Raw genomic sequence first — 461,088 nt, 5'->3', positions numbered from 1 at the left:
TTATTTTTATTTTTATTTTTTTTCAAACGGGGAGAACACTATCTTCCCTTCCATTGCTCAAGTTGAAAACAGCTGGACAGATTAATTCAATCAAACTTAAAGAAAAAAAAACCATAAAAAAATCACTGTGGACTGAGACCAAAAATAGAATGCTTTTGCCACACCAAAAAAAAAAGGGGAAAAAAAAAAAAAAAAGCAAGCCTTTTTTAGGAAAGTTTTGGATTAGTATAAATAGGCCTGTGAGGGGGAGGTTGAGAACCCGGGATGCCAGCTCAGGCAAGGGAAAGCTTGGGCAGCAGTACCTGAAACCTCTGACAATCCTGTTTCTCATGGTTGTGGTCCCTCTGCCTGCTTGTTCCTGGGTGCTGAGCAGGGGCTGTCTCACCAGCAGGGCCAGGTCCTAGCCAAGGCTCCTACATGTCCAGCCCTGGTCTCTAACTCTGGGAGTTAGAAACTCTGTTAGGTCTTTAACTCTCATTCTCCAAGCTCCTGCTGCTCCCTCCAGGGAGCTGCCTGCAACTGTCCTCTGAAGTTCAGAGTGACAGATGTCATCCATGAAGCCACAGGGTCATGTCCCTCCCTGATCTGCCCAGAAGAGTCCAGCTTATCCCTGCCCAATGTGGGGGCTCTGATGACCTGCCCCCTCCTGCTGCCCCCAGCTCTGCCCTGTTCCTGGAACACACCTGGAACTGTGGGGTGTGTGTGGGCTGGTTCTGGTAGTGGGGTGATGGGTACTTGTCTTTGTCAGGGCAAGATGGGTGTTTGGGGAAGGTATCCAGGCAAGCCCTGCTGTAGCATCTCCGAGCACCCAGCAAGGGCATTTGCTGGGACCTAGGGTACCCAAAGCAGGGTGTAGACAGCAGGCATGAGCCCTGGAGGGTGCAAGGACCCCCAGATGTGCTGGTTGGGGATACTGCCTGGGAACATGGAGGCTCCAAGCCCTTTCTTCAACCCTCTTTGGCACGGATGTCTGGCCCCTTGCTTTGCCTGTGCAACCCCAGCATCCCGAGGCCGGCCATGCTGACATTGTGCACACTAAGCAGTGTCAGGCTGGTGGGCTCCGGAGGCTGGCAGTGAACTGTCCCCCTCCCAGGGCATCCTTCAGTCCCCCCAGCAGAAGGGCAGGGCATAGACCCTCCCACTCCTGGCTCCTGTTTCTGACTGTCAACATTTCACCTTGCCCAAATCCCTTCTGCTCCTTCAGCCTCATTACTTATCCTTTGACAAAGGCAGCAGCCATCCTCCATCTCCGAGGAGGGGGCTTTGGCTATGCCTATCCCTGGAGGGCAGAGCTGCTAGAGAAGTGGCTGCTGAGGTGTCACCATGCCCTACTCATTCTGCAGGGGAAGCAGTATGCTCCACCCACACTGTGCATCCCTCCCCTCAGAGGTGAGGTGCCCAGGTCAGGGCCACACAGACGCCATGCTTGGGCAGTCCCATCTGTCCACCTTCCCCAGCCGGCAGGGCAGCTTGGCCCTTTGGGGCTCTCCTTGCCAAAGGCAGCGCAGTCCTGGTCCTACCAGCACCCCAAACAGTTTGGAGGATAACCTGCCTGTACATGGCCAGTCCATCTGGTGTGGAGAATGCAGTGTGGCCCCAGCCCTGGCATCTGAAGTGCACACAGCAGGTCTTCAGCCCCTTTCCTGCACCCTGCAGCTGCTGCAGCACCCAAGTCCTCCCTGCAAGGATGCTCCTGGGGATGGCCGGAGGTGGATGGACCCTACCTCTGCACCCTGATCTGAAGGGCAGTGTCACTGAGTGACAGTGCTAGGGCTGACCTGCACCCACTGCCCCAGGTCCTGCCCCATCCCCGGGAGTCAGAAGGACTGGCCAGGCCAGCCGGGTGGCCATGCGGTTGGCTCCTGAGTCACGGCAAGCAAACTCGGGCAGGTTGCAGGGTGTGGGGCAGCACTGCTGGGGTACTGGTACCGCTGGGCTGGGGCAGCTTGTCGCTGTGACTAAGGCTGCCACAAAAGGCAGGGTTGCTACAGCCACACGCCCAGCCCTGACTCAGGCAGCTGTTGCTCTGGTCCCGTGAGTGCTGCTGGGCAGGGGATTGAGGAGAGCTGGCTGCAGGACAGTGAAGGCTGCGTGTGTGGCTGACTGAATGAACTCCTGGTCGAATTTTCCTTCCTTCTCCACCTCTAATACAGCTTCTGTGCTTCAATGCAGACTGAAAGCCACACACCAGCTAACCCTAACCCTTACCCATAACACTAATTCTAACCATAACAATAATCCTAAACCTAACCCTGATCCTAATTCTAACCCTAAATCCTACCACTAAATGTAAATCCTAACCCTAAACCTAAATCCTAACCTAAATCATAACCCTAACCCTAAACTTAACCCAATCCTAATGGCCTAACCCTAGTGGCCTAAACCTAACTCTAATCCTAATGGTCTAAACCCTAACCCTAACCATTACTATAACACTAACCTTAATGGACTTACCCTAACTGTAAACCTGAACCTAGACCTAACACTAACCTTAACTCTAATGGCCTGTCCCTAACCCTAAACCTAAGCCTAATTGGAATGGTGTAACACTAACTATACCTCAAATGGCGTAACCCTAACCTTAACTCTAATCCTAGTGACCAAACCATAATGGACAAACCGTAGTCTGAACACTAACACTAATCATAATGGCCTAACCTTAACCTTAACTCTAATGGCCTAACACTAACCCTAGTGCTAACCTTAACCCTAATGAAATAACCCCAGCCCCTAACCCAAACCCAAATGTGCCTCACTGCAGACCGCAAGCCGCACAGCACCTAATCCTAAACCCTAAACATAAACCTAACCCTAACACTAGCCCTAACCCCTAAGCCAAACATGAACCCTAACCATAGTCCTAAACCTAATTGTAACCCAAACCCTAACCCTAACCTGGTTAGGTTAACCCTGGTGCCTGCCTACATCCCTGATCAGAGGGGCCTGAATCTGTCTCACAGGACAGAGTTCCCTGGACCACAACAGATGGTTAACCTTCTGCTTAAGGGCTTTGCCAGTGGGGTGCAGAAGAAAGGCTGCAGCAAAGGGCTGACCTGACTGTTTCAGCTCAGGACCTTGCTGGGACATGAGGAAACAGGTGTCCCCCTCCACCTGCCCTGACTGTGAGCACTGAGATGGTGAGACACGGCAGCTGGCCTCTTCCCCAAGTCAGCAGGAGCATGCCTGCTCTTAGAAAAAAATTATTAAGGGATGAGAGAGGATGAAAGCATTTCCCCTCTGATCTGCCTTGGCATTTATTTGTGCGCAGGATACAAACACACAAATGGGACATTCGAGAGTTGCCTTCTGGTGGTAAGAACCCCTGCTCTCACTGAGGAGATTCTCAAAAGGAGCCCCTAGATCATCCTCTGGTGGATCCAGGCCTGAGAAAGCAAGGGATGGTGAGGATCTGCTGGGGACACCGAAGTCAGGATGCTGCCTGGAAGAGGAGCCTGTTTCTCTGCCTGCTCCTCTGCCTGTTACCTGCCTGTCAAGGGAGGGTCCTGCTGCAAAGGGGAAGCGGAGCACAGGAGCCAGGTCTTGAGTGGCAGCAGGTGAGGAAGGCAGGAGCAATGGTTCCTACACTGGGGTCCAGTGTGTGTCACCCTCACAAGCTACCTGGTGTGCTCTGCCAAGCCCTGACATAGCATCTCCCAACAGCCAAAGTCTGCAGCAAGGGCACAGACCTCCTGTGTCTCCTTTGGTGTTAGGGTGGCTGAGCGGGGCAGTCCTGACATCACTTCCAACTGCTGGTGGGACACCCAATATTACCTGCTGGGTGCCAGGGTAATCCATGAAGGCAGCAGCTATGGAGGAAGTGGGATGGATGCTAAGGCAATGCTGTGTGAGGGACCTCTCTGTGCATTCAGGGCATTGTCCAAGGGAAAGAAGGCTCTGTGACTCCCCTCCTGCCAAGGTGTGTGGGCCAGGAAGTTGCCCTGTGCCAGTTCTCCCACCTTCCCAGAGGCTAAGCCCATTTGGGAGTGAAGTCTGGGGAAGGAGAATAGCCAGCTCCCCCATGACTGCAAATGGGACCTCAGTGGGGATACTCTCCTCTACACCCAGAGTCCCTAGGGGGCACAGCACAGCCTTTGGACCCAGCTCCAGATTGCAACTCATTTCCCAAAGGAAACACATTTTCCTCCCCAGTGCAAACAGGAGCTGACATGCAAGCAGGCCTGGCAGACCCTGCCAGCACTGTTGCGTCGGAGCAGAGACGTGGTGCCTGCCTTGGGGGAGAGAGCTTTGCCAGCTGCTGCCTGGCTGTTTATGGCATGAACACCAGCATGGCACAGGCTGTGGTATCTGGGGACCTGCAAGGACACTGCCTGCTGCCCCCAAGGCCATCAGGAGTCCTTGTAGCCTGAGGCTGGGCACCCAAACTCAGGGGACACCAAGCATCCCTGTGAGGGGAAGGGACTGAATTGGGGCAGACTGTTCATCAAGAGCCTGGTGACCCTGATCTTTACCAGGGCCACCCTCCCATCTCAAAGGAAACATCAGGAAGACACAGGAAAGGCCACTGTACAGCTCCCAGATGGAAGACCCCTTGTCCAGCAGGATCCTGTGAAACTAAGTGTTGCCTGAGTGTTAGGATGATGGTGACAAGGAGGTGGGTGCCCAGCTGGGGAGGGGCCATGGGGAAAATGAGGCAGGGAGGGCTTGGCAGCCTCTTCAATGGAAGCCAGAACCACCTCTGCAGCTCTTCCAAAGGCATCAGACCTGCAGTGCTGTTTCCTTGGCACTGGGCTGAGGGAGCCAAAAATGGGGCTAGGTCACACTGTGCCTGCACACAGAGTCACAACCCCAGCATGTGCCACTCACGTTCTCATCGCCATGCTCACCTCACACCCAGGGCACACTTGCAGCAGCACATGGCCTGTGAGCTCAGCTCAGCTCATGTGCTCACCTTCACCACTCAAACCTTCTCCAAATCCATGGACATTCACTCTGCTACACACACTCACCCTGTGTTATGCACCCTCACTCCATGGACACTCAACCACACCATGCATGCTCACCCAAGCCATGCACAATCGTCCCATGCCCTGTGCACTCACCTGTGCTTGGGGCACGCTCATGATGTGTACATTCACCCCACACATTGTGTGTACTTACCCCATGTCATGCACACTCACCTCGTGCTCTATTATGCAGACTCCTCTGCCCTGTCTAAATTCACCCCGTGTGCAGTCGGCCCTTCTCCCCCACCCTCAGCGCGCTCACTCACGCTGTGCATACTCCCTGGAGTGCCCAACAATACCCATTCCCTGCACACTCACTGCACACCCCTGGAGCAGTCACCCACACAGTGCACACTTGCCCCTAGGACACATGCGCTTACCTCACCACACTTGAGTCCTCACCTCACACCACACGTGCACACTTACCCTGATCTCTGGGCACACTTCTGCACACTGTGCATGCTTGCCCCACATACCGTGCCCACTCCTCCATGCTGTCCCCATTCCCTCTACTCCCCGTGCACACTCCCCGTGCTGTCTCTACTTCCCGAAACCGTGGCCGTTACCCCCCTCCCCGCTCTACTCCCCGTGCCCACTCCTCACTACATGCCCACTCCTCACGCCGTGCGCCCTCCGCCTACTCTCCGTGCACACCCCACGACGCTTACACCCTAGTCCCTTCGCCCACTTCCCCGCGGGCTGTACCCGCTCCCCCTGACAGGCACTCGCCCCCCCGCCGCCCGTTCCCTCCCCGGCAGGCTGCGTGCGACACGCCGGGCTCCCCGCCCCGCTGCCACCCTTCTGCCCCGTCCTTCCCCCGCGGGCTCCTGTCTGGACGTGTCGGGACTCGGGCTCCGGGCGCTGAGTAATGCTCAGTGCAGCGCGATCCCAGGCAGAGCCGCCGCCGCCGCCGCTCTGCGCCCAGCGCTCCCGGGGCGCTCCGGCCGCGACCCTGCCCGTTGCGCCGGCGGCCCGGCGACACCGGTGGCGGGGGGCGGCGGGGGGCCGCGGCTCCCCATGCGCCTGCGGGCCCCGCGGGAGCCGCAGCGCCGCTCGCCGGGCGAGCCCTGCCCACGCCCGCCGCGGCCCCGGAGCCCCGGGGCGCCCTGGGGAGCGGAGGGGGAGCGCGCCCCAGGGGCCGAGAGTCCCCCCGGCCCCCCGGTGCGTCCCGCCATGGCGGGCTGAGCCGGGGGGCTGAGCGCGGCGGGGCGGCGGCGGGCAGGGCGGGGGGCGCGCAGCCTTTGCCGGGCTCGGCGGGCGCCGGGGCGGCGGGAGGCGGGGGGGGCATCCCGGGAGGATGGCAGAGCCGCCCCGGCGAGCCGAGCCCCGGCGCGCAGGGAGCCAGTGAGAGGGAGGAGAGGGGAAAACACAAACAAGCAAACAACCCACAACAAACAAAGCGGGCAGAGAGCAGCGCCGATCCCCGCCGCCCCTGCCCCAAAGGTGCCCGCCCGCCCGCAGCCCGCACAGCCGCTGCCCCAGCGAAGATGCGCCCGGCCCTGGCCCACGGACTCTGCTCGCTGCTGCTCAGCCTCTGGGTACCCAGGTAGGAGCTGCGCCCCCAGCCCCGCCGCCGCCGCCGAGCGCCCCGGTCCCGCGAGGAGGGAGCCGGGAAGCCGCCGCGCCTAGCCCCGCACCAGGGGCGGGCTGCCCGGGGGTCGGGGGGGGGTCTCGTCGCCCCGGCTCGGCCCGCACGGTGGCAGGCCCCCCCCGTTCCCGCTCAGAGCGCTGTCAGGGCGGCTGCACAGAGCCTGCCCACTCTGCCCCCCATCACGGCGGGATGCACGGATTCCCTCCTCTCCCGAAGCCTGTACCCCGGCCGGAGCCGCCCCAGCGCCCGCCCTGCCTGCCTCAGTTTCCCCGCTCCCCCCGGGCGGAGAAGCGTCGTAGCCGGGAGCCCCCGCGGAGTCCGGGGCATTGCCAGTGGGGATGCCAGTGCCGTGAGGGACGGTGCCCACGGGATGAAGGCATTTGGGCCCCGTGCACTGGGGCGAGGGACCCACCTGCGTCCTCTACCCAGCTCCACTGATCCTAAATGTGAGGGAGGGTATGAGGGGGTTTCCTGCCTTCTAGGAAACGGCTTCCTAACACTCACCACCCCTATCCGCCTCCATCTCCCCCGGCTGGCTAGCAGCCCCCCCTCTGCCCGCTCCCAAACTTGTGCGCTGCAGGCAACCACGGGTTAACCCTGGTACTGGTGTGAGTTGGGGGTTGGGGTCCCCCTCCCTTCCCCCTCCCTCAACCCCTTTAAATATAATTTGTTAACGTTGGGACTTGTATTAATTAAAGCAGCAGCCGCTGCAGCCTGTGACCTGGGGGCTTGTCACCGTGAAATCAAGTTTAAATCCAGATTTCAAGGGGGAAGAGAGCTGAGGGGAGCGTTGTGTCCTCCTAGGGAGGGTGACAGTGACAGCTCCTTGTGGATCCTTGGTTCCCCTGAGCCCTGGGTGGAGCAAGAGGCAGGACCTGCCCTCTACTCTCGGGGCCTCAGACAAGGGCTCCTGCCTCAGTTCTCCTGTTGTGCAATGCGGAGGACAGCCCCTCTCCCTCTCCGAGCCTGGGATGCCCTGGGACAAGGTGCTAGGTGCTGTGGCTCGCTCAGGATGGGCAGGGGACAGGGTCCTTGTGGTGCCTGGGGCAGGAGCTGGTGGCTGAGGGGTGGTGGTATTTGCAGACCTGCTCTTTATCTCCCATCAGCTGGGGCTTGCTTTGAGTGTGTGAATGAGCACAGGAGCCAGGCGGGGAATGTCCTCTCCTGTGTAGGGGCTCTGGAGGGATGCACTCTCTTCCATTCTCCTCTCTCCGTCCACCTCGAGTCTCTCTGTTGGAGTCACTGTGGATTTGCACTGGGGCAGACACACACATCACCCGTGAGAGTGGTGGGGTGGATATAAAAACCCTTGGGAAGATGGAGAAAGCAGTAGCCTGACCCTGAGAGTTCCACCTCCCCTCTGAGCAAGCTGTAATTCAGCAGGGACCCTGGGGCTGAGCCCTTCCTCTAGAGGTAGGGAAATCTGTCTCTGACCCTCAAGAGCTGCTTCTGTCCATGAGCCTACATCAGGCTTGCAGGATTTGGGGGGGCAGAGGGAGAGTACCTCTTCTTCTCAAGACTTGGCTGTGCCATAAGGCAGCTGTAGTCCTTCCTTCAGCATCCTCCTACAAGTCTCATTTCTGTAATCAAGGTTCAAAGGGCTCTAAGCTCCTTGCTCCTCCCAGGGACCCAGATCTTGGCTGTCCCAGGGAAGAGAGAGCCCTGCCTGGAAAGAGCTCTTGGCAAGAACTGAGCTGTCTTGAGTAAGGAGCAGAGCGGAGCTGAGATTTTGATGGATTCTGCTTCAAGATGCAGGATGCTCTTGGGTATCTTATTGCCTGCTGCTTGCTTTGCAGGTCTTCTGCTTGGACACTGTGGATCCCAGGGTACTTCAAACCATTCCCTGAAGCTGGGCAAATATTTTCTCCCCTTCCATCCTCCTCTCAGCATCTGTCTGCCCTGTGTACCACTATCTTAGCTCCAGGCACCTATCTCTCAACATGCTTTGTCCATTTCCCTGGACACAATCTACCTCCCTGTTTCCCCAGGAAGCGTCTCTACTTGTATAAGTACTTGCACCCCTGCCACAAACCATGTGCCTCCCCTTGCACCCATCCATCTGGTGCTCTCTGTGCTTCTGTGGTGACAGGCCTGAGGTGTAGTAGAACTGAGATATGATGGGGGTTTGGGATTGTTGTCAGAGCTTGAGGATGTTCAGCAGGGTCCTTGTCTCTGAATTTCCCAGTTGAGCTGGCAGACCTGGTTATCTCCCTTGTGAGGACCAGCAGTGCCAGGGCAATATGGAAGACATGGGGAGGGGATCAGTCAACAGGAGGGATGGAACCAGACCTGGGATGGGTTTCCTGCTCTGGGGTCTCCCGATTCTCCAGAGGGAGAACCCATGCTCTTTAGGGCAGACAAGCTGACGCAGTCCTGTGCTTGAGAGTCTGTACTACGTGACCAGGACAGGAGATCCATGGGGGAGCACGCAGGGAGGGTATAGTCATTGGAGACTGTTGGAAGCAGGAGTGGCAAATTTGGTTGCCACTGGGCACAGGCTGTCAGGAAGTCCAGGCTGTGCCAACATGTCTGGAGAGGATTGCAGCCCCGATGCTGCTGGGACGTCTCTGCCTGGCTGAGTTGCCATTGTGCCATGGGGTTTTCCAACCTTCTCTACAGAGAGCAGGCACAGTGTGGGTTGAGGAGCATCTTCCCTCCCATGGGTGCCCCTCTCAAGCTTTTTGCTTTTCCTGAAGGGGAAGCAAGCAGTTGGCACATTGCTTGCTCCGAGTTCATAGGTCTCCCTTTTCCCTCTCAGCTCCTGCTCCAATGAGATCCTGGGCCTGAAGCTACCATCAGAGCCGGTGCTGAATGCCAACACGGTGTGCCTGACCTTGCCGGGGCTGACACGGCGGCAGCTGGAGGTGTGCGTGCGCCACCCTGATGTCACCGCCTCGGCCATCCAGGGCATCCAGATTGCCATTCATGAGTGCCAGCACCAGTTCCGGGACCAGCGCTGGAACTGCTCCAGCCTCGAGACGAAGAACAAGATTCCCTATGAGAGCATCATCTTCAGTAGAGGTAAGGGCTGGACAGTGTGCCTCCTCTTCCTCTGCCCACCCCCTGCTCTCAGGAGCCCTGATAGACTCCCCATATGCCCCTGTACAGCTCTCCCCTGGCTCAGGGGACAACATAATCTCTTCAGTATCCCCATGGATGAAGACAGACAGAGCCTGAGAAACCTCAGGGTCTGCCAGGCCAGGCAATGCCGCACTGTGGCAATGCTCTTCTCCATGCACCTTTGTACCTACACTGGCCCATGTCCTTAGCTGCTCCTTCCTGTCCAGCCCCAGCTGCTCCCAAGGCTCCTTCCAGGCCCCATTGTTTTCTGGCATCTTTTCCCCATGTGGTGTAGGCTGGTGTTTGGAGTGGTGCTATGTGTGTGCAGCACAGTTTGTTGGTCTGAAGGTGGATGCTGTGCTCTGGGATTTGGTTTGGTGGGTGCAGTGAGCATCACGGCTCATTCCTGCTCTGAAGATGGAGTTTCAGTGCATCACAGTGAGCAGAAACACCCTTAGCTAATGGAATGTAATTCTGTGAACCCATCACCCTGATATGTCCTGCCTTGGCTTTGCAGTTCAGAGATGAGGGCTCTCTGTTTTGTGTGACCCTAGAACATGGTGGCACAGAGTAACAGGCTGTCCTGGTAACTCGCCTTTCCACAGAACCCCCACCTCACTGCTGAGAGAGGTCTCCCAGCCCCCTGCAGTCTGCCAAGCCCTGGTGCTGGAGTCTCCTCATCTCCCTCGCAGGCATGGCTGACTTTGCTTGTATCAGAGCCTTGGTGGTTGATACTCCTTCTCTCAGGAGTGCACTCTGAGAGGGGCTGTCCTGTACAGTGCAGATTGGGATTGTCACCTGATGGAACCTTCTGTAGGACTTGAATGTATCTTCTCACCTAAATACCCTTCTTGAAGTGTGGGCTTCAGCACATTTCAAAGTACCCACTGCACAAAGGGCAGGAGAGGACAATATGATGCCAGTGACAGGCAGGCAGGATGCTGAGGGCAGGCAGGGTGTCCAGCAAACATATTACTCCTCCAGCTCCCGAGGAAGCTGAAAACTACCAAAGATGCAGATCTCCTACTCTGTTTGGGACCCTCCTATCTTGATGCCCAGCAAAGAGTTGCCTCCTTTCCCCCTTCCCCAAACATCCTTCCACATCTTCTCTCCCTGGGACTGTGAGATGAATCTCAGAGGAGCGGTTGGCAGCTTGAGGCCTCTGAGGAGATGTGGTGGCATGTATCCTCAAGCAGCTGTGAGGATGTGGCTGGAGAGGGGAGCACAGAAGTGTTTTGGTGCCAAGATTTCCCACATGTCCAGGTCAGATGGACAAAGCTTCACTGGAGGGGATGCTACCCTAAAGCATGTGTGGCATCAGGGCTGCAGTCCTGCTGCTGAGCAACCATGGCCTTACTGGTGCTCAGAGAAGGGAAGACTCTCTTCCCTCCATGAGCAGCGCCCAGGTTAGGGCCTGGCAGGAAGGGTGGGGACTGTCAGTCTTGATAAGCATCGAGGTATTTCCAGGTCCTCTGAGGAATGTGGTTCACTTCTAGTCTCCTCAGGCAGTAGGAGACACTGACTTGCTGGCTCAAGTTGCTTACACATCCAAGTGAGCTTCCCAGCTCTGGGTCCCACCAAATTGGGTGAGAAGCTTCACCTGCAGAGACCATTGATCTTTTACATCCCTCCCTCAGCCCACCAGGTCTGGTGGTGGCTGGTGACTTGCAGCTCATTTGTGTCTCAGGTAGCGTTGCATCCTTTCCTGCTGTCAGGGTTGTGAATGATTGGTGCAAGAACTCTCACAGCCCTTGAACTATTGCCCCAGTCCTGAGCTCTTGGGTATGGCTCAGCCCAGGCTCCCAGCACTGGTGGGATCCCATTCCCTGGGATGGACACCCAGCAGTCAGCACTGGGGAAGGATAGAAGTAGGCTGGTGTAGCAGAACACATTTGCTCTCCTGGTTTGGCAGCAGAGGGTGCAGGATGAGCCCTGAGCACCCAAGTCATCCTATGCAGTTGGTCGGAACTGTTCTGGTGTGAAGCAAGCCTCGAGGCTGGTACCCTGGCCCAGTTCCAGCCCACTTGTGTCCCTCACTAAGAGAGCTGGAGCTCTGAGCTCCATTTTGAAGCTGTTATGGACACAGTTGCCAGAACAGGGATGCTGGGTGCATCTCCTGAGCCTGGAGCTGGAGGAGAGGCAAGTGGTGGAAGCGAGGGTTGCAGGGTCTGTGCCGCAGGCATTAATGCATTTGACCCTTGGGGACCGGGTCTCTGCTCTGCGCCCTGCCTCATCCTTGCCGTGCCTGGGAATGCAACGTGCTTGTAGGATCATTGTTTGTAACCCGAAGTGACAGACCCCTTTAATCTTTCATTCCTTTTCCCACTTCTTTTGCCATCAGTTCAGCCGTGCGTGAATCTCACTTTAAATTATTTGTAGCTGGCTTCTCCCTCCTGCTCTCCCGCTTGGCTCTGCTCCCTACCTCCGCTCCATCCTCCTGCATCCCTTCCATCTTCCCCAGCACAGGCGTAAGCTGCCTGGGGCACAGCACTGGTACCTGTCCCACACTCTGCCCAGCATCCAGGCACTCAGTGGAGCCAGGAGGGTCATCCTCTAGGGGCAGAGCAGAGAGCAGTAGCAAATGAGTGCCTCTCACCATGCTGCTAATCTGATCCCGCATGTTTGAGTGCAAGCCCTGGGGAGCCAGGAAGGAGCAGAGAGGCTAAAAATTGGGTGTAACTGGAGGTCTAGGGTGGCTTCTTGTCACTGTAGCTGGGGACAGGGATGCTAACAGCATCCTGGGCAGAACACAGATCCATCAGAGGTGGCAGGGAGATGCAGATGTCCCTGGGGTGCAGGGCGCAGTGGCTACAAGGCACCACAACACGTTAGTGGAGAGAAAGCTGAGGGAGTGCCCGGAGATTTACCATCCCTGCTCTCACAGAGTCCCTGGGGTTTTTTTGAAACTTTTCCATGGACTGTGAGTTTTCAGGTTCGGTCTTTTGATGCTGCATCCTTGGGGTGTCCCTTATACCTCTCGTTAAGCCTCCACTGCCACCAGCATCCCCTTGCCTTCCTTGATCCCTGTCTCCGTCCTGTGCATCCAGGACTTGCATTGCAAGTCCTCATTTTGTCTTCCCTGGCTGCTCAGCTGGTTGCCTATGTTCTTGTTACCCTCCTGCTCATTCCCTGACACTGTCACCCCTGGCAGCACCCTCCAGTCCTGCCCCTGGTCCCATCTGTCACTGCAATCCCTCCCTCCCCATCCATGTGCTGGTCTGGCCAGCAGTGACATCCTCTCCTGGCTCCAGGAGCAGATGTGGTAGGATGGAGCAGTGAGGTGGGGGCCAGAGGCTGCATCTGCATCAGTGAGGAGATGCCCTGCTCCTGCTCCAAGTATGAGCAGCATAGTCATGTCCACCTCATTGGAGAGGGTGGCCCATTGTCCCCAGTGTGTCATCCCCCTACAGCATCTGCAGGCTCACAGGCACTGTGTGGCTTGGCTGAGCTGAACCTTGTCTGGATGCTCTCCAAAAACAAAGCTGAGCCCTTGTCTGATACACATGTGCTGCCAGCAGGGCTGGGACTGTTCAGCTGCTAGGCAGGGGCTCTCTGAGATATGCTAAGGGATCCCTCTTCCCTAAGCATTCCCCTCTGCTCATCCCAACTCTGTCAATATGGAGCTCCGGAAGAAATGGGACCTCCACAGAGGGGCTGGATGTCCTCTAAGCCCCTGAGGGTGCATGGATGGAAGGGACATGGCTCTGGAGTGCAGTATCCCTCAGTTCCTTCTACAGCCTTTGGAGGAACAAGTGATGACTACATGCCCTGTGCCCTCCTTAGAAGGTCTTTCTGGTGCCAAGTGGGCTATGTGGCCAAACCTTGATTTCTTATAGCAACATGCAAGGAACTCCTTGCAAAGCTAGAAACACCAGGTGCTAGGGCCCATCCAGCTGCAAATCAGAGCTTGGGGAGGCTTTGCTGTGCGCTGAGGGAGGCAGGTGCTGTTATGACTACCCAGGGAGATGCTGCCAAGCTCAGGACCCCAGTGCCCAGCTTTTCAGACCTCAACACCTGGTCTGGCTCAGCTGCAGCTGGGCTGCTGGAAGGGTTTTCAATACTCCTCGGCAAGCCAAGTGCTTGACCCTGATGGCCCCAAAGTGCGCGTGGGGGCTTCCGATGCTTGGCTGCATCCCTGGGGGTGCCCCCATCTCTTGGATGTGCTTCCATCCCCTGGACCTTTCCCAGCTGATGGGTGCAAGCAAGACCCTGGTGCCAAGGCAGCATCCCTAGAGTCGTGGGGCTGAGCCCAGCTCCCTGTGGCCCACAGAGGGGTGAGGGCTGATGGCTCAGAACGCCGTGGGCGGACAGGGAGTGAGGGCTGCAGGCTGTCCCTGGCAAGCTCATGGAAGTGCAGGGAGGCAAGTTGGGATCTGCAGGGAGGCATTTAGTGCCTGGCGCTGGGCCAGACCCTGGCAGGTTCACCTGCAGTTTAATTATGGAGAGGGGAGGGAGCGGGGCTGGGGGAGAGGCAGCATGTTGGGACTGGCCATCTCTGCAGGCCTCACGGGAGGTGGTTTGAGAAGCTCTCTTCCACCTTGCCAGGCAGTGGGGCAATGTGCCTGCGGCATCTGGAAGCTGTCCCCCACTGCTGGGGGGTTCTACCCATAGATGGGGCAGCTGAGCATCCCTGGGGTATGCCAGGGTGTGTCCTGACCAGGCAGTCTCTCTGCTATCTCATTGCCACCCAGGTGCTGCAGTGGGGCTGCCACTGCCTGGGTGCAATGATGAGCCATGATGGGAGGAAGGCCATAACTTCATCTCTCTCTGGTCTCTAGACCATGCAGCCTACAGCTATGCCAGAGCCAGCCCCATTACTTTTATCCCACATCTACATGAGTAATGGAGAAACCACAGCATCCATGGCAGAGCCAGTGACAGCTGGGGCTGGGGGTCCTGCTAAACACCCCCTATCTTATAGGTGCATCTTGACAGGGAAAACTCTCCTGCTAATAAAGCCACTTTGGCATCTCACCTGGGGCCAAGATTTCAGATGCATCCTCCTTGCCTAACATGGTTCTTTACGAACATGGCCAGCTGGATGCCAGCGGTGATGTCAGGGTGGTGTCCTCCATTCCCTCTTCCCTGCAGGATGCAATACTTCTCACACTTCCCACAGCTACAGTCTCTTCTGTGGTCTCTGGAGGGATCTGGTGACTCAAATATCATTGCTGAGGTCTTAGATGGCTGGGGATACCCCTGAAGGGTTTGGGGCCAGCTGCTGCATGCCACACTCAGCTGTTGTTGCTGGAAGCTCCCACCTTCACCAAGCCCACAAGGCTGGTGGTTGTCATCTGCAGCCACATTGTTCACTGCTTTGCTGCAATACTCTGGGCTTCGGTGTGCCTGGGATAGGGCCATGGTGAGATGGGGCCAAGACTCCCAGAGTACTGGGATTGTAAGTCCGTGGACTAGCCTCATCCAATCAGTGCATAGCTGGAGAGCAGCAGAGGAAGGAGGGGGGCTGGAGCTTGACCCCAGGGGTTTCCCAGCTGTGGAGGGCAGCAAACAAACCTGGCCTCTTTACTTATAAAGAGATGGGCTTGCTAGACAGCATGGGTGGGATAGAGCTTCTCTCTGGGCTCCAGAAGGGAATTTTATGGTGATGTTACATGGAAAAATCATTCATTAGGTGCTACATGGAAAAATCATTCATTAGGCTGGGAAAAGAGAAGGAGGCCAATGGAAAGGCAGGGCCAAGATGAGAGTATTCCACAGGTTGAGGGTTTGCTGCCACCATCCCCAGGCATTTGCTGTACGATGAGCTGGGGAGTCAGTGACAGGTCCCTGCTCTTGGGCTGTGCCCAGATTTGGCTAATGAAGGACTGGAGCTGACCCAGAGAACTGATATGAAGAGGATTTGGGGATCCTGGAGGCTTTCCTATGCCTGTTCTCCATCCTGCATCACTCACCTGGGGGTTGAAGTTCCCCAGTTTTGGGCTGTCCTGCTCAAACAGTGATGTGGGTGTGTTGCAGGTGCTGCCTGCCAGCGCACTCCCCGAGGAGGCTGTGCCACGTACGCAGCAGCAGCCCCATTACCTGCCTGATGAAAAATGTTGTTCAACTTGTGCATGGAAAGATGCAGGCTGAGAGCAAGCTTGTCCCACACCGAGGGGAAGCTGGGAGAGGCTCCTGCTGGCTTTTAAGCAGCGCCTCGTTAATTTTTTAAATGCACCAGTGTCAAATTAACACACAAAAGAGCAGCATGACTTTAAATGCAGGTTTCCAAGCTGTGTTTCATTTTCCTTTAATAAGATCATAACATTGGCTCAGCGGGCGGCAGCTAACCACTGAGGAGACATCTGTGATGGGGAGCATCACCAGTTCCTGGTGACAGTGGTGGGGAGTGGTTGTGCTCTCACCTCTTGTGACTTTGCAGCACAGGCAGGGATCTGGCAGAGCCCCTGCCTGGGATCTGTGCTTTGGGGTGCTCACTCAAGTCCCCCCGTTTGATGGGATGGATGTGCTGGAACAAACACCCTTAAAATCTCTCATCTGCTCAGCTGAGGCAAAGTCTGGGCTGATCAAGCTGCTCTCGTCCAGTGGAGGGAGAGATGCTGGTGAACTCCAGCTATTTATTTATTCATGTGTGAAGCCATAGCACAAAATCTGGCTCTTTCTCCTTCCCTTCCTCATGCTAGGGCTGGTCACTGAGTGGTGAAGCAAAGGGCACTGCAGGCTCCCTGCTTGACTCAAGAACCACAAATAGAAGTACTACTTTGCATTTAAAATAAAACAGAAATTCCCAGGTAGAGGAGGCTTTTTACCTGGTTGCAGAGAAGCCAAGCAGCCTTTGGGCAGCCCCCCCTCACAGCCTGATAGAGCCCCTGCTGTGGGACCCATCCCTGTCCCCACCCCGCCCCATCTCCAGCTAATGACACTTGTGGACGTCCTCACTCCCTGGTGTTTAATGACAACCAGCTGCTGGCCCTGGCAGTACACAGTGCGGTCACAGCATGCTCTAACTAGGGATGTTTGATTTTTCCAGTGCAGTGTCACATTTAGAGCTTCTTGTGGGAGCTGGTGGGGCTCGGGGAGGGATGGGGACGTCGGCAGATGGATGGGGCTGGACAGGCAGTGCTGCCTGCTCCTGTACCCTATGGGTAAGCCGAAATGGTTGGTTCCTCCACAGAAGTATTTCTCAGCATTATAGTTAATATAGTGAGAAGCTCTGAGTGAAGGAGGGAGGAGAGATTGCCTTTCCCATCAGAACCATAATGCCAGAACAATGCCGTGTTGGCATCTCCCAGAGCGATGTAAGACTAGGGTGATGGTGGTAGCTGGGGTCCTGGCCAGGGCAGGGCTGGGCTTCAGGGCACCAATGTGCTCTTGTGGGAATGGGACTGGAAAGCACCAAGTGAGGATTCCCTCATGGTCCAGGTGGGAGCTGGTGCATTAGGACAAGGCAAGGTGCAAACTGAACCTCCCACTCCTTGCACTCAGGCATGATGCTGGGCTCCCTGCAAGGGTCCCAGTGCCTGGCCTGAGCCCTGCTCTCTCCTTCCTTGCAGGCTTTCGGGAGAGCGCCTTTGCTTATGCCATTGCAGCGGCCGGCGTGGTGCACGCCGTCTCCAACGCCTGCGCCCTCGGCAAGCTGCAGGCCTGTGGCTGTGACCAGAAGCGCCGTGGTGACGAGGAGGCCTTCCGGCGCAAGCTGCATCGTCTGCAGCTGGAGGCTATGAACCGTGGCAAGGGCATGGTGCATGGCGTGCACATGGAGCACATGCCAGCAGAGACCCCTGGCCTCCAGGACTCCTGGGAATGGGGAGGGTGTAGCCCCGATGTGGACTATGGGGAGAAGTTTTCCAAGGATTTCCTTGATTCCCGGGAAACCTACAGGGACATCCACTCCCGGATGAGGCTGCACAACAACCGTGTGGGCCGGCAGGTGAGAGGGGTGCTGGGCAGGGGGGTGGGGTGGTGGTGGCAGGGACAGGGTCCCTGGGACATGTGTGAGAGGCATGCGAGGGGCTCATGCTACCTGTGGTAGGACATGTGTGTGAGGTCAGGATTGCCCTCAAGGCCCACCCTCTCTTTTCCTGGAGTGCAGGCAATGGCATGGCCCTGCTGCTGAGCATCTCTTCTAGAAGGGCATCTCCAAGTATTGCTGATGTCCCTCTGCCACCGGCCATTTCTCGAGGCCACTGTCACCTGTGTGGGCTGCAGTGGTACTGAAGGGGTGGCACAGCAATGTGTCCAGTTCCTGCTGGGGACTGAGTTAACTGGTGTGAGGCAACTGCAGTGGGAAAGAGCTACAGACAGGGAGGACAAAGTCACTGGCATCATGGGACACAGTGCAGGCTCCACAGCACCCAGCCTTGACTCTTCCTCCAGAGAAGGAGTTGGTGCCTTGAGGAAGCAGATGTGAGTGTACCAGGCAATGGGCTTCTGTGGCAGCTGGGAAGTGCAGCATCCCCAGGTGCTGCAGACCACAGACCACCTGTGACAGCTCACAGCCTTGTCCCCCAGCTCTGAAGGGGTACTGGAGCCTGTCCAGGCAAGCAGGGCAGCCTCCATTCTCCTGATGTCAGGTCTCATTAAAGGTGCCAATTAGTAGCTCACTCTGTCTGGAGGCTTGCATTTAAAAGCAGCCTAATGTTAGAGACCAGCAGCATGCAGGCAGGAGGGGCTAGGAGGGCTGCAGCACTTCAACTGCTACCCCATCCCATGGATTCAATGGGGCATTGGTCCTCAAGCCCCCAGCCACACCCTGCCAAGCACAGGGGTGTGTGTAGTGGCTGTGGGAATAAGTAATTAAAGATCAGAATTCCACAGGGAGTGCTTCCTGGGATGGCTCAGATATTTGGGTGTCCCTCTTACTTTGTCTGTGTTTAAAGGCAGCTATGAGATGGCAATGCTGAAGAGCAGAACATAGGTGTGTGCCCTTCCATGGTGCTGGAGCTGAGCTTTACTGCCCCGCAAAGCCAACCTAGTTTGGCCAAGCTGTAAATGCCCGGGGAAACTCAGAGCTCTTTGCTTCATTGGCTTTGCTTGCATGTGGTGGAAGCTCACCCAATGTCAGACAGTGAAATGCTCCTCAGGCTGCTCTGCCCTGAGCCAGGCAAGACCCTCAACCCAGTTCTGTCTGCGGGACTCATCCTGGCTCCTCTTCAGCTCTGTATGCCTCAAACCACTGAAACCCTTAGCAGTGCTCAGAAATTTTCGGGTTGTATTGCCCATTTCCCACAGGAAGCCTCACAGCCCCCTGCAGAAGGAGAGAAAGGTGAGAGAGAAATATCTGCCTAGGGCAATGTCACCATGTGGTGCCTGTGGGATCCAGCAACAGCTAAAATGCATGGGGTCTTCCTGTCCCCAAGGGCAGGCAGGCACAGGACTGGAAATGTCAGCTCTTGATGGCTTCAGAGACAAGAGCTTGGCTGATAGAAGAAGCCTGGGAGCTGAGAAGGACAAAAGAATAAAGGAGTGGATGGTACTAGTGCTGATGGAGAAGCAATGGATGAACAGGCTGTCCAGCTCAGGGACTTTGTTGAAATGAGAATGTGAGAACATGTGTGGGTCAAGTTGTGATGGTTGTGGGTGCCATACATTGGAGCAAGGAGATGACACTGTGCCTGTTTCGTGCCTGTTGGTGCCATGCTTGTTGCCGGAGCTGGGCCTGGCCATCTCACTGCCTGGGGATGGGTTTTCTAGCTCTCTGCCTGCTCTTTTAGCAAGGCCTTGAGTTCCACACCTGCCCAAGTCCTCCTTGCTCCTAGGATCATCTTTCTGATGTAATAAGGAGCAATCTGCTGGGATTTCCCAGGAAAGAAATGGTTGTATTGGATGCAGCCGCTCTGTGGTCCTCCCTTCAAAGACTCAAGGCTTGAGCCCCTTGAGCAGAGCGTTGATGAGGATGGCTCTGCCATGTGCCGTCCCTCTCCATGCAGAGAGCAGCTGCAGCACTCAGGGTTCTCCAGCATCTTGCTGGTGCTGAGCATCCTTTTGGTAGTGCCTGTGTGTCCCCAGAGTGTTCTGCACATGGATAAGCCTGGCTCCCAGCTCAGAGCCTGCAATGCTAAGGGCAAGGTGACAATCCCACCAATGGCCACATCCAGTGGGCACTGAGTGTGGGTTTCTGTAGTGTAGTGGTTATCACGTTCGCCTGACACGCGGAAGGTCCCTGGTTCGAAACCAGGCAGAAACACACAGGATTTTTTCCTTTTGCATCCAGCTATGAAGCCAGGGAGGGTACTGCAGCTGCAAAGGATGTGCAGCATCCCCCAGTGGTGGCAGTGGTCACCTTGGGCTTGAGTTGGGTGTCCTGCATCTCTGGGACAGAGCAAGTTCCCCAAGTGAGGAGCAGCAGGAACAAGCAAGAAGCTTTGTAGATCCTCCTAAACCACCAGAGCAGCGAGCAGGAGAGGATGAAAGGCAGCCAAGAACTACCCATTACCCTCACAACAAAGGCCTACGATAAAGCTCTTATGAGCTTGTCTGGGAGGAGCTGGGAATGTGCGAAAGAAAGCACCAGCGAGTCCAGGCATGTGCTGAACCTGGGTGTCTGTGAGACAGGGAAAGGACCTGGCCAGGTCCTTGGAAGAGATCTCATGACAAAGCATGGAGCTGAGACTCAGATGGGTGTTTCTTGGGTCTCCTTGCTCTGGCAGGCTCCTGTCCTCACTGAGCTGCCCATACAGAGAAGAAAACATGCCATCCTGGGGCAAGGATGAATGGATGGATGGATGCTACAGGCCTGGGGCTCAGGATGCTCAATGGTGATGGCTTGGGTGGTGGAGATGGCACACACACGCTGCCTTCTCCAGCTCTTGGTGTCACCAGCCATAGCCTAAAGAAGCCCCTGTCCAGCAGTCAGGCCACTGTCCCCTCCATCCAGGTGGTGACCATCCCAGCTGCAGCCCTGTACGCAGATTTTCCCAGGTCCAGCCAAAGGAACAGGGAAGGGATATGGGAAAGGATGGGGTCCTGATCCCAATGTGTTACTGTGGATGGTGTAAGGATGGTGGCAAGCAGCTGGTGTTCCCAGCCGGCACACCCAGGGCATGGCTGAGAGGATGGGCAGCTCATTACCTCTGAGATGGAGTCTGTTCCCGGCAGGAGACAGGACTCTCAGCAGGATGAAAGCCAAACTCCAGCCCAGCCCAGACCTCTTCACTGTGTGCCCCGAGCTCCAGGCATGTTTCCCTGACCTGCCTTCATTACCATAACTGCATAGCAACAGGGAGATTTACTCAAAAACAAGAAAACAAGAAGTAAAATCTACCCACTCCTACCAAAACTAGGCACTCCTCGCATAGGTGTTCCCCCATGGAGGAGACAGGAGCAGGCAGAGTGCGTCATGTATGAAGCAGGTGGCCAGGCAGGGCTATCATCATGGGACAGGACCTTGTGCAGGTCCATGTGTTGCTGGACTCCCTATGAGCTCCAGAGCATGGCCTGGATGGGAGATCAGCCTGCAGTAGTCTTTGCAAGCCCCAGCCCAGCTCCTGGCAGGGCTTAGGTGTCCCAGTGGGAAAGGTACTTACTGGAGCTTACAGGAGCACGTGGCCCAGCAGGGAATCCCTGTTGAGACAGAGCAGAGAATGGTATAAACTGCCTCTTTCCAGGATATGTGGCCAGTTGGTGACCCTGGAGATTGTTGGGCATGAGCTGTTTCTCTTGGTATAGCAACAGCAACATCCCTTGCAGGGACAGGGGACAAAGGGGGACTCCAGTATACAGTTTAGGGGCTCAGCAGTGTTGTCCTGGGAGCCCAAGGTCCTCCTTGCCCCAGCACTGTCCTCTGGCTCTACACGAACCACACTCCCTGGCCAGTCCAAACCACAGCCACAGCACAGAGCATGCACTGTGGCCCTTGTGGAAGGTAGACATGTGGAGGCTTCACTGTGGCCTTGCAAAACCACAAGTCAGGACTGTGCTCATCCCGATCCCTGCTTGAAATTCAAGTGGTGGTAATAGGTAGTGCTTCAGCCCCCCCCCCCCCCCCCCCCCCAAGCTGCACCAGGGCTTCTGTGAAAGAGCAGGCAAGAGCTGAAAGTGGAGCTGCTCCCAGGACTCCCAGAGCTGGGGCTTTATGGGAGGGGAAAGCGTCACTCCCATCTGCTCTGCTTGCAGTGCTCCTGCACTGAGGGGGTTCCAGCAGGGCTTCAAAGATGTGGCCATGCTGGCTTTTAACTGTGGTCAGGTTGATGCTGCTGGAGCCAAGTAGCAGTGGAAGGTGAGATCCAGGTTCCTCCTCCCTGTGGTCAGGTAGCTCACCCTCTTCAGGTGCTGATCCCTTGCTAGAGTGTAAAAAACAGTTGGTACTGCCAGGATGGGAAAGGACAGGTTGTGGGACATGGGTGACACTGAGCACAGCAACAGGCTTTGCAGCTCTAGGGCTTTGATGGCTGCTCATGCCAGCCCTTGCTGTTCATACAGTGCCAACACACAGAGAGCTCCATGATGACTTCTCTGGCCCCCCCAAATTATTTTCTTCTTGCTAAGCCTGTGTCTTTCCCTTCCTGCCCAGGTGGTAATGGACAACATGAGGAGGAAGTGCAAATGCCATGGTACCTCAGGGAGCTGTCAGCTGAAAACATGTTGGCAGGTGACACCTGAGTTTCGCCTGGTGGGGTCCCTGCTCAAGGACCGCTTCTATGGGGCCACCCTCATCCGGCCCCACAACCGCAACGCTGGGCAGCTGGAGCCAGGCCACGCTCGGCATCGCCGCCGGGCTGGCATCAGCGAGCTGGTTTACTTTGAGAAGTCACCTGACTTCTGCGAGCGAGAACCAGCCCTGGACTCCTTGGGCACCCAAGGGCGCCTGTGCAACAAGACCAGCCCGGGCATGGACAATTGCGAGAGCCTCTGCTGCGGCCGCGGGCACAACATCCTGCGGCAGACACGCAGCGAGCGCTGCAACTGCAAGTTCCACTGGTGCTGCTTTGTGGCCTGTGAGGAGTGCCGCATCACTGAGTGGGTCAGTGTCTGCAAGTAGCTGGGCAGGGATGGGTGCCCACCCCAGGGTGCCAAGGACACGCACGCCTGCCCACATGGGGGGAGGGAGATGGGGATTGGCGCTGAGGGGGAGATGGAGCCATGGTACCTGCTTCCCTCTGCTCCGAGGGGAGCGAAAGAGGAGATACTTGGCACCCTCTGAAATCAGCACTTTGTCGTCACCTGGGGAGGGTAGGGCTGCCCGCTGCCTGCTGCCCACCTGGCCCTACACAAGAGCACCAAGGCTCCCGGCCCTGGGGAGCGCATGGCCATGCTGTACAGACCGCCGACACCAGCACTACTTGGGGGGACGGAGGGTGGGCACAGGGTGAGGGAGTGCCCACTGGCACCCAGTGGGACAGCACAGGGTGGGGTGGGGGACAGCAGGGCATGGGGAGCCCAGGGTGGGAGGGAAGGGTGGGGACATGCACTGGCACAGTGCACAGGTTCCTCTGGCCATGTGTGAGGCTGTGCTCTGAGTGAGATGGAGCACCCCATGGGACGGAGATGGGGGCACAGCTCCCCAGGCTGGGGCTCACCTGTGCCACAGCAGAGCTTGGGCTGTAGCATTGTGGCTGGAGGGGAGGATGCCCGGGATGTGCGCTGCGTGTGCCTGTGTTATTGTATGGTAAGTTATTTTCTGATTGTGAATAAAAGTGGATTCGAGACAGCATAAGGTATTTCAGGTTCAGCACCCTGCTCTTCCTGCTGCCTGGGGCTCTTTACTCCTGCAGGGTACAAGAAGGATGGAAGGTGACCCTCAGTACTGCCTATCCTCTTATGCAAGACTTTCTCCCTACTGCTCCACTGCCATCCCATAATAACAGTCCTAGAAGCTGTTTTCAGACTAGCAGGAGTTGGGGACCCCACTGTGGGCACCTCAGCCCCTTGCAAGTGGCTGCTTGAGGCTTCTGCCCAGCCAGGTGCATGCTGGACCCCATCTGTCCTGTGGGAATCCTGGCTGTTGGCCCCACGCCCATGGCCTTGACAAGGCTCAGGGCTGTGCCACTGCCTCCCACACTGCTGGGGTGGGATGGTGGGACTGGAGAGCAAGGGGAGGAGAAGGCAGCGAGGACAGGACAGGCGATGAGGGTCTATATGCAGCACCTCACTGCTCTGGGAGGGAGGGCACCCATCTGGCTGCAGCAGCCTGCGGGGGGCCAGGCAGTGAATCATGCTGCTGGTATCTCCCGGCTGATAGCTTCCCTGCTCCTCCCACGGCTCTGAGCCCCTTGAGGCTACACTAAAAAAAAAAAAAAAAAGTAAGTGAATTAAAAAAAAAAAAAAAAGAAGAAGTCAAAACTAAATCGAGGAGGAAAATACCAGGCTGGAAGGAAACAAATGCCCTAGGCTGAGTGGGGAGCGGCCCATGTCCTTGTTTCATAATGCTCCTGCAGGCAGTGGGGAACTGTGGCAGCTAGGTTGGATGTTCTGCCCTACATCACCCTAGATGGGACTGGGTGGATGGGGTCCTTGCTCCTGGAGCCAACTGTGTTTTAGGAGCTGAGGAGAAGAGGAGGGTGCTGGAGGTGCTGGAGAGAAGTGTGGGAGATCCTGTAACCTTGTGACACCTGCATGACTCCTTTGGCCAGAGCAGCAGGGACAGCAGAGCATGAGGCTGCCACACAGGCTCCCAGCAGCAAAGACCTGGGATTAGTGGCTTTGCTGGGCAGGATCTCTGCTCAGGGCTCAAGTCACCCAAGCCCACCCTGTGGGGCATGAAAGCAGCAATATTTCTGTGGGGTGAGTTTGCTGTGGCAGGGCATGCTCCATGCAGTTCTTTTTCCCTCCTGAGGTCCTGCTTTTCAATCTTCAATATCCATCTCCAACATCAGGGCCCTTTTTCCAAATCCCCAAGCCTTTTTTTTCCCTTGCCCCAAGCACTAGTTGATGCCCCTGGTGTCCCCTGGCCACCCCATCTCCCCGCTCCCTCCCAGGCTGCCCAAAGGCCTGCGTTCCTGGGGCAATGCTGCCCAGGGCAGTGGGGCTCTGCACAGCCGTCATGCTTCAGCACTTTGTAGGTGGTGTTGGCTTCCCACCTTCCAGGGGTGCCTTGCAGGCGCCTGTGATCTCAGGGCTGCCTGGGGTGGTGACTGACTCATCACTGAGCTTTCCTCATGCTGCACAAGCCCCTTTGCTCCCCCACTTGCTAATCCCAAGCCACTTGTGCTGCACCATCTGGATTTCGGCACCATCGCTGCCCTGGCCAGGCAGAGCTGCAGAGGGGGTTCTGAGCATCCTGGGGCTGCAAATACTGCAGTTTGCTCTCCCCTTTCTCTCCCATTTTGGGAACACTGCATTGTGAAATGGCACACCAGTAGCATGCCAGGGTGAAACCTGGCTACTGAGCCTGATAAGCACAGTGCCTGGTGGCGTTTGGTTCTGCAGAGACCTTGTCTGAGCTTGGGACTCTAGAACATTCAGTGGAAAGCATAAAAAGTTTCTTTGAATTGGTGGGTCTGAGTGGCACGGTCAGCGGACAAGCACTGTGCTGCATGGGGCTTTGGGCTGCAGGCAGCTCCAGGGCACAGGCTCCCTGGGCACAGGATCTTGTTCCCTCCTGGAGCCAGCCTTCAGGATCTGCTGTGTGACTTCCCTCCCTGAGTGTCTCGGAGCCATAGGCAAGACACCAGTGTGCCTGTGGTAGCAAACGGAGTGTCCTCATGCTTCTCTAACTGAGAACCTGCCACTGGGCAGCCGTTCTAACAACCACACTGCTGGGCACAGAGTGTGCAGGACTCCTCTCCCCATGGCAGCTGCTGAGCCTCCAGACTCAGTTGATAGTGAGGGCTTGGCTCCCCAGAATCTGAGCTCATCCATGAGCCTCTGTGAGTGCAGCTTCCCTAATCCAGAGATAGGATGTGCCACCAGAGTCATGTTTTCTCCCACAGAGGGACTATCTGAGCCTGCTGAGCTGCTCCAACCTTACACTTTTTGGTGTGTGGCACCCTTGCCCCACGAGGTACAGCTTGACCCTGTGGGGCACTGCACACAGGGCTAGGCCAAAATGGGAAGCTTCAAGGTGCTTCACTCAAGAAAGAGGAATGACCATCAGGGTACAAGGGCCCAGGCAGATAATGGAGTTGGTTTCCAGCAGAGGGGTTCAGATTTTCCCAACTCTCTCCCACTAACTCCCCACAGAGGCAAATTAGGAAGGAAGTCCCAAACCTGAAAAAGAAATGGCCATTTCTTTCATGTGCATGTCAAGAAAAGGACAGAGAGGGCTTAAAAAGATGGCAGTAATTCCATGCTGGCAAACCCAGGTGGAACTTACTCCAGTTTCATTAAGTAATTTGGCCCAAGGACTAAAGATTCCACCATCCCCTTGGGTCCCTGCGACAGAAAGGACCACCAGCCTGGTGGGTCTGCTAGAGCCATATGAAGTCCAGTGACTGTCTCAAAGTTTGAACTTTCCAGTCCCAGGAGCAGGAGAGCTCCACAGCCTCTTCCACTAACTGGAATTAAGTCTCACTTCTTGCCCCTGTGGTTGTGGAGATGGACAGGAAAACCTGACTGAAGTGTGGCTGCCAAAAAGGCAACAGAGATACCTGAGCTGGGCTGATTGGTTTGCACTTCTGCTAGGACTGAAGGCAAAGGTGTGGTTGTCCAGATATGGATACACCAGGCTGGTGCTCTCTCAGACTCTGGCTTGGGCTCATCAACAGACACAATGGGGAAGAGCTAAGGGGACAGCAGATTCCCTCCATCACAGCATGCCACTGTGTCTTTTCTCCTCTCACCCAAAGCCCCAGCACATCTCTTCTGGAAAGCTCCAACAAGGGTGGAGAAGGTCTCTGGGGGTGGCAGGAGGGGAGTGGGGGGGCTGGGACTTTCCCCAGGAGATCACAGGAGGAACTTTGGCTGGAGGGTGGGGGGAACTGGTGAGGAGTTGCTACATCATGCCCCAGTGAGCCATGAGTAACTCCTTTGGTATTTCTTCCTCGCACAGAACAGTCATCAGAGCCAGATCCTGCCTGGGGGAATCGCTATATGGGAACGCCCAGCCCCATCCAAATTCCATTCCTGCTTCCAGCAGAGCCGACAGGAAACAGAGCCACAAGGGGACAGTTCCCTGGTACCCTCAAGACTGTCCCATCCTACCCTCCCATGACCATGGCCTTGGCCAGGGCTGGCAGTGCTGGCTGGCAGAGCCTGGTGCATTGCTGACCCACAGAAGCAGCCAGATGCACCTGGGCTACTGGAAGTCAGTGGAGAGCAAAGCCTCATTGCACCTTGTGATCCAAGAGAAGCAAATGGCAGACCCTTCCTTTCCTTGGTCTGGGAAGCTGGCTTCTGTGATTCTTTCAGTTGAGAACAGGTGGCCATAGCTTGAGACCCTTCCTGAGAGCCTGCCTGGCATCATGCTGCAGCCTGAGCTGCAGGGAGGTGCTCCAAGGCTTTCCTGAAGTTCAGCCCAAACATGTCATGCTTGGCACCAACACCTCTGCAACCCCCCTAAAAAAAGGGAAAAAAAGAGTTTGGCCCTAACTGACCTGCTTGGCAAGACAAAGTACCTACAGCAAGGCAGGAGCTGGCTCAGGAGAGCAGCCGGAGAGTCCCATGCTCCCTTCACCAGGCCCAGCCACCACTTTGTTGAACTCACTGGATGACCAAACATGCCAGCAGCAGCCCAACCCCACAGGAGTGACCCCACTGTCTGGGAGGACTGCAGCCTTCTTGTGTCCAGAGCCCTTGGTGCTCCACAGCTGGGAGTCCCTGGACACAGGGCTGACACATGCCTGCAGAAGGGTCAGGAGTGTCTGGAAACAAGTGGGATGTGGAATGGAGAGCAGAAGTGGGGCTTGGGCCAAAGGCTGCAATAGAACCAGAGGGCTAAGTTAGGAAAGCTCCTGGGGAAGGCTGGACAAGTGTGGGAAAGGTAGGAGCAGAGCAAGCTGGGAGCAGAATTTGGGGTGCACTGAGCTACTTAGGCAGGTCTGAACAGAGGATGCTCAGTGGGTGCAAAGGAGCAGGGTATGGAGGCACTGGAATGGCAGCAGGGTGTGAGACATGAAAAAGAGGCTGATAGTGTGTCTGGGAAGGGAGCTATGTGGAAGGCTTCCGCAACCCAGACTCCCATAGCTGAGACCCCCAACTGGCAGATGGGTGCCAAGTCTCCCCAGGGAGCCTGTAGATTTTAGATGACCTTGCTCATGATGCTGCAATGCCTATGAGTGGGTTTGGACCCAAATATTCTTTACCCTCTCAGTTCTGCCTGTGGTCCCTTGCCCCAGGAAACACCGGGGACACTCCAAGCCTCTCAAGGAACATGAGAGAGATACTAGTCCCTGGCACAGGTCTGTGACACATGAGAATAGAGTACCCACCACTTTCCTTTATCACTTGACCAGAGACCTTTCATAGGGAATGCCCAGCCCTGGCTGGTGCATGAATGGATGCCTTTCCTCTGTCCCCCATCTGGAGCTGAAGAAGAGGAAGGTGAGTGCCATCAGCAGGGAGGGGCTTTGCGGTCCACCAGCATTCCTAGCTTGTTGCTTCCTCGAGGCAAATGGAGAAGGCAAGAGGATGCCTGGTTTGGACAGCACAGGGCAAAGTTGGAGGGTGGGGGTGACCCTGGAGCAGTCTGGTTGGGACAACAGGACCAGGAGGAGAAAGGAGAAAAAGTTTTTTGGACATAGACAGAGAACACCTGGGGGGACTTTGTGCCACCCCTCTCCTCCCCACTGTGGCAATGGGAGGTTTTGGGCTGGAGAGGGAGCCAGCATGGGGGCAGGAGAGCAGTGCAGGGGAGGTGGGAGCAGGCGGCTGCAGCATCGGGGGATGAAAGCACAGGGTCCTGGGTGGGGGGGTGACAGGAACGGCGCAGAGGCAGCCAGCACATCCAGGTGCAGTGGGAAGGGCTGGGGGGAAGGCAGGGAAAAGAGGCCAAGTGCAAAGAGAGCAAAGGCAGTGGAGGAAAAGCGAGCACGGCCAGAGAGGCAGACATGAAAGGGGGAGAGAGGCAGGGGAGAGATGAAAGGGCCATGGCGCGGGTGCTCCTGCCTCCTCCCCGGGCTCCCGGGGCTCTGTAATCCCCGCGGAGCTGGCTCCTCTCATGTGGTGGCCCGCAGCTGTGTGCGGTCGGCTCAGCCCCACCGCTCCGCACTGGGACTTTCCAAAAAGGGGAGAAACCCAACACACAACACATGGCTTAACCAGCGCCTGCCGGGCCCCGGCACACTCAGGGTCCAGGGGCACCCCAGGATGCTGCAGCCCACCGGGTCCGAGGCCAGCCAGCAGGCACAGTCCCTTCTGCTCAGGGGAGAGGTGAAAGGCTCAGGGCAGGGTGAAAGGGGTATGAGCCCAGCTGGTTGATGGGCAGAGTTCCAAAGTAGTTACACACATATGCAAGAGTCATGTTGAGCCAGAGATCAAACAGCACCCGTGGCAGCAGAGTGTTGGCCCCTTAGGGGCATTCCCCAAGTGCATGAAGGTGAGGGGGTGCAGGGGCCATATGGGCTCTGTCCCTCTCTGCTTCTTCCCCTGTCGAGTGCTGTAGCCCCCTTCTGCCAAATGGGATCTGTTCTGGGTACCAGGGTTGCAGCAGGACTTAGCAGACAAAGTTGTCATTCAACCTGATGGGTCACTGGGTCACTTATTTTCTGCTCAAAAGCAAATCAAGGATGCAGGCCATACTAGATACTGAAGTCCAAAGCACTTCTGACTTGAGATTTCTTCCTCCTCCACCCCCAGCTCAGCTTTCCTATTCCAGATTACCACAGAGAGCTCCCCCTCACCAGAGACCTGCTTCCCCATCACAGTCTGCACAGAGGTCTTGTCAGGGGGAGACACGCCTTTTCTCCCCGGCAAAGGGGGTGTGAGAGAGCATGGCATAAGGCTCAGGATGGGCTAGGGGGTTTGCTGGGTCCCTCCAGCCTTAGCATCACTGCTTGACTGAATTGCTGAGGGAGCTGCTGTGCAGCAATCAGGAAGCAGGAGATGTGCAAGGAAGTGAAAGAATCCAGAGAAGCACAAGGAGCGGTGCCTAGTGACTTGCTCTCATTTGCTGCTTGCATGGACACAGACAGCATGTCTGTCACATGCATGAGGACTCGTCCGTGTGAGCTTCATCTCTTCTGCTCACTCACAGCTCGCTGTGCCCCTGCTGCTCAGGACAGGCTGCACCCCTCTAGCACTCTGTTGATCACACTGCCATCACCAGACCAGGAACATGTGTCATCCCAAGGGGCCCCAAGGCTCTTTCCTCACTTGCTCTCTTCGCTCAGGTGCCGATGCACATGTCCCTGCAGGCATCCTGAAGGTCTGGCTCCAAGTAGAGAATGACTAAAAATGAAAAAGCCAAAGTCCCCAGCTGTTTGCAAAAGCTGCCTAAAAGCAAGCGTGCACCACATGAGGACATTGCCAGAGCAAAGCCTTTGGCATGATCAGCTGGGATAGATACCTGCTGAAGGATGAGACTTTTTCTGAGCAGCATCTTGGAGCTATGACGGGTCTGACTGATGTTGGTAGCCCTGTGCTCCGGACTGCTGTCTTTCTCCTGGGAGTTGAGGGCTGGGACATCAAACTGCATCAATTTGGGCTAGCAATGAGGCACATTTCCAGCATCAGAAATGCTGGAGTGCATTTGACCAGGACTCAAGAATCTGCACTGATGGAGGGATTTGAGCCAAATGAGGTAGTAATCTTTGAGGACACTTGTTGTCAGGAGGTGGGGACTGTGACAGAAGAGGTGTAAAATTAGTAGAAGACTAATTCCTCCAGCTGTAGAACCCAGTGTAAATCCAAGGTGGCTGTGAAGTGAAAGGGAGCAGTGCTGTGGTTGCCCCCTTACATTCCCCCCCAACAGACACTGCTGCCTGGCCTTACAATGAGAAACAAACTTGTGCTATCATGGCATGTCATGTTCACTGTTCATGGGTGCAGGAGACTGTGGTGGGATGGGGTGTCCTGGACTGGCTTTGATGTGGCTGCCCAGTAAAACTACTCTTGAGAGGTCCCTGGGCAGTAGCCCCAGCTGTGGGGCAGATATCCCAAATAGTGCCAGGGCTGCCCTTCAGGTGGTGTAGGTCAGGTTGAAAGAGGAGCTTGGTAGCAGTGGGAAACCCAGGATGTGCTGGATGCTAAGCAGGTGGTGTAGGTCAGGTTGAAAGAGGAGCTTGGTAGCAGTGGGAAACCCAGGATGTGCTGGATGCTAAGCAGGTCTTTCTCCTGAAGCACTTTGCAGCCAGTGGCTCAGCCCTGCAACCTGCCTGCAAGATGGATGCTGTAAGCTCTGGAGCCAGCACACAAGAGCTCCTGTGTATAATGCAGCAAAAAGCAACCAGGATGGGAACAAGACCCTGAAGTCCCACTCCTGGTGCCACTTCCATGTCACATGTCACCCAGACTGAAAGGGAGCTTGGTTCTTGTGCTATCTCTGTAGCCTGGTGCTGCTGCTGGAGGCAGCTGGAGGAGATGCCTTGAAGAGATGCCCCTGAGGACACGCCAGGCTGTGAATCCCCCGGTGGTGAGTGAGCCCTGTGGTGCTAAATCAAGGCTGGATGTGGGCACGGATGCAAGGCACTTCTGTTGCTTGACTTATGAACCAGAAGCTGGAGAGAGACTGAAAGAGGAGGTTAGTTCCTGCTCAGCCCATGCATACTCCTGGGGGTGCTCTGGCTCTGAGCAGAGTTGCAGCCACACTCAGTTCACTGTGTAGTTCCTGGAGCCTCCTGACTCCCCATCTCTGCTGTGGCCTTCCTGTTACCACAGTCATGGTACTGTAGGATTTGGGGATTCTGCTTCATTCCTGCCCTTCTGGGGAGATAACTTTCCTCCTCCAGGTGCCTTTCTTCCCTGTGCCTGTCCCCACGCTCACTGGGGTGGTTCAGCCAGGCTCGGTGGGAGCATAGCTCTCCAGCTGCCAGCAGAGCAGCTCTTCCTCACCAGCTGCCCCATGATGGGGCTGCAAACAAACAATCAAACACCCCAGTGCCAAGCCCCAGCAACTCACCCCCTCCTAAGGCCCATAATTACACTGAGGCAGCTGGTGAGCTGTGCTTGAAACCTGGTGTGTAAACATGGCTTTCTCCTCCACTACTCAGGCAAAAGCAACCTCCTTCAGGGGAGCAGTAATTTCAGAAGGGGGGGTCCGTGTCATTGCGGCAAGGGCTGTGGCCAGAGACTTTCATCTTGGTCTTTTGATGCAAGGTAGGAGTAATAGGTGGCAGCTGACAACACCCCATCCTGCTGCACTGCCTGCTCCAGGCCCTTTGCCACCTCCCGGTGGGTAGCTGAGTCTCATTGCCCTTCCCAACCACTGGGCCAGCTGCTGGCTCACTCTGCCTTGCTAGGATGAGTGAGAGCACAGGGAATCTCAGAGAGCTCAGCCAGGCCTGGTGCTGCCATCCAGGAGCTAAAAGAGCCATCTCATGCCCATAAGAACTGGCAGCCAGAAGCAAGAAGGGTGGCTGGGCCACATCATCCCTTCAAGCCACATTACCACCCATCTTTCTACTTCTCACCACTGATTCTAGGGCTGTGGCTGCTCCAGAAACAATGGAACAAAAGTGAGTACTCAGTTGCTTCAGTGATGGACACCCTTTGGGACCAACCAGAGAGGTGTGGTTGCTCACAAGAGGTGCCTAGAAGATTCACAAAAGGGGTGATGGCACCTCTTGAAGAGCAAGCACAGACTATCATGTGTGGGATGTCCCACTTCATGCACAAGGGTGCTACATCCCTGCAGTTTCCCCCACCTTTGTCCCCTGCCCCTTATTTTCAGCCCTGCTCAGATGTCCCTTGGGTACCACTGAAGAAGAGAAGAAGTGTGTGGAGAGCAGAGGGCAGGGGCTGGGGAGACTGCATGGACTGGGAGAGGTGACAGAGTGAAGGACAATTGTCCCAGTTGAGAGATGTGGATGCAGGAGACCCTTGATTCCTGCCATGCTTCCCAGCCCCTCCAGTGCTCCCCAACACGCAGCCCTGAGCATGGATGTTCTCAAGCTTTGGGCCCTCTACCCAAGCACTGGCTCACCATCACCATGTGCCTTCTCACCTCCCCTCTGCACCAGTTGCTTGCTCAGCCTGGAGTCACAAGAATTCTCCTGCACAGAGCCTGAGTCTCTCTAGGGGAGGAGATGGCACATGTCCTGCCAGCTTTCTCCTGTGGTGCCTGCAGAGTGTCTGTGCAGGGAGCAGGAGGGACGGGACAGCCCACACTGCTGCAGTCACCCATGACAAGGCCAGGCTGAACGCTGTGACAGGCCAGAAGATCATGGTTCTGGGCACAGCTTTCCCAGGGCATACAGTGGCAATGTCTCAAGAGATGCTTGGCTTTGTGGGAGCAATTCTTGGTGGCCGCAATGCCCAGATACCAAGTGCCAAGCTGTGCTTGCTGGCAGCAAGGAGACAGCAGTGGGCACATGGGTGGTGGCTTCCAGGCACCTCAGGCTGACTCTGCATGGTGCCAGGCTGTTAGCCCAGGGTAGGTGTACTATGGTTGGGTCAGACTAACTCAGCACATCCTGGCAAGGCAGCTGACCTGTGCCAGGATTGTTACTGGAAGTGTCAGATGCAAAACACTGCCTGATGGCTTGATGCTCTCCTAAGTTTAGAGCCAGGTGAAAAATCCACCACCCTGGACCAGTTTCGGCTCAGGTAACTGCACCTGCCAGAAACCCCCTCCCTGCTGGAATTTGAGGGCTGGGCACCATATTTCCCGCACTGGGAGAGGAGAAGGTACGCTGTTGCCTCCCAAGGGTACTTGGCTGATGCCCGGCGTCATTCTTGGCAGGCCAAGGGGAGGTGCTGGCTGCCACACTGCCAGGTGTTACATGGAGGATGCACACAGTCCAACTCCCCACTGACGTAACTCCTGGGAGGGAGCCGGGAGTTGCCAGCAGGGAATTGGCCCACATCACTCAGAGCACTTGGGGAGCTGTGTGGAGAGCAGGTAATTGTTAAATGTGGGCTGAGATAGGCTGAGCAGGGAGGGCAGGAGGCCAGGGAGGTGGCAGACACCTCACCAGAGCTGGCTTGGCTTACACAAGCTGGGCTTTGTTCAGTATCTCCCCAGGGTTTTGTGGCTGGGAGGTACCACCTCGTGCTGCTCGGATGACGGGAGCCAGGTGGCTGCTTTGCAAAGCCTTCCTCAGCAGCTCTGCCCCAGCAGGATGCAATGGCAAGGGGAGGGGGGCACAGCCAGGCTGCTTCATGTCTATCCCAAATGCTGGTGCCAAACCTCCTACAAGGAGAAGGGCATGGGGTGCAGGGGCTATGGAAGGGGTAAAGCCTCCCTACCTGAACTGGGAGATGGTGATTACAGCCTGGCCATGTCTTGGGCAGTCTTTGTCTGGAAGCTATGATGAGGGCAGCAGCAGTGGCCCGGAGGCTGTAAACCCCATCTCGATCATCCCCAGCAAAAGCATCACCTAGGGCAGTTTTGGTCCATGTTGGTTTTACGCTCAGGGCACAGGGCTGCTGAGAACCAACAGCATTCACAAGCCCCACAGACCCCTGGAAGTACACTAGACAGGTGAAGAATCTTCCTGTGATGGTTTTACGGCTATGTCTTTAAAATTTTTCACAGCTTCTGGTCTGGCAGGAGACAGGCCTGGGCTGCTTGGACTGGTTCCTTTAGCCTTTAAGCCTCCAAATGTGTGTCCATGTCCACTGGAGATGATGTCCTGATGGTTTAAGGTGCTGGGACACACTCCCTTCCTGCCAGGGGAAAATTTTGCCACCTGCAGTGCTGCCAATGAAGAAAGGAAGAGCCATCCCTGCACTGGACAAACAGACCAGGTTTCTCTTGTGCCAAATCTCCTTGGCACTGGGGTCTAGCAGACCCCTGGATTGTGCACTAAAGCATAACTGTTTCCCATGGACAATCTCAGTTCCCTCTGTGTGCCCAGTCAGGTCTGTGGGGTGCCCAGAGTGCAGAGCTGACTCCTGGGCACTCTCAGCCCTTTCCACCATGGCACATTACCGAAGCAGAGCCTCCTGTCCTACAGGTATAACCTGTCCTTGTCCTCATCCTGCTGCTGCCTCACACACGCTGTGCTCAGCCACGCAGCTGGGCTCTGTTCTGCTCACTGCTGGCACCTTCCATCCCGTGTGTCACCTGCAAACCTGGTGAGTAGTGATGCCACCTTCCTGCTTGTCAGTGCATCAGTCAAACCAGCAAGCGTCTTCAGGACTCACCAGCAGGGTCCCCTGCCCATGCTGCCCTGCCTTCTGCCTTGCTGACCTCCTTCCCTGAGATGCACATCCCCAGCACCACCCTGGCACACCCCTAGCACATTCCCTGCCACCAACCAGACACAGCACATGTCTCTGCACTAAAATCCTGCATAAAAAGGCAAAGACCTAGCCAGCCCACACTCCCATGCCCACCAAGTCAGGCTGGGACTCAGGTTCATAGCAGCTTTGCCCCCCTCTCACTCTGGGTCTGTGTCCACCAGTGCCCATCTGCTCCTCAGCTGTGCCCATATAGGGGAGGTCCCAGGAGATTCTGGGCTCTTCTGATGAGCAAGGTTCTGTGCTCAAAGCCAGCATGAGCCAGGCTCCTTGCTTGGCTGTAGGGGAGTACCTCATCTCCTCCAAGCCCATCTGCCCGAAGGTTTTGATGGCTCCCAGAGATAGGAAGAGAAGCACAAGGTTCTGGCTCACTCTGTGCAATGTGCTCACTGGTTGCAAGAGGCTGCACAGCATCTCATGGCATCCAGATACCTCCCAGAGCTGCTGCCATGGGTCCTGGGGTGTCTTGACCATTCCCTCTTCTGCAGGACCAGCTTCTTGGCCTTGTTACTCCCTACTACTCACCTCTGCCTGGCCCCCAAAACTGGTTCCTGAACAGGACAGGTTGTTCTGCAGGTCTCCTGACTGCTGGTTCTTTCCAACGCACCCAGCCCCTGGCTTTTGGGCTGGTTGCAGTGGGTGAGCAGGTCTTCCCTGGCCCCACAGTCCCGTGCTCCTCCAGACTATTTCCAGTTTGGGACAACCTCCTGGCCAACACCACTGCAAAACCTTCTGTGAAAGTCAGTGGGGAAAGAATCACAGAATGTTAGGGGCTGCAAGGGACCTTGAGAGACCATCTAGCCCAATGGCCCTGCCAGAGCAGGATCACCTAGAGCAGATCACACAGGAACTCATCCAGATGGGTCTTGAATATCTCCAGAGAGGGAGACTCCACAACACCCTTGGGCAGCCTGTTCCAGTGTTCTGTCACCCTCACAGTGAAATAATTCTTTTTCCTGTTTCCATGGAACTTCTTATGCCTCAACTTCCACCCATTGCCCCTTGTCCTGCCGTTGGGCATCACTGAGAAGAGCCTGGCTCCATCCTCTTGGCACTCACCCTTTATGTATTTATAAACACGAATGAGGTCCCCCCTTAGTCTCTTCTTCTCCAAGCTGAAGAGCCCCAGCTCCCTCAGTCTGTCCTCGTAAGGAAGATGTTCCACTCCCTTAATCATTTTTGTAGCTCTTAGAAGATACATCTAAGGCCGGAAGTGCCTTGCACTTTCCATCGCCAAATACTGCGGGGCAGAGGGGGAGTGAGAAGCTGGGAGAGGCAGATCCCTACTTGCTCACTTCCTCGGCCATGGCTTCTCAGGCCGAGCTGGCTCCCCAGCACCTGCCTCCCCCCACCCTGCAAGCCCCAGGGCAGTGTGCAAGGAGTGACAGGTGAGTTGGCAGCAGGCTGACTCTGGCACCCCTTGGCACTCCTTCAAAACCAAGCCCTTTGCGCACCCTGTTTCTGCTGTGACGAAGTGGCAAACATCAAGGAGAAGTAATTTGCTGGGATTCTTCTGGCCAGGCATGTCCTGACGCCCACGCTCAGCTCCCACCTGTGTGGATGGGAGACACGTGCTCTGATGTTTCTCGACACCCGCCGTCGCAGCTGGCTTGTGGTGGCTGGAAACACTGGTGGGGGAATGGGGTTGGTTTCTCTCCAAGACCTTGGAGTCCATGAGTGGGTAGCATCTGCTCAGGGTTTGCTCTTCCCAGGATGCAGGTCATGAGACATCAAACACACAGGGTTTTTACAAAGATTACCAGGGCAGCTTTGCTCCAGACAGGACAAAAACAGCTCCAAAGGGAGGAGCGATGCTCTGCCCTTTCCTCTGTCCCACCACTCCAGAGCATCCTTTGGCTTTAAGCAAGTCCTATCATATACCCAAGCTGTTCTTGCTCTGAATCACCAAGTCTGCCTTCTGCTGCTGCCCCAGTAGCTGATAGCCTTCTTCAGGAGAGCCAGGAACAAACCCAGTGGTATGTTTCCCAAGTTTCTCTAATCTCTGACAATCTCTCTGAGCTTTTAATTCCTGGCTCTGAAGGCAAATCACTCTGTCCCATCTCTGGCCCCATGGTGGGGCTCTGGGTAAGTTCGGAGCATGGCTCAGGGAGGAGAGTCCTGAGCAGTGCTGGTGGAGTAGCTTGGTTCCTCTGCTTCATGGTCCTTTAGCAGGGATACCATTTGTCAAGGCTTGCTGTTGGTTGTGCCTGTTGCAGAGCTGAGCTGGTGGGGACTAGGATGTGCTGACCTCCTGTTGAAACAGCAGGAGCTCTGCTGGGCAGTGGGCAGGCCAGAGGGCACGTTTCATCCCCAGCATGAAGCAGCTTCCTGCCAGGTCCTAACTGGGGGCTCTTTTGCACAGCTAGGGTCTCAGGGCCCTGAGCCAGGACAGGGGACTGTACCAGGAGAGTTTTCCAAGGAAGAGATACTGAGCCAGACTCCTCAAACTGAACCTCTCCCAGTGAGGCAAACAACAGCTTCCTGGGCAGGCTGATCTAGTTGAGGATGCCCCTGATTACTGCAGAGGGGGTTGGACTAGATGACCTTCAGTGGTGACTTCCAACCCGGACCATTCTATGATTTCATCAGAATGGACAGGGAATCCTTCCAACCAGCACTGCTGCAGGCTTCCCCACTGCCCAGAGAAAGCACACATACCCCAGCATCTGGAGAGGCTCTGGCTCAGCAACAGCAGGGCTCAACCCAAAATGCTGTGCTGGCTCAATTTTGGGCAGCATGGCTCCTGCCCTTGCAGCAAGCCAAGAGGCTGAGCACAACCCGGAGTCAGGGATCGAATGGCAAAGGCAGCATCCCACAAGACGTCAATCCCTGTCCCGCTCCCACCACCCTTCCTGGGGCCAGCCTGGCCTGTGGAGCAGGGGTGGTGGGGCTGGGGGCTGGGAACACCCTTTCTGTGGCTTCCCTCCTAATAAGGAGGAGATGACGCTATGTGTGCAAGCTGTTCCTAAGGGAGGAATGTCCTTTCTTCCCGTGCCATATCGTGGCTGGATAAGTACAGCCCTCCAGATCAGCAGCTTCCCTATGGCTTGCCGTTGCAAAGTGTACCTTGCACATCTGGCCTGAATGCTCCACAGCTGCTGGGGCTGCACCTTCCTCTTCCCAGCACATCTGGGTCAGGAAACATTGAGACGGTGAGGCCAGAAATACTGGGAGAGGCTGCATGCACTGGGGAGAATGGTGCTTCGTCTCCCACAGAGAAGGGTCTGACACCACAGACCTTCCTGCCGCTGGAGGTGGGATCCTGTACTGTCTGTCGTGTGCCTTACACCACTACAGTGGTCCTGCTTACATGGTTAGAGTGCTTCTCCTGATGTGACTACAGGGATCCCCACTCACACAGCTATCACAGACCCCTTTATACAGACACCACTCTGACCTGGGAGGCTGCCAATGAGCAATTAGGCACTTCTTCACCTTCCTCTGCCCAGTGACAGAGAAGGAATTCCAGTTTAACAACCCACAATATCACATGGACTCCTTTCCTGTGCCTCTGAGCCTCCCGACTGCCTTCATAGCCTTGTCCCTGCTGTCCAGGGCTCACAATTGCTGCCATGGTCAATGCCCATGGAAATAAGCCAAAGAAGACAGGTTCCAGCATCCCACTGGGACAGGGAGCATCAAAGGACAGACAGGGATCTCCAGAATGTAGCTAGCTGCAGGGGTGATCAAAGCAGTGTGGGGTTCACCAGCCTGGGCTGGAGACAGCACATCCTCCACTGGGAACCAAGGAGATGCCAAGGAGTTGGATCAGGACTGGGGATAAGGTCAGAGCACTGGGGAGAAGGGATGAGGTCATGCAGGCAGAGACCCTCACTGGTCAGCTGTCCCCCGTTCAGGTCACCCTGGGAATGTGCTGCAGGGTCAGTGCTCCTTCCATTGTTATCCCTTGCCTGCCAGCCCCCGGGGATCTGTTTCTCCCTCAAGGGGTGCCTGGCTCTTCCTTTGACACATCGGGGGCACCAAGAATTGGTCCCTGATGTTGTGTCCTGCCACGCCCTGGGCAGCTAGGGGTGGGTGGCTGGGGTTTGCAGTGCAGTGTGCAGGTGTGTAGGTGTGCGTCCACTGCCCTCTGCTGAGGAGTGCAGGCTGCTCACCCAGGACTGGACTGAGCCCTTGTGGGGCAGAGGGTCCCTAGGAGGCTGAGACCTTCTCACTCTCTACAACTACCTGAAAGAGGGTTGGAGAGAGGTGGTTACCAGTCTCTTCTCCCAAGCAACAACTGATAGAACAAGAGGAAATGGCCTCAAGCTGTGCCAAAGGAGGTTTAGATCAGATATAAAATACCCCCACATTTCTCCAAAAAGGTTGTCAAGCATTGCAACAGGCTTCCTGTGGAAGTAGTGGAGTCACCATCCCTGGAAGTATTTAAAAAATGTGTAGATGTGGCACTTAAGGACATGGCTTAGTGGTGGACTTGGCAGTGTTAGGTTAACAGTTGGACTCCACAACCTTAAAGGTCTTTTTCAACCTAAACAAATCTATGATTTTATGACCCTTTACTCTGAGGTCTCCATGCAAAAAAATTCCTGGCTGCTTCTGGGCTTTCCCTGACATAGCTTTCCTAGTTTCTTACTGAGCTGGCTCCCTCTGCAATTATCCAACTAGTTTTTATTTCCCCCAGCCCTAGCCGTGCAGATGCATATGAATTAATAACCAGGAGCCCAGGAGATACCTGGGAGCCAGCTGTCAGCAGCCAAGTCTGGTGGGATAACAGTGACCCTGTGCAAGCTGGCCATGCTGAATGGTGTTGGAGCTGCCTCCAGCAGCCACACTCCCCTCCACCGTGCCTCAGAGATGTGGGGCACCTCTTCTCAGCTCTCATGAACAACTGACATGGCAATCAACTGCAACAAGCCAGCAGGGTACAGCCAGGCATGGCCCCCATGTGCTGCTGAAACAGGGCAAGGTGTCATCAGGGCCAGATCCAGCCTCTCTCTGGAGCACCTCTATTTTCCTGGGGGGCTACAAGTGCACGCTTTGCCGCCTGGAGGGTGTCCTGTGTCTCTGGGGTTATGTTTAACTGCCAGATGTGCTGGGGAGGACCTGTTTCCCCTCCCCATATGCTCTCTATTCCCTTGCTGCCTCTCTGTAAATGGGCTGCTTAATTCAAAGCCTCGGGAGGAAAGAAGAGGGAATCTCTGATTACGTCTGCACTCGTAAAAACAAACAGTCCCAGGGCATTCCCAGGCACACCAGTGGGACTGTCCCAAAGGGAATTTTTAGCACTGCCCTGATGTGATTTTGGCTTGGGCCAGCTTGCAGTGATCCAGGCAATTTTTGCTTGTGGTTTAGGAGTTAACCTGGTTCACAGACATTCCCAGGAGGATTTAGCACACAGACTGCCTATTTCCACAGCATGGAGGTGGGCTGGTCTGTGTCAGAGGTCCTTAGGGAAAGAGAACAGACTTGGACTTGTTTAAGTTAGTGTAGGGCTGTAGAGCATCCTTCCCAGAGAACCAAGTGATAGACTCTTTAGAAATACAGTCCCACTGATGGTAGCATCTGCTCCAGACATGTGGAAGGGTCTCTGGGTAGAGGATCTCCCAGGCAGGGGACAGCAGTGGGACTCTTCACTGCAGATCTTACGCAGTCAGGTATGGGATGAAAGTTAAGGAGAATTTCAAGGGCTGGGCTGTGGGACAGCAGGCAGGGGAAGGGTTTGGAACAGATCCTGCGGGTAGGACGGGGTGAGAGTTCATCCACCCATGGCACACGAGCACCCCACCCCATCAGCCCCCAACCTGTCTCTCCCACACATCAATAGCAATAAGTTTTTATTCACACATGAATCGAAACACTGCAGTGACCGCAAAGGGCTTCCACACCCTGAGACATTGCTTGCGCTTTCCCACCGTGGCTGCACCACACAGGCTGCATTTGCACAGCTGCCAGGCCTGGCAATGCGGGCAGGAGGCTGGCACACGTGCGTGCACGTCTCTGTGTGTGTGTGTGCGCGCGCACAGGCACCGGTGGTGCCAGGCGGGCGCCCTTGGCGTGCCACGTGCCCGTGTTTGCGTTGTGCTTGCCATATGTGTCTGAGGGCAGCTGTGGGATCTGGCAGCACGGGGCGGGCGCTGCACATGGGCTGGGGGTGTTTTGTTTAACACAAGCCCTCATCTACGGCTGCGGTTTTTGATGGAGAGAAAGAGAGAGCTTTTGATCTCCGGGTGCACCACGTGCTCTGAGGGCCTCTCGCTGCCTGCAGCCCGCACGGGTGGCTGTGTGCTTGCACACACGTGTGTCTGTGTGTGTGTGTGTGACTGTGTGTGTGTAATGCCTGTGTGCTCCTGTCCACTGTGAGCTCAGTGCCTCAGCTGGCTGCCACTCCGGCTGCTGGAATCCCTGCCTCCCAGGCCATGTTATACATGAATACATTTTGAAAGCATTTTTGCATACACTTGAAAGCATTTTTCCCCCCCTTAGCCATGATATTTCACTGGGAGAAGAAAAGGATCTGGGCACTTTATCTTTGTTAGCAGCTGGGAGTCTCTTGGGGCAGCTTTTGTCTAGGCAGTGCTTCCTCCGCTCCTGCTCTTATCCCCTGTTCTCACTCATTAGCCCTTTCCAGAGAGGAAAGGGGCTGCCTGGTAGGGTCCTGCAGCTCTGCTGCATCCCAGTGGACGTGCCTCCCAGAACCATGGGCCTCTTCAGTCCCTTCTGGGCAGCAGAACAAGGCAGGTTTCCTTCCTTAACTACTCTGGGAGACCCAGGAGTCATTGCAGGCCCCAAGAACCCTTTTAGTTGCAAGCTGCTGCCATCACTGGGTTTGGATCTGGCTTTGGCTGGAGCTGGCTCAAAGTCTTGAGGGGTTGCGGAGGGGGATGGAGGTGTCTCCATGGCTATGTCCCTTTGGGAGGACTGGAGCTGGATGGGTTGAGGGCAGCCCTTCCCTTCTGCTCATCACCGGGAAGAACTCAAGCCTGCATCCATTAATACCCAGTAACCATGACAACTGCCATGGAGCTGTCATCCTGTCCCCAGGCCAGCCACCACAGGGGTCCTCACAGAGGGGCTTCTGGGCAGAAGCTCTCCTAGAATCTATGCTATGTGGTGGGTGGTGTGGGGGTTGTGCATTGTCCACTGCTGAGGCCTAGGGTAGTTTGGACAGGATATAGCATTGCTCCCCGCAGGGTGACAAGGCATCCCTGGGCAGGGCCAGGGCTGCCGCCGCAGGAACAGGGCAGGATGCTGGGGCTACCTTGGCTGTAAACAGGGCTTTGGGAGAAGATGGGTGCAGCAGCAGTGTCTGCTCCCCTCTTGCTAGCCCAGATGCTGGGGATTCAGTGAGACAGCAAGGCGGGGGTGTTGGGGGCAGACTGCCTCAGGTAACATTCCTTCCCACTTAAAAAGGAGCTATAAATCACTCACTCTTTATTAAAAGCTCTGCCCGACTGGGAGAGAAATGTCAGGAGCATAAATCAACTCCACTGCTCTCTTGCAAGGGTCCTGGCTTGCCAAGGACTGCTCCCTCCACGTCTGCAGGTAGGGCACGCCGTGGCCATGCCCTTTGGGTCTATCCTCACCGACAAGGAATGGGATGCAGGTCAGGGGCTGGTGATGGGAGGTTTCAAAAACTCAACCTCCCCGAGCAAGTCCTTACCGCGGTAAGGAATAAAAGCACGGCCAGTCCAGGGGACACGGGCTTTTTTTGGCACGAGTCTTCCGCTTCCCCCGGCACCCCAGGGCCACAGGGGAGCTGGGCAGCACCCAGGTAGCCGGGTGCAGTAACGCCGCGGAAGTGCCGGTGGGGTTCCGGCGCAGCCGCAGCCGCAGCCGCAACCGCATGCAGAGAGCACCCTCTCCTGGGGCCACCGGCAAGGAGACCCCTTCTTGCGCCTGCTCAGGGACAAAAAGACCACAGCTGAAGTCAAACACCCCCCGCAAAACCACTGCTATCCTGCTGCCAGCAAGGATTTTGCCCTGAAAGATGGGGATTGGTCCCATTTGGCATTTCCTACCTATCCTACCTAGGGCTAGGGTATGGAGGTTGCAGCAGGTGGGAAGTACCCTATCCCAAAACCCAAAGGCCAGCTGTGCATGGCAGGGTACTCCTGCCTGCCTCCTGCCTTCTTGGAGCTGGGCCTGGTAGGAGAAGAGAGGCAGGAGAGAGCATGAGCAGGACGACACACTTACACAGTGGTGAAGCAGCCAGCACAAAGGTAGTTGTGCTTGCTTCCCCATCTCCTGTTTTTCCAGTTAGATGTGTGGCTTAATATAGCAGCACTTACATTGTAAAACATCGCTCATAAAACACAGAGGATGTGCTGTGTGGGAGCATTCACAAGCCAATCCCCATCTGCCTTTTGATGTTGGCTTGGAAATCACAGCGTCCTGGCAACGGCTGCTGGCTGGGGTTTGCATGCAGCTGGGCTAACCTTGCCTGGGTGTCAGCCTGCAGAGTTCTCCAGGCTCTGGTCAAGCTTTGAGGATTTCTGTCCACTTCAGGATCTCTGTTTGGAGCAAACTGGATGGCAGCTACCAGTGGGTGCTGGGAGACATGTGCAAACTATCTGCAGACCTCAGCCCATGCCTGGTCCTACAGGAGCCTTTACTTAGTGAGGAATTGCTGGAGGCCAGGGGATGAGAGGTAACCAGCAGCACCCGTTGGTGCTGACAGCACCAGCTGTGGGGATGCAACAAGCATTTCTGCAATGGGTCTGGTCTTCCCACGTGCTCGGCTCCATCAGTTCTGTTGGTAGGAGAAACCACTGCCTTGGCTGCACCCAACAGGGCTGGCCTTTCTCAAGTTACTTCCTCAGAGGGGAAGCAGCCTGACAGAGTTACTTGGGCAAAATCAGGCCAGGCTCAGGCAGTTTGCATGCAGTCACACCATGTGGGAAGGCTGAACATGGAAGGCCTCATCCAGCACAGGGAGGAGGGCTTGGCTCTGTGGGGTACCACTGGGCTGGAAGAAGCAGCCAAGGATAGCTCATCTTACTATCTCAGACCAGGCCTCAGCTGGAGAGGGAAGGGGCTGTGGCAGGATTGGGGGGAAGGAGGGGTAAGGGGAGAGGAGAAAGGAGCTAGGATCTTCTTTCTTGGGAAACAGCCGGGACTATTCCATCAAAGGGAAGGAAGCCCTAGGCGCAGGGCTGCAGGCTTTCATGAACCGCTTACTGCAAACCCTGGCCCCCATGGAGCTGTTTATCCTGGCACAGGAGATCCCATAAACTGCAGCCCTGAGCTGGCCTGTGGAGCATGGCTTTCCTCCCTGCTGCAGCCACAGCAGTGGGGCTGGCATGCCTGCCAGAGGCAAGGAGGGACCCACTGCCTGGGCATGGCTGCCAAGCCTAGCTGGTGTGTGGCCATTGCCCAGCTGGGCTGTGGGGAAAGTGTCCCCAGAGCTGGCAGTGAACCCGTCTGCTCACTTCAGCTTTTCAAGTCCATGCTCAGACCCCATACAGCATCGCTGCAGTGACTGAAGGTCACCAGGGAACACAGGTCTTGGGGTCTCATCTCAGCTACTCCTGAACCTGAAAGTATGTCCAAGCCGAAGGGGCCACAAACAGTGCTGGGATCTGGTCGCCATAACTGGACATCATCCTCAAAAGCGTCTATTTAAGAGTCTTTTCCAGCTGGGCTGACCCAAGGTGTCCTGCAGTTTCCCACATTCCCTCCTGCCTGCCACCCGTCATATTTTTCATTTCTCCCTCTATCTTATCTCCCTACCGGCTCACTCCTTTGCAGCTGGTCTCTTGTCTTCCCTCTGCCCTCTCTCTTGCTTCCTAGCCCCACCTGCTCCAGCTTCAGCCCAGCTCCCAAACTCCTGTGCTGAAGGACCATGAAGCGGGTCCCTGATAAGGGAAAGACCAAACAAGAACCTTTTGTGCCATGCTCAGCTCATCTGGACAGACTGGTCAGAGACCTGGTCTGGGAAGAGCAAGAGTAATAGGTGGAGGGACCAAGCAGATCAGTGCCTTCATGCAGTGCCAGACACGCAGCATGATCCTGCCTCAGTTTCCCCATTTCTCCAAAGATCCTTCCTCTGCCCCTGCTTGCAGCAGCATCCTTCCTTCAAGCTGGGGAGGGAGCAGGGCCTGTGCTGAGGGCTGAACCAGGGAGGGATGGTGCACATCCTGCTGAGAGATGCTGTCAGCACTGAGCCCTGTGTGCACAGCAGGCCTGGCAGCCAGCAAGTGCAGGGAATAAAATTCTCCCCCCTCCCATCCCGCTGCCGGGTTAATATTCCCTCTAACGACAGACGGCCCCTTTTATCCTTTCTCGCACTCCCGCCAGTGATTTAATCTTGGAACAAGTCGTGATTATTTCCTGTACAGCTGCCTCCCTTGCTTCCACCACAGATCAGGCTTGACAACATCCCACTGGGCAGGGAGCAGACCCTTCTTCAGACACTCACAACTGAGGGCAGGAGAGATCCTTTACAGCTCTTTGCTTGCCAAGGCCCCTTGCCCCTGCCTGTCACACGCTGGGAGTCCCATAGGGAGATGAGAGGAGAGACAGGATGTAGGAGGATCCCTGCTTGGGGCTGAAGATCATCAGAGGAGAAAAGGGGCTGTGGAAAGCAGAGGATTGCTTGACCAAGGAGCCTTCCAGGTCCCACCTTTATGAAGCAGGTCTAGGGCTCTGAGAGGAGGCCAGTGGGTCTCAGACTGGTTCCCTGGAGCTAGCACAGTGTCAGCACAGAAACACCTGCTGCTGGATCCCTCCAAGCTACGGTACAGGACAGATGGATCTCAGTCAATCATTTTTCAGCAGTCCTGAACGAAAGTGCCCAGAGGCAGTGAGAAGGCAGATGAAAGATGTAGCCTCACAGCCCTTATCTCACAGGGCTGCAGTATTTGAGCAGATATGCTCCAAGCGCAGAACCACAGAGTACACACCCTGGGATCCCATCAACAGTTACAGCAGAGGTGGTAGCATGGCCTGCAGCAGCCCCAGAGGGTCAGGGGGCTTGGGGACCCCCATGCAGCTGGAATATGCAAGGTCTGCTTCACTTGTAGAGCTTGGTGGGGGCTGAGGCTGACTCCACTCTCATCTGTGCAGTGAATGCAGTCAGCCTGAAGCATGGGGGAAATGTGAGGCCAGCACATCACTGAAGACAGTCTCCTGAGCCTCCCCTTGTGTGGCTGCTAGGGAGAAGGCTTCCAAAGTACTGGGAATATCCGTTGTCTACTTGCAAGTGCAACTTCCCTATCCTGCCAAGCAGGTGGAACTAGTGGAAGTTAACACCGGGGACTTGTTACCAGAGCATGTGTACAGAACGTGCATGCTTGTCCTTCACGGTTGCACTACCTGGATGGCTAGGGAAGATGACGACCCTTCCTTTGCAGGATACAGAAAAGCAGCAGATGACCCGAGGCTGGCCTAAGGCCATCCCAGCGGCAGCAAAATGTGGGGTGCAGCTCCATCTGGTGGACAGCAAGGCTCCCTCCGCCAAGGTGTGGCCAGATCCTTCTGGCTGCTGCTAGGGATAAGGTGCCCCGAGAGCTGGAGACGATGGCCCTGCCGTCCCTGTCCCCATTAAGAAACTGAGCCAGGGAACAGCAGCCTCACTCTGGCGTTTGGGCTGCTCCACCACTTGGGGATGCTGGGGCAGCGTTGGCCTGTGGATGCACATGTGAAAGCTACTGTGTGCCCACAGCTACATCTACACACGCACCCCTCCCACACACGGCCTTCATAGGGAGCACCACGACAGCTGGTGCAGAGCCAGCGATGCCCCCGGGACATGGCCTTTGCATGCGGAGGCTCCCACGTGCCTGCAGGAGGAGGTTAAATGAAGAGAGCTACGTTGCTGCCAGATGGGAGCAATACTGAGGAGCTTAACTGATCAGCTCCTGCCCCCCCAGGAAGGTGTGGGAAGAAGTCAAGAATCAAGTCATTCCCGGAAACCAGGAAACCTCAGCTCGGCACCTAACCTTTTACATGATTCTGTACAAATCCCTGTTGCCTGCTGAGGAGAAGCACTTGTGCAGATGCTTTCCTTGCCCAGTGCTTCCTTCTGCCCTCAATACACAGCACTCTGTTTCGGGATGCTCCTCAATACACAGCACTCTGTAGCATCCCTTCCAGCCCAGCACAGAGACCTCAGCCCCTTCACCAACAACCCTTTCACTTCCAGAAGACCCCAGAGATGCACCTTGATTCTGTGCAGGCTGCAAGCTGGAATCTGTTGGGTCTTCACAGACAAGAAATTGATAGCAGGGCGGAGCCACCGCCACCAGGATAGCAACCAAACAATTTCCCACAGACAACTTCTTCCAGCCTACAACAGTGCCCCTGACAGCCAGAGAGCATCCCCAGACCGGGGATGGCAAAGAGTTGTGGGAACGAGCTGGGGCAACGTGTGCCAGGTTGTCTGGAGGGGGAGCTCCGGCCAGCGCAGAGCCCGCCCCGGCGAGCTCTGAACGGTGACTGCCGCCAGAGGGCAGCAGAGCGCCGACCCGGGCCACCGATCGGGCACCGACCAGGCGGCGCCCCGCGGTCGTCTCAGAGCCGCCCTGTGTGCCCGCTGAGAGCAGCTCAGGAAACGCACGACCACACCTCACCGCTTCAGGGATTCAGGTTCAGAAACTACCCAGTGCCTCCCCATACCGGGCTGAGAGGGGTTCTCCTAACGGAGCTCTAATTGCCTGCAGGGGCGGGGACAATTAGCCCCTTCATTAACCTCTCCTAACCCGCTGACACAAGAACCTAGAGATGTGCTGGCAGGCGTTTAAATAGCCCATGGCTACACTTGGGTCTTTCTGGCTATATTTGCATGTACCATGCAAGCTGAGACCTTATTCCCTCAAGGGCTTTTATAGCATCAGTTCTGGGAGGGACATGGACTGTGAGCAACGTGGACTGTGAGCATGACCCCTGCAGCAATCCTGAGCTGTGTCATTATGCAGTATTTGCCTCCTCACAAGAGAGTGGGGGCTGCCCAGGGATAAGGAAGTTGAGATGTCTTTCTATATCAGTTCAAGGCCTGGCTCTGCATTGCATGGTTTCCACCCAGAAGAGTTGTGTTTCTCTGGCTCTCCAATCCATTCCCAGCAATACTGCTTGGCAGTTTGACAAAAATAGCTCCTCTCCAGGAGCTGCAACAGGCCTGCTTGACTCAGCTGTGCCTTGCTCAGCTCTGCTGTGTGAACCCAGGGCTCACCTTGGAGCAGGGACTACACAAGCTTTGGTGTCTGTGAAGCCATTAGCTGTAGCCCCTCTCCCTTGAGAATCTTGAGATTCTCTCCTTGAGAAGTGGGGAGACATGGAGGGGAACCAGGGATAGAAAAGGGAGAAGTGCCTGGATGAGGGTACTCAGAAGCACAAGCAGATTTCTCCTTCCTGGGTATTGTAGGCAGTCAGCCAGCTAGGTCTTCTGGGGCTTCCCTGGGCTTCCAGCTCAGGCAGAAGCTCTGTCAGAGGTTGTCTGCCTGCTGTATGGCCTTGGGTGGGGGAGTGCCAGAGCTGTCAAATCTGCTCACTGAGAGATAAACCAAGATTGTGAGCTCTGTCTCCACCGGTAAAGCAGCACAGCTCAGGAGCTGGCTGGCCAACTGCTGCCAAGGAGATGGTGCTTTTCCCTGCCTGTCTTTGCCAGTGCAGACAGACCACAGCGCAGCAAGTGAGCTATTAAAGAACAGCTCCAGCCAGCCAGCCAACATGTCCTCATTCATCATTCTGGAGCAGGCAGGGGGGTGTGCCAGCTGCTTTCAGACAGTACCCCTCACAAAGCCCATGCCCAATAGCTTGGCATCATGGAGGGGAGTTGGGATCAGAATAGAGGGCCAAGGACCCTCCAGCATGTCTTTTCATGTCCTGGGGGTGCTGGGAGAGCTACCCTTCCCTAGGTTGGGAGCTCATGCATTTCTTAGCCACAGCCTGAGCATGAGAGCATCATGCAGAGGCAATTTGGAGAGGATGTGTGGGTTGGCATGGGCTTCACCAAGGTGTGACCTGCCTCTGTGACCCACTCCAGGCAGGTAGAGCTGCATGAGAGACTGGCTGCCAGGCAGCTGCATGGAATGACGTGGTTCCTGCAGGTCAGCACTAGCTCTTTTAATGCCTTTGCACAGTACAGCCTGGTTTTACCCCTGCTTCTCTCCACTGGTACCATTGTCTAGCTGCCAGCCTCCAACCCTGAAGCCCAGCCAGCAGTGCTGTGTACCAGCAGTGCTGTGTACCAGCAGTGTGCTCCAGCTCCCAGTCTGGAACACCTCTGGTTCAGGAAAGGGATGCCCCTTTACCTAGCTCATATTAGGGGCTTGGACAAGAAACAATCCCTTTATTTGTGCTGCACGTATCTAAGGTATGTGTTGTCTTAGCTAGAGTGACGCTTAGTAGCAAAAGGTCTGTGTATACCAACAGCTTCCCAGGAAAGCCACACCACCAACAGCTGAAGATTTGGCCAAGGGCAGGAGCCTGGGGGCAGTTTGGGACTGACTATGCCTGAAGCCCTACCCTGTTTCTCCCTTGCATCAAAGGGTATGTCATTCCAGCTACCTCGGGTGGGAGCCCCCATTCTCTGGGGAAGGGAAATGCTGCCCTTCTCTCCTGTTCTGTGCCTTTCCTTGCCAACTGCCCATTTACAATCAAGATCTAAAGGAAGAGCCAAGCAGAGATGGCTCCAAGGACATAGCTTGCGATGTATCATTGCCTGTCAGCCTCAGGGCTGGAGCCTGAAAAGTAAAACTGAAGAGGAAGGAAAAGATTCCACTCTTTCACGTGGAAAAGCAACTGCCTCCCAGGTAAGCTGCAAAGCCGCTTCTTTGCCTGCATAAGAAACGTTCTGCTGTTCTTGCAGGGCTTGGGTAATTCCCCAGTGCTTGCAGGAAGCCATTGCTGCTGCCAGCAATGCTGGCTTAGGGAAGGTCTATGGGCTCACTGACCTCCTCTGCCCCAGAGCTGCTCCCACAGTAGGACACAGGAAGCTGCAGGAGGAAGGGAATAACTGTCCCTAAAGCTCTCCTGCTGCTCATAGACAAGGTCTCAAGCTGCATCACTGAACATCCCCAGGATGGATTTTTAAACAGACTTCAGCCAAATTTCCCCTGCTGTGAGGGGTAGGAGGTGCACACAGGTTGAGCTGCTCTGTGGGGTAACTGCAAGCCCAGCTGGAGAAGGCAGGGGAGCTCTCTGGCCCCATCCTCTGTGTAAGGTCTAGGTCTATTTGTGCCGAACACAAATAACTCTCCTTAATGAGTCTGGGGAAGCAAATCTGGGAGAGCTCCCAGAGGCTGGGGGCAGCTTCATACATTTCAAATGCAGCAATCTGAGAGCGATTTTGCTCCAGTGGGAGCAAGCAACTATGCAGGAAAGTCTCTGCTTCTCCACCTGCAAATTTCAGCTGTGTGTTTCTGAGGAGTCCATGTTTGCACATCATAAAAATCAGTCCACCCTTAAATATGCAAAGAGGGTGAAGACTACGAGCTCCTTCCCATCCCCCCCTAGGGCTCCCCCCATCTTCATGGCTGAGTTGAAGCCAGTTCTGTATATCTAAAGCTGATGAGATAATCTTCATCAAGAGTCTTGTCCTAATTTTTTCTTCTGTATTTGTACCCCTTTACTAAATGCTCTTGGTTATTTCAGCCCAGCCTAAGATGGTCTCAGGTAGGTAGGTGATGCTGGCCCAGATCCACTTTGATTCTGGCCACTCCCAAAACAAAATTCTGTGTTTGGGGGTCTGCTTGCATATGTGCATGTATGTTGCAGACTTCAGTGCAGCCTTCTGCAAGGAAACAGCAGGACATGGCTAACCACAGTGCAGGATATGTGGGAATGGGACTTCCTTCCTGTTCCTTACCATACCACAAAGGGCACAGCCTCTGCCCTGCCCCCCGGTGTGGAACGTTAACTCCAGGCATCAGGAGGCCCAAATGGAAGTCTGAAGCACGGCTCTAAGGTTCTGCTTGCTTTCGTTGCAAACAGCTCCAGCATCAGCAGTGCAGGAGGAAGTGGAGAGGCTGGCTTAGCTCCTCCCAGTTGGTAATTCATTACTGCCTTTTAGCCCAGATCCATCCAGCAGCACCTACATCCTGGCACGGACGTGTTCATTTCACACATAAAATGCTGTACCCAAATGAATCACTGAGATGTTCTCCCTGAAACCTTTACCAGATGCCTTTCATGGTGCTTTGCATGCAGGAGCAGTCCTGCCAATTGGGGTGTTTTGTTCCTGATGCATGCCTGGCACCTGCCTTAGCAATCAGAGCTGCAGGATCCATCCTCCATCTTATGAGAAGGACAAGGGTGATCTTCCCGCATGAGGCAGGCAGGAAGCAAGCAGGGGGTACAGGTTTCATCCGTGGAATGATCAGATGAAGAGAGGGAGAAGCAGCTTGCGTGCACGTGGCTGGTTTATCGCATACCATTGTGCAATGATGCAAAAGTGCAGCATTGCTTCTCTCCTCCCCCACAGGGTCCACCTTACAGACCCTGACACGGTCCCTTCCCCCTTCTCCTGACTTTGGCCTGATGGTGGTGACTGTCAGTGTGGTGGTAGATGTTGTCTCCATGGTTGAGTGGGAAGAGCCAGGGTGAGCACGGGACCCAATGTCTTGTTCACACAGCAGGTGTTGGGGGTACTCCCACCAGCCTAGAGACAGAGGGGAGCCCGGGCTGGGTGCAGCATGGCTTTCTGCAGAGGTTTGTCCAGGGCCAGGCTGATTCTCGTAAAGCCAGGGCTCTCCCAGCAAGCCTACTCTTCATGGCAGCTGCCAAGCCCCAGCCCACCTTTCCCCAGCACCAAGCCTTCTCCTGCAGCTCCCCCAGCACAGTTCACATACTGTTTATTCTCCATCCCTTTTCATCCTCCACTCTTGCATTACCCAGGGCTTTTCTTTCCTTCTCTGTCCCCCTAGAACCATGTTGGGGGGTTAGTCTGGGAAGGTTCATCCCTCACCTTGTAGATACGAATACAGAGCAGGACCCGGGTCACCAGTCAAGTTCAGAAGATCCCTCTAGACCCTTCCTGCACCCCCTGTCCTCTGGGGTTCCTTCCGCTGGGCCCTGCCGCCCCCCATCGTCCCTAACACAAAGGGCTTAAGTGCTGGGACATTATCGCAGACCCCAAGCCCCTCGCCCCGCCGGCGAGCCTCGCGTCGGTGAAGGTCATGTCGGGGCGGCGGCTGCCCAGCAGAGCCGCGCCGGACCCCCCCCCCGCCTCTCACGCCCTCACCGGCGAGGGGGCGGACCGCACCGGCTGCCCTTACAGCGGCGATTGGCTGGCGGCGGGTAGGCGGGGAGCAGCGGGGCCGCGGCTGGCTGCAGCGGTGGGCGCGCAGCCCAGAGCGGGCGCCGCGGAGCATCCTCGGGTACCGCGGCCCCGTTGCGGGCTGCTTCCCCCGCAGCCCCCGACCTCCTCCTATGGGCGGTGCCGGTGCCTCGGCCTCCGCACGCCCGTCCCGTTCGGCGTTAGCATGGGCACGGTGCTCTCCCTCTCCCCCGCCGCCTCCTCGGGCAAGGGCGGCGGCGGCGGCGGCGGCGGGGGTTTGCTGGCCGACAAGGTGCCGGGAAGGGTGCCGGGCAAGGGCGAGAGCCGGCTGAAGCGCCCCGGCGTGCTCATCTCTGCGCTCACTTGGAAGCGTCTGGTGGCCGCCTCGGCCAAGAAGAAGAAGAATACCAAGAAGGTGACGCCGAAACCCGGCGGCGGGGCCCCGGGAGGGGACCCAGGCCAGCCCGACGCGCTGGTGGTGCAGCGCAACCGCGAGAACTTGCGCAAGTCGGTGGTGGGGCCGGCTGACGGTGGCAAGCAGGGCCCCCTGGCCGTGCCGGTGCCCACCGTGCCTTCGGCACCTCAGGAGCTGCACCCGGGCTCCGGCGGGGGCAAGCCTCCACCGCCACCGCCGCCGGCCGGCAGCCGCGGCCCGGGGTCCCCGCGGCGGGTGGTGGTGCAAGCGTCCACCGGCGAGCTGCTGCGCTGCTTGGGGGACTTCGTGTGCCGCCGCTGCTACCGACTGAAGGAGCTGAGCCCCGGCGAGCTCATCTCCTGGTTCCGCAGCGTGGACCGCTCGCTGCTGCTGCAGGGCTGGCAGGACCAGGGCTTCATCACCCCGGCCAACCTGGTGTTCGTCTACCTGCTGTGCCGGGAAGCGCTGCGGGGAGAAGACATCGGGAGCCAGGCCGAGCTGCAGGCCTCCTTCCTCACCTGCCTCTATCTCGCCTACTCCTACATGGGCAACGAGATCTCCTACCCGCTCAAGCCCTTCCTGGTGGAGGGCGACAAGGGCCGTTTCTGGGAGCGCTGCCTGGGCATCATCCAGCGCCTCAGCGCCAAGATGCTGCGAATCAACGCGGACCCGCACTACTTCACGCAACTCTTCCAGGACCTCAAGAGCGAAGGCGAGGGCGGAGACGGGTCCAAGCACTGGACGATCACCCTGGACCGTTAGGGAGGTACCGGGCACCCGGAGCCGGGGCGGAGAGGGCCGCGCACCGAGGAGCGGGGGAGGCGAAGGACTGCCGGTTCTCCCCCCTCCCGCATCCTCCTCGCCTTCCCCCCTCCCCGGCCGCCAGCTCCACGGAGACGCTGCCTGGACCTTCCCTGCTCTGGATCCGGCCTCTCCTCGCCTCCCCCTTCCGACCCCAGCTGGGGGCTGCGCTCCAAGACACCGAGACAGCAAAGAAGACTGGGGCTGGGGGATGTTGAGAGTGTGTGCCCCTCCCACCTGCGCCATGGTGAGGGAGGGAAACTGCTGAGGAGCGGAGGCTCCTGAATACATTTCTCCAGAGAAAAATTGAGCTGGGGATCCGGGGCAGAGGGTAGCGGGAGGGTCTCCCGGGTGCATGCGAAGGGCCCCCCGGCCGCGGGCAGAGCCGGGCCCCTCGCCGCCGGAGCCGGCCCCGGAGCTCTCCGTGGTGCTGGAGCCGCCGCGGCTCCGCAAACAAAGGCCGGGGGGCGGGGGGCGGGCGGTGATGTGGGCGCTACCTTCCCTCACCCCCCTCTGCTGGGGGACGTGGGCTCCCCCGGGCACGGACGACGTTGCCCCTCACTCCGCGGGAGCCGTCTGCTTGGCCCTTTGTTCGAGCCGTCTGGGAGTGGGGCGCCCACCCCCACTTCCCCCCCGGATAACACACCTTCCCCCCACCTCTCCCAGGTACGCCCCTCAAAACAGGGTCTTGGTGGGGTGATGTCGCCCCCTCCCCACCTTGTCTTGCTGCGGGGAAAGAGATCTGGGCCAGAGGAGGCAAAGGGAGGCCGGAGGGAGGGAGCCTGCTATGGTGGGGGTGGGGTCCCCTCTACTCTTGCTTTGCTTTGCTGGAGAATAAAGAGGCGGCTTGGACGGGCCTGGTGGTGGCTGCCTGGACTTGCTGGGCTATGCGGTGCAAGGGGGATTGTGGGGGCACCCCAAGATCCCATTCATGCCTCCTCTCCTCCCCAAGAGGGATTGAGAGGGTACTGGTGCTCGAGGGGATTTTGCTCCCTGGTGTGAGTTTGGGGTCAGAATTTCACCCCTGTCTATTGTACCCGTGGCTAGTCCTGGTCCACCCAAATGTCCCTTGACTCCCTGCGAGCTCTTCTGGCCTCCATTCCAGATGGAAATGCCTGATGTCTGTCTGCTGCACTGAACTTAACCAGGAACAGAGCCCATGAAACCTCTGTTTTAATTTTTTTCTTTTTTTTTTTTTTGTTTGTTTGTTTGGGTTTTTTTGTTTGTTTGGGTTGGGTTTTTTTATTTGGTTGGTTGGTTGCTCTTTTTCCCCTCTCACCTCTTTTCTCCCTATATCTGCTCTGCAGGACTGGGCTGTGTTCCCTGGCAGCAGCAGGCTGTGGCACCTGCGTTGCTAGCCCAGTTACCAGCCCTGTACTTCTGCAAACCCTCAGGGAGAGAGGAGGAAGGAAAGGCTTTGCTTTTTCCATAGCTGGTTGCTATGCTTCAGGGTGCTGAATTTGCCAGGGCTTTTTTAGCAGGATCTGCAGCACGTGCTCTTGAGTTGGAGCTTGCATCCAGTGCATCCCAGCCCCTCCTGTGCTTGGGCTCCCCTCAGCCAGGAAGAGCTGCACTGGCTCTGCAGGTCATGGAGGGTAAGCTGGATTCTCACTACCTTTGTGTGCATCAGCAGAGCTGCTAATTAGGCCCAATCTGGCTCATTCAGGCAAAGCTGTGCTGCCAGGAAGACAGCACAGATGTCCCTGTGACGGGGGCAGACCTGGCAGGGTGCTGTGCAAGGCTTTTCTGTGGCTGTGTAAAACCACTGAGACCTGTGCTGCTTCCCTCCTCCCTGTTCCTAATGGGTTCTTTTGCCCTTGCTTTTAGATTGACATTCATGTGACCTTGTGGTGAGCTGTCTGGGCTAAAACATACTCAAAACCCACCCCAAATATAGCCATATCCATGTCTTGTGATGGTAAAAGGTCAGAGTTCTGACATGCTCTGGCTCAAGCAGGGGTTGAAGCTCCTAACTCTCTCCCATTGGCACTTTGTAAAGAAGGAAATTGAGGCAGTATGAGATGAAGCAGCAAGGAGGGTCTGCGGCATTGCAGGGTAACACCCAAGCCATTGGTGCTGGCTGCCTCCAGCCTGAGCCAGGTGTGTTTGTACAGTGACCCCCTTCCCCCACTGCTGTGAGGCATGAAAGAGTCTCATTTCCAGAGCTGAGCAACCTGTCAGCACTGGTGGAGGTTTTCCAACCTATGGATTCCCTTAGAGACTCTCAGGGTCCTTCCAGCCTCAAGCCCTTTTAAAATGCTTCCAGCTGCAGTGAAGCTATGTCCTTCCCCTCCTCCCTTGTGTTTCATTGATTAAGAGTGCTGAGCCTCATTGGGGGACTTAGGAAGAGCTAACTGCAGACTGGTAATTGAAGACATCTTGGAGTCTCTGGAAATGTCAAGGAATGAGAGACGAGCATAGATGCTCCTGTGCATTTAAATATGCATCATTGACTCAGCCAGAGCCGTACTGAAGCCAGAGATGTCTAGTTTCCCCTCCTCCAGAGGACCTTGTGCAGCTGCTGAGGGGAGAGGGTGGGGGGAGCACTAACCTTACCTTGCCTGGGAGCTCCTGCTCACTCCATAGCAAAGGGGAGGAAGGGAAGATGCAAGAAGAGGGTTGGTACTGAGGGTGAGAATCCTCAGGTAGGCTTGAGACCTTGGCTTTTTCCCATACTGAAAGCTGCTGCACAATGCCATGGGGATCTAGGCTGCAGTAGGTTCAACCCCTCCCCACCAGAGATGTCTTTTCTCAGGCCATAGCATCCTTCTCTTGCTCCCCAAGGGTGCACCCTAGGTGGTCCCCAGGATGTTTGAAAGGGAGAGTTCTGGCCGGAGCTTGTGGAGCAACAGCTCTGTGGGCCTCCCCTTGGCCTGCTGCTCTGTCTGTGGCACTGGGGCAAGGAAGAGTAGTGGGTAGCTGGAGCAGCCAGCCTGGCAAGCTGTGTCCCCTCCTGCTGGACAAACAATGAGGAAGCTATGCTCTTGCTATTAAGAGTTGGCAGCATCCCCCAGAGTGACTCGAGCTGCTCCATGGGAAGGAAACTCCTCTGGATGATGTAGATCCAGTCCTCACATGGCTGGCAAAGGACCTGTCTCAGTTCAGCTTTCTGTGCAAGCTTTTCTCCTCTGTTTGGCTGCGAGGATGATAGATAAAATGTTCTTCAAGGCAGATGGAAGTGGGAGGTCTCTTTTCTGCCTCTGTGGAAGCTACTGGGACACTGGCTCTATCACAGCTTCTGACCGTTGCTGCTCTGCTGAATTGGGGGTGGTTTGTGAGTACAAGTTTCTGGTCCCCTCCCAGCTCTGTGGCACTTGAGTCACAGCTGCTCGTGGGGTATCAAAAGGGGAAGACATGGACAAAGTGACCCAGGGATATGGTGGCAAATGGCAGAGGGAACATGAGAGGTCTTAGACTAAACTGAATGATGAGATATTTGTATCCAAGGAGGGGCAGGACAGTTGCCACAGGGTCTCAGCTGCTGGAGGATGCATCTGGACTGCAGCGAGAAAGTGCAAAAGGCCTTGAGCTCTACCTGTGCCCAGGGTAGCCCAGTGCCAGGCATGAGACTGAGGCAGGTGAGACAGAAGACGTTTTGGTCCTTGCTATAGACAAAACATGGCTGTAGCATTTCCTGGCTGGTGGGTATGGGACTGAGGAGCACAGGCTTGGGGAGAGATGTGTGCTAAGAAGCTGGGGTGGGGACAGATCTGTGCTAAGAAGCTGGGGCAGGTGGAGAAGAGGAATCAAATGAATTGGAGCCCAGCTGTGATGGTTAATTCCACCACCACAGAGCCTGGCAGAACAGAGGACCAGGGCTGCCTAGGCTGGAACACTACATCCAGCACACTGAGAGCTGAGCTTACCCTGTGTTGTCCCCCCTGCCTGTGTCACCCCTGGGGACAGACACCCTTGGGTAAGAGCCATGCAGCACCAAGCTGTGGCCTGGGGCAGTCACGGGAATCTTAACTCAGGGAATGGGTGCCCCCCAGGGCTGTGCTCTAATGCAGGACTTCTGATGAGAGAAGTCCTGCATTAGAGCGTAATCTGGCATTAGCACATTAATCCAGTCCTCCCTGCTGCCCAGCCCCTGTCCTCAGCTGAGTCCAGCCCAAGGTCTCAGTGTACAGCTGGGCAGGAATGACACCAGGAAGCTGTCACCCCAGAAGCTCTTGCCTGGGCACCAGAGAGCAGGTGACAGCAGGGTCAAGGGTTGGGACTCCCTCCAGAGCACCTCTGGGTCTGGGGAAAGTAGTGCATAAAGCTCCCTCCAGGTGCATCCAGGACCTGAGGGAAGAGAAGTCCAGGCCAGGGGAGGTTACAAGGTGAGTACAGCCCCAGTCCAGAGCATGTTTGCTAGGAAGAAAGCAACAACTTTTGGAAGCATCACAGTTGATTCCTTGAAGGGGCTTCATGAAGGGTTTTGGACCCCAACTGCCTGCACCTGTGGACTCCAGCTGAGCAGCACTGTCATGAAGTGCTTTGTGGAGAGCAAGGCCAAGGGAAGGTGGTGTCTGGAGAGAGGATGTGAGTCAGCAGCTTAGGAGTGGAAGTGTGGAGCTGAGGAACCAGCACAGCCAGAATGCAGAGAAGAGGAAATAGGTGGGAACTAGGAGAGTTGGAGGGGGAGTAAGGGTGGGCATGGAGGCAGCCCACATCCTCCAGGGCAGACTTGACCTGATTGTGCTGTGAAGGCTCTTCCCAGTGTGAGAGAAGTGAGTGGTGACATGGGTCTGTTAAAATAGGAGAGGGGCTACTCCATCCACCCTCTGATCCCTTATTGTGGGGCTGGGAAGCTTTGGGGGAATTGGAAGGGTCCCCCCACCATCCTGGCAAGAGGCTGAGGCCAGGGCAGGGCTAAATCCTGCCCTCTTGCCACCTAAGCAAAGCCAGAGACAAGGATTTTTTATTTTTTTTTAAAGTGGACAAAATCCCTTCTGCTTTCAATCACAAAGCAGCAGAAGAAGCTGCCAGGCCACATGTGCCATTCTCTTGCTCTTCCCAGTGAAGGCTGAGACCCTTTGAGACTGCCCTCCCCATCTCACCCTGGGTACAGCATCCAAGAGCTCCCCACAGGTAGGTCTGCAGCCCGGGAGTGCACCCTGCTGCCAGCCAGCTGGGACATGCTCCTCACCCAGCTGGTGCACTCCACTGTCAGGGACAGCCCTTCCCCACCAGCGCCCCTGGCTGGGGCCAGGGGTGATGCTGTGCTGGGAGCCAAGCTGGGCTCTGCCCCGCTTGCCCATTGGCAGAATTTTGCTGCAGTCTGCTCCCAGCCGGCAGTTCTGGCGACTGAAGAACATAGTGCTGCTGGCTGGCTGGGTCAGACGGGGCTCTGGGGAAGCAGGAGGCTGGGTTGGGTGGGAGGTAATGCTCTGCCCCCCATCCGGTAAGCACAATATGGGGTGGCTGGGCGGGTGGTTCCCAGTGGAGTCTGGGGATGGGAGCATCTGGAGTTGCCATGGTGACACCGGCTGCATTGTCAGGCAGGTGATAGCGTCGCTGGTGCAGTCCTGCATGGGTGTCCCCCTGCTTCCCTCCTGGCTGCTGTTCCCGGGGAGTGCAGGGCTGGTTCTTGGCTTTTGAGGTGGAACTCTTGGTACAGGGCACGGAGGCCATGCCAGGTGAGCTCAGAACAGAGCAAAGCAAGCCCTCAGCTGCAGCCTGTTGCACTGGGTGTGTGCAATGGTCCTCCTTTTACCCAGCATGTCCAGCCCCTGATCCATCAGGGATTTGAATTCCAGGGCCCAGAACGAGAAAGGAACTCACCTGAGCTTTCCTGGAGCAGACACTGGCAGAAGGACAGGAGGGATAGGAGCAGGATGGGGTGGGGGGGAGCTACTAGTGACCCACATCCCTTAATCCATGTCCTGCCCTACGTCATGAAATTACCTAAGCCCCGAAGCAGGCTCCTCTAGTGGGGGCCATGGCCCCTTGCTCTGGCTCTGACAGAGCCAGTTGTGGCCACCCCCCGCCTCCTCCCCTCCCACCTACCCCTTCCCCCCATTTTACCTTTGCAATGCCAGGCTCGGGGAGTGTGTGTGTCCAAACCGAGTGCTGGTTGCATGGCAGTAACTACTTTCCCCTTCCATTTCACCTCCTGCCGTCCCCGGGAATTACACTGTGCAATGCTCAGGGACCCTGGAGGGTGGGACTGCCCCAAAGAAAGGACCCTCCCAATTCCTGCAGCTCATTTCCCATACGTGGGCTCCCTGCTGGCAGCACTAACCCTCCCACCCTGCAGCCTGAGCCCCCCCCAGGAGGAGACACTGACATCAGATCCCCCTCCCTTAAGCTGATTAGAGCAGTAAGGACATGTCCAAGCAGATGCCACCAAGGCCATGAGAGCGATCAGACCCTCGGGGGATGCAGATGGGGCAGCACACAGCACCCAGATCTGGGGACTGCTCTGATCTCGGAGGTACAGGGAGAGAGGCTGAGGGAAAACTACCCCCTTAGCCCCTCAATTGGTTGGGTAATCACATGGCACCACCCTACAGAATGGTTCTGATCCCTGGTGCAAGCCTGGCGCCCAGCCCTGGCACCCTGCTTCTCCAATAGGGGTGGGATGGGAAGGACAGCCCCAAGACAGGGCAAGCAGAGGGCAGCCCCTCAGCCCACACCAGACACTGCAGGCACCAATGGGTCCAAGGGCACGTTCCTGCATCTGGGCAAGCAGTGCTTGCCTGCTTACCCCTGCATCAATGCCACATGTGAGCCTGGCTCACAGCTTGGGATCTCCCCACTGCTGGCACAGCCCAGCACAGCAGAGGCACTCCCTGCAGGATCAGGCCCTGCTGGGCCTAGTACATTGCCCCAAGCTGTTTGCACAGCACTCTGTGGTGCATGAGAGATCTAGTTCACAGCATTCTAAATTTCCCTGCATGATGGCAGGGTGGCAGACATCCCAATAAGCCAACTGCATCTCCTTTTTACCTCCAACTGCCACTGGGTATGTGGCTTCCCTGGAGGGTATGTGGCTTCCCTGGAGGCCTGTCTATAGAAGCAGAGAGGTTTAAGCTCTGTCCTGTCTCTTGGGGGCTGTAAGAGCCAGAGATGATGCCTGGAGAAGACATGACACAGCAGGGTGGCCACACCCTCCTCATCCCAGCCCTTCAAGTGCTCTGCCTTAGACAGGAGGGGATTTGCTGCATGGTTTCTCCCCTTACCAATCCCCTGCAGACATGAGAGGACACAGGTCACAGCACCTCACTGTTTTATTGAAGACCAGTCCCTCCCCCCAGCCAGCACAGAACCCAGCATACTCAGCCTTTCTACATCTACTGGGCCGAAGTCCAGCTTTGGAGGATGGATACACCTCCTTGAACCTGAGGGGAGAGACCCAGGGCTGCCCCTTAGTGCCTGGAGCTCCCAGCTCTGCTGTTATCCCTTCTGTTGCTCCACCTCCAACCCAGCCTTGTCCCAGGAGATGTCCCCACCTGTGGAGAGTGTCCCACAAAGCCTTGCATGCAAGGGACTGAAACCACAGTAAAACTGGAGCATTAAACTTGTAAATGACCAGCAAGACAAGGGCTCATATGCAGGGCATCAGGGACTGTTCCAGTCCGTGGTGTCCTTGGGCATGGAGGAGAGGGCAAAGTTGCAGGGGTCAGGTTCTGCTGCCTCTAGGTCTTGCCCTGAGGGCTGGCAGTGCCCCTCACACCTGCTGCTGGCACCTCCCACTTCAGAGTCCTGCCCTAGGTAGGAGTTAACCCATGAAGACCATCTGCTTTCCAGACCAGGACTTCTCCTGAGGTCTGGAGGAAGCCACCATCGGCAGGAGGTGTAGGAGGGATGGGGTAAGGAAGGTTTTGGAGCCAAAGGTGGGGGGCCAAGGTCAGTGTCCCTGTCCCTGGTCAGTGGGACTCTCACCCATGAACACAGCTGTCTTGGGGCTCCAGCTCCTGACTCTGCAGGGAGAGGGGAGGACAGGCACAGTCTGGGAGCAGAGCTAAGGACATTCATGGGGTGGGTTTCATGTTGTAAAGGAAAGGGGAAGCGTGGTCCCTGCCAGGAGGCAAGCCCATGGTTCCTTCCGTTTACACCCTTCTTTAGGTATCCACATCCATTCCCAGAATCATGGATCCCTGCTCACCCTAAATTTAGCTAGCTTCTCTCCTCCAGCCATTAACATCAAGGAACCAGCTACCCTGTGAGTGCCTCTCACCCCCCATGCCACTTTCCAAATCTAAAAGGGAGCAACTGAGAGCAAGGCACAATCCCACCCCACCCCCATCCCTCTCTGCCGAGCTCCACAGCCCCATGCTGCCTGGCATGGCCCGAGCCTCTAATGGTAGTGATTGTTCATGTTGTTGAGGTGAGAGGCTGCCATGGTGCTGAACGGGGCAGAGGGCTGTAGCCCATGCCCGGGATAGAGGGACGGGCTGGAGCCAGGCCAGTAGGAGAAGCCAGCCGGTGTCACACCCGAGGTCATGAGGTTGAGTTTGGAGATGCCTGAAAAGGGCAGCGGGGCCAGGTTGCCCTGAAATTTGTAGAGGGTGTGATCAGGGGTGGCTGGCTGGCACACCTGTGCCAGCCCGTGGAAGTCGAACTTGTAGGCGTAGCGCTTGCCGTGGACCTTGGTCATGATGTTCTTGTCGTAGTAGTAGCGCAGTGCCCGGCTGAGCTTGTCATAATTCATGTTGGGTTTGCTCTTCCGCTCCCCCCAGCGCCGTGCCACCTCATCAGGGTCGATCAGCTTGAACTCCCCATTCGTGCCTTCCCAGGCGATGCAGTTCAGGTTGGCACGGTCGGAGAGCAGCTCCAGCAGGAACTGCCACAGCTGGATCTGCCCACTGCCTGCAAGGCCAGGCCCCAGAGAGGTTAAAGCTCCCTCTCAGGCCACAACAAGTGGGGCAGGATGTGCCCCAGTCTCCTCAACCCCCTGCTGTGTTGCCCCATCCCAGACCCAGGTATCAGATGTACTTCATTGTGTCTTCCCTGCTCTAGAGACACAGAAGATGGTAACAAGGTCTTATCTGCTTTGCAGCATCCATACCATATGTCTCCCAAGCAAGAGGAGAAGATGACCTTGCACCTCAGGACAAGGGTAGGAGTGTTCAGAGGTCAACAAAGGCTGCAGTGGGTCTAGATCCAGGGTTCTCATGTCCCTCCCACCCTCATCCACACCCCACTGAAGATGGATACCTGCTCATTTGCTTTATTTTGAGGATGTGGCCTGGTTCTTTCATTTGCAGCCCCAAGAAGGTGCTATCTTGGCAGTACTTAGGTTGATCCCGGCACCAATATTCCCCACTTCCGCCTCAGCTTGAAACTGGGTGAGTGTCACAGCATAGCCTCTGCCCATCTCTAGAGACACTCTGCCCTGCAAGGATTTCTCCATGGTGAAACGAAGACAGGGTGGCAGCACTACTCTGATCTGCACCTCTGGCAGGTACAAGCAGATAAAAGAGGAGAGAACAGGACAGGACCTGTTGTGACTCTGAATCAGGCACCAATGATCCTTATTTCCAGAGGAAAATTTCTCTCTGTGCCATGGCCATTGCACCCACAGCTTGCACTGAGGACCACCCTTGTTAAGTGTCCAAGCTGCCTCTGTGCCCAGCTGTGTGACCAGAGCCTGTCACATTTGGACACATCCATGGTGAGGCACAACAGGCTCCACTGAGTCTAGCCAGAGGTCATAAGAGGTGAGGGTTCCTGGACACAAAGGTGGTGAACAATCCCATTTCTGGGACTCATCCACCCTGCAGAGCAGTCCTGCACTTACCAAGACATTCCTCCACCCCTCCAAGCATCATCCCCTGCCCTTCCCTGCTCCTGACCCATGTTCTTTCAGCACAGGCTCTTCCCACAGCAGAGGCAGGCTCTGCCTCTCACCCTTCTCTCTGCTTTTCTGCTACTATTTTTTCTAAAGGTGCTTGGATCCTATATGGAAGTTTAGCACTCACAAACCCTGCAGCAGGCAGTTCCACAGGTCAGCTACGTTTCCCACAAGTAACTACCTTGCCCTGCTTGCTTCACACCCATCTATTTTATCTAGTGTCCCCCTCAATGCCTGCCATGGAAGAAGCAGGGAGCTGCCATTCCCCATCCATCCTCATTCCACCAAATGGCACCTAGACATCCCGACCCAGGCAGAGGAGCTTAGGGCTTTCCAAGGTATTGTATTTCCAAATCCCCCATCCCTCCTCCCTAGGGTACATTCATAGCCCTTGCTTTCATCTGTCCCCACAGCCCCCACCCTGGGCTCCCACTATCCCCAGCCATGGGGTTCCCCCCTCCATTCATGGAGAGCAAAGAGGTGTTGAGGGAGGCAATTGGGTGGGGTGGTGAGGTTCAGTCCTTCCCGACGCAGAGTGTTATGCTGCAGCACCTAGCAGCTCCCAGTGGAGACCTCCTGGGATCCTTCTCACCACAGCTCAGCGCACAGGATACAGCTGCATCAGAGTCCACAGTGCAGAGGCAAAAAGCTCCCCTTCTCAAAGTTCCAGCTTTACCCTCCCTCCCACCCCTAAACCAGGGCTCCCCTCTTCCCACCTAGAGCATCCCTTGGCCCCTGAGCCCTTGCTAGGCAGGCAAACCACATGGCCCAAACAGCACGGCTCTGGCCCTGCGACCACCTGACGACCAGCCCTGCTGCTCTCTCCGGCAGGCTTCAGGGTGCTCCCTGGCCAGCCCTTGGCAGATGCCCAGGGCGCCTGAGCTGCTCTACCCGGGCGGATGGTTCCGGCTCCCGGGGACGGCTCATCTCCCTGCCCTAGGCTCAGCCCCTCACCGGCACCTCCGTCTCGGGTAAGTTCTCATCTCATTCCCTGGCTCCAAGGCACAGCTTGCCCAAGCCCGAATTAGTCCCACTAGCTCCCGGGCTGGCTGGCAGCTGCTTCCCCATCGGATGTCTCCGGAACACAGGGGGAACCCGAGACCTGTGGGATTCCTGGGGCGATGCGCATCCCGCTCCCTTCCGCTGTAACGGGCCAGCGGGTCGCGGCCGTCGAGACTCTGCCGGTGGGGCTCGGCCGCTCTCCTGATGGGTTTCGACGGCGGGATATCCCCGGCGCAAGCCGCCCGTAGCAGCAGGAGTGGGGGCCGTGTCCCGCGTAGGCAGTGTGCCCCACGCGGACGGGAGTCCCCGATGGTTACGGGGTTGGGGAGGCTGCGTGTGCCCCGGCTGCGGGCCGGTCCCGAGCGAGGGGCAGCCGTGCTCTTACCTTTCTGCACGCTTGGGCTGAGGGACCCCCACGCCTGGCTTTTCCCGTCTTTGAACAAAGTTTCTCCGACTGGATCTGGGGGGGTAAAAGGGGAGCGTGTGGGAGTGGAGGGGGGGCTGGAGCCAGGCGGGACTTCGACCCCCCGGCGCCCACCCGCGGGCAGCCTCCCCGCAGCCCCCGGCCGCTCCCCCTTGCCTGCCCAGCCACCGCCGCAAAGCCAGGAAACGCGTCCAGGAAAAAGGAAATCCGATTTCCGACCGAGGCAGGGAAGCTTTTAAATAGGAATAGAAAATCCCGCCGGCTGGAGCAGGGAGAAGAGACGGAGCAACAGAGAAGGCTGCGGGGCAGGGAAAGAGGGAGAAGAGGTGGATGGGGTGGAATGTCAGTGTTTTGGGAGTAGATGGCTGGGGAAAGGAGAGGTAGATGGAAATGTGGATGGAAGGAGAGAAGAAGGAGAGGTGGGTGGATGGATGGAAGGACAGAAGGGAGGATATATAGGTGGGTAGATGGAGAGAAGGACAAGAAGAGGGAAAGAAGGGTGAGAGATGGATGGATGGATGGATGGATGGATGGATGGATGGATGCATGGATGGGCAGGTAATGGGTAGATAGGTGGAAGAACAACATGATGGAAGAGACAGAGGGTAGACAGAGGGGATGACTCGTAGAAGGGACAGAAAGAGGGACAGAGGGACAAGTGGGTGGAGTGGAATGATAGATGGAAGTACAGGAGAAGGATGAGTGGGTGGATGGGCGAGCTGGAAGGACAGACGGGTGGATGGAGGGACGGTAGGACAGAGAGACGGTGGGCGAATGAAGGATGGAAGGGAGGATGGATGTGCAGGTGTGGAAGGCAGCGAGGGTGGCTGAAAGGAAGGAGGAAGGGACGGTTGAAGGGCTGGAAGGCGGGAAGGGAGGACGGACAGAGGGAGAGGGGAAGGCAGGATGGGCGCTGAAGGAAGACAGGACAGAGAAGGGCCCCGGGATAGCGACGGGGCAGGGCAGCGACGGGCCGGCTGTTGTGCAGGGCAGCGGCCGGGGTTCCGCCCGTACCTGGCAGGTACATGTTGAGCAGCAGTGGCACCGCTCCGGCGCCGTGTCTCATGGCAGCTGTGGGGGCGGCCCGCGGGCTGCATGTTTTAATATTCCTGCCCCTATTATTATTATTATTATTCCACTTTATCAGGGAGCAGCTGATGGCGAATAAATGGCAGCGGGACGGGCAGGGGACGGGCAGGGGCCGGGGGAGGCGGGGGGGCGGGGGAGTTTCCAGGCAACTCGCAGGGGCTCGGGGCCCCGGCTCCAGCAATTTCCTTTGCTGTAATTAAAGCGGGCGCTGCCCCCCCCGGCCCCCCACCCCCAACCCCCCGCTATCGGGCCCGCATCAGACTTTAATCACGGCCGTGGGTTTCTATGGAGAGAGCTCGGGCCGCTTCCTGCCTCTTCCGCCTCCTTAACTCTTCGCAAACACGGCGCTGCCACCCCGCCGGGAACGGGGCTCGGGCACTGCCTGGAGACCGCCCGGGCCCGGCTTCCTGCTATCGCCACCGCCGGCCCACTCCCCTGCCTGGCTGGCACGGCTCTCCCTGCGCTGCTGGCATTGCCTGCTTCTCACCGCATGGCATCAGCGTCGTCCCACCTTGCCTCCCTTCCTCCCAGGCACCCTGCATTGCCACCCCTGGGGCTCCCTCCCCAGCTCCGGGATCTGCAGCATAGTCCTGGGGGCTCCTTGCAACTCCCAGAGCTCTGGGGTAGGTCAGTTTGGTGTCGACTACATCCCTCCAGCTCCAGGACGTCGGTGATGGGATCCCTTTGCAGTTCACAGGGCTCCTGGGTGGATAAGTGCATCTCCGGTGGTTGGTGGCAACCTCTTTGTGCTCTTCTGTACAGTTCCTGCCTTGGGAAGGGTTAAGCCTGTTACCATTTTGGGGTCCCCAGCCCTATCCAGATCTCTTGCTCATACTTGTTAGGTGACCCCCAACACTCACCCAAACCTGTATGCCCCCATCTCCACCTGCTTGTACTCAGCAGCCCTGAGTGTTGTAAAGACAAGAGGGTGATATGGGGAGAAACAAGGAAAGGGTCTGGGGTTATCTCAGCTCCCCAGAGGCATATCTGGCCTGTTTTTTCCCCATCATCCATGGCTTCATTTGGTATGTGCAGCTGCAGGGTGACCATGGAGGGACCAAGGGGGACAAAGCCATCAATGGCGGGTTTGGCTAGGCTTGTCCACCAGCCAAGAGTTTACCTTCCTCCTGCACCCTATGGCTTGAGGCAGCCAGGCAGGGTGCCAGCTGCAGGCACTAACTCTGCTCCACTGCCATACAGTCAAGTGCCCATCAGCCTCTCCTGTGGTGTTTCAGTGATGTCTAGTAAAAGGGTAATTGCTCATTCCAAACTTAGTCACATTTCTTGAAAGTGGTCATTGCAACGTGTGAGTCCAAAGGAAATCAGGACACATTTATGTTAGACTTATGGATATTATTTATACTGCACCTGAAATGTGTCCTGCATAAGAAGAAGCTGCAGTCCACGGTTGGCAACAGCCAGCTACTGTGTCTTGGGTTGGCCACAGTCCAATGGTGTTGGTGAGGGTGTCCAAAAGGTTTAGGAAACAGGAGGTCCTATGGGCACTAAGTTGGGCTCTGGGTGCTCCACTGATGCTGCCCATTTCCTTGGGGGACAGAGGGCAAATGCTAGCAGAACAACACACAAACAGAGCCCACAGTACCCCCCAACAATCCTGTTTGGACATAACAGCCCTTAGAAAATTTTCTCTTCTCCCCGCTTGTCCCCCGAGCAAACGTGAACCCCACAGAGGGCTGTTCCAACCCTGTACAGCCCAACAGCCCTGGCTTCACCCCTCATCCCTTTCCTCCCCAGCCTCCTGAGCCCCGCTGACCCCTGTGCAGCTTTCCTGGCAGTGGCTCTGCAGCCTCCCAGACTTGCTTTCGCTGCCTGAGTCACTGCAACAAACCTCAGGCAACGGAAAACAAGCCCCAGAGACAGCGAGGTGAGTTGGGAAGGGGGCCAGATCACCAAGCCCCTCTCCTTCTGGTGGTCCCAGTGACCAGGATCCTCCTCCAGCAAACCTGCATGGCACAGAGCATTAAGTCGGGGAGTCTGGGCTGAGGGCTCTGTGTCAGTCCAGAGTAGGGGGAGCAGCTTGGAATCACCCTGAGAAGAAGGGTTCAGACTGTGGGAGCTGGTGACAGGGAGTACCTGGGGGCACAGGCAATGGAGACTCACGGGTCCCTGGGAAAGCCGGTGTGTGAAGGGCCTACAGTGGGGTATAAGGGGACTGAGGGCTCTGGGAGACTTAGGGACTGATGGGTGCAGAGGGGCAGGGATTGTGGGGTCCCTAGGGTGAGAGGCAGGATATAGCAGAGCTGGGGCAGGTTCATAGGATTGGGAGGGGGCAGGGTACATGACGAATAGGGAGCCAAGTCCATGAGAGAGACAGAGGATGTGGCTTCAGGTCTGTGGAAGATCTGGGAGGTGAGGATTCAGGTCTGTGGGGACCCGATGTGGAACACCCAGATGGCAGCAACAGAAGGTCCCTTTGGCTGCAAGCAGGCAGTTTGCCTCCCGACCTCCCAACCCAGTGCTTTACCCCTCTAAGACAGAGCAGTAAAGACCCCACATTTTGCCGTGCCCCCTCCCCAGTTCCCCCCCCAGTAGCAGCCCTGTGCGCAGGTGCCCAGAGCAATTTCACCTGTCTGCCGGCGGTGTCGTGGAGTGGAGCCGAGCTGACGTGGCCTTGGGCTGGCTGCAGCCCGGCTGGGTGTGTAGGAATGTGTTTGTGCAGGGGGAGAGGCCATGGGGCCGTGGCAGGGTGGGGCCAGCAGGGACGCAAAGGGGAGCTGGGAGGGACAGGGGCACCCTGCGATGGGGACGCCCTGAGGGGTAGGGATGTGCAAGTTGCTGGGGCTTTTGCAAGGGGCTCATCGGGGTGCAAGGGGAGAGGGAGCAGGGATGTGCAGGGCATGCATGCTCACACTTGAGTGCAAAGTCCTGTGTGCAGTGCACATGCTCTCACACCCCCCTCCACCCAGGGTCTCTGTGCAGCCCTGTGTGCAGAGTGAGCACACCTTGACCCTCAGCCCACTCTATCCCAGTCTCCCAGCATCCCCTGGGGCATCCACAGCTCTAATGCCCCAAGTGCTTGTAGGAGGGTGAGTGTGCAGAGACCCAAGCATCCAAGTGACCCAGAAATGTTCCATCATCCTGCAGCTTTAGAGGTTATGTCATGGGTGAGGAGAGCATCTTGGGACAGGTGCCTGTGCCCCAGGAGGGCTCAGGGTGCTGGAGCAGGATGGAGGAGAAAGAGGCCAGGAAAGGGTGCTGGAGAAGGAGGAGGAGGCTGGGTGGGGCTCCTGGTGTACCTGAGCAAGCAGGAGCCGGATGCTGGCACGGATGTGCTGGCGTGGCCAGGCTGGGGGTGGGGGGACTTGCATCCTAAGGTTGCTGGGAGCAGTGAGCTGAGCTGCCTGCGAGCTCTGGGACACTGCCCTGAGGACCCCGTTCCCCTGTACAGTCCCTCTATAAACCGGTGCTGCCAACCCTACTTTAACTGTGGCCATCCCATTTGTGGCAGTGTCCTGCCCCCCAGGATGACCTCACCACTTCTCCCCAGGCTCGAAGCAGGCAGGGACATCCCTCTTTTTCTCCAAACTAGGGTGCAGAGAGCCCCACCCTCTGTGAACACCTTGTGTTCATAGGCTTTGTAGCAATCACTTTCCCTAGCACTGTCCCTGTGAGAAAGTCCCAGGACACAACCCTACTGGATAATCCCTTCTGGCTCCAGCCCATTTTTTCCCCCCAAAAGCCAGCATTTCCTCACATCAGAGAGTTGAGAACCGTTCTGCATTCCCTCTGTTTGCTCTGTGTGGACCAGAGGTGGGGAGAAGAGAGCTCAGCCCAGGGTGCACGTGACCATGGGTCCAAAACCACTTGGGAAAAGGGAAACCCCTTCCAGCTGCTGAGAGCTGGGGGCCAGCAGGTCTGGGGCAGGCACCTTGCATCCCACCCCACAGGGGGTCCCTGTGTACGGTGGCTCTGCGAGGAGCAGAGCAGAGGCAGGAGCACCTTTTTTTTTTTTTTTTTGACAAATGCCTTTATTTGCTACCGGATAGAGGTCTATTGCACAGCAGCCCAGAGGCTGCGGGGCACGCAGCACTGCCCCTGCTCAGTGCTGGACACGGCGGATGGATTGGATCTGGTTGGTGTGAGCCTGGCTGCTGTATTCATTGTACTTCTTGAACTCACCGTTCTGTCTGTCCCGCTCCAGCACATACTGGTAGCCCCTGTATCCTGGGTACTGGTATGCCACCCACCTGCAAGCAGACCCCTGACTCAGAGCCCCAAACCAAATCTCCCCATCCCATCCCATCCCATCCCATCCCATCCCATCCCATCCCATCCCATCCCATCCCATCCCTGGGAGGGAAGGGACAGAAAATACCCCACATCTTGAATTTTCAAGGGAAGAGGAACACAGAGGCCTCTTTTTTTTTTCCTTTTGTGAGTTCCCCCTTTTCCATCCCCAGTGCTATACAAGAGGGAGGTACTTGCCGAAGTTCTGCTCTCAGCCCCACCCACCCACTCCTTGCCAGCAGAACTCACGCTCCGGCGTTCACTTTGATGGATGCCACCTCCTTGTTGCCCCAACCCATGGCCTGCAGCGAGGGGTAGTCATCACTCAGCTCAAACTTGTGCCCCTGAAAGTTCTCAGCCTCGTAGAGGATGACTTTGCTGTCATTGTGGTTCTGTGGAGGGAGAGAGCTGGGAGGTCAACAAGAATGGGATGGCCTGCACAGTTATAGGGGATGTGGCATCAAGGGGATATACACCAAGGCACCATGGCATGCCTGGGACCATGTCCAGCTTTGGTGCAAGGCATGGGGATGTCCTTCAGCTTGGCATCCCCTGACTGTGCCACATCAGGGTTGCCCAGAGGATCCTCCTTTCATGTCCCTGCAATTCCAGTGGACATCTGCTGGTTAGGGTGACAGTGGCCACATCCTCTATACCCAAAGATTTTCCTGCCCTTAGCATCTTCAAGCATCTTCAATCCCCAAGGCTGCAGGACAGTTTCAGGGCAAGATGGACTGCAGAGAGTGATTCCATTCCTGCTTTGCGGGGTTTTGCTGGGTGCTGGGCACCAAGGAGTTAATGGCTGGGACAGTGAGCGATGCGGCACTGTCCCCCTTCCCAGCCCCCACACGCTTCTATCTGCACAGAGGAGCAGTCCTGCCAGTAAGGAGTGATCTTATCACATCCCCTTTATTAAAGCCCAAGCATATCTGCCTGGTGATTATTAAAAGTTGGGGGGGGGACCCCCCGCTCGGAGGCGCAGACGTGCTGCTATTGCAAGCACCACTGTCTCTGCAGATGGAGTGATAGAGGCTGCAGCTGCCTGGGCACGGCTCTGGTACCCCAGTGGGAGGGGGATGAACCCCAACACCCCAAATGCACCAACCATCACTTTGGTCCTGCCAGCTCCTCTCTGCTCATCCCATCCACAGGTACCTGAGGTGAGGGGACGAGGCCAGAGGACCCCAGCCTGGGAGGTGGCTGTCCAATGCACCAAGCAGAAGGATCTGGGGTGGTGTTTCAGGATATATTTTGGTCTTAAGGAACATCCCAGGATCCTTGCAGGGATCCCTCCTACCCCACAGCCTCTCTATGGCTGCCTCAACTTTCCTTTCCATGTCCCAGGAATCTCACCTCCCTCCCTGCTGGCCTGCCAAGAGGAGGCACTGCCTGTCCCGAGTCTAGCCACGGTGACCTCATAACTCACCGCACACTTGATGGGCCGGAAGGAGAGGAGGTGCTCGGTCCGGTAGCCACTGTTCCCACTCCAGGCCTCCCACCGGGGATAGTCACCCTTCTCCAGGATAAACTGCTGCCCCTGGTACTCAGGGTACTCGAAGCCCACCCAGCTGGAGGGGAGAGGAGGAAGGACCTCAGCCTGGGGCTGGCTTCTCCCTCCTGCACACAGGACAGAGATGTCCTGGCAGGGTGAGGGTGTGTCATGGAGGTCGGGTTTCTTGCTATCAGGAAACACCGCTTTTAAGAGTGAGCCCCCTCTCCCCAGGGCCACACCATTGCCTCCAACCCATGCCTTGGTTCAGCAGAGTCTCCCTTCTTTGCAGATGGGGAAACTGAGGCACCAGGCTAGGAGCTCAGAGAAAGAGGTCGCACAATAAGGCTGTGTCAGAGCAGGGGACCCAGGCATCCTGGTTTCCCGGCAGCTCCAGATAGCCCCCAGGAGCAAAGTGGCATGTGCTAAGGGGCCACGGGGCTCGTGGGGCACTTACGGGCCAGACTCCACCTTGATGGAGCGGATCTTGCGGAAGCCACGCTCCATGATGCTGGGGCACTCCATGAGGAACTCGCAGCGCTTGCCCTGGAAGCTCTCCTCCTCCCATACCGTGATCTTGTACTGCCCCAGGGTGTCCATGGCTTCGCTGCTGGTCATGCGGGTTGCTCAGCTGCTGGCAAAGCCCCATGCATCACCCTGGGCAGGTGCCCACCATCAACCCCCATCCACCAAGCCTGGGATACTGACCATGCTGCCCTCACACATCCTGCACCACCAGCTCCTTACCCTTCCAGGCTGTCCCATTCCCCTTCCCTTGGTGCTGAGGGATCTCTGTTCCGTGCCCTTCAAATTGCAGGGCGCACTTGCGATGACCCATCTGTCTCCATGTGATGTACCCACGACTGCTCCCAGTCTCCCTACGACTATTCCTGGGGTCGGCCAGGTGCAATGGCACTATACCCATTGCAGGGCGGTGGCAGTGACACCCAACTCAGAGATGGGTGTGAGGTGCAGCCCTGAGGCAGAGCAGCCTGATTCTTGCAAAGATGGGCACCAGCCATCCCCTCCTGTCCACACAGGACACCCCTGTGTGCCATGCAGCACCCCGCGGCTTGCCCTTCCCCAGAGTGTGCATTGGGTGGGGAGAGCTTGGTGTGGGGGCCAAAGGCAGCATGGCAGCGCCTGTGCAGTGGGGGGGCTTGAGGGCTCACAGCCTGGTACTTACTTGGTCGGCAGGGCACAGTGGCGAAGGTGGCGGTAACGGCGCCGGCTTTTCCCCTTGCCCTTTATAGGCAGGCGCCGAAGTGCCGATGGTGCAGGCAGGCAGGGCGCTGTGTCAGCAGGCAGGGGATGGGGGGGCACGGGGGGTGTGAGCCCACCCCAGACTCCAGCTGTCCATTCCAGTTAGGCAGTGTGGCGAGAGCAGCCCCCCCCCCGTGCCCCGCAGGGCTGACAATGAAAGTGCTGGGCTGTGTTTGCGGAGAGGCTCAGGGCACAATGGGCAAACGGCCTGACGCGCTGCTTTCCTTTCTGCCCCTGGACAATGTCCCTGTTTGGCCCGGGGATTAGGGACCCAGCCTTTCCCAGGGCACCCACAGCCTTTGCCAAGGTTGAGGCTGGTGGGAAGGAGGTGCCAAGGTGAAGCAAGGATGTGCCTGCTGGGAGCTGAGGGGGCATTAATTTCCTCACGCTGGGATGCAGAGCTTGCCTGGGGCTGCATCTGCCCCTGAGCCCGAGTGCTCTGCCACCGCAGATCCCTCCTCTGGCCAGACCCTGACTTGCATGTCCCGAGCTGGCAGGGCAGGGACTCAGTCTACAAGGGCAGGGCTCTGTGTGGGGTGGTTGAAGATTAGGGGGAGCAAGAGGGATGGAGGAGGTGTTGGCAGAAGCACAGCTTGGTTCATCCATGTTCTGGGAGACGGGCAACACCCTGCAGAGGTTCCTGTGTTGGTTCCAAACTGGACACTGATGTATGCCAGTTACATGCTCCCTGCTTTCAGTGCCCTGGGCAGGTCCCCTGGCTTGGCAAAGGGCTCCCTGTGCTCTTCACACACCTCTTGCCCATGCACAGGGACCAGTTTTGGGCAGAGCTGTATCCTTCACCTGGGCAGCAGGACCAGCCCTGCCTAGGACTGCATTGTGCCATGCAGAGAATTCCAGTGCCTTCCACCAGGACCTGGGCTGTATGAGGCCAGCTCAGGCTCAAAAGGAAGAAGAGTGCCATGAGGAGCCTTGAAATCCCAGATCTCTTGGCAGCAGCATTTCTTGCAGCATCCCTGTCAAGCCTGTGGTGAGGCTGGACACTCCCTACCCTCATCTCTGCAGGAGCCACATTGGCCTGCAGGCAACGTCTGGACAGAGCACCCCAAACCTTCCCAGATAAACCCCAGCCCTCCTGAGGGTCCTGAGCAGAGGTCAGCATCCCCTGTGAGCCTAGCAGTGCTGATGACACAGGTGCAGTGTGAGCGCCTGGCAGGGGTGTAAGGACGCCTGGCATCTGTGCCCCATTTTCATCAAGAATCGGGGACTGAGGGGCGATAGCAGGAACGGGCTAGGGACAGGGCCTGTGAGTCGCCTTCGTGTGTCCCCCACTGCTCGACAACGCTCCAGGCAGCGTCTACTTCCCTGCTCTGTGCCCCGGAGCGCCGATGCCGTCAGGTCCCAGCAGAGGGTGCAACCTGGTAGCGGTTGGAACTGGCTCCAGCTGAGGAACCTTGGCTGGCCCTTGGCTGGGAACAGGCGCTGGGGAGACAGCCCTCATTTTGCGATGGGTTCTCGTAGCAGGGTTTGGGAGAGACACCCTGGGAGGTGCCTGGAGGTGCAAAGGATGGAGGAAAGGATAGAGGTGCTCTCCGGAAAGGTAAAAGGATGCATAAGGATAAACAGATTCCCAGGATGCAGCCCAGTGATCTGGGGACATCCGTCAAAGTGCTGGGGGGACAGGTTTGGGCAGCCCTTAGGGAAGCCAACACTTTGGGGAAGGAGAGGTATGATGCAGAGCTAGCACACTGAAGGGTCAACCCATGCTGCTGCTGCCCCTCACCAGGGCTCTGTGAGCAGAGGTGTAGAGCACTGGTTAGTTTGAGGTGCTATGGGGTGTGAGGACAGTCTGGGGTTATGGGATGCAGGGCACTGTAGGATGTATTACAGAGCTTCAGGGTGTCAGGCATGACAGGATGTGTGGGGATGCTGTGAGCTGTTGAGGAGTTGTGGGGGCACTGCATAGTGTGCTAGAGGATCTGTGGGGCACTGGTGGTGTGCCATGAGGGGCATGCAAGAGCCTCAATCACCTCCACACAACACTTTGGATAAAAGAATTGAGGGGCAGTGGAGGGGAAAAAAACAGGGGAAGAGGAGTGCAGGGGAGAAACACACAGCAAGATGCAGGCTGTGCCACTCCCTCCCTTCTCAGCATGTGCCACAAGCTGGGATGTGCCTTCACACACTGCTCACCTCATTCGTGTCAGCCACATTGGAGCCACAGCTGCATCCAGGGACAGTGGATTGGGGTGGGTCAGCTCTGAGGTGCCATGCCAAAGGTCCTTCCCCACTGCACCCCAGAGTGCTGATGCAACCTGGCCTCCCTGGGGCATCTCCCAGTACCACTGAGCAGTCCCTGTCACCAGTTATCACCACTGCGGTTGGTTGCCTTCTAGACCCCAGGCACAACTGCCCAGCCAAGGACAGGGGCAGGAGGAGGCTGGTGTGGGGGCAGGCAGCAACCCTGCTCAAGGGCAGCTGCTAATATTGGCTCTGGGAGCTGGGTAGCGCTTGCCCAGGGCCTCCTGCATAGGCTAATTTAATAAGGACCCTGTGTCAGTCCCAGCTCAGCCTGTTCCCTGTGCTAGCAAAACAGATCAGGTTTCTCCGTTCCACCCGGCACAGTGTGGGCAGCCAGCAGCACTGGAAGGACAGTGTTGCCCAAGTGCTCCATGCCAAGTCCAGACTGTGCCATCCATAGTCCCCAGCCATGTGGCTATACCCCACATCCTGTGCAGGCGATGTTCCCAGGATGGTGCATGGCTTAAGGAGCTGAGCAGACTGAAAGACAGCCCCCGAGAAGGTGATGCAGGCACTGCCAGGGCATCCTATCCCGATGTCACATCTGGGACACACCTGGAGTTCACGGCAGCACGGTTGCCTTTCCCATTGCTGTTATGAGTGGCCTAGCTGACCAGGCCAGCACAGCTGTGTCAGGTCCAGTATTTGTCTAACACCACAGGCTCAGTCCTGGCTGCCTTCCCCAAACCCTGCTACCCCCTCTCTGTGGGCTGCACTGTCACCCCAAGGGGCTGGAGTTCCAGGGGCTGGGCCAAGCAGGAGCAGATGGAGCTGGTGCCGGTCCCTGTTTGTCTTTCTTGCAGTTGCCTGGTGCTCTGTTTGTTCTGGGGATGGCTTCCTGCTGCCAGAGCCAAAACAGGTGGCTTTTATTTGCAGGGTCTGGCTGATTAAATCAGGGGCAATATGTCATCACTCCTTCCACCCAGTCCCACCACTCCTTTTTCTTCTCCATTCTCCCCCAGCCTCATTTCTCTGGGAAATCATTCTCCTTGTCAAGGATGCCAAAACCTCCTTCCCTCCTCAAGCATCTCCTCTTCAGGATTGCTCTGAGAGTGGCCACCAGGATTGGTAAATCCCAGCCAAAACCCCCACTTCTGCCTGCTAGGTTCCCAAATCCTGGAGCTGAGAGGCTAGATAGGGTTCCCAATGCCACCTGTCCCTTTCTGGACACTGAGAACACACATGTGCAGGCAGATGCCCACCACGGAAGCCCTTTGGCACAGGCGCTGCCTTGCACAGGGAGCCCCAGCACATGCCAGCTGCCCTGCACACACGTGCCCCCCACGCACCCAGCTGTCCCCTCCCCACAGCCGGAAACTCCTGGGCTTGCAAACAACCTGGCAGATGTTGCTGGGATTAGCTCCCACACAGGCACACATGCACACTGCCAGCCCTTCCATCCCAGGCACTCGCCAGGGGCAAAGCTCGGCCTGTACCTGCCCCTGTCCCTGCTGCACCCAGGGCTGGAGGAGTCCTCAGGGTAAGCAGGCAGTGGGAGGGGAGCCCCAGTGGGAACTGGGAGTCAAGATGCTGACTGGTGTCTGGGTACCATCACCAACAGTCAGAGAAGGGCAGTGATGTGTGAGGGGCACAGGTACTTGCAGTGCAAAGGGCACTCACATATTCCTGCTCATAGCTGGGTCTTGCAAACAGCCTGCTGAGGTGGTCTTCCATGCAGCACCCCTCGCCCCAGCCTCGACTCTCCCCATGCACCCAGCCACCACTACCACCGCTAGATTGGCTCTTCTGACCTGCAGAGCAGCTGCCCCCACCATGCTGGCCACCCTAGGCTCCATGTTGGTAGTCCCTGGCCACCCCCAATCACACTGCTCCCCCCCAGTGGAACTATGGGTGCTCACTCTGCCCTGTGACCCCCACAGTTCCAGAGACAGACCCACAAAGACCAACCCAGACAAAGATGCTCCGGGAGACACATGTGTACTCTCTGATGTCTGTCCAGGATCTGCCCTCTGTGATTCCTGCCCGGCCCTGTCTGCAGGCTGCCCCTGACGTAGGGCTGTGCTCCGTTCCTGGGCTCTGCCAGCCTTGCTTAGTCCCCAGGAGTTGTTGGGGAAGATGTGGCCTCACCTGCCTGCTCCCCACTGTTCCCATGGGTACTAATCCTACCTGAAGGTCAGGAAGGCTCCACCAGCTGCTCACCTCCTGCCTGTGGATTACAGCCTGGGTGTGAGCAGGTGGCAACTGCCACATCCCTAGGCTGGCCCAGCCCCAATATGGGACTGACAGTGGGACAAAAAGACAGCCAGGATGATACAAAAGGGACCCCAGGGTGGCAGATCTCTTGAAGCTTCAGATGTCATTCCCCCCACCATCCATTGTGTCCTATCCAGATGGAGATGCCAGGCACCGAGACAGAGGAGCTGGTATCTGGTCCTCACGTCCAGGGCCTAACCTGAAATGCAGTCTGCTGGTACCAGCCACTGTGACCTCCTTGCCTGTTAACCCAAATGACCCTAGCTTGGCACTCACAGGGCACTCCGTAGCTACAGTGTCCTGAAGAACCATGCTGGTCCCCACACAGAGCCCAGTCTCAGGAAAGTACTGATGGAGAGAGGGGAAGCATGTCCAACCCCACACCCAGCCTGTCCTGGGTACAGCTGCAGGTGCTTTGTGTCATATTTCCTTCAGTACTTTGTGTCTTATTTGGGGGGCACCACGGGGTGAGCACAGCTTCTTGGCTCATGGCTTTACCTACAGCACCTGAGGCATTGCCATATGGGTGCAGGGTGCAAGGACAGTGTTGCAGAGGGTGTGGGGTCAGACTCACAGAAATGTTCAGTTTGGAAAAGACCCTCAGGATCACCAAGTCCAACCAATAACCCTACTCCACAATGTTCACCCCCCTAAGCCATATCCAAATGACCTTTAAACACATCCAGGGCTGGTGACTCAACCACCTCCCTGGGCAGCATGTTCCAATGCCTGATCACTCTTCCTGCAAAAATTTTTTCCTAATGTCCAGTCTAAACCTACCCAGTTGTAGCTTGAGACCATTCCCTCTTGTTCTATCACTAATTACCTGTGAGAAGAGACCAGCACCAGCCTCTGTACAACATCCTTCCAGGTAGTTGTAAGTGCAATGAGGTCCCCTCAGCTTCCACTTTTCCAAACTAAATAGCCCCAGCTCTTTCAGTCACTCTTCATAAGATTTATTCTCCAGTCCTTGCACTTCCCTTCCCCAGCTCCTTCAGCTCTACAACCAGGGGATGTCAGCTCAGTCAGTGCCTGGCCAAGGTCCCAGTCTACTCTGGTGCTGGAAAAGAGGAGGCTCAGGGGAGACCACATTGCTATAACTACCTGAAAGGAGGTTGTAGACAGGTGGGGGTTGGTCTCTTCTCCCCTCACACTCCTTATTCCCTTCACTCATGGGCATTATAAGCCCTTTCCTGGGGCAATGGCAAAACTCATTCCCTTACCGCATGACCTGTGGGTGCAGGGGGAGGATGCCAGGCCATACCAACCCTTTGCCTCATACTGCCCACAGGCAGGAATGGGCCAAGGGTGGGCAGAGCTACCTGTTTGTTTAACCATGGCAGGATGCAGCTCCATGCCTGATACCCACCTCTCCCTTCCACCCTGTCTGCCAAAGAGCAATGAGCTTGTCCCAGAGCCAGCTGGGTTGAAGGCTACCTCTCCTCATGTCCTTGAGTTGGCAGGGAATTTGTGGGATGGACCCATTGCCTGGGATAGTATCTGAAGCTACAGCCAGGCATGGGGAGTGCAAGACCCCAGCACAGAGCCAGGACAGTCCTTTATGCTCTCTGTCCCAGTCCTTACCTTGGCCAGGGGCAAGCTAAGGGGCTAGAGACAACCAGAGGGTGTTCAGCACTACCCTGGCCTTCAACAGGCAGGCCCAGCACTGGGGACAGAAGTATCCTCAGTCCCCTTGTGAAAGCTGTCTGGGTCCCTACAGCAGTACTGTTAACAGAGGCAGGAAGCCTCTGCTCAGCTTGAGCATCTCCTCTGTGTACAACAGAGCCATGGCAAATAGGCAGCATGGTGAACATTCCGGGTTTAGGGATGCCTGCACAGCCATGGTGCTCAGCCCCTGGTGTGCCCACAAAGCCCTGTGTGCAGTGGTAGCAACCTGGACTGATCCACCCAGGGCACTGGAGTGCAGAGGGTAACCGGCTACCTCTGCCACATCCTGCAGTGAAGCAGAGCCTGCCCTGGGATGGCACACCCCATCCGGGCTGGGCAGGATACACAGCCCACAGGCAGCACCCCACAGGTAGCCAGCCATGGGGCACATCTCTGCTCACAGCCACACCTTGATGGGCCGCACACGCAGCAGGACATGGAGCAGCAGGCACGGCAGGGGCATAGCCCGCTCCGTGTGTTTCGCTCTGCGGGAGCCCACAGGCGTCACACTCATGCACGCAGGGCAATGAGTGCAGCAGGAAGATGCAGCAGCTCCACGCTGCCTGCCCGCCCACCCCGAGTGGGGATACCCACGGGTGCACAGCCACACACACCTGAGCTCCCACGTGCAAATGCACACACCTGCAAGCATGCACACCCCCCGCACACAGCTGCACCTATAGGTAAATGCAGAGCACAGCCTGCCAGCACTCCACCTGCACCCTGCCCCCCACACACAGAGCCTCACTGTGCAGAGCTGCACCATGGAAATCCCCAGCCTGGGTCCCCAGGTCCTCAAAGCCACACCAGTGGCTATGCAGGGCCCAGGGGATGGGGGCCCCTTCAGCACAGGTGGTGGCTCTGGTGCAGGAGACACGGGTGTTTAAAGCCCCCAGCTCGGGGATCAGCTCATCCTTGGGTGCTAACCTTGCCAAAGGACTATTGCTCAGGCAACACAGCCTGAAGGGCAGTGTTTTCTTGGGTCCACCCCCAGCTTTGAAGGGTGTCAGTCCTTCCCAGTGCCATTGGGCTGGCAGAGCTGGGACAGAGAGAGCAGGCTGGGAAGATGGCAGAGGGATGGGGCAGGGGGTGAGGGGGTGGGGCTCTGGCTGTCCCCTTCTGCTGGGACACACACTCTGTCCTGCACACAGACATGCTGCTAGTGCCAGCACAGGGTCTGTCTCCCTGCATACTGCCTGGGTACGCTAAAAAAAACCCAACAAAACCCCAAACAAACCCAAAAAACAACAAAGAACAGATTTTCTGGAGCATCTGGGCCATGTACAGGGTGCAACATGGGTCCCATAGGGTTGTCAGGTTCTAGTAGGACACAATGCAGCCCTGTGTTTTGTGTAGCCACCAAGGGAAAGCAAGACAGCCTGGCAGCATCTTCGCAGCCTACTCTGTCCAGATACCATCTCTGTCAGGCTCTGCTCCCAAGGGGACGCACGTGCAGTGGCTGGAGCAGCACGGGCAGCAGGGTCTGGCTTTGCTCAGTGTTATTAATTGGGCTCTCTTTGATCGCAGCCTGAGTGAGGCAGCTGCAGGGGGTTACGCATATCAGGAACATGTTGTGCTTTCTTGGTTGTTTAACTTTGCCAGGCTGGTTTGCAGGAGACAGAGCCCAGAGCCATGGTCCAAAGAGGCCTGTGGCCAGTGTGTTGGCCAGTCACCACACTGTGTGGTGGTTGTTCTCAGACCAGGACGAGCCCTTGGCTCTGGGGAGACACAGGGAGCTCAGCACCCTTGGGGATGCTTTTTGAGTTTGTTGCTTTCCCACAGCACCTCTTGGAAACTTCCCAAACACCTGCACAGGCAGGGAGCCCAGGAAGTGCCTTATCTCCATCCCTTGCAGCGGAACCCCAGGGAGGGAATAGGGCTCTCCTGCTCCAGGGCAGGGGCTCCTGAGCCTGGTCCTGCACATGCATTGGATGAGGATAAGGGAAATAAGGAATCATCTCCTCCCCTGGCATATTCCTGGCTGCCTTTGCCTCCAGCATCTCCTCCCCGCACACTGTGGAGCTGGGCTCAGCCTTCATGGCATTTGCAAGAGAGGCTGCAGGAAGGGCTCAGGACACACCTGTAAATTCAGAGCATTCTTGAGCATGGCAAGTCCAGAACTGGATCCTGTGCTACAAGAGAAGTGCTTGTGCCCTAGGACAGGGCAGGAGCATGCTCAGGGCTGTCAGAGAAGTCACAGATAGACAGGTGTGGCCAGAGAGGAGCGTGTGGGGCTCTTTCCACCCCTAAACATCCTGAAGCCGGAGGAAAGCAGGTCCTTTGGTGTCCCATCTCCAAGCTCTCTGGGACTCTGCTGTCTCCATTGAACTAGGAGCATCTCTGGGCTTTGAACGTTTCTGTGCTGGCTGCAGGCAAATGAGTTAAGGAACAGGACACATGATGGGACAGGAGTCCAGGTCAAGCACTACACTGTGCTATGAGAGCAGGGCAGGCAGTGGGCAAGGCTATCCTCGAAGAAACCTAGCAGCTTATCAGATCCACCCACCTCATACCCTTCCACAGCAAGCACAGGCAGAGAGATTAACATCAGCAGGAATCAGTACTCAGCCTGCTGGGTGAGGATGAGCAGTAGGCTACACCTGCCCTGGGCATCCTAGTGAACAGGCAGCCAGACCCTGGACAGGCCAGCAAGTGCAGCTCCTGGGAGCAAGGCAGGGCACAGATAGGTAGGAAAGGATGTGACATCCTCCCATCTCCTGCCCAACTCTCTGTTCCTGCACTCTGTCCCCACTGCCTGTGCTGTGTCACCAGCTAAAGCTCCCTTGGTGCCAGCAGACTGTTGACACCTACCTGGGTGTTTGGTAGAGCTCAAAGAGCTCCCCCCTGGGCCAGCACTGTGCCAGAACAGGGCAGTGCTGCCAGGCCTCCCCATGCCTGCCATGGCTCTGCAGCTCTGCTGGGGTGCAAAGACCAGGCTGCCCTTCCCTATAGACTGCAGTAGGCAGCAGTCAGCCATGGGGGTGGGATGCATGTGTCTAGCACGCTACAGGTGCCTACTGTGCCATGGGCACACAGACATGGGTCCTGCCCACCACAGCCTGTGAAGCTGAGTGTCTAAAATGTCATGTGTACCAATGCCATGCGGGTCTCATGTCCTGTGGACATGCAGGTCCCACGGCGTTCGTGCCCTGCATGCTGCCTGTGGCTTCCATCCCCTGCGTGTGCTGCCTGGCCGCTGTGTCCTGCCCCGGTGCCGCACAGGTGGCACACCGCATGCCTGTGCTTGGATAGAAACCACAGGCTGTGCGCGGCCCTCGCACACAATGCACGCAGCCTGCACACTTGTCCTTGCAGCGCCGGCACGAGTCCTGCAGTCCCCGCGTGTGCTGCAGGTTGCAGGGGCGTGGGGCAGGCTGCAGGGGTGCGTGGGTGGTGTGGCACGCGTGGGTGCCAGCCGCACGCTTGCAGACGGGCTGGACCTGCCTAACGCGAGCCGAACGAACAAAACGTTCAGGTCAGGTCTTGCACGTGGGGCTCGACGCCAGGCAAGTGCAGAGTTGTTCCAGGCTCGGACAGCGTGGGCAGGAGGGGTGCTCTGCTAGGGGCTGCTGGCAGCCCTTTCCCATCTTTTCTCCTGAGCCAGGTTCCTCCAGGCTCTGGGAGCCAGTGTCCTTGCTGCACCCGCTGCTCCACACCGGCTCCTCTGGGGGTAAAGTCCGGAAGGTGGATGCTTGACACCTGCTGCCTGGGAAAGCCAAACAGAGCAGGGGCAGGTTAAACTGGCACAGCAGGGTGGAGAGGGAGGGTGAGAAAGCAGGGGAGGAAGGAAGAAATAAAGTAAGAAAGTAAATGAGGCTGGGGAGGGGAACAGAAAGGGTCAGAAAATAGAGGTGAAAGAGAAGAGTTAAGGGAAGGGGACAACCAGGACAGTGTCCCTCAAGCCCATTCCCTTCCATCCCGGGAGCTGGAAGTTCCATTGGACTAACAGTGCTTGTCCAGGAGGAGTCCCCATGGTGTCCTCCACACCCAGCACCCAGCTCGGCAGGCAGGACCCTGGCCCAGGCGTGCCAGGCTACAGCAGCTCACCTGGCTCCGGTGACACGCTGGCAGCTGGCAGGTGAGTGGCTTCGCCTTCCCCTGCTGCCTCACGAGTAGAAAATGAGGGTGATGCTGGCTGGATGGGGCTTTTATAGCCCTGATAAAAATAGCGCTGGCTGGCCGATGATCGGGGGGCCGGAGAGATGTGACTGAGCAGAGACAGGCGAGAGGGCTGGGCTGGCGGCGGTGAGCCTTCTCCCCAGCACACCTGTCACAGCTCTGTGTTTGCTCAGAGCAAATATTGACCCAGGGAAAGCAGGCTGGGCAAAGGGAGGCGATTAGCCCACCTAGATTAGAGGCAGAGCAGGTCTCTATGCAAACTCTCCAGGGCTGCCTTTGTTAATGGGAGCCTGATGGGCTGATAGGAGCCAGGAGCTTGGGTGCTAGGGCGGGCTGTGGGGAGGGCGAGGGGGTGGGAGGGTGGGGGATAGGGAGAGGAGGAGACATTCATTAACCTGTACTGGAACAACACCAGCTGTCACTTTTCCACCCACCTGCTTGGCTCACTTTATAGCCAGGGGTTAGGGGAGGCAGGTGTGGGGGTATCCTCCATGGACACCTCTGGTATTGGGGCTGCTGAAAGGTGAGGGAGCAATAAGGTCCAAGGGCAGGAAAGCAAAGCTACTGCCTACAGCAAGCAGCCTAACACTGAATGCCTATGATGGCAAGGACCCCCTTGCCCCAATTCCCCCTCCATGTGCTGAATACCCCTTGGGCACACCAGAGGCGATGCATATTTCATTGACAGGAGCCTGCAGCCATTTGAGCCAGGCAGCAAAGCAGAGCCAGACAAAACCACCTCTGCTTGCCCTCTTTAGAAGCTTTTCCAGCATGGCCATGCGGCCAGGAGCCAGCTCTCCCAGCACGGCCATGTGGGCCAGGAGCCAGCTCTCCCAGCACAGCCCCAAGAACAGGATGTGTTTCACTCCATGTGCACATGCCTGCCTGTGGGGTCACTGCATCCCAGAGTCACAACACTCTCCTGCATCCTGGCTGTGTCACTGCCCAGCAGGGTAACCACTGCAGACACCCCTCTGTTGGCTCTGGGGGAAGCATGCAGAATCCATGGGGGTCAGGAGAAGTTGGAACATGCTCCTGTAGCACTCAGCCCTGCTACTCAGCCCTGACAGTCCTCAGCTGGTCTCAGCTGGAGCTGGGCTATCTCTCTGGCTTACTCTGGCACCCACAGCTCCCTGGATAACAGAGCATGAAGTGCAGTTGTGGTGGCAGGAGAAGCTCCTTTGTGCAAGTGCACTGGCCTGTTTGTTTGCCTAGATAGGTGTGTTTGTGGGTGGGGAAAGGGGTAACACTGCTTTAACCCCCACAGCAGACACCTGCAGATATCCTGATCCTGACCATCCTTTAGAAACCACCACATAGTCCTTTCCAGAGCTGGTGTGCTTACAGTGGATTCCCAAATAGAAGTGGATAGTTGCAGGCTCTTATCAGTCACTGCCATTCAGCTCTTCTTCATCTTGGGAGACTTACCCTTTTCAGAGTCAGGACTTTGCAAGGCAGGCTCCATCCCAGCCTGCTGCTGTCTCTAGGACTGGGGTCCTGCAGGCTCTCAGTCCAGCAAAGCCTGGCATGGGAAGGAGCTGGAGTGAAGCCAATCTGCTGGCTCGATCACCCTGATCCTCTTTTCCAGTTTTGACAGCAAAGGAAATGCAGGACCACCTCGACTGTGTTGCTAAGAGGAAATATGACATTCCCTCTCCGTTTGACACTGTACAGGTCCTGACACCTGGGCTTGCCCACTTCTCATTTCCCACTTCTCCCATCCCAGCATGGGAAATATGCTGGGCAAGACTCACTGCCAGACCATGCACCGACAGAGCAGAGCAGCAGTTCCTGGCATAGGATGCTTGGCTGCCCCCACCCCTTCCCAGAGAAGCCAGAAAAAAACCAAACACCACACTGCTGCTGCTGCAGTTCCAGCAGATATCTCCAAGCCTAGGTGTTGCCTCAGAAATGCTCTCTCACTCCAGCCTCTCTCCTGAAAGGGCAAAGCCCTACCATGCACCAAATGATATGCAGGGCTGCCCTGTGGAACATGAGCAAAGAGCAGGTCCCTTGAGCTTGCAGAGTTCCCTGCACCAGACAGCTATGCTGAGGAACATATTCCACTTGCCCTGACCCTGGTATCTCTAGGTTTGCATCTACCAGCATATGCCCTTCCCTGGCAGGGCAGTGCTGGGACCAATCTCCTGCTCATGGAGGCTCAATCTCCTCTTGCAACCAAGAAGAGTTTGTGGTGCCTCACTGTTCCACGAGGACTGATTAGTGCACATCAGAGCACCTCTCCTGTCCAGAAGTCACCGTTGAACCCTGGCCTGATCAGAGCATGCTCAGAATGTCCCCATTCCCAAGTACCAAAGCAACAACACAGCTGAGCCAAGACAGTACACTATCTCAGACACGGGAGGTCAGGGCTGGAGGGTCTCTGCCTAGCTCTGCAAAGGGTTTTGGGAGGATCACCTTCATGTTTTTGCTCTCCAGACTTTGCCCTGCCCGTGCAGACACTGCAGAACCTTTCCACTTTTTCACCTAAGACTCAGTACAAGGGAAGAAAGGGCTGATCCCAGCCTGGGGTTCTACACACCTGCAGCAAGGGGCCCAGGTGACTGTCCCCTAACACTGCCACCTTCCCCACATGGACACAGAGCCATATCAAGTGGGTCTTTGCAGAGGATTCGGGCTCCCCAGCTGTAATGACAACAGCCTAGCAGACACCCTGGCAGAGAAGAGGGAGAGCAGCTTTGTTCCCTTCTCTTTATCTCCCTGACAATAGCACGATTCAGCAGGTGTTAAATGTTTTAATGGGATTCTGGATAGCTTCTGTTGCCCACCTGCCCCAAGGCCATTTCACCCCTCTCTAGGAGCCAGGACTAACAGCCAAGAAGAAAAGATGTGTTGTGTGTTACATTAACTGCCTGATGACTGAGCAGTCCTGACAACCAGCACCAGGAGGAGGGGAGCTCCATCAGCTTGCAAAGCTCCCATTCAACCATCTTCATGCTGGCTGCATGTATACCTACCAGAAGCCTGTCTCCCCGGCCTGGTCATCAGCCATGGGACCATAGGAAGGAACATCACCCCAGCTCACCACCCAAACACCGGTGGGAAGGAGCAAGACCTGTATCTAGAATATCTGTTAGAGACACGCGTTGGACACATAGCCAAATCCAGCCCTGGAAGTCCGTACAACAAACTCAGTCTTCCTCCTGCCTGAGACTCAAACGCACAGCCTCTCCCTCTTCTGGAAGCCAGGCTGTGCATCTGGCACAGTCTCACAGTTCATTGCCTTCAACCTTGGCAGTGGGCAGCAACCAAGCCTCTTGCTAAAGGACAAGTCTGCCCCACCAGCACTGCACATCTCTGTGCCTACACATCACCTCACCACTGTCCCCAAGATCCAAGCCTGGAGAGGAGCAGCAGGGAAGCACCGAAGCCCCCGGGTGAGTGCATTGCTGTGGGCTTTCCACTCTGCACAGCTCACCTCAGGCAGTGCCTAGTGTGCTGCTGCCTCCCTTTGCCACGGGGATAGAGTTGTGGGTTGGTCACACATGCGAATGTTTTGTAAAACCAGGGCCTGGGTGAACTTCCCAGCTTGAGAAGAGGAAGCAGGAATTTCCCCAACCTGGGAAAGGAGCTGTACCTGGTGTATTTTTAACTCAGGATGGGATAGAATAAGAAGAGTGTGTGACAGTTGCTAATGTCTTTGTTTAGTGCACAGTGAGTGGTTCTGGTTGGCAGAGAAGACCTAGAATAGAAGTGACACATCACCATCTCACACCTCCTGCAAAGGGAAGAAAGATTTCTCTTTCAGATATGTGGGTAGCTCTCAAACCTTTTGTTCCCTGACTCAGCTGTTGCTGAAGGCACTATTTCAGGGTTCTCTCCTACCAGAGAGACAGAGAAGTTTATTTACCTCTGGTAGTGCTCCAACAGGCAAATACAGTATGAGTTCCATTTCCTCCAGGTCCAGGCTATGTTCAGCATGGGAGAGGGGGACAGATAGGAGTTTTAATGACAAATATAAATCCCTGCATGTCTGCACTCAGCCTCCACCCATTCACTCTTGGGTGTTACACCAGACTAACATAGAGCCTTTCCCATGTTGACCCATCAGTCTCACAAGGCAGGGGAGTTAACAGTGACACAGTCCAGAAAGCATCAATCAGATCATGCAGCAGGTCTGAGGATGGACAAACTCAGTGAACCTGTCTGCTGCACCAGGCTGCCCCTGGACTCCTGCAGGCAGCTGGATCCAGCCTGCTTTAGGAGAACGAGGCTCCTTCTCCTGCCTATGTCACCAATCTGAGAATCCTGTCACAGGATACAGAGCATCTGCTGTGAGGAGCCTGGACCAAGAAGAGTCATCCCAGCTGGACTGAACAGCAAGGCTTTGCTGCTGCCTTGAGTGGGAGAGGCAGGAGATGGCACTCCATCATCTGTTCAGCACCAGCCACAGCACAGAGGAAGAAAGTTGCTGTGATGCAGAAGGCCTGGCACCCAGGTCGCTGGGGAGGGAGGAGAGGACCTGCACTCCTGCAGAGAAGGATCCAGCACCCACGTGAAGGCCCCAGGCACCCAGGCTCAGGAGCTGGCAGTGCCTTTGCCATATCTCTGACAACAGGAACAGCTCGGCCCTCGGGCTTAGTAACGGTTACGCATGCAGGGCTCCTGCATTGAGCAGGGCACTGGAGCAGTGCTGGGTGAGCTGCAGCACCCCTGGGCACAGGAGGCACCTGTCCTCTGCCAAGCAGCAGAAGCCTCCTCTAGCAACTCGTGTGTGGTCTTCTCTTGGGCTGCAAGGGGAGAAGATGCAACTCCAGTCTTGGCTAGGGACTGGCACTGGGAATACAGGGCAGGAGGGTTGGGAGGCAGACACCAGCTGCATCCCCACCAGAGCAGGGTGGCTAGAGGAGCCCATAGCAGGACTGCAGGAAAGAAGAGATGCTGCAAACCCAGCCCTGATGCCTGGCACGACAGCCTTTGCCAGGGAGCAGGCAGCCGGTGCCCAGCACCTGCTGCAGCTCTGCACTCTTACCGGTGGTTTCTCACAACTAACACTGCCACCTCCCGGCTGTGACAAACCCTGCTCCTGCACAGTGACACCCTCCTGCAGCCTGCCCAATCCCTCTGGCAGACTAAGGCTCAAGACATCCCCTTCCCCAGGTGACAGCCTTAGAGCTTGGAAAGGGAAGAACCCCTCCAGGGTGCCCCCAAACCCAGACGCATGAATGACATAGGTTACACCCTGGTGTCTGTGTGCCCAGAGGCCAAGCTGCTTTTATTGGGCTGCCAAGTGTGCTGTGTGGTGCTGCTGGGTCACTCCAAGCAGAGCCTGCAGCAACCACTGGAGCAAAAAGGGAAAGAGGGAGGATTCAGTACCTGCATCCTACTGATGTTGTCATAGGCTCAACATCAAAACACCCAGCTGTCAGTCCTTCCTCAGGACTGGCATCTCAAAGCAGATTCCACTCCTCTCCCAGATGGTACAGACTGGGGGCAGTGGGAAGAGTCACAGGTTGTCCATACGCTCTGCGTGGCACAGGGATGTTCTTTAATGATGTGGCCAGCCAGAGAGAAGAGATCTCATGAACCCTGCAATGGAGCTGCTGGAGGATTCAAACCAGAGCTGAAGACATAGTCAGGACATGCCTCCTCAGAGGCAGCCAGCACACTGAGTTCAGGTCATGGTATGGGAGGATCAGAGTTGGTCTGAACATCACAGGGACAGGATGAAGAGCGTAGACAGCTGATGTGCTTGAAGACCTCAAGCAGCACAGTGTCCAGCAGCTATGCTTGAGAGGGTGGAGGTGCTGGACTGGTGATTCTGAAGAAGAAGAGATTTTTCTCGAGGGTAGGGAGAGTGCAGCCTGCTGCTGCCTTCTCCCGGGGAAACCATTCCCTCCTAAGGCATCATGAGGAGCACTCATTGTTTATCTACACAAGACTCCTCCAGCTCTGGATGACAGCATCAACCCTCTCCCACTGTCCCTCAATCCCATCTCTCTGCACTTCTCCCCAGGCTGGGGCAAAGCCTCAGCTCCAAATCTGCTTCCCAAATGGTGGCCATTCCCTCAACCCTAACTAGGCTGATCCCACACCATCTTGGACTGCAAGAGCTTTGCTCCCCCCCACCCTCCCCCCACCCCTTTTTTTTTTTCCTATCAGAGGCTGTGCTGCCTGCCCCCTGACCACATTTCCCAAGAGACTCTCCTTGTGCTGGGCTCTCCAGTGCCTCAGGCTAGACCTTTCTGCCAGCCATTCACTTAAGAGGTGATGTACCAAGAGCTACGCAATGGTGTCAGGCCCACAGAAGGGTTGAAGCATTATGACCCCTGGTCTGTGGCTCCGGACGAGCCAAGAAAGGCCAGAGGTTTTGGGAATGGATTCCTCCTTTTGCACAGGCAGCTTTAGCACTGATAGGCAGCAACCCAGCTAATTCACCCAGTCTAGAAGATGGCCTGTGCTTCAGCCTGACATATTAAGAGCAAGTTCTGTCCCACCACAGCACAGATACACTCCACTACCTTCGGGAAGGGGCAGGGGGCAGAGTAATGATCCTGGGCCGGGCTGTCAGTACCACCTCCCCACGGCTGGCTTCAATCAGGATGTTCTGCAGTGTATTTTCCAGCACCAGCTCCACCAGGGTCCCAAGGGCCGATTGCCTAGAGGGACAAAAGTACAGGCAGAGGACAGCTATTGGAAGGTAGATAAGGCAGGCTGCTTGCTGTGACCCCTCCCAGGATACAGCAGGCACAGAAATGGAGCACAGAGTTTCCTGCATACTGAGGCAAATACACCGCAGATTTGAGCAATAAGGTGCTGACTCTTCTCCCAGAACTGCCACCAGCTGGCATCAGACAGAGCTGGGTGACTGTGGTTTTACTGGTTTCTCCCTCCAAGCTGTGCTGTGTTTGTGCCTATGCTTGTGGCCTGTAGCAGTGTGCAAGGGAGTAGCCACAGCAAAGTCAAGGTGCAGTGAAAGTAAAAGGTGAGGTAAGCATGGAGTGCACTCTAACGTCTGATACAGCCAGGAGTGTCTGAGTGTAAAGCAGGCTCCACTCACCATCTGGCACTGCCCAGGGCTCAACCCCAGCACAGCAAAGTGGCACTCTTCACAAGCCACAATCAGGACAGGGTGGCCAGGCAGGCCAGCATTAATATCCACCCAGAGCAGCCCAGCAGAAATGCCACAGGGCTGAAGGAGAAATGGGTTTCTGTCCAGACAGTGTGCTGCCTTGGCTCTTGTGCCTGTGCAGCTCTTGCCTTTTATGTGTGAACTCTTCCTCACCTGCTCATCATCTCCTTCTTCTTCTTCAACTGCTCCTTCTTCCCCCAAGATTTCAGCAAGTCATAATCAGGAGAGTTTTCCTGCCTTGATTCTTTCCTCTCTCCATCCTTCTCAGGGTAAAGATCAAGCAAAGTAGAGACCCTGGAGGGGACCCTGGAGCACAACCTCCTATCTTGGAGCCCTGCTGATTCTGCATACTGGAACTGGGAAAAGTATGGAATGGGCTCATCCAGGCTTCTTCTCATTGTGTCATGGAACTGAGTGTTCTCCAAGAGATCTCTGGCAAAACAAGGGATGAGTCCCAGGAAATCAGATATCTGTATGGCCCCAGAGGACCATTACAAGACAGCACAAAAAACAGGAAAACCCTGACTGATTTCAATGCTTAGCCTGTTCCTTCTTACATTCTGGGCCTAAGGAAGGCAGCAAGATGGCTTGAGCTAAGCAAACCACCTCTGCCTCCCCAGCACTGGTTCTTTACTGTCCTAGACAGAAGTGAATCCCAATGCAGCCCGTTCCCAAGATCATGGCAGGCTTCATGTCCTCGTTCCTGGGCAGTGACACTGACACTATGCAGAGAGAGGCCCAGTTTCTAGATGGGCAGCAAGATCCTGCTTTTAGGTGTCATACCAGGCCTCCTGAGCTCATAATCCCCAGGGCAGCATTTGGCAGGCTGGATGCCCCATTCTGGACCATTCTGAATACTCAGACTCCTCTGGTATCAGCAGAGGGCTGGTTATGCTGCACACAGTCCCCTGGAGGACAGGGACTTCAAAGCAGGTAAGGGTGAAGGCACACACACCTGATGACACCTGTGAGTATGTCAGACACTATCTGCAACTCCTGCTTGGAAGCAGCAGCCAGGGACAGCCACTTGGAATCCATGTCTATCCTGTCTCTGTCCCTGCTCCCATCCACAAGCTTGCTTTCCAAGGTCTGGTTGCTGAAGGGGCTGGGAAAGAAGCAGTTGTTCCATTAGTGGCAGCACTACTGAACCAAACTTCCAAAGACCTGCATTCCCCCAGGTGAGCAACAGCACTGCAGGCAAGCAGGGAGTGCTGCAGGGAACCAGAAGAGAAGCTGGGTCTGCTGCACTTGTGACAGCAGCAGGGTCACTGTTACAAGAGGAGGACTGAGCTCTGACAGTATCTCCTTTTTGAGGGAGGGAGCCACTGTCAGCTAAAACACTGGGGAAAACAAGACACCTCTTGCCTGATGCTGAAACACTGGAGAGGAGCAGAGCAGAGCTCCAAGTTCAAGTGCATATCACAGCATGGGCAGCCCTGGCTCAGCTGAAGACATCAATCCAAAAATCTAGATCTCTTACCGGGAGAAGAAGTATTTGGGGAACTCTGAGGTGAAGTTATTGAAGAAGTCCTCAATAGAGTAGGACCTGGCTGTCACAACGAGGTGTAAGAGCATGGGCTTGGGAGGCTCTGGTTTGACCCACACCTGACTGGCTTCTTTGTCCAACAGTAGTCTCTTCTCAAAGTGTCCAGCTGGCAGACGAGGCATAGGGCGGTTTTTAATAGGAGGTAATGTCTATTGGAAAGAAAGAGATGGCAGGTACTTAATTGCTCCTTTGGCCACAGGTAGGCTGGTGTAGATGTGAGCACAGGCATGAGAACTGGAAAGCTCAAAAGCCAGAGCCACCAGATCCTGGACAGGAAACAGCATCAGAATGAACTTGACACCACAGTATAGGAATAAGGCACAAGCAGCCACACTGGAAATGTGTCCACTCCTCCCTCGTTGCCAGTGTGCCAGCCCTAAGTGTCAGCAGGGCTTCGGGCCTCCCAGGGCACTCGGGGCTGTTGCACTCTGATCCTTGTCTGTGGAACCTTGGGATACCATCTCTGCTCTTCTGAGCACATGAATAGTGCTATGGGAGAAGGGATGTACAGGAATGCATGCAGACATTGACTCTAAGTCTGGAAGCAAAGCAGGAACTGAGTCCAGCCACACTACATGGGCTGGTTCAAGACTGCATCAGTGGCAGTCAGCTTGGGGACATTTTCTTAGGGCAGGCAGGAGTAGACCAGAGGCCTGATCTAGATGGATACCACTCAGTTCTGGAGAAGTCCCCAGGTATCACAGGACTTCAATGACCTTTGAGATGCAGCTGTCCAGTCTCTGGGACAGACACAGCAGGTGATTTCAGGCTCCAAATTGTCACTAAGCTAAAACCCTAGAGGACTAAATGAAACTGGTTTTACTTTTCCTCAACCACCCTTATGTTCATCTCAGTGAATGCTTCAACCTGCATCACTGATCATTAGCAGCACAGGGCAGACAATCTGAACCAGAGCTGCCCAGAGCTGATACCTTTACTAGACAGTGCCTGGCATGCAGAGGAATTCTGCAGGGTTGCAGGAGCCCTGCTGCAGCCTTACTGTGATGGCAGTCCTGAGATAGCAACATATGTCTCCCAGCTGAGTCAATCTACTCAGCCTCATGTTAGCTCCCCATAACCTTTCTACATCTTGGGTTAGATGGTTCTCCATGAGCCCTGTCATTCCTACAGCATGGTCCTGCTGACAGCTGTAGATACAGCACAGCTCTGCCTTGGGACCCAGGCAGTTGTGCAGAGCACTCATGGGGACCTTGTCTCACACCTTGCCACCCCTGCTGGAAAAGCAGCACACAGTTGTGCAAACTTGAGGGGACACGGAGCTGAACCAGGCAAACTGAGCTTTAAAGCCTGCCACACACTCAAGTCAGTTCCTGTCTGCAGCTTCTCCCCAGGCACACAGCACAGGTCTTCTAGCAGCGAGGAAAAGTCTGCACCATGTCACACAAAGGCCCTGCCACTACCTGTTGTGGCAGACATTCCACTGTGGCCCCAATGTGAAACCAGTCCAGGTCCCCACTGCCCTGTCCAAGTGCATCTTCTCTGCTTATTCAAAACACTTTCCCTTTTCTCCAGTCATGGGTGCACATTTGGTTCCTATTTTACTTTCCATTCACCTCAGCTGGAAAGTTACTGCCCATGGGCTACAGCCAGACAGTCTGATTCTTCTGGCTCCTCCAAACAGTCTGTCTCCCAAAGCTTGAAGCTCCAAATCCTGCTGTGCTCTCTGTCCAGGCTCCCACACTGTGATATCCAGCATCTGTCTCTTTTCTAAAGCAGTCAGTTTAATTCTATTGTGGGTGAGACAGGCCTGACTTACCTTGTATTTCCTGAACACAGCTGAGGATTCAGGACGATTTTTTATCTCAGCAGAATCTGATGACCTCTGAAAAGGATGAAAAAAAGAAAAAATAGAGGAGAAAATAAAAAAAGAAGAGAAATTGCCCTGTAGGAAAGATATGGGACAGAACAAGATTCCAGGATTTTGTTTTACTTTGTTCCCACCCAAGAGTCAATGATCTGATCCCTTCATTCTTCACTCATGTCACATTCTTACTGGCAGTTACACAATTGTCTCCAGTGTTTATTCATGGTTAAAAAAATCCAGTCATTGATTTCCAGAGCCACTGGCTTTGATTTTCCTAAGGCTTCTGATCCACTTCCAAATTTCAGATGATCATCAGCAGTTTCAGAGTTTGTAAGGTGCTTCTTGGCTAGAAAACACGATCTCATTTCCATTATCCACAAATCAGCTATGAGATCTTGAGCAGATCAGAGACTCCTGTCCTTTTATCAACTTGCCTACATTTTCTTAAAGAATATTTCATGTTGACACTGGTTGCTGTTTCTGAGTTGACCTAAGGTGGTGTAAAGCTATGGCAGCACTCACCCCTGCAGGTGACTTTGGCTTCTTTTTAGTCCCAAGGTCCTTCTCTTTGATGGTGAATTCCACAAATTGATGGTCCTTCTCTTTTTCCCACTCCTGCAGGTCACTCTCGTACTGAACCAGGGACTCCTGGATGTATACCTATGAAGCAAACCAGGACTGCAGGGCTAAAAGGGAGCTGCAAATAACACAGTCTCAGGCCCAAGTCCATACCCGTCACCAATTCCTCCCTTCCAGGAGGTCCCATCCAGAAGCCCACCCACTTTCCATGTTTTCCAGTGGCAGGAAGGGGAGAGAACAGTGCTATTATAACACTTGTACAGAGAAGACACAATCTCTTGCTAAAGGACACTGGGGAACAATTCAAAGGGACACTAGTGCAAATCTGAGCCCTTGCTTAAAGAAGCAAGACTTGCTTTTCACACATGTTTAAGTCTCCAACATCCCATTGAAAACCACTCCCTGAGTGGTAGCTGAGGTCAGTTCACAAAGCTACATGCTGCACAATTACACCTCATATAGTGAGCTATATAGACAGAGAGACAAAGTATCAGGAATGATGAAGCTCAGGATCTTCAGGAATGAGAAGAGCTGGCCAGCATTATGGAGTAATTCAGCTGGAAACAGCAGGCTGCTGCCTGGTGGTGTCAGCCATTTGAGAACTGCAGTGATACTCTCAGGTGATGGAAATACATAGGTACCTCTTGGGTCTCACCTCACACACCAAATCTGTGCTACAGAAGGAAGCACTCCCCGAAGGTTGCAGTGTGATGAAGCAGGGGATGCTCTCTCCAGGTTGCAGAACCCCTGACTCTGGAGCAATCTGCAACAACTGGGGAAAAAAAAAAAAAAAGACACAGAGGAGTTATTTCACTGTCCTGGAACCTTCCTGTATGTCTTCTCTTTGCAGGACACACGACTATGAGAATTCTCTTCTTTCCCCTTCTCAGAGATTTGTGGCATGACAGAAATGCAGCTGATACATTAAAAGAATGACTATGGACTTGGCTGGAAGACAGCCTCCTGAGGTTCATTACTACAACCTATAGTTCCATGTTCATGTATCCCCACTGAAGTCTTCAGATTCCCCTTCTGAATTCCTGTCTTTTCATCCCCAGTCCTAATCTTTACACTTTTCTGTGCCCTGTCCTCTCATCAGGCAGTACAAGCACCAATGCCCTAGAATGGTTTCTGAATATCTGATTGAAAATGGAGTTGCAAGGTCATGGCACAACAGAGATGGGTAAGAAGGATGTAGAGAAAAGAAAAGGACTCACCCTCCTGTCTTTACAGGCACTCATCCGCCAGGAGAACACAACAGCCTTGCTCTCTGAGATGTTGTTGAGAAAGACAAGTCGACTGGCTTTGGTGCAGCCTGGGATACTGCCAAAGCAAATCTGGTGGTGTGACAAGGTGGCTGCCTAAAGGAAGCAAAGTGAAACCAAGAGGAACAGCAGAGAAGGAAGATGGGAAGTGGACAATGCAGGAGAGTCACATTGTTACCTTTAAGTCACTCAGCAATTCACAGGTAAAATCAGCCAGTTACTTTTGCCATAACTTGAGGGAGTGTTGTATTTCTCTCATTTTTGCTATAGTTACAAAGACTCTACAGCAAGAGGACACGCCTGCTGCAGCAAGATTGAGTGAGCAATGAATAGAACATAACACTGGTGCTGAGACATAAGAGGATCACAGAAGATCAGTAACATCTAGACTCTCTCTGCAGCACTTGCAGTCCAGGCCTTTTCCTGTTTCAGCTGGCAAACATAGGAGACATCTGCTTGTGCAAAATCTTCACCAACCTAAAAGCAAATTTGGGGAAACTGCTCCCTACCCCATCTTGCTAAAAGTAGGATATTAGTCTGCCCCATTCTCCAGGCACAGTGCAAACTCTAATTAATGACACTGATTATTAGAGAAGCAAATGACTCTTGTTTACAGACAATAGAGCCTTGTGGAATGGTGTCTTTGTTAGCAGCCTAAGTTAGGTTTTTAATGCCCTTCTCTTTGCTGTAGCCAGGAATGCAACCACCCTCCTGAAAGCCAAAGAACATTTGTAGCTGTGACTAGGCTCTAAGGCAGGCATGCTCATGTTACACAGGATGAATCCTTCACCTGCCCCTGCTGATGCTGTTTGAAGTGAGTTCACCACACCGGTATCTGTGGCTGAGTTTAACAACAGATTGCCCAGCCTGGCAGGGCTGCCCCAACCATGCCAAAGCACCTCCTGCTGAGGTCAAACAAGTGCACTCCTTGGGATGTGCCTGAATTAGAGACCATCCTGCAGTCTGTGGTCAAGATACACATCACCTGGGTTTGGCTGTGAAATGGAGGCAGCCAAGCCCTGACAGAGTGTATCAGGTAGCTGTGATGGGGGGTAACTTTTAATAGAAAACTCGGAATATGAACAAACCCTAAAGCCTTCTTTGTTCTAATGGCAGTGGAAGCAGCAACCTAGAAGGAAGGCACATTTCAGAATTGCTATCAGTTAGGCTCTAGATGAGGTACTGGAAAGGAAATGTCTTGTTCTGTCCCATGGCAAAAGAACTCTCATGCAACACAGGGTACTGCTAGATGGGGCCACTTGCATATTTCAGTCTCTTTTGCACATTTCTGATTGATCATATCACTCATATCAGCATACCCAGCCTTACCTGCCCAGGCACAGTTAGCTTGGTGGAACCTGGAAAGACTGAAGGAGACAAAACTTCACTGCACGTGTCAGTCACTCCTACGGTATTTGGATCGTAGCCTACTCCCTGGAAGGTGATCAGAGCTGGTTCACCCCCCAGGATGTGGATGGGAACATCAACCTGCCTTGGACAAGATGACAGTTTTAAGTTCAGAGTCATATTTGTGGGTAACATGCAGTACACAAGTGCACTCACTGATGGACTGGTCTGAATACACCACATGCTTGGATGAAGAGAAATCCAGTCTCTGTTGCTCCTTCAGGCCCTGACCCTCCCTGCTAACTCAGGAAAGCTGGTTAAGTAGTCAATTAGCCAGCTACTATATGAGATGGGCAAGGGACTCCCTCTTGGAGCAAAAGTTGCAGTTTTAAAATTAAATTTATTTTTCCATGTATCCACCACAGAGTGAGGCAATAAGCAGTGCTCCAGCTCCAGTCCTGCATGCCCATTGTAGCCTTGGACTTTGGGAAGGTCTTTGGGAAGATCTCTTTCAGACTAAGTATTTGGGAAGGCTGTTTCCAGAGGGCTACAACAGTGTTCACTGTAACAACAAAAGACACCAACTTCAGTCTCCTTGATGGAAGTTACTGGAGGCCAACGATGAACCACTAATCTGATCAGATATTTTTGATATCCCTAGTCACTATCTGATTATGGAAAAATATATACTGGGATGACTCCAATTGTAGAAGAATCTGTTTCTTGGGAAGAAGAAACTTATGAGACAGCAATTTATCTGCTCCATTTTCTGACTAGACCACCCATTCATTTGCTCTCAAGACTCGTTGCTCCTTGGAAGAATGGAGCTCAATTCAGCTCTAACATGACATGGACCCATCATTAGTAAGAGATCTAAAGAATTTTAGGCACAGGAGAACAGAAAGAAATTGTTTCTGGCAGCCACGAGGAGGGCCTTACCATGTATGTTCTAGCTTCCAGTGGTGAGAAGACCCACTCAATGTGGCCTGTTGTGCCAGGAGGGATTTCTCCTCTGGGAGTTAGACACACAAGCACAGGATGCCCAAAATTATTCTTCTGGATTTTTACAACGTTGTCCAGCTGAACTTCAAATATCACAGGCACCGAGCCACCATTGTAGAGTTCATAAATCTGAAGTGAATCAGACAGAGCAGTGCTGATTATGCCACGCTCAAGTTAAACTATTTAACACTTCCCCAGAGGATTCTCATAAGCATTAATAATTAATTAGTCAGCTTGTCTGCTAGGAATTGAGGAGACTTCATAGTGTCAGGATTTATCACTGAGGCTCTGATAGGAGACTGTGTTGAGAGTTTATCTCCACATGTACATTGATAACTACAGTGCCTTTCCAAGTGGTGCCCTGCAAATTCAGCCTAGGAGAAAATTAACACAAATTAGCTAAAGGGATCACTGTAAAGCAGATTACTTGAAATGCAAAACCACTCATCTTAAAGTGATCTTAATTCAAATTCAGACTTGTTCATTTCCCAAGTAATTTAGGCAGAACAGAAGCAAGGCTGTCTTTTTCTTTTCTTTTTTTTCCCCCCCTCTCTCTAAGTGTTTAAGGAAGTTTAATTAATTTACTTAAAAACTAATTAGGATTTATTTCCAGAGTGCCTTGAACAGCTATACAAGTTTCAACTGGTATCCAGTGCAAGAGAACAGGAGAACAACAAAAGAATAGGGGAACAGCCCAACACACCTTATAAGTGTTTGGGTTGGAGTGAATGCCAAATCTTGTCAAACTGGAGGTGGTGAGAGATACTTTCCCTGCTGCCATCCCAGCAGCCATTTCCAGGCTCTGCCTAGTACTGGTCTCAAAGTTTTGCTGCGATGCTTTCCTATGGAGGCTATTCTGCTCCCTAGGAAATGCTTCAGACTCTGCCTGTCTTTTAGACACAGTAACACAGTAACACAAGCTCCCTATTCCCTCTTCTTGCTGCTGGGTTGGGTCCCAGGACGCTCACCTGTGTGGGGGGGTGGGTGGTCCCAATGGCAATGGGTGTGAAGAGGTGGTTGGTGGATGTAAAGTGAACGTATGGCTGGTCCCGTTCCACCGTCACACCACTGAAGTTCAGCTAGAGTGGAAAGAAAGGCAGTCACTTCTCACAGGGCCTTGGCCTCCTCACTGACAACTGCATAACGACTCTGCTTTGCAAGCTGAAGGCAACATGGTCATGGATTGCAGTTGGTAATACCAGAACACAAATAAGCAAGGAGACGGAAATCCTACTCAGCCATTGGCTTTTCTGTGAAAGGTTTCAGAAAGAAGGTTCTTTTGCTGTCTGCTATTGCAGGCACTAGCCCCAATGTTTCTTTTTTGTAAGCATATGGTAGAAATTCTCCATGAATGGAAGTCTGGACTGTACATAGGAAAGCATGCAGATAGACAAATCCATTGGAAAGACAGAACTTTAGGTAAGTAATGGCCTCCTCTTGAAAAGGATCATCTGGATGTCCTCACTCTGGAGGGCATCCTGCTACAAAAAAGTGTTTAACAGCCTGGAAGCTGCAAGAAGACCCCAGCTGAATTTTAAGTGATCAAGTAATGTTCAACAGTATTCTGCTAGCAAAGCTGCTGCCAGGCATCTCAAGCAAAGCAGAGAGATTTATAGAGCTATTTCATGGAAAGGAAGAAACACAGGATTCTGCATTCTGCACAGGAAACTGCAATCAGGCTACAGATGAGTGAGATGATGCATGATTTCCTGCAGGATCACCCCAAAGCACACCTGAGCTGTCTACCTAGAGAAGGAGGCAGCAAAGTAGCCACAGAGCTAGGAATGTCTCTGCATGGACCAGAGGAAGCTAAGCTGCTGCAATTCACAGCTTGCTAAGCCTAAGCATAGCTATTTTTTAAGTTCATAGCAAAATGGAGATGATGTTTGTGATGGCAGGTGGATGCCTTGGATAGACACCTGCAGGAAATAATGTATCAGCTGCTTAAACAGGAGCAGAGAATGCAGATTCCTTCAAAACACCCCATTCCAGTTCAGCTCCATAAGCAAAGTGAGAAGAGAGAAAAGACTAGAAATACCATGCTAACAAGTCCCACATGGGATCTTTTCAAAGCACTACAAGAGCATTCCACCCCCTGAAGAACTCAGCAAGCCAGATGAAGTACAAATAGGAGGAGGACAAAAGCTGACAGCTTCAAACTGCAAGGTAAACAAAGAACCCCTGAACTTTAAGTGAAACACCCATTTATAATACTTGAGACAAAAATCCAGCTTGGATTCCACCAGACCATAGCTGCTGAGGAAAAACCGTCTTGAGTTTCCACAGATGCAGGATGTGACAGTTGAAGGGCTACCAGTTAAAGGGAGACAAAAGGGGGAAAGTGAAGATTTGCTGCAATCAGTTCTCATTCCAGAGTGGGACTTTGTCTCACAGAGATACTTAGAGCATGAGATGAAAGAGACACCAGATTACCCAGGCCCATGAGCTGCCTGAAGAACATGTGCTGCAGGTGGCAACACCTAATTAGCACCCGAGGCAAAGAACAAACACTTTGAGTTTATGGATCCTGTGAGTTTGGGGATTCTCTCTGGGATCCAGCCCTTTTCTCCAGCAAGCTCTGGGAGCCAGCTGACCTCATTCTGTAACACCTGCAGCAGCTGGGCTTTCACACTGAAACTGCTGAGGCCTGAAGACTGCCTGCCCAAATGATCCCAGAGCTCCGAGAACAAGGTCACAGCTGCACTCTTACAGGCAGGCTATGGTGATGAAGCAAAGGACAACCTGGGAGAGTGGGAGGTAGTGGGAGGCTCTATGTCCCTACTGCACAAGGAATTGGGTAACACACAAGTCCCACAGAGGTTTTGTCTTGCAATCGGAAGAAACTGCCAAAGAGTATCAGTTCGGGTCCTTCACAGCACCTAAAAATCCAGTTATCACAGGATTGAAAGTTGGTCACTGACTGGAGAAAGAGGTATGGAGAGGGAGTTCCTTTTGAAGATAAAGATACAGGTTCTGTGGGGGAAGCAGAGGAGAGGGAGTTAATAATCTGTCCACATGGGTAGAGTCATCACAGAGGTGAATTTGAACCTCTCAAAAAACAAGACACTGGCTTGCAGCTCTCTAATATCAGTGCTCCAAAGCCAGGCAATTTGAAATTTGTCAGAATGACCAAGTGATAACCCAGCCCAATGGTCTCTACCTCTGCTTATTGCTGCTTTCTCAAATTTTCATGCAGCATTTGTGTCCCCTAAGGTCAGCAGATATTCTGCACGTTTCAGCAGTTCCCCAGGTGAGGATCTGCTCAATCCCAGCATGCAAGCATGCTTAGAGCAGTGTCTGCCGCAGGGGCTGCCAGCTTTGTGCTCTTCTTGCCATGAGGCAGCCCCACAACTGCCCTATCTGCAGAACCTCTTCTAGTCCTACTTTCTGACACTAGAAGATCAGTACTGCCTGTATCTCTGGCAGTATTGTATATCTCTGCAGGTGGCCACCACCTGCACTGCTCCAGGTCTCTGGATTGGCTTCTACAGCTCCTAGTGCTAGAGTTACAACACACCCAGGGATCTTTTATCATCCCCAGGTCCTGCCATGCTTTTTCAGCCCTTTCTGCAACAGCATGATGCAGGGTGGTGGCCTCTGGTAGCCACCAAAGCCACTGGCTATGTAGCAAGAGGCAATGTATGCTCTACAGGCTTCTGGTGCTCCAAAGCCTATTCCCTCACTAGCCAGCTGGTGAAATGTTCACATCCATGCTCAGGATTGTGCCAGGCAGGCAGAGCACAGGGAGCCTGTCCAAGGGCTTTGAGGGAAGGCACAGTTAAGCCACTGTTTGAACAGCTTGGTCAAAGGGTTGGATTTTCAGCTGACAACAGTCCTGAAAGAAAAGAAAAATAAAAGAGATGTGTGAACACAATGGTCTCATTGGAAACTTCAGAGGCAGACAGGAAGGCTCAGCCGGGCATGAGCTGTGCCCAGCAGAGTACAAGGTGACTTTGACTCTAACTGACAGTTTGAGAGAGAGAGAGAAATAGTTCTAAGCCTGAGGAAATGCTCAGGGGAAAAAAACACTTGAGATCAGTTCTGAGATGTTTTAGCAACCAGTGAAGTAGGAAGAATGAGTAGGAAGCTTGTCCATCATTGGAAGGTGAGCGGACAAAGACATGAGGGCTGCAGTGGGAACAGCCAAACAGGAGTGCAGGGGGTACCTTCTGGGCCTGGAAAAGTGGCTTACTCTGTACCTCCAGAGCACATGGAAGCTCTGCCACCCTGTGCCAGCATGCAAACTACAGCCAGTGCAGGTGGTAATTTCAGAGAGAAGCACATTCCATGTGGTTTTGAAGAGCATAAAGAGATGATGAGGAAAGCTGTGTATGAGAGAAGAAGGATGGGCTGACAATCTCAACTCTGAGGTCACTGAACTGGAGATCTCATGGTGAGGCAGAGGAAATGCAAGGACAGAAGCAAGAAATCCTGTGCATAAGATATACTTCAGCATAGAAAGCATGCAGGGACCATAAAACCTAGGAAGGCTCTTTGGATTTGGAAGTTGGCTTAGAGGAGGAAGCAATTCTGCACTAACACCACTGACAAAATAAAAGTTAATAAAAACCATTTTAAAAAATCCTCTTGCTGGGTAAAGCAGCAGATGCTACACCTGAAGGCCAGCGCATTGCCACATCACACTGTGCTGGAACCACAAGTTTGTCGTGATGTTGGGTTTATGTCTCTTCATGCCCCAACGTTACTCGCTCACCAGGACAGATTCCAGGGGGAGTCCACAGGCTCCTGCATGCCATGCAGCCTCTGGGAAAAACACCTTGTAATTCAGTTCCTACCTGCTGCTGTTCTGCAAACAGAAGCAACAGATACCTGCTACCTTACCAGAATCTCATGGCCATAGGAAATCTTCATCAAGACAGGGAGGCTATCAGTACCAACAAAATCATGTCTAGGAGTGCAAGAGGAGAGAGAGGAAAACATCAGAAATCAACCCTGTGCCCAGAGTGATAGAATCAGGATCACACAGTACATTAGATACATTTCACTTCCCAGCTAAAGAGTCACTGTTGCATAAGGGCCACTGAGAGAGGGAGGGGGACAGTTGTGTTTGAGTGGGAACGAGTGACGTGATGTTGATTTTAGTCATACACCACTTCGGTTTCTAGGCCAATGCCATCTGAAATGCCTGTTCTGCTCAGAGCAGGTCTGCTATAAAAGGGGAGGTATTCAGCTTTCTTTGTCCCCTCCACAGGCCCACAAGAGCTCCAGCTGATAACAAAAATTTTAAAAATCACTGTATGATCAAAAGCACAGGAAGTGCAGCATCCTGTTTGTCTCTTGCACTGTCAGGTCAAGGCAGACCAGTGTCCCCAGCACGTGATGCTAAATGCCTTTTGCGTTGCAGCATTAAAGTACATTAACAACATTCACCCAAAGTAGACAAGGTTTGTGGGGTCCAGAAATTGGACCCAGTCAGGGACTTTTTACTTGCCCAGTCTCTACTGGGCACAGGTCATGTGAGGGGGAAAGGTTCAGCATGGAAAGAGGGGACTCTGATGGCATTCGCTGCCCTACCGCACAGCATGAAGCTCTGAAGTACAGGTGCTAGCCATCACCTGTGTGAGAGCTGGACAGATTCCTCCTCTCCTGGAAGAAGTTTCCCTGACTTTGGAGAAACACTGAAGAGCTGGTTATCCTGAATTCTCATCTGGTGTAGCTCCTGGGGACTAAAATCAGCATCCTCTGCCCAGTGCTCCATGTCCATCTTCTGATCAGAAGGGAACAGGAAGGCCCTAGGAAACCAGTCAGTTGCTCAGCAACAGGGACACACAGCTGCCCTGGGACCATGATAAGCATATCCAATCTAGCTAGGGTAAACCCAGCTGATGGACACATCACATTTCATCAGATCTGATATGTAGAACTCTCTGCCATTCCCGTTTTGCTTCCTGTGTCAGTGTGAGCTGAAATTCCCACCCCACCCCACCCCCCCCGACAATAACCAGGCTAGCTCAGTCTGGAAGCGAATGAAAGCTGTATTTACAAGCAAAATCTACAATCTATGATGAAATGCAATGAATATGTACAAATATACAAAACTCACAACATTTACAAATATATACAATCAACAGAAAAGCACAACCAAGCTCCCTTTGCTTCCCCCCAAAGGGGACCCTCCCCAAAGGGGCCTCTCTCTCCCAGGAGCTTCCCCCCAGACCCCCCTGGCAGAAAGCAGAGTTAACTAAAGCAGAGAAGTTGTTAACTTAGCTGCCAAGGTCAGTGTGTGTTATCTTCAGCCAGAAGAGAAGAAGAATCAGCAGCCAAACAGCCCAGCAAGCTGCCCCAACTGCAGATTGCAGAGTGCCGACTTTGTTTTGAGTAATAGTTCTTAAACATTTCTGTCTATCCAATGGAAGTGTTTAGAACAATCGTTATTTTGCTTTCTTATACCCAATAGTGACTTATTTACGCTCTTTCGCTTTCTCTGCTTGAACTTTGCGAGGAAAAATTAAAAAGACAGTTTCAAACCATCACACTTCCCCATCCAGATCCACCACTGTACTTCAGTCACAGCTGTGCAACACAAGCCACACCTACAAAATCCACCCTATTAATTTGTAAACATCTTGTGGCCTGTGAGCATTTCTGCATCCCCAGACAGACCCCAGAAAGGTGGCTGAGCTCCAGCAAGCACCACTTACCATTCCACAGGCACCACACCCTTGTTCACCAGCAGAAGCATCACAAGGGTAGGCTCTGAGCCTATTGAGGCAGCCCCAAAGTTGAAGTCCAGCAGAAGAGGTGTGTATACTGGGGGGATCAAGCATGTGCTGGTCACAGGAGAAAAACAAGAGATTCAGTTGAGACAGGAGGAAGGGTTTTCAGGGCATGACAGAAGAAAGAGTCATTCTGCTCTGGCTCTTGTCTTATTCTTTCACTTTATGTTGTTGGTCCTTTTGGGAGAAATGATACTGGACACAAGGCAGGTCTTTTGATTTTCTCAAAAAAAATCATTACATATGCCTTCTGAGAGTGGTGGCATGAGAGTCCTTCTTACCTGAGGTCTGGTTTTGGCTTCTTTATACAAGGATGTGACCGACATACTGGAGCAGGTCCAATGGGGGCCCACCAAGATAGGTGAGGGCTGAAGCACATTACTTACAATGGGCAACAGAGAGACCTGGGTTTGCTCAGCTTTATGAAGCAAGGGTTCAGGGACAGCAGCTACACAAGTTGCAACACAAGATATTCCAATCAAATACCAGGAAAAAAGCTTTTACCATGAAAGTGGTCAAACACTGGAACCAGGTGCACAGACAAACTGTAGTTTCTCCATCCTTGGAGATACTCAACACTGAACTGGACAAGGCCCCAGGCAACCTCATTTAGTTTGAGGTTCCTGCTTTGAGCAAGGAGTTACACCAGAGACTTCTAGAGGTCTCTTGCAATTAAATTAACCTTTGTTTCTGTGGCTTCTCTCTAGGGAGGGTAAACAGGGAAGCAGAGGTGAGCAGCTGCCTGCAGAGGTTAGGATGGAATAAGAGTGCCAAGTAGCAAGCTGCATCACAAGCCAACAGCCACAGCATCTCTGCCTGGCTCACGTAAAGGACTGACAGATCTTCTGAGCCATCTCCTTGTCTCACCTGTGCCTTGTGGGAACTCTGTAGGTCAGTTCGCTGGGAGTCAGGTCTCGCTCCAGGTATTCATTCAATGTGTCCAAGGAAAAGAGACTCCAGAGGTGCAGTTTGCTGATCCCACTGGCACTCCCTGCAGAACAGGCATCTGCGATGCACAGCGTTGGGTAGACACCGCTGGCTACAACACAGCAAAGGGGCTCCAGTTCCTCTTTTGTGCTTGCAACATCTGTAGCTTGGGGGAGAAAGAAACACCAAAAAGTAGTCATGCACCATGAAGGGGTGGCTGTGTGGGGCAGCAAAATGGAGAGAACCCTTGCCCAGACAAGAGAAAGAAAGGACTTGCACACAGCCTTTTCTTTGGCAGCTTCTGAAAAATCTCTAAACCACTGACTTCTAGTTGTACCTGACTTCTGCATTTAGAAGTCACCAATGACTATGAAAGTCATGCTTTTAACCAGAGTATTTACACAGATTAGTTCTGCACTATGAGAAAACTCCCTTTTTTAAATTTAGGCCTATAGCCTGGTCATTTTATGAAGTGCCCCTTGTCTTCATACTGAGAAAAATCATAGACAGTTGTTTATGTCTTGTCTTCTCCCCATTCATGTGCTGCTGCCATTCTCCACTTCCCAAGCTGCAAATTCCTCATCTAACTAGTCTCTTCTTGTACAAACACTATTGCCCACCTCTGAACATCCCTGTTGCCCCTCTTCATGCCTTTTCTAGTTGAACTACCTTCTTCCTCATACAGGGACCAATCCAAACCTGCAAAAAGCACACCAGCTTCTTGCTATGTGCATGACCAGTTGCATGAGGCTCTTAGAATGTTTCAGGGCACATCAGAAAACCCCAAGATCATGCAGACGACCTTGTGACCACAGAAGCAGGAAACTTGCTGCTCTTCCTGGCTGTATCTCATGGCTCAAGCATATTTAATCCCCAAAGGTGCAGCAAAAAAGGAAGCAGCAGATAGGATCTGGCTGTGGTGAATTGTTCAGCACAGGGATTTCTTCAGGCAGAACTCCTGCACTGGGAACTGTGCAGCTCAGCCTGTTGTGGCACAGCCTACTTGGCTGGGAGGGAAGGATTTTCTCAGAATACCCATCTCTTACCTGTGGGGGTGCAAATAGCATATTTGATTGACCAGGTGTAATGCAGCCGACGGGCTGGCCTGGCTGTTATTCGGACAAAAGCTTTGGACCTTGCAGGGACTGTTCCTCTGGAGTGTTCCAGCTCTAGAGCTGAAGGGGAAAAGAGATGGGATGGCCTTTCAGCATCACTCATCTTGCACCACACATGGGTTCAGCACACGGTGCCCTAAGCCTACTTGAGCTCAAGCCACTGCCTGCTTGTGCCTAATGGTTAGGAACAGCTTCAGGTGCTGAAGCAGGGAATCCCAGACTACAACTCTAAGCAGCTCACTAGGAGTAGCCAGCCTACCCTTGGCCGACAAAGAACAGAGAACTTCCCTAGAGGAGGTCCTCTAGAAAGGCAGCTAAGCATTGCGCTCCATTTTTCTGGGAAGCTCCTTCATTTAATTCCCTTCTCTGCTGGAAAATCACATCTTATTTCAAGGTCCAAATTGGTCTAATTTCAGTTGTTAGGCTCTGGTTTATGGTTTTTCCAGCAAGAGGGAAGAGTCATATATAGCAAATCCCCAAGAAAATAAGCAGACATTTTAAGGTACACAAGAGAATCAGTGCAAGCTAGCCAGCAAGCATCCTAGCTCCTGAATTCATCCCAGAATTATTTTGCAGAAAAGAGGGGAAGGCCAAGGCCCCAGCCCATCCTAATTCCCTTAGAGTACCCAGTGGATCACTGTGGATCTCCCCAGGGTCACAGGGCCCAGTGATCAGTTGTTCCACACTGAGGATATATTTCAGAGAACAGATCCCATCATTTAGCAGGACGATGTTGCAGCTTTGCAGGTCACCAACCAGAATGTTTCCAAAGTCCAGGTGCTCCTTTTCTGCCTGGAATTGAAATGAGCCATGCAAAGGTCACCATTACACACCAAGTGCAGTGGCTGAGTGTCGCCACCACTTATCTCACTATGTGCAGATCCGTTGGCAGGCAGGCTGTAGTGCAAAGGGCTCCCTACACTGTGTGTGGCCTATCATGCCCCGGGAGATGTTGGAACAGGGCTGCAAGAGGCTCAACCCCTCCTCCAAAAGCTCTCTCTGCTATTGGGCTGGGTAGGATGCAGCACGTTTGGGTCCATGAGGACATTATCTGGTCAGCTGCATCTGGGACAAGTCTACCCAAACCTCCATGAATGCATTAAAAGCCCCTCTCTCTTTTGGCCAGTCATTCACTTGCACACAATTTATAGTGACTAAACACCTCTAAGACATTTCTACCCATCCACCCAACATGACTGACCCTGGGTAATGACTTACAAAGTATTATTTTATTTAGCTCTGGCTCCTTAGGAAAGCTGCCTGAAAATGAAGGTGGATGCACAGATCTGCAGATAAGAGCAGGGAAGCCAGGTAGATATGTCCTGGCCACACCATTTTAACAGCCAGGTCTATTACACTTAGACAGCAGACTGACAGCAGAGGAAATGGAGAAGAGAGAATGAGAGGAAACCGCTGGGTGTTCCAAGGAGCCAAATGCCTTGCCCAGTTCATTCTGGACCAAAGGAGTCGAGGATTTGGGCAGGTGACGTTTGAACTGACAGGACATTTACATCATGCCACTGCCAGCAGGCTGCCAGAATCAGCTCAGTCACCTCCACTGAGAGAAAATTGGTTGTTTCCAGTACAGATTGTGCAAAAAGGGGAAGCCCTTTACATCTGAACCTAGCAATCCTCTTACTACCCAGTGGAGGATTCCACTTCCTTACCCTGATGGTGCCCAGTGCCCCCTCTCCAACAATCCGTAAGGCATAATGGACACCTTTGGGAGGTGCAGGGTCTGGGGTTTTCCTCCTCACAAACACCATGGCACGCAACAGATACTTGGTCTCCTTGTCAGGAGTAAACGTCCATGCCTGAGCCTGAAATCACATGAGGGAAGGAGAGCACTCCCAGCAGCTTCAGAACAGACCCAAGCCTATATATTGGAATGTCTATATTCAAGGCTCCTCTCCATTACAGTTAACCTAGTCCTTAATAGCTAACCTAGTAGTCTACAGACAGCTCTGGAAACACTCTCACTTCAATTCTCCACCATCTCTTCCCGTGTCAAAAGTTCATCTTGGGAATGTACATTGAAATATTCAAAGCCAGGCCATGGAGATATGCTAAATCCTCACTGTTCTCAAAAGCCACTCAGGGAATAGAGTAGACACTGAGAACCTGAATTTACACATTGGAGAATCCTTTCTTAGTGTCATTTGTCCTCCATCTACTAACATCTCCTGGTGGACATCAAAGTCCCAACCAAGGTATCATTACCTAGTGCCTGTTTAAGGCCCATTTGGTCCTGTAGTCAAACAGGATGTCATCATGTTTGGGCAAATCCACACTGTGGGAACCAGCACAACTGCAGATGCTGGCAGGCAACCCAAGATAAGGCACTGACTGGTATTCTCCAGCTTTGGCAATTAATGACCAAACGATTGGCAACCCTCACATTTCTCCTCTAAGCACTCCAAAGCTATATTGTAGAGAGCAAAAGAAAACTTCAGTAGAAGTTGAATTTACCATGGCTTCATAGGGCTGAAGGATCCCCGTAGAGGGGCTGACAGACAGGATCTTCCTGCCAGACTGACGGATCTTCCATGTGAAAATCATGGGTAGCCTTGTGCAGTTTTTTATGGTATACATTCGTGTCGAGGAGGTCCCTACACAGACAGGCTTGAAGTACAGATTTCCACCACCTTCTAAGAGCAAAAGAAGAGACTCCCCACAACTCCAGAGAGCAATCTCCTGTGGAATTAAGGGAAAAGTAACAGACATCAGATGCCTCTGGAGGGACCTTGCAAAAATATTTCTTCCAAGAGAGAAGAAAGAATAAACTGGGTCTGTAGGAGGACATGAAGAACATTAGGTTGTGCTGTCAAGGAGGGCCCTGTGCATAGTATAGTGCATTCCAGACAATGGAAACCAAAGGGAACAAAGGGTACAGGATGCCTAGCACTACCTCCTACCTGCAATGCTGACCCCACCTTAAATGTTGAAAATATTCTTTCATTCCTGCTTCCAAAGGGGAAAATCCAAATTAACCATTAGTAGATATAACAGAGATGATAGCACAAGTCCCTATGAAAAGAGAAGACTAGATGGGAACAAAACTTTGCTCACCGTCTTCTACTTCTCTCTCCTTACCTTGGTGTATCCAGGAAAAGAGTTTAGCTGCAAAGGCAGGACAAGCTGCTGTGAGACTGTGTCAACTGGGTGAGTGCAGAGAAAGAAAACCTGGTGGCATCCAGGAATGATGTGTCCTGAACAGGGCTTGACCGAAATGGAGGGACAGGCAGCTTGGTTCACACTGAAGGTTATCGAAGAAGTGCCTGTGTTCAAAAGCAGCATGCTGCAGTAGCTATCAGTGTTAGGAGCCACAGCAGGAAAAGCCTGGTGGAGACAAGCAAGAAGGGCTGTTTGCACTGTGTTTAGAAAGGCAGACTAAAAAAAAAAAAAAAAAAAAAAAAGCTTTCACTGTGTGGAATTTCCAGATTCCAACAAGCATTACCCTGAATCCGTGGAGGACTTTGTAACTGCTTCTCTTTAAGAAAAGAAAGGAAATCACCCAAGGGTATAAAAATGATGGTCTCTTCCCTTCCTACAGTGGCCCTGATCTTTTATAGACTCATGGGACCAGTGAAGCCTCTTTCCATTATGCAGGGCTTTCTGTTCATTCAACAAGCAAGCTGCTTGCTGTGGCCTGCAGTCTCTGCATGGATAGTGACCTCCTGGATTAGGAGTACCAGCAGGTTAGAATTTGTTTCAGCTCATGTGTATCAGATACAGGCTGCATATCCTGAACTGCCTGATGAAATTTTCCAAGAGGTTCTCAAGATTATTCTTACTTCCTAGGATCAGATCTCACTCTATGTCACAGAAACAATACTTTCTTGTGCTACAGAAACCTAAGGAGGAGTCAGGAAAACTTCTGCTATGCCTTGCAACCAACTTCTCTTCCATAACTATGGATTCTGTGTGCTACCTTCCCTTTGCCTAAGTGCATGGAGAGTGTCTGAGGCTCCTGAGAGGTGACTAAGTATCCTTGTCAATGCCTATGGCCACTTAAACAGAGAGGAAGGAGACCCCAACATCTTTCCTCTCAAGCTCATGAGATGTTCAGTGCAACCTGACACACTGGAGGCTGGGATGGTAATGCAGGAGAAAAAGCATCTGACTTCTGTACCAAAGCAGGACTCTCCACATTATCAGAAACTGTCTAAGCCACATCTCAGGATGGTGCAATGGGAGACAAAGTGAAGACTTCAGAAGTAAACACTGAGTATCTCAGCAGAGAGCCAAACATCAATCAGTTACACACCTTGGGGACATCCAGGATATACTGTGGGATGAAGTGCTCCCGTCCTGCTTCAAATGTGTGTGCTCTCAGCCTGACACTCAGGCACCAGGAGGGACAGATGGTGGCGTCCTCCTCAATGTTGCTGTAGTGTCTCAGCACCTGCAGGCATGCAAGGGACAGAAGAGAGTGCATGCAGGGAGAGAGAGTGGCAAGGTGCATGTGTCATTGCAAGCAGCAGTTTCAAAAGCATCCATGGGGCTGAGGAACTGCCTTTTGCAGGGAAGAAGGACTGACCCATACCAGATGGGAAACATGAGTGTCGCTTTCCCAAATACCTACGTTTCAGACCCAAGCTGCTGTGTGATACTGTAAGAGTTGCCTTAGGGAAGAAAGGTCTACAGACACCACTGTGCAGTGTGAGATACTTGAATGTGCTAAAGTTAGCATTTAACAGTGAGTCACTGAAAATAATTATTTGTCCTTATTTGTCCAAGTCTAAGAAACTCTGACTCTAAGGTTACTTCTAGATACCCTCTACATTGGCTTAGAGGGGAAGAAAAATGCAAGAAGAATAATCAACAACATAATTAAAATCTCTCTCACCTACCAGGAAGTTTCTGGGTGGTAAAACTCCTGCAGTTGTAGCCTTGTCTGACATGAATCCCATAACACATGAGAGAAAAGGCTGCAGTGATGCACAAGTGCCCTCAGCAGCTTTATTTGTGGAGAGCCAGACACAAAACCCAAGTTACTGCCTGTCGCCCAACCACAATAACCACTTTTATGCAGGCTTCCATCTATGCTAATAGTGTAGTAATTCACAGTAATTTCTCCTTCAGTGAGGTCTGCATTACTTCACGTTCACTGGGGGTACAAGCACATGCAACTGTCCATACTCAAGAGTTGTAGCTTGTTTTGCTGGTTTATCTGTGCCAGGACACAGGTGAAGGAGAAATGTCAATCCACTAGTGTATCAAAACAGTGGCCAAAGGAGCTGGTAAAGATGCCAGTTTGACAAATTCAAAATATAAGGTTCTATTTGATTTTCAATTCCCCTAAAAGTCTTTACCCTGCAAATAGTTGCTTGCTAGGCCCTCTCTGGAAACTGATCTTAGTAATGCCTACTAACCTTGTAGAAGGCAAAACCTTCCAGCTCTGCTGCATAGAGACTGTTGAGCTGAGTGGGCTGGAAAAGGACACGGAAGGCTGAAGACTTCAGAGGTGGGATGTCACAGATATCAGGGCTCACTTGGAAGGCACTGCTGGGGCTCAGGGTCCAGGCAACAGTGATATTTCCTTTGGTGTGGTTGGTCACACAGAGAGGGAGTGGTTCTACCTTGCAGAGCGGCATGCAACAACCAAAATCATGCTCCCTGGGGCTGACACTAACATGAGGAGGGAACACAGCCAGGTCGCAGCTTACACCATCATAGAAATATTCAGTCACGGAGTTGACTTCAAAGTATTCTTTGGGAGGCTCATCCTGAGGGATCTACAGGATAGAAACATCTCAGTGTGAGCAGGGGAAATGTGCCTATGGGAGACACCAGGCACTACAGTCCTTCACAAGCAGGAGAGCATGCAAGATGCACTCCAGTAACAGTTCTCAGGACAGCTCAAAATCTAGGCGTCAAGGAGGCTCCTGGTTTGTAAGCCAGCCCTCAATCCAGAACTTCATGAAGCAAAAGATGCTGTGAACAAGTTAAAACCAGAAAATGGCTTAGTGTCTGAGCTTGGGTAAGACCCAACTAACAAAGATAGTGCTGGTGGCCTGGTGTGTGTTGGAAACACTAACAGAAAACCACTCTAGCACCTTCTAGATCTGTCTGGCCTGTGCAACAGAAGCCTAATATCTACAGAGAATGGCTTGAGAGCATCTTAGATTCCAGGGAGGGCAGCTCATACCTCAGGAGGCAGCATGAGGGCTCCCTTTTCATCCATCTGCAACTTCCCACCCTTCAGCATCACACTCAGGATATCAGGGGGGTAGAAGGTCAGTCCCCTCACCATGTTGGTTCGGTACCAGGAAAGGTGCCTTGCCTGAAGGATGGCTGGCTTAACTGTGTCTGAGTGGCAGGTACCAAAAAAATCCACATACATGGGTTCCTGGAAAAACACCAGAAAGAAAATAAACTGCCCTTTTGTGATTCCTGTGAGACTTACACCAGCATAGTACTGCACTTCAAAAAGCATACCTAGGAAAGGCTTAGCATCAGCATCTTGAGAAGAGAAGACTGAGAGGGGATCTGATCAATGTCTATAAATATGTGAGGGGTGGGTGTCAGGGGGAAGGGGCCAGGCTCTTTACGGTGGTACACAGTGATAAGACAAGGAACAATGGGTTCAAACTTGAATGTAGAAGATTTCACCTCAACATGAGGAGAAACTTCTTTACAGTGAGGGTGACAGAGAACTGGAAAAAGCTCCCCAGGGGGTTGTGGAGTCTCTTTCTCTAGAGACTTTCAAAACCCACCTGGATGCATTCCTGTGCAGACTATCCTAGGTGATCCTGCTTTGGCAGGGGGGTTGGACCTGATGATCTCTTGAGGTCCCCTCCAACCTCTGATATACTGTGATACTGTGAATGTTAAGACAGTCATTTACTGGCCCAAGAACTTTCTTGAAACTAGACTGAAAGTAGAGGGCACTTGGTGTACAGATGTGCAGCTAAATTTTAATCAAAGACCTAAATGAACAGGAGCCACTGAGGATGCATCTCACCCTACCCATAAGCCCTCTATTGCTGATAGGAACCTGCACCATGTGCGTTTGACTCAACAAGAGTCCTTGCACTTGGTGGCAACAGCCCCATGCAATGCTACAGGCTTGAAGAAGTGGCTGGAAAGCTGCCCAGAAGAGAAAGACCTGGGAGTGCTGGTTGATAGCCGTATGAACATGAGCCAGCATTGTGCTCAGGTGGCCCAGCCAGCCAACAGCACCCTGGCCTGTATCAGGAATAATGTGGCCAGCACAAGTAGGGTAATGATCATCGCCTTGAATACTGGGTTCAGTTTTGGACCACTCACTACAGGAAGGACATTGAGGTGCTGGAGCGTGTCCAAAGAAGGGCAATGAAGTCTCTGAAGGGTCTAGAGAGTAAATCTTATGAGAAACAAATGAGGGAACTGGGGTTGTTTATCTTGAAGAAGAGGAGGCTGTGTGACCTTATCACTCTCTAAAATCACTTGAAAGGAGGTTGGAGCGAGGTGGGGGATTGGCCTCTTCTCCCAAGTAACAAGCAATAGGACATGACGAAATGGACTCAAGTTGCACTAGGTTTAGATTGGACATCAGGAAAAATTTCTTTGCAGAAAGGGTTGTCAAGCACTGGAACAGGCTGCCCAGTCACCTTCCTTTGAGGTATTTAAAAGACATGTAGATGTGCTTAGGGACAGAGCTTAGTGGTGGCCTTGGCAGTGTAAGGTTAACAGTTGAACTTAATGATCCTACATAGGTCCTTTCCAATCTAAATGATTCTGTGACAGGCATTAATGAAAATGCAGTGGGAAGAGCTTTCTGGGAGTGAGAGAGGTCAGCCCTGGTGGGTTACTTTGGAAGATCCCTTTGAGCTATCAGAGCAATGAAACCATCTGCCTCTCATACCTGATGGTGGACAAGGCACACCACTCTGCGGTGATAGCTGATGGGGTGAGTAGGTCGAAAGGTCACCTTCAGCACTATTGTTGTTGTGGCCTCCAAGACTCCACAAGGGCAATCCAAAGAGAAGACACTCCCTCTGCCATCAATATCAAATTGGTAGTAGGCTGGGACATCTGAGATGTTGCTGATTTTCAGTGTCTGCATCAAACTTTCTCCAAGGTTGATCCAGCCAAAATCCACAGAATGTTGGTGAAGTGACACTAAAGGACCTAGGACAATGACATGCAAGACAGATGTTGGACTTGTCATAGCGGCTTGTCAACATGTCACAAGCCACTGCTACACTTAACTGATCTTCCTAAACCAGAACCATCTCATCAGCAACACCATCAGTCCTAGCAAACAGCTGGGCATTCACTTCCAACAGCCTCACACCTTTCTCAAGCAAGTGTAAACCCCAAATCGTGTAGCAAGGACAGCCTGAATCCCAGCAGAAGGTAAGTCTGTGACAGAGGGCTGTGACAGCCCCTTGTCCTTCCCCAGGCACTAGTCCTTGCCCAGGCACTAGCACTTCCCCTGCAGTGCTAAGAAGAAGAAGAAGACAGGGAAAACCAGGGGAAACTTTCATTCTGGTACCTCTACATGATCCAACCACCTTCAGGACAGTCTGCAGGAGGCATCCAGCAGATGAAATAGTGAAGTAGTTGGTACTGTGCTCTCCTACTGTCTGAGGCTGAAATCGTACGTACAAGACCAGCTTCCCTTTGGCAGGGACAACACCATGGGACATATCACAGGAGAAAACATGATCTTGAAGCAAAGGATCTTTTACTCTTTCTATCCTACACGGTGCATCAACCTGCAAGCAAAAAACAAATAGGAGCCAGGATTGTCCTGAGATGAGAACACTAATCAGTGAGGAACTGCAGATTTCAGCAGAGCTGAACACCACCAAGAACAGCAAAGCCACTGCAGCCCGGCACAGAAATGCTGTGCAAACCTCTGCAGCTGTGTCCTGCTGGAGTGCTGCTGGCAGCAAACTCCCACAATACATTCAGAAGTCTAGGGGTTGCAGCAAAATGTCCTGTTTGGAGTGTCTCTCCTGGTAGCAGAGGGCATGGTTCAAGGTGCCCCCAAGGGCCAAAGTAGCCTAAGTGGCTGCTGTGACCAGGGGGACAGGCAGGCAGATAACTTATTTCCCTCTATCCACAGTTTCCACTTGTCTGGGGATCTTCTTTTCACAAAAACACAAGACTGCAGGCCTAATGCCTTCATCAAGTTCCTTAGAAAAGGTCTTGATCTTTGCCTGGGGATGCTGAGCACCACTGTAGTGTGAATAGTAAGGGTACTACAAAAGACTATGTCTTTTGCCACTCCCAAACTGCAAAGCCTGTGGAGGAGTCAGCAGTGTTGTCATCCATGTCTAAGCATATTAATCTCGTAACAGGCTGAGCTGGCACCAAGAAGGTGGTGTTCAGAGGCAGCCCACTTGACTTTGAGAGCAATTCATCAGGTTGCAGTCCAGTGAGGACAGCAGGAGATCCATCAGCTGCCTGGGACACAGGCACAACAATTTGAGAGTGCCACAGCTGCCACACAGGACTGATGGTCTTGTCCAGGGTGAGCAGGAAAGCTGTAGGATGTGAAGGACAGCATTGGCTTCCTGGTCTGGACAGTGGGAAGTAGGTGGGAATTTCCATAACATGCTGCAAATGGATGAGGTGCTAGCACTGTAGCTGGAAGGCATGGGTGAATGGCCTGGCTGGTAGGGAAAGGCTCACTACCTCTGTGTCACTCACATTCCCACCTGGGTTCTTTTCACAGCATTAAGGGAGATAATCAGGAGCACATATCCCAGTGAAATGTGCCAGCATGCCAGTTTCTCACAAGTAGTCTCACTCTCCACATACCACAGACATGTTGAAGATTTCAACACGCTTCTCCACAGCTGTCCCCACTGGCACTGATCCAAAGCACAGTGTATCCTGAAACTTTCCAGGCTGTACACCTTCATATTCCTCCCCTGTCACACTCACTCTCAGGTAGGGGTATTTTGCTGTTAAAAGGAATAATACGCTAGGTTAAGAAAGAGAGGTGGAATCTCCATCCTTGGATATTCAATGCTCAACTGGACAAGCTTCTGAATCACCTTGGGTAACTCTGAAGGTGGATCTACCTTCAAAGCTGACCCTGCTTTGTACCAAATAATCTCCCTTCCACCCCCAATTTACTAGACTCAGAGTCACATCTTTTGTCAGTGGCCACAGAAAGCACTTCAGGCAAGGACTTGCTAACAAAACCATTGCTTATCCTAGCTTGCATGCAGAAAGCTTTAGAAATTTACATCTGACTCTCTGTCTGGCAGGGACAAACAAGAGAGACAGAGTGCAGACAAAGTCAGGAGTCTTTGGAGATGCCTGCTTTGTGCCAATGAATTCCTCTCATTTCCTTCCCTCTTTCCACTTAAGCGGGCTCCAGAAATGCTGGTTTGGCCAAAGCATGCCACAGGGCGTTTTGAACCTCCGACCACACTTCCAAACTGGCAAAAGTACATTAGAGCATTTCACACACCACATTGAGTCCATGAGCTTCACATGCTCACCAGTGAGTCGAGCCAGCTGTGGCACAGCCTCAGAGCACAGCCCTGTGGAATGCTGTTCCAGTTAGGGATGACACACACATCTTTGACTGCTATATGCAAAAACAACTCACCCAGAGCTTTTAGCTGGATTGTCCTTTTTTGCTTCTTTTCCCTTCCCAACCAGCATGTTCCTGACACATCATATACTGCTGCCACTTTGGGTTGGAAGACCACCTTGACCATGCACTCAGCACCCGGGCTCAGCACGCCACAGTCAGGAACCATGTAGAAAGGGCTTGGTGTCTCCCAGGCAAACATGGTAATGAGGTCACTAGGAGATAGAGATAAGGTTTTGAGTGACTGATCCTTTGCTGCCTGCACAATCACACACGGGACTGACCTTTCCCAGTGGGTTATTCAGTTAGGATGAGACACACCCACTGCTGAGTGGCAGAATCACTGGTGCATGCAGCCAGAGATGCGATGCTGGGAAGAAATTTGTCTCCAGTCTCTGCAAATGTTCTGTTCACATTTTAACAAATCTCAGCTATTACATCTAAGAATAGCCATAGAATTTCTCAGCTTCATCATGTGTCAGCAAACAAACCAGCCCCAGAATGAATTATTTGCTTTTCCTGTATCTAAACTTGCTGCTACTTAATTCCAAATGAACATTTGTTCCTCTGTTATACGCCCAGGTGAGAAGGGAGGACTGAGCTGTTTTCCCAATATCTCATTCCACTCTCCAAAACCCCCTTTGCTTGTTTGATTTGTGAAAAGAACATGACATACCATCAGCTTTTTATATTTTATTGATTCCACGTTGTGTGTTACTTACCCTCCATATCCTCCACTGCCCTCGAGATCTTAGTCAGCACAAATGATTTCTCTTAAGGGAGAATGAATCACTTGAAATGGTTTCAGACTGATACCTTGCTCTGCTGAAAGTACATGTGACCTCTGTCCTTTCTACCCTCCTACTGCATCAGCTGATTGCTTTGGAGAGCACAGGCCATTTTCCAACTAGTAAAGGTTATATTGCTCTCACTGTAAATGTTTGGAAGTACACCCCCTCCTTGTCTGGGAACTTCTTCACTGCACTTCTTTCTGCAATATTGCCTGAATTACTGTCCTTCCCTCGTTAAAATAAGACAGTCCTTGGTTAACTGGGAGCATCTTTCTCCTGAATGATAATTGCCACTTGGGGAGCTCCATGAGCAGGCACTGGAGAGACTCTTCAACTTCTGTATTGCCTGCTTGCACATCAAAGAGGTTGGCTTGAACACCAGAAACTCCACTTCCATCCCAACTCATTCCCGTGCCAAGGGAAATGAGGTCAAGTCACAGAAAGAGTAAAATGTTTCCAGCTGGTAGCTCACCCTGGGCAGGCTGTCTTTGACTAACTATAAGCCCAGGCCTTTTCTTGAATGTGGGATGTTTGCAATGGGACACCATGCTGGTCCTCCACTGGTTCCTGTGCTAGAACGGTTCTCAGCATATGCTGGAAAGAGACACATATGAGGTGCCAAGATGCACCCACAGTGAGATCTCAGATGTACTACCATTTCTGCTGCCTTTTCTGCCATGACCTCAGAGGAGGCAGAGGTATGCAGCAACTGGGATGAGCTGCATCCATTGGAGAGTCCACCCAGGTGGCATAACACCTGACAAAACAGAAGGAGGGTCTGCACAGCCACACCTCACTCACCCGACATTGCGCATAGGGAACAGCGTCTCCGTGGCACTGTGGACAGCGCAGACAGGCAGCTGGATGGCAGCTGGGAAGGACAGACGGAGGTGTGGAAGCACAGCATGCAGGGTGACAGAGAATTCACCCTCAGCCTTCTTAAAGCAGATGCTGTCTTCATACTCCCTCTGCACAGAAAACAGCAGTTAGATGAGCTCCATCTTGCAGGTACTGCAGCTACACCCCTGAACACCCATCACCTTTATGTCTATGAGAGTGCTGGGAGGACAAACATTGGTGACAGAGGCACCAGGGGAGGCCTCTGTGCAAGACAGAGGACATATGAAGCACTCAGAAAAGGCAGGCAGTGGGTAAAGTACTCAGGTATACTCCTCACTGACAGGGAACACAGAAACACCCTCAGAGAGCCCATTTTTTTCGCCTGATTTGTTGTTTTCAAGGCAGGTGGATTTCCTTCAGCATTTTTAAGCTCCCAGTTCAGCTAAACTGAAGCCTGTACAACCTTTATTTGAGCTTCATGAGCACAGAAATACTAGCCTTTGATTAAGTGCTTTGTCAGCTAGAGACCTAAGACACACAACTTAAAGATGCAGTGTTGACAGCACTGTGTATAAATAGCCCCAGGACATCTGCTAACCAGCTGATACAGAAGGAATTGCAAGATACATGTCTTCCACACTCCCCAATCATCACCTCTCCCAAGTACCACTTATGCAGGTAAGGAGACACCTTTGGCACTGCAGCACACACACTCATTGCTCTGAGAAAAGGAGCCTCCTCCTCTAGCAATTCATGTGGTGCAGACAAACTATTTAGTGAAAACGGAACCAGGCCAGCAGCTTATTTCATAAGGGAAACACTGAACAGGCATCACAAAATCGTGACACTGGAAGAGCAGGGTACTGGGAATCTACACAGTGATCATGCTTTAAGACTGAGATTCGTATCAAAGACATATATAACTTTAGACAAAAGCCAGAGATCAACACACAGAGCCAAAACAGATGCCAAGTACAGGCTGAAAGGCAAGAAAAGGGGGTGGATAAAAACAAATCTTAAAGAAACCCACGCCATATAAAAGAAAGGAGATCCTTGACGTATCCCTTATAGAAAATCAGTAGCCCTTCCATGTACAGGCTTTGGGGTCTCCTGTAAGGAAGCAGAGACTGAGCCACTCAACCCAAGGTTCTGCAACAAAACCACCCAGGTGAGGCTCCCTGGGATCAAACCACGAATGGACAGTTTAAGCACTTTATCTTACTGATTTTGTGTCCAGAAGCAGAATGTGAAAAAACAGGACATTTTTTTTCCCTGAGGATCCCTTTCATAACTACCGAAAAACTGCAGAGAAGTCAGGGTTAGGGCTCCCTCAGGTGATGAAGCTGTGGGGAGAGCAGGAAGGCCATTCCGTCCAGTTTTTCTGTGCTGGAACCTTCCCTAAGGGCCCATTCATTCGAGTGAAAACAAATCAGAAAGGATAAGAGAAGCAGAGGCTCACTGCTGCCCTGGAAGCCAACCTGTAGACCCAGAGCCATTCTGGTGTTGGTACTTTACCTTTTCAGTGGGCCGGAAAACAACTGGCAGGCTTAAGGACATACCAGGGCTCAGAGTGATCGGCTGGGGAAAAACAGTGAAGAAGAACCGCGTAGAAGGACATCTAGATAACGAAATCAGAACCAGAGGTTTTGTCTGAGGGCATGCAGCTGTTAAGATAGACAGCAGAAAAGAGCATAAGGAGTCAAAACCTCCAAACGGCACAATTAGAAGCCCTCTACACACCTGACCCTCAAGGATATCTTGGTAGCAAATCAGCAGAAACAGGGCAGAACCCAGGTGTCCTGGAAACACATCCCCAGCTCACAGTAGTTACTCCTTCCTTGAACATTAGACATTCCCAGACCATGTAGCCTGAGCAAAAAACCATTTGGCAGAAGTATCTGGGTTTCAGAGCAGGGAAGGTCACAGAGTGTGCTGGAGTGGTTCAACATCCAGCGGGACTCCCGGGAGCAATGGTTTTAGGACACACTAGTGACTGGCTGGCATACATCCACGATTAAAATCTCACTAGACTGGAAATGCCTCACAGACAGAAGTATCAGCAAAACAGAGTTTAAAAAAAGGCATTTCATTTAAAAGACTCCTGCCAGGACCAAGGGATGTGCATCTGAATTAGCAGGTTTATGACCTGCTATGTAAGGGTGCTGTCTCCAGCACATAGCCCGAGGGGAGAGGAGGCCAGATGAATCCCAGAAAAGTGCTAATGTGACTGATACAGCAGGAGGGATGGAGATGCAGTGAGAGCATGAGGAGCACGAAGGAGAAAGAGACTTTCAACGCACCTGTAGCTCAGCTTCTGGGTTTTCTCGTGCACATTTTTCAAGACCAGATGTTTGATCATCTCTTTTCCAAGTTCCCAGCCATGCCACCTGAGTGTTTCAGCCACCTCAATGCCCCAGAACACGCCTTTCTTCTTCTTCTTCATCTTTCTTGCAGACAGCGTAGGGAGCTACAAGGGGGACATTAGCAATTTGAATGGGAGGGAGGAGAAATCAAACTCCAGTTTCTCTACGTTAAGTTTCTGACTCTCGCACCAGACAGGAGGAGCCACCCTGCGGCAGGAGTCACCAAAAGCCCTGCTCCAGGAGTCCAGAGGGGACACCTCCTGGCCAGAGCCCAAATAACAGATACTGCAGAATTATAAACGAGATGTGCAGAGGCTTAAGGGGTGGGTATTTTTCTCCTCTCCCCACCCTACCAGTAAACCCGCCCACCACAATGGCACCTTTTCCTCCTCCACTCGCCTTCCTCACGCAGCCACAGCACAGCTTTCAAAAAGAGGCAGAGTTTTGGGGCTCACCATACACCTGAGCAAGCATCTGAAAGATAAGAGTCCTCACGCATCCTACTGCTGCACCCAGACGGTCGTGATGCCAAGACCGGAGTGCTCCCAGAGATCCCGTGACCCTCCCGTGGCTCAGGGTGGCACACCTCCCTGCAGGGGCTGCAGTGTCCCTAGAAGTGTCCCCAGAAGTGTCCCAAATTCACCATCTGAGCCCAGTCTTCTCCACAGACCCTACCGCCCCAGGCTGCCACAGCCATGTGCTCAGCAGGCTCCTTGGTACCGATCACGACTCACCCCACGGCAGAGCTCTCCTTGGACCTTTATAGGACAGACCTGCCCTATAGCCTTGCCTGACACCCTAAAATCCCGTACAGACTGTGGCACGCTCCCGTTCCCTACAAGAAGCGCCTGCGTAGCTCCCTGGACCGCGGCCTGGTCCCTTATAACCCTGCCTGGCCCCCAGAGACGAGCCGGGGTCCGGTGCCAGCGCCGCCCCTCCCCGGGCCTGTGCAGCCAGCCCAGCTCCCTCAAGCCGTGTGCGGCTCCCTGTAGCACAGCATAGCCCCGACAGCCCGACCCACCTCGAACCCCAGCTAGCCGCAGCCCGGCCCGGCCCTGACCGCTCAGCGCCACGCAGCCCCGGGCCCTGTTGCCATGGGGAGCGGACGCGCTGGCGGCCGCAGCAACGACGGCGTCCGCCGCCAGCCGAGCTGTGCGTGCGGGGCGGAGCAGGCCTCCACCGCCGGCCGCCAGGTGGCAGCAGAGGGACGCGCAGAGCGGGGCCGGGGAAGGGAGCGAGTGGGGGGCAGGTGGAATGCGCCAGGAGGCAGACGGGAAGCTCTCGGGGTACGGGGGACAGATGGAGGGGGGCAAGAGGCAGACGAATGTCTCAGGGGTGCAGGGGGCAGATGAAGAGGCCAGGAGGCAGGCAGGGAGCTCTCGAGGTTGAAGGGGGCAGATGGAAAACAGGTGAAGGGGTGCAGATGGGTGCCTCAGGGTGTAGATGGAGGGGCAAAGGAAGGAGGTGGTGAGATTTTGGGTTCAGGAGGCAGATGGAACTATGCAGAGTGTAGACAAGGAGTTCGGGGCATGCTGGGTCAGGGAAGCAGGGCAGGAGACCAGGGGGAGATGGAGCAATTCAGGGGCAGGGTGATGGAGGGGTGTGGGTGGCAGCCCAAGGAGTGCAGGGCATGCAGGGGGCAGGTAGAGGAATGCAGGAGGGAGTCATAGAATCATGGAATGGTTTGGAGTGGAAAGGACCTTAAGGATCTTCTAGTTCCAACTGCCCATCCACAGGCAGGAATACCTTCTAACTAGGCCAGGTTGTGTACAGCTCCATCCAACCTGTCTTTGAACACTTCCAGGGTTGGAGCCGTATTTAGCAACAGAGTTCAGAGAAAGGGGTGATGAAGGCACTTTGAGGGGAGGAAGAGAGGAGCAAAGCAGAGCTGTCAAAAGGGGTGCCATGAAGTACCTGGGTGCATGGGATGGGTAAATGAGGAAACTATGAGGCTAAGAGGTGGGGATACTGGAAGGGCAAGGGGACATGGGGTGCAGCAGGTTGGAGACTGTTGGCACAGGGATGGGGTGACACCTGAATGGGGCCAGGTTATCCTGTGCTCCTTGGAACACTGGTGACACAAATAACAAGTTGTGACGATTGCCAAAAAGTGCTGGGGGCTGAGACCAGCGAAGGGGAACACAGGCCAGGAGCCCTGGCTGCACAAGTCCATCAAGTATCCTGAGTATCATTCCATGGAGCACCAGCACTGCTGTGGGTCACTCCTGTATCTTCTCAGGGCCATGGATGTCCTTCAGAGATAGGGGGAACCCTCATGTCCCTCTTGGGGAGGGTCAGACAGCCTCTCTGATGTGCACAGCTACCAGTGGAGAGCAGGGTTGGAGATATCCCACGCTGTAGGGAGGGTGTCAGGGCAGAGGCAAGGAGGAGATGCAGCTTTAATGGCATTTGTCAATGTTTACAACATGAGTCATCCAGCTAAACAGCCATAAATCAGCCCCCCAACTCCTCTGGCATCAATTGTGTTCCCTCCCCTGTTCCCCCAGTGCTGGACAAGTGCCTGGTTCCTGCAGAAGCAATCTCATAAATAACAGCAACTAAACAAACCTCCTTGCAGCCACGGCAGGCCTGTGTGTGCCAGGCGCGAGATGAACGCCTCCCATCCATCACTTTAATGGTTGTACTCTGAAAATTAAACCTGTCATGGCCCATCAAGGTGAACGTTTTAAGCCTGTGACATCCCTTCATCTCCCACTCTCCCTCCTGGCACTCTCTTTTTTGTTGCTTTCCTTCTCTCCTTTTCTTCTCTGCTCCTGCCATCCCTGCCCCACTCCACTCACCCTTGCCCCAATATGCTTGGCTCCAGCCTGTGCTCCCCTCTTGCCAGAGGACCAGGTTGTACACCGGTTGGAAGATGTCTTTGGCTCTGTAGTTCCTGCAGTTATGGCCTGGCAGCTACCAGTATCTCAGTACTCAGTCCTGTGTGCCTGGTTTTGGGGGAACACAGCTCCCCTGGGGTGCTGGGTCTCTCCTGCCCTGCTGTCCCTGCAGGCCAACAGCAGGGAGCTGGGTAGCATCCTTTCATGCTTTCCCCTCCTCTGTTCCTTCTCTGTCCTTTTTTCCTCCTGTTCTCCATGTTTATTCCTCTCCTTCTCCATGTTAAATCAACCTTGCAGGCTCCTGGCACCCATCACCTGCCCTGGCTCACAGGTTGCCCTTGGAGCAAAGGATGCCCTTGCACCATCTTCAGGACCACATCTCCCCCCGACGGAGTCAGTAATTCAGGCACCTCCTGTATGAGCAGCAGGGTGCTGCCATGCCCTGAGCTGGGTTGCCTGGGGACAGGGGACCTGGGCACCAAGGATGCCACACACCCAGGGGGAAGCTGATCATAGAATCAGAATCATTTCAGTCGGAAAATGCCTTTAGGATCTTTGACTTCAGCCATTATTTAACTCTAGCAAGACTGGTGCTAAACCACCACACCTCTGTGTCTTTTAAATACCTCCAGGGATATCCAATCTAAACCGCCCCTGCTGCAACTTGAGGCCATTTCATCGTGTCCTATCACTTTTACTAGGGGGCAGAGACCAGCCCCCACCTCACTACAACCTCCTTTCAGGTAGTCGTAGAGAGCAATAAAGTCTCCTCTCAGCCTCCTCATCTCCAGACTAAACAATCTCAGTTCTCTCAGATGTTCCTCATAAGATTTGCTCTTCAGACCCTTCACCATCTTTTTGCCCTTCTTTGGACACAACCCCAGACCTCCATGTCCTCCTTGAAGTGAGGAGCCCAAAACCAAATGCAATATTCCAGGCATGGCCTCACCAGTGCTGAGTACAGGAGCACAATAACTTTTCTGGTCCTGCTGGCCACCCTATTCCTGCTACAGGCCAGGATGCTGTTGGTCTTCTTGGCTACCTGAGCACACTGCTGGGTCACATTCAGCCAGCTGTCTGTCAGAACCCCCAGGTCTTTTTCTGCTGAGCAACTTTTTAGCCACTCTGCCCCAAGCCTGTAGCATTGCATAGGGTTGGTGTCAACCAAGGGCAGGACCTGTCACTTGGACCTCAGTCCATTGATCCAGTCTGTCCAGAGCCCTCTGTAGAGCTTTCCTACCCTCAAGCAGACCAGCAATCCCTCCCAGCTCAGTGCCATCTACAAACCTCCTGAGGGTGCACTCAATTGCCTCATCCAGATTATTGATAGAAATACCAAAGAGAACTGTCTCCAATACTGAGCTCTGTGGACCACCACTTGTGACCAGCTGCTAGCTGGATTTAACTCCATTCATCACCACTCTTTGGACCTGGCCATCCAGCCAGTTTTTTATCCAGCAAATTGTCCATGAGCAGCCAGTTTCTCCATGAGGATGCTGTAGGAGACAGTGTCAAATGCTTTACTAAAGTCCAGGTAAACAATATCCACAGCCCTTCTGTCATGCACTGAGCAGGTCACCTTGTCCTGAAAGAGATCAGGATCTACCCTTCATGAACCCACACTGACTGGGCCTGATCACCCAGCTGCCTTGCACATGCTGTGTCATGGCATGCAAGATGATATGCAACATGACCTTCCCCAGACAGGTTTGTAGTTCCATGGACCCTCCTTCCAGCATTTCTTGTAGATGGGTGTCAGGTGCCCAAGTGCCACAGATAGGTGTCACATTTGCCAGTCAGTTGGGAGCTGAGCTAGCAGCAGCCACTGTGGGTCACTGTCTGTTCGTCCACCCCATGCTTCTTTCTCCCATCACCTGCTTCCTTGCCAATCCTGTCTCAACCACATTGCATCTCTCTCCCTGCCTGAGGTGCTGCTGCCCCCTCCAGCCCCATGGCAGCATCAGCCACTGCCAGGCATTACCCAGCCCTGTGAGGTATAACAGCCCCACATTAATGCTTACCTGTCCCATCCCTCTCTGACTGGCTACCAGAAGTGACCTGGAGCTCCTGGCCCTCAGCAGCTCCCATCTCCACAGCAGGTTCCAGGGGTAGACAGCCCATTCTGCCACCCCCAGGCAGGGACAAGAAGAGAGAAGGGGACATCAGGATATGAGGCAGAAAGTAGACACCATGAGCTATGTGAGAACAGGGCATCCTAGCCCAGCCTGCATTGCTCCTGCAGTCCTGTATGCAGTGGGGTGGTGAAGCAGGGCTGTCCCATCAGGCTGGAGAGGCTGAATATTGCAGGGCTGGTCCCCCACTCCATTCCATCTCAGCATCCCCAAGCACAGGCCCATAAAACGTGCAGAGGGCATGGGAGGTCCATAGGGCATCCCAGGACCCTCCAGAATCCTAAGGACAAGGGCAGTCTGCTCACTCAAGGTGGGGGAGAGCCACAGGGCTAGTGATTCTAGGGAGGTGGCAGGGATGTGGCCATCCTGCTACCAGCGATTGATTTGAGCGCAGCCAGAGTGAGCAGTATCCCAAGAAGGTCACAAAATGAGCCCAGGAACTGAGAAAGCCTCAGACATCATCATGGGAAAAGGAAGGCTCACTATAGCACTGAGCCCTCACAAACAGCCTGAGCGACTCCCAGAATCCAAGAGGGCTTCATCCTCACCTCATTTTGGGGCAACATGACACTGATACAACCAGGTCAAGTGCAGCATGGAAAACAGCAGAACTGCATCAGTTAACCAACTTTGTTTTGCAGGACAGATTCATTCGGGCCTGCAATACACAGACCCCACCAGTGATGCTGCAGGTGCAGGAGGAGGCAGGGCAGGCTGGCACGCATCCTGGGCATCCTCCTTCTCTGCCCTTCATGCTGCCAAGGGGAAGAACAGCTGGCACTATGCAGGAACATGCTACTTCAGATGCTCTCACATCTGCAGGGAAGAGGCAGTACACAATAGGAGGATCCCTCTCCAGCTGTGCCAGTGGGCTGCCAGCTGTGCAAGTCTGCTGTCCTCACTCAGTTCCCTGGGGACCCTGGAGGGCAGGGCAAAGGCAGGAGAGGGATAGAGCCTCCTGTCCACTAAGGAAAAGCACAGGCATCTGGATAACAGCTTTATAGGGGAGGGACATGGGGACTCCCCAGGGTACACACAGAGGAATAATTATGAGTTAAATAGGATCCAAACACACATAAGTTAAAGGGGGGCAGATGCCCTGCAGTCTCCCCACCCCCCAAGCCCACAGGTCTGCCCAGGCACAGTCTGTGTCTGCCAGCAAAGAGGCCCCAACACCACAGCCTGGCCTCTCTCCCCAGCCAGCTCCATCTGCCCTTCACAACACAGAGACGATCTTCCTCTCCGTGGCACCCATCTCATCTTCCTCCTCTTCCTCTTCCTCCTCACCCCCTGAGCAAGAGGAGTCCGGGCCACAGCCCAGCTCAGCGGAGCTGTGGTGCAGGAAGCCTGAGCTGGGGCTGCACCCCATGAACTCAGGGCTTTCAGCATCTTGTTCCCGGGGCTCACTGGGCATCAGCTTCTCGCAGGCTTTACTGAGCCCTCGTTGCTTCTCAGCCTCTGCCTGGGCACCCTGCTCCTTGGCTTTGCGGCTCCGCTTCCACTTCATGCGGCGGTTCTGGAACCAGATCTTCACCTGTTGAGGGAGCATTCCCAGGGAAGAATGTGTCACCCTGCCCCATCCTGTCCCCACTCTCCCCCTCACCTTCCCTACATGGAGAACCCCCTTCCCCCCACAAAGCCCCTCTCTTGCAGGGTGTCCCATGATGCTGTAGGTCTGTGCAAGTAGGCTGAGGCTGTCAGGAGTACCTGGGATGCTGCTCCCTTTCCCCTGCCCAGCTTCTTCAGGATGCCCAGAGATGTGCATGGAGCCATTTTAACTTAGCCCCACAGAAAGCCCCCTCTCCCAGCGCAGTGAGGGATGGGAAGGCTCCCAGCGCAGTGAGGGATGGGAAGGCTCTGAAACCCAAGCTGGGAGTGCTGGGTAAAAAGTATTTCTGGGGCAACCTTCATAGAAGAAGAGACTGGAACCTACCAAACAGGTCTCTGTAGAAGATGCCTTGGAAAGGGATGCTGTTGGGAGCAGTGAGGTGAGGGCTGATGGCAGCTGAGTGAGGGGCATCAGCATTGCCCATGACCTTGACTTCCCTCCCTGGCAGCTGTCTGGTGCTACGCTTCATCCCCTCAGGACAAGGTACCTGTGTCTCAGTGAGCATCAGCGATGTTGCCACCTCAAAGCGCTTGGGTCTGGACAGGTACTTGTTGAGCTTGAACTGGTTCTCCAGCTCCAGGAGCTGCTGGCTGGTGAAGGCTGTGCGAGGCCGACGGCACTTCCCCATCAAGCCAGACTGTGGGGCAGCTGCGGAGCAGACAGCAGGTAGAGGTCAGAGGAGAGCGGGGCTGAAGGGGGACATCCCCTTGACAAGCCTGGGATGAAGAGGAAGGCAAGCGCCTCTTCCATCACCACCCGTTCTAATAATGGCTTTATTGCCTGGCTGATAGGAACCAGCCAGATACCTTATCGGGCCTCGGTGTGCAACTGGGATCAGTCCTGTGACTGAAATCAAACCTCCTTTTTTATTGCCAGGCCGTGCAGGTGGCAACTGCCAGGGTCTGCGGTGGCAGGGTTGCCCCTGAGCGCAGCTATCTTGCCCGCGGGCCTTGAAGGCAGCGCGGCGCTGAATCAGGAGGCAGCAGGAACAAAGGGACCTTTGAGAGTCCAGCACGGGGCGGCTGCCGCGCCGTGTTTGATCCCAGCTTATCTCTTCCCCGCTGGCTTTATTGTCTCACTGGGGTTCAGCTTTTACTGCTTCTCCCAGCACCAGAGCAGCAATCAAACCCAGAGGTTTGCAGCTGGGAGTAAAGTGCCAGAGCAGCAGGGGGGTGGGAGGGTGTTCTGTGTGTGTTTGGGGAGGAGGGGGTGCGTTCACAGAAAAAGTCCTTTGGTACTTCCCCGCCACTTTATCTCGGGTGGGTGAGGCAGAGGACTGTGGCCACAGGGATGTGCCCTGCTTGGCACAGATCACTCCAGCTCACCCACTTTGCAGGGCACAAAGCACCATCCACATTATCTCCCACAGATTCCAGCTTTGATCCCAACCTTCCCATCTCCCAAAGTGTCCACCAAGCCCTTCACAAACACAGCAGTGGCACGAGGCAGGAATTTATGAAGGGGGCATTAACTGACCGCAGTCTTGGTTTGATCCCAAGTACCTAGATGCTGGGTGGGATGGGTCAAAGAGCCAGAGCCCAGGCTGGGCTGAGGCTTTGCAAACTCCTCATGGAAGCAGGAATGGCCCTGGCCTGTCTGCACCTGCAGCCCCTCAGAGCCAGGAGAGACAGCTCATGACCTTCATCTTGCAGCCACTGGCCATTTAAATTAGGGCCAAACAGAAGCATGCTGTGCCAAAGACTCTGATGAACACACAAGGGATCATTTTGCACACAAAACGTTCAAGTCTAAAACCAATCGAGAAGCTCAAAGAATTTCCAGAACAAATACAAATGTCACATGAAAGATGTCTCAGCTCTGCAGAGCTTGGCTGCTCTCTGGGCTGTGGCTGGTCATGGATGCTCTGTTTGTACAAATCCCCATCAGAGACATGGAACCAAACAGCCCCAAGAAGGCTCCCCGTGGCTAAGGAAAGGAGGTGTCATGGGGACCAGCATCTGCAGGGACAGGGCAGTCCAAGCTAATACACCTTGCAGCTCCTTGAGGGGGGGGGGGCAGAGAAGCAGCTGAAAGAACTGCAGGGGAAATTCCTTCAGTCAGTGCTGATATAAAGCAGCCCCCAGGCACCATCCAGCAGCCCAGGGCCTCTAACATCCAGCAAGCTCTCTTTGTTGACAGCAACAAGAGGGTGCACTGGAGTACCTGGTGCCTCAAGTTCCTCCCTGATGCTGTGTGGGCTGGCTGTACCAGGTCAAAGAAGGGTCTTTTTGAGCAAATCCTCTTTCTGGGCATGGTCTGTAGAGGGTGCTTCAGAGAAAGAGAAAGGAAGAGTATGTGCCCACATCCCAACATCCAGTAATCTTGGATTTCTGTGCTTTCTAGAGCTGGAAGCTGTTTTGCCAGAGGGAATGAAGTATTATATTCCCAGTCTGAACTCCCCATCCCAAAGCAGAGCCCAGGGTTCATATCTTAAGACACTGCATCCTGGCTCTGGGGAGCACAGAAATCCTTCCTACCACCCCAGAAAGGCTCCTCTTTGCCTCCTTCTGCAATGTCACAGGAGCCCCAAAAGCAGTGAGAGTTTGGTCTGTCCAGCTTCAGAGAAAGCTGGATGGCAGTTTGCTTTAACAACATCCCCACAAGGGGCTCACTCTTCCGCAGGCATGACATCGAGGACTGCATGGTCTAGCAGAGAAAAGAAGAACAGAAAGTTTTCCCAAAAGCCAAACAAATCCAAGCAGGATACACTTCAAATGACTACCAGTTCAGGGGACTGACTGTTGGAACATGGTCCCTCTGCTAGCTCCAGCTTCTCCATCTCAGTGTCTCCATACAGGCTCGGTGCATTGGTGGTTACTACCTATCTTTTACAGATTCCAGCTTTCCGGGAAACCCACCCTGCCTCCTGCCCCCGTGATGACAAAACTCCCACAATCCTCAAAACCCTTTGTGGTGTTGTCTTACAGCTCAAGGCACTAAAGCCCAGCCTACACAGGTGTCACTGGCCACCTAACCTGTGAACTCCTGTATCAATACACCCTTCAACAGCTACTACTATCCACCACCACTGCTCCCTGCTGTGACTTGTTTAAGGTTTGGCCTGCAAATGAAATGGAACAAGCCCAAATCAACACAGCTTTAAGATCCACCTGACCTTCAGACACCCACAGCAGCAGGCCAACCTGAATGACCAATATCTCTGGCTGCTGTTAGTTTCCCTGAAGGACCCTGGATGCTTCACTTGGGGAGACTATGGAGGAAGATGGTTTGCAATTTCTCACCTGGGAAGGAGCAAAGCAACGAGGAGGAAGTGGAGTCTGAAAGTATGAAGTGGGTTCCAGCTACTCATGCAAAGAGGAAACAATGTCTTGCAGCTGCTGTAGCTTCAGTCTGTCCCACCAGTGTGCTTAATGAAGTCCTATCCATCTTGTCCCATGACAGGCTGTCACATGAACATGAACAGTATCCTCCTACGGGATGGTATCTGAGCTATGAATCCATCCCCATCACAACCAGTATGCCATAGAAAGAGGAATCCTTTCGGAAGGCTCTCCTTATCCAGCTTCTGCCAGAAGACCAGCAACAACCTCAGCATCACACTTTTGCTTGCCAAAGGATTTCCTATCTGCCCAGCCATTTCCTCCAGTGCTATATCCAGGATCAGAACTCATCACAATATCCCTTCAGCCTGGCAGGGCTTGGACCCCCTGATGGGTGTCTGGCATTTGGCTGCAATATCAGTAAATAAATTGCTTGGCCTGGAGCTGGGAATGCCCTCTGAGTCCGAGGCCAGGAGCTCTACAAGGCAGCTGCCTCCTGGATAATTAGATAAAGCTTATAAAGAGTTGTTGGTTTATTTGATACTGTTCCGTCTACTTGATAACAAGGGTAATCCTAGGTTGATATTTACCCACTTGGTTTTAATTTGGTTTGTTTAGCTATAGTTCACTTAACTTTGTGGGCTGGCAGATAAAGGAGAGGAAATTAGCACCTGTCTGCTTTGGAGGTGTTTCTCCAGATGTCAGGGCTGGATGGTCTCACCAGAGACTGCTCCTGCCCTGCCAGCAGCCCTGACTACTGTCTGTGGGGCTGCAATGTAAGGGCACTTGCTGGCTCTGTTAGCCCCTTGCTTCCTCCATTACTGACCCACAACTGCTGCTTGCCAGCTGTTCTCCAGCCCATGTTTCCTCCTGATGCCAGACCACTGTGCACCTGGTGAGCCTTGGAAAACATTGCATTTTGAAGCACTTTAATATGAACTGTCTTGCCTGCTCTGCTAGCCCAGCATAACCCATCAGCCAGCTCTCCCCTACCGAGGGTAGGATATGGCCTGAGCTCCAAGTCATCAAGGTAAGGTGGTAAGTGGATGTCCCAAGAGAGCCATCTGAGCACCAGGTCCTCAGCATGGAATCCTTTGCCCTTCCTGCAAATCTCTGCCAAGGTGGGTCTCCAGACTCGGCTCCCACAAACACTGCATTTCCACACCTACAGACAGGGCAAATAAAGCACATCTCCCAGAAATACTTAAAAGGCCCAGTGCCAGATGTTCCCCCTGTGTGGTTCAGGAGATGCTCAAAGACCTAGGACAGGGACTCAGGGTGGGAGCAGCAGAACCTAGGCAAGCAGCATCCCTTCCCTCTTCCACCCAGGCCTTCCAGTCCTTTTGCTGCAGCAGTGCAGGTAGCCAGGCCCTGCCCACAGCTCTGCACAGGCAGCTAGCAAGGAAAGCACAGCCCACACTTGCACACACAGCAGGAACAGTTCTCTGAGCAGTCTCAGCACCAAGCCCAGGCCAGGTTCTTAAGAATATCCACTGTCCCAGACCATCCCCCTGGCATTCAGCTTCCCCCATACACAGGTCAGAGCAAGGAAAGCGTGTGCAATGCGTACCCACAGAGCTTTTGGCTCCAATTCAGGGGCTGTCCTGCTCTTTTGCCCACCTTCACTCTCCCCAGAAGACTAAACTAGTTTGTGCCTGCAAAACATCTCTACACAGGCAGTTAAAGAAGGAATTTATTCCAGGATTTAGTTCTGAATTTCCCTATAAATCAATCACAAGGATGACCTCCCTCCAGGATGCCCCAGAACGTGTCTAGGAGGCTTTCAGGTTCATTTTTATCCAGCTATCTGTGCACTGCTACTGGAGAGCTAAACATGACCAGCACCAGCAGCATGGACACTTGCGATCAGTCACTCTGGAAACCTCAGCCAAGCAGATCGTTACATCTCTCTAGGCTGGGTGTTGGGACAGGGGACCAAGGAATCACAGGCAGTCCAGGAGCCCTGTACCAACCACCCATCACTCTCCTCAGAGAAATGAGGAAGGGCTGTGCAGGCAGCATGACCTAAGTAGGTACCACTCCCTGTCCCTGCATACTCACGACATGGTCAGCATGCTGAGGCCGTATGAGCTCAGGTGCAGCCATAACATGCAGCTAGGACCAGTCCTGGTGACTACAAGGTCAAGGTATGCTGCAAAGGGACCTGCTTTCAGAGCTTGCAGTGAGCCCACAAGAGAGCCCAAATGTTCCCAACAGACTGAAATAAGAATCTGAAGATGGAGAAGGAACAGGGTCTGATGATACAGTCTACATAGCTCTGAGAATATCATGAAAAAAAGGACCAGGAGAGCAGGATTCATGGAAGAAGTGTGGAGTTGAGAATAGGCCCCCCAAGCTAAGCATGTCCCCAAAGTCAGAAGTGATGTTCATGGGGAGGTACAGGCAGGTAGAGCAGCCTCAAAAACACATTCTTCTGCTTCAAGGAGGCATCAGCTCAAGCTCTGCACCCTGCTATGTCCTTATGCTTTAAGACAGACAGAAAACAAAACAAAAGCACATAAAGCAGTCAGAATGGAAACTCATCTGAGAGGAGATGGAAGCAGCTAGGCTGTGTAGTGGGGGAAAAAGGCTGAAAGGGACCTACAGACCCTCCTCATGCACAGACTAGGCAAGCAGAGAATGGATTTGTTGTGTTTAAAGTGACAAATATTGGGAGCAAACTGGAGCAAGAAAAGCTTTGCAGCAGGAGAATTGATGAAGTATTGAACAGGACAGTCTGGAGAAAAAGAATCCCCAGTGCAAAGGGTTCCCCAGAACTGTGAACAAACACCTTTCAGAAAGGATATGTCTTGGGACAATGGTCACTGATTCAAAAATCTGCAGCACCGGCAGCTTTTTTTGCATCCTTGTTACATCTCCCTGTCTCCCTTGGCTCTACCCCACTTTGGGCTCTTCAGGGACCAGTCAAGCAATACCTTGAACAGAAACTGCTTTTCCTCCTCTTGAGTTACCACAGGATCCCAGCTCAATGCTTCCCACAAGACACATTGACGTGTTGTTCTCATGCATCCTAGCACAGCCCAAAAGCTCTCTGCACAAGTTATTCCCATGCCCATGATTTGCAATTTGTCCTTTCAGCAGAGTTTTGGAGACAACCAACTCCGGAGCAGATCCTGCACTTCAAAGCAATGAGGCTGATGTGTAAATGAAAATTTGATGCACAAATACCTCTACATTTTCCCAGGCAGAAGCTACACTTGAAGCCACAAGCAAAGATACAGTGGTGTGATTCCAGCCTGGGGAAACAACCTTGCTGGGATACACCAACAAACCTGGATCTGTGAGGATAACACGACTTCTGCAGAGGAGCAAGAAGGTGTTTCAACACCAAACAGAGATTTTTAATTTTTTTCCCTGCCCTTAGCAACATGCTTGAGGAGAGCACATAGCCTGTAGCACTGGAGCCTTATTCTAGACCCTTAGGTGCCACCACCATCACTTCACAGATGGACCTATCCTATAGTCTGGTGAGAGTCAGGGAAAGGCAGACAGTCTGGGGAAAGGAACAACCTCTTTCTCTTCAACCTGCCCAGCTGTAATTTGAGGAAGGAGGAATGAGTGGGACGTTTCACACTAGTTCTCCATTTTTGCACTATTATTCATTAATCCAGTTTATTGGTTAACTGACTTCTCCAGCCTTTTTTTTTTCTTTTCTTTTTTTTAAGTTGGCAAAGGGACTCTCAAATTATTAGGATGCTAACCTCAGCTAATAAAACCCGAACGTGCTGCTGGGGGTGTTATTAACAAGCCACTCAGTTCATTGTCCAGTGGTCTCATCTTTGCAGCTATGAAAATTTCTCCCATCTCAAGCACAGGACAGTGTCCGGGTCAGACTGGCAGGAGTGAAAGTGACAGTCCCCGGTGGGACAGGAGCCTGCAATCGGTCCTCATGCCGCCCATGCTCTGTGGGACCCTCTCCACCCGTGGCCCATCACTGCGGTGCAGAATTTGGCACCTGCCCACAGCCCCAGGTCGTGCTCACTGTGCGAAGGTCTGTACACGGACCCGGCACCTTCCTTGCATGCCCGGAAGATCCGGAGCCGGCCTGGAGCCAAGCGCGCTGCCAGATTCGCGCAGCCCTCGCTGACACCAGGCTCACCGGCCCGGAGCCGGCTCCTCAGATCCCGTTGTGCCCCAGCCCTGGTGGGCGGCTCCCACCGCAGGGACCCGGGCAGGTTCGTTCACAACAGCACCGTGAAGGACTCATTCGTTTCCCGGTGCCGGTTCCGAAAGCCGCTTCTTTATTTTCGTTTCCTTCTCGTCGCAGCAGAGCCCAACGACCTCGGGGCGGCTGTGTAGGGCCGGCGCAGCTGAATCAGCCAGGGAGCGGCTCTGCTCTGCCGGTACCCGTGCGGGCAGTGCCCCTTGGGGCCGTGACGCAGCACCGGGCTGCGGTAGGGAAAGAGTTTGCCCTTCGGAGTGGGTTTCCGAAGTTCCTCAGCCGTCGGAGGTCTCTGCAGCACGAGTTTTGCCCCGTTCCCCTCTCCCTGGCTAGGCAGCGGCATCGGGCACGGGAAGAACCCTATACCGGGGTTAGCCGCCCCTGCCAAGGAGCCGCGAAAAGGCCTCAGCTGCCTCGACATCGAGCGGGCCTGCACCCCGTTGTATTGGAGGGGACTGAAACGGACAAGAACTGCGTTCCGCCCGACGGGAGAGTCGGTTCCTGGGTCACTCACCATGGAAGTCGGAGAGCCTCGGCACCAGCATCCCGGCTCGGATCCAGTGCTCCAGTGGGAAGGAGCCGGCCACGGCCGCCTTCAGGTGCTCGGCTCCAGGTGGCGGCAGGTGAGGAATGCCGGTGTAGGCGAAAGCGGGGTGCTGGCCCCCCAGGGTCGGGAGCGGGTACACGGCGGGTGGATACAGGGCCGGCAGGGCACCGAGCCCAGGGCCGGGGAGGTGAAGCAAGCCGGGCTTGGGGACGAAGCCGGCCGGGGAGAGGGGTGCGGCGGCCCGGGGCGCCCGCGGCGAGGGGGTGTCGGACCGCCCGGCGGGGCCGGGGCTCACCGCGGGGCTCCCGGGGCTCAGCCCCGGCGGGGAGGCGCTTCGCGCCGGCTCTTCGGCCAGGAGCGCCTCGATGCGGAAGTTTTGGGACTTCTCCATCGGCTTGTGCATGGCCTGGCCCCGTGCGGAGCCGCCGGGCCCCCCGACACCCCGCCGCTCCCCTGCCAGGGCACAGCCCTGCCGGGCAGCCCCGGCACCGGCGGGCACCCACCCGCGGGGCCCCGCCGTGGGCAGCCCTCCTCGCCGCTCCTCCTCCGGGCACTCGCTCGCCCGCCGGCTCCCAGGGGGGGTTTTAACACCCACCCCACCCCCCGCTCCCCCACTCCACCTGTCCCAGCTCCCCATTGGCTCCGCGCCGGCCTCCCGCCCCGCCCTGCCTACTGCGGGCCCCTGCCCGGCTCCCCGTAGGGCTCCCTCCTCCGGCTTTCTCACCCCCCGCCCCAGCACCGAGGACACTCCGCGGCCTGGCCCTGGCTGCTCTGATTCTTCCAGAGCCTCACAACCATGCCCAGCCTGGTCTAAACCCGGGGGTTCCACCAGCCCACAGGACCCGCTGCCCATCGTCGTGCATTCCAACGCCAGTCCTGCTCACTTTAGAGCCCCTCGGTGGGAAGAGGGTCTGTGGTTGCAGTGGCTGGAAGAGACCAGGTGAGACTAGGTGGACTTTGGTATGTAAGTGAAGGCCTCCTGGGCTTCAGTGCTGCACTGGTTCTGCAGAACCCTCGGGCACTTGCAGGGCAGAGTGCCTGGCTGGGAAGGCCAGAGAGGTGCTCACTCCCAGCACCCTGTGCACCAGAGATCACCAGCAATGCCCAGCTGTGCCATTTCACATTGCACCACTCTGGGCCAGGGAGATCAGTGGACCTGAGCTGGACATGCACAGAAGCCACCATTCCATCATCACATCTGTCCAAGATGCCAACAAAGCAGGTGCCTACAGGCAGATTGTTCTCATTTGCCTGGTACTATCTTTCCCAGGCAAGACACAGTTTGGTGACTGGCAGCAGGGAAGGGAAGAGAGGAGAGCCTTGGCTGGTTTGGGATATGTGGGTGAGCAGGAACAGAACTGGCCCAGACTCCCTGACACTGGCCTTCAGGAAGAGAGAGCGTGTACCAGTGCACCTCTGGTCTCTGGCATTGAGGGTCTGTGCCTGTTTGCTTCTGGGTCCCCCCTTTATGTGTCATGCTGACACAGTGAGACAAGCCTCTGCTTCTCTGATGATGGGTTAGAAGGCAGCCACTGTTGCCCTGCCTAAACGGCTGAAGGGAACTCCTGTCCCTGTATTTCCTCCCCCTTCATCATTTCCAGCACTGCTGTATTCCTTGAGCAACAGGTGGGTCCAACCCTTGTAGCCTCTGTACCAGGGAGGTTGGAAGCAGATGCCCAGGGAGGAGAAAGGCAGGAACATAGAGGACCTTCCTCAGCCTTCTGTGCTTCCTCTGCTCTAGTAATCCCAGGGACTTCTCTTCCCCATGCCCATCCAGTCTGGTTTGGAGTCTGCTGAGATCCCTGCACACATCACCCCACTGCAAGGAGCTTCAAAGGTCCCATGTGTGGTGTGACTTCCTTCTTGCATTGCCTGAGCCCCACACCCAAAAGCTGCACTGGGCGGCTTCAGATCTTTGTGTAGGAACAGACACTCAACAGCCCTCTTCCAGCTGCCTCCCTGGAGGCCGATGAATTGCCCAGAGATGGATTTGCTCAGAAGGGGATTTGGGGTAGAATTCACCTCATTATTATGCACCCTACTTGGACAGAGGGTACTGAACGTAGAACAGTGTCCCTTTCCACCCTCAGCACTCCTGTGCCCATATCCAAACTTCTTTGCTTTCCCAGGACAGAAGCCAATGTCCCTGCTAAGGAAAAATACCCCAAAGCCCTTTCTCTCTCCTCATGTGTGAGCAGCCAGCCCAGCCAAGAAGCAGGCATGGGCACGACAAGATTTGGAGATCAATGGAGCAGCCTTACTTCCAAGCACAGGGGCAAAACTACAGTAAGTATCCAGGAAACAGAGGACACAGTGGAGGTAGGACAGCTCCTCAGCTGGAGGTTAACAGCCTGAAATGATGACAGAGGCAAGGGAGGGGCCACTGCTTCCTTATCTGAGTCCCCAGGACTGGTTCCAAGGACTGCAATGGTTTATTAGCTTTGCACAGGGAGCATGCCTTAAGACTTAGAGGAGAGACTGGCGCTGGAGCACAACAGAGAAGTCACCACTGCAGTGACCACCATGGAGCGTCAGACAGGCAGGTAGCAGGCACAAGAGAGCCTGGGTAGCTCCTGCCAAGCCCCAAGAGCAGTTGTGGCTGTGCTCAGGCAGCAGGAGCTAGTGGCCTGGCCACCAAGTCACAGCCTTACTGTCCTCATGGAAGTCCCCTGTACTACCCAAGGAGGCTCTCCAAAGACAGGCAACTCCTCCAAATGATCCCTGGAGCAGCCCAGGCTCTGATTTCATTGATTCCAGGATGATGTGATCACAACCACGCTGCAGCCTTCCAACTGCATGAGCAAGAAATCTCTGCAGACACCAGCCATGAAACCTGAGTGGAAACATCATGATAAATACACCCAGGAAAATCATGGAGGGAGTTCCCTTCTCCAGGTTAGTCAAACCCAGATATTGGGACCCTGTAAGAAGGTTGAGGGCTGAAGCAGCTGGCAGGCAGCCCACAAAATACAGGGCAGAGAGACAGAATCCAGGGCTGTGCACAGGAAAGCTGTGCTGGGTGATGGCTGGCAGAAGGGGCGGGATGCAAGCTGTGATAGATGCCAGGGTGCTGATGAGTTCACAGTCTTCAGGGTCATTAATCAGATCAGAGCTGGATTAAGGTGTCCGAGGTCTGATTAGCTTCATTTCCCACCTCAGGAAGGAGGGAACTCTCTTCCCCATCCATCAGGTCCTCTGGTGACAGCTCACCTGGTTGTTAACTAGATCTGAGGACTGTAATGAGTGAACATAACTGTGGCCTGGCCCCTTATCTCTGCCCAGCATCCTTTCTCAACAGGAAGGTCTCCACAGAGGATCTAGGGCAACCCCAAACATCAGACACAGGTAGCAGACCCCAGGATACCAGCCAGAGACAGCTCATTCCCACAGCCTCGAAGTGCAGGGCACTGTTGGGACAGGAGCTTCCCCAGGAAACTATCCCAGGAGTGAAGGTGGAGTTTAAAGGACAGTGTTCCCAGCAAGCACCATATTGCTCCCACAGCTCATCCCGTGCTTTTACCTCAGGGCCTCCTCTGCCTACCTTTGCAAGATGACTAGCTCTGTGAAACAGGCCCACAAGCAGCACCTTGCTGCTGTGGAAGATGTTGGCCACATCCAGGACAGATCTCCTGAGCCACACACATAGCTAGATGGACCAGCTCAAAACCCTGAACCAGCCAGGGTGCTTCTCCTATCCCCACATCTCTTGCTCCCTAAAGCCCATTTCATCTACATCTCCATTTGTCCCTTGCCTGATGCACCTTATGCTGACTGTGCCTTAAAGGTGCCTTCACACTTAACCATAGCCTACTCCTGGCTAGCACATGCAGACCAGTGGGAGGTCCATGCTGCTCAGGCATGGTCCTCAGCTCCCTCACCTCTCTGGGAGGGCTCTGATCACCTCTCACTGGGCAATGGGCAATACAAGAAATGTTCACACAGCCCAAGGCTTCCTGGGACTCTTTGATTTTCCCAGGCATTTTTGGAAGATTTTCTGAATGTGCCTTAGCTGGACATTCAGAGCTGGTTCTTTCTTCATCCACCTGAAAGCAGCAGTCACAGCAGCACCTGAGCAGATGGACAGAAAATCTGTAAAGCCTTTTATTGCTGTTGTGAAGGTGCCCAGCTAGACAACAGGAGGTATCTTTGATGTGTCCTTAGCCTCAAATGGATCATCTCCATAAAACTTTCATCTATGCAAGGTCAAGCAGCTGGAGTAAAACTAGAAGAGCATCATGCACATGATCACAGACACCCAGCTCTGGTGCACACAAGTCTTCAGCATCCGTAGAGACCCATAATGCTTCCTACAGCGGCTCACATACTTCCCCAAGCTGTTGCCAGCAGTGCCTGAGCCCTCAGAAAAAAAGCCATGGGGGTGACAAGCAGTGTTTAAGAGCACAGTTCAATTTTACAGCCCCACCACTTCCTCAGTGTCACCTTGGGAAGCAACGTAATGTCTCTCAGCAAACCCAACTGCTCCAAGATCAAAGTCAAGGGTGCCGAGGAAAATCCATACCCTGATAAAAAATGACTGACGGAGACCAGACTTTCATTTTCCCAGGACTGAGTCTTTATCCCAGACATCAGAAGAAGACCTGAACCATGCTGGAGCTGTGTCTTGATTTCCACCTAACATGCCATTTTGGCTGTTTCTAGATGCACACTTTAGCACCAGGTCCTTCTGATGGGTTTGGGTCACCTCTTGCTTTCAGTTGATAGAAGTTACCTTTGAGACAGGGCCTGGTGCAGAAACTTGTGTGTTTAGCAGGTCCCAGAGAGAGGTGGCAGACAGCCTCATTTCTGCCTAAGTTAAGCTTTCAAGCCTTGAAAGGGCTCCTTGTCCCCAGGATGGCTGTAGCCACTTGCTAAGCATTAACGACTCCCTAGGTCACAGCCCCCTGAAGCCCTCTGTCTTTAGAAATTACTTCCCTGCAAGAGACCTACAATGTAACAGCCTTAAAGCCTCTCTCAGGAAGGAGTGAATTGTGCTGTTCTGGCCCTGGTACCTCAGGTCATCTTGCAGTACTCCAAAGTCCCAAGAGAAATACAGCCCAGAAACATCATCACTTCCAGAGACACAGCCTGCTTGCAGGTGGTTTCCCAGCTACTACCCTATGAGAGTGCCTGTAGAAGTGTCCTGCTCTGATCTTTGCTCTGCAGCCTCCAGCCCAGGGCAAGCTGAGCCTCTGATGAGAAAGTGCTGAGAGTAATAGCCCCTGATCTGTGCCACTTTGGGGTGATCCAGTTCTTGTGGGAGCCCTTGACTAGTGCCCAGAGTGGGATGCTGCCCTTCCCCTGCCCCTCACAGCAGGGCCACCTGCTATCTCTGGAGTCTGGGAAGCCACAGAGAGCTGGTGGGGAAGGTAAACAAACTGCCAGCCCCATGGTGATTTGTTGCTAAATTAACAGCTGAAGTCACCTGTGAGTGGCCCAGGGCCTGTTAACCAACAAGATTATGGGTCTTAATCAGCCCTGCAGTGGTGGGACCTGAGCTCAGCCTGCATCAGACCTGGCACAGCCAGCCCCAGGGTACCAGAGTGCTCGGTGGGCATCCTCTCTGCAGACACACTGTCAGAGGCATTCACACCACTCTTCTGGGAGCAGAGCAGCTACCTGCAGAGCCCCGCAGAAATGACCACAGGACTCCTCATCTGTCTTTAGGGGTCTCTCCCTGCTCTGGTGATAGCAGGACACAAGTACCAGGCAAGTCACTGAAGCCACCTCCCTACCTGTTTCCAGGGCTGCTGTTCTCAGTCCATGACCCATCCCATGTCTTGTCCCTACCTGCAGTCCTTACTGCCTACGTCTGCCTGCTCCTGCCCACCCCGGAGACTTCTGAGCCAACCACAGGCTCCCAACGGCTTTTCCATCCAAGGGCACATCAGCTGCTCCATCTGACAGGTAGGGATCTGTCCTGGAAAGCAGAAATCCACCGTGCCTCCACCTCCATGCCACTGCCTGAGCTTGGTGGGGTAGCCAGCTCCCCCTGCTCACCTTACCCAGCCTTCAGACCTTCCTCTGACTCCAGCCCCTAGGTCCCTGCCCTGAGCGAAGGGGTTAACAGGCAAAGCAAACAACTCAGTCCCTCCTGAGCAGGTCTCCTGCAGGGATTTCTGAGCAGCTGTTTATTTAGCCAAGCAGCCCCATCTCTGGTGGGACATAGCAAGGCTGAGCAGAAGAGCATGTTCCTAACTCCCATTGTGGAGCAGAGAGAGGACAAAACAGCATGGGAATGCTGGCAGGGCAAGGAGGGTGCCTGTCTCCAGCAGAAACAGCCAGGACACCTCCAAAGTGTCACACCTGATCCCAGCACATGGCCACTTCAAAGGGCTGAGACGCCAGCATCCTGCAGAATTAGGCCATATGGTTACAGGTGACAGGCAGGGGATGCCCCTGAGCTCCACTCTGTTAGCTGCTGACTTTATCTTCCAGGGAGGTAGTGATGTGCTACATGGGTGCTCAGGCTTGGGGACAGGTGGCTTGTCCCATTGTGAATGCCTGGCTTGGACAGAGAAGGACACATACTCAGGTCAGATCCATTTCTTGCAATGACCCAGGGTCTAATTGATACATTTCTAGTTCCACTATCCCCTGACCCTTTTCCTCGTAGAGCCATCCTACTGCCCCCAAAATAAGCTATGGCAGCACCTGGGTTCATCCCTGATGCGTGTCCTCACCCCAGAGCTTGACTTTTGAGGGAAGAGGTTGAACAGCTGACATCTCCATAGCCCAGCATCAGCCAGGGAAGCAGGGGAGTGACTGAATGGACACCATTCCTTCTGCTGCAGCAGTCACTCCCCTGCTTCCCTGTGCTCCCACAGCCCTTGCCCAGCACACTGTGTCCCATGCCACGTGTCCCTTGCACAAACAGGCTTTCCTGCTCTTGGCACCTCCATTGCTGAGCACACCAAGGGATCCCCCAGCCCTGCTTTTTCCTGTCACCTCCAGGATCTTTATATTTCACTGGATCTTGTCCCAAGACTAGAGCTGCTCCATGGGAGGGAAGGGAGCCAAGGCTGGGCCTCAGGAAGTGTTGGAGGAAGCAGCACAGGGATGAGTGCAGAGTGACCCCCCCAGCAGCACAGCCTCACCTCTTCCGTGCTAATAGCCTTTGCATGGAGTCAACTCCTAGCCTGCTCCCAGGGTGACTGGATAAATCAGCTGCTCCTCCCAGGACCTTGGGCTCTAATTAATGTCAGCTCATTAACGAGATAACAGACATTTATTACCCTGTCTCCCTGGCTGCTGATTAACTCTTTCCCAAGGTGGGGGCTGTGATGCCGTGGGACAGGGATGGCAGGAGAGGGTGACGTCTCAAGAGTGAGACCCAGGGACACTTCAGTAAAGGGAGGACAGATGGAGGGACAGGCAAGCAGCACTGCAGGAGGGCCTCAGCAAGGTACGGATGGGACATGGCAGGGGGAGGGGAAGTCAGGACACTTGAGTGTTATCCAGAAAGGGCTTGGTGGATTCAAGCTTCGAAGGAGCCACTAAGACTCATGGGCTCTCCTGGGTTGTCACCGTGGCTTCCAGCATATCCCTGTGCCTCACTGTCCCCAGCCCATGAGGAAGAGTGTGGCCAAGACCTAGACTCAGCACAAAACCTCTGCACGACGCTGGCCCTCAGCCCCTATTTTGAGGAGCTGCCACACAGTCCCACAGCCAGCAGGAAGCCACCAGCATGTCCTTGCCTCTAGATGCAAAAGCAGCCCCCCAGCTCCAGCTGCTCCTTGAGCACTTGCTATGCCACAGAGCAGTGGGGCAGGATGATTTGCCCCAGGGCAAGAGGGACCCTTTGATTTGCCCTTCATCTGAGACTGGGTACAGAGGGCAGGATCAAGGGGGCTGGAATGAGCACGGTGCCCCAGCAGTCCAGCAGCAGGCGGCGGGGGCTAATGCTCTCCGTGCATCAATCACGCTGCTCGGCGGCTCCCTATTAGCGGGAGCAGCGGCTGGTTAATCAGGCTGAGGGCTTCGGCTCGTTAAGCTGACACCTCCGCTGCGAGAGTGAGACATGGGGGCACGCAAGGTGCCACTTATTTATTTTCTTCTTTCCCAGGGAATATATTAAATAAATTAAATTCCTGGAGCGTTTGGTAAGCACAGCCTGCTCTGCGCCTGTCCCAGCTCGACCCAGCTCAGCCGCGGGGAGGGGACCGTGTTCCCCAGCCTGCGACAAGCGCTTGGCACTGCAGCAGGGAGCCGGCATCTCGTGCGCCTCCCTAGCTCCATGCAGTAAGACACAGCCCCCTTACTTCCCTGATTTCCCTCCTTGGTCTGTGCTGTGACTGTGGCTGCTCGGCAGTGCTGAGCACGGTTAGGAGGGCAGGAGAACCTGTGGAAAATGCAGACCGTGCTTTCCTGCCGGGTGTCTCTGAAAGAGCTTCCCCGGTCCTTCAGGGAGAGGAGTTCCTGGGGGGGCTCGGGTGCTTTCGGGGCAGGTCCCTGGTCTAGGGAGAGCCAGGGGCTGGTTTCAATCATAGCACCAAGCCTTTTTCTTTGCTCTCTGGTACTGGGGAGATGCCTGGGCTAGTGGGAGGCTGGCACTGCAAGGTCCCTTTGCAAGCAGGAGTGCTAAGGAGGAAGTGCACTTATTCTCTGTAAAAGTTGAATCTCTATCATCACAGGAATCAGGAATTTGGAAAAACGACACTGCACATCCCAAGAACAGCTTTCATGCCATGAGCAATAACATCAGCAACATTGGCCTAAAAATCATACAGAGCTGAGAGAACAAAGGTCTTTGCTGAAGCATATCCCTGCATTGGACCCTTCCCCTGTTTCAGCATCGGTCACCCCTTCAAAATCAAGTGCTGTCCCTGCTTAAATATCCTGAGGGCTGGGATGTGTTTCCCTCACTGCAGGACTGCTCTGCTTCACCTCAGCATCAGCTGCTCTGGGTCTGGTTAGGTGACAGGCATGGATGGAAAACCTGCTGCAAATTAGTCGTTAGTCCCTGGAGATGTTTATTTATTGACTATTTGCAGCTTTTCCCTCCATCATCACCTTTTCCCCCTCCATTCTTCCAGCAAAGTCAGTGGCTGCCTGTTTGATTCTACTGTTCCACCCCACTTCATCTCATCCCATCTCGTCATCCCTATTCCTTCACAGCTCCTCTTCATTTCAGGAATGGACCCACCTTTTGCTGGTGGAAGGGTGACTCCCTGGAGGTTAGTGAAGAATTAGAAATAATTTAATTTACCTCCCTATTCGGGCTCTTTGATGAGCTGAAAGGCCCCTTGTCAGGCAGCAAATCCATCTTCCTCCAGACTTACATCAAATTTCATTCACTAATTAGAAACTCCTGCCCTGGAGCGTGCTGCCCCCACCCCAGCCACCCCTTCTCCCCACCAACACCATTATGAAAATAAATCGTTCCATTAGCTGCATTGTTGTGGCTGTGGGGCCCAGCACTGGGAGTTATTAGAGCAGGGAGGAGGGCATTGGATTAAGACAAATGATTTATTAAGGAAAAGGACCCTGATTAGATTCTTACTTATCCCCAGTGTGTGGGTGCATACTCACCCACCCTCTGTCCAGGGCACCCCAGACCCACTCATGGAAGGTCAGTTCCAGGTGGCTACAGGGTTTTCCCTGGGGCATATCCTGCTGGCTGCTCCCACAGCACTGGGAGTGTCATCGTGTCCCCCCCCCCATCTCATACTGGGACTGCGTACAGGGTAAGAGCCGATGCCTGCCTCCAGATTCCCAGCATGGTCCTCAGCTGCCCATGCCTACTCCTCCCTTGTACAGAGGATAGGGGACCACCAGCATCACCCCCAGTTCTGCCTGCTCCACAGTGAGGACCAACAGTAGGTACTGGGTTGATCCTACTGACCAGATAAAGGATACAAGAAGGAGAGTTGGCAGGGCTCAGCCTGGACTTGGAGAAGTTGTCAGCCCCCTCTGTGGATCTGGGGTGCTCCCTGCACCCAGGAGATGTGAGGTGGGCACTGCTCCAGGATCCCCGTGTCCTATCATCCTCATAGTGCTCATGATGTCACCCTGAGCCATGCACATGTCCCTCTGCCTGTCCCCCAAGGGGACAGAGATCAGTGACACAGGGCCCTTGGGTGCTCCAGACACTGCCTAGGATATAAAGCATCTGGTCGAGAAAGAGCAGTTTAGGGAACTGGATGGTGATGTTGAGAGCTAGGGGGTGTCCAAGTCCACCCAGTGAGGTGGTGGGCATGTGTCTGTCCAGGGGATAAAGGTATGTGTAGGGGATGGTGCTTCTGTCCATGTCCATACAGGTGTGGCTCTCAGAGGCTGCTGCCTGGCAAAGCACCTCCATTCCTTCCCAGGTGGAAGTGGCCAAGTGCAGACAGAGAGGCTCTGGGCCCTCACAATGGAGGGGGTCCCCAATGCCATCCCTACACAGGTGGGGGGCAAGAGGACCCTCCCACAGCAGCAAGCCATTAAACTACATTAAGATAACCCAAGGGCAGGACTCTGTCATAGGCTCCCTCTGCAGGCACCTGTTGGCTGGCAGTGTGTGGGGCTGAGCCCCGACACCCCACTCCACTCCTTGCTGGGACCCCAGCACCCAGCATGGTAGCCTGAGGATGGAAGCAGGGCTGGTTGCTGCTGCCAGAGCAGAAGGCCATAGACAGAAGGACAGACGGGAGAGGCGGGGACGGTCCCCTCTTGTTAACAACACCGGACCCTGTAGCCTTTTCAAGGCTGTGAATAGGGGGTGGTACCTCTCCTCCCCTGAATTAGGGCCGGGGGTGTTGGCACTGGTTTAACATGCTCAGTCAGGGCTGGAGGGATGGGTGGGGGGACACACACTACCCCAGATGGGAGCATGTGGGGGGTTTGTCCTTCCACCACATGCCCTTCCTGTCCCTCCTTCCCACCATTCACATGGTGATGAGAATAAATTGATGGAGAGACATCCATTGTGGTAGTCTCCAGCCCAGCCCTTCTGCTGGCCACCCACCAGCATACCCATCCATCACCCCCTGTCTAGGGCTCCCCCTACCCAGGACTGGCACCCTGGGAGATGGGGCTGCTTCAGATGCCCATGAGCAGTGAGCCAGCTCCCAGACAGCCCTGGCTCTCCTGGAACTGAGTGACAAGAAAACGGGGAACTTCCAGGGAAGGAAAAGCCTCCCATAAATCCTGCCTGTCAGCTGGGACATCATCTTGTCCTCACCCCATGGGTGAGCCCCACTCACTAAGGGGCTTATGGGACTAGGGAAGAGTTAATAGGGTTTAAGGGGGGGGGGAGGGGGAGCTAGATGATCTTTGGTGTTTTCTTCCAACCTAGACCGTTCTATGATTCTATGACAGGGCTTCAGAAAGACCCTAGAATCTTATTTATGAGTGTCCTCCCTTCCTCTCACTGCCCTGGAGCCAGGACACCCCTATTTTCCCTGCTTCCACCCCAAAGCAGCCCCCCAATACCCTTCAGCATCCAATACCCTTCAGCATCCTTCTAATGGGGCTGTTCTCCCATACTCACTGATACCCCAAAAGCCTTATGAGGCACCCCAAAGGGCACATCCTCTCTCCATGCACCCATTGTCTCCAGCTCCCCTCACTGTACCTGTGAGGGCAGCCTGATTGAAATTTCACTCCATAAAGCGTCTCTCGAAAGCTTGACCCCGTGGCCTCCCTGGGGACCAATTTGTCCTTCTCTGTAATAAGAATCTAATTAAATTAGCTCAACCGCCTCACAGAGCCCTTAAATTAGCCGTGGTGATGAGGACCCTTGCTGACAGCCTGCTGCTGAATTGCTCCACACTTGCCATGCTGCAGGGTCCAGGGAAGGTCCTTGAGGAACCCTGCTCACAACCTGTCCAGCAAGAGCAGGGCAGTGCAGCTTTGAGATGGGTCAGTGAGTACACAGGAGTGCACGAGCGGGAAAAATGTGGGGAGGTTGTCTGGGGCTCTGGCTGGTGGTCTTTCCTTCTGTGGGCATAGGGATGGGATAGAGTAGGGACAAGGCTAGCAAGGGGCAAGGCGACAGAGCCAGCAGTGACATTGGAAGCCCAGTGTAAAGAGTAAAGCCCCTTCTCTGGGAGCACTAGGTTAGTGGGTGCTGTCTTGATAGAGATGGGGGGCAACATGTTCCAGCATGGCTATGTGCTAGGACACTGGACTCAGACTGGGATGAAAAGCTGACCCTGTCAGTTCCAGGGTATCTTTCCTTCCTGCATCCTGCCCCATTTGCCCTAGTTTCCAGGTGGCCCCAATGGCAGCTTGTTCCGTTGTAGACTGGGTCACTCTTGCAGCCTTCAGCTGCCCACCTCCCCAGGGTACAGGGGAATGGGAAGGCAGAGCTTGGCCTTACAGGTAAGGGACACTGGGCTAGCCAAATCTTGCTCCTAGAGAAGTGCAAAATGCCCTCTAGCTTTGCTCGCCCTTTTTATGATGGGCAGTAAGCATCCCCAATCCCTGCCTGCCCTCCCCACACCAGAGCTTGGAGCACCTGCCTGGGAGACGATGAATTTATTGGGCCGTGTCCCACAAAAGGTACATCAGTGGAGAGACAAAAACACACCTTTCATCGGCCACACTCATGCTCTCTCACTTCTCCTTGGACAACAATCACCATAAAAACTGTGCTTTAAAATAATCTTTAAATAATTTCTGCTTTTTGTTTAAAAAAAAAAAAAAAATCACCCTCCCCAACCAAACAGCTTTCCCCTCCCACCCGCTCCCATCTCACCCGACACGCGCCCACGCTGCTTCCCATCTATGGTACATACAAAAAGCAGATAAATAAATAAAGAGGCATGATGCTGCAGGGGGGCGTGGGGCACAGCCTCTGCCAGTCCCCCCTTCTCCACTGACACAGAGCCAGACGAGCCTGAAACACTGGCTTGGATTTGGGAGTGGAACTGTGGCAGCAGCACTGATGGGGCACCCCCCAGGTCCTGGGAGCAGGTGAGCAGCAATGAGTTACCCTGAGGGTTTAGGGTGCTGGGGGGTCAAGGAGGTCAGGCCAGACAGGGTCTGAAGTTTGAGGAATCTTTTAGCTTTGGGGCATGAAAGGCATGACTTTGGGATGAGCCAGCTCAGGGCAGGATGCTGGGAAGACAATGGAGGGAGCACTTTCTCTTCAGCCACCTTACTTCCCCCAGCTCTGGCAGGCTGGGGCTGCAACCCCGGCTCTCCCTGTCCCTGCTCCACCAGTGTGCCCATCCCTGGCTGGCACTTGTCCCCCCCTGCACTTGCACCCTCCTGCCCTCACATCTGCCTTCACAGCACCCTCTTGCCAGCCAGAGCACTTCATGCTGTCACAGTCTCCCCATGGGCATGCCTGGTCAGGTGGCTATGGCACTGGCTTTGGGCAGAGCTTGAGGTCCCGCTCTCACTGCAGCAGCACTTGTGTCACCAAGTCAGAGGTTTTTGTGCCAGAGCTCCCCACTTCCAGCCTTGCCCATGCTTGGACACCCATAGTCAGGGCAAGACATAGTCCCAGTACCTGAGTCACCCTGCTCCCAGCTGTCATGTCCCAGAGGTGGGAATAGCATCACCCACGCTTCTGCTGCCCAAGCTGCCCAGAAAAGGGCCCTGGGTCCCTCTCCCAAAGTCCCCCTGTCAGGTGCAGGCAGGCTGGAAGCCCTATAGGAGCAGCCTGCAGCCAGGGGCCTTCTCCTCTTCCTGCCCCCCCTTGCTAGCTAATTCTGCACACACACACACTTCACACACACACACAAAAATAGCAGCATGTGGATCCAGCCAGGGGCACCCCCATGTTCAAGGGGCACCCTTTGCACCACCTCCCTTCCCCCAGGCACAAGGGGTGAGGAGGAGGCAGTGGGCACAGAAGAGGCACACCAGGGAGTCACAGTGCTCCCCAACCAGAAGGTGGCTGTGCCCTGAGCAGGCAGGGCTGGAGGCAGCTCCCCATGGGCACCCAGCTTCGTGAGGGGGTGCTGGCCCCCGATGAGCCATCCTGTAGCCACCACCTCCACCAGCAGCACTGGCCAAAGCCACGGTGCACCCTCAGCTCTCTGCCCGGGGTACCTCCAGTGGGTGGAAGCTGTCAGGGGGCAGGAGCAGCCTGCCCAAGCAGTAGAGCAGCCATGAGTACCAGTGCATACCATCTCCCTGCATCCCTGGCCACCCCACCAGGCTGTGGTAGAGCCGAAGTGGCCAGAAGGCCATCTGTGCCAGATGTTGCTCCTGCACCAGGGCAAAGCACGAGGCCACCATGCCGTCCACCACCAGCGTCCCATGGCGCGTCAGTGGGGCATAGGCTCCTATGTCCCTCTGGTGCCGCACCCCCACCACCTCAGCAGGCTGCAAGCCACCTCCCCCTGCCACCACCAGCACAAAATGTCCAGGGCGCACATGGCTGGCAAAGGTGGGGTGGAAGTGGGATGCAAGCACTGAGGCATTCTCAGCCACGAAGAGCAAGTGGGTAGGCGTCAGGGCCAGGCGCCGGGGTGGCTCCCGCGTCTCGATGACGTGGAAGGAGGTGAGAGCTCGAGGCTCCTTGTCCAGGAAAGCCAAGAAGTCACTGTAGGTGGGCCTGCCTGCCCTGTCCATCGCCAGCACCCGCTGGCCTGGGCGCAGTGCCCACAGCGGCATCTGGGCACCGTCCTCCAGCGTCGCCAGCGCCCGCCCAGGGAAGCAGCCCCCTGTCTTCGCAGCGGCGGAGTGCTCTGCGCGAGGAGAGAGAGGACAGGAGGGTTACCCATCTGCCAGACCCCCAGCATCACCCATTCATGATGCACAGACCCTATGAGGCCGCCCAGCTTTGCCCACCCAAGGACAACCCTGCCCTGGCACCACAAATATGTGTGTCCCCTACATACTCCCAGCCACCAATCCAGCCACCCTGGGTGCCTGCGTCCCCAGCCACTGTGTCATGAGGGGTGGCACTTGAGGACGATAGCCACATATGTCACCATTTGCTCCCTGCTGTGATGCCTGAGCACTAGGACTGCTCATGCAGAGCCAGATCCAAAAATCCACCCGGCAAAGGGAGCAAAGCAAGGCCACAGCTCCAAAATGTGGAAGGCAGTGTCAAGGGGCACTTAAAGCTTTTGAGGGGAGGCAGAGCCCTAAGCCAGTGAAAGGCTGAGGAGCAGAGTGTCCAGCCACACTCCTCATGTCCATAGAATCCTCATCCCCTGCAGTGCCAGGGATGGGCACTGCTGGGGAAGATGCTACAAGGAACGGCACAGAGTGCAGCATCCTCCTCCTCGGCCCCACAGCACCTCTCCACCCCACAATGCAGCTCTGCTCCCTTCTGCCAGCTCAACCATGCACCACTGATACCAGCAGAATTCCTCTCTGAGCTGCAGGGGGATGTCACAGCCTATGGCCATCTTCAGGCAAAAGCCACCAGCCTCATGGTAAGGGCTTTGCTAGTGGCTGTCACAGGGTAAAGCACCCAAAATCCCTGGGGCTTGTCCCCTGGGATAGTGGCACAGTAGCAACATTCTTCCCTAGATGAAAAGATGCAGCAAGTCACCAAGTGTCAACAGGGGCCCATCCTGGCACTTAGAAGGGTAACCCTGGCTTCCCAAGAAACGATGGTCAGCTCCCTCAGCAATCCCGATCTTAGTGTCTACATGATGCCTTCCCACCACCTGCCATGGGCATCTCATCTAGGGTTCTGCTCCTGGCTATACACAGTCTCAGACTCAAACTTCCAGATTCCCTTAGAGCCCTCTCCCAGCTCACTCATCTAATCCCTGAGTGTCCCTCACCCAGATAGCACTGCCCTTATCACTCCCCAGCTTTGGGCAGAACAAAATCCCAAACCCCAGGCCCATGAAGAGAGGCATCCATCTCTGGGACAGAATCCTTTTATTGCTCAGATGAGGTGCAGCATCCACCCCATGCCTGCCCCTGAAGCCAGATCCCAAATCCTGCACCCTTCACCCTCAGGCAGGCAGCAGAGCCATGGGGAGGGACTGAAAGGAGGGTGAGAGGGGTGCCTGGCAGAACTGGGGGGCACAGCACTGGGCATAGAGGGACGCACAGGTGCGGGGTTGCGGGGGGGACGGGGAGGCCAAGGAAACGCAACACATACAACAAGCCATGTGGCCATCTGTACAAAAATAAAAAGCCATTTAGTAAGAGGCAGGGACAGCCCGGCTGCCCTCTGTACACAGCTCTGGGAGGGCTCAAGCCCACAGCCTTCGTTGCACACTCTTGGGCTCCCTATGGCCTCAGGAATAAATATGTGGGACTCAGCCCCCTGAGGGGCCGCTGCAGAGTAAGAGGGCTGTGGCCAGCCTCCAGAAGCCCTCCAGGGCCTCGGGGCCCTGCTCTGCTGCCTGGGTCATGGCAACCCTCTTCAGCTGGTCCAGGGGAGCATCCCAGGATTCAAGCGCCTCCATCCTTCTCTAAGGACATAGGCCCACTCCTCTGGCCAGTCACAAGGCTCTGAGATCATGGTTCTTGCTTTTGGAGCCTGGCCTTTTTCCTCTGGCCAGCCCCACAGCGTGCCCCGGGGCACTGGAGCCTTGGTCCTTCGCCCACACTTTGTCCCTCTTCTTCTGAGGCGCGTCGCTCCCTCTCTGCGGCGCGGTCGGCCCATCTCCATCGCCGGCCGGCGTTGCGCCCGTCCTGGCATCGGCACGGGGAGCGGGGTCAGCGCGGAGGGCCAGGCTGGCGTCTGGGGGTGTCAGGCCGCTGGCCGCGGGCTAGGGCAGGACAGGCAGAGTGCGCTGGGAGCCGGACCCTGGGACGAAACGCGGGGCGGCACCGGCGCACCAGGCTCGGCACCATGGCGGCACACGGCTGCGCGAGCTCGTCAGCGGGCACGACTGCGGGCTCGTCAGCGGGTATGGCTGCGGGCCCGTCAGCGGGTATGGCTGCGGGCTCGTCAGCGGGCACGACTGCGGGCTCGTCAGCGGGTATGGCTGCGGGCTCGTCAGCGGGTATGGCTGCGAGCTCCCGGTGGGCACGGCTGTGGGCACGTGCTGCAGCCGCAGCCCTGCCCTGTGGCGGTGCAAGTGCCGCCGGTGCGGGCACGGTGTCGGGGGTGTACCTGCAGCCGAGACCCCCTCCGCGTCCGCGCCAGTCCCTTCCCAGCCTGTGGCGGCCGGTAGCGGGGCCGCGGGGCCGCGGGGCCGGTGCCGTGCGCGGGCCGCTGCTGCCCTCTGCTGTCCGCAGCCAAGGCGACCGCTCCAGCGGGGCTGGGGCTGCAGCAATCCCGGCAAGGCAGCCCCGCCCCGGGCTGGGGCAGGTTGCACCCGACACGATCCCGTCCCAGCGACGGGCAGGGCCTGATAGCGGCCGCCCCCAACACGCACTGCACTGCATCGCACCGCCAGCAACAGCAGCGCCGCGTACTGCAGCCCAGCTGCACCCCCAGCTCTGCTCCCCTCCGCAGAAGAGGCTGCACAGCAAAGAACTGATCTCATGGCACCCTGGCCCATCCCTGCCTGGGTGTCCCTGTCCTCGGCCCTCGGATGCTGCTTGTGACAGCAGGAACTCCAGAGAAGCTGGCAGTGGAGGAGGGCAGGGCTGGACGGGGCTGAAGATGGGCAGCCGGGCACGAAAAATCCTTGCAAGGCAGGGGTAGGGGGGACAGATGTGATGGGCAGAGTTGGGGAACAGGCTGCAGAAGAGAATGTGAGGTGGGAAATGGAGGTGGGTAGAGAGGCTGGGTCAAGCTGCAGGTCCACAGGAGTTAGATGGGGAATTTGCCCTGTGGTACAGGTGTGTGACTCACTTCCCACTAGGCCTTCTGCCCTGTATAGGTTCTGGCTTTGAAACCTAGCACCCCCCAGTGCCAGCCAGGCCACCTAAGCATGCTGCAACAGAGGGGCTGACCCCTAGCTCTGCTCATTGCCCCCAACACCAGCCTCACCTGACTTGACGGAGCAGTGGATGTGTGCCTTGGACTCATAGTAGACCCAGTCAAAGCCAGCTTCCACGGCCAGGCGAGCCAGCATGCCGTACTTGTTGCGGTCCCTGTCTGAGGTCGTGATGTCCACAGCTCGGCCCTCATAATGCAGTGACTCCTCCGAGTGGTGCCCATCTTCATCCCAGCCCTCTGTCACCCGCAGCTTCACCCCTGGCCACTGATTCATGACAGAGATGGCCAGGGAGTTCAAGCGGTCCTTGCAGCGCTGCAGGGCAGAGGGGCAGAATCAGTACAAGTTTTTTGGAGGGGGGCAGTTAGCTGCCTAGCTGGCAAGTTCCATCCCACCATGCTTCCACAAAACCTGTTTGAGTTTTCAGACCCTTTGGGGGCAGGTCCAGCAGAGAAAGATCTGGGAACATGAGGTCCTTTGTCCATCCCATAACCTCCACACTGCTTACCATGCCTGATACCCCCCTGTTTGACACATTATGTCCCAGAGGTGTACACCTCAACAAGTGATCCTTCTCCTCCTCCATCTCTCCCCCAATTCCAAGCTTGCTCCACACCTTGTTGGGTGGGACAGCCTAGTCTGGGGTGAAACATCCTCTCTACTTGCAGGACACCTATCATGCAAGCAAGGCAACTGCCACACCTCATCCCCCCACCATCCCCAGCAAGCAAAAGGGTGCCAGCCCAAATGCCTAAAGGCCTAAAATACAGCCACTGTGGGAAACATTTTCACACAGTTCCCAGCTCAGTGCTGGAACTCTGCACCACGGGATGATGTCATGGGTTGTGAGAGACAGTCACAGTGAGCATGAGCCAGGGCTATAACACCTGATGCTGGCCACACCCCCAGGCTCAGAAATGCCCCAGCACTGCTTCTGCAGGGAGCTACCCTCTCAAAAATGTGGGCCCCCACCTATCCTCAAGCACCTGTTCCCATTCTGGGGAGGTGGGTGCTGCTGTTCTCAGGGAAACCCACTTACACTTGGCAGGGTCTGGGGCCTGGGAAGGGCAGTGCCAGGCAGGCCTTTGCCCCACATGGGGTGGAGGAGCACCTCTGCCCTCATCCCACACTCCTTGGGTGTGGGGAGATAAGCCAGGAAAGTGTTGGACAAACAGTTCCCAGGTGAGGGGAGGGAGGGGAGTGACTTTTGTCCCCATCCAACACCACTGTGGTGCCACTTGGCACAAGCAGCTCCTGAGGTCCATAGCCCCACGGGGATCTCACAGAGCAGGGCAGTAAGGAAGCTCAGGGATGAGGGCAGGCAGGGGAGTCCCTGACATCCTCTTGCTACTCCCATGCCAGCACCCTGATCTGGGCACCCCTCCTGCCATCACTGCTAGCCTTTCTGTCCTCCAGCAGCACCCTGCCCACATACAAACACCAAGACCCTCCCAACCCTGTCCCCAGGCAGGGTCACTTCCTGCCATCAGCCCCTGGGGCAGGGCCATCAGAACCCACCTGGGCTGCCTTGTCCCCTGCATGTGCCTCTTCCAGTGCATCCCCAGCCCAAGGGTGCCACCATTTTCTTCCCTGCCCGGCACAGTGCCCATCTGCCTTCCCGGTTGGGCAAACAGTGGCAGGCAGGGCCCCGGAGTATTCTGCCCCCGGACTGCTGAGCTGGGTGGTTCTGCCTGTGCCTACGGCGGCCAGCAGGTGTCAGAGCACGGGCAGAGAGCGGGCAGGGACCGGCAGGGACCAGGTACCGGCAGGGAACGAGGAGTGATGGGTGGGGAGGGTCGGGGAGGAAGCAGGTACTAAGGCGTGGGGATCAGATGCAGGAAGCAGCGGGCAAGAAGCTGGCATGGATTGGCAGGCAACAGGCAACTCTGAAGAGGGAGCAGGCAGGGATGAGCAATGATGAGCAGGGAGCAGGCAGTGATAGGCAAGGGCAAGCAGGTGGGGATGGGCAGAGAACAGGCACAGAAGGCACGGAGAATAAACAGCAGGCAGAAATGGCCAAGGATGGGCAAGGAGCAGGCAGCAATGGGCAGAGAGTGGAAATGAGCAGAAGGGAGCAGGAACAGACAAGGAACAGGTAGGGATGTGTAGTGGCTACCCAAGATGCCTTCATAGACAGGTAGACAGGGACCAAGAAACCCATGGGCATGGGCTGTCTGCAGTATCTGTGCTTACTGGGCGCTGCAGGGAGAACCCACCTGTTCCCCACACACAACCCAGAGGGGCTACAGCAGCCTTGGGGACCAGGGTGACCATGCTTGTCTGAGTGGCATGGTCCCCCTCCTGCCTGGGGCCAAACACGAGACCTTGCAAGGTGACTGCAGAGATGTAGAAATGCCACCATAGTCTAAGGGCCCTATGGGGCTCAGGCTGGAGTGGCATGTCCAAGGTCAGTCATGTGTCAATGAGCCTTGGTCACAGCTCAGCAGCTCCAGTGCTGTTCTGGTGCACAACTGGGAAGCTGAGACACGTGCAACAGGTATGTGTTAGGGTCTCGTGGCAAAATGGGTGGTCACAGTGTGGGAGCGGGGAGAAACAGCTTGTCTCTGTAGTGGCACTGATGACTGGGCACTTCCAGACAACATACAGGACAGTGCCCCATGCCACCATGCTGAGATGAATGGCCCCATGCTGTCCCATGCACATCACAGTGAAGACCAGTGGAGACCCTGGGGATGTTGGGCTGGGCTGAAGAGATATGTTCTCCCTGACAATCTGCATCAGCATGTCCCTTCTCATGTCCAGAATGAGAACAGGTTCAGGACTTTAGGGAAGGCAGCATGTCTGGAAAGAAGGGAACAGCACCAAAATGGAGCACAGTCAGCTGTGACCTCAGGGCTATCTCAGGGAAGGCACACAGGATACTCAGGCATGACCACAGCCTCAGCAGAAGGGCTGGAGATGAAGTGTGCTTGGCCAAAGGTTATCTCCATGTCCAGAGCCTGGCCAGGAGAAGTCCCACAAACATCTTCCCCATAAGGTGAGATTTCTCCAGGAGGAAGCCAAAAGTCCTATCCCAAGGTGTCCATGAGAAATTCCTCACCACTGCAAAGCTGGTCTCCATGCCAATTGGGCTAACTGTAGCTGCAAGGGGTGATGGCTAGGGTAGGGAGAAGTTTGGGATTGGGATTTCATGGGGGCTGGGGGCCCTGGACATTCCTGGGCCAGGCTGCTAGGGAGAGGTGAGGCAAGCTCTACCTCCAGCCTTATCTCAGCACCTCCGAGTGGGACCAGCAAGAACAAACACACTGGAATTCTTGAGGAAGATGAAACGATAAAGAAAAGGCAGGTAGAGAGCAGTGCTACCCACCCCCTAAAGCAGGCAGCATCTTCCGGCTGCCTGGGACACCCAGACCCTTGGACTTGGGGAAAGAAAACAGGTTTGAAGTGAGTCAACAGCAGTAAAAGCCAGTGCACTGGGGGAAGGGACAAGGAGTTAGGTCAACGGCCTTTCCCAGCCTGCAGCAACACAGAGTATGGTGCCATAGCCAGAGCTCCCATGTCTGGGGGCATCTCACACACCCAGGGGCCATAGGACAAGCCCAGAGGGCTGTGGAATGGCAGCAAGATACCAGAAGTCATGCCACCTCCATAGCAATAGGGACAGTTCCCTGCAGAGCTGTGCAAGACACCACAGTATCCATCTCTGTATGGATGTGTGGTGGTTAGGGATCCTGCTGAGGTAAGAGCTTTCATTTGAGCACCTCAAGAAGACCAGGAGTTTCCAGGTACCCTGCCAACAAGGCAGTGGGACAGCAGGAAGTGTGGGGCTGGCAGGTGGGACATAGGGCCTCTGAGACATCCTCTCTCAGGGATGCTGAGGGGCACTGGCTAATTTAGGGCAAGGTGGTGGGAACATTCTCAAGATCCAATGCAGCCAGAAGCTCTCTCCTGCCTCCAGCCTGAATGATATGATGTCACTCACTTCCCTGATGCACAGACCAGTGGAGCTCATCACTTCAAGTATCCCTGAAGCTGTTTACAGGGGATGCCAAGCTCCGGGGCTCCAGTCACCCACAACCATTACTTGTGCAACTCCCCAAGCTTCCTGCTGCTTCACAGAGGGTCTCAGTCTCTCTGCTGCAGTCCCCAGAGAAGAACCAAGCTGGACCACAGTGCCTGCCCTGAGGCACCGTTAGAGCTGTCAACCCAGCACCCAAGCAGCTTCTTCTCTCACTGTTACCAACAGCTCGGTCCGAAACCGTGGGCAGAGCCCTACTCTGTGCCTATCTCCACAGCCACCCACGCTCACCCATCTGCCAGCCTCGGACCCGGGGGTGCAGTGGTCAGTGGGGCAGCCCCGGCTCTCCCCCATCTCCCCCGGGAGCTTGGTCAGGCTGTCTCACAGTGCTGAGGCTGGTGGCCAGGTTTCTTAGCAAGGCCATGCAGCTCCTTATCTGCATTCCTAAAACCCTCAGGCATTCTCCTGGCAATATTAAAACACAGAGTAACCTTCGTCCAGCATCACCCCCACCTCTGCTGTCGTCCTCTGTCTGTGCCCCTCCTGTCCCCCTCCTCCTTCCCTCTGGCCCAGGGCATCTGTAAGCTGGCTGCAACAGGTCAATAACAAGTTGTCTGTGTTCCCAAGCAGACCCCATTGAGCACTCTTCACCATCCCACCTGAGGCAGGAGAGAATAAGGGGCACTGAGGCATGGAACAATGTTTTGGGGAAAGAATGGGGACAAAGTCAGCAAGGCAAGGGTGCTCCTGAAGCCCAGCTTGTGTCTCTGCCTACTCCCCTCCCTGCCAGCACACCGGGCTCTGCTCTGACGCTCGGGTCCAGTGGGCAGGCTGTTTGTTCTGCCAGCCGGCAGGCAGAGAGGAGAGGTAGGATGGGTGCAGTGAGGTAGGTTGCTGTTCTTTCGCGGAATAGCACGGCACAGCACTACCGGCCTGGGGGTGGTTTGGCAGCATGCTGCCGGATCGGGGATCACTGTGGCATGACTCGAAGGACACCAGGGCAGGCTGCTGCCAGCTTGGAAGGCAAGCTGCTCCCAGCTCAGAGGATGGAAGACATGGGTTGGGAGACAGCACTGCAGGGTGGTGTCAGCTCGGGGTGCAGCAGACATGGGTGCCACAGGCTGCGAGGGGCAGCGGGGCACGGTGCTGCCCTTTCGGGGGGCAGGGTGCTGTCGGCTGCGGGAGCAGTGTGCTGCCGTATCAGACGCAGCGTGCTGCCGGCTCCAGCGCGCCTAGTCGAGGGGGCAGAGCTTTGCGGCGCCCGAAGGGAGATGCCTGCGCTGCACAGCCAGCAGCCCGGGCCGGGCACCGGGATGCTTAGGGTACGACAGGGAAGCCGCAGCGCCATACCCCTCGCTGCTGCCACGAGAACGGGGCGTGGGTTAGTTCGGGGCAGTCCCGGTGCCTGCAGGTGCCCGGCGAGGGAGTAGAAGCGGGCGGGCGGCGGCGAGGCCGTACCTGGGTCATAAGCCGGTCGGCGCCGGTGTTCTCCTCGTCCTTGAAGATGATGTCGGGGTTGTAGTTGGGCGTGAGCTCCTTGAAGCGCTCCGAGTTACGCGCGATCTTGCCCTCGTAGCGGCCACTGGCCCCCAGCGTCTTCTCGGGAACATTGGGGCTGAACTGCTTGTAGGCAAGCGGGATGAGCTTGCGGGGCGGGCGGCGGCGGCTGCCCACTACCCTGCCCGGCCCGCAGCCCCGCACGGCCGGCGCCAGCAGCAGCGCGCACCCGCTCAGCAGCAGCATCAGCCGCGCCGGCTTCATGGCGCGCCCGGCGGCCCCGGGGCGGCCCGGGGGACCGGCGGCTCCTGGGGCCCCGCTAGGTTCGGCCGCCTCTCCCGCCGCCCGCCCCGGGGCTCCCCATGCGACGCGCAGCCGGCGGGCAGGTGCCGGTGCCGGTGCCGATAGCGGCGGCGGCAGCGGCGGGGCACGGAAGCTGCCCGGCGCGGGTGCGCCCCGGCTGCCCGGTGCGGCGGGCTGGCGTCGGCCCGCTCTGAGCTGCCGTGGCCCGGCGGCGGCAATAAATAGCGAAGGGCCGTTTGTTTTGGCAGGCGAGCGGCCGCTTGCGGGGCGCGGGGCTCGGTTGTGCCGGAGCCCCCCGCGGTTTAAGCCTCCGGCGGTCAGCGCGGCGGGGCTGAAGCCGGAGCCGCTGCTGCCTCCGCTCCCCGGGCAGGAGTGAGAGGGGAAATTGAAGAGATCCGGGACCGGGAACCGCCAGGACCGCACCCTGCCCGTGTCCCAGCCTCCCAGTGCCCTCCCTCTCTCGCCTCCTCCCCGCGGAACCTGCCCCAGGCCGCCCGCAGCCTCCTCCCCCGTCCCGGGCCGAGCCCCGCAGCCCACCCAGCCGGGGGTGCCCGCTGCCACCTGCCCCCTTGGGCAGCCCTGCCGCCCCGAGGCGCCCCCCGCCTGTCGCACACCCTGTACCCCTCAACACACCACAGGCCGTCCCGTGGGCACGAGGTGGCACCCCCGGGGCTCCGGCCCCCACCGCGCCGCCTGCTCGCCAGGGGCCCGGGCCTGCGGGCGGGGATCAAACAGAGCAGGGAGGCAGCTGGTTGAAATTTAACCACAATATTCTCGCTCCCCATTGTTTCCAGGGAGGCCCGATATTTCCACAACAGGATTATGGCATCTGATTAACTCGCTGAGACAACAATGAGGGGCTGGGATGGGCTTCCCCTTCTAGCTGCCAAAAGGGGAAAGTAAATACAACACCCTGATTTCAGGAGCAAGGGCTCGCAGGGCCCCCCTGATTCTCCCCCAGCTATGTGCTGGGGAGGGATCTGGCTTGGCTCTGCTTGCACCCCCTCCAGTCCCTAGGACCTTCCCAGGTGAAGCAGTGCTTTGGGACATCCTTGTGTGCACAACTTTCTCAGGATGTCCCCTCACCAACTCTTCAATGAACACAGGGCATGGGTCATTCTTGTGGATATACAGAGAGGCCAGGCTGGAACAGCCCGGCCAGAAGTCCAGCTCTGGCTGCAGAGCTGTGTTAGCCTCAGCAGGACCAAGCAACTGGGCAAAGGGATGCAGGCTGAGGAGCCAGCAGCACCCATGGGCTTGGGATGCTGCTATCCATTGGCCCCAGAGAGCCACTTCCTTTGCAGGAGTTCCAGGCAAAGTGTAGCTGGCCACAGGAGTCTCTGTCAGGTATTTGTACTCAGTAGCCACACTCCATCACGTTTTCATACTGATTTTGGGTTCCCAAAACCTAGCTCTGGTTTTATGTAGCCAAACATAGTGCCCAGAGCCATCTGTGAAATTCTGCCACTGTACAGGATGGTGAGGCTGTCCCACTGCTCCTGAACATGACAGTGGAGCAAGAGGGTCTGACCAGCAGCCCCTGCAACCCCACTTCCACATCTCTTCAGCTGATCCTTCCAGTGGAACATTCTAAAGGTATCAGCAGAGACAGCAGAGACATGTCACAGCACCACTCTCCATCCCTGCCCATGGCTTGCCAAGGCTGCAGAAGGGGCACTAGCATGGGAAAACTCGGGCCTGGGCTAGGTCCACAGGGTCCTCCAGGTTGGTTTGTATTCCCCACAAAGGAACAAGACCAGCTTCCCACTTTGCTCATCACTGCCACAAGGCGCTGAACAGGATCATTTGGGATGGCGCTGAGCCTGGTGGGTGTAGCACATCACCAGTGAGACGTGTCCTAAGTTCTGCCAGACCTCCAAATAACCTCTGCAGCCTGCCAACATGCAGTGTGCATGTCATGCACAGTTGTCCACCACTCTAGCAGCTCCAGGCTGAGAGCAAGCAGAGTAGTCCTTCCTTTGCTGGTACAGCATTCATGTCCTACAGAAGCCCAAGGATGCAGACAGGGAGCTGAGTTTGCCCATGACAGTAGCTCCTATCCATGCCAAAGTTCCAGCACCATGAATTGGCTCTGGCTACAGCAAGCAGTGTCCTGTCACTGAGTGGAGAGTCCATCACCTCTCCATGTTGCATTCTCAGTGCCAGTCCATGTCCCTGCCAGACAAAGCCCACTGGCCCATGGGGCCAAGTGGGACAAGAGCCCTAGGCACCACAGGAAAGGCAGGGCTAGGTGTGTGGTGAGGAGGCTTGAAGATGCAACAGGGTCTGACTAATCAGGGAGTGAGGGGGGATTTCTGCATGGGCAGCTGGTGGGAAGGGACACTTGCTGCCGCAGCACTAGGTCACAAGGAGGAATAACCTTCCAGTGCAGGTGGGAGAGGTACAGCGTCCATCGCTGTATCACACAGCATCTCCCACAGCTCCCTCAGGCTCCGCCGGGATGCCTGGCCACCACACACTGCTCCTGCCTGCGACCCGGCCGTGCCCAAGTGTCTCCTTCCTCTGCCACTCGGCTCTCCCCACCACCGCACCCGCCCTGCCTCTGCCCGGAGCAGGAGGGCAGCATCTCACAGACAGCCCACTGGGTTGCAAGTTGCCCGGGACAGGGGGCAGGGAGCTGGCACCAGGCCCCGCAGGAGTGCCCGGAGCCGGGCACTGCGCCGGGCGGCCGAGGAGCGGGCAGTGGCGGCGGACGCTGCGGTCTAGGTGGTGCTGTTTCTCCACTTTTGCTCGGCACTGGTTTGGGATTTTCCTCTCCCTATTCGCTGCCTTGGTCGTCTTCTTCTCCTCTCTCTCTCTTTTTTTTTTTCTTTTCCTTTTCTAAAAATACTTGACAGCGATTGAAAGGTCCCTTTAATCGAGGCCACAGAGCCCTTATTAAGGGCACGGGTCGGGGTGCTGGGCCGTGCCCGGCATAACGGCTTCATTAAACCCTGTGAAAACTAATATTTATGGAATCAAATTTATGGAGGCCGAGGCCGAACTTGTGGCCTTTAATGTGTGTTGGGAGCTCAAATCCAGCCGGCTCCAGGGAAGAGGGGGTGGGGACAGGGAAGGAGACCCCAGAGAGACAGGATGGGACAATGAGTAGTGACACTCCCTGGAGCCAGTGGCAACCTGGCCCAGGGAGGCACCAGTAGCCCCATGCTTAAGTCTTGGAGGCTGGGGCCCTGTGGTGGACTGTGGGGTGCTGGCAGAGCTCTTTTTTCCACCTGATGTCTTCCCTCTCCTGCTTTTATTTATCTTCTCCCCCAACCATTCTCTTGCAGCTTCACCATTCCCTGATGTAGGAGCAGGATGAGTGGAGGGTTTATCCCTGCAGCAGGGCTTTACCCCCAGCCCATGCCTGCCAGGGTGCTCATCCAGCCCTTGGCTCCCTGGAAGGACTCACACTGCAGCAGCACAGGGCTCTTGAGCAACACCTCTTGGACTGGGCCCCCTGAGCTGAGCAGCCCAGAGAGAAGGAAATATACAGCTTGGGTGCAGCTGGGTGACCCAGAGGTGCAGGTGCTGGTTTGCATCACCTGCTCCTCTACAAAGCCCATCAGCCATTGGCACAGTAGGATGGGAATGTGCCCCCCCCACCATCTGATGTACCCCCAGTCCCAAAGGGGCCAGATGAGCCAGATGCCTTCCCTGGTTTGATAAATCCTTCTCCTGCAGGTCCTGGCATGCTTGGTAAAGCAGTACAGAGTCCAGGTCCAGCAAGGAAATGGGGGACCTGGGGTGGAACAAAGCAGCTCCCAGGCCAGGAGGTTGAGCCCACATCGATGGAGCAGGGGTTGCATGACAGACAACACATGAAACATGCTAAACTCCTGCCTCCCCAGCTTTACCCCCATGAGTTGGTAGTAGGATCCTCCATGGGGACAAGTGCCCATCAGGCAGACCAGTGGTGCCAGGATAAGATGCTGGCAGATGGGAAAAGGCAGGATAGGTAGCTAGAGCTGTTGGCACAAGCTCATCATCCCATGGCTTCTTCTTCCCACCACCCACCCTGCCCCGCATGTTGCTCCCTCAGAGAGGAAATATAAAAAGCAAACGGCTGCTTGTGCCCTGGGACCGGCCAGCCAGGGCCCAGCAAAGGCCCTTTCATTCCCCTTCCACAGACACAGGGGCTGCTCCGGATGTTTTTGTTTCCCCCTTGCTGCCTGAGAGAGCAGGCAGCATGACTGCAGCTGGCCCAGACCCTGGAAGCAGGGCAGCCAGGGGCACGAGTGCCTGCCCCAGGAGAAGGGCGCTGTGAGTGCCTGCAGCAGTGCTGCCCAGCTTGCTGCCTGCTGCTTTAGGACCTGGCTTGGGCACAGTAGCTCCAAAGGAAACATGTGGACTCAAGTGCTGAAAGAGAATAGCAAGGGTGGGTGGGTGGATGGATGGATAGATAGATAGATAGATAGATAGATAGATAGATAGATAGATAGATAGATAGAGGTGATGCTTTGTGCCCAGGGAGTATCTGTAATCTGCCCTCAGATGGAGGAACATTCTCTGTATTAGTGGCTTGGTCCTCCTCTGCTCCTGGGAGGCCAGAACCCATGAACCCCCTAACACCTGACCATTAAACCCAGGGGAACTACTTGCAAATGGAGGATGGCTCTTAGCATATCCAGGCTGCCACTGCCAACATGCAGCTGCAAGGGCTTCATCTGGCTCCAGGCACATGGTGTGTTCCCAGCATGGGCCAAGGAGAACATGTGCTCCATCCCCCCAGAATGCTGTGTCCCCAGAATCTGGAGGTCTTCTTGTATACCAAACCCCATGTACTGCATCTTAGGATGAGACATAGCATGGGCTAGGAACTGTCTCCTGTCACACAGCAAAGAGCTGCTGTCAGCTCTTCACTCTTCCGAGCCACTGCAAGCCCCTAGGACAGCAGAACTCAGCAGCACCAGCGGCTGCACCCCTGCTTTGACACTGTGAGCCCAGGAGGGAGAGAGCAAGAGAGTGAATCTCACCTAGACACAGCTCTTTATTGCAAACCCACACAAGCGCAGCAAAATCCCAAAGCCCTGACAGAGGCCCAGCTGCCCCACACCCACCCAACAGCATCTGTCCCACTCCTTCCAGGGGCAGCACTGACTCCTCGAGGCAGCCTGGGCAAGCTTTGCACCAGGGAGGAGGCAGAAAAGAGGGTCCTGAGACACCAATGAAGAAAGGAGATGCACCGTCTCTCTGGCTGGAGATACCTTGAGAAGGGACCATTACCTGGGCAGGGTCTGACAGAAGATGCAGGAGTGGAGGCAGAGTGAGTGCTCTGCACTGCTTCTCTATCCCCCATATCCTTGGGGGAGCAGAGACTCTCAGGGTGGATGGTAGTGACCTTTCAGCTGAAGAGCCCCTTCGCCTTCTTTGGCTTGGCCTTGGCTGCAGGCAGCCGGGGCTTCTGAGCTGGGGAGGAGGTTGGCTGGAAGCAAAGGGGAGGCAGGGTTAGTCCCCCTTGAGGTGGTCAAGCAGGATGAGTGCCCATATGCAAGCAATGACACTCGTCACTCCCATGGGGGACTGGAAACTATACATGTACAACACGCTCCCCAGTCAGAGTGCATGAGGTAGAATAGGCTAGGAACAAAGCTGAGGCCCACAGACCATGTTGGAGGGGCACAGGGCTAGGATGCAAAGAGGGAAGGGAGGTGTGGGCCCCATCCTGCCATTGGTATGGAGAGGCTGTTTCTAGAGCTGAACTCACCGTGGTTTGCTCACTGGAAAATGCTGTTTCATTCTCCTGGCATGGAGATGGTGGATGGGGATGTCCTGTGGTTTCTGCAGCAAATGCTGGGCCCTCAGCATCCTCTGGTACCAGTAGAAAGAGATGCAATTTAGGACTGAGATGAGGGAGCACAGGGCAGATCAAATCCACACCAGGAATGTGTCTGTGTTTGTGAGCTCAGCCCATGGTGAAAAAGCAAAGTAGGAGACTGTTGCATAAGCAGAGCTGCACCTAGGGCCCCACTCCCCTTCTCCCAGGGTGGGGAACTCAGCTGCAGGCACGCTAGCTGCTTCAGGCAGTCCCCATCCCACAGCCATGGAGCTCCTCACCCGAGCACCGCCGTTTCTGGTTCTGCTTGGCCTCCTGCTGTGTCACTGCCACGTAGAGCTGCTGCAGAGCAGAGGCGAATGCCTGCCCTTCTCCCGCTCCGCAGATCTGGGGCAGGCTCTGCGGGAGAGAGTAGAGGCACCATCACTGCCAGGAAATCACCTTCCGAGAGCCAGTTCCTGCCAGGACACCCTGACATGGTGCCACAGCAGGGCTGAGAAGGGGACAAGCATCCCTCTGCCCCCCGACTCCATCTACTTCACCCCAGGGATTGTAGCACAATTCACAGGGCCAGCCACCTCTGACAGTGGGCAGGTTGTGGCTGCTCCCCAGCTTCAGACACACACATGTGCACGCCCCTACACCCCTGCTGGGGTGGCAGTGTCCTCCCATTCAGAAACAGTCTGTGGACACTTGATGGCCACTCGTGAAACACCGCAGATAAGCTCGCGTGGGCTGCAGCTTCCCTGGCTGGAGCAGCGTTGGGGCCACAGCTCGCTGATAAGGACAATGAGCCTTCAACAGGGGCAGGACCTTGACATGAGGTAGGGATGAGACCCTGCCTGCCACCACTGTCTCCACTGATGTCTATGTGGACAGCATAAGCCATACCCAGTGGTCCTATGGCAAGTGAGGGCAATGCAGCAGCAAGATGAGGGATGCCCAGTTTTGCTCCCAGGCTGCCAGAGAAGCTCCTGGCTTGCTGCATGCATCCTTTCTCCATCCAGGATTGATGTAGGGAAGCCACCTTCCTCCTGCTTGCACCTTCCACTTATTGTGGCCTTCCACTATCTTAAGAGCACCCACAAGAAAGCTGGTGAGGGACTTTTTAGGGTGTCAGGTAATTATAGGACTAGAGGGAATGGAACAAAAATAGAAATTAGTAGATTCAGATTGGATGTTAGGAAGAAATTCTTCACCATGAGGGTGGTGAGACACTGGAACAGATTGCCCAGGGAGGTGGTAGAAGCCCCATCCCTGGAGGTTTTTAAGGCCAGGTTGTGACTCTGAGCAACCTGATCTAGTGTGAGGTGTCCCTGCCCCTGGCAGGGGAGTTGGTACTAGATGATTCTTGAGGTCACTTCCAACCCTAACAATTCTATGATTCTATGATTCTGCCAGGACTGTGCCACCCTTGCTCTCTGGGCCACACTGATGTGCATAGGTAACCTTGGCTCTCATGACAGGGAAGCTGGCAGGCTGGGACAGCGCCATGAGCCACTGGGAATCCAACACAACATGCAGGCAGCAAACAAACACGTGTAGGGACAGGGAAATGCGTGTGTGCCCTGGAGGGGGGCTGCCTGGGGGGCTGTGGGGCCGGGCGCTGTGTGCAGCTGCATGTGAGCAGAGTGTGTGTGTGCAGCTGTGTGGAGATGAGCATGGCACTGGGGGCATGCCCGGCTGGTTGTGTGGCAGTGCCTTTGTGTGTGTGTGTCTGTGTGTGTCTGTGTCAAAGGTCCGGTACTAATCTCAGCACCGCTCCACACCCAGACAGCAGAAGAACAAAGTTTAACAGATAAGGCTGGATCCCCTCTGGGCCAGCCAAGTGGGGAGGGGATGGGGACGCTTGGACCCACTCAAGGCCAGAGTCCAAAGCCTGGCCCCAGCTTCTCAGTGGCAGAAAGGGCAGGCTGAGCTTCTCTCACTGCTCCCTGCCAGACAGGGAGGGTGGGCAGGGCTAATGCCAGTATGGGTTGGCTGGTGCCCAGAAAGGCACCTTCCCTGCTGGTCTCATCCCTCCTCCTGGAGCCATGGGCATGAAAGTCTCTTTAGCTGCAGGACACACATGGTATCAGTGTCTGCTTTTTGGGCAACTTCTCTGCTGCACCTCCTGTGACCCCACCCACTGCCACAGGAGGGATGCTCTAGTCCCAGCACCCTGACAGCATCCCTGGGATTTCTTGCCACTTGGCAAACACACCTCTCAATGCCTCCGTGCCTGGTCTCCAAGTTGGGAGCTGTGTTGGCCCATCACAAGGTCCCAGGGAGGAGGAGAGATTCTGAGCACCTTGGACACCCCAGGGATGCTCTTGCCCACCGTGTCTCACCCCATGGGGCCAGAGTTGGACTTAAAAGTTGCAAAAGCAGCATCCAAAGCCAGGAAGGTGATTGCACTTCAAAGGCAGGAGAGGGGCTGGCAATGGGTGGCCGACACAGCCCAGATCAAAGGCACAAGCTGTAGTCATAATTCAGAGAAAAGCAAACAGCAGCTCCCAGGAAAGCCAGGAACAGCGGTGGAGTGAGCAAAGTGTACCAGATAGCACTGTGTGGGTCAATGCCCCAGGAGGGCATGGTAGTCCCTTGCAGAGCTACTCAGCCATGGGTGCCACTACTCTGCTGCCCACCCCCGCTCCCTGTGATGAAGGGGTCCCTGGGGAGTGTCAGGGTAATGGGGCAAGCTATGCACCCAGGCACAGCATGCTGTCCAACCTCTTCTGCTCCAACCCAACCAGGATGCAGGCTCCAGTGCAGGATGGCACCTGGGACACAGAATCAACGAATGGTTCCAACCCCCTGATATGGGCAGGGACATCTTCAACCAGACCAAGTTACTCAAAACCCCAATCAGCCCAACCTTTTAACACTTACAGAGATGGAAGTGTCTCTACGGGCAACCTGTTCCAGTGCCTCACCACTCTCACAGTACAGAATTTCTTCCTAATACCTAATCTAAATCTACCATTTTTCATTTCCAAACTATTCTCTCTTGTCCTATTACTACACTCCCTGATAGAGTCCCTCCCCAGCTCTTCTGTAGGCCTGAAAGGCCACAATAAGGTCTTCAGAGCCTTCTCCAGGCTGAACAACACCAACTCTCTCAGCCTGTCCTCAAAAGGGAGGTACTCCAGTCCCCTGATAATCTTTGTGATCCTAAGTCCCTCAGTCCTGTCCTCTTTCCAGCACGCAAAGGAGGATCCAGTCAAGGCAGCTGCTCTCTCTGTGCTCAGTCCTGGGTGCCCAGTGTCCCTGTGGTGACCCTGGGGCTGGACAATGTTGTGAAGTGCCCACCATGCTGACAACGACCCTATCCACAAGACTGGCACACACATCCCCTGGGGGAGCACTGGGAGAAGGGTGCCCAGTGCCACCAGCCCCTCTGAGAGGGATGGGCATCTAAGATGGCACAGACATCTGCAGGTGCAGGGTACCTGCTGCCCATGCATCTGGGAAAAGCCTAGCTCTGACAAGCCCAGAATGGAATTTGGGATTCACCACCTCCTGCCACTGCCCTTCCCGTGGGCTCAGAGCCATTGGGCTGCAGAAGCTGGCCCGGGCTATGATGGGAGGGCCACGCTTCACAACCCCGGAGGGAAATGGGTTTATAACCAAAGCTGGAAGCGTTTCCCTGCAGAGCCATGACTCAGCAGGGACCGAGCATGCTGTGCCAGCCCTCGGCCACCTGATGGCCCCGGAGCCTGAGAGGGACAAGGAGATGTCCCTAGAAGGGGCTTGGTGGGGGCCAAGCCCAGGGTACTGATGCCTTTCCTCTCCATTCTCGTCCTGCTGCCCCAGCACATCTCTGAGATTAACCCCAGTGCAGTCAACCTGTCCGCACTGCGATGTCAGCACTGGCCTCCGGTGACTTGCGTACCTCTGATTACCCATCTCCAGGATAAACATGACGCCTGAGGTCCGGGGAGTGGCACGAGCTGGCACCCAGGGCAGTGCCTGTTGGCTTACCCCATGCAGCTTGCTGGGCACTGGGGAGCAATGCCCAGGGAGCTGGCACGGCTTGTCCCACATGTTATGACTATCTGGCCACAAGGCCAAGTGGGATGCCCCGGTATCAGGAGTGACTCAAGGTTGTGGCTGCAGCACTGGAGGCTTTGCAGCATGCCCTGAGCAGGGTGGGTGCCCAGTGAAGGGGGGCAGGTGCCTGACCTCGTACAGGGAGTAAGTCATGCCCAGCCCTGCAGCGGTTGGGAAAGCTCACAGGGAGCTGGACTGAAGTCTCATTTGCTGCCCACAAACCTGAGGACTCTACTATGGGGCTGTACACAAGCACTGATGGGCAGCAGGGCCAGTGGTGGGCAGGGTACAGCACCCATCTCCCAGGCATTCTCCCTTTGCCCATCCCTGTCCAGACTTCCTTCTCAAGAGGTCACAAGAGATGGAGATTAAGATGCCCTCTTGAAAGTGTGAGCAGAAGGGGCACATCCCCCTGCCCAACACTGTGCCACCAACACAGAAGCATCACCTTCCCCTGGCCTGGGCCTGGAGGGTATTGAAGGCAGGCTGGACCATGCTGGGCCCCTTGGGTGCCAAGCACAAGGGTCTAAATCAGTCATGCTCAAAGCTGGGGACTGACCCTTTCATTATCACACCAGACATTCGAAGCGGTTACCAACATTCTTTGCTACAAACCCCACATTCCTATTTTTTAATGTATTTTTAACTGGAAAACAGAGTGAACAGGGCCTGTTTGGAAATTACAGCCTGGCAGCTGTGGCTTGTATGTCAGATCTGCCCACATTCCCGTGGCCAGCCTCAGCACATGCTCCACAGGGGCACACTTAATAATTCCTGCTGGGGCTGAGAGCCAAGGGGTGTGGGCCGGGGGGGGGGGGGGGCATGGCTTCCCCAGACTCCCCCTGCCAGCGGACTCCGTGGAAATGTCGTGGTGGAACAGCAGCCCAGGAATGGTGCAGTGTCTCTCTGGCAATGGGCATGGCCACTGCATTGGCATGAGTAAAGCCTGGCAATGCTGCAGCAGCCCGCAGTGGGCAGGGGAAAGGCTCCACGACTGAGGCGTTCCCATGCCTTGTGGCTAGGCTGCTCCTGTTGCTCTTCCCTGCCATGAGTTTGTGAGTGCTCCTGGGAGGGCTGGTGTGGCTCATTGGGCATCTCTGTCCATAGTCATGCCAGTGTCAGTCAGGTTGGGGAGAGATCCTCCCTGGAATCCATGCAGATGATCACCAATCTGTGCTAGCCGCTCACCCAGCCTCTGCTAATCGAAAGAACCGACCAGGATCTGCCTGCAGGAGGATAGAGATGGAAGGGGTTGAACTGCTCCATTCATGCTGGAATCAAGAGCAGGGGAAAGCACAGCTCATCCCCCCGGTATGGAGCAGGACACATCAGCCTGGCCTCCCACCCCATCTTGCTGGTGGGGTAGTAACCCTCTCCCTGGGGGCAGAGCAGCCCCTAAGCACTCTGAGCACTGACCCCAGACAACCCCGAATTGCCCTACATTGACCACCAATGTCCTTTCCCAGCTCCTCCAGCCCTTGGATCTGCTTGTGTCAGTCTCTGGGGCACTGCATACCACATCAGTAGAAGGCTATGGGACCTGTTCTGAGCTTGCACTGTCCCCATCACTTCCTACCATTCAATCCCATGGGAACACGCGGCAGCAGTAGCAGCAGCAGAGAGATCTGGCGGCACTGCCAGGACGCCGGTAGAGCAGGCAGGGCAGGATGGCCAGGGCTTCCCAGGCAGGGAGCCAGGCTGAGCACACCTGGCAGGAAGCTGCAGGGGAAGGCAGCTGGAGAGCTGCTGAGAGGTGAAGGGGTCACCCCGGGGAAGAGCAGACGGTGAGTCCAGGACGGCCGAACATCGTAGCCCGACCCAACCCAACCCAGCTCAGCTCAGCTCAGCTCAGCTCAGCGCGGCACAGCACGGCACGGCACGGCACGGCACGGCACTCCTCCCAGCGCCGCTCCAGCCCTGCTGCGGGAAATGTTTTCTTTTCCCCCTGACTTTCGGGGCCTTTCCAACGAGCAAATGTCAGGCACATAAAGAGCGGCACTGTGAGCGGAAGATGGAGTGAGAATGCCTGCCCGCGTCCCTCCAGAAGTGCTGTCTCACACTTCATCAAGGCAGCCTTTGCAAGCGAGGCAGCCGCTTAACAACCGGCAGTCTATGCTGCCCGGCGACCGCAGCAGCCCCGCCGCTCAATACCCTTTTCTTTTCCCCTGCTCTTTTCGTGGCTTGGGTTACAACTTTGCTTGCAGACACTGAGCGGCGGGGCGCGGTGGCACTGGGGGACACTGTATTGTGCCGCTGCTGTGCTGGGGTGGATGTGGGCCCCCCTCCCCCCATCCCCGTCATGCAGGGATGCTGGAGGGGGGGTCCTGCCCCTGCCCTGCCCACTCACCACTGCTTCTAGCTCCCAGGGATAAATCCCTGGGAGAGGTGGGTCAGCGGCAGCACAGGAGTAAGACAGGAGCTGCAGCATTTCCTCAACAGTCATGTGAGGGAACGGCTCACCAGGAGCAGCCTGCAGCTTGGCAGAGGGCTGGTGGGGGCCTAGGGCCTCCAGCCCCTATCCCGTCACACCTGGAGAGAGGCCATCCCATCACACTGCCCAGTTAACACCCACATGCATTCAAGCCCTCCGGCTGCCCAAGTGCCAACAAACTCCCTAAAAAAGAGTGGGGTATAGCAGAGCAGCCCTTGCTGAAGACACCAGCCTTGCCTCCCTCCTTGGGTGACCTTGCAAGAAGCTGGGCATGACTTCCCAAGGGCTGAGGGGCAGCTGCTCATGCCATCCCCAGCTCCAGCCTGACCGTGGGCACTTGTCTTCCCATCCTGCAGTCCATAGGACAACTTCAAGAGAGCCTCTGGGTCAGCTGGCATTGGGTGTCAGCCATTAGGGTGAGGGAACTGTGTAAGGAGGAGGCCCTGAAAGCAGATCCCAGCATGCCAGGACTTGTGAAGATGCGCTGCTGGCTTGCAGGAAGGCAGAGCCACAGGCTGGTGGCACCTGCAAGCATCACATCTGCCAAACTGGCCCACTACTGACATAGGGTGCCTTCTCCAGGGTCCAGCACAGATGAAACACGTGGAGATCTGGGAGACAGCTCAGAGAACCCACTTCTCTGTGACGAAGCTAGGTGGCTCACACTGCCTTATTACTGTAGGATGGCATGGTGAATACAGACATATCACCCAGGGTTCCTTTGCAAAGAGTGCCAGCTCATGTGGGTTTATTATTGTCTGCCCAGGAAAGTTGGACACACAGCTCTGGTTTGTTATTGTAGGGTTGCTCAGGAAGGCCGGCCAGCTCACCCTAGCTTGTTATTATTGCACAGGGCTTGTGGGGGGGCTGGCCAGGAAACTTCCTGCAAAGTGGGGTGAGGGAAAGGCAGCCACACCTGTTGAATCACAAGGATGCTGTGAGGTGATAAGGAGAAGAGAGGGGTGGAATCCCACACCCTGGCTCCACCCAGTGAGGACAGGCCACTCATTCATGGCACAAACACTGGTGGTTCCCCTGGAACTTGTGGGGCAGTGGGGCTGGCAAAGGTGGCAGGAGTGTGGGTCAGGGCTGGAGACCAGGAGAGTAGCCTGTAGATGCCTTGAGAAAGAAAATCTAGGGGTGATGGGAGGAGATCCGTGGGGATGCTGCACCCACTGTGTCCCTAAACCTGGCACACAAGGGATTAGCTAAGCTAACAGGGCCTGGAGCGGAAGCTGGTGCTGAGCCAGGCGGGATTAGGGGCTTTGGGGGGAATCTGGGTGCGTACAGGACTGAGATGAGCAGGAGGCAGTGGCCACTCCACCCTGGTGGCATTGCAGTTCCTCCCAAGCCTGGGTGCAGTTGGAGGGGCAGCCGCTGGGGACACTGCCCCACCATCACCCGAAACTGCAGCAGGAAGCACTGCTGCACGGGGCAGGGGGGCAGCAGGGCTCGCTCCCAGGGCTGGCTCAGGCAGTTCTCCAGGCACACGGGCCCAGCAGGGCTGGGTCCAACATGCCCCGGCAGCCCTGGCACCACCACTGGCACAGGCAATGAGTCACTGTCACTTCCCCTTGTCCTGTGACAACCCGTGTTTTCTAGTCCCAGCAACCTGTCGGTGTTCCTGCAGGCAGTGCCCAGCTGTGCCTGTGCCCAGGTGTCCTGTGGGCAGTGACGGGTGCCCAGGTGTTCTGCAGGCAATGCTCAGCTGTGCCAGCGCCCAGGTGTCCCACGAGCAGTGCCCAGATGCTCAGCGTAGATGTTGGTCCCCAGCCAGGCAACAGGATTAAGTGTCAGGCAGGCTCTCCACGCACAGCAGTGGCGGCAGGAGGCCAGGCTGCCCTGTGAGCACACAGCCCCTTTATTCATGGCAAAAATAGCCCCCCGGGGTGTGGTTCAGCCTGGAAAAGCCCCCTCCAGCACTGGCCAGCCCATGTTTATTCAGTACAGGGGGGACTCACTGCTCTTCCCCTGCCATCTCCCTGCCAGACCGGCTGCTCGTGGACACAGTTGCCTGGGTCCCTTCTGGCCAAAACACACAGGCAGGGGTGGGGGGATAGTAAACCCCTAAAAAACACTGGGTTTGTCTACAGGAGGAGCAGCCCCTGGTGATGTCATGAGAGTTTGCAAGCGGCCACATGAAAGAGACTTGCTGCCCAGGAAATCCACAGGTCCATGCTCCTCCAGACAAGCCAGTGATTCTTCAGTGGGCTGGGAATGAAACCTTGGGGAGCCTGAGTCAAGCCTGTCCTTCCCCTGGGGCAGAGCCTCTTCCCCCCAGCCCTCTGGCCCCATGGTGTCCCCAGCCCTGCTCCACAGTCTCCCCATATCCTTTGCTCAGCATCTAGAGTTCACAGCAGCCCAATCCCTGCCCCCAAACTGGTACCCCTGAGTACCAATTCCTGCTCTCAGTCCTCAGGGCACCAAGCCTTGTCCGGTAGAATTCCAGCATTCTAATTCCTGCTCTGCAGCCTCCAGAGTATAAACCTCTGCCCTACAGAGTCCTCAGACCCTCTCTCCCTGCCAGACTGGGGTGCAGCACTCCCCCTTCCATGCTGATCCATCAGGCTTGGAGCTGTAGGCAATTTAGGGCCAGGCAGCACTGCCATCAGACTATAGGGATGCATTAGGGCAGGAGATTCTCTTTTATGATGGATTAGACTCGGGACAGCTGGGAACACACAGACACAGCCCACCCAGCCCCCTCCCCAAGAGGGGAATCTTGCCCCCAAGAGGGGAATCTTGCCCCACTCTAACGGGCACTCCAGACATGGGCTCTGAAACCGAATCTCCTGCCCAGGGCCTCCCATCCCCATTTCCAGCAGGCACAGGATGCAGCAGCTGGGGCAAAGGGGAGGCTCTGCTTTCTTCCTCATCCTCCTCATCCTCATGAAGGAATCACCCCTGGGCTCCTATCCAAGCCCAGAGCCCAAGCTCTGCACTCAACTCTGCCCTCCTCATCCCAGCCCTACCATGGATCCCACATCACATGAGAATTGGCAATGGAGCCGCCTCCTCTTCCCCATCACTGGTTGTAGGCAGTGATGGATCTGAATGGCAAGAGAAGATCAGGGTGGGCTTGACTTCACACCCCTAGCATCTTCTATGCACCACTTTAGGAGGCTGCAAGCATCCAGCACGTCCACCTGCAACTTGCCCACAGAGATATGCTCCTGCTCCACTTGCTCTGTCTTCCCACACAGAAGCTCAAGGTGATAAGACCTCTGTGCAACCCCAAAGGTGCCAGGGTGCCAATGCATATCCCAGGCTGGTGCCATGGCACATGGGGACACCAGCCAGGAAATCCTCTGTAGAGAAAAGGGCACAGGTGACTTCAAAGCACAGCATTAGGACAGAAGGCTAAGCAGTGACAAAGGACCTTGTGGCTGAGATCCTGTTGCCTTCAGCAGACAAGGCTCCTTGCCAAAGGGCTGGCTCTGAGCAGACCACAGCCTGGGACATCTAGGATATGGGGTATCTTCATCCTGCTGGCACCCAAATCCATCTATGACAGTGCTGGGCTCACAGAAGGGACAGGACTAGTAGCAAGGAGACAGGAGCTCCCAGGGTCAGCACAAAGCTTGCAGGGCCTTTCCATCTGCCCCCAGAACTGGGGTGGGATGTTCACTCCCACTGTCCCCGTCCCACTGAAGAGAAGGGACTCAGTCTCTGGGACTATCAATCACGCACCTTTCACCACAGCTAAAAATGCACTCTCAGAAGGAAAACAAAATAAAAACATAAAGTAAAACAGAGAGGTGAAAAATTCCTTGACATTTCTCTCCTGTGAGTCCCCAGGGCCAGCAGAGAGGCGAGAGCCCCCAGAGTTTGTCAAGCAAACACTTTCACACCCTCGTCCGCGCTCGGCACGCTGCCGCTGGAATGCCAAATATATATTTAAGCCCTGCTCATCAAAGGAGTCTGTTCGGAGTCGGTCTTGGGCAACGTGCATGTGGGTTTGGCCCAGAGAGAAAACCAGAGACCCCGAGAACACTTCTTGGGGATGGGAGACAGCTTGCACACACACACACACACACACACACATGCAGGAGATAAATGACAACCTTCAAGGTCGTGTGGCTGCGAGGTCGCGGGCTGGGCACGAGATACCTGCCTGCCGTGGCACTCACCCTTATCAGCTCCTGTCGCACCACGGGGTGGGGATGTTTAGGCTGGAGGGAGGCCAGCAGCCATTCTGCATTCCAGCACACTATAAACTTTGTCAAAGCTAAATGAGCTCAGCCAACAAAGCCAGGGTCCGGGGACGCTCTGGGAGAGGACAAAGTTGCAGCGACACAGAGGTCTGGTGAGGGCCCTGCACCTCATCAGTATCCTCAGCCCAGGCACAGCACTGTGCAATAAGGAGACACAGGTACAGTGCTCCAGCAAGCCCAGGGTTGGTACTTGCCAGGGTGCCACAGTATTGCGAGCCACTGCATGAGCCCTACTCTACCTCCCCTGGCACTGGCTGTACCAAGCACCCAGCCTCAGCCCACCCACAGGGAATTGCTGCTCATCTGCTCAGTAACCACACCCAGCCCCTTCGTGTAGAAGCTGAGGGAAGGGTGTTGCTGGATGCATATGCCCCATAGCTCCTCCTCCCAGCTGTGGCTCTGCTGGAAGGAGCTGCCTGGGCACAGCAAGAAGCACTTTGGGAGCAGGGTTACAGGTAGCAAAGGAGAGAACCTTTATGGATGGACCATTCCTGTTTCTCAGCTCCCTCCCTTAGAAGCATACCTTGAATTGATGTAGAGAGTCCAGGGACCTATGCATACCTCATGACCACCTCTCTGCAGTCAGAGAGATCTGCCTTTTTCTGCTTCTGCATGCTCCCACCCACGACAGTGCTGTGACAGCTGCAAAGTCATGGTGCTGGCAGGGCCACCTCTGAAGGCAGGTCTCAGAACTGCCACACATGGGCTGGAAGGCAGGGCAGAAGCTCCATCTCCAGTGATGGTGGGCCAGGCTTTCCCTTCTCAGTCATTGCTCCAGCTAAGAGCAAAGATATTTTAGTCTAAATCTTGTAGTTAATCTACAGCTGACAGCACTGTGGGTCAGAGTTTGGCCAGGGGCTGGAGCTGGCCAGGGCAGGAGAGATCATTGCCAGGAGGAAGCAGGGCACGCTGGTGCTGTGAAATCAGGCATTACGCGCTTGTCGCCTGCAGCAGGACCAGCCCATCAGGCTGCCAGGGCGCCGCTCTGCTTACGGCAGGGGTGACCTCAGCACCAGTGGGGCCTGACCCTGCACAGCCATGACCCCCCTCCCAGCTGGGTTCATCTCCTGGTGAGGGGAGGGATTGCTGGGCCACGGGTTCAATTTCAGGCACCTGCTGCTAATAAAACACTCTGTCAGGGTACCTTCAGCCTCTCAGCCCTTGCAAAGAGGGACAGGATCCTTGTGGGGCTGCCTGAGGGGGGCACAGAAGGCTGGGGAAGCTGGGAGCCACGGACCAACCCTGTCCCATGCTGCGTCCCTCCACCCAGGCAAGCAGACCTCCCCTTGCCTCTGTAGCCCCATCCATCTTTTCCTACCAGGTTCAGCCACTGCAGCCTGGGTCACTGCTCATTTTCAATGGCAGGGATCCCAGCCTGCGTTGGGAGTGTGATGCTCTGAGCTCCGCTGCTCCCCTGTGGGCATTGAGGAGCAAAGACCTCTTCAGCTCCGGCAAGTGCTGCTTTTTTCAGCCCCCTGGCCACTTGTCACACCTCCCTCCATTCAGACTTGCCTTGTTCCAAAGGGTTCACCCACCCATTCCATCTCCAGACAACAAAAGGGCATGCCCTTTGGCTTAATACAGGGTTTTTAAAAAGGCTCACCACTTTCATCCCTATTTTTCCAGGCGTTCTCTTCCATGCATCACAGTCTGTCATCACAGTACTAGAAAACAAGGTACACAGGGGCCTGCTTGAAGCGCTCCTGTGCCTGCGTCAAACCTCATCTGTTTGCAGTCTCTCTGCTGGACCACCACCACCTTCAAGTCTAAGCACTGGTTTATCTTGTACCTTATGCAAAATAACATGCTTCCATATATTGTTTCCTATATGGTGCCAAGCTAGAAAATCCTCCTCCCTAACTTAAACCCCTGCCAACCCCATGGCCCTGATCTTCGACAGCCTTAATAACATCAGAGGGCTTGGAAAATTGGACTGTGCAGAGCAGCAGACACACAGGGATACTCAGAGAGCTGTTTCTTTGCATGCCAACAACCCCACCTCCTCCAGCAGACCCAAAATATGGGGAGCAGGATCATCTCCCTGCCTCCAGGAGCAGAGATTGGGAGAAAATCTCTCCAAACACCTCGAAAATCAAAATGCAGCTCTCAAAGCAGACATCAGAGCCAATGTGAGGTCTAAGCTGCCCCTCGCCCTGCCTGGGCTGGCTCCTGGAGCTGGTACCCACAGCCCACTGCCTCATACCAGGCTGCAGATGTGCAGTCTCCACCCGCGCAGGCGAGCAGGAATCAATTACAGGGCTGGCAAAGGCAGGGCTGGCAAAGGCAGGGCTGCTCCAGGGCTGGTGAGCGACACCAGCTCCAGCGGCCGCGGAGCATGTGGCGCAGCACCGGAGGCAGCCTGCTGGCCGGCCCTGTGCCTGGGCTGGGTGCAGATGTGCCACTGGCTCGTGGGGAAAAGGCAGGGGAACCACTTGAAAGCCATGGCATGAAAGTGCTGGTAAACCAGGGCCACTCCTCTGCTCCTCTGGCTCCGCAAGCTATTTATAGTGCTCCGGGTGCCCACTATGGGGGATTTCAACCCCTGGGGTGCAGACTTCTGCCAAGTCAGCTCTCTTTTCTGTTGTGCAGCCTGCTAGACCCCCAGCAAGGTCTCCAGAAGGTTTTAGATAGCTAAGATGCTGTCCCTCCCAGCTGAGCCTAGGATCCAGCCAGTCACAGGAGGTTATGGTCACATCAACCTGCACTGGAGGGGCCAGCCTGCACACAGCACCCTTGGAAAATCAGCACATACAGCAGGAATGTACAGACAAACCCCACCACGTCACTCTGGAGACAAGGAAAGACACAGCTGAGCCATGATCACTCCTTGCAGACCCATCATGAGTAACCCCAGGTGACTATGGCCAGGCTGGAGGGAGATGCCCCTGCTTTCTCTAGTTGCAAAGGGAGGGCTGGGTAGAAAGGCTGTGGGGAGACTTCCCTCAAGCTTATAGGATGCTTTCTTTGTTGAATGGGAAAGTGTCAGGCTCAGGCCTCAGCCCTGTGTCCCAGCACTACCTGGGCATTTGCAAGGGCCTCTTGAGTTGCTGCAGGCAGCCTCCTCCTGCCAAGCAGCACACACAGCATAGCTCCTTGGCTAACTGCAGCTTAGCTAGCTGCAGCACAGCAAAAGGAAGCCATGGGGTGGGATACTGCCACCCTCTGTGATGTGGCTGAGGGGTCACAGTCATTAGTGACCACAGAGCAGGGGGTGCAAACCTGGCCCAGCTCTCCTCCCATGCCCAGCAAGATGGTCGCTGGGGATCCCCAGCATCTCCCAAGGGCTATGAGGTGAGCATGTTTCCTGTGGAGCCCAAAGCCACAATGACCTCCAGAGTGAGGGCTAGGACCACACCAACTGGGAGCAGGTGGCTGCTGTTGAAGACTCCCCCAGCCAGTAGCCCAGGTGGAGTTAAATTTATTTCACCAGTATGTGGACAGTGGGAGGGGACTGGAGCGGCTCCTCCAGCCTGTCTGCCCCATGCATGGTACATGCCCCATTGCCCTTCTTGGTGCTGGTGTGGTTGATCCTCCCCCAACACCAGTAAGGAGAACAGAGCCCTTCTGGACTGTCTCTTTGGCACCCATGTGTCCTGATGACTGGCCCCAAGCGGACCCAAGTCCTTCCTTCCCTGACCACAGAAGGGAAAGTTTCCAAATTAAAAACCTAAAACTGGCAACAAGGTGCCCATGGCAGGAACCTTTTAAACTGGCCATTAAAGTTTATAAGTTACGCGGGCACCAGGAGTGAGCTGCAGGAAAACAGCTGCCCCTCCTTGAGCAGCCTAACCACGGCTGTCCCCAAAGCCGCAGGGCTGACGTCACAGCATGACTTCACCTCCATCACCCACCGCCTGGCCGGCCCCAGCCCCATGTTTACCCCTGCCCATCCCCACTGCTGTCTCTCACAGCCCACTTTTCCCTTTGAGGTTGCTCAGCAGCCCTGGGGCCCGGTGAAGAAGAGGAAAAGAGCAGAGAGAAGGAAACCAAACCTCAGCGCCCACAAGGCAGGCTGCAAAACACGGAGCCCCAGCAGCCACGCTGTGGGGATGGCAGGCTCCATCCTAGACCTCCCACCTCTCCCTGGCTGCATCCACACTTCCTGTCCCCAAGCTACTGTCCCTGGAATGGGAGACTAGGAAAACTGCATCAGGGAGGGCTGTGTCCACTGTCATTCTCTCTTTTTCCTACAGACAACATACTCTGTGTCCTTGGCAAGGTGGGGTGAGGGAGGTTATCAGACCTGATGCAGTGTCCCATCCTGCCCTGGGATGCACTGCAGGTGCCTAAGAGAATCCAGGCCCTGTTCCAAGGGATCAGATGCTCCAGGATGGGTGAGATGCCCAGCCTGTCCTCAAGTTCAGGTGGGAACACATGGCCAGCTCCAGGGTGAAGCATAGCACGGAGTTTCGTCTTTGCAAGTAGCAGAAACAGAAGCCCCGTGTGCCTAGGTGCAGAGCATTCCCCTCTCCCCTGCCCAGTGCAGGGGCACTTCAGCTACAGACCTCTCAAAGAGGAACCATCAGCCTCAGTGAGGTGTTGCAAGTGTATGTGGGATGCAGGCTTGCTTTGCAAGCAGAGTGGGAGGGCAGAAAGAGTGGGGACAAACCCCAATGGGCAGTGATACTGAAAGGGCTCTGGAAGAAGCATCATGGCTGGTTTTGGAGTGGGTGCGCACAGCAGTCACTGTCAAGCTCCCGAGCCCTGCGTACAGCCAGCACTTTGTGCTGGAGCTGGCCTGAATGCTGTGCTCAACTCTCAGATGCACGTTGCCAGAATATGGGTAAAAGCCACAAAAGCCACAAGGGTTCAGGAGGGGCAAGGCTGGGGGCTGTGTGGCCACAGAGGTGCCAGGGCACCGGTCAGAACAGGCTGTGGAAGCCACCATCCCCATCAGCTGCTGTTCAGAGCCTCATGGGACGTGTTTTGCCCGCCGTCACCTCCCAGAGAGGTCTGTGGGTTGCATTTATAGACTCAGCCACAGACCCTGGTCCTTGTCTTCTGGACCGCACAGTGCTGCTGCTGCATCCGGAGCATCTCTGGGAGCAGGGAGCTGCACCAACCCCCTCTGGGCCCTGGTGAGTTGGTGCACACACATGAGCCCACGAGCATCGACCGATGGGGAAGTGCACACACACAGACACACACACACACACAGACACACACACACAGGACAGCCTCTGCAAACAACTGCTTGTTAAGTTAAAATTAAACTCTGCACAAATATTGACCTTTGGAGGGGACACAAACTCCACTGATATATTTACCAGCTTTATAAATGGGCCTGACCACAGTGCCCTATACGCTGAGCTGGAAGAGATGAGGGTTGTAGAGGTGCCCAAATGAGGTACATTCTCCACTCTCCTTGAATGGGGCCCTCCTCAGACAATATTACTGTGCCTCCCAGCTACACACTCCCTAAAAAGTCTCTCCTCCATCCTGAAGAAGAATGGATGGTGGCCATGAGTATGAGCTAGATATACATTTCTCCTCCCAGATCATGGTTTCTTGAGGGAGCAGCCAGCAGCTCACAGACAGCTCTGGAGCAAGCAGGGGGAAGCTCTTGTCTTCTCTGGGCTTGTTAAATTCATCCAGCAGAGCAGTCCTGAAGCTGCATCTCATCTTCCTACCCTTCCAAGCCTCTGCATTGCCCCAAGCTTCACTGTATAGAAGGTTTGCCCACTGCCAAACCCCAGCTGCCCAGCATTCAGGCAGGCCTATGAGCCCATGCCCCCTCCACAGAGCCTCCAGCATATCTTGGGGGGTTCCCATCTTTGGGGAGGGAACCCTTTGCTCAGGACTTGGTTCCCCATTTTGAAAGGCTTTCATGAGCTGCAGAAACACAAGCAGCCTGCAATCAAGGGGACAAAAAGTGCCCAGTGACAGAAATGATGCAAAGAGAAGGCACAGAACTGCTCTGGGGTGGGACGTCACCCCTTTGAAACCCATCAGAGCTCTCAGAAGTGGGGAGCATTCCCACTTGAGCATATTAGGGGGATGCACTGGGACTGGGAAATACTTAGGGCAAGGTGTTTCCCCAAGGATAGCTAAACCAACTTGTCTGCCATGGGAGAAGAAGAAAGCTCTTCTCACAGCCTATGCTAGGGTAAAGGGCAGGAGGCAAGTTGGAATAAAGGGTGGCTTTTGCAGGCAGAGGGTACAAATCATAGAACCATTTAGGTTGGAAATTACTTTTAAGATCATTGAGTCCAACCATTAACCTAATGCTGCCAAGTTCACCACTAAGCCATATCCATAAGCACATCTACATGTCTTTTTACATACCTCCAGAGACGATGATTCAACCACTTTCCTGGCCAGCCTGTTCCAGTGTTTGACAATCCTTTCACTGGAGAAATTTGTCTTAACAGCCAAACTAAACCTACCCTGGTGCAACTTGAGGCTGTTTCCTGTCATCCTATTGCTTCTTACCTACAAGAGAGCAATACCAAGTTTGCCACAACCTCCTTTCAGGTAGTTGTAGAGAATGAGAAGGTCTCATTTTCTGAGTCTCCTTTTCTGCAGCCTAAACAACTCCAGTTCCCTCAGGCACTCCTCACAAGACTTGTACTCTAGATCCTACACCAGCTTTGTTGCCCTTATCTGCACACACTCCAGCACATCAATGTCCTTCTTGTAGTGAGGGGCCCACAACTGAACCCAGTATTTGAGGTGTGGCCTCCCCAGTGCTGAGTACATGGGGATGATCTCTGCCATAGTCCTGCTAGCCTATTCCTAATACAAGAAATGGGCTGGCACACGAGGCAAGAGCATTTCTCAATGATCACAACAAAAATTGCTGAGTGCAAGAAGTCGCTGTTGAATTGCCAGGCAATGAAGAAGGCAGGAAATCAGTGCTGATAAATCCAGCACAAAGGACATGGGGAACAACTGCAGCTACATGGTGCATGGCACAGGGGAGACATCCCTATGTTAATGCAAGGAGAATGCACCAGCTCAGGGCTCATCAAGAGAGAATATGACCCTGCACATCTCAAGGAGACCAGGGTGAAGCCAGTGTGCCTGAGGGTCTCACTGCTCCTCACTTCTTGGCCAAAGAGAATGACATGGCAGTGGGTGCAGGGTTCAGCTGAGCATGCACCAGCGGGCAGCGGTGCTCAGCCTGCAAGGAGGATGACGGAGGGTGGATTTAGGAGCTGGCCCTGTGGAGCCAAGTGTGTAGACCCAAGGCTATGCACAGCCAGGAGAGGGGTGCCAAGAGGGTGTGAGCACAGCAGGCACAACTCCTGCACCAAGAGCAGCGTGCGCACCCAACCTGTGCCCACGCCAGCTACCCAGGCCTTGGCCCCAGGGATGCAGGGAGGCGAGCACAACACATACAGCAGGGGATGCCCAAGTTCCAGCTCGTGGAAACACTGAATAGAGTCTTATTCAGGCTGATGTAAAACACTGTTAAAACACACAAAAATCCTTTGAGTAATGGGCGAGCGGGAAAGAGGCATCTATAATTAACAGTAACTGTTCGAGACGGTCGCTGCCCAGAGACGTGTACTGTGCAAAACCACTTGAAAAGGCCTCGTCTGAAAAGCGAAGCCTGGGGTTTTTCAAGAAGCCCGTCATGTAACGATCCTGGCCCTTCCAAAATAATTCTGCCATATTAAAAAAAAAAAAAAAACACAACCAAAACCTCAGCTTAATCGCTCTGCAGCACTGGGACTGGAGAGCTCTGAGAAGAGGGGAAGGGAAGCACAACCGGCTTCCAATTAGAGCCTCGTTAGAAAGGAAAGCTGGGGAGCTATTAGAGAGCAGGCCAGGAGTGGGCTGAGCCGTGCTGAGCCAGCTGCCTGGAGACCCACTGCTGGAGGGGTGTCTCCATGAGCTCTGCCTCTTCTCTTCCCTTGGTGGGTGCTCTGGGACCCCAAGGGTGGCATGGTCCCAGATGGTTGCACTGGGTTTGAGCAGGTGGAAAAGAGGCTGCTGCAGCTGCATGCTCAAAAGGCCCCTGGGGATGTTCTGGCTCTATACAGGGCAGGGTTTCAAGATGCTCATGGAGCTGTGCATGGAGAACCAGGGATAGGAGACAGGAGAATTTGGGCTAGAAGGATGCTGCAGCTGCACAGTGAAAGTGAAACAGGAGTCTGTGGGCTTCACTGCCTCCTACTACTCTCACAAGCACAGAGCTGGGGCCAGAGACTGCCCCAGACTGTGTGTTCCAGGGGCACCAGGATGGGGCTTACAGCTCTGCCAAGCCCTGGGTTGCAGCTGTGGATGGAGAGGACAGTCCTGCTGTGATTGCATCCATCCTCCTGACCTGCACATATGCCTTGCCATCTTCCCTGGCACCCCAGAACCCCATCCCCTCCCACACAGACCAGTGCTTCCCAGTGCCCAGCAGGCCTGCAGCCCAAGGATGGCTCGTGCAGTGGCTACAGCCAGTCATCCATGTGCCAGAGGCCAGCCAGGTTGGTGTGAGTGCCAGGGCATCGTCACCCTCAGCACAGGTCCGGCCACAGCATCTACCTCAGGCCATTTGCTTCATCAGCTCTGGCTTTAATTGTGCCTGACAGTCCTGTCTGTATGAGCCAGGGCAGCCGACATCCGCTTGCCTGCCTGCAGCCTGGCTCTGAGGCCAGCCGAACAGGAGGCACGCTGCCCGGAGCAGCCTCCCCTTCCCACTCCACAGCCTGGGACCCATCCAACACAAAGTTAATTTCTAACCATGGGTAACCACCAGTGCCTGAGCAGGGATGATTTATCCCCTATCTGCCTGGGTCGGATTTATGAGCCACACATCCCCTAGGCTGTGATAAAGGCCATGTCTGTGCTCCTCCATCCCCCCCCCTTCCCATAGCCCCTCCATGTGGACTCACTGCCCCCTCTGCCCCATTTACAAGCCTTCCCCCGGCACGGAAACCTGACAGCCCACAGAAGAACAGTAAACAGCACAGAAAATAGCACATGCTGGAGGCCAAGGAGAGACATGCTGGCCAAGGAAGCCACAAATGGTTCCTGCGTTCGGGACCTGTTCAAGAGAACAGAATGGGATGTACCCTGGGTTCCCACCAGCCTTCAAAAGAGAAGAGGGGAGATGCTATTAATAGCTCAGCTGGGGCACTGCTCGCATGCAAGGCTGGGTCAGACAATGCCCTGGCCCTGCCGGGGATGGCAAAGCCATGAAGAGTGGTCCCTGTGACATCATCTGCCAGGGGCAGTGCTGGGTAAGAACAGGCATTTACCCTGCAAACGGAAATTCACACACAGGGTGGAAAATTCCTCAGCCTATCAGTCCAGCATGAGGCCAGGAGAACCAGGAACCCAAAGCAAGATCAGGTGCTGCTGTGTTTGCCCGTGTCAAGCACTGGGCAGAGGGTGATAAGGGAGCAGACTCATCCCTGTACCTGCTTGCCCCCGTCCGTCCTCCCATACAGGCAATGCTCAGCAGTGGGCACTCTGTCAAGGCGATAATCCATATTTGTACTCTGCTCCAGGGTCTGACTGTGGTGGCAATGAAGGTGTGCATCACCTGGACGCTTTTTAAATGAGATCTGAGGCTTCTCCCTGTCTACCAGGAACACAATCAGCCCCTCAGCAGCACTGGGCATGACCATAATGCCAGCAGTCCTCACAGCATGATAAAATGTGTGGAGAGCTGCAAGCACCTGGATTCTTTTTCTGTCCCTCTGCCAAGCACAGGCGTCTTTGCCACAGCTTGGACACTGTGTATACTGTTGCAGCTGAGATGTTCCAGAGCCTTGTGCAGCAGTGTCACTGCCCTGCCAGCCAGGATGGCATCATCCTCTGCACAACCACGAAAGACTTCCAGTCCCCACAGCCAGCAGGATGCACAGCCCAGTGGGCTGGCAAATGGACTAGATCCTGGCAACGTGGCCATACAGACTGTGGTCCTGAACGGCACTGAGCATCCCAGCCCAAAGCAGTACTGACAATTGGCAGTCACCTGCAGAGGGAGCAAGGGGCAGCAGTGACATCCATGGGGCTTGCAGGATGATACCATGAGGAGCAGGACAGATGAGGCTGTGGGCAGCATTCTGGCTCTTGGGGCAGGCACAACCACCCCTTCGGCATCCCCCTGCCCTCTGTAGTGCTGATAGTGTCAGCCCTGGCTAGGGAGAGAACAGAGCCTTGTTCTAGGACCAAGACTAAGGCAGTTCAGTGCTCCGCTCCCCTGAGGTTTCTCGGGTGAAACCTGGCTCTGTAATGGCTGTGTCTGTAAAATGTATGGAAATGCCCATAAAACCTGTATCAAATGCTATATGGATATATATGGATATATGGAGAGAACTATGAAATTAGGAGCACACGGGGAACTGGGGCAGGACGGCTCCCTCCGAGCCGTAAAAACACACAAGTGAAAGGCAGGGGAGGCAGCAGTGAGGGGAGCTGCTCAGACAGGCCAGCACAGCCAGGAGCCAGGAGAAGGGCATCCTGGCTCCATGCTGCAAGGCTCTGCCCAGACCTGCACCCACAGGCAGCCTCCAAGGTGGAGGGACCTCTCTGTGGGGCAGCATGGGACAGACCCCTGCACAGAGCTTGGGCGTGCCTTGGCAGGACTCCCCAGAAGCCCAAAGCCTCGCTGCTGGCATGGGGTGGGGGAGGCTGGCTGTGAGGAGACCCCAGCAGTACCCCTGAACCAGAGGCATTTTGAAGATGAGCTGCCAAAGTGATGAGGGGGAGGCTGGAGAGGGGAGATGTACAAACTGTAGATGAATCATAGGGTTGGAACAGACCTTTAACATCATCAAGTCCAACCATCAACCTAACACCACCATGCTCACTAAGCCATGGCCTGAAGTGCCATGTCTACACATTTTTTAAACATCTCCAGGGATGGTGACTCCACCGCCTCCCTGGGCAGCCTGTTCCAATGCCTGACCACTCTCTCAGAAAAGAAATTTTTCCTAACATCCGATCTAAACTTCCCCTGGCGCAGCTTCAGGCCATTTCCTCTCATCCTAAACAGCAGCCTGCTGCAGTATCAATCGCTGAGAGCCACCAAGAGCCTAAAGTGAGGGATGAGAGGACAGGGGAGAAGTGCAAAAGCAGTGAGAAAACAGCCACTGCTCCCATTTGGGCAAAAGAGCTGGCACCAACCAAACACAGCACAGCAGGTGACAGCAGCCAACAGCAGCCACAGAGATACACCAATCTGTATGACACTTTAGGGATGCCCTGTCCTCAAGGGAAAGCACCAGCGCAAGAAGAGGGCATCAACTAGCACAAGTGGCTTCTGGTTTTGTTCCAAGGGTACACACCAAATGCAAAGCATGTGTGCAGCTGCAAACATGCAGAACTCCTGAGACAGGAGCTCTTAGGGGTCTCTACCTGCCCTGCTGGGCTTCAAGCCCTTCTCTGCAGGAGTAGTGATGCAAAAGGACATGCTGAGCTGTAAGCAGAGCCCTGCTACAACTGGCATCCCATTGTATATACCTGCCACGAGCCAGCCAAGTCTGCTGACGTGCCTTTTTTTAGCAATCCCATCACTTCGAGAGCTGAAGTTTTAGGAAAATCCCTAATATCAACAGGTTTTGCATTAAAATCATAAATGAATAGGCAAACAGAGAGCTCTTGCCAAGGAGTAAGCAATAAAAGATGAGAGAGAAGATGAGCCCTGACAGTTTGCTGTCACCACTGCACCCTTTGCTCCTTGCACCGTGCTGGGCAGCACTCAACTGGCTCCAGTTCTTGCCTCACAACAGCAGGGCTGGAGATGTAGCACCCCATGCCCAGCCCTCTACTGCTTTCACTGAAACCTTTCACTTCTTGTGGCCTTCCTAAAGCAAAAATCAGACACAGAACCCCCAGAGTGGGGGCTTAAACCAACTCACTTTCCCCTGATCTCAACAGGGATTCGTGCAATGGGGAAACCTGGAGCAGAATCCAGCCCCAGGCACATCCCTGCTCCAAACCCAGCTGATGCTATGGCACTGGAGAAAAGCTCCTGGGCTGCTCCACCCAGCATCCCTGCTGCATGACAGTCCCCACATGGCTGCCCATTCCACTGCTAACTGGAGTGAAAGCACAATGCTGGTACCAGCCCTGCTGCCCAAAAGCATCCATGCCACAAAAGCCGCAGCCAGAGCAACACAGAAATGCAGCTGGGCTTGCCAGAGGTGCAGTGCCCAGGATTCAGAGATGTGGTGTGGTCATTGCAGCCCCACACAGCTGGCAGCAGCTGGCCTCTAGGTGGCTGATAACCAGAGACAGGGCACCATCTGCCACGCCACTTGTCACATGTCAAGTGCACGGCATGTCCCCAGGCCCACCAGCACAGAGCCAGCTGCCACACCCTGCCCAAGGAGGGACCAGGCCCAGCTGCAGGCAGAGAGCATGCTGCCTGCTGTTCACACATGTCCTCTTCTACCTGTAGGGACAGCTCAGAGACCCTTGGCCTCCTCCTCATCTCTGATACCCAGGGCACCGATTTCACACTAGTGTGGCAGTGACAAGGACACAAATGCCTCCAGCCTGTATCCTTTGGGCTTCAACCCCCTAGTGCCAGGTGTGAATTTGGATTGTCCTACAAAATAAATCCAAGAATCAGGGCAGCCAGGTGTCCATGCAGGGGGGCATCAGCAGCAAAACAGCCAGCGAGGAACAGAGAGGGAGTGAGGAATGGATCATTCATTGAAATGGAGGTACCTGAGACCTTCCTGGCACTTTGCACCAGGCTCAGACCCTGCCAAAGGCTTCCAGAGGCACTGGGCAGCTTTTGGGGGACAGGTTTAGGAGGTGACCAGCCAAGGCAGGGGTGTCAGGCAGGGGCAGGGATGCAGGAGCTGAAGATTGTGGCAAGCTGCAAAGGAGAGCAGAGATGTTGGAGAGACCCTGACCAGGTGCTACCCATGGGTCTGCTCAGCTCTGAGCTCCACAGTGCAGCCATGAAATGGGATAGCACCCAGGGAGAGCCCACCCCCAAATCTCCACAGATCACATTGTGCCAGCAGCTGTGGCCCTGGTTGGTGGTTGGATTGACACTTCCAGCTCTGTACAACGCCACTTTCCCAGGCACCACGCTGCCAAAGCAGGTGAAAAACAAGCAGGGGTCGTGCGGTCAAGGGATGCAATGAAAATGGATGAAGCCAAGTGGGCTCATGAACATTAATGCCTATTGTGGCTTTCAGGAGCACCAACACCATATAAGCTTATCTAATTTTACTCCTAGCCATGCAAATGCAGCAATATCTTGCAGCAATATCCTGCAGCAATGCCAGGACAATACTAGGTGTGTTTCAGCTGGCAGGGCCAGGGTGGCATGCCTGTCACCAGCCTATGCTTCCAGGCTCTGTTCCCCAGTTCTCTGGCAGCCAGGGTGAGTGGGATGAGAGCCCAGATCTCTCTGCAAGCCCTGTGTCCCAAAACACAGGGAGCAAAAGCCAGGCAGGCAGGGAGCTGACCACGTTGTGATCGTGGCACCTGCGCTGTGCCAGGCATGTGTGCCTCTTGGCCTGGAAGCCAGCCAAAGGCTATTGCTGGGGAAACAGGGAGGTGTGTGGGGCTGGCATACTTCATGGTTGGGGAAAATGTCACTGACTGGCTCTAACCCCTCTGGACAAGGGGTAGCCCAATCTAGCAGGGTCTGCATGGGCAAGTAATGCTTTAAAAAGTGTCACTGATTAATGTTACAGAGCCAGAGGGAAGAGCTAAGGAGACACCTCATCACTCTCTACAGCTACCCAAAGGACATGGTAGAGAGGTTGCTGCTGGGTCTCTTCTCACGAGTAATTAGAGATAGAACAGAGGGAATGGCCTCAAATTGCAACAGCATAGGCTTAGACTGGACATTAGGAAAAAATTTTTCACAGAAAGAGTGGTCAGACATTGGAATGTGCTGCCCAGGGAGGTGGTTGAGTCATTGCCCCTGGATGTGTTTAAAGGTCGTTTAGATGTGGTGCTTGGGGATATGGTTTAGGGGTGAACGTTGTAGAGTATGGTTGATGGTTGGACTAGATGATCCTAGAGGTCTTTTCCAACCTGAATGATTCTATGATCTTCCAAGAAGCTGGCTAGGCCTAAGAATCCTTCCAGCCATGCCAACAGCATGCTTCAGGGGAGAGGAGGGCAGGGCAGGCAGGGTCCTGGGGAGGCATGAGGACGGGCAGGCGGGATGTCACTGCACTTGGGATACACACTCCCTCCCTGTCCTTGGGCAGGATGGGACCTGAGGAGCAGCTGTCCTGGGACTTCCCCAGGAGCCTGGGACAGAGAGTTCCCAGGTTGGAACCTGGGAAGTAGCCATGCTAAGGGCCATGGGGATGTAGGGATGCTCCCCCAGACTTGTCCTTTCTTCCTCTGCCCCAATATCCATCCGCATCTCTGGCAGTCAAAGCTCACAGGTCATATATTAGGCACAAGCTGCTACCAGCAGCAACATGACTAGGAAGGATTTTAGGAGTGTAAATCATTTGGCTTGGCAGCATCCTCCCAGCTGCAGGCTGAAGGGTGCCACAGGCCACCTGTGTCCCCTTGGCGAGGCTGGCAGCCCGAGAGCCAGCGCTTCGGTCCCCAGACATGGCAGCAGGCTCCTGTGCTTGGCCAGTGCAGCACGAGGTCATGGGCAGGCACAGGGGAGACCTTCAAGTTGCACAATTACCGTATTATGTAGCACTAATAAAAAAAAAAAAAAAGGGGGGGTGGGGAGTGGGAAAGGACTTGAAGTTTTCTTAGTGCCACATAGTAAAGTATTTATAGAAAGCCAGGCGTGAATGGGCCGCTCACAGGCCACTCTCCTCCTCGGCGTCAGGATCTCCAGGAATTATTCTGTGCAGTCACATTGTTGTATTCACCCAGAGATTGAGTTTAATTACAGACAGGCAGGCAAACAAGCTGTCAGTGTTCCAGCCTCACCGGGGAAAGGGCGACTGAGCTCCCTTTACCCAACCCATTTTAAAAAGACCCAAGGTTGAAATGGAGGAGTGGGGGGAGGTGGGGCTGGCAGACCCAGTGCTGGGGGCAGCTGGGATGGGGAGGAGGGGCTGCAGCAGGGATGCGGGGTACCAGGAATGCTGCAGGGGATCTCTGGGTAGGAGAACAGAGCTGGGGCATTGGGGAGAGGATGAGGATGGTGAGCAACAGGTGAGGAGGTATGGGGCACAGAGACCAAGAGGTGCATGGCCCAGACATGGCCAGAGCTACTTCAGGATGCAGGGCCTTGAGCATCCACTGTGAGCAGGTCTGGTATATCTCTTCAGAGACCCTGAGAAGCTTCCCAAAGAAAACAAGGGGAGAGGGGAAGGCTCCCAACTTATTACAGAGCAAGGTATAAACAGAACAAATAAATATAGAGCTGCTTTATTACAAGGCTGACCAGCTCTGGTGGCTGGCTGATTACAGGGCAGGCTGCTCCAGCACCATGCAAGCCCAGACCTCAATAAAGGCCAGATTGGAGCTGCCTTTTGCTCATTGACAACTTCAGCCTGCTTCTGCCATGCTACTCAGCTCTGGCACACTGCTGGCTGCCCCCACAGCCCAGCACGAGGCAAAAGGGAAAATAAAAGCTTAAACAAATAGTGAGTAAGCGATGAGCAGAGGCAGGCAAGATCAGCAGCCCAGCAGACAAGCACTAAAAATACCATTTATTTTCCTATGAAGCCAGCAACTTCCAAAACTGTAGATTTAAACAACAACAAACAAAAAGAAAGAAAGAAAGAATAAAATGCCATAAGAATTATAGACCCATGGCGGGGGTGGGGGAAAGACCCAAGAACAAGGAAAGAAAAACACCATGATGAGTAAGACACACACGACGTACATAAATACACTGAGACGGAAATGCACAAGCCTCCTGCACACAGAGGCACATGCAGAGGCACACGTGCAGGGCTGGCTCCCAGCTTTCGGTGGAGATGGAGCCAGACACACTCTCTCCTCTGCTCTCCCTGGGCCACAGGGCATTGACCTCCACATGTGTGCAGACACACAGGCACACACACATGCATCTTTCCAGGGCTTGCGCTGAAAGGGCACTTTGTCTCCTGGTCCCCAGCACGCTCTACACCTGGGTTCCTGAGACATCACTGGCAAGACAGTAGCCATTGTCCCCAAGGGTTCCCGTGACCACCTCGGTGCTGAATCCCTGGCACCCAGCACAAGCCACAGACCCCATGGTGGGATGGAGGGTCAGGGCACAGACCCAGATGGGCCAGGAGCCTCCTGGCGGGCAGCCGAGGCAGCCCCATGCCTGGGCGGGCAGCCAGCATGCCAGCCCCCAACATGCCCGCAGGAGATGAGGGAGGAATGGAGACCAGCACGTCCATGGGGCTGTGGGTCGGGAGGCTTTAAAGGAGTTGATTTAGTATTGTCCCACCTGCCCTGAAACAGGCACTTGAGCAAGGGATGGAGGTTGCTTCGGGTCACCATAGTGCTGAACAGAGCCATTATAGTGCAGAGCAGAAGAAAGGGGCTGCTTTGGGATAAGTCAGCTCCCCTAGGCACAGCTGGGTGGGACTGCCATGGTCCCACATGTCCCCTGTGCACAGCTGTGCCAAGAAGACATTCTCCCAAACACCTCCCCACAGTGATGGATGAACATCACCCTGACCACCAAAGTCCCCATGTCACCTCAGCACCACTGTACCCTGCTCAGGGCACAAATCTGGGAGAAGGGGCAGAGCTAGAAGGGAAACCAGCCAGCATCTGTGCTGTGCAGCTTTAATCAGCACATGTCAAGGGTGTATCGCTGTGTGCCTCAAGGGACCACAGCCTTACTACCACACACTGCCCACCCCACTCCACAGCAGAGCCTGGTCATGGTGCTCTTGGGGAAGTTGGTGTGAGGCAACGTGAGATACATCAGAGCCTCAAATCTCCTTCCATGCTCTGCACAGAATGGTAGCACTGGGCCATGCCAAGGCACCTGCCCTCTCTGCATTTCTTCTGCCCTCACCATCCACAACCATCTGCTTGGGCAGGTCTTGCACTGGGCACATGGTATGCAGCACACAGTGTGCCCGGGGCTGGCTGGGGCCATCGCAGCGGCCACCACCACTGTCCCCTCTGCCCCGAGCCCGGGAAACGGAAAACGGATCTCTGCAAAGGGCAGCTCATGCGGAAGCTGTTCGCATCCCGTAGTGCTGGCTGGACGGGTGAGGAGCAGGGCAGCTCCCAGGTCGCCAGGTTATCGGATGATAACAAGCCAGCACAGCCTGAGCACGCGACTTCCAGCAATGCAAGGCTGCTTCCTTTGTTTTGGGAAAACAAGAGGGAAACGAGACCTTTTCTGGCACGTTCTTGCTTGGCCTGAAGCTGTCCCCCATTTGCACCGTCACAGAGAGAAGCCATCCCCTTTGCCTCCATTCCAGCAGGAGCAGAGTTCTAGCACCAGCCCTCACCCTTTTTGCCTTCCTCACCTCTGCAGGGAGCAAGGCTGGAGCTGCTGATACACTGAGCAGGTCAGATGGCTGCTCCTTGCATGGAGACTCCCTGCTTCTGCTTGAACAAGTTCACCACCCAGGCAACCTGTGTGGGTGATGCTAAGGCTTGGGTGGCCAAGATACCTATACTTTGGGCTGTGGGATCTCAGTGCCTTCCCCAACCCCAAAGGTGGGGCTGAGTCCTGTACTGGGGCAGGGGAGCAGCACCAGGCTGCACAGGGCTCCAGCAATCATTCTTACCTTTCCCTCCATCCCATGGACCTGTTCTACTCCGACAGTGGTACCTCCAGCTCCCCGGAGAGCCGTGGGTTTGATGGGGTGTGGAAGACCCCCACCCCCACCCCTTCCCCAGCAGAGGAGGAGGGGGAGGAAACATAATAAGAAAAATAAAATTTATAAGCAAGGCAGTAATTACAGTGTGGCTACAAAAGGCAGCCTCCTCAGGGCCATCATTATGTGGCTAAATTTAACGCCCCGTGTGGCTGCTCGAGGCGGGCGGGGGGAGCCGCGTCCCAGGGCTTTGAGCATCCACACAGACGCCAGCCCCTGCTACCTTCCCTCTGTGCCGGCCAGGGCAGCACAGCTGAACGGCAGCCAAGGAAGCCATAAAGCAGGTCAGAATTTTTTTAATAGTCTATTTACCAAGATGCTGTTTTTACTGCCGAGGTTTCTCTCGTTTTATCTCTGGGCTTTTTTTTTTTTTTTCCTTGCTCTCTCTTTTTCCCCTGACTCCTGAACAGACTGGGCTGTATTTTCTGTTTTAGGTTCCTCTCTCTCACTTGCTCTAAATACTATTTTCAGCACTCTAATTTTATACGGTATGTCTCTCTCTCTTTTTTTTTTTTCTTTCTCTCCCCCCCCCCCCCCCTTTTTTTTTTTGGTAAATATTTGCCATGACTAAGCCAGGACACATCCCGTTTAAAAGGCTCCCATCCCACAAAACATCAGCTCTTTAATGACATGAATCTCATTAGCTCTCCCCATGAAAAGAGGTATAGAAAGGGAGCATCACTCAGCCCCTCAGAGCTCCTGTATCTGCACAGACATATATTTAGCTGCGTGTACTGTACAGTCACAGAAGAGGACAGTCTCGGCACACGCACACCACCTCATTCAGCCAGAGGGACCTAGAGTGGGGGCCCCTGGGACCAGTGGGTTTTGGGATATCCGTCTGTCTGGGATGGGGTTGGGAAGGTCTCTGGGCCCAGTGGAGCCAGAGCTGGTCCCCAGGAGCTGGTGGCCAGGCACAGAGGGGCCTCACAATCCCTCTCCAAGCTAGAATTTGGGATCGACTGAAGGACTGTCTCCAGGATGGGGGGCTGGTTTTGCAGAGCCACCTCCTGCAAAAAGAAGGGCTATGAGATGTGCGCAGGCACTGCCCCTCTCCAGGTCCTCCACTCCACAGCATGGGTTCAGCACTAGGTGACAGATGTTGACTGCACACTTGAGCTTGACCACAAAGGGCCAGCACAAGGTCCCAGGAAACGTACTGGGTCCAACAGCCCTGAGAGTTTCCTTACCGAAGAGAGGGTCTGTCTGCATCCACCTACAGACACCAAACAGAAGCTGGCAGAGCATCTACAGCCCAGGTGCAAGTACAGCATCCCTGGGGAGCAAGCACAGCTCCCAAGAGCTCAAGCTCTTCCAGCTTTCCTCCCAGCAGAGAAAGAGGTTTTGTCTCCATCCCTAACAGCATACTCTCTTGGGAAACTGTCCATTCACAATTCCGTGCTGGGCATGGTCACCCTTACTTCAGCATGGTCTTTCCTTCCTCAGCACAGTCATCTTTTTTTTGACATTGTCATCCTTCCCCTGGCACAGTCATCCCTCCATCACTCCTTACTCTTGGTTCAACAGTTGTCTGGTACCAGAAGGTGAAACCCCAGGAGATGCCTATGGTTGAGATCTCACCCAGAGCCTGAAGCCAAATGCAGCAGGAGAGGTCCACAGAGAAATTTTTTCTCTCTCTTTCCCAGATCCTCTCTGCGTTTTCCTTCTCATTATGGTACTACCAGTTTCTGGTGCTATTCCTCAGCCTTACCGCACCCCAACCAGGCTAGCATCAGGTGAGTATGTTAGCACAGCACCCTCCTCTTCCAGAAATGTCCTCAGCACCACAGGTGTGAATGCCTCACAAAAGTACTGCTGAGCCTGCAGTATGGGGCATGGTTGTGCTCACTACATTTACATGGGTGCTCCTCCACATTTTGGAGGAGACAGCAATATAAATAACCCTAAGAAGGGTTGCAAATGGGCAGTGCTGTGCAGAGACCAGTGCTGCTGCAGACACTGCACTGACTGAGCAGCACAAGCTCTCCAACCCATAGATAAGCCTGGGGGGGTTTCACTTTTCTGCTGTTTTCTTTAAGTTGACTTAAAGATTTGGCTTCAGCAGATGAGGAGATCCAGCATTAAGCAGTACTACCAGCTCAGGCAGCAGATGCCCACAATCAAAAGATAACACATCCATGATGGCTGCAGACATGCTCTCAGGTGTAGGACCCTCTCCCACAACAGGACCACACGTCCAAGTGTTTCCAGAATGCAGAGAGCAAGACATGACTGGAAGGAGAGACCTACACTTCCCCAAGTGCAGGTCTCCCAAAGCTGGGGCTTTCTGCAGCTGTGCTGGGATCCAGAGCCCATGTGCTGGACAGGGCTCTGTGCGCGCACGCCGTGCCGAGCCAGACTCCCCCCTGGCCCCCAGCAGCCAACATTAATTCATTAACAGTCCCATTAACACCCAGCTGTGGTTTCCCCCCAAACTCAGGCAGGGACCTGCTCCCCTGTGACAGCTGCTGACAGGCCAAGTTTCCACCTTCAGCCCTTCTGGAGTTCTGTATAAAAATAAGCGGGCTTTTTTTTTTTTTTTCAAAAGGAAAACTGTGCTTCCCCTCTCTGCACGCCCGCGCACACGTGCACGACTCACAGCAGGAATTTGCTCCAATTTCCCCCACCCACAAACACATCACTTTTGGCCAGAGACCAAACGTGGGCATTTTCAGTCCAAAATCCCTCCTTTTTCAGCACCCAAGAAGACAAGAAGTTGGCATGACACTGAGCTGAGCTAAATGGGGTGCCTGCTCCCTGGCCAAGGGGTGCAGGAGACCCAGCAGTGCTCCCACTGGGACCTCATACAGCATCTTCAGCAAGGCAGCTGCCAGCACCTCCCAGGGAGTTGCCCTCCTGGCATGGCTGAACATCCCATTTGGGATCTGGTACCAAATTTCTATTTTACCCTTTTCATCATCTTTCTCAGACAGCCATGATCACCAGATGCTCCAGCATCCCAAAGAGACACCCATCCCAGCACCTGCTTGGGACCTGCTACCCAATATCCATTTTCTCCTTTTCCACATCATCATCTTTCCTTGACAGCTGTGAGACCAAGCTGATGTGCAGGAAGGAAGCCCTGACCCTCCAGAAGCCATGGACCACCCCATGCCCCAAAGGGACTAATGTCCTTGCCCTACCAGGCTCTGCCAGCAGTACAGGAGCTGACTCTCTGGGTCTCTCACTGGGAAAACAGAGACCATGAGAGGACAGCCATGAAATGCCACCTCTGAGGGATCAGAGCACTGCTCAGGGCAGCTGGACATGCTGCCTTGGATAGGTCACCTAAAGGGTGGCTTCAGCTCCCTGGAGAGGACAAAGCAAGGGCCACCTATCTCCAAAGGTGCATGGCTGCTAGCAGAGCACCCTACATCCCTTTGATCTGGAGGTGTTCACCTCACCAAGAGCCTGGCTACTCCTTCCTTTGAACAGCAGAGCTCCCAAATGCCCTCTACAGCTCTGTGTCTATACGTTGTCCATATCTTTGTGTATGCACACAACGCACAGAGATTTATTCGTGTTTTCAGAGCGGTTCAGGATACATTCCAGGACGAAATTCCAGCCGGCACTGGAGCCAAGAACATCAGTGGCCCCGGCGTTCGCTGCCCCTTCTGCCTGCACACACACTAAATACGGAAAGGGAGAGGTATAAATAGAGAGAGAAACACATGAATGGCTCTGTTGCCTTACACAGATGCATGGGACGCACAGGTCTGAGCAGAATAGGAGCAAGCAGCCTCATGAATTTGAGGGCTGTGCCCCTTCCCTGGGGGCTGCTGCCTGCCAAGATGTGCCCAGCTGTTACATACAACCTCTATATGGGCCAGCATGACTGTCAGAGGCTAGGGAGACCTGAGGCATAGGGAGGGAGAAGCTCTCAGAAACAGTGTAAAAAAACTGCCTGTGAATGTCACAGGAGATGGGGGTATGTGGGGAGCTGGAGAAAGGCTCAGGACACACAAGAACATGGTGAATAAACCTAGTAGGACATTTTGGACACAGAAGGGATACAAGGAGCTGGAGAAGGCAGCGCTGGAAGTGCAGACAGCACTTCTGCTCTGCCTGTGGCTGGCAGAGTACAGATGGCAATGCCCATGTCCAGACCCTATCAGCTAAAGATGGAGAAGCCACCAAGTCCCTTGCTGACAGAGCAGTGCCTTTACAGTTTGCTCAAAGTCTTCCTTGTTCTCCTTCCCAAAAGGTCCTTTGCTTCTAGGAGCCAGTGCCACACCCTGAGCTGAATGGCCAGGACAAATGGCTGGGATGGAGTGGCAAGGTGCACCTTGGCCCTCACCTTTCATATGCTAGCCATCCCCACATCCCCCCCCTTGCCCTCCTCTAACCCTAATGCAGCCCCAGCTAGATCAGCCCAGCAAGGCTGAAATTCCAGATGCCTGTGCACTCCCCAGTGCCTCCTGCGCTCCCCAGGGCCAGGCAGCTGCCTGCGGTCACAGGGCCAATAATGCCCAAGATGTGGGAAGGGAGCCAGGATGGCGGCAGGGCGATTGGTGCTACGCTTTCTGGAGGGGGAAGGGGCTCTTCCCCTTCAATGATCCCATTTGAGCTGAGGCCTGGCACTGGCTCAAACCACCGCTTGCTGACACGAGATCAATCATCTCCTGAGCTGAGCTGCTCCTCAGCAGTGCTGCACAGCCAGTGCCCAAGCATGGGCTGGAACCTCTCCCATAGGAGCGGAGTTTGGAGTGTGTGATACTCCTCTTCCTGCTTGCAGTGTCCCTTGGCATTGGCATAATGTGGCACAGCATGGCACAGCTTTACATGGCATGGCACGGCACAGCGTGACATGGCATGGCATGGCAAGGGTGAGGAAGACTCCAACTGGAAAGGAAGGTTCCTTCTAAGTGTCAGACCATGTGCCACTGCAGAGCCGAGGGCCATACAACGCTCCAGAGAGGGTGGCTGTGATGGCACTTGTCCATCTCTCTATCCCAAAGATGGAAGTGTGATCACCACGTGATGCTGGGCTGAAATGGGTCAGGGACCGAGCAGGCACCTGCCCATAGACAACCCAGGTGCCACCCACTGTCTGCAGTGTCTGTGCCAGAGCTGTGGCCAGGCACAGACACAGTCACAGGTGATCAGAATGTGGACCACCTGACATCCCTAGCAGGAGCATCTCTGCACAGTTCTTAGACCAGCAGCTGCTGCCACCACACATCCCCATCTCCAGCAGCTGCAAGGGTTGGAGCAATCACAGCCAGCCCAGCCCTATCCCAGCTGCTGGGGGCTCTTCCTTGCCTGCGGTCTGGGCACTATTTTGGGCAGGTTGCTGCTCGAGGGTGCGTGTGCCAAGTCTGGTTTTAGCAGCGTGCAGCTCCACTGACTCACTGCTTGTGCAAGCAGACTGTGGCTGACGGTGGTGGCCCAGAAAGCGTGCCCTGGCTGGGTCCCTCTCACCTGATCGGTCCTCAGCAAACAAATAAAGAATGCTGCAGTGCCATCCACCACACCTCTCCATGGCAAACACCACGGGGGGGCTGTGCCCATGCACCCCTCAGCCCCCACACAGTGATGAGCACCTGTGCTCCCCCTCAAATGCCATCAGAGGTGGCATCTGCCCCTTGCACCTGTCGGTGCTGACATAGACACTCCTGCTCCTGTGTGCATGCTTGTGCTCTTGTGTGCATGCTTTTGCTCTTGCACACATGCTTTTGCTCTTGCACACATGCTTACAGCTAGCACAAGCAATCCCCTGCTCCTCCTGACTGCAGTAGCATGCAGTTCCTTGTGTACATGTGCGCATGGAGAGCAGCACATGCTCTACTCCCCCCAGCCCGGCTGTAGCCCACTGTGTTTCCAATGTGGGACCTGGAGCCCAGGGCAGCAATGAGATTCAGTGACCAAGACTTGTTCAGCAATGAAGTAAGGACGCCAGAAGCAGTCTCTATCCAGAAGAGAGCATAGGAACACATGGGTCTCACTAGATGAACACAGCACAGATCTCTGGCTCCACAGAAGTGCTTGCTTCACGCACCTGAGCATCCCTAAAACCCAGCCCCATGCTGCTACCTCTTCCCTGAGTCCACCTGCTCATCAGCCTTCCTAGCACCGGCACCATGGCTGACAGCTTCTTCCCCAGCCCCATATCGAGGGGCCCCAGCTCGGCCGAGCCCCCACAGAATCGTCTGGGGGGCTGTGCACCCTGCGTGCACGCAGCCCATGCCACATCCATGCCGCCAGCCCCGCTCCAGCTCTGTCGCAGCTGCAAAGCCGCAGCTACCTTGCGCTAATTAAAAACATCCCTCAGTACAAGGAGCCGAAGGGCCACTTCCTCCCTGCCGCACCGAGATGGCGGGGGTTTCAGGGATGCCGTCCTCACCCTGCAAAACGCATGGCCCACCACGGCCAGGGTACAGCAGCTGTACTCTCTGAGGTTTATTTTTAGCACCTATTAAAAAGGAGAGGCAGGGGTGCTGAAGGCAGGCAGCGTGAAGGAAGGCGCCCAGCTGGACCCCAAGGTGGTGATGGCCAGCGGCTCCGATGGGCAACACTGGCTCCCCTCCACCTGCCCCGCTGGCCCACGTCGCCTTGCGGGAGGGTGACGGGCGTCTGGCCACCGTCCCAGCCCCGATGGGGAACAATAAGAGGGATGCTGACCCCCGGGCGCCCTGACGTCAGCCAGCACCGCTGCCGGCACCGCCGCCAGCCCTGGCCTCGGGGCTCCTGCTCGCCCTCGGCTGGGGTCGGGCTGGAAGCCGCCTGTTTGTTTATCTTCCTCTCTGGCGTTGCTTGTTTTGATGGCACATCCTCCTCCTCCTCACCGGGCCCCGGGGTCGAGCCGTGAACCCGCCGCGTCCTGTTTGCCGAGGTCCCGCGTTTGGCTCACGGAGGTTCGGAGCAGCCGCCCCCGGGCACCGGCCACGGCGGATAAAAATACGCAGGGCAGAGCATCCTGGAACGCAGGGCTATATTTGCACTGATGCTATCGGTGAGTCTGTCACTGGTGTAGCTCTTCCTGCCCTCCTGGGGGCAGGAGGCATAGCACTGCATGGATCTCCTGAACCTGCCCCCTTCACAGAGTCGGACAATGGCCTCTGGCAGAAGCTGTGTCTCAAAACTCATGGGTGAGCACCCTACACTGACCCGTAAGGTATTCTCTGTGACCCAAAGGGAGACCTGTGGACAAAATACACCTGACCTGCTGGGTCCTAGGCTGCTGGGAAGGATGCCAGGGCAGCCCTGAGGTGCTGAGCCCTCTCCAGCTGCCTGCTCCTTCCCCTGATGGTGTGAACCCCTGGGCTTGCCAACAAAAGCTGCCGCCTTTGCCTCAGCTCGTGCACGGCTGCCACTCTCCCTCCAGCTCTGCCCAAGTCCAGGCAGCTGCTCAGCAGTGAACCCTTGCCAAAAACTGCGTGTGTGAAAGCGTCGTTTCCTAAACGTATAAATATTCTTAGGGCTTTGCTGGAAAAGTCCCTGTGCTTAGTTAAAATGCCCTGGACAGCCAAGCGCACTCAAGCCCAGGGAAAGTACACGTTTAAGCCGAGAAGCTCTGCAGCTCTGCCCTTAGGGACTGACAGGTCCTTTCCTCTTCATGGGTGATCCAAAAAAGCAAGCAAAGCATCTACATCAGCATCCTCCATTCTACCAGGCCTGTGCCATACCATCACAATCCCTTCCAGATAGGAGGTGCTTACTGATACCAAACATCCACAACCTGAAGCCTCATTACACAGAAGAAGCTGGAAGGCACACCAGATCTCTTCTGCTGACCTTCTTCCCACTGAAGTTCAACCACGCATATCCTAAGTTAATGTTGGGGGGGAATTTTCAACCCACCACATCCAGCAAGTTGGTTTCCTTCCAGACAGGCTCCCTGCCCACTTTTAGAGACATCAAGAGATAGAGGATCAACCACTGCCCTTGGGAGCATGCCCCAGTCGCTAATCACCCACAGGAGCAAACCCAAGCGCCTCTGTCCGAGCTTGAAATTGCCTGGCTCTGGCTCCTGGTGCCTGGCTCGTGCTCTGCTGCTCTCCACGAGATTAAAGAGAGCTCTTTACTAACCACCATTTTCTCCTTGTAAAGACCCTCACACACTGTAATCAAGGTGCCTCTCGATTTTCTCCCTGATAAGCTAGATGGAACTCTTCCCTTCCAAGTCTGTCAATGCCAGGCTCTCTCCCCAGCCCTCAATTCATTCCTGTGACTCCACACCGATTGTCCAGCGTCTTCTGAAAACCCAGGCATGGGAGTCAGTCACAGCATTCCAGGTTCCTGCAGCATGTCCCAAAGGATCCCAGACCCTTATGCTGTTCCTTTCTGAAGCCGGAAAATGGAGTACTAAATTGCCCCAGAGCTCTGACATACCTGTCCAGAGACAACAAGATCATCTATCCCACCCTTCTGCTGCAGGAAGAGAAAGGAGACTGGGGTGAGCAGCCAGTTTTGGTGGTGGAGATTTGCAAAGCCATGTTTGGTGTTCCTCACTAACACAAGATAGAGGAGGCATCAGGAGGAACAGGGGGGTACCACATTCAAACCAAAGGCAGCAGCTGCTTGCATCTCATGGCTCATTGATGCAGGATGGTACATTGGCCAAAAGCATCATCAGGGGGTTTAGAAAGCAATCAGATGACTGCAAAGATCACCCCAAGCAGACTGAATGAACAACTGCAGCCCTCCACCAGCCTCTCCTCCATGGCTGGTGCTCAGACCTGGCTGTCAGGGGATGCAGAGGATGCATTTCCTAAACCCTTCCATTCTCTGACCAGGGCTCTAGCTGTTCCTGGACCATTCCTGGCACACACAGCCCCAACTTCCTTCCCACCTTTTAAGTCTCTGCCAGAGGAGCTCCCCACTAGCTGCTTCTGTGCAGGGCTGCATCACGCCCCTCCCACCCAACCTGCATCACTGAGCACCTTCCCCTGTGCCTCACAACCTACCAAGCCTGATGTTGTATTTAGCAGATGTTGTTCGGCCAACCATTAGACAAAGACTGCATCATCCCCCGATCCTGGCACATCTGCTTGCATCCTTCCAGCAACAGCACCAAAACACCAACTCCTTCTGCCACGTCTGCCCCAGTATCAATCATTTTACCACCTCTGTCTACTGATATACTTACCCTGTTGCTGGGAGCTTGGGGTTTTCTCCTAATACACTAAATAAAACCCTTTCCTTCTGTCCTTCACTATTACTTTTCCCTGATGTGTTTAGCTTCTGTTACCCATTTTCTACACTTCATAATTTCTAATTTATATTGATTGCTATCTGCTCCCACTCTCCCATTTGTTATAAACTGCTCTTTTATTTCTAATTGCTGCCTTCACTTCGTCGCTGAACCAGAACGGGCTCTCAGCCAGCACTGCCCTCTTTCTTGATTGTGGAATTGTGGCTTTTTGTGGTTCTGAAATTCTTCTGAAAGAGCTCACCATTTTCATTCACATTTTTCTATCTAAATGTTTCCTCTGAGCTTATTTCACTCATAATTTTCCCCCTGCTTTGGAAAATTAGCCCTTTCAAAGCATGAAGGATATAAATTACTGTTTAGGAATGCCCTTTCTTTGCCTAGGGTGAACGTAATCTGGTCATGATCATCGGTCCCTAGGCAACCTCCAAGTTGCAGTCCAGCAGTGAATTCATCTCTATCTATCATAACTAGGGGAAATGAAAGCTGCCTGCACTAGATGCAATGCCGCTCATATAAAAGAGGGATCATCTACTAATTTTTAGAAACCCTGCACACGGTTTACTGCTGGCTCTGAAAGAACATCAGCCTGTGTCTCACAAAGTGACATCCTCTCAAAGCCCCTGTGACACCATGGACACTCTGATTGACTCTGGTCCCCAGCAGACACCGCTGTGCCCCAAGCCTGTGCCTTCACAGTGCACACAGGAACACTCAGAAGCATCTTGAGCCTTTTTGCATAAACGGGCATCAATTGTTTCTGATCTTGCCTTACTGGTTTGAATCATTTTAGTGCTTCTGCAATTATTTCCAGGAAAAAAAAGGATCATAGGAAGGACTCCCTCCTCCCAGCCCCAGTTTCTCTACAGCACATATCTGATTTTAGAGCTGAGTGTGCCAAGGGGAGAGTGGTGGCAACAGCTGAAAGGCATTTGTCCCCACGATGCACCACAGCAAAGCCACCCTTAAAAGCAGATGAACCAAAGGGAGCAGATGGCTTCTACTCATTCCCTTGCTCCCTGTCTGCCATAAGCATTAGTGTTTCAGGTCAACAGCAAGTGTGGGAGGCAGGTGAGGATGACCCAGAGATGACATGCTGCCATGCAGCAGCCAGCCCAGCTCACACCCTCAGCAACTCCCAGCAGCCAGGCAGCGGTGAGAGGGTGAAAAAACACTGTGCCAGGTTCACATCTGGCCATATCAGGTGTGGCCCCAGCTCTTCCCACCCTCAGATGAGGTGCAAGGACATAAGGAGAGCCTTGGGAGAGCTACTGGGCATAATCCCTCTCCAGGCAAGTCCAACCAGCCCCACCAGATGGGGGCATCCAGCCCATCACACATTGTTCTGGTAAGAGGACTTCCATTGCTCCTTACCTCAGTCATGAAGTTCTGCTGAAATGTCTGCTCCTGGAAGGGCTCTGTCCGTAGGCGGTCTGCAGGGGAGAGTAGGGATCAACCTGGTCAGGTCCAGCAAGACCTTTCACCCTGGCTTCCCCTTCCTCTGCCTGTGGGGTGAGGGAGCTGCAAGGGAACAGCTTATCCCAGCATATTTATCCCAGAGCCAGAGGGAGAGCCCAGCAGGCCCCTTAGGCTAGGGACACATCACCCAGTTAGCAGAAGGTGCAAGAACCACAGAGAAGTGGGAGAAGAAGGCTGAGCCTGTTGGTACACACAGCAGCCACACAGCAGAGCCCAAAGCCCATCCACACTTGCTCCAGAACCCTCCTGCACAGAGGAGCAGGGGACAGTAGCAGGACATGCTCAGCACCATTCCCAGGTCTTACAGCTTGAAAGAGCTGCCTGGGTCTCAGCACCATAGGACAGGGGACTGCTTGTGTTCGGCTGCTTTTCTGGAGAGGTGAGCCAGCCTGTGTCCTCCTCTTGCAAGACAGGGAAAACCCCTGGTACAGCTCATTCTGCTCCATGCCGCATTCAAAACACCAATATTTCCCCATTGTTGCAAAGATGTTGTCTGGAGAAGCTGAGTGGTGTGGCTGGTAAGACTGAAGGACAGGATGTCATCCAGAGGGACCGGGAGAGGCTGGAAAGGTGGACTGAGGAGAATCTCGTGAGGTTCAATAAGGCAAAGTGCAAGGTCCTTCACCTAGGTCAGGACAACTCTTGGTATCAGTACAGGCTGGGGGATGATGAAGTTGAGAATAGCCCTGCAGAAAAGGACCTGGAGGTACTGGTGGATGAAAAGCTGGACATGAGCCAACAATGTGCACTTGCAGCCCAGAAGGCAAATCACATCCTGGGCTGCATCATAAGAAGCGTGGCTGGCAGACCAGAAGAGGTGATTCTGCCACTTTGCTCTGGTGACACCTCACCTGCAGTACAATGACCAGCTCTGGGGCCTCAACACAGGAGAGATATGAACTTGTTGGAGCGGCTCCAGAGGAGAGCCACAGATGATGGGGCTGGAATACCTCTTCTATGAAAACAGGCTGAAAGAATTGGGGCTGTTCAGCCTGGAGAAGAGAAGGCTCTGGGGACACCTTATAGCTCCATTTCAATATCTAAAGGAAATCTACAGGAAGGCTGAGGAGGGACTGTTTAGAAAGGCTTGGAGCAACAGGATGAGGGGCAATGGTTTTAAACTGGAGCTGGGTAGGTTTAGGTTGGACATTAGAAAGAAGTTCTTTACAATGAGAACAGGTTGCCCAGGGACACTGTTGGGACCTTGTCCCTGAAGACATTCAAGATCAGACTTGATATGGCTCTGGGCAGACTGATCTAGTTGGAGGTGCCCCGGCTCACTGCAGGGGGGTTGGACAAGATGATCTTTGAAGGTCCCTTCCAACCCAGTGCAATCTATGAGAAGCACTTGGCCAGCTTTGCTCAGCAGCACTGGTGCAAAGCTTCCTCCCAGCTTCCTGATCTGCACAAGCAAGAGACAAAAGAGGCTACCTGCCCACCAGCATCAGTCCCAAGATCCAAACTGGCTTGTCCTGGCTGCCTCAAGCCCTGGAGGGCCAGCCACTGCAGGAGAGAAGGGAGTGTGAACAGCTGATGCAGCTCTAGTGCTGCTGGACAGATTCAGTCTCCTGTGGCGAGGTACCTGCTGTGGGACAGGGACCGGACTACAACACCTTCCTGGCTGTGAGACAGAAGTCAGGGCTGACCCCCATCAGATACCACATCCCAGCGGGGCAAGGTTGCCATGTAAAGGCACGTGTCACCTCTGGCAGCAGGACAAAGCACAGCACTACCAAGGGATGATCCAAAAAAACAGTGCTCAGCCAACCTCCATAGGCAGAGGTTGGGTGTTTTCCCCCTAACAAGGTGGCTCCCCTAGCCAGGTCCTGTCCCATGTCCTACCCAAGGGGGCTTCCTTCCACCTGTGCCCCTCGATGGCAAGGTGAGCCAGACACTGGAGGTCACACACACAGCTGTGCTTCCTGCAGCAGGGGAGCCAAGAGCCCCTGGTGGCTCTCCAAGCCCTTGGGCAGGGAGCCTGACACTGCTCCAGGGCCAGCCCTCACTGGCATCCCCACTGGCTCCTGGGGAGCAGCCAGGTGCTCTCGGTGAAGCAGAGTCCCTTGGCGACTCCCCAACTCCTCCAGCTACCGGACAAGGGTTGTTCCTCCTCCAGCTCTCCCCAGGGGCTGCTCCCCAGTCTTCTGGCTACTGTCTCACTGCTGGCACAGCTGAACATGAAACACAATCCTGGCTGGGTAACAGCCAGGAGAAGAGCACACCAGACCTGTGCTAAGGAGGAAACTCGCTCCCTGCTTGCTCCTGACTCAGTCCTGGGCATCCCTTCTCACCTCTGCTGAGAGTGGCCCCACTCTCCCTGTAGTCTTCAATCTCAGCATCCTTCTGGAGCAGCAAGGAAGTCAGCTCTTGCACCTGGTACTGCAGAGCCAGGCTCATCCGAATCAGGGGCCGCAGCAGGTGACGAGACACCTAAGATGGAGGAGGGACACTCCAGGAAAGGTCCAGAAACGCACATGGCTGTCCATATAGGGGTCAAAGGACAGTAGCCAGCCAAGGCTCCAGCAAGAGCTGCATCCCAGGTGAGCTGGGTATACCCCATATCTCATCCAAAACCAGTGGGAAGTGATTAAAAGACATGAGCTGGGAGAAGGGGAGGCCAGATGCTGTGGGATATGTCCTTCCATCCCAGCTCCATCCTTTCACAGCTGGGGGCTGTAGCGAGGGAGGGCTTGGGTAGGAAAGCCCAATGAGGACAGGGTTCATGTGTAGGCAATGCTCCACCCACCATTTGGGGTACAGCAAGAGACCCCATCATGTGCCACCAAGACCCTCCCCACAGCTCTGCACACCCCATTGCACGTTACTGGGCAGTAAAGAGGCACAGCTGGGCCAAAGAACAGAGGGTCTGAGGCGTCAAACTGTGGCTTGAGGAACAGGAGACTTTCACAGGGAGGCAAGTTCAAAAGCACAAGGAATTCCAATGTGCTGGATCCATGCAAGCTTCAGCTCCCCATTGCAGCCCACCATGCCCACCCTTAGCTCATGGCTGAACAAGCCCCATGGAGAGTCCTGGGCACATCTCTTGGCCCAGAGCCAGACTGGGCTGCCCTGATTCTGTGGGCATGTGAAGCAGCCTCCTGCTCATCACCTCCCACAGCCCCTGAGAAGGAGTTTGGGATCCCCATGGCCCAGCATGCCACTTATCTTTGTGGCCAGGCTGAGACCACAGGTGAGAGGACAGCAAGCCCAGAATCACTTGCAAAGCCTTCTCACTCCTGTGGAGAGCCCACCATGAGCTATCCACTTTGCTCATCCCCAGGCACAAGCCACAGAGGTGAGAGCCATCACTTACCCAAATGCTCAGAGGGCACCATTCACTGTGCAGCTGGGATGAGGCAAGCAACAGTTTGCCAGGTGGGTTCTGTGCCTGCCTTGAGCCCCTGGCCAGCTGCTGAGTCGAGGTTAGCAGTCCAGAGTTGGTCCTCATTCTTACATTCACACCAGCCACCCTCAGCATCCTAACTGCTTCTCACCTCATAGGTGCCTCATAGACAACAAGCATGCTTCCAAACAACAGAAAAGAAGCAGCTACCAGCTGGGAGCTCAGGCTTTGCTGCACCTTCTCTTAGAGTAATTTGGGTTGGAAGGGATCTCTAAAGGTCATCTACTCCACCCTCCCTGCAAGTCAGCAGAGACTTCTGCAACTGGATCACGTTGCTCAGAGCCCCATCCAACCTGGCCTTGTATGTTTCCAGGGACAGGGCTTCTACCACCTCTCTGGGCAACTTATAGCAATTTCACCATCCTCATTGTAAAAAATTCCTTCCCTATATCTAATCTAAACCCACCACCTTTTAGTTTAAAGCTGTTACCCCTCATCCTGTCGCAGCAGGCCCTGCTACAAAGTCTGTCCCCATCTTTCTTATACACCCCATTTAAAGTCCTGAAAGGCCACAATGAGATCTCCGTGAGTCATCTCTTCTCTAGGCTGAACCCCAACTCTCTCAGCCTGTCTTCACATGGGAGGTGCTCCAGCCCTCTGATCATATTTATGGTCTCCTCTGGACCTGCTCCAACGCGTTCATGCCTCGTGCTTTCTTCAGCATTCTCAGCTCAGCCTCTGAACCTCTTGCCCCAGGCCGGGCAGTGAGCCCCAGAAGCCAAGCCAGACAGGTGCTCCCCAGTTCAAGCTCGAAGGCAGCCGGGAGCACCGCCGTCCCGCCGTGGTGCCCATGCACCACCAGTCAGGATGGAGAAAGGTCCTGACCCGGAGGACCCGGCGGGTGTCAGGGATATTGGGAACTGCCTCCCGCGGCGGCGCTGCCAGCAGCAAAGCCGCGGGCCCGGCGGCGGGGCTCCTGCCGAGCCCATTAAGCGGGTGCCGGGCGCCCTCTTGTGCGCGCAGGGCCGCAGCGCCCCGGCGGGACAGCGGCGGTCCAGGAGCGGGGCGGACTGCCCAAAACGCTAGGCAGGCTCGTGGAAAGAGCAAGAGCCGAGGAGGGCCGGGGAGAGGCGGCTGTAGTTCACCCTGCCGCGACAGCCGCCCGCAGGCCGATGGGGGCCACCCAGCTCCCTGTGTCCAACCTCAGTGCATGCATCAAAGGAGCAGCGAGCACATCACTGTGCTGTGCGGGGCAGCGTCCCAAAATGCTGCTAGGCCTTTCCTGCCCCTCTGCAAGCCACCAACCAGGGTACCAAAGCCTTAGTGGGAGGAAACAGGGACAGTGAACCCTGGGAGGGGTAGCAGGCAGAGCCAGGCATTCTATATCCACCAGTACAGCCCAGGATCACCCCAAAACCTTGAAAACAATGACAATCCATAACCCCTGGAAACACTCATGGCCAGGTTAGATGGGGATTTGAGCAATCTGGTCTAACGGAAGATGCCCCTGCCCAGAGGGGCAGAGGGGGCTGGAACTAGATGATATTTAAGGTGCCTTCCAACCAAATCACTGTATGACTCTATGAATTTTGGACATGCCCTTCCCCAAACTCTCCGCAGCTTTGCTCACCATCTCTGGAGGTGCAGGGCAGCAGTGGAAGTCCCAGTAGAATGGAAGTCCTGAAAGCTCACTTTTAATGTGCAGGCTGAGGCCACCAGCAACATGGTGGCAGGAGAAAGAGGTGGTGGCATTTGGCTCTCCTGCCAGCAAAGGACTCATCAGCCCGGACAAGTGGCGCAGCAAGGAGGACACATGGACTGTCAGACGTTTATTCAGCTCCTGGGGAAAGGCAAGGTTAGGGGTGCAGCAGCACTGTGGGGAGCTTGGCACTTGGGGAAAACAAACAAAAAAAAAAAAGGCAGCAGAAACTTGAGCACAGAAGGAGCCAAACTACTTTTGCATATCCCAGCACTGCAAAAACCCATCTCTGGGCCTCACCTTCCAGCCCCGTGATAGTACATTCCCCAACAGCTCTCCCAGGTCAGCCAAACTGGAAAAGCTGCCATGACCTGCCAGCCTAGGAGAACTGGGTGATGAGCAAGGTGTAATGGTCCCCACCATACGCCCTATATGCCACCACGTGTAGCGGGCTGGCTGTGAGCTGTCACAGCTCAGCTCACCTGCCAGAGCTAGGGAAAGGTTGCCACTACATGCCCATCCCTTCTGCCACCAGCCACTGAAAACAGCCACTGTGATAGAGGAATGTGGCAGACAGAGGCGACATGCAGGAGCCTGGGCACGCTGGCTAGGGAAACAGGCATGGACCCATATTTTGGGCATTGTGCTGGCAAGACAGTCTGTGGAAGGCTGCACCTGGCTGTGAATGTGAACAGGAGTCTCTCTGCCACTGGTGGGAAGGCAGCCTTGTTTCAAGCCCCTCTGGTCCTGGAGAAACCAGCTGCCCATTCAGCCCACAAGTGAAACAAGTGTGCTGACCTCAGCACACAACCCCTGTGAACACCTGGCTGTCCCAGGCCTGTTAAATAGCTTGGCCCTCTCTCCCAGGAGAAGGGGGCTCGGCTAACGTGGGTGACAGTGCTTCGGCACAGGTTCCCAGGTTGGGTGTTTGCACCCAAGCCCAGTCAAATCCAACAGCTGTTGTGTCACTAAGCTGTCCATGCTCCTCTCCTGCAAGGAGAAAAGGAGGTCCCTGGACTTTCCAGACACTCACCTTAGACCTTTGTCCCACGGCCTCAGAGTTCGTACTCTCGTACCAAACGCTGCTGAGGTCGGAGATCAGCAAGATGTAGCCACTATCCTTGAAGCATGCTTTGGCAAGAAAAGTAGACTTGCCAAAGCAAACAGAAGTCCAGGGCTGTGTCAGGAGGCTGCTCTCCAACTTCTCAGAGCCTTCCATCTGCAAAGGAGCAATCAGGTCTCTGCATCTCTCACCAAGGAATACTCGAGTTTCTGGGGTAGCCTCATGGCTAGTCCCTGCACGATGCCAGCCCCATCTCACAGCCCAGAACTGAGGATGCTCAGTCAATACACAAACGCAGCTCTGCTGAGGGCATTTTAGGGAGCATTGTGCAGGGCAGTTCCTACTCGCGCTCACTGTAAGCATCTCAAATGCACAGTAACGTAACTGCTGCCTTCCCGGCATTATCTGGTCCTTCCCGACATTAATATAGCGAGATTTCTACGTGCAAATTAGCCTTTACGCTGCCGTACTTGCACTCGGGCGGGTAGCAGGATTCTGCAGCCCTCCTCCTGCTCCGACATCCCGTCCCCGGGCTCCGTCCCCTGCCTGCACAAACGCCGGCAGCAGTGAGCTGCCTCCCGCTTCTCCCTGCCTGCCGCAACACTCGGAGCCCAAGCGTCCCCGCGGCGCTTCAGGACCGGGGCCCTGCGGAGCCGTGACATTACCCGAAAGCACGGGAGCAAGCGGGCCAAAGGCTGCCGGGCTCTGCCGAAGCGAGCGGTGCCAGGCCGCGGGCGGGGGCCAGACTACGGCTCCCAGCGTGCTGCGCTCTTCCGCGGCGCGCAGGGCCGGGGCACGCCGGGACGTCCATCACACGTGTCACCGGGAACGGGGGTGGCTGGGGATTACTCCCGGAGCGGGGAGCGTCTGTGTCTGCTCCTTCATCTGCTGAGGACGCCGGGCTGCTGCGTCCCTCCCGAGCTTCCCCCGCCGCCACGGGCGGTGCCACGGCCCAGCCGCTGCGCGGAGCCATGGGAACCGCAGTGCCGTAAGGCTTTGTTCCGTGCTGGCGCCTGTTAGGAAGTGTCCTGTTAAAAGTGCCCAGCCGGGGACAGCCCCCAGGCTGTGGGCACGGTACGGCTCGTAGCGGCGGCAGCAGCTGAGTCTCCTGTTCCTTGGTCTGTGCAGGCACCTGCCCCGCCGCTCTCCCGGGCTTGTGCCGAGATTCAGCTGCTGCGCCCAGGCAAGACCCGCATGGGTGGGGGTGCAGGTGGCTGTGTGCTCTCTTCTCATGGACTGGGTTTACGGGAAGCTGCAGAGCAGGACCACACACACCACCACCCCCTCCACACTGAGCACAGTCTCATCCTTGCCTGGGCACTGATCCCCTCAACCCAGCACCCACGTGCTATGATCCCCATCTGCACCCCATGTATTGAGCTCATCCACCTTGCACCCACAAACCCACCCCCACCCCAGCTGATGCACCCTGAGCCACCGACTTACACCGTATTCACACACACCCCTTCACCTCCTCTCCCTGCCATGAGTCTGTGCAGGCTGCATCTACCCTGAGGTGGGACTGCAGGAGAATCATCCCAGAGGATTTGCATCCCAAGGTGTGGCTGGGAAAGGTGAGAGAAGGCAAGGCTTTGGAGTGCAGGTCCCAGGCAGGGTGCTGGACAGATTGAGTTGCATGGCCAGGTGAAGGGGAAGGTGCAGGAGGGTTTGGGCACAGCTGGAGTGCAGAACCAGGCTGGGATGCAGGGCCTACTCTGGGTTGCTGGCTGGGTGATTCCAGGCTGGGTGCTGCACTCCATGCCCACTGAGTGCACAGGGCCCAGATGGGGAAAGAGGGTTCAGATCCTAGGGGATCTGCCCACACAGTGGCATTATATCTCTCTCACTCCACAGCCACCTTTGGGTGTTCCTGGGCATTGAGGGGGAAGGTTGGGGGTGAGAGGGGTATGTATGTCTCTTGGGACCAGGTGAAAGGGCAACTATGACCTGGAGCTATAGTCCAGCCCAAGCACATTACTATTAGAGACCAGCTCTTTCATTCTCCCTACCCATGTCTGTCCTTCCTTCAAGCTTGTACCTGGGGCCTGCATAAAATCATAGAATCATTAATGCTGGAAAAGGCATCTGAGATCTTCAAATCCAACCATCAAACCTACACCACCATACCCACTAAGTCATATCCCAGAGTGCTACATGCTTTTTGAATACTTTCAGTCATGGCAACTCTACCACTTCCTGGGCGCAGCCTGTTCCAGGGCTTGCATCACCCAAGGGCTCCAAAGCCCCAGACTGCTGGGGTTTTGCGGGCCAGTTCAGACTGGTAGAGGCAATACAGTACCCTACCCACGGACTCTGATCTGCTGGAGCAACAAGCAAGGCTAGAGCAGACTCTGCTGCAGTTGGTGTACCTAGGCAGCAGTAGGAAACAATCCAAGCGCTGAGCTTACTCATGGAGGGCAAAGGCAATGTTTTGTTCCCCAGAGAAATATCTGGGTAGCAGTTAAGCATCAAGAAGTGTTGGGACCAACACATTGTAGGTGAAAGTAGGTTTACTGTTTTGAGGAACTGAACTGAGCTGTACCCCCACACTGGGACATACTAGTGTGCCAGAGCCAGCACATTAGTATATACCTGGGGTCATGAGCATCAAGGGGACATGGGCAAAGCTGGGACACAGCCCTGAGGAGATGGAGAGCCAGCCCTTCCTCTAAGCACAGTGCCAACTGGTGTGCAGAGTCTAGGGTCACCCTCCTCAGGGTGCCAGGAAAGAGTAGGTTGTCATCTCACAGGCAATCCCTGGCTGGAAAGGAAACCCCTGGGAAGTGTAAAGTTTGCTGAAGGTTTTTATAGCTCTCTCCCAAGCAGGGAACTGAAGTTTATGCTGGGAGCATGGAGGCACAGCTTCTGTCCACATAGGCTTCAGAAACAAGGAACAAAGTGGCTTGCAAGCTGCCTTGGGGGCACAGCCGTGTCCTCCATGAGGTGCCTCCACACTGCAGGATCAGGCCCTGGTATATCATGCAGGCATCTCTGTTTCACTCAGCCTCCTGGCTGACTGCAGCTCCCCTGATCCAGGTTTTGGGAGCAACTGTGTCCCTTCCCCAGGAGCAGTAGTCCCTTCCTCGGTAGAATGGCTGCCCTCCTCCTCTTTCTCATTCTCTTCCTCATTCCCTGGGCAGAGGAAACAGCAGAGGAAGGCTTTGCAGGAGGATGGCAGCAGCCTTCTCAGCCCAGCAGGGAGGCCATAGCCCTGGCTGGCTTCACTCTTCTCTCCACAGGGGTGGTGATGGCCTGTGCCAGCTTTCCACAGTGCCAGCTCAGGCAGCAGCCCTCTCTCCTCCAGGGTTCCTGCAAGCAGGGCAGTAGACACTGAGATGAGAGTTCCTTCCTCTGGCTGCATACTCCTGGCCCACATCAGCCCCAGTATGCTCAGCAGAGCTGCTTGAATGCAGAGCCAGTGGTATTGGGACAATCCCGTGGTCAGGTCCAGCCCTCAGTGCTCATGTAGAGCACCTAGGGCAGTCCCTCACCTGAGACTGTGTTCTCCAGGAAAAATGACAAGAGGCCAGTTAAGAAGACAGGCACCATGAGCAGGGAGAGGAAGAGGAGGTCCAGGGGCACCCAACCTGCAGGGACAGTGGTAGAATCACCCAGAACATCTCAGCCCAGCAGTGGGAAATGGGCATGAACTGCTGTTTCTTTCAAACTTAAGGGTTTGAAGGGGCAGCTGGCTGCTGCTGTGAGCTGACCCAGCCTCCCAGGACATCAAAGGTGTGTGGCCACCATGCCATGTGGTCCAAGGCTTTGCCTTGCCTGAGGAATATCCCTGCTACCTGTAGCCAGGTGAGCTGGAGCTATGCTGAACCACCGCGGCACCAAAAGTGCCATGAACATGGCAAAGCCAACGATGAAGATGTTCCTCCCCGAGTCGATGTCCGCGTACTGGAAGTAGGAGATCCCCGTGCCCACAGCCACAGCGTAGGTCACACAGAGCACCCCTCCTGTGGGGCGCATGAGTCAGGCAGCACCAGGCAGCCTGCAGGTACTGCAGTACAGGGGAAGGGCAGGGTACCCACCGTGAACAGCCAGCGGGATGCGGGTGAGGAACTCTGCCAGCCTTGGCGACATGCCCAGCACCACGCATGCCACCGCGCTTACTTGCACAGAGAGGCAAGAGCCAGCCTGGCAGAAAGAAGGACAGGAAAGGAAGAGGAGCATCATCCTGCACTCTGTCCCCATCATCCTTTTACACAGACCTGCATTTTCCAGTGCCAGCCCATTAACAGCCTGGCCCTCCACACCTCCTGCTCCACTGCCTCTGCATTCCTTGTTGATCTTTCTAACCCCCCCGGGCATACCTGTGTGAGGCCAGTGGTGCAAGTGTTGGCAATGCTGGCAGCTGTGCCCCCTGGGGTGCCCAGCAGCCCTGCCAGGAGGCTGCCCAGCCCTTCCATGCAGAGGCCCCGATTGCAGGCATGGGCAGGTAGCATCGGGGCTTGCAGCAGCCTCCTGCAGAGCATGTAGCAGCCCACCGAGTTCATGCTGCAGCCAATGGCCATGGCAATGCCCACTGCCAGCGTCCGGGGGGTGAGCAGCGGCCACCTCCACTCACCTACAGCAAAGGGAGAAGGGTGATAGAACCCCTGACCAAAGACAGATAGTTGTCTGCACTCAGCTCTGCTGCCCCCCACCTGCGTAGGGGATGCGGACCCAAGGGGCATGGAAGGTGCTGTTGGCCCAGGACAGTCGTGCCATGGCCAGGTCCAGTGATTCCCAGGGAATGTGGAGGTGGCTGAGGATGGCACAGATGATGCAGACGCCAGCAAATGGGAGCAGTACCTGCAAGGCAGCAAGGGGACACTTAACAGGGGTCTTCCCTGCCTGCCCTGGCCAGCACCCCATCAGCTATGTTCCAGACAGCAGGTCCCTGTCCTGTTATCTCTCCCAAAGAGCCATACCACATCTTCCCTTACACCTGCAGGGAGCATCCCAGGCTCTGCTGCTTTAGCATCCTTGAGTGTAGATTCCCTGCACTCCTTCAGCAGCACCCAGGACCTGCTGCATCAGGACTTCTCAACCCCGCCTCTGCCCCCAGAACCCCAGGGCCGCTGGGTCTTACCAAACCCAGAGAGGTGCGTAGAAGCCCCTGTCCCTGGAAACCCTGCACTGAAAAGCCAAAAGCCTGGGAGAGAAGCCTGGGTACAGAAGGGAGCAGGGGCAGACAAGCCACAGTACCGAGAAGGTGCGCAGGGTGGGGACAGATGGCTCTGTGGAGCACCCTCGAGCCTGGGACAAGGCACAGAAGGGCAGGCGGCAGGACCCCAGGTGCTGAGAGAAGGTGACAGCAAGGAGCATGAGCCTAGAAGACAGAGCACAAGTCACTACACAGCATTACAACGATGGGGTCCCAAATGTGTACTGTGGCTATGTCCCATTCTGTCCCCAAGGTGAAAGAAAGCCCTGGGGGCTGCACAACAGTGTGGCCCCTGGGCTCACATACAGCAGCGCTATCCCCCAGCTGGTGGAGCAGAAGAAAGCAGCCTCCTTGTACGCAGACAGCCCAATGATGGAGAGGCTGGGAGCCAGGACCATGGGCCCACAGTGCCTGGCTGCCCACCCGCACACACCGGACACTCCCAGCACCAGCTGAACCAGCCCAGAGACCAGCACAGCTCCAGAGACCTGTGAGGAGAAAGGATGAGACCCATGGGCAGGATACATGGAGAACAGCCCACACGCCCTTGGCCACACTCCCACCGCTCCACTAGCATCATTTGCTCCACTCACCCCAAGCCCAGGGGAACATGTGCACCCACATGCACCACAATTCCCATTTGCACATTCCCTTGTATCCCCACTATTCATGGCAATCCCCAGGGGTGCTGGAAAAGGGACTGAGCGACAACCTGCTGGTGGAGCAGGAAGACTGAGACCCCCAGCCCAGCCCAGGATCACCCACCTCTCGAAGTGAGGCAGCCCAGCTCCCTGTGACAGTGCAGCGCGGTGCACGACACACGCTGGCCACGGCCGTGCCTGGAAGGGAATTTTGGAGGGATGTGATGCACACGGATGCTGGGCTCGTGGAAGAGTATGCAGCACAGAGGCTGCTGGTGGAAGAAGGACCAGTGTTCCATCATCTCTCTCCCCGGAGAGGTGACCAGATGTATTGTGGGTGCACTTAGGAGTGAGTGAGGTGCTGTGCACCATCACCAGAGGGGCCCTTGCTACCCCTCATCCCTACCCTGTGTACCAGGCACCTTGTCACTGCCATTCCCTGGGCACCGGCATGGCCCAGGCCCTGCAGGACACAGGCTCCAGGTCTGTCCTCACCATTCCTGTCGGTACTGGCACCAAGGGACAGGTGGGAGCTCAGCACCATAGCAGGGACGAGGTACTCGAAGGATGGGACTTGAACCAGCGGCAACCTGGGAAAGAGGACAGCAAGGGTATGTAAGTGAGGAAAGAGGGGACAGGGCTGCTCCCAAAGCCCTCGCTACCAGGGGAGCAAAGAGTAAGAAGGGAAGATGAGGAAATGCCAGAGTGGCAGATCACCTCATACCCCAGTGCCCTAGCACATCCTAAGTGGCAGCACACAGGGTGTTTGCCAGACCACACACCCAGCCCCTGTGAGAGGCACAGGGAGCATAGGCACCAGATGGTCTGGAAGAGTTGCACATGCTGCTGGAGCAAGCCAGCAAGAGGCTAGAGGGAAAGCACAGCACAGGAGGATGGAGTGATGACAGGGAGGGGGACAGCAGGACAGCCATGCAGGGATGCATGGCAAGATGTTGTCCTTGTCTCCCTTCCCATCTCCAGCAGCCTGTCTTCCCACAGTCTAGGAAGGGATTGCCATGCCTTGCCATGGCATCACCATCCTCCTAGCGACAGCTACATCCACTTTGTCCCACTTGCTCACCGGCTCCCCAGGGTGGTCTGCAGCAGCGTGGACATGCCACAGGCAAAGAGGCTTTGTGCCAATAGCTCGCCAGTGGTCTGGGCGTGGGGCAGCTCCTCAGGCAGGGTGGGCAGCAGGAGGAAATGGAAGATGCAGAGCAAGGAGGCCTGCACAGCCAAGTGCTGTGTGGGGAAGAGAGGAGGTGGTCATGACTCTCTGCAACACCCAGAGATGCAGCCTCCCATGCCCAGCCCCCCTCCAAGTGGGTACAGAACCCACCACTCCTCTCCCAGCACACCCTGGCCAGAGCCCCAGGCACCCTTTACCTGGCAGGATGTGACCCCTGTCTGCCACCTGAGAGGATTCTAGCCCTCTCGCCACCATCCCACCTGTTTGGCTGTTCACTGTGGTCCCCTTTACCTGAAGGGCTAAGCAACAGCTCAGCATCCAGGAACACATCTTCTGTGGGGAGCAGGATGCAAACACAGGGCTTCCGGCACTAGGCACTCCACGGTGGCCCCCATTCATGCTGCTGCCTCCCTGCACCACTCCCAGGTTGTGGAGTGGAGGAGGTGGACTGGCTCTCACCTTCCCCCACCCCAAGGGCTCTTCACAGCCCTTGCACAGCTGAACTTCCACCTTCTGCGGGAGCTGACCCAGTGTTAGCCATTAACCTGAGTTGGTAAGTAACCTGCTCTTGGGGCCAGGAATGCAAGTGTCACCCTGAGTTGTCACCACAAGGGCCAAGCGACAGTAACCCATGGCCAGGACACTGGACATTGTTACAGTGCCAGCTGCCCATGTCCCATCCCTGCCCCTTGTGTTACACATGGCAGGGTCTGTGTGGGTCACAGCACAGATACATCTTCACCTGCTTGGAGCATTCGCACCACTAGCATCCTTCAGCTCCAGCATGCCCCACTGGTACTTGTTCATCCCCAGCACAGTATCTCTCTGCCCTACTGGTCCAGTCCTTCCTCACCACCCAGTCCCGAGGAGCTCATTAAAGCCTGTACAGCACTCCCCACCCCCATGCCTTGCCATTCTCCTCTGTGGATGCTGCACCCAGATCAGGAGACTCTCCAATGGGTCTCTACTATATCCCAAGCTCCTAGGAGGAGGGAATTGAATTCTGCCATCGGGCAAAGATGTCAGGGACAAGAGCTACCCACGTTGTTCAGAATGCTCCCAAGGAAGCACAGACAGAGGATGCTCATGTTTTTGTCACAGGGCAGATGTGGCTGTGCCAGCAACAAGTGCAATCCTGCCAAGTCCTTGCTGCTTAGGGTTCACTCATTAACTGTACAGACTTAGGAGAGCAAAGAACAGTGCAAACCAGGCATTCTACATATTCTCCAGGATGAAACTTTTTTTGCCCACTGCCCCTGCCCTCCCCAGGCACCAGACCGCATGCACCTCTTGTCACCAGAGAGCCTGGTCCCTCTTGAGTATTGCAGAGATGGCCTCACAGTACTCATAGGCCACTTGCAACACAGCTCTAAGAATAAGCACAGCTGCAGGGATGGGGCTCTGCACTGGGGTAGGCATTCTGCCAGCGTGCAGGGGCTCAGCAGGATCAGGCAGGCACACAGCAAGAACTACTTTTATTGGAAGAGATTTGCATCTACAAAAGAGTGAAAAACAGGTGTAAAATCCACAGTAGAAATAAGGGGCATCAAGAGCTGGTCTGGTCAGCAAGTCAAGATGCCTTCTCCCCACCCCAAGGAGCAGTCAGGCACTGTTTGCTCACAGACACAGGCAGCTGGGGTTTGGGATAGGGTCACAGAGCACCCTAGCTTCTAAACACCCAACACAAGTAGGATAAGGAAACTCAGTCTTAACCACACCTCTCTACTTCTAAGCCTGGTGAGGCACAGCCACACTGGAGTCTCTTCTTGGTGTGATCCTTGTGCTTTCCAAGGAATGACCTGGCAGCCCCCAAGGGGAATTGCTGCTATACCCAGCCAGCTCAGGTTGCTTGCTCCCCTCTCCTTCAACCTCTTTTCCCCTCACCCAGGGACCCCATCTCCTCCTGGAGCAGTCTGCCCCCTCACTGGTGTCCCTGCCTCAGGCCCTCCACCCTTCACACACAGCTCCGGCATCCTACATCCCACACACCACCTTTGCTTAGCAACACTGAGGTCCACCCACTTGCTATAGGAACAGGCACAGCATCCCCCTTCCCTTAGCACCGCAGCCCAAGGGCACCCAGTTTCCACTTTCCATTTAGTAGGTTCCCACCGCAGCACATCAACAGCAATCCCAAATCTGCCCCAAAGACACTCCAGCAGCCCCAAAATTGAAGAACACCCCTGCCCTGGATAAGAGGGAACACAAATGCTGGTTTAAAAATAACACAGGAACCTCCAGCCCCATACAGTCCCAGGGATCAGGGGTCCCAGAAGTGCAAAGAAGTGAGTTGTGCCACACAGGGAGGGAAGGAAAGAGGTTGCTGCCCCATGCTCCTAACTGGGAAAAATGAAGCTCTTGATTCTGCTGAGATCCATGGCAGTGTGCAAGGAGCACTGCCTCAGCCCCAGGGGGTCCAGCCAGTCCTTGCGGTTGGGGGCTGCATCCCACACGGGGCTTGCACTGGCGGAGCATGCATGGCAGCGCAGTGCTGGGGGAGCTGGAAGCACGGTGAGTCCGAAGGGTCCAGGCTGGCCGGCAGCTGTGGCGGGGCCGGTGCGGTTCCATCTCTCACAGGCAGTGGGCACTCTCCAGAAAGGGCCTTGCGGGGGGCTCTTGTGCTGGGCTAGATCAGGAGCCTTCGGGTAGGACAGCGCTGTCATCACGCTGCCCCACAGGTACAGCGCCGTCGCCATGACATCCCCACGCCGCCGCTCCTCGGTCAGCCCGCTCTCCCCCAGGCAACGGGTGCTGCTGTTGGCTGGGGAGATGTCAGGCAGCTTGGGCTGGGCCTGGTCTGGAGATGGGGCTGGCTGGGCATCCAGCCGGCAGCTGCCCTCCTTGGGGAACAGTGCAGGCTGGTGGGCTGCAGGGCTGACACTCCTTGTGCACACAGCCCGGTGCACCACAGTGACGGAGGCGAAGACAGCGGCAAAGCCAGTCAGGTACACCACACCCAGGAGACAGGCCAGCTGCAGGGAAGCCAGTGGTTAGCCCAGAACCCCCCCACCAGCACTCCACAGCCAGCCACAACCCAAGCATGGCTGTGCATCGACCCAGTAGCCACAACGGCAAATGGCAGCAGCGTGGCTGAATGCCAAGGAACAAGCAGCCATAATGAGTGGGGTTGGCACACAGCCTGTTCAGAGCAGGGCCTAAATAGCACAAAACAAAACAGGAACCTAACAGTTTCTGTTTAAATCCCTAACTAGCACCCAGTTCCCTTCATGCCTCCACCATGATCTCATGACTCCAGGGGCTGTGGATCAGGGCATAGACTAAACCAGCAACAGGCTGCAGTGCCTTAGGCAGCACAGCTACAAATCAGCATCTTCTGGCTTCTGACAACTTCCCTTTCCAAGAGGAAACAAACTAAGCTGCTGCTCCCAGTGAAAAACCCCTCCAAACCCATGGTTCCGTACTCTGGCTAGTAACTGGCAGCCCACATCCTTACCTTTACCACTTGCTGGTAGAATTGGGCCAGCATATGCTGCCACATAGACTGCTCCATGAGGGCACACAGATCTGTGTAGGTGAACCAGCCACGCCACATGCCCTGCTTTTCTGCCACACTGCAGGAAAAAAAACAAAGAAAAAAAAAGAGAAAGGGAATGGTGGATGTGGCATGGACCTTCCTGATCAAAGAAGCTTCAGCGAAGACAGGCTTGGAGAAGGCCCTGCTTAAGCTCTGCAGAAAGAAGCTGCAGAGCCTAGCAGAGCCTTGCAGGTACCCTAACCTCTTACTGCACTGCAGCAGGGTTAGCTCTTTGCAGAAGCAGAGTCAGGGCTGCACAGCAGATGAAAGGCTCACCCCCATCCCACACACCTACCGTCCTTCCAGCCAGCTCAGCACTTCAAACAGTTCTCGTGGATCTGTGTAGAGACTCCAGTCCTGTGGGGACAGAAGTGAAAGGTCAGTGCAGGCCACCCAGCACCCAGACACATTCTTCCCTATTTTTGGTAGGAGTATGTGGGGGAAAACCAAACCAAACCAAACCAAAAAATAAACAAAGCCCCCAAACAAACTAAAACAACCAAAAACCCTACAAAACAGAGATCCAGACTCACCTCAGTGCCTCCTTTCCCCCCCCCTGTGAAATAGCTGCCCACAGCGACAGCCTTACTTACAATGGCACTCAGGAAGTTCATCTCCAGTGTGTTCATGGTCTGGACATCCACCTTCCCTGCTGCTCCCCACTCATCATTGAACACCTCCTCCTCCTCACCCTCATCATACAGGTACTTACTAGCAACCATCTAAAAGGAGCACAAAAGACAGGACCTCAGTGTTCCCTGCACTCTTCCAGGCCTCTCTCCAAATCCCAGATCACACTGCTTACCATGGAGATCAGGAAGAGGTCTGAAGATGAAATCTGCTGGAGGTATTCGGGGTTCCGGTGCCGGAGTCTCTCAATATAAACCAGTGCCAGCATCATGGAGCAAGGTGAGATGCAAGCTTCCCTGTGGGACAGGTGCAGGACCAAACTGAATGTTATCTGTATGCTACAAACATCCCAGTCACCGTGGCACAACTTGGCTGCTCCCTGCCCACGTAGGTAGTGGGGGAGGTTTAGTAGCCAGCTCGATATGTCCCAGCCTTGCCACTTCCCTGATGGCTGTCCTGAGCTGCAGCAAGCAGAAGTGCAGGAGATGTAGGGTGGAGAGCAGAAAGCCCAGACTCTTGTCCCCAGACACAGCCAGCTCCAAATTGAGCAACCCTGCCTGCAGCCAGGCACATTGAGAGGGCTTCGCTGCCTAGAGCGGACCTAGGGTTCAGAACAGCCTACCCAGCGAGCTGCAGATGCAGTCAGTACAGACTCCTGGTAACAAGAGCACCCCAGAGCAGAGCCAAACTGAAGCAGGCCTGGCTGTGTCAGGAAGCCACTGTGCCTGCTGGCCTTGCCACCTGCCCCCAGCTCCTCTTGGACACTAATCAGGCCTAAGTACAAAGCTAGTGCTGGCCCAGGGGAACAGAAGTGAGTAAACACAGGACATGTAAGGATAAGGCTTGCTTCTTACCGAGATACATGAGAGACATATTTCTTCTGAAGTCTGCGGATAGGGCTGGGAGCCACCTTCTGCAGCAGCTCCACAGCAATATCTAGGACAAAAGAGCAGCAAAAGAGTTTAGCCCCATATGACACAGTGCACCCCCACCTGTCCGCTTCTCTCCACAAGACTACTGAGTCTTAGTGTTTGCTCAGCCCCTTGAGTTTGATTTAAACTATGAAGGTAGGACAGGCCTTAACAGAAGTGAGAGATGAGGGAGGAACAAATAAATAGGCAGGACAGCCAGACCAAAGCAGGAAGAAGATGCAAGTGTCCAAGGCCCAGTGGCAGTGCCAGATCCAGCTTAGCATGTCTGCGTCACGGGGAGTTACCAGCAGTCAGCTGCACAGAGAGGCTAACACCCTCTCTTCACCCCACAGGACCTCAGGCTGCCCCGTCAGAGGCTTTGCAGAACCCAATGTCAACACCTCATCTTCCCAGTCCTTCGCTGCCCTCCAACCAGCATCCTTGTCTTCCAGAGCTCATCACTGCTGATCCAGCTTTCCCAGTGCCCTCAAGATGAAGACAGAAAACATGTCCCTGCAAGCAGGAGCCTGAAGATAGTGAAAGGGTATAGAAGCAGCAATATGGTATAACTGCAGCTCATCTGAGCCCCTTTCCCCTGTGCTCACTCATTTCTCTCAGCATTCAATCGCTGAAAAGGCCAGAGAATGAGGGATGCTGGCAGATGGCTTCAGTGGCTCCCATCTCACTTCTCAACATGATAGGACCAGCTGGGAGCATCCCAAACAGCATTACAGTCTGGTGCTTGGCAAGAAGCGTTTGAGAGGCAACTCAGCTCCATTTTGCTGCTGAGTCCTTGGCTGACAGACGAGAGCAGAGCTCATCCCAGCACCCTTGTGTTTCCAGGTCCTTGGATAAGTGTCACCACACAACCTATTCTCTCCACATCTCTTTTCCATCCCTCCAGCAATTAAGAGAATGGCTGCAGCCCCACAGTAATTACTTGCCCAAGAGCAGCCACTAAGCTCAGAAACACCCTGCTCTAAGTGACCTCTCCAGTGGTCATTCCAGCCACACTACTGCTAAGATCCACAGACAGGTAGAGACAGCTCCAGAAACCCTCTTAGCCTTTCACTCTGCTTCTGCTCTTTCTGCCCTGCTTGGTCACCCTTGTATCACACCAGATAACAGAGGCAGCAGTGATGCCTTGAGTGATGGAAAGTACATGAGGCCATTCAGGCTCTGTCCCAAAGTGAAAACTGATTCTTCAGCCCATAAATCCAAGCCATGACAGCATGTCCTGTGTCAGAGGGAATGGAGAGCAGCTCACTGCTGTGCCCATCTCACAGCCACATCACACTGTGGGTGGTTATAGTTCTTATCTGCAAGGAACAAATTCACTTTTCAAGCTCTCTCCTCAGCCAGCTCTGTACTGCCTCCTGCAACAGCCCCCAATGCCAAAGACCTTTTCCAGGCCTCCTGCTATTCTAAACTCTCTCCATCATTGCCTCTATCTTGTTTGAAGAACAGCACCATAAACTTGTAACTCAGCACACAGCAACAGCACATCTGTACCAAGCAGATGCCATAGCCCTAGGTCCTGTTTTTTTGACAGCAACTGATAGCAGCTGGTGAAGGAAGGCTGTAAGAGCAGATAAGACCACAGAGATATTCTCTGCATGTTGCTCTCACCCCCAGCTGCTAGAATTAAGGCATTTCCTGGGTGTGAGGCAGTTTTTACAGTTAATTAATAGCTTTCAACAGTCTTCTACCACAAACACGCCCTTTGAACTTGCTACGCTGGTAACATCCAGTGAAACAGTCCTGTCTCACACTTGGGTGTTATGCCAGCCCCAAAGATGAGCCACGTGCCTCCCTCACACTGCCCATGTCAGAACTCATGACTCCCAACTATGTCCATGCAGCTGGCTGCCCTGCCTGGCCCTGCTGTCACGTGCCCAGCATCCCCCTCCTTGCTGAGGTACATCACACGCAGCCTCTTGGAGACTTCAGATTGTTTCCTCAAATCTGTCACAAAAGTTCTGAATGCAAACATGCTTCTCCACTTGCTCAACATCCTCTGCAAGCTGTACAAGCATTCAGCTAATGGAAACATTAATACGACCACACTGTGAAGGCCTTCTAGCAAACCACTGCTTGCCCCTTACCACTCCTCTCCACCATCACCAGCACGAGCTCCTTGGCCTCAACTCTACTGCATGTTTCAATAGAAAAAAAGAGGATGTGATTCAGACAAACATGCAGCAGGAATTTGTTCCCTTGGTTCTCACAACTACAAGTTAAACTCCCTGGTACTTTGCAGAGAACAAGAAGCTGTCCTAGACACACCTCATCAGGGACAGGGATAAAGACTTCACTTCCAAGGAATTCTCATACAACCTAAAGGACTCTGCACACCACTGAGGTGCCAAAAACACAGAAGTGGGCCAGGCAGGGCAATAAAGCAGAGAGCAGGAGCTACGAGGCTCTGGCACCCTGCCTGCCATGCAAAGCGAGGGAGGCTAGGCAGGGGAGGGATTTGGCACTGGGGAAGGAACAGGTGACCTGTTGGTCTCAGCCCCTGGGCTACTTCCAACCCCCTTGACTCAGCATTCCCATTTGAGGAGGCTCAGAACCCACCTGCCACGGGACTGGAGAGATTATCCAGGCTGCAGTCTTTGTCCCAGCCATAATAGAGACGCTTCCGCACCCTCTCGCTCAGCTTCTGGTGCCTGGGCAGGAACTGCGGGCAGACAGTGGGGACGTAAGAAACGCCCTGAGCGCTCCCTACACCGGACTCTCCACCCCAGTCATGCCAAGGGATACAACAGGCCCGGCACGGCCCCCAGTAGCTCATCCGGAGGCTCGGGTGTACGGTCACACGGGGCCTTTAGGGCTAGGGCTAATGTGGAGTGGTACACAGCCGTGGCCTGTGGAGGTGCAGACCCGAGGACACGGGGATCACCGGGCACCACCGGGGTGTCCCGGGGAGACTCACCGTGAACTCCTGAAATCCGCTGAGGGAGAATGTGCCCTCTTCGTCCAGCAGCAGCCCGTCCATCTCCATCCCTCCTGCTCGCCCCCGGGACAGGGGCTGCCAGGTCCCGTCCGGTAACCGACGGGTGCCGGCTCTCCTCTGGGATGCTGGGGTGCTGCGAGGCCGGATGCAATGACCAAGGTGCAGGCCGCAGCAACCCCGCCCGGGCCGAGCCCTGCCTCCCGCCTTCTTCTTCCGGTGCAGAATGCACCATTCCGCTCTGCCTGGACGCACGCGCGGCCGGTCCCGTCACCCCCCCCCCCCCCCACCCCCGCCCTGCCGCGGGGCGGGCTGCTCATGCGCGCGGCGCCAGCGGCCGCCGGTCCGGTCCCCCTCAGGCGGTGCCGCCCGCCCCGGCCGGTGCAGCGCTCGCCGCCACTGGTGACAGCGGCCCCTCCCTCTCCCCCTCCCGCAGCCATGGCGAGCGGCCGGGCCGAGGAGGCAGCGGCGGCTGCGGCCGAGGAGGAGGAGGAGGAGGCGGCAGCGGCGGCGGCGGCGCGGCTGGCGGCGGCGCTGCGGCAACGGCTGCGGGGCTGGGAGGCGGCGCTGGCGGCGGCGCAGCGGCTGCTGGTGTGGGAGAGGCCGCTGCACAGCCTGGTCACTGCCGCTGCGCTCGGCGGGGCCCTGTGGTGAGCTGGGCCGGGGGGGGGGGCCGGGCGGGCGGCGGGTGCTGCCCAGCCGAGGCTGCGCAGGCCGGGCGGGTGGCTCTCGGGATGCTGCCTGGCCAGCTCTTGGCAGGGGCTGTTCGTGAGCCTTCGGGGTCGAGGGCCATCCTCTCTGGGCTGCCGATGGTCTGGGTTTCTGCTGCAAAGCTGAGGGCAGCTGCGCCCCGCGCCGCCGGGGGATGCGCTTGGCCGGGAGCAGCCGCGCTGTTTTCCTCCGACAAGCATCAACAGGCCACTCCCCGAGGGGCGAAAGTGCCAAGAGTTCGGGCAGGATTTGCCCCGCGATAATAAAATGCAGCTGGGCCCAACTGGAGGCTCGCCCAGGCACGTTTCTGGTTAATTTTTGCATCCGTGCTTTATCGGTTCGCTTCACGCCGTCATCGCGGCCGGTAAGCCCTGTGGCCTCCTGCAGCGGCTGGCTGCAGTGTGGCGTTTGATTTAAGCCTTTCTGCTCGTTAATCTTTTACTGGAGGATGCTGGTGTTTCACGGGAAGGCAGCTCGGTTTGGGTGCGAGTGTGTTCCCATGCCTTGTCTTCCCTTCCCCGCTGCCTCTTGAGTAGGAAAGGCAACGACAGGAGTCGGAGGGTGAGTGGCAGAGCCCAGCTGCGGAGAGGAATGGAAAACATCCTGTTTGTTTGTGTAAACAGTGTCACTGGCAAAAACGCCCTCAGCCAGCAGTTTTCCCAGCAGAAAAGGTTAGAATTGGCCAAGGAAAGAGTTAAAGGTTGCTTGCAGATGAAATAAGAAGGGACAGGCTGAAGTCAGGGAAGAGGAGAGTGTGTAACTAAACAAACCTTTGAAGTCACCGTGAAGAGGTTGCTTACCTTCTGCTCCCTCATCCATGCAATTAAAGGTGTAAGTGGTAGCCAGGTACTTAAATAGTTTTCGACTTCTCTACTAGCTATAAAAGTCTGAAAGTTGAGCTTTGAAGTTAGTGGGAGGGGAAGAGGTGCACCATGAGATGGCAGGGCTGGTATGATGGCTAAGGGACTGCATGAAAAGGTCAAGAGGAGCAGAGGATACCTAGAATGTGAGACAACAGAGAGATTTAAATATCATGGAGGAGGAATTCTTTATGGTTCCATGGAGAATTCAACCACTATCCTTCAACTGCAATCCATAAATGAGGCAGAATTGGAGGGAATTCTTCCAAAGCTGATATGTCAAGCTACAGAATTGTCTTATGAGAAGGGATAAAAATTTTATCACGTGTCCTGTAAGCCCATGGAAGGTGTGTGGCTTTTGTTCTGCACTGCCTAGTGAGGCAAATCTCACTTCCAAGTCCTCTACCTCTGACAGCAGCTCAGGAGGAAGCACAGCCCTTCCCTGTGCTGCACAAGGACATGCTCTCCAACTCCAATCGTTGTTTGGTACGTTTAAGATTAGTTCTTTATTAGCAAATACTCGCTGAAGAGTAACAAGATAAAATAGTAGGCAACTCCTCCTTTTTGGAAAGGAGTCTTCATGAAAGGGGTGAGTGAGAAATGCTGATGCTCTTGCATGGAAGAGAGGAGGAATGCAGACGGTCACTGCTGGCACAAGGCCACTCTGAGACCTTTGTTGTTCAATGTGTGGAGTGGGGTGATAAATTCTTTGATGGTGGGATTGTATGACTGTGTATGAGCTGGTATTTGGCTCATGCCAGTGTGTTGATGAAGGAGATGAAAGGAGTCAAGTGAGCAACTAAGCTGTCGAAGCACTAGTCTGATTAAATGGGGAGAGGTATGTGACAAAAGAACAAGTATCTAGAAGCAGGTGCAGTATGTGCTTTGTTGCTAGCTGTGAGTAATACCAGACCTCGTGATGACAAATAGGATGTCATCAAAGTCAAAAGTCAAAACTTTTGAGCAAACAAGGTGATTCTCAACTGGTCTTTTGCTACAGCGATCAGTATTGATGTTATCCAGAGCCTCTGCCTCTAAGATTTGGAAGGATTTGCGCCCATACAAAGGAGAATTAGCTTTGTTTTACAACTGAAGGAGAAACTCAGGAGCAAGGGGAAGAAAGCACTGGGAGATGGCAGGTAGTCAGCTGTCCGGTGGTGGGCAAAGGCACTGTTTGAGAATGTGCTGTGGTAAGAGCAGGTGTCTGTGTAGTACAATGCTTGCTGCATTGGCTGGTAGCAGTCAGATGTTTCTGCTCTGCTGTGCACTGGGCTATATCTGTTTGCTCACTGAGAGAGTAACTCGCAGCTTTCTCTTGCCTAACACTTTCTTGTTTGATTTCTAGGTTGTTTTCCTCCACCTCCTTCAGACCCCTCTTTCTCCTAAGCATGTCTCTTCTTGGCATCCTCTTGCTGGAGAGATGGAAGCCCAGGTTCCTGTTTGATTTCTCAGGTATGTGATGAGTAGCACTGCAGCAACTGACAGAGTTCGTTGCTGGGCTGTGGCCACAGCTGGTCCTTTGCTGGCTGTCACTTGGGTTGTGTAAGCCCCGTTCCTACTGTAACTGCAGGATTTTCTACTGGTGCTGCCTCTTGCCTATTTGTGTCAGTGTATTAGGGTATATCCTAATACTCTGGGGACAGGGAGAATTGCTCATTTTGAGAGTGACTAGGAACCCAGCTAGCCTGTCAGGGAGGCTGGTGGCAGGGACGATGCAGTGTTTCTGCTGTGTTCTTTCTGTACTGCAAATGTCACAGTGAAAAAAGATCGTTCCAGGTCTGAGCATATATAGCCAGCTGAGCTGGGGGAAGGAAACGAGGGGTCAAAGTGTATTGGTTTTGGTTAAGTGCAACATGGACTCCTGTCTTGAAAGAAGTGAAGCAGATGAGAGCCACTTCTTGCGGCAGGTAGCAGAGTGGATGGTGGTGTCTGACAGCAGGGACAGTTAGTGTTTTGTACCTGTACTGAACAGCATCTGGTTTCCAGCTAATTGGTGAGTCTGATCACTGTGCTTATCTCTCCCATTTACTAGAGGATCTTTGCCAACGTTAAACAGAAAAGCAACAAGAGGAGTAGCCTTATAACAGTGATAGGCATGGATGGGCTGCTGTCTGCTTTGAGTGCCTTCTTCACTGGAATTTAAGTGACTGTTCCCATACCTGCCTACTGCATCTAGTGCTGCTGTTCAAAGGCTGCTCAGGCCCTCCATCACTGCCCTCCTACTTTAAGGAGGGTTTCTGAATGAAAGCCCCTCTATAGTATGTTTGTAAGGTGCCCTTTATTTGACCTAAAAAGGTACTGACTTAAAAGGTGCTTTCACAGAAGTCCTGATAAGATTAGATATATTTCAGCTGTAGTCTTGAAACTGTTTGCTTTGTGTGGTTCAGGTAACTAGGCAGCCAAACTGGACTGACCAATTTAATTTCCTGCTTAGTCACATTGGATTTTAAAGGGGATAGTTTAAAGCCAACCCAAAATATCTCACTTGAAACAAGTCCAGAAATGCAAAAAGCCTGATGCCCCTTGCAGAATGGTATCATTGGGGCATGTGAGGGTAGAATTTGCCCCAGCAAATAGCAGGCCTGTAAAAGTTGTATTATCCCAGAAGAAACAGAAAATCTGTACTGAAATCAGGTTATATAATGCAGAGTAGTGAGGGACAAAAAAACTCACCCAAACAAAACCCAAAAAACTCCAAACAAACAAAAAACCACCAGCAAAACAAACAAACAACACCCCCCCCACACACACAACACACCAGGGATTAGGCTAATTGTGTGTCATCAGGTCTGCAAGAAATAAGTTCCCATCCTACTGAGGGGTGTTCTTCACTCCTTCCTGCCTTTCTGCTCCTGACAACAAAGAAGAAGAACACCTTTCTGATGTGCCTAGTTAGGCCACAGCCCTGATTTTGACGTGGTCCACTGGACCCTGTTTCCTCAGCTTCAGCTGAGGAAGGAGCGGTGCTCCATGTTCCTGAGGGGCCTCCTGTTGGCACTGCTGAATACTTAGGGGTTCTTGTACAGTTCTCACTTCCTGCTGAAGCAGAGCTGCAGCTTTGTGGCTTTCCTCCTCAGCGCTTCCTGTGAGCCTTTCCAGGAGCTTTTGGAAGTAGGTCAGTACCACACCTTCAAGAGTACATATATACACAAACCTTAGCTTGTGGCAGTTCTTTGTGTCTTCGGGTGACTGCTTGTAACATCACTTCTGAAGGAATGCTGAAACTGAAACCTCAGTGTGTGTTTTGCAGTTACTCATGCACTGTAATCAGGGATGAATTAACAGCAGGGAGATTTTTAGGCCCTGTCAGAAGGGACTGCATATTTTCAGCACACAGACAGGATATTTTCTCTATTTGTAACCACCTCTGCATGGGGTTCCATGGGGTAAATATTTTTTAAGGACTTAGGAAGCACCTTAACTTTCTCCTGAAGTGAGTATGAAATAGGGATGTTTTTTGTACCATTGTTTGGCAGCTGTGTTTAGGATCAGTGTAGGAGAACGTAGCGTGGAAGAGCTTTAGCAAAGCCTACATTGCAGCTGAATGCTTCTACTCCTTAAAAACAGCCCCTGCTTTTGAGTTAAAGTTCACACACAGATGAATGCCTCTTGAGGAAGTGTTGAAAACCTCGAAGAGCCAAGGTATTCATCAGGAATAATTTGTCAGTACCAACGTGTAACCTAAACTCTTGCACGGCTGACTGGTCTCCCAAAAGAGTCTGGCGCATGTCGAGTGGCTTCTATTAATCCACAATCTGGTGTGAAATGCTGACAGCAAGATTTCAGCCAGTTATTGATGATCAGAGGCCAACTGGGAGTGTCCTCCTTGCTGCCTTACATGTATCGATGTTAGACAGTATGACAACACAGGTTGGAGTTAAGCCTTATCTAAGTTAATGTGTCCCATCAGAAATGTTCTAGTGTTTTTGTGGTTGGGCTGTTCTTCAAACAAGTATTAGACTCCAGTAGGCAGAGTGTTCTACTATGGAAAGGAACACACAGTTGATTTTAAAAACAGCTTGTGTTTGCCAATTAGTTGAAATAATACGAACACTCCGCAGCCTGCTGAAATCTTCTGCAGCTCCCCAAAGCGTCATCGAAACCTTCCGAAGCAACTAAGGAGAATTTTTTTCACTCCCTCTGCTGGCACGATTTGGATGGCTTGGGTTACTGCAGCCAGTCAGTGGTGGGGTTCCCGTGCCATCCTGCTTAGCATGTTGCTGGCACTACCGTCCTGCAGAGTACAACAAGCTTCCCAGCACCTCATTTGGTAGCTGGTACAACCAGTGTAGCCATCCACCACAAACGGACCGGTGCCTAATGTAATTTATTTGATGACTTAGTGCAGGTAATAGATAAGGCTTTGAGATACTGCTGGATTCCTGCATGCTGCCATTAAGCAGCTTTAGATTCTGAGCACAATAACAAAACACAGCGATGGCGGTCGTGTGAGGAAAACAGCTGCCCTGTGGGGGTGGAGCTGCCTCCATAATATTCACTTTGCACCCTGAGCTCCCTTTGTGAGTGGTGCCTGCCAGCTCTCAGGCCACCCTGCCCAACAGGCATGGGGAGGGGAGTGAATGGGCAGCCCAGACTCAGAGCAGTTGACTCCTCTTGTCAGGCCTGATTACTGGAAATCTGGGTCATGCTCTCAAAGAATCACCTCCTCCCCTGGGGGGATGGCCTCCCGCTCTGCTGCCTGCGTGCCTGCAGTGAGAGGAGGAGTCTGACGTACTGGTCCCAATGTCCTGTGTCTTGGGAGAATGGTGGCATGGCTGCTACAAGCAGTTGCTCTCTTTTTAGGCTTGAACTGGCGTCTGAAGTCTGACTGGGTGTTGGCAGTGATGGATGTTGGCCTCTTCTGTGTATTTCTTTGGAAGACCCATTGCTGCTGATGACTCCGGGGAGCATTCAAACCGCTTTTTGCTCATGTTGCATTTTCCAGCCCTTCTTTAACAAATAGGCTGGAGTTTGAATATAAGCTCCCTTCCTTTATTTTAGTCCTGTTTATGTGCAATGTGGGGAGCAGGGTCCCACTGATTTTTAGAACCTCTTGGACCAAGTTTGCTGTTGGCCATACAGCATCAAAGATGTATCTATCCCTACCACCATTAGGACATCAGGCTGACAGGGAGAGAAGGGCAAACCTCAAGGGGCCTTTACAGCATGATCATGGTGTGTTAAAGACAGGAGACATATAAAGACTGTGCTGCTGCAAGAACTTTGCCTGAGCCTTGTACATCCTCAGATGCTAGTCCGCTAGGCAGGACGCCCAAGTGTATGAGCAGCCAGGCTCATGAGTTGCAGTTGTCACAGAAATACTTGGGGTGGGTTTTTTCCCTCTTTATGTAAAGGCAGAGCATAATCATATGTGACCTCTGCCATTGAAACACCGCTCCTCCCTTCAGTGCTGCTTAAGTCTCTTTTGGTTATGACTGGGTTGGGTGCAGAGAGGAATGGGGGAAGCTTTCCCTTGTGTTTATTCAGATTGCCACACCTTAGGAGTGTAGTTACAACTGTGCCTGGCACAAAGGTCTGTCAGGGGACATAAAGGAGCCCTAAGATTCCATAATTACACACAAGCCTGCTGTTTGTTACTTAGTTCCATGGAAAAGGATAGTGACAGAAGGGACATCTCTGGCATTTGTACACAGCATCCTGCCAGGGAGTGTGGTTTGGGCTAGTCAGTGGGAAATGCAGCTTAGACCTGTGAGCACTGTGCTGAGCTCTGAGGTGGGAGGTGAAGCTTTGCACAGATCAAGGACCTTGCTGGCAGTCCAAAGGGTTAGTCAGCTGCCCTCAGCATGGTGTTGGCCAGACATGTGGGACACTGGGGCAAGCTGTGCGATCCCTGCAGCAGAGAGCCCACATGTTAGCAGTGGGGTGCACCTCACATATGAGTGTTTGTCAGTGCAGGTTGTGAGGTGTGCTGGGGCACCCTGACGCCAGGCTCTGGCTGCTCCAAGTGTCCAGGCATGCTTCACTAAAGCCTACACAGCTCAAACTCCAAGCTAGTGGTTTCTGCTTGTGTGAGAGCATCAAGAAGGTCCCCAGAGTGCATCCCTAGCTGAGGATGATACACCTTCAGCTCTGCTGTGTTCAAGTGGTAAAAATGTCAGGTTGTATTTTTCACTTGGCTGACTAATCTGCTGTGTTCTCTCTACAGCACAGCCATCGGAGGAGCTGGGAGGGGAGAGGTAAGCTCACTGATGTGTTCCTCGGTGAGAGGGGAGAGTGGGGAAGCCTTAATCTATTGTGGTGAACTTGTCCACCCTTTTCGCTGTTGTCAAGAGACAGCATGGCTCCTGCTGTGAAATGGTAGCGGCTTCTTCTGTCCTAGAAGCTGTTTTATCAGGTCAGGAGCCACAGTTTGAGACTCTGGGAAAAGCTAATGTTCTTTCAGTAGCAGAAAAGCTCAAGTGTTTCTCGTGTTAGGAACTTTCATGTTTCTTCCTTGGATCTGACCTGGACTGTTTTAAGAATTCTCCAGAGAGAAAGAAATCCCTGAGAGTAGCTCTTGCAGGGTATATGTGCTGTCTGTGCTTGGCCACAGTTATAGGTCCTAGCACCATGCTCTGGCTATCTTGGACTTGGTGTCAGAGAAGGCCACATAACTGCTTCCACCTTTAGTGCTTCTGTCTGTGTGGCTTTGAGTATTGGGTTTGCATCTTGGGCTTGCGGCATGGGGATGCTTTGCTGTGGTGTCTGCTCCTGCTTGGATTGGATTTCTCTTGGCTCTTCCTGATGAAAGCAAAAAAGTATCTCCAAATCGAGTGTTTTCCAAAGTTCAATTGAAGATGCAGACAGCATTTGGTAGTCAAGCCCCTGGTAGGCATCTCTGTGTCTCAATGCGGTTGTTTCCTCCCCAACAAAACAGACGGTGTTCAAAGATTGTCTTCTTGCTCTTGTCTATCTCTAGTGAGGGGGTGACTGCAGGGGCACAACCTCACCTGCTCAGTGTTCCTGAGCTGTGCCACTGTCTGGCAGAAAGCTGGGTCACCTTCAGGCTGTACCTGCAGGAACTGCTACAGTACAAGAGGCAAAATCCTGCCAAGGTAAGCTGGAGATACCTGCTATTCTGTGCAGGGGCTTTTCTTTCCATTAGTAGTGACTTAGGAGATGGAAGAATGTAAAGTGAGTATTTTTACAATTGCTGTCTCTGTTTAACATTTGCTGTTCGTTCTTTTCAGACTTTGTGCCATGGGAGGCTTAAGTATAGCTTCCAGTATAGGTGGACTGGAGCTGAACTTAACCCCTTCTGTGAATGGCTAGCTATATTTAGTCTTATTTCTTAGCATGCAGAGAAAGCTCTTAGGTTGGGAGTGGGGAGGGTAAAAAAAGAAAAGGAAAAAAAGAATAAAAAGGACTCCACAGTCTTTGTCCCTTTTACAGTCTCCATTCCAAAGCTGGTCCTGCCTATTTTGCTTAGCTAGAATTGTAGCTAACCAAATGCAAATGCAGCAATGTTTCTGAATGCATGGAAAGTTGTCATTAACTATTTTCTGATGTCTGTGACATGTTGTTTGGAAAGAGTTTGTAGATAGGAGTTGCCTTAGCTTCACAAAAAATAGGCCAGAGCAGCCACTGGGGTTGCATTGGGCTTGATGGGGGTCTAGCGTGCTGAAAGGAGTGGCTTTCTATCACTGCTGGTTACTCCTCTTATGTTAAAAAACTGTCCCACCTACAGGGAGTAGGAAACCAGGACCAAGACACTTAGGAAGTGTGAATTCATTGGGAACAAAGTCCTTAGAGCACCCTAGCTTTTACAGACCTTTTCCATTGTGAATGAAACTCCTCATTGCTGGGTTTCATGCCTTGGCTTCCACCCCTCCCCAGGAGAATGCAGGACAAGATGTATGGGTTGTACCATTATAGTTCTACTTTATCTGGAGGAAGAAGGTCCTGGTCTGGTGGGAGCATGGGTTCCTCTAGTACTTCTGCCAGCTGGTTTATGGCATAGCAGTGGCACAGCCTCTGGTGACTCTCTAACAGCTTCCTGTCTCTGTCAGGACAGTACAGACTGTACTGAGCTCTGGAGGAGAGATTTACTCTATCATGACAGTTTGCAATATCCCATCCTAGCCTCAAGAAACAGAATTTACTTCATAAAGAACTGTCCAATAGAGTTTTGAGTTGTTTTATTGGGGCATTGGGTTACTTTGGTCTTCCTGTGCTTGAATCTCTAATGCTTACAGCTTAACCCAACTGAGCTGTCTGAGTCATGACTGTCAGCATCTGAATGGACTCAGTACAAAGCTGGTGTGCTGACCTTGTTAGGAGCATCCCTCATTTTGTTCTGATGGGGTTTCCTGCACGGGTTGCATAGATGTGTGTCCACCTCTTGTCACTTCTGTTTGTTACTCTCTCTTCCTTCAGTTCTGCATGAGTGTCTGTTCAGGCTGCCTGATTCTGGCTGTAGTTGGACACTATGTTCCAGGCATAATGATCTCCTACATCATTTGTGAGTATAAGCAGCTCTCTTCTCTGACTTAAACTGAAATGTGACCTGACTGTGCTGTTTGATATGCTGGTAGAAGCACATTTGTGGTTTTTTCGAGGGGTTCTGTGCTAGATGATTAAAAAATGCAGGTGGTGTGCTCCAGGGTGTCTTTTGCTCCAAGTATGTGCAGTACAACTGTCAAGTCAGGAGAGGGAGCCGTCCTAAAACATTGCTTTTTTTCTTCCCTCCACAGCTGGGGCTCTGCTGGTGAGGGTCCAGGCAAGCACAAAGCTGTGGGTTTCTCACTTCCTAGAGTGGAAAATCCGTATCGAATGGGTTGTTAAAGAAGCTGCATGTTTAGTAAATGAGATCTTATTTGCTGCACCCTGAGTCCCTGCAAACCCTTGACTGTTCAGGTGGTCTGCTGCTAACACATCTACATACGAGCTGCTACCCTTGCAAAAGTTTTGGTGATTTTTAGTTTAAATAACTGCATTTCAGGGCCTCTATGGCATTTGCAGTCACTGAAGAGGAGGGCGTATGTGCCATCTTAATATAAATCCGTATCTGGTAGGAAAACCTGCTTAATCCAGCAGCTTTGGAATGAATAGTAGCCATGGATGAGGATTTTAGGCAGTCGGGTGGGAAAGCAAATGCTGTTCAGCTGTGTTTACCTTGATGCAGAGCTTCTTGCTGGTGCCCCATTGAAGGGCTGGGTTGTGCTTGGTCTCTCTCACACTCCCCACATCCTTTGTCCACAGTGCTCAGCATTTTGCTGTGGCCTCTAGTGGTCTATCATGAACTGATCCAGAGGATGTACACGCGTTTGGAGCCTGTCCTGATGAAACTGGACTACAGTATGAAGGCTGAGACACTGCACCACAAGCATGAGAAGAAGAGTAAGGACCTACCTTCTTTCTATCTTTTTCTGGTGCTGTACTCCGAGGGTGGAGCGTGAGCAAAGGGACAATGGGAAAGCACATCTGCTGACACTGTGGTGAAAGGCTGCAGTGCAGCAGAGGAAAACAGACAAACTGGAGTGTTATGGGGAGAGCAACTGGGCAGGAGATCCTGGGGATAGCAAACGTGAGCAATAGATTACAGCACTCTTAGGCAACCTTAGGGTTCTGGGAAGACTGTGCAGTTTCACAGGGTAGTAGTGGACAAGTGATGTATAAAGGTATAAAACTTCTTCAGTCTCATATGAAGCCTTTGTTCTCTTTTTCATAGAGCGACAAGGGAAGAGTGAGCCTGCGGCAGGTGATGAACCGACAGCAGAGACGGAGAGTGAGAGCGAGGCAGAGCTGTCAGGCTTCTCCCCAGTGGTAAGAGCACAAAGAGCTGAGCAGAAAACAGACCATCTGGTCTGTAGCAGCTTGAGAGTCAAGGGGTTGTCCTGGGTACAGCTAAATTGATAGCAAACAGCAGAGTTATTCTTTGCAGAATCCCAAGGACAGAAGGCCTCTGATGAAAGCCGTTGTTGTCTCCAATATGGGTATTGAGAATTCAGTGCCACAGGGCTGATGATGCAGTAGCAGGACAGGATGAGCATTCTCCAGCCATGTGCTGACCTGTGGAATTGCTTTGATGGCTATACTTCATGCTCAGGGAATGTGAATGTCATCTGAAGAAATGAGCTTTCCTGGCATAAGTGGCTCCTTACCACTGGAAAAGGGAGGTGGGCAGCACTAGTGTCTCTTACACAGTCAAACTGTGTGGGTCTTTTCCTTGCGTGCACCACAGAAACAAACCAAGTATTGTCCTTTACAGGAGCTCTGGGTGTGCAGCTGGGCATGCAGGTAAAGCTTCAGGCAGTGAATTAGTGCAGGAAAGCCAGTGAGCTGAGACTAGCTTTCCCCGGCAGTGCAATGAGCACTTTATCCTTCCTGCTTTCATACTGTCTCTGTGCAGAATCTCTCCAGAAAAATGCTTCTGCCTGGAAGCTCTGGTCTGTGTGAAGGTGCCCATAGCCACTACTGGCAGTGAGACACCCAGGAATTTGTCCTTCTGCCTTCATCCCATGTAGGTGGATGTGAAAAAAACTGCCCTGGCACTGTCAATCACAGATTCTGAGCTCTCTGATGAGGAGGCTTCCATCCTGGAGAGTGGGGGATTTTCTGTTTCAAGGGCTACCACCCCACAGCTGACAGACGTTTCTGAAGGTATGTGGTGATGGAACACGTTACTGCCTTCCTAATCCTGAGTGTTTTGTCCCAGAATAACTGTCCCTCCAAAAACAGGGAGAGAACCCAGCTATCTGCAGAGGAAGGATCATTGAAAGGAAGAAGCAGTAACAGCAGTGCAGCATTCTCTGGCTTTGTGGCTGGCTGATCATGAGCTGGTCCTGAATGGACATCTATTACTGATCGCTGTCTTATAAGACAATGCTCTTTTGTGACTCCAGTGAAGGACCAATGCCATCCACAAAGTCCTGCAGAAATAGTTGGATGGTTTAGTCACACACTGAAATATGATGCTGGGTGAAACAGGTCAGACACTCCACCCTGTCAGACTTACAAGGTCACAGAAGGACTGGTTAGTGGTGAGGAATGTGAAGGTAACCCCTCAGATGTGGTCACTTGAGCATCTGGGCAGGAACAGGCAGGGGAGGTACTGTAAGTACAATGTCCCAGACCTTGTGGGTTTTAATTGAGGGATCTAGATACAGACAATGTGAGCTGGAGAAGGAAGTCCTCTCTGAGCAGAGTCCATCGAACAGGAGGAGAAAAGGGGTGCCCCACGTGAGAAGGGAACAACTGCAGCCTCTGTCCTGCTGTGTTCCCAGAGCTGGGAAAATGCCTAAAAGTGAGCCCTAGTGTGTTAGCTGGGAAGAGGTGGCTGGGAGATTTCAGTGCCTTAAGTCGAGGTGAGGGGACCTGCAGCTTACTGCTGGTGCCTTTCAGACCTGGATCGGCAGAGCCTGCACAGTGAGCCAGAGGAGTCATTCTCCAAGGACCTGGCAGAGTTTCCCTCCGTGGAAGAATACCATTCCAGAGACCTGGGACCACAGAGCGATGAAGACGCCTTTGGCGTGCCTCTGGGTCCTGAGCTTGCTCATGCTGACCATGAGCTAGACTCAGCAGAGAAGGAGGCCACGGACTCTGACCTCTCCATCCTTCGCCTAGCATCTCCTCTCCATTTTGTAAATACGCACTTCAACGGGAGTGGGCAAGTGGCAGGAGGCAACACAGAGCCAAAGACTGTCCCTGCCCCAGGCCTGGGCATCTGCATTGATACACTGAGTGAGGAGATCGTCACCACTGCCATTACCACGGCTGTGCAAAACACCCTCTCTGCCCTGCTGCGGTCCTCGGAGGCCAGTGAGGGACCCTCCCTCTCTGAGTTCCTTCCTACCGAGCCTGAAGAGAAACTGAACTTCCAAGCCCAGCTGTCAGAGAGCGAAGTGGTGGAGACACAGACAGCAGCTCCACCAGAGGAGGAGGAGGAAGCAGATGACTTTGAGCTACTGGATCAGGGGGAGCTGGAGCAAATGGATGTAGAGCTGGGGCTCAGAGAGGAGCAGGAGGCACAAAAGTCTCCTGCTCCTCCAGTTCCCACCTCTCCCATGCTTGCTGAGCTGCCAAAGCAAGGAGGTGAGGAGGAGGCAGTGATGACGGCAGCACCCATGTCTTAGGTCTTCTTCATGCACCCCCTTTTCCTCCATCGTCACTGGAAAAAAGGAAGAATAACATGGTGACCGTGCAGTGGGTTTTTAGATGTTTGTGTTGACTGGGATGGAGACGCGTCAGTGTTAATGTGCTGTGTCTGGAGTAACGAGTCCTTTCCATCCTTCTAGAGCCTGGCCTTCCTGGTGGGGTGGGGCACGCCCCTGCCCTGTGGCTGGGGAGGAGCCGGCTCCTAGAAGCCTTAGACCACAACCCAAACACCAACCCCAGCAAACGCTTCCTAGTAATGGTGCGGTATTTCGGTCTGTCTTCTGTTTGTCTTTCGTTTTGCACGCAGAGTACCAAGCTAGCTGTAGGTGCTGCTGATACCCACATCCCCAGTAGGACATATGCAATCTTATTTTATTGGGTTTTTAAATGGCTAAAAGTGTAAATAATTTTAACTTTCATTGGTTTTGTTGGGAGGGAGGGGGTGCACTGTGACACACATGGCTCTCAGGGGTTAGGGGGAGGGTGAGGGCTGTTTGAACGGGAGGGTGGCAGCAAGGGGATGAAAGCCTGGCGTGTGCTGTTCAGTGAAGAGACCCCCTTCTGTCAGACGTTGTCATTGTCCGTGTAACTGCTTGAACAGACTCTGGGCCGGTGTGTCCCCTGTCTGATCCAAGTTCTGCTGTTGGGTGGCTGTGGAGATTTTTGCAATGAATGAAACTCGCTCCTGGCCCTGCTCAGTGCTCCGGTTTCTTCCTGCTGTGTCCTCTCCCGGGCATCTCTTGCGGTTTGCACTCGGTCGGGCGTCGCAGCAGGACACCTGAAGACTTGGAAGCAGCTTGAAGAGAGCCAGGAGCTGTTGTATAGCGGCGGATCCGTGTTTTGTGTCTCTCCCGGGGCTGGGAGGACGGGGGCGGGAGTGGGAGAGGGGACGGGAGGAGGAAGCTGCTGGAGGGCAGCGGGGGCGGCCCGGGGGCGGGATTTGTGCTGGCACCGCCCCGTGCAGCGCCGGAAGCGGGCGCTGCCGGCCCCGGTGGGTGTCTGCCTGCCATGGAGTTCCCGGACCTGGGAGCCCACTGCTCTTGGGCCGCCTGCCAGCGCCTAGGTGAGGGCAGAGAGGCCACCGGAGGGGCGGCGGGGGCCGAGCGGTCGGGCCTTGCTCCCAGCCGAGCGGGACAGCCGCAGGCCCAGGCGGTGGTGCGGGGGCCAAGGCTGGGCTGCTGCTGTTCGGTGTGGCGGGGAGGGAAGGGCGGGTCGCTGCTCTTTCCCGGTATCGGGGTGGAGCTGGGTGCTGGCAGGCCAGAGTTCTGCCCGGGGACGCGGCTCGGGGCGGCGGGGCAGGGGCTGGGGAGGCCGGACGCGGCGGTGGGTGCCTGGAGGGCCTCCGGGGGGTTCGTCCTTCCCCCGGTGCACATGACAGCTGTTATCACGGCTGGCTGAGCTCGTGGCGGCTGCGGCTGCTCCACTCGCCTCCGGCTGGCTGTGATTTCGGGGCGCTACTCCTGAAGCGGGGAGGGCACGTTTGGAGGAGGAGCACCAGATGCTGCTGAAGGCGTAGCTGTGGACCTGCAGCCCTTTTGTTTCTGTGCCGGGAGCTGAGGGAAGAGAGAATCGGTCGTGGATCAGGGCTGGGCCTTTGGGAAGCCAGAGAGGCCCCAGCCGCAGGTGAGCTGCGCTGACCTCTGCGGCATTTCCCCACTCCCAGACTTCCTCCCACTGAAGTGCGACGCCTGCGAGCAGATCTTCTGCACCGACCACATTGCTTATGCCCAGCATGGCTGCACCTCTGCCTACAAGAAGGTAAGGATGGAGAAGAGGTCTAGTCCAGCCTCCCATAGAGAGCTGCAGAGCATTCTCAGCCAAGGATCAGGATAATTTGTGACTTTGTTCACTTTGGCAATAACCTCTGGGATGTGCCTGGGCTGAGTCTGGAGGTGTCCCTGAAAGCCAAGATCTTTATGACAGTGCCACAAACTTCCAGCCTGCCCACTGCCACTGAGTGAAATGGTGTGGGCATCTCCCAGTCCAACTGTCTTCACTTCCCAGAGTGTGTATTCATGCCTGTCACATCTGCTGGGTCAGAAACAGCAGTTTGAAGGGTGGTGAGCAAGGTCTCAGTCCACAAGTGATGCTGTGGAGTCAGTGGCAGGCAGATCCTGGAAGGCAGAGACAGCCAAACGGTACTTGGTGTTGCCTAGCTGTGTGCTCCTAGCCCCCTTTCCTTTCTTCTACAGGATGTGCAGGTCCCCGTGTGTCCCCTCTGCAACACCCCAGTGCCTGTGAGGCGGGGGGAGATGCCTGATGTGGTGGTGGGTGAGCACATTGACCGTGACTGCAAGTCTGACCCCGCACAACGGAAGCGCAAGGTAGGAGGAATCTGGCACCCTCCACCTCACTGCAGAGCTCCGCTGGGTCCCTGCCGAAGCTTGGGGGTGGGCTCACAGCAGCACAGAATTTGGCCCTGCCCTGGTGCCATCTCTGTTTGCACAGGCTGAGGGAAGGAAGGGTTGGTGAGCTTGAGGTGCAGGGCTTTGTGGTGTGATTCTGGGGCTGAGGTAGTGATGGATTTGGGCTGGGCAGCCACCTGGGACATAATGGAAAATGCATTTCCCATCCTTAGGAAAATGCAATCAGCAGTTAGCTGTTCCATCTTGCCAGGAGAGGAAATTGTTGCAGGAAGCTGGCCCTGTAGAAATCCAGCCCAGCAGCAGCTGGAGGACTCTGGGCTGTTGCCACTGCCCTGGCAGGGCAAGCAGGAGTCCCTGGGCAAGGCAGTCTTTTTCCTGCTGTGCATTCTGTGATCTTGAAGACCCTTGTCTGTGGAGACCAAAGCACTAGTGGATTGGTAATAAACTAAATAAAGAAAACATTCAGACAAAACCTCCAGAGCCTCACAGAGGAGATACTGGTGGAGAAAGCTGGTCGGTGCCCAGGGCCTGACATGGAGGGAAGGGGCAGTCCTGTGTTGTTTTCACTGCTGCTGTGTTGTCTTTCAGATCTTCACCAACAAGTGTATGAAGCCTGGCTGCAAGCAGAAGGAGATGATGAAGGTGATCTGTGACCAGTGCCACAAGAACTACTGCCTGAAGCACCGGCATCCCCTGGACCATGACTGCAGTGGGGCAGGGCATCCTTTCAGCAGAGCAGGGTAAGGGTCTGGGGGCAGACAGGCTGGCAAGGACAGGGCTGTGGTTACCAGATGGGTGACAGGGAGGAAACCCAGCTCCTCCTGGCCCAGTGTCTGGGACTGCTGCATTCATTGTGCTAGGTTGTCCTACAGCAGTGTTAAGGTTTGCAGAGTCAGCACAGCTGTATGCACAATGTCCCTCATGTAGCAGAAGCTGCTAGTACTGCCTGCTGGCTCTTTTGCTCTTGCTTTTCGTCTTAGCTCCTTATTCTATGTTTGATAGTTTCTATCCATCCTGGGATAGTGTTTCAAGGAGAGAGATGGCACTTGAAACTCCTGGGCATAGCTGAGCTGCAACACAGCTGCTCATGAGAGGAAGAGGAGTGGGGAGGCAGGGAGGCATCTTGCTTATCTGGCTTCACTGCTCTGGGTTTTCAGTGCCTAGAGATTGTTTGTGATGGTAAAATAGTTGTTCACAGACATCTCCTCTGTCCTAGACATGCTGCAATTGCAAGAGCTGAGGCATCTTCCTCCAAAACTGACACCACATCCAGCAGTGGAGCTGCCTGGCCAGCAGAGAGCCCCTCTTCCCCAGCATCTGCCAGGTAAAGTGATGGCCAGACTTGTAATTCTGAGACTCAGATTGGTTCCCTGTGGGTGCAGGAGCAATAGCTGCCTGCTGCTTGTGCATCAGCAAGACTGCATAGTTGTTACCAGGGCTCCCTACCTTGTCAATAACCCAGCTTCTCTCCTGTTTGCAGAGGAGGTAAAGCAGCTGTGTCACAGACTCACAGAACCTCCCCTCCGGCTGTCATGCTGCAGAACGGGCTGGTGAGTGGCCTGTCCTGGGCATTTGGGGTGGGTTTGAGTGGTTCCAGTGCCTTAGGGAGCTACTGCAGCAATAGCTTTTTAATCTTTGTTCCGTAGGTGACTGTGATGCTCCCCAGCTAGGCCCTCCCTGGTAAACAGGGATCCCAGATGCTCAGTGGGGCATCAGTTTGCTCTAGTGCCTGCCAACGGCAGCTCCTGGATGCATTTGGTGCTTGGCTTTCTCCAAAGGGATGAAATTCACTGGCCATTTTTCCTTGGTGTTTGTTCTGCAAGCCAAGGGTGGAGGAGGAGACTGGAAGCTGCTTAGCACTGGTAGCTGTGCTCCTTTGGGCAGAGGGAGGGCAAGCTGCAGGTCTGTCCTGACCCCAGGGCCTTCACATTGGCTGTGTCTGGCCTTGGAGATGGGAGATGCACCCATCCTTGGCCGGGCAAAGACTATACCTGCTATGTGCCCTGCTTGGGGTTGCCCTCTGCTACCCCTGGCCAAACTGGTAACAAGATGTTTTGTTTCAGAGTGAGGAAGAGGCACTGCAGCGAGCCCTGGAGATGTCCCTGACAGAGTCAGCACGCAGCTCAGTGCAGCCACCGAGGTATGGCCTGGGGACACGTGCAGTCATGCTCCAAGCCTGTGTATGAGAGGTGGCTAGGGCAACAACATGTGGCTTTCAGATGATGTTCCCTTCAGCACACTATACCTCTGTGTGGCTGACTAGGGGAAAAAGGAAGAGTCTGGAGCTGCCGGAGTTCTCTTAACCAAGCAAACTCTGTGGGGTTCTGGGAGGGGACAGTGACCAACAATGCAGAGTAGGGCAAACCATTGACTATTTGTCAGCTCATGAGCATGGCTATAGTGGGACAGAGGTGGAGTAGACACTGGGAGTCCATGTCCTTGTGCATATTGCCAGGTGCTCCTAAAAGCACTGTCTTACAGACTCAATGTGGTTCTCCTTGACCCAAGGTGCTGGCTACCAGCTGCAGCTGCATTCTCTGGTGCCTCTATGGCCCCTGGCCTGATCAGGGTGATCCTCAGTTGCTCCCTGCCCCTAGCTACCCCTGGAGGGTTGTAGCAGCAGGAAATCCTGCCACCCCAAAGGGCTCTGAGCACAGGGGAGGCTGAGGCACACACTGCACCTCTGTCCCAGCAGCACACAGGAAGAGGAGGATCTGGCACTGGCCCAGGCGCTGTCAGCAAGTGAAGCTGAGTACCAACAGTCACAGCGGCAGGTGAGTGTGGCTGGCATTAGAGTCTGCGCCATGGTGGGGTTGATCCTGGCCCTCGTTGATCCTCCCAGGATCACTGGTGGACCTTCCTGGGTTCTGCAGCTTCTGGGTTCTGTCCAGGAGGACAGCACAGCCAGTGGCAGTGGCAATGTCGCTGCTTGAACACAGAGGCCTGGAGGCTCAAGCACTGGCTATACCCCCTTGCAGGACAGAGGAGGAAGCCTGTCTTCCCTTGCTCACTGTGCTTCTTCCTCTTCCAGGCACACAGTTCAAAGCCATCAAACTGCAGCATGTCGTAAGCTGGTACGGCGGGGTGTGCCAGCAGACACAGGATCCCACTTGTGAACTGAGTTGCAGCTCTGACCTCCCACATGGATGCCATGGGGGTTCTGGCCTGGACATTGATGGTAAGAGCCCCCACCAGGGACAGCTCGTCTCCCTGGGAGCTGTAAGTGAGCCACAAAACACAGACACCTCAGCACTAGTACTTGCATAAAATGGGTGCAGCAAATTGCTGATGCCCCTGGAAAGCTGAAGATGGCGTAGGACGAGCTGAGCACAGCCTGACCAAAGCAAGCAGCAGCTCACGACGTGCACTTAGCCATAGCTGCCACAGCCATGTCCCGCAGCTGCTGGGACTGCACGGTGAGGCAGAGCTGGCCTGGAGGGAAGTGCTGTGTGAAGATGTCTCTGCATGCTGGACCTAGAGCTGGGATGCAGCTGCCTGCTGTAGTGGGGGTTAGGTTTCATGCTCAGGGGGCTTAGCAAAGAGCAGCTCTGGCTGGGACGGACTCTGGCACAGGCATGGTGTAGGTGTAGCCCCCCAGCAGCATGAAGGCAGCCCCTTCCTTGTGCTGTTTGTGTGCACAAAAGCACACTGGGCCTTACCCAGCTTGGTTGGGGCCCAGGACCTCTCTGAGACTCAAGGGGGCTGCTTTTCCTTTCTGATGTAATTTAATAAGGGCAATTAACTGAAAAAGTAGCTTCAGCAGTGACTTGACTGGGCCAGCAGCAAGTGTATGGCCAGACTGCAGCTGCCTTCCTGCTGCTGACTGCCCTAGACTATCCCAGGACCCTCTTAATGCTGCTGGGGCAGGGATGCCTCCCTCCTTCCAGCCATGAAGCAGAAGATCCTCCTGAGTAGCAGCAGCACAGACTCTCTTCTTGTAAACACAGCCCTAAGGCTGGAGCCAACCCTTCCTTGCTGGTGTTTGGAGGCAGGAGCTGACCCCTGGATGGAGGGTGCTTGTCTTGCTGGTCTCTTGCAGGGAGTGTGTGCAGCTGTGCTCCTTTCCCACCCACTCTCTTGAGCTTCTCTGCAGGGCTGTAGTTGGTTCTGCACAGGGTTGGGCTGTTGTGCCTCATTCTGAGCAGTGTACAGCTGAGGTGGGGGTTACCTGCTGGCAGTGCATCCCTGGGCTAAGAGGTGGGTTCAGGCTGGACTGAGGGAACACTAAGTCTTGTCAAAGTGCTGCTTGGGAGAAAAATAAAAGCATAGCACAAGGTGCAGAGATGCTTTTGATGAGCAGTCACTTTGTGTCCTGTCCACAGCAGTGCAGCTCTGCGGCTTGACGGCACAAGGGGGGTGGCACACAGAGGTGAAGTGGGCACCACCTGTGCTGCTTCCTTCTTCCTTTGCAACTGTAGTACATCCCCCTGCCATGCTTAGCCCTTTCTGGAGGAATGGGGCAGATGCTCACAGCCTGCTCTGCCCCTCTCTCACCTCAGCCTAAGGAGCTCAGCTGTAGGACAGAGCTGCTGGTCAATACAAGGGCATGGGCAGTAACCTTGCCTAGGGCACGCCCCCCCCCAAGGTGGGTCCTGCAGGTGCATACCCTGCCCAGAGCACACATGAGCAGAGCTGGGAAGGACCTGGTTTAAGAAACTACACAACAGCAAAACAAACAGGTACAAACAGAGGAGTGTCCAACCCTGCCCCTGCAGCTCTGAGGCTTGTGGGGCCCCAGTCCATAGCTGGCAAAAAGCTCCCTGGCAACGTGGGGGCGTGGGCCCCGGTCAGTGTCACAACAGAGTCCTCTGGCCATCATCATGGTCCTTTCTTGCTGCTTGGCGGCTTCTCAGTGCGATGCTCCTTGCTCTCGCTCTCATCCCCAGCCTGTTGCTGCAGCCACATGCCAGCATACACGCCACCCTTCTGCAGCAGCTCCTCATGCCTGCAGGGAGAGCAGAGGGGTTCAGGGTCCTGAGCTGACCCCAGGGGCAGGGAGGAAATCCCCATTGATGCAGACAGCACCAAGCTCTCCAAATATGCTCACCTGCCTCGCTCTGCAATGCGCCCGTCCTTGAGCACCAGGATCTGGTCTGCACCCACCACAGTGGAGAGCCTGCAGAAAAAGGCAGAGTGTTAGTCTGGCCCAGGGGGCGAGGGTCTGTGGGGAGGCGTTGCACCAGGCAAGGAGCTGCGATCGCAGGGACTGTCTCCTGAACAGGAGGACAGGTCTGTGTGAACCTCTGGAGAAGGCTGGCCAGCCCACAGAGCTCAGTGCCTCCCAGATCAGCCTTTCCCCTTCTCCCTACCTGTGTGCAACAACAATGGTGGTGCGGTGGGCGCAGACCTTAGCCAGGGAAGCCTGGATGTTCCTCTCAGTCTCTGTGTCAAGTGCGGACGTGGCCTGTGGGTGAGGCAGGATGTCAGGAAAGGATGGCACAGGCAGCCACTGGGGCAGGGGCTGCTGTAGAGCAGCAAGGCTGGGCTGGGGGGCACTGCCATTACCTCATCCAGCAGGATGATGCGAGGACCCTTCAGGATGGTGCGTGCAATGGCGACACGCTGCTTCTCCCCCCCGCTCAGCTTCAGACCCCGCTCTCCCACCTGGGTGTTGTATCCTGCAGGCAGAAGGGCAGGAACACACTGCACTGATGTCCGCTAATATGGGGATGAAGACGGGGGCTCTGCCACATGGGGAGGTCCTGCTGAAACCATGCAGCTGCCTGGCACAGCCTCAGCTCATCCCTGCCTGGGGGCCAATTTTAGCCTTGGAGAGATGGCAGGGAGAGGCAAAGCAAGGCACAAGGTGGCATAGGTGTCCCCGTGGGAAACGTCACCCACGGCCACATCCTGAGAACAGCTACAAGGACATGGAGGACCCCTGGACAGCAAGGGAGGACAAGGAGCGGACCACACAGCGGGGAGGCCTCACCATCAGGGAAAGAAAGGATGCGGTCATGGATGTCAGCAGCCCGGGCTGCCTCCTGCACCTCTTCATCGCTGGCTAGGATCCGTCCATACCGGATGTTGTTGGCAATGGTGTCATTGAAGAGCACCGTGTCCTGGGGCACCACCCCGATGTGAGCACGCAGTGACGCCTGCTTCACCTGGGGATGGGAGGGCTCAGCAGACATACATCTTCCACAACAACTCCCCACCAAAACCCAATCCTACCCCTCACAGCCAGAAGTCCCATGTCCTGCTCCTTGCAGGGTATGTGCTTCAGGGTCCCCTTTGGACCACAGGCTCAACTGCATCCTCACCCCCACCCCGTGGCTGGGGGACCCTGCCAGTGCCCTGGCCCTTCATGGGGAACCCTGGCCAGTCTCCAGCATTTCAGCCCAAGGGTCCAGCAGTGGTCCCCTTTCATTCCCACTCAGATATCAGCCTTCAAAGGCACTATGGGGGCTGTGTGCTCATGCCTACCCTGGGGAGATGCCAGTGTCTGCACTGAGCAGTACTGAGAGGCCCAGAGAACCTGGTGTCATCCATCCCAGTCCCGAGAGGACTCCCACCCTCACCTGGGAAATGTCCTGCCCATCAATGCGGATGCAGCCACCCCGCACATCATAGAAGCGGAACAGCAGACGGATGACAGTGCTCTTCCCAGACCCTGAAGGTCCCACCTGCATGCAAAGGTACAGGGACTTGGAGACACCAGAGACTCCCAGCTGCTGCAGGACAGGGGCTGGGCAGGGAAGGGTTGCCCCTGCATGAATCCATCCTTTCCACCCCCATGCTTCCCATTCCCCTCTTCCCTCTAACTCTGACAGTAAACCCACACCCAAGGTTCCATTCTCACCAAGGCCAGAGTCTGCCCAGGCATCACAGAAAAGGAGATGTCCTGCAGGATTTCCTTCCTGGGAGAAGGAGATGGAGAGGGGCTCAGGGCCACCTCCACTGCCCCACGATCTTGTGCCAGGCCCCATAGCTTGACCTGTCCCACCCTATGCCCACCACCCCATACCCATCCATGTAGCTGAAGTGCACGTTCTCAAACTCGATCCGCCCGGCCTCCAAGTGCAGGTTGCTGGCATTCACCACATCTTTCACCTGCCAGAGGGACAGATATGGCCTCAGAGCCAGCCGGTCCCAAGGGCAGAATTATCGGTCTGTGTCAGGAGAAAGGGTCCAGGAAGGTGGCACTCACCTCCTGCTCCTCATGGAAGAGCTCAAACATGTTCTCCATGTCCACAAATGAGTTCTGTATCATCCTGGAATGGGATAAAGACCAAGAAGAAGGGTTTGGTGTACCACATCTCAACCCAGGTGCCTATGGTGGGGAGACACACCCCAGGCATCCCTGCAGCTTCCAGCATTACCTGTAGTAAGTCCCAAACCAGTTGAGAGGTGTGTAGAGCTGGATGATGTAGGTGCCAAAGAGGACAAAGTCCCCCACCTGGAAAGAACAAGGTAGAAGTGCCCACCACCACCAACACCAGGGCTCCACCTTGGGCAGGGAGCTGCCCAGGCTGTCACCAGCCTTACCTGCAGCTTATTTTCAGTGACGAAGTAGGCACAGAGCAAGGACCCCGCCAGCAGCCCCAGGCCAATGACCAGGTTCTGGGTCTGGTTGAGGAGGCCCAATGAGGCACTAACCTTCCACTCTGAGATCTGGAAGAGACAAGGTCCTCCAGGATGCTGCCATGTCAAAACCAGACCATAACTCCAGCTTCCACACAGGGACCTGTGAGGCTCGACTCCTTCCTGCCTAAATCTCCCACTAGTGCTGAGCTCCCTGTACCTGGTACTTGATGATGGCATCGTTAAAGCGGTTCACCTCATAGGTCTCTGCATTGTAATACTTCACCTACAGGACACAGAGCCCACATCAGTGAGCAGATCAGCCCCCACCAGTGCCAACCAGCGCTCCATGACCCCTCTGCCCACCCCCCCCTACAGTACCGTCTCAAAATTGAGGAGTGAGTCCACAGCCCGGGACTTGGCCTCGTTGTCCCGCGTGTTCATGTCGCGGCGATATTTAGTCCTCCACTCGGTAATGAAGATGGTCAGAGCTGTGGGCAGGAGGGGGCTGTATTGGCAGGTGCCCACTGCTCCACAGCCCAGTATGGCATCCCTACACCCTGACCCTCACTTACTCAGGTAAAGGCTCATACACACAAAGATGATGAGGCCAAACCAGGCGCTGAAGACTGAGGTGAAGTAAACAATGCCGATGACAATGTCTGCAATGGTGGGGACGATGCTGAAGATGATGTAACTGGGGGGGGCAGGAAGGGGATTGGCACATCAGCCCACTCTGGTGCGGCTGCCCAGCCTCCCCTCACCCACCACAGGCACGCTCTCACCTGAGCAGGCTGTTGATGCTGCTGGTGCCCCGGTCCACACTGCGCAGTACCTCACCCGTGCGACGCCCTAGGTGCCAGCGCAGGGACAGACCATGCAGGTGGGCAAAGAGCTGCACCTGCACTTGCCGGTTGGTGAACTGCTGCACCCACACCCACAGGAAGGTGCGCAAGTTGCTCACGAAGCCAGTGGAGCCTGTGGGGCACCATGGGACAGTCAGTGGGGACTGGTGTCACTGGGGCATGCAGCTAGCTCAGAAAGCTCAGCTCAAAAGGAGGGATTTGGTATGGGCTCCTCTGCTGCCCCCAGCCTGGGACCAGACTCGTGGACTGCTCCCAGGAAAGCACAACAGTGATGGGGACATAATGGCATCCCTGGCCACCCCAGCCCCAGTATGATGTGCCCCACACTGTCTCTCCCCAGCATCCCATCCTTCCTGGCAGTCCTTACCAGCACCTCCACCCTGCAGGAATTTCAGCCCCACGTAGATGCAGACAGTCCAAGCCAGGGTGTGCCATGGAGTGCCCTCTGTCAGCTGGTTCACTAGAGAGAGGGTGACAAGGGTCAGGACAGAGGAGCAGGGAGCATTTAGTGAGGCAACCTCACATGCTGAACTCCAGGCTCCTCACCAATGTTCTTGTAGCAGACAGGGACAAAGACGTTGATGGCTCGCTCCAGCCCCATAAGGGTCATACAGAACAGCACCAGCCCTTGCAGCAAGCAGTTGCCCTTTGGCCACATGTATGGCACCAGCAGCCACAACTTCCTCTTGAAATCCTTCCAGGTGGAGGTGGTTCTGCTGGAGTCAGGCAGGAGTGGCTGGGGGAGAACAGAGTGAGGGGTCACTGCCCTGGCACCCCAGCCCAGCTGGTCCAGCCCCAGGGATCATCCCACCCATAAAACCAGCCCCTTCCTCCCGGGGTCCCCATTCCATCCTCCCAGTACAGCTGTATCCTCCTGACAGTGGGCAGGGAGCTTGGGCAGCCTTAGACCTCACTCCTCCCTGGTTTCTTGAAGACGCTGATTCCAGGGCAGCTCTATTTCCATTTTGTTCCCATCCCCCTGGGCATGTTCCCAAACTGCTCCAGCCCAGGGACTCACCTGGCTGTTCTCCACATCCCTCTCCTCCTCATTGACCAGCAGCATGTAGGGTTTGCGGGGCAGCCCTGGGGCCTTCATGCCCAGAATGAAGAGCATGAACGTGCAAATGTAACGCAGCAGCCAGAAACCAAACTGCACCTAAACAGAGAGCAGGGTTCAACACTGCAGCCAGTCCCTGTCACAGCCTGGCCAGGCATGGGATGGGTATGACTGAGAGATGCAAGGAGTGGGGCACAGGGGTGGGATGCTGCACACCCCAAGGAGAGGGGATACCCCATGCAACTCAGTGGGACCTTTAGCTGAGCACAGCACCTCAGGGAGCACCCAGACCCCTTCCTTCCTTCTCCTGACACATCTGGCTCTGTACCCTCCAGCTTGGGGCGTTCCTACCCTGGGAGCAGCAGGGAAGTAAAAGGCTGTGGAGAAAAGGCAGAGTCTGGGCCTGGGCCTGGGCCTGGGCCAGGCAGAAGTGGGAGTTGAGTCAGATGGGGCATGAAGAGATGTGCGATAGCTGGGCTCAGGGCCGAGACTCGTGGCAAGGTGCGTGGGTACAACCTGGGAGTGTGCACACCCTGGGCATGGCACACCACACTCCACCCCACAACCAGGCCTGTCCCTGATCACAGGCCCCTGGCCCACCTTCTGGTTGGTGTCCTCCAGTGCCCACCACCACAATGGGCTCCTCCAGGACACCAGGGTCAGGTTCTCAGCGGCAAAGGCCAGTGCCCAGAAGAGCAGAAGGACAGTGCCATGGCCTCGCGTCCGGTCCCGTGCCAGCACCCGTGTACGCTCCAGCTGTAGGAGGGCAACAGCGCAGCCCCAGCTGAGGGCCCAGAGGCAGGCGTGCAGCAACATGTACCCATAGAGCAGTCCTGGCCCTGCTGCTTGCCACAGCAGCCCACCAAAGGGCTGCAGGGCCAGGAGCAGGGACAGTATGACCTGGACATGATAGAGGCGGGAGCGGGGGATATACTTGGGCTCCATGGCACGGCCAAAACGGACATAGCAGGTGTACTGCAGGGCACCCAGCAGCAGGCAGATACTCAGCAGCACGGCTGGCACCAGAGTGAAGAAGAAGCAGGGCTGGAAGCCTTGCTGGACCCAGGCATGGGCAATGGAGCTGTTGCCCTCACAGTAGCTCCTCAGCACCACCATCCTGGCAGGTCACCCGGCTGCAGAGAGAAGAGGGGCTGGAGTAAGGTGGGCTATCAAGTACAGCTGCAAATAGAGCCCCATGGTGGGAAGGCATGGGAGGCACACATAGGAAGAGGGACATACACCGCTGGATACGCTGCATGCCACTCTCACACAGCCGGGGCAAGCTCTGCATGGGAATGGACATACACGCTACACCAGGATCCACCTGTAGGCCCTGCCGATGCCCTGGGCACTACACTGGGTCCCTAGAGCCATCTGGGCCCTTGGGGATGCGCTCGGACACGGCGGGCAGAGAGAACACACGGACAGGAAGGCGGTGGAATGCTGGGACCGGGAAAAAGCAATGCGGAGCACCGGCGCCGTGGTCGGGCCAGGGTTAACGCGAGGCTAGGGAAATGCAAGGACAAACGCAGGGGACACGCAGGGGACACACACGTGCAGGATGAGGGACCCTCGGGCGCGGGGCGGGGGCCGTGCCAGAGCCATGTCCAGGCGGTGCCGGCGCCGGTCGGCCCTGCCCCTGCTACCCACGCAGCCGCCATGCCGACCCCGCCGCCCCGCTCCAAGGCGCCCCATGCCCGCTCACCTGCCCCCGGGCCCCCTGCCCTGGTCCGCTCCAGGCCCCTGCCCTGCAGCCGCCAGCCGCCGCGAACCGGCTCCCGGCGCCGCTCTGCTCCGCCCCGCTCCCCGCCCGCGCGCCGGCACCGCCAGGCTCCTGCGCGCCCGCCCCGGCGCCGCGAATGCGCCCCGGTTTTGTGCGTCCCGGCCTCGGTGCCCGACCCCGGGCTGCACGGACCTGCCACCCCCGCGGCACTCTGCCCCACAGCTGCCCCCTTGTAGAGACAGGCTCGGGTCGGTGTCCGTAGTGTGGGCCAAGGCGGGGGTCCCCAAAGCCCCAGCAAGGCAATTCGCTTATCGCGGCCGCCAGCCCAGCCCTGCGGTGCCGCGATAGCTCCCGCCGCCGCTCCGCCCACCGCAGAGGTCAGGCAGGACGGGCGCTGCCCTCCCGGGGCTAAATATAGGGCCCCCTTGCCGCCCCCCCCGCCCCCCTCCTCCCCCCCGCGCCCCGGCTCTCGGCCGGGATCCACTCCGGTCGACTGTCATCAAGCAGGCACCCCGCAGCCTCCTGCTACCATCCGGCACCGGCCAGGTCAGCTTCTCGGTCCCCGGCGCCGGGTCAGGTGTCATGCACGGTGAAGGGAGACTCGGAGGCGGCAGGAATGACACGGCCCATCTTTATTTGACAGCTGTACAGCGAGGGCACGGTGGGGGCGATACCACGCTCCCCAGGGATTCCTGCACCCACACGCCCGGGAGGAGATGCAGAGCAGCGGCCTGCCATGCACATGGGACACCGACAACACAAGCACAACATGCAGCAAGGACTCTGGCCCGCTCCTGCCAAGCCTCTCCCTCCTGCCAGCTCTCAGCTTAGACACCAGCAAGAACTCAGCTGGGAAGCCCAGCTGCAGTGTTCTGCAGCCCAGGGAAGTTCACCTCCACCCACAGCATCAGCCAGGGTGACTCGGGAAGCCCCTGGAAAGCTTGAGATCCCAGGAGGTTTGCTTTCAGTTTTTTTCACCCAGCCATGCAGGCCCAAAGCCTGAGCTGGAGCAAGGCTGTTGCAGCTGGTCCTCTGTGGGAGAACCCCACCAGTACCCAGATCCACGGACCCTGTGCCTGACTCAGTGCTGGCCGCAGTAGCAAGGAGCTGAGCTCTGCTTCAGCATGTTCCACTTAGTCTCTCTCAGACTCCAGAGCAGCTGTAGCTTTGGTCCATCCCTCCCTATCAAAGAATGGAGGCCACCACACCAATAGATCCTGCCCCCACATGGGCACCCCAGGTCTGCTCATGCCCTGGTGTCCTGGTTTCAGCTGAGGTTCCTGTACCCCTGGAAGCAGGTGGCTTGGCAGCACACATCCAGGCCAGATTCAAAGTGCAGGGGGCAAAAACCCTGTCAGAGGAAGAGAGGCAGCCTTGGGCTGCAGGAACATTAATGGAGGGTGTGCAGTGCTCACAGAGGGCATGGCAAAAGTGAGCAGCCCCTGCTAGAGGCAACAGGGAGAGTGGAAAGCAAAGCCTGGCAGGAGTTTTCTGCTATGCAAATCCACCAGAAAAGAGGGAAATCAGAACAATCGTGGGAGGCTATGGTACACAGCTGGGATCCTGATCCCCCCCACACCAATAACCATGCCTGGATTGGGGTATGCCTCTCCCTTTGGGGTTCAAGGTGGCCCTCCTTGCCCTGATTGGCCTAAGACAGCTGCTTAGCACAAGGTCTCCAGAGCAGCCAAAGCAATGTTGCAAGGTTTCAGGATGGAAGGAGGAGCTGGGGAGTCCCTGGATGAGATGCAAGACACACCAAAGCCTTTGCCTGGGGACGAGGAAAGGCCTGATACCACAGAAATGGCTGCATCAGGACAGACCTGACGGGCCTGGGCATAGGAAAAAGCCTCTAACATGCCAGTGAGAAAAGAACTGATACAGAGAACATGAGTTCTTCAGGCTGGGCTCCGACGGGGCTTGTGAGCACTCCTGGCGGGCTGCCCTGCGCTGTCTCTTTGGCACTGCAGAAGGACCTGCTCACAGCCCGTATGCCACCAGCAGGGAGGATAATGCCTGGAGGAGCAGAACAAAGGCTGCCAGCTGAGAAGGACATCAGGGACCCAGGACTTTCAGCCCAAGGACCTTCCCTCATATATGTGTAGGGGATGGGCCCTGCTGTTGTGAGAGTTGGAGAAGAGCAGCAGCGTCCCCAGATCCAAGCTAGAGATCTTCCCACCAGCTCAAGATCCTATCCTTACCCACACCAGCTGTAGCTGGGGGGCCATCATTCTGTGGGGCCTGGGCAGAGGGGCAAGCGACCACCCCACTGCTGTCCTGCTCTGGGCTGAGGGGCACACTGGTCCTCTCCAGGAGGGCAAATATGGTCCCAGGCACCTCCTTGGGGCTGCAGGCAGGGCAGGTGTACTGCTACAGGCTGAGCTAGACCTCCTTCAACAGGTCCTGCTTTCAGTTTGGAAGCAGGTCCCAGCTCTGAACAGACATCTGGAGCTGGTGCCATCTCACGTCCCTTCAACCATCTGCTGCTGCCCCCTCCAAGCCTGTCCATGGCTCCCCACTGCTAGTTCTGGTCACATCAGCTTTTGCAGGCTCTGCAAAGATCCTCCAACACAGACGACAGATGTGAACACAGACACATGTATGTACTCACACACGCATTCACCCCACAAGAGTCAGAGTGGCATTGACTTGACACACGGCTGGATAGAAGGTGCCACCGCAAAGCCACCAGCCTGGCAGTTTTGTCTCTTCAGCAACTGATGGCAACAAAATGGAGCCTGGGACTATCCTGCCCACTTAGGACTGGAGAAGAATCAGGCTGATGCCACATCCTGCTGCCCAGGTGGCTCCCAGTCTGCAACCCCCATGAGATCCCCAGTCTACAAGGCTATACCTGCAAGACAGAGAGGGCATGTTGGCACCCATTGGGACCATCCTAAATACACGTTTCCCCTCTCAGCCACGGCTTTCACCCCTACCTTGTGGACCTGTGGTGGAAGCTCATCCTCTGAGCTCTCCTCTGGCACGGGCTCTGGGTGTCTTGCTGACTGCCCATCCTCAGCCCAGCCACCCAGCGGGAGGCGGGAGAAGTGTGATGGGGCTCTGTGTACTGTACCTGGGTCTGCAGGAGAGGCAAGGAGGAAGATCAGCTACCCAGGGGGACGGACAGGGGAAGACAGGGTACTCATGCCAATCCATACAGGGCGCTGGATCCAGGGCTTTGATCCAGAGTTCAGACCTCTGCCACAGTTCCCATACCTGTGATGCCACCGTATCGCCGCTGGAAGCCGGTCTGCAGGGTGGCTGTCTCCTCAGCAGTCTGCCGTGGCGAGGAGAAAGGATAGCTGGCAGAGCGAGGGATGGGGATGGAGGCACCTCGTGGGGCATCCAGCTCCTCATGGGTGCTCTCCCCACTCTCGTCGCTCTCTCGCCGGTGCCAGGTGTGCCGCTCAGGCTCCAGCTGGGCATGCTGCTTGTGCAACTGCAGGCCAAAACATGAGTGAATCAACTGTGTGGGAGTGCACAGGCACCCGAACACAACTGTTCTGCAGCACTGTACACACACTGGTCTCAGCTCTCACGCTGGTATCACAGTCACTCCAGACAAGGCTTCTGCCTACCCTAGCCCCACGTCCTTCTGGCTGACCCAGCTCCAGGCTGCTCACCTCATGCATGTAGAGTGCATGGAGACTCATCTCAGTGGAGGCGTACTCCGACAGGATCATGCTCTGCAGCTGACCCTCCCAGGCGCTGCTCCCCGAGCTCACAGTCCTCGCATCAGCACTGCCATGGGACACACAAGTGGTGTTTGCTGCCCAGGTGCCCCCGACACTGCCCAGCCCCTCTCCACCCTCATGTTAGGCCTACAGAGATCCACCCCTGGCCTGGGTAGAAACGGGCTCTTTGTAGCCATCTCCCCAGATGCACAAGGCAACCAGTCCTGCTTTGGCAGTACCTCTTCCCTACCAGGGGTTTCTCACCACAGTAAGACCTACAGGAGAACACAAGAACCCCAGGCATTGTCCTTTGGGGCCAGATTAAGCACCTGGACCTAACTCTCCTTGTGAACGTATCCCTTGCTCCCCCAGGCTGCATAAATAAATGCCAGTGTGCACCTAAGGACGTGATGGCAATTGGACAAGGGTGAGGTGTTTGACCACCCCTTTCCAGCTTGCAGCTTACCCAGAGGCTGTCATGGTACTGGCACCCCGAGGCTGGGCTCCCTCTCCATCCCTCCCTGATGTCTGGAAGCCACTGGGAGGCTGCTGGGCAGACTGAAGTGGGGAGAAGGAACGCAGGGCTGAGGCCACTTCGGAGAGATGGCGGGACGCCTGTCCATCCCGGCCCACGTGGAAGCCCAGCGCCGAGGAGCCCACTATCACATTGGCAATTAAGCTGTGAGGCTGCAAAGTTGCAATGGAGAGAATCATTCTTCTGTGCAGACTTGGAGGGCTGAATCCTGGCCAGTGACACAGAGCTGAGGCAATCCAGCTCTCTCAGCCCTGCTCCACCCCACAGGGCCTCAGCACAGCCCACTACCTTATCTAGAAACCCAGCAACAGTCCAGCTAGTGCTGATCTATCATATTTGCATCCCCAGATATGGCCCAGGCAAGAACAAAATCACATAGAGGTACTGATTATCAGTCTGCCAGCTCCCAGCAAGCACCCCATGAGCACCCCCCAAGCCTGGGCACCTCTGACTCCGACTGCAGGGACTGGATGGAGCTGAAGAGGGTGTTCTCAGGAAGCACAGCCTGCTGAGCCAGGGCGATGCTGCTGTCGCGGTGCACCCGCTCCTTCAGGAAGCCGATGAAGGCCGTGCTCTCACGGGGTGGCTGCCACTTGGGGTTGGTGATGGCAAAGTGCATGAGGGACAGCTCTGTCTTGCCGTCTTCAGCTTGCTGGTAAATGGAGGCCTCTGTCTTCCCGGCTGACATCCACTGTGGAGCACAGACAGGTTAACGAGGGATAGGATATGCTTTTTACCCCCACTAGGCCTCCTGACAATCCTGCGATCAGGCTGGGCAAAGCACACAAAGCAAAGCATAAGCTGGGCCATGGCTCCACACATAGCAGGTGCCACACCAGAATCCCCATACTTGTCCAGCCCTCATAGCCTAGGGCAGAAGAAGCAAGCACAGCATCTTCCACTTCCACCCCAGAGCATGCAGTGCTGCTGGGGAAGTGGAAAGACAGGAAACAGTCACAAAATATGCAGCTGAAAGCCTTGTCTTGCACTCTTCAGTTTGTAACAGAAGCAACTGGAGCCAACAAATGACTGCTTTTAAAAGCTTCCTGTCACAGAGACTACTCCCATTCAGCTCATGACCCCATCACTAGGAGGTCTTCGCAGTCAAACAACCTAAATTCGAATGCACAGGAAGTGGATGAGTCCCCTTTCTTTCAGCACTAGATTTTATATAATGGAAAATGCTTCTCATGTTCCCAAAGCTGCCTCTGTCCTTGGCACAAGCGGCCCAGCTTCATTAAGTCAGTTCTCAGTGGTCACACCTAAATGCCCAAGTATCTCCAATTCCTCTCTCCTGAGGGCACAGGACTCTTGGTTGCAAAGACAGGCAATGACATCACATAAAGAAAAGACAAAGCCTGGTTCACAAAATGCCAGGTTGATTATCACAGCCAAGCCACAAAAGCCCTCTGGGGGCTGGTGACTTGTGCTGGCAGCCTCAGACACTGAGCAGAGAGGCAAGTGACTGGGCTGGCCTGTGGGCTGCCAGGAGTGATGAGTTATAGCCTCTTAAGGGTCTAAAAGAGCAAACAAGACAGTGAGGATCCCAGGCTGCTTCCCCACCAACCATGGGACCTACCGCTGGGTGGCCATGCTGGCGCACATCCATCTGGGCAAAGGAGCAGGTGTCGCCCACTCCCACCACCTCCACAGTGAAGTTGCGGAAGAAGTCAACGATGTCCAGGGACTTGGGCCGCAAGAAGACAATGAGGATCAGGGGGGTAATGATGGGACTCAGCAGCTCCTCTAGGATGAAGACCTAAGTACAGAGATGATGGACTCAGTACAAGCTTGAGGATGTCAAAAAAACCTCACAATCCCAAAGCCAGCCCATCTCCTGCCCTCCATCTTCTGGGACAGGGTGTCTCTGAGAAAGCTGCTTTGCTCCTCGGCCAGCCCAGGAGCTACTTGGCTCTCCAGCAGCTTCTCCCTCCTGCAGGGATGGGGACAAATCTCCATTCCAGCCCTATTCTAGCCAAGCTCACCGCTTTGTACTGGAAGAGCTGGGCAAACTCGTCCCTGGTCTCATAGCGGTGGGCATTGCCCTGCCAGTGGTCAGGCATGTAGTGGATATGTGCTAGGATGACTCGCAGCAGCTGCTCTGGGCAAAACACCAGGTGCTGGTCAGGGATGAAAGACCTGTAGGACAGGACAAGTAAACATCACAGCATCACGTCTCAGTTCCTGGGAGATCTCATCCTGAGAGGGCAGGGTGACTGATCCAGTTCCACGTGTAGCTCCACGTGTAGCTTTCACTCCCAAGCCAAATCTTCCTGCCTGCCCAGCCCTGGCAGGGTCCAGCCCTCATATACAATCACTGCACCTAGGATCACCACTACCTGCTTCTGCTCCTGACTCTCCTAGCCGAGCCTTTCACTCAAGCAGATTCATGTCCACTTGCAACCAAAGAGCATGTTTGCATGGATGACTGTCAGGCTCACAGCTTCCCACAGCACTGGCAGCACAGGAGCAGCACAGACCCACCTCACCTGCACACAGTGATGCCCACCCCGAGCAGGGTGACCGTGGTCAGGACATGCTCGACGGCCAGCACGTCCTCATCATAGATGGTGAGAGCGATGAGCACAGCCAGGATGGAGCCAGCAAAGAAGGCCACATTCTTGGCCACAATGGTGAGGAGTGGGGAGATAAAGCAGTTCATGTACTTGGAAGCTGGCTTGTACCCCTTGCTGAGGCGTGAGTGCAGTTCATGGTCCAGCTCGTTGAAGTGACGGAGGTAACAGCGTCCATAGAGAGACCAGCAGCGGGCACCCAGGCTGCCTGGCTCTCGCTTCAGGATCTCTGTGTAGCTGAAGAAGGCATAGAGGATCTGCCAGATGAGGATGAGGGGGCAGAGGAGGAAGTTAGCAATGCCAATCCAGAGGATGCGAGTGCTGAGCTTCTCAGCCAGCTCTAGGCGGTTCCCAGCCCGTTTGTACTCAGCCTTCAGGCTCCACTCGTTTTCAAAGAGGGAGCCAGGCCCCCAGAAGAAGATAAGCTCAAAGTTATACTTGAGCCCACGTGTGTAGAAGACGGTGTCTCCCAGCAGGGGCAGGCGGAAGCGGATGGGCAGCAGTGACTTGTTCACCATGGCCACCATGTAGTTCTTGAAACGCAGAATGCGGTGGTAGATGTCAAGCTCCGTCAGCTCCTTCTTGTGAATGCAGATCTGGTGCTCCTTCTGGATCTGCACGATGCGGGCCTGCACCTCCTGCCAGGTGTAGTAAGGCAGGGTGGACTGGAAGGAAACAAGCAGCAAGGTTAGGGGCAGGATGTGTCCAAGGACAGGCTGGGATGAACCCCCTTAAACAGCAGGTCCTGGTGTAGGCCTCACAGTGCCAATGAGACACATGCGACATCAAGACAAAAGATACCTCCTGCACTCCTGCAGCAAGCAGACCCCATACTTTGCCCCAGTGCCCTTTACCCCTAGATTAGTGCAGATGACTCTTTCCCAGCCACTCACACACCGACTGCCTTGGAACCAGGAACACAGCTCCAGGCTCCCATGGGTCCTCCCACAGCTGCCATGTGGAGTCAGAAAGGAGACAGCAAAGCAGCATCCCAGAGGGAGCCTGTGGAAAAGCTGGGGACAAACCAAGCCTCTTGGCTCACCCCACCTTCCTCAAGACAGTCTTCCATCTAGGAATGCACACACACTTGATGTTGTCCATCAGTGCAAGGACTCTGTGCTAGGGTCTATGTGCAAGCCTCCAACCCGACCTCCATGTTCCAGTTTCTCCCCCAGTAAACAAGGAAAATGACGTTGTCCACAACCCAGGCAGGTACAAGGATATCCTTGCTCATGCCTTCTCTGTTGAAAGGCATCACAGAAAAGGCCATCACCAAAGGATAAACATATTGGGTGGCAGATGGCAGAGCTGTGTGCCAGCAGGCAGAGGCAGGCTGGGCAGAGAGGAGTTAACACTGAGTAAATCAGCTGATGGAGAAAAGGCTGAAAGGAGAGGTATTCTTATGGAGCAGAGGGAAGAGTGCTCCACGTAGATCTCCTGGAGAAGCTAGTTCAGAGAGGATTGAAGATGAGCTCCTTCTCAACAGCTGGCAAATGACTCTTGTGTCCCTGCATGCGGCCCTTGGCCCAGCTACTTACCATAGGGATTTTGAGGGCATTGATGTAGAAAGAGTGAATCTCCCAGTAGCAGCAAATGTTGTAGATAAATTTGACAAGTCGATGGACCCAGAAAACCCCAGCTATCACCAGGATGCAGATGAGGAAGCTGTTTGCCTGGATTCTGCAAGTAAGAAGAGGCAAGCAGTAGGAGACAGGACCAGGCAGGCAGCTCAAGTACCTGAGAGAGCAACAGCTGTGTCTATAATGCCCCTACCTTGCACTGCAGACATTTGGAGGCAAGAAGGCATCTGGCAGAGTCACCTTAATGGGCTCACTGGGATGCTGGCTATGATTTACTGCTTTGTTGGCAAAGAGGATGTCATAATCAACGCAGCTGATAAGAAAAGTGGTGAACGCCACTACGAAGATGAACTGCCTGTGAAAAAAGGAATCAGACATGAAGGAATCGCCCTTCTGCCCCCCAGAATGTGAAGCAGTAAGGGTCACATGTCACAGAGATGCGTTCCCACAGCGATGGCAGCAGGAAAGTTCGTGGGCACCACTTTCCTGAACTGGAATGCAAGTTTGGGGCATAGAAAACCCCACCAAAGGGAAGACAAGACAACTCCCACCCCCTCAGCTACAGGAGCTTGGTAGATCCATGTGGCTGTTCCTCAGCAGCTGCCAGGGCCACAATAGAAGGAGAACCTGCACTTACATGAGCTCAAAGATCTCTCCAATGAGCATGCAGGTGAAGCCATTTTTCTGATGCAGGTTATAGACGTGAAAGCTACAGTCAAGGAGAACAGTTTGGAGACTCCTTTCCTCTGATGAAGGATGGAGAGACGTTTCCATGTCACTGGCATCCACAGCTCCCCAGCCAAGTCTCCATCCTCCACCAAGGGAAATCCCCTCCCACACCTATTCATCAGCAAGCTAGTGTTCCACTACAGGGAAACACACTCTGTCCAGGCAAAACATAGCTGGCATAAGAGGACAGCAAAACTCCAGCACCTGTGACTGGTACCCCGGCTCCTGACCCTGATAATGTAGTTAGCATAACTAACACCAGTTTATAAAGCAAGCAGCCATTCTCTGTAACCAAACAGGTCATCTGTTAGTTCCCTTACCCTCACTATCAGACCCTGAAAGTCTTGTAAACCAAGTAAACAAACAAAATATATTTCTGCCTGCCAGCCTCAAGATTCCTGGGCAACAGGATGATTGGTCCCTTCCTTACCAGCCTTGAGCAACCAAAGCATTTGACCAACCTGATGGCAGTGATGACCCCATCAGAGAACATGGAAGTGTAAAAGGACATAGAGTACTGTTCGCAAAATCAAGGAGTCTAAAGTCCCAAGTGGGAACTTGGACTGGAAATGCTGTTAGACAGTAAGACCCAGGACCCCTCAGCATCCTTAAGGATGCCTCCACTGTCATCTGATTCCTCCAAGGACTGAGTGACTTGTATTCGTTTTATGTCTTTTGAGTGTAGATTATGATTATTATACTGATACAACAAATCATGTGTTACAACACAACGTATCTGCAGAGAGTCGCAGAAACCACAAACTACACAAAATCACCATAAGTGGTATAAAATTCTGTACTATGCTACTTATGAAATTGTACTACACTGTTTCTGCTTACAGAAATTCTATGCTACTCTGACTATGAATGCAGTCCTATGCTAATAATAAAACCACGTTAAGAAAATAAAACTTACATTGTAACTACAGCTTAGCATTGTCACTGCTCTGCCAAGGATCCCTAAAAGAAGCCGCCTGTCCCTTCAGTGTTAGGTGACAGCACCCTACAGGGAGGTGGTGTCAGGGATGTGAGTTCTGTCATCTCCCAGCCCCTCTGCAGCCATATGGTGTCCTCCGGGACAGCTCTGTGTTTCCACTAGCACCGAGAGCCCAGAAGGCAGGGGGGTGCATCCTGCCTGAACCTCCTGAGAAAGGATATGCGAGAGAAGAAGAGGTCCAGGTTCTCAATGTGATGCCATGGAGCTAAAGGAAGAAGTGCAGGGTGAGAGGTTGTCCAAACCTTCCTGCCTGTGGGAGACAAACCCACCTCTTCCCCGTCCCGAGTCCCTCCCGGCCCCACAGCCTCCAGCTGCGGCTCCCCTCGCTCCCCGCCTGCTCCCCCGATCCCCCAGGCCTCCGCCGCCTCACGCTTCCCCACCCCGCTACCCTCAGCTCAGGCTGGCGGCCAGACCAGGCCCCATCTCCCTGATGCCGGTGCCACCGCTCACACTTGGCGCCCTCCGGGACGTGGACAAGCAGGTCGCCGCCACCGGGAGGTGATTCGGTAGAGGAACTCTCCAGGCGCTGGTACTGCGTCTCGAAGTGGGCCATGGCGGGGTCCCGCGCCGCCGCCGCCACTAGCTCCGACCTCAGCCTCAGTCTCAGTCCCAGTCCCAGTCCCAGCCCCCGGCCCCGGCCCCGGCCCCGGCCCGGCCCGGCCTGGCCCCGGCCCGGCCCGGCCCGCTCGGCCCCCCGCTCCGCCCACCCCGCGACTGGCGGCCACAATACCCAATACGAGTTGCGGGGCGGGACGAGTGGTTGCCAATGGGAAGACGAGCGGGCAGGAGGCCGGGCTGAGCCTAGCGGCGACCCGTAACCAAACAGGATGTGACACAGCGCAGCTGAGGTGTGCTTCTGGGACCGAGCGGCAGAGCCGGCTTGTGGGTGGCGGGACGTGTGTCTCCGTTACTGGCGGAGGGAGGGTGGATCTTTGGAGTAACAGCTTCGGGACGGTGGGGTCGCGAGGAGGACGCTGGGCAGGAAGGATCGCTTTCACAGGGGGACTAGCGGCGTTGGGGGGATCCCGGGGGCGGCGGCCGCAGGGAACGCTCGGGCAGGGGGAGAGGGGTGGGCCCGTGGGGCGCAGACCTCGGGAAGGAAGTCCTCCGATAACCCACGGCTGGTTCCCGGGGCCGTGCCCGTCCCTCAGACATCGTCCTCTCTGTTGGGAGCAAGAGCGATGCCGACCCCGGAGATCATGTCCGTTTTCGAGGCTGCTCAGGACCCTGTCCTCTTGTGCGGGCTAACCCTGGTCACCGGAGTTGCTGCGGACGCGTGGGCTACCGAACCTGCACCAGTGAGCCACGGTGCGTAGGGTTTCAAGGGGACAGCGGGGTGGGACCTCGTGTCCACCAGCTCCAAGCCACGAAGGAGCTCTGTCCCCAGCACAGCTCGGGTGACAGCCCTGGAGCTTGCCATCTGTACACAGCCCTTCCTTCTTCCAGACAATTCTGTAGTCACGAGGAGGGAAGAGAATGTCCACAGGGTACCTGAGGTGCCAGAACGGATGTGTTGCTTGACCTGCAGGCAGGTGTTTGGCAGCCGGGAGGAGCAGGTGAGCAGGGCTGAGTGGTCAGTGTGAGAAGGGAGTGGGGCTGGCATGGCTGTCGGAGTCCTGCTGCAGAGGCCTAGCCCCAGCATGTATAGCCCAAGGCTGGCTGCTTCCTGTGTCCTGTTGGGATCTGGCAGTCAGACCCAGCATATTATTGTTTAAAATCTCATTTAGTGGAGGTAAATGATATGTGTGGCACAGGCTTGGATTGACTGTTAGGTGGCTAACTCTTTAATGTACTATAGTCTTCCACTCAGGATCACTGCAGGGTCCCAGCATCAGTTCAGCCCTTGGGATCTGTCACCTGAGGGCCTTTAGAGATGGGAGCTTCCATGGGCCACCAAGACCTTGCCAGCTCATACCTCCTTCCTCCACAGACTGAACACTACCATCTTGACTGGCACCGCTTCAACCTGAAGCAGCGACTCCTAGGGCGCCAGACGCTGCCAGTAGAAGTATTTGAAGAGAAGACCCGCAAAGGTGAGGAACAAGGGTGCCCTCAGCTGAGCCCAGAAGCTGTCAGCAGTCTTGCCAGGGCTATTGTGTCCAGGGATGAAGCCTCTGGTAACCCCTGCCACCTTAGAGACCCTTTATTCTGCCCTTGTGGGGTCTCTGCACTGCTTGTGAGCCCTGCTGACTGCTGCTTAGAAGGAAGTATTCTACCTAAGCCATGGCTGTGCATATCTGGGAAACAAGAGGTTCAAATGCCTCTCTCCCCAGCCCACAGTCCCCCTTATGATAAGCAGAGTACGAGACAGGATATTTCTAGGATTATGTGCTGGCCCCTGGAACTACCTGCATAGTTTTGAGGAAGCTGTTGGTTAACCTTTGCCTTGCTTCATTTTCTTTCTTTTGCAGGTGATGTTTCCAGCATCTCAGGGTCAGGTTCAGAGAGCTCTGATGGAGGCAGTGAGTCAGAGTTACTGCCCTCTGCCAGCTTCAGCCCCAAGTGTCTCTCAGTCCCCAGGTCCCACAAGGTGCTGCTCCGCAATGCAAAGGGCCAGCTCATCTCTGCCTACCGCTGTGTGGTGGGCACCAAGAAGGCAAGTCACAGCCCACTTGTTGGGAGAGGGACCTCAGAAAAGACAGGTGGCACTGGGGTGTAGACATCTGCCTGACGGTCCCTTACATCCCATGATGGAAGGATTGGTCTCTAGTGCCTGGTCTGAGCCTTGGTTCTTGCTTGTGGTGTTTTGCTGTGTTTTGCTGTGTTTTGCTGTGTTTTGCTTTGTGTGGTGCTCCCAGAAACCTGCTTCTGGTGCAGCAGAGGGGCTAGTCTTGTCCCAGAGGACAGCAAGACATAACAAGGTAATCCTGTGGGTACTAGCAGGGGTCTCTGTGTCTCAGGGTGTCAGTGAGGAGCCAGTAGATCTGGTGAAGTCGTTGCAGAGCCTCAATGCAAGCACATGCTGGGTTGTGTTGATTATGGGCGGCGGGCACTTTGCAGGAGCTGTCTTCCGAGGGTGAGTACAGAGAAGCAGAGCCAAGCGAGGATAAGTAAGTGGGGCTAGCCACTGGATGGTCATCCCCTTGCTTACCACACCCTGGGCACCCACAGTTCCTAATGTTTGCTTGAGTTGGTTAAGTCCAGCCATGCTGCAAGCCCAAGCTGTTAATCTTTAGGGCCCCAGGGGCAAGCCACAAACCCTCTGGGGTCCCAGTAACATCAGCTCGTCTCCTCTCCATGCATGGAGTCCTGATGCTCATACCTGCTTATCTCCACAGCCCTGAGGTGCAGGAGCATAAGACCTTCCACCGTTACACAGTGCGAGCCCGGCAGGGCACGGCACAGGGCCTCCGGGATGCTCAGACTCCAGGGTCAGCACCCAGGTCAGCTGGAGCCTCCCTGCGGCGTTACAATGAGGCTGCTCTTCTCAAGGTGGGGCTGGACCACAGCACTGGGCTTTTGGCATGGAGATCTTTCCCTGGCTGGCTCCGTGGGGTGGTAACATGCTGCTGCTGGAGGGCATGGGTGGGGGGTGAGCTCTGGAAGGGGGTCAAGGCCCAACTGAGTCTGCTCTGTCCTGGGTTTGTCCCTGCTCCAGACCTGCCTGTGCCCACACGGTGTACTCAGGACCCCATGGTGCTTCATCTTATTCCCCAGGATATTCAGGACCTGCTGGCAGCCTGGGCCCAGCACCTGAAAGAAGCTCAGCGCATCTTCTTGCGGGCTCCTCGTCACAACCGCGCACTGCTCTTTGGTGGCAGGAACCCACCCCTCACCCAAAGTGACCCTCGTGTCTGCCACATCCCCCTCAGCACCCGCAGAGCCACCCTGCGAGAAGTGCTGCGAGTCCACACCATGCTGGCCAGCCTGCAGGTGTATGGTGAGTCAGCCCAGCCCAGGTGCAGTGATGTAATCCCACGTGTGTTAAAGGACACTGCTTTATGGAGTTGAGGTGCCAGCTCTCCAACCCTCATCTCCTGGAGACATGGGGTGCTCCCTGTCACTAAGGAATGACAGGAGCACCCCTGCTGCCCAGGGAAGGACACGCCACTGGAAGACATCACTGGGTCCCCCCAGAAGAGCTGGCAGAAAAGGCAGCAGAAAGTGCAAATGGATCCTATGCAGAAGGACAAAAGTGGTGAGCTTGAACCACAGAGCAAGCAGGGATATCTGGGGTAATAGCACAGGACCAGATTTGCAGCCCTGTGACAGGGCCTGGCACCACAGTGGGGATCTACAGCACACAGCCTTGTGGTGGGCAGAAGGGCAGGATGTGCTTGGCTGAGAGCCCTTAGTGACCCATGCTGTGTGGGGCCTCAGCCCCTGTCTTATCATCTGCCTCAGCCCCAGAGGTGGAGGAGGAGGAAGAAGAAGAAGAGGAAAGCCCTGAAGGGAAACTGGAGACTGTGGAAGTAACACTGGGAACCTTAGACCTTCGGGAGTTTGAAGTAGTGCCGAAGCGAAACTGCAAAAGGAGGAAGAGGAACAAGAAAGTAGAGAAAGGTGAGGGGGAAGAACTGAGCAGGGACAATGTAGGAAGGCACTGGGGAAGGAACCTGCCATGGTGGCTGGAGTGCCAGCTGGCCCTGCCCCTCTTTCTCACCATGTGCTCCCTGTGCAGGGCCCTGTGCTGAAGTGATGCAGTTGCATGGGCAGCCTGGCCCAGAGCTGGTGGTAGAGCTGCAGAGGGAGGCTGGGGCTCAGCCTCTTCCCTGGGACAATGGAGGTAAGTGAGGTCAGGAGCTGGGTGGTGTGGTTGCCTGCTCCATTTGCTGGTGGCTTCACAGCAGGGTGAAGGGCATGTTGACATGCAGGTGTCCAGAGCAGTTTGGTGTAGGAATGCTGTAGCACAGCCACATGCCTTTGAGTGAGCTGTGTGTTCTGAGTAGGCAGCACTTGGCCGAGGCAGGCGCGTTGGAGCAAGGGTATTGGAGTGGGCTTCACGTCAGGAAATGGCTTGGCTGCTGGTGGGAGTGCCCAGCAATGCCATGGCATGTTGTCATAGACTCTGAAGGTGCTGGAGATCCTGCAGTGCCCAAATCCAGCTAGCAGGACAGTGCTTTAACTGGGCTGTATGTTTCTCCTAGCATCATGGGTTGAGTTGAATCTGCTGATGATAATCAATACCATACTGCTACCATGCTAGCTTCAAAATTAAAGTGCTGGCTGGAGCAAAGTATTATGGGGCTTGAAGTTCAAATTATACCATGAGAAGCTTCCTGTTTCAGTTGCTGCTTTTGATTTCCAGGTTTGGAGTGGTGGTCTTTTTGGCTGGGCTGGCTGCAGGATGGGGGTGGAGGGGGGTAGTCACTGGCTTCTGCTGCTGCTTCTGCATTTTGCTGCACTTTTCTGCAAATAGGCTAAGGTAATTGTGCATTGTGTTAACTCATTCTCAGTAACGCTCTTTATCTCAACCCAGAATCTGGGGTTTTGTGTTACTTCCCTTACTTCTGTGTTGGAGGAGAGCAGGCTGTGTTACCCGAGCACACTTCATCAGACCAGAGCACTGCTCTGCTCAGGGAGCTGTCAGACTCCCCTCCCTGTTCTTCCCTAACAGGAGACCCTCAGACCCAGCTCCGCAATGCCCTCTTCACTGCCTGCAAAACAGGGGATTTGGGGACGTTGTCACGCCTCCTGGGTGTGCCAGAGAGTGAAGGTCTGCTGGTGGACAGTGAGGATGGGGACAGCACCCAGCCCCTGGATGCATCACGCTCCCTGCTCAACCAGCCTATGGATGAGGGTGGCTGCACCCTGCTTCATGTGGCAGCACGGGCAGGGAAGGCCAATGCTGTGTGCCTGCTGATGGAGGCAGGAGCAGACCCTGCTCTCAGGTATGCTGTAGGAGCCCAGCAACTCCCTTCTGTCTTGACCACAGGAGACTGGTGCAAGCTTTGTCCTGGGACAGCTTGGGTTGGTCCCTCCAAAGGAAGATGTCTGGATTTGTTATGGGAGGCCTAAGAGCTGGCACAGAGGCAATGTCCCAAAGTGCTCCTAGGTTTATTGGCAGGCAGTTCAGAGGGTGGGGATGCGACCACTCTTTGCAGGACATTTGAGATGCAAGAAAGGGAGGATTTGGGGAATTCTGGTGTAGAAATAAGCAACTTTTCCCTCCTCGGCTGTGATTCCCTCACCCGCAGTACCCATCAGACAAGCCTAGGGAGACACTGGACTCAGCCCACTGGGACATAGGCAGTAAGATGTCAGGCTTAACTGGTCTTCCTTGTCTCACAGAGACAGGCAGGACAGGACCCCCTACTGTGTCTCTGCTGACAAAGTGACCCGCAATGCCTTCCGCAAGTTCATGGTGGACCATCCAGACAAGTACGATTACCACCGTGCCAAGGTGGGTGGCTGCTGCCTGCCGCTGTCTTTTCAGGGCTGAGGGACCCCACAGCAAAGCACCTCTGGCCCACTTGTGCCCTTGCCCCTTGCTCAGTGGGAGATGCTGACTGCCCCCAGGTGCCAGGGCCCCTGACACAGGAGATGGAGGCCAAAAAGCTTGAAAAGAAGCGGGCGCAGAAAGCCCAGCGGAAGCAGCGGGAGCAGATGCAGCAGGAGGAGCGGCAGCGCTGGGAGCAGGAGCAAAAAGAGAAGCAGTGGTTTGCAGCCCTCTCTGATAGGGAGAAGGTAAAGGGATGCATGGAGAAGGGGATGCAGCCCAGCTGGGGCATTGCTGATACGGGCTCTGGGCACAGCAGCTCGCAGGGGCTGCTGGGGCTGAGGTGTCTCTCTGCTCTCCAGAGGGCCCTGGCTGCCGAGCGCAGGCTGGCTGCACAGCTGTGGGACACCAGCACAACTCTTGCCAACATCAGGTAACAGCAGCATGGCTCCACAGACAAACTGTCCCAGCACAGTTGTTCCCTGCCCTTCTCGTTCCATTTCTCATTTCCAGTCTAAAGCTATTCCTGTCAATCCCCAGTGGTGCCTGTGTAAAAGCTTCCTGTCTTGCCCTGTCACCCTGAAATACTCTGGAAAGGGTAATTTGGACTATTTGCAGCCAGTTCCACAGCAAGTTGGCCCTCTCCCTGCTCCTATCCCTGACTGCACATCCCACATCCCTTTTCCCTGTGTCACCCCCACAGGCTTGTGGGCAGCCAGCCCTTCCAGTGCTGAGTAGGTCAGGGGCAGGGCCTTGTATGGGATCAAATTCCCGCATCTTCAGCCTGCCTTGAAATGCCTCACACACACTTGCATGCAGTATCCCCTGCAGAGAGCAAGTCCTGGCCAAGCTGCTGGCTCAGCACGTCAGGTGTCAAGGACCAGAAGAGCTTCAGCTTCCTAATGCTGCTGGTGTCTCATGTGAATCCTGTCTTCCTCTAATCCCCTCGCAAATGCCCCTTCGCTCAGGGCCTTCTCTGTTTTTTCTTGCAGTCGCTGCTGGCATTGTGGAGAGTCCCTCCTGGGCCTTGTCCCTTTCCATTACCTTGACTTCTCCTTCTGCTCCACGGCCTGCCTGCAAACCCACCGCCAGGCCCGGGCCAGCCACACGTAAGGCTGGGAACTGCTGCTGCCTGTCAAGGACTCAGCACTGCAGTGAGGGAGAGTATGTGGAGCAGTACTGATCAGAGGAACGGAGCAGACCAGGTCACTCTCTGGGGCAGCTCTAGCAAAGTCTGGTACAAGAATATTGCTCTAGGTGGTGGCTCTGGGGTTGTTACATGAGAGGTCCCCAGGTGCTCCTGTTAGAGGATGGGACTGTTTTGTGGCTTGACTCCATCGAGGGGGCCTGCTGCCATCTTTTCTCCTGGCTCCATTATAGCCTGCTGCCTGTAGTGGTAGAACAGATCCTGATGCATCCGGACCCTGCAGCCCTAAGCTATCTCCAAGCCACACCTGTGAACACCCTCTGGCCTGCACTGTGCCCTCTCCTCTCCTGGATGTCTCAGCTCTATCATGTTAGCAACTACCTCCTCTGCCTGCACTGTCAATAAAGAGGTGCCTTGACCCCTAGGCATGGGGTGGTATCAGCACAAGCACTGCAATGATTTGGGATTAACATGTGAAACAAGCTCAATTCTTGCATCCCTTTAGCGCAGACCTTCTGCTGGCCTCTGTGCTTCACCAGCCCCCTGCCATCACTGCCACCCCAGCAAGACATGATTCTGGTGCTCAGCAGCCCTGTGTTTATTCTGTGGCCACAGTGCTGTGGCTGAGGGTCCTGTTGAAAATGGGTCGGTCGAGGAAGAGCAAGAGAGGGATCGGGGGTGCCCCCTCCAGCTCCAGCACTGTGATGTTGTTGGGGTGTCCAACATGCAGCACTGAGCCAGGCACAAAGAGGGTCTGCTGGGGCCCACGGCGGGGCCAGTACCGGCCCAGGTTAAAGCCATTTATCCACAGCTGGCCCTGGGAAATGAAGACAGGACTGAGCTGTGCGCCCCTTTCCACCCTCACCCCTTCTCCTGGCTGACAGTGGTCTTACCTTGCCCCAACCCGGGAACTTCACGAAGGTGTCCCAGGCAATGCCAGGGGTCTCAAAGGTCCCAGTGTAGAAGGCTGGCCCTGCTCTGCCCCTGCTGTTTGATTTTGGCAGGGCACCGTGGGGCCAACCCTGATGCACAGCAGTGTCTATGGCCAGGGGATAGATCAGCCAGTTGCTTAGATGGCTGGCGTCTAAGGAGAGGTTCCCCAGCAAGCCCTGAGATGGAGCAGGAGAGAAAATGAGGCAACAGGGTCTGCCATGGGCAGGAGGATGTTTAGCTTCCCCAGGGCATATCCGCCTCACAGCAGTGGAGGTGGGAATGGATCTGCTCCGAGGGGCTGTACAGTCCTGACTGCTGTGGCAGCATAAAGGAGACAAAGGCCCTATTTCTGGAGCGTTTGTCAGGACCAAGGGAGGGCATGGTGTGAGATTAACTGGGGCACAGGTCTGAGGTTATCTCTGCCATGGCTGGAGTCTGATGCAGGTGGCAGGAGAAGGGAGTGTTTGGCCACACAGGTGCCCAGACCATCACCTCCAGAGCCCTCTCCCCTCACCTTGAAGTCACTGATGTTGGCCCCAAAGCTGATCCTGCCCATGTTCTCCAGGAGCACGTCCAGGGTGTCCCCTGCCCTGCCCGTCACTCGCAGCGCTGTCTGCCCATCCCGCTCCAGCGTCCCCTGGTACTCCTGCAGCCACAAGGTCTGCACTGCTGCCCTGTGCCTGGATTCCCCTCCCCCAGTCACTACCAGCAGCCTGCCAGAGTTGCATCCTGCTGTCAGCTCTCCCAGAACCAGCCCAAGCCTATGCTCTGCCCCTAGAGGGGACATGTTCAGGCCAGACGGCTACCCGTCAGGGCTTCAGCATGGTTCACGGTACCCTGGCTGCCCCTGAGATCCCATCAGGGCACAGCCTTCCTGAGAGACTGAGCCCGGAACAGGTGTGCTCCTGCAGTCTCACCTTCTGCAGCATCACATAGCCACGGTCACAGATGGTGTGAGGAGGAGCACCCAGCATCGCCGGGTCTGGGACATCCTGGGGCAGCTGTGTGCGATACACCACAAAGCCATGGACCTGCAGGACACAGCAGAGTGGCACAAAAAGGGAAATTAGTCTGGAGGCATGCTCTGCTCCTCCAGCTCAGAGCCAGGGCAGGGCAGACAAGTCTAGGAGCATCTCCCCCACTGCACCCAGGACCACACCTGCTTTATGGCCTCAAAGGTGAGGGGGAACTGGCTGTGGATGGGCCCAGAGGTACACAATACATCCAAGACATCCAGGAGGTTGGCATACTGCAAAGAAAGGGATGGGTGCTGGCCAGGCTGAGGCCAGCTGGCCAGGCCGAGAGAGCTCAACCCTCAGGGCAGGCACTCACCTTCTTCAGGGCCACCGAGCCGTAGGCGTATTTGGCAGAGGCGGATGGCATTGGACCGACTGGCAGAGGCTGAAACTGAACAGCAAACTGTCAGTTGTCTCCCTGGGCAAGCAGGGAGATGTCCCTTGTCCTGCCAGGTCCCTCTGTGTCCCACTCTTCCCTGGCACAAGCAGCAGTGGCCAGTGCTATCCCCATCCTCCAGCCAGGCTCAGCACCTTGCTGATGACTGTACGGATAGCAAACAGCTTCTCGGTGGGGTCTCCTGCCTCTGAGAGGGGGGCATCGTAGTCGTAGCTGGTGGTCACTGGTTTGTACTGGTCTTTGAAGTCAGCACCTGGACAGGGGAAGCAATGGGAGGTGAGCAAGAGGTTCTGGAAGAGGCCAGAGCATGGACTCCAGCCCCAGGGTAGCAGCAAGGCAGTGGCAGGGGCATGACCCAGGAACGGAAGCCCCTGCCTGAAGACAAAAGGAGTCCCGAGGGGAAAATAAACTTGAATTCAGGGGCCCTTGTATCAGCTTGCCCTGTAGGACAGAATAGGAGTAGGAAGCAGGTTCCTTGGGGATGGACAGCGAAAACCTCCTAGCCCCACAGCATGTCCCCATCCCCAAGGCAGGGCCCTACTCACCACTCCAGTAGGCGAAGTTTGTCCCCCCATGGAACATGTACCTATGAGATACCCCAGAAAACCCTGTGAGCACCTCACAGACATGGTGGGGGTCTCACTGGACACTTCCCTCTCCCTGCTGTATTTTGCAGTCTCAGCCCTGCCTGCCAAGCCTGGTGGGATGAAGGTGAGCAGCAATGCCCACTCCACTGCTGGCAGACAGGAGAGCATCACACCCTCGGCTGACTACTTGCATGTTGACATTGGCTCCCAGCTGCAGCATGTCCTCCAGCTCCTTGGCCACCCTTGCTGAGCTGGTGCTGGCATGTGCTTCCCCCCAGTAGTCCAGCCAGCCCGTGTAGTACTCAGAGTTCACCTGAGGGAAAAAGAGACTATCACCTGCCTGGAGTGGGGCTCCTGGCACCCCTCTGTCAGCCACATCCCCTCTGATCAGCTACAGGCTGGCCCCAGCACTTCTCTTTGCCTCGCTTTCCACCCTCCCCCAGCCCCTCTGCCTCCCCAGAGCCATTGCAGGTCATCCACCCGCCACCATGGAGCCCCACCCAAACTCACCAGGGGCCCCTTTGGCTCGACCTGGCGCTGGGCACTGAATGCTTCAGTCACATTAGAGCCTGCGGAGATGGCAGTGGAGAGTTTAGAGCAAGAGGGAGCAGGGACCCTCATCCCTTCTGCTTCTCCTACCTCATAGAGGTACCTGGGCCAAAGTCGATGGTGGCATAGAGACCCTGCAGTGTGCCACAGCGCAGATCCTCCGCCCGTGTGTCATCGGTGGTGAACAGCAGCACCTCGCTCCCCAGCAGTGCCCGGAAGGAGGCCAGCAGATGCCGCAGGTAGCCGTAGTCACAGGCATAATAACTGCCATATTCATTCTCCACCTGAGTGTGTCCCAAAACAGACCTTCCAGCCCCATTATGACCCCAGCTTTGCCAGTGTCCCTCAAACCACAGCTGGGGTAATGGCAGTACCCCAGAGTTCCAGCCCTTGGATTTACACCCAGGTCCAGAGGTCAGGAAGGAATTATCTAAGAGCTGTTCTAGATTAGGACATGGTGTAGAGGGTACAGGTGGCTTTTTGAGGCACATCCAAAGATGATCCAAAGCAGGGCAGGGGGCTGGGTTCCACAGCACCCTACCTGTACACTGATGATATTCCCTCCATACTGGTACAGCCGTGGCTTGATCTTGGGTAATAGGACATGGAGCCAGGAGTCCACAGCTGCCAGGTAGGCTGGGGAAACAGAGGGCAGCTCAGCCTGGCTGCCACATCCACCCTAGCCAACCTTCAGCAAACCCTGCCAGAAGGAGGATGGAGTCGTCGGGGCAGTGCCAAGTGTGATGAGGAATCAAAGGTGAAGGATGAACTACAGGATTCTCAAAAGATGGAGAAAAGGATGAGAGAGACCACACACACATGGCTGGCAGGTGTATGGAGAGAGATCAGCATGCTGGCAGCAGGCTGTAAGGACACAGTGGCCAGAGCCCCATGCTGAGGCTCACCAGGGTCAGAGGAGCGCAGGATGATGTCTGATTTCCACAGAAGCCAGGCAGGCAGGCCACCCTGGAGAAACACACACAGCAGAGATGGAGGCAGAGAAACAGCTCAGCAGCCTGGGCTGGCACACAGCCAGCACAATGCCATAGCACTGGAGCAGCATGTGCCCCACAGGGCAGCAGCCTGGACAGGGCTGGCATGACACCAGAGTCAAAACAGCCAACCCCACTGTGCTCTTCCCAAACCATTTGTCACCCCTCTGTGGCAGGATGGAGCTCACCATCTCCCACTCCGCACAGATGTAGGGCCCTGGACGCAGAATCACCAGGAGCCCCAACTCAGCTGTCATGTCCAGGAAGGCTTCCACATCCCGGTTTCCAGCAAAGTCATAAACCCCAGGCAGTGGCTCGTGGTAGTTCCAGGGAACATAGCTGGGGTAAGAGAGGAGATCACCATGCAGGCGCTAAGGGCCCCCCAGCACTACAGGGACCTGTTCCACAGACTGGGCCCTCTGCTCCCATCAACTGGCCTCCAGCCTGATCTTGGGATGGCAGCTAGGGTTGGACCAGGACTGGCAGGGATGTCATGGGGATTCCAGTGAAAGGGCTGGACCCCACTTCCTGTTGTCAGAAAACACCCTTGCCTCTGTCCCTGCTCTGGGGACCCCAAAGACCCCAGGGAGCCACAGCGGCTGCAGGATGAGCACCATCAGGGCTGCCCTGGTGACTTACACCTGCACAGCGCTGAGCCCACTCATGTACATCTTGAGGAGCCGATCCCTCCAGGCAGGCCGCGGGACACGGGCATAGTGGATGCTGCCAGAGATGTAGCGGAACGGGATACCATCCTTGAGGAAGCAATCCTTCTCCAAATCTAGCTGGAAGGAGCGTGCGGGGAGCGAGGCCTGCAGGAGAGGGATGGTGATGGGGGGCTCCAGACCACCCCCAAACCCAGCTGCCCACTCCCTGGGACACTCCCCATCTTCAGTGCAGAGACGAGGCAGGTACTGGACTGTCCCAGAAGAGCAAGAGGGACAAGCAGGACAGCCGTTTGCACCACCTAATGGCCCACTCCCCACTAATCAAAACACTCTGTAGTAAAGCTAATGGCATGTCAGGCGACAAGTTCTGCTGAAGACAGGTGCTGGGAGGGCAGGCCCAGGGAGCTAGGAGCACAAATGAGATACTGGGACAGGATACGGGTTGCAGCAGAAAGGACCCACAGCAGGAAGACCAGGGACATAGGGAGGAAAGCAGGGCAGATCCCAGAGACGTCTCAGCAGACCCTTCGCAGCTCAGCCCCATGTGCCTCTCCCAAACTTTTCACCTGTGTTTGCTCACCTGAGTGTGCAGAAGCCCCACAGCCAGCAGCAGGACCAGAGCCGGCAGCCACATGCTCGCTGGGTGCTCGGTAGACCTGGAATGGAGGACAAAGTGGGACATGGACACCACCATTACATGATTCTTACAGGCCAGCGCCGGGTGCTTCCTCCAAGTCCTAAGTCCAGGCAGCTGGGAGCAGGACAGCTGGGAAGGAGCAAGCGGCAGAGTGACTCGGGCTTCCTCACTCCCTCAAAGTCCACCGGGCCCAGGATGCACGCAGCCCATCACTGCTGAAGCCAGTCCCATCCGGCGGACACAGCCCTGATACCTCCTGGGGCAGTGGATGACACATAGAGGTACAAGGAGCCTCATCAAAGTGTCACCACCAGACACAACGCCTTCGAAGGAGCTCAGCCCACTTGTCACATCGGAGATGTGGTGATGGGTTACCGCTCTGGCAGGGCGATGCTGCCGCCGCCTGAGGGAAGCAAAATGTCCCAGGAGCGAGGCCTGGAGCCTGGTGGCGGTTCTGGTGACAGGGGTTTCAGGAAGGTATCGCAAGGCTGGCCTGGGGGGTGATATCCTCAGGGACGAGCCCCGCGGAGGTGGCCTCGCCACCTCTGCCGCCCGCACCAACGACCCGCCCGCCCGGGCGAAAAGCTTGGTTCCCGGAGGCAGCTCTGGGGAGCGGTGGGGCTGCCGCTACCACCGCTGGCAGCCGGGGAATGCCACCGCGCTACGGACACCGCGTTCCACCCTGGTCACAGTGCAGGGCGAGCCCGGGGCTCGCTGCTCGCCCCTCGCTCCACTGCGCTTCCGTCGCGCCGCAGCGCGCTCGCTCCGGAGGAGGGAGCACCGGGTGCTGGGCGGCACCAGGGACCCGGCGGAATGCAGCGCCCCGCCCGCGAGAACGCAGCGGGTGACGCACCGAGTGACGCGCGGCGGCGGGCGATGACGCGGGCAGGCGATGGGGCAGGCGCTGTGCGTCTGCTCCCGCGGCACCGTCAGCCTGGGGGGAGCGCGGTACCTCCTGCTCCATCGGCTGGCAGAGGGGTCCGAGATGGAGCCGGAGGCTCGGGACGGGGGTCCGCGGGGGAGGGAGGGGTCCCGGGTACGGGGGGGGCTCGGGTACGCGGGGGATGCTCGGGGATGGGGGGGAGGGGGGCGGGTTTCGGTCATGCATCGTGGAGGGTGCTCGGGGATGGGGGTGCTTGTGCATGGGGCTGATGCTCGGGAATGGGGGGATTGCTCGGGGATGTGGGGCGATTGAACACGGTGGGGATGCTCGGGGATGGGGGTATGCTTGGCCATTAGGCCATTAGGTATTCTCTGGCTCCAGGAGATTCTTGGGCATTGGGGGAAAGCTCGGGGATGTGGGTGTTTGTGCATGGAGGGGGTGCTCGGGAGGAAACTCGGGGATGTAGGGTGCTTATGCATGCGGGGGATATTCGGAGGTGAAGGGTGCTTGGGCATGGGGGTGATGTTTGAGCTCGGGGGTGCTTGTACATGGGGATATGCTCAGACTTGGGAGTAATGCTCTGGTATTGAGCTAATGCTGAGGCATGGGGCTGTTCTCAGGCATGGGGGCATGCTCAGGCATAGGAGATGTTGGGACATAGGGGAATGCTTGGAGGTGAAAGTGATGCTCCTTTGCAGTTGTGGTAAAGCACGTTTCGGGGGGTGTGGCATGGTCAGGTATGGTGGGGAGATGCTTTAGCACTGGTGGTGTTTGGGTGTGGGGGAGAATCTTAGGCATATTATAGGGAGATGCTCAAACATGGGGAGAGATGCTCAAGCACATGCATGGAGGATTCTTGTGCTGGGTGGCAGGGCTTGGTCATGCCCAGGAGTGGGGAAGTGAGGTTGATAAGGTCTGTGGGTCTGTCACATGGAGTGGGGATGCTTTGGTTGCCTGGCGGGTGCTCACAAGGTGGGGAAAACGTGCATGCCCGAGGGGTTCTGAACCATGGAGAGGGGAGCAGGCATTCTGCCCCCCTTTCCCTGGGTGCTCATATTTGAGGCTGGGCACAAGGCCCCAGTGCAGGTGCAGCAGTGGTGTGACACCCAGCCCACACCATGCTTGGTTCTTCGTAGGGGCTTCAGCTATGTGGACCTGGTGGAGGGGCTGCGAGATGGGCGCTTCTACGCCCTGAAGCGCATCCTGTGCCATGACAAGGAGGACCGCCAGGCTGCCCTGCACGAGGTGGAGATGCATGGCCTCTTTGACCACCCCAACATCCTGCCCCTGGTGGCCCACTGCATGGTGGAGAAAGGTGCCAAGCATGAAGCCTGGCTCCTTCTGCCCTATGTGAAGGTGAGAGGGTCTCCCTTGGCTGCCCCCTCCTCCTTGCCACCAGGAGTGGCAATGGCAACTGACTGCTTGTGTTTACCAGGGAGGGACCCTCTGGAGCGAGGTGCAAGCACTGCGAGAGAAAGGGACCTTCATGTCAGAGCAGCGGATCCTCCTCATCCTCCATGGCATCTGCCGTGGGCTACAAGCCATCCACAACAAGGGCTACGCACACAGGTGGGAGGACAGCAGCCCCAGTTAGGGGGGTTGCCAGGGGGCCCAGTGGGCTTTCAGTGATGTCCATCCATTCAGGGACCTCAAACCCACCAATGTGTTGTTGGATGAGGATGACCAGCCTGTGCTGATGGATCTGGGTTCCATGAACCAAGCTTGCATCAAAGTCAACAGCTCTCGGAAGGCCATGGCTGTGCAGGTGGGTGTCCAGGGGCATCACCCTGTCAGCCTATCCCTGCCTTGAGCCCTTCATTCTCATGTTCTTCTCTTGCAGGACTGGGCTGCTCAGCGCTGCACCATCTCTTACCGTGCCCCTGAGCTCTTCATAGTGCCGAGCGAATGCATCATAGATGAGCGCACAGATATCTGGGTAAGGATTCAGCCCCCTGGCCCCTGGCTCCCCACCATAGGGCTGACTTGACCCCACCATGCTCCAGTCCCTAGGCTGCATGCTGTATTGCATGATGTTTGGGGAGGGGCCCTACGATGCCATCTTCCAGAAGGGTGACAGCGTGGCTCTGGCAGTGCAGAACCCCATTACTGTGCCCCCCACAACCAGGTGAGGAGTTGGGGAGGGTGACCCTGCTCCTGGGCAGCTCCCTGTGTTGTGCACCACATGGACCTCCCCCTTGCCATCTTTCCTCCAGGTACTCTGCTGCCTTGCAGCGCCTGCTTTCCTCCATGATGACAGTGAACCCTCAGGACCGACCCAGTATTAATGAGGTCCTTCACCAACTGGAGGGGTTGCAGCCAGCACCAGAGGGCCAGGACACCACCCAGATCTGAGCCTGCTGGCCAAGCCAGGGGAAAAGTGGCTGCCCTCATCCCTGCCTCCCTGTGCAGCTGTTGCAGAGGAGACTGCTGCACTCGAAGAGCTGCTGCTCTGTGCCGGAGTTGTGTTGGATTTGGAGTGTTCTGTGCCCTGGATGCTGGTGCCTGGGACTTGATCCTGTGTCTTGGAATTGTGGACCTGTGATTTGTTGCTAAACACGGGGCCCTCACCAGCCACTGCCTCCCCCAGGGGTTGCGGAGGAGGATGCTGTGGGGCCCGCTCTGGGTGACAGCAGAAGTGGTCCCACAGCTCTGCACCACAGAGGAATTGCCTCTGACCAAGAGCAGGGCTGTGGTCTGGGTGCCAGTGCGGTGCTGGAGCAAGGCAAGGGGGACCCAGCCCCTGCTCTGCCACTGCTCTCAGCACCGATGTTGCCTTTAGTTTGGAGTAAAAGAAGTTCTTGCACAGTGGTGTGGATGGTGTGTCCCTGTCTGTGGGGAGCGTTCCTGATGGGGGCATGCAGAGAGTGAGGCCTGCTATTGGAGTTGAGCAGCCAAATGTTGCCAGAGGGAAGGGCAGCAGAAGACAATTGTGGCAGGAGGCAGGTTTGGAGCATTATCAGTATCAGGGAAAGTTAATCCCTGGTCCCATCATGCTCCTGATATTCACAACTCTGCAGCTGGAGCCAGGTGCTGATGGTCAGAGCCTCAGAGGCCAAGCACTGCAGGAGGGGGCTCAGCACAGGCTGAGCTTCTTGGCTGCCCATGAAGGGGGAAGGTAAGTTCCCAGGCTGGGGAGCTGCTGGAACTGGGGAGGCATAGCAGTCCTGCTCTGGAGAGGGTAAGCAGAGCCTGACAACAGCACAACAATTCCAGTGCAGGGGATGTCCCTCAGTCCAGCAATCACCCTTCATAGAATTGTACGATAGCTTAGCTTGGAAGAGACCTCAGAGCTGCCTTGGCTGGCGTGGTTCAATGAGACACACAGCAGGTGGGCTGCCCATGGAGGGTGGGTAAATAAAAGAGAGGCAGACAAGCAGTTACACAGGGAGCGTTCCCCTCCTTTAATCGTCTCACCACAACACAGCGGTAAAGCAGCCACAGAGGTTCAAGCCACATTGGATACCATTGTGGGGTGCAGCTGCTGCACTGGAGAGCCAAGCATGCCCCCTGTCCTGCACTGTGGCCACAGGGACAGGGGTGCAAGGCTGCTCCCACTGCTTCCACCACTATCCTTCCAGACAGCCTATCTGCCCTGCATGTGGGGAGAAGTCCCAACAGCCACTCATCTCTCCCTGCTCAGACTAAATCCACTCCCCTGAGCTCCAGGATACAAGATGGGGCCATACACCATAGGACCATACATCACATGAGGAAGCAGTACCCACTGCTGAATGGAGCAGCAAATTGGGTGGGATGCATGCCACAGCCCCAGGGAGCAGACACAGGGGCTCTTACCTGTGTGGAGAAGAAGCTGGGACTGGGGCAGAGCACTGGGAGGAAGCACAGCAGCACCAGCAGCAGAGCTGAAGCACTCACCACACACCTGACCGGACAAGAAACCGATGCGGCTGGGGCATTAGTGGGAGACACAGAGGCTCTGAAACGGTTTATTGCAAAAGGTTTCTGCAGCTAACAGAGGAAGAAGCACAGGCCTTTTGGCGTGGTGCTTCTCTACTCTTCACCCTCCTCTTCATCCTCATAGGAGTCCAGGCCCACCTCCTCGTAATCCTTCTCCAGAGCAGCCATGTCTTCCCGTGCCTCAGAGAACTCCCCTTCCTCCATGCCCTCACCCACGTACCAGTGCACAAAGGCTCTCTTGGCATACATCAGGTCGAACTTGTGGTCCAGGCGAGCCCAGGCCTCAGCGATGGCCGTGGTGTTGCTCAGCATGCAGACGGCTCGCTGCACCTTGGCCAGGTCTCCCCCCGGCACTACTGTGGGTGGCTGGTAGTTGATGCCCACCTTGAAGCCCGTGGGGCACCAATCCACAAACTGAATGCTGCGCTTGGTCTTGATGGTGGCGATGGCAGCATTGACGTCTTTGGGCACCACGTCTCCGCGGTACAGCAGGCAGCAGGCCATGTACTTGCCGTGGCGAGGGTCACACTTCACCATCTGGTTGGCCGGCTCAAAGCAGGAGTTGGTGATCTCAGCCACTGAGAGCTGCTCATGGTAGGCCTTCTCTGCAGAGATGACTGGAGCGTAAGTGGCCAGGGGGAAGTGGATACGAGGGTAGGGCACCAGGTTGGTCTGGAATTCGGTCAGGTCGACATTCAGAGCCCCATCAAACCGCAGTGATGCTGTGATGGATGAGACAATCTGGCTGATGAGTCTGTTCAGGTTGGTGTAGGTCGGGCGCTCGATGTCCAGGTTTCTGCGGCAGATGTCATAGATGGCTTCATTGTCCACCATAAAAGCACAGTCTGAATGCTCCAAGGTTGTGTGTGTAGTGAGGATGGAATTGTAGGGTTCCACTACAGCAGTGGAGACCTGTGGTGCAGGGTAGATGGAGAACTCCAGCTTGGACTTCTTGCCGTAGTCAACTGAAAGTCGCTCCATCAACAGGGAGGTGAATCCAGAACCGGTGCCACCTCCAAAGCTGTGAAACACAAGGAATCCCTGGAGGCCTGTACACTGGTCAGCCTGTGAGAAAGGCATGAGATTGCTCTGAGATGGATTTCTTTGTGAATGTCTGACTGTTCAGAAGTTCTTTAGGACCTGGTCCATCCCTGCAATGGGCAGCTGCAGATCCCTCCCAGAGCACAGCAGGACTAGCAGTGTCCTCTGAGCTCCAGCAGGATGCTGGAGTCCAGCCCAGGAGGGACACATCCCCCTTTCTGCAGTCACCTACCAGCTTCCGGATCCTGTCCAGCACTTGGTCGATGATCTCTTTGCCAATGGTGTAGTGCCCGCGGGCATAGTTGTTGGCAGCATCCTCCTTGCCAGTGATCAGCTGCTCAGGATGGAAGAGCTGACGGTAGACTCCTCCCCGAACCTCATCTAGGAGGGAGCAGGGAAATATTGAGCTTAGTGGAAGCTGTTGATTTGAGCCAGCTGCCAAGTAGCTGAGGAGCAGATCTGAGCACCTATTCCTCACTCCCTGCTGGGGGCACAGCCAAGGCTCCACATGTCAGCAGGGTCACCACAGGAATCGGGTTTCTCTAGCACAGGGAGGTGGCTGCCACCTCTCTACACAGGAACTCAGCTTCTCTCACAGTGTTCAGTGGCACTGGGAGCTGCCAGGCAGGTTGGGCTGGTTTCTCCCCATGCACATGTGGTAGCAGAGACTAGCAGCACTGCTGCCTGTAGGACACTTCAGGAACAAAAGCTCATGCTCAGGTTTGTGGCTTCTCTTGGGGAAAGAGATGCCCTCAGGCTGAACCAGTGCAGGATATTATCAGCTTGCTACCCACCTGGGGGTGCACCCCAGGCCATGCAAACTGCAGGACTCACCAATCACAGTGGGCTCCAGGTCTACAAAGATGGCTCTTGGGACATGCTTCCCAGCTCCGGTCTCACAGAAGAACGTGGTGAAGGAGTCATCTCCTCCACCAATGGTTTTGTCACTGGGCATCTGCCCATCAGGCTGGATGCCATGCTCCAGGCAGTAAAGCTCCCAGCAGGTGTTGCCCATCTGGACACCAGCCTGGCCGACATGGACGGAGATGCACTCACGCTGGGGAGAGAGAGGCAGAGTCAGACTCTAGCACAGTTCTGTTTTACCCACGTCAGGCAGAGCAGCCTCGCATGGTGCCAGTGCCCCACGGACATCTGCACAGGAGCTGTCCTGGGCAGTGACCCCAGGGAGTTTTCTTTGTGTGATCGTCTGCATGCCTCTAAGGGTTCCCACAAGGCTGTCATTGCCCTCGCCCATGCACAGGCACCATGCTGGGTCAGGAGCCACCCCTGGTGTCCTTTCCACTCAGCTTGCATTGAGCCACCACCCCCACGTTGATAGCCTCCAGCACGCTACCAGGCTCCCTGGCAGCCTCAGCACCTTCCCCATGCACAGCAGGCCCTGTGAGGTGCTGAGCTGAGCAGCAAGTACTTAACCCATGGACTGGGAACCCCTGCTGCTTCAGAACCAGAATCAGCCTTCTGCGGCAAGGGGCCTGGGAGATGGGGGCAGTGGGTGAGGGCTGTCTATGAAGCCCAGAAGTCTTCGAGGCAGCACAGGAACTCTTCAAGATATGCATCCCCAATCCCGTGCTGAAAAACTAGGGTGGGCAGAAGTGCTGGAGAATAGCTCCAGCTGCGAGCTGGAGATGTGCTGCAGGCCTGCGCCACTACCCCTGATACCCCTCCTCCACGGGCCCTAGTATCCCTGCCTCGCTGCTCCCGGCACCCCACTCCTCCAGGCCTGGAATCCCCCGGGCAGGACACTAGTACACAGAAGAGGGGTCCTGGAGCTCCTCGCTTCTGTATTCGGCGGCTGCGTAGCGCTCCGAGCCGTGATGGGCTCTGTGCCCCGGCCCGGTGAGGGGGGAGGACAAGGACTACCGGCGTGGCTCCGGAAGGGCCGGGGCAGCTCCAGCTCGCCGGACTTAGGGGCAGCGCTGCGGCGAGCGAGGCGCTGCTGTGCTGCACCTCCTTGGCAGAGCTCCGGCCCCTTTCCCGATCTACTAAATATAGCCCAGGTCCCCGCGAGGGCAGCGGCCATTCCCCGGTTTGGACAGCGGTCCCGACCCGCTCCGCGGCTACCAGACACCCGCGGGATGGTTCGGGAACGGACCCGCACTCCCGTTGCTTGCTGCCAGCCCCGAAGGAGAGCCTGCTGCTGCGGGGCTTAAGCCCTGCCGAGCGCCCACCTCCGGGCCCCGGTACCCGGCTGGAGCGTCCACCCCCGGGCCCCGGTACCCGGCTGGTGCGTCCACCCCCGACAGCTGTCCCCGTCCTTCCGCAGCTACCGTTCCACATCGGAGGGGTGACTCTCCTCCAACCCCCACCGCCTTCCCTCGCTGGGGCAGCGGGAGGACCCAGGAGCCCCGGGACTGCTGGCGGCTGGGGAGGGGACGGGGCAGAAGTAGCGAGGGGACACTGCTGCCCTCGGGCAGGGGGCGGTGGGTCTGCCAAGGTCACGGCACGGAAGGAGAGGGCGCGTCGCGGCGGCTCGGCCGTGCCTGGTGCTCCGGGGGGCTGCCAGGCGCACTCCCCGTCACCGTGCCCGCCACCCGTCCCGCACTCACCATGCTGCGGCTGTAGGGATCCGGGTTCTCCCGTTGGCTCGGTGCGGCGGGGTTCGGCTCAGCACGAAGCTGCAGCTGCTGCAATCACCTCCGCAACGCCCTCTTATAGGGGGGTGGGGCTTGATGCCCTCCCGCCCCCCTCATTTGGGTATATTTGCATGCGGGGCGGGAGTACCCACTTTAGGGGCAACGGGAGCCTACATGAGTGTCCTCCGGTTGCGGAGGAACCCTAAAGTGCAGGAGTCGGGGCTGCTCTCCCTCTTCTGCCGGAAGGCAAGCAGGGGACATCCAGCCAGGCTGTGGGCAGGAAGTCTGGCGTTTAGCCCACAGGAGTAGAAGGGCTGCCCAGCCATTAAAATGGGGGGACGGAGCAGGTACAGCAGCCGCTACGTGTTCTGCTACCAAATCCCCTGCACTGCAGTTCCCTGGGATTTAGGAATACCCTGAGACCACCTGGACCTCTGGAACAGGAAAGAGGAGGAGAAATACGTTAGATACATGTCAGGCTCTGGGATCCAGGGTGCCCACAAACCTCCCTTTGCCGTCAATACTCTGGGAAAATGACCAAAGGCTGCTCTTTTCTGCCGGTGGGCACAGGCAGACAGAGCTGCACATCTCTGTGAGCATGCAGATCATAACGACGAATCTGGGCTGGGGGGCTGGCCCAGCTGCGAAAAAAGGGTCATTGCAGCCCATTTGCTATTAATGACTTGTGACTACACTCGGAGAAGCAGCTCTCTTTGAGCCACAGCCAGCACAGTCTCTCCTGCCGAGGCCAGGGCTGCAGCTTCTGCAGAAGTGTGGGGCCACCAGCTCAACTGCCGGCTGAGCCAGAGTCCAGTGTGCCAGCCTCGCATGCTGTGTGCTGCAAAACAGGGCTCTGTCCTTGCTGCCAGGTTGTGGGCTCACACAGCTTCCCCCTGACCATGGGGATGTGAGCTCTGCTGCCCAGGAACAGGTCAGGAGACATTGCTGTGTCCCTCTGCGGCGGGGTCCAGAGGTACAGGATAACCTTTAGTAAAAGTAATAAGACACAATTTGAACTTCTATGTGCTTCCAGCAGCAGAGTCATGTCTCTGTGAAGACACATGAAAAAGGGGTCTCTCCAATGAGATTACTTCTGAAGGAGCAAGGGTCCCCTTGCCCTGCACTCAGACCTGGACAAGGAGATCAGAGCAGTGTTTGGCATGAGGGGCAGCAGATCCTGCGCTAGCACACCAGCAGGCACCACTCAGTGTGAGCCCAACACTCTGGGCATGGGCACAGGGAACAATGCCAGCAACCCTGTGCAGTGGGATGACTGCCTGGCTGTGCTCCGGACATTGCTGCAGCCCAAGGCTGTCAAACACTTTCCCTTCCAGCTGACACGGGTGCATGCTGGGAGGAGGGCAGGGGAGGACAGCCTCTGTGGGTCAATATAGCTGGAGCATTAGTGGTAAGCAGGGAAAATTAATCTCTGGACCCAGTGCGCTGGATAATATGTGACAGCAATCTCCAGCTTGCAGCTGGAGCCAGGAGCTGGTGTTCAGACTTGTTGCCGCCAGGCAGGGCAAGCAGAATGTTCAGCATGGGAACAATAGAGAAGACGAGCTGAGGCCGTCAGAGTGGGGTCACAGGCCACAAGGGCATGGCAGAGCACTGGCAGAGCCAGTCAAGGAATGGGCAGTGGTGCTCCCAGACAAAAGACCCCCATGCCTGAGCTAGGTGCTTCTCCCTTCACATTACCAGTACTCCTCTAGATCTGTTTGATGGACATGCCTGAGCACTTCCACAGAGCATGCTATGTGTTTTTGGCCATATAATCCTGATAGGGGGCACTTACCTATGCAAGGGGTGAGCCAGAGCTGGAGCTGAGTGTTGGGAGGAAGCACAGCAGCACCAGCAGCAGAGCTGAAGCACTCACCACACACCTGACCAGACAAGAAACCGATGCGGCTGGGGCATTAGTGGGAGACACAGAGGCTCTGAAACGGTTTATTGCAAAAGGTTTCTGCAGCTAACAGAGGAAGAAGCACAGGCCTTTTGGCGTGGTGCTTCTCTACTCTTCACCCTCCTCTTCATCCTCATAGGAGTCCAGGCCCACCTCCTCGTAATCCTTCTCCAGAGCAGCCATGTCTTCCCGTGCCTCAGAGAACTCCCCTTCCTCCATGCCCTCACCCACGTACCAGTGCACAAAGGCTCTCTTGGCATACATCAGGTCGAACTTGTGGTCCAGGCGAGCCCAGGCCTCAGCGATGGCCGTGGTGTTGCTCAGCATGCAGACGGCTCGCTGCACCTTGGCCAGGTCTCCCCCCGGCACTACTGTGGGTGGCTGGTAGTTGATGCCCACCTTGAAGCCCGTGGGGCACCAATCCACAAACTGAATGCTGCGCTTGGTCTTGATGGTGGCGATGGCAGCATTGACGTCTTTGGGCACCACGTCTCCGCGGTACAGCAGGCAGCAGGCCATGTACTTGCCGTGGCGAGGGTCACACTTCACCATCTGGTTGGCCGGCTCAAAGCAGGAGTTGGTGATCTCAGCCACTGAGAGCTGCTCATGGTAGGCCTTCTCTGCAGAGATGACTGGAGCGTAAGTGGCCAGGGGGAAGTGGATACGAGGGTAGGGCACCAGGTTGGTCTGGAATTCGGTCAGGTCGACATTCAGAGCCCCATCAAACCGCAGTGATGCTGTGATGGATGAGACAACCTGGCTGATGAGTCTGTTCAGGTTGGTGTAGGTCGGGCGCTCGATGTCCAGGTTTCTGCGGCAGATGTCATAGATGGCTTCATTGTCCACCATAAAAGCACAGTCTGAATGCTCCAAGGTGCTGTGTGTAGTGAGGATGGAATTGTAGGGTTCCACTACAGCAGTGGAGACCTGTGGTGCAGGGTAGATGGAGAACTCCAGCTTGGACTTCTTGCCGTAGTCAACTGAAAGTCGCTCCATCAACAGGGAGGTGAATCCAGAACCAGTGCCACCTCCAAAACTACGAAACACAAGGAATCCCTGGAGGCCTGTACACTGGTCAGCCTACAATAAGAGACAAGTCAGTTTCCTCCAAGCACTGACATTGCTGGGGAGAAGTTTCAAAGATTGTCATCTCTCCCAGGGCACAGCATGGCCCATTGCATTCTCCCACTCGCAGCAGGATGCTGGAGCCCAGCTCAGGGGGCCACATTTCCCCTGTGTGGTCACCTACCAGCTTCCGGATCCTGTCCAGCACTTGGTCGATGATCTCTTTGCCAATGGTGTAGTGCCCACGGGCATAATTGTTGGCAGCATCCTCCTTGCCAGTGATCATCTGCTCAGGGTGGAAGAGCTGACGGTAGGCTCCACCCCGAATCTCATCTAGGAGAAGTTGGCACACTGTTAGAGACTTTCCAACTGGCCACAGGGAAAGGTGTCAGGAGTCACCCAAGAGTCTGTCCTGCAGTGGGTTGTTCCAAGAGACAGTGATCCCTGCCACTGCCTTGCTGAGTTTCACTCACCAATCACAGTAGGCTCCAGGTCTACAAAGATGGCTCTTGGGACATGCTTCCCAGCTCCGGTCTCACAGAAGAACGTGGTGAAGGAGTCATCTCCTCCACCAATGGTTTTGTCACTGGGCATCTGCCCATCAGGCTGGATGCCATGCTCCAGGCAGTAAAGCTCCCAGCAGGTGTTGCCCATCTGGACACCAGCCTGGCCGACATGGACGGAGATGCACTCACGCTGGGGAGAGAGAGGCAGAATCAGATCCCAGCTGGGACCACAAATGCTATCACTGCAGTTGGTGCACAGCCCAGGCAGGGCAGCCCAGGCCCTTCTCAGCTTGTGCAATCCATACTACCCTGTAGCCTGGGTGACTTGTATCCATCCCAGTCTGCTGCTCAAATCTGTTGCTATGCATCCCATCACTGCACTGCCCACCTCAGAGGCTCAGGGAGATGAAGATTCGTCTTCTGGAGCCCAGGACACCAGACCAGCATATTCTCTGGACTTACCTCCACCCATAACCTTAGGAAGCATGCAGTGAACATATTAATTGCTCCAATATCCACATGACCTAAGGGCTGGGACTCTGCAGTAGCTGGCATGGCCCCTGTTGCTACTCCAACAAGAGGACTGCAAGCTGACATGACAGAGCATCACCTGGTGCTGGGAGTTGAGGAGGTGACAGCACTGAGGATGGGTGTCCAGCGAGGATGGGAATTTGTAACAGCAAATGGTTGTAATGTTCTGAGGCTCAGATTTCCTAAATTAGCTCTGGAGGAGGTAGAATTGTTAGCTGCACTTCTTAACTGAACCAAAGGGCTAAGGTGGGAGGGTCCTCTAGCTCAGGGCTTCAAGGGCAGACTCAGGTCCCTTTGGGGAAGCCAGGCTGAAGTGGACTCTGGAGCCCATATTCTTCCAGGTGAAGCATCCCAGGGTCTGCAGCCCTTTTGACTAAAGCCAAATACTCAGTGGCTCAGCTCTGTTGTTGTCAAGGACTTGGATGTGTCAGCAGGCACAACTGAGTCAGAGGAGCATCCAAACCAAACCAGATTTCCAGAGCCATGTGTGCCTTGCTGTGAGTCAGCCGGCGGGAGGCCGTGGGAGCCAGCCATTTTGCGCTCAGGAGCTAGGCACTGACTGCTGCCCGAGGAAGCTGCACGGGTTGCAGCAAGTCCTGCCTCTCTGCGTCTTGAGTGCCTTCAGTGCTGCATTTCAGAGGCAGCAGTGACACTGAGGGATGACAGAAAAATAAGCACTTGATAACCATAGTGAGAGGCAGAAGAAGTACATCTCCACACCTTTCCCAAAGTTGAGGGGCAAGAAGCAGCAAAGTGACGCCCTGCTTATCCCTCCCGGTAGGTACAGGAAGGTTTTGTAACACAAGGAACCAATGACAAGTCCTGAGGAAGCTCCAGGATCCTCACCAAAAGTACACAGCAAATACTTGAAACAGCTGCAAGCACCTCTGGATGACCACAGGAAAGAAGAGGCAAGAAAAAACTCCTCCTTTTTTAAGATCTGGCAAACGAGAGTGCAGGGACTCAGAGAACCCAACTGGGTCACGATAGTCACTGCATTTCATCCTGTCAACACGCAGCAGCCAGGACTGGCTTTACAGGACCCATCCCTAACAGTAGGCTGGGCAGAACCCAACAACACCAGGGATGCAGCAGTGCTGGTCATCTGCCAGCAGACTCTGACTTCTTCACAGTAAGGTGTGGCTCCAGGAGGGCAGGGAGCATGCTCCTGCAGGGTAGCAGGCAAGGTGTCCAGGCAGCCTAGGGCTGGGATGCTCTCCAAAGCTGCTGGAGAGCCCAGGAGCTAGAGCTCACAGCAGGACCATGGTGGCAGGGAGTCTCCGGGATGCAATGCCCACCCGTGGATTGGCCCCTGGTACCCGAGGTGAAAGGCAATAAGTGAAGCCACAGCTTGCTCCTGGAGCTCAGCTGTGGTTCTGCAGCATGAGAACCTATCAGGCTGGATACACTCAGAGATGACAGCACGGAGATGGGCTTATTAAAAGGGAGGCAAGGTGACAGGGTCAGCCCAAACACTGGTTTCCGCACACAGCGGGGTTTGGCTAGTGGCCTCCTTGCCTCGGACATGTCAGACTGGAGCAAGGGTATGCCCAAAGAAGGGAGGATGCGGAGTGCCAGCGGGGAGCAGTTCCGGCAAGGCTGAAGCCAGGCAGAGACAGGGCAAGCACCACGGTGCTCCCGCCGCCAGCTGCCCGCACCATTGGCTCCCAGGAGACCCCCCGGGAAGCTATAGGGGTTGTAGCCTGCTCCGGGGAGAGCCCTGTCGGGGTTACCCCCCAACTCCCGGGAGCAGCAGCAGGACCGGAGGGAGGGGCCATCCCGGGGCTGGCACTCACCATGATGCAGATTCTGCACGACCTGGCTGTCTCTGGGCTGCCGCAAGCTCCTCATGACCGGGATGGCGGCGTGGCCGGCGCCTTATACCGGGGCGGCACCGGCGCTGCGGGGCGAGTCGCCCCGCCCGGGACACTGCCGTGAACTTGCATAAATTTGAGTTCATTGCGCATATTTGCATACAGATACAGCGATGCGGCCGTCCTGCCCGACAGTCGGATGGGAGCATCGGCGGGACCATAGGGGAGGAGCATCCTTCCGGGGTCCCCCGCTCCTTCTCTCGCAGGGGTCAAGAAAGAGACGGGGATCCCGTTTAGGAAGAGCAGGGGAGGCATAAGTTTGGTCGTGCTATGCGTGCCAGTGTTGGCAGAAGTACTTCCACAAAGGGGCAGAGATGGTACCTTCCTGCTGGGTGTCTTGCTGGTGCGAGACGCCATCCAGGCATTATCCGGGACAGACTCAGGGAGATGTGGTAGGAAAGCCGTCAAAGAACCTGACTCAAGTTTCCGTCCTGGTGGGTGGGAGTGCTGATGTGAGAGCCCTGGTGTAGCATGGAGATGGGTCTCTGTCAGCCACCCAAGACTCCTGAGGAGCACCCAGGAGAGTTCGTGGAGAAAACATGGGCAGAGGAAACACTTCAGAGACAAGCAGGTGTCTTTGTGGGTCAGAGAAGGAAAAATCAGGAAAACTGTGTTGTCCTTTCCTGCAAGCCCCTCAAGGGGCTTCAGATGTGCCCCAGGGCTACGTCTGAAAGACCTGCCTGTTATGTGCTGCTCCTTCTCCAGCCTGGCTCTGCTTTACCTCTGTAGTTTTGAACTGATTTCACAAAGCTTTATGAAATGACCGGTGAGGATACAGAAGAGTTTGAAGCACCCCACAGGAGGTCTCTTTGTAGTGACTGGTGTCTGGCACTGGTGTCTGGCTTTGCTACAGTGAATAATGCATTCATCTTTTCCTCCTCCCTCCAAAATATTCATAGTACCCATTGTGGTGCAGAACCAGCCCTGCCCAAGTCCTCTGACTCAGGTTTTCACTGACAGGAGCTGTCATCTCTCTGCTTACTCCAAAAGCTGAAAGATGGACCTAAAATATCCACCCACAGTGCCTGAATTACCTGGAAAGTGTCACCTTCACTGCTGAAGATGTGTAAAGTGACTGAAAGCAGTGGTACAGCTCTGAAGCCTGTGCTGGTGTCCAAGCAACATATTTTGGAGACCTGCAGAAATGTCTGAGTCAAACAGTCAGGGTGGGTTTAATCAAGCTGGTGGGAAAAGGGTTTTTTTCCTACAGACATGCCCCAGGTTGTGAGTCCTGCTAAACCTGGAAGGATGCTGTGGTGACCAGATAACTTTGGAAATGCCTAAACTCCTCCCTGCGGTATGTATGTCCTTTGAGTGCCCTCAGAGATCACTAGATAACACAGGCCATGCTGATGCAAACAGTCTATGAGAGTGAGTGGCTAGGAGCAGTGAGGCATCAAAATTTGAGCCCCAGAAGTTAGCTGGTGTGAAAAGGAGTGATGGAATCATCTTTCCCTTTGAAAATCTTTGCCAAGGTATCTGCTGGCAAATGAGTCAGTGTCACTTCTGACTAGGTCCCTCCTTAATTCCACGGTGCCAATTAATTCTGGGGGTATTCACAGCATGAATGCTTTGCAGCAGTGGTTGGAAGCACCAGCATCAGATCTAGGCAGTGATCAGCATTTCAGGAGGGCTTGCAAAGTTTGTGTGTTTCACCCAACTTTGGATGATTTGTGTGACAATCTGGTGGCACCTTGGGGTGTAAAATGATGTGTTATTTCTCCAAGAGATGCCTGGGTATGTTTATACACCATTCTGGCAGAGAGCTGAAGGTGAAATATGCCCGATTTGTCGTTGCTGCAAATGCATGCTCACGGTGAAAACAAGCACTCATGCTGTTCTGTTGAACGAGCATGGCAAGCAGCACCTGACAGAGCTGTGAGTCATTCAGAGATACACGTCTCCATGTATCTTTGATCTGAAAAGCCCAAACAGATGTCTAAGCTTTTTTGAAAGGCTTAAGAACAGCTGGCTAAATCCTGGGAACACCAATCTGCTGTGTCTTTTCAGTGGCTAACTGCTCAGCATCCTGTGAGATGTTGGTAGCAGCAGCCTGTAAGCACACGGAGGGGACTGAGTTCACCCTGGCTGGAAGCAGATTCGTCTGGAGGAGACCCTCTCTCACATAGTTGTTACCCACATGTCTAAGATCCTGCAAGTGTTTTCAGACCACGTCAGAAATCATAAGGTTGCAAGGAAACATTTTCATCAGTGCTCAGAACAGAGTGGGAACCTGCACCAGCACTCAAGGAGGTACAAAAAATGAAGCAAGGCAAATTTTAGGCTGTGAGACAAAATTCAACCATTTCTTGATAGAAGAATTAGGAAAACGTGGAAGCTATCCCAGGGGCAGAACGTGCATGCTGCAGTGGAAAACCTTGCTTGCCACTGCCCACATGGCCCAGGAGATCAGCCAGCTTTTGGACAGGTACCCACTGGCACAGGAACCATTGCCAGAACTTGCAGTTACCCAAATGAAGCCTCGTCAATAGCTGTCTTCCAGAAGTATGTTAAAGTCTACCACACCTAAAAGCACCCAGAGCTGAAACTGGGGAGAAGATGACTCATTCAGAGTCCAGAACAGCCTGGAAAAGGGCAGAAAACACTCCCTTTGACATTTCTTAGATATGCATGCCTTGATAAGGCCACACCTTGAGTATTGTGTCCAGTTCTGGGCTCCTCAGTTTAAGAGAGATGTTAAGGTACTAGAACGTGTCCAGAGAAGGGCAACGAAGCTGGTGAGGGGCCTGGAACACAAACCCTATGAGGAGAGACTGAGGGAGCTGGGGTTGTTTAGCCTGGAGAAGAGGAGGCTCAGGGGTGACCTCATTGCTGTCTACAACTACCTGAGGGGAGGTTGTAGGCAGGTGGGGGTTGGTCTCTTCTCCCAGGCAACCAGCACCAGAACAAGAGGACACAGTCTCAAGTTGTGCAGGGGAGGTATAGGCTGGATATTAGGAGGAAGTTCTTCACAGAGAGGGTGATTGCACATTGGAATGGGCTGCCCAGGGAGGTGGTGGAGTCGCCATCGCTGGAGGTGTTCAAGAGGAGACTGGATGAGGCACTTAGTGCCATGGTCTAGGTCATTGCTTAGGGCTGGGTGATAGGTTGGACTGGATGATCTTGGAGGTCTCTTCCAACCTGGTTGATTCTATGATTCTATGATTCTAAAGGACACTCTGAGTGTCTCATTCTTTGTCTGGAGCAGATGGAGATGATCCGTAGATGAAGAACAAGGATGACTGGATGTCATGGGATGCAATGAAAGGCTGAAAGAATGGGAACTGTCTAAAAGACCAAGCTCAGACTCAATGAAGTTCTTAAAATATATTCAAGGCAGATGCAAATAAGAAGAGAATTAACTCTTCTGCATGGTCAGGGCAAGAAGATGCAAGTTTAAGGCTTGCTAGCAGTAAGGGTAATGAACTATGATTGTCTCAGGGTCAAAGGATCTTCATCAGTGGATGCCATCAATACCCCAAGTGTGGCATTTACTCTTGAAGACCTGCTGGAATGCAGAGCACAGTAATGATGTGACAAAAGTTGAAGCTGAGTGACAGCAGCATAATTGCTGGTTCAGATGAAATGAAGGCTGTTGTGCCACGCCTGCTGCATTGCCTGGAGCGTGTGCTGCGTTAGGGGAACAATAAAGCTATTTCCAGATCTGACTCACTCCTAATCCCTGAATTACCGGCCAGTGGCAGGAGTAGTGAGGCACTCCCAGGGACGCAGGCAGCTCAGCATGCCTGCCAAGCCCCAATCTGCAAGGCTGAGAGGGACCGGTGGACGAGTCGGGACTAGCTCTTTCTCAGGCGCAGCAGCCCCGGGTGAACAGCCTCCCCGGCTGCCAGTGTCACCCGCCCTTCTTCACATCCTGGGAAAGGCAGCTACACGCCCACGGAAGCAAAATAAACCTACAGCTGGCTAATTGCAGTGACTTCATGGCAGGGCTCTGAGCATGCCTGGTGTGAACAAGCTGCCTCCAGGCAGGTGATGGAAGGGCTGACCCTGCTGAGATGTCCCTGTGCTTGCAGGGGATGCCAGTGTGCAGCACTGGTGGGCTGTATGGAGGTACCAGCACTGCTTTTCTTCATCTCCAGCACCTCTCACAGCTGGTGTTGGCACAAGCATTTGTAGGAGTAGCTGGACGCAGAAGTGAGAGAAATTCTGCATGACTGGATGATGGTAGAAACTGCTGGAGGGGCATGGGTTATCCTGTCAAGCTGGAGAGGCCCTGCATGCCTCAGGCAGGTCCATGGGCATGATGATGAGTTAGTCTCCATCCTCAGCCCTTTAGGCCTTCCTGTCCTACAAGTTCTCAGGAACCACAACAGAGCTGTGGTCGGCTCTGTTGCAATGCTGCAGAGTGTGCTTGCGTGAGCTGACAGCAATGGGGCAAGAGGCATCCATCACTTCCCTGCTCCCAGGAGCACACAAATCATCTGCAGGACTGTGCTGAGCCCCAGCCTCTGGGCAGCAGAGGCGACAAAGCAGAGTAATGCTGGCAGCTCTACCTTTGACATACAGCAGGTGGGCATGTCCTACATCCCCTGGGAAAGAAAATCCCTGGTGCAGGAGTGTATTGACAACAGCTATTCTTTGCCCCAGTCTTCGGGGAGCAGTTGAGCCTCTGATGGCTGGACAGGTGTGTGTGTATTGGGGGTGGAGTTTGCACATGGAAGTGGGTTGTACAAAATACAAACATCTTGCCAGCCTGACAGCATGCTGAGGGTGGAGCTGGGCCTGGAGAAGCTAGCCCAGACTCTTGGGGATTGCTGTACAGTCATTAAAAGTGGAAGGGAGGTGCCAGTGGCTGGCCACGCATTGGTGGATGTCAGAAGGAAATGGTTAATGAGATGAAAGGTGCATTTAATAGCCCATCTGGGCAACAGCTCCCAGGATGCTTCTAGTTGGAGCTGTCTGTGTGTGGAGGGAGTGTGCTTTGGGGAACCCAAAGCAGGGCTGGGTTCCCCACTCCTCCCAGAGTCCCAGGCTACATAATTGGGTGGCTTTGGGTCACTGGGCTGAGATCTTGCATTTGATGGCTGTTCTGAGAATGCCTGGCTCACATCCATAGCAGAGTTAACTCAAGTGATGAGAGGCTGTGTAAAACAACAGGTGGATTGAGAGAGTTTGGGTTGTTCTGCCTGGAGAAGGCTCTAGGGAGACCTTATAGCAGCTTTCCAGTATCTAAAGGGGGCCTATGGGAAAGATGGGGAGGGGCTGTTTACCTGGGTGTGTGGTGATAGGATGAGGGGTAATGGTTCTAAACACAAAAAGGGTACATTTACACTAGATATCAGGAAGAAACTCTTTACTGTGAGGTTGGTGAGACACTGGAACAGGTTGGTCAAAGAAGCTCTAGATAACCCATCCCTGTAAGTGCTCAAGGCCAGGCTGGATGGGGCTTTGGGCAGCCTGCTCTAGTGGAAGGTGTCCTGGCCCATGGAAAGAGGTTTGGAGTTTTACGATCTCTAAGGTCCCTTCCAACCCTACCTGTTCTATGATTCTATGATCTTCCTGTTGTAAGGACTCAGGAGCCATAGTTTGCTGAGTGCCCATGCTTCATGCAGCTTTCCTCATGTGGCTAGTGTGCATCAGGGCTACTGTGCCTTTCCCAGGGACAGTGCAGTTCTACGGCCATTTAATAACCCTGCATAGGACACAGCCAGGGGCACCTTACCAACTCCCAGGCAGAGGGATGCAAAGCCTGGCAGGAGTTGGATACTGATATCCTGCGTGTGTTGAGGGATCCTCAGCATCGTTACTGGGCGTCAAATCCCAGATCACCACTGATGAAGCTTGAGGATGGTAAGTGGACGTGCAAAGTAGTAGTGAGAGACAAGGCTGCCCCTTTCTCCAAATTCCCAAGTGATTTACTTCACATTTCACTGTATTAAAGCAAATTTTGCTGCATTAAATTAAATTTTGCTGCAACAGGGCCTTTTAACTGGCAATTCAAAATCATCCCTACTACTTAGTTGTTCCCTTCCTTAGCAAGTGCCCCACCAAACTTACTGTTATCCCTAATTTTTTGTAGTAAACATTTCACTCATCACTGTGAGCCTTGCACCCAGCCCTGGAGATCCCCATTACAAAGGCCTCTGGTAGGATAGCTCCTGGCTAACAAGCACGTTTGCTATCGATGTATCTGGTGTGTCCTTAGCAATACAGGAATACAAACAGGCTGGCTCAGCATGCTGAGGTAAATATTCTGGGACAACATAAAAAATAGATCTGGAAAGACCTTTGGCAGTAGCTATGAGTATCCTTCTCTGGGCATGGAAAACATGTTATTCTGTCCCTCCTTGTGGCACTGTTGTGATTTATGTGAATGCTTGTTATCTCCTGCCAGCATCCAAGTAAGGATGCCATGACAGCTGTGTTGATCTGAATCAGCCAGACATGTAATCATGCTGAAAGGTGACAACAAATTTGCATAGCAATACCTGCTTTCCCTGAGACAAGACTGGTTGGTACTAAATGCACTTAAAAGTCTTTAGTTCTTTGCTGATAGAACCAAATTTAGTTGTTCTGCGGGTTTTGTTTGTTTTTGTTGGTTGGTTGGTTTTTGTGGTTTGTTTTTTTTTTTTCTTTTTCTAGTGTTATCAGTAATCTTGAGTTCTCTGGGTGGACGGATTTATTTTCCTAATGACTGGAGTAATTTATGTCCTTCAGTCCTTTGGAATTAGACTACTTTCCTAGCTCTTTAAAATCACCAGTAGTGGTTCAGTAAGACCTCAGTTAGGTCCATCAGTGCTCTCAGTGTGGTTCTGATGAATTGAAAACGTCCGTTTTAGCAGGTGATACCCTCACAGTAAAGAATCACAGTGCTTTACATGCTGGCTCCTTAGGGATGGCATCCAAATTACAACCTTCTCTGTGACGTTCACAGCCACATCAGTTGCACTGTTATTTATGCACCAATGGCTATGAAAGAAGCAGAAGGCTGCTCACCAGCATCCTGTTGTTTTTTTTCTTGTTTTCGTCTAATGCAATGCACTTGTCCCATCTCCTTTTACTTTCCCCCTGCTTGTCTTGTGTTTCACCTTTGAGCCACAACTACCTACCGTGTTTAGCAATGTACCAAGGCTGAGCACGCAGATAGAGGACTCAGTGAGGACGGGCAGCCGGTGACCATAGTCCTACCAGACACTACAGGAAATCCTGGCCAAGCCAGATGGACATGAGGGTGGTTTGGAGAGTGTGGGAATGAGCATGTTGATGTGTGTGAGTGAAACCAGATTTTGCTCTACAACAAAATCTCCTCCTGTCCTGTGCCAACTGCAGCTCCTGCTCCCCTCATGGCTGAAGAGCTCCCCAGCATTTGAAAGAGATGTGTGGTATCAGTCTTTTCCCCAGCCTCCCTAAACTTTGGGGTCAGGTCTAGACCACACAGCCTCCAGTCTCATGTGTGAGCGGATGTGGGGTGCCCTGCTCCTGAGCACCATGGGATTACCCAGGCTCAGCAGCCTACCCTGTTCCCAGCCACATGACAGGGATGAGGTGAAGTCACTTGCTGCCATGAAGCTCAGCTGCTGCCCAGGTCCATGCATGTGCTTGTCACGGACAACCCATTTAGTCATGGGCTTCTGACACCTTTGCCAGCCTCTGAGTCAGTTAATTTAAAATCTGCAAGCACCTCAGTTCTGCCTGGGTTTTGGTTGGGGCAGCAGCCCCAGTGTCAGCACAGGCGAGTACTTGTATGGGATGGTGCCTGGGGTACACAGTCTGCATCTCTCACACTGCTGAATCAGGCCCAAAGTCATTTCTTTGCTTGAACGAAAGTCACCCTGATTTTCCTGTTTCTCATTTTTCTGTCCTGCTACATTGACTTCTGCTGTAAGTACTCAGATGACTTTGCCTGGATACTACCCAGCTCTGGGAAGGTGCAGTTCTAGAAAAAAAACATCTAGAATGGGAACAGCAGCTCAGAGGATGGTCATTGATACAAACACAAGGAGTGGAGAAATTGGCTGTGCAGGGATGCCAGGCAAGCTGGGCAGGACTGCTCAGATGAGATAACAGGACTGGGAGTAAAAGAATGAATGTGGAATTTTCAAAAGGATGCCACTGTCGAATGATGTCCCTGGCCACCACCAGCCACCTGCACTTGGAGGTCCCCACCCTAGTGTGGCCCTTCCAAGGGTGAGTAAACTTGCTACTCCCACTGACCCCTTTCCTGGGGGCTGCATGGACCCTGTGGCCATGTCCAGAGATGGGGAGCATGACCACAGCTGCTGCTGTCGTCTCTCTTGGAGTGGATAAGCAAAGGAAGGTGGCAAGGAAATGGCACCCAGGAGCTTGCCTTGCTCTGCTCAACCACTTCTTACCCCATCCCACGGGCTCTGGTTCCTGCTCCCTCCCTACTGCATCTCCACACAGCTGCCCTGGAGCAAGGACCTTCCCTTCTTTGTTTGCTGATGATACGAAACTGGGAGGCTTAGTGGATTCATCTGAAGGCTATGTGGCTGTTCAGCAAGACTTGGACAGACTGGAGAGCTGGGCAAAGAGGAACCTAACGAGATTTCACAAGGCTAAGTGCAGAGTCCTGCATCTAGGAAGGAATAATAAACTGCACCAGTACAGGTTAGGAGGTGATCTGCTGGACAGCAGCCCTGTGGAGAAGGACCTAGGAGTCCTGGTGGACTGGTTATCCATGGGACAGCAATGTGCCCTTGGGGCCAAGAAGGCCAATGGGATCCTGGGGTGCATTAAGAACAGTCTAGCAGATCAAGGGAGGTTCTCCTCCTCCCCTACTCTGCCCTAGTGAGACCTCACCTGGAAGGGGAGAAGTGGATGTGCAAATCATCAAGCACATCACCCCACAGCTCAAAAGCCACCAAGACTATGATTTCACAGTCCACAGTTGCCAGTTTTCAGAAGGCTGTGTTCTCCTGAGAAAAATGAAACCTGAAATATTGTGCAGCACAAGTTTATGATGCAATCCAGTTGGCTTCCTGAGAGATGGGGTAACCAGGCAAAAAAAAAAAAAAAAAAATTGGTCCTTTGCTACCCTGGAAAGTTAAAAGCAGGGTCACAACACAGCTATCTCCAGAACGTGTGAAGAAATAAAGGTCTTCTTGAGACATACTCAAGATGACGGTGGTGGGTTTGAAGCTGGTATGAGCCGAGTAGGTGCATCAGGACTTTGGACAGATGTATGGAAAGAGCTGGGAAAATAGGACAAGCTGCTGTGGCTGAAGCTGTGTGCTCTGTGAGGCATCAGTGGGTGATGGGCTGCCTCTCTTCATCTGCTGCAAAGTGCCTGGCTTTGCTAGTTTGAGAAGTGATTGTGGCAGCTCTGGGGTGATGTGTGACTGGCACCACATCCTCTCTCCTACTAGCACTGTGGTGGGCTCCCGTACAACTCCACAAGGCCTCCCCTAAGAACATTAAGGAGGTCTGAGTCATTCTCACTACATACTCTTCAGCTGTGATGTCTTCCCCTGACTCCAGAGTCCCATCCAGCACATGGGTTCCTCTCCTTTCACAGCATGGAAGCCGGCACAGAATGGGCTGAGATCTGGCAGGTCTGAGGTCTCATTATACCCGGCTACAAAAGCTAGGGAAAGGAAAGCAAGGTGCTGAGGCGTTGCTAACTCCTGGTGGCATCTAGTCGACTTCCCAGACAGCTCCAGGGGGGGTCTATGAGGCAGCCTGTGGCTCCATCTAGTGCCTGTGCCAGCCCATCCCGAGCCAGCCCTGCACCCATTGCTGGGCAGAGGGGCCAAATTAGAAGCCCTGGCAGCCAGCGAGGACACTCTGGCCGAAGGCAGCCATCTCGGAGAGTCTGCTCCCTGCTTCTGGGCTGGCAGGTACAGAAGAGCAGTGCTGCAACGGCATCCAGGAAAAAATGCCCAACAACAGGGAATACTCCAAGCAGTCACTCCAGGAAATCACCAAGTGCTGTTGGATGGCAGAGAATGGGTCTTTAAACCCTTGAAGAGACATTCACCTGTCCATGTGCTCACCCAAACCCACTGCTCATGGCTAGGAATGGCTATCCTGAAACTGGTCCCTGAGGAATACTGGGAATGGTCTCTCCTAATGCTCAGGTCTTCCCAGTCAGTCGGGCAAAGCAGCACTGCAAAGCGTTGCCAGGGTCCCCAGCTAGGGATTTCCAGGAGGTAAGGAAGACATCCAGATGCATTGCGGGGGTGCCATAGAGTCCACAAGGGTCTGACCCCACCGAGACCAGGTTCCCTCCTTTTTGCATCCAGACAGCAAATGGGAACAGGAGGATTCCTGTGGCCAGGACAGGTTCAAGGCTGCAGGTGAGTGTCCCTGGGACTGCCCACGGCCCTGAGGCTGAATGACAGCAGCCCCTTAGCCGCGCTTGCCCGGGCAGGACCCACGAAGAGGAAAAGTCCCCATGAAAGCTGCAGATGTGTGGCCTCACCCGCGTCCCGGTGATTGAGGTACCTGGGCAGACCGGTGCTCAGGCTGGCTCGCTGCCCCCAGCTCCTCTGCAGCGATGTTCTGCAGCCTGGGCTCCTGGCAGGGACCTGCGCCCCCCAGCCTGGCAGGTCGCGCCCCTTCACGTCCCCACCCCGCCTCGGTGGGACGGCCCGGCGAAAGCGCTGAGTCACCCCAGCTGTCCCCTCCCGCTGGCTTTTCCAGCAGGGCCCGGCCGGGCAGCTGACTGGGCAGGAGGCCAAGAGCAAGCGGAGCCGGGGGCTGCCCCGGGGCGGTGGCCGTGCCCCGGTGTGCTCAAAGCACTGGGGCCAACGAGCGAGGTCAGTACTCCGAGGTGTGCCCAGGAGCTGCCCGGCCAGCGCACAGCTTGGGAGAAGGCTGGAGAGAAAGGGCGCGCAGGGGAGGGTGGGGAGAGTGGGAGGTGGAGCCCCTGCCTGGGTCCCTCCCAGGCCGCGGGGCCGGGGGCCGGGGCCCGGGGGCCGGGCCCGAGCCCGACGGCGGCGAACCCCGAGACTCCCCCACACGCCTTCCTATGACCTCACCAGCCTGACAAGCGGCAGTGTGACGTCACGCGGCGCCGCTGCTATGGTTGGCTATCGCCGCCGCCCATCATCCCTCAAAACCCGCCTCCAGGCCCCGCCGCGGCCCGGGCTGGGGGGGGGACGCGCGACGCCGGCCAGGCGGCCCGGGGCGGGCGGGGAGGGCTCGGCTGCAGCACTCAGGTGGGCCCCGGGGCGGGAGGGGCGGAGGGTGAGGGGGTGCAGAGAGGGAGAGCGAGGCAAAGCGGCCATCGGGGGCGGGGGTACCGTGGCGCACTGGGGGATCGGCACACAGGGGAAGCTGGGCCGGTCCGATGCGTTTCCGTCCCGTGCTGCCGCCCCCGCCCCTCGCGACGGCCTAGATCCGCTGGCCGCAGGCCAGGGGTGCCTGCCGGTGGCGGCGACCGAGCTCGGGGAGGGGAACAGAAACTTCCAGCAGCAGCAGCAGTGCCTAGCCAGGCTGCCCCGGGAGCGCCGTGTTTACAGCCAGGCCGGGGGCGGGCCCCGGCGGCACCGCCCCGCCGCGCTCCCAGTGCTGTGCTGGTGACGGTGCGAGGGCTGCGCTGCCCTCCCCCTTGGCTGATGCGCCCTGGCTGGGGGGCGAATACCTGGGGAAATTGGTCGGGAGGGGCCAGAGCGGCGGCATCTCACTCCCGTCCCCGATCTGTTCGAATTGCCCCGGGGTGCCCGGGGACGGGACGGGGCGGGGCAGGGGAGGGGGGGGTCCCGGATGAGCTCTTAATCCGCTCCAGCCGCTAAGCACTTTAGCGGTATGCTCCCGCTGCCTCCCCGCCTGCTTCAGGACAGAGCCCCCTCGCCGGGGGAGACGGGGCAGCTGCGGGGAACGGGGCAGAGTAGCGGGGCCGGCGTGAGTATCCCTGGGCAAGTGAGGGTGAAGGCAGTGGGAAGGTGCTGTGGCAGCAGCAAGGGGTCCCCGGCCGAGCATCCGTGTGGCCGAGGCGCAGGCAGGGTGCTGGGGAGCCGTGTGTGGGTGCTACTGAGCCGCTTTCGTGGGGACCTGTGTGGTGGCTGGGGGGCTGAGGAGTGCAGGGCTACCTGCGTTTGCTCTCTTGCCCCTGGCGCTGCCAGGCTACACCTGCGGAGTACCTGACGTTGCTTTTCCCCCACCTCAGTGACCCCGCGGGACGCTAGCCGCACGTCATGGTGGACTACTACGAAGCGTTGGGGGTGAGCCGCAGTGCCACCGCCGACGACATCAAGAAGGCGTAAGTGCATAAGGCGTGTGCCCCTGCCCGCCGGGCAGAGCAGCTCGAGACACCTACTCACCCACCCTGCTCCTGGCACCAACGAGCCGGGGGCTTCCTGTGGGACCGGGACAGAGTGGGGGAGGGGGGCAGGAGGACAGGACAGAACCCAGAGGTGACAATCCAGCCTTTGTTTCCTTTGCGTGGAGGCCAGAGTGGGCCGGGCTTCACTGCCACACAAAGACATCTCTTGGTAGGATTTGGTCCCTTTGTCCCCTTGCTCTTAGACTGGGGCTAGAGGTGGAGGTGTCCCCTTTCTCTGCCACAAGGTGCAGGGATGACAGAGATGACAGAGGGTTGGGACAGTGGGGCTCTGCTGGCATTGGGGTTGTGGGGCTGGAACTTGCAGAGAGAGGAGCATTGTGTCCCCTGGCAGGGGGTGAGGCCCCACTGGCAGATCTTACGCTGTGCCCCAGGGGCAGACAGAGCCTCCCAAAGCTCCTGCCTGGCACTCTGCTGAGGTCTTGCTGCTATCAGTGGATACAGACATCACCTGGGGAAAGAAATGCAGACTGGTGGCTTGCCTGGAAGGGGACATATATCCCTGCTGAGGGGCACTTTCTGAGAGTAGGCAAGAGAAGCTGCTCAGACTGGATTAACCCCAGCTAACTGCGAGCAGGAGGAAAGGGCTGTTTGTTCTCCCTTGGCTCCAGGAAACCCCTAGCAACCCCGGGTCCTTGCTCATCCACAGTGAAGTGCACACCTGTGAGCATCATCTGGAGCTGCTGCCAAGAGCAGCTAGGGTGGGGGCAGGCCAAGCTACTGGGCTCATGCTGCAAATATTTGCTTAGGTGGTAAAGCCAGTCCAGGAAGCTCCCATTTTAAGATGCCTGAGACTGTAGGGCTCTGGGTGAAGTGGGCTCAGGGTGTCCCTGCCTACAGTGCCAGAGGGGACTGTTGCTGGCCTAGGGGCCCCAGCCACCCAAGAGCTGCTGCATGCCCATTGTTGCCTGTCTGCGCAGGTACAGGAAGGCTGCACTGAAATGGCACCCTGATAAAAACCCAGACAACAAGGAGTATGCTGAGCAGAGGTTCAAGGAGATCGCTGAGGCTTATGAAGTGCTGTCAGACAGTAAGAGGCTATGGTGCTGTCTTGCGTATTTCTCTGTTCACCTTTGGGTGTCCTGGGTGTCCTGCTGCTGGGCTTACACAGGTGGCATCCTTGGATGTCCCTGGGAGGCAGCGGTTCCCTCTGGTGTTACTGCCTGGCTTGTGGAGCTTGGCTACTTCCCCACACATCCCCCAGAACTGCTCTAGGGAGAGATGCTGGGGTGCTGGCCTTTGACATGAATCCTCACCTGATGCCCTGCTCGTGCCACCCACTCGTCGTGCTCCCTGCTGTTCTTCACCTCCCTTGGCCAGGGGAAGCGTTGGTGCTCCTGCCCATGCCTGGCAACGGGCTTCCCTGCAGCCCCCTTTCTTCTTTCAGAGCAGAAGCGTGATGTCTATGACCGTTACGGCAAGGACGGGCTCATGGGAGCAGGTGAGTGGGCGAGCAGAGCTGTGGTGAGTCAGTGCAGCTCTGGGTACAGTCCCATCTGAAGACCTGCTGTGGGTCTGCCTCCTCCCCACACTGCTGCTCTCTGCTCTTTGGGGCATTTCCACCCAGGGCTCCACTTAACTCTGAGCCTTTTCCCTTCAGCAGGACCAGGGGGCTCCAGGGCTGATGCTGGGGCCCCGGGATTCACCTTCACCTTCCGCAGCGCTCACGATGTCTTCCGGGAGTTCTTTGGCGGGCGAGACCCCTTCACTGACTTATTTGGTGCGTGTGGTGTGGGGGGAGACAGGATACCAGCTCTGGGGCACCTCTCTGGCCTCGAGGCAGTCACTGGACTTGGGTTCAGAGTGCAAAGCTGGTACTGGTGACCAGTCCCCACAGTTATGCCCTGCTCGTGGCTTGCTAAGCCATGGGGGCAGCACTGATGGGAAGGGCCCTGCCTTCCAGATGAGATGCTGCCCTTCTCCGAGCTGCGAGGACCTGGCCCTCGGCACCATGGGGGAGGTCACTTCTTCTCCCCCTTCCCAGGATCCTCAGGTAGGAGACGCTGCCAGCCACTACCTATCTGGGAAGTCCCAGGCCTGTGTGGTGGGGTCTGTTACCTGTCTTCCTCATACCTCCAGGCATAACGCCGACCTTGTTTCTCCCTTCACCAGATTTCTTCACCTCCTTCAGCTCTGGTGCCGATGCAGGGCTGGGCTTCCGCTCTGTCTCCACCTCCACCACCTTCGTTAACGGCAAGCGCATCACGACCAAGCGGTGAGGGCAATGCCAGCCCACCTCACCCCTGCAGACCCCCTTTATCAGTGGGCCTCAGACCCACAGCTTGCTACTGCAATGTCTTAGCTGCCTGGCCCTGACTGTCTGTATGTCTGTCTGCCTGTCTGCAGGATTATTGAGAATGGCCGGGAGCGGGTAGAAGTGGAGGAGGATGGGGAGCTGAAGTCAGTCCACATCGATGGTAAGAAGTGACACCACAGACCATCGTGCTGGGGTCTGACAGTGCCGCCTCCCAGGACTCTTTCCTTTTGAGGACCCCTCTTCTCCCCTGGGTGGCCAGGGGGTGCTGCATCGAGACCTGGTTTGGGCCCGAGCCCTGGTCACCCCTGGTTTGGGGCTCTGCCATGGGTGATTGGTGGGATGGGCAAGAATTGCTGGGGAGCTGGAGTGGACATGACCCCTATCCACTGTCCCTGTCCCCACAGGCATCCCTGATGACATGGCACTGGGGCTGGAGCTGAGCCGCCGGGAGCAGCAAGCCTTCCCTAGCCCACGGCCCTCCTCGTCCCCACCACCTGCCCCACACCAGCCCCCGAGCTCCTCGCCCGTCTGCCTCTACACAGACAGTGAGGATGAGGATGAGGACTTGCAGCTGGCTATGGCTTACAGCCTCTCAGAGATGGAAGCTGCAGGGCACCACCAAGCAGGTGGGCACAGCCCTGGCACCCCACCGGCACGAGGGGGCACCCCGTCCTCCACCCGCAGAGCCCACGATCCCCAGGGAGGGCCAGAACGGGAGCCACTGGGAGCTGGCAGCCCAGCTGCAGCTGGGCACGAACCTGCCCCCAAAGCAAAGCAGTGGCACTGTCCTCTGCTCTGAGCATGAGACTCTGGTTGTGCCCCCACCTTGTGGGACAGGCAAAGGAAGGGAGGGTGGGGTCTCACTGCCTGGAGCTCAGCTCCTGCCTCCCCATGCAAGGAAGAGGGGTCCCTCCTGTCCTACTTCTTGCTGCTGTGGTGGGTGGACAACTGGTGGCACCCCAGGGTGGGGGGCACTGCCAGAGTTTCGTGTTGTGACTGGAAGAGGGGCCCTTGGTGGAGTCTCGGGAAAAGGGGCAATTTCCTGCCCTGGCTCCTGGGAGCATGAGGTGCCCACTGCAGCTGTGCTCTATCTCTGCCTGCTCCTCTCTCCCTGTCTGCCTTGCAGATGGGCAAGGGCTACAACCAGTGCCTCCCTGACTGCTGCCTGCCCCTGCTTGGGCTGGGGAGTACTGGGTCGGGCTCTCCCTCCTTGCAAGGACTCGTGCACACGTGGGCTCTGCTTGGTACCTTGTGTCTGTCTCTCCCTTCTGGATGCTGTTCCTCCTGCTCGTAGCCCCTCCTCCTCTGTCTCCCCTTTTGCAGACCCTGCCCTTCCCTGCACCTTGTACACCCTGCAGAGCACTGTCACTGCCCCGCACCGCCGTTTTGACCCGGGGGCGCTGTCCCTCCCCGATTCCCGCTGCAGCAGCGACCCTCAGTGATGCTCATAGATGTTCCCACCCTTGCCCATGGCTCTCTTCCTTCTAGGATCTTCCTCCCTCCCTCCTTGCCCCCACCCAGCACCGAGCCGAGGAGGGTTTCATGGGTGCCGTTGTGTCCCCCCCTCCGCTTGTCTCCCCAGGTGTGTTCTGAGGCTGCTGCGCCCGGGGACTGCGCACGCCCACTCGCCCACGGAGGCTCTCCCAGCCAGGACTCTGCTTTGTCCCTGCACGGCCACCCCCTGCCACTCCCTTCCCCCAGCACCCTTTGGCTCCGTGGGATGCACTGGGGAGGGGTTAAGGGGGTGCTTGACAGGACTTTATGGCTGAGCAATACCTGGGGCTGGGTGCAGGTATCTTGGGCCCCATGAGGTGGTGGGGAGGGTGGTGATGGGGGAACAGAAGGGGAGGGGGTGACAGGTAGGTGCTGTAGATTAGGCTGCTGGGGAGTGCTGGTGGCATGCAGCAAGGGGCAGCATGGCTGGGCTCAGCCAGCAGGGCTGGGCTCTGCCCTGCTCCTGGCTGTAGCTCCTGCTCCTGGCTGTAGCTCCTCCTCCCTGACCCTTTTCTGCTGACAGCCATCAATAAACATGTTTGCAGTAGCTGCTGCCTAGAGAGTGTCCCTGGGAGGGGGGCTGCATGGTTTACCCCAATACTTGCCTCTAGGCATGGCAGGAGCCTAGGCCCAGCTGCAGCTTCTCTGGTGGTTGGGTGCAGTCTGTGCTGCTGCAAGGAAGGAGGTGGGGGGGTGGGGGATGCCCTGTGTCCTCACCATATACACACAGTCAGAGGTCAGACCTGGCTGCAGCTGCACGAACGTGACACGAGAACTTTATTCACATCAAGATACAAAATTATATTTCTCTAGAAATTCCTGTTCTGCTCAAGTGATGAGGCAGGGAGCACAGGGAAGGGACCTGCACCCTGTGTTACCCCTCACCATGAGGGACCCCTGCCTCCTCCTGCCCCCAGCAGGAACACAGAGAGGGAGCTCACACAGGACCACGAGGTTAGGGTGCAGGAGAGAGGCCGACTCCCAGCAGCATCACCTGGTCCCCTCCTCGCAGGGGCTAGTGTACATGGAGTCCAGTAACCTCAGTGCTGGCAGCAGGCACCATGGGGTTCTAGGCCCTGCACGCAGAGGGGCTGAGCCTTATGGGAGAGGGGCAAGGGGGCTGGGACAGGGGAAAAGAGGGCCAGTAGCACAGACAGCATTTTACAGGGAGAGCAGCCCCAAGAGCAGGGCAAGGAGAACACACAAAGCTTGCAGGGGAGGGGGGGTATAGGGAAGACAGAGGGGAGAGCTCCTTGTCATCACTGTGGCAGCGCCTTCAGGATGGCATTCACTTCCTCAGCCACGGCTGTCAGTGCAAACTCAAACTGGTCCTGAGGGAGCAGAAGGAGATAGTGGTTCATGCCAGCCCAGCCCTGAGGGCTGTGCATGCTCAGGGAGGGAGAGGAGCCCCAGTTTTGGGGATACCTTGGTCTGCACCATGCCGGGCCGCTGGTCTCGGATGTGCTCCAGCGTAGCAGCTATGTCTATCTCCTTCACCCCTGGGGCAGAGGGGGAGAAAGGTGCTAGGAGAGGTTCCACAGGCCAAGCATAAGGTCCCACACACCCCAGACAGGGCAGAGCAGAGCAGAGTAGAGCAGTGCTGCTCTGCACCTACCTTTGGCCATTCGGTTCAGGACCATGTCAACAAGGATGTATGTCCCAGTCCTGCCTGCGCCATCACTGCAAGACACAGATGCTTGGAGCAGGGAAGTGGACAGCAGGGACTGGTCCTGGCCAGCCAGACCCAGCCTTGCAGCCACTCTCCAGCCCACACTCATGCTTCCAGCCCCAGCAGTACCTGCAGTGCACAATAATAGGGCAGGAGCGACCCCGGTAGCACTTGTTCACCTTCCTGCAAGGACAAGAGGGAACAGGTCAGCACCCTGCTATACCAGGGACAAGGCTTCTCTAGGTGCTTCTTGCTGTGTTGAGCTGGAGGGCAGCAGACACCCCATGATGTGGACCTGGGATCTGGCACACGGCTGCCCCTAATTCCCCAGTGATGGAAATGGGATGGGAACCATGGGTGGAAAGGGGCTGGGGCAGGGAAGAGAGCCCAGCTCCTTGGGTTCCCAGCCTGGGGAGGGGAACAGTGGCAGGACCCCAGGGGAGCAGTTCTGGTCCAGTGAGGCGCAAAGCTGAGGGCCAGGCGCCAGCAGGGCTCCCGGCATGCTCCATGCAGCAGGCACGGCTGCCAACGATCACTTTTGTGACTATGCAACTGGAGCCAGATTACTAGCTGCAAATCACAAAAATGACGCCGACAGCTGCGAGAGAGAGACAGACAGACAGAGAGACAGAGAGAGCGTGAGCAGGGTGGAGAGGAGGGCGATGTGCTCAGGGACCCACTGCTGCCCTAAGAGGGGTCCTCTGGCCTCATGTGGCCTGGGGATAGTGATTGGCCAGGCCCTGGCAGAAACCCACCACCACCCAGGGATCCTGACACCCCAGCAGGCACTAACTGCAAACCTCCTGGGAGTGGTCCCTGGGCTAGCTGGGGACCTGCTGTTGGCCTATAGGGTGTGAGGAACAATAGGGTTACAGATGTTCTAGACTGGCTTCAGGAGTTTCTTCTTGCACCTATGGCTGGGATAGGTGCTACGTAGTGCTGCTCTCAATGCCAGCTCTGGGAAAAAGTACTTTCCCACCCTCCCCATGAAGTCTGGAGTGCTCTAGCAACCTCAGCTGGAAGTTTCTTGCACCTGAGAAAACTAAGCCTCATCCCAAGCTGGCCGGAAGCTGGTTCTTGTGCTCCTCCCCATGCATGGCATCCCCCTGTCCTCCAAATCAGTCCATGCCTTAGGCCTGACCCTCATCACGCTGGCAGCGATGTCCTTGCCCACCACTCCCCTGCGGTTGGGACCACCTCTGCTCCCTGGGAGCTGGCACACACCAGGTGGGCGCTCACCTGCGGAAGTCAAGGAGCGGCCGGGTGGTGGTGGGGATGCCCTCAGCTGGCCAGCTGAGGAAGTGGAACTGCGTCAAAGTGCGGGTCTCCTGTGACTGCACATTTTTCAGGTAGAAGCTGCGCACCAGGAAATCCTCACACCAGATGTGCTCTGACACCAGGTTCACCTGCCCGAGAGAGGCAGCCAGCGGGTGTCAGCATGAGGCAGCAGGGGGGCTGCGCTTGAAGGGGACAGAGACCAGAAGGTGCTCCCTGCTCTGGGCTACAGGCCACACTTGCCTCATAGATGTGGTAGAGAGAGGATCCTTCGTCCGGCCAGTAGCGGTCACACTGCTTAACGCTGTCTTCGGCCAGTGGGCTCAGCATGACAATGACAGTGCAGCCATGCTCCCAAACCATCTGTGGGCAAGGCATGAGAGTTGTTACCACCAGGTGACAGTTCAGGCAGGAGGGCAGCTGAGCTGCCGTGACTCCTCTGGTGGGCAGCACCCAAAAGGACTCCAGTGGGCTGGTAACCACGGGTGACGCTCACCTGCCAGAAGTCTGCGATGGTGTGGGACAGCGGCCCCTGTGTCGCAATGTATGCAGGCATCCGTGGGTCATGCTCAATCTGGAGCAGAAAAGGGAGTGTCAGACTGCACAGGTGACACCAGGATGAGTAGGGGGATACTCCAGGGGTGATGGGAGGGCTGAGGAGAGAGCTTCAGGTGCCACAATCAGATGGGAAATGGGTTTTAATCACATATGAAAAACAGGGCAGGCACATTGCTCACATCTGTAGCCCACAGGGATGTGAACTCAGTCCAGCTCTACCCCAGAGAGGGAGCCTTGCCTGGGCTGAGCACATCACAGACTGGGGGGGCAGTAGCAGGAGCCCCTGGTGACCACTCACAATTGGACTGGCATTGATGAAGTCACTGCGGGACGGGTTGCTCTCTGCTTTTAGCTTGATTCGCACATGGTCATCTGGGGAAACAGAGATGGGGATGTGGAAAGTTCCTCAGGCAACTGAAGCCAAACTCATGCCACAGCCTGCTGTGGCCCCAAAGCAATCCCGTGCTCTCTACCACCCTCCCGACACAGCCCTGGGAAGCGGTCCCTGAAGTGGAGTGGCTGGGATACTCACAGGGCACGTAGTCAGGACTCCGGTTCTTCTTTAGATTGGCTTCACTCTGGGCAATGGAGCAGATGCTGGGCTCAGCCTGGTAGGTGCAGAGAGCCTGCCACTCCTTGGCCAACCGGTCCCGGTTGCGGAGGTGGTCCTCCATATAGGCCTAAGGCAGAGAGAGGAGGTCAGCCCAGCAGATGGGGTGGGGGTACATGGGGTGTCATGGAGGAGGCTGGCATCCTGCCAGGCCAGCTCACCAGGATCATGTGCCCAGTGGAGATGTCCATATTGGACTGGACTGGCTCTTCACACCAGGAAGGCGTGCTGCTGTGGGAACTGGGACTGGGCTGCGGCGCATCGCTGAACTGGGATGAGACGCTGCTGACGCGCGAGGTCTCAGCTGGTGCCTCGGTGCGGCCAAAGAGAGACTTGGCAGCCATGTGCTGGCGGCACAGCTCCTGCAGAACCCCAGCAAGAGTCCTGCTCCTCAGCCAGAGCGCTGCCCTAGGGCAGCCCTCTGCAGCCCAAGGAATGCTGACCCGGCAATGTGGCATCCCACAGGGTCCTACCTGGTACTCAAAGGTGGTGTCAGCAGCACCCTCAGGCCCCAGGGCAGCCAGGCGCTCCTTCTCCCGCTGCTTGGCATGGCGCCGGAGGCAGAAGGCCGCGGCAGCTGCGACGGCGATGCCTGCCACGCAGCCCAGGGCGATGAAGGTCAGCAACACCGAGTGAAAGCCGTCCCCAAAGTGAGATGGGCGTGAGTAGGCAGCAGCCTCATTCCGCTGGGGGCAGAGCCAAGCAAGGGTTAGCAGGTTGGGCTCTGCATGGGGCTGGGGGTGCAGATACCCTGTTCTGCACCATATTTGGGGCTTTTGGGGGCTAAAACAGAGCAAAGACACTCAGTGCTGTGGTGATTCTTACAGCACTCTCAGCTGAGGCATCACGGGGGTGCTGGATGTCACTGGAATAGGGACATGTTGCACCCACTTACGTGTCACATGGAGCATTGCTCACTCTGGTGTCTAGGGCTTCTGGAGGGGACAGAGCCTGTCCAAGCCCAGGCAGCAGCAACCTGCTGCTCCCCTGCTCACAGCACCCAGGGCTGCTCTGCAGAGCAGCTCCAGATCGAGCTATCCCTTTCCATGGCAGGCAGCAGCCCTATGCAGTTCAGGTGCAATGAGCTCTTGGAAGTCAACAAGGGACAGATTCGGGCCAAGGGGTTAATGGCAAAGGATGAGCCACTGCAACCCTGGGTCCAGGGCAGCAATTGCTGTTCCCAGGGGGCTTCCCCTGCAGTCACTGCTCCATAGCAGGACACAAGAAGATGGCCCAGCACTGCCAGGGGGCTGGTGTTATCTCAGCTGCAGTGTCTGGGGGACAGGTCCTCCCCATCACTCTCCTCAGCTGGGACACAGCACAGCCCCTGCCACCCTCCAGGATTCCTTCACTGTGGCTTGGGGCTGGCAGCCTAATCCATAAGAGTCTCACACTGAGACAGAATGGTGCTGAGTCCTTGCTAGATAAGACCCACTCTCAAAAGGCCGAGACCTCCCAGGGTCACATCCTACAGCTTCTGCTGATCAGAATGCTGTTACCTTGACAGCCAAGTCCTGGGGCAGCACAGGGATGCCTGGGGCGTCACCTCCACCAAACACCCCGTGCCCAATAAGGTGCCAGAGCCCAGCATTACCTCACTACCACAGCCTCCCATTGGCTATGAGCCTGATGAGGTTACTGAGGGAACACTGCATCATTATCACATACATCATCATCATCATCACCTGGGGATGCCCACACCCCAGCGGTCCCCACTGCTGTCTGCCCTCCAAGTCTCACCAGCTCCAGTTCCTGGTGGCCAATCTGACTGCTGCCACCCAGCTCTGCAGCTGGTGCGCTCACCAGGGGCAGCACCCTCCGGCTTCACAGGACACACAAGAAGGAGCAACCCTACAGCCTCTGTAGGTATCATCAGGACTAGAGATGTCAGAAGGGCTGGGGTCACAGAGTGGCCTGCTTGGGCCCTGATGTCCCCCTGCCTCTCTACATCCCTCCTTCCCCAAATCTTGCACCAGTTCCACCAAGTTCAGAACTAAGACGGGGATGGGGGGGAGGTAAAGGATAAGAACAAGCTAGTCCATGCAGAAGAGGGCTCACAAAACTGCCTCAGCCACATCTGAGCTTCAGCTCCATCATGTCATCTCACTCAGTTCCAGCCAGACCTGCATCAAAAGGCATTGCCATAGCCACACTCCAGGTTGCTGATGGAGAAAAGTCACCTAGGTGGTCAGGCCATCCCTTCTTTATGGCCATTGCCTCCTCTTCCAAGGTCTCCCCATCCTTCCTCCCTGCCCATGGCTACCACAGGCCAGGAGGATAGAAAATAGAAACTTGCCATACCACTTCTGTTCCCCAGACTGCACACTCAGAACTAGGCTCAGTTCCCCATCTCTGGCCTCTGCTCTTCTCCCAGGAGACTGTGGGAGTCCCCAGAGAAGCATAGGGAGGGGGTGCCCCTCTCCAAGCAGATGGCTCCTGCTCTGTTCCTGCCTTCAGCTGCTTTGTCATTCCCTGGGGACATGATGGCATTTTGCCTGCCTAGCCACAGTCTCTGGGGTGCTCTAGGCAGAGCCCAGCACAAAAGCACTCAGGCCACAGATTAAGATGATGTGTGGAGGCTACAGGAAGGCAAGGCTGAGGATGAGCCCTGTGGGGTGTAGCCTGCAGCTCCCTGGCCTTGATTGGAGGGATAAAAGCCTCTGGGAAACTCTTTCACACTCCTTTAAATCCTGAAGAGTGTTTGTTTTGGAAAGAGACAAATGTGCAGGGAGTGCAGGCGGAAGGGATCACTGGAACAGTCCTGCTCTGGCTCATCCCCAATAACTTGAGTCTGTCTTCCAACACAGCAGTTCCAACACTACCCAGAGGCCTGTGCTCTTCAGCTACCCCACAGAATCATGTATATGGCTTGCTCACAAAGATCCCTGCACCGTAGGGCTGGGGCATACTGTGCTCCCCAGCTTGCATCTGGTTGGTGCTGCTCGCGCCCAGTAGTGGCAGCTTCGCTTCCCTGTCCCAGGCCACCTCAGCCCTCAGGGTGTTCACTCCTACCTCTCCCACTCCTGTTTGCACAATCTTCAGGCCCAGCTCTTCCTCCAGCTCTACCTTCACTTGTTCTGTGGATGGAGAGGAGATGGTCAGAATGGTGCTCTCCTTCTACCCACGAGACATCCCTGGGGTATCCCCAACAGCTGCCCACCCCATGCCAGCTCCTCGGTTCAGCCAAGAGCACTGGGATGTATGGTGGTAGCCCCTCCTTCCCAGTCCCTGAGATGGAGCAGCAGGACCATGGGGACCCCTGCACAACTCACCAGCCTGACTGGCCACATCTGCTAGTGAGAGGTTCTGGGGGTTCTGCCGGATGCGGAAAGTGAGCGCGGGGCCCACAACACTGTTGGGGAGGGGTGACACAGTGTGAAACGGGAGCACAGGTCCCACTTCCCCCATAACCCAGTCCCTCTCCCAGGGTGGCTGTGCATGGCCAGGGCTGTGACAGCAGCACCCCACAGCCCCGCTTCCCTCACCTGATATTGATGAAGCTGACTGTGGAGAGGTGGAGGTGCTTGGCAAGGAGCTCCAGCAGCCGTACGCCAGCAGCCAGCCCCAGTGGCCTGCAGAGACAGCAGTAGGGTGAGAAGTGGGTAGCAGGGGAGAGTTCATACTTGCTGGGGAAAGGGAACAGATAGACTCAGGGAGTCCCACATGTACAGTGAGGGTGGTGCTAGCTGCAGGGGTGTCAGGGTGCACAAGAGGTAAGTACACCCATGGTGATGGGGGTGAGCTGATCTCTCTTCCTGCACATGAGCATGAAGAGAGGCAGTTGTGTACACACACTTGCTCCCAGCCTCCCATCATGCAGCAGTTAGCTCTGGGCAGGGGCTCAGAGCCCATGGAACTCTGACAGCTGGTTGGGCAGGGAATACAAACCCTACACACACACACACATCCCCCTGGCTCTCACTTCTGGTCTGTGATGATGTAGCCGTACTCATCTGGTGGCCGTGTGCCCCGCTGTACCCCACCATCCTTTGCCTCTGTGTAGCTCTTCTTCTCCACCATGACTGGCTTCCCAGGGCTGAGTGCAACCCCACCATGTCCCCGCTGTGGTTCGGCCTGGGGGACTGCTGAGGATGCTGCCCTGTCCCTCAGTCTGTCCCCTGGGGAGCTGCTGGCTGGGATTTGGGGGGGCAGCACTGGGATGGAAGGGGATATTGGCTCCTCTCCATGCTGCATGTTTCCCTCCATCACCTGGAAGAAAGGAAAAGAAGGAGCTGGGACATCCAAGGAGAGACCTCAGGGGCTTCCCTCCCTCCCCTCTGCCTCCACACACACACATCCTACCTGCAGCGTGGCACCTCCTCCAGCACCAACCTGCTGCAAACCCACTCGTTTTGCTGGGGACACTTCAGGGTCAGCAACACCTGGGAAGAAAAAAGACAGAGATCCTGCAGCAACCTGATCTGAGAGGCAACACTCCTGGGGCCATACTTGCACTCGTTGCCAGCCTCTGCCTGCCCCATCCCTGCACCCCACTCACCAGAGCTCTGGAGCAGCTGGAGGAGGGTGGAGAGGCTGCTCAGCTGCTGGGGGCTCAGCTCTGGCAGTCCCACACCATAGCTGGTCAGAAGGGAGGACAGTCTCTTCAGGGCAGCATCTGCAAGAGGACAGCATCAGATTGGATGTTCTGCATCTACAGAGAAACCAAGGTCTGGGGAGACAGCAGCTGGGGCAGGTGGGGTCAGGGTGACACCCAGCCCATGGACATGAAGCCAAAGAGGAGGGAGAGTCTCAGCCATCAGAAATGTGGCTATGGGGACAGAATGGGGATAAGAGTTGGTGCCTGCCTGCAGGACACGGTACCTGTCTGTGCAGGGGGGGGCTGGGCAGCCAGGGTCGCAGGCTGCTCCCCCTCCTCCAGGTCCCTGTAGTCACCAGGGAGCCGTGAGCCATGCTGGAGCCTTGTGCTGGCAGGGTCTGGGCGGCTGGCTTTCTCTCTGGGCAGGGAAAGTATGCCCAAGTCCTGGAAGAGATGCCCCCCGTCCGTTCCTGGCTGCCCACCATAGGAGGGCACAGGGCCAGCCCCAAAAAGGGTCTGGGCGGGAACTCGGTTCAGCAGTGAGGAGGTCTCAGAGCTCTGCCTGGATGAGCTGCTGGGGAGCTGGTGAGTATTGTCCTGATAGCCAAACTGCAACCAAAACACAGAGCCACCATGGTCAAACCCCACAGGACCCCTGCCACCCCAGAGCTGAGGAGGCACTCCAGCACTGCCAGGAGAGTGCTGGGAGTGCTGCAGCCTCTTGCCCATCTTTGCCTTTCTGCCCTGGAGAAGGGAGCTCACTGCCATGCCTTGCTTACCTTGTGGTATGAGTAGGGGTTGAGCAGAGCTTCCTCATAGCTCAGCTGAGGTGTGGGGGGCAACAGGAGGTGCTCCAGGTACCGCTGCACCAGAGGGGAGGGCAGCAGCGGTGGGGGCTGCCCCAGATGCTGAGCCGCTGGCAGGCCAGGATCCCCCGGGTGCAGGGCTCGCCATGGGGAGCTGCGGAGGGGCTGGAACCTCGGAGGCAAACAGCACTGGGGTAACTCACCTGGGTAAGGGAGGGGTTCGCCCCAAAACCCCATTCTGGGGACAAAGCCCTCGTTGTCCTGCTGAGCTTTGCTCACAGGCTGGCCACTGGCTCTACCCTACCTGTCCCTGGCTGCTGGCTCCAGTGAGGGTGGAGGGTGGAGGCGGGGAATGCGCTCCATCTCCTGCGAGATCACATACTGGGTAACGCCATCCTGCCATGAGAGCCCTGACATGGGAGGGAGGTGTAAGACATGGAGGTGGCCTGGGACTGCAGGGCAAGCCTGTGAGAGGCTGCCCTAATGTGCTGATCCTGTGTCCCATGGCCTGGGTTTGGCCCCATTGCTCCCAGAATCAGCTGGACCCCTCTTCAGGTCACCCCATCCCTAGGGCCAGCAGGACTCCAGACAGCCTTAGTGCCCCTAGGTAACACTGTGTGACACCCCCTCCCTGATGGGCTGCAGTGACTCTCCGCCCACATTCTCCCCCTTCACCTTGTGCCATGAGATGCCGCAAGACATCCTGGAGGCGCTGGAGAACAGGAGAGGTGACCTGGAAGTAGGGTCTGTCCTGCATGGAGCCCACCTGGCACTGTCCAAACAGCCCATCTGCAAGAGATGAGAGGTGGCAAGGCTGGATCCATGAACACCCTAGGGTGAGGGTCTCTGACACGCCCCCTGCATTGCACCTCAAATTTCCTTGCAAGGCAGCCCTGCACCCTCCGTATTCCCTTGGGAAGGAAGGAGGGATCCCTGAAGCCTTGCCAGCTGCTTACCCTGCACGCACACCTCCTGGGGGGAGCACAGCCTCCGGTCAAACAGGCACCCTGGGACAGACAGACAGGCCAGTCAGCACAGCATCCAAGAGGGGCTCCAATGGAGTTTGCTCATTGCCAACTGCTTGGGGAACCCTCACTCTCCTAGAAAGTGTCACGGGGGTGCAGTATGGGGATGAGGAAGGGAATGGGGAGGCACGGGGTGGTAAACGCAGAACAGAGCATCAGTATCAGCCTTCTCCCACTTGAATACAGGGCCAAGATATATACAGAGCCTGGTCCTGGGGAAAGGCCTGGAGTTTTTTGGGGTGCTGGCAGTTAGGAAGGGAAGGCTGGGAGTATAGAGTCCTGCAAGACCACCTCTTTTGCCCTCCCACATATGGCATTACAAGGCAGGGACACAGCCCCGTGCTCTGTGGCACTAGGAAACCACACTCCTTGTGAGAGGGACCCCAAAGAACCCATGGAGCGGGTGCGTGTGTCTCTCTACCCCCTTCGGGGGGCAGCACTTGGGCAGGGGGCGGCATTCCTCTTCCTCTCTCCCCCCTTTTCGGTCCAAGATCGTCAGCAGCGAGACGGCAGCAGGCGATGACTCAGCCCCGGATGGCGAGGAAGGAACGAGAAAACAACCGGGGGGAGGGGAGGGAGGGGCCCGCCGAGCCCGCTGCGGAGGAAGGGGCAAGTGGGCATGGGGGTCCCCGAAACGTTTGCATTCTCCTGTCCGCTTGCCCCGGAGCGGGTGCCAGCGCAGGTGCGGGGCATAGGTCCCCGCTGCCGCGGGGATCCCCGGAGGAGTCCGGGCTGGGGGAGCGCGGCCAGGCGAGCGCTGTCCGCGGTGCTGAAACGGAGCAGCCGTCTCCCGCCGGGACGCACCGCTCCGCCGAGAGGGGCGACAGTTCCTGCCCCTGGTGACTCCCCCAGACACGACGTGGTTCGGCTGCAGCCACTCCGGCACCATCCCTGCCTGCTCCCGGAGTCGGCGGGGCCCTCAGCCCTGCGGCTGGATGCACCCCGGCGCTCTCGGGCCCGCCGGAGGACGAGGGACGGCAGCAGCTCCAGGGGCTCGGTTGGGAGTCAGCGGCCCCCGAGGCAGTGCCGTGCAGGATGAGTCGGGGGAGCTGAAGCCCTACGAACGGCAGCGGTACCTGGTTCCCTAGAGCCCCGGACAGGGGCCGCACGGGCCGAGCTGGAGGTGATCAGGTGCACCGGCTCGCCCTCACATCCCGGGCCGGGTCGAGCTTACCGGCGGAGGACGACTAAAGGGCGTCGTAATCTGGGAACGAGCCGCTGCTCACGGCTGCTACCTTGGGCTCTCCATCCCTGCGGCAGACCCAGACACCGGCTTTGCTCCGAGCAGAGTCCCTGAGCGGATACCGATTTACTCGAGACCCGTCCAACCGGCCCAAGATTGGCAGAAGCAACTCTAGCTAGCAGAGCGCCCCGGGGCAGCACCGTCACCGGCCCGGCAGTCCCAGCAGAGAGGCGCCTCCGCTGCCGCTGCCGCACCCCTGGTGCCGGTACTGGTACCTCTCCAGCACTGCGCTCGGGACCAGGCCTGCTGCTGTGTGCCGTAGCAGAAATCACATCACCAGCCGTGGAGACCCCTGCCCTGCCGCTCCCCGGGATGGGTTCCCCTCCTCTGCTCCCGCGCTTCCCCAGGAGGGCGCCCCAGGGTCCCGGTCTCACCGTGCGCGGCTGTGGCGGAAGCACCGCCGTCCCGCAGCAGCCCGCGGCCCGCCAGGAGGAGGCAAAGGAGCACCCGGAGGAGCCGCCGCCCCATGCTCCGCTCACGGCCGCACCATGGCGCACCCGCCGGCCGCGCCCCCGCCACCGCCGCGGCCAACCCGCGGCCCCGCCGCGCGCCCCGCCCACCGCCTCCTCGCCACCAATGGCGCACTGCCTGCTGCCGTCGCACCACACCCCCCCCAGCCTGCGCCAATGAGAAGGATGATCCCCTTCACGTCGATCTCGTTCCTCCCCGTTGTCAAGCGCGACCAATTGCGTTACGCCCTGCGAGCTGCCGGCCGAGCAGTATGCCAATCGCAACCTCCCTGGAGGCTGGCCACGCCCCCTGAAGGCGGGCCGCCCGCTTCACTGGCCCCTGCCCGGTCTTGCGGCCCCGCGCCCCTCAGAAGCACCCAATAAATAGCGAGCATTGGGCCACACCCTCACAGCCCCACCCTGGCAAAGGCAGGAAGGTATCGGCCACCTCTTATGTGGGCAGTAGGGACTCAGCACCCTCAGCGTGGCCAATGTGCAGACAGCAGTGCCAGGCTAGAGCCTGCAGTGCACCCCTGACTGTGGAAGCACATGTGCAGCCTACTCTTCACTCCCCTGGGGACAGTCCCAGTGCTGCAAAGAGCCAGGGGGACACCCTCTGTTCTCCCCATTAGCTAGGACACACGGCATCCCCCACCCAACATGGCACTGACGAGGCCACTCTTGTCCCCCTGGGAGAGCACAGGTGGGAGTCATGGGGGTCCCCAGACCAGGGGGATCCAGGTCCATCACCATCCGCCCCAGCTGCACTCATGGACCACTCGCTGATGAGACAGACGCTTTAATGGCCCCTGGGCCAAACTTGCAGCTGGTCACCCGCCCATGCCACTCAGCCGACCATCAGGCTGCTGCTGACTGCTGGCAGAAGCTCAAAGAAGCCCTGGAAGAAGATAGGCTGTCAGGGTGCCATGGTGTGGACAGGCAGGGAGAGCAGGCAGCATGGTGGCTCCCTGTCAAGTTACGTGTGCAGCATCATAGCAGGCAGTTACTCAAAGAGAGCAGGACTGTGTCACCATAGTAACCCATCACTGACTCAAGGCTAGCACTGGTTGCCATAGGAACCATTTGAGGATGGCTGTCACCAGGGAAGGCTGGGATGTGAGGAGGCACCTCAGGAAGCAGTTCAGTACCTGCGTTGGTACTGGGTGGGGAGCACTTCAGTACCTGCCCCCACCTGGGTGGGGAGTGCCAAGGACAGGGGCTGAACGGGGATGTGGGAGGTGTGGAGCAGCAGGGAGGGGGCTTCAGCACATGATGAACGGGACAGGGGTCTCACCTTGAACAGGGTGATGCTCTGGAGCACACCCGAGGTGCAGCACATCTCCCGGATGGAGTGCATGGCCAGCTGTGGGCAGCCAATATCCAGCACGCGCAGCCCCAGGCGGGAGGCCAGAATGGGGCCAATGGTGGTGCCGCAGGGCATGTCATTGCGCACCATGAACTCCTGTGTGGGGACATGAACTCAGAAGCTACCCATGGCTTCCCATGTGGGGCCCCAGGCCTGAAGCAAGTCAACCTGGGATGGAGAACTAGTACTGTTCCCAAGCCAGGGTGCAAAATCCCTCAGGGATGGGACATGCTCAGGACAGGCCCTCCCTTCCTGTTCCCAAGCCTGATCTCCAAGGCAGCCCTGAAGGTGGAGTCCCAGAGCAGCAGGCAGCACAGACCCTGGCAGGGTAGACACAGTAACTGATGGGTGGGTATCTGGTACAGAATCCCTCTCATGAACTCATGGACAGGGCCATGCTCCAAGCTGGTAACGTTCATGGAGGTGGCTCACCCAGCCCCCTCACCTGCAGAGGGACACCCACATGGGCGGCGATGTCTCGGATGACTGCTTCAGTGACAGCCGTGGAGGCGTAGCGCTGGTTGCTGTTCACTTTGATGACAGGGCCCTGCACAGAGAAAGGCACTGCACACCCATGATTTGCACCGGGGATAGTTCATGGCTCTGGAAACACCCATGCCCAGGCAATATTCTCCCACCCCAACCAACCAGTCCATTCTCCCACCCTGGGTGATCCATCAGGATGGGGACAGCCCCAGATCAGAGCAGGAAAGGGCTCCAGGGCCAAAGCTGTGGTCACAAGTGCTTAACACCAGATGAGTGGCATGACCAAATTGTGCTGCTGGACAAATGCCCTTTGACTCTTATCAAATTGCATTCCAGGACCATGTTCCAGGCAGCAGCTGGGTGTTTCACAGTACTGCTGGACAGACAGACAGCAACCAGTCTCAGCACGCAGCAGAGGGCTGCCCTCACCTTGTGGAAGGCTGGACGATGATTCTCCTCATGCTTGTCCCTGAAAAGAGAAGTAGTTTCATCTTACAGTCCTCCCACCCTGCTGCACCAAGAACTGTCTTGTCCATACTCCCTAGGGAATGTCAGGGATATGGCCTGACAGCCAGCATGGCAGGCAGGCTGCCCTGGCCTGCGGTGCTGTTCAGACTACTCACACGTAGTTAGGGTGCACGGCATGGGCCATATCAGCACTGATCATGTAGGACTTGGCCATGGCTTCCTCAAAGGCTGTCAGGTTTTGTGGTGATGCAGAGATTCGGCGCAGCACCAGCTCTGTCAGCAAGGACTCCGCACCCTGTGCACTCTCTGACCCTACCTGCCAAGCACCACTGTCAGCACAACCCATGGGGCAGAAACCTCCAGCAGCCCACAGGTCAGCTGAGTGACAGGCATGCTCAAAGGCAGAAAAGCAGCTTCCAACCAGACCCCCTGCCTGGGCTGTTCTCTGTGCGGGGGGTAAACAAATTCCTCCTTGATCCACTGGGGTCTGGATTCTATCTCTTGCTAGGCATGGCTCAGGAAGAGTGAAGAACATGGAGCCCTTCCCTGTACCAGCCACTCCAAGGCCCTCCTCACCTCCTCATTGTCATAGAGAGCGATGAGACGCACATTGGGCTCCTGGGAGAGGGAGGAGGGCGCTGCACATGAGTCAATCAAGGCCTGCAGGATTAGAGGAAGAAGGACGCCAGCTTGAGTGCCATCCCATCTCGGAAAGTTCAGCACTGTCCCAGCAGGAACTTTTCCAGGAAAGCATAAAGCACCATGGAAGGGAGCTGTAGCCATGCTCACTGTGCAGCAAGAGCAGGAGTCACCCTTGGTAGCTGATGGGAACCCCATACACCCACCAAAGGGGGCAGCACCCAACCAGCCCTAGATCCTCCAACATGCCATACACACCCCGCAGGAACACACCTTGCAGAGCCTTGGGCCAGGACATGGCCAGAGCACTAAGCCAAGCTGAGCTGGGGTATGTGGGGGCCACGCTGAGGCCTCCATGATCCTTTCCCCTTCCTGCTCACCTGCAGGGCGCAGAAACAGCTGTGCAGGTTGTCCAGGCGTGGGGAGAAGATGAACTCGTCAAAGGCACCACCCAGTGTCTGCAGGCAAAGAGCCATGAGGAGCAGAGCCCAGGCTCTGGGTCACCAAAAAGTATCTGCCACTGGGTCCCCATTGCAGTCCCCTCATCTTTGCATTTCAGGAGCAGCCTCCTCTCGCTCCACTCAGCTTGCAGTCCTGGCACGCCCCAGGCAGTGGAAGCGTGCCAGGTAACACCTGTATGCAGTGTCAGCCCACAGGCTGTGTGCAGGCAGAGGGAGGTTCCTGCTCCTACTCACCGCTGGCTGCGTATCTGCCAGGCAGAGTTCCAGCTCCACAATCTGCTCTGGTTTCACCCCCAGCTGGGAGCAGAGTAGAGAACACAGAACAGGGCTGTGCCGCTCTGCCTAGGAAGAATGCAGGGCTGTGGGCAGGGCAGGCAGCAGACAGTAGGAGAAATCCCCATCCCCCCTGGCAGGACAGCAGAGCTGCTCATAGGGTGCAGCAAGGGGCTCGTTATCCCCTGTGCAATCCCCTCTCCCTGCCCTGCCTCACAGGACTGACAGCTTCACAGGACTGCACCCCCTTCTCTGTGATGGCTGCAGACCAGGGTGGGAACAGAGAGATGGCTGAGCAGATGTGTCGTGTACAGAGCTCTGGGGTGGAGTAGAAGGTTACAAGCAGTCCCTTGGGAGAAGAACCTGCTGGTGAGTCTCCAAGGAATGGAAATCAAAGTTGGTAAGTGTGAGGTCCTAGCAAGTGCTCCAGCTAGCCCGTGGCACCCAGCTTACCTGGGCTGCAGCACCACAAGGCAAGGTCTCCATGAGCACCTCCTTTTCCAGCTCCTCTTGAACAGCAGTGGCCAGAATGGGAACTCTGTGGGGAGACAGCATGTTGGCTCCCAGGGCTTTTGCACATCACCCCTGCTTGGGTCACACACAACCAACCCAGGATGCCTTCCTTGCTGCTCCAGGAGCAATTGGCAGGCCAAACAGAGCAAGGGGACAGAACATTTCAAGCACAGATCTATCGTGCCACCTTAGGACACCCCAGTGTCCTTTCCCAAGTCCCAGGCTTGAAAGCATCTCTTGCGAGGACTCTATGAGGCTAAGAAAAGACGTTGCAGACCCTGCCACCACAATAAGCAGCTGCCAAAGTGGGAGAGCTGAGGCTAGGGTGCCAGACCTCCCAAGGGCTGGCCAGGGGTTAAGACTGAGCCAGGCCTTACAGGTGGTGCTCGGTGTTGGGCCCAAAGTTCTCATTGATGCTGCGCTGCAGATGGATGGCCAGGTGGGGAATACGGAGGATGGGCCGCTCCACACGTACCAGGCGCTGTTCCAGGCGCCCTGTGGCTGTGTCCTGAAACACAAGGACTTCTGGGGCCAGGCTTGCAGGGCTGAGAGGTTAAGTAGGTCCCACTTTGGGTAGGAGTCATGAACCCAGGGCTAGGGACACACAGCTAGCCCTCTGTGCCTGTCCAAAACTAGGCTTACCTTTATGATCACCCTCCCAGCCACAGTGAGGTCACGGTCAAACCATGTGTTCCAGATGCCCCCTCCGTAGGTCTCCACACCAACCTGCACCATGCCCACCTGCCCCCGCTTAGAGCGGCGCTTCACCTGGGCAAGAGGAGAGGTGTCACTGCCAGCTCTACAAAGTCTCAGGGATTGGTAAACTGGTGGGGACTGGGCAGAGCATGCTCAATCTCACTGCTGTCAGCACAGGGTGCTGTGAGGTGCTTTGTGAAACCGAGGATACAGAGGCAGTAACAGTAGGTGGAGCAATGCAGAGAGTCAGCATAGGCCACTCTGGGTGGCAGTGTTGCGGGACATAGTGGGAGTCAGGGTATTTTTCACTTGTGGAGTGAAACTGGAGGACATCAGAGAATCACAGTCCACAGATGGTGACTCAACCACTTCCCTGGGCAGCCTTTTCCAGTGCCTGACAACCCTCTCCACAACGAAATTTTTCCTATGTCCAATCTAAACCTCCCCTGGCAAAACTTGAGGTAATTTGCTCATCCTGTCATTTGTTACTAGGGAGAAGAAACTATCAGCCACCTCACTACAACTTCCATTTAGGTATTTGCAGAAAGTGTTAAGGTCCTCCGTCAGCTTCTTTTCTCCAGACTAAACAACCCCAGTTCTCTCAAACCACTCCTCACAAGGTTTGCTCTCTAGACCCTTCGCCAGCCTCACTACCCTCTTTTGGACAACTCAGTATCTTTCTTGTAGTGAGGGGCTCAAAACTAAACACAGGCCCTAGTCCTGTTGGCCACACGAATTCTGATACAAGCCAGGATGCTACAGGCCTTATGCCCCAGCTCCGGGGGAAGCCTCACCCTCAGGCAGGGGCTATCTGTGTGGGCTCCCAGCAGGCTGAACCCATTTCCGGGCTTGAACTGGCCGCCGACGGCAAAGGCGATGAGGGTGGAATAGTTCCTGGTGATGAAGTACTGTGCGCAGAGGGGAAGGGGTGCGGGCAGAAGGGAAGGGATGAGCGCCGGCCGCTCCCCACGCCTTCCCCTCCCGCGCCCGCGCTCCCATTCCGGGCCCACCTTCTGCGCGGGCCGCACCTCCCAGTGCTCTGTCTCCTTCAGCTCCTGGAAGCCAGCCTGCAGCAGCCGGCTGCGGCACTCGGCCACCACTGCGAGGCGGGGGGGGGGGGGGGGGGGAGGGGTAGGAAATTAAGAGCCGTCAGGGAAACTGCGCGGACGGGAGGGGAAAGGAAAGCGGGGCCGGGCGGCTCCTTACCGTGGTAGGGCGAGGGGCTCCGGTTCACGAACTTCACCAGCTCCTGCGCCGCCGCCTGCGCGGCCTGCTTCGAGCCCTGCGCCGCCGCCTGCGGGCACCGCCGTCACCGAGCAGCGTCAACACCATCCCACCCCGGCCCGGGACACCCACCGCTATGGGTCCAGGGACACCCCGCAGCCGCGGGCCCGGGCCCAGGCCCGACCCGCGCCCGGCCGCCCCTTACCTGCATGGCCGCCGTCGCCACGCGCTGCCCCACTACGTGCGCCCACTGCTGGCGCGGAGGATCGAACCCAGGCGGCCCGAGGGTGCGCGTCCAGAGCCCCGCAACCCGGCACCGGCGCCGCGCACCCCTCAGCCTGCAACCCACACACCCGCACCGCGCGCCCTGCGCCGCACAGCCTGCACCCTCAGATCCACAGCCTGCACCCTCAGATCCACGCCCTGCACCCTCAGATCCACAGCCTGCACCCTCAGATCCACAGTCTCCACCCTCAGATCCACAGCCTGCACCCTCAGATCCACACCCTGCACTCTGTACCCTCCAGTCCAGACCTTGCACCCCGCACCCCACAGTCCACAACCTGCACGTCACGAGCCAATTGCCGAGGTACCCAGGGCAGCACAGGGGGTCCTGCTAGAGTCGAAAGCTCCGTTAGAGTAAATTACGGTGAACCAACACCAAATGGCTGAGTAGTTAAGTTTATTTGAATCGAGGTGCATTATATGCTCACTATGAATGCATTAGGCTTCTTGTGCCATAAAGATGAAACAGTTCATGAAAGTAGAAGTTGGGAGGAGGAAAAGAGAAAGTGACATGGCCTTTCAGTAATGTCTCACAGAATTAGTGCAGATTTTGAGGTAGTTCTTCAGTGGTGGGTGCAGACACAGTAAAGTCTTTTGTGGTGGATGCACATCGATCAATACACTATTATCCTTTTGGAATATGAGTGGAGTGGGCATGGTCACAGAATGAAGAAATTAACTCAGGAAGACACTGTCCCACCTTCACAGAATTCACCACCTTCCACCATGGTTAGCTTCCTGAATGAGGAGGCCTTGCTTCAGGCTGGGGTAAGCAAGGTCCTCTCTGCATTTCCTACCTCCCCTCTCCGGGCAGGTCTTTCTTGCTCTACACTCTGGGACACAAGGTTACACCACACAAAATTTGGGTCGGGCTCCTACAGCAAAGTGCACCCTGTACTGTGCACTTCCCAGGCTTCACACTGCACCCCTCATGAATGCACTGCATGCCACTCACCATGCATTCTTCATGGTCTACACTGCACCATGCACCTCATAATCCACACACAGCATCATGCACCCTGCACCCTCAAATCCACACCCTGAACTCCTCACTCTACACTTTACAATCCACACCATACAGCCTGCACTCCACAATCCACGCTGTGCATCCTGCACCCTGTAATCCACACCCTGCACCCTACACCTCACACTCTGCACCCTTAAATCCACACCCTGCAGCCTGCAATCCACATCTTCACCCTGCACCCCACACTCTGCAATCCAATCCCACACCCTGCACCCTAATCTGGGGCCAGGCAAACTCACTGCCTGTCAAAACTAGTGCAAAAATGGGGACTGAGTAGGTGGAAGCTGGGAACAGCCAGGAGGGGCTGAAGTGGGAGCCAAGAGGCAAGGACAGAATTCCCAGGGATGATCATAGAATCATTTTGGTTGGGGAAGACCTTTAAGATTGTCGAGTCCAACCATTATCTAACTTTACCAAATCTGGTCCTAATCCATGTCCCTTAGCACCAGATCTCTCTGTCTTTTAAATACCTCCAGGGATGGTGATTCAACCAGCTCCATGGGGGTCTTTTCCAGTGCTTCCCTGGAGTTCCCCAATTCTGAGCTCCAGGTGGGTCAAGGCTACCCTGAAACAGGACTTGATCTATCTACAGTTGTCCCCATGCTACCCAGGGGTGCAAGTGCCCAAGGGAATAGGTACATCTTTGGGATGAGTCACTGGTGTAGGCCAGGCTTCATTCCCCATCACTGCTGCTCCCCTGCCTTAACACTGCCTGGCCCTCACAGAAATTGAAGCTCAAACCCTTGCTGCCATGCTGGGGATCAGTGTCCCAGAATGGTGATGAGGCACAGGGGTGTTGGGAGTTGGCATAGTGACAGGGCACATCCCAGCTGCCTGCCAGCCCCAGTGGGAGCACAGCCTGGGCACATCTAGGGGATGGGACCCTTGGGCCTCACACAGATCAGGATGGCACTTGCCCTTGGCTGTGTCCTGTGCATGGGCTGGGTACAGCAGTGAGGTTTTAGGTTTCTTTCAGTGTTCCTGCATAATTTCCCAGCAGGATCCTGTGTCTTCCCAGCAATGAGTATCCAGGCTTAGGAGGGACGTGGCAGCCTATGAGCACTGCATGGGGCCCAGGTGCTCGGTGCCAGCCAGATTCCGAGCTCCTGAGTCACCAGTGTGGGTGCACTGTTAGCCTGAGATGCCATCTGTGTTCTGGAGATTGGAAAGTGGGGCCCTGTTGCCCCTGACCCTGAGACCTTCTGTGCTGGGAGCTCATGACAGCTCTAGATTTATCCTCCTAGTCTCCAGCACCTGCCTTTCCCCCTCTCAAAAGGGACTGAGCACCCCCATCACCTAGCACCCTGTGAGCAGACAGCTGGAGAGTCTCTATGTCAACCAAAGCCACCACAGCAAAACACCCTGCTGAGATGAGACCAGGCTGGGAGTGGCAGCCAGCAGCCCAGCCCAGAGCTGGGGCACACATGCCCCCTACCTTGCACTGTCCTTCTGAAGGAACATGGATGGCAGGCAGCTGCCCCCAACGCCTCCTGCTAGCATCACTCTCGGCTGCAGCAGGCACTCAGCTAAGGATCGGGTACTACTGTGTGATCCCCAGGCCATTCCTGGGAGACCTCTAGGGACATCTGCAGCACGGGTTCTTGGAGCCCTTGGTTCCCCTAAGCTGGTGGCTACTCAGAGCGAGCGGGGTGGACATGGGTGCCCAGGGCAGATGGGTCCCAGGGTGGGTGCAGAAGCAGAGGGTACCCAGATCTGGGGTGACCAGAGCAGGGGTGACTGGCAGGACCGGGTGTGGCCCTTGCCCAGCCCTGCAGGCTCAAGCAAAGGGCAGTGTCTTGTCATGCCACAGCTATTCACAGGAGAGTGGGGCTTCCAGAAAAAGCTCCTGCTGGCTATTTCCGGGTGGTCTCTGACTCACCCCTGGCTAGGTGCCAGGGGATGCACAACACCTGCTGTGGCCACCCCCAACCCTGACACCACTCTCCTGTGAAAGCATGGCTCCTGGCCCCATCTCTCTCTGCCTTACAGACCCCCTGGTGAGGCAGGGCACCCCAGACAGTGCCCCTAAACTAGCACCACTCCCTCCTCTGTCTCCCCACAAGCTGAGCTCACACATTTGCTCAGGGGTGCCTGGCAGGGGCAGGACCCACAGGGACAGGGCACCCTGCCCTTTCCCACATTCCCTGGGGTGCCATACTGAGTAGGCTTTGCCCTGAGAAGTATTGCCTGGGGCATCAGGTGACTCTGGGGCTAGGCAGCCAAAGCTGAGCCCCGCATGAAGGAGTTAATGGAGGTACAGCCCAGGACAAAGCATATAAACAGAATTGGAGCTTCAGGAAGTGCCATCCCTTTCTCCTGCTGTCTGCTAGGCTGCTTGGACCCCCTCCCTGCCCACCCTACCAGGAGGAGTGCAGGGATGACACAAAGTAAGGTGGCTTCCCTCTCCATGTCAGCCCATGTGTCTGGGCATGGGAAAGTGAAATCACAGCTTGGGCATTGTTGGAGGCTGAGCGAATGGTCTCCATGCCTTACGTAAGCTGCCAGTGATGCAGTGGGTAACTGCTGCCTCATCTCACTGGCATGGGTGATGCTATCAAGGCCTGCAAGAGGGTAGACAGACACTCTAGAATGCTCATGGATCACGAGGACAGCCAATCATCCTGACATTCACATAGCCATGAGGATAGCTAGGCATCTCCAGAATCCTCGTGGCCACAGGGGCAAGTGAACATCCTCACAGACGAGAGCAAGTGGACATGCCCAACCTGCCTGTGGGCTGCAGGAATGGGTGAACACCTCTATTATCCTGATGGAGGCAGGCATGGGCCTTGATCCTCCACACAGACATGGAATTCTCCTCCAACATCAACGTGGTCCTGGGGGTAGCAGGTCTCCCCCAACGTCCTCATGGACCACAGAGGCAGCAACTCACCCAGAGGACCTACACAGTTGCAGGGGTGCAAGAAAACACCCCCCAGCATCCATTCATGTTATCTGGCCACCCCCAGAATCCACACAAGGTGTGCACCTACGGTATCACTGTGCATCCACAGCATCACTGTACCACTTGCAGACAGGCCATCATCCCCAGCATCCCCATCACTTGGGGTCACAGGAGGGGGGGCTAGGATGTGCAGCTGCAGTGCCAGCCCTGAGTCCTGGGGTCAATGAAGGCATGGGAGCAGCTGGGTTGAGCATTGGGCTGGGGGGGGCTGTAGCCTGTAGGGCACCCATCAGCTCCTGGCACCTTGGTGGGCCAGAGTGGGCCATGGTCCAGGCAGGGAAGGAGAAATATCTCCTATTTAGACAATAGCATGCATCCTGGGTCTGTCAGCGCCAGGGAATGGGCCACACACTCCTTCCCTCTTAGGGTAAAGGAGCTTGGGAGGCTCATGGCTGTAAAAGGAGTGGGATGGAGGGAGATGGCCAGAGGCCAGGAGAGAGGGGGATGGACGTCCTCACTGCTTCATTCCCATCCCTCTGCTCACCCCCAAACCAAGGCCAGACACAAGGTGGGCATGCAGGCCCTGGTGGCAAGGTACAGGGCCAAGGAGGGGCTGGCATCTCATCCACGCATGCTGCCCAGCTCCAAGCCATGAAGTGCCTGCAGCTCAGGAATGTTGTGTTCAGCTCCCCAGGCAGCTTAAATCCTTGGGGAGCAGTGGGGAGGGAGGACTGGGGAGGAGGGGCAGCCATGGGATGCAGCTGGCTTCGCTCAAGAGATGTCATGACTGGAGGGAGTTGTTTGACATTCCAGCTTCCCGGCAGCAGCTTTGTCCCAGAGCTTGGTGGAAGCTGGGGCGAGGCCAGCGTGGGGGTCTCTGGAGCTGTTTCCCAGGCTCCACCAGTCTGGGTCAGCCTGGCCTGGGATGGAGCTGTGGGGAGGCTGAGTGAGTCTGGACAGGACAGGAGGCAACCCTGCACTGCTGCTTTCTTGTTGCCGCCTCATTGCTTTTCACAGCAAATGGGGTTTCTGCTGGAACTGAGTGCTTGGGGCCACAACCCTGGAATGGGACTCTGGCAGGGTCCCCGGGTCTTGCTCCTCATCTCTTGCTTCCCATGCAGACAGGGCTTTCCTAAGAGGCTGTGGAAGGTCCAAGACATCTGTCCACCCTCTGCAAAAGGAGTGGCCCCTGCCTGCAGAGGGGTCTGTGGGAATGCACTCTCGGGCACTGCTGCTAGGAAGGGAAGCAGCTCAGGAGGGGTTAAAAAGCAGCCTCCTCCTGACCTCGATTTAGGACAGGCTGTTTAAAGTGAACTTTCCTTTGCTGTCACAGCCTGTTTCCCCTCTCCAGGGCACACCAGCCCTTCCCTCCCCTGTTCCATGGAATGGGGTCAAGGGCTCTTCAGGCCTGAGATGGGGTTTGCACCACCCTACCTGAAGTCCTGGGGCAGGGTGCTGAATACCACTGGACAGACCACTCCTGGGGGGCCCATCTACCCCACACCCCCAGCCAGCAGGGAAGCAGGATTGGGTCATAGGAAGGGATGGCTGGACAGTACAACTAGCACTGTGCTGTACCCGAACTCCTGAGGTCCCCTGCAATGGTGCGGGCATCCACCTGCCCCTCTGCACCCCAGCTAAGAGCTGGCATGCTGCCCTGCTGGCATTCATGGGTCAGACAGGGCACACATGCAGGGCTCAGGGGTGCTCAGGGCATGCTTGGAGCAGGGCCAGGAGGAGGAAGGATGCTATCTGTTTTTCCATCTTCTCCCCCCCACACACCCCACAAGCCCCCCTTCCTTCCATCCTCCCGCCTGTGCTGTGATGAAACAACCCCATCTGGAAATACCTTCCCTTTTAAAGGCAGGCTCCGCCAGGCAGTGTTCACCCTCCAGGAAGCTGCTGCACTACCCTGAGACTATGGCGGCTGAGAGGGGCTCCAGGGGTGGGGGATTCTGCTGCAGGCAGAAGGAATGTAGGGCATTGAACCTCTGCCTATCTGCATGACTGTGGGACCCAGACCTTTGGTGACCCTTCAAGTGGCCAGGGGTTGGCAGGCAGCAGGCAGGAGTGCCTCATGGAGCCAGAACAGTTGGGGATGCTGCTCTGATGAAGCCCAAGTCATTGCCATGCTAATGCTGCCACAAGCAAGCCCTGGCAAATCTCAGCATCTGTATTACAGCTGCCATGGAGGGCCAGGAGGTGTGGGACCAGGCAGGGCTAAGGGCTGCTCCTGCGGCTGAGTCACCTGGTGCCCAGTGCCATAGCAGTCCCCCTCTGCCAGGGCCTCCAGGGACAGAGGTGCTGGGGCTGTGCCAGCTGAAGTCAGCCAAAACAGCCTGCCTTGAGCAGGTCAGGGGGTCACCAGGTGACCCCCAAGCTGAGGTGTCTGGAGAGGAGGGGCTGCTGCCCAGACAAGGTTCAGTCCCCTAGTGATTTTTCCCAGCACAGCCTCTCTCCCTCAGGATGCCCGTTTTAGTTGGCATGGCTTTACACATGGCCCTTGGGTGTCCCTGCCCTGGCCCACCACCTGTACAGGAGTTGGGAAGCTGTGATGGGGGTCCTGGGTTGAACTTGGATATTTCCCATTCTGGGAATATTTGGGGAGCTAGGCTGGGCTTCCTGTTTTCCAAAGTACTACCAAGGGGGAGGCTGAAGAGACAGGGCAGAACCTGAAGCACTCCAGGATGAGCAGGGGGCTTTGTACTGCTCTTGGGGTGATGGCAACCAGACAGGAGCTGGATTTGCTCCAGGCAGGGTTGCCGTCCAACTGTACTTCTACACACCTGATGCAAGAAGGGTTAACATGGTGCCTCTGGTGGCTATAAATACCACACATGTCCCAGCATATGAGCTTGGGAGGCTATTTTGGTTGGGTGCCTGCTGCTTCGGGAATGTACCAGAGCAGGACTGTGGGGATGATGTCGCCAGGGCTGCTGGGACCCAGCACCTGCTTGGGGTCACTCAGCAGCACCCCAAAAGTGCCCAGCCATGGGCCAATCCTCCACTCCCTGCATCAAAGGAGGGTTTTTGGGTGGTGGGTCAGCACAAGCACACTCAGGGCAGGAGTCCCCACACATCAGCCTCTCCCCAGGGCCCTCCCTTGCCCCCTCTCTGTATGGGGGGATGGAGTCTGGCCCCACATGGAGAGTCGAGCCTGATGCTCTTGCTGTGTGGTGGGTCAGGAAATCATCAGGGACATTTTGGCGTATTCAAGGTGATTTTGCTGATGGTGACTACTGGGCATGGGGTCTGGCTCAAAGGGATCGAGTGACAGCGTTGAAGTGCTGAGTCCCCTTCTTTTCCCCTCAGCACAGCCCAGGTCATCTGTCTGTCCATGCTCCCCCGTGGATGGCACTGTGCCCCGATGGGGGTCTGGGTAGTGCTGAGGGGCTCACCACCAGCCTACTCCACTTCCTCCCTCACCCCCTGGGGACAGAGCAATGCAGTGGGTGCCAGCAGGGAGGCTCAAACACCAGCGTGGCCTGGGGGGGCCTGGGGTTCGCAGGCAACACCATTGCCTGACCAAGGGTCCTCGGTCTAGTGGCATGGGCAGGTGAGGGGCAGTGGGCGGGGGCTAGCGGCCATCCCCTCTCCCGCAGCAGCATCCCCCAGCTGCCCGGCAGCAGGAGGAGCGAGTGATGTCAGCAGGATACAAATAGCAGCGGCACGGGTCCGCTCCCGACGCCTCGCCGAGGACGCCGGCCGTTCGCCAGCCCCGCCGCCTGCTCCCTGCTCCGGCCTCGCCGCCCCACGCTGCCACCATGAGCCAGTCCTACTCCTCCAGCCAGCGGGTCTCTTCCTACCGCCGCACCTTCGGCGGCGGCTCCCCAGTCTTCTCCCGTGCCTCTTTCGGGGGCAAGGGCAGCAGCGGAAGCTCTGTCACCTCCCGTGTCTACCAGGTGTCCCGCACCTCGGCTGTCCCCAGCCTGTCCAGCTTCCGCACCACCCGCGTGACGCCCCTGCGCTCTTACCAAAGCGCCTACCAAGGTGCGGGCGAGCTGCTGGACTTCAGCCTGGCCGATGCCATGAACCAGGAGTTCCTTCAGACCCGCACAAATGAGAAGGTGGAGCTGCAAGAGCTCAACGACCGCTTCGCCAACTACATCGAGAAGGTGCGTTTCTTGGAGCAGCAGAATGCCCTGATGGTGGCCGAGGTGAACCGCCTGCGGGGCAAGGAGCCCACCCGCGTGGCTGAGATGTACGAAGAGGAGCTGCGAGAGCTGCGGCGCCAGGTGGACCTGCTCACCAACCAGCGGGCCCGTGTTGAAGTGGAGCGTGACAACCTGCTCGATGACCTGCAGAAGCTCAAGCAGAGGTGAGGAGGGGCCCTGGCATGTCCCTGTGGTCATCCATCCCTGCATCTCCATCCCTGGGAATGAGTGGTGGCAGAGCTTGCCCTGAGAGCTTCTCAGGTGTAAACTTGTGCCCCACACTTGGAGCTCATCATGTTCCCCATTACCCTGTTCCCCCTTGACCTGTCCCCTGGGGTGAAAGAGCACCTTGGTCATGCCTCTTGCTGGCTGCACTCATTCGCAGGGCACTTTGCAGGATGCCAGGTCCTGGTTGTGCATTCTGAGTGCAGGGTAGTTGTGACCCACTACACCAGTGCTGGGTACTCCCTGACCCATGTCAATGGGCAGGCAGGAGGAGGGAGCTGGCCCGTCAGCAAGGGAGGTGGGCATTTCAGCAGGGAACTCTGGATGGCCACTGCCTACCCTTGCCCCAGTACCCAGTGCACAGAATGACTCTTGCCAGCAGAGGTGTCCCTCCCTGGTAGCAGGGTCGAGGTAGGGCTGTGATGTCCTGGAACCTCCAGAGATGGATAATTGGAGACACTCCCCTCTCTGGTCCAGGAAAGGCTGGTGAGTCCATGGGTAAACTGAGCCCTGTGAGACAGACACATGGACAGAGCCAGGCAAGTGGAAGTGAGAGGGAGGATAATCCAGGGGATTGCCACAAAAGCTCCAGATGCAAAAGAGGGAGGGGAGGAAGTGGCCGCACTTCTGCAGGCCAGGGATGCTCTAGGCCTGCTATAGGTGTCCCCAGTGCCCCAAGAAAGTGGGAACACCCCAAGGATGCTGTGGGCCTGCCTGGTGGTGGGGAGGATGATGAGGTTAGGAGGGAATAGCAAAAAGGGCCATCCAGGCTGAGTCACCCTGACCCAGGGACCGATCAGTGTGGGGACACCTGGCAGCAAGGGTGGATACTCAGGGGCAGCTGCTTGTTCTGATGCTGGTCTGCACCTTCCCTCCTGTCCCTTGTGCCCCAGGGATGCCCAGTCCCCATCTCTAGGAGATAATAAAACTTGCTGCCTCTGCCCACAGCCCTAGTGCTGGTGTCCTGCTGGGGTAGAGCCCCTGATGCTGGGAGGTTGGGAGTGGTGGCAGGGAGGAGGACTCAGTGTCCGGAGAGGAGCAGGATTCAGAACAAACAGGTGTCCAGCTCCTGATACATCATGTGTCAGCACCACCTGGGCACCTCTGTCTCCTCCCTACTGCCTTCCCCATGATGGGCAGCCTGCAACACTGCCCCCTCCCCTGGCACAGATGGCTCCCCAGCCCTCACCTTAGGCTCACACCCCAGTGGTCCCTGCATCACAGCCTTCTCCCATAGTATCACTGAGACCTGCCTGTCGTCCTGCTGTCTCCAGACAGCTCAGCTGATGGCCATTCCTTGAGCCCCCCCATGCCAGGCCCTGCACCCTGCCCCTCTGGCTGCTGGCTACTCTCCCCTATAAGGGCCGGGGCAGTGCATGTGGCACCGAGCTGACCTCATGCCTTTGTGCTCTCTCCAGCATTGACTATAATAGGGAACGGGAGGAAGAGCCCCTGGCCTCCTGCCAGCCCTCTTGCTGCCTGCTGGGAACACAGGATGATCTACTGTCTTCCCACTGGGCCATACTGGGCTCTGGGACAACTCTGGGAGGACACTGCCACTGGACTCCCTTAACCTTCCCTCTCTGCCTGCAGGCTACAAGAAGAGATCCAGCTGAAGGAGGAGGCTGAGAACAACCTGGCTGCTTTCAGAGCTGTGAGTACCTGTTCCCGATATGCCATGAGACTTTTGGCTCACTTTCCAGCCCCATTTCCCCTTGGCAGCTCAGCCCCAGCACCAGGACTTATCCCTGGGCACAGCTTTTCACCTTCTAGCCCTGGTGCTCTCCCCGTCTCTCCACTACCGCTCTCTCTGTGTCCCTCCAGGATGTGGATGCAGCCACATTGGCACGCATTGACCTGGAAAGACGCATTGAGTCCCTGCAGGAGGAGATTGCCTTCCTCAAGAAGGTTCACGAAGAGGTAGGCCAGGAGTGACCTCCTTTCTTCTGGGCACCCATGGGGTTAGGGGACAGAGTGGTGCCCTAAGATGTCTCTTTATCACCCCAGGAAATCCGGGAGCTGCAGGCTCAGCTGCAGGAACAGCACATCCAGGTGGAGATGGATATCTCCAAGCCTGACCTGACGGCTGCACTGCGGGACATCCGTGCTCAGTATGAGAGCATTGCTGCCAAGAACATTGCTGAGGCTGAGGAGTGGTACAAGTCCAAGGTGCGAGAGGCAGTGGGCTCCAGGCTGGCCCTGGCATAGTGAGTCCTAGCTATTCCAGTGGCTGTGCCCACTGACCCTGGTCTCTCCCCAGGTGAATGACCTGACACAGGCAGCAAACAAGAATAATGATGCACTGCGGCAGGCCAAGCAGGAGATGTTGGAGTACCGGCACCAGATCCAGTCCTACACCTGCGAGATTGATGCCCTGAAGGGCACGGTGAGCTGTGGGCAGTGTTGGGAAGAAAGGGATATGCTGCTCTAGGGCTGCTAGGAGACCTCTGGGACATCTCTGTGTTGGAGGGCTCTGCGTTGCTGCCATGGTGGGACTGATTCCACAAATTTGGGCTGCACTTTCCCCAGTGCCAGTCTGGGCCTCTGTGAGGTGTTTTGGTTGAGCTCTTGGGCCAAAGCACAAATTGCAAAAGGTGCCCCAGCCTGGGAGGCTCCAGAAAGGCAGGTGCAGGGCATAGGGTGTCTGGTTGCAGGCTGAGAGCATGGTTGCAAACAAACAAGGCATATCAGTCCCACCCTGTCATGGTCAGATGAGCCAGCCAGCAGCCAACAGTGTGGTAGTGCCAACCCTGGGCAGCCGTTCAGTGCTCCTGCACCCCTCTGTGCCCTCCCACTGGAGTAGGACAGCTTTGCTGAGGAGTCTGTGCGCCTGCCCAGCTTGCCTTCACTGGAGCCTGCCTTCCCAGGCAGATAGAGGGTGATAGCCACCCATCATGGACCCAGTCCAGGGCTGACCACAGTTCTTGCAAGTCTCTTTCTCTTCCCTAGGACCCCCCCAGAATCCCCATTTCCATTTCCCCAGGTGAGCCCTGACCTCTCTGGGTCTGCCCTGTCACTGAAGTTCCCTGTTTCCCCAGAACGACTCACTGATGCGTCAGATGCGGGAGATGGAGGAGCGCTTTGCAGGGGAGGCTGGTGGCTACCAGGACACCATTGCTCGGCTGGAGGAGGAGATCCGACACCTGAAGGATGAGATGGCTCGCCACCTGCGCGAGTATCAGGACCTGCTCAACGTCAAGATGGCTCTGGATGTGGAGATTGCCACATACCGCAAGCTGCTGGAGGGCGAGGAGAACCGGTGAGTGGCAGAGGAGGGGCAAGACAAAGTGGAGGGACTAGCAGGGTCAGCTGAATTGGGAGTCTCACGCTGTGAGAAGACACCTGAGGGCCAGGGCTGGCTGGCACTGAGCTCTCCCTTCTGTGTCCCCACAGGATCAGTATCCCCATGCACCAGACCTTTGCCTCTGCGCTCAATTTCCGAGGTGAGCATCATCCCATGAGGAGAAGGATGTGGGATGAGTCCTCAGGGATTACCAGTGTGGGGTCAAATGGCCTTCCTGGGGGGTTGCAGCCATGCTGTCAGTTTGGGGATGCATGGGTGCCACACTGAACTCATGGGGTTGGGGGCACTTGGTGTTTCCATGAGCTGAGAAGAGGTTAAGCCAGGGCTCCTGAAGTCCCTCAGTGGCCCCAACCCCACTGTTGTGCCCCTATGCCACACATTGCTGAGGTCCACCTGCTGGTCATTTGCAGAGACCAGCCCAGAGCAACGCGGCTCTGAGGTGCACACCAAAAAGACCGTGATGATCAAAACTATCGAAACCCGTGACGGGGAGGTGAGTACAGGGTAGCACAACGGTGTGGCAGGGAAGTTGGGAGGGGTGAGCACGGTACCTGTCCCCACAATCGGGGGTTTGGTGCTGGCATAGCATGGCACCTCACAGTGCTGGCAGGGCACAGTGACTCACAGTGTGTCTCTCCTGGCAGGTGGTGAGCGAGGCAACCCAGCAGCAGCATGAAGTACTGTAGAGAAGGCTGCTCTGGCAGCCCACAGGCACCTTCCATCCCTGCCTCCGTCCCGATGCCAAGTCCCCCTCCTGCCCCCCACCTTGTCCCCGGCACTCCCCCGACACTGCCTGAGGGGTCTTCCCCTGTGCAGCTGCCTCCGGGCTCTTTGCACACCCCAGGCTCTCTCCTTTGGCTTCAAAAGGCTTGCTCTGCTTTTGTAGCTTCGCAGCGGCAACGCCAGCATCAGGATCAGGCCCGGGCCGGGGAAGGGGGGTGGCAGGAGGGAGGGAGGCAGGGGACAAGCAGGAGGGGCTGGGGGGAGCAGGTGGTGGCCTGGGCCAGCTCCCCAGAGAGCCGGACGGTCCCAGCAGCAGGTTCTGGATCCTCCCACAGCCCCCTCCCTGCACCAGGCACGGGCTTGGGCTTCGTCCTGCGGGAGCATGGACCCATCCCCTGTCCTCCTGCACCAGGACCACTGGCCTCCCTGGAGCTGGCACTTCTCTGGGTGCATGGTGGCGGTGCCAGGGATGGGGAGAACTGAGGTCCAGGCCAAGCCCCCTGTTCTCCACCTGGGTCCAAGCCAAGGTGCTCCCAACCTGCATTCCTCCCTGCCCAGGGGGGCTGGGACCCTACTCTCCCCCTCCCTGGCCTGAGAGACAGCCCCTTGGGGCAGAGAAGGGCAGCGCCCACCCCCATCATGGGGACCCCCAGCAGCAGGGGCCAGGCTCGTGAGCCAAGAGGGTACTTGTAGGTGGACACAGGAGAGAGGAGGAGTGAATGAGTGGGAGAGAGGGGTGAGAGAAGAAGAGGATCCAGAGAGAGGCCTGGGGTCCAGGGCAGGTGCCTCCACCCCTCGCCCCACAGCACCCCCACCCCACTGCGTCTATATGACTCTTCAGACAGCTGAAATAAACAGTGGAGCATCACCCCTTCCTCTCAGTGCATCTCTGTGGCAGGGATGGGACAGAGTGGTGGGGAGGTGGCATGCCATGGTGGGAATGACATGAGCCTCAGGGACTGGGCTGGGGTGGATTCAGGGGAATGCTCTGGGGTGGCTCAGAGCTTTCCCCTGAGCCATCTCTTCCCTAGGCTGCTGGGCCCTCACACTGAAGGTGCTCTAGATCATTCTGCTGCTGGTGATGGTGGGTTTCCCATTTGTATTGGTTGGGGGACCCTGCTGGGACTGGGAGCAGTGGCAGCCAAGCTCTGAGCAGGTTCAGAGGGGCTCTAGGTGACTGATGCCTGCCCACCCATACACCCAGGGCCTCATACCATGGCCCAGTGGCTCTCAGCCCCACTGATGCCCCCCTTCTGCCCTCACTTAGGACAGCTTTGTTCCAGACCCACACCTGACAGGAACCTCTCCAAGACCTCACCATTGCCACTTATCTGAAAGCACAGCCCCTGCTCATCCTAAATTTAACTCTTCCACAACCCCACAACTGCAGCCCTAGACTCACTTTGGGCTCAACCTCCAACCTAAGTCTGTCCCCTCCACCCTCTCCTCCCAGCACAAATGCCTTCTTCCCTGTGGTTGGGATGTGGTGGTCTGGGCTTCAGCTCCCTTGCCTCAGGGATGGGGGATGAATCAGGGAAACCCAGGGCCAAGCATCCCACAAGCAGTAGAGATTGAGGATTGCTCTGCTCTGGGATACGTCAAAGGGTCCGTGCCACCCCTGCCAGGCAGTAGAGACCTGGGAATACAACTGGCTTGGCAGTGGGTGTTGTTTTAGGGACAAGGCAGGTGTTGCTGCCAGCAGTGGGGACAGGACTGGAAGGTCCTTGATGGAGGTGCCAGTGTGGCAAACCCTATTTTTTTCTGCAGGGCCTGCCAGGGCCAGGAGAGTTTAGTATCTGAAGGGCTATCTCCAGCAGGTGGCCCTGTGACATCGAGGACAGTCCCTAGGGCTGCCCTGGAAGAGACGACCATCTCCTTCTTTCCCTGCCTGGCCCTGGATGGCTGAGCCAGGACTCTGTCCCCCGGCCTGGAAGGACAGGCAGGGATCAGAGCAGTCCTGTACCTTCAGGGCAGCACAGGCATGGAAGAACCACTTCCTGCCAAGCCTCTGTCAGGCTTCTCCTTCAGCCTCTAGAGATCCTGAGGCTTGCTCAGCCGCTCTGGGACTGTGGGTCTAGTGGAGCATCCTGCTCCGGTGTGCCTCAGCCACCCGAGCCTGGGATTTTTCCCTTGATGATGAAGCTTCACTGGTGCCGGGAGCGTTGGACTGGTGGCAATGGGCAGTGCTAGAGCCATTGGGGCTGGCCTGCAGCTGGGGAGCCACATGCTGTGCTGCTCCTCTTCCGCTCACCCAGGTTTACAGCCCCTACGAGGGTGGCTGGGCCCAGTGTCGAGACATGTGCCATCACATTGGGAGCTGAAGAACCCCTGTCTGGCTCCAGAGGTGGCATCCCAAGCCCAAAGAGTGGGGTGCTCCTGCTCCAATCAGGGCTTGAATGGGGGACTGGCCAAGACTGGACCAGGGCAGTAAAGCAGGGGCTCAGTGGGAGAAATGGGAGTTACTGTGTTTGCAGCCTCTCGGCAGGGTGGATTTGGGATGAGCAGGGATGTAGGGACTCTTGCCTCTGTTGCCTTCTGGGGATGAGGCTAAGGAGCCCCGCAGGGCTGGCTCCTGCCTGGGGTCTCGCATTGCAGGAAGCATGACGGTGTCCTTTGCCTCCACATGCCACCAGGGTCTCTATGTCCCGATCTGGTGACAGTGACGGAGAAGGGGGAAGGGAGGGGAGGAAGGCTGGGTTCCCCCCTGAGTCTCTTTGCTAATATGGAAAGGAGTTGGCCCCTTTCTATCTTTGCAAGCAGAGCTGGGCTGCAGAGCCGGGGCGGCGGGCGCGGAGAGGGGGAGCCTGGCCAAGGAATGTGACATATCAGAGGCAGCTGCCACTTCGTGAGAGGGGGCAGAGGGAGCGCAGCTCAGCGGGGGCTGTGCGGGACGGGACAGGCAAGGGGGGGGGGACGCCAAGGCCCCAACGCTGGGACGGCTCATCCAGCGGCCGGCACCCGTTGGACTCGCAGCCAGGCCGGTGGAGGAGCAGATGCCGAGGTGCTGGGCGGGCTTGGGGTTGCAGTGGAGCATGGGGTGTTGGTGCTACACTGCACTGGGTGCTCGGTGAGTGGTGGTTCTGCGAGCAGCAACCTGAGTCCCCTCCTAAAAATAGCCTCTCACTTGCCCACGGCACTGCGACCTTCGGTGCTGCAGCCGGCGGGGGGGAGGCACTGAACCGGACAGCATCTGGACTGGGGGCTGCCCCTGCTCTGCAACCCCTGGCAGGCACCCAGAACCCTGGGGGTGCGGGTGTGAAGAGGGGGAGAGGAGAGGCAGCTCGGGGAGGTGGGGGTCACAGGTGAGGGCGTGGGAGCTGCAGAACATGCACCGAGCACAGGGACGTGGTGGAATGAGTAGGGGCGGTGGGGAGCCCCGGGCAGCTCCCCCGAGCCCCGGCATCCCCCCGAAGCGTGCCAAGGTCACTGCAGAACAGGATGAGGGCCCAGCTCGCCTGGCAGCACCGGTTTTTGCACGGAAGCTGAAGAACGCAGCAATCGGCACTGGCTGTGACATCCGTCTGCGGGTGGTGGTAGTGGGCAACCCCCAGCCCAGCCTTCGTTGGTACCGAAACGAGGAGCTGCTGGCCCCACGCGAGGAGGAGTATGGCAGCCTCTGGATCCGGGACAGCAAGAAGGAGGATGCTGGTGTATACACCTGCGTGGCTGAGAATGAGCAGGGAGAGGCCATGACCAGTGCTGTGCTGGCCATCATTGACATGGAAGGTAAGGGCGGTGTGGCCACTGGAATGGCTGTGCCAGCACTGCTGTGGGCATGGGCTTGCTGACGGTGGCACCGATGCTTTGCAGGCTCCTGCCACAGTACCTGCTTGGGGCTGGCCAGGGCTGGACTTTGGTGTGTCTGCCCTTCTGCAGGCAGGGGTGCTCTGTGCTGACAGCACAGTGGTGGCTTTCTGGCTTGGAGGGAGCATGTGGCTGCAGTACCCACTGCCAGACCAGGCAAGATACCAGGGCCGGGCACGGAGGTATCAGGAGCTTGTGATGCTAAGCCTGCTCTGGGCAGGAGGAGAGAGAGAGAAAAAGACAGAGATGCAGCTCTGGTGCATGGCATCCGCCACAGCCACTGACATGGTCCCTGGTACTCACCAGTGCCGCTGCACAAGCCACCCCCGCGCCCCAGCTGCCTGAGGGCAATGGTGTCCTTGGCTGCACCATCAGACCGGCGCCGGGCGCTGGGACTGCACTGGGAGAACTGGGAGCTCCTTGCAGTGGGGCTGTAAGGGAGGAGCCTGACACTGCAGGAGGTGGGGCTGTCGAGTGGGGGGACCCTATGCCCTGGAGTGGGCGGGGACCAGTGTTAATTAGCGGACGTGGGGCTAGATTTTGATAGGGACCTAGTTCCGGTCTGGTAGCTGGTCAGGCTCTTCTCCTGCACAAACGGTGTCTGAGGGCTGCTGTGGTCCCTTGCATGGATGGGCGTCATTCTGCACAGGGACCAGGCATCTTTGGGGCTCGGCCCCCTCTGTCCCAGTATGGATGACAATTCTCTGGGTCATCGCAGACCCTGATGTCGGGGAGTGTGTCATGCTGGCTAGTGACACCGTTCTGAAACGCGAGCTGCGCCGTCTGTGTCCGGACAGCGAGGGCGGTGCTGAGCCCCCAGACTTTGGGGAAGGAGCTGCACCCTCGGCTTTGCAGCACCTTGAGAGGGGGACTGAGTGGCAGTGAGAGGGCAGAAGGAGCCTTTGCAGTGCTGAAGGGGAGCAATGGAGGAAGAGGAGTTCCTCTGTGTGAGCTGGGAGGTTGCAGGAGTGATGTTTGGAGGATGGAGGAGGTATTCATGTTGCTCATGGGTCTGGGGAGCAGAGCAGGGTGGGCACAGAAGGGGTCCTGCCCTGTGTGAATCCCAGAATCAGAAAGTTAGGGGTTGGAAGGGACCTCAAAACATCCAGTCCAACCCGTCTACCAGAGCAGGATCCCCTAGAGCAGGTCACACGGGAATGCATCCAGGCAGGTTTTGGATGTCTCCAGAGGGGACTCCACAACCTCCCTGGGCAACCTGTTCCAGTGTTTTGTCACCCTCACAGTGAAAAATTTTTCCTTATGTTCTTGTGGAACCTCCAGCTTGCACCCGTTGAAGTCACTGTGCATTGCACCTTTGGGGCCATGGCACTGCACAGTCAGCTGCATGGCACTGTGTGTGCAGAGACTGAGAGCCATGCACTGCCCCACGAGCCTGGAACAGCCTTTCCTGGAGGGACTGGGGTGGGCGGGACACCCTGTTCTTACTTGGATGCGCAGCTCCACCTCTCCGTGGCACCTCTCCGTGGCACTTCTCCGCTGCCTCTGCCCTTCGGCACTGCCTAATTTCCCCAGGTACCCGTTCCCATTGTGCTGACGCACTCATCCCTGCTCCCGATTCCCAGCCGCCGGCTCTCACTGCTGCCTTTCTGGAGCAGCTGAGAGAGGGCTTGGGCAGCCAGGATTGCCTAACGCCTGGGGTGAATGTCACCCTGCCCTAGGCGCTCCTCCCAGCAGGCACTTGGCCTTGGGTAGGCTGTTGAGTGCATTGCCACCAAGCAAACAGCCACCCAAAAAGCCAGCCCTAGGGCAGAGACGCTTCTGGAACCATGCAGGCTGCAGGGGCATCCGGCTAGGTGAGGAGTGTGGCAGCCCTGGGTGTGGCTTTGTGTCTGCCTTGGGGCAGAACAGTCTCCACGGTGTGGCAGTGCCCGGGGAGCACCGTGTCCTGCAGGTGCTGGAGAAGGGTGCTGGTGTGGAACTTCTGGAATGTAGTGGGGGGGTCTAGCCCTATCACCTAGGTCCGTTGCAGGGCACTGGCTCTCAGTGTGGTGTTCCCCTGAAGCCATTTTCTCCATGCCAGCAACTGAGCGGTGAGACACATCATCATGTGAAATGGAAGAGCTGTGGCACTGCTCTGCACCCGCCTGCCCTGGCACCCTGCCAGGATCATGGCTCACCAGCATGGAGGCTCTGGCTGCCCAGGGGCTCTCCATGCTCCCTGCTAAGATCCAGCTCTCTGGGGACCATGAAAGTTCCACTGGTGGCTCTGCTGCCCCTGTGCTGGGCAGGGACACCCCATCCTTGCTCCCTTGGGGCCCTGTGAGCCAAGTTATCAGCCAATTACTGGTCTTGTAAGGGGAAATGTGTGTAAGGTCCCTGGTCAGGATGAGGTCTTTCTCTGGGCTCAGGGTCCTGGGACCCTATGTTTGGAGGTATTGGGGTGCCTTTGCTCCATTTGCCTTTGCTGGGTTGTGGACTCTGCTGGGCCTAGACCCCATTCCTCCACCTCTCCTCTGCACACAGGCCAGGCTGCCACTCTCTGTGAGAATCACAGAATCATAGCATTGCCTGGTTGGAAAAATCCTTAAGATGATCGAGTCCAGCTATAAGCTAACATCTCCCTGTAGACAACCATTAGACCAAAATGCCAGCACTGGCTCCCCCCAGGGTGGCTCAGGTCACTGCTGGTGGGGTGGGGTGAGGGGGCTTCATGCTGCCCAGCTCCACAGTCAGCCCCAGCAGTTCCTGCTGTACCAGCTCAGCATTCCCCCTTGCTTGCATGAGCCTGATTTAGCTCCTCTAATCCCTTGCCCTGAATCTGTCGCTCCACCCCACTAATGATTTTCTCCTGCCTTTCTCCCAGGTCCCCTGAGTGCGTCAGTGCCCAGCTTGGGAAGTGCACACATGGTGCTGGTCAGGCAGCTGGGCACAGGGTTTCCCAGGTGCACACCATCCCCACTGTGTCACATCGTCCCTGCTGTGTTCCCACCACTCTCTCCTGGTACAGGTTCTCCCTTGAGCCCCAGCTCCATGAGTGCAGGTGGAGTGCATTTGCCCTTCTTACACCAGCACCAGGCTGGTCTAGGGACTTCCTCGGTCCATCCAGACATAGTCCAGACCCTTCACCATCCAGCCCTAGTTCCTATCATGGCTCCATTGCCCCCTGGCTCACTAAAGCCTGTACTACCTCTCAGCTGCATCTCCTGGTTTTTTTTTTCCTCACAAACCAAATTAAATCACCTCTTAAGGTAATCTTTTAGAGCCCAGGCCTCCCTTGCCATGCCAGCACTACCTGATCTTCCCTATCAGAACTGCCTCTTGTTTCAAGGTTGAATGTGTTTGTCTTGGGCTCCTACCACTCGCCTCCACCTGCACTCAGCAATCAAGTATCCTTGGAAGCTTTCCTCTGCCCAGAGAACAGCCTGCACACATCATTGATTTGGGGGCAGGGAAGGGGACAAGAGCTGCCAGCGCACAGCAGCCCTTCATTGCTCCTTCCTGTCCAGCCCAGAGTTACACTGGGGGAGTGTGGGCATGCTTTTGTGGCTGTTGGTGTATGGTGATGGCAATGCCACCCCAGTGGTGATGGTTGTGCTGTCAGTGTCCTTCGTAGCTCAGCACCTCTGACCATTTATCTTAGTGCCTAATTTTAGTTCCTTACTTTACAGCACCATGCTCATGTTTAAGGCCAGCTGCCCCTTCCCTCTGGAGCCCCTTCCAGCGCCACTTGGGGACTGAAGAGGACCTAAAGCCTCCTACTCCTACATCCTCCCTCCCATAGGACTCTCTGGGGCTCCCTCAGTTTCTCTTGGCTGCCTCCCCAGCCTCAGGGCACAGCAGCATCTTGGAGGAGCTTGAGATATAGCCTGGGCTGCCATGCCTCACCATGGGGTGGGCACTATGCCCATCTGTGTGAGCACAGGTGCTGCCTCTGCAGAGCTGCTTGGTGAGTGCCACCTGGGTGCCGGTCTCAGCTGGCATGTGGACAGGTCCCTAGGGCTAGGCAGTGCAGGAGGGACAGGGCTGGACCTGGCCCTCAGGATGCCTGCCAAGCACAGCCATGCACCCAGGGGCTGCACCCATTCTCGCCAGGGGTGGCGCTGGGGCTAGCCTGTGGGCAGCTGCTGGGGATGCAGACTTTCAGGTCCGCCCCCAGCCATCCGGGCAGGGGGTGGTGCAGTGGCCACATAAGCCAGGTCCCTGTCTTGGGGTACTGCATACATGGAGGTCTGCTCATCAGTAAGCAGAGCAGTGGGTGCAGCTGTCCAGTCATTCACCTCCACCCCTGCCCTCTTGCCTGCTGCTGGGGGGTTATTTTTGATGAGGAATGTGCCATCCACTCAGATTCTGGCAGGCTGCAGGACTTGTGTTACAGGCAAGAGTCTGAGACCTGGGCCTGCGGGTGGGTAAATATAGCACTGCCACTCAGGCCTGCCTGCTGGGGCAATGGCCTCCTCCTGGGGCTGCTCAGTGCTCCCTGTTTCCCTCCTGCCTCCCAACAGCAGGTTGCTGGCTTGTGCTCTGGCATGATGGCACTGGGAAGAGTCTAGCTGCTTCTACCCTGCTGCCCGCACTCTTGCCTGTTTCTCCCACTGCCTTTTGCATGCAACCTCTTAGCCCAGGCAGGAGGAATGCCAGGAGGAGGGCTGGCAGGGTAGGGACAGAATGCCTTCTGCCATCCCACTCCATGCCCAGGCACCCACAGCCAAGGTCACATCGTTATCCTGTGTCCCCTGTTCTCTGTCTGCCACGGGCACTGTGTACTCACTCAGGCATCTTTCTAGTGGTGGCAAAGGGAGGCAGTGCTGGGGAGGGCACCTGAGGTGTCCATAGTCCTTGAGAAAGGGGTCACAACAGAGCATTTCTGTTCCCCCAGGTCAGAAAGGCACTGTGGTGCTGCCCTGCCCCATGATGAGGACCATCCTGCTGCATGAATTTTCCCCTGGGAACAGGGCTGGGGAAGGTCCCAACCTCACCTCCCATAAACCATCCCCAGCAGCTCTGAAAGATGCAAACACATGAAAGATTCATGCTCAGACCTCTTCCTACCTGAGAAGGGTGCATGCACCCACTGTCATCAGTTATTCCAGCACCAAGATAAGGGGGCTGATCACCAGGCTGGGTGGCTGATGCCTGGCTGGTGCTGTGGAGCAGGGTAGGATCTGTGTAGGGCTGCTGGGAAGGTCCAGCAGGGCAGTAAGAGCTGTGGCTCTTTGAGAAGCATAATTAATGCTGTATTTTGAGCAAGTGTTTGCTGTCTGCTTTGCTTGGGGTTGGTGTGTCCAGCAGGTAAAGCTGAAGCTGGATGGTGATGGGGCCACCTGCTCCAGCTCTGCCCCTTGCTGTGCAATGGCTGTACCGGTTGCTGTCTCCTGCCCTATGTCCCTGTCCTGCAGAAGAGCAGGGCAGTGTCAGGGCTGCCCCTGGGACAGGGCAGGGCAAGGCAAGGCAGAGAGGCTCCCTGGGTGCAGGCTGCTATCATCTCCCACCAACCACCTGCAGGGACTTTAGCCTTGCCCTTATCATGGGATTTGCAGGTGCCGCTGCTTTTGGAAATGACTTTTTGGACCCTCAGAGGTGACTCAGCTGCTCCCAGAGATACATCATCTCCAGGAGAGTCCAGAGCCACTCCTGGGTCTTTTGCTGGGGCATGGCTGAGTAGCAGAGCCACAGTCACTGGGAAGGGCAGTGTCCCCAGCCAGCCAGGAGCTGTGGCTGATGGGGCAGCAGACATGGAAGTCATCAGAGGATACTCCAATGACTACATTTTGGCTGGGCACATGTGATTCCTCCCTGTGACCAGACCTGGGGCTGTCCCTGTGAGTACTGTGGTAGCAGCATCCTTGCCTTGGCACCACTGTATGCCAAGACCAAGCCTCGGTGCTCCTTTCTATCATCCCTGACTAGGCTTTTCTCCCCCTTGACTCTGAAAAAGAGTCACAGGCTCTGCAGGTCTGCAGCAGGACCTCAGGCATGTACAGCCTTGGTGAGAGCACCTGGCAGGCATATCCTGGATTCGGGGACCGTGGCAGACACAAGCCCCACAGCCCACCCTTTTACTTAGCCCTGGCACAGGGGTTTCCATCTCTGTCTCCACCCAGGGCTGGTGGGCACAGCAGAGTCCTCTGGCTCTGATAGGAGATTCCCTTAGTGCTAGCTCTGGCATTCGTGGGACTTGCCTGACGTGTGGGGTCTCCACGGAAACCCCGCAGCATCACTTGAATTGTGGGATTGTCAGAAATGTTGTATAAACAACTCCTTTTGTACTGGGTAATTTGCGAGTTATTATGGAGCCATGAAAAGCCTCACGTTGGGATTCATGGGCGGGGAGGGGAAGTGCAGAAAATCTGCTGGAGCTGCCAGGCATGGTGGGAAGTTTGATGCCTGTGTGCAGCTCTGTGTGGGGTGGCCGGCTCCTCAGGGCACAGCTGAGCATCATGCGGACAAGCGCTGCATGGGGAGGCCTTCAGCGCTGTCCCCAGGGATGCTCTGCAGTGGGAAGGGGCAGCATGGAGAGCACGTAGGCTCTCCTTGGCAGCCTCTGCAGGAGCCTGTAAAGGTGGCTAATAAGTGCTGTGGGGCTCAATGGCTTGGTGAGTTGGTGATACAGGTCACTGAGAGATGTGGAGGGCATGGAAGGCAGGAAAGGCTACACTAAGGCTATGGGGCTGACTGCCCCTCTGTCTTATTGGCAGTGTCACCCAGAGACAGGCTGGCAGGGTTGGGGGTGCTCAGCGGGGGAAGGCATGCTAGAGTTGTGCCAGGAGCACGAATAAGTCTTAATGTCCCTGACCAATCTCACTGAAGACCCAGGGGCTTCTGCCCACAACCCAGGATCCCATCACAGCCCAGTCCTAGGCACCCAGTCCTGGGCACCCAGTCCTGCCTTGCTCCAGCACAAGGGGAGGTCTCATGTGTCAAGCTCTCATGGCCACCAGACACAAAGAAGTGATTCTGGCCCAGGCCTGATGCTGAGCAGTCCAGGCCTGCTGTCTTTTGTATGTGTCCTGAGGTACCAGGGAGACAAGAAGCAAGGTCTGCCTCAGGGTGCCTGGAGGCTGTGTGGTTTACAAAGGATGCTGTGGCTTGGGAAGTGACAGGCCAGAGGGGCTAGGGTGAAGGATTGTGCCTATACTAGCTCTTGTTTGTTGACAGGTGGGCCATCAGGGCTAGAACCCACACCTGTGTCTTGGTAAGGGGACCTTTTTGTGTCATTGCTGGCTAGAGCATGGGGGGGACTGAGCAGTTTGCTGGTAAGCCTGGATCTCAGCTGGGTACCGTCTGTGATTGTGCTGCTCTGCAGGGATGTGGCAGTGGAGCTGCCCTGTTCAGGAGCACTTTGAGGGGGCACTTTGGGGGAAGCATGTGGAAGGCAGTTTCATGCAGCACTGGTACAGTGTGGTGCATTACTCTCATTCCCGTGGAAGGATGAGCTCCACGGAGAGAAGAGCTGCCCTTGCCCTAGGTGGTGGGGCAGGATGGACCAATGGCAGGGGACAGTGATACAGTCACATCGCTGGGCAGTGGGCTCGGACCCCTGGGTACCGTGGAGCCAAAACCAGGGTGGGGGGAGGCCGTGTGGCCACCCCAGCCACACCTCTCCCTCCTTCCTCCTCCCCGCGGCTGCCCTTGCCCCCCATCACCTGTGCTCTGCCTGTCCCCGGCCGCTGTTACAGTGTGCCAGGGCTGGCGGGGAGGCGGAGGCAGCCGGGGGAAGGATGGAGGGAGGAGCACTCCAGTGATGCTTCATGCTCACAGCTCCAGCCCTCCCGAGAGCCCAACCTGGCGAGCTCCTTCCTTCCCCTCCGCTGTCCCCGGCTGCTGGCAGTGGAGGATGCTCGGAGCATCGCTTGCACCCCCGGCCTGCTGACAGCAGGGACCCCGCCGGGAGCGGGCTGGCGTCCTGCTGGGCCTGAGCCGATGTGACAGGGCCAGCGGGGCTCTGCAGAAGCATGAAGAAGATCTGGGTGAAGAAGCGTTTCCAGGTAAGAGCTCCGGGCTGCCGCGCCGGCGAGTTGCCGGGAGGAGGGGGAAGTGCGGGGAGCGCATCGGGATGGCGACGGGGATGGTGATGATGGGAATGGATGGGGATGGGAGGGGTCCCTTCGGCCCTGCCGCTGCCGCACGGGGCTCCCCAGGGCTTTGCCCATCACAAGCTCCAGCCCCGTTTGCGAATCTGCCAGCTGTCTGCCAGCCCTGGCCAGCCGAGCAGGAGGGACGGAGGGCAGGTGCTCAGCACCGCCCGTTCCAGCAGCAGGCTGGGACCCTCGCCGGGGGCTTCTCTCCCAGCCACCCTCTCCCCTCTCTACCCTCCGAAGCCGGAGAGGCAAATGGAGGCTGCTTCATGGCTTCCCCATCCCCGCAGCTGGTGGTCACGGAGTTGGAGACGAGGCTTTGCCTGCGTCATCCCCTCCGCGTCAGGAGCATGCCTGGCACAGGCGAGGCTCCTCCGCGGGCCTGCCGCTCGCTCCGCCGCCCAGCAAGGAACAACGACGTCACTTGGCGTCGGCGGGGGGTGGAGGATGGGGGATCATCCTTCCAGGAAGCCCCCGACCCCCGACTCCTTTGGGACACACAAGCTCACCCTGTTGCTCCATAGCCTCCCCGTTGCCACCCTGCTCGGTGTCCCAGCAGGAGTCGGGGTGGGGCTGTCAACCTAAGCACCTTCTCAGGGATGCGGGATGCGCTGGGGAACATGGGCCCCCAGGGATGCTGGGAGCCAGGTGTCGGAGGGAATCTCTCTGGAGCATGACGAATTGTACTGCCCAGCTGCCCCATCTGCCCTTGGGGGCAGCAAGCCCAGGGGCTCGTCGACATATGGGGCAAATAGAGCACAGCAGGTAGCAGAATACCCACAGTGGCTGTCTCTGCAACAGGCAAATGACCCACTGCCTTCCCACCTTACTCCATCCCTGCTCCCTGTCTGCATGTCTCACACCAGTGGCACCACTGCCATGTGGTGCTCGACTCCACATGCCAGGTGGTGGCAGGATGCAAGAGCTGTGCTGCATGGCCCAAGGAGCCCCTTCTCCCCACTGACTCCTCTTGGCCCCATGGCTATACTTAGGGATGCCATGCCAGAACCAGAGGGAATCCCCAGCCTGGGGCAGGGTGTATCTATGCCTGACACAGGGGAAGGAGGCAGCAGCAGGTCCCACCCAGCTGTCTTGTGGGGCAGGGCTGAAGCTGGTGGCGGATCCCAGACAGCCCTTCTCCCTACCCCGAGTTGGGTGAGCAGAAAGCAGCCTCCTGCGGAGCCCTCACCCCTTTTTCCAGTGGCCAAATGAAATTCCAACCAGGGAGAACATCCCCCACTCTCTGTCTGGCCCCTTCACCTAGAACTCAGCCTCACGGTGAGTCCTCAGCTGCTCCTGCCCCTTACCCACCTCTCATAAGTGACCCTGCATCACCCAGCACTCATTATCCTGATCAGCTGTGGGTGGGTGTTGTGCTGTGCCCAAGGGGGATCCAGGCTGTGGAGTGCCCCAGTCCTGTAGGGACCTGTTGCAAGGTGGAGGGGAGGGGGCTTAAGCCACCCCATAGCTTTGGTTGATAGAGCCCAGCCCAGCCGTGCTGGTTGCAGTCACCATATTTGACGGGGAGCTGATGGCGCCAGTCCCTGGGAAGCCACAAGAGCACCCGATAATGGCACTCAATTGCATTTTCATTTTTTAATGGGGGAATTATCCGCCGATGGTGCAGTTAATCATTCATCTATCTTTCCCTGGCCTGGAAGACGGGCTGCCAGCCAGAACCAGCAGAGTCAGCGAGGAGGGGAGGTGAAGCCTGGCTCAGCCTGAATACAAATGTGTCTTGTGCAGCCGCTGCCCTCTGGCTAGCACTGCATGCAGGAGGGGGGTTGGTGGGAGCCCCAAATGCTGCCCACGGGCAGGGCACACAAAATGAGCCTGCTGCTCTTCCAAGGGCAACTAACTGCTGGCCCTGCTTGGCTGGCTGTCCCTGAGGACTGTCTGTCTCTTGGAGCTGTCTGTCCATGACCCTGCTTGGGAGCTGTGGGTCTGGCAGAGTGAAGGGCTTCAAGAAAGCTGCGTGTCCAACCTTGAGGTCCATGCTGGGAAGACAGGGCATGGGGTGTCAGTGTCCAGGAGAGATCCTGTTACCTAGACTATCTGGGAAGGATGCTTAGTCTTGGCAGCTGAACCCTACCTGTCTGCTCGCCACCCCTATTCCTGCCTGCCTTGGAGATCACCCCTTCCCTCTGCTTTCCCGGGAGATGGCGTCAGTGCACGCCAGGCCTGGCAACCGGGTCACCCTCAGCCAGTCCCTCCCTTGGCAAGCAGGTGCTTGGCCCTGGGATGTGGTGTAGAGGACAGCCAAGCTGGCAGGGAACTCCTGGTGCCTCTGCTTGTGCGTGGATCCCGCCTGCCTGCCCAGACAGCACAGGCGAGTGCAACCCCCACACTTCCAGCCCTGCACAGTCAGGCCAGTCCTCTGCCACCTGTGCCAGGCAGCCTCTCTCACAACTGGCATGGCCTCCACGGGGGTGGGGGATGTTGTCCCCATGCTGGGCCCGTTTGTGTGTTAGTGTCTGGGCCAGCACCTGGAAGATGCTTTGCTGGCCCAGGCCCCATGCTGGTGTGGGTGGGGGCTTTGAAGGGGCTGCAGAGAATTTGGGCAAACAGCCAAGGCACTGACCTTGTTGCAGGTGGTGCTCTCTGCAGGCGGAAGTGCTGGGGCAGCCAGGCTGCCTGGGGATGTCGCTACCAGGGCATAGACATGTGGCACCAGCCTGGGGTGAACAGTGTCATCCCCCAGTACAGGCAATGATACAGGGCTGGGGGCATGGTGCCATCACCAAGTGGAGTGTGTGTGTATGTGCACACATGTGAGTGTGTGTGCATGGCTGGGCACATGCTACACGTGTCCACCTACACCCATTTGTGTCTGTGTGTCTGGGGGTGTGTGCCTGCAGATACGCCGTGGGTGTGCAGCCAGGGGACGTGTGTGTGTGAGTGGTATCAGGTGTGTCCTGCCAGTGAGAGGGTGTGAGTGGCACTGCACATTGTGTCCCAGTGTGTGTGTGAGCAATGGTGGGTGTGAGCAGTGTCACTTGTGCAGTGGTGGAGTGTGTGAGTGCGGGTGTGCAACACCAGCAGCATGCATGTGAGTATGACCAGGTGTGTGGCACTGTGCCATGGGTAACACTCTCTTCTCTTTTCCTTTTCAGAAGACTGGCCACTCGCGGCGCTTTGGGCGCTTCACGCATGGTGCGTTGAGTTACCAGGACTCGGCTTCCCCTGCTGCCCTGAGTGCACTGGGATGGGGCAAAGCCCCACCACTGTGCTGCAAAGGGACAGTGAGCAGAGGCAGGCTGCATCTTGCCAGTCCCCAAAATGGGGTCTCAGTCAGCCAGGGGATCCCAGTGTCCCCCATGAGGTTTGATTACTCCTGGCCCTGCAGCTCTGGTTCATCAGGTGCGGGCTGTCATGGCCAGGCTGGGGAGACTGATGTGATGGCAGTGCGTGAGGCAGCTAGCAGTGTGCTGGGCTGCAGAGAGGTGGCTCAGGGTGACAGTGAGAGCAGCACGGCCCCACACCATGCTATGGTAGTGCTGTGGAAGGGAGCATTGGTGGGGTAGAGGACTCCTCCCTTGCCTCAGGAGTCTCTTGCAGCAGCTTGCAAGGGCTCAGCAGTGATGAGGGATAAAGTCTGGCCCTTCCTGGCTGCATGTCATCAGCCTTCCTGGGATGGGATATTAGGGTGGTAGACATCTGGCTTAGCCACATCCTGCCCATGGGGAGGGCATCTCATTGATGCCCTGTCCTGAGCATCTCTGCTTTATCAACCAGGGCCATGCTGTGGTGCATGGCTGTACGACAGAGCACTTGCCATGAATTGGGTAGGGAATGTACATGCAAATGCCAGAGGGAAGGTGCTTGCACATGGACACACCTGTCCATGTGCCTTAGCACCCCCAGAAGCACCCAGCTGGGTCCAGCCCCAAGCTGTACTGCCCTGCAGAGCATGAGGTCATGTGAGTGCTGCAGCAGTGAGGTCAGCCCATGGGGCTGACCCTGCTCCAGTAGCTGAGGGTCATGAGGTGGCTATCCTGTTGGGCAGGATGTGGCCATGGCATGGGAAGGAGATGGTGCTCTTGCACTGCACAGGTGGGATAGCGCGTGTGTGAGGACGGTCTGTGCGTGGCACTGTAACAACGAACACTGAATGTGGATGCTGCCTGGAGATATGGTGGGGAAGTCTGGGGGTGCTAGACCTGTTTCCACATCCTGTGGGTGCCTGGCCCCTGCCATGAAGCTGGACAATGCATGGGGTGCTCCTTGTGGGGTCCTGAGACAGGCAAACTTTCAGTTCTGGCCCCATGCCTGGATCCAAAGTCTGGCACAGGGTGCCGGGCTCTCTGAGCCAGCATGGCCCACCCAGGTACTGATCAGGCAGGTCCTTTCCCCATGGAAGTGCAGGGAGGTGCTGGGGATAAAGTCCCTCCCTGCTGCCCCTCGCGTCTCTGCAGGCCGGGCCAATAACCGGGTGTTGATGTCTCTCTCTCTCTTGCTGCCCCTATGGAAGCGAAGTTTTCCGCTCCTGCAGGAAACAAAGCTACGGTAGGAAAAGCTCCGCTCAGTGCCAGCCCTGTTCTCCAGACTGAGCCCTGTGTCCCAGCTTATGCCACTGCTGCCACTGTCCCCCTGTGCTGCTTTCCCATCACCATGCTACTTCTGCCAGCCACATTCCCAGTGCTGGTACCATCCCCCTTCTTCCCATCATCTAACACTGCTCCTGCCCACTTTACCTGCTCTTCCCTGCCCTTGCTGTACTGGACCTTCCCACACCTGGTCCTGCCTTTCCCTGTTGGCAGCTTGTCCCTGCATTTCACAGTCGTACCCTCTGTCCCAGAGCTGCCCAGGTACTGCTCTTCTGCCCCTGGAGCCAGTGGGTCTGCAAGGTCCATCAGCTTGGCCTGCTGTCCCTCCATCCCCTCACCCCCTACTCTCCCCCACCCCAGACTCGGAGACAGGCGAGGATGAACCCAGCGACCCCCAGGTGACACAGCACAGCAATCTCCAGGATGAGACGGCCTTCAGCACCCCCACGGGTGAGCATCTGTGGCACTGAGCTACAGCACTGGCTGCTGGGCATGGCCTCCCCTAGGGGCTCTGTTGGCCCAGCCTTGGGAGACTCCATGGAGGAGAAGCTGTGATCCACCCATGTAAAGACGAGAGGGCGTGGGGCAGCAGGCTGCTGCTTAGGACACCCTGGCACACCAAGTGGTGGCTCTGCCCTCTCTGAGCAGGGTGGAGGGCTCATCTCCATAGGCACCTAGTGTCTGCTCACTGCTCTCCTTCCAGGTGGGTCTGACACTCTCGTGGACACCTCCATGAACACGACACCAACCTCGGTGCTGGCCCTATCACAGACAGAGGAGCGCTCCAGCTGGTCGGGCAGCCAGCAGACTGTGGTGGAGAAGGAGACAGAAGCCAGCCTCTCTGCGCGGGGACCCTACCTCCGCCCTGCTGCCCGGCAGCAGCTGCAGGGAACCCCAAGGCAAGCAAATACGCTGGCCCCACGTGGCGCCGAGGTCCGGCACTTGGGTGTGGAGCCTCTGGTGCGGGCATCACGGGCTAATCTGGTGGGCACGAGCTGGGGGTCAGAGGATAGCCTTTCGGTGGCCAGCGACCCGTACGGCAGCGCCTTCAGCCTGTACCGAGGACGGGCGCTCTCACTCCACGTGTAAGTAGATGGGAGAAGCGTGCGGAGGGGACATTGCGCTGGGGCCATCTCCTTCCAACCCCTGCAGCCATCTCCTCCCCTCCTCCTGGGCTTCCTTTGCCTTCGCCATGCCCAGATGAGGAACAGGGGCTCTGAGCAATAGGCAGCTGTTCCAGTAAGGAGGTAGGAGTGACCCAGCCCAGGAGGGTCAGGTCCTTGCGTGAGGTGGGGGACATGGAGTGGGGTCCCTTTCTGCTGTGGCCAGGTTGGGTCTGAGGGTAATCCCTGTGCCACTGAATGAGCTGCAGCATCCCACCTGCAAGCTGCGTCCCCCCCATCCCACCCAGTTGTGGGGCCTCTGTGCAGCCCAGAGTGAAGGGACCTGGGGGTGTACAGCAGCCTGGGACACTTACTGGCAAAACTCTACCACCCGCAGTCCCTACCACACAGGGATGGCAGCGGGAGCCAGGGACATGCTGCCTCCCCAAGACCTGCTGATGTGCTCAGAGTCCCTGTACCTTCCCACTGCCTTCAGTCTTCATCCTTGCAGGCCTTCCTCCTTTGACCTCCATCCTGCCTCTTTTTTCATTTGAGGCTGCTTGTTCCACCAAAACCTCATCTCCACCATATGATTTCTATACCACGATCACTGAGGTCCCCCAGGGGCAGCAGGGTTGGGGACATACCCACAGCAGCATGTGCTCAGGGAGGGCTTGTAGCCTTGGGGATCCCCTCTGCCTCGTGGAAGAGCTGGCCTGTGCTCTGCTGCCTGGCATGCCAGAAAACCCCAGCAAACTGAGACACCCCTTGACCCTCATCCTGTCTGCATGGTGGCTCTGCAAAGGTGACTTGCTGGGTATACCAGCTTCACCCCCCTGTCCCACATGATTACCCCTGGACAAGGGGACACAGCTGTGTCACAAAAGTCCAGAACTACCCAGCTCCTGACGATCTCCAGGTGGACAGATTTACTTGTTGGGGCCTCTTGAGGATATCTGGTCCCAGGGCTTCCCTGGCTACATGCTTCCCTTGCTGTGTCCCATTGGGCACTGTGGTGTGGGCTAGCAGTAGCGATGCAGCCAGGTGGTGGATTCTGAACCTTGCTCCTCTGTCTCCCCCCTTGCAGCAGTATCCCCCAGGGGGGCTACCGGAGAGATGACTCCCACAGTGGTCCTGTCTCTCCAAAACCTGGTGCTGAAGCCCCGAGGTCCCCTACTGCCCTGCCGTTGACCACCAAGCCACCCATTGTCCGCTCACCATCTCCCCGTGCTGGCGTGTGCCTGCCACTGCCCACTGGTGCCACATCTCAGCCTGCCACCCGTGGCCCTGGCGTCCCCTCCTACACGCCTGTGACCCCCCGCAAGAAGTCGTCAGTGCCAGCTGAGTATCAGGACACTGTTGCTGAGGAGTACGAGGAGAAGATCAAGAAGCCCAAGTCCTCAGGATACTCCCAGGGCAGCACACAAGAGTCCCGTCCTCAGACGCCCATGAGTGACACCTCCGGTCGCATCTCTGTCAGGGCATCCCCCAAGCTGGTGCGTGCTGGTTCTAAGATCTTCGAGAGGCTGCAGTACTTTGAGGAGCGGCGGCGGAGCCTGGAGCAGTCAGACAGCCCCTTCCCCCCACACTCTGGCCTTCCCTTGCGCAAGACACGCTCCTTCGACCAGCCCGGCTCCGGCTTGCGCCGCGCCAGCACCCCGGGCGGCTCGCGGGAGGACGTGCGGGACCGCTGGGATGTGGACAGCACAGCGGCGTGCCGGCGCTTGGCTTTCCGGCAGAAAGCCGCTTCCTTTGACGAGCGCGGCAAGTTTGCTGGCCGCGTCTACGCCATCGAGCACAAGTTCGCGGAGGAGCTGACCCGCATCAAGCGGACGGTCTCCAAGCAGCAGCTGCGGCGCTCCCAGGAGCTGTGCAAAGCCGGGCTGCCCCCGGCACCCTCGCCCCCAGCGGCCGCCGAGCCTGCGACCCCCCACGCCCCTCGCACCCCCTCCTCGCACGGTGCTGGTGGGCGCAAGGCGCTGCCTCCGAAGACCCTCCCACCAGCGGAGGGCACACACGTCATCCAGCACCTGGCTCTTTCCAGCGTAGCACTCGTGGGACCCGACGGGGAGCTGGAGCCGCGGGGGCAGCGTGGGAGGAAAGCACCAGCACGAGGCAGTACAGCAGCCAGTCAGCCCACCGAGGTGGAAGATACAGGTGCCAGGAAGGGTCCGCAGCAAGAAGGCACCAGGGAAGTGAAGAAGAAGGAGCAGTGGCTGTTAACACAAGCTGCTCCACAGGGGCGGGCAACTCTTTCACAGGCGGGTCCTGCTGAAGGCAGCCCGTGCCCGGATCGGGGCCCCACTGGAGACGCCCGTGCCCCCGGGACAGTGAGTGAAGCCCTGGCTGCCCGGCTGGCTGTGCCCCAAGGGCTGTACCGGCGGTCAGAGGCACCCATGGAGGTACGGTTCCTGCCCTGGGCGAAGCCAGGGATGGAGCAGGAGGCTCGCTTGGAAAGGAGCTGGGCAGGGCAGCATGGCGTTGGCAGGGAGGTGGAGAGAAGGCAGATGAAAGTGTCAGAGAAGAAAGAGAGTGGCCGAACAGTTCAAGAAGGCAGGAGCACACGGAGCAAGGGGAAGGGGCGTCGAGCCAGACCTACCTCTCCGGAGATAGGTAGGGGGACACCTTTCTCCTTTTCTGTGGGCACAGAGCTGGCTGGGCCAGACTCTGAGTGGGATGGGAGACTCCAGCCTGCCCTGGGAGGTGTGGGAAGCCCTGGATATGCCAGAGAACACAAGGGTGGAGGGACAGGGCTCTGGAGGCTGAGCATGTTGGCTCCAAATGGTGCCATAGGACACACAAGCCTGGGTGCCAGTTTGCTGGGCCTTGAAGTCATGATGCTCACCAACATCTCCATCCCTCCTGCCTGGCATGGGAAGGATGTGGATGCAGGGTGCTGACAACTGTGACCCAGCTCTGGGCTGGTCCAGCCCCCTGGGACACAGAGCACCCATTGCAGCTTGTCCTGGCTGGTCAGCGCTCCAGGCAGGGCATGCAGCCAAAGCATCCCCAGGAGATGTTGCAAGTAGCTTGGCCAGAGGAGAGGTGCCCTGTCCATCCAAACATGCAGGGGTGAGACGAGGCTGCACCTGGGATGGGAGTTCCTTTCAGGTTCTGCTCTGGCCAGAGAACTGCCAAGCCCACACACCTGAAGCTCCCGCTGCAGCTGCAGGACCTTTGCCCATAAGCTGGGGCCATGTGAGGAGAGGGAGCTGGAAGACTGATGGTGTGGTGAGGCAGAGCAGCCAGCAACCCACAAGGGGTTTGGGGTAGTTTGGAGAGGAAGCTGTTGTGGGCTGTACAACCCTCCTCCTTCCACACTGCGCTGTTGCCTCATCCTTTATGCTGTACAAGGATGTACAGCAGGCTGTACACTCCCTGCCTTGTCCCATCTCCTGCCTTGTCCTGTCTCCTGTCTTGTCCCATTTCTTGTCTTGTCCCACTGCAGGCACTGTGCCATGGCGGCCTCTGATATGGCCCTTTCCTGCACTGCATGGCCCAGGGACCTGCTAATGCCCTGGCAAGGGTGTGGTGCACATGGTGGCAGGGGTAGGCAGAGGGTTGCAAGGCACAATGTGGCACAGGACCCACTTTGTCCACCCCACTGACAGCCATGGGGTCTGTCTCTCCCTATCCAGAATCCTCCGACGATTCTTACGTTTCAGCGGGTGAAGACCCCCTGGAAGCCCCTGTATTTGAGATCCCCATCCAGGACATGGCAGTGGCTGTGGGGGCAGAGGTGCTGCTCAAGTGCATTGTCACGGCCAACCCCCAGCCAGAAGGTGAGTGACTGCAGGGTTGGAAGTTGGGTCTCTCTGCATGTTCATCGGCTGGGCTGTCTCTTGGGGCCACCAGAGCTGTGTGGAGTGGGACTCACAGCCCCAAGCTGGGTGTTACAGGCAGGTGGTTTGCCCACCTCAGGAGCACCCCTTTCACCCTGCCTCCCTCCAGGCAGGAATGAAGTGCTGGGGGGAGGCAGAGAGGGCAGGGGTGCAGACAGGGTGACTGGAGTGGGCTGGAAAAAGACTGAGGCAGGGGTGGGTGATTCTCTGGGCTACTGTTGGCACGGCTCAGGGGTTTCCCGAGGACAGAGCCATCAGGGATGATGGGCTCCGGGCATGTTGTAGCCAGGACGTGGGCTGGGGCAGCTGGACAGCCGTAGCCGGTACCAGCCATCGGGAGTCGGGCACAAAAGTTTTTAATTCCCTCCTCCAGCCTCCACTGGAGGGCGGGAGGGTGCCAGGAATCAGCCAGGGGCCGTGGGAACCCATGGCCAGGCAAGGGAACGCCTGGCCACATGGGGACCCCGCACCGAGCCCCGGAGGAGCTCAGGCTCTCCCGCCCAGCAGTTACCCTCGCCTCTGCCTGCAGTGTCCTGGAGGAAGGACGGGGTCCCGCTGCGGAGCAGTACGGCGCGGCCCATCAAGGCAGAGGGCGAGCGTCACACTTTGCTGGTCAGGAGCGCCCGGGTAGCCGACGCTGGCCTCTATACTGTCACCGCTGCCAATGAGGTGGGGGCGACATGCTGCAGTGCCATCCTCAGCGTGCGGCCCGGTGAGCCCCGCGGCGGGACGGGAGAGGGAGGCGGCCGGGAGAGAGGCAGGCAGGGAGGGAGGCAGGGAGAGGGAGAGGGAGGGAGGCAGCACCGGCAGGAGGGCAGGCTGGCTGCCAGCTCCGCCGCTGCTGTCACTGGGAAGAAACCGGCTTCCTTACCCTACAAGGCTCTGTCTGAACCAAAGCAGCTGTCGTGCTCCCGGCAAGCACGAAGGGATCCTGCCTGGGAGGGGAGGAGCAGAGTGGGGTCAGGCTGTGAGCATCCCTCGGCGACCAGCAAGCAGCGCCAATGTCTGGTCTCCCTCACACCTGCCTTGCAACCCCCTAGCCATGGGGAAACCTCAGCCTGCCCTCCGACCTACAAACCATGGGGTACCCCTGCCTCCAGCTTCCAAACCATGAGCATACCTCTGCTTACTCTCAAACCTGCAAACTGTGAGGATACCCCTGTCCTCCAACCTGCAAGCTATTAGCCATGGGCGTTCCCAGCCAGCCTACCAAACTGTCAGCCACAGGCTACCCAGGCGATCCTCCACCCTTCTGCAAACTGCATCCCACGACAGTCCCAAGGCTCTTCCCATCACGAATGGCACTGGGCAGCGTGCAGAGGCTCAGAACTGCACTGGGGGCTGGAAGCACCAAAAAAAAGCCCACCTGCTACGTGATGCAGCAGGGCCACACACCCAGGGGCAGGGCCAGCTGCTGAGGGGGCAGAGAAGGGCCCCGGTAGACCCCGGCCCGGCGACAGGCCCTCCCCCGCGCTGCTGGCCCAGCCCCAGGGGCCGGCCGGCTCTGGGACGGGGAGGGCACAGCGGGCTGGAGGCGCGCCCGGCCAGCACCGGCCCCGGCAGCGACAGCGGCGGCTCGGCGGTGCGGCCCGGGCTCGGGGCGGCCCAGCCCGGTGTGGCACGGCTCGGTTCGGGGCGGGGGCTGCCGGGGCCGCCACCCCCGGTGAGTGCAGGGGGCGGCGGGGAGGATGTGGGACAGCAGGCCTTGCCCTCAACTCTCCGCCCTGGGGCTGCCGGCGGGCATCGCGGGGACACGGTGGTGGTGGTGGTGGGGTGCACAACCCTCGCCCTGCACCGAGCAGCCGTCCGCCTCTCCCCGGTAAGGGCGGGGAGGGGGGTGAGAGCGCTCCGGCAGCCGGGTTGAAAGGGGACCAGCACCCCCAACACGGCGGCCGCTCTCTGCCACCATCCCGCGCCTCGCTGCTCCCACCGCCTCGCACTGCACCCCCGGACCCCGCACTCATCCGGCACCCATCGCGGCCCCGGGTGGGCACCCCAGTCAGGCAGGTCTGGCCCCGCCCGGGGAACAGGCGGGCGGCCGGGCGGGCTGCTACGGGAGCGCAGCTGACAATGTCACCTTCAGCCCTCGCCGGCTCGCGGTAGGGACAGCCATCCCGGGAATCCGGGCGGCTTAAGGATGGGAGAGCAGGCTGCTGCGTAAGAGCCACTTGAGCCTTGCTGTCGCCTTGCGGGATATCGCGTCCTCTTATCGCGTCCCGTGGAGAGCACTCACTCTCACTCCCTCCCCCTGCGCAGTGCCGCACCCCTTCACTGCTGGCTGCTGCCTAACTGGGAGGGGTGTCCTCGGGCACCCTTGGGGTGCAGGGGGGTGGGGTGAGGTGCCCTGACCCGACTGCCCAGTTTTGGCTTACTGCCATCTCCTTACCGGGCCTCTCCTGTGCTAGCCCCCGCAGTGGAGCGGCATGGAAACTTGCCCCCCCTCCTCGGCCAGGCCAGCCCCATCACCTCGGATGAAGAGTACCTGAGCCCCCTGGAAGAGTTTCCCGAGTCTGGGACCCCGCAGCACCGACCGGCCATGAAGCTGCAGCCTAGAGCTGAGCATGGGGCTGCCCATGGCTCCCCGGAGAGCACCTTCAAGGCTGCACCCACGTTTGAGGTGAGCTGAGCCCCTCCCCCCCTGCTGCCCCACACCCCACACCTTCCAGGATCTGGCAGAGGGTGTGCAGTGCTCTGTGACCACAGACTTGTGGTACCTGGTGCTAGGAGATGCTGGGTCAGGACTTCCAGCCCCTTATATGGGGTGCTCCTTGCACCTGGGCAGCCTCCACCCTGATCAGCTGCCCTGGTACTCCAGGGCTGCAGTTGTGATGGAGGACACATAGCCCTGGGCACAATGGTGAGGATACATGGCTCTGGGTGCTGGTGGGTGCTCACTGCTCTCTGACCCCTGCTTTCCCAGGTGTCCCTCTTGGACCAGTCTGTGCTGGAGGGGCAGGATGTCAGCATGACCGTCTGTGTCCGTGGGGAGCCCAAACCCATCATTTACTGGTGAGTCCTGGTGCTTGCTGGTCACAGCTGGTTAGGGAAGGAACAGACATGCACAATGACCTCCTCATTTGGGGATGGCCATCTCAGAGCTTTTGTCTTGAGTAGCATTTTAGGAGGAGGAGAGGGATCTTTTGGGGACAGCCAGACTGGATGTGCAGGGTCAGGCATGACAATGCCTCTCTGCCCATGTCTTGAGCAGGCTGAGGAACCGGCAGCCGGTGAAGTACGGGCGCCGGCACCATGCAGAGGAGGCAGAGGGAACACGGGGGTGCTTCACGCTGCACATCCTTGCGGCAGAGCGCACCGACACTGGCTTCTACACCTGCAAAGCTGTCAACGAGTATGGCACCAAGCAGTGCGAGGCCAAGCTGGAGGTCAGAGGTAAAGCTACCCAAGTGCGTCTGCCCCCACAACTCCCAGGGGCCACTTGGCTCCAATGCCCTGCATGAGCTGTGTGGGGAAGGGACTACTGCAGAACCCACCCCTTGGTGGTGCTGTGGGAGAAGGGGGCAAGCCATCCTGCCTTTCGCAGTCACTGCACAGGTGAGCCCAAGCTGGGAGCAGGAAAACAGACCTGCATGCCTGGGGCTGCCTGCAGAAGCTGGACCTGCAACAGAAGGCAGGCTGCCTTGCTGCCCCACCAGATGTGCAGACCCACAGCCCTCTGTCTACTATCCAGCCATGCCAGGGCCCATGCCAGCCTGACCCAGAACACACTGCTCTCCGCAGCCTAGCTTTGCCCCATGTGCCCTGATGTCCCCACTGCTGGAGCCAGGTGCTAACCCCTGGCTGTACAGGGAGGGCTTTGGCCCTTGGTGACCCTGCAGTGGGCATGTTCCCTCACCCTACCATGCCAATGGTTTCCTTCCTCCCTCCCTGCCTCAGGCAGTCTGCAAGCTGTGTGCCAGGCACAGGGCAGCTTGCAGGGGTCTCCCCTTTCCTGTTTCTAGCAATAGCCTGTATGCATGGGACTGGTCTGGCCAGCACTCTTCTCCTGGTATCCGTCCCCAGTCCTGCTGTGGTCACCCTCACACCCCAATATATGTGCAGATTGTGGGGGGTGGGGCTTGGGACTGGTAGTCAGACTTTGTCTGGCATCCCCTGAGGTTAGGGAAGGAGCTTGTGGGGATGAGTGATGCTTCCTCCCTCCTCTTGCCTTTTGCTATGTGTGCCCTGCTCCCCCCAGCCCTCCCTGCTGAAGGCTGCCTGAGCCCCCCAGGCTGCACTCATCCCACTTGGCCTTGGCTGCACTGCTTGTACCCTGCTGGCACCCTGTTCCCAGCCTCTGTCAAGGTGCAGCAGCAAAGGGGTGGGAATGGAATCCAGCCATGTGCCCCATGGCCAGCGGGAGCTGTGCTGTGGGGGCAACAGCCCAAGACCTAGCCCCTCTCTGGGGGCTCAGTGGGTGGCTCTGTGCCTTGGCACACATTGGCAACTCTTGTGCCACGCTGGCATGTGTGTGCATGCTGGTCCCATCGCTGCTGCACTAACCCTTTCGCTTGCTGACTGCGGTTTTTGTCTGTACGCAGGGGGAGTACGATAAGGGGGTGCATCTCTCAGAGCCACGACCCTGGGGCTCTTAGTTGGACATCTCTTAGGCAGTGGACCTCACCTTGTGTTATTACCTTCTGCTCCATCCACCGCCTCGTCCTGGACGCATCACGGGGACGCGTGGGTCCTCAACTGTGGGCAGGGGCTCACCGGATGGCCGGGGCAGTCGTAATTGAGGCGGGGCAGGGGGAATGGTGGGGGAGCACCAGGCACTCCTTCAGCCAGGCCAGGGTGGCCTTATGATGCTGTTCTGTCTCTTGCTCCATTTGTTTGTCCCTGTCTGCGTGTCCTGCCGCTCTCCGTGCTTCCCAGGGAAGGGAGCAGGGAGCTGAGCCCATGGTCACCACTGTGATGGCCAGGGCTGTAGCAAAGGGGTTGTGATGTGGTGGCAGTTCTGTAATGGTCATCTTGGACCATGGAGACAGGAGACTCCAGGGACCCCCCGTGGGGGAGCACCCTGCCCCAGCTGCTGTGGGGAGAAAGAGCATCAGCCCGTTTGGTTTCGCAGCACCCACCCAGGCACCAGCCTGGCCACTGCAAGACCTCCCTCGTAGCCACAGGGCTCAGGATCTGCCCAGAGCAGCCTCCCCCTGCTCTGGGTCTCGGGAGGCGGTTGGGGGGGTGGGGTGGTGGGCTGCGAGGCCGTGACTTTTTTTTTTTTTTTTTTTTTTGTAGCTCTAATAAAATCTGTTTGTAAAGCGCTGTGTGGTGTGTTCCTGGCACGGACACCTCCCCTCACCCCTGGACCGCTCCTGGCTCAGCTCCGCTTTCCACATCTCGCCCCCTTCACTTCCTGTCCTTCACTGCTGCACTTCCCGCCCGCCGCACCAAGCCCCATCCCCGCATGCCCCCCTCTGTCCCGCACGTTCCTCCCCTTCAACCAGCCACCTCTCATGATTGCTTTTCAGTTGCTGAGACGCGTCTCTCTTTCTCTCTCTCTCCCCACTTCCCGGGCAGCTCGCCCCGAGTGCCAGTCCCTGGCCATCGTGGTTCCCCTGAAGGACGTGGTGGTCGGGGCGGGGGAGCTGGCACTCTTTGAGTGCCTGGTGGCTGGCCCGCCAGACATGGATGTAGACTGGCTGTCCCGGGGCCGGCTGCTCCAGCCCGCCCTGCTCAAATGCAAGATGCATTTTGACGGGCGCAAGTGCAAGCTGCTGCTCACATCCGTGCATGAGGACGACAGTGGGATCTACACCTGCAAACTCAGCACTGCCAAAGGTAAGTGGCAGTCATGCAGCTCTTGGGGGTGTCTCACTTGGGGCTTGGCCCTAGAGGGGTTCTGGGAGTGCTCAGACCTTGCTGCTGGGTTCAAGAGTCTGGTCCCCTAGGGATGTAGCTGTGAGAGCTGGAGGTGGGATGCAGGGAGTGGTTTTTGGCCCAGAAGCTGTGGAGATTTCCCTGGCAGGGAAACCTGGTGTGTATCAGTCTTCAAGCTCCAGCCCACTGAACCCTGCAGCCCTGTCCCACCCCACTCAGCTCTTTTGCCAGTCTGCATGCAGCTCCTAGAAATGCATTGCACCATGGCTGCACCAGCTAAAGGCATCTCTGGAGCCCAGCTATCCCTGTTCCTTGGCTCCAGACCCTCTGGACAGCCAGCTCCAGTACTGATCTGTCTCTGCTGGCCTGGGAAATGTCAGGGGCAGGGGCTTCAGGGCTGCCCACTCTCTCCCACTAAGCCATCACTGGTGGCAGCTGAGGAAGAGCAGCAGGACCTGGCCTCTGACCCATGGCTCCCACATGTGTTATTCTTGCTTATTCATGTTGCCTGCAGCCTCTGTGCCCCACAGCAGGGCAGGGACAAAGGTCCCTTTCCACTCCTATCTGCCTGGGCAGCCCCTTGGCAGTAACCAAGGCTGGGGTGGGTGCAGGGAGCAGCAGCATTTCTAGCACCCTCTGGCTGGTGCCCATGCATCCTTTCATGGAAGAGGCTGTCTGCCTGTGGTGATTTGAGGGCAGCAGTTTTGGGTGCAGTGAGGAGGGGCTGTGTCTGCACAAGGTGGGTCATGACACCATCATTGCAAAGTGATCCCTATTGCAAACCACTTCATCTGGAGTATCCAATCTTTGTCCATCCCCATGTTGCCTGCTTCAGCATCACCGCCCTGTCCCATGGGGCTAGGCCAGTTGTGACCTTCTGCCCTATAGAGAGGGTAAGGCATCCTCCCACACCACTTTGCTGCTAGCATCTGTATGCTGTGAAGGGAGGAAAGGGACATCTCTGCCAGCAGAGGTCCAGCTCTGGGCATGGGGACCTTGCACACACTTGTACACGCTGTCTCTGCCCTGTGCAGGGATGGAGCTTGGCCCCCAGCATGGCCAGGGTCAGCCCCACTGGGTGTGGGGTATGCTCAGCTACAACCATGTTGGTTGCCAGAGCTGCAGCCAGGGAGGTCACAGGTTGCCTCCTGCCCTGCAAACACCTACACCTGTGCCACCCAGGGCTCATCCCTGTCCACTCTCCCTGCAGATGAGCTGACCTGCAGTGCCCGTCTGACAGTGCAGCCCTCCGTGCAGCCACTCTTCACCCGCAAGCTGGAGGATGTGGACGTAGTGGAAGGGCGGACGGCACGCTTTGACTGCATGATCAGCGGGACTCCCCCTCCAGCAGTCACTTGGACCCATTTTGGTAACTACCAAGCCCAGAGAATGTGCCCAGGGCCCTGCAGAGAGATGTCTCCTCATATCCATGGGGGCTGCACCCAAGGGCTTGTGCCCAGCTGGATCTGGGAGGGGTGCTGGTGCTCGACTGATGCTGGTGTGTGTCTCCGTGCAGGCCAGGCAGTACAGGAGGGCGAGAACATGCGGATTCAGCGTGATGGCGGGCTGCACTCACTGGTCATTGTGCATGTGGGCAGTGAGGACGAGGGGCAGTACATGGTGACTGCAAGGAATGCCCATGGCCAAGTGGAATGTTCTGCTGAGCTCTATGTGGAAGAGCCACGACCATCTGCCACTTCTCAGATGTAAGAGTTTGGGGTCTCCAGGATCTGCATTCCCTCCCCACTTACTCCACCCTGGGATCTAGGAGACAATGGGCTTGTACAAAGCCTGGGGTCAGGGCTTGGCTGGGAACACTCTGTTCCTGCTGCAAGCGTGTGTGGACTTTTGCAGCTCCAAGCTGGAGAAGATGCCATCCATCCCAGAGGAGCCAGAGCAGGCAGAGACTGAGACAGAGTGCTTCACCATGCCCGATTTCCTGAAGCCGCTGCAAAACCTGGACGTGGTGGAGTCAAAGGAGGCTGTGCTGGAATGCCAGGTGGCTGGACTGCCCTATCCTTCCATCACTTGGTTCCACAATGGCTCCCGCATCGACAGCACTGATGACCGCAAGATGATGCAATGTAGGGCTCCCCGACATCCTCCTTGCCCCCTTGGGGTCTCTCTGCCCAGGGTAGAGGAAAGGAGGGAATACCCCAGGAGAAGGCATCAACCCCTAGATCTTCATGCCCCATGGGGCAGAGAGGAGAGTTCTGTGCTGCTTGGCTGGTGGGATCTTAGCTGTGTCCCTGTGTTCCCCCTACAGATAAGGATGTCCATCGCCTGGTGTTCACGGCCGTCAGCCATGCACACGCTGGTGTCTATAAAAGTGTCATTGCCAACAAAGTGGGGAAGGCCACGTGCTATGCACACCTCTACGTCACCGGTAAGCAGCAGTGGGCACCACCTGGGATGTGTGGCCACATGCTGCCACCCTGCATGGCTGTGCCCCGGGGCTGGTCAGTGGCTCTATAAGTGAGGTCCTAGAGTAATAAGATCACAGGGCAGCTCAAATTGGAGGAGACCTCAGGAGGTCTCTGATTCAACCTAGAAGTGGAGTCATCTGTGCTGTCCTCACCTTGTGGGGACAGGACCCTTTGCGGGACCATCAGGTCCTACATGGGACTTGCTGCCAGGATGAACCCTTGCTGGAGAGCCGGTGAGGGTCACTGGCCCCATTCATCCCCTCCAGCCTGCATCTCCTGAGGCAGACACTTGGAGGAGTCTCAGAGTAGCCACACTTACACCCCTGCCCTATTTCCTGTGCAGATGTCGTGCCAACGCCCCCAGACGGGCCACCCACTGTGGCCTTGGTGACAGGCAGAGCCATCACACTGACCTGGAACAAGCCCAAGTGGCTGGACACTGCCATAGGTGAGGGGACTGGGGCAACATCATGATGGGGCACTTGGGACAGTATGATGTCAGGAGCTCTACACTGATCCTCTCCTCCTGCAGACCCCAACTCACTCACCTACGTAGTGCAAATGCAAGTGCTGGGCACAACGCAGTGGCTGGTGCTGGTGGCCGGCGTGCAGGACACCACCTACACAGCGCATGGGCTGACCAAGGGTGCCCAGTACCTCTTCCGTGTCATCACTGCCACCCCCAAGACCAACAGCAAGCCCTCCCCATTTGTGGGGCCTGTGCAGCTCCTGGACCGGGGTGAGAGGGGTGGTGGGAAGGGGGTGAGCAGCTGGGGTGGAGGGGTCTCTGTCCCTGGAGGCGTGGTGAGTTGTTCAGGGCTGGGCAATGTGGTGTATGGAGGTGATGGTGATGATGCTTGTGTCAGGTCCCTACCTGGAAGAGGCCCCAGTCATCCTGGACAAGCCAGATGTGGTGTACATGGTAGAGGGTCAGCCAGCCTCCATCACCATCACTATCAACCACGTGGAAGCCATTGTTACCTGGAAGAGGTAGGACATGGTGCTATGCCTGTTGCCTGCCTCATGCTCAGCATCATGGAACAGGGTGCATAAAAAGAGGGCATCCTGCACCACCTCCCTATACAGCCCATGGTGGGTGGATTTTCCTTCCCTGGGGCTGGTTTTTGGCTTGGCCAAGCATGCAAAGGGGATGTGCAGAGTTTCATGGAGGGTTTTTGGGGGGGGAAGAGGGGGTTGGTGCTGTCCACGGGGTGCTAAGGGTTGAGAGCTGTTTGGAAGGCAGAGCTAGCAGTGGTGTGGGACCTCTTTGTGGGAGCTCCAGTGTGGGACCCAGGGCTGGGGCTGTCTGTGGGCCAGGAGGTGGCCATGGGGCTATGGGATATAAACTATCAACGGGGCAGTGGGTGTGGGGCTGCCTGTGGGGCTGTGATGTGGCAGCTGCTGTGCCCGCAGGGGTGGGCAGGTGCTGGGAGAGCAAGTGGGCACATGTGAGGTGACGATGCCAGATGACGACCAGCACTGCCTGCGGCTGCTGTGCGTGGGCCAGGAGGCTGTGGGGCTGCTGGCCTGCGAGGTGAGCAACCGTCATGGTACTGCGTGCTGCACCCTCCACCTCTGCCTCGCAGGTAAGTGCCCTCACAGGGGTGGCATTGTCCTGTGGTGCTCCAAGCCAACGTGCTGGGGGGGAGGGGGGCGTTGCCCTGCAGGGTGCTACTGCTTCATGGTGTCTTATGCCCACGTGCTGTGGGCACACTGCCCCATAGCATGGCACAGCACCTCAGACCCATGTCCGATCTAGGTAGAAATGTTCCATATGCCCCACTACCATGTGCATGGGATGACAGTGCCCTATGATGTCCCTCAGCCATGTGCCATGGGTGTCACTGATGAGGGTGTCCCATACCTATATATAATGGGATAGCACAGCTCCCCCCAGTGTCCTATATCTAAGAGCCATGCGGGACACCCCCACAATAATCCATAGAAGTTGTCATGGGTCGCACTACCGTACAGTACTCCACATCCATATCTAACAAGAAGATACAACTCCACAGTACCTATGCCCATTTGTCATGAGTGGCACTGCTCCAATAGGTGACTGCTCCATCGTGCTGCAGCACGTGTTGTTGGTGTCCCACTCCCATGTGCCTTGGGGTTGCACTGCCCCATGTTCCTATACCATGGACTGGTACTTCCTTGCATTGCCCCACAGCTGTGCACCTGGTGTCAGTGGTACGGGGGTGACACTGCTCCATGGTGCCCCATGCCCTGTCTCTTGGCAGAGGCACCATGCTTTGAGTCCATCATGGAAGACATAGATGCCTATGAAGGGGAGACAACTCGCTTTGTAGTGGTGGTGGAGGGGAAACCACTGCCAGGCATTATGTGGTACAAGGTGGGCTGGGACTCCTGCCCCTCCTTCCTGATCCACAGTCCCCCCAGACCCACACTCTCCACTGCCTCACTTGGGCTGCTCATTGAGGCTTGGGGTTGTATTCACCCTTGGTGATGCAGGTCCCACTGATGTGGAAAGGGTGGTGGGAGCTGGGTGGTAATGAGACAAGACACCCCTGACACCTCTGCCACTTCCAGGATGGGAAGCTGCTAGAGGAGAGCAGCCACCTGAGTTTCGTGTACGAGGACAATGAGTGCTCGCTGGTAGTGCTGGGTGCAGCTGAGTCTGACAGCGGTGTGTACACCTGCACAGCCAAAAACCTGGCTGGGGAGGTCTCCTGCAAGGCGGAGTTGGTGGTGCGGGCAGGTATGGCCAGCTGGTTCTCTTGGCCCAGGGGTCAGAGCCTGGGTGCTCAGCTTGCCCCCCACCAGCACCTTTCCTTCCCCCAGCCCAGCCCATTGCTGATGCAGCCATGGAGGAGGAGGCACTGCGTAAGGCACGACGCCTGACTGACTACTATGATGTGCACGAGGAGATTGGGAGGTACGTGGGCTTTCTGCATGGTCAGAGGAGCACCTTGGGTACAACAGGGACAAGGGCTGCTACAGCTAGGCTAGTGTCTGACCCACGGGTCTGAGCTCCATGACACAGCAGATCTTGATGTGCTGGGGCTCCTCTCAGCCATTGTGGGATGTTCCAGTGTCAGCTCAGGGTGGAGAGCTGGGGAAGCTGGAACAAAGCCAGACCTGGAGTCTCTCCATGGATGGTCTTGGAGGACTGCTGAGGTTGGGGTCAGCTAAGTGCAGAGCGGGTGCCTGCCCCAGCTGCTTGGGGAAGGGGAGGTCTCCTGCTTGCCTGCCTTCTTATCCCTCCTTGCCCCTGTTGCTGCATTGCAGGGGAGCTTTCTCCTACCTGCGGAGGGTGACAGAGAAGAGCAGCCGGCTGGACTTTGCTGCCAAGTTCATCCCTGGGAGGACCAAGGCCAAGCAGTCAGCACGGAGGGAACTGCACATCCTCTCACAGCTGGACCACGAGCGCATTGTTTTCTTCCATGATGCCTTTGAGAAGAAGAATGCCATCATCATGGTCATGGAGCTGTATCCTCTGGGTGCTGCTCCAGGAGCATGTGGTGTGGGGGATGAAAGGGAGGCTTCTGGGGAAGATGGATGGTCAGAGGAGTTGTGGAGTAGCTGGGCACTCAGGAGGGTGCAGGACATGGCAAGGCATGGAGTTTCTGTGCTCCTTAACTGGGGCCTAGCTGTGCCAAGGAAGAGCTGCTGGACAGGATGGCAAAGAAGCCTTCAGTGTGTGAGTCTGAGGTGGGTGAACCCTAGCAGGGGCAAGATGATGAGGGAGGTAGGGAGCCTGGAGACACAGGGGTCTGTCCCAGCCCAGGGATGTGCAGCAGTCATTGTATCAGGCTGCAAAGGGGACGACAGCCCACACCCTCCTCTGCACAGGGCTCGTGTGGTGCTGGCCAATGCTCAGGGCAATGCTCAGGGCACCCACCCTCCCCACTCTATCTCTCGCAGGTCCGGTCTTACATTCGGCAGGTTCTGGAGGGCATCTGCTACCTGCACCAGCACAAAGTCCTGCACCTGGACATTAAAGTGAGTGCAAGGCTCTCCCATCCCTTCCTGCCCTGCCCAGGGCTGGGTTCATGCCATGCTGGCTTCGAGGTGCTAGGTGCTAAAAATGGGGGACATCCCTTCCCTGGGGAGAGCCCCTGCCTCGTGCCAAGCTCCCCTCTGCCCCCCACTGTCTTGTAGCCAGAAAATCTCCTCATGGCGGATTCCAGCAGTGAGCAGGTCCGGATCTGTGACTTTGGCAATGCACAGGAGCTGACACCTGAGGAGCCACAGTACTGCAAGTACGGCACCCCTGAGTTTGTGGGCCCTGAGATCGTCAACCAGAGCCCCATCTCCAGTGTCACTGATATCTGGTAAGAGCAACCTGGGAGTAGATGATGGGCTCCTTGCTACAGCAGGAAGAACTGGGCACCCCAGAGGCCAGTACTGTGCAGTAACTGTGCTCTCCTCTCTGCAGGCCTGTGGGGGTTATCACCTACCTCTGGTAAGTGTCCTGGTGGGTGCCCATGGGAGGGACATCCTTCCTTCTCCCTTGCTGATTGAAGTGCTGGGCTGCAGCCATGTGCATCACTCCTTTTAGACTCATTCTCCTCCCTGGCCACTTGAGCCTCTGCTCTCTCCAAGGCACTGGGGCTGAGGTTTGGGATCCCAGCCTCAGTCCCCCATACCTGCCACACTGTTCCCCATGTCCCAGTGGCCTGATGACAGTGTTTCCTCCTTGGCAGCCTGACGGGGATCTCCCCCTTTGTGGGGGAGAATGACAAGACAACACTAATGAACATCCGCAACTACAATGTGGCTTTTGAGGAGAGGATGTTCCAGGGGCTCACTCGAGAAGCCAAGGGCTTTGTCATCAAAGTCCTGGTCAACGACAGGCTGTGAGTGCTGCAAGATCCCCGGCCCCTGCCTCTGGCATGACATTTGTGCTCAAGGGAGGGTGGGGACCCCTGTGCATTTTGGTCCCTGATGGCAGGCTGGCTGCATGGCCCTTAAAGGGTGCAGCACAAGCAGTCAGACCCTCCTGCCCTTCCTTGGGCTGGCCAAAGCCCCCCAGGTCAGGCAGGTCAGGTGGTTCTCATCTAGTGGTGTTGGTTCACAGGAGACCCACTGCAGAGCAGACCCTGGAGCATCCTTGGTTCAAGGTGAGCCTGGGCAGGGAGCCAGTGCCCAGCAGCAGTGGGGTTTCCCTGAGCCTGCAGCAGGCTCTGTGGGACACTGCTGTCCCTTTGCTCTGCAGACACTGGCCAAGGGAAAGACCATCAGCACGGACCATCTGAAGCTCTTCCTTTCCCGTCGGAAATGGCAGGTGAAAGCAGGAGCTGGGGAGGGAAGGGGCTAGGTAGGGCTGTGTCCTGGGCAGGATGGAATTATGTTCACTGGGCAAGATGATGCCATGCTATCCACTTGGGTCTGATCCAGCCTTCCCCACTGGCTGTAGCGTTCACAGATCAGCTACAAGTGCAACATGGTGCTGCGGCCAATCCCGGAGCTGCTAGAGGACACGTCAAACCACCTCTCCATTGCTGTGCCCCGGCACCTCAAGGAGTCACCAGTGCTGTCATCCTCCTCGGATTCAGATGACCTGGACGAGCTGCCTTTCATCCCCATGCCACATCAGGTGGAGTTCTCTGGCTCCCGCATGTCACTCAATGAGATCCCCACAGATGATGAGGCCATTGGGCCATCTGAGGGGTTACAGCTGGAAGGTGTCGCAATGGGGGATGTCTCTGCCATGGAGTGGCAGAGCCAGGCCTCAGGGAAGCCCGGGGTGGCCCTAGGGAAGCGGCCCAGGGGCTTTGGGCTGCGGCAGCCATGCACAGAGGCAGAGGCACCTGTCTCCTCTGATGAAGAAGCCCCTGAAATGCAAAAGCGGCCAGAGTACCCTCGCAAAGCTATGAGGAAGGGCTCCAGCCTGGAATCCCCAGGGAGTGCCCGGAGGGGAGAGCTGAAGAGAGGCAGCTCAGCTGACAATGCCCTGCTGGTCCAGCAGCCTTCAGGGACTGATGAGGGGGCCGAGGTTGGCCGGGCCCCCTGCCGGTCCCTGGCCAAGGCAGCCTCCATGGAGTTGCCACAGCGGAAGGTGGTCTGGGGGGAGGATAATCATGCCCAGCGCCTGGAGCTGATGCGCCAGCGGCTACTGCGGGGCAGCTCTGGGGACAGCAAGGTCAGTGGCCTGCGGGGTCCCCTCCTGGAGACCCTGGGGGTCAGCCCTGACAAGGTCCCACGGCCAACCCGGTTGGAGCCACGGGCATCAGCAGCGCCACGGCTTGTGCGGGCAGCCTCCAGTGAGGCCACCTCTCCACGCCTCCTCCCCACTGAGCGCCAGCTGCAGAAGAGCAGCTCCTTCAGCCATGGGGATGCCGAGCCTGTTGTCCGGCACCGCCGCTATGGCGCACCCCTGGAGATCCCAATGGGCCACCTGGAGGCCCAGCAGCTCAAGGAGTCCCCCTCGCTCTCAGCCCTCTCTGATGCCCGGCCCCCAGTGTCACCAGACACACCTGGTTTGCCAACATCCCCAGCAGTAGAGCTTGCTGTGCCCCAGGCCTCTGCTGCCAAGGCTGCCTTGGGGAGGAGGCGCATCTCTGAGGAGCGTGGCCAGCCTGCAGCTAGTGTGGCTGCCACCACCATGGGAACTAAGCTCACAGCCAGGAGGCAGGAGGAGAAGACATCCATCAAGGTGGCGGGAGCCAGTGGGGAAAGGGTTGCAAGGGTGGGAGCGCTCACCCCACCACAGCCCCTCACCCCCAGTGCCCAAGGTCCCCAAACTTCTTCCTATGCTAAGGTCATGCAAGCCTTGGGTGCTGTGCCAGGTGGGGAACCAGCCACCGAGGAAACCCCCAAGCCCTCACCAGCTACCCCCACTGAGCTACTTCCGCCAGCACTGCCATTGAGAAAGGAGACAAAGCCCACTGGCTCCTCCAGTTCCTTGGTCATCCAGGACATTGACTCAGAGGAGGTCTTCGAGGCCAAGTTCAAGCGGGGCCGGGAGTCATCCCTCAGCCGAGGGCTGAAGCTCCTCACCCGCTCCCGCTCTGAGGACCGGCACCTGGCTGGGCCCCCAGCCCCTGATGAAGGCATCTACCGTCCCACACCAGCTGGTGTGCCCCTGGAGTTGCGCAGAGATCGGCCCACTGGGCTGACGGCCAAGTCCAAGTCAGTGCAGGACCTGCATGAGGTGGAGAAGGACAGGGGCTTCCTCCGGAGGATGTCTGTCCTCCTCAAGCGGACTCCACCTGCTGAGAGGAAGAAGAGCAGGGGGGAGGATGGAGGTGGTGAGACCCTGTCTGGTGGGCGCCGCTTGTCCTGGAGCTTGGCCTTGGGCAGCTCCAAGGAGCGAAGGGACTCGGAGAGCCTCAAGTCGGAGCCGGGGGGTGTCGGGGAGAGGGAGTCACCGGTGGTGGCCATGCGGAGGAAGATCAGCAGCACAGTAGAGAAGGTCTCGGCTCGGCTTCGCAGCCTGTCTGACGAGCAGCTGGAGGGTGAGGGGCCCCCAGAGCTCCGCCGAGCCAGCTCTGAGGGGGAGAGCTTGCAGCCAGGGACCCACCCGGCACCTGCACCCTCCTCAGAGTCCCTGCGCTCAGAGGGCAGCACTCGCTCCTCTGCCTCCGCCAAAGGTGAGTGATGAGAGGAGGGTCTTGCCAGCACCCTATCACCCAGCTTCCCTGGGTACAGACGGCTGCCCTGGCTTGGCCCTGATCTCAACCACCCTGGCTGCTCACAGGTGGGGGTGACAGCCAGAAGCGGACCCGCTGGGAGCGTTGGGGGCTCTCGCGGAGCAAGAAGGAGAAGGTGGCATCACAGCCTAGCATCCCCTCCAGCCTGCTGCGGGAAGAGGGACCTGCTGCTGGTCAGGCACACACACCCAGCGAGTCGGGTAGGTACAGCTCCATGATGATCCGGATGGTGGGTGCTCATTGCTGCCCCAGCCTGAATCTTCCTCTGCTTTCCAGATTTCCCCCCCATTTTCCACATCAAGCTGAAGGACCAGGTGTTGTTGGAGGGTGAGGCGCTGACCCTCTGCTGCCTGCCTGCTGGCAGCCCAACCCCCAGGATTCTCTGGATGAAAGGTAGGTAGCACACTGCCTGTGCTACTTCAGTGGGTGGGCACTGAGGCAAGAAACTGTATCATCTTTCTTCTCTGCTCCCTGCTGCAGACAAGAAGTCTCTGCAGCCAGACAGTGTGCTGAATGTCATCTCCTGCAAGGATGGCCGGCAGATGCTCACCATCACCAAGGTCTCCAGGAAGGATGCAGGGCTCTACGAGTGTGCAGCTGCCAACATCCTGGGCACAGCCATAAGTTCCTGCACGCTGGCTGTGGCACGTAAGGAGGCAGGGAGGGGACCTCATGATGCATATGTGCAGCTCCATGAGGAGAGAGCATGTACCAGTCACAAATCCCAGGGCTGGGGACTGGTTGTGGCATGTCACTTGATCTCTGAGCTCCACTCTCCACATCTGCAAGAAACTGGAACTTTTGAGTGGGACAGGATGATTTTGCCAGGCACTTTCAGCATCTCTGAGCCTACATGTCGTGCTGCACTTGTACTTGAGCAGCTCAGTCCTGCCCCTGGCTGGGTGCGCAGCCCACCCTGCCTGTCGCTTTGCAGGGCTCCCTGGGCGGCCGGGCACCCCAGAGATCCCCCAGAAGTACAAGAACACGGTGTTGGTGCTGTGGAAGCCCGCAGAGAGCAAAGCCCCCTGCACCTACACGCTGGAGCGCAGGCTGGACGGTAAGTGGGGCTGCCTCCCATCTCCCAGGAAGAGCAGCCAGAAAGTTGGGCTGAGGGACACCAAGCCAAGAAAAAAGTGCCTGAAGTCCTTGCTGTCCCCAGGGTTTGCTGTGGTCCTGAGTCAGGGGTGGGGGGCAGGGTGCTGCCACTGGCCTGCCCTCACCTCATCTTACCCCGATGCTGACAGGGGAGCACGAGTGGAAGATCGTCAGCTCTGGCATCACTGACTGCTACTTCAATGTGACGGAGCTGCCCCCTGGGAGTGCTGCCAAGTTTCGAGTGGCTTGCGTCAACAAGGCTGGGCAGGGGCCCTATAGCACCCCCTCAGGGAAGGTGCATCTTGAGGCAGCAGGTGAGTGAGCTCTGTCCTGTAGGGTGTGGAGCATCTATCTGAGATGCTCTTGGGGTCCTTGAGTCCTGGGGGATCTTCCCCTCAGGGCTTTGGGGAACAGGGTGTCACTTGCACCCTTCTGGCTTACTCCCATACCTGCTTGTACCTCTCTTTGCTCCCTGCAGATGCCCGAGCTGCCCCAGCCAAGGACAGTGCTGTCCTGGTCCCTGAGAAGGTGGCTTCCAGCCGGTCGACCCAAACACCCATGGGGCAATTAGAGCCACCAGCCACAGGCGCCCCTCCCATCACACCACCCCGCAAGCATAAGGAAGGACAGAAGGCAGATGGGGTAGCACAGGTGGATGTCCCATCAGGGATTCTCCAGCCCCCTGTACCCCAAGAGGGATTGGAGCAGCTGGACCCTGAACTCCCACCCAACATCACGGTCTGCATGCCCCCTGAGCTGATGTTCACCCCACCTCGGACTGCTGCCTCACCCCATACAGACACCCCCACACAGGGCTCTCCTGCACTCCCCACAGACGTATCATCCCCACCCCAGGCTCCTTCTCCTTCCCAGTTGTCCCCCAGTTCCCCAACACTGACCATGCCCAGTTCAGCCCCCATGCTGCCTCTTGCCACCAACACCACACCTGCAAGGAAGATGCCTCCCTATATGGTCACTTCCTTCGTCTCCATGCCCCCGGCACCACCCTCTGCACAGGAGTCACCTGCCACTGCCCCATCCTCCAAGGAGCCCCAAGCTGAGAGTGAGGTTCCAGGGGTGAAGGACAGCATGGTGCTGCGGCAAGGCGTCCCCCAGAAGCCATACACCTTCATGGATGAGAAGGCAAGGTGAGTAGCAGTGGGACAGGATATTCTGCCAAGGTTGTCCTCCCCCACAGCACCCACACCGTGGATGCTGAGCACCATCCTGTGCAGGGGCCGTTTTGGGGTGATCCGGCTGTGCAAAGAGAACGCCACCGGGAAGCACTTCGTGGCCAAGATTGTGCCCTATGAGGCAGAGCGGAAGCAGAGTGTGCTGCAGGAGTACGAGATCCTCAAGGCGCTGCACCATGAGCGCATCATGGCCCTGCATGAGGCATACATCACCCCCCGCTACCTGGTGCTCATCTGTGAGAACTGCGCTGGCAAGGAGATCCTCTACAGCATCGTAGACAGGTAAGGGCAGGCGTGGGGCTGCCAGGGACAGCTGCCAGCACAGGGCTGCCCGCTGATGCCACTTGCCCCCAGGTTTCGCTACTCAGAGGATGACGTGGTGAACTACGTGCTGCAGCTCCTGCAGGGCCTCGAATACTTGCATGGCCGCCGCATCGTACACCTCGACATCAAGCCAGATAACGTGCTCATCTCAGGCATGAATGCCCTCAAGATCATCGATTTTGGCAGTGCCCAGACGTACAACCCCCTTGTGCTGCGGCAGCTGGGGCGGCGTGTCGGCACCCTGGAGTACATGTGTGAGTGGGGCACCAGTACATGAGTGGTGCATGAGGTACAGGGGTGCAGTGGCATGAGGATGGGGATGACGATGGAGACAGACATGGGGCATTGCGTGTGCCCAAGGTGTGCATGCATGCCTGTGTGCTGTGGATCTTGAGAATGAGGAGGAACTGAGATATCCTTCGGGATGCGGAGGGCTCTTTGGGGTGCTAGGTGTGTTTGTGAGGGTTTATGTAGAGTTGCTGGACTCAGTGGGAGAGTTTGGGTAAATGGGGCAGTTAAGGTATCTTTGGAGGTGTTGGGCTCTGTCAGGGTGATACCCAGGGTATCAGGGAGGGGTGCTGGGGGGGTGCAGTGGTGGGGTAGCTGCAGTGGGTGCTGGGGATGCTGGGGCTGGGCCACTCAGTGCATCTAACAGACATTTTCCCCTGCCTGCAGCACCGGAGGTGGTGAAAGGGGATCCTGTGGGCTCTGCAGCAGATGTCTGGGGTGTTGGTGTCCTCACCTACATCATGTAAGAGAAGGGGCTGGGGGGACAAGCACCCTGAGGTATAATTGGCCTCACTCAGGACTCAGTGCCATGGGGGACACCGGGATGGTGGGAGGCTGGGGGATGCTGTGGTCCTGCAGGCCCTTCCCAGCTGGACATGGGGATCAAGACAACCTCGGCAGAGGTGGCTGTCCCAAACCAGGCATGGGTGGGTAGGGGTTGCTGGGTGTCCTCCCACTGATGCTTCCCAGCCTGTGCCACCCTCTCCACCTTTGCAGGCTCAGTGGGCGGTCACCATTCTTTGAACTGGATCCCATTGAGACAGAGAACCGCATCCTGGCAGGGCGCTTTGATGCATTCAAGCTGTACCCCAATGTCTCCCAGAGTGCTGCCCTCTTCATCCGCAAGGTCCTTGCTGTCCACCCCTGGTAAGTGCCCAACCCACCCTAGGAGGACACGTGACTCTGGACTGTGCCTGCAATCAGGGCAGAAGGGCAGCTGCCTGCCCCATGGGGTCGTTCCATACATCAGTGGGACCCCAGGGTCCACCCCTGCTCCTGCAGAGGGCTGCAATCTCCTATGCCCAGAGCTTTGGGTTCTGTCCTTGCTCTTGGAAAGTGCTGGGATGCCCTGGGTCTTGCAGAGCAGAGTGGCTGGGTTTGGGGGGTGCAGCAGTGGTGGGCACCTTGCAGCCCCTGACGTGGAGCTGCCCCGCCCCAGGAGTCGTCCCACAGTGAAGGACTGCTTTGCCAATGCCTGGCTCCAGGATGCCTACCTGATGAAGCTGCGCCGCCAGACTCTGACATTCACCACCAATCGCCTCAAGGAGTTCCTGGTGGACCACCAGCGGCGCCGTGGCGAGGCTGTCACCAAGCACAAGGTCTTACTCCGCTCCTACCAGGGCGGCCAGCCACCGGGGCCACAGTAGCCGGTGCCTCGGCCACGGCCGTGAAGGGCCAAGGAGCCAGAGGAACATTCCAGGGGCTGTGGGATGGGTCGGCCAAGGAGTAGCAAAGATGAACCCATGGACCTCATGTGCCTCCGCCAGGGATGCTGGTGGCTGGAGTTATTTTGGCAGTTCCAACAGAGAGGCAAGGTGCTGTCCCAGCCAGCCCAGCAGCAGGGTCTGGCAGTGGGCGAGCAGTAGGAAACCTTGCTATGGAGGGAAAGAGAATGTGGCAGAGGGTCAGGAGAAGGATGGGATGGAGACAAGGAGAGAGGGAGGACAAGGAAAACTTCAGGTGGGAGTGGGAGAGACACCAGCACACTGGACAGCCCTGGCCACAAGGATTCCATCAGCCGTGTGCCTTACGCTGCATCCTGCAGCTGCCCCCAGCCACGACATGGGGGTCTCTGTGCTCCCTCTAGTTTGCATGCCGGTGCCCGAGGCCTGAGACTGCTCCAGCAGCTCCTGCAGAGAGGGGCCAACTTACAGTCCCCCCATGGTCCCTGGCCAGCCAGCACAGCCGCGGTCCTCATGGCTGGGAGTGGGGACCATCACCCCCCCACACACATACCTTCTGCTTCTCCCAGCCCTGGTCCTGGCAAGCAGGTTTGTGGCCCCAGGATCGATGCCAGTGCCTTGCTGGGGGCTGTTGGCTGCGTCCCATGCTGGAGTGGGGGACTGGCTGGCACCCCTTCTTTGCAGGGGGGCACCTACGTGCCACGCACACCTCCTGCACCTGCTCAGGCTCATGCTGCTCGTGCTCTGCCTGTCCGGCTCTGGTCCTCACCCTGCACCCTGCTGCCAGCCCACCTGCCTGTCCTCAGGTCCCCACACACAAGCCTTCATGTCACCTGCCACCTGAGTCCCTGCTCCCACTTTGCCAAGCCCCACAGCCCCTCCTTATCCCCTCTCCTCTGGCAGCAAGGTGCCAGTGTGGCTGGGTGACCAGGGCAGGGGTCTGGGGTGGGAGTTGGACAACCACCTTCCAAACGCTGCTGTAGCAATAGGGCTTTATTTATTTGCTTTGGGGAGAAGGAGTCTGCCTGTCCCCACCCCTGTTCCTGTCTTTGTTCCCTCCTCTCTGCCGGTCTCTGGAGTTACCAATATCTCTGTGGTTTGGAGCAAGCAATGCGCCAGAGCAGCAATAAAGAACCTGAGCAGCAGGTCCCACCTCTGTGCCTCGCTGGGAGGGGATAGGGAGGTGGGCAGAGCAGCTCCTGGTTGCCACTGAGAACTGGGCACCATGGAAGGGTCCTGTCCCAAAATCCAGAGACCCAAAGCCAGGAAGGTTTCTAGATGGGGCTGGGTTAGGAAGGGTGTCGGAAACCTGGGGCAAGGGCCACGAAAGCCGCGAAGAGGCGCAGGGAGGGCTGTTTCACGGGATGCTGGCATCACGGAGCTGAAACACCAGGCGCTGGCGGGCCAGAAGGCAGCGGCAGGGCCCGCGGGGACCTGCCCCCTTAGCGCTAACCCCACCGTCCGCACGAGGCCGGGCCGCCTGCGCGCCCGCCTGAGCTCGTCGGCGCGAGCCCAGGTGCCGGTGCCCGCGGAACGCTTCAGCCTTGCGCCGCGCGATCTCCCGCCGGCGCTCCCGGGAGTGCGTGCGCGGCCGTGCCCTGAGTCGCTCGCATACACACGCTAGCACGCGCGCGCGGCGGCGCGCACTCAGCCTCGTACGCGCTCCTGTCTCCCACTCCTTTCCTGCCACCCGGCCCCTTCTCGCACACGCGCGCGGCCATGCGCAGGCGCGCACACTCGTCTCCCTCCGCTGCCGCGCCCCCTGGCGGGGGCGGGCGCCGCCCGGCGCGATGACGCGGTGAGGGGAGTGAGAGCCCTGCGCGGTGACGTGGCGCAGCTACGCGTGCGGAAGTGGTGGTGGTGCCGGGGCTGGCGGTGCCCGGGCTGACGGGGCCGGCGGAGGGAAGCCGTGATGCCGCTGAAGGCGGTGATCCTCATCGGGGGCCCGCAGAAGGGTAAGTGCGCCGGGCCCGCAGGGCGTCTCCTGGCGCCGGGCTCTGTCGACCCAGTTCTGCTCCGCTCCACAGGGACCCGGTTCCGGCCATTGTCCTTCGAGGTGCCCAAGCCGCTCTTCCCTGTAGCCGGGGTGCCCATGGTGCAGCACCACATCGAGGCCTGTGCCAAGGTACGAGGCGGGCCGAGAGGCCAGGGCCGGGGCAGGGAGCCAGGGCCACGCTTTTCACTCAGCCCCGCCTCTGTCCCAAGGTGCCTGGCATGAAGGAGATCCTGCTGATGGGCTTCTACCAGCCCCATGAGGCCCTCAGCCGCTTCTTGGTGTCAGCGCAGCAGGAGTTCAAGATCCCCATCAGGTGGGCAGGAGCCCTCACATGCCTGACTCAGCCCCTCACCCACCTCCCCTAGGCTGGCAGCCCCCAGCCTATACCAGACACTGGCCACAGGGGCCCTGTCCCACCACGGCAGCACAGCTGGCATCTCACATTAGTTCTGCCAATTTTCCCTTGCCCTGGCTGGTTGCTGCTCCAAAGATGCCTCTCCAGCCTAGTCCAAGCTGTCATGGCCTCCTTTCCCTGTGCCAATGTTCATGTGAACCTCATTGCTGCATGGTGGGATTATAGCTCGTCAGCCCCTGCCAGCCCTTCCCTGCTCTACTGGTGGTTGGTGCCACCAGACCCTCACTTCCCTAAATCCTCACTTTTCCCTGCTTGGCTTGCAGGTATCTACAGGAGTACGCAGCACTGGGCACAGGTGGTGGCATCTATCACTTCCGAGACCAGATCCTCTCAGGTGGTTCTGAGGCCTTCTTTGTCCTCAACGCAGACGTGTGCTCAGAGTTCCCCTTGCAGGAGATGCTGGAGTTCCGGCAGCAGCACGGGGATGTGCACAGCTTTGTCATTCTGGGTACCACAGTGAGTGCCAATGCTGGAGAGCAGCAGTGCTTTGCCGTGGGCTTGTCAAGAAGCCAGCGGCTCCTACAGTGGATGGGTCCTTGGGTGCAAGCTCTGAGTCTCATCGGCTTTGCACACCTGCTGCTCCACCATTGCTAACACATCCTCGCTCTGCAGGCCAACAGGACACAGGCACTGAATTATGGCTGTATTGTGGCAAACGCAAACACCCAGGAGGTACTGGAGGGCCTCGGGGAGCTAGGCACAGCGTGGGCAGCACCTACTGTGCCACTGGCATGGGTGCATGTTCCCAGTATGCCTCAGAGGGTGTGACACCAGGCATGGTGCCTGTGCCCTGGGACTCACATGTTTTCCCTTACTTCCAGGTCCAGCACTATGTGGAGAAGCCCAGCACATTTGTTAGTGAGATCATTAACTGTGGCATTTATCTGTTCACACCTGCCATCTTCCAGCACATTGGTGAGGTCTTCCAGAGGAACCAGGAGGAGCTAGTACTGTGAGTGCCTTCTCTCTGCCCCCAGTCCATCCCACCCCACTGCTTCCCAGGGCTGCAGCAGCACACTCATCCTCCATTCTTTCTCTGTCTTTTCCTCTGCCATCACTCACTTGTTTCCTGGTCCTGCACCAGCTGTCCTTACCTTGGGTAAGTCTCCCTCTGTGTCTGCACTGGCTGCTTTCCGGACTGGATTGTCCCTAGGGGTAATGCATGCTTTCCTCCCTGTTCTAGGCTGCTCTGCAGGGTTGCTTTTTCCTCTGCTTGCCTCCTGGGCAGCTTGAGACTCTCCCTCTCTCTTCCTCTTGTCCCATCCCATCCTCATTCAGCTCCAGACAAGGGGCTGAGCAAGCTTTTCACCTGGGAATGCTCTGCTTCCCTCTCCAGCACTTTGCACCAGTCAGTCTGTCATCTGACATCTCTGCCACCACTTGAACAAAAATCCAACTGTGCAGGGCTCTGGAGCGGGACCACAATCTGTAACTTGTACACCCACCAGGATTAGATGGGGCTCTTGCACCATCAGCTTCTGCTACAGAGCTTATTTCAGCTGGCAGAGCCCCATTCCTCTGCTACTTTGGGGCTCAGTGGGGCTGTCCCCACTTTGGGGAAGTGTATGGCTTGGTAGAAATTTAGGATCACTAAAGCTCCTGGATTTGAGGAGGGTCTCTTCTGGTGTCCCTGGCTGAGACTGTGATTGAGGGGGTGTCTTAATGGGGCTCTTGCTTTCAGAGAGGAGAGCTCTAATGGCTGGCAGCGTGCAGAAGTGATCCGTCTAGAGCAGGACGTTTTCACAGCACTGGCTGGGAATGGAAAACTCTACGTCTACAAAACTGATGGCTTCTGGAGCCAGATCAAGTCAGCTGGGTAAGGGCTGGGTCTAAAGTTTGCACATCAAGTAACCCAGGAACAGGAGAGGAGAGCTCCCAGGCAGGGCCTTGGGGATGGGTGGAGGGGTGCTGAATTCAGATCCTTCTCTGCTCCGGTAGTGCCAGAGAGGCAATAACTGCCTTATGCTCATCCTGCAGCTCTGCTATCTATGCCAGCCGCCTTTACCTGAATCAGTACAGCAAAAGCCACCCAGAGAGGCTGGCCCAGAACAAACCTGGAGGACCTATCATCCGAGGTACCTCTCTGACACCCCACTGCTGCCTTGAGGGCTGCCTGGGGAGATAGTGGGCCCATAGGCAGGACCTCTCCTGCTTTGGGAGGCAGGTTCTGCTAGCTGCCTTCTCTCATGCAGCTCCCTTATGTTGCAGGCAATGTGTACATCCACCCGACAGCCTCCATTGACAGCACTGCAGTGGTAAGTGCAGACCTGGAGTGCCCTGCAGCAGGAACATGCTCAGGGGTGCTGCAGGCATCCCTGTGCTCAACCTTGTGGCCTCTCTCTGTCCTTCTAGCTGGGCCCCAACGTCTCAATTGGGGAGGGGGTGACTGTTGGAGCTGGTGTGCGTGTGCGAGAGTCCATCGTCCTGCATGGTGCCTCACTCCACGTAAGGAGGGGTTTGCCTGAGGGTGTAGGTGTCAGCCCCCACCCCTGGAAGGGAGGCAGCAGAACCCTTCATCTCCCTCTTCTTTGTCCCAGGACCACACCTGTGTCCTCAATACCATTGTGGGCTGGGACAGCACCATTGGGCGCTGGGCCCGAGTTGAAGGAACACCCAGCGACCCCAACCCCAATGATCCCTATGCCAAGATTGACAGTGAGACCCTTTTCCGAGATGGGCGCCTCACACCTTCCATCACAATCCTGGGTATGTCCCACCCCCCCTCCCCAGCACAGTGCAGTGGAGTCTCTCCCCTCCTGCTCACCCTCTCCTGCTCTTCCCACAGGCTGCAGTGTTACTATCCCCCCTGAGGTGGTTATTCTCAACTCTATTGTCCTTCCTCACAAGGAGCTGAGCCGCAGCTACAAAAACCAGATTATTCTCTGAGTCAGCAGCTCACTGGGTTGGAGGGGCAGTGCCAACCTCACCCACTTCCTACTGTGCTGTACAGCAAGAGACTTGGTTGAGGCTTCAGCACCTGGGAGGTTCCCAGCAGCCCAGAGGGGTAGGTGCAGGCCAGGAACTCTATAAGTGCCTGACTCCAACTCCTGACAGACATTAAAGCTGGTGAGCATCAGCCTTGTGTGCTGCTTCTCTTGCAGCCCAGGGACCAGCCCTGGGGCAAGGTGAAAGCTTTGGTGACAGCATGTGAACCTGACAGCAGGTTCTGTGCCTGTGCAAGGAAGCCTAGGCTAAAGCTGTTGAGGAAGCACTTGCTGCCTGCAACATCTCAATTCCACATTTGGATATGTCTCCACCCAAGGGCACTACCAGCATCATCTTGTGACCCTTCAACAGGCTGTTCCTATCTGCAACTCCCTGAAAGGTTTTGGCCCATCTCTGAGGCCAAAGAACTTCAAACACAGCTGTCCTGCAGAGGCAGCTGAGCTCGCAGCAGCCAGCTCAGGATCCCAATTTCATAACTGTGATTACAACAGCCTGAGTTGGGCTCCTGCCTACTGCTGGGAAATGGCACAGCAAGGCTGTTCTAAGGGCACTAGCCCACACGGGCTGGAGGGGAGAGGCAGCTTGCTGGCCTTGGAGAAAGCTGCAAAAGCACCCCTTTTCCCAGCACCACCCCTGCCCCACCAAGGCCTCAAAATCAGCCTGGAGAGCGAGCTGTAAGCCCCACCAAGCCTGCTCTCATCATGCCAAGACCTGCACAGGCTGCCTAGGCAGGGCTCAGGGTGGCAGCAGCAGGCCCCTGCCCCTCTAGGGCCAACAGCCTTTTCCACCCCCTCATGGATAGAGATTGGGGTGGGGAGAGGGGAGCCTCACTACATGTCTCCTCTCACACCAGCCCTACCCCCAGGACACACAGAACAATCAACTTTTGTGCAGATGGTAGATATCTCCCACCTCACTCAGTCTTAAAAAAAAAAAAAAAAGAAGTGATTTTATTAAAAGCAGCCCCCTGCTGCTGCTGGCACAGTCTGTGGTAACCAACAGTGCCCTTTACCTGCTTATCTCCCGCTCTTCACCTCTACTAGAGGAGCTCTGTGCTAAAAGCTCAGCACTCCACCAAGGACTCCATCAAGCTTCTCACCAAGGCACCATGTTAGGTATTCTCTATTCCTCCAGTACCACCCCAGCTTCATGGATTTGCAGTAAATCCTTGCTCCCAGCCCTGTGCCTTCATGTGCCAGTTCTTCTGTGGTCGTGGGTGGAAATTAACTGTTCCCTGGCTTTAAGCACATTAAAAACACCTTCAGTTTTGCCTCTGCCTTGGATGTGTTAATTTCTTTGCCCTCTGGTAAAAGGCCCAGCATTGTGGGAAACTCTCCCAAAAGACTTGCTCTTTATGGCCAGGCTTTTAGTATGGACAAAGGTTTCTCAGCTGCTGGATGTGCCTCCAGAGCATTTTTCATTGTGTAATACTCCTTTGCCTTAAGATCTCCTAGTGACTGTTTCCTGAGCAGTTGTCTAGGGGACATGCCCTTCCTTGGCCCCTGCTCCACTACAGCCTCATCCACCTTCCCTCTCAGAGTGGGACAGAGCTGCCTGGGTTTTGCTGCTTCAGTACTGGAGCTGGAGGGGAAGAAGGAGTTAAACGGGCCTCCCCTGAGGTGCCTGGAAGTCTGGAAACGCTTTAAAGTTCTGCAGCATCTCCGATTACTTGAGTCCAACTTTGGGCTGAAAGAGGGGCCCCCTAGAGCCTGGGATGCAGAGCAGACAAAGGCTCCAGCTATCCCATCCCTGCCCAGCAAACGAGGTTTGGGGAACACTGCTTACCCCTGCTGTCAGTACAGTTCATCTGCTGCAGAGCCAGGCTCCATCATGCCAGTAAGCCCCACACCCTGGCACCTAGCAGCAGCATGGAAGGACAGACAGCAACCACAGCCAGGCTTGTTTTGCTGCAAACATTTAATACAAACCAGGCCCCCAAGTACAGCTCTGGGGCACTGTCCCAGTCACCATGGTTGGGCAGAGCCAGCCCTGCTTTCTCGTCTCCAGGGAAGTGAAGCAGGGCTGGAGCTCAGCACCACTAGCAGGCTTTGCTTCTCCAGTGCCATCTCAGTGCCCCCAGGGGAGCCACTGCTGTTGGCTACACCAGAGGAGGGAAGAACTGGCCCACTTTCTTCAGGGCTGGCCCCTGCCTGTGTGGGGAGAGATGGGTCAGGGGTGCAAAGTGAGCTCCCTCTGCCCACCCCCCATCAGTACTCACCGGGGATGGGTGGCCTTGTCCACGTGGCTCTGCAGGCTGCTGGGGAGACAGCAGATGCCCATTGAGCTGAGCTGGCCTGGCTTGGGCTCTGGGGAGGTGATGGGATGGAAGACTAGCTCTGCAGGACAAAAGAGGGGTGATTGTTACTGTACCCCCACCCAATCCTGGGCACCCAGGACTCTTCAGCAGACACAAGGCAAGGGAGGGGGCTGGGGCTCCCATGCCTCACCATTTTCATGTCCCAGGGCAGCTGCTACTGGCACAAGGTTCTCCTGCTCCATCCCCATGAAGCCCCTCCAGAAGTCAGGTGACAGTGAGAGGAGCCGAGCCACCACCTGGGCAGAGAGGGATGGAGGATGGGGATAGTGGCAGCACCCAAACACACTCCACATCTCAAGGACTCCCTCACCTTGCACTGCTGTGGTGTGTCCTTCATGATTTCAAGTGGTGTGGGGTTGGCTGAGCTGTGTCCCACCAGGGTGGGGCCAAACACACGGGACAGGTTGAGGATGTCCATCTTGCAGTCAAGGCTGTTCGACACTCTGTGAGGTGGGATGGTGTGAGTGTGCGGCCCCCACCAAGGAGACCCTCAGCCTGGCTTCCCTGCTCTGGAGCGCAGAGCCTGGGTAGGGCAGAAAGGCAGGACATAGAGAGATGCACGGGAACCTGTGCTGGGATGAACCCCTCACCTGAGCAGGTGTAGCATGAGGAAGGCCAAAGTGTCCCTGTTGGCTGGAGGCAGCTTACTCACAACCTGGCACAGGGCTGTGCTGCGGGCAGCATCATCCAGGATGTCTGCAGCAGCACGAGGGAGGGGTGTTAGTGGATGAGCAACCCCTCCCCCCATTCTCCACTTGGGACACCCCCTCACCGGCAGCCTGCAGGAAGGCAGGGTGGAGACTGAAGGTGACTAGTGGCTCCTTGAGCCCCCGTAGAAAGTCCTTGAGCACCCCACACACTACATGGATGTCAGCCACGCTGCTGAGGGCAGGGAGTACACCCCCAGCCCGCAGCAGCCTCCGCTTCCACTCCCGCACCAGCTGCTCCGCACCTGGCACACGGTACAGCCCTGTCTGGGGCACAGGGAGAGAGGGTCAGTCCTGGGGGGGTACAGCCTTGTTGCCCCCGCTGCCCTAGGCCCTACCTCAGTCAAGCCTCGCTTCTCCACCTCAGTCACACACTGCACCACCAGCGCAGGCACCAGGGGTGGCATATGGGGGGCAAAGTCAGCCAACACACCCTGGAGAAGACAATGTTGACCCACTCTGTGCCTGCTGCCCAGGGCAAGCGAAGTCCCAGCATCCTGGGGCTGATAGTCCAGCAGCCACATGGGTTCATGAAGCAGACACCAAGCACTGCTATGCTCAGCTCACCTCATGGGGCCAGGCATGGTGGCGAGCCTGGGGCACACAGAGGCTGGGGCACTGCTCCTGGCACTTGAGGTGCAGCAGCAGCTGACACTGGCGGCACTTGATGGCAGCCTTCCCAAAGCGGATGCGGGAGCCACAGACACCACATGGCTCAGGGCGGATCACCTGCAGAGAGGGAGCTGGGTCAGGACCTCCCCTTCTGGCAGATACTCAGTACCACTCTTCCACCCCCTTCACCTGCATCTATCCCTTCCACCACAGGCAGAGCTGGAAGGGGAGGAGGGAAGAGAGCATTGTACCACCCCCACCCAATTCACTTCCCCTGCCTAGTCCTTTCTCCATAGCAGCCAAAAGGAGGCAGAGGGGCTGGGACACACCGTTTTGGAGGTGAATTGGTGCTGGCATGGAGGGAGCCCCTGTGGAAGAGAGGGCGTTGGCTGCCCCACAGAGCCACCCTCGGTGTGGGTCTCCTGCCCCAGGGCATGGCAGCTCAGAGCCTTGCTGATGTCACATACTGTGGTCACCTCTGCAGAGAAAAGGCAGTAGAGAGGGTGCTGAAAGGCAAACCACTCCAGATCCTGACTGGGACATGAGGAGGCTTCCCACCTCCCAAGGAGTCCCCTATAGCATTCCATCTGCTCTGGGACAGTGGTATTTGGCATTGTCCAGAGGACCACAGTACCCTCATGGTGGGGACAAATACCCCCCCAGGAGATGCCTTTCCTCTCCTGTGACAGCATCACACCAAGGCTGGTCCTGCACCACCCACGAGCACCCTCCCTAGCCCTTCCCATGACCTGCAGATATGGACACACAACGTCCTTGGCGAGAGCGGCGTTGTGGCACCAGAGCAGTGGGCAGGAGGCTGCCAGCAGGGCCTGGAGCCTCGGCAGGAGGAGGCACAGGGGGGATGCTTGCCTGCCAAGATGAGAGACAATGAGAATGTGCCTAGTTGCAGCCCCACAATACTCCAACATCACTCCATGAGCTCTCCTCTGCTTGCACCCTGTGGCCATGGTCCTACACATCCAGGGATGCTTCCACCATGGCTACAGGAGGATACAGGCTGCAGGGCACTGGTCCAGCACAGTCAGGGATGCTGTCCCCATTAGAACCAATATGATACAGGCTGAAGGGTAGAGGCACACACTGGGGATGGCTAAGCACCTCCAGATCCCACAGCACCCACAGAACTAAAGGTTGCCACATTGCCCTCTGGTAATGGGGAAACCCACACATCCCATCCCTGTTCAGGGAGCACAGGGGTCCCTACTCACAGTGTTGCAGGCTGCCACAGAAGACCGCTGCCGCTTTGCTACCACCACAGGGCCAATCTGAGGGGCCAGGGACACACGCTGGGGATAGAAAATGGGGTAAAGGGTAGGAAGGGACCTCCTGATCCCTGACTCTGTCCCCCACCCCAGAACACCCAAGCTCAGTGGTCTCACCCTGACCCCTGGCATTGTTGGCCCATACCAGGTACTGCAGGAACCCATGGAGACTTAGGCCCCCCACTTGGGTTGGAGCCAGCCCTGAACCTGGGGGATGCCAGGCCAGGCCTGCAATGCAGAGATGTGCAGGATGTTCACATGTGGGGATGAATTATTGAGGAGCCCAGCTGGGCCACAGTGGAGGGTAATGGAGTTTCTATTGATTGTGGGAGGTTTGCTGAGAGATGACACTCCCAGCTCAGCATCAATAAATTAAACCCCCTGCCAGGCTCCTTGCAGCCTCCTGTGTTGGGATGGAGAAGTATTTGGGTCGCCCCTAACCCTGTGAGGCACAAGGAGAGAACTCCAGCCTAGGCTGTACACTGGGAACTATGCAGGTATAGGTTCCCACAGGCACAGTGCAGGAGAGTGAAGTAGACCCAGGAGTTCCTCACCCACAGAGAAGCACAGATGCCACCTCAGCACCAGCCCCCAGGACTGCCACATCCCAACAATTCCCTCGAACCTGCTTCTCCTGGGCTTTGCGCTTCAGGGTCCGCACCGATGTCCCATCAATATCCTGAAAGGCAGCATGGACACTGGGAACTGGCAGGGCTACACAGGGCCTGGGGGCACCCTCTACATCCATGTTCTATCTCTGACAGAGATAGGACAGGACAGCACAGCCCACCCCTAAACACGGCCATGCAAAGGGGCTGCTCCACTGCAGGAGTGGGGCATAACCACTCCTGTACTGCTGAGGAGACACCAAACCCTGGGACTTGCAGGAAATCATTCCTTACCATGTCATCCTCAGTGTGGTCATAACTGATGCCTGAATGGGACAGGAGGGACTGGCACGACTCATCCTCTGCTGATCTGCAGAGCAAGGTAGGGTTCAGCCTGGCCAGGGCAACCACCCCCAGGCAGCACCTTCTCATAGAGCCTATGGCTGCCTGAAGGGCTGGGGCAAGGACTGCCAGCCCTGCTCACCTCCTGCCTGCTGCCAGGGTCACCTCGAGATGCTGGCCAGCCAGGTCACTGAGCACAGAGCACTGCTCCCTGCTCAGCACCCTGCTGCCCCACGTCTCCTGCATTAGGCACTCAAAGACCAGCTGAATTTTGCGCTCCTGCAAGTGAAACGGGGTGATGCTGAGGAGGTTGGGGTCCTTCAGCCAGCCTGGCAGGGTACCCCTGCAGCCAGCTCCCCCAGACCTGCTTCACCAGCTGAGCCTCTGCCCGGTACCGCTTCTTCATCTCCACTTCCACCTGGTTGCGGGCGTGCTTCAGCTTCACCTCCAGCTCCGCCCGCTCCGCCTCGACACGGCTCAGCTGCTCGCGGGCCCGCTGAGCGTCCTGCTGCAGGAAGCAGCATCGCCGCCGCGTCGCCTCGAAGTTCTGCGCTACCTGGATCAAGTCTGTGGGCAACACAAGCCAGGGTGGTGGGCGCTGGTCACCAGCACCGCCTGGCAACAGAGCCGGCGACGCCAAGGTGCCCCAGGCCAGGCCCTGCGCTCACCCACCTTCCTCCACGCTGCCGCTGAGCTCCAGGAGCTGCAGCGTCTGCTCCAGCCGGGCCAAGAGCCGTTCGCAGCGCTGCCGTAGCATCCCGCCACTCCAGGACGGGACGGCGCCCCCGCCGTAGCCAGGCAGCGTGGCTCCCCGCTTCCCACTTCTCCCGCCTCACGCTCTCCCACGCATGCTCCCGGGACGGCACAAACCCCACGAGTGAGGGGGCCTCCCTGCCGGCCTATGTGGGCCGGGGGCCGGGGTGGAGCCCGTCTTGGCTCCGCCTCCACCCGCCACCGGTGCTCGACCCACCGCCTTGACGGCTCCCAGTGGGGGGGGGGTCTTCCTGGGAGCTTCGGGCGTGGGGTGCTCCGGGGTTCGGGGTGCAGGAATTCCGGGCAGGAGCCCGGAGAAGTGTGGGGTGAGGGTCACCTTTGGGGGCGGAGTGCCCAGGCACCGGCGGTACCTGATGAGAGCACTTGAGGAGTGAAGGCGCAGTGAGCGCGATGTGTTCTGGGGGTGCAGAGGCGTCGGGCGGGGGCACCGGGCGTGGGGCGCGCTGGGGGTGCAGGGGTGCGGGAGGGAAGCGGGGAAAGGAGCAGCCAGTGTCCTTGTGAGGTGTCCTTCGCCGTCCGGCCCCGCATGCAGAGCGGCTGGGGGAAGCGGGGACCCCCAGCACCGAGGCTCCCGGCCGGGGCCATGTCCTGCAGATGGAGCTACCTCCCCGCCTTAAAGCCCGGCCGCTGTCCGGCGCTGCGGGGGTGCTGGGCCCTCTGGTTTCCCCGCCCATAGGCTCCCCGCCGCAGCCCCCAGCCCCTTTTCTGCCGCAGTTTCCAGCTCCTGGTGGTCCTGTGCTCCCGCGAGGGCTCCAGGTGGAGTTATGGGGGCCCCCGGTGAACAGCAGTTCCCCCTGTTTGGTGCTTGTCCCGACCTGCTGCGAATTCCGGTAATAGCAGCGGGACTGGTGGCAAGGCTGGACATGCAAACCCCTGTGCACACACATCCCCTCCCCGGCTGCCTGGAGAAGGGGTTCTGCACCTCGTGGGCACAGATGTCCTCCAGCACCCCGGTGCCTCTCGACGGTGGCTGCAGGTCCAACAAGTTCCTCTCCCAGTGCTGGTCCCACACAGGAGCCAGGCAGCGGCAAGTGAAGGGCATAAGGACCCTGACGTCCAGGCTGCGTGTACCTTACGATTCACCTTATCGGGGTTACTGCGGGGCTGTGTGGTGCTGAGGACACCAGCTGCGACGCTGCCTGTTGAAGTGGTGCTTCCCTGGGCCCAAGGCGGGGGGATGGGGGGGGGGTGGGGGGCGTGCAGTGGGCTGGCAGCACTCTGGCAGAGCTGAGCACTATGCTGTGCCAGCACATGGGGAGCAGAGGGTGTTTCTCAGAGAATCTCCTTCCTCCCAAGGTTGAATATGAGTCAGGTTTTGGAGCGACTTTAATTACTGCTGGATCGATAGGCTCAGCACAGCCAAGCAAAATCCAATCACAACCCTGGGGGCTTGCCTGCTCAGCCCTCCCTGCCTGTGTCTGTGGAGGGACACTTTCCCCAACTGTGGTTGCTCCCTAGCACCTGACAGCTTGACACTCAGCTCCAGGAGGTGGGGCCCCATCCTGCACATGGACCTAGCCCCTACCCAGCTTGCTCAGTCCCAGCAGGGAATGTGCATCCCCCAGGGCAGCAGATGGAGGTGCCCCAGACTTGAAGGGTACAGCCAGAAAGGGGTTTTCCCACCCCACGCACCCCTGTACCCTTTCCCTCACCTGATGCCAGGAAGGAACAGGTCTATGGTTCCCAGACCCACCCCGCTCCTTGGGCACAAGGCCAGGAACCCCCAGGAGAATAGTGGCCCCAGCAGTGGGCAAGCAGTCCCTCTTATGCCCAGGGATGGGAGAGGAGCACTTGCCAGTCCCCCTCCCACCTTGTCCCCCCTCCCAAGCCACCTCGACTTGGCCAGGAGCTGCATAAATAGCTGTTTGTGTCTGCGCTCGGCCCCTGCGTGGGAAATAATATTGGCTGATGGAACATAATGCCCTGCTTCACATGTTCAATTTTATCATTTTCTGAGGCAGGCAATCTTCGTTTAAAGCTGAATGGGCTGGGGAATGTTAATGAAGCACTGGCGCTGCTCTGCACCGCTCTTTATCTCTTCGAGAATAATTTGGGTGAGCTCGGAAATAGAGTTCCCAGTCCCAATTCAAGCGGCGGCAGCACCGTGTGCCGATAAAAGTGTCATTCCTGGGCAGCGAGTGGCCCTGAATACATGACAACTTAACCCTTGGGGCCCCGCTGGGATGGTGCTGCCCGCAGATGCCTGTCTGCCTGCACTGAGCCTGGCTGCCCTGCATGCCCAGCACCAGCCTAGGTGCTCAGCCAGGACAGGATGTGGTCTATTGTTGCCACTTGCCCAGACCATGAAGTGAGGCATGCAGCCCACAGAGGAGAGAGAAGAGGGACAGAAATCAAAGCTGGAGGAAATCAGTCTCTCTGGACAGACAGGACCCTACAGATAGATCTGCAGGAGTGCTGGCCCTCAGGGTGCTTGAGGGCAGGGGTTCTGCAAAGAGAGGGATGTCCAGGCACTGGGCTCAGGGCATGATGGGAGATAGAAGTGGATATGAGTCAGGCTGAGGTACCAGGCTGGAGGGAGAAGACAGAGGAGACATGTCTGAAGGAGCAGCCTCATGTGAGAATCCCATTCAGGAGAGACTTAGAGGGCAAGGTGGATGCTCACGGGCTGAGGGCACATGCTTGTCTTGATGGCTGAGTGAGGGACTCCTCCAGGAAGGGCCATGGGCTTGCTGACTGAGGGTATTGAGGTGAATTTGCAGGAGATATTTGCTGATCTACAGAAGAAGAAGTGCAGATTAGCAGGAGCAGGCAGCTTGGGCCCCAAAAGCCTTCAGTGGTCTGTCTGGTTCTGCCCTGAGCCTGGACACAGGGCTTCAGCAGCAGCTCTGGCAGCAGCTCCCCAAATTAGGTGACTCTGAGATTCTGCTCTCCCTGTCCCGTGTGCAGCTTCCTTGGCCTCCAGACATGGTGAATGGGTGTTCCCAGGGCATCAGAGCACCCTCCAAGAGATGGTCACCGCATTCTGAACCACCCCATCCCAGGGGATGCCTTGGCCCAGCAAGGGGCCTCTTGGGCACCAGCCTGGACCCTCTTTGGAGGGCCATTGAGTGGGAGCCAGGACAGACCCAACCCCTGGGAATGAGCAAGGAGGGCAGGTTTCCAGGACTGTTAATCAGGGTTGCAAGAGCTGGGATTAATGTGCACTCCAAGGCTCTCCAGTCCCAGCTGTGATCCATCCCTCTGCTCTCAGCCAGAGCCGCCTCCACGCATTGAATTATCAGCCTGAGTAATTAAGTGGAGAGTTTTGTTTTAATGCAGACATCTGATGCTTTCACACCAAGGAGCACAACAACTGTCGAGGGTGTTTGTGCTCTATGCAACACATCTGGCTCACAGGGAGAAAATCCATCTCTGCTGCTGTGCGAGATTAAAGGGAACGCAGCCTGGGTGCAGAGAGAGGAGGACAGTTCTGCAGCCAGCATGGTGGGCAGAATTCACCCGTGAGCATTGCCCTGCCAGCCTCTGGAACACCGTGGGCAGGAGGCTGTCATTTAGAGCTGCCCAGCAAAGCATACATGCCCTCTGCTCCTCAGCCTGCAAGGCAGCACAATGCGTTGCAAGATGAGGGATAATTGCGGGCTCAGAGATAAACGGAACTAGGGCAAAATAAAACATGTGTTTATCAGAGGTAGATGGTGCCTGTCTCACCTGATGCCTGCTGCTGATAAGGGAGCTGGCTTTTGGGGGAGGAGGGATGTGGATTTCAAACCAGCCTCTGTGCCATGCAGAAAATTGTTGCTTTGCACAGATTAGGGGATTAGCATCAGTGCAAGGCGCTGGAAAGAGGCTGGTGTGGGAAGGAGCCAGGCTGTGAGGAGAGAGGAGATAGCAGGAGGGGGAGAGCTGCTACTGGGACCACTGCAGACATGCCTCATTTAGTAGCTTCCTCAGTCACCCCAAAAGTGGGGAGCGTGAGGAAATCTGCTGATGCCACAAAAGCACAGGTCTTTTCTCTCTGCCTGGTCACTGAACCACTGGTGCTTTGCTCATCATACCCACTTGGGTATTTGAATGTCTTATGGATATTTAGTGCCTTTCTTATGGAGCAGCTTGGCCAGGAGCCAGAGTGAGCTATACCTTCATGAGCCCCTTCTCCACCATCTTCCCCTAGAACCTCACAGCTCCACTTTGTGAGTTCTGCTGTCAGCAGGACTCTTTTGCTCACTGCCCAGTGGCTGGGCCGTTCCCGTAAGAGAGCTTGCCGTTGCCTCTGGCACCTTCAGCTCCTGATTCCCTGAAACCACTGGGACAAGGGACAAGGGGCTGTTGAGGCCAAAGAGAACAGCAAGAAGGACTCGTGACCTGCTGCCTCTGATGCTTCCCAGTGTGAGCATCAAAGGAACCCCACTGGAGTAAAATGTTTTCAGGGAGAAATGCTCCAGGTGGTTTCCAGCAAAAACTACATTCTGGGCTGCTCCCCCGCTGAGAAAAAACAATTTGAAATTTGGCCTGGGAGCTCTGACCCTGCACTGATCTGGCCAAGGAGCAAATACCATTGCAGTTGAGTGAAGCTGCCTTGCCGAGGCTCCTCCGGCTGCCCACATCATGGAGCAGCTGGGTCTAGTGCAGCTCTGCTCCCTGGCAGGGCCTCCCACAGGAACTGGGCAGTGGGAGGTGATGCTTCCGGGCACAAAGGCAGTCCAGGGCCTTTGGTACAATCTGGCAACAGAAACGGAGCTGAAGGAGTTCGGGCAAGCGACGCAAACCCATCCGGCTCTCAGGCAGCCCTGCGTAATTTGAGACTGGGAAATTGGAGCTGCAGCAGCAGGGGCCGCGCAGCCACCTCCAGGCAAGCAGGCTGATTTATCGCCTGCGTGAGCCCAAACTGCCGCTCATGCTGGGCAGAGAGGCAGGACCACGTCTCCTGCCTGGAGCGTCTCATGGCAGAAGATCAGAAATGCCGTGTAAAGGAGACACACGGGAAAGGCCTGAGACGTCCCAGTCAGTCGTGCCTGGCTGGGCGTGACCACTGCCCGTGCTCAGTGCTGCTACCCAGCCAGAGATCTACAGGCAGAGCCCACAAGAGGAGCAGAAGAGCCCTGAAACCGCAGGACAGCTCCAAGCACGGGAAGGTGATGCCCTCGATCAGGTGCAGTGGGGGCACTGGGTGGGCTGGCTATGGGCACTGCCCCATGGAGACTGGACCTGGTGCTCCTGGTACAGCCCCTCTGGGAGCCAGGTTACAGAATGGGAGATGTGGAATGTTCACCTGAGCTGGGAGAAGAGGGCCTGCTTCCACTGGTGCTGTGTACACTGGTGTCACAGGATGCCACCGGGCTTCCCTTATGCCCCAGAGCCACCCTTTCACTCTCACCCCCTCAGCTGCACCCAGCCCAGGTGGGGAATAGTTGTCCCTGCCAACTGGAATTAATTCCCTGAGATGCTATATCAAATACTTTAATAAAAGCCTGATATATCACACCTCTTGTCTCCTCTCCATCGATTCATTTAGCAATTTTACCCAAAAAAAAGGCAATCAAGTTGGACTGGGCAGATTTATTCTGTGTGAGCTCTGAGTACATCTTTATTGCTCCCTGTTCCTCTGCCCTCGAGGTCCTCAGACACATTTTTCTCTTAATATTTGTTCTATTATTTGGTAGGGATGAAGCTCTGTTGATGGGCAGTAATTGCCTGGACTGCCCTGCCTTCCTATGATGAAGATTGGTACCTTACCGACAGTTGCCTCCCTCTACCCTGCTCTCCTGTCCTTTCTTGGCAACATTATTGACTAGGAAAGTTCATTAACAAGCTTCTTAATGACTGCAGTTGTGCCAGCCCAGCCCATGGCTCTAACCTCCCATGGTTTCCTTTGGCAGCTACTAGCAGGAGGACACATTGCAGGGTGTTTGCTCCATCTCTGGAGCTGCATGGGCACCTGAGCCACTTCTGAAACGCTGCTGACTCTCCTCATCAGAATATACTGTCCCCGTACAGGATCTCATCCACCTTGTTTTTGGGGACCAGCCTCTCCAGGCAGGCTGCGTTGACCACGCAGTGCAGGGGACATCTAGGTCTTCAGTGGTGGAGAGCTTCTGGGGGGTCCTTGGGGCACCCCTGAGGCCACCTGGGCCCCTGGCAGGGCTCTGCAGTGCCGGTGTCGGCCCTGCTGCCTGCTATCCCAGTCAGGCAAGCTTGTGAGCCAGGTTGGCACTGAGCCAAGTGCGATGCCGGGATTAGGCACTGCCTCCTACAAATGAGCTGTTAATTATCATAATCTGGTAATTGAGAAAAATCTAATTATGCAAAGCTAATGGATTTAGAGCTGTGCTGGGGAGCATGGGCCAGGGGATCACAGCTGGGCAGGGCCAGCATCACCAGCCCATGGCTGCAGACACTGTGGGGCCTGGCAGTGCCTTTTGCTCCACTCTGAGGTCCAACTGGGTGCCCAGCCAGGTGCCAGCATCCACAGGAGAGAGCTCATCTCTCTTGGCCCACTCCAGCTCCACTGGGCCTAGGCACACCTCCTCCATGTGCCCAGACATCCTCATGTCTGATTTCCCCATCTTCCTGAGAGGTTCCTGTGCCAGGTGTGGGGAGATGGATGGGGGAACACAGCTTCCCCTCACATGTTGGGCATCCTCCCCAGCACTAGGGATGTAGTTCTGCTCTGCATCTCTGCTCTGCTATCTCTGCTCTCTGCTCACTGGTGCCAGTGAAACAGTGCTGTGGGATCTGCCCAGGCATGTGTATGGAAAGGCAGTATCTTCTACTAGACCGACAGAGATGATTCAGAATAGGAGATAAGCTTTTGGACAGAAGGGTGCTTCTCAGTGCTCACAAGCAACTGTTCTTCTCAGCTGTATTGCTGGCCTCATAAAAGGTTTTGCCTTTTCCTGCACACCTTGAGGACAAAGGTTGCTAAACTGTGCCAGCCCCAGCACTGCACCAGAGCTCTGGGCCTCAAGGTAGCACAGTGCTGAAGAGCATGGCAGAATCCATGTGGTGGTATGCAGGTGGTACCAACATCTGACATTCCTCTGAGGTCTGTGCCACTGGCCCTCAAAAGTTCTGCCACCCCCTACCCTCTCCCTGTGCTCCCTTGCAGCTTTTGGGGAACCCAGAAGAGAAGATTGAGCCCACAGGTGTAGGAGATGTGACAAGAGTGACACTCAGCACCTCTGCTCCTTGGCCAGCCTGATGTCTTGGAGCTGTGCTCCTGATGTACATCTTGGAGTCCCCCCACAGCCTCATGACCAAAGAGCCATTGCTCCCCAGGACACATCTGCCCATGCACCTTCCCAGAGCCTGGGGCCACACAGCCTTTCATGGGCAGCTCCTATATGCCCTAGGAGGGGGATTTGAGGAGTTTGCCCACCTCTCCCTCCCTGGGGTGCCCACGCTAAGTGCATGGAGATGGTGGAAGTGAGCAGGATTTCAGCTAATTGCCTGCACCCCCCAGGGACAAGCAGTGAGAGTGCCTGGAGCTTTCCAGGATGTCTCAGCATCTGGCTCCAGTTCCTGCAGGATGCAGAGATTGCTAAGTACATCTGTGGTTATGGCACTTAGCAAGCTTCCCACTCGGGGCAGGATGTGGGCAGCACCATGCTGCACCAGTCCCGCCCCGGCACTGGCACATGCCGCCTGCAGCACAGCCCAGCTCACCTGCCTGCTCATCGCTGTGCTGGTCATCTGCTCCTCAGACCTCCTCCAACACCTTCAGTTCAGCAGGGAGAGGCAAAGCCAGACAGCAGCATGTGGCTTGAGGAAGATCAGAGGCCCCCCCCATGTCCCTGGAGTCCTCCTCAGCCCGCAGCAGCCCTTTTGGAGGGCGGCTACCCCACCACGCACCCAGCATGCGATGCCCCAGCCCCACAACAGCACCCATGCAGCCTGGAGGAGTTCGCCAGCCGCTCCACCCTGCATGGCATCCAGCACATCTTCCGGCACCAGCGCTACACCATCCGCAACCTGCTGTGGCTGCTGGCCTTCCTGGGCTCCCTGGCCCTCCTCATCCATGCCTATGCCAAGTGCATCAGCTTGTACTTCCAGTATCCCCACAGCACCCAGCTGGAGGAGGAGACAGCACTCTACAAGACCTTCCCTGCTGTGACAATCTGCAACCTCAACCCTGCCCGCTTCTCACAGCTGTCTGGCCATGACCTGTACTGGGCAGGGGAGATGCTGGGTCTCCTGGATGGTGCTGGCCACCCCCTGGTGCTGGAGACTGTGGAGAGGAGCAGGCTGGAGGCTCTTCTGGGGACACTGGCCATAAGTGACGAGGAGAAGAGTCGACCCTTTGACCTGGAGGAGTTTTATGGGCGTGTGGGCCACCAGCTGGACCTGGGTGAGATGCTTGTCCACTGCATGTTCAGCGGTGAGGAGTGCAACAGCAGCGACTTCCAGACAGTGAGTGCCCAGTGGTAGGATGTTTTGGGGTGCAGGGAGGGCTGGGCATCACACCCACAGACTGGGACATTGCTGGGGTGATGAGAAGGGGATCCTAGCCCCCAGTGTCTGGGGATCAGGGAAGGAAAAAGCTGAGAGGGGCCAGTTTTTGCAGGCTGTTAGGGCTGCCTGGTTTGATGTGGAGTTTGTCAGGGCTGGGGAGGAAAGCCACGCAGACCAGGGGTGTGCTGGGCTGAGGATGGTCCATCAGGGCTGGTGAGGGGACTCAGAGAAGACATGGAGTTGGAGGCTGACCCTAGGACTCACCCAGACTGAATCAGCCCCAGCAGGGGCAGACCGTGACTTGCAGTCTTGCACCAGCCCTTGCCATGGGTTCTGGTGGAAAGCTAGGCTCCCCAGGGTTTGCAGAGGGAGAGAAGGTAAATTCCTGCCTAGAAGGCTATGGAAAGGAGCAAAGCATCCAAAGCAGATGGGCTGCATCCAGGCAGTAAGGTAAGTGAGCAGACAGAGGCACAGTCCTGCCCTCCTGACCAGTATGGGAAGGTTCCTGTGGGGACCAGCACAGGGAGGTGGCTGAAATCCGTTATTTGAGCCAGAAAAATTACAAAAGCTCATGAAAATCCTGGTGATGGACACCATGAAAGCACCCTTGCCTCAGATGGTTGGCACATCACATGATCTCAGCTTGCCCAGAGGCAAGAGAGAGCCACAGGCCCAGTGCATCAGTCCAATGAGCTATCCATGCCCTGCTGGGCTGGGGAGAGCCAACATGTGAGGGCAGGGGCAGGTAGGGCTGTGCAAAGAAAGTGGGAGCCAGCACCTCAGCCCTGCCATGCAGGTAGGGAGCCTGGGGGGCTGCCTACCCTGCCTGCAAACTCCCTGAGACACTGAATGGATGCCCACCACTGCCACACCAAGGTCTCGCAGCTGGTAGCTGCTGTTGGCTTGGCAGATGCAGACCTGCAAGTGGGGAGGGTCTCTAATTTAGTGTGAGGGCTCCACTCATCGCACTAATGAGAGCAAAGCAAGGTTGCCACATGGGGCCCTGGCACCAAGTGCCAGGCAGCTGGTGGATGACATAGCCACACGTCAGGAGAGCACCACTGGTGAAGGGAGACATGCAGGGCTGTGGCCACTGCCAGAGTCAGGCTCCTGCCACTGTGCCACCCTCCATAATCTCTCCACTGCCTGCTGAGGCCCTAGTGCCCAGCCAGGTACTGTAGGGCTTGGATGCATGTCACCCCAGTGCACCGTAGCCAAGCAGGAATTGTGTGGGGATATAGGTAGAGCAGAGGCCATGCCCAGGATGAAGCCACCACATTCCCTCCTCTCCTCTTTGCTCCAGAGTCACCAGCTGAGGATTATGGCTGTAAACAAGGGGATCAATGGTGCTGATGGGAACATTTCCTGATAATAGCTTAGGCCTGTAAAACACTGGCAGGGGGAGGAAGGGGAGGCTCTGCTTTCTGTTAACCCTTCCTACCTACAGCCAAGCTCTGACTGCTTGGTGACAACGACTTGAACTTGGGCTCGAAGAGTCCAGGCTGGGTACCCCAGGCCAGATGAGGGCTGGCTGTTGCTTGGGTAGAGGCTGTGCCCTGAGGGCAGCAATGCCAGTAGCTCAAGGGAGTATCACAGCCCGGGGGACTTCAGTGACCAGCTACAGACTAGGCTGTTGTGCCAGGCTTGGGCAGGCACCCTGAGCAGAGCAGAGATGGTGTGTAGCAGTGTACCAGACCGCTGGGCATGCAGCAAGGTCAGTGTTCGTCAGCACTAGGATGCTGTACTGGTGATGCTAGGGGAGGTGAGCCAGCCTCTGTGGCTGCAGGGCAGCTGCCCTGCACTGCTCAGATATGGCTGTGAAGAGGCAAGTGTCATCCCAAGGAGGAGCTGCCAGCACTGACAGGAAATGTTACTGTCATTGTAGAGGGATGTTCAGCCCTGGTCCATGGTACATGGGAAATCAGGGGCTGCTGCAGGCAGATGGAGTAGTAGAAACAGCTGCTGCAGCATTCTTTGCCTCCTAAGCAGGGCAGAGAGTGCCACCAGCCCTTCCTGGCCCAGGCTTTGGGCAGGTGAAGAGGGTCTTCCTGCTGGTTGCAGGGCAGGGTGCCCAGGCAGGTTTCATTCATCTTCCTCAGGCACCTCCATGAGAGGTCCTGGGGGGTCCATTGGGAGGAACAATGACCCCACCAGGCTGCAGGCTCATGCACCAGCCCTGCCCTAAACCCACCTCCCTGTCCATGTTGCAGCTGTCCACCTTATTGCCAGTTACTTTGCTGCTCACCTCCACACACAGGCTGCTCTGAGTGTGACACAGCCACAGCACAAGCCTGGCTATCCCATCACCCCTGCCTTGGCAGATCTCCTTGTCACTGGTGGTACCCTACTCACTGCTCTGCAGCCACACAGCCACACCACTGTTTGCCACATGCTGTCCCTACAGCCTGAGCAGGATAGCAGGTGGCAAGTGCCTGGCACTCGAGTGGATGCCTGCTTCAGTGGACATGGCCTGGCCACAGTGCCCTCCATCCACCCCGATCATGACTTAGCAGGTCAATGTCAGCCTATTTTTATCTGGTCGCCTACGAGGCAGCTGTTTGTTCTGCTTGGAAGAGCAGATGCACCTCCATTTTCCATCCTGCTGGGGACCAGTGTTAATCGCTCTGAAATTCACCTTCTCTGCTTCCCAGAACCACCCTCCCCAGGGCTGGGCACTGGGGGATCATGGACTAATCCTCCTGAAATGGGCCAGGCTGTGATGGACTCTCAGTGTCACAGTGCATTGGCTCCTGAAAACACCACCTGTGGGCAGGCAGAACCAGTTCCCTGCTCCAGGCTGGCTGGGTCTGTCTCCTGCTCATGGCTCATCCAGGATGCCCAGGAAGAGGCTGGAGAAGGAGGGTGGAGAAGGTTCTAGGGTGGTGTGTGGATATGCCATGGGGTTTGCTTGGTACTACCTTGCTGTGGGGCTGGGGATAGAGAACTTGGAGTACAACCCAGACAGTGTACTGTGTAGCCTGCAGCACAAGTAATGGGCAGCAGCAGAAGTATCCCTGCTGAGCACTGTCCTTGTAATTATGCCTGTTTCCAGCGGCTTTCCTGGCCGGCAGAGGCCGAGGCACCGCGGAGGGGCTGCATGGCAGCTGCAGCTGTGTGCTGAGTGATGGTGTGTGTAATAGCAGGGCTGGTGGGTAATAGCAGCCCTGGAGTCCATCAATAACCCCGCTCCCTGATGGATGCTGCCCTCCCCTCTCCTGGCACAGGCAGCGATAAGTCACAGCCATGCTTGCTGCTCTCCCTACTGCGACGGCACTGGCAGCACCGGGGCTCTTGGCAGGGCCAGGAGGTGGCTGTGCAGGTCATCCAGATACCCTCACCTTCACTCCCACCTTCATGTCTCAGACAAGAGCAGATATTTTAATGTTCTATTAATAGTTTTACCTCTTTAAATTATTGATCTGAGTTTACAGCCAGAGCTGCCAGCTTAACAACAGGCTTTCCCAGGAATTAGTCTGGGATCCTGCACAGCAGACTGGGGGTCACAGGGAAGGGTTGGGACAGAGCTGACCAGGCTGAGAACACAGCAGAGGGCTAGGCACTGGGTGCAGCATGGTGTGGAGCTCCCCAGGCACCCTGCTCAATTTTTGCCTCTGCTGAGCTCTTTCAGGATGATGGCCTCAATGCTTTCCTCTGTGAATGGTGAATCCAGGCCGTTCTTTCTTGACTGGCAGGTGCCAGCAGGCCCTGGGCAGTCAGGGGGTGTGGCACCGCTATCTCTGCCGCCCAGCTGCTGCCTGTGGCAGCATCTGTGCTCAAGCTCACCTCGGTGAATTATTTAAAGCTTCCTGGGGTGCCGTGGGAAGATAACGTTGTATCTGGGGATGGAGGAGGAGCTGGGGATGCAGGGCAGCCACTGGGGACCTTGCCCGTGTTTGGGGTCTGTGCTACCCCCGCATGAGACTCTCTGCAGCCAGGCTGGCATTAGGGACAGGGCTGACCCCTCCAGAAGAACTGTCATGGGGCTGTGATGCTGGGGCTCGTGGGAGAGATGTGACCAACCCAGGAGAGGAATGTGTTGCCCCTCCTGTGAGCACCCAAGGGTGCAAGCAGGCACACCACACGGGCAGGCAGGGAGCCGAGGCAGGCAAAGGTGGTGGGGCCAGGCGAGGTGCCTGGGTGTGGAGGAGGCATGGTGGCGGGGAGGGGTAGGAAGGGCCGGGGAAGGCGGGTGGGAGTGCGCAGGTGGGAGAGCCCCGGGCCCTCTTGAGGCTGATTGCGGATCCGCCTGGCAGGGGATGCGGAACCTGCCGAAATAGCGGATTTAATTATCTCTGTGGAGCAGCAGGAAACCAGCGTGCAAGGAGGGGGTGGTGGGTACACGGGGCTGGGGTGTCTCAGCGTGGGGGCAGCGAGGGCTTAATCTAGCACGTCTGTGCCGTGGCAGTTATCACTACTCCCATACCAAGCGTCCAACCCCTGCCTCTGCTGCAGGAGGGCACAATTCCACACTGCAGAGCAGTACCCACATTAAGGGTCCCCATGTGGTGCTGGGGCCCCCGTCAGCTGTGCACCCCCCTTCAGCCCCTTCCCCAGCCCCAGCCCTGCTCAGTATGCTGCACGCTCCCTCTGGGCACTGGGCAGGAACTCTTCATTTCACACATCGTTTCCTGCTGCCGCTGCAGAGCCACCCGCAGTCCCATCCCTGTGTGTGTCGTCGTCCCGCTCCCACCCCGCCCATACCTACCCCCTATCCCCATCCCCTTGGCATCAGCCCCTTAGCTGGCCCAGGGTGCACAATGCTGTCCTTGTACCCTCGGCACTGTCCATGGCCATTACACCCTCTCCCTTTGTTGTCACCTGCCTCTCCTGTATGCTCCGCTAATCCCTGGCACCGTGCTCCAGCCCCTCTGCACTGTTCCCTTATCACTGCCTGCCATCCCTATCCCCTTGGCTCCTCCAATTCTCCTCTGCCTCTCTGGCTCCTCTCCTTGCCAAGGATGCTCCCCACTGCCAGGCCAGCCAAACTACCCCTGCCACTCTGCTCTGAGCCTCATCTGGGCTGTTCTCCAGAGACACAGGCCCTGGCATCTCCACCAGCCTGCACATGAGGTTTTCCTTGTTGCCCTGGCTGCTGCAGCACAGAGGGGTGCCTGGCCCCTGGGGTCCCCAGGTCTGGAAGAGTTAACAGGCAGGGCTAGGAGGTGAGGGAGCAGCAGGAGCAAACAGGAGTGATCAATACCATGTGCTGGAGCTGTGCACAAATCGCAGCTTGGAGCCATAAATCTCCTTCCCATCAGAGGCGATGAGGATGAGAGGGAAGCTTATCTCCTGGCTGCGGCACTGCCAGCTGCTCCTCCTACACCCACCTGGCTGCCCACTGCCACAGGACTACACCAAGGCAGCTGGGAGCTGCAGCCTCCCACCATGCCAGACACCTCATGGCCTCCACAGGGTGGGTGATGTGTCAGTGGTGGAGTGGCTGGGGACTCCCAGGCACAGATACGTCTGGACTGCATCTGTGAGGATCGCATCTGTGAGGATCTCCTCTGTGGAAGCAGGCACACGGGTTCAGACAGTGTGATGGGCTGGCTCTGGGTGAAACATTCTGTCTTGGCTGAAGCCATCCTGGCTCTCTGGTTGCTCCTGTCAACTGCCTGAGATGAATCGCCAGGGGTGAGTCACTGGTCAGCTCCCCTGGCCCTAGCCACTTTGGCAGCTGGGCTTGCAGCAGCATACACTGCTCTTCCTCATCCACTCTGCAAAGAAACAGAGCTGCTGCTGCTTGGCTTCCTGCAAGGGAAGAGTAACATGAGGGACAACCAAAGGCTTGGGGATGGACAGGCAACACAAGGAACTTGGCAGGGTCCCCAAGAGTGGCTCCAGTGCTCTGAATGTTCCTTCCCAAGTCAGATGCCAGCTGACCCCCATCTGAGCACTAAATGCTCCAGGCTTGGACTGTAGGCATGTGGCAAGCAGCCTGCTGCTGGTGTCTGGCCAGGATCAACTTAATATGTCCAACTTGAGGAAATCCAGCTCAGCCCTTTCTGGAAAGCAACAGTGCCTGGAGCAGCAGGAAGGCAGGCAGGCTGTGCTCACGACCTTGTCCCACATCCCTGGCCAGCCTCCAGCTACCCCAGTATGGCATTGCTCACTGCAGGCAAGGTGAGGCCAGGGCTGCTCTGGATGCATCCAGCTCACTGACAGCTCTGTGCCCACAGGCTGCTGCCCAGAGCAGAGCATCCCCCAGCTGAACCAGCCAACAGCCCTGTACCCAGAGGAGGGCACACATGCTGCTGCTTGCACAGCTGCATGCAGACCTGGGCTACTGCCTAGCCCTGTGTGTGCAGTGCTGGGCAGTGGTGCCCTGGCCAGGAGGGGACCAATCGCTGGGTACCACCTAGACACAAGCAGGAGGTAGGTCTGGCTGGTAAGAGCTGGCAGCTGCTATTATCATGCACAAGAGCCCAGGCTGGCATGGGTGATGTGTCACTAGACCAGTGTGGCACCAGCCATGAACCGAGTCCCCAAAGTAGGTAAGGGTGGATACCAGGTCCCTGTGCTTCCCTGGGATCTCCCAACCAAGACTGCTCAGGAGCAAAGGGCTGTACAGCCAGCATCTGAGTTGGGATTGATTTATTGATCTGGCATCCATAGGGACAGGAATGGGAACAAGCTTGGACTTTGATCAGCCTCCCTCAGATGAGGCAGACATTGAAGACTGGTCCTGGGGTGGCCTCTCTCCAGGACAGTGTGGGGAAATCTAACTGCTATTCTGCTGGGCATGGCCTTGGCTTGGGGCCCTGCTGCCCTTAGGGAGCTGGGGCTGGGCTTGGGTGGCCAGAACTGGAACCCCCACTCTTTTTGGTGGCACTGGGGAGGGGAAAGGACTAGCAGGGTCAGCCCTGGATGAAGCAGATCCCCAGAGAGGCAGGGGTGGCCATGAGGGTGGGCATCCAGGCTCCCTGTCTGTGCTGTTAGCACTGGGGCATTCACCATCCTCTGGAGAAGCAGCGGAGTGGGCTGCAGCTGCAACCCAGAGGATCAAGGGCAGTGGTGGGGGGCAGCATGGGCACAAGGCCTATGCCCAGCTCTGGTCTGAAGGTGGAAGGGCAGGAAGGGTGAAGGGAGCAGGGCAGATGTCAGTGCAGCTGCTGAGCAGGGGTGACAGGTGGAATAAACGAGCCCTGGGGAGCTCCAGAGGCTAGTAAATTGGAATCAATAAGAAGCAGGAATAATTTATTTGTTTGATATAGCCTGTTAATTAACTGGGCTGATGTGTGTGATGGGGAGTGGCAGAAACTCCTTCACCTGCTCAGTTGATACCTCTCCAGCAGGGCTGAGAATGGCGTAAGGGGGCCCCATCCACACCAATGCAGCATGGGCAGCTGGGCAGGACGGGGCAGGAGGGGATGGCACATGAGAACTCATCACAACAACCTGATTGTCTGCAGCAGGGCACAAGGTGGCAAAGGGGTGTGTGTGCAGACACTGCATGGCTGCGTATGTGCAGCCCCTAGGCTCAGCACATGGGAAGCTGCTGGGACCGGGGGTTTGGGGCTGCAGGACCTGCCAGACCTCATCTCCTGCACCTCCCTGGCTGCTGCAGCATTGGTGTGAGCCGCATGCCCACTCCACCAGCCCAGCTTGTCTCTAACAGAGGCCACCTCCACTAGCTGCCTCTACCTCCTCCTGCATCTGCTGTGTCCCCAGAGCAGCTGGTGGCTGTCCTGGCAGGGCGGCTGGCTGGGCGCTCACCCATATGTCACCCACACTCCCAGCACGTGCCCTTGGCCATGCTTTGCCTGTCTCCTGCTGGGCTTGCACATGTCCTTGGAAGCTCCAGTGGGAAATGTGTGTGAGTGCAGCTGGCTAGAGATGTGTCCCGAGGCAGCGGCACCTCACTGGGGTGCAGAGCCATCCCCAGGCCCTGTCATTGGGGTGCTCAGCTATCCCTGTTCCACAGCCCTGCCTTGGCCCCCTGGCCCCAGGCAGTACCATCACCTTTCTCTGTTTTTTTTTAAAGAATAACATTTCTGCTAAATACTTTAATCAGATTAGTAGCAGTGTGTCTGCAGTGCTGTTAAATCAATGCTCCCCAACACATCTCGGCGGCTAGAAATCAATTACTGTTTAAGCCGTGCCTTGGTCCCTGGCCTGCGATCAATATGGGAGATGTATTACTTTCCCAGAGTCTTTCCCACTAAAAACCTTTTATTTGTATAACAGGAGCTCAGGCAAAGTGCTGCCACCCTACCCTCCCAACTGCTCCCTGAGGATCAAGCAGCCCAATCCCTGTGCCCCATCCCTGTGCCACATCCCTGTGCCCCATCCCAGCCCTGCACGGGGTAGCTGCTGGGGATTAGCTGTCTTGGAGGCTGTGTGCCACCATGCTAGGACACTCCTTGCTCCATGTGCAAGACTAGGCCAGCACAAAGGGGTCCCTCACACACTAAGGTGGCAGGTTAGAGACCCATGGGCAGAGATGTCTGGAGCCCCCAGGGCTGCCTGACTCCTGTTGCAGCACGTCTGGGTACCATGCCTGCCCCAATGCCTGCTGCCCTGGCTTCTGCCCGTCACTGCATCCTCAACCATGGCAATGCCAGACCCAGACACCCCACAAGAGGGTACAACCACTCCCCCTCATGTCCCTGCCCCAGAGCTTTTCCCCTCAGAAACGCCCCTCTTCTCACAGGGCATTTTTCCCCATTCTCCATCCTTGTCCCATAATTTGAAGAGTGAGCTCCATTATTCATGATAAGGATCTTTAATTAGCTGTGAATATTAATGACTTGCTCTGTAATTAATCATGCTTTGCATGCTGGGGATGGGGTAGCTCCCACCACTACCGTGGCTAAGGGTAGGGTTGGGAGACCTGCTACAGCAGCAGGAGCAGCTCTGGGGTTTCACCCCATCCTGGGTGAGGTACAGGCCCTGAGGGAGATTGTATGGGGTGCACAACTCAGATCCTGAATATTGGGCAGACACCAGCAACCTGTCCTATTGCTTTGGGGTTAGCATCCCCCTCCTGCCCCATATGATGCTGGGGAGAAGCTGGCCCTCCAGAAACACAATGGAAGCTTCCAGCTGGGGGTCGATTCTCCCTCCCCCAGGCTGGGGCTCGTGGGTGTTGTGAGGCACACCGTGTTGTTGCTCTCGCCCTGCTCCCTGCCCCTGCTCTTGCTTCTATAGCTGGGGGCAACCTGGACTGTACTGGGATCGTATTCCCCTGCTCAGCTCCTAGGGGTGCCTGGTGAGGGCTTGGCAAGCTCCAGGTTGTGTCTTGCCCAGGAATTAGTGGGTCAGAGTACCCTCTGCACAGGGCATGTCTGGATTTGCTGAATCCCAGTCTCACCCCTACTGCTGAAGCAGACAGGCATCATCCTGCCCACAGCTCCCTGTGCTCTTTGCCCACCTGCCTGTGTATTGCCTCTCAGCTCCTGCTGGCAGGGAATTTGCATAGCTCCAAATCCTGCCTGGTATCCCCAAATGTGGCTCTCACCTTCCCTGCACAGAGAAGAAAGGGCTGGCAATGCAGGGAGAGACCCCACGCTGATGTCACATGCCTGCTCCCATACTGGCACAACTGAGACATCCCAGCTGCCAGGTGGGAGTGACATGGCTGGGTGCCCCAGCTGCCCCATGCCCGCTGCCTGCCAGAGTCCCCTGCCTGCCCATGCCAAGTACTCCCGTGGGGGCACAGTTTGCTTAAACAGAGACAGATTTAACTATTTCCATTACAGCAAAATGATGAGGCCCATAAACTTTATGGCTCTGTGCGTGTGAGAGCAGCTCTAATGGTCTTCGCCATCTGGAGCAGACGGCTCTGTGGGGGACCTGCCGCCCACCCGCCTGTCCCTCCCTGCACCAAGCCAGCACCTTCCCTGCACCAGCACATGTGGGTACCTCAATGCTGCCAGCTCTCCGTGTGAGGACAGCTCTGTGTGACCCCATTGCGACCATGCCGTGGAGCAGATGAGCTGCACACGGAGCTAACGCTAGTCCTTGGGGGTCTGCAGCCCTGCCTGTAGCCACACTGTATCAAGGAGAGCATGCCTAGGTGCCTCCTCCTTCCATCCTCCGCAGCTCCACAGGGATGCACCTCCAAATGCCATGGCCTCCAGCACGCTACCTGCCATTTCTTTGCCCGTGCCGTGTTGCAGGATTGGTCCCTGATAAAAGCAGGCAGACTGGCAAGGCCCCACTGTCCTGAATAGCCCCTGCCTGATGCCTACTGGCTGCTGACTGTGATGGGAACAAAGTGGGTGGGGAGGCACGAGGTGCTGGCACTGATTAGCCCCTACAAAGGGTCTTTGATGGCAGGGATGCTGCTGGGCAGGCAATCGAGGCAGGGTGCCGGTCCAGGCAGGGTGCTGTGGGCACCTGCTGAGGATGTGAAACCAGTGCTTCTGTGCTGCTAACCCCTGAATTTGTCACTCTGATGTCAGCATCCCCTTGGCACAGAATGACCTCCATGATCATGGGCAAGACTTAGTGTGGGGCAGCAGCAGCAATGGGTGCATGGCTGTGTGGCCACTGCTGGCCAGGGCAGGAGGGCTCTGAGGCTGCCAGCTTCTGGCTCTGCACTGTAAGCAAGTGCTGCTGGCACGGTGCTGCAGCAGAGGATTAGGTTTGGTGCAGGAGAGCCAAGCGAGATGCTTTGAAGTCTCATGAATATGAATCAGTGGCTTGGGGCGGGAGTGGAGGGTCTACAGCTAATCTCTCCCTTGCCATGGTGACAGGTGTGACAAACAGCATGGAGGCCAGAAGGCAGGGAGCAGGCAGGGGACAAGGGATAGTGCTGTCCTGCTGACACTAAGGGCAGCCCTGTCAAAAGTGGGGCACTTGAGGCTCTGCAGTGCAACCCAGGGAGCCTCCTCCATTCTTCACCCCACCCCAGCTCCTCATCCTCCTGCCCCAGCAGGGTGCTGTCCCCATGTATGCTGTCCTCTCACTGGGCTGTGAGCTCCAGAGGTGGTGTCCTGGCCGCTGACAGTGGCCAGTCAGGGAGTGCAGTGTAGGCAGGGCACAATCTCTCTGGGCCAGCCTTGTGGGCAGAGAGCAGCCCCGAGGCTCAGCCCACTGGATGCTCAGAAGGGATGCAGGCACAGCTGGAACTCGAGGACTACATATGGAGAAGGGACCCACTCCTATCCCCTGCTCATCCCATCACCAGTGCAGCCCTGTATGAGCTGTTAGAGCCCCTGCAGGGCCCACCCACATGCCATCGATCCAGTCCCGGTGCCATCTCTGCTGGGCGGTACTAAGGCCCTATCTGCCGCACCCGGGCTCCATGGAGATGTCATGTTTGGGTCTGCTCCTCCTGTGACAGCCTGAAGCCCTTGGTGCTCTCCTAGGAGACAGTAACTAGAGCGGATGCTCGCTCCTAGCAGGACGTGACTGGGGCTTGCAGAAGAGCCTCAGAGATCAATGTGGAGGTTGTTTTGATGCTCTCCTGGTAGCAGGATAGCAACAGAAGCTGCTTGCTCAGCCCAGGGGACTGTGCATGGACCAGCACTTGTTGGTAATGCACCACAGGGCTCAGTGAAACTCTTTGGGCTCGTGCAAGCCACAGGACAGGCTGTCAGCTTCACAGCCCCGTAAAGGCTACAGGCAGTGGCAAAAGAACTGCTGTTGGCTCAGAGGGGTGCCTGGAGCTGCCCTCTCTCTTTCAGCAATGACAGTCAGGGATCCTATATCTCTTGGGTGGGGCAAAGCAGCGAGCAGGGAATGCCAGCCCTGTCTGGTGTGCTTGCTGGAGAACAAGGATGGGAGAATGAGGGCTAGAGCCACTTCACGCCAGGAAGAAAGACAAATGCAGAGCAGATGTTTAATTATCAGCGCAGCATTCTCGGATCCCTGGAAATCTCTGCATCCAAATGTAGATATTTTACAAGAGCATACGCTCCTGCTGAGAGCCGGAGCTCTAACACTGTGCCCACAAGCTGGTCACTCCACCTTCCCATGGACCGTGTATCACCAGGGATGGTGTGGTTTGTCTCTGCACCCAAGGAGCTGGAGCTGGCTGGGAGACAGTCATCAGGAACTGTGTGCAGCTCTTGGAGATGAAGATCTGATGCAGACTTGCAGACCCAGAGGCAAAGCCCTCCATCCATCCGGCTGCATCCTGCTTTGCAGGACACACTGGGATGTAGTGCCCAGCCCCAGTGCCCAGCTAGGAGCCTGGCCAAGCACAGCAGCAGGCAGGGCTGGAAACTGCTTTCTCCTTACATCACATCTCACAGCTCATCCCTGCTGGCACAGCAAACTTGTAGACATTTCTTAAAGTCCTTTGAGACCTTGAGGTCTCAGTTTTATACTGTAAGAGCTGCTGGGTGTAGATGTGTGTGTCATCCCTGTGGACAGGCTGTCACTCCCATATCTCACATCCTTCCCATGACCCTTGGCTGTTCTCTGGCATGCCTAGGGCAGGAGAAGGACTTTGCCATTGGTAAAGCAGGAGCTGGAGAAGGCACAGGCAAGGCCCAGGACTTGAGTTGGCCCAAGCTTTGTGCATCACTTGCCTCTTGACTGCTGGAAGAGTTGGAAAGGCTACCTGCCCTGCCATGGGCCGTATGTCACTGTGGATCCCTTGAGACAGAGTTGTGCTGTTGGCCCTTTGAGGCACGGCAGCTGCAGTCAGACAAAGGGCTTGACTTCAGCACAGAGCCTAGTTCTGTGTCCCTGTAGTAGCATCATTCAGCCAGGGGCTGGATGAGGACAGCTCCAGTTCCCCTGCCTGGGCTTGTGGGCAATGGTGAACCTGGGTGTGCCAAATAAAGGAATCAGGAAGAAGTGAGTCCAGGCTAGTCCTCATTCATGGGCAGGAGTGAGGGTCAGAGGCAGTAAGCATTGAAGACCTCTCTGCGGTATTGCCAAGTGAGACATCTTCAGCCCAGGGGATCCCCCCAAGCCAGGGCTATGCTGCAGGAGTGCGTTTGGCACAGGGGATACCAGGTTTCCCTGAATACCCCTTGCTGATTCTGCAGAGCTGCTGGAGGGATGCCTACACTGAGAGAGGGATTTCCATCAGGGATGTCGGCGGTCTTTCCACAACGTGGCCCGCTTATCCCAGCAGCCCTGCCTTCCCTGCTCTGCAGTCCCCTGAGGCTGTAAACATTTTGGATTCCCTGCCTTGCCTGCTCAGACACCTTGCAGATTCAAGGCATGTTGCTGTCTTAAAACCTATCAGGTTTCCTGTCACCTCCCAGGGCTCATGAATCTGCAGGCTGCTGGTGAAGCTGGGACTGAAATGACCCTGTAGGGGAATGGCTCTGCACACCCCTCACACCACCACCAGCTCCTCAGCCCCTGGGTTTATAACTGCCCCTGGTTCACAGGAAACTGCTCCAGGTTGGCATGCTGGAACTAGCTGCTCTTCCCTGGCTCAGCAAGAGTGCCTAGTGACATCCCAGGCACTGGGTACCACCTCCAGCTGTGGCTGGCACTGTGCCCTGGTTGTGAGGTCTGCCAGATGGGCAAGAAAGGGGTCTATCATCCTGCCAGCTTAATAAGCCAGGATCTTGAGGCTGGAACATTTTTATTGCCACTGTCGTGTCACTTGGACAGGTCACCTGTATCCCTGCCCTGGTAGAGGGGGAATCAGCGATGCTGAGAGTGCCGGAGCCCTGAGGGGCAGTGGTGAACACAAGCTACACATGCAGCTGACAGCCCCAAACTCTCTTAAATCTCCCTTGCACGGACCATGGCTCACCTAAGTAGATTTGATTTGTCAAATATTAAAATTAATTTAGGATTGAGTGGTGGCCTGTGTGCATGCCCTGCTCTCCCGCCTTCCCCGCACCGCCACCTCTGCTCCTGTCCAATGCATCATCCTCAGCCCCACACTCTCGCCCCAGCCGGGTTGCCCAGAGCAGGATAAATCATCCTGCTGCCGCGCTCAAAGACGAGCCGATTGCTTGCTCGGCGGCAGGGGATCACAGGGGAAATCATACGGCGTGCCGCCCGCTCGGTGCTGGGGGCGGGGCAGACACCACGCTTAGGCAGAGATTTATTTATTTGATTTTAGTGGGCTGGGATTTTTTTTTTTTTTTCATCTCTCAAACGCCCACCAGGGAATTGCAGCCCCTGGAATATTAATGCCATGCAGGACGCCGGCTCGTTAAAATGTCACCTGGTTGTAATTTGTCCTGTTCTTATTATTCCCCGTGGAGGGAGGCTGGGGTGGGGAGGGGTTAACTCCCATCCTGAGCTAGTCCCGTCGTGCGGAGCAGCCCTGCCTGCTCCCTCTGCCGCAGCACGAGCGCTGCTCCATCACGTCGCCAAAAATTTTCCTGGCCCTCTTCCACCACCGCAGCGGTGGGCTGCACTGCCTCCGGCATCTCCTGCTGAACCAAGCCCCTGAGACTGGTGATGGGAGAGCCCTGTGCCACTGGCCAGCACCAGCCTGGTGCAAACGCAGCCTGGCGCAAACGCAGCCTGGCGGTTGCGAGGGAAGAGGGGTGCTGATATGGGGGTGGGTGGGGAGAGAGTCAGGGGGTCGACTAGCGGGCAGTGCCAGCACGCACTGGGGGCAGGGTGGCACAGGGAACAGCTGCCTTAAGGAAACTTTGGCTCAGTTCCTGCAAATTAATGTTTTTTTCCCAAACAGTTTCCCGGCGCTAAGCGCGACGCGGGGAGCAATTATCTTTAGTGTCGATGTTATTACCATAAAAATTGCATTGAGGACTTTTCTCCTCCGATTAGAAAGTTAACGATCATCACTGCCTTCATTGTTCCCCGCACCGTGCTCGCTCTAATAAAGAGTCTGTGCACTTTACTTTTCACTTAGCATGAAAATTACCCAGCTGCTGCTGTGCACGGCTGTGCAGCCCCCGCGCTCACCTCCCAGTGACGGGCCCCTGGCAGGTACTGGTGGGAGCAGCCGCAGGCACACTGGGGACAGGTGAGTGACCTTCAGGCTTCCCCGTGCAGTGGAAGCCACGGGTCAGCCAGTGGGATGCCAGTGTCGAGGTTGCCTGCCCATGTGAGGCACTGCAGTACCCGAGGGATGCCTTTCTATGTGCTCTCCTCCAGTGGACCCTGCCCATGCCCGTTGGCTGGGCATCTCCAGCCCTCTGAAACCCAAATCCATGGGAGATCACCTCTGCTCCCCTTGAAAGGACTTAGAGTGGCTGAGATGGGTACAGCCTTGCTATGGCAGCTGCACACCTGGTGTGAGCCTCCACCACAGCTCTACATCCGTGGATGAGTCAAAGTCTCCTCCTGGCCACTCTCCTGTTAACTCTCATGGGCAGGGAGCTGGGGGGTGAGCCCTGCTGCTGCCAGCTGCTTGCCTATCCTGGCACACTGGCAGCACAACGTTACTGCTCACAATGAGCCAGTTCTGTGCTTGCCTCTGGACACCCAGGCTTTGGCATTCACTCTTAGTTCCTCAGCCTTTGATTTTCACAGGGAATATTTGTTTCATTTTGCTCGATACCAGCATAGCTCTTTAAATTCTCCAAGTGCTGTAAAAATCTTAGCTAATCTTCAGAGAGCTGGGTTTTTTTCTTTTTTTTTTTTTTCTGAAGCTCTTCATTACTCCCTAATTGTTCAAACTTCTCTTCTTTTCCTTCTGATTAAAAGCAGATTTTAAAAGTGCAGTTCAGTTTCTCAGCTATTTTCAAGTCAAATGGATTCCATCCCCCTCTCCATGTATTAATAACCTGTTCTCGTGCATCCCCCAGTGAGCCAGTAAAAGCCCTTCTGAGCAGAGACAAGGTGACAGCAGTGCTCCAGAGGGAGCGATTGGAAGGGGGTTACAGCTTGGAGGGAGAGAGATCCATCCATCCAGCTATCTATCATCCACCCTGCTATCATCCATCTACCAGAGAAATAACATTTGCAATTCTGCTTTAGCTCTTCCTAATAATAATTAATTTTTTTTTTTACCTTCCCAACCAGCAGCAGGAGACATAGGAGTTTGGGGCATGGGGCTTGGGGCCTCCATGGGGAGGGGTGTAAAAGGGGTTTAGTGGCATAGAGTGAGGAGGCTGTTGTGTCTGCACGAGGGCGTTATGGGATGGCTGCACTGATGGGGAGCTGGATGAGAGGAAAGCAGGAGAACTCAGCACATCCAGCAGCAGGAAGAAAAGTGATGGGCTGGAGAACCATATTTCTGAGGAGAGTTCGGGATGTAGGGGCTCTAAGGGTGAAAAACAGATGCCATGTGGCCTCAGGCTCTGCCTAGCCCAGCAGGGTGAGCCTGGTGCCAGTCCTGGGGACAGCACCCAGTAGTGCAGTGTGCATCATCCTCTCACTGTCCCCTGCAACTGGCCCCAGTGGGTCCCACTACCTCTGGTTGGTAAAAACAGACTCCCCTGCAGAGCCCCGCCATGAGCCTGGCTGGCCTGAAGCAGGAGACAGGACAGTGATAGATTGAGCACTTACAGATCTTCCAGAGAAGGAAATGCCAGGTCCTGCAGGGCTCCATCAGCTGTCAGAGGCAGCAGGCAGGGCAGGACTGTGGCCATGCCAATGAGTGGGTGCCCATTTCCCATGACTGATGCACAGGGGAGGAGGGAGAATCCCGGGTGCCACTTTCCAAACTGAGTGCTTCTTCCCTCTCTTGGACACCTTACCTCCTCTTAGTTACCATCAAGCAGCCTGCCTGGGGCAGGAGCAATAGGCATGTAAAATACCTGTACTCATCTGGAGGTGCCTGAAGGAGGCTCAGAGGATTAGCTGTTGTAGTTAATAGTCCTGCTCTCCAGTGAGCTTCAGACCTGTCCCCAGGTTGGTTTGCACCATCTTTGAGCAACTTGCTGTTCTTAGACCATCACCTGACACTGTCAGTGATGATAAAAATTTTAGAGACATCTCTTTGGTCACCAGCATTCTTCAGTTTCATGCTAAGATATTCTGCAGCTCTGAGTTTCAGTGTCTGTCCTCCTGGATGGGCACTCAACCCCCATTCACATCCATGGCAAGTCCAAGATGTCCCCTGATGCATGCTGGTGAGCTCTCCTCCTCTTCAAAGGTCTCCTCATCACTCTTTCCTGGCTCAGGCCACCCGTCACACTTCCTATGGAGCAGTGTGTGGCAACAACAGGAAGCTGATAGGGCTGGGAGATGGGAGAGGCAGGAGAGGTACCAGGGCCTGGCCCACTGCCTGGGAGACACTGCAGACAGGCTCCCCCATTCCAGGCTTAAATTTTCAGGAGAAGCTGGCAGGCTCACAGCTGTGGTCATGCCATGGCCATGGCCCAGGCACCTGGAGAGTCACTGTGTGCTGTGGTGCCAATGTACCCTTAGCTGGACTGTCCCGGCAGATGGCAGCAGGGATGCATTGCAGGATGCAGGGTATGGGGACCTGCCTCACACCCCGACCTTGGAATAATCTTCAGTAGGATTAAGAGCTTAAACGTATCCGTGTAATTGCCAGGCTCCTGCTGAGCTGGAGGGAGTATGAGTGCCAGCAGCATGGGGAGGCAGTGCCCAGGCGTGCCCTGCTCCCTTTTGCTGCCTGCCACTGCCTGCTGCTGTCTTTTGCTGCTGCTGTCACCACTGTGGGCACCACTGGCAGCCACTGCCTTGAGTATGGATGGCTGGGTGCAAGTAAGAGGAGAGGGTGCTTGACATGGGAAGGGATGGTGCCTGGGCACCAGAAGGGAATGGGCCCTGTAGTGGACACCAAAGGAGGATGCCAAGCCTGCAAAACCCCTGGTGTGCTGCCCACACCTCCCCAGTGTGGCCTTGGTCTTTCTGGGTACCTCTCTGGGCACCTTTCCAGCACCCCTCTAGCACCAGCTCTGCATCTAGGGGAGGACACATGTGTGCCTTGAGGAATAAGGAGGTTTGGACAGGATGCTGGGGCTGGGGGACTATGTCCTGCTCAACTGATCCTGCCTGGACAGATGATCCAAAAATATTTGTTGCCTTGCATGGAAGGACCAGGGCACAGGGATGTCAGTGTCAGGTTTTGTAGGGTGCTCAGCTGTCAGAGGATATTCAGGGTTAGCAGAGGTGCCAGGGTGTCCTGGCAGGTGCCTGGCTCCTTGAGGAGCACCCAGGCACTAGGCTAGGGAGACCTAGAGAACCAGCACGGACCCTGTCCCGCTGTGTCAAGGGGTTGCCAGCACCCTAATCCCAGCTGTCCGGATGGTGTGGGGCTTGGCATGAAGCGGGGAGCTGCCATCCCAGCCCCCTCCCTGTCTGCCTAATGGTCCCTGACATTTAAATGAGATTTAGTGCTCAGCCTGATGCTGAATATTCATGAGCCCATGCGGCCCTGACAGCCCGGCTGGGGCTGCTCTCATGATTAATAATTTGTTTTTTCCTTTACTGTAAACCTCACCTGCACTTGCTGCTCTCTCTGGCACCACCAGCCCATTGATGCCCTCAAGCACCCATGCCCTTGCCCAGTGGGTCCTTCACCTCTCTGACTGCTTGGGAGCACCCACTGTAAGGCTGGGCAGCCCCCTGGGACCTTATTGGGGTGTGAGCAGTGTCTGCAAAGCACCTCTTCATGTCTCCAAGTGGGCCAAGCCCTGTGCACAGGGAGCAAGCATCGTGCCTGCTCCAGATGAGAAGGCAACCATCGATGCCTGACCTCTGTGAAGGAGCCCCAGGATCCCACACAGGCCACCCCAGTGAGGACTCTGCCGCACGCAGCAGTGCTGCCCTTTGCTGCCTCCCTGTGCCCCAGGCGGATGCTGGCACAAGCCAATGGTGGTGGGCCCTGGAGCAATTCCAGTTGTCCACAAATAGAAACAAATAGAAATGGAGAGATGCTACCAAGTCCTTCAGCTGCTCTGTGCCAGGCTCCATCTCTACAGGCACCACGCCGGGTGCTGCCAAGGCTGCCAAGCCCTCTCAGGTGGACAGGCAGTGGGCAGGCAGATGCTGTGGCACAGCCAGCTGCCAATGAGCACAGTGCCTGGGACCTGCTTTAGGTGTTCTTTATATGGTTTGTAGCTGGTGCATATTTTCCAACTGCAAACACGGGGTAGCAGTGTCCAGTCCTGCCCTCTGACACTCTGCCCTCCCTTGCATCCATCCCCAAAGTCGTTGCTCCCACGACTTTCCCTTCCCGTCTCGCTGCCCTCTGGCTGGGGTGCAGAGGTGCATGCAGCAGCATGGCCAAGTGGGACCAGCCCCAGGAGGTCTCATGAGACCTGGAGGGAGCCAGGGGCCAGGCTGCCACCTCCCCTCCTGCTCGGCAGCTCGGCTCTGACAGCTCTGTGCAAATTGCATAAATATTCATGGCGAATCGAAGGAAATGTGACTGTCCCGGCTGATTACCCGCGCCTGTCCTGAAGGCTGTGGCTGCTCCCCAGGTACCGCTGGCCGAGCGCCCACCTGGTGGTAAGAGGTGGCAAGGGCACCCCATGCTGCCCACCTGCAGCATAGCACCAGGAACCAAGCAGCTGGAACCCCTCACAGGGATGGAAGAAGGGCAATGGGATGGGGACACACTTGTTCTCAGCCCTTTTGCAAGACGAACTCAACAATGAGGTTTTTCCAGAGAAGGTCCTGAGGCTTTTCCAGGATGTCCTACCAGCCTTGCCATCGGGCTCAGGGACTGTCCTGAAGGTAGCCTGCTCCCCACTGATGTGTCACACCTGCTCTGGGGACCCTGGCACGTTCAGCACTGCCTTGGTTCCCTGGTGCCTTGGGCAGAACGTGGGCAGGGAGCAGGACAGAGAGGAACCCAGAGAGGCAGCCCAGCTGGGATCCCCACGCGCTGCAGAGATTAATCCCCTGCAGACCTGAGCAAGGTGCTGGGCTAATAGCCTGATTTATTCCTTCCTGTCTCTCTGGAGCTCGCGAGGTTCCCCACTGTGTCCTGAACGACCTCATGCATAATGCCATGCACAATCCTATTAACGCCGCCCCGCCACGCGCTCCCCGCTTAGCGCCGCCACTCGCCGATGCAATTTGTCCATGATATATGGGAAAAATAATTGAACTATATTTGAAAATATATCGAGAATTACAGCTCACACCCAGCGGGATTTATAGGGGTCATATTTCACAAAACCACAGCCCTGCACACTCAGGAGCCCAGGGTTCCCGGGGAGACACCCATGGTCATGGCAGGTGCATGCCCAGGGCAGGAAATGAGGAGAATGGGTCCCACCACTCTTGTGAGGCTCAGCATGTGCCCAGGGTAGTCAGTGCAGGGCATGAGGGTGTCTGGCACAGCCCTGTGCCCTGGGAGTCAGGTGGGAGTGCCATGAGAGTGGGTGGTGGGTACAGAAACTCATGTGACAGCTGCAGACGCAAGTGTGGCCATGTGGGCACAGCTGCTGCCAGCCAGAGCCAGGCTGAGGTTAATCTGTTCCTGATGGGAGGGAGTAAAAGCTCCTGGCATCATGCTGCCTGCTTAGCTGCACCACTCTGCTCACCGTGCCAGGTGCTCAGTTAGCCAGACGCTGGCACTCCCTGGCCTGCCATGGGGTGCCCTCACGAGGGGCTGGTGTCTTATCTGTCCAAGCCAGCCTCTGGGCTGAAGGAGGCAGGAAAGAGACTGAGGTCTCTGTTCAGAGCTTTGAGACCTGCAACTCTCCAGAGTCCCATCTTTAGCCCCTTTGGCCCTGGAGCTACCCTTCTTGTGGGGTGACATTTCTCTGCCTGGCTATGGATGCCTGATGAGGTGACAGTAGCTTGGTGCCCAGGAAACACATCCCTTCTCTCCTCATCCCCACCTCTGTCTCCCATGCAGGACCCCTGGTCCTTCCCACATGCGCTGGATGCCCCTTCCCCAGCCCCCCTGGCCCACATTGCCATGCTGGGCACGTCTTCGACACTGTGGGTGCCGCTGGCACAGGTGCCTCAGGGAACATTAATTTTTAATTTCCTGTCAAAGCCTCTTGCCAGAGAAAGCAGTGCCTGGCATGAGGGTGCAGCAGATGCCTGCTGTGATTGCGGGAGAGGGAGGGGAGGGGCAGGCTGCCCTGGGGTGTGGGGTCTTGGCTGGGGGACCCAGCCTTCCTCCACATGCCACAGCTGTGCAGCCCCATGCCCAAAGTGGACAGGTTAGCAATGGCAGTATATGTGTGCCCACCCACAGGGAAGAAGAGAAAGGCAGCAGTGCTGCCCAGATGGAGAAGGTCCCTTGGGGCTACCAGCTGCCCTGGCTGTGCAAGGACTCAAGGGGAAGCCCACCTTCTCCCTGGTCCTGGCTATCCCTGCAGTGGGAAAACACAGGGATGAGGCATCCTTCTGAGCAGCTCCCAGGGCTGCAGGACCAGACAGCCTTTGTCCCTGTGCCCGTTGAAGGCTCCCAGGGCATCACTGGCTGGAGGAAACTCCCAGCGTGCCCTGGGAAAAGGGAGCTATAAATAGCTGCCCAGCACAGGGCAGAGGGATACTGTTTGGGAAGCTGCTTTGTGATCAGGACAAAGAAGAGGCGTCTTTGCACTTGCTCTTCATTAGCTGCCTTCCTCTGGCTGGCCGGGCCAGGATGCGCTCACATCGAACGACAGCAGGATGTAGCTGCCAGTGTCAAGGACGTGAACAATAAGGGCTTTAAATAGCAGCGCTGCCTTTGAAACCCGATTGCCTGCACCACAGACAGAGCCCGTGAAAATTGTGTGATGCAAGAAGCCAAGGGACATGGGAGCAAGGGTGTCCTTGCCACCAGGAAGGGCCCTCCCAGTGGCACAGCTGCTGCCCATGAGCGGGCAATGCTGTGGCCAGGACAGGAGAACTCCTCCCTGGGAATGGTTTGGATTACCCAGGGCAGATCCATCTGGGCTGCTCCAGCAACATCCAGAATGGTGGAGTTCAAAGTTCCCCCTCTGCTGTCCTCTGAAGCTCTGAGTGCACGGTTCTTTAGCAGCATCTCCCCACTCTGCCAGAAAGATGCCCCTTGGCTGCCCTTTGCTTTTCTTTCTCCCTAACTCCAGAGCTTTCATCTCCTCCAGGTGATGAAAGACCCCTTGGGAGCTGCCAATGGTGCCCCTCACCATTCTGGATGCAGAGGCACCTCTTCACCTCCACCAGGATGAGCCAAACAGGTGAGGGGTGTCCAGCGGTGCTGGTGGGGATTTGGTGGTACATGAGATGGAGAAAGGATATGCTCTGGTGTTACAAGGAGCCCAGGTGCATGCTGTGCTGGTGCAGGACAGCCCCAGCCCTGGGTTGGACATGGGGCTGAGTGCTCAGGAGCTGCACATCAGGCTGATGGAGAGATTGGAGCTGGCGAGCCACGTGTGGGCACGTGTGTGTGCACGGAAGGGGGGGCCCGGCTGTGCGAATTAGCAGGCCCTTAAATCAACACAGCACTTCAGACAGGAAGGAAATAGGCTTTGCCGACGGCAGGAGCGGCACTTGCTTTGTGCACATTACAGAACATCAGGAAAATGTCAAATTTACATAAAAATGATACAAACTCATTGGAAGAAACATGCATCCAATTATCAGCCCCAGCGCTGGCACGGCTCCGCAGCCAGAGGCTGGCCGGCCAGCTCGCTGCAAGGGATCCAGCCCCAGGGCACGCATTTCATCTCTGAGTGTTTAACATCAAAGCAACAAACAGCTTGGGGTCCGCTGGCCGCCCTGCTCGCTCGCCCGCCCGTTCCCTCCCACAGGCTGCCCGGCCACACCGCTGCCACACGGCCGGGTCATGCCAGGTGCAGCCTGGGGGGATGGCACTGCATGACCGCGGCTGGGTGTGGGTTTGGTCCTGTTTCTGCCAGGGTAGGCTGGGGAAGGGGATGTGTGGCTGCAGCACTCCCCTGTGGCAGCGGCGTTGGGGAAAGGTGAGGGCATCGTTGAGCAGCCCAGAATAGCAGGGATGGAAAGCTTGCTCCTACAAAACTGCTTAGAGATTCTGCCAGCTTTGTGTTGAGATCCTGTTCCTGGCTCTGTGCCAGGCTGTCCCGGTGGCCCCTTCCCTTGTTCCTGCTCCAGCCTTTCCCAGAGAACAGCCACCAAGCTTTCCCAGGGCTGGGAGAAGCCACATTTGATATGTACCTATTTCTGTGGTCCCACAGCTGGGCAATGTGGCCCAGGCATGACAGCCTGCATTCACTCTAGGGCTGGGGCCACCCAGGAAAACAGTTGCTGAACATGGGGACAAGTGCAGGAGTGTCCCAGGGCATGCCCTTCAGCCATGCCCATTCCCTGCCTGTGCTGGCATCGCACAGTGCTGCCCAGGATTGATGGCCTGTCCTGCAGCCCCTTCCCGGCATGCTGAATGCTACGTTTCTATCCGTGCTGCCCGCCAGGATTGATGTCTCACTGAGTGTAGGCAGTGGCCATAATTCATGCCTGGGAGCTGGGCTCCCGGCTCGTTACTCACTGGGCACCCATGACTTACCAATCTGCCTCATGCTGGGATACCTCAGCAGCAAGCAACCAGACCAAGGAGGAACACAGTTAAGGACAGATCACAAACCCCTCTCTCCAAACATCAGCCCTGGCACACACCCAAGTCTCCGTCCCTGGCAGTGAGGTGGTAGGTGAGAACACAGCCCCTGAGGAGAGGTGCTGGGGTCCCTGCTGGAGGTGGAGGGTGGCACCGCAGCTGGAATTCCCCCCATTCACCCGCCAGCTGGTGCCCAGGCTACAGTGCGGGGGAGGCTGACGAGCCGTTAATTACAGGTGCTGCTTGGCTGGTGCAGCGTCTCTGCTGCTCGGCTGGCAGAGCCGTGCGGCGGGTGACACACTCCATGATAAATTGATATCCCGTTTAGCATCAATTTTCCCTTCTCTGGTGGCAGACAGCTGTGCTAATGGGATGGGACAAGTGAAAATGAAATAACAGGCCCTGAGCACACTGGCACGTGCCGCACCAGCGGCCCTCCTGCTTGGCTGTCACTCCCCAAGAGACAGGTGAAACCCTACACACCCTGGGGTGGGGAAGCTGTGGGGCCACCAGCCTGGGGGCAAGGCTGCCACCATCCTCCTGGCAGTGCATTCAGCGCTGGCTGCAGATGGCTTCTTGGGTTGCTGTTGTGCACCCAGGTCACGTTTGTGACCCACAGTGTGCCAGTGCTTGGTGTTCACAGAGCACAGGGTGCCTGGGAGTAGCTACTCTTTGCGGTGGGCTTCAGGTCAGGCATTGGGAAAGGGCTGATTGCAGGGTTCCCAGCTCTTGGTGGTCAGCGTGGGGCTGCCTGGTATCTGTCTACATTTGGTGTTTACAATGCACTTAGAGCATGGTGCCTTGGCACATTTCTTATTTATAGTCCAGCACAGAACAAGGAGCCATAGAAGCATTCAGTTGGCATTCAGTGCCTATGCTATGTTGGGTATTTGCAATGCACACAATGCCCATGCTGATGTATGCAGCACCCCCAGCGCCCATGCCAGGTTTCCTATACACAATAGCCCATGGCACTCTGTTACTCACACTTGCACAGCTCCTTTCAGCGTGCTCAGCACCAGCCACACACAGTCATTATCATGAGTGTATTTGTCAAATTGGTGCCTGCGGTGTGTTTGTGGTCGTGGTGTGTGTAGCGCTTGATGCCCACGGTTCGCTTGATAATTGCAGAGTGCTCAGCACTTAATACCTGTGGCATCATTGTTGTTTGCACAGTGCTTGCACTCAAGTGTTGGCAGCGCTTGGAACTCAAAGTGTGCTCAGGGTGTGGGACTCATCATCGCTGATCTTTGCAAGTGCCTTCAGCACTTGGTGTCAGCTGTGTTTTGTGTGTGCCAAGCACTCAGCAATCCCTGCAGGCAGCATTTCATATTCAAGGTGTGCCCGATGCCCATTTGGTTGGGCATTTGCAGTGTAACCAGTGCTTGCACTGGATCTCTCTCTGCCGTGTGCTCAGCATTTTGGTTCCTGTGGTGCAATCAGTGCTCACAGCAGGGCTTTGGCACTGCAGCTGGTGCTCAGTGCCAGTGCCACGTGCAGTACTTGCTGTGGGCTCAGCCTGTGGTGCCCACAGAATGCTCCTGCTGCCTGCACACTCCCACAGGAGTGTGTGCTTGATGCTTGACCTACAGCCAGCCCCCAGTGCCTGATGCTCTCCTTGTTTGCTGCGTGCTTTGTGATTGCAACCCATGGTGTGGTTGGTACAAGCTTCCTGATGCTTTTGCTATTTACAGAACCCGATGCACAGTGTTAGTGGTGTTTCTGCTATTTAGCCTGTGCTCAGTGCCAGATGCCAGCTCACTTCGGGGTGGTAGCATGCTCCATGTGCATATCTAGCACCACCTCTGGCATTAGCAGCACCATCAGTCTGTACTTCACCTGCTGAGGCTCACCCTGCAGGGTGCCCAGCCCTCACAGCCCACCATGCATCCAGTATTCACAGCACAGTTTTCAGTGCCTGCAGCACATGCGGCACCATTGGTGCCCTCAGGGATTGGCATCAGCAGCATTTTTGCTGATGCTCAGTGCCTGAAGGTGTCTAGATTGTAATGGCCCAGCTCACACTGGGAGGGACATGTGCAGGGTGCTCAGTGGTTTTATGCTTTCCCTACTTGCAGTGTGCTCAGAATGAAGGGGTTAGGCATTGGCAGCATGCTCCACACTTAGTTCCAGCAGTGTGCCCAGGGTTTGCAGCACATAGGGCATTAAGGGTGCCTGGCTCTGTAGTGCCTGGCATGGCACACGTGGTGTGTTTGTTGTTAGTCATGTGCTCTGCAGCAGGTGGTACCAGCCGTGCCATCAGTGCCTGCGGCCCATGCTGGGGCTGATTAATGCAGTGTGCTCAATGGACAGCTGTGTGTTGTGCTCTTGGTGTGCTCACCCCAGAGCTCGCTGATGGACTGGATTTCAGTCTCAGGAGCTAGGCTGTGGAACTCATGTTAGGACTTCAAGCAGTCTCTCACAAATTCTCACTCCCCCCTGTAGACCAGGTCTGGCCACTGAAGGGCAGGGGCAGCGGCAGACCTGGCTCTCAGCCCTTTTGCCCAGCATCCTGGCAAGGGCAGGCAGGGTCCCCCCACCATGCATGAGGTCGGTGGGGCTGTGGCATTAAGGTTGAAGTTTTAATCACACAGATGTCAGGAAATGGGGAATGATGGTTCCCATGGTAACACTAACTCTGCCCCTTGCCCGTGGCGCGACGGCTGTGCATGCATGGGGCTGTCATGGGCACCATGTGGCTGAGCTACTGCTGCTCAGGGACCCATAACTTCCATTCTCCTGACTTGGGTGCATTTAAAACCTCAGCCCTATTGCTGCGCTGAGGCAGCTCTGCTGGCAGTTTATGGCTCTGTTGTTTTTAGGAAAGGCAAGTGGGAGACAGTGGATGAAGAGCTGCGAATGGGGCAGGAGGAACGGGACAGGGCCGGGAGCAGCCACAGGGCATTGCCCAGGCACCAGGTGCCTGTGACTGTAGGGAATGGGGCAGGACAGGCCCTGCGGGCACAGCCAAGCATAAGAAAGAAGCTGAGTGATGTCTCTTGGAGCATGAAGAGTAGATCCGCATGCTCCACTGGCTGGACATGCTCCCATCCAGCTCTTCATGTGCCTCTGGGCCAGGGCTGAGACAGAAGAGCTGTGATAGATAGGTACCAGTCCTGCTGCCCAGTGCAGGTGCTTATGGAGTGTCAGCATTACCCGTGCCCTACACTGGGGCTACTCATAGACTGTACCTCTCCAGAGGTGCCACAGAGCTGGGTGATAGGCTCCTTGCCACTGCTTTGCCAGGCCCCAGCCCTGCAGCATCCACTGTCCTTCTGCTTCCATGCCAGCACAGGACAGGCCTGCTCCTTGGTGCAGGCTCAGGGCTGTTTGGACTGGGCTGGGGCTTTTATTCTCCCTGCATGCTGCAGCAAAGCTGCACCCATCTGCATCCTGCCCCTCTAGTGTGGCACAGTTCTGGGCATGACGCTTCTGCTATGAGATACCCTCCCAGCTGTGCCAGCTGTGCCCATACAACTGTGTTCCACAGCACCCCTACTCACACGTGCAGCTGTGCATGCTGGCATGCCAGCCTTGATGGGCATGCACAGAGGCTGGTTCTGCTGAGGCAGGACAGGGACACCCAGACAGTTTTCTGGGGCTGTACATGGTGGTTGGTGTTCACCCCATCAGGGATCTCAGTGCCCTGGGGGCCTCACACTGCTGGAAGCCCAGTTCATTCACCTGAGCATTCCACACCCATGACTCAGAAACTGATGGGAGGCTCATGATCAGCTGCTTGTCTTCCAGTTGCATTTGCTCGGTTTTCTCTTGGGAAGGAGCAAAGCAAGGGGGTGCCTTGCTCACAGCAGGGCTGGAGGAGGTTTGACCATCTCCAGAAGCACTGGCTGGACCATATCCCAGCCCCAGTGCTGTCCTCCCTGTCTAACTGCTGCAGCTACTGTAATGTATTCATCCCAGTGTGCCCTGGTGCAGCTGCAATATAATTATTGGAGTTTATTGTGCCATTAGCTTTAAAGTTTTATAAACCAACAGGCAGGTGACAAGTGGTGGAGCGTGGGGGGCTCATGCTGCAGGCAGAGGGGCAGTATGGGGACAGCACGAGGGACCATCCCGGTAAGGTACTGAACCCACTTTACTTGCTGTGGTGGTGCTTTCAACTCATGGTGCAAGCCCAGCAGCACCCCAGGCGCGTGCCCTGCCACCAAGTTGCTCAGCATGGCAAAACCACATACCAGCCTGGCTGTCCTTCTCAAGATGGCAGAGACCAGGGGGGGATCAAGCAGCTGCAGCAATAAAAGGCTATAAACCCAGAAAAGTGTCTCTGTGTGCTGCAGCAATGGCTCTCAGGATGCCTTCCCTTTTCTAATAGAGCTGAGGGCTAGAGGGACCATGCTTACCCCAGTGCTCCATGCTCAGAGCTGGGGCTCCTGCTGCTGTGCAGCCACTCTCCAGTCAGTTCTGCAATGGTCTTTCCATTTCCAGCCACAGGGAATGGTCTGAGGGTGATGAGGCCATTTTCTTCTCTCTTCCAGTTCAAGATAGGAGGGCAACATTAACTGATCCTGACTTCCTGCTGGTCATGGGCCAGCAACCATTGCCAAACCTGGAGTCTGGGGGTAGGTGCTGGGATGAGCACAACATTGTCTGTGCTGAAATGTGTGGCGGTCCTGCTGCGAAGAGGGCCCTACTTTGCTCTTCTCCATGGGTTTGGCAGGCTTTTAGATGTGTTTCCTCTCAGTGAGGATGCTTGTGTGGTGCAGTCAAGTGGCTGGTTTAGTTTGGGGGTGGTTTGCACTAACAGGATCAGAGCAGAATGTGGATAAGGGATGCCAGTTGCTGCCTCTCCTCTTGCTTTCAGCCTGGCAGACTCAAGGTGATACAGCTCTGTGGATCTTCTGGTGTCCCAGATGGACCCAAGACCAAGTGGGTGTCCACCCAGTCAGAGACCAGAAGTGAGGGCTGTTGTGCACAAGTGGGCAGCCCACAGAACTGCTGCCTGTTGCCTCTTCCCAAGCACAGTGGCAGGGGCTGGGTGGGATGGGGGCATGACTGAGCATTTCCAGGTGCCAGGAGGGCAACCAGAAAGGTCTCAGCTGCTCCTCAGGGTTAAATACCATGGAATCAGCCTGGACCCAGCAAAGACCCTTTTCTGCCATGAGCTGGACTGGGAATTGACCCATTATGCCATTGAGAGTCCACGGGGTAAAAGTCAGCTTTGATGCAGGCCGATATTATCCTCTCAGCCACAGCAGATGCTCTTACTACTGAAACCCGCTCTTTAAATTCATGGAGGCAGGACCCTCAAAGTCCCATAAACCCAGCACTGTTTTTCTGGCAACAGCAAAAGGTGTCCAGGGCACCTCGTGCAAGCTCGTGCACACAGCTTACAAAAGAGAGTTTGTAATTGAGGTTTTGCGCTTAATGAAGGAATAAATTGAATGGGAGTGTTGTCCCTAATTGGGGTGTTGCATTAATTAAGGTATTGCACTTAATTGGGTTAAAGCATTTAATAAAGTATTGTGTTTAATGGGGGGAGTTTACGTAAACAGGGTCAGCATGTTAATGGGGTGCTGCATCACTAATGCATCTGCCAGCCTTGGCTGACATGTCATCTGCTGCTGTGGACTAAACAGGAGATCAGCTCCCCACCACTTGGGGAGCCCAGCCTGGCCCAGCCACGAGGGCCATCAGCAAGGCTGATCTGTAGTGCCGGTGCTGCCATCTTCTCCATTCCAGTGTGTGGTGTGACTGGTAATGGTGTTCACAACAATTGCTTCACTTCCTTCTCTGGTGCATGCAGTTCCCTCCCACCCACCATTCCCATCCTCATCACTCCCTGTGGGTGCTGGAGGACAGGGTGGATCTTGTGCTGGGTGGAGTGCAAGCAGCATTTCCACTCCCATGACCACCCAATACCTGTTTCCACAACAGACAGTGGTGCCCAGCATGCTCATCACAGAGGCACCAGCCCCACTCTCCATAATTGGAGTTGACATCTTGTCATCCCACATCTCCCCAAAACCAAGGTACTCACTATCCTCACTGTGGAGTCCAACCTGCTGGGCAGGTGCCAGAAGCATGCTGGGGAGGTTGGTGGGGAGAGGCTGTGCTTGTTAAGCTGACAAGTTTGCAAGGGTCTCTGAAGACCCCACTGGTGCAAGGAAGAGCCAAGCACTGCAGTCATCTGGGCTCTACAGTCACGTTTCATTCAATTAGATCAAAATTAATGGTCACCCCAAGACCACTTCCCTCTGTGCGCAGGGCTGCAGCCAGCACTGGCTCCAGAGTCTGTGAAGCTGGTGAGGAAGACAAGGCAGCCAGCTCACAGGCTTAGGCTGGTGGCAGAATTGCCCAGCAATCATGACCTGGGTCCCAGCTGTCTTGGACTAGCAAGTCATCAGGTGGGGGTTGTTCGCTGTGAGTGTTCCCTCAGGCAAGTCCCCACTGCCTGCCTGGGCTGAAACTGTCCCTTCATCTGTGTGTTCTGCCCACCCAGGCTGTCTCCAGCATGGACCCTTGGTTGCCACCAGCCTGATCCTCTATGCCCATGCAGAGGAGCTGCAGCCCTGCAAGGTGACTGAGAGGGTAGGCTCACCACAGTGGCACAGTGCCACAGCTGGAGTGTGGTGGGAGGTCAGGTGCTGGTACAGCAAATAGTCTGCCCATCAGCTCAGTGGCAAGCCAAGGAAATCTCAATCAAACCCTCACTGAGGGTGGCCTGAGAATGGAAACAGATAGAGTCTGTCTCAGAGGAATGAACCATCACGAAGGTGATGAAGGGCACCACAGCAGGATCAGTCCCACCAAGCACTCCTCCAAGCTGTGGGCCAGCTTCTCCTTCATGGAGGATTTATGTAACCCCTGATACTTTCTGCAGTGACAGGGCCCTGCTATTCTAGAAAGCCCCCTCCTTCCCTGCCCCCATCAGTCATTTTGTCTACAGATTCAGTCTTTCAGTGTACTCTGCTCTCACCCAAACCCCCAGTGCCTCCAGCCAGTCTCCAGCACTGCTCTGTTATTGCCATCCTCTCTACTCTTTCCAATTAGTCTGGATTCTTCTTGACATGCAGTCCTGGGCCAGGCACAGGGCTCCCACCGAGGCCTTGCCATCAGCAAGTGCTTCATATGCCTTGTGAATGATGCTCCTTCTCATGCAGCCCTGAGCAACATTCTCCTGTCCACCAAGCTCAGTGCAGTTGCAGTGCAGCCAGACGTCCCATATTACACTGGCAGATCCTATATCCCAAATGAATGAGGCTTCTCCTGTTTTCTTCCTGGCTCCCAGCTGCTCTTCCAAGTAGTTGCCTGGCTCCTGGGCATTTCGAAGTGCAGCTTCTGCACTCATTGATAGCTGCACCTGCACACTGCATCCTGCTTGGGGGAGTCTGGCCCTCTGCATGCTTTGTTTATCTGCCCAAGACTGTCTTGGGTGTTGCTGTTAAACCCAGACAAATTGATGTTGCTGCCCACTGCTGAGCTCAGGCTCTGCCCTGCCCTCCTGCCTGCTTGGCAGTCCTGCCCTCTAGCCACTCACCCTCCACTTGCTGGCCAGATTTGCTTCCCGCCCCAGCTCTGCTCTTGGCACTTGTCCTTTTGAATTGGATCTGATTGTTTTCAGGCCATTTCTCCGATTTGTCAACATCATTTTGAATTCCAGTCCTGTCTTCCCTGGCGCTCGCAGCCTCCCCCCATCATCTGAGTGCAGTGCGTGGGCCCTGCGCCAAGCCCCTGCCACTCAGCATCCCTCTGGACTGGAGGTGCAGAGGCAAGCAGGGGGGACCCCCCTTTCCCTCGGCTGGATCTCACATTCTGTGAGTTTGCTTGCACAGTGGTTAATAAAGTTGGCACTCCAGAGTCTGGGTCATCAGGCTTCTCCTGGCTGTTAGCATCCAACCCAGGATCTGGACGTAGGCGCAGCAGGAGGGCACAAAGGCTCTGCAGCTGCTTCTGGCCTCGTGAAAGGGTGGACAAGCCCAGCTGCATGGTGTAGAGTCCCTCCTCATGGCCTTGTACCTCCCATGCATAAGCATGCCATGCTCAGACACAGGTGGGAAGCTTCAGTGCAGAACGGTGAGCCAGAGTCCTGCTGCCAAGTGGCAGCACTGGATGTTCTCAGATGGTGCTGTCTTCACTGCCTTGTCTGGTCCCAGGGGAAAGCAGTCCCTGAACCCTGCTGCCTCCCCTCCCGCCAGTGCTGCTTCCTAGTTCCCTGCCCCCCCCCCACCCCCCCCAAAGGAGTGTTTCTCCTAAGTGCGACCTCTGCCCCGGTGCTGGTGGTCACAAAGCCACAGACTTTCCTACGCTTGCCAAGCATCCAGGTAGGACAAGAGCACAGCACAGGCTTCCCCTGCCTGCCCCTAGAGGCAAGTGAGGAGGGAGGAAAGGACTCACGTCCGTGGCCACAGAGGAGGGAACTATGCTGTGGGGAGGGTGATGAGAAATGTCCCTAAGCAAGATGTCAGTTTTTAATGGAGTCAAAGATGCTCAGAGATAAACTGAGATCTGTGGTCCCATGGTGTGGGGAACAGGGCTGCGCAGGGAGCCAAGAGGCAGCCCTGCTTCTGTGCCATAACTGTCCAGCATCAGAGAACACTGGGCTTCTGCCAGTTTCACACTCAAACAGCTCAGTTTGCATTGTACCTCAGGATCTGGCCTTACAGGGTGGACCTGCTTAGCAAATCATGTGCTCTCATGACTTGCACCACCGTGGCACTGAGAGAAACAGGCAGGAACTCCACACAAGGCTCTGCAGATCAAAGACCCAACAAAAGCCATTGCCTCACACTGCAGAATCTCTTTGCCACAGGATCAAGCCCTTACTGCCCACAGTCTTCATAGGGCCATGCATTGTCCCAGGCAGAAGCAGTTTGGGATTTGTGGCTGTGTGGCTGGGGCCACCCGTGGTGGACGCTGTGTTCAGACTGCCCATCCAGCCTGCTGCCCACTGTGCCTCTCCAAGCTGGGGCCACGAGGCTGGCACGTGCACACCGCATCCACTGGGCAGGGTGAAGCGGGTGGCTGGGGCTGTGTGTGCTTGCTGCCGGAGGCAGCCTATCATGCTGTATTGACCCACACAGAGGCAGGAACATGTGTGCCATGCACAGATCGATGGGAAGATTGAAGATGCGTGTGCACTTGCCGGACGACTGGGGAAAGATTTGCCGTTGGCATTGGCAGCACAGTGAAGGTCATGCTGACCTGCGGCGCGATCCCCCGGGAGAGGAGAAGCCTCTTGTGGAGCTTCACGGGCAGCTGTCTCATCACTTGTCCTCCGGGGACCCTGGCTTCCCGGCAAGGCACACACCTCCCCGGCAAAGCTATGTCTCCTCAGGGAAGTACACAGTGCTGGGCTCATTCTGGAGGCAGAGAGGTCGTGTTTCCCCCCACCTCTGTGCTGTTAGGCAGGGTCGCAGAGGCTTGCTTGACTTGTGGATGAGGGGTCTGACTCAGCCTTTTTAGCAGAAAGCCAGGAAACTGAGGCAGGAAGCTGGGAGAGACCATGACTTACTGGCAGAAAGTGTTGTTCATGGGAGCAGTCAGATGCAGGCTCCGTGTACTCGGGTGCTGGTGCCGCAGGGTGAACCCATAACCTCCTCACAGCTCGGAGCCTGCGGGTAGAGCTCCAATGCTGCAGGCAGGACGGGGCAGTAGGACACCCCGCTTCCCGGCAGCGGGAGGGGCAGTGCTGCCATGGAACTCGGGTCCTCCGTGGGGCCGTGCACAGGGGCAGATTCCTGTGCTGCGGAAGGAGCAGAGCCGAGCCCGAGGTGGGCAGGGACTCAGCGGGGCGGGGAGGGTGAGGGTGACCCCCTTTCAGCCTTTCCAAAACAGGCGGTCCCTGTCTGCTGTGCCCCCCGCTTCTTGTGCGCTGCCGTGGGTCAGCGCGGAGCCCGGCGTGCAGCCGGCGCAGCGGGGACGGCGCGGGGTGGGGGCAGAAATTAGGCTGGGGGAGCCCAGGTCAGGAGCAAGGCAGGCGCAGTGGGGAAGGGGATGAGGGAGGTGGGTGGCTATGCTGCCGCCCTCCCGGCTCTGGGGCACGCAGGAGCACAGAGCGGAGGGCGCGGGGACGTGCATCCCCGGCGCCCCGTCTCCGGTCCCGCTCCCGCAGCGGCTTGCCGGCCGAGGCTCGGCGCGGCTGTGGCCGGGACTAGGACCAGTGGGGCTCGGCGGGCCGTGGCAGGGAGGCAGTTAACGGCCAGGGAGTCGCCGAGGCAGGAGGAGTCCGCAGGCGGGCGAGCAGGAGGGGGCCGCCGGGCGAGCTGCCCGCAGGCTGCCCGCCTCCGCCGAGCCGAGCCGAGCCGAGCCGAGCCGCGCTCTGCCCCGGGGCGCACGGGCCGGCAGGGCACGGCGTGGCGAGGCGGCGAGCGTGGTGGCGGCGGCAGGGGCGGCGTGGGGCAGGCTCCGTGCTCCGCCCGCCACAGCACGGCTAGGCACGGCTCGGCTCGGCACGGCTCAGTTCGGCTCGGCTCAGCGCGGCACAGCACGGCTCGGCACGGAACGGCACGGCTCGTCTTGGCTCGGCTTGACTCGGTACCGCTCGGCACAGCTCGGCACGGCACGGCTCCGGCAGCTCTGAAGCCATTCAAACAAGTGGCTCCGGCAGCAGCTGGAAGCTGGGGCTGGGGAGAGGGCACAGCGCTGCTCCCTGCCCCGGAGGCGCCGGGCCCTTCACACTGCCTCTTTTTTCTGGCGCTCACTCTTTATTTGACGATGAAATAATGTTGACATGTCTTGAATTATTAAGTATTCCCTGGATTTTATTAGCACATGATGCCTAAATGCTGCCTGTATCTGCTGGGGTCTTAACCAGAGAGGAGCGAAGGAGAGAGACAGAGAGACGGAGTGAGAGAAAGGAGAGAGAGGGGTTTTTGACAGCTGTATTTGTGCTGATAAGCGAAGGCACAAGGAGACGATCGACTAGTGAGACAAGAGGGAAGCAGCGGCTCGGAGCTGCTGAGAGGGGCTGCGCTTACCTCCCGAGACGGCTTGGCCCTCCCGGCACCGTACTGGGGCTTGGGGGGGACCCAAGCCCCCTCCCAGCACCTGGCTGGGCTCTCGGCCAGTGCCCGTGCCAGAGGACAGCTCACTGGCTGGGCACACCGGCCGTGTGGGGCAGATGCCAATTGAGATCGTGTGTAAAATCAAATTTGCTGAGGAGGATGAGAAGCAGAAGGAGAAAGAAGAAGGGGAGAAGGAAAGCCTGATCGAGGAGCCTGCCCAGCCTCGCTCCCGGGACCTGGCTGCCTTTGCCAGCGCCAGCACACTGCATGGCCTGGGACATATCTGCCAGTCAGGACGGCTGGGTGTGCGCCAGACCCTCTGGGCATTTGCCTTCCTGGTCTCGCTCACCTTCTTCCTCTACCAGGCAGCCAAGTCAGCACTACTTTACCTGGAGCACCCCCACGTCATGGCCCTGGATGAGGAGGCCATCCGTGAGATGGTCTTCCCTGCCATCACCATCTGCAACATCAACCGCTACCGCCATTCGGCACTCACCGATGCTGACATTTTCCACTTGGCCAACATGACTGGGCTGCCCCCCAAGGACCGGGATGGCCACAAGGCCACCGACCTGCTCTACCCTGACCCCGACATGGCTGACATCGTCAACCGCACCGGCCACCAGCTCGACGACATGCTCAAAAGCTGCAACTTCAGTGGCGAGAACTGCTCCTCCCGTGATTTCACTGTGGTGAGTGCACACCTGGCTCAGCTTCCCCGGCAGCCCCTGCCAGTGTGGGGGAAACCCACACAGCCACACCTTGGCGGAACAGGGCTCCCTGTCTCTCACCATCTGCTGAAGTTTGCATCTCTCTCGGTTTGAGTTTCCCTCCAAGATTCACATGGAGAGAGGAGAGGATCCTCCGTAGGAGCTCTCAGTTGGGCTGTGCACCACAGGACTGGGCTGCTGGCAAGTCTGTGCCAGAGGGGCTCACAGGCAGGAGCTGGTGCTGGGCTGGAGCAGGGCTCCACAGTCCCCAGGGTGGGTGTGCAGCAGACACAGGGAGAGCTGTGGTGTAGAGCCCTGCTCCAGTCTGTGCTTCCCCCTGAACTGAAGTGCTCTGTTGCAGGGTGCCTTGCACAGCAAAGGTGGATGGGAGTGGGGTGAGAAGCAGAGACCTCTTTGCACATAGGGAAGCCTTCCTGCTTTTGGGGATGGTGGGGGTGGGTGGTGGGTGGGATGTGCGTGAACCTGGAGACTACCGGAATTGCACACGCACATGTGCACATACACAGATGCGCCGAGCTGCTCTGTTCCACAGGCATGGCTACATCTGGGTGAGCCGGGGGCTGCCCAGCAGTGCCTGGTCGCTGCCCAGGTCTTGCTGGCAGGGCCTCTTCCAGCAGCGCGCAGCTTACCCAAGCAGCCAGTTCCCGGCCCAGTGCCACTAGCGTGCAGCTCTAGCTAATATTGAGCCTAGAATCACAAATCCCCACTGTGGTTTGGGAAAATAAATGTGCTGAACGGGCGGAATACCTGATGGGACCCTTTTCAGACCGTAATGACTCTGGAAATGAGCCGCCTCTCTCCTACAGCTGCCAGGGGCTTTGCTTGGCTGGCTCGCTGCGCTCCCAGGAGCAGCGCTGCCAGCCGGAGCCCACTCCACACCAGGAAGGGGCTGCGATGCCACGGGCTGTGTGGGATGCTGGGGAGGGGAGGCTCATTTCCATGGGGCTGGAAATGGCTGATGCAGCATGTCCTGTTTTCACTCATGCCCATCGGTACAATGCCTGCTCACTGTGCAGGGTGATGCTGTCCCTGGGAAAGAACTGCTTTGGCAGGGCTGCCATGTGCAGAGGATGGCATGGGGCACTGCAGTGAAATGGGGAGGAGCAGGGGAAGCGTTGGGGCAGCCCCACTCCTCCTCAGATTTTGCTGGGCTTTGCCTGCTCTGTGCTTGAGTTTTCCAGGGAGGAGTACGGTTCAGCAGAGCTGGGAGTAGGGACCTCTGGTGCTGACAGTCCTGCATGTGTCTCGGCCATACTGGCTCCAGTCCCAGGATCCTTCTGGGGGATCCTGAACATCTTTGGCTTTCATGGGAGGCCACAAGCCCTGCCTTGTGCTGGGCAGCGGCAGGCATGGCAATGGGATTTGGCTTGTGCTGAGCTGCACTGCGAGGCTGGCAGGGCAGAGCTCAGTTGGAAGGGGTTGGGTACAAGCTTCCCACAGCATGTACATGGTATGTGGTTTGTGCTGTGCTGCGTGGCAGCCAGGGGTGACCACCAGGACAGTTACCGAGACCCCATTTCTCAGCAGGTGGCCATGCAAGACCAACTGGCCTGCCTGCCTCTGTTGCTTATGGGTCTGCCTTGGGGATGCCTGGGCAGCCAGGATCTGTGGTGTGGACACCCTGCACTGGAGCAAATTTCAGGCGTGAGGATGGTTTGTGCTAGATGACCCTTGGCCCATGGCCCAGAGAAGCGGATCCCAGGGCTCCAATAACCTCCGCTGTCCTGTCCTCAGCTCAGCCCTCCAGCCTGGACTTTGAGGCATCAGGGGCTGTTATCACAAAGGAGCATCCTTATCACCTCTCACTTGCCTGGAGCAAAGAGGTGAACGTGGGACAGGAGAGCACAGGGCATGTGTGTGGGAAAGGGGTGGGGGAAGATGTGACCTCTCTCTGTCTCATACCAGGTCTCAAAGCCTTGCCAGGCAACAGTGAGACTTGTAGAGGCATCACACTGTTTGCAGCTGGAGACTCCTACTCCTGTTACCCGAGCCAAATTGGTCCCTTGTGCCTCCCGGGAATGACTGAAACACAGTTAGAGCTGCTTGGCAGGCAGGCTGAGTTCTAGCTGTGATACGTGGGATTGGGTGCTCCCTTGCCTCCCAGCTGTGTCCCCAGTGTGGGGCATGCAGACTGCCCCGCACCCAGCCCTCATGCAGTGGATGGGGAGTTTCAGGCTTCATCAGTCCCACCTGGGGCCTCCTGTGTGCCTTTACACTTGGAAAGCTCTTGTACCCCCGCTGTGGTGGGTGGATATGTGAGTCACAGCATGTCCCAGCAGTGATGGAGGGCTCCCAGAGTGTAGCACATCCCAGTGGGGCAAATGGCCTAGGGTCCCAAGGCACCTAGCCCATAATGAGCAGACCTTGAAGCAAGAGGTCATGTCTCCAGGGGCATCAAAGAGGAGAAGGAGGTTTTCCTGCAGCCACACTTGCAGGAGTGCTGGAGACCTACCTTCCCTCTGGGTGTAAGGTGGACTTCATCCAGAGGCTGGAAGTTTTACAGCATGAGGGTAGCCAAGCCATGGGGCCACTGGCAGCTTGGCTGCCTGTTTGGGAGCAGGAGCAGCACCAAGGCTGGAGAGTGTCCCCAGCCGCTTGCAGCTTGTGCTTACACAATAAATAACTCGTGCGGATCCTTTAAGTAAGAGCTGTGAGTGGTGAATGATCTTCCCCTATTTAACGTCACAAATCCACATTCTTTATGGGATAGCAAATTAAGAAACTATGGGGGAAAAAATGCTCAGCGTAAGCATCTTCCATGTAATAAAGCCACGCTGGGCTGTAAATCTCCCAAGGCAGCAGGGACAGCCCTGAGCCGCAGCAAGGCACCCCTGCAGCCCCGCTGACAAATGTGTCCCCTGCATCGCGGGGCCATGCCAGAGCCCCCCTGAAGACCCTTTCTCCACCCACCCCAAGACATGCCATGCTCCCCAGCTCCCCAGTCTCCACTCTGCCCGTGGGCACAGGGCTAGGCTGCCCATGCTGCTACCCAGTGCCCACCGGCTTGCTGCCCAGTTCCTTAGTTAGGGCACTGGGTGCTGAGCCTTACAGGCTGGGCAAGCACAGCTGCAGTGCCAAGGGTGTGAAGCATGTGGTGGGAAATCAATAGTGCTCTTTACGTGCCATTAAGCAGGAGGTTGGGAAACATCCCCACAGGGCTGAGGCTCAGTATGGCAGATGGCTCAAGCCCACCCTCACCCCTGTGCCTGGCATCCTGGTACAGCCACATCCTGAGGCCCACACTGACCACATCAGGGGGCACTGTGGGAATGAAGAGCCCTCCCAGCAGGGACAGGGAAAGTGGGCAGCTGGGATGTGCAGGGGTCTGGGAAGAGGTGATCCTCCTTGGCTGGCAAGCAGCATGCCGCCTGCTCACTGACAGTCACTGCAGGAGGAGGCTCCACTCCTGCGGTGGGGTGGCAGCCTGGTGCCTTTCTCAGAACGGTGTCCCCTGTCAAAAGCCTTTTGTTCCTGATGTATGTCTGCTAAAGCCAGTTCTGCCAGGGCTGGAGGTTGTGGGGGTACCAGGGAGGTTGCTGAGAGCTGGCAGTGCCTCTTGGAGCTGGCACTAGCCCCAGTTCTCCAGAGGCACTGCCTCCCACATGCCTGGGATATGGGTGGTGCAGGAGACCCCGGAGGGTAAAGACCCTGTGCCAAGACAAAGGGAGCATCCTCTGCTGCACCCTGTGTACAACCTCAGAGATCCGGGAGAGGGGGAGAGGGGGTGGAGGAGAGTGGGCAGAAGGCAGCTGTCTGTCTCCCCTGCCTCCTCCCAGCAAAGCTCTGCCGCTGTCTGCCCTGCACCCCATGCGGCTGCTGATGTGGGGACTTTCTCTGACGTTTCCACCACAACCGTACTTAATAAATGTCACATTTTCAGACTGTTTCTACATTGTGTAAAAGAGCTGGACTCGTTGCTCCTCACCTTCCTTGCCTAATGCCTGCTCAGCCTCCAGCATTTGTCCACCCTGTTTCCCCTCTCCCTCTCCCTCTATGCAGGGCTGGGTGTGCTGGGTGCTCACTGGGGCCCCCTCTGTTGCTCACTGAGCTCCAGGCACTTCAGAACCTGCTCTGGCTGCGGCTGGTCATGTAAGTGCCCAGGAAAGCCTGGAACATCCGTTGCCTGTAAAATGCTTGGCTGAGCCCAGCCGTGCCCATTCAGGCCACTACGCTCAGCTCACTGGATCCACATCCTGTAGCTCCAGACCCGCACCTGAGCCACCTCCCTGGGGTCTTGCAGCCCATCCAGAGCCCCCCTATCTTTGCAGCCTTGTCCATTGTGCTTGTATTTCCCCAGGTCTGTGTCCCAGGTGGTGCAGGCATGCTGCAGGTTGGTCGTGCTCCTGTCCCAAGCAGCAGCAGCAGCAGCTCTGGTGCTGTTACACGAGCCGCCCGGGCATGGCTTGAGGCGCTGCCTGTGCCAGAAAACGGGGAACTTCAAGGCAATTCTTTGCCATTTAATTTTACACAATTCCTGCTGCTTAATCCACTGAGAAATGCTAATTTATACAATTCACGTCTAAAAATAAATGTCAGTCCAGCAGCTCCCAGAAGCGGGTATCTGCTTCCACTAGCCCCTGCCAAAGCATTTTGTGGAGACCCCAGCCCAGAGTCCATCCTGCTCCCAACCAACTGGGCTGCTGCTCCTTGCCCCACAGTGCCCAGGCTGTGCCAGCATGTGGGTGGATTATTGGACAACAAGGGGTTGGCTGCATGTTGAAGTGCCAACCACAAAGTCCCTCATCACAGTGGGTCTTGAGGTGCCACGGTAAAGGGACACACTGGGTGTCTTAGCAATCTGTCTTTCAGATGGCTGGAAAGGTTGGAGAATCGTGGGACTCCCAAGGTGTTTGGCATCCCTGCTCCTCCGTTGTTTTGCCTAGGAAAGACAGACTTAGACCTGCATGCAGCCGCACTCTGGGCTGTGGCTGGGGTGCATGTGGAGAGAGGGAGGTCCCAGTACAAAGGGCTGGCGTGGGGCCACCTGGGCTGAACATAAGGGGTCTGGCTGTGGGTCACAGCAGCATCTGCCTGGCTGGCAGGTATTAATTTGTCACAAAGCACCATTAATCAATTTGGGAGAGGGGGGAGGCCTGCACCCCTCCTGCCTGGGGAGTGGGGATGCATCATTAGGTCCCTAAGGAGGATGTTCCTCAGGGCACAAGGAGGGATCAAATCCTGCAGGTAGGGGCACTCATGGCTGGAATGAGTTTCTGCTGAGGTCCCCAGACCCCTGGTTCTTGGTTTTGAGCATCTCCATACACCCACTCTCCTCCTCCCCAAACCCACCAACCCTTGCATCTCACCCCCATTCCCTCCACTCTTCCACCCTTCTTCTGGGCAGACCTCCATGCCACCTTCATCCAAGCAGGGTAGCACCAGCATCAGCATTGATACTGGGGAGGGAGTACCAGGGCAGTGGGGTGGGCAGCGAGGGCCATGGATGTAGGTGCCAGCTCCCTGCAGGAGGGGGAGCAGGGGAGTGTGGAGGCGGCACGGCGGGGAGCGGAGATGCTGGAGGAGCCAGCGGCTTTCCCACCGTCTCCCTGATTGAGATCAGATCACCGTGAGCATAAAAAAGCTCTCTTCATAATTATATTTAATGAATTGACTTTAAAAGCTCTTAGGCTCTTATCTGGGTAATTTAATATCACACACTTAATAAGCCTGTCTCCGATTCGGGGGGAGCCAGCGGCCAGGACGCCTGTGCTTGTTGTGGCTCCCCAGGGACACAGGACGTGCCACATGACTGGTCCCACATACCAGGCTGGGTGGATTGAGGGGCACTGCCATCTCCTGGGTCCAGGGCACCCATGGGAGTCTGTGGGGCAGTGGACCCCAGCACTGCTGACTGTAGAGTAAGGTGGACATCTCAGGAGGCTGCAGGAGGAGTAGGGATGAGGCATCCATGGGGGGCTTGGTCCTGGGAGTGGAAGCTTGCCATTGCATGGGGCTACAATGCTGTGGGGCTATGGGGTGGTGAGCACACAGGGCTGTGGGGCTGACCGCACACAGGGTGACTGGCTGGAGGGTGAAGGGGTTCGTGGGGTGCAATGCAGCAGACTGTGCATGGGGGCTCTGGGCACGGAGCAAAGGTGGCTGGTGCACAGGTGCTCTGTGCCAGTGGCAAGGTTAGACATTGTATGGCACTATAGTTATTAAGACACTGCTGTGACCTCATCCTTAGTGCCAGTGTCACTCATGGCAGGGGTCCCATGGCCAGGGAGCACTGGGAGCAGCCATGGGGCAGAACATACCACATGTCCCAGTGCCGTGGTGCTGTTGGCTCCCTGTCCCTGGCTCTCTGGCCACCTGGCCCCCAAGGGTAGCTGACTGGGTTGGCACAAGTCAAATGAAGGCTTGTCTCTGCAGTCTCTGCAGCTCTGTGCTGCTGGCCAGGGTGACAGTGGCCTTCCTGCAGGCAGACATTGTTGCAGCATCTGCAGGAGTCCCTGGCCCCTCTCTGACCCATCGGTGCATGTGGGCAGGCACCAGTGGTGAGCCGGAGGGGCAGGCTCTGCCATCTGGAGCTGGGGTGGGTCCTCAGGGACCACAAGAGCCTCTGTGTGGGCTGGAACTGGAAGCTGCATCCCGTGGCTGTGGGAGCACTCTCAGCATCCCTTGTGCCAAGTGCTCATTGGGCAGTTGGGTAGAATGCCAGCAGACGGGCTCCTGTCCCCTGTGTGTCAGAGCCAGAGTGACTGGAAGCCAGCCAGTCTCCCCAGCCCGGCACCACATCCCTGGGCACCTCACACCCTTAAGTCCCTGATTCCCAAGCAATGGAGGATGGAGTGGCACCTCCCATCATTCCTGCCTATGCTGCCACGAGGAGCCATGGCAGTGACAGGGAAGATGACAAGGGCAGGATGTGCAGTGGTGGCCTGTGGCCAGCTTTCACCAGACACCAGGTGCCTGGCAGCACTGGCTGCCATGCCAGCACTTGGTGCCGAGGCCAGGAGAGCTGGAGGGAGGCACATGCCAAGGTGGCAGGCCAGGGAAACAAGGAGACAGCTGCCAGCTGGCCCTGTGGGAGGGTGTGGGGACAGCCCCGGGCAGAGTGTGGACCCCGGGCTCCCCCCCAGGACACCGGGCAGCTGTGCTGGGTCTCCCTCCACCAGGGAGCAGCTGGAGCAGGAGGTTTACGGAGCTGCACTAAGTGACGCAAATGGTTTGAAGCCCATAAAGAGAGACGGTTTTATGTAAGACGACTATATAAAGCTCTGCTGTTCTGCCATTGATGAGATATAGGCCTTTATTTATAGAAGGCAATGTTTGCGGTGCAAGCACTGAAAGCCAGCCAGGGACCCGCAGAGAGGGTGCCGAGTCATTTCACATGCAGCTGCTGTTGACACTGTTCGCACATTAAAGAAAAAAATTAACAAGTTTGCAGCCAGTCAGGTGGAAAAAACAATAATTGTCAAAAAACGTATTTCCCCTTTTCCAATAACAAATCGCTGGAATGCTGTTGGGGAGGCTTGAGCTTGCTCGTCAAAAGGATGGGCTGAGGCTCCAGCCAGGCTGGGGGATGGAGCATGAAAGGCAAGCAGCCAGGGGTGGAGGGGACAGTCCAGGCAGCACATGCAAGGGGCTGCTACCAGCACGAAGGTGCCTGGCAGGGGGATGGACATCCCTGCCTGGGTATTTATATGTTCAGGACCAGAATAACAGGGCCTGTGGGCAAGGATGATGGTGTCACAGAGCAGCATGGCTGTGTGATTCTAGGGTCTGGTGAGGAGGAGACAAACATCAGGAGCATACGGCTGAAGGTGCTCTCTGCGTGGGAAACTGCAGACCAAACCCCGCTGGGTTTTCCTGCCTGACCCAGGGTTACCTCTCCCCACCTGCATACCTAGGGATGCACTGAAGTTATTTCTTTGCCAGATGTGGATGAGTTTTTGTTAGAGAAGAAGCAGTGAGTCCCTGTGGTCAGAGCATCCTGCCAAATTTTGTTTCATGCACGAAAGGAGGAAAGTCTTCTCAAGATTAATTGTGCAACAGGGGAGAACATACATCTCTCTAACCTGCTCCTTGCAGGTCACTGGCCTTTTCTCCCAGACATTGCCCCAACATGCTGCCAGGGAGAGGGTAGCAAGCTTGTCCGTAAGGCATGCTACCTGTGCCGACTGCATGGCAAGGGTGCAAGGGCAGGAAAGTGCCTACTCTTTTGCCACATCCTAGCTCTGTAAGGTCTGTGAAGGCAAGGAAAGCCAGCCAAGGCTTCACAGCAGGGAAGCAGAAGCAGGCTCATGCTTGAGCTGCTTCCCTGCAGTTCCTCGTGCCTTTCTGTGGGTGGTTGTCCCCTGCTTACACTGCAAAACCTTCCCTCTGTGCTCTGAGCCGTGCCCTGGTGTGCTGCGCCAGCAGTGGTTCCAGGCAGGGCGCTACCTGCCTCATCTGCCCACAGTTGCATCACGGTGTCAGCAGCAAGCAGGAGGTGAAGCAGGCCCTGCCACTGAGACAGGGCACATGGCGCCATGCTGCTACACTTGGGTGGTAAGACTGGACCTGCACCCTGACCCTCTGGGACTCAGGGGTCGCACACTTGCCTGCCCTGTCCCCAGGAGATACAGCTGCCTGAACGACTCACCCTCCTTAAGCATCCTGCCACACGATGGGAGGGCCCAATGGCAAAGGGACCCCCAGCTCCCAGCGCCCTCTCTAGGCACAGGCGCCAGCCAGAGCACACTTTGCACCTGAATGGCTGTTAAGTGCTGCTTAAGCTCTGCTGGAGTCAACATATTTTCTTCCGGGGGAACAAAAATTCCTACCAGACTGGGAAAGCAAACATGGGAGGAGTTGGGGAGGCAGGAAAGCTGTGAGAACCTACAGGTGCCATGTTCCAGTGGAGTCAGAGACTCCCCTGTACTGGGGAGTTCAGCTGGACTGGTGAGCCAGACTGGCCCCTGAGAGAGGAACACAACCTGGGAGGACCCACTGACCCACTCCTGGTCACCAGCCTCTAGGATGTGCAGGGTGGGAGGGGAGAGGATGAACACACTTTGTGAGAGCAGAGCCCCTGATTAATCATTAACTGCCGACCCCCCAGCCAGCAGCTCATTAGCAGTTTGGTTCCTGTGCCCAGCATGCTGGAGGGCCATGCAGCGCTGATGGAGCCAGCCATGCTCATCTGGGACTGTGCAATCCAGCCACGGCCCCCACCCGGTCTCGGTCACAGGCACAACTAGTGGCCATGTCCACCATGTCCCTAGGGGGAGCTGGGCAGTGGGTGCTGCAGGTGCTGCGGGTACTGTGGGTGCTGCAGCCACTGAGGTCAGTTATGGGTGAGGGACATCAGTGACAGCAACTGTAGAAGGCCAACAGGCATCCCTGGGGACAGGAGACATGCCCACGTCTCCTCCTGTATCTGGCTGTGCCTGGAGCATTGTGGTCCCCTTGGTGTCACGAGGCCAGGAGCATCTGTCAGCAGTGTCAGCAGCTGTGGTGAGGTGCTGTGCTCGGCTGCACAGGGACATCTCACCAGTCTGTCATCCCTGGAGAGAAGTGGCCCTGGCATTCCACATGTCCTGTCCCTCTGTCATCTGCATCTGCATCCACATGGTAGCAAAATAAGGGCTGCAAGTGGACCCGTGTCCCTGCCTGGACCCTGGTGTCCCTACCACCACGAACACAGGCTCTTTTCTGCTCTGGGTCTTCTGCCTCCTGGGCTGAGGTTCAGCCTGGGAGACCCTTCTGGGGATGCACTGGTGGTGCTCACCTTGGCCAGGTGAGCAGAGCAGAGGCAGGAGGAAGCTTGGTGTCCCAGGAGAGCAGGCACCAGCTGGGTATGCTGCCCATGGACTTTAGATCCTGTCCTATTCTGGGTTGCTAAGGTGGTCACCATCATGCCTCCCAGCTGCAGGGGCATATTTGCAGCTCTGCCATGTCCTGCTTGCCCTCCAAACCCTTCACTCCCAAGCTGCTGTCCCTGCTATTTCCTCACAGCCCAAGGAAGGAGGGAGGGATGGTGCAGCAGAGAGAAACATCTCCATCTGTCTTCAGCCCTTCATCACTGGAGCAGGACAGGGTGGGGGTCTGTAGTTGTCTCTGCTGTCGGGGAGAGGAGGGACGAAGTGCATGTGGGGGCAAGTCGGGGACTATGCTGTGTCTGTGACCTCTGTGGAGGCAGAGCCTGACCAGCATCTGCAACTGCATTTACAAAGGGTATGGAGCCACCCACTCTTTCAGGCAGCATGGGATTGAGGGCACTATGCAAATCCAGCCAAGACTGATGCAAGTATTAATTATGTCACATCAGCTCAGCTCCTGCCCGTCCAGGCAGGGCACTGAGTGCTGCGGCTGCTCACACAGGCGAGATGGCTTTGCACTGGCAGTATGTGTCCTGCCTCTCTCCCCCCATCCCAAGCCTGCTCTGGCACGTCATTGAGCCATGCCAGGTCAGCCCTGCTCTCCCCGCCCTGTGGCGCTGCCTGCGCCAGGAAGGGAAGCCATAACTGAGCAGGGAGGTAAACAGTCTGAGACAGCATCAGCATGAGTGCTGTCAGGCAGGCTGGCATGCCCAGATCTGAGGTCCTGCTAATCAGAGAGTGTCTGCAATTATGTGTGCGAATTACAGGCAGAGGTTCACAGTGATTCCCAGCCTGCCGGCACTGCACTAACTGTACCGGGGTGCATTGCCCCAGCATGAGGACAGGTGAAGATAACCAGGGCAGCTCAGCCAGCTCTCCCTGCCCAGGCATGAGATATCACAGCCAGGTGCCCTGCCTAGCCCCATCCCATCACCATTCCCATATCAATCCTCATCCTATCTTATCTCATCCTATCCTATCCATCTCATCCCCTCTCCATTCCAATCTCCATCTCATCCTATCTCAATCACCATCCAATCCCATGTCAAGTTGAATGTGATCCCAGCATCCCAGCCCCAACACATGTGGCTGTGGCAGCCACTCTGTCCCCGGGTGGCTGCTTGACCACCTCTCAGTGGAGCTGCTTTTCAGAGGGAGTTTTTCAGGCTTTGACCCCACTGTGCTGCTGCTGTTCTGACATCCTCTTTCCTTATCGCCTGACATGACCTTAATTAACTCCCTAGGCTGATAATGCTCTGGATTCTCCTTCAGGAGCTGTATCTCAGCATCATGTCCTGTCTCACCCACTCAGGGACTGCAGCAGAGACTGCATGGGCAGCCTGAAGCAGGGGAGAGAGGGGGTAGCATGGTGCAAGCAGGGCAGGGCAGTGATGGCACTGGGGTGAGGTGGAGGGGATGGAGCAATACTGGAGGGAGTAGGTTAGTGCTGTGTTGAGGACTTCAGAGGAGATGCTGACTGGGTTGAAATGTCTGTCTTTGTGCAGAGGTGGGGGCGAGGACAGGGAGGGGGGTGCTGTGCTGATGCCTAGAGCAGGGTGGCGCTGGCAGCAGTGCTGGTGGCAGGAACATCCATTGCAGGCAGGCAGAGGTGGTGGGGTCCTGGCTCTCCTCACACTGCTGTCGGCAGCGAACAGGGGCTGCCCATCTGGCTCAGGGTAGGATCTGGGATGGCAGGGCTCAGGCGACTGAGCCAGCCTGCCTGGCTATCCCTCCACTGCCAGCCCGGGCAAATTAAAGGCTGGCACCAATGGCTTTTGTACCCACTCTTTCCTGCACATGGCAAACATTGGTGGAGGAGAGATGATTCAATAGTGAGGTTCGCAGATGAGAATCTTGGTGTATAATCCCGCCAGCTCCATGCTGTGTGGCAGGGAGGAGAATGGGAATCTCCTGCAGATACTGAGGACCAGCACAGGGGCAATGTGGCCCAAGGATCCAAGATGGGCAGCCAGCTATGAGAACCTCCAGCCCATTGCCGCTTAGTATGGTGAGCAGAGGGTGGGGATACAGGGATATGGGCTACTCCCCTCCCTGGCATCCCCAAAGAGGGTGCCCAAGCCAGCATCAGGGTGCAGGGGCTCTGTCGATCAGCCCTTCCATCCAGGAGCAAGCAGGCTGGGGAAAGCCAACTCCTATCATGTTTGTTCCATTGATTTAGTGCCGCAGAGAGGGTTTAATCAGCCTTTAGCCTGCACGCTCCAGCATTAAGAACAAATCCATTAGCCACGAGATAACCACAAAGGGTTGCACTGAGGCTGGATGAGGTCCCAGTGCCTTCAAGATGCAAATTGGCAATCAAAGATCAAAGCCATACAGCTCCCTAATCTCTACTAAAAGGGCTCAGCTATTAAGGAGCCCTTTTCTGCTGGGCTGTGATCACCCCACTTCACTCAGGCTCCTGAGGTGCTGGTGGGTTACACCACCACCCCAGCTGGGCTTCTGGCCCCTGTTCACCCTCTGAGCTGGCCCTGGGGAGGACAGTGCAGACAGGTCTTGGGATGTTTGTTTGCATGCTGTTTCCTTCAGTTCTGACATGCTCAGGTCAAATTTGTGTTGGCAGAGAGAATGGAGCCCCCAGCATCACCAGAGGGTCAGTAGCTGGAGGGAAGAAGAAGTGACAGGAGCTGGGATGAAGCAAGGTGGTGAGGGAGCTGTGCAGGGCTTAGGCATTTAATATGGGGTCAGGGAATGATGCTGGCAGGTGGCTTTCCCACCCACTGCTCAGGGATTTAGCCTGGTTCAGCCCCTGACTGACTGCACCAGGTGGCTTAGGACAATCCCTGCTGGCCCCAGGGAAATCAGTGCTGGGGACTGGGACAGGGGGCAGGCATGGTGTGGTTGAGAGACTAGGGCAGAGGTTTTGCCCTGGAGCCAAATTTCCTTTTTTAGGGTATTCCTGCCCACCTAATGTCTCACTGGGAAAGGGGTTGCACAAGACCCCACCTCCTGTAGCTGCTCTACCTGGTTCCACATGGTACTGGGGTCAGGCTGCAGGTTCAAGTACTTCTCCCTGCTCCTACCCCAACCATCCTGCCTGTTGTTACTCCATGCACAGCTCCTCAGGCAGCCTCATGAGTCCTGGCTGCCTCACATCATGCAGGAGAGCCACAAAGATGCCAAGCTATGAAGAGAGCCATGCTGCCAGCATCATCAGCAAGCCTCTGGCAGCACAGAGGTGTGCTCTGCCCAGCCTGGTCCATCTTAGGGACCAGCATCCTCCGACATCCTGCTTCAATGGTGAGAGGCTGGGTGAGGCACCCTGCAATGGCCAGGCAGAGGACCCATCAGCCTGACAGCAGGGAGCAGAAGGTCATGCCTGACTCTCCTCAGTCCAGGTACCCAGTCTGCCAACAGCTGTTTGGAGAGGTGCCACTCAGAACTCTCACAGCGCCCCAGGCAGCCAGCACAGCCTTGCAAAAGGAACAGGTAGTGAGGCACTGGCAGCACCTCAGCCAGTGTGACAATAAATCTTATCAGTGTAAACCCATCTGCAGGCAGCAGGATAACCCCCATGACAGCCCAGCCAGCATGGAGGTTTCATCTGCACCATGTCACTGCTATGGACTTACAGATAAATGTCATTGCTGCAGGGACTCTATCTGTGCTGGCGGGACTCTATCTGTGCTGGCACCTTGCAGCTCCCAGGAGGCAGTGTCCATTCCTGTCCACTCCCACCCTGTGGCCCCAGGAGCTGCCAGAGCTAGGCTGGGGGTGACCCACAGACATTAGCTGTGGTGTGCTGGGTAGGATGAGCAGATAGAAAAGGGTTGGTCTGGCATCCAGCAAGGGGGCGCCTAGATAGGTGAGAATGGAAGGAGAAGCATATGCAGAGCAAAATGTCATTGCCCTGCTTGCTGTCCTGGACCCATTGTGTCCTACATGTACCATTCCACAGAGCCCTGCATCCCCCATGGAGGCAGGGGCTTCACACAGGCTGGATCACCAGATCACATGTGTGGGACAAAGGCTAGGGGACGTGTATGCATGTGTGACACTGCCTGCGTGTCCCCAAGGCTGTGTGACAGCAACAGGGGTGAGTGAGACAGCAGGCTCCAGGGGTACAGTCTGTGTGCACATTCATCTGTGCAGCTACCCCACTCCAGCTGGGCAGTGGGGGGGCCGTGAGTGTGCCAGGCGAGGGGTGCCAGCGTGTGCCCGCTGGCTCAGCGGGCCTGGTGGAGGCAGCCGAGCGAGGCGGGCAGGGTTGGCAGCAGCCATTGCCCCAGGCCCACGCTCCCCGGCTCAGCTTTTACATCTCCCGGCGTTGCGGCCTGCGCAGCCGTGGGAGCAGTAATGAGATGGAGCAGCAGAAGGACGGCGAGATAAGGCTGCCTGCACTGCCCCAGCAGATTAAACGCTGGGATTAAGCAGGCGGTGCCAGCTCTGCTGCCTTTTTATCTCACTGCTTCTCCCCTCTTATTCTCCTGCAGTCGATAGTGAACGGTCTCCGAGCTGTCAGCAAAGGAAATTGCTTGTTAACCCTTTGGGGACAGGCAGCGCAGTGCTCCCTTCGCGGCTGCTCTCCGAGAGAAGTGGTCTCCAGGGAGAGGTCCTGCCTGCGCCAGGCTGAGGGCTGCGGTGCTGCGCGCTGCCTTCCCGCAGTGCCCCAGCACTCCGAGGGGAGTGAGGAAGGGTCTGTGGAACCCAGAATCTGATGCTAAAATACACCAGCATCCAACCAGTTCCATGCAGAAGCACTGATGTACCTGCAGGGTGCCAGAGGACATCCTGCAGGGTACCCACGGTACCAGGGGACATCCTGCATCTCTAGAGTACCTGCATGGTGAAAACAGAGGCTTCCTGCACTCCACAAAATAGCCCTAGGGACCCTGCATACCCCAGTTTCAGGCATCCTTTGTGTTCCCTGCTTCTTCCAGCCTGCAGGATGGATGGGCTCAGCACTACATCTGTGTGAAACCACAAGGATGGGGATCCTTCACTGGTCCTGGGGTCAAGTGGCACAGACCAGCTGTGTCTGCACAGCACCACATGTGGTGCTGGGTCTCCTCTGGCTGCCAAGAGGAGCCCACTACCCTAAAAACATAATTATTGCTCTGTGTGTGTTTTGTTGAGTTTGCAGCAGTGAGGCTAAGCTGCAGCCCATCCCAGCACTTATCTGTAGCATGCTGTGGTGCATGCCCAAGGCAGTGTACCCTGCATAGCAGTGGAGGGGATCTGAGGATTGGAGTGCCAGAGCGTGCACGGAGTCATGTCAGGATTGATGCTCAGCACAGATACAGGCCAGCCTAGGGACTGTTAGCAGCTCAACAAGCTCACCCTTACATGTTCAGCGGGGCAGCTTTGATGTACCCTAAGCACCACCTGGGTTCTGCCCCATGTTTTTTCCCATCTTCCTCCCAGGGGAAGAAGAAGGCAGAAACATAGGGCAGAAAACTCCTGCAGCCCCAGCATCCAACATACATCCTTAGGAAGAAATCAGGGTAGACAGGCAGCATGCTCAGCACCTCAGAGAAGTTTTCTGGCTGCCACAGGCTGAAGTGGGCTTGCCCATCTTGTGCATCCCAGCCTCTCTACACCCCTACCCTTGACTGCAGCACACCTCCCCAACTGGGCAGGAGCCCCAGCATTTCATTTTTTACAGTTCCCTCAGTGTTGTCTCCCTCACCTATTCAGGTGATCTTTTTGTTGGATGCTTTAAAGTGTTTAGTACAAGCAAACTGTATAGAAGCACAAGCCACCAGCAGAATTGCAGCAGCAGGTTAGCCCAGCCAGGCCAGCGGTCCCTGCAGGGATGCTGCCCCACAGCCACTGTGGGATTGAGAGGGCAGAGTCATGCATCTGAGTAGGCGAGGGACCTCGCCAGAGCAGGAAGTGAGCCCTGAGCAGACAGGGCTGAGGAAGCTGCTGAGGAGCTGGAGCAGATGCTGTGCCAGGCAGCCGGGCTGCACAGGCAAGCAGAGCCTGAACTGGGAGAGGAACCCAGGAGCATGTGCAGGCTGGCAGGCTGGAGGCTGTGAGAAGATGGGATTGGTGTTCATAAATACTTCAAGGGAGGAAACGCAAGGCGGGGAGGAGAGCTATTTGAGCTGAGGGACAACGCTGGCACAAGAACAAATGTTACAAACTGGCCGTGAATAAATTTAGGTTGGGAATGAGGAGATGAGATTTCAGGACAAACTCCCCTCAGGAGAAGTGGGAGGTGAAAACACAACTTTGCCATGGCACCTGCTCTGCCACTAGAGGCCCTGCCTGGGCACTGAGGCTGAGAAGTGAGGGCTTGAGGGCCCTGTCTCTCTTTGTCACAGCCCCTCTGGCTTGCAGTGGCACCGGTGGAACAGTACCCTCTAGCTCATGGCTTCGCTGGTGCAGAACTCATGGGGCAATGGCTTGCAAGAGGTTGCTCCTTCACCAGCACATGAGTTTGGTTGTGCTGTCACAGATGCTGCTTCTGAAAGCAGGATGGTGCCAAAATCCCCCTGCTTTACTGATGCCACTGGCAGTGCTGGGGCAGATGTGCTAGAAAGATGTCTTTGCCCATGTGTGCAGTGCATCCCTCTACCACGCAGTGCATCCCTGTGTGCCTGACCTGCCAGGAGCAGGGAGCCCCGATCCTGGATACTGTCCACTCCTGGGGGACACTGGGTTGAGCACTGGCCCAGAGGCACCAGCCTAGCTATGACTGCCTCCCCCTGACTGGCTCTGGGACTCGGTTGCCTCTTACCATTTTGTCTGGCTGGTGGCACAGCCCACGGCACAGCTGACAGCTTCGTATTCCAGCCACGAGCCTGTTTGGCACAAAAGGGGCTCTGCCAACCCCATGCACACACATCTCTGCTGCTGGCTCAGGCCTGGCCAAGGGGGCTCAGATGACACAGGGTGGCATGTGGCACAGAAAAGGCACATCTGCAGTGGCAGGAGGGGTCCTAGCCCCTCTGCAATATTCCCATAGTATCCCCTGGCCCCCCTGCCCCCTGCTGCCCATCCTCCGTATGGGGAAGCAGATTGGAGTATCATGGAGGATGCTCCAAGAGCTTTGGCCCTTCACAGGATGGAGAAAAGGAGTCTGGACCAACACTGCTCTTCCCTGCTCAGGCCTAAGGTGCCATGCTCTGCCAGGAGTGAGGCTGCAGACCTGGGTGTGCCATGCAGGCAGGAGCCCCAGACCCCAAAAGCAGGGCTGCATTCCTCAGGAGCTATCCCAGCAGTTCGGAATGGGACAGGAGACTGCCAGGCTGAGGGATGGCTGTGCCGCTGCCAGAGCTGGGGTTGAGCCATCCTGGCACTGTTCCCCAAACCCTCGTGGGAGCGGGGAAGGGAAATAGTGTGACCATGCGTGAGAAGGGATGTCTGCAGAGGCAAAAACATCCCACTGGCTCAGAAAATTGCTGCAGAATCGGGCTTGAAATGAGTTGAAATTGCTGAATCCGAGCGGATCTCATATCCTGGGCAGTTGCAATGCTGGCGTCAGCGCTGCGGCTTCCTTCCCAGGGTACCTAGGCAGGGCCTGGCAATGCTGCACAAGAGGGAGCAGGCTGCTAGGGACACAGTGAGGGGTTTCCTTAGGAGAAAACAGGCATGGTGAGGGGCTGGGATGGCCGCAGTGGAGGGGCAGGAACAAAGTAGTGGGCATCATGTATGGCTGTGCTGTTGCCCCAGCTCTACCAATATCATTCCAGTTTGACCCCAGCTCCTGTGCTGTGTCTCATGGCCACAGGTAATCTGCACTCATTCAGGAAGCAACATTTCCAGTTTTGGAGGCTGCTTTCTTTTATAGCACAGCCCTACAGGCTGGGGTACTTGGAGATCACCCTCAAAGTTATCCCTGGACCAGCATCCCTGCCAAGCCTAAAGTGGGCAGCATTCCAGTGACTTCCCATCCCTATCATGCCCATGATGACTGTTCTCAGGGGTGTCTCTATGCTGGAGTGCTCACTCCTGCATGGTGTGTTCACGGCCAGGCCTGCCTATCAGCACATCCCAGCTGGGATGTGGGAGCAAGGCTGGCTGTCCCAGCAGGGACATGGGAGCACGGCTGTGTGTCCCAGCAGGAATGTGGGAGCAGGTCTGGGTGCCCTAGGTGTGCAAGAACAAGAGGCACTGGCATCACACATGCTGCAGTTGGTTTCCCTCACATGAAAATGTTTGGCTGGAAGCTTAGCGCAGCCTCTTGTCTCCTTGGAGCAATCAGGATTTGTCGCTGCTTGCAATGTTTAACATCGTCTTCCAGAGGCTAAATACTGTAGGGAGCCATGTAAGCCGCAGAAATATCTGCGTCAGCGAGGATCATCCAAAGGCTGGCACAATGGGCTGGCAGCAGTGGGGACAGGGCGACCAGGAGTGTATAGAGATGGTTCTCACCACCCCAGTGCTTGTGAATGGGCTGGTATGAGCCAGGCCAGAACCTTGCTCCAATGGGGATCTCCACAGTGGGGGGACAGAACAGCAAGTCCCTGGGGGGTAGAAGGGAGCTGGGGGTCCCTGGAGCAGTGTGAGGTGGCAAGGAAGATGCCAGAGCACCCAGAAATCTCTGGCTGGATCTGCCTGCCAAGGCACAAGCAGCTATTTTTGTCAAGGTCAGCATGTCTCCACAGCAGGGAGCAAGGAAATGAGGAATCTTGTAGAGAAATTACCTCCCTAATGGGGTCTCCCCTGCACGTGAGCATGGCACGGGGATGCCAGTGTGTGGCAGCTGAGCAGGGAGACCAGCACACGGTGTGGGAATCCTACTGCCCTGACCCCAAGGCTACGGCACCCATGGGTGGTTGGGCAAGCAGAGCAGGGTGCCTGGGGCCCTGTAATCCAGATGCCAGCCCCAGCTGGACAGATGTGCTCCAACCCTGCAAGGTGCTTTTCTGGGTCAGCTACAGGGAGGAAATCATGTTCCCAGTACAGACAGAGTCTTTTCTGCCCTTCCACCTCCTCCATCTCCTCAAGCTTTCCCTGTTATCTAATTGGGTTTGTCATTCTGGAAAGGCAAAGCCCTTCAGAACTGTGCTGTTCTCTCACCAATGCAATTTCACATCTGGCCTTGGCACCCTGGCAGTCTACAAGTGAGTAATTCAGCTGGGCGCCATAGGGCACCCCTACACTGCTCATGCATCCCTGTAGCTGTCTTCCTGGGGCTAGCGGGTACAAGGCCATCGCTGCTGCCAGACCTTCTCCTCAAGCCCTGCTCCACTGGTCTCTGTCCCCAAGCTGTCTGTCCCCATATGCCCCAGCCTCTGCATCCCATCCCCATCCTTCACCCTGCTCTAGGGTGATTGTGATGCTGCCCAAGATGTCTGAACCAACACGAGATGGAAGCGTTCAGAGAAATGACATTTCCTCCAGCCTGGGAAGCTCATCCTCCGTTTAAAGAAAACTAATATAAAAGCTGCCCTGGTGTGCAAGGGGCTGATGTTATCAGCTTGGCAGCCTCCGGCTCTGAGAGCCACAATAAATCTCACCAAGGAGCCGAGCCAGCTCAAGCAGCCCCACACAGCCGTAACGGCACAGGGGGTGTGGAGGGGGCTGAGCCGTGTCCTGAGGATGGTGAAAGAATACACAGGCTGGAAGGGACAGCTCAGTGTGGGGTGACCCTTGGAGATGATTCCGAGGTTGCAGAGAGCAGGGAAGCCCGTAATAGTGCTCCTGTTCACACCGGCATTGTGCCGCGGCAGAGATGGTGCCAGGGTCAGTGCCAGCTCTGAGGTGTGAGGCCGTGAGGGTGGCGAGGGACACTCCTCAGCCTTGGCTTTTTGTCCCCAGGCAGCTGAGTGCATTTCAGGGAAGCGCTGGGGCCCCGCAGAGGCATTTTCTCTTCCAGCAAAGCAAACCGCAGAGCTGGCATCCCGTGGCGGCTGGGCTGGGACTGTACTTCCCCGGGGCACGCCGGCTGTTCCCCACTGCTGGGTGGCCAATCCGCTGAGGCTGTACCTCCGCTGCCCTGCGGCACGACCCGGAGGTGGGACTGGGATAGGAGCCGGGAAGCGGCAGCTGGCGGTACCCTTTCTTGATTAGTCCGGGCTGGCGCAGGGGCAGGGGTTGGGGCTGGGGCAAGGACAGCGGCTGGCGCAGGGGCAGGGTAGGTGCAGGGGGAGCCCGATGGGGCCGGTGCCTCGCACCCTCCGCCGCCCAAACGCAGGGCCCTGCTGCCCCCTGCCGGAGTCTGCCCCTCCGGGCCGCCGCAAACCGCCCACCCCGCCGCCGGAGCGTGACCGGAGCTGGCACCCCAGGAGCCTTTGGGCTGCGGTGGAGGTAGAGCGTAATTGCCCTGTCACTCCTGGGCATCCTGCCTCCGCTTACCTCCCTACGATGAATCTGTCCTATTGCCGAGGCCAAATCCCGTGCCTGACCTGCCTGCAATCCTTCTGTGTTTTGTCACCAAGCTACCAGCTCAGATTCTGCTGAAACACTAGCACAGGTTGCCCAGGTAGGAGAAGCCCCTTCCCTGCAAACATTCAAGGTCAGGTTGAATGGGGCTCCGAGCAACTTGATCTAGTCAAATATGCCCCTGCTTACTGCGGGGAGTGCAGACTAGACAACCTTTAAAGATCTCTTCCAACCTAAACTGTTCTATGATTCCGTGATGCCAGTTGGGTCCCCGGGACACCTGCAGAGTCATGCCTCGTTCAGGCACCATGGCTAGCAACACGGATGATGCTGAGAGTCTCTGCTGAGGCGAATGGGAGCTCCCATCTTTCCAGTGCCCTCTTTTCACCCCCGTCGGCTACCCCAGCTGCCATCGGGCAGGAGGGCTACTGCCTTTTGCTTGAGGGCATGGCAGCCCTTGCTTGTCCCAGAGACGTGGCATCCCCTGGGGCCAGCCCAGGACTCATCATGGCTGATGCTGAAGGCGAGTGCCTAGGAGCAGCGGCAGATGAGAAGCTGCCACTGAGCACAACGCTGAGCTTTGAAGACGCTCTGACAGGCTGTCGGGGCTCCGCCAGCCGCGCTGACAGCCTGGTGCAGACACCCCCCTGCCGCTGCCATCCTCTGATCACAGCCTCACCTGTCACTTCAAAGCACCCGCCGGGCTCAGGTGGGTTCCCACGCAGCCTCCTGCCCCACAGCTCCACTCCTTCGGTCCCATGGTCCCACTTCTCCCACCTCACAAGGTCCAGATCCACTGGGGCCCTCACCTCCAGGGCAGGGGATACCAGGGTGCAGCTCAAGGGACCAAGATATGCATGTGGTCCCAAGCGGTGATGGCAGGAGGCTAATGCCCACCCCTCCTCCCTCTTGGCACTGTCCTGCCACTGTCCTGCCACTATGGGGAAGGGCCCCCAGGCCCAGAGCAGCCACAGCTGGAGACCCTGGGGGTCCAGGCAGGGACCCAGAGAGGACTGCAGTGCCAGGTCAAAGGATGAGCTGGGATCCAGCATCCCTGGGCATGGTGCTCACACAAGGTGGGCTGGGACAGGGCATAACTGACACTGGTGCCATCATGATGGGGCACTGAGGGCTGCCAATTCACCCTTCCTGGAGTACACAGAACACACCCCCCCCCATCCTAGTCTGGCTCGAGGAGGAATTTTCCATTCCTGAATGGAGGTTGGGGAAAGGCGTGTGTTTGCAACAGCCCCCTCCTCTCCCTCCCCTCACCCGTCACTGGAGCAGCTCCGGAAGGCGCCTGCCACATTTGCCTCTTGGGAAAGTGCAAAGCAAAAGCCTCCCAGGAGGGAGAGCTCACTGGAGGGGACTGGGGACCCCAGACAGCCTCAGAGACAGCCTGCACCCTGCTTTCCAGAGGAGCTGCCCTGCCTGCAGCCATGCCACTCTCTCTTGCTTGCTGCCAGGACAGGGAAGCCCTGGCAGCAGGTCAGGACGGTGGCACTGCCCAGCTTGTCATTGGTGTCCTGCGAGCCACCAGGATCCCCGGGCTTCACTACATGTGCACCCGGCCACAGTCCCGTCTGCGCCGCCTGCTGTGGAGCCTGGCCTTCCTGGCCTCCACTGGGCTGCTGGCCACCAGTGCCACCGACCGCCTGCACCACCTGCTCTCTCATCCTGTGCACACCCGGGCACGGCTCACCTGGGCTCGCCAGCTCCGCTTTCCGGCTGTCACCCTCTGCAACCCTAACCGGGCACGCTTCCTGCGCCTCACCAAACCCGACCTCTACTCGGTGGGGCAGTGGCTGGGGCTGGCGTTGGAGAACCACTCCCTGGTGCCTGAGATGCTGGCCGTGCTGGGAGAGGACCGGCGTGCCTGGCTGACACGTCTCGCCAACTACTCACGCTTCTTGCCGCCCCGCCGCTCCGAGCACACCATGCAGAGCTTCTTCCACCGCCTCAGCCACCAGATTGAGGACATGCTGGTGGAGTGCCGCTTTCGGGGAGAGCACTGTGGCCCACAGCACTTCACTCCTGTGAGTCTGTGTCTGACAGGGGCAGGACAGCTGTGCCCAACCATGGGTGCTGGGATTGATGCTTCACCCCTACAAGGGTGGAAGTGTGATAGCATCAGGGAAGGAGGCTTAGATAAACTCTTCAAGTGCCATGCAAGGCTGTTTTCCCCTGCCAGGACCTTCGTGGGATTGAAAAGGAGTGCCAGGACCTCATCCTGCTTGCAGAATACCCTGCCAAATCCCTGTCTGTTTCTTCACAACCTCTCCTTTCTCCTCCCCAGGTCTACACACGCTACGGTAAGTGCTACACTTTCAATGGAGACAGGAGGAACCCACGGGTTACCCGCCAAGGTGGCATGGGCAACGGGCTGGAGATCATGCTAGACATCCAGCAGGAAGAGTACCTGCCCATCTGGAGAGAGACCAGTGAGTGGTGCTGTGGTGTGGCAGGGCACAGGCAAGGGGTGCTGGGACTGAGGGCAGCTCAGCAAGCAGGGGTCTCTGGGAAGGGCTGTGGGGCAGGCAGGGAACTGGAGGATGGGCTGCAGGATGCTGACCCTGTGACTAGGCACGCAGCCCCTCTGTCCTTCTCCTGCAGATGAGACATCATTTGAAGCTGGTATCCGGGTTCAGATCCACAGCCAGGATGAGCCACCCTACATCCATCAGCTGGGCTTTGGTGTCTCACCTGGCTTCCAGACCTTTGTGTCCTGCCAGGAGCAGCGGGTAAGGCAGGAGGCCCCATAGCCCCAGGGGAGGTGTCTGCAAGCACCCAGGCTGGCTTGCCCCTGCAGCAGTGCCCCTCTTGCCCCACAGCTCACTTACCTGCCGCAGCCGTGGGGGAACTGCCGGGCAAGCGTACAGGGGGAGCAGACGCTGCCAGGCTATGACACCTACAGCATCGCTGCCTGCCGCCTGCAGTGTGAGAAGGAGGCTGTGGTGCGGAGCTGCCACTGCCGCATGGTCCACATGCCAGGTGAGGGGTATCCCACTGCCCCGACAGTCCTGCCTGGAACTGCCCCATACCCCCACAGCCTGCACTCAAGGACCACCCCTAACCCATTCGTCTGCACCCAAGGGTACTCCTCTGGTCATCCCTTTGCAACTCCCCTGCCCCATTCCTCTCTACTCATTAACCACCCATTCCTCTCCTCATGCTGGGTCAGCCCCTGTCCTACCCTCCTTACATTGCAGATCAGTCTCTTCCCTATCCACCTGGTACCTAGGGGCCACTTCTGACCCAGCCAGCCTGCAGATGAGGGCCACACATTCCCATCCTCTCTCCACCCAGAGGCCACACCTGCCCCACTGCCTTTAGGGTACTGAGTCCAGGGGTGGAAGGCAGAAGTGGAACAGATTCTCACCCCACTCACCAGCTGCTTCTCCACAGGCAACGAATCGATCTGTTCCCCCAATGTGTACATCGAGTGTGCTGACCACACGCTGGGTAGGTGTGGTGGTGGGCAGGCTTGTGGCTGGGGGCCAGTCAGATGCTCCCGGGAAGGGAACTGGGGAGAGGTGCAGTCATGATAAGATGTGTGTGTTCCCAGACGCAGCGGTGGAGGACAGCCAGGAGCGCTGCAGCTGCCCCACGCCATGCAACCTGACACGCTATGGCAAGGAGATCTCCATGGTGCGCATCCCCAACAAGGGCTCAGCACGCTACCTTGCCCGCAAGTACAACAAGAACGAGACCTACATTCGGTGAGTTGCTGGTGCTGGGCTGTGCTTGAGGTTGGGTGGAAAGGGGTCTGGGGAAACTGAGGAATGCCCCACTCCTGGGAGAATGTGTGGAGAGTGAGTCCTGGCATGCACGGTCCCTGCAGCATCCTCTGGTCAGGGGTGGTTGCCACTAGAGCACTTCCCTGACCCATCCTCTTAGCCTTCCTGACAGCATCTTCCCACCCCACTGTCCCTACTGGCTTGGAATATTCTCCTTCCATGTTTCCACTGCACCAGCCTGAATAACTCACCACGGCTCTGGGAGCACCTGGGAGCTGGAGGGCTGTGGGATGGGGGAGGTTTGAGAGGATAATGAGCATGGGAGGGTTGGTGATGAGCCCTCCTTGACAAGCCCTGTGTTGTCCCCACAGGGAGAACTTCCTAGTGCTGGACATCTTCTTTGAGGCACTCAACTATGAGGCCATTGAGCAGAAGAAAGCCTATGACCTTGCTGGACTTCTTGGTGACTTCCTCAACCTTCCTGTGGGATGGGGAGGTGCAGAGCTTTGGGTCCCAGACCTAGGAGGACATGGGGCTGATCAGGAAGGGACCACACAGGGCAGGAGCTGGCTGAAGACTAGTTGATGGGTGGCATGCTGCTGGCTGTCCTCTGTCCCATATGTCTCCTTCTCCCTCCATTCTGCTGCCCCTGCCCCCATGACCATGCTGTGCCTCTGTCCATAAATCTGACACAGCCCACAGCCCCAGTGGCCTACACCAGGATCCCCCAGGGCTGTACAGCATCTCCACATGACCATCTCCTTGTCCTCTTCCCCAGGGGACATCGGGGGGCAGATGGGCCTGTTCATCGGTGCCAGCATCCTCACCATCCTGGAGATCCTGGACTATGTCTATGAGGTAGGAGGTAGTGGGAGCAGGACGGATCTCCTCAGCCCACTTGGTGACCTGAGGATGGGGAGGGGGATGGGTAGAGGTGCTGTCTCCAGTATTAGCCCCGTGTCCCCTGAGCAGGCAGGGGGGGGTGGCAGTTCCTTGCAGACTAGGATGTGGATTTGGAGCTGCCCCCTCATCTGCACCCAGGTGATCCGGGACAGAGTGAGCCGGGTCCTGCACCGCTCCAAGCCCCCCTTGAAGAAGCCCTCAGGCAGCATTGCCACGCTGGGACTGGAGGAGCTCAAGGACCAGGTACCCCCATGGGAGTGGGCTGTTTTTGGGGCTATGAGGACAGGGCCCTGGTAGCATCCTCCCCTGTCCTTGAGGGAAGGGAGTCATCCCAATTGCAAGGAACAGCACAGTTCCACATTTGGTGCTCTCAGGCTGGGTGGCAGGGAGCTGGCTGCCCCCAGAGGTGCTCCTGGGGACAGGCTGTGCTGGGTGGAAGGGCAGATGGGACAGAGTTCATGGTGTCTGCACCCACTCCATTGACTGCTATCCCTGCAGAGTCCCTGCGAGACACTGGGCCGACACGTGGAAGGCGCCTACAATGCGGGCATCCTGCCCAACCACCACCACCGCCACCACTACCCTCACCAGGGGGTCTTTGAGGACTTCGCCTGCTAGGCCAGATCGGGACTGGGAAGGGGCAGCCCTATGCCACCTCCCCTCCCCACTGTCCTTGTGGAGAGGGACTGCGGCACGGGGCCTCTGCAGCTGCCTCGCACCAGCACTGGAGCAGAGCCCCAGCCCCTTTGCCTGGTCCTTCCGCTTGCCCCTAGCACGTGGGCTCAGCCCCTTCTCAAGCACATGGCATGGAGGAGAATGGGCACACCAGGGGTGGCTGGGAGAGAAGTGGGGTGGGGACAGAGGGGCCCTGACAATGCAGATCATGCAGGGGGTAAGCTGGGGTCCCTGTGAGCTCCTCCAAGACCTCCTCTGCGAGCCCTCCTGGGTGGAGGTCTCTGCCCTGCATGAATTCACCCAGGAGAAGGATGTGCCTGGAACATCTTGCCCTCTGCCCAGGGCCCACACCCTGCCATCTTCCTGCTGCAGAGCAGGGCAGTGTTGCAGGGCACCTCTCTGAGCAGCATGGTCCCCGGCCAGCCCAGGGACACCCCACCTGCAGCCACACCTGCATGGCCCCACCCTGACCTCTGGCACCACCACCACTGTGACACCCCCAAATATCTTCTCACCCTTTCCCAACCTCGTGCAGCCTGCCAGGGCTGTACACCCCCCACCATTGCCATTCCCAGCCAGACCCCTGCACTGTGACCCCCCCCCCCCCCCTCCAGTGATGCCCCTTGATAGCTCCTAGTCATTGAGGCACTATAGATCTACTTCCTCCCCCAAGTCCTGCCCCAGTCCATCGTGCCCCACAGCCCTCCCCATCCCTTCGTTGCCTAGGTGTTGCCCAGAGCAGCTCATCCCTTGGTGCAGCTGCCTGGCACAGGCCAGGTGGCACAGTGGGGAGTCCTGCCCTCCCTGTCCTGCCTGTTGCCACTGTTTTGCACCATGCACGTATCCCCTGCCACGCTCCCACCCCCCGGGTGCTGAGCACCCACTGTGCCTCCCCCAGACTGTACATGGTTAGGAGGGTGCCCCGTGCCCAGCACCACATAGACAGCCCAAACCGCCAGCCAGAGCCTCAGCCAGGACTGGCACCAACAACCTTCCTGCCTGCCCTGAGATGGCAGGACCCATGCAGGACCCACAGCAGGACCCACAGCACTCCTGCTGGACATTGCCCCCTCCCCCTCCACTGTAGCAGACACCAGCACAGGGCAAACTGCCCAAAATATCTCAGGAGGGGGGGCAGGCTGGCAAAGCCCCCCTCAACACACACACACGGCAGAGAGGGGAACTCCAGGGCAGGAATCTGGGACCTCTAGAGGAGGCTGGTGTTGAGTCAGGTGGTCCCTGGCCCTGCCAGTTTGATCCCCATGCCCGGTGCCCACAGCTGGAACATGGTCATACCACGCTGTGGCCAAAGCCATAGATGCAGGAGGGGTCATCATCCTTGCAGCTGCTAAGGCCACACATGTGGAAGAGACAGGGCATGTCTCTTCCAGCCTGATGATGTGTCCACCAGCCCTGGCTCCAGGCATGTGAAGTCCAATGACCCCCAAAATACGCACCCACATAGAAACATGTTCCCCCTGGTTGCAAGCACCATGCTGTGTGGTGCCTTGTGTCCTGTGGCATGGATGGACACTCAGCAAGCCTCCTGGCAGGGCAGGTACAGCTGTGCTCCTCAGGGAGCCCCTCGAGAGCACTCCGTGCCAGGTCCACGTGTGGTTGCCCCCAACTCACCTGCAAGCAAGAGTGTCCCTAGAGAGGTGCCACACATTAACCCAGGGACATGCCATGGCGTGCTGGCCAGCTCTACAGCAAGGTCTCCTGCAGAAGGCCAGGGCTGAGGAAGCGCAGGGTGTGGCCCTCTCCCTAGCAGTGGGAGCAGCCAGCCCCAGGCGGGGTCGGTACAGGCACCATGGTGGGAGGGCCGGCACAAACACCCTCATGCTGGTGAAGGTGAGAGATGCGTGTCACTGTTTTATAAATGTACAAATGCTCCCTAATAAAGAGGCACAAGTAGGTCCACAGCTGCCTGCGAGGGATGGGGGCAGCAGGAAAGACTGAGAGTTGGGAAAGCTGTTCCCACCCCGAGGAAGGTGGCAGAGGGACCTGGGGAGCACTTTACAACCACAAGAGACAGTGTACTGGAGTTGCTGGAAGGTGAGCATCTCTGCACTGCTGCCCACAGAAAGCCTTGCCTGCTGACCAGCTCTTTAAGCACCAGCTTCTGGCAGAAGTGTGGTGGTTGCTGGCTGGACACCAGCAGCAGTAACTGCCAGAGCCCTACCCCAGTCTTTGAATCACTTCCCAGGGCAGGGCAAACACCCCATCAGTGCCCCATCAGATTC

General features: G+C 56.4%; 27 protein-coding genes and 1 non-coding gene across 43 annotated transcripts; 12 read left to right on the top strand and 16 right to left on the bottom strand.

Moving 5' to 3' along the window:
* Positions 1-6,451: 6,451 nt before the first annotated feature.
* WNT10A (Wnt family member 10A) lies at positions 6,452-22,552 on the top strand. The gene is made up of 4 exons (XM_054380973.1): positions 6,452-6,510; positions 9,314-9,576; positions 17,127-17,503; positions 22,085-22,552. Exons 1-4 carry the CDS (start codon positions 6,452-6,454, stop codon positions 22,550-22,552), a joined length of 1,167 nt encoding a protein of 388 aa, XP_054236948.1.
* On the top strand, positions 19,687-19,759 carry TRNAV-GAC (transfer RNA valine (anticodon GAC)). Its single transcript has one exon. It is a non-coding gene; the product is annotated as a tRNA-Val (tRNA).
* A 29,617-nt stretch (positions 22,553-52,169) lies between the features above and the next one.
* CDK5R2 (cyclin dependent kinase 5 regulatory subunit 2) lies at positions 52,170-53,141 on the top strand. The gene has a single exon (XM_054381308.1). The coding sequence runs from the start codon at positions 52,170-52,172 to the stop codon at positions 53,139-53,141; it is 972 nt and encodes a 323-aa protein (XP_054237283.1).
* Positions 53,142-61,467: 8,326 nt separating this feature from the next.
* Positions 61,468-65,456, bottom strand: FEV (FEV transcription factor, ETS family member). The gene is made up of 3 exons (XM_054381289.1): positions 65,405-65,456; positions 64,352-64,426; positions 61,468-61,979 (listed from the first exon to the last, which is right to left on the bottom strand). Exons 1-3 carry the CDS (start codon positions 65,454-65,456, stop codon positions 61,468-61,470), a joined length of 639 nt encoding a protein of 212 aa, XP_054237264.1.
* A 4,083-nt stretch (positions 65,457-69,539) lies between these two features.
* On the bottom strand, positions 69,540-73,494 carry CRYBA2 (crystallin beta A2). 2 transcript variants are annotated; one of them, XM_054381076.1, is made up of 5 exons: positions 73,480-73,494; positions 71,674-71,798; positions 71,154-71,295; positions 69,977-70,119; positions 69,540-69,687 (listed from the first exon to the last, which is right to left on the bottom strand). In XM_054381076.1, the coding sequence occupies exons 1-5, from the start codon at positions 73,492-73,494 to the stop codon at positions 69,540-69,542; spliced, it is 573 nt and encodes a 190-aa protein (XP_054237051.1). The 2 variants fall into 2 exon arrangements, with proteins under 2 accessions (XP_054237051.1, XP_054237052.1); XM_054381077.1 differs by lacking the exon at positions 73,480-73,494 and having other exon boundaries at positions 71,674-71,837.
* A 14,990-nt stretch (positions 73,495-88,484) lies between these two features.
* On the bottom strand, positions 88,485-120,777 carry CFAP65 (cilia and flagella associated protein 65). The gene is made up of 31 exons (XM_054381131.1): positions 120,650-120,777; positions 119,865-119,967; positions 118,311-118,477; positions 116,734-116,933; positions 115,932-116,077; positions 114,658-114,880; positions 114,025-114,290; positions 112,327-112,527; positions 111,551-111,913; positions 110,443-110,580; positions 109,269-109,514; positions 108,645-108,869; positions 107,843-107,995; positions 106,802-106,967; positions 106,107-106,235; positions 105,001-105,226; positions 104,059-104,187; positions 102,973-103,149; positions 102,239-102,305; positions 98,365-98,475; positions 97,334-97,525; positions 96,377-96,535; positions 95,000-95,143; positions 94,438-94,554; positions 93,726-93,863; positions 93,156-93,221; positions 91,313-91,527; positions 90,788-90,937; positions 89,986-90,264; positions 89,222-89,359; positions 88,485-88,521 (listed from the first exon to the last, which is right to left on the bottom strand). The coding sequence occupies exons 1-31, from the start codon at positions 120,706-120,708 to the stop codon at positions 88,485-88,487; spliced, it is 5,130 nt and encodes a 1,709-aa protein (XP_054237106.1). The 5' UTR covers positions 120,709-120,777.
* Positions 120,778-126,900: 6,123 nt separating this feature from the next.
* Positions 126,901-135,707, bottom strand: LOC128967289 (motor neuron and pancreas homeobox protein 1-like). Its single transcript, XM_054381351.1, has 3 exons — positions 135,272-135,707; positions 127,781-127,941; positions 126,901-127,218 (listed from the first exon to the last, which is right to left on the bottom strand). Exons 1-3 carry the CDS (start codon positions 135,705-135,707, stop codon positions 126,901-126,903), a joined length of 915 nt encoding a protein of 304 aa, XP_054237326.1.
* Positions 135,708-149,266: 13,559 nt separating this feature from the next.
* On the bottom strand, positions 149,267-158,782 carry IHH (Indian hedgehog signaling molecule). Its single transcript, XM_054381212.1, has 3 exons — positions 158,480-158,782; positions 153,096-153,357; positions 149,267-149,928 (listed from the first exon to the last, which is right to left on the bottom strand). The coding sequence occupies exons 1-3, from the start codon at positions 158,780-158,782 to the stop codon at positions 149,267-149,269; spliced, it is 1,227 nt and encodes a 408-aa protein (XP_054237187.1).
* A 5,383-nt stretch (positions 158,783-164,165) lies between these two features.
* On the bottom strand, positions 164,166-209,846 carry NHEJ1 (non-homologous end joining factor 1). Its single transcript, XM_054381353.1, has 7 exons — positions 209,661-209,846; positions 208,559-208,768; positions 205,877-206,015; positions 203,481-203,539; positions 164,879-164,996; positions 164,529-164,632; positions 164,166-164,246 (listed from the first exon to the last, which is right to left on the bottom strand). The coding sequence occupies exons 1-7, from the start codon at positions 209,844-209,846 to the stop codon at positions 164,166-164,168; spliced, it is 897 nt and encodes a 298-aa protein (XP_054237328.1).
* A 2,760-nt stretch (positions 209,847-212,606) lies between these two features.
* SLC23A3 (solute carrier family 23 member 3) lies at positions 212,607-217,074 on the bottom strand. Its single transcript, XM_054381081.1, has 12 exons — positions 216,967-217,074; positions 216,568-216,728; positions 215,982-216,076; positions 215,611-215,684; positions 215,152-215,333; positions 214,887-215,010; positions 214,343-214,490; positions 214,010-214,263; positions 213,728-213,833; positions 213,485-213,652; positions 213,182-213,277; positions 212,607-212,999 (listed from the first exon to the last, which is right to left on the bottom strand). The coding sequence occupies exons 1-12, from the start codon at positions 217,072-217,074 to the stop codon at positions 212,668-212,670; spliced, it is 1,848 nt and encodes a 615-aa protein (XP_054237056.1). The 3' UTR covers positions 212,607-212,667.
* Positions 217,075-217,995: 921 nt separating this feature from the next.
* CNPPD1 (cyclin Pas1/PHO80 domain containing 1) lies at positions 217,996-224,883 on the bottom strand. Its single transcript, XM_054380996.1, has 8 exons — positions 224,687-224,883; positions 224,329-224,431; positions 221,695-221,776; positions 221,016-221,136; positions 220,804-220,932; positions 220,506-220,567; positions 220,130-220,247; positions 217,996-219,647 (listed from the first exon to the last, which is right to left on the bottom strand). The coding sequence occupies exons 1-8, from the start codon at positions 224,753-224,755 to the stop codon at positions 219,012-219,014; spliced, it is 1,320 nt and encodes a 439-aa protein (XP_054236971.1). The 5' UTR covers positions 224,756-224,883; the 3' UTR covers positions 217,996-219,011.
* Positions 224,884-225,657: 774 nt separating this feature from the next.
* RETREG2 (reticulophagy regulator family member 2) lies at positions 225,658-239,104 on the top strand. The gene is made up of 9 exons (XM_054380812.1): positions 225,658-225,779; positions 227,621-227,727; positions 232,442-232,472; positions 233,195-233,330; positions 234,652-234,736; positions 235,477-235,614; positions 235,946-236,040; positions 236,742-236,877; positions 237,619-239,104. The coding sequence occupies exons 2-9, from the start codon at positions 227,664-227,666 to the stop codon at positions 238,347-238,349; spliced, it is 1,416 nt and encodes a 471-aa protein (XP_054236787.1). The 5' UTR covers positions 225,658-225,779; positions 227,621-227,663; the 3' UTR covers positions 238,350-239,104.
* A 275-nt stretch (positions 239,105-239,379) lies between these two features.
* Positions 239,380-243,925, top strand: ZFAND2B (zinc finger AN1-type containing 2B). 2 transcript variants are annotated; one of them, XM_054380826.1, is made up of 9 exons: positions 239,380-239,434; positions 240,035-240,129; positions 240,564-240,695; positions 241,326-241,477; positions 241,954-242,061; positions 242,218-242,287; positions 242,801-242,877; positions 243,433-243,511; positions 243,769-243,925. In XM_054380826.1, the coding sequence occupies exons 1-9, from the start codon at positions 239,380-239,382 to the stop codon at positions 243,805-243,807; spliced, it is 807 nt and encodes a 268-aa protein (XP_054236801.1). In that variant the 3' UTR covers positions 243,808-243,925. The 2 variants fall into 2 exon arrangements, with proteins under 2 accessions (XP_054236801.1, XP_054236800.1); XM_054380825.1 differs by having other exon boundaries at positions 243,430-243,511.
* Positions 243,926-245,346: 1,421 nt separating this feature from the next.
* On the bottom strand, positions 245,347-251,315 carry ABCB6 (ATP binding cassette subfamily B member 6 (Langereis blood group)). Of its 3 annotated transcripts, none has more exons than XM_054381509.1 (19): positions 250,785-251,315; positions 250,146-250,283; positions 249,674-249,863; positions 249,495-249,587; positions 249,047-249,239; positions 248,837-248,958; positions 248,643-248,752; positions 248,482-248,547; positions 248,226-248,351; positions 248,060-248,136; positions 247,888-247,951; positions 247,705-247,790; positions 247,540-247,597; positions 247,253-247,363; positions 246,670-246,838; positions 246,243-246,355; positions 246,047-246,141; positions 245,785-245,853; positions 245,347-245,682 (listed from the first exon to the last, which is right to left on the bottom strand). In XM_054381509.1, the coding sequence occupies exons 1-19, from the start codon at positions 251,298-251,300 to the stop codon at positions 245,556-245,558; spliced, it is 2,523 nt and encodes an 840-aa protein (XP_054237484.1). In that variant the 5' UTR covers positions 251,301-251,315; the 3' UTR covers positions 245,347-245,555. The 3 variants fall into 3 exon arrangements, with proteins under 3 accessions (XP_054237484.1, XP_054237483.1, XP_054237485.1); XM_054381508.1 differs by having other exon boundaries at positions 246,670-246,844; positions 247,259-247,363; XM_054381510.1 differs by lacking the exon at positions 250,146-250,283 and having other exon boundaries at positions 246,670-246,844; positions 247,259-247,363; positions 249,674-249,843; positions 250,774-251,315.
* A 1,221-nt stretch (positions 251,316-252,536) lies between these two features.
* Positions 252,537-262,551, bottom strand: ATG9A (autophagy related 9A). The gene is made up of 14 exons (XM_054380978.1): positions 262,449-262,551; positions 262,160-262,203; positions 260,910-260,974; positions 260,466-260,627; positions 260,231-260,372; positions 258,609-259,357; positions 258,105-258,258; positions 257,699-257,878; positions 256,565-256,810; positions 256,051-256,271; positions 255,534-255,651; positions 255,127-255,349; positions 254,847-254,989; positions 252,537-254,761 (listed from the first exon to the last, which is right to left on the bottom strand). The coding sequence occupies exons 1-14, from the start codon at positions 262,549-262,551 to the stop codon at positions 254,756-254,758; spliced, it is 2,556 nt and encodes an 851-aa protein (XP_054236953.1). The 3' UTR covers positions 252,537-254,755.
* A 259-nt stretch (positions 262,552-262,810) lies between these two features.
* ANKZF1 (ankyrin repeat and zinc finger peptidyl tRNA hydrolase 1) lies at positions 262,811-269,965 on the top strand. Its single transcript, XM_054381507.1, has 16 exons — positions 262,811-262,846; positions 263,150-263,306; positions 263,445-263,554; positions 263,929-264,031; positions 264,410-264,594; positions 264,899-265,014; positions 265,277-265,430; positions 265,656-265,878; positions 266,035-266,133; positions 266,319-266,519; positions 266,620-266,724; positions 267,556-267,829; positions 268,230-268,341; positions 268,458-268,625; positions 268,740-268,810; positions 269,370-269,965. The coding sequence occupies exons 2-16, from the start codon at positions 263,180-263,182 to the stop codon at positions 269,488-269,490; spliced, it is 2,169 nt and encodes a 722-aa protein (XP_054237482.1). The 5' UTR covers positions 262,811-262,846; positions 263,150-263,179; the 3' UTR covers positions 269,491-269,965.
* Positions 269,966-270,122: 157 nt separating this feature from the next.
* GLB1L (galactosidase beta 1 like) lies at positions 270,123-275,300 on the bottom strand. Its single transcript, XM_054380712.1, has 16 exons — positions 275,247-275,300; positions 274,638-274,810; positions 274,187-274,337; positions 273,912-273,972; positions 273,548-273,642; positions 273,110-273,290; positions 272,968-273,026; positions 272,649-272,770; positions 272,416-272,456; positions 272,005-272,123; positions 271,790-271,864; positions 271,617-271,706; positions 271,375-271,488; positions 270,972-271,103; positions 270,418-270,633; positions 270,123-270,341 (listed from the first exon to the last, which is right to left on the bottom strand). Exons 1-16 carry the CDS (start codon positions 275,298-275,300, stop codon positions 270,123-270,125), a joined length of 1,902 nt encoding a protein of 633 aa, XP_054236687.1.
* Positions 275,301-276,195: 895 nt separating this feature from the next.
* Positions 276,196-278,620, top strand: STK16 (serine/threonine kinase 16). 3 transcript variants are annotated; one of them, XM_054380881.1, is made up of 7 exons: positions 276,196-276,281; positions 277,323-277,542; positions 277,622-277,755; positions 277,831-277,951; positions 278,027-278,122; positions 278,190-278,311; positions 278,400-278,620. In XM_054380881.1, the coding sequence occupies exons 1-7, from the start codon at positions 276,196-276,198 to the stop codon at positions 278,536-278,538; spliced, it is 918 nt and encodes a 305-aa protein (XP_054236856.1). In that variant the 3' UTR covers positions 278,539-278,620. The 3 variants fall into 3 exon arrangements, with proteins under 3 accessions (XP_054236856.1, XP_054236857.1, XP_054236859.1); XM_054380882.1 differs by lacking the exon at positions 278,027-278,122; XM_054380884.1 differs by lacking the exons at positions 277,323-277,542; positions 277,622-277,755.
* A 956-nt stretch (positions 278,621-279,576) lies between these two features.
* On the bottom strand, positions 279,577-282,175 carry LOC128967333 (tubulin alpha-5 chain). The gene is made up of 3 exons (XM_054381433.1): positions 281,980-282,175; positions 281,378-281,526; positions 279,577-281,169 (listed from the first exon to the last, which is right to left on the bottom strand). The coding sequence occupies exons 1-3, from the start codon at positions 282,158-282,160 to the stop codon at positions 280,198-280,200; spliced, it is 1,302 nt and encodes a 433-aa protein (XP_054237408.1). The 5' UTR covers positions 282,161-282,175; the 3' UTR covers positions 279,577-280,197.
* A 3,478-nt stretch (positions 282,176-285,653) lies between these two features.
* Positions 285,654-287,376, bottom strand: LOC128967340 (tubulin alpha-4A chain-like). Its single transcript, XM_054381444.1, has 3 exons — positions 287,181-287,376; positions 286,892-287,040; positions 285,654-286,722 (listed from the first exon to the last, which is right to left on the bottom strand). Exons 1-3 carry the CDS (start codon positions 287,359-287,361, stop codon positions 285,751-285,753), a joined length of 1,302 nt encoding a protein of 433 aa, XP_054237419.1. The 5' UTR covers positions 287,362-287,376; the 3' UTR covers positions 285,654-285,750.
* Positions 287,377-300,320: 12,944 nt separating this feature from the next.
* DNAJB2 (DnaJ heat shock protein family (Hsp40) member B2) lies at positions 300,321-305,945 on the top strand. Of its 3 annotated transcripts, none has more exons than XM_054380856.1 (10): positions 300,321-300,357; positions 301,710-301,802; positions 302,804-302,913; positions 303,271-303,324; positions 303,487-303,603; positions 303,787-303,876; positions 303,996-304,098; positions 304,230-304,300; positions 304,545-304,766; positions 305,723-305,945. In XM_054380856.1, exons 2-10 carry the CDS (start codon positions 301,738-301,740, stop codon positions 305,731-305,733), a joined length of 843 nt encoding a protein of 280 aa, XP_054236831.1. In that variant the 5' UTR covers positions 300,321-300,357; positions 301,710-301,737; the 3' UTR covers positions 305,734-305,945. The 3 variants fall into 3 exon arrangements, with proteins under 3 accessions (XP_054236831.1, XP_054236830.1, XP_054236829.1); XM_054380855.1 differs by having other exon boundaries at positions 303,253-303,324; XM_054380854.1 differs by having other exon boundaries at positions 303,253-303,324; positions 303,484-303,603.
* A 948-nt stretch (positions 305,946-306,893) lies between these two features.
* On the bottom strand, positions 306,894-317,825 carry PTPRN (protein tyrosine phosphatase receptor type N). Its single transcript, XM_054380850.1, has 23 exons — positions 317,732-317,825; positions 316,046-316,096; positions 315,765-315,878; positions 315,394-315,499; positions 315,063-315,261; positions 314,568-314,892; positions 314,245-314,361; positions 314,049-314,128; positions 313,669-313,955; positions 313,232-313,318; positions 313,019-313,098; positions 312,759-312,823; positions 310,220-310,432; positions 309,908-310,108; positions 309,669-309,816; positions 309,435-309,508; positions 309,075-309,152; positions 308,822-308,941; positions 308,543-308,709; positions 307,433-307,486; positions 307,250-307,314; positions 307,060-307,133; positions 306,894-306,965 (listed from the first exon to the last, which is right to left on the bottom strand). The coding sequence occupies exons 1-23, from the start codon at positions 317,823-317,825 to the stop codon at positions 306,894-306,896; spliced, it is 2,871 nt and encodes a 956-aa protein (XP_054236825.1).
* A 794-nt stretch (positions 317,826-318,619) lies between these two features.
* DNPEP (aspartyl aminopeptidase) lies at positions 318,620-327,730 on the bottom strand. Its single transcript, XM_054381234.1, has 16 exons — positions 327,606-327,730; positions 324,138-324,270; positions 323,915-324,002; positions 323,719-323,807; positions 323,503-323,616; positions 322,655-322,780; positions 322,390-322,520; positions 321,953-322,037; positions 321,461-321,568; positions 321,146-321,223; positions 320,703-320,786; positions 320,282-320,442; positions 320,088-320,127; positions 319,618-319,719; positions 319,101-319,268; positions 318,620-318,704 (listed from the first exon to the last, which is right to left on the bottom strand). The coding sequence occupies exons 1-16, from the start codon at positions 327,728-327,730 to the stop codon at positions 318,654-318,656; spliced, it is 1,683 nt and encodes a 560-aa protein (XP_054237209.1). The 3' UTR covers positions 318,620-318,653.
* A 4,146-nt stretch (positions 327,731-331,876) lies between these two features.
* Positions 331,877-337,412, top strand: DES (desmin). 6 transcript variants are annotated; one of them, XM_054381367.1, is made up of 9 exons: positions 331,877-332,467; positions 334,122-334,179; positions 334,353-334,448; positions 334,536-334,697; positions 334,789-334,914; positions 335,567-335,787; positions 335,922-335,971; positions 336,243-336,325; positions 336,477-337,412. In XM_054381367.1, exons 1-9 carry the CDS (start codon positions 331,914-331,916, stop codon positions 336,516-336,518), a joined length of 1,392 nt encoding a protein of 463 aa, XP_054237342.1. In that variant the 5' UTR covers positions 331,877-331,913; the 3' UTR covers positions 336,519-337,412. The 6 variants fall into 6 exon arrangements, with proteins under 6 accessions (XP_054237342.1, XP_054237344.1, XP_054237343.1 ...); XM_054381369.1 differs by having other exon boundaries at positions 334,122-334,182; positions 335,636-335,787; XM_054381368.1 differs by having other exon boundaries at positions 334,122-334,182; positions 335,588-335,787.
* A 2,469-nt stretch (positions 337,413-339,881) lies between these two features.
* On the top strand, positions 339,882-378,016 carry SPEG (striated muscle enriched protein kinase). The gene is made up of 41 exons (XM_054380716.1): positions 339,882-340,281; positions 353,303-353,392; positions 353,646-354,027; positions 355,133-356,658; positions 357,684-357,827; positions 358,417-358,599; positions 360,293-360,504; positions 360,808-360,896; positions 361,096-361,277; positions 363,405-363,665; positions 364,915-365,073; positions 365,221-365,410; positions 365,559-365,788; positions 365,971-366,090; positions 366,474-366,578; positions 366,663-366,869; positions 366,997-367,120; positions 367,544-367,716; positions 368,374-368,486; positions 368,684-368,852; positions 368,936-369,029; positions 369,383-369,583; positions 369,745-369,805; positions 370,019-370,096; positions 370,256-370,428; positions 370,533-370,559; positions 370,801-370,953; positions 371,175-371,217; positions 371,313-371,381; positions 371,514-373,689; positions 373,797-373,949; positions 374,026-374,142; positions 374,230-374,397; positions 374,684-374,806; positions 374,994-375,158; positions 375,323-375,992; positions 376,080-376,319; positions 376,392-376,615; positions 377,037-377,112; positions 377,367-377,516; positions 377,809-378,016. Exons 1-41 carry the CDS (start codon positions 339,882-339,884, stop codon positions 378,014-378,016), a joined length of 10,428 nt encoding a protein of 3,475 aa, XP_054236691.1.
* A 1,948-nt stretch (positions 378,017-379,964) lies between these two features.
* On the top strand, positions 379,965-384,660 carry GMPPA (GDP-mannose pyrophosphorylase A). 2 transcript variants are annotated; one of them, XM_054380857.1, is made up of 13 exons: positions 379,965-380,007; positions 380,080-380,177; positions 380,258-380,361; positions 380,727-380,919; positions 381,076-381,135; positions 381,285-381,415; positions 381,548-381,562; positions 382,145-382,279; positions 382,441-382,538; positions 382,672-382,718; positions 382,816-382,908; positions 383,001-383,169; positions 383,249-384,660. In XM_054380857.1, the coding sequence occupies exons 1-13, from the start codon at positions 379,965-379,967 to the stop codon at positions 383,347-383,349; spliced, it is 1,287 nt and encodes a 428-aa protein (XP_054236832.1). In that variant the 3' UTR covers positions 383,350-384,660. The 2 variants fall into 2 exon arrangements, with proteins under 2 accessions (XP_054236832.1, XP_054236833.1); XM_054380858.1 differs by lacking the exons at positions 379,965-380,007; positions 380,080-380,177; positions 381,548-381,562 and having other exon boundaries at positions 380,256-380,361.
* An 847-nt stretch (positions 384,661-385,507) lies between these two features.
* LOC128967189 (rac GTPase-activating protein 1-like) lies at positions 385,508-390,035 on the bottom strand. Its single transcript, XM_054381233.1, has 16 exons — positions 389,951-390,035; positions 389,643-389,845; positions 389,421-389,557; positions 389,231-389,306; positions 388,954-389,007; positions 388,275-388,352; positions 387,795-387,915; positions 387,375-387,523; positions 387,001-387,162; positions 386,772-386,867; positions 386,499-386,700; positions 386,317-386,422; positions 386,037-386,169; positions 385,857-385,962; positions 385,628-385,745; positions 385,508-385,559 (listed from the first exon to the last, which is right to left on the bottom strand). The coding sequence occupies exons 1-16, from the start codon at positions 390,033-390,035 to the stop codon at positions 385,508-385,510; spliced, it is 1,878 nt and encodes a 625-aa protein (XP_054237208.1).
* A 42,781-nt stretch (positions 390,036-432,816) lies between these two features.
* Positions 432,817-458,788, top strand: ASIC4 (acid sensing ion channel subunit family member 4). Of its 2 annotated transcripts, XM_054380984.1 has the most exons (10): positions 432,817-433,392; positions 455,827-455,971; positions 456,144-456,271; positions 456,362-456,521; positions 456,936-457,030; positions 457,122-457,249; positions 457,639-457,730; positions 458,046-458,125; positions 458,309-458,413; positions 458,669-458,788. In XM_054380984.1, the coding sequence occupies exons 1-10, from the start codon at positions 432,817-432,819 to the stop codon at positions 458,786-458,788; spliced, it is 1,629 nt and encodes a 542-aa protein (XP_054236959.1). The 2 variants fall into 2 exon arrangements, with proteins under 2 accessions (XP_054236959.1, XP_054236960.1); XM_054380985.1 differs by lacking the exon at positions 456,936-457,030 and having other exon boundaries at positions 457,096-457,249.
* The last annotated feature ends 2,300 nt before the right edge of the window (positions 458,789-461,088 follow it).

Source organism: Indicator indicator, chromosome 5 (genome assembly GCF_027791375.1).
Source record: "Indicator indicator isolate 239-I01 chromosome 5, UM_Iind_1.1, whole genome shotgun sequence".
Taxonomy (NCBI): Eukaryota; Metazoa; Chordata; class Aves; order Piciformes; family Indicatoridae; genus Indicator; species Indicator indicator.
This window is presented reverse-complemented; position numbering and strand designations above follow the sequence as displayed.

Coding starts and splice junctions, on each gene's coding strand:
- ANKZF1 (XM_054381507.1), top strand. CDS start 263,180: ATGCCGACCCCGGAGATCATGTCCGTTTTCGAGGCTGCTCAGGACCCT. Junction 263,555..263,928: donor TTGGCAGCCGGGAGGAGCAG/GTGAGCAGGGCT, acceptor CTTCCTCCACAG/ACTGAACACTACCATCTTGA. Junction 268,626..268,739: donor CCCTCTCTGATAGGGAGAAG/GTAAAGGGATGC, acceptor TCTGCTCTCCAG/AGGGCCCTGGCTGCCGAGCG.
- CNPPD1 (XM_054380996.1), bottom strand. CDS start 224,755: ATGGAGATGGACGGGCTGCTGCTGGACGAAGAGGGCACATTCTCCCTC. Junction 221,777..224,328: donor TCTCTCCAGTCCCGTGGCAG/GTGGGTTCTGAG, acceptor CTTTTGTCCTAG/ATATTGCTGTGGAGCTGCTG. Junction 220,933..221,015: donor ACCTCTTCCTGATCTCCATG/GTAAGCAGTGTG, acceptor TGCTCCTTTTAG/ATGGTTGCTAGTAAGTACCT.
- SLC23A3 (XM_054381081.1), bottom strand. CDS start 217,074: ATGAATGGGGGCCACCGTGGAGTGCCTAGTGCCGGAAGCCCTGTGTTT. Junction 215,685..215,981: donor TGCCAGTACCGACAGGAATG/GTGAGGACAGAC, acceptor ATTCCCTTCCAG/GCACGGCCGTGGCCAGCGTG. Junction 214,264..214,342: donor GGTCCGCATCCCCTACGCAG/GTGGGGGGCAGC, acceptor CCTTTGCTGTAG/GTGAGTGGAGGTGGCCGCTG.
- GLB1L (XM_054380712.1), bottom strand. CDS start 275,300: ATGTGGCTGCCGGCTCTGGTCCTGCTGCTGGCTGTGGGGCTTCTGCAC. Junction 271,865..272,004: donor TCCGTACAGTCATCAGCAAG/GTGCTGAGCCTG, acceptor TTTGCTGTTCAG/TTTCAGCCTCTGCCAGTCGG. Junction 270,634..270,971: donor CCAACATCAGTGACTTCAAG/GTGAGGGGAGAG, acceptor GCTCCATCTCAG/GGCTTGCTGGGGAACCTCTC.
- CDK5R2 (XM_054381308.1), top strand. CDS start 52,170: ATGGGCACGGTGCTCTCCCTCTCCCCCGCCGCCTCCTCGGGCAAGGGC.
- SPEG (XM_054380716.1), top strand. CDS start 339,882: ATGCACCGAGCACAGGGACGTGGTGGAATGAGTAGGGGCGGTGGGGAG. Junction 357,828..358,416: donor GGCCAACCCCCAGCCAGAAG/GTGAGTGACTGC, acceptor CTCTGCCTGCAG/TGTCCTGGAGGAAGGACGGG. Junction 375,993..376,079: donor TTCATGGATGAGAAGGCAAG/GTGAGTAGCAGT, acceptor CATCCTGTGCAG/GGGCCGTTTTGGGGTGATCC.
- CRYBA2 (XM_054381077.1), bottom strand. CDS start 71,834: ATGACCAGCAGCGAAGCCATGGACACCCTGGGGCAGTACAAGATCACG. Junction 70,120..71,153: donor TCCGGCCCATCAAGTGTGCG/GTGAGTTATGAG, acceptor CTCCCTCCACAG/AACCACAATGACAGCAAAGT. Junction 69,688..69,976: donor ATCAAAGTGAACGCCGGAGC/GTGAGTTCTGCT, acceptor GTCTGCTTGCAG/GTGGGTGGCATACCAGTACC.
- RETREG2 (XM_054380812.1), top strand. CDS start 227,664: ATGTCTCTTCTTGGCATCCTCTTGCTGGAGAGATGGAAGCCCAGGTTC. Junction 232,473..233,194: donor GAGGAGCTGGGAGGGGAGAG/GTAAGCTCACTG, acceptor GTCTATCTCTAG/TGAGGGGGTGACTGCAGGGG. Junction 235,615..235,945: donor CCACAAGCATGAGAAGAAGA/GTAAGGACCTAC, acceptor TCTTTTTCATAG/AGCGACAAGGGAAGAGTGAG.
- LOC128967333 (XM_054381433.1), bottom strand. CDS start 282,160: ATGGGCAACACCTGCTGGGAGCTTTACTGCCTGGAGCATGGCATCCAG. Junction 281,527..281,979: donor CCTGGAGCCCACTGTGATTG/GTGAGTCCTGCA, acceptor GCTCCCTCCTAG/ATGAGGTTCGGGGAGGAGTC. Junction 281,170..281,377: donor TGGACAGGATCCGGAAGCTG/GTAGGTGACTGC, acceptor CCTTTCTCACAG/GCTGACCAGTGTACAGGCCT.
- IHH (XM_054381212.1), bottom strand. CDS start 158,782: ATGAAGCCGGCGCGGCTGATGCTGCTGCTGAGCGGGTGCGCGCTGCTG. Junction 153,358..158,479: donor CCGACCGGCTTATGACCCAG/GTACGGCCTCGC, acceptor TCTGCCCTGCAG/CGCTGCAAGGACCGCTTGAA. Junction 149,929..153,095: donor CCACTGCTCCGTCAAGTCAG/GTGAGGCTGGTG, acceptor CTCCTCGCGCAG/AGCACTCCGCCGCTGCGAAG.
- LOC128967189 (XM_054381233.1), bottom strand. CDS start 390,035: ATGCTACGGCAGCGCTGCGAACGGCTCTTGGCCCGGCTGGAGCAGACG. Junction 389,008..389,230: donor ACCACACTGAGGATGACATG/GTAAGGAATGAT, acceptor GCTGCCTTTCAG/GATATTGATGGGACATCGGT. Junction 385,963..386,036: donor ACACACCACAGCAGTGCAAG/GTGAGGGAGTCC, acceptor CTCTCTGCCCAG/GTGGTGGCTCGGCTCCTCTC.
- GMPPA (XM_054380857.1), top strand. CDS start 379,965: ATGCCGCTGAAGGCGGTGATCCTCATCGGGGGCCCGCAGAAGG. Junction 380,008..380,079: donor CATCGGGGGCCCGCAGAAGG/GTAAGTGCGCCG, acceptor TCCGCTCCACAG/GGACCCGGTTCCGGCCATTG. Junction 382,719..382,815: donor CCATTGACAGCACTGCAGTG/GTAAGTGCAGAC, acceptor CTGTCCTTCTAG/CTGGGCCCCAACGTCTCAAT.
- NHEJ1 (XM_054381353.1), bottom strand. CDS start 209,846: ATGGAAGGCTCTGAGAAGTTGGAGAGCAGCCTCCTGACACAGCCCTGG. Junction 203,540..205,876: donor TGGGGCCACTCTCAGCAGAG/GTGAGAAGGGAT, acceptor TCTCCCCTGCAG/ACCGCCTACGGACAGAGCCC. Junction 164,997..203,480: donor AGCAGAACTTCATGACTGAG/GTAAGGAGCAAT, acceptor TCTCTCCCGCAG/AGCCTGCCCCAGATCTGCGG.
- ASIC4 (XM_054380984.1), top strand. CDS start 432,817: ATGCCAATTGAGATCGTGTGTAAAATCAAATTTGCTGAGGAGGATGAG. Junction 433,393..455,826: donor CCTCCCGTGATTTCACTGTG/GTGAGTGCACAC, acceptor TCTCCTCCCCAG/GTCTACACACGCTACGGTAA. Junction 457,250..457,638: donor AAGAACGAGACCTACATTCG/GTGAGTTGCTGG, acceptor TTGTCCCCACAG/GGAGAACTTCCTAGTGCTGG.
- DNAJB2 (XM_054380854.1), top strand. CDS start 301,738: ATGGTGGACTACTACGAAGCGTTGGGGGTGAGCCGCAGTGCCACCGCC. Junction 302,914..303,252: donor TTATGAAGTGCTGTCAGACA/GTAAGAGGCTAT, acceptor GCTTCCCTGCAG/CCCCCTTTCTTCTTTCAGAG. Junction 303,325..303,483: donor GGACGGGCTCATGGGAGCAG/GTGAGTGGGCGA, acceptor TTTTCCCTTCAG/CAGGACCAGGGGGCTCCAGG.
- ATG9A (XM_054380978.1), bottom strand. CDS start 262,551: ATGGCCCACTTCGAGACGCAGTACCAGCGCCTGGAGAGTTCCTCTACC. Junction 257,879..258,104: donor AGCTCTTCCAGTACAAAGCG/GTGAGCTTGGCT, acceptor CTCTGTACTTAG/GTCTTCATCCTAGAGGAGCT. Junction 254,990..255,126: donor GCGATACGGTGGCATCACAG/GTATGGGAACTG, acceptor CCTCTCCTGCAG/ACCCAGGTACAGTACACAGA.
- WNT10A (XM_054380973.1), top strand. CDS start 6,452: ATGCGCCCGGCCCTGGCCCACGGACTCTGCTCGCTGCTGCTCAGCCTC. Junction 9,577..17,126: donor GAGCATCATCTTCAGTAGAG/GTAAGGGCTGGA, acceptor CCTTCCTTGCAG/GCTTTCGGGAGAGCGCCTTT. Junction 17,504..22,084: donor ACAACCGTGTGGGCCGGCAG/GTGAGAGGGGTG, acceptor CTTCCTGCCCAG/GTGGTAATGGACAACATGAG.
- ZFAND2B (XM_054380825.1), top strand. CDS start 239,380: ATGGAGTTCCCGGACCTGGGAGCCCACTGCTCTTGGGCCGCCTGCCAG. Junction 239,435..240,034: donor GGCCGCCTGCCAGCGCCTAG/GTGAGGGCAGAG, acceptor CCCCACTCCCAG/ACTTCCTCCCACTGAAGTGC. Junction 241,478..241,953: donor CATCCTTTCAGCAGAGCAGG/GTAAGGGTCTGG, acceptor CCTCTGTCCTAG/ACATGCTGCAATTGCAAGAG.
- ABCB6 (XM_054381509.1), bottom strand. CDS start 251,300: ATGGTGGTGCTGAGGAGCTACTGTGAGGGCAACAGCTCCATTGCCCAT. Junction 250,284..250,784: donor TGGAGGACACCAACCAGAAG/GTGGGCCAGGGG, acceptor CTCTCTGTTTAG/GTGCAGTTTGGTTTCTGGCT. Junction 246,356..246,669: donor CATCCTTTCTTTCCCTGATG/GTGAGGCCTCCC, acceptor TTCTGCCTGCAG/GATACAACACCCAGGTGGGA.
- STK16 (XM_054380881.1), top strand. CDS start 276,196: ATGGGGCAGGCGCTGTGCGTCTGCTCCCGCGGCACCGTCAGCCTGGGG. Junction 277,756..277,830: donor AACAAGGGCTACGCACACAG/GTGGGAGGACAG, acceptor CCATCCATTCAG/GGACCTCAAACCCACCAATG. Junction 277,952..278,026: donor GGAAGGCCATGGCTGTGCAG/GTGGGTGTCCAG, acceptor CTTCTCTTGCAG/GACTGGGCTGCTCAGCGCTG.
- FEV (XM_054381289.1), bottom strand. CDS start 65,456: ATGAGACACGGCGCCGGAGCGGTGCCACTGCTGCTCAACATGTACCTG. Junction 64,427..65,404: donor GCTCAACATGTACCTGCCAG/GTACGGGCGGAA, acceptor TTACCCCCCCAG/ATCCAGTCGGAGAAACTTTG. Junction 61,980..64,351: donor CAGCCCAAGCGTGCAGAAAG/GTAAGAGCACGG, acceptor CTGGCCTTGCAG/GCAGTGGGCAGATCCAGCTG.
- CFAP65 (XM_054381131.1), bottom strand. CDS start 120,708: ATGATCAAACATCTGGTCTTGAAAAATGTGCACGAGAAAACCCAGAAG. Junction 119,968..120,649: donor ACCCAGAAGCTGAGCTACAG/GTGCGTTGAAAG, acceptor TTCGTTATCTAG/ATGTCCTTCTACGCGGTTCT. Junction 88,522..89,221: donor CCCCCTGCCCCTTCCCGAAG/GTAGTGGAGTGT, acceptor CTTCTTCTTCAG/AATCACCAGTCCAGCACCTC.
- LOC128967340 (XM_054381444.1), bottom strand. CDS start 287,361: ATGGGCAACACCTGCTGGGAGCTTTACTGCCTGGAGCATGGCATCCAG. Junction 287,041..287,180: donor CCTGGAGCCTACTGTGATTG/GTGAGTGAAACT, acceptor AACTTCTCCTAG/ATGAGATTCGGGGTGGAGCC. Junction 286,723..286,891: donor TGGACAGGATCCGGAAGCTG/GTAGGTGACCAC, acceptor CTCTTATTGTAG/GCTGACCAGTGTACAGGCCT.
- PTPRN (XM_054380850.1), bottom strand. CDS start 317,825: ATGGGGCGGCGGCTCCTCCGGGTGCTCCTTTGCCTCCTCCTGGCGGGC. Junction 314,893..315,062: donor ACCCCTACTCATACCACAAG/GTAAGCAAGGCA, acceptor TTTTGGTTGCAG/TTTGGCTATCAGGACAATAC. Junction 313,319..313,668: donor TACATCATCACAGACCAGAA/GTGAGAGCCAGG, acceptor CTGTCTCTGCAG/GCCACTGGGGCTGGCTGCTG.
- DES (XM_054381366.1), top strand. CDS start 331,914: ATGAGCCAGTCCTACTCCTCCAGCCAGCGGGTCTCTTCCTACCGCCGC. Junction 332,468..334,121: donor CTGCAGAAGCTCAAGCAGAG/GTGAGGAGGGGC, acceptor CTCTGCCTGCAG/GCTACAAGAAGAGATCCAGC. Junction 335,788..335,921: donor CTGGAGGGCGAGGAGAACCG/GTGAGTGGCAGA, acceptor GTGTCCCCACAG/GATCAGTATCCCCATGCACC.
- DNPEP (XM_054381234.1), bottom strand. CDS start 327,730: ATGGAGACCATTCGCTCAGCCTCCAACAATGCCCAAGCTGTGATTTCA. Junction 322,781..323,502: donor CAGATAGCCCCTGCCTGAGG/GTGAGGCTTCCC, acceptor CCTCTTGCCCAG/GTGAAGCGCCGCTCTAAGCG. Junction 320,443..320,702: donor CTCTCTATGACAATGAGGAG/GTGAGGAGGGCC, acceptor GGTGCTTGGCAG/GTAGGGTCAGAGAGTGCACA.
- LOC128967289 (XM_054381351.1), bottom strand. CDS start 135,707: ATGCACAAGCCGATGGAGAAGTCCCAAAACTTCCGCATCGAGGCGCTC. Junction 127,942..135,271: donor GAGGCTCTCCGACTTCCATG/GTGAGTGACCCA, acceptor TCTGCTCCGCAG/CTGCCCCACAGTCTGGCTTG. Junction 127,219..127,780: donor TGATGCTCACTGAGACACAG/GTACCTTGTCCT, acceptor CTCCCTCAACAG/GTGAAGATCTGGTTCCAGAA.